At 39.2% G+C, this 503,728-nt stretch overlaps 3 protein-coding genes across 10 annotated transcripts; 2 read left to right on the top strand and 1 right to left on the bottom strand.

The window, feature by feature from the left end:
* DTWD2 (DTW domain containing 2) lies at window positions 449–74,111 on the bottom strand. Its single transcript, XM_018050664.1, has 6 exons — window positions 73,784–74,111; window positions 40,703–40,793; window positions 35,441–35,535; window positions 30,788–30,980; window positions 8,030–8,158; window positions 449–1,201 (listed from the first exon to the last, which is right to left on the bottom strand). Exons 1-6 carry the CDS (start codon window positions 73,999–74,001, stop codon window positions 1,031–1,033), a joined length of 897 nt encoding a protein of 298 aa, XP_017906153.1. The 5' UTR covers window positions 74,002–74,111; the 3' UTR covers window positions 449–1,030.
* DMXL1 (Dmx like 1) lies at window positions 163,673–298,020 on the top strand. 3 transcript variants are annotated; one of them, XM_018050665.1, is made up of 44 exons: window positions 163,673–164,241; window positions 177,080–177,205; window positions 180,018–180,089; window positions 183,071–183,149; window positions 187,922–188,054; window positions 195,149–195,215; window positions 196,414–196,592; window positions 200,977–201,166; window positions 202,346–202,511; window positions 205,651–205,863; window positions 207,133–207,386; window positions 207,498–208,182; window positions 208,268–208,389; window positions 210,682–210,771; window positions 210,851–210,953; window positions 212,069–212,188; window positions 212,471–212,692; window positions 215,337–217,022; window positions 218,220–218,327; window positions 222,213–222,382; window positions 222,902–222,999; window positions 224,004–224,169; window positions 225,202–225,463; window positions 226,590–227,683; window positions 228,149–228,340; window positions 232,718–232,794; window positions 234,071–234,198; window positions 234,700–234,948; window positions 240,023–240,201; window positions 249,294–249,424; window positions 250,200–250,285; window positions 251,428–251,629; window positions 252,864–252,981; window positions 256,117–256,179; window positions 262,474–262,560; window positions 265,823–265,944; window positions 266,311–266,452; window positions 270,821–270,881; window positions 274,865–274,992; window positions 281,384–281,476; window positions 283,833–283,924; window positions 289,891–289,943; window positions 292,890–293,107; window positions 294,818–298,020. In XM_018050665.1, the coding sequence occupies exons 1-44, from the start codon at window positions 164,155–164,157 to the stop codon at window positions 295,040–295,042; spliced, it is 9,138 nt and encodes a 3,045-aa protein (XP_017906154.1). In that variant the 5' UTR covers window positions 163,673–164,154; the 3' UTR covers window positions 295,043–298,020. The 3 variants fall into 3 exon arrangements, with proteins under 3 accessions (XP_017906154.1, XP_017906156.1, XP_017906155.1); XM_018050667.1 differs by having other exon boundaries at window positions 215,337–215,555; XM_018050666.1 differs by lacking the exon at window positions 256,117–256,179.
* On the top strand, window positions 315,103–458,063 carry TNFAIP8 (TNF alpha induced protein 8). 6 transcript variants are annotated; one of them, XM_018050668.1, is made up of 3 exons: window positions 315,103–315,263; window positions 326,382–326,574; window positions 456,338–458,060. In XM_018050668.1, coding segments are annotated over exons 2-3 (567 nt in total). In that variant the 5' UTR covers window positions 315,103–315,263; window positions 326,382–326,573; the 3' UTR covers window positions 456,904–458,060. The 6 variants fall into 6 exon arrangements, with proteins under 6 accessions (XP_017906157.1, XP_005682780.2, XP_013820828.2 ...); XM_005682723.3 differs by lacking the exons at window positions 315,103–315,263; window positions 326,382–326,574 and adding an exon at window positions 385,612–385,946; XM_013965374.2 differs by lacking the exons at window positions 315,103–315,263; window positions 326,382–326,574 and adding an exon at window positions 409,871–409,990.

The raw sequence follows: 503,728 nt of genomic DNA on the forward strand, positions 1-503,728 counted from the left end.
AAAGTGAAGTAAGAAAAAGAAATGATATCACTTATATACGGAACCAGGGAAGGGGGGAAGCTTATATAAAGACAAGCTCTATGATAAATAGAACATGACTGGTGTTTTCCAGAGGCAGAAGTGGAAGTTAGGGTGGAATGAAATGAGTGAAGAAGGTCAAAAAGGTTCATTTTTTAAGTCATGGGGATATAATATATGGCATGGTGACTATCTACAGTTTAAAGTTGCTAATGGAGTAAATCTTAAAACTGCTCATCACAAGAAAAAAATTTGTTATAACTATGAATGGTGACAGATGTTAACCAGACTTACTGTAATGATCATTTTGCAATGTATAGAAATACCAAATCATTATTGTATATAAATACCAATAATAATATATATTATTATATACATAATAATATAATAATATACATAATAATACATTATATGTCAAATGTACTTTTTCTAATCATACTTTAATTTTTAAAATTAGGGCAATTAATAGCACACTTAAATCACATTAGCTGAATTCAAGTTTAGTTCCTAAATACTTATTTATGAAATAAAATTTCAACCTAAATTACTTGATTATTATTTTCATTTGCTTCTTATTTCAAGCTATAAACCTCATGTACAAGACTGTAACTTGCTATACGTATCCTCTACTGTAGGTCTCTATGTAATTATCTATAAACACCCACAGAAACAATACTGAACCAATCAGGCATAGCATTTTCCTTTCATTCCATTTTATAAGTAAGAACTTCTAACCCAGCTCAACAACTAATCACATTTCAAATTACTGATTTGGAAAAAAAAAAATTGAGGTACATTTTTAAAACAATATAGTATGAAATAAATCTTGTTTTCCGTTGAGTAAGTGAAATTTGTTTTTATGGCTATTTGGATTACTTTCTTCTTCTAGGTAAGTTTAGTATGTAACTCTTAATTCTTTAGACAAAAACCCACAGACTTAAAATGTATAAAAAAGTTAACCTGGTATTGTCAGCTGCAGATTATCATAACTAGCACCATAAGAACAGTTGTACTAAATTTTAACACTGTTCATTAATAGTTCCATTTTCCTGAGTTTGCGTTTGTTCTTTGGCATTGGCTTGGGATATAATCCATTTTTCAGAAGATGTTCCTTGCTGAGGCGAATTTGAGCACCATGCTGAAGCTGGAAAGAGCATAAAGCCTGAAGAGGGCGAAGCAAAGTCTGTTAAGATAAAAAAAAAAAAAAAAAAAAAGAAACATACACAAGTGTGACAAATCATGATTTTTTTCTCTGGAAACAGAGATTATTATATTTTTATTATCAGCTGTTAACTATGAAAAGCAGTAGATACTCTAATAAATATACGATAATTTCTAAATGAATAATTCATAAAAATTCGTATCTTACATCACTGAGGAATTCCAGTAAGAAGATACAAATACTAATTTTCTATATAGGTGACAAAGTCTAAACTTAGTTTTATACTTTAATATATTCAAAGAGTACAAAAATTGGTGTCATTATAATAATTAATTTGTAACAAGCAGACTAAAAGAGACATTTCAGTACAAATTAGTTAATTCAGTTTCAATCACAGACTAACACAAGCTTCCTGCTACTTGATAACAATTAGATGATGGCAGCAATGGATAAGTTTACTAATTCTCACACGACTCCATGGCCTACACACGTGCTCAGTTGCTTCAGTCGTGCCCAACTCTTTGTGACCCCATGGACTGCAGCCTTCCAGGCTCCTCTGTCCATGGGATTCTGCAGGGAAGTATACTGAGTGGGTTGCCTTTTCCTCCTCCAGGGGATCTTCCCGACCCAGGGATCAAACCTGCATTTCTGTGTCTCCTGCATTCCAAGCAGATTCTTTATCACTGAGCCACAGAGGAAGCCCACCCAAGGCCACATACCAGTTAGATATTCAGTTTTTGGTGCATTTGAAATAACCGTAACTGTATACATAGCTGTCTAAACTCAAATACCTATAGAGCCAGATATAAAACACAAACATGTGAACTAGATGGACCCATAAGATAACGCAAGAATAGCGAAGGTTGTAAAACAGCTGGAGCATAATGTCCTTGCTGCTGCTGCTGCTGCTGCCATAATGTCCGTGAAGTTATTCAAATTCAAAAGTTGGGAAAAAATAAAAAGATTAAGCCAGCATTTTAAACATATTTGAGTCAGATTTTTTCCTTGGGCCTGAGATACCTGATCTACTGCTGCTGCTGCTGCTAAGTCACTTCAGTCGTGTCCGACTCTGTGCGACCCCATAGACAGAAGCCCACCAGGCTCCCCCGTCCCTGGGATTCTCCAGGCAAGAACAATGGACTGAGTTGCCATTTCCTTCTCCAATGCATTAAACTGAAAAGTGAAAGTGAAGTCGCTCAGTCGTGTCCGACTCTTAGTGACCCCATGGACTGCAGCCTACCAGGCTCCTCCACCCATGGGATTTTCCAGGCAAGAGTACTGGAGTGGGGTGCCATTACCTTCTCCGGATACCTATCTAATGCTTTTAACTAACAAACCTGACTGTGCAGATTGTTTTGAAAAAATAAAAAGATACACAGATCTTTTTAGTTAAATAGATAGTTAAATCTAAAGATAGATTTAACAACAAAAATTTCACAATGTCTACGTAAAAATGTATTCCCTCCCATGTACAACATAAGTGGTAGCAAAGGGCTTTTAAGTTTTAATTTACAATGAATTCTTACAAATATGTGGCACTCACTGAGAGTTGCTTTTCCATATCCATTCTTTTCTTATTTCAAAAAAATCCAAAACTTCATACAAAGCGGCAATGTGTCCAATTAGCAATACTACACTAACTAGTGACAGTTTATCCAACAAGATAAGTGGAAGGCCTTGGATTAGGACAGACTTAGCAGGCATCATAGGCTTTTGCCTTTTCTTCATATTTGGAACATGACTGTTAGATGTGAGATAACCATTATGTGACTACCGGGCAATAAAAATGAAGATTAAAGCCAAAAACATACAATGATGAACAGAAAGAGAAGAAATCTAGGTCTCTGATATTCTTTTCAGCTGCATCCCCAGCCCTGGACTACTCACTTCAGCATTTCTTATTCACAGGAGAAAAATAAGCCCATATATGGTTCAACCACTGCAGTAAGGACTCTGTTACATGCAACCAAAGGAAACTCCCAACTGACACCAATGAGAAAAAGACAAACATATTGGAAAAAGCTCTGACATTGCTGCAGAAAGTCTCTGGTATGTTCTTATAATTTTAGTATCTTCAATTCTTCAAACAAGAGTAGAAATACAGAAATGACTATATATTACTTTTAGGATCAAGAAAGGAAGTATCTGGATCCTGAAACATCGTATCAGAGACACACATCCAGGACCATACACAGACTAAGACAACTGAAGTTTCTATTGCTATGCTATGACATTTATTAGATTCTTCATGATAGAAGAGTAATTCTCCTATAATACTCCTGTAACTCCTATAAGGACTTCCAACTTTTACTTCCCGAAGATAAGATTCTATCAATTCTCTGAAGTAATTAAGAGAATGAATTTTGGAGATACAGATTTGTGATAATCACTAGGGCTGCTTACAAATATACCAGTCCTCTTTCAGGATACATGAGCAGACTGCATTTTTCTAGTCCCCTCTGAAGTTAGGTATGGCCATATAACTTGACATGGTTAACAAAATATGAGCATGAATAGTGTGCATCATCTCTGCTGCTAAGTCGCTTCAGTCGTGCCCGACCCTGTGCGACCCCACAGACAGCTGCCCACCAGGCTCCCCCGTCCCTGGGATTCTCCAGGCAAGAGCACTGGGGTGGGTTGCCATTTCCTTCTCCAATGCATGAAGTGAAAAGTGAAAGTGAAGTCACTCGGTTGTCTGGACAGGTGCTTTAAAAGTGGTTAATGATTCCCCACGTCCTCTCACTCCTTCCTTGATAAAAGTAGAATGATGTGTCTAGATGGTGCATCCATCAGCCTGCACCCCTAAGTATTATTAGTAGAGGTCCCACTGGAAACCCCACTGTACATAGAGTGCATTATGCCATTCTGATTTTGGAGTTTTAAGTACTGATGAAATCACCAGCTATGTGTTTCCAGATAAATTAGGTAACCTCTATTTGCCTCACTTTCTTAATCTGTAAAGTGAGGACTGGTAAGATGTAAAGTCCATCTTACACAGTTATTATTATGGTGGGCTATAATGATACATTTGAAGTGCTTAGCATACAACTTGACACAAAGGATAATTTTTCTCTATACATTCATAAGATTCTATGTGAGGCAATGTGAAGCTATATGAGAGGTTTACTTGTTCAGAAGAACAAAAATATCCTCTAGTTACAAAATTAGCTAATTTCTAAAAGTTTATTTGGGGGAAAATCAGGGTTCTGTAAATCCCTTGTCTATAGCTGCAAAGTGACAGTTTCAAAAGACCATTATTACCAGCTTCTGACGATGGAGTAGAACCAAGGTATTTCGGCTACAGCACAAAGCCTTGCCCCATCTAGTTATAAAAGTTCATACGGCTTCCAAGGTATGAAGAACCCTGGCACATATTACAATAGCAGAATGAAAGTCACCAACTTTCAGTTCAATTTTTCTGTCAATCCACAGACAAGAACATGAGAGACAAGGAAAGGCAAAACAATGAAATCTTCTTAAGAGTCTGCTGTCAGGCATTTAACATAAAGTATCCCTATGTTATGCTTCTCATAACAATATTATGAGGTAACTATTTCTTGTATATTACACATAAGAAAGCAGCCACAAAGAGATTACATGAATTGCCTTCTGGTAAAAACTGATGATGACAAGTGATGAAGTTCTAATTCAAACTTGCTTCAAAACTCGTATCATGCTACTTCCCAGTGTTTGAAAACTGCTCAAGAATAAAGGAAAAGAATGAGTCAACAGACTAAGAAGGCCATTCTATGCCAAGTGCTTTATTTTGAGAAGCCCCACCTCTACAGAATGAAGCCAGCTGAAAAATAGTAATTTTCCTCCCCTCATCATCTTAAGGTTATATTAGAATACATCTAATAAAAGATTATTGGGGGGAAAAGGCATGTTATAGCTTTCTTTCCCAGGAAAGAAAGAAAACACCTATTTCTAAGCAGATGTTAATTGTGTTTCTCAGAAGAATGCACCAATTTTCTTTTTTTCTTTTTTACTGCAGCTAGATTTAAACAGGCTGACTTGGAGTTCTCCCACTAAGAAAGCTAATTGTCAGCCAGATGCAATAATAAGCGATTTGTGATGTCTCATTATGCTTTTTTTCTGCTCATGCTCCTGCTGTTCATCTTATCAGAACCTCCCAAATAACATACCTGACTATCAAACATCATTTTTCTACTCCTGGTCACTACCACTACCTCAAGTGACCAAGGCAAAAAGAATGATAACTTAATGACCTCACTATTGCTTTGGGACCTTATGTTCAGCTTGACCCATTCTGTAAGGGGGCTTCTTAAAGAGATGAGAATACCAGACCACCTTACCTGCCTCCTGAGAAATCTGTATGCAGGTCAAGAAGCAACAGTTAGAACTGGACATGGAAAAACAGACTGGTTCCAAATAGGAAAAGGAGTGTGTCAAGGCTGTATATTGTCACCCTGCTTATTTAACTTATATTCAGAGTACATCATGAGAAATGCTGGGCTGGAAGAAGCACAAACTGGAGTCAAGATTGCTGGGAGAAATATCAATAACCTCAGATATGCAGATGATACCACCCTTATGACAGAAAGTGAAGAGGAACTAAAAAGCCTCTTGATGAAAGTAAAAGAGGAGAGTGAAAAAGCTGGCTTAAAGCTTAACATTCAGAAAACTAAGATCATGGCATCTGGTTCCATCACTTCATGGCAAATAGATGGGCAAACAGTGGAAACAGTGGCTGACTTTATTTTTCTGGGCTCCAAAATTACTGCAGATGGTGATTGCAGCAATGAAATAAAAAGACACTTACTCCTTGGAAGGAAAGTTATGACCAGCCTAGACAGCATATTCAAGAGCAGAGACATTACTTTGCTGACTAAGGTCCGTCTAGTCAAGGCTATGGTTTTTCCAGTAGTCATGCATGGATGTGAGAGTTGGACTATAAGGAAAGCTGAGTGCCGAAGAATTGATGCTTTTGAACTGTGGTGTTTGATAAGACTCTTGAGAGTGCCTTGGGTTGCAAGGAGATCCAACCAGTCCATCCTAAAGGAGATAAGTCCTGAGTGTTCATTGGAAGGACTGATGTTGAAGCTGAAACTCCAATACTCTGGCCACCTGATGTGAAGAGCTGACTCATTTGAAAAGACCCTGATGCTGGGAAAGATTGAGGGCATGAGGAGAAGGGGACAACAGTGGATGAGATGGTTGGATAGCATCACAGACTCAATGGACATGAGTTTGGGTGAACTTCGGGAGTTGGTGATGGACAGGGAGGCCTGGCGTGCTGCAGTTCATGGGGTCACAAAGAGTTGGACAAGACTGAGTAACTGAAGTGATGTCTGATGTTGGCTGATCCTAGTGTTTTACATCAACAAAAAGGAAAATACAGAGACTGTACAAAAAGCAAGCCTAAACAACAGTCTTGAGTTTCATCTCTCCTTTAAGATACCTAAGTATAGTGTTACTTTCTTCTCAAGAACATACAGAGATGATGGTTAATAAACAAAGCTGACAGATAAGTACAGGGGAATATTAAGTGTGTTTTGCTGATGCAAGGTACACTGGAATAGGTGATAAAGTTAAGGGAGAGGGGAAAATGTCTGAGAATACTCCCTGGTCAATTGGAGGAAGGATTTAGGATCCCTCATGAATTTTTTTCCTCAAAAGAGAAAAAGAGAAATTGTCAAGACCCCAAATTAACTCTACTCACACAGATTCACACAAAAATAGTTTATTCACAATACCCTACTTCTTCCAAAAGAAGAAAGTCTCCAATCCTGACACAGGACATGGCTTTAGGGCAGGGTGAAAGGAAAAGGGCAATTCAATGCTTCTTCTAGCATTCTTTAACTCTCCTCGCCCTGCAGGTCTTTCATTTTTTTCTTTTTTGGTAACTAATCCAGTGATTCTGAACTGAGCTTTTATCCATTATTGGAATTTCCTTCATGGCTAAGGCATACTTTTATAATAGGAACCATGATGAATGAGAGAGAGAGGAAAAAGGCAGAAGAGAGGATTCTGTGTGTGGTGTGTCTGTGTGTCTGTGTGTGTCTGTGTGTGTCTGTGTGTGTGTGTGTGAGAGAGAGAGAAGGAGGAGTTACAAAACTTCATTTAGTTATGCTCTATTATCCTCTGACTTATCTTCTTAAGTTGAATTTATCAAAAATTTTCACGAATTAAAAAAATCTAACAATTCAGTTTTATTTTGGTAATTTTTTCTTGTCATAAGTGTAAAGTTTCTTACAAGTTCTAACAGAATGAGATAGTGAGCTTACTAGAATGTTATTATTTACTAATGATTATGAATTATATATGAAATCATCAGGCTTTCATGGAAATTAAATAAAATGTTGATTGCAGGTTATAACCTTTTCATATTCAGTAGGCTTTTTCCTCAAAAAAAAATTGTATCTTTTTATACTCTAAGCAATGTTAATAAGATAAACAGAAAGTTGATATTTCTGCTCAAATAAAAGTACCAATGGAAAAAACGTTGCTGTAAAATGTTCTTTTAATTAAAAAGAAAAAAGTCGAGTACAAGAGAACACAAATACTAAGAAATACAGAATGCTGAAATATCTAGCCAAGATAAAATTGTATTTAATGTTATGCTACTTAAAAACAATTTAGCATATTACAAATGCTGTTTGCACAGCCTAGAATGAATATTTAAATAATGCAATCTGGAATGCTAAACTAACAGAAAAACATCAGAGGAGAAAGGAAGGTTTTAAAAGTACACACATTTCTATCACAGATATAGTCTACTTGTCACTTGAGCTACAAATTTAACAAGTTATGCATTTTTAAATTTTCCAGACAAAAACCTAACCGAACACTTACTTTCAAAAACTATGTAACTTTCCAAAGACATACCTCTTGTATGTAGTTATTTTTCTCCAAGATAGAAAGAGCAACAGCTGCACACTCCAGTGTAGAAAGGCACCTATTAGTTGGCTGCGCCCGAATTACATACTGACTAGAAATGCTAGTTTTTAATTGCACCTGAAACCAAAAACAGAATAGAATGCAATTTTCATTTTAGGTTTAAAACATAAGGTCTGTATTTAGATACAGTATTAGTATTTTAAATACTATTTACTCTAATTTCCTTCCAAAATCACTAGTTTATAAATATTAAATGTATCAATATCTTCTTTATATAAATCTTTTCATTATTGTTCTGTTAAAAAGAAGATAGTTACACATCTAATAAAGAGGATACATTCAAAATATATACAAATTCCTACAAATCAAAAATAATAAGACTAATAACACCCTCCTTGTGGGCAAAAGAGTAAACAGACACATCACAAGAGAATATATACAAGTACAAATAGGTACATGTAGAGGGGCTCAACATGATTTTATATAAATTAAAATTACAATAAGATAACATTTCATACTCATTACTGTTATTGTTGTTTTTAGTCATTAAATTGTGTCCAGCTCTTTTGTGACCACACGGACTATAGCCCTCCAGGATCCTCTATCCATGGGATTTCCAAGGCAAGAATACTAGGGTGCATTGATATTTCCTCCTCCAGGAGATCTTCCCAACCCAGGGACTGAACCTGTGTCTCCTGCATTAGCAGGCAGGTTCTATTCCACTGAACCACCAGAGAAGCCCCCTTTCACAGCAATTTGAACAGTTAAAATAAAAAAGACTAACACCACCAAATCGGGATGCAGCAAATGAAACTCTCATACATTGAATTAGGAGTGAAAATGGTTTAATCACTTTGGAGAACTGACAACTGGGATTTTTTGTTTTACAGTTTATTCTTCCACTATTTTTTTAAATGTCTTTGAGGTCTCCTGTTGTATCTTTTTTAAACAATTATTTTTTTTAATTTATTTTTGATTGTGTTGGGTCTGTTGTTACATACAGGTTTTCTCTAGCTGCAGAGAGTGGGGCCTATTCTCTAATTTCACTGCAAAGCCTTCTCATTGTGCTGGCTTCTCTTGTTGCAGAGCACATGCTCTAGGTGCACAGGCTTCAGCAGTTGTGGCTCAAGGCACGGCGTGGTTGATCTACAGCACGTGGAATCTTCCCAGACAAGGAGCTGAACCCATGTCCTCTTCATTGGCAGGCAAATTCCCAGCCACTATACCACCAGGGAAGTCCCTTCCATTATTTTTTAAACTGGTTAAGTGTATGTCTGTGTGGATGTGAATGCATATAAACACACAGACATATACATACATATCCTCTTTTTAGATAAAAGTAGTAGCATACTACAAACACTTTTCTCCATCAAGATAATATTCTAGCTGAGACAGAGTCATACATGAAAAAAGCAATACAAAAATGAATGTCAGAATTTTGGCTCTTTGATTTCTACTTTAATTACATGAAACTCAAGCATTATCCTATACTCATAAAGCTATATCCTAAGCCCATATGGTTCCTTCACTCTTCTTTTTGTAAAGAATTCTCTACAACTTGTTTCCTTTCCTTCCTCAAAAAGAGATAAAGGAGAGAGGGGGGAGGGAGAGAAGTGGGGAAATAAAGTGAGAAATAAAGTGCGTAGAGATTCACTACAGAATGTATGTGATTTTGAAATACATATTTGACTAATTATGTTTTAGATATGATCATATTAAAATCACCTCACATTTTAACCAAAGGACAAGACAAAAAATAGATGCAGCGAGGGAAAGAAATAGAAGAAAATGGTTGAGAAACATCTATAATTATAACAGAAAGCCTATGATTAAATAGCTATATAAAAATTCATAATGCTGATTAACTGTAATTACTAACAGCTTTGATTATTTCATCAGGTCAATGTACTAAAACAGAGTAAAGCCAACTACTGCTTTCAATACTCATTTCCAAGTTATCAGTGGAGGAGTTTATGACAGACATCTGATTAAAATAAAACCTATGGGAAACATGCAAAATTCACAGTGAATTTTGTTTATTGGAATTAATTTTATCTTTGAAAGAAAATGGGGGGCAGTTTTATTTCTTACTATGGCTCACATGGCTGTATGAAAACAGAGTTTGAAATCTGTCATTTGTTTAAAAATTTCAGAATATCCTTCACAAATCATCTCTCCAGGGATTATTCAGTAACTGGATACATTAAAAGAGTACACATAACTACTATCTGTTATATTAGTAGCATATATGTTATTAAAACATTATAATATGATCTCACAGCTCTTCTTTTTATACTTATGTGCTACATCACCTTCAACACATGCTTAATTCAATAGGTAAATGAGCAAAACCAAAAAGAAAACCTGTTGACCCATCTTCTTGAGAAATCACAAGCATCATAATAATTTTTAGAAACTGCCTCATCAGCATGAATAAGAGGTCAAGAAAATCCATGGCAAAATTAGCTATTCCAAGAAAGAAAAAAATGAACATATAATAAAAGTATGTTATGTAGAAAGAGCAACTACTAAAGGGATCAAGACTACTGTATCAAAGTTGACAATAATTAATTTCAGTCAAGTCACTTAGTTTTTCAGTTCCTGCTCACCTGATAAAAAATCAGATAACTAGACATGATGGTATGAAAACCTATGTTTAGTGATGAATCCCAAGATCATATAATATATACACAATTATAATTCTATATTAATTACAGGTTATTATGATTAATGTGTATATTATACATCATATATTATGTATAATTATTATATATAATCTTCTTTTCAATTTTTGGAAGCCATGTTTATGCAAAGAATGTTTCACTAATTTTGACCTTGGAAGTTGGTTGTCCGAGGGTAGACGCTGTCTAAGGACTCTTAATATGACTTCTTTAGGAACAGGAGTACGACTAGCTAGTTTAGAATTCTACTGGTACAGGTTGTAAGACTATCACTTCCACTTTAGAAACAGCCAACTTATCCAAACCTTACTCCTAAGACATAGCTTCAATCTTTTCCACTGATTCTGTGCATTAGCTATGATTTTAATTCCTTAAAATCTCTTAAAATCCTTTTTTCTCTTCCATTAAGTGTATATTTAATATATAAGAATACCAGATAACAGCTCAACAGCTATGATCACTGTTCAGATACCTTTTTAAAGGGTCTGTTCAAACATTTCTTTGCCAACAAAGGTCTGTCTAGTCAAGGCTATGGTTTTTCCAGTAGTCATGTATGGATGTGAGATTTGGACTATAAAGAAAGCTGAGAACAGAAGAATTGATGCTTTTGAACTATGGTGTTGGAGAAGACTCTTGAGAGTCCCTTGGACTACAAGGAGATCCAACCAGCCCATCCTAGGGGAGATCAGTCCTGGGTGTTCACTGAAAGAACTGATGTTGAAGCTGAAACTTCAGTACTTTGCCCACCTGATGAGAAGAGCTAATTCATTGGAAAAGACTCTGATGCTGGAAAAGATTGAGGGCAGGAGGAGAAGGGAACAACAGTGGATGAGATGGTTGGATGGCATCACCGATTCAATGGACATGAGTTTGGGTGAACTCCGGGAGTTGGTGATGGACAGGGAGGACTGGCATGCTGTGGGTCATGGGGTCACAAAGACTCAGACACAACTGAGCGAATGAACTGAACTGAACTGAACAGCCTTCTTAAAACCATAGCCTTGACTAGATGGACCTTTGTTGGCAAAGTAATGTCTCTGCTTTTTAATATGCTGTCTAGGTTGGTCATAGCTTTTATTCCAAGGAGCAAGTGTCTTTTGATTTTCCTGGCTGCAGTCACCATCTGAAGTGATTCTGGAGCCCAGAAAAATAGTCAGCCACTGTTTCCACTGTTTCCCATCTATTTGCTATGAAGTGATGGGACAAGATGCCATGATCTTCGTTTTCTGAATGTTGAGTTTTAAACCAACTTTTTCACTCTCCTCTTTGACTTTCATCAAGAGGCTAAGTTCTTCACTTTCTGCCATAAGGGTGTGTCATCTGCATATCTGAGATTATTGATATTTCTCCTGGCAATCTTGGTTCCAGCTTGTATTTCATCCAGCCCAGTGTTTCTTTTTTTTTTTTTTTTTTTTTTTGTTTTTACTTTATTTTACTTTACAATACCATATTGGTTTTGCCATACATTGACATGAATCCAACATGGGTGTACATGCGTTCCCAAACATGAACCCCCCTCCCTCCTCCCTCCCCATAACATCTCTCTGGGTCATCCCCATGCACCAGCCCCAAGCGTGCTGTATCCTGCGTCAGACATAGCCTGGAGATTCGATTCTTACATGATAGTATACATGTTTCAATGCCATTCTCCCAAATCATCCCACCCTCTCCCTCTCCCTCTGAGTCCAAAAGTCTGCTATACACATCTGTGTCTTTTTTGCTGTCTTGCATACAGGGTCATCATTGCCATCTTTCTAAATTCCATATATATGTGTTAGTATACTGTATTGGTGTTTTTCTTTCTGGCTTACTTCACTCTGTATAATAGGCTCCAGTTTCATCTATCTCATTAGAACTGACTCAAATGTATTCTTTTTCATGGCTGAGTAATACTCCATTGTGTATATGTACCACAGCTTTCTTATCCATTCGTCTGCTGATGGACATCTAGGTTGTTTCCATGTCCTGGCTATTATAAACAGTGCTGCGATGAACATTGGGGTACATGTGTCTCTTTCAATTCTGGTTTCCTTGGTATGTATGCCCAGAAGTGGGATTGCTGGGTCATAAGGCAGTTCTATTTGAAATTTTTTAAGGAATCTCCACACTGTTCTCCATAGTGGCTGTACTAGTTTGCATTTCCACCGACAGTGTAAGAGGGTTCCCTTTTCTCCACACCCTCTCCAGCATTTATTGCTTGCAGATTTTTGGATCGCAGCCATTCTGACTGGTGTGAAGTGGTACCTCATTGTGGTTTTGATTTGCATTTCTCTAATAATGAGTGATGTTGAGCATCTTTTCATGTGTTTGTTAGCCATCCGTATGTCTTCTTTGGAGAAATGTCTATTTAGTTCTTTGGCCCATTTTTTGATTGGGTCGTTTATTTTTCTGGAATTGAGCTGCATGAGTTGCTTGTATATTTTTGAGATTAGTTGTTTGTCAGTTGCTTCATTTGCTATTATTTTCTCCCATTCAGAAGGCTGTCTTTTCCCCTTGCTTATATTTTCCTTTGTTGTGCAGAAGCTTTTAATTTTAATTAGATCCCATTTGTTTATTTTTGCTTTTATTTCCAGAATTCTGGGAGGTGGATCATAGAGGATCCTGCTGTGATTTATGTCGGAGAGTGTTTTGCCTATGTTCTCCTCTAGGAGTTTTATAGTTCCTGGTCTTACATTTAGATCTTTAATCCATTTTGAGTTTATTTTTGTGTGGGGTGTTAGAAAGTGATCTAGTTTCATTCTTTTACAAGTGGTTGACCAGTTTTTCCAGCACCACTTGTTAAAGAGATTGTCTTTACTCCATTGTATAGCCCAGTGTTTCTCATGATGTACTCTGCATATAAGTTAAAGAAGCAGGGTGACAATATACAGCCTTAACGTACTCCTTTTCCTATTTGGCACCAGTCTGTTTTCCATGTTCAGTTGTAACTGTTGTTTCCTGACCTGCATACAACTTTCTCAAGAGGCAAGTCAGGTGGTCTAGTATTCCCATCTCTTTCAGAATTTTCCACAGTTTGTTGTGATCCACACAGTCAAAGGCTTTGGCATAGTTAATAAAGCAGGAATAGATGTTTTTCTGGAACTCTCTTGCTGTTTCGATGATCCAACCAATGTTGGCAACTTGATCTCTGGTTCCTCTGCCTTTTCTAAATCCAGCTGGAACATCTGGAAGTTCATGGTTCACGTTATCGCTGAAGCCTCACTTGGAGAATTTGGAGCATTACTTTGCTAGCGTGTGAGATGAGTGCAATTGTGCAGTAGTTTGAGCATTCTTTGGCGTTGCCTTTCTTTGGGATTGGAATGAAAACTGATCTTTTCCAATCCTGTGGCCACCGCTGAGTTTTCCAAATTTGCTGACATACTGAGGGCAGCACTTTCACAGCAGCACTCTAAAGCTGCACTTCTAAAGGATTCTAGAAAAATCAATCTATTTTGTAGGCTTTCTGAAACAACCCTAATCTAGAACAAGCTGAAATAAACTTTTTAGTGACATTCTGAATTCCTTACCAGTGAAAGATACACATAAAAACCCTCCTTTCTGAAGCTACCTTTCTTCTGTGATCTTTCATAAACAGGATTCATTATCTGAGCTTAGGATCTGCCCTTTGACGGCAAGGTGCTATATGTTTTCTTCTGGTCCCAATTCTTCAACCCACTTCATTTATTTCCTCAGTTTAGTTCAACACTATGTTCTCACAGTGATAAGGGTCCAGCTTTGACATCAGAGAGTTGCCAATATGAACACAGACTTAGCCACTTACATGCACAGTGTCATGCACTTGGACAATAACTGCTTTTCTAGAAAATGTACATGTATTGTCTCATTCAATTCTCACAAAGACCTTATGAAGTAAGTACTGGTATTATCTCAATTTTACAGATGAGGAAAATAAAGTACACTGAGGTGAAGTAACTTACCCAAGGTTCCAAAATCAATCATGGTAAAAGAGATAAATGAATTTATAAAGTCTTATTCAAGACCCTGAGCTCTTTATAACTAGGTTAATAATTAAATGGATGAATGCTTCAGCAAATCCCAACAAACAAAACAAAGCTATTCTGATGGAAAACAAGACTGAGGCACTCCTGAGGAATTTTATGATTCGGATTCATGCTAATATATGGCAAAACCAATACAGTATTGTAAAGAAAAATAAATAAAATAAAGAGCAAAAAAAATAATAATAAAAGATAAAAATAAATAAAAAAACAACAGTACAGGGGAGGAGTATTCTCAACAGTGAAAGTTTCTCAATAAATATCACTATCTGTGGTCTTGCTCCAACCTCATCACACTATGAAGTCTGTACACTTTTTCTAAAACTTAAGATTCCAAGCATACTAAAAGGATATATATATTTAAAAGACATATATAAAAGACAGAATATTAAAAAGCAGAGACATTATTTTGCCAACAAAGGGCCGTCTAGTCAAAGCTATGGTTTTTCCAGTATCACGTGTGGATGTGAGAGCTGGACTGTGAAGAAAGCTGAGCACCGAAGAATTGATGCTTTTGAACTGCGGTGTTGGAGAAGACTCTTGAGAGTCCCTTGGACTGCAAGGAGATCTAACCAGTTCACCCTAAAGGAGATCAGTCCTGAATACTCACTGGAAGGACGGATGCTGAAGCGGAAACTTCAATACTTTGGCAACCTGATGCAAAGAACTGAACCATTTGAAAAACCCTGATGCTGGGAAAGATCGAGGGCCGGAGGAGAAGGGGATGACAGAGGATGAGATGGTTGGATGACATCACCGACCCAATGGACATGAGTTTGAGTAAACTCCGGGAGTTAGTGATGGACAGGGAGGCCTGGCGTGCTGCAGTCCATGTTGTTGCAAAAAGTAGCACACGACAGAGCGACTGAACTGAACTGAAAGATTCCAAGGTTAATGTTGAAATTCAGAAAACTTGATAAAAATAAATTTAAAGGGAGCATTAGTTATAGATTAAATGATAATATTAGTGCTACTTCTAAAACACATTATTGTTTAATTTTTTTCTGAGTTGACCAGAGAAAATTCACCTCTTAAGTTTCCATGGTAAAGGACAATTCCAAAATTACTAAAAAACTTGTGGAACACTTCGGGTTTAAAATTTAGTGCTTTCTTATACATTAAAGTGATAATAAAGTTACACCACGCTTCTTCAACATATAAAAACTTTGATGTTAAAATGCAAACATACAATTCAGAAGTCTAAAAATTAAGCAGTTAAAAGTTTCAAACTTAAGCAAATCCAAATAATGATACAAGTTTAAAATTTTATTCAGTGACATATTTAGTCATATATATATCATTTATATATTTCATTTATATTAAATATTTGTTTATATAATATTTATATATAAATATATATTATATATTTAGTCATTTAGACATATCTTGACTAGTGCTTTTTCCTAATAATACAAATATTTAATCTACCATTGTTTTTCACATAACTCCAAGTAATGTATATCTGAAGTCACTGAGAACTATGGGTATGGAAACATCTAGAGAAAGAAAATAAAAACACATAGATTCATGAGATGACAGAATAGGAAGTTATTATAAGTCAAATAGTCTATCTCCTTATTCTAAGATATAATTATTGTTTTAAAACATTAGATTGAAAGAATTAATATAAACTTTAAAATAATACTGAAATATAATTTATCTTAAATAAATAATTTATTCTGAGTTTCAAAGCCTCTTCTTTAAAAAAAAAAAGGAATTAATAGAGGCACAAAAAAACTTTTCCACAACCTTGAATTAAAATTGATGGTTACAGTCTAGGATATGAAAGCAACCTAGATGTCCACTGACAGATGAATGGATAAGGAAGCTGTTATATACAATGGAACATTGCTCAGCCATAAAAAGGAACAAAGGTCAATCAGCTGACCTGAGGTAGATGAACCTAGAGCCTGTCATACAGAGTGAAATAAGTCAGAAAGAGAAAAACGAATTTTGTATATTAACGCATATATATGGAATCTGAAAAAACAGCACTGATGAACTTATTTGCAGGCAAGAATAGAGATGCAGACGTAGCAGAAAGCAGCACTGACATGTATACACTGCCATGTGTCCAACAGACAGCTAGTGGAATGCTGCTGCGGAGCCCAGCGAGCCCAGCCTGGTGCTCTGCTCTGTAACGACCCAGAGGAGAGGGATGGGCAGCGAGAGGAAGAGTCAAGAGGGAGGGGATACACACATAGTTACGACTGGTTCATGCTGTTGTACAGCAGAAACCAACACAACATTGTAAAGAATTAGCCATCAATTAAAAATAAACTTTTAAAAACTATAAAAAGAAATGATTGGTTACAATAACTCTTTAGAAGACTACAGTAAATTAACAAAATTTTATACCATTAAACAGGCCAGAGAGAAGAATGTCACTACAGATTACAAGCTTTATCATTACTTTCTGCTGCCCAAATATCTATTTTTTCCAGCAATACTTAATGGAGACAAGTCTCTGTTGAGCAATGCTACAGAAACTAACTTTTGGAACATCTAAAAAGGAAATTGTCCAACCTAACCATATCTACAGGTATGTATTTATTCATACTGTGCTTACATCAATTTATATCATTTATTAGGAAACAGGACAGAAACTGATTTAGGATATTAGAAATTGATTTCCTAGTCTCATCTAAGTAATAACCAATTTTATAATGTCTTGCGAGTGAAACATTTTTTTACCAAAGATAAATTTCATTTAACAAAGCTGTCATGGCTTCATAAACAGCTACTGGAAAATGAATCATAAATTAGCCTAGGTGTGAAATAAAGCACATATTATGCATTACCTCATAAGTTCAACCTGTCACATAAAGCTTTTACTTTAAAATTTACTGAGTTAAAACTGTACACTTTTTCATTTTATTAAAAACACTTTTCTATAATCTTGAATTAAAATAATGTGCATGAATGGAGAGGTAGAAAAACACCACACTAAAAGCTTAAGACAGGAAATTAGACTTATATAAATTTAACTCTGCATAACAGTATGACCTCAAACAAGACTTATACTCTGAGAGTCTAAAACTTGAACAATCTTAAAGAATAATTGTGCTTTATGGCACTAATACATGTGAAGTGTTCAGCAATGCCTGCCATATAGTATGTACTTGATTACAGACAGAGGGTGGTACTGACGCTACTGATGTTAACAAGGGTAGTGTTAGTGATGATTCACAATTCTTTCTTCACAATTTATTGAGTAAGTGTGAAGCAACTCAGCTTTTCTGCAATAAAGCCAGATGAGTAGTTTGATCAACAGTGTAAGATAAGATAAAACTTATTAGCAGAATGTCAACTTTTACAAGATGGAAGAAGAAAAGGTATTGAAGAGGCAGAGAAAAAGCAGTCTTAGAAGCAAAAGAAAGAACCAGAAGACAGCTTCACTGAATACCAGAAAAGAACAAGTTACTGACAAAGAATTAATTATCAAAATATAACCCATTCAAAAAGTGGGTAGAAGCACTGAATAGATGGTTTTCTAAACAAGACGTACAGATGTCTAACAGGTACACAAAAAGACGTTCAACACTGCTAATTATTAGAGAAATGCAAATAAAAACCACAATGAGATTTCACCTCTCACTTGTCAGGATGGCTATCATTAAAAAGTCTACAAATAACAAATGTTGGCCAGGATGGGAAGAAAAGGAAACACTTGTGCACTGTCAGTGAGAATGTAAATTGGTGCAGTCACTGTGCAAAACAGTATGGAAAATCCTCAATTAATTAAAAAACAGAACTATCATACGATCCAGCAATTCCACTCCTGAGTATATATATATATATCCAAAGAAAATAAAAACACTAATTTGAAAAGATACATGCACTGCACCTCAAAATTCACAGCAGCATTATTTACAATAGCAAAGATATGTAAACACCCTAAGTAACCAGTATCCAACAACATATGAACGGATAAAGAAGATGCTATAGCCAGATAGTTGGATATATATATATATATATACACACACATATATATATATACACACACACACACACACACAATATAATATTGCTGCTGCTGCTAAGTCACTTCAGTCGTGTCCGACTCTGTGTGACCCCATAGACAGCAGCCCAACAGGCTCCCCCGTCCCTGGGATTCTCCAGGCAAGAACACTGGAGTGGGTTGCCATTTCCTCCTCCAATGCATGAAAGTGAAAAGTGAAAGTGAAGTCGCTCAGTCGTATCCGACTCTCAGCGACCCATGGACTGCAGCCTATCAGGCTCCTCCATCCACAGGATTTTCCAGGCAAGAGTACTGGAGTGGGGTGCCATTTCCCTCAGCCATAAAAAAGAATTCTGCTACTTACAACAATGTGGACCTACGAAGTATTTTTCTTTAAAAAAATTTTTTTAATTATTTAGTTTAATTAGAGGCTAATTACTTTACAATATCGTGGTGGTTTCCACCATACAGTCACATGAATCAGCCATGGGTGTACATGGGTCCCCCTGACCCTGAACCCCCCTTCCACCTCCTCCCCATCCCACCCCTCTGGGTTGTCCCAGTGCACTGGCTTTGAGTGCCCTGTTTCATGCATAGAACTTAGACTGCTCATCTATTTCATATGGCAATATACACGTTTCAGTGCTATTCTCTTAAATCATCCCACCCTCGCCTTCTCCCACAGAGTCCAAAAGTCTGTTCTTTATAGTTGTGTCTCTTTTGCTGTCTTGCATATAGAGTTGTCGTTACCATCTTTCTAAATGCCATATATATGCATTAGTATACTGTATTGGTATTTTTCTTTCTGACTTACTTCACTATGTATAACAGGCTCCAGTTTCATCCACCTCATTAAAACTTATTCAAGCGCATTCTTTTGAACAATTGAATAATACTCCATTGTGTATATGTACCACAGCTTTCTTATCCATTCATCTGCCAATGGACATCTAGGTTGCTTCCATATCCTAGCTATTGTAAACAGTGCTTCAGTGAATGTTGGAGTACACGTGCCTCTCAATTCTGGTTTCCTCGGTGCATATGTCCAGAGGTGGGATTGCTGGGTCATTATGGCAGTTCTATTTCCAGTTTTTTAAGGAATCTCTACACTGTTCTCCATAGTGGCTGTACTAGTTTACATTCCTACCAACAGTATAAGAGGGTTCCCTTTTCTCTGCATCCTCTGCAGCATTTATTGTTTGCAGGCTTTTGGATCGCAGCCATTCTGACCAGCATGAGATGGTACGTCATTGTGGTTTTGACTTGCATGTCTCTGATAATGAGTGATGTTGAGCATCTTTTCATGTGTTTGTTAGCCATCTGTATGTCTTCTTTGGAGAAATGTCTGTTTAGTTCTTTGGCCCACTTTTTGATTGGGTTGTTTGTTTTTCTGGTATTGAGCTGCATGAGCTGCTGTATATTTTTGAGATTAGTTGTTTGTCAGTTGCTTCGTTTGCTATTATTTTCTCTCATTCTGAAGGCTGTCTTTTCACCTTGCTAATAGTTTCTTTGGTTGTGCAGAAGCTTTTAATTTTAATTAGGTCCCATTTGTTTATTTTTGCTTTTATTTCTGTTATTCTGGGAGGTGGGTCATAGAGGACCCTGCTGTGATTTATGTCAGAGAGTGTTTTGCCTACATTTTCCTCTAGGAGTTTTATAGTTTCTCGTCTTACATTTAGATCTTCAATCCATTTTGAGTTTATTTTTGTGTATGGTGTTAGAAAGTGTTCTAGTTTCATTCTTCTGCAAGTGGTTGACCAGTTTTCCCAGCACCACTTGTTAAAGAGATTGTCTTTTCTCCACTGTATATTCTTGCCAGCTTTGTCAAAGATGAGGTGTCCATAGGTGCATGGATTTATCTCTGGGCTTTCTATTTTGTCCCATTGATCTATATTTCTGTCTTTGTTGCCACCTCTTCTTAATATCTTCTGCTACTGTTAGGTCCATACCATCTGTCCTTTATTGCACCCATCTTTGCATGAAATGTTTCCTTGGCATCTCTAGTTTTCTTGAAGAGATCTCTACTCTCCCATTTTATTGTTTTCCTCTATTTCTTTGTATTGGTCACTGAGGAAGGCTTCCCTCAGAGCTCCCAGAATGGCTACCCCTCCAGTATTCTGCCATGGTGAATTCCATAGACAGAGGAGCCTGGGGAGCTACAGTCCATGGGGTCACAAAAAGTCAAACGGAACTGAGGGACTTTCACTTCCACTTTCTTCTGGTAGAAGTATTTAAAATTTTAGCCAATCCATTCTTTAACTGAGATGTTTGTTCTCTTATTACTGAATGCTAAAAGTTCATTACACATTATGAATACAGCTCTTTTTTCCAATCTATTCTTTGCAAATATTCTCTCTCAGTCTGTGGTTTTTCTTTTCATTCTCTTAATAGTGACTTTTGAAAAGCAGAAGCTTTTATTCTGAGGAAAGTACAAGACAATCATCTGTTTTTCTATAGACAGTGCTTTGGGTGAAATCTTGAGCACACCTAAGATAATAAAGAAAATTCCTCCCAGGGTTATGGCCCTTTTCTCACAGTTACCTCCCTGCATTAACAGGCCTCAAGAACAGAAACTAGCACAGCAAAGCTTTTGCCAGAAAATTAAGAAAAAAATTGAATAGGAAAAACAAATGACAAAGGAAGCATAATTTAACATCATTAATAAATTACATACATCCATTCCTAAGAAGTGAGGCAGTTAAAATAAATACAGAAGCTATTTACCTATAGATACAAGTAAGTCCTAAAATAACTTGTTAAATGAAAAAAGCAAAGATTAGAGCAGCAGGTATCTACCACATATTGAGGAAAGGGGGGATTTAGTTGTATATAAATAAAGTAATCTGGAAAAATGCATAAGAACTTGATATATTGGTTACCTCTCGGAATGATAAAAGGGCATATGGGGTATAGAGGCCAGAGGAAGACTTTTTACTCTAAACTCTTTCATATCTTTTAAACTTTCAGCCATGTGAATATATTACTTTTATAAAAAATTAAATTCCTAAATATGAATTATAATTATAGTCTTTTCAACAATTATTTAATTACTGTGATACAAGAAAGTGATTACATCATTGCTAAGACTAAAATATATCCCTTAAAAAATACAATTTTTCCAGAAAGAATTAAGACCTTAATTCAGTTGTCTATTGAAACTCAAGATCCTCTAGCTTCAGAAATATATTCTACATTCTATTACTATCTGGTAATATGAAGCAAAGTTATTAACTAAGAAAAAAGTAAATGACTTGGGCAAGCCCTAGTTATCCAACGACATTATACATAATATCAGTAAATAATACTTAGTAGGTACACACTATAAGCCAGGAGCTATGCTAAATGCTTTGTGTGTGTTATCTCATTTAAATGTCACAAAAATCTATTATGTAAATGACATTATTATTTCTATTTTCCAAATGAAGACTCTAAGAGCAGAGATAACGTGTCATGTCAAATGCTAAGTAGTTGTGGAGCCAAGTGTAAAGTCAGGCAGGCTGATGTCAAGAGTCTGAGCTGAGATATGCCATGCAGCCTGTGCCACACACTCCATTAAGCAAGGTACTCTAAGTTTCTAAGAAGACAGCCTTGTATCTACTCTTTAGTGATTCATATTTTATAAACTCTAAAGTTGTTAGATTTTGAATTAATTCTTTTAAATTTCTATGTGTCTTTGAAAACTGGTGGACCTCATTTTTTAGGTAGAAGGTAATCCTTAGGATATAAATTACAGCAAGTCATCAAAATGCAAAATCCCAATTTCACAAGTTTTGAGCCTTAATTACATGAATTACCTTCCTTAATTCATATGCCAAATGAAGGCATAGGAAGAAAGTGTTTTTAAAAACATATATAGTATATTATTATTATTCACAATTTGTATGGAAAGACAAAAAACCTCAAATAGCCAAAGCAATCTTGAGAAAGAAGAATGGAACTGGAGGAATCAACTTGCCTGACTTCAGACAATACTACAAAGCTACAATCATCAAGACAGTATGGTACTGGCACAAAGACAGAAATATGGATCAATGGGACAAAATAGAAAGCCCAGAGATAAATCTATGCACCTATAGACACCTCATCTTTGACAAAGCTGGCAAGAATATACAATGGAGAAAAGACAATCTCTTTAACAAGTGGTGCTGGGAAAACTGGTCAACCACTTGCAGAAGAATGAAACTATAATACTTTCTAACACCATACACAAAAATAAACTCAAAATGGATTGAAGATCTAAATGTAAGACGAGAAACTATAAAACTCCTAGAGGAAAATATAGGCAAAACACTCTCTGACATAAATCACAGCAGGGTCCTCTATGAATATTCTTGGAGGTCCTCCACCTCCCAGAATAACGGAAATAAAAGCAAAAATAAACAAATGGGACCTAATTAAAATTAAAAGCTTCTGCACAACAAAGGAAACTATAAGCAAAGTGAAAAGACAGCCTTCGGAATGGGAGAAAATAATAGCAAACGAAGCAACTGACAAAGAGTTAATCTCAAAAATATACCAGCAACTCCTGTAGCTCAATTCCAGAAAAATAAATGACCCAATCAAAAACTGGGCCAAAGAACCAAACAGACATTTCTCCAAAGAAGACATACAGATGGCTAACAAACACATGAAAAGATGCTCAACATCACTCATTATCAGAGAAATGCAAATCAAAACCACAATGAGGTACCATTTCACGCTAGTCAGAATGGCTGTTATCAAAAAGTCTACAAGCAATAAATGCTGGAGAGGGTGTGGAGAAACGGGAACCCTCTTACACTGTTGTTAGGAATGTAAACTAGTACAGCCACTTGGAAATAGAACTGCCATATGACCCAGCAATCCCACTGCTAGGCATACACACCAAGGAAACCAGAATTTAAAGAGACACGTGTACCCCAATGTTCATCACAGCACTGTTTATAATAGCCAGGACATGGAAGCAACCTAGATGTCCATCAGCAGACGAATGGATAAGAAAGCTGTGGTACATATACACAATGGAGTATTACTCAGCCATGAAAAAGAATACATTTGAATCAGTTCTGATGAGGTAGATGAAACTGGAGCTGATTTTACAAAGTGAAGTAAGCCAGAGAGAAAACACCAATACAGTATACTAATGCATATATATGGAATTTAGAAAGATGGTAACAATAACCTTGTATGCAAGACAGCAAAAGAGACACAGATGTATAGAACAGTCTTTTGGACTCTGTGGGAGAGGGAGAGGGTGAGATGATTTGGGAGAATGGTATTGAAACATGTATAATATCATATAAGAAACAAATCATCAGTCTAGGTTTGATGCAGGATATAAGATGCTTGGGGCTGGTGCACTGGGATGACCCAGAGGGATGGTATGGGGAGGGAGGTGGGGGGGGGTCAGGATTGGGAACAGGTGTACACCCATGGCATATTCATGTTTGTGTTTGGCAAAACCATTACAATATTGTAAAAAAAAATGTTATTTAGAAAGATAGTAACAATAACCCTGTATGTGAGACAGCAAAAGAGACAAAGATGTATAGAACAGTCTTTTGGACTCTGTGCCAGAGGGCGAGGGTGGGATGATTTGGGAGAATGGCACTGAAACATGATAATTATCATATTTGAAATGAATCGCCAGTACAAGTTCGATGCATGATACAGGGTGCTCAGGGCTGGTGCACTGGGATGACCCAGAGGGATGGGATGGGGAGGGAGGTGGGAGGGGGGTTCAGGATGGGGAACACAGGTACATCCATGGTGGATTCATGTCAACGTATGGCAAAACCAATACAATATTGTAAAGTAAAAATAAATAAATGAATAAATAAAATAAAATTGCTAAGAGAGTAGATCCTAAGAATTCTAATCACAAGAAAAACATTCTGTACCTGTGTAGAGGAATGGATATTAACTAGACTTACTGTGGACAGCACTTTGCAATATATACAAATATTGAATCATTATGCTATACACCTGAAACTAATATAACATGTCAATTACACCTCAATAAAAAACATTTTAAGGATAACAATGAATTTTAATTAAGCAACAGATTAGATGTAACATAAGCCAGTCCTTAATAGCTCTATATAGACACAAGACAAAGTTTTTACAAAAATGTCTTAGCCAGTGAGTGCTCCCAACACTGCTCTGATTATCAAGTGAAAAATCAAGCTTTAGTGAAAGTTTCAAAGGCAATAAAGCAAGAATATGCAAACACATCCTGAAAATAAGTTTATGAAGAAAGCCACAGCCTCTACAAACATTTCCATATTCACCTTAGATTTATTCCTAGCAAATGTCAAGAGTCTCCTGTGTAAAATTCTTCTGAGGGAAGAGACAGTCATTCATTGCCAAATGGCCTGGATATATTAGAAATTCAGATTAAAAGGAGGCCAAGTTAATGTTTGCATTGGGCTTCCCAGGTGTCTCAGGGGTAAAGAATCTTGCCTGCAAACACAGTAGATAAAGGAGACACAGGACCATTCTCTGGGTCGGGAAGAGCCCCTGGAGGAGGAAGAAATAGCGACCTACTACAGTATTCTTGCCTGTAAAATCCCAAGGCAGAGGAACCTGGCATGCTACAGTCCATGGGGTCACAAAAGAATCAGACATGACTGAGCACAGCAAGTTAGTGTCTGATTTACAATTCTTTCATTCCACAATTAGGTAAGTATGAAGTCCACCTGTGTATTTGGGAAAAGACCAATACTTTGGATGTTAATTCTGATTTCTGTTTTCTTTTTGTCATTTTTTTCTTTCTTGTATTTAAAGCAAAAAAGTATACTACTACAGAAACTAAGCAGATCAACTAAACTGAGAATAATAGCTAAGACAAACTGATGCAAAAGGCAGGTATATGGGTGTATGTATACTGAGGTGGTAGTAAAAGAAATGACAAATAAATTACATTTAGAAATAAAACATAATTAAATTATTATTTAGGGATTATTTTAAACTACATCTCATACTGGCAAGAGATGATGTACGTTTTCCTTTTTCATTTTTACTTTTCACTTGGTGAACTAGACTGTAAGAAAGAATTATTAAACTATTTATATAGAGCAATAGCTTTGAATGAACTAAGAAATGTATAAATAAGCATAGTTTTACAAGTAAACAACCGGTATACAGTAGACTGTAGTTATCTTAAGGGCTTTTGTTCTGCCCATTCATGATTCTAAATCATCCTGCTGATAGCAACACCCCAAGTTCCCTAAGGAATTTATTCCTAATTCCTGCGGTACTTCTGTCAACAATGGTACCACCATCCACAACAACTCCAATGAAAGAACAACCCAGGATTCTACTCTGGGAAAGATAATTTATCTTTCTATTATAATAAATAAAACCAGGGGAGACCACTTCCCACACACATCTTCCAGGGGCAGGGAGGAAGCTCATTCATAACAAGAGAAAAATCAAAACACAAAGGGAAGCAAATTCTCAAAAGATACTTCAGAACCAGATTCAGGCAAGTTAGAACCCACCCCCATCTATTCAGAGTTTCCCAGTAACATGACTTATATACTTTCTTTTGTTTAGCTTGAGTTGGATTTCTGTCATCCATGAGAAAGACATGTTACATACAATTTACTCGTATCATATATTAAAACAAGGCCCCTAGGAAAGTCCACTATGTAATTAAAAAAAATTTTCTTTAAGAAAAACTGAGGAACAAAGTTAATAATTAAGTAAAAATCATCACATATACAGGAAATGTTTTCAAGAAATGGGAGAAATACTAAAAACAAGCGAATTTTTTATTGTTACAGAAGACAGTTCAGACCTTACTATATAATCACTGTAATTACCAATATCATTTTATAACTAGATATATGTCTAAGGATATGTGTATAGTAACATTTAAAAATCAATCCACTTTTCAAAAAAATAAAAATCCACTTTTAATTCATCTCACCTATTTCTGTTTGTGTATATTTATGTTTATATACATACATCACTTCATGGCAAACAGATGGGGAAACAGTGGCTGACTTTATTTATCTGGGCTCCAAAATCACTGCAGATGGTGGTTGCAGCCATGAAATTAAAAGATACATACTCCTTGGAAGGAAAGTTATGACCAACCTAGACAGCATATTAAAAAGCAGAGACATCACTTTGTCAACAAAGGTCTGTCTAGTCAAGGCTATGGTTTTTCCAGTAGTCATGTATGGATGTGAGAGTTAGACCATAAAGAAAGCTGAGCGCCGAAGAATTGATGTTTTTGAACGGTGGTGTTGGAGAAGACTCTTGACAGTCCTTTGGCCTGTAAGCACATCCAACTAGTCCATCCTAAATCAGTCCTGGATGTTCATTGCAAGGACTGATGTTGAAGCTGAAACTCCAATACTTTGGCCACTTGATGCAAAGAGCTGACTCATCTGAAAAGACCTTGATGCTGGGAAAGATTGAGGGCAGGAGGAGAAGGGGATGACAGAGGATGAGACGGCTCGATGGCATCACTGACTCAATGAACATGGGTTTGGGTGGACTCCGGGAGTTGATGATGGACAAGGAGGCCTGGCATGCTGCAGTTCATGGGGTCGCAAAGAGTCGGACACAACTGAGCGACTGAACTGAACTGAACATATACAAAGTATATACTTATATACTGTATATATACCATATATAATTTACGAACAAAATATATTTATTGTTTTAAAAAGAGTAAATATACAGATTTCATTGGGTTTTTTTGCAACAACTTCTAGAAACGTATCTTTTCTAAGTCATACTCATATATTGGGGCTGAATAGTATGATACTCTAAAAAGCAATGCATATTATTGTTTTTACAATGATTCATATTTCCAAAATACATTAAGATGAAACTTATTAAGATATATAAAAAGTTTTTATAAATTATGTCACGTTTTAATTACTATTTTTTATTTCAAGCAAAAATATTTAGGAAAAAATCATCTTTCTGGTCTAGAGCTAGCAAAATTTCAATTCCAAAAAGTAAAACTTGAATATCTATTCCTTACTCTCAAAAGGTTTAGAAAAACATAATTATACAGAGACAGAGTGATACATGGCATAAAGTTAACAGCTAAGGGTATTTGAGGGAACTTTGTACTATTTGTGAAATTTTTCTGTAAGTTTGAAGTTATGTCAGCATCAAAGTTCACAACTTTGTATCTTGTCTATCAGATGATTATTAGAGTAAGTGAAAGTACATTCTATTTTGTGAATTTTGTTTTTATACTGAAGACCCATTTTTGAGATTCCTGCCTTTATCTTATTAATTTCTAAGAACTCCAAGTTTATGAAGCCTTTTGCTGATTCATACTCTTCTCAAGAGCCATTTGCCTTTTCACTTATTATGGTGATATTTTCCCCCATGTTAAACCTATCTGATGTTTCTTTTAGGCATTTTCTCCTATGTTCTGGTTGTGAGATACCCATTTAAAGGTTTAATATATAATCTACCTACATTTGCTTCTAGTTTAGAAAAACAAGAAGAGAAAAAGATGATAGAAAAGTATGGCATAGTAGGACTAGTAAAATTAATTTACCTATTTCCTTATCTGCTACTAAATTTAAAAGAGAAAAATAGTTTTGGTGAATTTTCATTTTTAAAATAGCTTTTAATTTTTTTAATTTGACTATGTACTTCATTTCTGTGGTAGTCATGTAGTTACCGCAAAATGAAAGCTTAGAGTTGCAGACATGACATTACCATGCACAAAAGAAAAAAAAAATCAAATATTTGCACAAATGTTTTACAAATGTAACACTTTCATTAAACTTTTTTCTTTATACTAAGAAATATCTAAATGTAATGCAAACACACACTTCCCTGGTGGCTGAACAGTAAAGAATTTGCCTGCAATGCCAGAGACTTAGGTTTGATCCCTGAGTTGGGAAGATCCCCTGGAAAAGGGAATGTAAACATAAAATTTTACCTGAAATGTGCCACATTCTAACAGTATCTATGCCTTCAATGAGCTGGTTCTTGTGAACACATGGACTACTTCAGAAGTTAAATAAACCTACAGAAGCCATTATATATATATAAATATTCCAGATGAAAGCTTTCCACTTCAGAAGTGGTACAGTACTTTAAGACCATAGGCTGTGGCTCTAAACTAGGTAGATTCAAATCACAGTTCTGTTATGAAGTAGTTATATGATCTAAAGTGAAGTTAACTAATATAATTAACAATACTTACATCATTGAATCTGGGGAAAGATTAAACAGATTAATATATGTAAAGTACTTGGAAATAGTACTGGCCCATTCAAAGCATTCAACATATAAGCTGAGTTTCATCTAAAAACCATGCCCACATTTTAGTTTAAAGGAATGAAAACTATAAAGATTTTGAGATCGAAAAGCTCAGAATTAGGGTTTCACAGCTATTTTTCACTAAGTGCATGGCTTGTATAAATGCAAAAAGAGTGTAGAAAAGTATGTAAAAACTACTGAAAGTATAGGAATAATTTCATTAAAAATATACAAATGGAAGTTTTTCATATACCTGTTTCAATATAAAATATCCTAAGTGTGCCAAAAATAAAAGCTTTAAGAAAAAACTGCAAATAAACTTTAAAAAGATGTAAACACTTACATTGGTAAACAGAGAACATAAATTTTTTATACTCATAGAACATGCATAAAAATTTTACATGCATTTGCCCTCATAAATATCATAAAATTATTCAAAATATTATTGGCAATGTTATTATGATACAACAAAATAAGAAATAAAATACTGACAAAAAATGTTAGAGCACTTGAGAATTAAGAACTCACTGTAGTTCATGAATAGAAAGAAATCAAAACAAATAAGAAATTATATCAATGTTACAGATAACAGAAAACACATCAATCCAAAGCCACAGAAAACAATGACAATTACACTAAGAAGAATATTACAGTCTTCCTTTATTGTTAGAGAAGAAACTAACTAATCTTGGTAAAGAAACATAGCACTAGTAAGCACAAATCTTACAAAATCAAAAAGAAAAAAATCTGAAAACATGAAATAAATGGATCAAGGGAAAAGCTCAAATTAATGAGGAAAGAATAAAGTTTAATAGTCATTAAAACAATCTAAAGGTTAATACTTCTGAAAGTTCAATAAATAGGGAAACCCTTTTTGAGTCTGTTCATGGGAAAAAGTGAGTATGTGAGAGAGAAAGAGATTAGAAAAAAGTAAACATTCAAAAGAAATTTAAGTAAGTCCTTAAGAATATACAGGTACAGACGACCAATTTGTTAACCCAAGAGAAAGGAATAGTTCCCTTAAAAAGATAAGCTATTAAAAACCAAATCAAATAGAAGTAGAAACCTTAAATAATTTTGATAAAAGAGTTTGAAAGAAGTATTTTCAAGTTATTTTAAAGTGACCAGGATCAGGTGGGTTTACCAGTAAGTTCCATGTAACTTTTAAGGAGTAAACTATTATTTAAGCTATTCTAAGCCATAGAAAAATACTAAAATTTCTATTTGGTGAAGTGAACATTATATTAGTTCTCAAATATTGTAATAAAAGTACAAAAAATATATAAATTATAATTTAATGCCATTAACTAAAAATATAAACTTTGGCAATGTATCAAAAGAACACTGTAAGTGTTCATTCTAGTAACACAAGAACAAGTTAACAGTTAGGAAATTTATCATCATCAATTACATCAACAAACTAAACTTTGATTTCATTATATGATTATAATGATTATATGATTATAATCATGAACGAACAAAAAAGCCCTTCATAAAAACTCAGTCATTTCCAATAGAAAAAAGGCAATTTAGTATCCCAAAAATATTTAAACATAACATTTCTTAACAAAAACATTAATACACATAAAGTAAATAATCCTTAGACTCTCCTGATTAAATGTTTGAGACTTTTAATACATCTAAATACCTAAACGATGGTGAAACTTGATGGTAGGAATTAAGAAATAAGGACAAATCTGAAATTTTCTACATATATATAAAACATACACAAGAGCATATTCATACCTATGTATAGACATGTTTATATATAAATACCATCAAATTCACATATAACAGCATACGTGTGTCCTCTCAGAAAATACATACTACACATAGAACTATACATTTGTATTTTCTCTAGGTCAAAATACTAGTGTACCTGTTTAGGCAGTCGGAACAAGGAATTCTTGTAGAAAATGTCCTTGGCCTGGCTCCACGTGCCATCGATGATGATTATTGTGGAAGGATAAACAGGAGAATCTAATATAAATTCTTCCAAATTAGCAGCTTCAGCCCCTGGATATAATATTAATGTATCAGACTTCCGACAAATAGTTGAAAGTTCAGGATCTCTGGAAATAAAAGCAAAAATAAACAAATGGGATCTAATTAAAATTAAAAGCTTCTGCACAACAAAGGAAACTATAAGCAAAGTGAAAAGACAGCCTTCTGAATGGGAGAAAATAATAGCAAATGAAGCAACTGACAAACAACTAATCTCAAAAATATACAAGCAACTTATGCAGCTCAATTCCAGAAAAATAAATGACCCAATCAAAAAATGGGCCAAAGAACTAAATAGACATTTCTCCAAAGAAGACATACGGATGGCTAACAAACACATGAAAAGATGCTCAACATCACTCATTATCAGAGAAATGCAAATCAAAACCACAATGAGGTACCATCTCACGCCAGTCAGAATGGCTGTGATCCAAAAGTCTACAAGCAATAAATGCTGGAGAGGGTGTGGAGAAAAAGGAACCCTCTTACATTGTTGGTGGGAATGTAAACTAGTACAGCCACTATGGAGAACACTGTGGAGATTGCTTAAAAAATTTCAAATAGAACTGCCTTATGACCCAGCAATCCCACTTCTGGGCATACACACCAAGGAAACCAGAATTTAAAGAGACACATGTACTCCAATGTTCATCGCAGCACTGTTTATAATAGCCAGGACATGGAAACAACCTAGATGTCCATCAGCAGATGAATGGATAAGAAAGCTGTGGTACATATACACAATGGAGTATTACTCAGCCATGAAAAAGAATACATTTGAGTCAGTTCTAATGAGATGGATGAAACTGGAGCCGATTATACAGAGTGAAGTAAGCCAGAAAGAAAAACACCAATACAGTATACTAACACATATATATGGAATTTAGAAAGATGGTAATGATAACCCTGTATGCGAGACAGCAAAAGAGACACAGATGTATAGAATGGACTTTTGGACTCAGAGGGAGAGGGAGAGGGTGGGATGATTTGGGAGAATGGCACTGAAACATCTATACTATCACGTAAGAAACGAATCGCCAGTCTATGTTCAATACAGGATACAGGATGCTTGGGGCTGGTGCACGGGGATGATCTGGAGAGATGATATGGGGTGGGAGGTGGGAGGGGGGTTCAGGATTGGGAACTCATATACACCCGTGGCTGATTCATGTCAATGTATGGCAAAACCAATACAGTATTGTAAAGTAAAATAAAGTAAAAATAAAAATAAAAAAGTTCTAGGGAATCTACAAAACAATTTCTATGACTAACAAATAAACTTAGAAAATCATAGTATACAGGGCTAATATACAAAGCCCAACTCTTTTAAATTCTATTTACAAAGGATACCAAAAGTAATAGGCCTCTTATCCCCCCAGAGTAATATCATAAACTCTATAACAGAAAACTAAATCAATCACTTAATTACTGGACTAATATTAAAACAATATTCTTAATCAGCTTTAGTTTAGAATCCAAGAGTGAATGATAATTTACTGCATAAGCACTATACTAGGCACCGTCAAAAAAACTGAACTTAATAACATAGGCTCAAAATGAGCTACACAATTTAGAAAAGTATGAAGTATCTCATCCCCGAGCACATTTGTGGAACGGTTAGACAGCCAAATGTCAAGGACGACCCAGATAGTTTCCACTTCTACCATTAAGATACTCACCATTTTTGCAATAAAAATACAAGGTCCAAGTTGGCAACTTATATATCCACATCTATCCAAGAATTATAAAGAAACTATCATTATAAAGAGCCTCTGCGTGTGAAAGAAGTGTCACAGTGTAAATTATTTGGTTGCTCCCCCCAGGAAGAGCTCTGGATAGAGCTTCCATTCCCAACAAAATGGCAAAATTCAAACAGCAGCACCAAGCCCAGACAAAAGCTCACTTCTGCAGGGCAAAGCAACGCAAACTGTAAATATACACATATATAAAGAATGCCTAACAATAATTTCAGAAAAAGGAAAAAAGTTATTTTATGAACTTCTAATATAATGTTATTTTCATAATACAAAGATAAAATAATAAAGGAAGAAAAACGTTTGGTAAATTCCTTAGGCTTGGTGCTGGCACTAATCTTACCTAGCATTTTCATTAGTGAACTGAAAAAGAAATCTCCATATTTTCAATAAAAATTAAATTTTTCATCTAAAAATATATTTCGTATCAGTTCAGTTCAGTTCAGTCGTTGAGTCGTGTCTGACTCTTTGTGACCCCATGAATTAAAGCACGTCGGGCCTACCTGTTCATCACCAACCTGTGGAGTTCACCCAAACTCATGTGCATCAAGTCAGTGATGCCATCCAGCCATCTCATCCTCTGTCGTCCCCTTCTCTTCCTGCCCCCAATCCCTCCCAGCATCAAAGTCTTTTCCAATGAGTCAACTCTTCACATGAGGTGGTCAAAATACTGGAGTTTCAGCTTTAGCATCAATCAGTTCTTCCAATGAACACCCAGGATTAGTCTCCTTTAGGATGGACTGGTTGGATCTCCTTGCAGTCCAAGAGACTCGCAGGAGTCTTCTCCAACACCACAGTTCAAAAGCATCAATTCTTCAGCACTCAGCTTTCTTCACAGTCCAATTCTCACATCCATACATGACCACTGGAAAAACTATAGCCTTGACTAGACAGGCCTTTGTTGGCAAAGTAATATCTCTGCTATTTAATATGCTATCTAGGTTGGTCATAACTTTTCCTTTCAAGGAGTAGACATCTTTTTATTTCATGGCTGCAATCACCATCTGCAGTGATTTTGGAGCCCAAAAAAAATAAAGTTTGACACTTTCCACTGTTTCCCCATCTATTTGCCATGAAGTGATGGGACCAGATACCATGATCTTCGTTTTCTGAATGTTGAGCTTTAAGCCAGCTTTTTCACTCTCCTCTTTTACTTTCATCAAGAGGATTTTTAGTTCCTCTTCACTTTCTGCCATAAGGGTGGTGTCTTCTGCATATCTGAGGTTATGGATTAGAGATAGCAAGGGAACATTTCATGCAAAGATGGGCTCAATAAAGGAGAGACATGGTATGGACCTTACAGTAGCAGAAGATATTAAGAAGAGGTGGCAAGAATACACAGAAGAACTGTACAAAAAAGATCTTCATGACCCAGATAACCACGATGGTGTGATCACTCACCTAGAACCAGACATCTAGGAATGTGAAGTCAAGTGGGCCTTAGAAAGCATCACTATGAACAAAGCTAGTGGAGGTGATGGAATTCCAGTGGAGCTATTTCAAATCCTGAAAGATGATGCTGTGAAAGTGCTGCACTCAATATGCCAGCAAATTTGGAAAACTCAGCAGTGGCCACAGGACTAGAAAAGGACAGTTTTCATTCCAATCCCAAAGAAAGGCAATGCGAAAGTATGCTCAAACTACTGCACAATTGCATTCATCTCACATGCTAGTAAAGTAATGCTCAAAATTCCCAAAGCCAGGCTTCAGCAATATGTGAACCGTGAACTTCCAGATGTTCAAGCTGGTTTTAGAAAAGGCAGAGGAACCAGTGATCAAATTACCAACATCCTCTGGATCATTGAAAAAGCAAGAGAGTTCCAGAAAAACACCTATTTCTGCTTTATTGACTATGCCAAAGCCTTTGATTGTGTGGACCACACAAAACTGTGGAAAATTCTGAAAGAGATGGGAATACCAGACCACCTGACCTGCCTCTTGAGAAACCTATATGCAGGTCAGGGAGCAACAGTTAGAACTGGACATGGAACAGACTGGTTCCAAATAGGAAAAGAAGTACGTCAAGGCTGTATATTGTCACCCTGCTTATTTAACTTCTATGCAGAGTTCATCATGAAAAACACTGGGCTGGAAGAAGTACAAGCTGGAATCAAGACTGCCGGGAGAAATATCAATAACCTCAGATATTTAGTATAGATAGGATCAAAGTAATTGTGAAGACTGTGAATAGGCAGAAAAGCAACAAATATGCTTCAAAGGTAAGAAACAACTTGTAGAAAAATTTAAATAATATATATTTATATAATGGGTTCTATAATACAGAGCAAAATAGGATCCAAGAGTATTGTAGAATCGTCTGTGAAGGTATCAACTAACAAATTCCTACACATATGGGACCTCATCAAAAAAATATTTTACAACACAAGAGAAGGCATTCTATCATTTTTTAAAAAAAATATGACGTGCCTATTACTAGAATACTAAATACAGTTCTCGTCACTGTACCTTAGGAAGGTCTTAATGGACTAGAAATGGAATATATGTTTTTATACAAATGGATATCATATATAATTAAAGGAAAAAGAAAGAAAAACAGGAACTGAACCTAATACAAGTACTAACATCTTAAAATAAACCATCTTAACAAAAATGAAACAAACAGTAAATATACATGCCTTTTGAGGGAGAAGGCAGAAATTCTATTTTTTAACCACTTCCAATGTACTATGTTCTAGGTCTGATAGATAACCTGAAGGAAATCATTTTTGAAGTAAAAAAAGAATTTGATTAAATTGCCCTAAAAATTAATTTACCTTTCCTCACTGAAGCGACGACCAATCTTGATTTTACATTTATCTTTGGGGAGACATGCTGCTAGAAGAGGAACTGTCCGCAACACCTTGTTTTCCTGTAATTAAAAAATTAATTAAAATCCAGATTTTACTTAGATAAACATACTTTTAAGACTTTTTTCTTTTGGCCACATTGCACATGCCGGATCTTAGTTCCCCACCCAGGCCCTCAGCAGTGAAAGTGCCGAGTCCTAATCACTGGACTGCCAGGGAATTCCCCACTAAAAATTTTCTGATGAACATTTGATTCACAACATTATATACAACTTTTGCAAGTTGTTTACTACAGACCACAATTTAATAAAACAGAGCTACAGTTTCTCCAACTTATCAGTACTATAAGTGTACATTTTTATTCTATTTGGATGTGTTTACATGTTTACTGACCAAAAAAGATAACATAAATCTAAATAATAAGATTATAAAAAATGTAAATGTGTTTAAATTGAATCAAACTTTTTGATTCAATTTAAAAAAAAACAAACTTTTTTTTGACTACTACATTTTGTAGTATGTCAACTTGAAGCTAATTATCTAGATATTGATGCCTCAAAAGCAAACGTGTTCAAAAAACAAAAGAATTGGGCATATTGTTTTGGAACAATAAAGAAACACAGAAGCCAATCTTAAAAGCACCCAATGGAACAACTTGAGCAATAAAATAATAAACATAGTATTTGGATTATAATCCAAAGTATAAAATAGAGTCCAGACAGATATAAATAAATATTAAACAAATAGGAGTGAAGAGATAAGTCTTCCTCATAGAAGAATTCCGAGTAATAAACATAAACTCTCCCCACTCCAGTGGGGGTAATGTTTACTGTCTCTTTCCTACTTGAGTGTGAGCTGCATTTATGACCTTCCATCCAAAGAATAAAGTATGGAAAGAGAAATAAAATATAGTTTTCATATAGAAAAAGTTGGTGACAATTTCTGCAAATTGCATTAACTATCATCATAGTTAATGTTCACCATAAATCAGTGGGTTTTCCCTCTCAATGTCCTAACTTCCAACACAAAAAAATCACCTTTCTGGTTGTCACAAGAATTCCATATTTAAGCCTAGTAGAGTCAGTTCAGCCAGTTCAGTTGCTCAGTCGTGTCTGACTCTTTGCGACCCCATGAATCGCAGCACACCAGGCCTCCTTGTCCATCACCATCTCTCTGAGTTCATTCAAACTCACATCCATTGAGTCAGTGATGCCATCCAGCCATCTCATCCTCTGTCGTCCCCTTCTCCTCCTGCCCCCAATCCCTCCCAGCATCAGAGTCTTTTCCAATGAGTCAACTCTTTGCATGAGGTGGCCAAAGTACTGGAGTTTCAGCTTTAGCATCATTCCTTCCAAAGAACACCCAGGGCTGATCTCCTTCAGAATGGACTGGCTGGATCTCCCTGCAGTCCAAGGGACTCTCCAGAGTCTTCTCCAACACCACAGTTCAAAAGCATCAATTCTTCGGTGCTCAGCTTTCTTCACAATCCAACTGTTGCAGGTGATTAGCTATTCTGTCTTAGCCTCCTACTTATCTGGGTTATTCTGGCCTATAGTGTTCAGTCACTGCCTGGCTTTCTTCCACTGGCCCAACTGGAATGTCATGCTTAATGAAATAAGTGACAGAGCCCTAGAGAATCCCATGGACTGGCAGGCTACATACAGTCCAAGGGATCACAAATGAGTCAGACACGACTAAAGCAACTAAGCACGCACGCACATAGACTCCAATGTTATCTTTACCAGTTTACTTAATCTTGTGTGTATATACATCCTCACAGTAAATAATTTGACTACTTTCGTGTCTGTAAAAAAGTGACAATGTCCTAAGGGATTATCAAATATTACTTACCTTCCTTTAGGAATATCAGTTATTTAGCAAACTAATACATAAAACAATAAAATTATACATGAATGTATTAAAGTAATTAAAAATAAATGTGTAATTACATTATTTATTTTTGCACAGAAACAAAAAGTATTGTAGTAATGGTATTCAACAAACACATACACACAGTTAGCTACTCTCTCAGGAACATTCTGTGTTTACTTCTTTAACCTCTAAATCTAGGAAGTATTAATTAAAATAATATGAAAAAGGTAAATTTAAACATGCTGAGAGTAGCTACACTGATCTACCTAATAAAAAATTCAAACAGAAACAGGAGAGTCAGAATTTGCTGGGATTTTAACTAAAAGAACATGCAGCAGTCTGGCACTTGAAGCAGCCTGGCAAGAGCACTCTGGGGCAGCTCCCCTGGTGGGGGGCTGCAGGAGGCGGGCGAGGGGGCTCCAGGACTGCTTCCAGTGTCTCACACTGTCTCCTTCCCTCCTTCCCCGCACTTCTGAGACTCTGACACATAAGTAAACCACCTTCCAAACGTCTGTCAAAGTAACACATGTATAAGAGTCAAACAGTGCCAAAAGATTTAAACTGTTCCCAGATACAATCCCCAATACTACTTCCCAGAGGCAATTGCTTTAACTTCTCCAGCTATTTCTTCCAGTAGTTATGTCCATATTTCTATACGTGCCTTGCTATTTCTTATCAATTTTAGATATTACATACAAACTGTCAATTATTACCATCATATTAGGTAACCTTAATGTATGTAATTCTAAGTGCATTTTATGTATTATTCATTTACTACTCACCATAAGACTCTTCCCTCATACCTTCCCTCTATTCTTATACTTCCCTCAAACCCTCAGTTGGTAAAGAATCCACCTGCAATGCAGGAGACCCTGATTCGATTCCTGGGTCAGGAAGATCCGCTGGAGAAGGGATAGGCTACTGTCTCCAGTATTCTTGGGCTTCCCTGGTGGCTCACCTGGTAAAGAATCTGCCTGCAATGCAGGAGACCTGGGTCTGATCCCTGGGTTGGGAAGACCCCCTGGAGAAGGGAAAGGCTTCCCACTCCAGTATTCTTGCCTGCAGAATCCCTATGGACAGTGGAGCCTGGCGGGCTGCAGTCCGTGTGGTCGCAAAGAGTCAGATACGACTGAGTGACTAAACATCGACCATTCACCATAAACCAGTAACATAGTATATTTTTATTACATCCATTTCATTAATGACAAAACTGAGGCACAGAGAGGTTATCTTTCCCAGGGTTACAGAGTTTACAGAGCTGTGAAGAATTTAAACTCCTGAGCCTTACTCACTCTATAAATATAGCCTCTCATAATAAATGAAGATTTAGCTTTCCTACATCGCTCCTTACCCTTACATCTTCTAGCACTTTTACTGAAATCAATAAACAGTGTTTACATCATTAATGGCTATATGTGTGTGTGTGTATATATATAGTTCACAAAAAGCCAAGCTATTTAACATAACATTTCTTTTCTGTGAAGTTTTTTTTGTTATTTTTGAGGTAACTCTTTTCTTTCTATCCTTAAGTAATTTTCTATATGCATGTCCATACTCTTTGAAATGCTCCACCATAATAAACACCATTTCATCCATTCCATCAAGTCTTCTTTCCTCAAAGCCCCTTCCTAGAGCCTATACAACTGGTTTTCAATCAGTTTTTAGGGGAAGTCATCAAACTGACCTGTTCTGTGACTGAAAACTGTATGCTGAGATTAAGCACAAAGCAGCCCAGTATGACTGAGTTAGATTAAGATTGTAAAGTTCCTTGGGTGATAAAGAAAAGCAATACAGATGGACTTGTACATACATGAAATACATTTGCAGCACATACAATTATGAATGGATCATCTATAGGGTGGATTAACCATGAAAGAAGGAAGGAAGTGAAGAATAGAGAGAGGGAAGAAGAAAAGGAAGGGGGGAAAGGCAGGAATGAAGAAAACAAGGAATAAGATATAAAAACATTAAAACTGCCACAAATCAATGAAAAACCTCCAGTTTAAAATTCATCTTATTTTTTTTGTTTTCTTTTTTTATTTTTTAATTTTTATTTTTACTTTATTTTACTTTACAATAGTGTATTGGTTTTGCCATACATTGACATGAATCCACCACGGGTATACATGTGTTCCCAAACATGAAGCCCCCTCCCGCCTCCCTCCCCATAACATCTCTCTGGGTCATCCCTGTGCACCAGCCCCAAGCATCCTGTATCCTGCATCGGACATAGACTGGCGATCCATTTCTTACATGATAGTATACATGTTTCAATAAAAAAAATAAAAATAAAATCCATCTTATGTCTGGAACCAAATAACAATAAAAATGCCCCATACTATGTGTAATATGAAATGAAAACAACACTTGTCAGCAAAAGTCAAGCTTTAGTCAAAACTGTTATGGCCAATAAGCTATCATTTTATGTAAACTTGAGCTACACCGGGTTGTAAGTTTAAATGCAGTAATATAATGCTAGTGATAAAAGTGTCACAATCCTAACAAAAGCATGCTGTTAACACTGGGGAAAAATAAAAAGGGTTGCCCAGCAAATGAAACATCTAACAATTCACAATAAAAGTGATTATTTTATCATTTGGAAAAGGAAAGTGACAGATTAATATCCTTTAATGTCTTTGTTAAAGTCTGTATATTAATACTTTAGAAATACAAGAAAAAAATTATTCTTCCTTCAAAGCCTGGAAGAGTTTTAACTTCAGTTTACACTAAACTCATTTTTATACCTGTATCACACATCAAAGAGTTTGGTACTGATGTCAATTTCTGATTATCTACGATATCCTTTCCTCCTCTTTTCATTACTGCATTTGAGTTACTAACACACATACACACGTGCATAATCCTCCCCAATATATGAAACCATTAACTAAAAAGTTTTTATACACAACACATATACATATTTTATATATTTTTATTTTCATAAATACATGTAAAATATACACATTTGTTCTATTTACTTAAAGAAGTAAAAAACTTACACATTCATTTTATAACACTAAAGTGCTGAGAATAACTTCTACCTTAACAAGGAAAGACATCAAAGAACAAAAGCTAAGATCAAAATTTAAAAAGCAATAATTTCTTGACTCAACTCACAAAATTTCATTTTTCTCTCCATATAAATTCATTGGAATTCTAAATTTCTCTCTACCATTCAGTAACAGTTTTTATGAAATAGTACCATTTTATGAAATATATTTTATCTGTCTATAAAGCATATCAGTTTATTTTTTAAAATGCTGAAAAGCTGAAAGGGATGAGTATGTTCACCTGCATGCATCCTCTTGTGTACTAATATCCTACCTGACATTGTGTATTTCACAACACCTTACTCACCTCTGCTGGATGCTGAATTATATACAAGTAGGTAGAGATGTGTAGAGGATGCGCTGGTAGAAATGGGCACAAACACACTTTCTGAGGCCGGCTAAAGGACAAAAGAAAAAGAAAAACTGTAGTATGTTTAAAATAAAATTATATAACAATAATGTAAAATTTGAACATAATCACACTTAACTATATAGATTTGCTAAAGCTGAATTCTTTTAAAGTGATATTAAGAAAAAATTTAATCAAACATATTTTCAATATAAGAATTTGAAAAATAAGACTCAGGTAAATTTTTTACCATCCATAGTAGATCAAAGTATCTCAAAAAATCTTGCCTTAATTATCTTCAGTGGAAGAAGAGTCATAAGTCACCACTATGGTCTTTTTATTCATGAAGCAATACTACTACCTTGCATTCCAAATCAAGAACAGATCTCATGTCAAACAGAAACCTGGCAACTAATCTGAATCATCTGAAGTTGGAAGGAACAAAGCGGTAATAAAATACTGGAATATAATCACCACCTAGAAGACAGTGCTAATCGAACTTAGCCATCAGTCAACATGGAGAACTTACCAATTGTGAGAAGAAACCCAAACAGGGGACACCAAATAATATTTGGCTAGAATTACATCCTCAGAGCATGTATCATACCCATTTATTTTCCCTTTTGTTATTGTTTACTCTGTTGCTTTCATTTTCCTTACTTTTTAGTGCCTTGTTTCAGTAGCACTTATTACAAAATTCGGATGGAATAAAAGGGTGCACTTCCCATCTCACTTCTCCAGTCTAGTGCCTTCTCTTCCCTAATGGCAACCAGTGATCAGTTTCTTGTGTGTCCTTCCAAAGGTACTAAAGGAATATACATGGGAAGTTTATCATTACATCCTGTATTAAATATGTGTGTTTATAGCATGAAATTAATCAAGCAGCCAGATACAATATGATGGAAGCAAATGTTCACAATAAATCACTATTACAGGCAGATGTCACATAGCATTATAACAGTATACAAGAGAATGTTATATTTTAAAGAGAATTCCCAACAGCATACTCACTACTAGAAAACTGATTGCTACCTACTGTTTCCTCAGTTTTACTTATGTTGAGTTATAGCCTGAAGTAAAAAATACGTATATTAATAAAACACACAGTGTGAGTAAATCGGTTTGATTATATCTACCACCTCACTTTGCAAGAAACTGTTAAACCTTTGCTCCTGCTGAAGAAATTATCTAAATAATATTTGAGGCGGAGATATAAACGTATTGTACAATGTGACCCCACTTTCCCTCTTCACTACTGAACCAAGAGTGAATGATTAACCCAAGGAAATCAATACACTTGTTTTCCAATGACATCTGAAATGACTCAGTGTGACTACTGAGTCCTACCAAGGATTCCCTCTTAGAAATGTGAGCAAATTTATAGGAACAGAGAGTCCCTCAGTGGTCACAAGAAGAGTAAACATGAGCAAACACAGGAGGAGTGACTTACGGAACTATATGTGGCAAACAAAGGATTCCCTGGTGGCTCAGACGGTAAAGAGTCTGCCTGCAATGTGGGAGACCAGAGTTCGATCCCTGGGTCAGGAAGATCCCTTGGAGAAGAAAATGGAAACCCACTCCAGTATTCTTGCCTGGAAAATCCCATGGATGGAGGAGCCTGGCAGGCTACAGTCCATAGGGTCACACAGAGTTGGACACAACTGAGCAACTTCATTTTCACTTTCAGTGACAAACAAATCAAGGGCTACAATTAGAAAGGACTGCCCATTCAACGAAAGGAGACAGTGGATGAGATATATTCAAGTTTTAAAAGTTTAAGATTCTGGAGTCTATCCCATCAGGATGTTTACATAAGCGTCTTAGTCTCATCCACAGGGGTCAGACAGAAGCAAGAACTACAATCCCAGTGCCTCCAGAACAAAAGACACAATCACAGAAAGCTAATCAAAATAAAAATTCACAGGATTATGACCCAGATAAAGGAACAAGATAAATTCCCAGAAAATCAACTAAATTATATGGAGACAAGCAACCTTCCAGAAAAAGAATTCAGAAAAATGACAGTGAAGATGATCCAAGATGTTGGAAAAAGAATGGAGAAGATGCAAGTAATGTTTACCAAAGTCCAAGAACTAAAGAACAAACAAACAGAAATGAACAATACACTAGAGGGAATCAATAACAGAATACCTGAGGCAGAAGAACGGATAAGTGATCTGGAAGAAGAATGGTGGAAATCACTGGGGCAAAACACAGAAAAAAGAAGGAAAAGAAGTGAAGACAGCATTAGCGACCTCTGGGACAACATTAAACACACCAATATTCACATTATAGGGGTCCCAGAAGGAGAAGAGAGAGACAAAGGACCTAAGAAAATATATGAAGAGATAAAAGTTTAAGTTTCTGAATTTTTTTTGCATGAAACTGCATACGACTGCAACGCATGACCAAACGTCAATAACATTATTTTATAAAATGTAATTTAAGATCAGATGAAAGGACTTCCGCAGTGGTATGGTGGATAGGACTCTGCCTGCCAGTGTAGGGGACATGGGTTTAATCTCTAGTCTCTGAATATTCCACATGCTGAGGAGCAGCTAAAGCCCACACGCTACAACTACTGAGCCCGCACACGTTAGGGTCCACCATCTGCAGCTACTGAAGCCCGTGCACCCTAGAGCCTGTGCTCTAGGAACAAAAGAAGCCACCAAAATGAAAAGCTCAAGCACCACAACAAAGAGTAGCCTTCACTCTCTGTAAATAAAGGAAGTCCAAGCACAGCAACAAAGACTCAGTACAGCCAAAACTAAGAAAAAGATCAGATGAAGCCATTTAAAAAATCAGAACTTAACTGCAAATCAACTGACATATTTATAAACTATATGGTTCTAAGAATATGAAAGAATGCGAAAAAAAAAAAAAAAAACTACCATATACCCTATGTAGGAAAACCACATACCAGTAGAGCCAAAGAACTGAAAAATCCAATCAAGAAAACAAGCTGAGTGAAAGCCATAGACTTCTGTGAGTAGCAGAAAATTGGCAAAATTAACTCTTGTTAATAACATCTTTCCAGCTTGTGATCACAAGCTGGAATCAGGATTGCCAAGAGAAATATCAATAACCTCAGATATGCACATGATACCACCCAAACTGCAGAAAGTGAAGAGGAATTAAAGAGCCTCTTGATGAAGGTGAAAGACGAAAGTGAAAAAGCTGGCTTAAAACTGAACATTCAAAAAACTAAGATCATGGCATCCGCTCCCATCACTTCATGGCAAATAGATGGGGGTGGGGGACGGGAAGGAAACAGTGACAGACTTTATTTTGGGGGACTCCAAAAACACTGCAGATGGTGACTGCACACATGAAATTAAAAGATGCTCGCTCCTTGGAAGAAAAGCTATGACCAACTTGGACAGCATATTAAAAAGGAAAGACATTACCTTGCCAACAAAGGTCCATCTAGTCAAAGCTATGGTTTTTCCAGTAGTTAAGTACGGATGTGAGAGTTGGAAAATAAAGAAAGTTGAGGATTGAAGAATTGATGCTTTTGAACTGTGGTGTTGGAGAAGACTCTTGAGAGTCCCTTGAACTGCAAGGAGATCCAACCAGTCAATCCTAAAGGAAATCAGTCCTGAGTATTCATTGGAAGAGTTGACTGATGCTGAAGTTGAAACTCCAATACTTTGGACACCTGATGTGGAAAACTGATTCATTGGAAAAGACCCTGATGCTGGGAAAGACTGAAGGCAGGAGAAGAAGGGGACACAGCTTGATTCCAGCTTGCACTTCACCCAGCCCAGCATTTCACATGATGTACTCTGCATATAAGTTAAATAAGCAGGGTGACAATATATAGCCTTGATGTACTACTTTCCCAATTTGGAATCAGTCCGTCATTCCATGCCCAGTTCTAAATTGTTGCTTCTTGACCTGCATACAGATTTCTCAGGAGGCAGGTAAAGTGGTCTGGTAGTCCCATCTTTTTAAAAATTTTCCATAGTTTGTTGTGATCCACACAGTCAAAGGCTTTGACATAGCCAATAAAGCAGAAGCAGATGTTTTTCTGGAACTCTCTTGCTTTTTCAATGATCCAACCGATGTTGGCAATTTGATATCTGGTTCCTCTGCCTTTTCTAAATCCAGCTTGAACATCTGGAAGTTCTTGGTTCACATACTACTGAAGCCTGGCTTGGAGAATTTTGAGCATAGCTTTGCTAGCATGTGAGATGAGTGCAACTGTGTGGTAGTTGGACAAACCTAGACACAGTTTTAAAAAGTAGAGACATCACTTTGCCAACAAAGATCCGTATAGTCAAAGCTATGGTTTTTTTCAGTAGTCATGTATAGATGTTAGAGTTGGACCATAACAAAGACTGAGCACCAAAGAACTGATGCTTTCAAATTGTGGTGTTGGAGAGGACTCCTGATAGTCCCTTGGGCTGCAAGGAGATCAAACCAGTCAATCCTCAAGGAAATCAACCCTGAATAGTCACTAGGACTGATGCTTAAGCTGAAGCTCCAATACTTTGGCCACCTGATGAGAAGAGTCGACCCATTAGAAAAGACCCTCATGCTACCAAAGACTGAGGGCAGGAGAAGAAGAGAGTGACAGAGGATGAGGTGGTTGGATGGCATCATCCACTCAGTGGACATGAGTTTGAGCAAACCCAGGAAATAATGAAGGACTGGGAAGCCTGGCATGCTGCAGACCCCCAGTTCTGGCATGCTGTGGTCACAAAGAGTCTGATTCGACTGAACAATAACATCTTTAACTCATGATGTACATACATACATATGTACATATATATACATATATATACAAACATACATATATACATACATACACACACATGTGTGTGTATGTGTGTATATATATATATATATATATATATATATATATAATTATAAAAGTCCTTAGTATGACAGGATAGTGCAAAGAACTACTCTGGTTATTGATAGCTCTGGATTTCATGTCTGACCAAAACCTCTGTTCATGGGGGCGGCAGCAAACTAGGATAGCAATTTCTTTACTAGGAAGATATGCTTGGTCTTTAGGAAGATTTAGAATTCAGTAGTTTGGAGAGTTGCACTCCCAGGATAATAAGGAAAGTTGCACCAGGCACCCAATCTCCAGGGAAGCAGGCAAAACTGACTAATACTATTTTTAAAAAGAACCACTTAAAGACTCTAGAAATTACCCTAAGGGTATATTTGAATTAAAAAAAACATTACTCAAGAAAATTTACAGGAAAATTTGGTATTAGGATAGTTTGTGGCATTTGAGTTATAACCCATTTACTACCTTGCCCTGGTTCAGGTTGATAGAAAGTCCTCTCTAGGTAAGTGTGGCCAAGAGAACAGAGCTTCCTCTCAGCTTTCAGTCAAGACTTACCATATGTCATCTCCTCCAACTCCAAATTGAAGAAAATAAATTCCTAGTGAGTGTGGCCAAGAAGAGAAGAGGCTCCCTTCCTCCACCCAGCCTTCACTTTACAACACAGAAGCTTTACTACTGTGCAGGAGGCTGAAAATGTTGGGACCCCAACTGCTCTCACCCCAAATCACTTGTAGGATAGAAGTACAAGAAGCTGCTACACCAGAAGCAGCAAGTCAGTGGCTACTGCTCAGTCCTGTGCCCAGGAACTGCCCTGGAGGAGAGTCAGGCTATATAAGAAAAAAGAGCTCTAAAGCTCTCCCTAAAGTAAATGATTTTATTTGAAATGGAGTATGAGAAATTCAAGCCCAAGAGTGCTCTCAAAACAAAACTCTTCTTAGTTAAGAGCAACAAGCTAAATAATAGGCCAGCTAGTCATCAGAAAGAACCAGAGAAACGGCTCAGAAGAGCACATCTGCAGTCAAAACCTCAAAAACTACCCTTCCCCAAATTTAACTGGACTGCTGAGCAATTCTCCAGAATGATCAGCTGATAATTAGTGGAGGCTAATGGGAAGGATGTAATACAAAAAGAAGAAGGCAGCTTAAGAGAAAGATGCTGAAGAGACATTCAATGAAAACCTGCTAAAATCACTGTAATACTGGTGGTGTCTATACAACTTTGCTAATATAACAAAAACAACAAAAACAAAAACAACTCTAAATTATATACTTTAATATGATAAACACCATGGTCTGTGACTAATATCTAAATAAAGTTGTTATTTTTTAAAATATAAAAATGCAGTGAAAAAAGAATGTTAGGGTGTGATTAGTAAGAAAGAGGCTGGGCCATGTGCTTAGTCACTCAGTCGTGTCCGATTCTTTGGAACCCCATGGTCTACAGCCCTCCAGGCTCCTCTGTCCATGGGGATTCTCCAGGCAAGAATACTGAAATGGGTTGCCATATCCTACTCCACAGGATCTTCCCAACCCAGGGATTGAACCCAGGTCTCCCACATTGCAGGCAGATTCTTTATCGTCTGAGCCACCAGGGAAGCCCAAGAAAGAGGCATTTTACCACTATTTGACATCATGTTTTGTTAAGGTGGGTTTCCTTTTCTACGAAGTAAGCTCCCTAAGGGCAAGGACTTGACCTGACCTACTTTTTTCACTTTCATATTCCAGCACCTAGCATAGTAAGCTTTCAATATATACTGTTGGATACATAAGCAAATACCTTTGATTTCCCTCTTACCTCAACCTTGGAATGCCCTTCTCCTACACAATTTCTTATCCTATCCCTTCATTTTCTTACATATCAAATACTAATCTCTCCTTCACTTCCTCTCTACTACTAAGACAATTAGTTTGTATTATAAATGAAATTCAGAGTCTCAGAGGAAGACTTTCCTTCTCAAAGGAAGACTTTGACATTTTTGTTGCTTTATTCTGGACATAACACACAACTTGTGGGATCGTAGCTCCCCTGCGTGTTGACAGTGAAAGCACCAAGTTCTAGACACTGGATAGCCAAGAATTTCCCCGGATCTTCCTCTGTTATCATTTGTGATCTTTCTCCTTTTTTTGAATGGACTGGTAGGATCTCCTTGCAGACCAAGAGACTCTCAAGAGTCTTCTCCAATACCACAGTTCAAAAGCATCAATTCTTCAGCGCTCAGCTTTCTTCACAGTCCAACTCTCACATGGTGATGGACAGGGAGGCCTGGCATGCTGCGATTCATGGGGTCGCAAAGAGTCAGATACGACTGAGCAACTGAACTGAACTGTGATCTTTCTTGTAAGCAATAGCACACAGCAGGCAAAAATATATACTGAAGAAAATATTTACTAAAAAACAGCAACAACAACAACAACAAAAACAGTTAAGCACTTTATATATAAACCCTGTAACTGTGATTTAAGCTAAACCTAATTGTTCTGGCTTATGCTTTAACATGCTCATAAAATATCATTACCTGTTTATTTTAAAGCATGCCCCCTTTATTAACCTAATTCTAATTACCTCAAGCTAATAAAACTATAGCTCTTTAAAACATTTTGTATTTCAGTTGATTAACTTTATATTTAGCATGTTACTTTACAATAAGAATGTGTGTTTATTATTAACAGCTATTTTACTCACACTTTCCTACTCTACAATTGTCTGTATGTACTACGCTGGTGACTAGCTATCCAAATGTTAAACCATTTCTTACCAAACTACTGGTAAGTGCAGAATAACTGCTCTCCTAATTTTAAAATCCTTTTCCGAAAGAATAAAATGCCTAGGAATAAACTTAACCAAGGAGGTGAAAGACCTGTATGTTGAAAGCCACAAGACATTAATTAATGAAAGAAAATGAAGAACACACAAATAAATGGAAAGATACTCCATACTCATATATTGGAAAAATTAATATTTTTTAAACGTCCATACTACAGATCACTGCCTTGTCATGGCAAAGGGGCCTGCGTAATTCAATGAAGCTATGAGCCATACACCGAAGAATTGATGCTTTTGAACTGTGGTGTTGGAAAAAACTCTTGAGAGTCCCTTGGACAGCAAGGAGATCAAACCAGTCAATCCTAAAGAAAATCAACCCTGAATATTCATTGCAAGGACTGATGCTGAAACTGAAGCTCCGATACTTTGACCACCTTATGAGAAGAGTCGATTCATTAGAAAAGACCCTGATGCTGGGAAGGACTGAAGACAGGAGAGGGACGACAGAGGATAAGATGGTTGGATGGCATCACTGACTCAATGGACATGAGCTTTAGTAAGCTCCAGGAGATGGTGAAGGACAGGGAACCCTGCTGTGCTACAGTCCATGGGGCCATAAAGAGTCAGACACAACAGAGCAACTGAACAGTAATGTAGGGCCACCCAAGACAGATGGGTTATAGCAGAGAGTTCTGACAAAACCTGATCCACTGGAGGAAGGAACGGCAAACCACCCCAGTATACTTGCTGTGAGAATCTTATGAACTGTATAAAAAATATATATACATATATGACACTGAAAGGTGAGTCCCTCAGGCTGGAAGGTGTCTAACATGCTACTGGGGAAGAATGGAGGACAACTAATAGCCCCAGAAAAAATGAAGCGGCTGGGCCAAAGAGGAAGTGGAGCTCAGCTGTGCATGTGTCTGGTGATGAAAGCAAAATCTGATGCTGCAAAGAACAGTATTACATAGGGACCTGGAATGTTAGGTCCAAGAATCAAGGTAAATTGGACTTGGTCAAGCAGGAGATGGTAAGAACAAACATCGACATCTTAGGAATAAGTGAACTAAAATGGTTGGGAATGGGAGAATTTAATTTAGATGACCATTATATCTACCACTGTGGGCAAGAATCCCATACAAGAAATGGAGTGGCCCTCATAATCAACAAAAGAGTCTGAAATGCAGTACTTGGATACAATCTCAAAAATGACAGAATGATCTCGGTTCACTTCCAAGGCAAGCAATTCAACATTACAGTAATTCAAGTCTATGCCCCTACCACTGATTCCAAAGACGCTGAAGTTGATCAATTCTATGAAGACCTATAAGATCTCCTAGAACTAATACCAAAAAAAGATGTTTTACTCATCACTGGGGATTGTAGTGCAAAAGTGGGAAGTCAAGAGATACCTGGAGTAACAGGCAAGTTCAGTCTTGGAGTATAAAATAAAGCAGGGCAGAGGCTAAAGGCTAACTGAATTCTGCTAAGAGAATGGACTAGTCATAGAAAACACCCTTTTTTCAACAACACAAGAAACAACTTTACACATGGACATCACCAAATGGTCAATACTGAAATCAAATTGATTCCATTCTTCGTAGCCAAAGATGGAGAAGCTGTATACAGTCAGCAAAAACAAGACTTGGAGCTGACTGTGGCTCAGATCATCAGCTTCTCATAGCAAAATTCAGACTTAAAACTAAAGAAATTGGGGAAAACCACTAGGCCAGCCAGGTACAACTTTAATCAAATCCCTTATGAATATGCAGTGGAGGTGACAAATAGATTCAAGAGATTAGATACAGTGAACAGTGTGCCTGAAGAACTATGGACAGAGGTCCATAATATTGTACAAGAGGCAGCAAACAAAACCATCCCAAAGAAAAAGAAAAGCAAGAAGGCAAAGTGGTTATCTGAGGAGTCTTTACAAGTAGCTGAAGAACGAAGAGAAGTGAAAAGCAAGGGCGAAAGGGAAAGGTACACCCAACTAAATGCCGAGTTCCAAAGAATAGCAAGGAGAGACAAGAAGGTCTTCTTCAATGAACAATGCATAAAAACAGAGGAAAACAACAGAAGGGGAAATATTAGAGCCTGCTTTAGGAAAATATGAAATATCAAGGGAACATTTCACCCAGAGATGGGCACAATAAAGAACAGAAACAGCAGAGACCTAGTAGAAGGACAAGAGATCAAGAAGAGATGGAAAGAATCCATGGAAGAACTGTACAAAAAAAAAGACCTTAATGAACTGGATAAGAATAATGGTATGGTCAGCCACCCAGACCCAGACATTCTGGAGTGTGAAGTCAGTCGAGCCTTAGGAAGCACTGCTGTCAATAAAGCTAGTAGATGTGATGGAATTCCAGTAGAGCTATTCAAAACTCTAAAAGATGATGCTATCAAAGTGTTGCACTCAAAATGTCAGCAAATCTGGAAGACCCAGCAGTGGCCACCGGACTGGAAAAGGTCAATCCTCATCCCAATTCCCAAGAAGAGCAGCACTAAAGAATGTTCAGAACATGAGACAACTACACTCATCTCCCATGCCAGTAAAGTCATGCTTAAAGTCTTGCACGCTAGGCTTCAGCATTATGCAAACCAAGAACTTCCAGACATCCAAGCTGGATTTAGAAAATGCAGAGGAACGAGAGGTCAATTATCAACATTCACTGAAACACAGAGAAAGCAAGGGAATTCCAGAAAAACATCTACTTCTGTTTCATCAACTACACTAAAGTCTTTGACTGTGTGGATCATAACAAATTGTGGAAAGCTCTTAAAGAGACAGACCATATTACCTGTCTCCTGAGAAACCTGTATGTGGGTCAAGAAGCAACAGTTAAAACACTGTATGGAACAATTGGATTGAGAAAGGCGTACACAGGGCTGTCTGTTGCCATCCTATTTATTTAACCTATACACTCAGCACATCATGAGAAATGCCAGGCTGGGTGAGCTACAAGCTGAAATCGAGATAGACAGGAGAAACATCAACAAACTCAAATATACAGATACCATTCTAATGGCAGAAAGAGAGAGGAACTAAAGAACCTCTTGATGAGAGTGAAGGAGAAGAGTGAAAAAGCCGGCTTAAATATTGAAAAAACAACGATTATGGCATCTCACCCCATTACTTCACGGCAATCAAAAGAGGAAAAGGTAGAAGTAGTGACAGATTTCCTCTTCTTGAGTCTGAAAATCACTGCAGATGGTGACTGCAACCATGAAATCAGAAGACAACTGCTTCTCAGCAGGAAAGCTATGACAAACCTAGACAGTGTTGAAAAGCAGAGACGTCACTCTGCCAACAACGGTCCATATACAAGGTTACCATGCAATGGACATGAACTTGGGCAAACTTCAGGAGATGATGAGGGATAGGGAGGCCTGGCTTGCTACAGTCCATGGGATCACAAACAGTCAGACATGAGTGGGCAACTGAATATTGACAACTACAGATTCAGTGTAACCCTATCAAACTTCCAATGACAGTTTTTACAAGAATAGGACAAAAATTCCTAAAATTTGTGGAACCATTCAACCAAATAGCCAAAGAATCTTGAGAATGATGAATAAAGCTTGAGGCATCATGATCCCTGATTTCAAACTATACTAACAAAGCACTAGTATTTAAACAGCATTGTACTGGCATAAAACCACACGTAGATCAACAAAACAGAACACAGAGCCTAGAAATAAACCCATGCATATATGGTGAATTAATTAACAACAAAAATGCCAAGAATATACACTGGGGAAATGACAGTCTGTTCTAAATGGTGTTAGCAAAGTTGGACATTAAAATAAAAGAAACTGAACCATAAACAGAAATCAACTCAAAATGAACTAAAGATCTGAATGTAAGGCTGGAAACCATAAAACCACTAGAAGAAAAATATAGACAGTAAGCTCTTTGACTTACATCTTGGTAATGATTTTTTTAACCTGACAACAAAAGCAAAAACAAAAATAAACAAGTGGGACTATATTAAATAAAAAGTTTCTGCCTAGCAACAGAAACTATCAATAAAATGAAATGACAACCAACACACTAGAAGAAAATATTTGCAAATCATATATCTCATAGGGGGCTAACATGCAAAATATATAAAGCACTCATACAACTCAAGAACAGAAACAAACAATCCAATTGAAAAATGGATATAGGATCTGAATAGACAGTTTTCTAAAGAAGACATACAGATGGCCAACAAGTACATGAAAAAAATGCTTTACATCATTATTCATCAGTGAAATGCAAGCCAAAAGCACAATGAGATATCACCTCACACCTGTTAGAATGGCTACTGTCAAAAGGAATAGAAATAAATGCTGGAGAAGGTGTGGAGAAATAAAAAATCAAGCATACTTCTAGAATTTACATAGATTTCAGGAAGAAAAATTAATATCTGATCAATATACTGGTAGATTGGGTATAGGTTTGGAAAACAGCCATTAAGATATCTCACTGACAATGTCATTGTCTTGCTACCTGATCTTGTCTGTGTCAGAGGTTTTCAATTTCCTTTTTCATAGAACTGGCAATGAAACACCAAGAAAGTTCTGGGAAATAACCACTGAATCACAGGCAAATGTGTTAAAATGTAGTCATTTATGACTATTTTAAACTAATTTATAACAGAATGACCGAAGTAACAGCTGAGATTTTTAACTCTTCTACATTTACAACGCATTGCAAATGTATTATAAATACTGTTTTCTTTCACCGGGTGTTAGTTACACAACCCAGTAGACATTTATTGGTTATCTATACAACCCAATAAGTGTTTATCAACTCTTAATACATAAATGGGGTTTTCAAATAATTTCCTTAAAGAAATTTCATGAAGCATGCTTTTTCTTCTTTTCTCATTAAGGTTGTATGAATAAATACATACACCTCCTGTCAGACGGACTGACTAGCTTCTGAAGTGAATGATGTAACACAAGGGTAAGCTGTCACTCTCATATGCTATCTTTGACAGCCTGTAGGCAAATAAATATGACTACAGATGCTAAAACCTACAAAAACAACTTTCAAAAGCTTAAATATTAATATTTAAAAGTTTAATTAAATCTCTAACAATATTTACCAACAGCTATTTTTCTCATAGTACTAATTTTAATCAAGAAAATCTCACAGAGGCAAAGTTTAAAGATTAATGAACAGATTTACAAAAATCATTAATTTAAAAAGAATTTCTTTTACCCACTAAAGTAAAGCAAATATAGAACCCAGAAAGATACCGCACCTCAAATTTCCCAGTAGTCAACAAAAATTTTATAGTTCCACAGAGGAAAAAGCAAAGAACAAAGAGTTTTATCACTCTTCAATAGATCAGTTGAACAGATACACTGCATCACACATTAAAAATAGCAACAACTTTCCAATTTTAAAAGACTGTGAAAAAACTAAATGCCACAGTGCCCTCTATTGTCATTTTAAAGAAACAAATAATTTGTAAAATAAACTCTAGGTTTTACATTTCTGAAACTAAATATAACCAGCAAAAGAAGGAACAACTTTTCATTATTAATGTCACAATAAAATTTCATCTTATAAAGAGAAGCAATCTCAACCATGCCTAACAGCTTGAAGTGTAGTAAACCATGATATTTTCATAACCCCCAAAACCACTTCTATCACTACATTATTTTATTTTATAAATGCCTTCTGAAGTAGAGGAACAACAGGCTCAGAAAAATAAGTCATTGTTTCGGGAGAGGAAGTAACTCTCTAAAGAGAATAAATATCTTTAGATGAGACATATTGACCTAAGCATGCCTAGAGCAGTGATTTCCAAAGTGAGTAAATTATCCCAAGCAGGTGCAAAAAGGTAATATTATCACTTCTATTTATAATTAAGCATTACTAATATTCAGTATATAGAATAACACGCCCTCTGTGGGATGGTAAAGCACATGGTAATGTGTCAGGATATGCAGTATCCTAATAAAAAAGGAGTTTCATACCATGAAGTGCTAACAATAGCATCCACAGGAACGAGTCTATACTGAAGAAATTCTAACTACATAATCACAAACAAACAATAAGTATATGGCAGAGGTGTTTCTTCCTTACTGCTACTTCAAACTCTTCATTAGAGTTAATAAATCTCAGATATGACAATAACTTTAGAAAGGAGAAATTATAAAGACACTTGAACTGTGAAATCACATCTTACTATCAGTAACTTATTATCATGAACCTTACTATAAGTATATATTATGTCCCAAAAATACTAAATAGTAAGAGTAGGGCTCTATCACAATCAGCAAGCAAGCAAGCAATCGCTCAGTCGTGTCTGACTCTTTGTGATCCCATGGACTGTAGTCTACCAGGCTTCTCTGTCCATGGGATTTTCCAGGCAAGAGTACTAGAGTGGGTTGCCATTTCCTTCTCTAGGGCATCTTCCTGATCCAGGGATTGAACCCAGATCTCCTGCATTGCAGGCAGACGCTTTACCCTCTGAGCCACCAGGGAAGCAGGACATTTTTAAACAGTTTATTTCATCATACTTTCTTCCTTTTATCTATGTTTTTCTATTTTTTATGATGCAAGTCATACATTAGTATATGATCAACATGTATTGTCAGAGATAAATATGTATACCTATTAGAATTACATCTTAAGTGTTTTAATCAACTGTGGTATGTATTCAAAATAATTTAGGGATCACTGGCCTAGAGATGTTTGTTCCTACTACAGGATCTATGAGAAAAATGTTAGTGTTATTATAATTAAAGAAGCCTTCAAATGAGCCAGATGCTTGGAAAACAAAAGCCTGCGTCCAGAGATATAATTATATATAACAGCTATATAAAGCCTCTACTAGAGCTTAAATGACAAAATGTCAGATTAACACTGAGAATCTTATCATAAAGTAAACATCTACAGTCAGTTATCTTATTATTTACTGTCTTCTTATATAGAAATAAAACAAAAAAATCTTAATAAATTAAGTAAATCACTCTTAGCAAATTCTTATTTTATACTTTCATAATTTGTCTTAAATATTAATTACATAGACATGTTTTCTCATACTCAATTCACTATGAATTCTAGAGGAAACAATTTCTTACTCATTTTTCTATGTCCCTTTACTGGATACTGTCTTAATAATAACTGAATGAACAAAGACTACCCCCATGGTTAGTCAAAGCAAGCCTCCAGGTCCATGAGTGGCATAATTCTATGTTCCTTAGCCAACGGCCAACAAAAAGGAACAGCATGAATGACCATCCTGACAAGCAAGGAGTCAAAGCTGATCTGTGAAGCTATTCAGGGGTCAACTATAAATGAAATAAAAAATTTTAAGAAAAAAGAAAAGATGAATAAAACTAAGACTAGTGAAACTAAGACTGGTTCTTAGAAAAGATAAACAAAACTGGGGCTTCCCTGGTGGCTCAGTAAAGAATCCACCTGTCAATGCAGGAGACACAGGTTCAATCCCTGATCCAGGAAGATACCACACGCCACGGAGTAACAAGACCATGCGCCACAACTATTGAGCCTGTGCTCTAGAGACCAGAAACCACAACCACTGAGCCCACCTGCCCTAGAGCCTGTGCTCCTCAACAAGATGGGCCACCACAATGGAAGCTCGCACACCACGACTGGAGAGCAGCCCCCGCTTGCAACAACCAGAGTAAAGCCCTCACAGCAACGAAGACCCAGCCCAGCCAAAAATAAATAAATAAAATTATCTTTCAAAAAGGAATGATGAACAAAAGTGGCAAACCTTCAGCCAGACTCATCAAAAAATAAGCAGATCCAAATAAATAAAGTCAGGGACTTCCCTGGTGGCCTAGTGGCTAGGATTCCAGGCTTTCAATGCAGTGGGCTGGGTCCAATCCCTGACCAGGGAAGATTCCATAAACTGCACAGCACAGCCACAAAGAAAGAAAAGAAAATCAGAAATGAAAGAGAAGTAACAACACTATAGAAATACAATGACTCATAAGAGATGACTATGAACACCAATATAATACTATACACACCAATAACATGGTCAACCTGGAAGAAATGGAAAGATTTCTAGAAATGCACAATCTCCCAAGACCAAATCAGGAAGAAATAAAAGACATCAACAGGCTAATTAATTAATAACATCAAAATACAATCAGTAACAAAAAAATCCCCACAAACAAAAGTCAAGGACCAAACACCTTGACAGGTAAATTCTACCAAACAGACTTAACACCAATGCTTCTCAAATTATTTCACATATTTGAAGAAAAAGGAACGCTTCCAAACTTACTATATGAGGCCAGATTTACCCTGATACCAAAACCAGACAAAGACACAATAAGTAAAAAAATTACAGACCGATATTACTAATGAACATAGATGCAAAAATCCTCAACAAAATATTAACCAACAAAATTCTGCTTTACATTAAAAGAAACATATACCATGATCAAGTAGAACTTAGCTCAGGAACAAAAGATGGTTCAATACCCACAAATCAATCAGTGTGACAGACCATATTAACAAACTTAAGAATAAAAATCATATGATCATCTCAGATCCAGAAAAAGCTTTTGACAAAATTCATCATCAATTTACGATAAAAACTCTCAAGAAAACAGATACACAGAGAATGTATCTCAACCTAGTAAAGGTCATATACAAAACACCTACAGCCAACATCATATTCAACAGTAAAAAATATTTTGTCCAGTATCAGGAACAAGACAAGGATGCCCATTCCCACCACTTTTATTCAGGAGAGTACTGAAGGTCCTAGCCACAGCAACCAAACAATAAGAAGAAATAAAAGGCATGCAAATCATTAAGGAAAAAGTTGAACTGTCCCTGTTTACAGATGACCTGACACTATATATGAAATCCTAAAGACACCACCATAAAACCTATCAGAATAAATGAATTCATTATGTTGCAGGATATAAAATTAATACAAAGAAATCTGTTGCATTTCTATACACTATCAATGAACCATTAGAAACCATCAGAAAAAATTCAGAAAAAAAAATCAATTCACAGTTGCATCAAAAAGAATAAAATACCAAGGAATAAATCTAACCAAGAAGTGAAAGATCCATACACTGAAAACTAGAGGACACTGATGAAAGAAACTGAAGATGACACAAACAAATGGAAAAATATACTACAGATTGAAAGAATCAGTACTGTTAAAACGACCCTACTACCCAAGGTGATTTACAGATTTAATGCAATCCCTATCCAAATACTATCATATTTTTCACAGAACTAGAACAAATAATTCTAAAATTTGTATAGCAGCATAAAAGACTCTGAAAATCAAACAATCTTGAGGAAAAAAAAAAATCCTGGAGGTATCGTGCTCCCTGATTTCAAAGTACACACTACAAAGCTACAGTCATTAAAATCGTATGGTACCAGGACAAAAACAGGCACACATCAATGGAACAGGATAGAGAGCCCAGAAATGAACCAACATTTATATATTAATCTATGACAAGAAGGCAATAATATACAGTTGGGCAAAAACAGCCTCTTCAATAACAGTACTGAGAAACCTGGACAGCTACATGCAAAAGAATCAAACTGAACTACTTTCTCACACTATATACAAAAATTAATTCAAATTCAAACCCTTAAATTTACATTTAAAGGCTTAAATGTAAAACCTGAAATCATAAAAACCCTACAAGAAAACAGAGCCTGTATGCTTTGACATTGATCTTAGCACTATATATTTTTTTGGATAAGTTTCCTCAGGCAAGAGAAACAAAAACAAAACCAAAGCAGGGAAACTATCAACAAAAAAGGTATACAGGAACTCTCTGTACTATTGTTATAACCTTTAAGTCTAAAATTATTTTTAACTTAAAATTAAATCAATCAGTAGCCAAATTCCAACTCTTTTACTCCAAAAAGTCATCGTCACTGTAAAATTTTTACATCTTACACTACACTAGATTCTCCTTCCAAAGAATTCATTATTTATCAAGGAGAGTCACAAAAATGGATAAAGAGGGTCAAAAGGTACAAACTTTCAGTAATAAACTGCATACTTGAAAGTTGCTAAGAGAGTAGACCACCTGATGTGAAGAACTGACTCTTTGGAAGAGACCCTGATGCTGGGAAAGCTTGAAGGTGGGAGGAGAAGGAGACGACAGAGGATGGGATGGCTGGATGGCATCACCGACTCAATGGACATGAGTTTGGGTAAACTCCAGGAGTTGGTGATGGGCAGGGAGGCCTGGTGGGCTGCAGTCCATGGATTGCAAAGAGTAGGACACAACTGAGCGACTGAACTGAACTGAAGAGAGTAGAGTCAACAGCTCTCATCACAAGAGAAAAAATTCTTCTGTAACTATATTAAGGTGACAGATGTTAACTAGACCTATTGGGGTATCATTTTGCATTATATATAAATATCAAATCATTATGCTGTAGTACACCTGAAATTAATATAAGGTTATATGTCAACTATACCTCAATAAATACATTTTAAAAGAATCTATGTTTTGCTAAAGCAATGTTAACTGCTACATTTTTTTTTTTTAGTGATTTCTTCCCTTTGAGGGTTTGTATTAAAGTTTCAATTTCAAGTATATTAAGCATGATATATACGCTTTGTTTGTTAACTACTCAGGTACCTTCAGTATTGTGGAAAGTAAAACCTTTGTGCATTGCCAATAGAAATGTAAAATAGTTGAAACTGCTATGGAAAACAGTTTGGCAATTCCTCAAAAAGTTAAACACAAAAAACTACCCTAAGAGCCAGCAATTCCATTCCTAGGTATACATCCAAAAGAATGAAAAGCAGAAACTAGATTTGATATTTGTATACCAATGTTCACGGTAACACTATTCACAGTAGCCAAAAAGAAACACAAGTATCCATCAACAAAAGAATGGATAACGGATAAATTAAAATGGCATATACATACAATTCAGGGTTTCCCATGTGGCACTAGTGGTAAAGAACCCGCCTGCCAATCCAGGAGATGTGAGAGTCAGGTTCGAAGCCTGGGTCGCGAAGATGCCCTGGAGGAGGTCATGGCAACCCACTCCAGTATTCTTGCCTGTGAAATATCATGGACAGAGGAGCCTAGTGGGCTACAGTCCATAGGGTTGGGAAGAGTTGGACACGACCAAAGCAACTCTGCATGCATGCATGCATACATACAATTCAGTCATAAAAATGAAATTTTGATGGAACCTGAAAGCACTATTCTTAGTGAAATGTCAGAAAACAAATATTGTATGATTATACGAAGGATCTAGTGTAGGTAATTCTCAGAAACAGTATTAATAGAATAGAGGTTAGCAAGGCCTGGGGGAGAAGGGGATGAGAAAATATTATTTAACAGGCACAGATTTTATACTGGGGATGATAAAAAGTTTTGGGTAGAGATAAGCAGTGATGGTTATACAACATTATGAATGTATTTAATGCCACTGAACCATACACTTGTAAAAGGTTAAAATGATAAATTTGTTATATACATGTTAACACTTTTTTTTAAACTGAGCTGCCAAGGAACACATTTACATAGACAAATAAATCATACCCATCTTTAAGACGTTTTCTAGAGCAGCTTTAGATGCACAGAAAAATTGACAAGAATGTTCAGAGCTTTTCTATGCACCGCTTGCCCCAACACATGCATAGCCTCCCCATTAACAACATCCCCAATCAGAGCGGTACCTTTGTTACAAATGACAAACCTACGTTGACAATTTGCACAGACTTCTAAAAATAATTTCTATGCCTCTACTGAGAATCTCTGTTGCATCATAGTCACTGTATTTTTTTTCCTTTAATTCTTTGAATCTACTGTAAGAGTTAGCTTCAAATATTTTATTTTTCTGCTAAATCCAAAATCTTGATCCATTCAAAGACAGTTCCTATTTTCTATTGTTCTCCCTGTATGTGAGTCACACTTTCCTGTTACTTTGCATGTTCAGTAAGCTTTGGTTGAAAACTGGACATTTTTAGACAATCTAGTATAGAAACTCTGGAGTCTACTTAATTTTTCTGGTTCTGGTTCTTTGTAAATTTCAGTTCAGTTCAGTTTGGTCGCTCAGTCGTGTCCTACTCTGCGACCCCATGAACTGCAGTACACCAGGCCTCCCTGTACATCACCAACTCCTGGAGTCCACCCAAACCCATGTCCATTGTGTCGGTGATGCCATCCAGCCATCTCATCCTCTGCCGTCCCCTTCTCTTCCTGCCCTCAATCTTTCCCAGCATCAGGGTCTTTTCAGATGAGTCAGCTCTCCGCATCAGGTGGCCAAAGTATTGGAGTTTCAGCTTCAACATTAGTCCTTCCAATGAACGCCCAGGACTGATTTCCTTTAGGATGGACTGGTTGGATCTCCTTGCAGTCCAAGGGACTCTCAAGAGTCTTCTCCAACACCACAGTTGAAAAGCATCAATTCTTCTGCGCTCAGCTTTCTTTATAGTCCAACTCTCACATCCATATATGACTACTGGAAAAACCATAGCCTTGACTAGATGGCCCTTTGTTGGCAAAGTAATGCCTCTGCTTTTTAATATGCTGTCTAAACTTAGCTAGACTTAAACTGCAGACTCTCTCCTCTTGTAGTGTGTAGTCACTGATATGTCTGTCCAGCTTTTTCTTTTCTTAATTTTAATTTTTTCCTAGGGGTCTCACCTGTGAGATCAGACATGTTTCTATCAGGTCAATCTCTGTAAGTCTTTGCAAGGTCAGGAGACTCATTCCATAACTTTCCTTTCTTCCCCCCTCCCCCACCCCCCACCTTGAGTAATCTTGGAACACTTCTTTTTTTCCCTTGAGTAATTCTGGAACATTACTGTGTTTCATAATATTGGAACACAATGTTTTGATTAGGCTTCCAGTAGAAGAAAAATGAGAAACAGGAATGCTAAAAACTCAACAGAGGAGCGTCTCTGGTGGTCTAGTGGTTGGGAATCCACCTATCAATGCAGGGGACATGGGTTCAACCCCTGGCCCAAGAGGATCCCACATGCCATGGAGCAACTAAGCCTTTGTGCCACAACTACTAAGCCTGTGTGTGCCTAGAGCACATGCTCCACAAGAGAAACCACCACAACTAGAATAGTCTCCACTCACTGCAACTAGAGAAAGCCCGTGTGAAGCAATGAAGATCCAGCAGTCATAAATAAATTTAAAAATCTTTAAAAAGCTCAGCAGAGAAAAAAAGAAAAAGTGAAAGTGTCAGCCACTCAGTCACGTCCAACTCTTTGCAACCCCATAGACTGTAGCCCACCAGACTCCTCTGTCCATGGGATTTCCCAGGCAAGAACACTGGAGTAGGTCACCATTCCCTTCTCCAGGGGTTCTTCCCCAGCCAGAGATTGAACTCAGGTCTCCTGCACTGCAGGCAGATTCTTTACCATCTGAGCTACCAGGGAAGAGAAAAAAATCAATCAATAGTTCCTTCAAATTTGCCTTTCTGATTGATGAACAGTCACCAAGAGAGAAGCTGACCACAAGCAGATAAAGGATTCAGGAGGTAAAGGGGGACGTTAAAAAAGACAATAAAACTGCCCCTCTCAAAATAATTAAAAATCACCATGGACAAAGCAAAAGAATCAGTGGGTTAGAAGAAGGAAAAGGAACACCTCACTGGAAGTATTTATTACATGCAATAGGAAAACAAAGACTGTAATATTGTTCATTTCAGTATCATTCATTATTATCTGATGTGGAAATATAAATATGAACAGTAATGGAGCTCACTGCAGATGGTGATTGCAGCCATGAAATTAAAAGACACTCCTTGGAAGGAAAGTTATGACCAACCTAGATAGCATATTAAAAAGAAGAAACATTACTTTGTCAACAAAAGTCCGTCTAGTCAAGGCTATGGTTTTTCCAGTGGTCATGTATGGACATGAGAGGTGTACTATGAAGAAAGCTGAGTGCCAAAGAATTAATGCTTTTGAACGGTGGTGTTGGAGAAGACTCTTGAGAGTCCCTTGGACTGCAAGGAGATCCAACCAGTCCATCCCAAAGGAGACCAGTCCTGAGTGTTCTTGGAAGGACTGATGTTGAAGCTGAAACTCCAATACTTTGGCCACCTGATGTGAAGAGTTGACTCATTTGAAAAGACCCTGGTGCTGGGAAAGATTGATGGCAGGAGAAGGGGACGACAGAGGGTGAGATGGCTGGATAGCATCACCGACTCAATGGACATGGGTTTGGGTGGACTCCAGGAGTTGGTGAGGGACAGGGAGGCCTGGCGTGCTGCAGTTTATGGAGTTGCAAAGAGTCAGACACGACTGAGCAACTGAACTGAACTGAATGGAGCTCTACCCTATTACTTACAAGACCTTAAAAATACATAAAAGAGAATAACTATTTAAATCACAAAGTTGTTTTATGTGGTAAATAAAAACATATATGAAAAAAGCACTGTGTAACCTGTGAACTCTTTTAAAATAACGCCGAATTTACTCAAAGAGAATAAACAAGTGGTTGCCATAGGAGAGGAGAGGGGTGGGAAGATTAGCGAAAAAGGTCAAGGAAATAAAGAGGTACAAATTTCCAGTTACAAAATAAATGTCTTACCTGTATGAAATGTACAGTGTGAGGAATATAGTCGACAATCATGTAATATCTTTGTCTAGTGACACCTGATGCAAAGACCCGACTTATTGGAAAAAACCCTGATGCTCGGAAAGATTGAGGACAAGAGGAGAAGGGAGCAACAGAGCATGAGATGGTTGGATGGGCAAACTCTAGGCGATGGTGAAAGACAGGGGAGCCTGCATGGCTGCAGTCCATGCAGTCACGAGTCAGACATGACTTTGCGACTAAACAAAACAATAGTAACTGGTAACACTGGTAACTAGACTTTCTGTAGGGATTGTTTTCTAATGTACAGAAGTATCAAATCACTATTTGGACACCAGGAACTAACACAGTGTTGAAGGTCGATTATAGTTCAACCAACAAAGAAAGATAAGGTTTTTGGTTACCAGAGGTGAGAAGTGGTGAGAGGGGGGAACTGGATAAAGGTGGTCAAAAAGTACAAACTTCCAGTTATAAGATAAATTTAAGTACCAGGGATGTAATGTACAATATAATGTAATTAGCACTGCTGTATATTATAGATGAAAGTTGTTAACAAAGTAAATCCTGGCAGTTTCCTGATGGCCTGGTAGTTAGTAGGATCCCAAGCTTTCACTGCTATGGCCCATATTCAATTCCTGGTTGGGGAACTGAGATTCCATAAGCCTCAGCACAGCATATATAAATTAATAAATAAATAAAATAAAACTTAAAGAGTTCTCATCATAAGGAAAAAAATTTTTATTTTTTTAATCTATATGAGATGACATACGTTCTACAAATTTATCAGAATAATCATTTCATGGTATACGCATGGTATATGTCCCATACGGTATATGCAAGTCAAATCATTATGTTGTATTTAAACTTATACAGTGCTGTATGTCAATTAAATCTCAATAAAACTGGAAAAAATTAAAGTACATTACATATTTTTTAAAATAAAAAAACCAAATGTTATACTAGACTATCTCAGAATATATTCTCTCAGTACATAAGCACTAACAGAACTATAAATTTTTAATTCAGGACAAATGTAAACATAGTTAAAAAATTAATGTGCTTTGATGTTCTTTGAAGAAAACATCTATCAGAGGGTAATGATAACATTCTTGTTTTTCTTGTGGAAAATAAATCAAACATTTAGAAAGCTCTGATGTGTTTTTTTTAATTGGTCACTCATCTTTGGAGACTTAATTAAGAAAAAAACTCCCTCTTGAGATATATCATTTCTGCTCAACTCTGAACATATGATTAGCTTGCACAGTAATTTGTAAATCAGTTAGCGTCCCACATATCTTAGGAATAAACTACTTCAAAGAATAAACAGATTTTCTAGATTAACAAGAAAGAACAAATTAACTTAGTGTCTTAAGAATATATTTTTGATATGCACAAGGAATTAAATTTGAAGACTATCTAGATTTTTATCCTAAAAATTATCATCAATAATCTAGCTTATTTTAAATTTACTCAAACAGTTTTCTAAGTGTCAATACCAACTCAACAGTCTCAATTATTATAAAGTAACTGCTCTGGGAATTACCATTTTTCACTTTTACTTATAAAATGTGCAGGCTGATTTACCCTGCTGCTAAGGCAGACCAGACCACAATGACATACATGAGACCCAGATGAAAAGGCAAGTATCTATGAGGGGCAGGCAGTTAATCAGAGATGAATGAAGCAGGATGGACTGGGAGCAATGATGACCTGGACAGATCATACTCAATCTAAAGGCACAACCAATACTCAGGATGGTGGCCCCAAAGCTGCTAGATCTCCCCATTCTTACAGAAACCAGAAATCTGGATTCTGATATAAAACATCTTCATTTTTAACTATTAACAAACCAATTTCAAACTGGTAAAGATATAGTTTTAAACAAAACATCTGTGGGCTGCCAGCTTGTGGCTCCTGTGTTCTTCTTAAACACCTACAGTTTTCCCTGCTTCACTTTCTCATGTGTTCATTCCCATCACCTTTTTCTCCTAAATATTCAAGCCTAAAGAATACAGAAAAGGTTAAGACATGGAATAAGGAAACAAGATGTTATTAAAGGGTACAAACTTGGAAGCAGAAGATGAATAAATGCTGGAGATCTAATACACAGCACTCTGATATAGTCAACAATACTATATTACATACTTCAAACTTGCTAACAGATTACATTTTAAAACTTCTCAGCACAAAAAAGGAAATGATAATTAGGTTACAACAGTTAACCACTACCAGGGATAATCATACTGAACATATAAATGTATCAAATCAACAGGCTGTATACCTTAAACTTACATAACATTGTACACCGACCAAGCGTATCTCAATTTACGTAAAAAAGGAGCTGTGTGCATGCTAAGTCACTTCAGTTGTGCATGACCGACTCTTTGAGACCCTATGGACTGCAGCCTACCAGTCTCCTCTGGCCCTGAGATTCTCCAGGCAAGAATACTGGAATGGGTTGCCATGCCCTTCTCCAAAGAATCATCCCAACCCAGAGATCGAACCTATTTCTCTTATGTCTCCTGCATTGGCAGGTGGGCTCTTTATCACTAGTACCACCTGGGAATCCTAAAAAAGGAGCTAGAAAATACTAACACTCAGGCATCCTGTTACTAAGCTTGAAGTAAACATACTTCTTTATGGTCCAACTCTCACATCCATACGTGACTACTGGAAAAACCATAGCTTTGACTAGACAGACCTTCATCAGCCAAGTAATGTCTCTGCTTTTCAATATGGTGCCTGGGTTGGTCACAGTTTTTCTTCCAAGGAGTAATTGTCTTTTAATTTCATGGCCGTAGTCACAATCTGCAGTAATTTTGGAGCCCAAGAAAGGAAAGTTTGTCACTGTTTCCATTGTTTCCCCATCTATTTGCCATGAAGTGATGGCACCAGATGCCATGATCTTAGTTTTTTGAAGACTGAGTTTTAAGCCAGCTTTTTCACTCTACTCTTTCACTTTCATCAAGAGGCTTTCTAGTTCTTCTCTTTCTGCCATAAGTGTGGTGTCATCTGCATATCTGAGGTTATTGATATTTGTCTGAGCAACACGATTCCATCTTGTGCTTCATCCAACCCCAGCATTTTGCAGGATGTACTCTGCATACATAAGTTAAAAAGGCAAGGTGACAATATACAGCCTTGACATACTCCTTTCCCAATTTGGAACCAGTCCGTTATTCCATGTCCAGTTCCAACTGCTGCTTCTTGACCTGCATACAGATTTCTCAGAAGGCAGGTCAGGTGGTCTGGTATTCCCATCTCTTTCAGAATTTTCCAGTTTGTTGTGATCCACACAGTCAAAGGCATTGGCGTAGTCAATCAAGCAGAAATAGATGTTTTTCTGGAACTCTCTTGCTTTTCTGATGATCCATGGGATGTTGGCAATTGGACCTCTGCCTTTTCTAAAATCAGCTTGAACATCTGGAAGTTCTCAGTTCACGTACTGTTGAATCCTGAATTGGAGAATTTTGAGCATAATTTTGCTAGCCTGTGAGATGAGTGCAGTTGTGCAGTAGTTTGAACATTCTTTGGCACTGCCCTTCTTTGGGACTGACCTTTTCCAGTCCTGTGGCTACTGCTGAGTTTCCCAAATTTGCTGGCATATTGAGTACAGCACTTTCACAGCATCACCTTTTAGGATTTGAAATTGGAATTCCATCACTTCCACTAGCTTTGTTAGTAGTGATGCTTCCTAAGGCCTACTTGACCACATTCCAGGATGTCTGGCTCTAGGTGAGTGATCACACCATCGTGATTATCTGGATCATTAAGATCTCTTTGTATAGTTCTTCTGGTTATTCTTGCTACCTCTTCTTCACATCTTCTGCTTCTGTTAGGTCCATACCATTTTTGTCCTTTATTGTGCCCATCTTTGCCTGAAATGTTCCCTTGGTATCTCTAATTCACTTGGTATCTAATTTTCTTTTCTGTGAGAACTGGAGCATAAAGAAAGCTGAGCGCCAAAGAATTGATGCTTTTGAACTGTGGTGTTGGAGAAGAATCTTGAGAGCCATTGGGACTGCAAGGAGATCAAGCCAGTCAATCATAAAGGAGATCAGTCCTGAATATTCAGTCCTGGAAGGACTGATGCTAAAGCTGAAACTCTAATACTTTGGCCAACTGATGCGAAGAACTGACTCACTGGAAAAGACCCTGAAGCTGGGAAAGATTGAAGGCAGGAGAAGGGGACGACAAAGAATGAGATGTTTGGATGGCATCATCATGGACATGAGTTTGAGCAAGCTTCTGGAACTGGTAATGGACAGGGAAGCCTGGGGTGCTGCAGTCCATGGGGTCACAAAGGGTCAGACATGACTAGGCGACTGAACTGAACTGAAACATACTTCAGCTTAAAAAGCATGAAAACAGAGCTACTCCTACAGCTTTAATAGCTCCGCTTTAACTAGTGACTACATCCACTCCACAATCAAAATAATAAGGCTTCTTCAGCAAGCGCGGAGCGTACAGCAAAGAGTCAAGCTTGCAGGAGCTTGGGAGGAGCTTGGGAGCCAAGCGGACTGGAGCCAGGGACCCTGCTCTGCTACCTGATTGTTACCTCCACCTTTTCATCCTTTAAAAGCTAACGATATCATCAACTCCAGAAGGCTGCTATGGGACATAAAAAAAAAATAACAAACATAAAACACCTCATCTCAGTGGATAACCTGCTAATGACCAGTATCTAATAAATGGGTGCTATTTATATCGGTGTGGTTTCACATAACCCTTACAACTTTGTACTTTTGAAAGAAAAAAGCACTGGAGAGAGAAAAATTATGTCTCAGGGCCGATCTGTGTCAGTTTATGTATATGTTGTCCCTGCTGTCTTCCTCCCTCAGACACATCAAAACATTCTCTGTTCTTATTTTTATGACCAGTGATTTGCAAGTGGTTTCCAACTCTTGTCCGCAGGCAGGAATATCCACAGAAGAGGTAAAGATATAATCACAATGTCTGGCATCTTTACTATGATGTGGCTCTAACTCTTCCCAGGCAAGCCTTTACCACTGTATCACTATTCGGTTTGCATTTTTCTTAATAAAACAGAGTATAAATTATGATAGCTAAAAGCCATCCACAGAAGTCAAATTGACACCTCCATTCAAAAAAAGAAAAACTTCAGTGGCTATTTTGTCGGGCTCTAGTGCTTTAGGAAATGGCAACCCACGCCAGTGTTCTTGCCTGGAGAATCCCAGGGCTGCAGGAGCCTGGCGGGCTGCCGTCTCTGGGGTCGCACAGAGTCGGACACGACTGAAGCCACTTAGCGGCAGCAGCAGCAGTGCTTTAGGCTCAAACTTCCTGCTGCTGCTTAGTCCCTCAGTCATGTCGAATTCTTTTCAACCCCACGGACTATAGTACACCAAATTCCTCTGCCTGTAGGATTTTTCAGGCAAGAATACTGGAATGGGCTTCCATTTCCTTCTCCAGTAGATCTTCGTGACCCAGGGATCCAACTCATATCTCCTGGATTGCAGGCAGATTCTTTATCCGCTAAGCTAAAGAGGAAGATTAGAAGAGTGAAAGTGGTTAGACGCTCAATCATGTCCGACTCTCTGCAAGCCCATGGACTGCAGTCCGCCAGGAATTCTAACTTCCTAACACAGCTTATTTGGCCCTTCCCAGCAGAACCACCATCAACCTCTGCAGCCTCACCTCTCCTTCCTTTCTGCCAAGCTCTCAAAATACACTGTACAGATACAGTGTACTCCTGTACATGCTGCTCCTTTTAACAGGGACATACTTTTTATAAAATCTGTAACCTGCAATACCAAACTAGTAGGGATCTTTTAAAGGATATTTCATTCATATTTTGTTGTGGAATCCAGAGTCACAAAACACACCTCGGAAGATGCTCAAGACAGTGGAGTATAGCTTATTCCCCCAGTGGGTCCAAGAGGAATCAGTTCCCAACAAGGACCCTGATGTTTCTGAGAGGCCCAGTTTCATACCCAACTCCCACGTGACTGGTTACATATTAGCAACCTCTTTGTTGTATATGACTGAGTTTTACAATAAGTAGGTGCTAGGAGAACAAACAATTAAAGTTAAGGGGGAGGGGGTATAATGGTTATACATCAAGGCGGGATGTCTCCATGGTTAATCTAACAGGGGCAGCCTGACCTCAACTACAATCTCCATTTGCCATCTGTAGGGAGGGAAGTCTCCAGGAGACCTGGTTTCCATTAGCAACGGTTTCCTCACTCTTGGGCAGGGTTCAGGCCCAGTTCATATCCTATCTTTAAGACCAATGACAGGCCTCAAGATGGAGTCTCTCCTGCTTTCCTCATACTGGCCCCAACATTTAAGATATGATCTATTTCTAACGAGCAAGATTCTGCCGAGAATTTAAATTGAGTCTACACTTCCCAAACAAAACCAATCTCTAGGACTCTTTGCTGCTGCTGCTGCTGCTGCTGCTGCTGCTGCTGCTGCTGCTGCTGCTGCTGCTGCTGCTGCTGCTGCTGCTGCGTCACTTCAGTCGTGTCCGACTTTGTGCGATCCCATAGACGGCAGCCCACCAGGCTCCCCCGTCCCTGGGATTCTTCAGGCAAGAACACTGGAGTGGGTTGCCATTTTCTTCTCCAATGCATGAAAGTGAAAAGTGAAAGTGAAGTCGCTCAGTCGTGTCCGACTCTTAGAGACCCCATGGACTGTAGCCCACCAGGCTCCTTCGTCCATGGGATTTTCCAGGCAAGAGTACTGGAGTGGGGTGCCATTGCCTTCTGTGCTAGAACTCTTTAGGCAGTGATAATTATAGTAATGTATTTAGAGAAATAAATAGTGTTTTAAGTATTGAAAAAGGGCAAAATGATTGCGACATACTGATCACTCAAATCTAAAAATGCATTTCAATTTTAAAAACTATTATAAGCATAACAATAAAGAAGTTCACTTAGGCAACTAGTTGAGACCCTAACAGCCTAATGAAATAAAATATAAATAGCTATAAATTAGTTTATATTTTATTGGTAACACCTAAATATTCTATTTCTAGAACTGTATCCTAACCAATTAAAAAAATAACATGCCAAGGGAAAGAAAAGTCTTTAAAAGGTAGAAAATTTCACCAGAAAAAGCAAAACCCAGAAATGTCAGAGTGAATTATAATTCTCAAATATTAACTAAATAAAACTGAAAACAAGCTAAAATCCAGTAAATTTTTTAAACAGTAGATCAGGTTAGAGGGGAGAGAGGAATGAAAAGGCAGGGCCAAGAGAATTTTTAAGGCAGTGAAAACACTCTGCATGAACTATAATAGCAGATAAATGTTACTACAAATTTGTCCAAACTTAAGATATGTACAACACCAAAAGTAAACCTTAATCTAAACTATGGACTTTTAAGTGATAATGATGTGTCACTCGAGTCCATCAATTGTAACAAATGCACCACTCTGGAAGGGGATGTTGATAACTGAGAAGCTATGCATGTGGTGGGGGGATGGAGGGGGCAGAGGCCATATGGGAAATCTCTGTACCTTGCTCTCAAGTTTGTTATCAATCTAAAAGTGCTTTAAAACACAAGGAGAAACAGATCAGAAACATTATAAAATTTTGCTAACCACAGAAGACTAGTTTTTAAACTATTTCAACTAGCAGTTCTGAGTAAAAAGCGATATGATAAAGCTAGCATAATTTAGCTCTGGATTTATATTTGAAACATTTTTCTTTCAGTGTTCTAGTAGACCTCTTTGCCGCATTTTTGTGTTATCATCTAACAACTTTAGACAACTTATTTAACTAAATTGTATTCACATACCCCGCTCTTCCAGTCTCTTCTAGATACAAACTACTCACCTTTGTCAAAGGTCTACAGAATATCTACTAGACATGTACAGTCAGAAAATATAAAAAGGTCCTTAGGCTCAAGATTCTGACTCTGAGGTCTTTTGATTGAGCCCTGGGAAAAGGTCAAATGGTAAAGAAAAGCAACCAGTCTGTGCTTTGACTCCCCTTCTTGAAACACTTTTCTCTTGGTTGAATCATTCTTATCTTTCAAGTCTCAATATAAGTGCTATCTTTTCAGAAATCTCTCCTGACATCATCCTGCTATTTTCTATTACAACATCCCACTTCTCTCCTTCATTGCTGTTCTTTTGTGGTTTTTTCTTAAATCTGTAATTACTATCTAGTTGTTTTTTTACTGGTTTATCATCTGTAACCAACAACAAACTAAACAGTCTATATGGATAAAGCCTCCAACCGTATTAACAGTAATTAGCAAAGTACTCCATACACAATGATTATATGAAGACATTCACCTCTTACTCCAGAGAAGAGTCTGATGTAGACCAATGTAGAGGTGACAACTTAACCGTGAAAACTCGTAAGATCATCTGTGGGAAGTGCATGGGATTAAACAAGAGAATATAGAAAAGAGACCTTGAGGTGGCCCAACATTGACAGTCTGAATAGAACAGGCAAAGAAGACTAGGATAGAAAAGTCAGATAAATCACACAGAAACCAAAGAAAGAATGTTTCAAGGAATATTTCAATTGCAGAATTCTCCCAAGGGGTCCAGTAAAAATTGAAAGGCTCCATTAGCTTTCATTCCATTAAGGTTAATGGTGGGACTTCCCTGGTGGTCCAGTGGCTAAGATTACACACTCACAATGCAGGGAGCCCAGGTTCGATCCCTGGTCAGGGAACTAGATTCCACATGTCACAACTAAGAGTTTGCATGCCACAACTAAAGATCACATATGCCACAACAAAGATCAAAGATTCCTTGTGCTGCAACTAAGACCCCAAACAGCCAAATATAATAAAAATAAATACACATTTCTTAAAGCCTATGTTAATGTTACAACAGAAAAGAAAGTTATTTTTAAAAATTGTACATCTGTATGAGACTCAAACAAGCAGGGAAAACAGTCCTTACAATCGTGAAAGTACATTCAGTTCAGTTCAGTCACTCAGTCGTGTCCCACTCTTTGGGACCCCATGAATCACAGCATGCCAGGCCTCACTGTCAATCACCAATTCCGGGAGTTTACTCAAACTTATGTCCATCGAGTTGGTGATGCCATCCAGCCATCTCATCCTCTGTCGTCCCCGTCTCCTCCTGTCCCCAATCCCTCCCAGCATCAGAGTCTTTTCCAGTGAGCCAACTCTTCGCATGAGATGGCCAAAGTACTGGAGTTTCAGCTTTAGCATCAGTCCTTCCAATGAACACCCAGGACTGATCTCCTTTAGAATGGACTGGTTGGATCTCCTTGCAGTCCAAGGGACTCTCAACAGTCTTCTCCAACACCACAGTTCAAAAGCATCAATTCTTCAGAGCTCAGCTTTCTTCACAGTCCAACTCTCACATCCATACATGACTGCTGGAAAAACCATAGCCTTGACTAGATGGACCTTTGTTGGCAAAGTAATATCTCTGCTTTTTAATAGGCTATCTAAAAAAAAAAAAAAATAGACTATCTAGGTTGGTTCTTGCCTGGAGAACCCCAGGGATGGGGGAGCCTGGTGGGCTGCCATCTATGGGATCGCCCAGAGTCAGACATGACTGAAACGATTTAGCAGCAGCAGGTTGGTCATAACTTTCCTTCCAAGGAGTAAGCGGCTTTTAATTTCATGGCTGCAATCTCCATCTGCAGTGATTTTGGAGCCTCCCCCCACCAAAATAAAGTCAGCCACTGTTTCCACTGTTTGCCCATCTATTTCCCATGAAGTGATGGGACCAGATGCCACGATCTTAGTTTTCTGAATGTTGAGCTTTAAGCCAACTTTTTCACTCTCCTCTTTTACTTTCATCAAGAGGCTTTTCAGTTCCTCTTCACTTTCTGCCATAACTAAATTGAGCAGACAATGCTAATTGCTGTTTCCCTGGTGGCTCAGAGGTTAAAGCGTCTGCTCCAATGTGGGGGACTTGGGTTCGATCCCTGGGTCGGGAAGATCCCCTGGAGAAGGAAATGGAACCCACTCCAGTATTCTTGCCTGGAGAATCCCGTGGACGGAAAAGCCTGGTAGGCTACCGTCCACAGGGTCGCAAAGCGTCCGACACGACTGAGCGACTTCACTCACATTCACTCAGTTTAATAAACAGTCTCCTCATTAGACCAGAAGAGGCCCAGTGAGCTCAGAGACATGTTCTATCCATTCCTGCTGCTGCTAAGTCGCTTCAGTCATGTACGACTCTGTGCGACCCCATAGACGGCAGCCCATCGGTCTCCGCTGTGCCTGGGATTCTCCAGGCAAGAACACTGGAGTGGGTTGCCATTTCTTTGCCCAATGCACGAAAGTGAAGTCGCTCAGTCGTGTCCGACTCTTAGCGACCCCATGGACTGCAGCCTACCAGGTTCCTCCGTCCATGGGATTTTCCAGGCAAGAATTGTGGAGTGGGTTGCCATTGCCTTCTCCGCAATCCATGCCTAAGTTACCAGAAACCTAGCACAGTGCCTGGCTCACAGCAGGTGCTCACTATATATTTCTAAGTGAATTCAGAATTCGGAATCCAATCTCAACTACTGTAATAGCCACCTTGATTGTCTCTCGCCTCTAACCCGTTTTATGCTTTTGTTTTGTTTTGACCGTGAGATGGCTGTGTCACATAAACATAAAAGTGTTATTACTGTCATTACGCCTTACTTCCTCCATCAGACACTTGTTTCTTGACAGCGGAGCTTCTGTCCGCTCATCCCATGACCCGCTAGTGTCTTGCATGAATTAAGGGTAAGTAATCCTGAACCTGGAGAAAAGGCTTCTTACTGAAAGAGTGGTGGCTACTTCACAGTGATTTCAACGTCAACCGGTGGACCCTGCTGCTCCAAGCGCAGAGCCAACGCTCCCCTGGTCCGAGTCGCAGCAGCCGCCTCCCCGGCAGGGGGCGCTGCAGCGCGCCCCTTCCCTCCCCCACCCCGCCCCCCAAGTCCGCCGCCGGCCTTCAGTCCCCGCCCTCGCCCCCGCCCGGCGGTCACCTGCAGTGGCTGCACTCGGGCCTCCGCTCCGCCGGCTCCACTGGCAGTTCCCACAGCCCGTCCGCACTGGCCGCATACGCCTCCGCGTCCAAAACAGACGCCGCTGGCGCTGACCCGCCCACCCGCGGCTCCTCCTCCTCGGGCGTCTGAGACCTCAAGGTCCCAGGCGGCCACGCGACGGGGTCCCCGGGTGTTCGCGCCTCTTGGTGCTGCTCCATGGCAGGCGCTCAGGGCCGGCCCTCACATCGCTTCACTGCTACCGCCGGGGGGCGCCACAAACTGAAGAAACCTTCCCGCGTCCCACGGCACTACGCACGCACGCCACGTACGGAGGGCGGGTCTTCGAAGCCCAGGCGGAAGACCCCTCCGCCCGCCGCGGAGAAGGAATGAGCCCATTGGTTTGTGCCCAGTAAAACAGCTCAGCTAGAACCCGGAAGCAAAGTGTGGTTTGTCCTGGGAAGCTACTGAGGTTAGGGTAGTGTCTCTGGGGCAAGCAAAGAAATCTTTTCTGAAAACATCTCAGGTAGCAAAGTTGTACTTTCCTTATTTTTAACCCCTTCAAAAGTGAAAGTAAAGTGGAATTCTGCATATTCCGCCTCAGGATGGCAGTTTAATAATCATTAGTAGCTGCGTGAGTGCACACAGTCGCAGCCGCTGATGTACTTGATAGTTTCAGGCCAGCATGGGAAAGTATGCACCGACTGTAAATAGCATTCACTGCTGGTCTGCTTCAGAGGATTTCCTACTCTCGAAGGTCGGGAACCTGTGCCCTGTGACTTGTACTTGGTATTTCCAATAGCAAACATGCATTTTACGCTAGACACTAAATATTTCTTTAAATGAGGTTTTTTTGTTTTGTTTCATTATCCGAGGACCCTAAGCTCAGGAGGCAATAAGAGAGCTGAGCTTTCATGGAGAGGAAAGAAAAGCCACAGAAAGATAACTGCTTTGCCTAAGGTTTTACAGCTCTGAAAAACAGCAATATAGCCCGCAGTTTTTTAAAAACTAACTTCACTTTAGAAAAGAGACTACTTCTTGCCTTATGTGGGTGCTGATTCTTCTCTCTTATTAATACTTAGTTACTTCTTCCAGCATTCAACGTTTTAAACGAAAAAAGTTTTCACCAGACATATGAATTGTTTTGCAATGACAATTATCTTGATTCTTGAGCTACGAAAGAGTAAATATAAAATAAAGTAGATTTATCACTGATAGTAATAGAACAGTACTGTATTTCTTAAAGTGTTGATCTCACTATGACATTTTTAGTCATCTTAAAATCAAGCCTGTGTATAGAATACAAGGCTATTGTTTTCAACTTTCCTGCATTCTTTTCCCCTGAAAAGGGTACCTGTCATTTATTTTGGAGTACTCGAAGGGAGAATAGAAAAAAGCTGAAAAACCTGCCTGGTGATGAATGTGGGATGGGAGAAAAAGCTGGAACTTTATGTCAGTTGTAGTTGGGAGATAATGAAATCCTAGAGACTGTACAAAAGGAGGTGAATCAGAAAACAAAGAAATAAGGATGCAAGTTAGATTGGAGAACCAACTCTTTAACTACTAAAAGTCTCCTGTGACAACCCTTAAACTCTGATCTCCAGTCTCAAGATGTGAAATGTTCTGGCAAGTCATTTAAGGTCCCTCCAGACTCCCAACTATGAATTATGTGAAGGAAGTTAAGTTCTAACAAGCCTATTTATATTTGCTTTTCTCTTTTAGCACCCAACATGAGATCGTTGGTTGTACCCATCAAAGAATTCAAAATCCAACCATTTATTTCTACTACCTCTGCCCTGATTCAAGCCTGTGTCATCTCTTGCCTAGAATATTACCATAAACACATTTAAATGGACCCCTGCTTCATCCTTGCTTCTCTACAGTTCATTCTCCTAGAGGCTGACCAGAATCAAAGAAAACTCCCATGCAGGTGGGATAGAGCCAGAGCTGGGTGAAAAGACAGTCACTTTTCCCCTCTGAAAAGCAAGAAATTCACCCAATGTCCAGTTTATGAACCCTGACCTTAAGAAGCCTGAAAAAAATGTATCACACACCCAGCCAGCTGCTATTTTATGTGAGTTTACCAGCCTGAGACAGACTTCAATACCAAAATAAAAACCATCAGTCACCAAACCTCTGAGAAATACCAAGGCACTAGGAAGGTACGCAAAAGCTCCTTTAAGGGAGAAAACCAACTTAACAGTTCATCAGTGTTAACAAACTAATCTTAAGATGTTAATTTATATTTTATTTATCTCTCAACTCCTAGTAACCAGATCATTATGCTCTTTGTTTCAAGGGAGTCTGAGAGGTTAAAACACATTAGAGACAACCTCAATATCAGGCCTGATGTGTGTGCACATGTGTGCGAGGAATGAAATGGATGTGTCCTTGGGTTAAAAGCAAAGATTGTTAGACTTTTAGAGGGAAGATTTCCCTGAGAAGGGGACAAAGGGTTACCAAAATCCCATTCCTAACCCCCAGTGCTCCCAGGTAATGATACCACACCCAGAGGGGAGGAATGAGGGAATGACTTCCTGGATGCCTAGAGGAGATGAACCCTAGATTCCAAATTTCCCAGCCTTGTGAAGATTCTGCTGCTGCCACCAAGTTACATGTGACCAAGAACCAGGGACTATGGCGTTTCATTGATAGCAAATGATTACAGAAAGTCCAAGGGGGCCTCCTGGGTATTTTGGCTCATGGTTCAACGGCATTAACTCTTCGGCGCTCAGCTTTCTTCACAGTGCAACTCTCGCATCCATACATGACTACTGGAAAAACCATAGCCTTGACTAGACGGACCTTTGTTAGCAAAGTAATGTCTCTGCTTTTTAATATGCTGTCTAGGTTGGTCATAAGTTTCCTTCCAAGGAGTAAGCGTCTTAATTTCATGGCTGTAATCACCATCTGCAGTGATTTTGGAGCCCCCAAAAATAAAGTCTGACACTGTTTCCACTGTTTCTCCATCTATTTGCCATGAAGTGATGGGACCAGATGCCATGATCTTAATTTTCTGAATGTTGAGCTTTAAGCCAACTTTTTCACCCTCCTATTTCACTTTCATCAAGAGGCTTTTTAGTTCCTCTTCACTTTCTGCCAATCACACAGACCACAGCCTTGTCTAACTAATGAAACTAAGCCATGCCCTGTGGGGCCACCCAAGACAGGCGGGTCATGGTGGAGAGGTCTGACAGAATGTGATCCACTGGAGAAGGGAAGGCAAACCACTTCAGTATTTCTGCCTTGAGAACCCCCTGAACAGTATGAAAATGATAGGATACTGAAAGAGGAACTCCTGAGGCCGGTAGGTGCCCAATATGCTACTGGAGATCAGTGGAGAAATAACTCCAGAAAGAATGAAGGGATGGAGCCAAAGCAAAAACAATACCCAGTTGTGGATTTGACTGGTTATAGAAGCAATTTTTCCCAGCTCCCTGGAAAACCTCATTTTTCTTTTTGTTGCATTCCTCACTCACAATTCGCTTAATATGACTCAAACTGCAAATAGATATTGGTAGGAAGATTTCTATCAAAGTGCAAAAACAGGGACTTCCCTGGAGTCTGGTGGTTAAGACTGCACCTCCACTGCAAGGGGCACAAGTTCAGTCTCTGGTTGGGGAACTAAGATCCTGCATGCTGTTCAGTGGGCCTCCCTCAAAAAAATTAATGAATGATAAAGTTGTATACATAGTATGTGATAACTTACAAAAATCATTTTTTTAAAAAATATGAATAAAACTGCAAAACAGTATCAGCAATGTCTGGCAGGTCAGGTCCATAACCCTGGGAAAAAACTATTCTTGTCCCCAGAGACCTCAGACCTCCTTTCTCTGGACCCGTGGAACACCTAAAACTGGACTTCATTCAACTGCCACTTAGTATGGGTTATAAATATGTTCTCCTTATTATCACTATATGTATGTTTTTCCCATAGGTTGAGGCCTTCCCTTACCACAAGGCTGATGCCCTGATATTGGCAAAAAGACAATTTTTTAAAATGGGTTTTCCTCTTGGGGTTTTCTGCAATCTCCAGTGATCAAGATACCAAGTTCACTGGGCAAATCATATAAGCCTTAACAAAAACCTTGCAAACTTCTTGGAACTATCACTGTCCCTGTCACTCTCAATTATCAGGCAAGGACAACAGAACTAGTGGAAAAACTGAACTCAAAGAAGAACAACAATTAATTATATGGGATTGAATGAACTAATGAATATGGTTACAGTTTTTATGACTTTTTGTCTAAAATATTCATACCCGTGTTCAGTCGTGGCCAACTATTTACGACTCTATAGACTATAGCCTGCCAGGCTCCTCTGTCCACAGGATTTTTCAGACAAGAATACTGGAGTGGGTTGCCATTTACTACCCCAGGGGATCTTCCTCACCCAGGGAATAAACCCACATCTCGTGTGTCTCCTGCATTAGCAGGTAGAGACTTTGCCACTGTGCTGCTTGGCAAGGCGGTCTAAAATATGACTAATTTTTAAACTTTTTGTTTTTCAGATACAAGGAAGTTTTATAAAAATTTGGTAAATTATACTTTTGTAAGCAGAATTGAAACACTTACCTTTTTCTCTCTACCTGATCCCTCCAGAATTCAGAAACTCTCAGGAAGTATCCTTATTTTTTGGCAATATAGTTATTTATGTAAGTTCAATAAGAATCTGTTCACCTTAAAACAGAACACAATTGGAAACATTGATTACATTACCAAGGCTTTGACTAGAATGGTCTTTTCTTTTTTGGCTCCACCTTGAGGCTTGCAGGATCTCAGTTCCCCAACTTGGGATCACACCCCAGTGCCTGGCAGTGAGAGCTTGGAGTCCTAACCACTGGACCACCAGGGAGCTCCCAAGAATAGTCATAGGTGAGACAGACCCTTGTAGACTCAGACATGACCAGACAGGTTAAAGGAACTAAGGTTGACTTTATGGAGCCAATAAAGCTTGTAAAAACAGCCTAATGTTAATACCTTGCTTACAACTATCCCAACAGCCTTACCAGGTGAGTAAGGAAGGTCACATCCTGGCAGGTACAGGAAATGCAGGATATTGAAGGGACCTCAAGAAAGGAGGAATTCACCCAAATCTATAGGTATTACAGGAAAGTCTGATAAGCAAATCTTTGGTGTGGCTTCCTGGCCTCAAACGGCATTAAAAGTTCAATCTGGAAATTCCTTGTAAAAGTTCAAGCAAAATAGGTTTAAAAGATCATACATGGTTAGTCACTATTCTTGATAGACTTATATAAACACTCAGTTCAAGTTTATTAACTCTAGACATAATTTGCAAACAAATTCGTCTTAATTTGGCTACCTTAGTAGAAATTAGGGTGATTTTAGAAAGACAATTGTGAGTCAATAATAATTCATACATATAGGTATCAGAGTTTATTGCTATTAACTTTCCTTGAGGTTTTGTAATTTACCTAAAAACTAGACTGAATTTTTAGAGTTTCCTCTAGTATTTGACTACAACTCTCTAAACTAACTTTTCCAATTTTCTCCCATCTTTTGGACTTGAAATCACTGAAACCTAAAACGATTCCGCAAACCAAAGCTAAACAACTTGACATAAAGTTCAGAGAAACTGCCACAACAGCTTATACTTAAATAATCCTTGTGCCTGTTGCTATATGAGTCACTCAGAAAGCTTACATGAACACCCAATCACATCATCAGAGATGTTTCAAACTGCAAAAGATGCTTGGACATTGATAATCTAGAAGTCCTCTTGACTGACTGCCCTCTGGGCTCAAAAACTGGTTTATAATCTGCTCCAATTTTTAACCTTTGTTTTTCGTTTCCATAGAAATGCCACTAATTAAATACCTGACTCTTTGCACAATAGACCTAGTGTTGGGAGCCCATCTGCCTGACTGCCTCCTGAAATGAGATACATGCATGCATACATGCTAAGTCGCTTCAGTCATGTCCGACTCTGTGCGACCCCATGGACAGCAGCCCACCAGGCTTCTCTGCCCACGGGATTCTCCAGGCAAGAATACTGGAGTGGATTTCCATGTCTTTCTGCAGAAATGAAATACAATTATTGAAAAAAAATCTGTCCTTTTCTCAGAACTAAGAACCGGGTTCAGTGAAATGGAAGACTCTGTGAACCTGCTCTCTCTCTCCATGGTCATCAATTCAGCTTTGAGTATGTGAAACTTCCAGGCAAGTTTCAAAGGAGGGAATTGTTGGGGCCCAGAGAAAACTGACTTGACTTTCACTTTTCACTTTCATGCATTGGAGAAGGAAATGGCAACCCACTCCAGTGTTCTTGCCTGGAGAATCCCAGGGACGGAGAGCCTGTTGGGCTGCCGTCTATGGGGTCGCACAGAGTCGGACATAACTGAAGTGACTTAGCAGCAGCAGCAGAGAAAACTGCCCAAATTGTGCCTTAATGGTGCATTGTTTAGAATTAAAGATACTTAAGAAACAGCCAACAAGAGGACACTCTGACCCTCCTTCATGTCTCCCTGGAAGCAGAAAATCCATCACTCAGATGAAAGGTATACTCCTTGCATCAGGAGGGAGAAAGACACCTTGTTGCCAAAAATAGTGAAATTCCAGCCTCTAAGCCTATATAAACAAACACCCTTGCTTCTTTAATTCACTACCTCAAGCCGAAACTCCATTTAAATTTTTCACTAACTGGACACCCCAAACCTGAGTGGGATCTCAGGTTTGTCCTGTGAATTCCTTACAAATTTATTGTTCTTTCATTTAACAAATATAAAAAACCACCTGTGTTGGCCACTTACCATATCTCATTTCTATGGGACCTCTATGCACATGAATTAAAATGATTTCTTTTTCCCTGTTAATCTGTCTTTTGTCAATTTTATTGTTAGTCCAGACACAAAAATTCAAGAAGGGTAAAGGGGGAAATATATACATATATACAATGGAATATTACTCAGCCATTAAAAAGAATGAAATTATGCCATTTGCAGCAACATGGATTGATATTAAGAGTGTCATGCTGAGTGAAATAAGTCAGACAAAGAAGGAGAAATATCGTATGACTTCCCTTATATGGGGAATCTAAAAAGAAATTATACAAACAAACTTATAAAACAGAGACCCATAGACTTAGAAAAGGAACTTATGGTTGCCAGGGGGAAGGGATAGTTAGGGAGTTTGGGAAGGTCATATACATGTTGCTATATTCAAAATGGATAACCAACAGGGGCCTACTGTATAGCAAGCACGTGGAACTTTACTCAATGTTATGTGCCAGTCTGGATGGAAGGGGGATTTGGGGGAGAACAGATACATGTATATGTATGACTGAGTCTCTTCGCTGTTTACCTGAAACTACCATAACATTGTTAACCATCTAAACCCTAATACAAAATGAGAAGTTTTTAAAAAATCACTAGGGCCCAAAAGATTAAAGACTCAGGAAGAAACTTTGACCTTCCCCTTAAGTGCCTAAAAGAATGGAGGCGGTAGATGACCGTTTCTAGTGACAGATAACTATGGAGTAAACTGGACGCAGTCGACAGAGCAGATCCCAGTAACGTCTGTTTGTTAAAATTTCTCTGGGTCCCATGCTGTGCATGGCGCAACAGACATTTGTATATCAAACATTTGCTTTGCTGTTGCTGTTGTTTGGTCTCTCAGTCCTGTCTGACTTTTTGTGACCCCATGAACCACACTACCACACCACACAAGGCATCTATGTCCTGGGATCCCATCTCCTGGACTTTGTTCAGACTCTGGTCCATCCAATCAGTAATGCCATCCAGCGATCTCATCCTCTGTCTTCTCCTCCTGCCCTCAATATTTCCCAGCATCAGGGTCTTTTCCAGTGAATCAGCTCTTTGCATCAGGCGGCCAAAGTATCGGAGCTTCAGCTTCAGCATCAGTCCTTCCAATGATATTCAGGGTTGATTTCCTTTAGGGTTGACTTGATGTTCAAGGAACTCTAAAGTCTTCTCTACCACCACAATTCAAAAGCATCTGTTCTTCAGTGCTCAGGCTTCATTATGGTCCAACTCTCACATACATGACTACTAGAAAAACCATAGCTTTGACTATATGGACTTCTGCCTTTCTACCTAGAAGTTGATTGCCTTCCTCCCCTTTGAAGTCCTAAACCACTACTTCAGCATCCTCCATTGTGTTTAGCTGAAAATGGTACTTAAGTTTAGGGTTTCAGCCATTTTGGCGAGTTACTCAATTGTCCTGAGTCTCTCTCATGTGTACATGTTATTAAAATTTTATTTGATTTTCTCCTGTCAAGGTGCTGATGCCAATTCTTATATTAGCCAGAAGAACATAGGAGAAAAGAGGAAACCCTCTTCTTCCCAGGTGGCTCAGTGGTAAAGAATCCAAAGGTGAAAGACTCAATGGACATGAGTTTGAGTAAACTCTGGGAGTTGGTGATGGACAGGGAGGCCTGGCATGCTGCAATTCATGGGGTCGCAAAGAGTTGGACACGACTGAGCGACTGAAATGAACTGAATAGCTTTGAGCTGCAGGGCATCTTGATCTAACAGGTTATCTGTTGGCAATTCCTCGTTTGAGCCAGTAACTAAAAGGCATAGGCCCCAACACTAGGTATCCTTTTAATTCTTTCTGTGTTTTGAATTGAAGTATAAAGGGAAATATGAACTTTGCTTAAAAGTTATGCAAAGTTTAAAGATTATAGAGGTTTGTTGGCAGTTATATTTTGTTCTCCATTCAGATATCTCTGAGGGAAAATGCTATAAAATAATGATTAAGTGATTTTTCATGTTCAGAGTTGAAGTTCCAAAACCAGTGTATAGAGTCACAGTCCTTGAGCAGAGGAGGGGTACAGGTTTTACTAATCTTCTTTACCCAAAGCAACAACCCCATCTGTGAGTTCCTGTAGTAACCTGCTAGGACCTTGAGCTCAAGAAAGAACTGTGCCTTTCATCACCCTATCCTTCATGTAGTGAGCCCATCCATTAATGAGGAGCTTCAAAATGGTGCTAGCATTCATCCTGAGGTAAAAAATGAGACAGGAAGAGAGCAGGGCACAACCTTTATAAGAATGATATAGCCCTAGGGTACAACAATAAGCTGGTTAGAACCAGCTAGGTCCAAGATGGTGGACAAGGTAACTTCTACTAGACCTTGAACCTCAGTATATGCTTATTGTAATACATCAACATGCTAAATGATATACCCACAGGCCTATGTGAATCACTATGCTATACAGCTGAAACTTATATAATATTGTAAATAAATTATATTCCAATTAAAAAAATTTAAAAGATTTCAAGTCCTTAGAAAGCACACATACACACACACACACAAATTCCTTTCTGTGTTCCATTATCTATGCATGGCCCAGCAAACATATAGGGGATTATTGATGATCCCCCATATGACTGATAATATGATTATTATCGATAATTGATTGATAACAATGTCATCAGTTCAAATAGGAAAGACTGAAGTGAAGAACATCTTTGGAGAAAGATGTGTGCCAAAACAGGCTGCCAGGAATTCTATTCTGTCCATGCCATGTTTCAAGTACCAATGTTGAAATTAATATAGAAATATTAAGCATGCTGTTGGACATAAGAATCTGGACTATTAAGGAGAAGACAGGGATAGAAACATTAAATGCACTTTTTTTCCTTCCAGTTTTATTGAGATATAATTGACATATAGCACTGTGTAAGTTTAAGGTATAATGATTTGACTTAAATCATGAAATGATTATGACAATAAGTTTACTGAACATTCATCATCTCATATAGATATAAAATTAAACAAATAGAAAAAAATCATTGTCTTGTGATGAGAACTCTTAAGATACACTGTCTCAACAGCTGTCACATGACATACAGCAATGTTAATTATATTTATCCTGTTATTAAGTGTGATTTGATTAAAAAAAATAAAATAGAAATCAACTATATGCTTGAAATACCAGGGGATTGTCTGATTTGAGACGGGGCAGCAAATAAAACAAGCCATCACTGTGCTATATACTTTTACTACAGTCAGCTCCATAGATCTTTTCCAGTCCCTTTGATTGTATTATATATTTTCAAGAGGCCTGGAACATGAAGATGACCACTGATGCTTCTATATCTGTTTTCAGTTTATTCTTCATGGGAATAGGACTGTAGTGAAAAGAATGGAGAAAGCATAAACAGGGGGAAATCTGGTATTTCTCAAAACAAGTGTAAATCATTGAAATAACATATATGATTTAACAGAACTAGAATTCTAAAATAAAGATCTTTTAAATTTCTTTATAATACCAACCTCCAAATTCCTGCAAAGAGAACATGATACAGACCTGCCACTGACATGTCCTTTTGTACAGTTTTGCATAGAACAGCATTATATTGAGTTCCATGCTGAAGCAGATTATACTATAGCAAAGCCCTGGTGTTATTTGTGAAATTATAATTTTCATTTTATAGCACTTTACAATTTATAAAATCGTTTTACCAACATTATTTAATTTTGTTTTTCCTTACAGCCTTACAGAGTAAATAAGATATTTATTATTTGACAGATAAGGGAAAATGTCAGCCTCTGAAAATGAAATGGTTTGTCTAAATTACAATGGCTATTTTAAGTGACAAGATTGTGTTCAAAAGCCAGATTTTCTAACTCTAGTGCTGTTTATTTCTGTGATATCATAAAACTTCTTTACTTTTTTCCCCACTGTTCAGTAGATATTTATTAATAGTTTCCCAAATTTCATAATAAACAAAATTGAAATAGTGAAATGAATACTTTGAAACCACAAAATTATATAAGAAAGAGCTAAGACTAGAATTTATATTAACTAATCCATTACATATTCATTGATGACTCAGCTAGAGATGTTTACCACTGTAAATCATTTCTATTGTATAAATATCTTGAGCTAAAATCTATTAGCAAGAAAATATCTGGCATAAATTCCCTTAAGAATGCTTAAAATTCAATTTCTGACCATTTTTACCATATTTTTTACAAGTTTTCAAAGAGATAATTCATATTTTTAAAACTTTGCAGAAGGAAGTTTAAAAATCACAAATTTGCTGAAGCAGATGTGACTATTGCAAAAAAAAAAAAAAAAAGAGGAAGTTTAAAGAAAACCTAAATACACAAATAATGTTTTAGAATGCTTGACTGGATTCATTGTGGCAGTCACATATGGTGAATCTAATGCTTTACATACATTTTGAGACACATTATACACAAAGCCCCTATTCAGTGAAAATACCATTATATGAGCATATGATGGATGATTTTTTGTTCTTTATTTTAGAAGAGATGTGAGTGCAGATTAAGACTGGCCCAAAAAATCATGAGTTGAAATTTTCCCCTCTAAGTATTGTTTCTCATCTTTAGATTTTAATCTCTTTTTTTGTACAACATCATTGTCATGCATTCAAATAATAGTTTTTGCTTACAAACTCCAGAATTAGAATTTGATATCATAATATCAGTTGACAATAATTAATTTTGGCCTGAGACATATAGTCTCAATGACTTGTTACTTGCCCTGGAAGTACTCCTATAGTAAAAATACATACATTGACTCCCAACTATTACATAAAACAGGCCAATAGTTGAAGACCAAAAAAAAGTCATACTCTTCTATACATATATTTAGCCACATTGAAACTAGTCAAAGACAAATATAATCTGATGATGTGAGACATCAGTGGTGTACATAATCCAAAATAGTCCATAATCTTCAAAAAGGAATTTAGGACATGCATTTAAATATGAATATTTGACATCCTAAGAATTCCAAACTCCTAAATAAGATTGTTATATTATGAATACTGAACATCTTAACTAGACAGGAGTTAGGTTTTCTGGTTCTTACCTACAATATTTTCAAACTGAAAATCATGATCAATTATCTGAAATACTGGAGAAGGAGTAGAGAAAAGCGAACCCTGTTGCACTGTTGGTGAGAATGTAAATTGATACAGCCACTATGGAGAACAGTACAGAGATTTCTTTAAAAACTAGGAATAAAATTACCATATGACCCAGCAATTCCACTCCTGGGCATATATCCTGAGAAAACCATAGCTGAAAAAGACACATGTACCCCACTCTCCATTGCAGCACTATTTACAGTAGCCACCACATGGAAGCAACCTGAGGAGGGCAACCCACTCCAGTATTCTTGCCTGGAGAACCCCATGGACAGAGAAGCCTGGTGGGCTACAGTCCACAGGGTCACAGAAAGTTAGACACAACTGAAGTGACTTAGCATGCATGCACAGAAGCAACTTAGATGTCTGTCAACAGATGAATAAATAAAGAAGTTGTGATGCATATATATATATACACACACACACACACACACACGCACACACACATATATATATAGTGGAATATTAATTACTCAGCCATAAAAAAGGAACAAATTTGAATCAGTTCTAGTGAGGTGGATAAAGCTAGAGCCTGTTGAAGTAAGTCAGAAAGAGAAAAACAAATATCATATATTAGCACATATATATGGAATCTAGAAAAATGGTACTGATGAACCTATTTTCAAGGCAGGAATACAGACTCAGACGTATAGAACAGACTTATGGACATGGAGAGGGAAGGAGAGGGTGGGATGAACTGAGAGTAGCACTGAAATATAAAAATACATATATTACAATTACCATATATAAAATAGATAGCTAATGGGAAGTTGCTGTATAGCACAGAGAGCTCAGCCTGATGCTCTGTGACAACCTAGAGGGGTGGGATGGGGTTGGAGGTGGGAGGGAGGTTTAAGAAGGAGGAGACAAGGGTATACATATGGCTGCTTCAGAATGATATATGGCAGAAACCAACACAACATCGTAAAGCAATTATCTTCCAACAAAAAATAAATTTTAAAAACAAAGTATATAAAAATTATCCGAAATAGTCTAAAATTAGCCCTGCTCTAGATAACTCATGAAGCCTGTTCAACTCATTTCTAGCTCTTCTCCTAGTTTTCTCCTCACATACCCCCAAGTCCTCTTCTAAAAGTCAGAAACTCTTGATTCCCTGCCTGGCCCCACGCTTTGGAAACAATGCTGTCTTCCCTTCAGTAATTCAAAAGTCCTTTTTTATTGCGCTTTTGTGTAATTTCTAAATCCTATATATAAGCATTTTAAAAATCATATATTAGGAAGCAATAAAAATATTTTTAAGGGATTTGAAGATTACTAGTTCAACATATGGAGAAGGCAATGGCAACCCACTCCAGTACTCTTGCCTGGAAAATCCCATGGGCAGAGGAGCCTGGTGGGCTGCAGTCCATGGGGTCGCGAAGAGTCGGACACGACTGGGCGACTTCACTTTCACATCTCACTTTCATGCATTGGAGAAGGAACTGGCAACCCACTCCAGTGTTCTTGCCTGGAGAATCCCAAGGATAGGGGAGCCTGGTGGGCTACCGTCCATGGGGTCACACAGAGTTGGACACGACTGAAGCGACTTAGCAGCAGCAGCAGCATTTCAACATACGAGTGATTCAGTAATGAGTGATACCTGTTCTTGCCATATGCTGCATCCTAGTTCTCATTCCCAGTAACAATCATTATTCTCAACCCTAGGCCTTCCTGGTCAGGAACTAGGTTTCGTTCCCTCCACTATCACAGAGGGCTTAGAGACCTTCACTGAGCCTACATCTTGCCACACTCATTCCTGAAACCTGCTAACTGCTGGCTGTTTCCCTCATACTACTTGCCATAATATCACTCTCAGATTACCCTTTTTACCTCTAGTTAAGGCTTTCTGATGGTGACCACTTTTCTGGCTCACCACTATTGTATGTTGTCACATCTCCTAGAGACTAAGTTCTCTTAAGTCTTGGCGAGATAACAAACTGATGGCCCATAGGGCAATAATAGTTGTTTTGGCATTATCAGAATTTGAAATTTTAAAAGGTGAATGTCTTTAGACCAAAAATATGTTCTCCAGTTTGCCAAAGGCTCCAGCACACCCTATTGTATTACAGAAAGTGAAACTTGCTCAGTCATGCCCAACTGTTTGTGACCACAAGGACTATATAGTCCTTGGAATTCTCCAGGGGATCTTCCGAACCCAGGGATTGAACCCAGGTCTCCAGCACTGCAGGCAAATTCTTTACTGTCTAAGCCACCAGGGAAGCTCCTATTGTATTACAACAGCCCCATTATTAATTTGCTTATCTGCCTGAAACTTGAAGCCATTGGGGGTAGACCTCTAAAGAAGGATCCCCTCCAACAGCGTAACAGAGCTCTCATCATCATCCTGTCCGGGCTCTGTTTACCCAGTACATCAACTGAATGTCTAATTCCAAGTCTTAAGGTTTCTTATTCTTTCTGGCTCCACTGATTCAACAAATCCTTTGTGTGAAATGACACCACCATCTCAGATGCCGAGAAAGTAGGAGATGGAAGGGGTGACATTTGAATGTTACTCTGGAATCACTGACTTGTTTACTATATCCCTCCAAATCACAGATGCACTCCGGAAAATTAAAAAAAAAAAAAATCTAAAAAGAAACTCAGCAGAAGCAAGCAAAGAACAGCCCTGAAATACATGAAAATGAAAATTCTCACTACTGATGTGAGAATTCAGTGTACTTTGTGATGAGCTAAAAATGACTATCACAAAGACGGATGTTAGTTGCTTGCCCGCAGAGGTATGCCCACATCAGCTAAGGATTCACTCCTGCATTCCATACACAACATATTACGAATTTGTAGGATTTGGGAAAACACTTCATCTCCACCTGGGGAAGATTTAGAGTGGGAAAGAGTTAGGATAAGTGGAACAAAGCAGGGGAAGTCAGAATGGCCTGAGAAATAAGCAAGCACGAGTGGAAGTAAGGAGGAAGGAAGAAAGGGAGCAAGGGAGGCAGGGAGCAGGAAGGCAAATTAACAATTTATTGAGCATGTACTAGGTGCCAATTGTGTTCAATCCTTTTATACACATGATTTCATTTAATATTCACACTCTCTTAAGTTCAGAGAATCAAGGACACATTCAGGATTACAAGAGCACAAAACAACAAAGTTAGACTGTAAAGCCAAGTCTAACTCAAAAGCCCACACCTTCTTCAAGATGCCACAACTTTCTCAATGGTGATTTATTTTAACCAATGTAGCAAGCATGTACATGAAAGTGTTTTTTTTTTTTTTTTTTTTTAAAAAGCAAAATTCAACTGAGTAAGGATTTCCCAGGTGGTTCAATGGTAAAGAGTCCTTGGTCAGGGAATTCAGATCCCACCTGCCGAAGGGCAAATTAGCACATACCACAACTACACAGCCCATGTGCCACAACTGCTGAGCTGGCACTGCCAGATCAAAAGATCCCACATGAAGTAATGAAGATCCATGTGCCACAACTAAAACATGACATGGCCAAATAAATAAATAAAATTTTAAAAATTCAGCTGAGTAAAACTGATTGTAAAAAAGGGGTTCTATTGAAGGGCAAGGAAGCTATTAGCAAAAGAAAGGATTATTTGGGGGCCAGGACATTTTTTAGGGAGGAGAAGGGAAAGGCGAGAGTTTTATCATCAAATTTGCCTCTTTCCCCTGGGAGTTGGGATGGATAAAGTGGGCCACCATGACAGATTATTTCCTGGTGGCTCAGAGGTTAAAGCATCTGCCTGGAATGCAGGAGACCCAGGTTCAATCGCTGGGTCAGAAAGATCCCCTGCAGAAGGAAATGGCAACCCACTCCAGTACTCTTGCCTGGAGAATCCCATGGAGGGAGGAGCCTGGTAGACTACAGTCCATGTGGTCACAAAGAGTTGGACACGAATGAGCGGCTTCACTTTCACTTTCACTTTCAACCAGAAAATACCAGACTGGTTGATTCAGATTACATTTCTGGTGAAGTTAGAAATTGCAATTAGATTAGGTATTAAAACTAGGTTTGGTATATGGGCTTTAGTACAAGTGAAGCCACTGTGAGCCTTATGGTTTTTCCCTTTAACAAGAGCTAACTTAGCAGTGCTTTGGAAAGGGGTGGAATAGATATACTTAACTTTCAAAACAGTCTTGTGAGATAAGTATTGTTTTTTCCTTTTCTCACAGAAACTGAAACTAAAGGTCCAAGAAGTCAAATACCATACCAAAAGTCAACCAATTTTGCAAACATCAACAGAATCACTTGGTGTACGCCTTAGGCACCAGAGTCCCCCATTCTCTGTGCATGTTGCAGAGGGGTGAGTTAGGTAGGGCCAGAGTGAAGCTGGATGCATAACGATACTGTGCTTCATGAGAGGGATCCCACCCCCTGTTGCTGTCTCTTTTACAGAGCAAGATGAGAGTGAACTTAGAAGCAAGGGACATAGAGTGTGGGCACTAAATGGTCTGAGCTTGGTTGCCAGTTGTCTGTGAACGCTAGCTGTTAACTCCTGTGGAAGTTGGTTTGTGGTGCAGCTCTTCCCATGGGGAGAAAGGAAATCACTGAAAAAGGTGCCACCAGAAGCTGTTTCAGACACAGTCCCTTCCACTGAAGCAGGGGCCGCTGCCCCAGCTAGTTCATCCAGACATCCCAGAGAGAAATCTGAGGGCAACAACCCAAAAATAGTGACAGAGCAAGGACTTGAGCCGTGGTCTTTTGGTTTTAGAATCCAGGTAGAAGTTGGAAAGCTAACCCTGGTTGAGTGAAAACAGTAGCCAGATCCAATGGCTACAGCAAGCTTAGAACTGTTCCACATGACTTATTTGGGATCTCAGTTGTTCAAATGGCAGATAGTCAACAGGTAAATGCCAGCATACTAGTGCCAAGTGATGGAGCCACTCATAACATCCCAGACACAGCTAAAGGGCTTGAGGAGGGAGATGACTCCAGTTGGGAGAAAAGGGGCACCACATTGACAAAGGCAGTTATAGGAAACCATTTCCATTAAACCCGTTGGTTGAACTAAAAGACAGCTTCATAAATAACTGTACTCTCTGTTCTTCACCACAAAGTCTCTTTATGATAAAATTTTCTATACAAACAAATACAGAAGATCAAGTGACATTTCTACTTTAAGAGGATTGGATCTTCTCCACTAATTTATATCACTTTTGATAGTAAAATGGAGTAGATTGTAAGTAAGAAGTCCTACTGTGAATATTTTGTGAATAACTACTGCACAATTTTTTTAAATTTTCAATTAATTTTTCAACTGTAATTAATCTTTCAGTACATATTTTCTTGTACTGAGTTTACCCTTTTCTCTATTATTTTTTTTACTTTATCTCTACAGTAGATTTAGAGTAAAAGACTTTCACTTTTCTTTATTCTCTAAAAGGCTGAGAGATGTTTCATTCTATCTTGTGAAGAACCATTCTTATTAAGCAAGGACTGGTCTGAGAATGCACCTGTGCTTATTCCTTTTGTCAAGTAAAAAAGATGTATGACTTGAGAGTTGTGAGGTAAGTTTTATTTGGGACAAAATGAGGACTGCAGCCCGGAAGGCAGCATCTCAGATAGCTCTGAGAGACTGCTCCAAAGAAGCAGTGGGGAAAGTCAATATATAAGGTTTTAGTGAAGGGGGAGTTCAATACCATGAAGCCCTCAGTTTACAAAAGGTTTTTGTTAGTCATGAGGGTCTGATGTTACCATGAAGGGATTTAGTGCTTCTCTAGATATGAGGAGATGCAAGGATTGAGATCATAAAATCTGTTCCTAAAAGCATCCAACTATCTAAACACCTGTCCCACCAGATTCCCTGGAACACAGAGTGCCTCAGTCCACACTGAACTCCCTCAGTGGGTGTTGAAGGTCACCAGCTATAGCAGCATGGGGTTCAATCTCTGTAGAGGCAGACGGCAAACGCCTTGTTGTTCAGTTATTGGCAATGCTCTTGGTAAGTGCCAATTTGTAGTTGACACTTTCTATTCTAAAACTGAACCATGGCTGGGAAAACTGGTCAACCACTTGTAAAAGAAGGAAACTAGAACACTTTCTAACACCATACACAAAAATAAACTCAAAATGGATTAAAGATCTAAACGTAAGACCGCAAACTATAAAACTCCTAGAGGAGAACATAGGCAAAACACTCTCCGACATAAATCACAGCAGGATCCTCTATGATCCACCTCCCAGAACTCTGGAAATAAAAGCAAAAATAAACAAATGGGATCTAATTAAAATTAAAAGTTCTGCACAACAAAGGAAACTATAAGCAAGGTGAAAAGACAGCTTTTGGAATGGGAGAAAATAATAGCAAATGAAGCAACTGACAAACAACTAATCTCAAAAATATACAAGCAACTCATGCAGCTTAATTCCAGAAAAATAAATGACCCAATCAAAAAATGGGCCAAAGAACTAAATAGACATTTCTCCAAAGAAGACATACAGATGGCTAACAAACACATGAAAAGATGCTCAACATCACTCATTATCAGAGAAATGCAAATCAAAACCACAATGAGGTACCATCTCATGCCAGTCAGAACGGCTGCGATCCAAAAGTCTACAAGGAATAAATGCTGGAGAGGATGTGGAGAAAAAGGAACCCTCTTACACTTTTGGTGGAAATGCAAACTAGTACAGCCACTATGGAGAAGAGTGTGGAGATTCCTTTAAAAATTGCAAATAGAACTGCCTTATGACCCAGCAATCCTACTGCTGAGCATACACACAGAGGAAATCAGAACTGAAAGAGACATGTGTACCCCAATGTTCATCACAACACTGTTTATAATAGCCAGGACATGGAAGCAACCTAGATATCCATCAGCAGATGAATGGATAAGAAAGCTGTGGTACATATACACAATGGAATATTACTCAGCCATGAAAAAGAATATATTTGAATCAGTTCTAATGAGGTGGATGAAACTGGAGCCGATTATACAGAGTGAAGTAAGCCAGAAAGAAAAACACCAATACAGTATACTAACACATATATATGGAATTTATAAAGATGGTTACAATAACCCTGTATGCGAGACAGCAAAAGAGACACAGATGTATAGAACAGACTTTTGGACTCTGTGGGAGAGGGAGAGGGTAGGATGATTTGGGAGAATGGCACTGAAACATGTATACTATCATATAAGAAACGAATCGCCAGTCTAGGTTCGATGCAGGATACGGGATGCTTGGGCCTGGTGCACTGGGATGACTCAGAGAGATGGTATGGGGAGGGAGGTGGGAGGGGGGTTCAGGATTGGGAACTCATGTACACCCATGGCAGATTCATGTTGATGTATGGCAAAACCAATACAGTATTGTAAAGTAAAATAAAGTAAAATTTTAAAAAAGCTATCAAAACAAAACAAAATAACATTAAACTGTTATGTGCTATACAATAGGTTTTTGTTGATTATCCATTTTAAATAAAGCAATGTGCACCTAAAAAAAATAATAATAATAAAACTGAACCAAAGAGGACAGGCGAGAAATAAGAAATAAGGCTTTTTAAAATAAAACATGTAGCTCATTGGTGAAGTGATTTTACCTCCTTTTTGTTTGACATAGAAATCAGAGCTTCAGAGAACAAATTAGTGGTTACCAGTAGGGAGACAGGAGGGGAAGAGCAATCAATACTGGGACAAGCAGCCAATAAATACAAACTTTTCTGTATAAAACAAGCTATAAGGATATACTGTACTACAGAAGGAATATAGCCAACATTTTATAATAACTATAAATGGAGAATGGGCATCCCTAGTGGGTCAGATGGTAAAGCATCTGCCTGCAATGCAGGAGACCTGTGTTCTATCCCTGGGTCAGGAAGATGCCCTGGAGAAGGACATAGTAACCCACTCCAGTATTCTTGCTTGGAAAATCCCATAGACAGAGGAGCCTGGTGGGCTACAGTCCATGGGGATGCAAAGAGTTGAAAACAACTAAGCAACTAAGCACACATAAAAGGAGTATAACCTTTGAAAACTGTGAATCACTGTATTGTACACCTGTAACATATAATATTGCACATCAACTATACTTCAATAAAAAATGTTTAGATCAGTGCTTCAGTGTCCATTTACTTCATTTGCTCCTTGGAAGCATGGATCTGTGCATCAAATGACATATTGCTAAAGTACATGATTCATAAAGGTCATTTAAAGATAGAACCTTATAGATAGATTTATTTTCTCTCTTTTACTGTCTTTTATTTCCTTCTTTCTTCCTTCTTTGCCTCCCTCTTTTAGTCCCCTTCCCTTTAGTGTATAAGTTAACTCTTCAATAAACCTAATATTAATGATAAAATTCTATTTTAAGATAAAGGGAAGACTGAGTGTTTAAATATAACCATGAGAAAGTGAAATTTTTCATAATAAATATCTTATATTTTACTTTACACATACAGTTTACTATATTGTTAACATAGCGCATGCTTTAATCTCCTGAAAGATGATGCTGTGAAAGTGCTGCACTCAATATGCCAGCAAATTTGGAAACTCAGCAGTGGTCACAGGACTGGAAAAGGTCAGTTTTCATTCCAATGCCAAAGAAAGGCAATGCCAAAAAATGCTCAGACTACCACACAATTGCACTCATCTCACACGCTAGTAAAGTGATGCTCAAAATTCTCCAAGTCAGGCTTCAGCAATATGTGAATTATGAACTTCCAGAAGTCAAGCTGGTTTTAGGAAAGGCAGAGGAAACAGAGATCAAATTGTCAACATCCGCTGCATCATGGAAAAAGCAAGAGAATTCCAGAAAAACATCTATTTCTGCTTTATTGACTATGCCAAAGCCTTTGACTGTGTGGATCACAATAAACTGTGGAAAATTCTAAAAGAGATGGGAATACCAGACCACCTAACCTGCCTTTTGAGAAACCTATATGCAGGTCAGGAAGCAACAGTTAGAACTGGACATGGAACGACAGACTGGTTCCAAATAGGAAAAGGAGTATGTCAAGGCTGTATACTGTCACCCTGCTTATTTAACTTATATGCAGAGTACATCATGGGAAACGCTGGACTGGAAGAAGCACAAGCTGGAATCAAGATTGCTGGGAGAAAGATCAATAACCTCACATATGCAGATGACACCACCCTTATGGCAGAAAGTGAAGAGGAACTAAAAAGCCTCTTGATGAAAGTGAAAGAGGAGAGTGAAAAAGTTGGCTTAAAGCTCAACATTCAGAAATCGAAGATCATGGTATCTGGTCCCATCACTTCATGGCAAATAGATGGGGAAACAGTGGAAACAGTGGAAACAGTGTCAGACTTTATTTTTCTGGGCTTCAAAATCACTTCAGATAGTGATTGCAGCCATGAAATTAAAAGACGCTTACTCCTGGGAAAGAAAGTTATGACCAACTTGGATAGCATATTAAAAAGCAGAGACATTACTTTGCCGACTAAGTTCCGTCTAGCCAAGGCTATGGTTTTTCCAGCGGTCATGTATTGATGTGAGAGTTGGACTGTGAAGAAAGTTGAGCACCAAAGAATTGATGCTTTTGAACTGTGGTGTTGGAGAAGGCTCTTGAGAGTCCCTTGGACTGCAAGGAGATCCATCAAGTCCATCCTAAAGGAGATCAGTCCTGGGTGTTCATTGGAAGGACTGATGCTGAAGCTGAAACTCCAGTATTTTGGCCACCTCATGCGAACAGTTGACTCATTGGAAAAGACCCTGATTGGGGGCAGGAGGAGAAGGGGACAACAGAGGATGAGATGCTTGGATGGCATCACCGACTTGATGGACATGAGTTTGGGTGAACTCCGGGAGTTGGTGATGGACAGGGAGGCCTAGTGTGCTGCGATTCATGGGACCTTTTCCAGTCCTGTGGCCATGAGTCAGACATGATTGAGCAACTGAACTGAACTGAACTGAACTGAGTGTACTTCATGGATTTCCCTAGTTTACTTCAGAGGTAGGGGAATCTCAGAAGCACCAGAAGAACAATGGGGAAGTGAGATAGGCAAAAGCAAAAAGAGCAGGAAAAATCATCATCATTATCATTAAGCATATTATAGCTGTGAGCAACTGAGACTCAATTCCTCTGCATAAGTCTGGCAGATAGTCAGGAATTGCTAGTGCTTCATACCACCAGGGGCCAGGGCTCTCCCTGAGGGAGAAAGCACATTTAAAAATTGGAATAAGGGAAGATAAGAAAGATCAAGTGACATTTGATTGAAAGTGGGCTTCCATGGTGGCTCAGAAGGTGCCGATCCACTTGCAACTCGGGAGACCCGGGTTGAATCCCTGGATTGGGAAGATCTCCTGGAGCAGAGAACAGCAATCCACTTCAGGATTCTTGCCTGGAGAACTCCTGGACAGAGGAGCTTGGTGGGCTACAGTCCATGGGTTCGCAAAGAGTAGGAGACAACTGAGTGGCTAACGCTTTTTCACTTTTCATCAGTACTAGTAGAAACTCAGTTTTTAGAGAGCATATCACACACACAAAGAGTGATGGCATATCTATTGGGATAGTGAGATTTTGCCTGTGGATTGACTGAGCATTTTAAAGGAAAGGACCCATACCTGAGGGAGCTAAGACAGGTGGTAGTTACCTGAAGGTTCAGTTCAGTTGCTCAGTCGTGTCCAACTCTTTGCCACCCCATGGACTTCAGCACACCAAGCTTCCCTGTCCACCACCAACTCTCAGAACCTACTCAAACTCATGTCCATAGTGTTGGTGATGCCATCCAACCATCTCATCCTCTGTCTTCCCCTTCTCCTCCCCTTTCAATCTTTCCCAGCATCAGGGTATTTTTCAGTGAGTCAGTTTTCCACATCAGGTGGCCAAAGCAGTGGAGTTTCAGCTTTATCATCAGTTCTTCCAAAGAATATTCAGGACTTATTTCCTTTAGGGTTGACAGGTTGGATGTCCTTGCAGTCCAAGGTCCAAGAGTGCAAGGTCCAAGAGTCTTTTCCAACACCACAGTTCAAAAGCATCAATTCTTCGGTGCTCAGCTTTCTTTATAATCCAACTCTCAAATCCACACATGACTACTGGAAAAACCATAGCTTTGAATAGATGGACCTTGGTTAGAAAAGTAATGTCTCTGCTTCCTAATAAGCTGTCTACGTTGGTCATAACTTTTCTTCCAAGGAGTAAGCTTCTTTTAATTTCATGGCTGCAATCACCATCTGCAGTGATTTTGGAGCCCCAAAAATAAAGTCTGTTACTGTTTCCATTGTTTCCCCATCTATTCACCATGAAATGATGGGACTAGATGCCATGATCTTAGTTTTCTGAATGTTGAGTTTTAAGCGAACTTTTTCACTCTCCTCTTTCACTTTCATCAAGAGGCTCTTTAGTTCTTCTTCGCTTTCTGCCATAAGGGTGGTGTCTTTTGCATATCTGAGGTTATTGATATTTCTCCCTGCAATCTTGATTCAAGCTTGTGCTTCATCCAGCCTGGCATTTTGCATCATGTACTCTGCATATAAGTTAAATAACCAGGGTGACAATGATTTACTCTTTCTCCAATTTGGAACCAGTTTGTTGTTCCATGTCCAGTTCTATGAAGGGACATGAGAAAACTCCCAAAGGGGAATCCAAAGGGAAAAGCTTTCCCTTTCTTTTTTGGTGATATCCATCTAGATCTCTTCTCTACTACAAATAGATATATTTTTCATTTTTTAATAAGAATGTTGTCTAAGAAGTCACTTTCCCTTCATTAATTCAAGAAAGCAGGATATTTGCCATAAAAATAACTTTTCTTCATTTGGTTAAAATAAACATAAGGGACTAAAAATGCAAACTAAATATTTGATAAATAAGGTTTTAAAAATACAGAGCCATGTTAAGTAAAAGATGATACTTTGTTAGAAAAACAGAGTGAGATCAACTGATTCATTGTGGCAGATAAGGTAATTCCTTTGGGCCTCTTTGCTGAGGACAACCATATCTCCGTTGTTATTCAGTCACTCAGTCGTGTCCAATTCCTCGCAAGCCCATGGACTGCAGCATGCCAGGCTTCCCAATCCTTTACCATCTCCCGGAGTTTGCTCAAACTCACATCCACTGAGTTGGTGACACCATCCAACCATCTCATCCTCTGTCATCTCCTTCTCCTCCTGCCTTCAATCTTTTCCAGCATCAGGGTCTTTTCCAAGGAGTCAGTTCTTTGCATCAGGTGGCCAAAGTTTTGGAACTTCAGTTTCAACATCAGTCCTTCCAATGAATATTCAGTGTTGATTTCCTTTCGCACTGACTGGTTTGATCTCCTTGCAGTCCAAGTCACTCTCAAGAGTCTTCTCCAACAGCACAGTTCCAAAGCATCAGTTCTTCAGTACTCAACCTTCTTAATGGTCCAACTCTCACATCCGTACATGACTACTGGAAAAACCATAGCTTTGACTATATGGACCTTTGCAGGCAAAGTAATGTCTCTGCTTTTTAATATGCTATCTAGGTTGGTCATAGCTTTTCTTCCAAGGAAGTATCTGCTCATGGACATCAGTGAGCTAACAAGTTAATAAAGAGGTACTGGGTCAAGATGCAGGCTAAGACAGAGCAATAGAAACTGAATCTGAAATTTGGGAACACTTCTATTCTGAGTGTGTTTATCAGTTCCTGAAAGTAGCTAAGAGTCTGAATATACTGATATTATATATCAATATATACTTGCTCTCCTTTTTCTCCTTATCTTCTTTATTTTTTTTTAAATTTTTTTATTTTTTTTTAAATTTTAAAATCTTTAATTCTTACATGCGTTCCCAAACATGAACCCCCCTCCCACCTCCCTCCCCACAACATCTCTCTGGGTCATCCCCATGCACCTGCCCCAAGCAAGCTGCACCCTACGTCAGACATGGACTGGCGATTCAATTCTTACATGACAGTATACAAGTTAGAATTCCCATTCTCCCAAATCATCCCACCCTCTCCCTCTCCCTCTGAGTCCAAAAGTCCGTTATACACATCTGTGTCTTTTTTCCTGTCTTGCATACAGGGTCGTCATTGCCATCTTCCTAAATTCCATATATATGTGTTAGTATACTGTATTGGTGTTTTTCTTTCTGGCTTACTTCACTCTGTATAATTGGCTCCAGTTTCATCCATCTCATCAGAACTGATTCAAATGAATTCTTTTTCACGGCTGAGTAATACTCCATTGTGTATATGTACCACAGCTTTCTTATCCATTCATCTGCTGATGGACATCTAGGTTGTTTCCATGTCCTGGCTATTATAAACAGTGCTGCAATGAACATTGGGGTACATGTGTCTCTTTCAATTCTGGTTTCCTCCGTGTGTATGCCCAGAAGTGGGATTGCTGGGTCATAAGGTAGTTCTATTTGCAATTTTAAAATATAGTAAAATTATATAAACTAATGACTATAACAAGGTATTATTGGGTTTTTTTTACATTTATAGATGTATAAGTGAAATATGTGTAACAGTAATAACACAAAAAGGAGAAAGTGGACTAAATTTATGAAGGAGTAATGTTTCTACATCTCACTGAAATAAAATTAGTGTATGGCTAGAGCTGATTGATGATGATAAATTGAGATGTATATGGTAAGCCCCAGAGTAACCACTAAGGAAATAACCAAAATAGTGGTAAAAAAGACTAATGAAATTAAAATGCTACATTAAAAAATATTCACTTAATGAAAAGAAATCAGTAAGGAAAAACAGAGGAACAAACCAACATGATACATAGAAAACAAAAACTTAACTGGCAGATGTAAACCCAACTATCACTCATGGCATTAAATGTGAACAGACCAAACAATTTATAATCACAGGTAAGGACTGTAAAACTGGATTCTAAAAAAAAAAACCAAGATCCAATTATATGATGACTACAGGAGAAATGCTTAGATTCAAACACACAGATTGAAAGTAAAAGGATATCAAAAGCTAGATCATGTAAACACTTTGTTCAAAGTGATTCTCAAAACCCATTTTAGGTCCTCGAGAAAAATTTGGAACCAATGCCTTTTGCGTATGGAAATTCTGGTCATTCTGTAAAATTCAGTTTAAGTACAACCTCCTCTTTCAACACTTCCCTGACCATTTCCAGAGCCTTTTTCCACACTTATAAACATTTCCAGTCAATATTGTTTATACCACTTTTAGTAAACAATATATCCAATGCATAAATTAGGACCTAAAAACAAACAAAATTAACTTTATTTTTCCTGATCTCAGATCACTATCCTAGTTCTACACACCAACACTCTTTCTCCCTCCATAGTGCTTTCAACTGACCAGCACCTGTAGCACCTCTACCTCAATTTATACTACTGTGAGTTAAGTGACTTCCCCTTTTCATACAGAAACTGAACATTTCTCTGCTTTGTGACATATAACAAGGCCTACTAAGCTTTATGAATATCATACTAGCTTATTCTAAAAGTAGCTCACTATATCAATTTAAGTACTTAAGATAAACTTAATAGTTTTATATCTATGTATTTGTGATTTGAGGTTTTTTTACTTTTTATTTATTTTTGGTTGCATTGGGTCTTCATTGCTGTGTTCGGGCTTTCTCTAGCTCTAGCGAGTAGGGGCTACACTTCGTTGCTGTGCACAGGCTTCTCAGTGCAGTGGCTTCTCTTGTTCTCTAGGCCCATGGGGTTCATTAGCTGAGGCACGCTCATGGTAAAGAATCTGCTTGCCAATTTAGGAGACATAGGGAACTCGGATTCGTTTGGGAAGATCCCCTGGAGGGTGAAATGGAAACCCACTCCAGTATTCTTGCCTGGAAATCCAGACAGAGGAGACTGGCGGCGGGCTACAGTCCATGGGGTCACAAAGAGTCGGACACAACTGAGTGACGGAGCACACGTACATAGGCTCAGCAGCTGTGGCGCATAGGCTTACCTGCTCCTTGGCGTGTGGAATCTTCCCAGACCAGGGATCAACCCTGTGTCCCCTTCATTGGCAACTGGATTCTTTTCCACTATGCCACCAGGGAAGTCCAAGTTGTTTGTTTGTGGGTTTTTTTTTTAATCTTGGTAGGAAAAAATGATCAGACAACGCAGTACATGCTTTGGTTGATCACCCAGATCTCCCCTTCAGCACTCATTCTCCCACCTACCAGTGTGAGCTATGGGTGGCTCACAGCAGAGCCCCTGCTGGGAATTGTCCTCATCTGAACAGACCTGCCTTGCTCAAGTTTAGACTCTCTTCCTAGGGATGATAAACTTCCAGTGACCTGTCTGTATGGGAATACAAAGGCACAGGTCCCACACTCAGTTGAGCACAACTCCGAAGAAAACCTCTCAGACCCAGTTTCTCAGAAGTTCCGTAGGAGCCCTCTGTTGCAACGACAACACCTCTCTCGCTGCCCAATGCTACTCTGGTATTTCTCCAAGAGTACTCCTGATAGACATCTTGACTGCAAATCTTTGTATCAGAGTCTGTATCCCAAAGAACTGCCCTAAAACAAACAACGTATGCTTGGCATATGTATCAGTTTCCTAGGGTCACCATAACAAAGTCCCAGAAACTAAGTGTGAAAAGTAACAAAAATTTACAATCTGATAGGTATGGAGTTAGCAGTCTGAGATGAAGGCATTGGCAGGGCCATGTTCCCTCTAAAAGCACTAGGGAAAGACCTGTTCCATGCCTCCCTCCTAGCTTCCACTGGTTCTTTGTGGCAGCCTAACTCCAACTTCACCTGGCATTCTCTGCATCTCTGTCACTGTGCCCAAATTTCCCCTTTTTATAAGACCACAATCATAATGGATTAGTGAAGTGAGTGAAAGTCACTCAGTCGTGTCCAACTCTTTGCAACCCCATGGAATAGTCCATGGAATTCTCCAAGGTAGAATACTGGAGTGGGTAGCCGTTCCCTTCTCCAGGGGATCTTCCCAGCCCAGGGATCTAACCCAGGTCTCTTGCATTGCAGGTGGATTTGTTACCAACTGAGCCACAAGGGAAACCTGCTAATGAGTTCATCTTAGCTTGATCATCTGCAAAGATCCTATTTCCAAACAAAAGCACGTTCACAGATACTCGGAGTTAAGATTTCAACATATTTTGGGGAAAATATACTTCAACCCATAGCAGCATATTATAAGAATTAACATGTAAAACATCCTCTGTCATGTGACCCCATGGGCCATAGCCCGCCCGGTGCCTCTGTCCATGGGATTCTTTCAGCAAGAATACTGGAGTGGGTTGCCATTTCCTTCTCCAGGGGATCTTCCTGACCCAGGGATCGAACCCACATCTCTTACATCTCCTGCATTGGCCGGCATATTCTTCACCACTAGAGCCACCTGTGAAGCCCCCTTATATCAAAGGGTCTTTTATTTTTTTAATTTTTTTATAGTTATGTTATTTTTGTTTTTTTATTTTTTTAATTTTTATTTTTACTTTATTTTACTTTACAATACTGTATTGGTTTTGCCATACATTGACATGAATCCACCACGGGTGTACATGCGTTCCCAAACATGAACCCCCCTCCCACCTCCCTCCCCATAACATCTCTCTGGGTTATCCCCATGCACCAGCCCCAAGCATGCTGTATCCTGCGTCGGACATAGACTGGCGACTCAATTATTACATGATAGTATACATGTTTCAATGCCATTCTCCCAAATCATCCCACCCTCTCCCTCTCCCTCTGAGTCCAAAAGTCCGTTATACACATCTGTGTCTTTTTTGCTGTCTTGCATACAGGGTCGTCCTTGCCATCTTTCTAAATTCCATATTTAAAAACATAAAAACTCACATAGTGTATGCAGTTTCCCCCTCATCAGCCTGGGACTAATTGAGAGTTACAGTGTAACAACAGTGCTTCCCTGACTTGGCTCAAACAACTTTCCAAGAACTACAGCTCTTCAAGGTGTTCTCAGACTGTTCTGAGGTCCTCAGTGGGTGACTTTTTTTGCACTCTGTGGACTGTTCTGTTGTTTTGCGGGTTGTTTTTTGTTGTTTCTGTTGTTTTTGTATTCACAATAGTATCCATTACTTTTCTGAACTACTGCTTCAGCTGACTGAGACCATGAAATCTGCCCTTGCTGATACTCAAGGCTCCTGCCACTTTTCTTCTCAAAGTGTCCCCACTGCTAGTGGATATTAAATCCACCCTTGTTTGATCAAACTACATGATCTCAACAAACGCAGCTTTATAATAAGTCTTATGTGATAGAGCAACTGCTTCCACCGTAACCTATCTTCTCTTTTTCCACTTCTTGCTCAGGAATGCCTTGACTGATCTTGGACCTTTGCTACTCTATATTATATAGAAGTTAAAATCGGCTTGTCTGGACTTCCCTGATGGCTCAGTAGTAAAGAATCCACCTGCCAATGCAGGAGACACAGTTTGATTCCTTGTCAGGCAAGATCCTACATGCCACGGAGCAACTAAGCTCAGGCATCACAACTACTGAAGCCTGCGCACCCTAGAGTCCATTCTCCGCAACAAGAGAAACTACTGCAATGAGAAGCCAATGTACCCCAACTAGAGAGTAGCCCCCATTCACCACAACTAGAGAAAGCCTTTGTGCAGCAATGAAGATGAAAAAAAAAATAAATACATACATTAAAAACAGCTTGTCAGTTACAAGAAAAATGTTATATTGAGTTTTGGATTAAAATGTCATTGAATCTATTGACTTTTCCATATATTGAATCTTCCTGCCATGTGGGAAATTACCTTGATGTAGTGGTGGTGTCATCAACAAATTGGCACTTGCCGAGGGCATTTGCCACCTGCCTCTGCCAGGATTGAATCCCGTGCTGCTGCAGCTGTTGACCTTCAACATACCCTAAAGGGAGTTCAGGACTGATAAGAGGAATGAGGCTCTTTGAGCTCCAGCAAAACTGGCAGAACAGGTCTTTAGATAGTTATTGCCAGGAACTGATTTTTTGAGCCCAATCCTTGTATCTGCTTATACCTAGAAAAGCATTAAGTCCCTTCATGGTGACATCAGCTCCTTGTGACTAGCAGAAAACCTTTTTTTAAGATAAGTGCTTGATTACATGAACTCCCCCTTCACCAAAATCACATATATTGACCTTCCACCCCATCTCTTTGGAACAGTTTGTCAGAGCTCTCTGATGCGCTGTCTCCCAGGTTGCAGTCCTCATTTTGTCCCAAATAAAACTTAACTCACAACTCTCATGGTGTGCTTCTTTTTTAAGTTGATAGTTATGGTACCCACAAAGGGGCCCAGAGTAGACTTCTCTTCTTTGCCTAAACTTTATGAGAAACTGGAATCTTGGTACCAGCAGAGGCCCCTTGTGCCCATCTGCCTCCTCAGAGAGTCCAGACATATTTGAGTAAGGTTCTCCTGGTTCTCGTATCTCCCATGTTGATTGATAGTCCTGAGTTTTATTTGGTGGTAGAGCAGGTACCTGTACCCTCCCAGTTGAAACATACTGGGGGAGGTGCCCCATTGAAAGATACTGGGGCATACCCACTCACTGAGTGGGGCTTGGTTGAAATATACTGGGGAATATCCACCCAGTTAGAAGATCCTGGGGGAATATCCACCCAGTTAGAAGTATCCACCCAGAAAGATACTGGGTGAAATTCAGTTGAAAAATGCTGAGGAATACCTGGGGCTTGGTTGAAAGACACCAAGGTTGCTCAGTTGTAGGAGACTTGAGTGGTCTGTGCTGAGTAGTTAGGTAAGAGGCTAATCTGATGCTTTTCCTAAATTTGACTGCCTTAATAGAAGAGTGACGATATTACACAAGAGCCTTGCTTTGAAAAAAAGGGACAAGATTTCTCTCAGCCAGTGGTTTTCTCAGGTGACTGAGAAATTTATGGGAATGATGAAGGCCAAGTCCTAATGCTATGTAGTGGTCCCATAGAAAAGCCCACTCATTAATTAAAACACTTGCTCACCAGGGATAGTGAATAAGAATTGGCCATTCAGTGATCTGAACAAGCATAGTTGTCTTAGACTGCTGGAGGAAGGAAACAAAATACATAAGAGCTGAAACAACTCTGGAGTGATGCCTGGAGGAATGAAGTTCACAAGCAGGACAGAGGTCGACTACACAATTTCACTAGTAAGTTTTATCCCTGACAAATTCAACTTAAAATGGGAAATGTGCTGTGCTTAGTCACAGTCGTGTCCAACTCTTTGTGACCCCATGGACTTTAGCTCACCAGGCTCCTCGGTTCATGGCGATTCTCCAGGCAAGAATACTGATTGGGTTGTTGCGCCATCCTCAGGGGATCTGCCCAACCGAGGGATTGAACCCAGGTCTCTAGCATTGCAGGCTGATTCTTTACCATCTGAGCCACTAGGGAAGCAAAATGGAAAGTAGAGCTTCTCAAACACAGAAACAAAGAGCATCAGAAAGCAACCTCTAACTAACACCCCAGCAAGGGTTGTGTGCATACGTAACTTATACTTGCAAGAACCTACTTAATTGAGGAAATTATGCTAAATCTCATAATTGAGATCTCAACTTAAAACGGAAAAATTGGGGTTCCTTTTATATTCCAAAACTGACATTTAACTGATGTTTTTGCATGCAGTTTAAAATAGCTAGCCATAAGATCAAACAGACTGAATGGAATGCTTACTTTGATTGGTATCTAGAAGTTTCAAAAATAGAAAACAACAGAGTTTCGTTGCAGGAAACCAAAAAGAAATTGCTTGAAACTATATCAGAACACTAAAAAAGGCTGCTAGCACTCTCTGCCTCTCCTTCTGCTCCACTCAAGTATCTTCTCCTATCTGAACTGCCTAGACCAAGTACTTTTTCTCTTCCAACTCTTCTGCCTCCTGCTGCTCCCTTTTCCCCAGCAAAGGGAAAAAAAAATCAGTAGTGATTATAGCTCCCTTAAGGAGAAATCTATTACAAGGGGAAGTGAACTGTCTTTAGTGCTTACCTATACACCCTGGATCCAAACAGAAGTTAGAGACAGCTAAGGAATTTCCCAATCCAGGATCCATTGAGATTTGCTAAGGAATTTGAATTAACCATCTGAACCTATGAGACCAGGTTTTCAGATCTGTATCAACTAATGCAGCTGTTAGTTTCTGAAAGCAAAGCAAGAGAATGAAGAGAGAAAGCAGGATAGAAATGTCTCTTAATGACGTTGAATCACATGGTCCAGAGGTTTGCACTGAATGCAAAGAATTAGCCCGGAAATTACTTGAACCTATCCTAGAGCATTCTCCCAAAACCATAAACTGGACAAAGATTCAATAATGCAAGCAAGGACCAGATGAATCAATCCGGACTATTACTGGAAACTGGGGGGAAAATCACTTTTAAGCAATCTTCTGATATTGACACCTGAGTCATTCTCTAACCACCAAAATGATCCTTTGCTTCAGTTCAGTTCAGTCGGTCAGTCGTGTCCAACTCTTTGCCACCCCATTAATCGCAGCATGCCAGGCCTCCCTGTCCATCACCAACTCCCGGAGTTCACTCAGACAAATGTGCATCGAGTCGGTGATTCCATCCAGCCATCTCATCCTCTGTCGTCCCCTTCTCCTCCTGCCCCCAATCCCTCCCAGCAACAGGGTCTTTTCCAATGAGTCAACTCTTCACATGAGGTGGACAAAGTATTGGAGTTTCAGCTTCAGCATCAGTCCTTCCAATGAACACCCAGGACTGATCTCCTTTAGGATGGACTGGTTGGATCTCCTTGCAGTCCAAGGGACCCTCAAGAGTCTTCTCCAACACCACGATTTAAAAGCATCAATTCTTCAGTGCACAGCTTTCTTCACAGTCCCACTCTCACATCCCTACATGTCCACTGGAAAAACCATAGCCTTGACTAGACGAACCTTTGTTGGCAAAGTAATATCTTTGCTTTTCAATATGCTATCTAGGTTGGTCAAAACTTTTCTTCCAAGGAGTAAGCATCTTTATATTTCATGGCTGCAATCACCATCTGCAGTGATTTTCCTTTGCTTATCTCTACCTTTTGGAAGACTTAGATGAGGATTTGGCTACTCTAGTCAAAAACACAACCTAGGCTGGTTTAAGTTACACACAACTCCCTTGTTACACTGACTTCACCAATTTTTCAAAACCATTAGAAAAAAAGAAAAGGGGGTATCTATGAGAATTATAAAACTTCAATTGTACCAATTAAGTATACAGTGCCACTTGAAGGTCAACAGACCCCCATCCAGTTTAATTCCCAAACAATAGAGAAAACTTGAAGGAAAACATCTCTCTTTAGAATTCGTACTCTGAGGGAATAACTCCTACTATGAGAACCTGATTTCGCTCCCTTTGTCATAAGACCAGAGCTCTCTGGATCACTTATCTTATCTAGACCATCCCTAATTTCTGAAACTGAGAAAAAAAAATGGGAGTTTGTTCTAATTATATTCTAGCTGTTATTTATAATTAGTGAGTTTTATACTCTGACATATATCTCAGTATATGCCTCTATCTTTGGGTAATATTGCTGAGGCCAATTTGTAAATGAACTCTAATCTCATTGGCCTAAGGAAAAGCAAGTGCTTCCAAATCAAACAATTCTAAATGCAAGAGAAATTAAGCTAAATGAATTTCAGGTTCATGTAAACAACCAGGGGATTATCCTTACTGGAAAATACATAACTGAAAGGACTCTCCAATCCAATGGAAGGATCTTTTAATCAGGAAATTACACTACGCCAAGATGAGAAGAAGACAATATCAGAAGTAGACAACCTACCCAAGATGCTGGACCCATGATTGTTTATAATGTTTTCTTGACTTCTTGGTCATTTGCATAAAATCAAATGTTTTCTATCATAGACACAATCCTTTGCTGGTTGTAAAACCAAATCCAATTGTTGGGTTTGTGTCTAGTACTTCTAAATTACTTTGGTGGATTTCTCCACTCCAAGACTCTAACTGGATGGCCCTTAGGAAACTTATTTAGAAGAAAGAAAGTTCACTTCTGTTTAAGCTACCCTTGATATTACTAGGTGGGAACTGCTCACCTGGCCAATTAATAATATCTGTTCTGATCCTGGCCATAAATATGAAGTTTCCTCTGAAGTTCAACAAGCTCAATCAAAGAAATACGCAACTTCAACCAAGGAATAATACCTCCCACAATTATGGGATAGATTTATGCGGTTGACACCAGGTTGTGGTCATTGAAGTTTTAAATACCCCCCTCTTTATCTTGAGAGCAATTAAATTGTACTAAGGATAATCAGCCTAGTAACACTAGGAAATTGTTGCTGAGAGCCTTATGGACTGTACCAATACATAATTTCCCTAAAAAGAAAAAAAGATTGGTACAGAATAGACTAAGTCAGATGACCTAAGAATATACTGGGCTACACCTAATTGAAGTTCTTGGCTTAATTCTCACTTATGACTTTAGTAATACTGCTATGTTATTTGTATTTGCCTGCTTTACAAGATTGTTTTTTCTTGCAATTGCCAAATATGTAACTGAGCCTCCAATGAAAATAATGATGACTAGGTGACTTGAAGCAGTTGATCAAATATATAGCTCTGTATATGATCAATGATTGTAATAGTGTAATGCTAGAAATGGGAAGATGCGATAAGAGGGAATATTCTTCTGGACCATAACTAGAGGGCAGGTGTCCAGAGATCTTTGACTATTAAGACCTAGTCCAATAATAGCACATTGAGTGACTTGTCAGCAAAATGTTCTCCAGACCTAGGAATGAGTTTCTTAGCATCATGGAACAAAATGGTCCTGAAAAGCCTCCCAAACTATGGTAGGGTTTATGACCTTGAAGGCGATCCTCTCAATGACAAATTGGTGCTTGGCAAGGGCATTTCCCATCTGTCTCTGTGGGGACTGAATCCTGTTTTACTGCAGCTGTTGACCTTCAATGCGCCCTGAGGGGAGTTCAGGGTGGATAACAGGAATGGCGCACTTTGTGAAGCAGGAAAACTGGTGAGACAGTCTTTAGATAGTTAGATATTTTTAGGAAATGATTTATGAGCCCAATCTTTGCATCTCTTCATATCTAGAAAAGCACTAGATCCCTACATGGTGACATCAGCTCCTTGTGACTAGCAGAAAATCTTCTGTAAGATAAGTGCCCTTCACCAAAATCACATATATTGACCTTCCCCCTCTACCTCTTTGGAGCAGCTTTCAGAGCTATCTGAGGTGCTGTCTCCTGAGTTACAGTCCTAATTTTGCCCCAAATAAAACTTAACATACAATTATTATGTTGTGCATCTTTTGAAGTTAACAGTGGCATACAAGTATCCTTCCTGGCAAGCTACCCCAGACATCACAGGATAGAAAGGATCAAGCTATAATTAAAATGTTAAAAAAATCATGTGGTTTATTAAGCCACTTTGACACACAGTGAGAAACAGGAGAAACGCACTTAGAATAAGATCCAACCTGGATGGAATGGCCATAATACCAGGCTCTATTTCTCTCTCTACCACATAAGCCTTGCTTAATGATGGTGTGGCAGTAAGACACAGAGTTGAGGTTTGAGCAAAATAGCCCAACATTAGGTTCCTGGGCCAATGAAACATAAGTGCCTTATTGGAGAAACTCAAGTGCTAGTACACATGCTGACTGCTATAGATTTCAGTTAGCCTGTTGAACAATCTTGAGTTTTGTTTCCCTTTAATGCCAAAGAATGCTCAAACTACCCCACAATTGCACTCATCTCACACACTAGTAAAGTGATGCTCAGAATTCTCCAAGCCAGGCTTCAGCAGTACGTGAACCGTGAACTTCCAGATGTTCAAGCTGGTTTTAGAAAAGGCAGAGGAACCAGAGGTCAAATTGCCAACATCCACTGGATCATGGAAAAAGCAAGAGAGTTCCACTTGAAGATGGAACTCTCCATCCAGCCATCTCATCCTCTGTCGTCCCCTTCTCCTCCTGCCCTCAATCCTTCCCAGCATCAGGCTCTTTTCAAATGAGTCTGCTCTTCGCATCAGGTGGCCAAAGGATTGGAGTTTCAGCTTCAACATCAGTCCTTCCAATGAACACCCAGGACTGATCTCCTTCAGAATGGACTGGTTGGATCTCCTTGCAGTCCAAGGGACTCTCAAGAGTCTTCTTCAACACCACAGCTCAAAAGCATCAATTCTTCAGCACTCAGCTTTCTTTACAGTCCAACTCTCACATCCATACATGACCACTGGAAAACCATAGCCTTGACTAGATGGACCTTTGTTGGCAAAGTGATGTCTCTGCTTTTTAATATGCTGTCTAGGTTGGTCATAACTTTCCTACCAAGGAGTAAGCATCTTTTAATTTCATGGCTGCAATCACCATCTGAAGTGATTTTGGAGCCCAGAAAAATAAAGTCAGCCACTCTTTCTACTGTTTCCCCATCTATTTGCCATGAAGTGATGGGATCAGATGCCATGATGTTACTTTTCTGAATGTTGAGCTTTAAGCCAACTTTTTCACTCTCCTCTTTCACTTTCATCAAGAGCCTCTTTAGTTCCTCTTCACTTTCTGCCATAAGGGTGGTGTCTTTTGCATATCTGAGGTTATTGATATTTCTCCCGGCAATCTTGATTCCAGCTTGTGCTTCCTCCAGCCCAGAGTTTCTCATGATGTACTCTGCATAGAAGTTAAATAAGCAGGGTGACAGTATACAGCCTTGACGTACTCCTTTTCCTATTTGGAACCAGTCTGTTGTTCCATGTCCAGTTCTAACTGTTGCTTTCTGACCTGCATATAGGTTTCTCAAGAGGCAGGTCAGGTGGTCTAGTATTCCCATCTCTTTCAGAATTTTCCACAGTTTATTGTGATCCACACAGTCAAAGGCTTTGGCATAGTCAATAAAGCAGAAAGAGATGTTTTTCTGGAACTCTCTTGCTTTTTCCATGATCCAGCAGATGTTGGCAATTTGATCTCTGGTTCCTCTGCCTTTTCTAAAACCAGCTTGAGCATCTGGAAGTTCATGGTTCACGTTTTGCTGAAGGCTGGCTTGGAGAATTTTGAGCATCACTTTACTAGCATGTGAGATGAGTGCAATTGTGTGGTAGTTTGAGCATTCTTTGGCATTGCCTTTCTTTGGGATTGGAATGAAAAATGACCTTTTCAAGTCCTGTGACCACTGCTGAGTTTTCCAAATTTGCTGGCATACTGAGTGCAGCACTTTCACAGCATCATCTTTCAGGATTTGAAATATATTTAGTGTATCCTAAATATTAACCATATTTAGTATATCATGAGTATACAGGTATTTTGTGATTCATGAGTGTTAAGCTACTCTTGGTCCTCCCAACCTTTTCTATTAATATACACTTGCACTACGTATAAATAACTTCTTATCTATACTTACACATCTAAAGAGTTTTTTGAGTTCATTTCTTTACATTTGTAGTAAAATATTCTCAAACAATACAATATCAAGAAGACTGTACATTCCATTTGGTTTAATTTATTTATATCTCCTTCAATAGATTTCAATAGTTTTTCCCTGTCTTTAAAGTAGACTTACACAACATTTTAAATTATTTATTCCCAAGTACATTATATCTTTTGTAGATATTATAAATGGATTTTTGTTATATCTTTTTTAAATTGAAGTATAGTTGATTTACAACGTTGTGCCAATCTCTACCTTAGAGCAAAGTGACTCAGTTACATATCTATTACATTCTTTTTTATATCCTTTTTCAAAAGAGTTTATCCCAAGAGATAGGATATAGTTCCCTTTGCTGTACAGTAGAACCTTGCTGTTTATCCATTCTAAATGTGATAGTTTGCATCTACCAACTCCAAACTTATAAATCTTTAATAACACCTTCACTGACATAACCTCACCCTGTTCAAGCAAAGCATAACTATTGAAAGAGCATGATCTTTAGAGTCATTTAAAACCAGGTACTCTATATACCAGCTATGTGATTTGGGGTTTCTCAAACTCTTGGAAGGTTAATTTCTTCATTTGCAAAATAAGAGTAAAAACACCTAACTCACAGACTTATTGTAAATTTTGACATATTTTGTCATATGGAGCTGTTTTGCGCATTGTAGGTTGCTTAGCAGCATCCCTAACCTTTATCCACTGATACCAGTTCAGACAGTGAAGATTTCACCTGCAGTGCAGAAGACCTGGGTTTGATTCTTAGGTCGGGAATATCCCCTGCTGAAGGGAATGGCTACTCACTCCAGCATTCTTGCATGGAGAATCTCATGGACAGAGGAGGCTGGCAGACTATATAGTCCACAGGGTCACAAGGAGTAGGACACAGCTGAGCGACTAACATTTTCACTAGCAACATATACCATCCCTTTTAAAAAATGAGAAAATGTGTATAAATGTACATAGAACTAGTAAGTTCTCAAACATCAATAGTTAATAAGCCATTTGGGGCATTTGGACAACTGAGTTTTTATATTTTAGAAATGTAGAATTTCTTAATAAGATTTAACAAACATATTTCCAATATATATTAAATATCTGCTTTCAAACAGAAAATACAGAACAAAATTTAACATTTTATTGATGATCTGGAATCAACACTATGAATTATTATTATTTAAATAAAGCTGGAAGACATATACATTTGAATGCCTGCACTGTTATAGGCAATTAATGTCCATCATAAAATTTAATCCTTATAATAGCTTTTAGAAGCAGCCTAGATAGCATATTGAAAAGCAGAGACATTACTTTGCCAGAAAAGGTCCGTCTAGTCAAGGCTATGATTTTTCCAGTGGTCATGTATGGATGTGAGAGTTGGACTGTGAAGAAAGCTGAGCCCCGAAGAATTGATGCTTTTGAACTGTGGTGTTGGAGAAGACCCTTGAGAGTCCCTTAGACTGCAAGGAGATCCAACCAGTCCATCCTAAAGGAGATCAGTCCTGGGTGTTCTTTGGAAGGAATGATGCTAAAGCTGAAACTCCAGTACTTTGGCCACCTCATGCGAAGAGTTGACTCATTGAAAAAGATTCTGATGCTGGGAGGAATTGGGGGCAGGAGGAGAAGGGGACGGCAGAGAATGAGATGGCTGGATGGCATCACCGACTCGATGGACGTGAGTTTGAGTGAACTCCAGGAGTTGGTGATGGACAGGGAGGCCTGGCGTGCTGCGATTCATGGGGTCGCAAAGAGTCGGACATGACTGGGTGACTGAACTGAACTGAACTGAACTGAGAAGCAGGTAATGTTATCCCTGTCGTATAAAGGACGAAGTTAAACTGCAAAGAAGTTAATTTCACTCATGTTAAATCACTGCTAAGTGATCAGTCTTGTCTGATTTCAAATTCCCTGTCCTACTTGCCACCCCAGACAGCCGTATAATAAATCTCTCGAAATGAATCATGCATGTGGGGCTATTTGTCCTTACATTAAATAGCACAGATCATTGTGCTTTTTGAGTTTGTGTGCTTATTGAGTTTGTGTGCTTATTTTGCTCTGCTGTAGACTTGTGTAGCAGAAACAATTGATTCTCTAGGCTGTCCTCTGCATCTATTCTTCTGTATAGCCCACTGCCGGGGTCCAGCCCCCGCAGGATCCAGGGGAACCTGAAGGAAAAACGGCGTCGGCGGATGATTTAGAGATAAGGAAAGAATATTGTAGATAAGAAAATAGAGGAGAGAAAGAGGCTGATCTCCTTGGTTTACATAGAAAGCCAATAAAACTTCGAGACAAGAAGTTTGCCCTGTTCACGAAGGCCACAGGTGCCTTCCCGGTCTCCCAAGGCAGTGAAGACGCAGAACGTCTTCCCATTCAGGTCTTAGAAACCCGGGCAGATAAGTGAACGCAGGGAGCCTCTATGCTCCAAGAGATCAGCCTGAAAAAGAAAGTAAGAGAGGAAAAAAAAAAAAGAGAAAAAAGAAAAACACGGGGTGACCAAGCTTCTTCAAGTGAGGCCCGTTGTTTTTATTTTCAAAAGGGTCTTTTATGCCTTTACTTGTACATAGAGGGAAATGAAAGATGCAAAGTCATACAGAGTCAGCCCAAACATTACATCTGTTTTGTCTTTATCGAAACCAGGATTTTTTCTGCAAACCTTTCCCATAAACAATATTGTGTACATTATCTTCTGGCCTTGGAGGCCTGTGAACATTTTATGACCCTCTTTTGATAAAGGCTGTTCAACCAGAAAACTTATTTTCCCTTGAAATGTTTTTTCTTATATTTCTAATCTATGTCAGCCTCAAAAAGTATTAAACAGAGTTACATTCTCAGGAAGCAAAGGTGCAGTGAGTTACAAGAAAGAACCAATTAGCTCAAAAGTCTGATGTGGTTAATTTCAAGGCTACACTTGTTTTTCTTACTTTCTAACTATGTTAACTAATGCACTCCCAGGTGCACAGTGGATAAGAGATATGGGAACTTAGCAACAAGCATTGGCCCAATAATGAAATCCTATGTCTAGCACTACTCTAATAACTTTTAACTCTTTAAAAGGCTCTATGTTTTAGGCTTTCCATGCCTCTCACAGTTGGGAGGATGTAAATAATCATATGCGTAGCTGCAAGATATATCTGCCAAGCAAGCTAAAATGCTAACAGAGGGGTTTTGATTGGAAATATTCTTCTCATGTCCAGAAGACTTATTAGCTATAGCCCTAAGCTGATTTTCTCGAGAGAAAGGTGGTCAGGAATAGCCCCCTGTTAATGTCAGAGGAGTTGGTGAAAGTCATGAAATAGTAAAACAGACAGATTCTGGTTTTGGGGTAGATGTTCGAGAAAGCCTAGGGAGCCTGTTGAGTTCTGAAGCCTTGCTTAACAGTTCTCTTCCACATGACTTTTGTCATGGGTGGGATCTCCCGTGGTGGCTCCCAGCAGCCCACACTCCACATTTGTTTCTTGTTAAGAGAACCCCTGATTCCTCAGGTCTAGGGCAGCCTTGAGATTTAAGGAAGACTAGACCTCTCTCCAACCCCAGAGGTCTTGATTGGTGCCAATTATTGTCATTCCATTCCCCTAGCCAACAACTGGTTTAGGCATGGGTGTGTGAAGCAATTTTGGCCAACGAGACCTGACAGGAAATCTACCAGTGGATGTCCAGCAGAAGTTTCTCCTGGCTGATAATAATAGACCAATGGAAGAAAATAAGTCCTCTTCTTAAACTTGATGAGATATCATCTTATATCATCTTGTGATTATACAGGAACATGCCTCAGAGCAAGAACCAACATGAAAAAGATGGCAGTGCAAAGCAAAAAAAGCCCAAGCTTTTCACGATATCATAGAAAGTAATACATTGTACATTCCAGCAAGGTACAGCCTGGTGATTAAGCTGGTGTTTCTGTTTTGTTTTGAGCATGTAATGTGCTGAACATCAGGTAATACCTTCTTTTATGCCTTCTTTCTAATGGATGAAAAAAAATTGAAAAATAAATACTAAGAAGATAATAAAATGAGAGAATCCATCACCCTTTTCTTTGTTTTTACTCTATAAAGTTATTTATGAAATATCCTAGCTCAAGATTATTCTAGACTTAAAAACGTTAGGACTGACTGCTTCACCACTATGGGAAAAACAGAGATGAGATAACATGTCAGGTGTTCATTATCATGCCAGTTTTGTAGAACACTGAAAAACCATTCTCCTGTCCTTAAAGGAGTTTGTCACACAGGAGGCAGGTAGCAAAAATGTTAATCATGCCTCTAAATCTCTCCTGTGGTTCCTCCTATGTGGTACATCAGAGGTACCACTATTATCAAATCCGGTAACCAAGCTGTCTGGCAATCTTTAAGTGCAGGATAACTTTATCACTACTGGTCATACTATTTTTGGTTTTCTCTCTTTTCCCCCTTCTCCTGGGGACTCAAAGTGTTTTTCTGTCTAAAAGTATATTAATACGAGACGTGGTGAGAGCTTGTGTTCTAGCTGTAATAGTTTGGAGTCTACGCATGGGTAACATTTAGAAGGGCCTGTCCATTTTTACATTCTATTTATTCTTGCTACCTATATCAGCATGCTATGCTATGCTAAGCCACTTCAGTCGTGTCCAACTCTGTGCGACCCCCTAGACGGCAGCCCACCAGGCTCCCCCGTCCCCGGGATTCTCCGGGCAAGAACACTGGAGTGGGTTGCCATTTCCTTCTCCAATGCACGAAAGTGAAAAGTCAAAGTGAAGTCGCCCAGTCGTGTCTGACCCTCAGCGACCCCATGGACTGCAGCCTACCAGGCTTCTCCATCCATGGGATTTTCCAGGCAAGAGTACTGGAGTGGTATATCAGCATAGATACTCAATAAATTACGGCATGAGTGAATTAATGAATGCTAGTATAAAATAAATGTAAATAAATTTTGATTAATATATTCATCCATTCTCTTTGCTGTTGAAAAGTTTATTACATAGGCATGACAAAGTAAATAATTATAACAAATAATTATAGATATTATGCTAGAGGTATGCACAGGATACTGTGAGAGAACAGAAAAGTGGCTTTTTTAAGCTGTGGATTTCAAGTCAAGGGAAAAGCATGTTCAAAGGGACAGAGAATTGTACATTGTGGGTTGTGGCCATAGTGAAGAGCTAATGATGGCCTGTTGACATCTCTCCTTCCAACATTATTCCCAGAACCACTATCTTGGTTATGTCAGTCTTTGTGCTTTTTAAGTTCATGTTAGACAATTTAGCTCCAGGAGCAAAATAAGAAAGATGACAAGGTAGAAAGAAGACAGATGGGCAATGATGAGCTGTGAATGAGCTGAAATACTGACGTAATCCATGGGGTAAAGAAAATAAATGAGAGGAAAAAAAGTATGTAAAGCAGTTGGTAATTGAGGGAAAAGTAAATAGGCACTCTGAAACAAGAGTCAAAGAAAGTAATATAGATAGATTAAGAGGGAACCAATAATAGACCCGGGTTCCATCCCTGGGTCGGGAAGATCCACTGGAGAAGGAAATGGCAACCCACTCCAGTATCCTTGTCTGAAAAATCCTATGGACAGAGGAGCATGGCGGGCTACAGTTAATGGGCTCACAATGAGTCAGACACGACTGAGCAACTAGCACTTTCACTTTGAATAATAGCACTAGACTGGAATTGCTATGGTATCACTATTTTCCTTACCAATAACTATGATCTTAAAAACATTAGTCTCAATGAGTTTCTCTCTTCTTTACAACTCAAAGAGCCTAATGAAAATCACCCTCTCCAATATGGATTCTGTTTCTGTAAACTAGGATTTTTCTTTCATCTTCCCACAAACGTGGCACTTTTTATTCCTACCTGTCTTCCATCTTTTATGTCATTTACCTTAGATGAGGTTCCTTTTCTTTTCTCTAGTTGTTCAGCTGACATTTTGAGCCTAAACAAAGTGCCAGACATCTTGATGCTGGGGCTACAGAGATGACTCACATGTGGTCCTTACCTTCAAAGTTGGAAACAACCTAATTGCCCATAGACACAATGGTTAAAGCAATTATGGTATGCATGACAAAACACACCACTGAACAGCCCTTAAAACCATTCTATAAACAACATTTAGTGACGTGGAGAAAGTCACAGTCTTATGGCAAATGACAAAAGCAGGTCAGGGTAATGGTAGAGAATATGGGCTATTGGCCTCATTTTAGGTTTTGTAGTCAGAACAGCCTACATTCTAGAGTTGACTCAAATACTTTCTAAACATATGACCTTGAACACAATACTAGACCTTTCTGAGTTTCAGTTTGCTTATCTATAAAATGAGGATAAATAATAATACATACTTTCATAATGGCCTGGTGAGATTAAATGAGATAATATATGTAAAGTACTTAGCATTGTGCCAGCTCATAATAAATGTTCAATAAATGCTACCCACTATTAGTATATCATAGTTTACTAAAAAGTAAAAGTATACATTAAATGTATGCATATAAAATGGAAGGAAATATTGTAAAATGTAAATATTGATATTATATCTGAATGATATGACTACAGATGATCTTTGTTTCCTTCTCTATATGTTTATGTGTTTTCTATATTTTATACAATGGCAATGTTTTACCGTATAATAAGAAGAAAAGTTATTTTATGAGACTAATTCAGGACAAAATTTATTTTAAAGAATTATTAATGTTCTTTAAAATGTGAAATGTTTTCTCTACATTTTTAAATGAGTCAAATATGAATTTTTAATTAGTAAAGTTAGAATTAGATTCTATTATAGCTTAAATTCTGATATTATTGTAAACAATATGCTTTTATGAGTTTTAATTTTATTTTACAGCTTAAGAAATACCAGAAGTTAATGAAGAACACTGAACTTCCTTAGAAAACAAAAATATTGGGCTGGCTAGAAAGTTTGTTCAAAACTGAAATGAACTTTGTGGCCAACCCAATATATCAAACATATGCTTAGATAGAAAGTCCTGCTTTAACTGAACAGTTTTAGATTTAAATTTGTTGAAATTATAGTGTGTGTGTGTGTGTGTGTGTGTGTGTATCACCATAGCAGCAGAAGCTGCCTTAGTAAACTAAAATAAAATGAAATCAATGTTGTAAGCAGTGTACATGAAGAGTCAGGAGAAAAACATATTGCTAGCTCTTGGGCCAAGGCTATAACTACCACAGTGCCTATATGAGGAATCACATGCTAACTATTCAAAACTGAAACATGGACTCAAAGATAAAAAGATACAGCTTCAAAAAATGTGGACTACCTAAACTATCCATGAATTTGAAGACATCACACTTCCTGATTTCTTGTTTTTTTCTTTTTAATTTTCAGTGTGCTGTGCAGCTTGCAGGCTCTCAGTTCCCTGGCTAGCGATCAAACCTAGGCCCACAGCAGCTACAGTACCGAGTCTAGACTAGTGACAGCAGTAGAGTGCTAGGAAATTCCCACGCACTTCCTGATTATATTTTTAAAGGTATAATAATTGAAACAGCATGGTATTAGCATAGAAACAGACACATAGGCCAATGGAGCAGAATGCAAATGAATGAAACTGGACCTTTATCTTACAGTATACACAAAAATTAACCCATGATGGATTAAAGACTTGAATGTAAATCCAGAAACCATAAGAAAAACCTTAGAAGAGAATATAAGGGTGAGCTCCTTGATATTGGCAAGGATTTATTTTTTATTTGACACCAAAAGCAAAGGAAACAAAAACTAAAACAAACAAGTGGGACTACATCAAACTAAAAAGTTTCTGCATGGCAAAGAAAACCATCAACAGAATGAAAAGGCAACTTTCAGAATAGGTGAAAATATTTCAAATCATAAATCAAAGTATTGGAACTTCAGCTTCAGCATCAGTCCTTACAATGAATATTCAAGGTTGATTTTTTTAGGACTAACCAGTTTGCTCTCCTTGCAGTTCTCACTCTCAAGGATCTCCTTTAGCACCACAATTCGAAAGCATTAATTGGAAAAAAAAACCTGATGCTGGGAAAGACTGAAGGCAAAAGAAGAAGGGAGGGCAGAGGGTGAGATGGTTAGATAGCATCAACTCAGGTGGCATACCAGTAAAGAATTTGCCTGCCAGTGCAGCAGACACAGGAGGCACAGGTTTGATCCCTGGATTGGGAAGATACCCTAGAGTAGGAAATGGAAAACCACCTTATTATTCTTGCTTGGAAAATTTCATGGACAGAGGAGGTTGGCAGGCTATAGTCCATGGGTTCACAGAGCCAGACACGACTGAGTGACTGAGCACACATACACACATTTCAAATCATACATCGAATAAGGGTTTAATACCCAAAATAAAAAACTCATGCATTTCGTGGATAAAAGCATAATTTTTAAAAAATAGGCAGAAGAACTAGATAGACATTTTTCCAAAGAACGCATACATATAGTCAACATATACATGAAAATGTACTCAACATCACTAATCATCAGGGAAATGCAAATCAAAACCAATGAGTTTTCACCTCACATCTGTTAGAATGACTGTCATCAAAAAGACAAGTGATAAGGGTGATGAGGATGTAGACCAAAGGGAACCTTCATATACTGTTGGTGGGAATGTCAGTTAGTATAGCCACCACAAAAAACAGTATGCAAGTTTCACCAAAAATTAAAACTATAACTACTCATATGATTCAGCAATTCCACTTCTGTTTATATATCCAAAGGAAGTGGAAACAGGATACCAAAGCAATATTTGAACTCCTATGTTCACTGCAGAATTATTCACAATAGCCAAGGAAGGGAAACAATCTTAAGTATCGATCATTGTGTGAGTGGATAAAGAAGATGTGATATGTATATACACAATGAAATATTATTCAGCCATATTAAAGAAGGAAATCCTGCCATATGCAACAACATGGATAAAACTTGAGGTCATGACTCAGTGGTAAAGACTATGCCTGCAATGAAGGAGACCCAGGTTCAATCTCTGGGTCAGGAAGATGCCCTGGAGGAGGGTATGGCAGCCCACTCTAGTACCTTGCCTAGAGAATCCCATGGACAGAGAAGCCAGGCAGGCTTCAGTTCATAGGGTCACACAGGGTTGAACAAGACTGAAGCAACTAAGCAACAGCAGCAGCCTGCTAAGTCAAATAAGCCAGACAAAGAACGACAAATACTGCTGATATTACTTCTATGTAGAAACCAAGGTGGTGGGGGGTAGGGAGGGAAGGTCAAACTCATAGAAATAAAGAAAAGTGCTTTCCAGGGGTTTGGTGGGGGAGGTGGGGAAATAAGAAAAGGTTAGTAAGATAAGTAAGGTCTGAGGATCTAATATAAAATATGGTGACCGCAGCTGATAACATTCTATAATTGAAATTGCTAAGACAGTAGAACTTGAATATTCTACACAAAAAGGGAAAAAATAAGTATGTGAGGTGGTGGGTGTGTTAATTAGCTAGATGGGGGAACCCTATTACAGTGTGTGTACATCAGATCACCACAATGTACACTTTAGGTAAAAATAAAACAACCTAAATATGAAATTTATAATTCATTGACTTTCCCTATTACTAAATGACACAGGAAACTACCTTAAAGATTTACACTTTAAAAAAAAAGGACTACTATATGCTATTTTTTTCATAAGGGCAAATGTTACAGGAAATGATTATAAAAGATAAGAAACAGAAACTGGCGGTGTTTTGCAATGGCTTTAATTTTTCTGCTTGCTTTCACACATACAGAAACACCCAGAGAGCTTCAAATACTACGCTTGTGAAGATGATTCCCAAATTTACTACTCCTGAAACATTCTCTTCTCTTTATTCAGCACCTCCCCTTGTCTGTTCTTCAGCTCTCAGCCTAAATGTCAATTTATCAAAGTTTCTTTTTCTGACCAAGACTAGGTTAATTTCCTCCAAGAGAGATTTTAATCCTTATGACTTTGAGTCTCAGTAAGAAATATATTTCATGTAATGATCAGGTGCACATACAGGGAAATATTCATTCTTGAATATACGTGCCGGTCACTATAAAGTATTAGGGATACAAAGTGAACAGGATTGTTAAAAACTATTACACTTAAAAAACACACACACACAGAAACTATCACCTTGACAGAGTTTACATTCTGATATTCCTGCTTCTGCTTTTGTTGTTGCTGTTGCTTAGTCACTAAGTTGTATCCTACTCTTTTGTGACCCCATGGACTGTAGCCCACCAGGCTTCTCTGTCCATGGGATTCCCCAGGCAAGAATACTGGAGTGGGTTGCTATTTCCTTCTTCAGGGGATCTTCCTGACCCAGGGATTGAACCCGCATCTCCTGCACTGGCAGGTGGATCCCTTACCACTGAGCCACCAGGGAAGCTTGATGCCTTTACCTCCCTTAAAACTATTTTCAATTTAGCGGCCAGAGTAGTCCTTTTGAAACATGTCACTTGGATGTTCAAATCAGCTCATCGTCAAATCATCTAATGGCTTCCCATCTCACACAGAATCAAAACCAAAGGCCCTTCAGTGAACTACAAGGCCTTACATGCCCCAGACCTCAACTGGCCCTTTTTCCTCATAATCTGCTATGTCTCCCATTCACTAACCGTTACTCACTTTGTCCTTGCTTTTCTTCAAACTCAAACAGGCCAGGCATAATCCATGGCTTTGCGATGGCTATTCCTTCTGCCTAGAATGTTCCTTCTCCAAATATCCATTTGACTTATTCCCTCAGTTCTTTACCCAAAAGACACCTTCTCATGGAAGCCTTCTTTAACTACTGTTGCTAAAATTTCAACCCATAGCCCTGACATTTAATATATTCTGCCTTGCCTTTTGTTTTTCAGTTTCATCACTTCCTAATACATTCTATGCATGTATGCTAAGCCACTTCAGTTGTGTCCGATTCTGTGACCTAATGGAGTGTAGCCCTCCAGGCTCCTCTGTTCAAGGGATTCTCCAGGCAAGGATACTGGATTGGGTTGCCATGCTCTCCTCCAGGGGATCCTTCTGACCCAGGGATCGAACCCACATCTTTTATGTCTCCTGCATTGGCAGGCGGGTTCTTTACCACTAGTGCCATCTGGGAAGCTCCAATATATTCTATACCTTACTAAATTATATCTTATTATCTGTCTTTCTCCTAGAAAGCACACTCCCCCTATACCTGGATTTTTATATTTACTCACTGACAATATAAACTGAAACAAAAAAATTCACAAAATAATACTTAGCTTATTATTAATATGTGTGATTTACTCTGATATTTTCTGTTACTCTTTTTGTTAAAAATACTGGTCTTAAGCCTCTTAGATTGGTTTCAGGATCCACTCATGAATCATGATCCACAGTTTATGTCAGGGCTTTCATGTGTGTTCTTTTTGTGTCCTGTATGTTTGTTTTAAGGTCTCTCTATCTCTCTCTCCTCCTTGGTCTCTGACTACTAGTCCCTGCCATACTGCGAGTCCCATGAGGGTCAGGGCCATCTTACTCACTATTATATTTCCAGCACCTTGTTCAGGTCATGTGCAAGCAGAAAGGGAGCAGAAACTGTAAGCAGAAGTTAGCCACCAGGCAGATAATGAGCAGAAACAAAGAGGGAAGTAGAAACTATGACCCATGAGAGAGAGAAGAGCTATTATAAGCGCATACATATCTTTATAGGAAACTTCTTTACACTCTTGCTTAATTAGGGTTTTTTGTTTTTTTTAAATAATGCTACATAAAGTGCAGGTGAATGAAACATCTTGATCAAACAGAGGAAACAATCCAAATACTTCAAAAAAATAAATATCAATAGTTTATAAATTTCAGATGTGTTGATAGATAACCAGAGGAATTACTTTAAAGCCTGGAGATGAGGAAGGCAGGAGAGTGTGTTTGCTTCAATTGGCCCCCATGTCCTTTTACCCAACTTCCTTCTTTGCTCTGCTGTATGGCTGTGTGACACAAGAAGGGCTCCTGGCATACCCCTTGCCCAGAAGGATAAATGCTCTTGATTGAATAAGGAAGATGCTTTCAAAGGTAAAGAGACTCTACATGAGTAATCTTTCTCTGGGTGTCCTCCCTTCTTGGAGGTTCAGGTGAAGCAAGCCTGATCCAGGGAGGTGTCTGGGTTAGTAATTCAGGCCTGCCTAAGTTTATGTTCTCTATCTTGCTCTTTTGCATTCTAGCACATTTCATTGCTCCACACTTCATTTTATACAATTTATAAAAGCCAAGTTTCAAATTTCACCATTTATTTGGTCCAATTAAACTCACTATATTCTATGTTGGAGAAAGTGGATAAAATCCCAGATAGAAATAGTGTTCCTATGGCTGTTTTGTTTTGATTTTATACAGAAACACATTTTTTTTTGGAGTGATTTCTGCTTGGAGATATATACATACAAATTTCCTTGGCAATGACAGATTTAAACGAAGTTAACAAAGCTTTAGCTTCAGTGCTTCTCATTTGCAAGGGCCTCATCTACGAAAGAAAACCATTTTTGTCTACAATTTTTAAGAGGGCCTCCAGAAGTGTATAATTTTCATGTCTTATTAAAATCTGGATCTGCTTGTGCCTTTAAGAATGTTATTGGTGGTATAGGCTGATTGATAGTAGAGTTTTGTGTTTTAGGAACTCTGGTTGGCTCAGTAGTCCTGACTTTTATGAATCCCAACAGCTGTGTTGCAAGTTGAGGCATTGCTGCTATGACATTTAAAAAAAAGGAAAAAAAAAAAAAACACAGAAAAACCCATGCATCAATTTTTGGTTTCTTCTTAGCCACGCAAGTGGATAAATCAGGGTACATAGGAAAATATAAACAGAGATGAAAGACCAGGGCTTAGCAAATGAGTATAGGAAGAAATGTCAATAGCACAAATAAATTCTGAATAAAAAATATACTTTATAATCTTTGTCTTGTAATTAATACAGACCTTTAGTTAACCTTGATTGGAAATGGTGAAGAAAAACTGGAGTTCTGGGTAGAGAGGTATGAGATGAAACTGGATATTCATGTAGTTTTCAAGATCATTGTTGTAAAAGATAACATGAGAAGCATTTTAAAATATTAATAGTAAAGGTGATTATGGAGCCAGCAGAAAAGTCTTTCATACCTTCTTCCTTTTTAACTATGAGGCATAGGAAATATCCCCAAAGGATTTTGGGCCTACACAGGAGAATTGCTGGAGAGAGGGTCCCATTCTTATATGCCCTCAGAAATCAAATTGGATCACCACTCCAAATTCATTTTATAAAAATTGCTCCATAGGGTGGAAGATTGATTAGGATGAACTTATGACTTAGAATCAGAACTACAAGGACTCTTAGGAACCTTGATCCTCTTTGTCATATAAAGATTTTCTTTAAAAGGTCATTTGCCTACAGTCACAGCACTGAGACTGAACCCCAGGGCTTGTAATTCTCAGCCCAGCACACCTTGTAGGATATCTTACTGCCTCTTTGTTTCAGAAAATAAAAATCCATATGAATTAATCCTACATGCCTGGAACTTTTTTACTTTCCAAACTAGAAATCAATTTCTTTTACTTGAGGAAAACCAATCTCTTACTTCTTTTAGGAACATTAAAGGTGGCTGGTTGATGCATTCATGTGACACTTGATTTAGTTATCATAGAAATATAAAGAGAAATACTAATTACTACCACAATTAAAATTGCCAAAAATTCCACAAGGGAGATAAAATATTTTAAAATCTTAAGCATCTATATAACATGTTTTACTTTTTAAATGCTTACAGTTAATATGTATCATATACACTTATCTGGTCAGGCAAATGCGGGCTATCATACAGTTCTGATCATTATAAAATTATAATGTATTTTTAAAAATTATTTATTATTGTAAATCAACTATAATTCAATTATTTCTTTCCAGTCTCCTGTTTGATTTCCTTTAGTAATAACCTGTTTTCTTTTAGGATCTAGGCTGAGCACAGTTCAGTGTTTCTCAGACTTTAGTTATTCGTATTTGGGGTTTCTTTCACAGTCACAAATCATGCATTTCAGTACTCAGTATTTTTATTTACATTGACTCACTTTTATTCCATACCTAAAATAATATCCATGATATCATAAACTTGAGGTGCTATTTATATTCTTATATGTATAAATATTTTAAAAGATATTACTATGCCTACTACCTAAAATCCTCTCATTGTGGGAAACACTGATAGACTTCATGCAAAGAGGACTGAGTTTTGACCAACAAAAAAAAAGGGCTCAAAATTCAGTTCTCTATGTGAAATAAGCCAGGCAGAGAAAGACAAATATCATATAATATGGCTTATATATGGAATCTGAAAAAAAGCATGCAAACAAAATTATTTACAAAACAGAAATAAACCCACTTCCATAGAAAGCAAACTTATGGTTACCAAAGGGGAAGGGGGAGAGGTATAAACTAGGAAGATGATATTAACAAATATACCCTACTATGTATAAAGTAGATAACCAACAAGGACCTACTGTATAATACTGGGAACTATACTACATATTTTGAAATAACCTATAAGGAAAAGAATCTGAAAAAGAATGTACATAACTGAATCACTCTGCTATACACTTGAAACTAATACAACATTGTAAATCAACTATAACTCAATAAATTAAAAAAATCACTTCTGACTTTTTTTCTGTGAAAATTTCTTTGCCACTCTAACCCTCTCTCCTAATCTGTAAAATGAAGGAATATACCCTTTTTGCTTCCCTTTCTGCATTTTTGTGATGCTTAAATTGCATAATGACCATAATACTTTGAACTGTGCAAAACATGTGAGAGAAGAAAAATATTATATAGGAAAATATATAATAAATATAAAATAATAATACATAGGACAATAATAGGTCAACTAATTTTATACTTAAAGTATTTAAACACAGCTACTTTTTAATCTGTAGGACTATTTTTTTACAAAAGCAAAAATTGTGGTACTAAATAGGGTTGTTATTTATCCTAGAAAAGAAAGTTAGAAAGTGTTAGTCACTTGGTCATGTCCAGTTCTTTGTGACCCCTTCGACAGAAGCCCGCCAGGCTCCTCTGTCCATGGAATTCTCCAGGCAAGAATACTGGAGTGAGTTGCCATTCCTTTCTCCAGGGGATCTTCCTGATGCTGGGATTGAACCTGGGTCTTCCACATAATGAACAGATTCTTTACCATCTGAGCCACCAGGGAAGCTATTTATCCCAGCAACTAGAAATTTGAGGGAGTGGGAAAATCTTGCCTTTTTCAGGAAGAGAACCATTCTGTTTATTGGTTTGCTTTTAGCCGCTGTAATCCTGTAGCCTCCAAAGGCCATCTGTGGCAGCAGCCCAGAAGACTTAGTGTGTCATTCTAGTAACACATATAAATTGACATGAATGATCACTGCAAGGCCAACAGAAACCTTGTCTTTTCATTGGTCAGTAAAGCCTGAACCACCTTACCTGCTTCCCGAGAAATCTTTATGCAGGTCAAGAAGCAACAGTTAGAACCAGACATAGAACGACGGACTGGTTCAAAATCAGGAAAAGAGTAAGTCAAGACTGTATATTGTCTCCCTGTTTATTTAACTTATATGCAGAGTACATCAAGAGAAACGCTGGGCTGGAAGAAGCACAAGCTGGAATCAAGATTGCCAGGAGAAATATCAGATATGCAGATGACACCACCCTTATGGCAGAAAGTGAAGAAGAATTAAAGAGACTTTGATGAAAATGAAAGAAGAGAGTGAAAAAGCTGGCTTAAAACTCAACATTGAAAAAAACTAAGATCATGGCACCCAGTCTCATCATTTCATGACAAATAGATGGGGAAACAGTGGAAACAGTGACAAACTTTATTTCTTGGGCTCCAAAATCACTGCAGATGGTGACTGAAGCCATGAAATTAAAAGATGCTTGCTCCTTGAAAGAAAAGCTATAACCAACTTAGACGCATATTAAAAGAAGCAGAGACATTACTCTGTCGACAAAGGTCCATCTAGTCAAAGCTATAGTTTTTCTAGTAGTCATGTATGGATGTGAGAGTTGGACTATAAAGAAAGCTGAGTGCTGAAGAATTGATGCTTTTGAACTGTGCTTTTGGAGAAGACTCTTGAGAGTCCCCCAGACTGCAAGGAGATCCAACCAGTCCATCCTAAAGGAAATCAGTCCTGAATATTCATTGGAAGGACTGATGCTGAAGCTGAAGCTCCAATACTTTGGCCACCTGATGTGAAGAACTGACTCACTGGAAAAGACTCTGATGCTGGGAAAGAGTGAAGGCAGGAGGAGAAGGGGAAGACAGAGGATGAGATGGTTGGATGGCATCACCAATTTGATGGACATGAGTTTGAGCAAGCTCTGGGAGTTGGTGATGGACAGGGAGGCCTGGCGTGCTGCAGTCCATGGAGGTCACAAAGAGTCAGATACAACTGACTGAGGGGCTGAACTGACTGAAAGCCCGATCAGTGGATTCTTACACTGTCTTCCTACCAGGAGTCAGCAGAAGAACTGTTCTCAGGTTTCATTCAGGGTCATCTAAGGATGCAGTGAAAAATGGTCTCTCAGTAGTATCTGACTCTTTGCGACCCTGTGGTCTGCAGCCCGCCAGGCTCCTCTGTCCATGGGATTCTCCAGGCAAGAATACTGGAGTGGGTGGCCATTGGATGCAGTAGCCTCTAGGAATCACTGCATCTGAACATCAGAGGGATCTTTTCAGGCCACAGTCATGTTAGCTATCCTCCAGAAAATAGAATCTATCTAGGCTGGTATGTTTTACAAGGCTTCATATTTACCTCTGACCCTCCTTACCTGAGCATTAAGGTTCAAACAAATGCGTCAGGCACTTTTGCTTGTATTAATACATTTAACATCTATCAATCCTGTCATTTGTGAGAACTCTAGTGTTATCTTGGTTCTAAGTTTTGAATGTAACTTGTAGCCTAACAAATGTTATATAGCCACATTGTTATAAACAAATTATTCAGCTTCCTCGGGAAAAATTACAATTATCTGTGATGATTGGACATTTAACTGTTTTATATGTGACATTTGAACTGTTTTTAAAAATTAAACTATAGTAAAAATACTAAAATTTAACTTAGGACTACCCTGGTGGTCTAGTGGTTAAGAATCTGACTGCCAGTGCAGACGACATGGGTTTGATCTCTGATTCCGGAGGATCCCACATGCCACAGACAACTAAGCCTGCGAGCCACAGCTACTGAGCCTGTGCTCTAAAGCCTGGGAGCCCCAGCTGCCGAGCCCACGTGCCACAACTACTAAAGCCCGAGCATCCTAGACCCCGTGCTCTACGACAAGAGAGGCCACCACAACGAGAAGCCCATGCGCTGCAATTCGAGAGTAGGCCCTGCTTGCCACAGCTAGAGAAAGCTCATGCAGCACTGAATAAACCGCACAGCCAAAAATAAATAAATGAATACAATTTTTTAAAAGTAAAATAAAACAAAATTTTACTTAATGCATATGTCTGTTATCTTAATCATCACTATAAATTCTAAGTATATATAGCTATAAAATTATACAAAACTGAATTCATACTCATCTCATAATTATTTTTTATAATATTAAATGCAGAAAAATATAGATATTTGGATTCTCTGACAGTTTGGCTGAGAGATAATTAAGAGTTTATTATAATTGTCAATCATTCTAATTAGCAAGAAATTAGAATATAATTCTTTAAAGTTAGCTGCCCAGATAGGACCAAAACTTCTTGTAGTACCAGAAAGAAAACTAACGCTAAAAAAAAAAAAAAATGCTCTAGTGTATCAAGGCAACACAAGAGCCAACTGAAACAACTCCCAATGGCGAAAAGCTGAAACAATCTGAGCCACAAAATAAATAGCATGGGATTATAAACCAACATATAAAGTAAAAATCCATGAGTATATACTAATAAAACAAATAAATATGTAAGTAGATGGAGAAGAGATGAATGTCCCCTGCAAAAGAATTAAGAAATAATTTATGTAGATAAACTCTACCCTGGGGAAAGAGAGGGTAACTCTCAACTGACAGAGTTAAGGGAACTCCGTATGTGTTCTCTGTGAATAATATTGGAAGTATACTTTGAATAGTATTTGGAAGTATTCCTTTCAAAGAGTACAGTATGGGAAGGTGGGAAAAAGAGTGGGAAGGTGGGAAAAAGAGAAACACCACATCCGCCAGCTGATCAAAGTCAGCATCAACAGTGATAAATCAAGTAGACACGTGTAGCCTTAACATGATACGATGGATATGATATCTTTGTCATGTGCATGCTAAGTCGCATCTGACCCTTTGCGACACCATAGGCTGTAACTGGTCAGGCGCCACTGTCCACAGGATTATCCAGGCGAGAATACTGGAGAGGGTTGCCATTTCCTATTGCAGGGGATCTTCCTGGCCCGGGGATGGAACCCACATCTTTTATGTCTCCTGCATTGGCACGTAGATTCTTTACCACTAGTGCCGCCTGGGAAGCCCTCATCTTTGTGGTCTCTTCCCCAAAAGGTATCAGTTCAGCTCAGTTCAGTTCAGTCGCTCAGTCATGTCCGACTCTTTGCGACCCCATGAATCGCAGCACGCCAGGCCTCCCTGTCCATTACCAACTCCTGGAGTTCACTCAGAGTCGCGTCCATCGAGTCAGTGATGCCATCCAGCCATCTCATCCTGGGTCGTCCCCTTCTCCTCCTGCCCCCAATCCCTCCCAGCATCAGAGTCTTTTCCAATGAGTCAACTCTTCACATGAGGTGGCCAAAGTACTGGAGCTTCAGCTTTAGCATCATTCCTTCCAAAGAAATCCCAGGGCTGATCTCCTTTAGAATGGGCAGGTTGGATCTCCTTGCAGTCCAAGGGACTCTCAAGAGTCTTCTCCAACACCACAGTTCAAAAGCATCAATTCTTCAGCGCTCGTCTCAGTCTAATAACAGGGTAACAATCAGACAAATCCCAACAGAGGAACATTTTTCAAATGACCTGACCAGTAGTCCACAAAATGTTCAAAGTCATCAAAAATTAGGAAATATCTGAGAAAGTGTCATAGCCAAGAGGAATCTAAGGATATAATGACTAAATGTAACGTGGTGACTTAATGGAAGCCAGGACACAAACAGGGAATTGGGTAAAACTAAGAAATCTGAGTAAACCAAGTACTTTAGTAACAATGTGTTGATATCAGTTCATTAATTATAGCAAGTGTAACACAATAATGTAAGATATTGAAAATAGGGGAAAACAGATATATGGTAACTCTCTAAACCATCTTCTCAATTTTTCTGCAAATCTTAAACTGTCCTAAAAAAAATGAAGCTTATTATTTTAAAAATTTGCCAGTTATTCTAATAAAAGCATATTATTTATATATTACATTGTACTTTCTGTTTAATGGAAATAGTATTAGGAGAATGACATTTGTCATTCTTAAAAAAATTACACTATAGACAGGTTTAATTCTACTTAACCCAAGTGGAATAAGCAACTGAATTTAATTTATGGTAGACTCTGAATACTGCGTAGATTTTTTAACTTAATTAGGAAAAATTTTAAATTAAATCTGGAACTGAATGCTTGTTTCTTTCCACTTATTTTATTTAACCGAATGTTCAGAAATATAGAGAAGTTAAACACTTTTAAAGAGATGTTTTATTTGGAGGAGAGATGAGGGTATATATCCCAACATAAATAGGTTTTCTCAGAATTGATCTCCAATGAAACTAAAACATCTATTGGAAGTGTTATAAAACTATATTTGAATATGAGACTTTTTACTATTGTCATTTGCTACCACCTTTTATTAGAAAAGGAAATGGCAACCCACTTCTGTATTCTTGCCTGGAGAATCCCAAAGACAGAGGAACCTGGCAGACTGTGGTCCATTTGGTCTCAAAGAATCAGACACAACTGAAGTGACTTAGAACGCACGTACCACCTTTTATACTTGCATTCAAGCATTTCACAAGCACCTTATGGTACACTTATAGTAACATTTTCCAAATGAGAGAAGCATATGAGTCAAATGACTTAATGCCAGATTCTCCATGAGTCAAAGACGGAGCTGTTTCATTGAGTCATTCATACCTGCCAGTCCTAAATTCTCAGGAGAATTATTTAGACATAAACCATCTGAAATCATAGTAAGGAAATAAAGTAAAAAACCATTTTCCTACTAGTTTTCAACAGTAGATTGTTTGAGAACACATTTGGGGGACTCCAATATCTAAAGATACCACTAAACTGAAATACAAAAAATACTCTTCTTACCTTTAAAATTTCTTTTACACTATTATCTGTTAAATCCTATTCTAAGACCCTTTCTTTCTATTATTGTGCTTATATAGGAAGTACATTAGACAAGTCAATAGTGATCTGTTAATTTTGTCATTACTGCCTCAGCATCCTAGGTTCTGAAACAACCACCTTATCAGTAATGCAATAAATAAAACTGTATCAGAAAACATAATTGCGAAATTTTTGAATGCCTTAAACCTGACCACAGTTTTCACTGCTCCTTCTTTGAGTGGTGAAGATACTCATAAGAGTATACACCGGAAATAAACACCAGTATTTTGCATATGATTCTGAATTCTTATTAAAATTAGTTCTCACCTACACTGAAAAGTAGTTTGAGCCCAAGTAAGCTTGTTTTCAATCTATCATGTGCAAGCCTGCATTAGTAAGAAACTATATTTCAGGTAATCCATTTAAAGCAGTACGCTTTCTTAAATAAATATTAAGTAGAAAAATATTTGATCTGAAGTACACAGGGGAAAAATACAATCAACACAGATGATCCCATAATTCTTTAACTGCTTGACATTGTCACAGGTATTTCTAATGTTGTTGAGGAAGCCTTGAGGGCAATGAGATTTGCTGTGTCAAATGAGCAGCAGATTCTAATCAAATTCCTGGTTGCCTAGTCATTGTACTTGATAATGAAAAAATAAAAACATTGTTCTTATCAGTTGGTATGTGTACTGTTAGTATAAATTTGCAGTGACATTACTAACAAAATGCTGAGACCTTATCCAAAGTGTAAGACCTTGTTGAGTCCTAGGGAAGTAGGAATAACACCAAGAAATAACCACAAACCCTCACTGGAAAGTCATCTTATCGTGGATCCATAGCATGTACCCTGAGGAGAATACCTGCCTTATATCCTCATTATAACACCCTTCTCAGGGCCCCATGAGACCATGCACCTTCCTTCATGATCACCTCATACATAATTACCTCTAGTGGAGACTAGCACAGACCTGTGTCATTAAGAAAAATTCAATTTCACTAAATACCTGCTTAACTCAAATTTCTGTTTAATGAACCAATTCCTGTATCCAAGCAAATGACACATTTAGTAAGGCAGGGGATATAGTTCCACTAATTGTTTTGAATGGAAAGCCCCATATAGAAATGCTATTTCCAAACATGGGTATATTCAACACGACTATTTTAGAACTAATTCTTCATGCTGTAACTGTTTTTACATACTGGAACTTTGACAGTCTACAAAAGAGAGGAGGACAAAGCAGTGAGGCAAACATGGAGAGACCCACAGGGCACTTTGAAAAAGGTGTAAAACTCAAATGTTGGCAGGATAAGCTAAGAATAAGTTTACTGCTAAAAAAAAAAAAATGCAGAAACAGGTAGAGATAAAACAGGGGCACTGTGTTACTGAATTGAAGCCTAACTTCAAACTCTCCCACATGACAAGATTCACTAACAACAACAACAAAGAATTCCCTATCACACAAATCATCCACTTAACTGACAGACGAACCCAAGAAAACACACGGGTTTATTATTTTTTTAAGGCCCATCTGGAGTCCAAAACACTTTGTTGTTGTTGTTCAGTCACTAAGTTGTGTCTGACCCTTTGCGACCCCATGGAATGCAGCACACCAGGCTTCACTGTCCTTCACCATCTCCCAGAGTTTGCTCAAACTCAGATAGAAACCAGGTCTCCCACATTGTAGATGGATTCTTTACCATCTGAGCCACCAGGGGAGCCCCCTAGACACTTGGTTTTCTTTAAAACATTCTTTAAATTAACTCCAGAAATGGTGACATACTCTCAATTTCATTCATTGGGAGTTCAGTTAAACTGAATGTTTTCATCTTGAGAATTAATTTATAGGAAATGGCCAGCAGAAAGAAGCGTCTCCTTTAGAAAATAACTGAATTTGATGTTTTGAAACTGAGCTGAGTAGGTGCTTAGATTAAATGAGATGTGTCAAAGATCAGTATGAGAACATGTCTGGAAGAGAACCCAGACCAGAGCACAGTGGTTACCTCCAGGAACTGGGTGGCAGGGAGGCAAGTGCAGGAGAGAGGCATTGCACTATATACCCTTTTGTATCTTTTAAATTTTATATCACATGCCTGTACTATCTATTCAATGAAGGGAGTACAATATTTTAAAAGTTATTATGTTTCTCCTATAGCATGAAGCCCAATGACAACATAATCTTTTAGGAAAACCCTATTTGTAAAACAGTAAATATACAGCAAATGCCACTCCATCCCTCAGGTTAATGAACTGTGCTATCTTAAAATCATAAAGAATGCACTTAATCAACTGTCTTTTGGTGACAGAGAGCAGTACTCACAAAAGCCAATTAAACAATTGTATTTCATTAAGTGTCATTATACATTATTTAACATACTTTTTAGGGCAAAAAATTAATGTGATTCCAAACTAATACTTTTAGCTCCTATCGATAAAAGAGAAAGAATACAGAGGGAAAACAATGTGAAGTTTTTCTTTTTTTGCCTCAGAAGCTTTTACTGATCCCAAGGCTGACAGAAACATAAACTGAACTTTGAAAAAGGAGGATGGACAAGACCATAAATGATAGACCTTAAGTTATTCAGGGTAGCTTATTTTAAATCCTCTAATAAAAAATACTTTTAATTGATGATATTATTACTACTGATTGCTGCTGCTGCTGCTAAGTCGCTTCAGTCGTGTCTGACTCTGTGCGACCCCATAGACGGCAGCCCACCAGGCTCTCGCGTCCCTGAGATTATCCAGGCAAGAACACTAGAGTGGGTTGCCATTTCCTTCTCCAATGCATGAAAGCAAAAAGTGAAAGTGAAGTCGCTCAGCCGTGTCCGACTCTTCGCGACCCCATGGACTGCAGCCCACCAGGCTCCTCTGCCCATGGGATTTTCCAGGCAAGAGTACTGGAGTGGATTGCCATTGCCTTCTCCAATTACTACTGATTAGTATTAAAATTACTGAATCCATTCATGACAATGAAGAAAAGATCTTGGAATTATTTCTCTTTAAGGCTAGAATCATCATGACATTGGATAGAGACAGAAAAGAGCAGCAGATAGAATGGTATATAGGAAGCGGCAGCACATAATAACAGCAGCATTTTCCTAGGCCCACTTCTCTGTCTCTAGCTCCATGCTTATACCCTCCCTTGCTTCCCTCTCTCCTTCCCAACTTCCTTCTAACAAGACATTGTTCCAGGCAGCAGGAATTCTAAGAGGTATCTCTTGGATGTGTACACAAACAATTAAAAAAAAAAAATAGAGGTAAGACCATACAGGGAGATGCAGATTCTGATGTATTCTAATCTGGCCACATTCTAGTACCATGAGCCCCAGTGTTGCCACAACAACATCTCTGCAAATGAAGATAAAGTTTGGATTGAGAGCTGTGATAAGGGAAAGAGAATTTCATAAACCTACTGAAAGTATATGAATGGGTATGCTCAACTCTGCTTCCTCTTGGCAATTACAGGCAAAATTTTTTTCTGCTAAAATTTTTGGTTAATTTATTATTACAGCGGTTACATTAAAAAAAGTTTATTTAAATGATCAATGGCAGTGCTTTGAATATTTGAGAGCAACTCATAATGTAAAACTACTGTTTTGCTTTGGAATGCACTTTTCTTGTTACATTTCTTGAGCTAATGCTAAAATTAATTTTAGCCTATTGGGACAATAATGAACTTTAAGCAGAGTAAACTACACAAGGGAAAATACTAATTGAAGTTTTGCCAGAGTTAGCCCATAGAGAAGGTAATCCAAATTTCAACATATATGCAAGGTATTTTAAATCCAGGGAACTAATGTCCTATTCTTTTCCTATTACTGTTTAAAAATGCTTCTCAAAACTGTTCATCAGTTCAGTTCAGTTCAGTTCAGTCACTCAGTCGTGTCCGACTCTTTGTGACCCCATGAATCGCAGCATGCCAGGCCTCCCTGTCCATCACCAACTCCCAGAGTTCACTCAAACTCACGTCCATCGAGTCAGTGATGCCATCCAGCCATCTCATCCTCTGTCGTCCCCTTCTCCTCCTGCCCCCAATCCATCCCAGCATCAGAGTCTTTTCCAATGAGTCAACTCTTCGCATGAGGTGGCCAAAGTACTGGAGTTTCAGCTTCAGCATCAGTCCTTTCAAAGAACACTCAGGACTGATCTCCTTCAGAATGGATTGGTTGGATCTCCTTGCAGTCCAAGGGACTCTCAAAAGTCTTCTCCAACACCACAGTTCAAACGCATCAATTCTTCAGCGCTCAGCCTTCTTCACAGTCCAACTCTCACATCCATACATGACTACTGGAAAAACCATAGCCTTGACTAGATGGACCTTAGTCGGCAAAGTAATGTCTCTGCTTTTGAATATGCTATCTAGGTTGGTCATAACTTTCCTTCTAAGGAGTAAGCGTCTTTTAATTTCATGGCTGCAGTCACCACCTGCAGTGATTTTGGAGCCCCCCAAAATAAAGTCTGACACTGTTTCCACTGTTTGCCCATCTATTTGCCATGAAGTGAGGGGACCAGATGCCATGATCTTTGTTTTCTGAATGTTGAGCTTTAAGCCAACTTTTTCACTCTCCTCTTTCACTTTCATCAAGAGGCTTTTTAGTTCCTCTTCACTTTCTGCCAGAAGGGTGGTGTCTTTTGCATATCTGAGGTTATTGATATTTCTCCCGGCAATCTTGATTCCAGCTTGTGCTTCTTCCAGTCCAGCGTTTCTCATGATGTACTCTGCACAGAAGTTAAATAAGCAGGGTGACAATATACTGCCTTGATGCACTCCTTTTCCTATTTGGAACCAGTCTGTTGTTCCATGTCCAGTTCTAACTGTTGCTTCCTGACCTGCATACAGATTTCTCAAGAGGCAGGTTAGGTGGTCTGGTATTCCCATCTCTCTCAGAATCTTCCACAGTTTATTGTGATCCACACAGTCAAAGGCTTTGGCATAGTCAATAAAGCAGAAGTAGATGTTTTTCTGGAACTCTCTTGCTTTTTCCATGATCCAGCGGATGTTGGCAATTTGATCCCAGAGATCAAATTGTTCATACTTTTCAGTAAATGCCAGCTGGTTGTGGCTTCTTTAGCTGCTTCTAACAGATTCAGATCAAGACTAGAGTAGATACTGCAAGGTTTAGTGATGGTATAAACAATCTCCTTCAGCTAAAATGACCTTAAGTAGTAAGGTAAAGGGCTTCCCTGATAGCTCAGAGGTTAAAAGCATCTGCCGGCTATGCGAGAGACCCGGGTTCGATCCCTGGGTCCGATCCCCGGGTAGGGAAGATCCCCTGGAGAAGGAAATGGCAACCCACTCCAGTATTCTTGCCTGAGAATTCCATGGACAGAGGAGCCTGGCGGGCTGCAGTCTATGGGGGTTGCAAAGAGTCGGACACGACTGAGCGAATTCACTTCAGTAAGGTAAAACAAAGCAAAAAATCTTAAAAGGCTAAGATGCGAGGTTTCCAGAGGAAAAGGAAACATTCATTGTACTCACAGGGGCAGTATTTATGTAAGTGCCTGCCACGGTACAGGCATATGATTGTTCTAGAACTCTTTCTAAATGTATATCCAAATCTACAATGAGAAGTCCCATTTCTGAACACATTTAAATTTGTGATAGTCATAGTTAAACCTAGAAATATCAGAAGGGGCTTATTTGCATTATTATTGTATTTAAAATAGCAATAACCACCATGACATTTATAAATTACATATTCACTGTTTGTCAGAAAGTATGCTAATCTCTTTGCTTGCATTATCTCGTCTAAAACTCACAACAACTCGGTGAATAAGGTACTATTTTAGACCGTTTTACATACTTGAAAATTATGTAAACCAAGGGAAACCAAGGTAACTAACACACAGTAAATGTCATGACTGACTTAAAAGCTCATACTTAACCTCTGCGCTATACTAACTTCGGAATTTTAGCAATGAGGAGAAAAGAACTGGTCTTATTTATGTCACTATGAAGTGATTCACATTGATACCTTGATGGTAACTGCTCATATAAGCTATTTCAATTTAAGCCAACTTCATCTATAATTTTACCTTTTAGGTGAACCACATTCCAGTTGGGCATACATACAGTTTTGGCTGTAAAACTAATTAGCTACTATTAATAGAGTCTTTTGGAGAAGGCAATGGCACCCCACTCCAGTGTTCTTGCTTGGAGAATCCCAGGGATGCGGGAGCCTGGTGGGCTGTCGTCTATGGGGTCACACAGAGTCGGACACGACTGAAGTGACTTAGCAGCAGTAGAGTCTTTAGTAGGTTCCAGGTGCTGCTCTCAGGTAGGTGTTATTTTTGTCATCCCTACTAAAGCCCTAAGGGGTTAAGTTTACACTGCTTGTGAGCACAAGAGCTGGGATTCAAACACAGGCAGTTTGGTTCAAAGGCTCCAAGTCACTGCTCTACAGCCCTTCAACTGAAAGAGTTAATGAGCCAGTAACAATATTAAATTTTGTTCTTTGAGAAGTGAGGGTTGGAGCAGAGTGCCTTAGGCGGCCCAGGAGTTTCATCATTTTACAGCATAACATTTTCTCCTTTGCTGCTAACCCTTTTGGGAAGCTAAATTTTATGTCAGAAGTAGACATCAGAAGAGAGAGGAATGGCCATAGCTATTTAATTGGCCTGGGGATCCCCTGCATCTGCTCCCGCTCAGCATCACCCACTTCCTAACAGAGAAAGCTGGTAAGGTTCATTGTTTGAGAATAAATATTAAAATCTTCAGAAAACATACATTTCTCTCCTCTTCTAATCACTCCTCTTGCCTTACTGAGTCCGTAACCTTAGGTAGGTTCAATGCTCTATGCTTGGTCTTCTTTGAAATGTCTTATTAATGTCTGAGTGGAAAATGCACTATTAATAATGAATATTTATTGTACTTATCTTCAGGATTAGAAATATAACTATAGATTTTAATGAGGTGGTATAAGTTATTAACATGTTTTTAGTGCTTTAAATTTTCACAATCTTATTTACAATGCACAATTTACAACATCAGTTCCATTTCTTTTGCAAAAACAGAGTAACAATTTGCAAAGTGACTTGCTTAAAGTTATGCAGCATACTGATGGTGAATATTCCTAGCCTGGATAACTCTTTAACCACAAGTTCTTATTGGCACTGATGATCTAACAGTAGCAAAAATATAACTTGCATGCACTTAACTTGCAGTGCTAAGCACTCTAAGTATATAATCCAGTTCTCATAACAACCCGAAGAGGAGGTTATTTTTACTCCCCTTTTACAGATGAGAAATCAGAGTCTCAGAGAAGCCAAATCATTTACCTAAGATTGCACATTCATTGAGTGGCAGAGAATCAGGATCCAAACTCTGGTCTCTCTGACTCCTGGGACTTCCCTCTAAGCCCTGGGAAATAAGAATACATGTGTAAAACAGTGGCTCCAGCTGGGAAAGAATCCACCTGCAATGCAGGAGACCTGGCTTCAATCCCTGGATTGGGAAGATCTCCTGGAGAAGGGAAAAGCTACCCACTCCAGTATTCTGGCCTGGAGAATTCCATGGGCTTCCCTGATAGCTCAGTTGGTAAAGAATCCACCTGCCAGTGCAGGAGACCCCAGTTCGATTCCTGAGTTGGGAAGATCTGCTGGAGAAGGGATAGGCTACTGACTCCAGTATTCTTGGGCTTCCCTGGTGGCCCAGCAGGTAAAGAATCCACCTGCAATGCCAGTAGACCTGGCTTCAATCCCTGGGTTGGGGAGATACCCTGGAGAAGGGAAAAGCTAACCACTCCAGTATTTTGGCCTGGAGAATTCCATGGACAGTCCATGGGGTCACAAAGAGTTGGACATGACTGAGTGACTTTCAATTCAATCAGTTCAATGTGTCAAATGTTCTCCTTACCTAAAAATTTTTAAGTGAGAAGACAGGAGCAGGGATTGCACATCTGTGCCAGAACAAGGAAGTATGGTTATTAGCTTAACCCTCTAAACTTAGGGTTCAAAATAAAACAAAACAAAGCATGACATGTTCCTGTTTCTATCATTAGGCTCTACGTTGCTTATGTTTTAAATGAAAACGTACTGGGTTAAGGACATTGAATCGTGGCTCAGCTGGTTTACCATAATACTGCTCTCCACCTACACTATTTACTAACAACAATGCTGCTGCTGCTGCTGCTGCTGCCAAGTCGCTTCAGTTGTGTCTGACTCTGTGCAACCCCAGAGACGGCAGCCCACCAGGCTCCCCCAGCCTTGGGATTCTCCAGGCAAGAACACTGGAGGGTTGCCATTTCCTTCTCCTAGAAATAATAAAATAATTAATAATTCTATTAATTATATAATATATTAATAAATATAAAATTTATTCTAGAACAATACAATGTAATACTTAATAATATAATAATATGAAATAATAATTAGGAAATCATTAGTTGACAGCAGGAAACATTGGTTATAGGTTGTAAAAAGATACTGCAAAAATAGGAAATGATATTAACACTGTGGGTACACATATATAGACATATGCATACACACAGACACACAGATGTGTATTTGTTATTCAGGTATAAAAATATTGACCATGTCTAAAAATGGCTTTGTGCACTCTGTCAGAATATGACTGCTTTTCAAATTGAATAACATCCAGTTAAAAGTAGGTTCATTTGCATAAATTGGACTTCCCTGGTGGCTCAGACAGTAAAGGGTCTGTCTACAATGCAGAAGACCTGAGTTCGATCCCTGGGTTGGGGAGATCCCCTGGAGAAGGAAGCGGCAATCCACTCCAGTACTATTGCCTGGAAAATCCCATGGACAGAGGAGCCTGGTAGTCTACAGTCCATGGGATCGCAAAGAGTCGGACACGACTGAGCGACTTCACTTTCACTTTTTTTTTCTTGCTTATCCAAAACAACATTTCAAAAATCTGCAGCTATTGATAATCCCAGGGACGGGGGAGCCTAGTGGGCTGCCGTCTACGGGGTCACACAGAGTAGCACACGGCTGAAGCGACTTAGCAGATTGCGGTAGGAGAACTTATATCAATAGGGCTGAACATGTTGCATAATTCTTTTTTTAATGCTAAGTCTCAGGGCAGTTAAAAAATGATTATTTATCAGGATCAAGATATATTTATTGGATTGGCCAAAAAGTTTGTTTGCGTTTTTCTGTAAGATGTAACAGAAAACCCCTAAGTGAAATTTTTGGCCCATCCAATATAATAGTAAAAACATAAACTTTTCAGCCAATTTATTAATCAAGAATTATGCTTTTTTAAATGAAATTAAGAGATTCTTGCTCCTTGGAAGAAAAGTTATGATCAACCTAGACAGCATATTAAAAAGCAGAGACATTATTTTGCTGACAAAGGTCCATCTAGTCAAAGCTTTCATTTTTCCAGTTGTCATGTATGGATGTGAGAGTTGGACTATAAAGAAAGCTGAGCGTCAAAGAATTGATGCTTTTGAACTGTACTTTTGGAGAAGACTCTTGAGAGTCCCCCAGACTGCAAGGAGATCTAACCAGTCCATCCTAAAGGAAATCAGTCCTGAATATTCATTGGAAGGACTGATGCTGAAGCTGAAACCAATACTTTGGCCACCTGATGCAAAGAACTGACTCACTGGGAAAGACCCTGAGGCTGGAAATTACTGAAGGCAGGAGGAGAAGGGGAAGACAGAGGATGAGATGGTTGGATGGCATCACCGACTCAATGGACATGAGTTTGAGTAAGCTCCAGGAATTGGTGATGGACAGGGAAGCCTGGCGTACTGCAGCCCATGGGGTCACAAAGAGTAAGACATGACTGAGTGACTGAACTGAACTCACTGATGCTTTTTCTGGCATAAGCTGAAATAAAGATTGCTGGGAGAAATATCAATAACCTTAGATAAGCAGGTGACACCACCCTCATGGCAGAAAGCAAAGAGGAACTAAGGAACCTCTTGATGAAAATGAAAGAAGAGAGTGAAAAACCTGGCTTAAAACTCAACATTCAAAAAACTAAGACTATGGCATCTGGTCTCATCACTTCATGGCAAAATAGATGGGTAAACAATGGAAGTAGTGAAAGACTTTATTTTCTTGGGCTCCAAAATCATTGTGGATGGTAACTACAGCCAGGAAATTAAAAGATGCTTGCTCTTTGGAAGAAAAGCTATGACAAACCTTGACAGCATATTAAAAAACTAGAGACATCATTTTGCTGACAAAGGTCCATTTAGTCAAAACTATGGTTTTTTCCAGTAGTCATGTATGGATGTGAGAGTTGAACCATAAAGAAGGCTGAGCGCTGAAGAATTGATGCTTTCGAACTGCGGTGTTGGAGAAGACTCCTTAAGAGTCCCTTGGACCGCAAGGATATCAAACCAGTCAATTCTAAAGAAATCAGTCCTGAATTTTCATTGGACGGACTGATGCTGAAGCTGAAACCTCAATACTTTGGCCACCTGATACAAAGAGCCAACTCACTGGAAAAGACTCTGATGCTGGGAAAGATTGAAGGCTGGAGGAGAAGGGTAACAGATGATGAGATGGTTGGATGGCATCACTGACTCAATGGACATGAATTTACCAAGTTCTGGGAGATGGTGAAGGACAGGGAAGCCTGGCATGCTGCACTCTATGGGGTTGCAAAGAGTTGGACACAACTAAGAGACTGAATAACAACAACCTTTAAATTGCTTTTATTTGAGGCAGAGATCAAGGTGACCACATTTCCCATGGTAAACTCCTCATCTCTTTTTTTTGTTGCCCAGTTGCTCTAGCCAACCAAAACGCAAGTCCCTGAACTGGCCAAGCTGTTTCATAGCCTTTGCTTTAGCTGTTTACATTGCCTGGAAAGCACTCTCTTTTCCCTGCCCATCCTCACCTGCCAAAGACTTATCTCCAAGATACTTTCCCCTAAGAAACTGCTCTAGATTCATTACTATTCTCCTTCCTTGTTTAAGAAGTGACCATTTCCTCCACGGGCACTTCCCTGCACATCCTCTTCTATTACAGTAGTCATCTCCTTATCGCATTTACTACCTTACATGCTTCTCTACCAACTAGATTATAAACTGTGTGGAAACCTGTCATTCTATAATATCTGTGAACCCCTCCAAAGACATTTTTTTTGATGTATTATGAAGTCTAGGATTTATGTGAGTGCCAGAGCATTTCCTTCAGTCTTTTATATGAGTTCTTACTTTTACAATAGCTAGTGGCGCAGTTGGTAAAGAACCTGCTTACCTATGTAGGACACACAAGAGATGTGGGTTTGATCCTTGGGTCAGGAAGATCCCCTGGCAAAGGAAATGACAATCCACTCCAGTATTCTTAAGCAGGAAATCCCATAGACAGAAGAGCCTGACAGGCTATGGTCCATGGGGTCACATAGAGTTGGACATGACTGAGCACGCACACATGCAACAGGGAAAAGAACATTAAAAATTCTTTAATTTGTTGGCCATGTTTCCTTCTGAGGTCAAGAACCCTATTTGTCCCCAGAGCACTTCAACTTCACAGAACACCCCCCAAAGCTTATCCATTATCCCTGTAAATGTTAATGCTCTTATTTAGCTGGCAAGCTCTAGCGAGCACAGTGAGTTCGGCAACCTGAGCAGATTTTCCTCTCTGTAAAGGGTTATATTCTAGGGGTGAAGTGAATTTTTTTTAACCTATTTAAAAATTTTTACCTAATAATCTTCTATTTTTGTTTTAAAATATGACCCATCAAGAAGAAAATTTCAGTCTTCATTTTCTAATGAAATTTCTAATAAATCTCTTTCAGGCCTGTATTTTACAAACAGAGGTTAGAGTGAATTTTCCTCTTCTTCAGGCAGTGGAAGAAAAGTTTCAGGACTTAAGTAGTATAACAATGATCACAAGTAAGTAATAGAAAAGGTGATAGAATTTCATAGGAGGTAAGTGTATTTATGAAGATCTGTGGTGTATTTTCAGCGAGAATCAAAGATTTTACAATATGAATGAACATCAGATTTAAAGGTGGCTCCCCAAACAAGTTGCCAATGTGTCTACTAGTTTAGTTGCTGTGACTATTGTTAGACAAATCACAGTGGGAAGCTGATTATAACTCACAAAAGGCCTGTTCATGTTTAAGATTCAAAGAGGTTTCCTTACCAAGGACTTAATTCATAAAGTCTTTGGTAAGGAAGACGCTATACAAAGACATTATTATTTCAGAAGAATTGGTAATCCACTTCTTGAAAAAGCCAGTACCATCTAGGATTCTACTTAATTGTGTCTTAGTTACTGGCCTGGCAAAGTTTTGAACAGCCTATAGTCTGTCAGAAGTAAAGAGTTCATCTTCTGGGGATATATCATGTCCTAGCTAATGAACTGAACTTTGATAAAATCATAAATTCTCTTTTGGGAAACTTATATCCTTTCTGAACTGAAACAGCAAGTAGAGAGAATCAGTCTAAGGGTTTAGGTCATTTTCAGAACACAACAAAAGGTCATCCACATTTTGGTTACAGGCAGAATCACAGAGAAATGTACAGTCTTTGAGGTTGGGGTTGTTGAATAGTGAGGAGCAAGAATACTCCTCCTGAGATACTTCCCTGGTGGTCTAGTGGTTTAGACTTCACCTTCCAAGGCAGGGGGTACCAGTTCAATCCCTGATTGGGGAGCTAAGATTCCACATGCTTCATGGCCAAATAACCAAAACATAAAACAGAAGCAGTATTGTAACAAATTCAATAAAGACTTTTAAAAAATGATCCACATTAAAAAAATCTTAAAAAAAATGGTGTACCTCTGAAATTCTAAACATAACTGTCCAAGACCTTGATTTCCCCAGGAAAAGGCAAACAAGCATTAACTATTTGATCTAGAGGAAAACATCAAGCGACGGAATTTCATGGGAGAACCATCAACTCCTCAATAAACAATATCAACAACAGTTTACATCCTGAGACTTGTCCTCACAACCTCACCTTACTGGGCCCATTAATTCTAAACTATAACATCCATGTAATTCATGTTCTGATTCATATGTAATCCTAATCAACACAATCCTCCCCGCCTAGAGTTAAAAGACCTGGCTTGAACCAAAGTTCAAAATCTCAGTAAATACCCCAACTTTGCCCTTCTTTCACAGAGACACCATTTAAACATTTTTGTGGCATCGTTCTTTCTTGCTGCAGTAAACAATAAATTCAGCTTTGTGGTATCCACAGGTTGTTTAGGTAATGTGAGGGAGCCATTATTTGACAGTCCTTGGATATTAGGGATTTTGTCTCATTTATTTTTGTTTTTTTACGGTATCTGATGAAGCTTAAGAAACCTAGGAAACAAACACTTCAAAATGTTACAAATCAATATTTGTTGAATGAATGAATGATTGCAATATTTTGAACTCTTGAATGTTAGGCAAGGTGGCAAGGGTCTTTCTGAAAAGAAAGAGTCATGGTACCTTCTCTTTAGGGATCATTTGGATTAGGATCATCAGATCTAGAGTTTAAAAATACAGGGAGCTGGAGAACAGAGGAGTTTTATGGCAATGAAACTACTCTGTAAGATATTGAACTAGTCAACCCATGGAATTATACATTTGCCCAAGCCCATTAAATGTACAACACCAAGAGTGAATGGTAATGTAAGCTATGCTCTTGAGGTAATAATCATGTATCAATGGAGGTACATTAGTTGTAAGAAATGTAACTTTCTAGTTGGAGACAATGGTAATGGGAGAGGCTTTGTATGTGTAGTGTATGAGTGAATATGGGAAATCTGTACTATTTTCCCTAATTTTACTGTGTACCTAAAATTACTCTAGAAGAAGAAAGTCTATTAAACAGTAGAGGAAGCCCAGTTAAATTTGAATTTCAGACAAAGAATAAGTTACTTTTAGTATGTGTGAAGGTGAAATCACTCAGTCGTGTCCGACTCTTTGCGACACCATGGAGTATAGCCCACCAGGCTCCTCAGTCCATGGAATTTTCCAGGCAAGAGTACTGGAGTGGGTTGCCATTTCCTTCTCCAGAGGATCTTCCCAACCCAGAGATCGAACCCGGGTCTCCCACACAGCAGGCAGATGCTTTACCATCTGAGCCACCAGGGAAGCTTATATCCCATATAATATTTGGAACATATCTATATAAAAAGTATTCTGAAAAGATATGATATCTGACAATCCTTTTCAGGATATGTTTGGTTGACATGTCATGAGATGGGAGGGAGTGGTGTGTGTGAATACTGTTAGCAGGGGCCAAGAACACTTAATGTCCTGAAATTATGGGACAGTTCCATGCAACAAAACACTGTCCCATCAAAAATGCCAATAGCATTATTTGTGAAAACTGGAAGATTTGTTGGGTAGGGAATAAACTTTTCCTCTACCCTCTTCTGTGTACTAATTGGGGGCCTACAGATTAAAGTGACAAAAAGCAGATTTATTTGCATGCAGTTTTATGCATACAGTTTATTTGTATGCATAAAAGAAGCTACTAACAGAAAAAATAGCCAGCTTATTAAATGGTTAAAGTTAGAGGTTTATATATCTGACTCAGTAAGAGAAAAGAAGAGAGGAGAAAAGACTTCCATAGGAAGAATTTTAAGTTTATTTAAGAGAGGCAAATGGGTTTTAGGAGAACAAAGGAGAGATAAGCAATAAAAAGTTTGTGATAGTGTTTGTCTAAGAAGGTTCAGTTCAGTTCAGTTCAGTTCAATCGCTCAGTCGAGTCCGACTCTTTGCGACCCCATGAATCACAGCACGCCAGGCCTCCCTGTCCATCACCAGCTCCGGGAATTCACTCAGACTCACGTCCATCGAGTCACTGATGTCATCCAGCCATCTCATCCTCTGTCATCCCCTTCTCCTCCTGCCCCCAATCCCTCCCAGCATCAGGGTCTTTTCCAATGAGTCAATTCTTCGCATGAGGTGGCCAAAGTACTGGAGTTTCAGCTTTAGCATCATTCCTTCCAAAGAAATTCCAGGGCTGATCTCCTTCAGAATGGACTGGTTGGATCTCCTTGCAGTCCAAGGGACTCTCAAAAGTCTTCTCCAACACCACAGTTCAAACGCATCAATTCTTTTGTGCTCAGCCTTCTTCACAGTCCGACTCTCACATCCATACATGACTGGAAAAACCACAGCCTTGACTAGATGGACCTTAGTCAGCAAAGTAATATCTCTGCTTTTGAATATGCTATCTAGGTTGGTCATAACTTTCTTCCAAAGAGTAAGTGTCTTTTAATTTCATGGCTGCAATCACCATCTGCAGTGATTTTGGAGCCCCCCAAAATAAAGTCTGACACTGTTTCCCCATCTATTTCCCATGAAGTGATGGGACCAGATGCCATGATCTTCATTTTCTGAATGTTGAGCTTTAGGCCAACTTTTTTACTCTCCTCTTTCACTTTCATCAAGAGGCTTTTTAGCTCCTCTTCACTTTCTGCCATAAGGGTGGTGTCATCTGCATATCTGAGGTTATTGAGATTTCTCCCGGCAATCTTGATTCCAGCTTGTGTTTCTTCCAGTCCAGCGTTTCTCATGATGTACTCTGCATATAAGTTAAATAAGCAGGGTGACAATATATAGCCTTGACGTACTTCTTTTCCCACTTGGAACCAGTCTGTTGTTCCATGTTCAGTTCTAACTGTTGCTTCCTAACCTGCATACAGATTTCTCAAGAGGCAGGTTAGGTGGTCTGGTATTCCCATCTCTTTCAGAATTTTCCACAGTTTATTGTGATCCACACAGTCAAAGGCTTTGGCATAGTCAATAAAGCAGAAATGGATGTTTTCCTGGAAGTCTCTTGCTTTTTTCCACGATCCAGCAGATGTTGGCAATTTGATCTCTGGTTCCTCTGCCTTTTCTAAAACCAGCTTGAACATCTGGAAGTTCACGGTTCACGTATTGCTGAAGCCTGGCTTGGAGAATTTTGACCATTACTTCACTAACATGTGAGATGAGTGCAATTGTGCGGTAGTTTGAGCATTCTTTGGCATTGCCTTTCTTTGGGATTGGAATGAAAACTGACCTTTTCCAGTCATGTGGCCACTGCTGACTTTTCCAAATTTCCTGGCATATTGAGTGCAGCACTTTCACAGCATCATCTTTCAGGATTTGAAACAGCTCAACTGGAATTCCATCACCTCCACTAGCTTTGTTCATAGTGATGCTTTCTAAGGCCCACTTGACTTCACATTCCAGGATGTCTGGCTCTAGATGAGTGATCACACCATCGTGATTATCTGAGTCATGAAGATCTTTTTTGTATAGTTCTTCTGTGTATTTTTGCCACCTCTTCTTGCTTTTCCTCTTCAAGGTTATAAATTTCTCCAGAGAGGGGATTTATGATAGAATCACTCCTGGCTTCCTTCCTGGGAGTAAAAACTGCCAGAGGAGGGAATTTATGGCAACCTCATTTCCCCCAAATTTCTGCTTTTAATAAAGGAAGATCCAAAGCAGGTTCTTTCTATATCTGTTGAATCTCCAACGTCTTTAGCTTAAAATAATCTTTAATACCAACTCTAGGGTTCTGAGTAGACCCCCATAGACTCTTATTTGTGAATTTTTTTCTCTTTAAATGTGTTTTGTGTACAATCTTTGGAAAGAATAGTATTAATTATAAGCAGAATTTGGTAATAATTTTTCCTATTTATCCTTAGAAGGAGTTAGCTGTGATACACTGTAAAAGACAGAAATTGAAGCCTGAGTTTTGAATGTCTAAATAATTTCATTTTTTGTATACTATAGACTCCCATAATAGTGAATAGGACACTCTTTTTAATCAGCTCTGTATTTCCTTCTTCAAAAATAAAAATCTAAGGATCAATGTAGTCAAATTTGTTAAAGCTAAAATGTATCAGCAATTTCTTCATTTAATAATAACACTGAGAAGCCAGTGTGGTTCCTTGTCTCAGTTTGTATAATAAAAAGTTACTGTCACCTGAAAAATATTGAACAATCTAAAAGTCTAAAATTATGTTTATTTGGCTGACATACTGAGGACTTAAGCCTGGAAGTCAAGATCTCAGATAGATTTGAAGAATGGTTACAAAGAAGCAAGGATGGAGTCAGGTACATAGGAAGTTTTGAAAGCAAAGCAAAACTGGTAGTTGGAACATGAAAAGTGTACTGCTAATTAAAGAAAACCAGACATCTCAAGTTAATGAATTTCATACTTTTCTATAAATGGGAAGATAAAAGAGTCTGGGCTTACTGAAATTGTTCCCTCCATATGCATCTTGATTAGGGCCAGTATTCTGTTTTTCTCTATCCTGAATCCCCTCACGGTGCACAGTCAGGGCAGCTGCACTGGCTGATGGCTCTGTGGTCATAATATCCTTTGTTTACTGATACGGCAGGCCCTTATCCACAGTACAATGAATATTCTTCTGAGTTGAGAAGTTGCTAGTTAGTACTACTCTTTCACAACATATGACATGGTCAGTCTGAACAAAAAATAGTTGTTTTGTCTTTTCTAAGCGTTTTACTTTTGTAAGGGTCCCAGATCTTAAAAATAGGTTACATTTTTCCAAATATCAGCACTTTTGTTCATCTTCTAGTACCATACTTAGGATCTGCCATGTTTTACTTAAAACTCATTGAGAAGTATAGAGATGCCAAATGTGACCAATGCAAAACTGAATGAAAAGAAAAATAATTATCATAATTAGGAGCAGTTATTAGAAACACTCTTGGCTCACTTATCTGGGATAGAAGCATCCAGGCTTTTGTTCCCTAGGTAAATATCCATTCCAGGAAAAGTTAGCTGTTCTACAAGAAACCTGTAGTCCTCCCAAACTGACTGGAATCCTAAACACAAAGCTATCTTAATCAGTTTTATTTTCATAGCGTATTTTCATATGCTCATGTTTTGGTTACTGAAGTTTTGTTCACTTTTCAAGCATGCAAATTTCCTCCAGTTTTCATCCTCAGCTTTTGAGTTTTATCAGTTTAAATGAAATCTCCTCATACTGGAAGTTGCTCAAGCAGATATTGTTTGGTTGTATTATACTTTTCCCCCAGTGAATAATGTAGCAGAGCATTTGGTAGCCTACATAAAAGCCATTTCCACTCCCCTCCTTTGTTGTCTTTCTCTCTCCGAGGCTAGAAAGCCAGTTATTCACTCACTTCTCCAGCCTCCCTTGAAGCTAGATGTTTGCAATGTGACCCAGTTTGGGTCATGGAGATACAATAGGAAATTTGCTTGTTAACTTCCCAGGAAGATAGTCCTCCCTGGTAAAAGGAAAGTTGAACGTGACAAGAAAGTCTCTTTCCTTCCCCATCCTTCCTGCTTTCCGGTATGTTTTCTGGTAAGGAAAAATCTGAAACTGTTATAGTTAATGTGTGTCAATCAGGAGAAATCCCCCATTTGTCTGCCCTACCATCCTGGAACCATTTTTTATTGTATGACACACTTAAGTGTCTTCATTATGTAAGCCACCACTGGCTGAATAGTCTGTTGTGTATAGCCTAAAACAGACTGTACAAATATTATTTATGTATTAAAATATTTAATATATCTGTCACATTTACATTTGTGGATTAGGAAACATATGATTATGTCCCATTTGTTCCTCCCCTGGAATGACTGCCAGAAAGTTAAAAAGATTCTGTGGAAATCTTTGGCACAGTTCAGTATTTTAATGAGAAAGGAAGAGAGGAACATAGAGACAATTGCAACTGTTCTGTGTATTAAAGAAACATCATTAAAGGGATCCATAACCAGGAATTGCCACCTTAATATGAACTGTTAAAACTCAATAGTTTTCTAATCCTACCCCATCTCTTATGTGCACTTCCTTTTTAAATAACTTTATTGAGATACAACTCTCATACAACAAAATTCACACTTCCTCTTTGAAAAGGATTTGCATCCTATTTTTCAGAAAAGATGAAGACACTGAAGTTGAACCTTTCTTGCCCCATCTGTATCTTTTCTAACTAAAGGTCTCTACACTCACCATTGACAAGTCCAACACCTCCTCCCTGGATTCCCTATATCCTTGGTTTTTTATTCCATCAAGAACCTTTACAGTCTTTCATTCCATTTACAGTCTTTCTTTCCATTTTGTAAGAAGCTAGTTCTTAGATGCTAGTTTCCAAAGGAGGCATAGGCTATTGGGTGTGATCCAAAAGGGGTTAGCTAAGCAGTGTGGTCAGAGAGCAAGAGGACTGGGCAGGGTAAGACTGCTGATTAGACTGAGGCAGCTGGGCTTGGCAAGTTTAGGAGACTCATCAGGCTTTAAGGTCTCTTATAAAGGTAGCAATCAAGGTCAGAAAAGCAAACTAATTAGACTCTTCAGGACAGTGGACCAGAGCCAGTGCTAGAAAGAACTTGTTCTCTGATTGATGCCTAGGAAACCATTGCCCTCTTAGCTACTGTAGTCTAAGAATTCTCCAGCCAGCACCTTTCCCTATCAGAGCCTTCTAGATACTGGGGAAATTTAAAAAGATTTTAAAAAGAGGTAGGTGAGGAAGGAAAGACAAAAGAAAAAGGAATAAAGGCAAGAAAAAAAAAGATACTGTCTTCATCTATTCAAGAGCTCTCAGTGTTCAAGTCAAATTCAAGGCTTAGCTGGAGGACTGGAGTCCCTTGTGCGTGCTAAGTTGCTTCAGTGGTGTCCAGCTCTGCACGATGCTATAGACTGTAGCCCACCAGGGTCCTCTGTCCATGGGATTCTCCAGGCAAAAATACTGGAGTGGGTCACCATGCCCTCCTCCAGAGGATCTTCCCGACCCGGGGATCAAAACTGAATCTCATGTCTCCTGCATTTTCTTCACCACTAGCACCACCTGGGAAGCCCATTTGAGTCTCTCATGGTGGACTAATTCTTTAGAACCTTGTAATTTTCTTAACAGCTTTCCTTTCAGTATCCACCTTGAGAAAAGGACACTGAATAAGTACAAAAGCAAAGACAACTTATGGATATGGCTGTCAGTTGATTCCTCTTTATCTCCTTTTTGTGCATTTAGAAGGATCTCCTAAAATCCTTGGCTTCCCTGGTGACTCTGCAGTAAAGAATCTACCTGCCAATGCAGGAGACTCGGGAGACTCAGGTTTGATCCCTGGGTTGGGAAGAATCTTTGGAGAAGGAAATGGCAACCCACTCCAGTATTTTTGTCCATGGAAACCCATGGACAGAGGAGCCTGGCAGGCACAGTCCACAGGGTGACCAGAGTCGCATACAACTTAGCAACTAAAGCACTACCACCACCACCTAAAATATTAAATTCAACGCTCTCTTATTGGACTTTAATTATTTTTACACTCTGAGAAGCATACTTTTTTTTTTTTTTAAGTAACATGCTTTTCAAAGACCCTGCTGTGTTTCCTTGGTGCCTCTCCCATTCGCATGACTACATTAGAGGAATTGACTCTTATTACTACTATGGGGTAGGCACTAATTTTTAGTTATTGGTTCTTTAGTGCTTGGTTTCTTCACCTTCTTGCCTTAGAAACCACCTTTCTTCCTGAGGGTCAACTCTGGATACTTTAAATGACTGTTTCTTGGTTTTGTATTACTATGTAATAATTCCTGAGCTCCAGCCCCATTTCTCTAAGTATCTTCTACTATGGATGTCCTATGATTACTTCAAATTTAAACACTGAGTCAGTCTTAGCCTTACCTACCCAAAATGGCCTGTCCTACCATATTCTCCTTATTTTTCACTACATTAGTAAAATGCCAGTTAACTAATACTGTTAATGAGCAGCCTGTCTCCATTCCTAACCTTTTATGAAAAACTTTCAAAATTGTATCCCCTTCTTTTCCAGGATAAAAACTTTCTAGGAAGAACATTAAGCAAACAAATGTACCAGGTTAGACACCATACAACATTATCAACAAGAGAAAGTTAGAAACAGGTAAAAATATCATCCTATAATTTTTTTAATTTCATTTTTGAAAAACACAAACTTGAGGATGAGATTATTTTTTCAGAAATAAATACAGTTAAAGTGACTTTTCCATGTATAACAAAAAGGTATTTCTTTACCTACCTCTACCTCTTAAGGTTTAGAAAGCAAAAAGTCCTGTTTACTAAAAATCCATCATTGGTTCAGACAGATGTGCTTTAATTGAAGCACTGTTTACAACCTGGAGCCCTCTCTCTATGGATGCTTTTGATCCAGGAACTATAATTAAAAGCCTCTGAGTAAATGGCAATGTTCCTATAGAACACAGGGAAACTGTGACCATTTGAATTTCTAGCAATTTCAGCAGAGAAAAGGACTTTCAAAGAAAGCTGCTTACTGAATTTCCCTCTTAACAGGGTTCTCTTTTTCTTTCTGCTGCTATATGGAAAGGAAAAATCAGCAAGTAAAATCAGAATAACATTTATCCACTCCTCAACTCTAGTTTTTACTTTCTCAGAGCTCTAGTATATGTTTTTCTGTAAACTAGTTTTCTACACGGTGTCCATATTTTCATTTTTAAAAATCTTACCAATAGCAATTGAACCAGTTATGTGAAGTTCTGTACAAAACACACTTTAGGAACGGTATTATTGCCTTTCTCCTATATCTATTGCTCTTCCCTCTGTTACTTGACATGCTAATATTTCACAATGATTCAAGAAAAGTGAAATTCTCATGCTGTACAGAATATAAACCACCATGTTCTTGGGCTCCAAAATCACTGTGGACAGTGACTGTAACCATTAAATTAAAAGATGCTTGCTCCTTGGAAGAAAAGCTATGACAAACCTAGACAGCATGTTAAAAAGCAGAGACATTACTTTGCCTACAAAGGTCTGTATAGTCAAAGCTATGGTTTTTCCAGTAGTCATATATGGATGCAAGAACTGGACAATACAAATGGCTGAGCGCTGAAGAATTGATACTTTTGAACTGTGGTCCTGGAGGAGACTCTTGAGAGTCCCCTGGACTGAAAGGAGATCAAACCAGTCAATACTAAAGGAAATCAACCCTGAATATACATTGGAAGGACTGATGCTGAAGCTGAAGCTCCAATACCTTTGCCTCCTGATGCAAAGAGCCAATTCATTAGAAAAGAACCTGATGCTGGGAAAGATTGAAGTCAAGAGGAGAAGGGGATCACAGAGGGTGAGATGGCTGGATGGCATCACTGGCTCAATGGACACGAGTTTGAGCAAACTCTGGGAGATGGTGAAGGACCAGAAAGCCTGGCGTGCTGCAGTCCATGGGGTTGCAAAGATTTGGACAAGACTGAGTGACTAAACAATTAGTTATTGTGGCTTTACATAATTGGGTAGGAAAGGCATCACACAGGACTGGACCAAGGGTTCAAGAAACGTTGTGATATCCTCTTACTCGTACTCAAAATTGAAATTCACTTTTCTTTCTTCATTCTCTTCTAAAACACTGAGACATCATCTATGTTCAGGGATGATGGTCCTTTCTTTCAAAAATGTAAGCATTTCCTGCTAGTTGCAGAGAAGGATTCTGATTGACCCAGGGTCCATCCCTGAGTCAATTACCATGGCCAGAAAACCTAAAATGAGGCAGTAGAGTTTAGTGGTTAAGAACAAGTACTCTGATGAAATTTTGCAGATTTACTTACTCTCCTTTTAATATACTCTCTGATACTTGCCAGGTTCATAATCGAATTTTCATGGGAACTACCACTGCCTTTTCCTCAACTCAGTGTAGGGGCCTGAAGCCTAAGCATTGACCAGTGAGAGACAGTCCAGGTTGTGGTTGTTTATTTCTCTTCTCATCCCTCCCTATACAGCAGCTATTTCTACTTCCCTAGGTAGAAGAGTAGAAAAATAAGGATATACTCAGTTCACTTCTCCCTACATTTGGGATTATCTATGTGGAAAATCCTGAAAGAGATGGGAATACCAGACCACCTGACTTGCCTCTTGAGAAACCTATATGCAGGTCAGAAAGCAACAGTTAGAACTGGACATGGAACAACAGACTGGTTCCAAATAGGAAAAGGAGTACGTCAAGGCTGTATATTGTCACCCTGCTTATTTAACTTCTATGCAGAGTACATCATGAGAAACCCTGGACTGGAAGAAGCACAAGCTGGAATCAAGATTGCTGGGAGAAATATCAATAACCTCAGATATGCAAAAGACACCACCCTTCTGGCAGAAAGTGAAGAGGAACTAAAAAGCCTCTTGATGAAAGTGAAAGAGGAGAGTGAAAAAGTTGGCTTAAAGCTCAACATTCAGAAAACAAAGATCATGGCATCTGGTCCCCTCACTTAATGGCAAATAGATGGGCAAACAGTGGAAACAGTGTCAGACTTTATTTTGGGGGGCTCCAAAATCACTGCAGATGGTGATTGCAAGTTATGACCAACCTAGATAGCATATTCAAAAGCAGAGATATTACTTTGCCAACAAAGGTCCATCTAGTCAAGGCTGTGGTTTTTCCAGTGGTCATGTATGGATGTGAGAGTTGGACTGTGAAGAAGGCTGAGCGCTGAAGAATTGCTGCTTTTGAACTGTGGTGTTGGAGAAGACTCTTGAGAGTCCCTTGGACTGCAAGGAGATCCAACCAGTCCATTCTAGAGGAGATCAGTCCTGGGTGTTCTTTGGAAGGAATGATGCTGAAGCTGAAACTCCAATACTTTGGCCACCTCAGGCGAAGAGTTGACTCATTGGAAAAGACCCTAATGCTGGGAGGGATTGTGGGCAGGAGGAGAAGGGGCCTACAGAGGATGAGATGGTTGGATGGCATCACCAACTCAATGGACATGAGTTTGGGAACTCGGGGAGTTGGTGATGGACAGGGAGGCTTGGCGTGCTGCGATTCATGGGGTCGCAAAGAGTTGGACATGACTGAGCGACTGAACTGAACTGACTGAACTGATGGGAATTCTAATGATTTGTCCTTGGCTTTCAAGCATTGCTTCTGGGAAATACAAGTAGAGCAATACTAAGTTTCAGCAGAACCTTCTACTTGTGAATTGGCTCTAACTGTTTCTGCTTTATCTGTTTCTTTCCTAGTGTGGTTGTTACTGACAAAATTCTGCTGGTAAAATACATATATTTTTAAATATACCATAAATATACAAATGTGTATATTATTTATAGAGTGTTACTTAGTTAGATATTGGTAGACTGTGTGTGATTCAGCTGCACTTGTCCATCTTTACGCAGAAGTAACCTCAGTTTATGGAGAAAGAAATGGCAACCCACTCCAGTGTTCTTGCCTGGAGAATCCCAGGGATGGCAGAGCCTGGTGGGCTGCCGCCTATGGGGTCGCACAGAGTCGGACACGACTGAAGCGACTTAGCAGCAACCCCAGTTTATGTGGCATAATTAAAGGAGCCACTCAAGTGACTCTCACCTATGTTGCTTCAAGGGCATTTGTTATGTTATGTTGTCCTAGGCAGAAGAGAGGCTGGCAGTTTCTGTTGTTGGAAAATTTTGTGTTCTCTCTTACCAGTTATTCCATTAAACATATATGAAAGGAAGCAAGCACAGTCCCTGATAAGCTTTGTTTATAATCTAATTGGGTAGCCCCTCCCCACTTTCTGCACACACCTTCTCTTTTCTTTGCTTTCTGAATATAAAAGTCTTTTGTAATTATCCCTTTCCATGGTTGAGAAACATTCCCAAATTTTCTGCTCATTAATCTAGCTCTCTATCTCGTCTTACCATTTTGGCTAGGGGCAAGTGGTAAGCTTTGATTTACCAAGTCATCATTCCTCTTTTTTTAAGACTTTTTTTCTTTTAGAGACATTTTAGGTTCACCACAAAATAAAGAGGAAGAAGCAGAGATTTCCCAGAAACTCCTGCCTTTACACGAGTAGACTCCTCATTATCAACGCTCCTAACTAGAGCAGTACATTTGTTACAACTGATGGACCTACACTGACATATCATAGTCACCAAGCTCATGGTTTGGACAGATGAATGACATGTATCCATTCTGATAGCATCATAGACAGTATTTTCAACACTATTTTACAAAGCCCTGCTGCTCCACCTAGTCATCCCCCACCACCACTCTCTGGCAATGACTCATCTCTTCAGTGTCTACATAATTTTGCTTCTTTGAGAATGTCACAAAGTTGGAATCCTTTGTGATTCCAAAGGTATGTATGTAGCCTCTTTAGGTTTACTTCTTTAACTTAATAATATGCATTTAAGGTTCCTCTGTGACTCATCACGGTTTAACAGCTCATCTCTTAGTAGTACTGAATGATATTCCATAGTCTTGATGTGAAGTGAAGTGAAGTGAAGTCGCTCAGTCATGTCCGACTCTTTGCGACCCCATGGACTATAGCCTACCAGGCTCTGAGGAGCCTCTCAGTCCATGGAATTTTCCAGGTTAGAGTACTGGAGTGGGTTGCCATTTCCTTCTCCAGGGGTTTTCCCAACCCAGGGATCGAACCCGGGTCTCCCATACTGCAGGCAGACGCTTTACCGTCTGACCCATTAACTTACTGACAGACATAGCGTTTACTTGTAATCTTGGAAAGTGTAAATAAAGCTGTTACAAACATTTGTGTGCAAGTTTTTCTGAGGAGATAGTTTTCAGGTCCTTTTGATAAACTCTGAGGGGCATGACTGCTGGATCGTATGGTACGAGTATATTTAGTTTTGTAAGAAACTGCCAAAGTGTCTTCCAATGTGACTGTATCATTTTAACTCTCATGAGCAATGAATGAGTGTTCCTGTTGCTCTCCATCCTCTCTGGCATTTAGTGTCACCAATGTTTCAGATTTTGGCCATTCTAATAGATACATAGTAATATCTCATTATTGTTTTGCATTCTCTCATGACATATGATATGGAGCATCTTTTTATATGCTTATCTGACATCTGTATATCTGTATATCTTCTTTGGTGATGTGTCTGTTAAGATCTTTGGCCCATTTTCCAATCAGGCTGTTTGTTTTCCTATTGTTGAGTTTTAAGAGATCTTTGTGTTATTTTGGATAACAATCCTTTATCAAAAATATCTTTTGCAAATATTTTTTCCCAGTCTGTGATTTGTGGTCTTCTTATTCTCTTGGCAATGTCTCTCACAGACCAGAAGTTTTTTATTTTACTGAAATTCAGCTTATCCACTATTTCTTTCATGGATCATGCCTTTGGTATTATATCTTAGAAGTAGCCATCAAACCAAAGGTCAGGTTTCTCCTGTGCTATTTCCTAGGAGTTTTATAGTTTTGTGTTAGAAATTTTGGGTCTGGGATCCATTTTGAGTTAGACTTTGTTAAGGGTAGAAGGTCTGTGTCTACATCAAATTTTTTGCACATAGTTGTCCATTTTTTCCAGCACCATCTTTGCTCCATTATTGCCTCTGCTTCTTTGTCAAATATCAGTTGAATATAGATCAGAGCCTGTTTCTGCATTCTCTATTCTGTTCCACAGATCTATTTGTCTGTTCTTTTCCCAAAACCACACTGTCTTGTTTACTGCAGCTTTATAGTAAGTCTTGAAATCAGACAGCATTAGTCCTTCAACTTTGTTTTTCTCTTTCAGTTTTGTTCTGGCTATTCTGAGTATTTTGCCTCCCATAAAAATTTAGAGTCAACTTATCAATACTCATAGAATAACTTGCTGGGATTTTGAATAGAATAGTCCCTCTACTTCATTCTGTCCCAGCATCAAATGCTCTCAAGTTGCTCCTGGCTAAACAAAACTGTCTGCTGCTGTCTTCCTCATGCTTTCTTTCCCTTTCAAAATTACATCTCTTGACTTCTGCTTCCCTGCTAATGAAAACTCCAATAGGTGTTAGAAGAGCCATGACCTGGTGTACATGACTTACTGCTAGTTCCAAAACATTCCTAGAAGTATTTCCTTTTCACCGAGTGAATATCTGAAACTGGCTGTGTATCAAGGAGTTTTCTAGTTGGACCTGTATATTTTGCCTTTCAACAAAAGCTGGCCTTTATAGTCTGGGTGCTGGGTCAAGGTAGGGAGGTAAGCTTTCCTTCCATCTTGAAGAAGGGGAGGAGAAAATTATTCAGGGAAGATGGTTCTTTCTACCAAGGCTCACTGAAGACCCAAACTTTAAAAAGTCCTGTCTCTTCTCACCTTGTCAGCTAAGGAATAGCAGACCCTGACTGAATTCTCTCTGGGCTTCAGGGAGCTTTGGAGAACACTTAGAAGGCCTTTGTAGCCTAAGAGATCTGAGTTCAAATCTTTGGATGGCAATATGACCTAAATCTAATATGACCTTGGGCAAGTTATTTAATTTGAGTTCAGGATTCTTCATTTGTAAAACAGAGATATTAACCCTTACAGCATCCTTGAGATTGAAATGAGATAGAATGCCTGTTATAGAATTTTCTGTGCTGAGCTTAGTTGGTCAGCCATGTCTGACTCTTCATGACCCCATGGACTGTAGCTTGCGAGGCTCCTTAGTCCATGGGGATTCTCCAGGCAAGAATACTGGAGAGGGTTGCCAGGCCTTCCTCACTACAGTATGGAATGGGTATTTAATAAACAGTAGCTTTTATACATAATTGCCCTTTAATTATTTATAGGTAGAAAACCCTCCAGTTGAGTAAGTGAGGGTGAGCCAGTAGCCAGTAGTATTTAATGGCTTTCTTCAAATTTTAGAAGTATTGGAATTAATTTTTCTATAATAACAGTATTATAGATGATGGCTAGGGTCCTGTAGCATTGTTCAACTATCTATTTAACCTGTAATGTTCCTGATGGATTTTTTTATAGCAAGGTTGCTGCTGGCAGCACAGGCAGTTTTCTGGGACAGTCTATTATTTTTGAGAATTTTATGATGATATAAAAATGTTTATGTGCAATTCCAGCAACAAATTCCCCCTGATTCAGTCTTTCTTATAGAATTAGGGACTTTTTTCTCTGTTTAACCTCCTTTATCTACTGGGTGTCAACTATGGGATAGAAGCCCTTCTGTTGGCTCCCATGGCACAGGTCCTAGGAGAAAAAGGATTTATATCGATGAGTTTAGGATGCTGGGAAAGATTGAAGGCAGTAGGAGAAGGGGACGGCAGAGGATGAGATGGTTGGATGGCATCACTGACTTGATGGCCATGAGTTTGAGCAAGCTTTGGGAGTTGGTGATGGACGGAAAGCTGGTGTGCTGCAGTCCATAGGGTCGCAGAGAGTTGGACACCACTGAGTGACTGAACTGAACTGAGGATGAGGGTGGCAGAGAGGAGGGGAATGAAGGGAATTTCAGTAAATAAGCTGGTGAGAGAGAGGCATGATTACTTCTCCATCTGAGCTGACTTCCTATATGCTCCTTTCCTTCTCCCACAAGAATCTCAGAGTTTAGCCTGTTTGCTTTTCTTTACACTGTCACCACTCAAGTCTGATAGAAGTCCTCCTTTCCCTTTAAGACTAGAACTGAAGAGAGCATAGACTTCTCTTTGGCCTGCCAGTCCTCGAAACCACAGTACTTTGGTTTTCTAAGAGTTTCTGCTGCTAGCAATAAGGCAAAATATGCAGAATTTTATTTAAAGAAATACTTCCTTTTTCAGAGCCATCCTTCCTCTTTTGTTTCTTAGAAATAAAGCTGGAGAAAAAAAAAGCTAAAGAAATTACAGGGGGGAAAAGGGAGAAAGGAACTAAAGGGAAAAAATAAATAAATAAAGGTACACAGCCTTTGAGTATTCAAAGGACAGAATGAGAAAATTCAATTACAGTTCAGGAAATAATTGGATTCAAGAATTCACCTGGACTTCTTGTTAGGAGGTGGATTTGTGGCCTCTGGGCAGAAGGGGTAAGGGCTTCCCTGGTGGCAGAAGGGGTAAGAGAAGGGAGGATGAAAGGCAGGCATATATAATTTACCTTCATGTCTTCCATTCTTCCATTTCCATATCTAACTAATTTTGTCACAAGGTCAGAGTTACACTCAAGTTGCATAAGAAGTTAGGACTGGATTTTGGGTTGAATAGAGCTTTGTTAAGGGAGGTGAGTGACATTACTGGGTGATCTGTAAAGAGGAGCAGTTTGAAAGCAAAGAGCTTGCCTACGGACAATTTTCCAAGGTAGTTCTTTAGGGACTCTTTATACATGTATGTACGGAGAAGGCAATGGCATTCCGCTCCAGTACTGTTGCCTGGAAAATCCCATGGATGGAGGAGCCTGGTAGGCTGCAGTCCATGGGGTCGCTAAGAGTCGGACACGACAGAGCGACTTCCCTTTCACTTTTCACTTTCATGCATTGGAGAAGGAAATGGCAACCCACTCCAGTGTTCTTGCCTGGAGAATCCCAGGGACGAGGGAGCCTGCTGGGCTGCTGTCTCTGGGGTCGCACAGAGTCTGACACGACTGAAGCGACTTAGCAGTAGCAGCAGCATACATGTATGTAAGTCAGATTCTTCTATATTCATTCTTGCGTTCAACTATTAGTGGTATCTACTCTGTGCTATGATAAACACTGGCGACTCAGTGATACAATGTGTGTGCGTGCTGCTCCGTTGTATCCAACTCTTCTGTCACTCCATGGACTGTACCCCAGACTCCTCTGTCCATGGAATTTTCCAGGCAAGAATACTGGAGTGGGTTGCCATTTCCTTCACCAAAGGATTTAAAGATGCTTGTGTAATCCTCAACACGAAATGTTTTACTAATTAAGCTGAGTTATCATTCAGTACAACCACCATTCTGCACAGCAAAAACTATTTCGGAGATCATCGAGCAGTAGAGGAACCTTCCTATATGTTAGGGATTGGCAAACTTTCTCTCTAAGAGCCCAAATAGTAAATGTTTTGCTTTGCAGGATATATGATCCCTGTTGAAACTATTCAACTCTGCAGTTGTAGTGGGAAAGCAGGCATAGACCATACCTCAGTGCCTATGCATTGCTGTGTTTCAATAACATTTTACTTATGGACATAGGAATTTCATATAATTGTATGCATCAAAAATATATTTATTCTATTAATTTTTCTCAACCATTAGAAAATGTAAAAAACATTCTCAGTTCAAGGGCTGTATAAAACCAGACAGTAGGTCTTAGTTGTAGTGGAATGAATAGATACAGTACAAGGATTTACCTGTTTCAGTTACCTGTTACTGAACCTGTTACCTGAAACAGTTCATCTGCTGTACATCAAAGATAGGGTGTTTAATGGGCAGTTTTTTTCTGAATAAGAGGCAAAGGATTACCCTCACTTTTCATTAGTTGTTGTACTATAGTCCCATAGGTTTGGATATAGGCCAAGATAGCTTCAGAACATTTATGGGATTTCAGATATCACTGAAAAATTTGATTTGGACTGAGGTTTGACACTATATGGAACACTTTAGAAAAAATATGTCAAAAGGTTAGGTTTATTTAGTAATAGGAATAATAATGATAGGGACGTCCCCGTGGGAGAAAGACTTAGCCTTCCAGTGCAGGGCATGAGTTTGATCCCCAGTTGGGGAACTAAGAAGCCTCATGGCCAAAATACCAAAACATCAAACAGTATTGTGTCAAAATCAATAAAGGCTTTCAAATAGTCAAAAGTTTAAAAAATATTAAGAATCAGTTCAGTTCAGTTCAGTCTCTCAGTCGTGTCCGACTCTTTGCGACCCCATGAATTGCAGCATGCCAGGCCTCCCTGTCCATCACCAACTCTCGGAGTTCACCCAAACTCATGTCCATCGACTCAGTGATGCCATTCAGCCATCTCATCCTCTGTCATCCTCTTCTCCTCCTGACATCTATTAAATTCTGCCTATGTGCTAAACACTGTGCTCATTTAATCCTCATGATAATCCTATGAAGAAGGTCTATTAATATCCCCACTTTACAGATAAGGAAAGTAAAGCACAGAGAGATTAAGTTACTTGTCTAAATGAGTAATTAGGGCAGGAGTCAAATTCCATCTATTCCTAGGATGAAGGAATTTAATAAAAACCAACAGATGTTTATCAGGAATAAAAATGCCAAGCAAAAAATTGTTGATAAACAAGTTAAACTTACTAATTTTACAGATGAGGAAAATGGTCTTAAAGTTAATGAGACATTTTCCATGGTCATACAGCAAATGAGAGATCAAGAGTAGATCTCAGATTTCCTAACTACTAGGTCCCTTACTTTCTTTCATTCTTTTAATCTTTATTACATACTTTTTAAAGTATGCCTTTTAAAACCAGAAGATAGGCAGAATAGAGCAAGTAAACATGTTAAACTTTGGGCTAGATACAGAATTTATATGAAACAGATAAAATTCTTGATTTAAGATCTAAAATATAAGATTAACTTAAAGGCATTTTAATAAAATCTGAATTAATAATTAAAAAACAAAATGTTATACCTCAATAAAATAGTATTTTTTAAGACAATTTAAATTTAAAATCCCTTATTTTTATGAGGTGACTAGGATAAATAATGGAATTCATTTACATCTTTCAAATTTAAAAAAAGGAAATGGCTCTTTTAGACTTTTGTTAAAAATATTTTTTATTATAGTTGATTTACACTGTTGCATTAGTTTCTGCCCTATGGCAAAGTGTATCATTATATAAATACATATATCTACTTTTTAAAGATTTTTTTCTTAAACTTACTTTTAAAGTAAACTTTTAAAATTGCAAAACAAAGTATATGTATTTTGCAAAAAACTTAGGGAAAGCAAAATAATAATAATAATAAAAAAATTACCAGTACTCTTCTCATCCAACTATTAGTATGAAGAGTTTTTTGTTTGTTTTTACCACCAGAAAAGGGTATAAAAATAAAAATCGGTTTCAGTTCAGTTTAGTCGCTTAGTCGTGTCCCACTCTTTGAGACCCCCTGGACTGCAGCATTTCAGCCTTCCCTGCCTATCACCAACTCTTGAGCTTACTGAAACTCATGTTCATGGACTCGGTGATGCCATCCAACCGTCTCATCCTCTGCCGTCCCCTTCTCCTCCCGCCTTCAATCCTTCCCAGCATCAGGGTGTTTTTCAATGGGTCAGTTCTTCGCATCAGGTGACCTCTTTTTTTTACTGGGAAGTTCTTATTTACATTCACTCTTTTACCCTTTACTGAACACCTAGATCGTAAAGCACACTTTGCACTGGACACCGGGATACACGACAGCTTGTCTCTTAAGAGGCTTACGGTACATGGGCGGAGACAAAAACAGATGTTTATCAACACAAAACTTGTGTCAAAACACATTGAGTTGAATCTCACAGTTGGGATTATGACACTAATCACTTTGGAATTCTTAGATTTTTCCGAAACACCAGCTAAACGCAGGGCTGGTGCAGTATTATTACCACAACTTAAAAACGAATGTTAAGTTGAACTTTGGTGAAAACATCTCATTTTAGCACTTGTTGAGGGTTTATTTTCCTTTTTAGCGAAACGGAAACGCGCGTCCGGCCGGAGTTAACTACAGTGCGGGTCGGAGAAGCCGCAGGGTTCCCATTCAGTAGTATTCGCGGGCCGCCCAGAGGAGCGGTGTTTGTTGGGACTTGTAGTCTCTACCAGGACTGAGGACACCGCAAGTATGTTTATAATGTACTTCTCCCTTTTAAGCTTTCTGGTCCAACAGTCAGAATAAGCCCTAACCTAAAGCATAATTTGACAGCCCTTAACCTTATGCAAGGCTCTTTACGTTTTCACTAGGCTCCCGACGTTGAACATTCAAAGCACAGCGTCCCTCACAAACCTTTAAGACATTGGTTTATCCTCAGCAGTGGGTGGAGCCTTAGGAGGGCTTGAGCTCGGGATTGGCCAACATCTCCCTCGAAGAGGCGTTTTCCTCTTGCTGTTCTGTCAGCGGTGGTAAAAAAGTGAATCCTTTACCGCAGTATTCCTTTTCGCCCCGAGAATCTCGCGATATTTCGGCCAAAGGGACCTAGCGACGCGTAGGGAGCCGCCGAGGCCATTGGGGGTGGCGGGCACCGGGGCTTGCAAGGCCAGGTCAGGTGAGGAGGGCGAGTGCGTGCTGCTTGCGACACTTGGGCTCGGTCCGGGCCAGCCACCCAGACCTCAGGGAAGTGTTGCGGACGGCGTGGCCCTCCTGGCCGGTGAGTCGGCCGGGGGTCGCGGCCGCTGGGTTGACCCAGAGCTTCACCTGGGCCCGCGTGGACTGTGACAGGTGCGCGGACGAGCGCGGCGCTCCGCCTGCTCGCTGGCCCGCCCCCTCCGGGCCTCACAGGCCGGGGCTCGGGATGAGCTGCGGGCCGCAGCTGAGCGGCTCCGGCTTCTGGCGCCTGTCGCTGCAGAACGGCCGCCGCCCGTGAAGGAAAGAGGGAGGGAAGCGACCGCTGACCCCGGGCATGAGCCGGACACGACGTCCGTTGCTGGACTGAGGCGCAGACATGAACCTGCACCAGGTGCTGACCGGGGCCGTGAATCCCGGCGATCACTGCTTCTCGGTGGGCAGCGTCGGCGACCAGCGCTTCACGGTGAGTGGGGGAGGCTCCCTCGTCGCCCGTGCCGAGTCCGCGCCCCTGAGTCAGCCGGTCTCGGCCCAGAGCAGCGGGCGGAGGCCCAGAAAACCTCGTCGCCCTTGCGGGGGTCCCCCACGTCCCAGGGGGAGGTCCCCACTCTTTAGGGTCGGCAGACCTGGCCTTTGAGAACGGAGGCGGCAACAGCACTTGGGTCATTGAGCTACTTAATGTTTACAGAGACTACACTCGGAAGCTAGAATGTTTTGTAGGATTTTTTCAAGCTTTAATCTGACATCTTTGGGTTGGAGTGGTTTAACAATGTCGTTGCTGTGTAATGTGTGTGGGGGCTTTTTATTGCCCAAGTCCATAGGCTCTTAATTGTTAAATTTAGGAATAGCTGGGATTAGTTTCATTTCTTCCTCTGAGTTAAGGTCACGTTTTTGTAGTTAAAAAGAGTGGGTGTCTTAAAAAAAAAAAAAGTTAAAACAATTACTAATGGTTTGCTGTCAACAACTAACTCGTAGTAAAAGTATAGTGAAAACAGTGCTTTTCATTTAGTTTTCTTTAAGTTCACTGGGAATAACTTTGGAAAGAGAAAACTACTTTTGTTAATGGTTCACTCCTGCCATCCTTGCACTCCGTATTTGAGTGTAGAAGTCCTGGGAGACTTTTATTTTAGATTGTTCGTATTAATTACCAAAAATTACATTACTGTTTTTCAGTAAAACTCCTCTTTCATTTGTGGTAGTTCCATGTTAAAGTTTAAATGGAAGTGTCGTGTTTTTCTTTTGTCTTTCCCAGATAGTGAAAGGAGGGCCCCAAACTTTTGCTTCTTACCAAAATATTGACATTTTCTTCCTTAACTGTAATTTTTTAAAGAATTTTTTGTGGTTATTATCATGATTTCAAGCTTTAGGTCAGTATTGTACATAATTGTCTATATCTAAATATAATTATAGGGCTCATGATTTTTGCTACAACTTGAATAGTTATTAAGCTATCTCTTAAGAGTTGTGATTGTTACTTAATTTTGATTGTTACTTAAATCTTTTTATCCACTTTTGACTATTTTTTGTCATATTTGTCAGACAATAAATAATAGAAAAGAACCCAGTAATCATTATTTAATATGGTGTAGTCATTTAGTACCTGAATTCGCTTTTAGTGCCAACCAAGTACTTTGCTTTTAAATAGTCTGTTCCTTCCCTGTAGAGTGACTCATATATGCCTTAAATTGCACTTGACACTAGGAGTTTTAGAGATTCTAATTCTAAATGTTAACCTTGCTTCAGTGCTCAAAGGAGAGAGTGAACTCTGAGGGTGGTAGAGGGCCACCGGAGTCTCCCAGCAGATGAACACTGTTGTTGCTGTTCAGAAAATAAAGATCATCCTAAGGAAATTTTTCTAATGGGAGATTTTTGGATGGTAACATTTCGTTCTCTGACATCTCCTAAAGTTATATGAATGCTCCTCTAATGTAAATTCTAACAACCTTATCTGAGAAGGCATTCAGAATCTATTAATATGTAAGCAGTGTTGTGAACTTCAAAGTATATACAGTATGCTGACTTATTTATGCACCTAGATGGCCAAAGTGTTTATAAAATTTTGGTGAATGCTTTTGTTATTTTAAAGGATAGGTGAGTTAATGTGTCAAAGATAAGAAGAATGTCCTATGCCATCATGTAGCTTGCTGCTCAGGTTTACTGAATTTTAAAATGTATTTCCATAGACCAAGCCTTAATCACCTCCTGCCAAGCCTCTTGTAGATTTCTCTCAGATCTCAGGAATCAGTGCAGTAAATAAGGTGAAAATAAACATTTTGTTATTGTTTAGTATGAAGAGATCCCAGGTCTCTCTGATTCTCATGGTAGTTTATTAACAATCATCTTTTTTCCTTTGCAGCTAATCTACCCTGACTATTTAATATTAAATCGATTCATTATAAACTATATTTCTTGCCCTCAGTCTTCTGGATACTATATACATCTTAAATTTAATCTATCTTGAAATTATCCTTTTTTCTAAAAAGTAGAACCTCTTGTTTACTCCTTGAATTTTGTTTTTAACCTCTTTTGATTTGGCTTTTTTTTTTCTTTTCATAGAAAGAGAACAAACATTAATGGTAGATGGTATGTGCAGACTAAAAATATTTCCCTAAATTCTAGTTTTACTTCACTGAGGGACATGAAATCTTCCTCTTACAGGCCCACTTGAAGAATTATTTTGTTTCTCTTGTTAAATTATACCTTCTCTAAAGACATATTTAATGTTTGTAATTCTTCTCTTTGCATGTTTGCAGATAACTTATTTGTTCTTATTTTAAAAGATTACAAGAGATGAGATCCTGTTTTCTGAATATAGCCTGACAGGATTTAAATTGAAATAAAATTGAGTGCCATTTCTCATGGATTCTAGATTTTAAAATATGACATTTCCAATATAGTATATATGAGACACTTTTTTTTGCTACTTAAACTGGCATCAAACTAGTTTGACTTTTCTGTTAATAGGAAAACTTCCAGTAGGCAGTGACCTTGTCTGTTCCACTTCAAAGCACTTTATTTGCACTTTCATTATATTAGTAACCTGTTTTGCCTTGTGTATGTATGTCTTCCAGAGTTTCATTGTGAGTGCCTAGAACCGTGATTGAAGTACTGGTGTCACCTGATACTAGCATCATTATCTGAATTCAATTTCCAACCTAGTCCTTACAGTTAGTTATACATCCATGGGGAAATTCTTTTACATTCTGTGAGTTTCTTTTTTTCTTATCTGTAAAATGAGGCTAAGGAAAGCGGATTCATAGGGTTGTTACATGAAAAACTATTAAGTTCATTGCTTGGTACCTGTAAAACTCTTAAAAATGCCAGTTGTTATAAAGGCTAAACTTATAGTGCTTAGGTTGAATACTAATTAAATCGATGAATAATAGTAAAGAAATCTTACTGCTATATAATTAAAAATTGCAGTTTTAAGAAGTATTTTTAATCATTTAGATTTGAGTTCAAATAAAATACCTCAATTAAAGTTAAAAATTTTTTTTTCAATATCAGTTATTATGCATTTTACCCTAAATATTAGATGAACAAGCAGGAGAAATTTCAGGTATATTAGCAAAAATTCTTTAATTTTTCTTTCTTTATGTGTCTTCTTCCTTCATTCCTTTTTCCTTGTTAATTTCCTACAGTCTTTAGAGTGAAAGTATATGAGCACCTGGCCCTAATCTGTTGACGACTTTTGTTTTTAGAAAAAGAAAATATTGTTTTTCATAGTTAAAAACAGGCATAGTCAGTTAGATCTGGTTTTCTAATATTTCTGTGCATGCTAGTGATATGTGCTTTAATATATAATAGATTATCTGTACTTAGTGTTGAAATTGTGTTTTTATTGAAATGGAAAGGGAGGTAATTTTCAAGAGACAGATTGTGTTAATATTTAGGACTTTCTGTCTCTAGTTTGTAATTTAAATACCTTGGCTATATGAGGAATAGCAAACAAACAATAGCTCCAGACTCTCTTCTGTGTTGGACAACTCAGTATTCCCAACCAAAGGGACCCAGATTAGAAGTCAAAAGACTTATTGCAGCTATCTGGATGTTGGTAGAGAAATGGAGGCTGAATTAGCATTCTCCTTCAACTTTCTGTAATAGTAAGCATCCTTTAGTTTGAATTTTTCTTTTGTTCACTGTAGGGAAGCCTTTATAGGAAGTTCTTTTTTTGGAGAAGCATGTGAATGGAGAGAATACAGGAGGGAAAAGTTTGATAATGTATGTATCTGGAGAGAGAATGATTTTTGTGGTACTCATAGGCCATTACGGGTACAAATTAGACTTTAAATATTTGGTTTATTTTAAAATATTGTATTTTAAGTAGTATTAAGTGAAAAAAAAGTAAAGTTGCTCAGTCGTGTCCGACTCTTTGTGACCCCATGGACTATAGCCTACTAGGCTCCTCTGTCCATGGGATTTTCCAGGCAAGAGTACTGTAGTGGGTTGCCATTTCCTTCTCCAGGGGAGCTTCCCGAACCAGGGATCGAACGCCAGTCTCCAGCATTGCAAACAGAAGCTTTACCATCTGAACCACCAGGGAAGTTGAAATCTTAATGTTGTGTTTTAATTAATGAGAATAATATTAATTACAATATGCCAAATATAAGTCATTTAACCAGGAAGTACACCCGGAGGAAATTCTTCGGGATATTTACCTGATATGGTTGGTTAAAATAAAACAGTGAAAACAGGAAATCTAACTGTTATACAGAAATCACAGGATTTCCATATTAGAATGATGACTGTTGCAACCTTGGGTAATTTTTAAAATTTAGAATATTTGAGACAGTTGTCTGCCAAACTTAAAGTTAAAAATAATGTTTGTTATATGCTAAATAGCATGCATATGAACTCAATTTTTTCTTTGCACCTTGTTTAGCCTCAGTTAGTAATCGTAATATTACATGTGCCTAATAAAAGGATTTTCATTTGTCAATTTAATTTTCATTGCTTAGTAGTAAGTTATTCTGATTACGGATCTTTTGACAGAAGCAGCTAGTGTATCAATTGTAATATATGCATATTACTTTTGAAACTTGGGTAGCATGGCAGTTTATTTGATAAACCAGTTCTGTTCTTTTAATGATTGTTTTAATAATAGGGCAACTTGAAATGAAGTTTTTAGAGCCATTTATTTTGTTAAAAATCTATGAAACTCTGTAGATTTTGGTTTAAAGTATTATGTATAATATATTTAAAACCAGGTAGATTAGTAGAGATGGATTATTTTAAAATCATACATATCCGATTTTGTTTATTTTTTCTTTATTTTGTTAATGTGTGAATTATTAATACATTGTTTTTTAAATTGAAGTATAGTTGATTTGCAATATTGTGTTACTTTCAGGTTTACAGCGAAGTGAACTGGATTTATATATGTGTATATATATGATTATTTTTCCATTATAGGCTATTATAAGACATTGAATATTATTCCCTGTGAAAGTGAAGTCGCTCAGTCGTGTCCGACTCTTTGCGACCCCATGGACTGTAGCCTATCAGGGTCCTCTGTCCATGGGATACTCTAGGCAAGAATACTGGAGTGGGTTGCCATTTACTTCTCCAGGGGATCGTCCCAATCCAGGGATCGAACCCTGGTCTCCCGCATTGCGGGCGGACACTTTACCATCTGAGCCACCAGGGTCTCTTTATTGCTTTTCTGTTTTATGTTTAGTAGTTCATGTCTGTTAATCCCATCCTCCTATTTATCATTTGCCCCCTTCCCTTTTCCTTTTGGTGACTCTAAGTTTGTTTTCTTCATCTGTGAGTCTGTTTCTGTTTTGTCTATAGATTGATTTGTATAATTTTTAAAATTCCACATATAAATACTATCATACAGTATTTGTCTTTTTTTCTCCCTGACTTCGCTTAGTGTGGTATTCTCTAGATCCGTTCATGTCACTGCAAATGACAATATTTTATTCTTTTTATGATAAATATTCTGTTGTATATATGTACCACGTTTTCTTTATACGTTTATCTGTTGATGGACACTTAGGTTGCTTCCATGTCTTGGCTGTTGTAAATAATGCTGCTATGAACTTTGGGTACAGAGCCCATTTTAAAGTTTGTTTTCCCAGTTTGGTTTGGTGTACTTACATGCTTATTAACTTGTCATGTTGTGTAAACTCTAGTGATTGAATTAATTTTAATAATCTATTTAAAATATCCATAAGAAGATGCATCTATTTCAAGTGATTTTTGCATGATACCCAGTTTGGATTATCTGTACAGGGTCACCTCTCTCCTTTTTTTTTCCCTAAGCCTTATTGAGATACAATTGGTGTTAACATTGTGTGAATTTAAAGTATACAGTGTTATGATTTGATACACATACATATTATGAAATATTTACCACAATGAGATTAGTTAATGTATCCTTTACCTCACATAATAACCACTTTATTTTTATGATGAAAACATTAAAGATTTATTCTAATAGCAACTTTCAACTGTACAGTATAGTATTGCTAGCCATAGTCACCCTGCTATACATTAGATTCCTGGAACTTACTCATCTTATGACTGAAAGTTTGTATCCTTTGACCAACATCTCCCATTTTACCACCCACAGCCCCTGGCAACCACCATTCAATTCTGTTAGTAAAATATTTCTATTAGTAAAAATGTTTTTAGATTCCACATGTAAGTGGAATATATATGTACAGTATTTGTCTTTCTCTGACTTAGCGTAATGCCTTCAAGGTTATCACAAGTGGCAGGGTTTTATTTTTGTGTGTGTGTGACTGAACAATATTCTTTGGTTTTTGTGTACGTGTATAAAATATATTTTTAAAAATCCATTCATTCACTGTTGGACACTAAGGCAGTTTCCATATCTTGGCTTTTATGAACAATGCTGAAATGAATATGGGAGTGCAGGTATCTCTTACAGTGACTTCATCATCTTTGGATATAGTCCTAGAAGTTGAATTGGTGGAACATAGGGTAGTTTTGCTTTTAATTTTTTCAAGACTGTTCCATACTGTTTTTGTGTGCTTGTTTTTGTGTTTGTTTCCTTTGCCTGTGCTGTGTCTTCATTGCTGTGCGTGGGCTTTATCTAGTTGCAGCGAGTGGGGACTACTCTCTAGCTGCAGTGCATGTGCTTCTCATTGCAGTGGCTTCTCTTATTGTGGACATGGGCTGTGGGTGCATGGGCTTCAGTAGCTGCAGCACGCAGTCTCAGTAGTTGTGGCATTTGCACTCTAGAGTGTGGGCTCCGTAGTTGGGGCCCACAGGCTTAGTTGCCTTGCCGCATGTGGAATCATGTGGAGCGGGAACTGAGCCTCTGTTCCTGCACTGGCAGGCAGATTCTTAACCACTAGACCACCGCTAGACCACCGCCAGGCCACCGCCAGACCACCGCCAGGCCACCGCCAGACCACCGCCAGACCACCGCTAGACCTTCCATATTGTTTTTCACGGTGGCTATGCCAGTTTACATTCTCACCAAGAGTACACAAGGATTCCTTTTCTTCACATTTTTACCAACACTTATCTTTTATCTTTTTGATGATAGCATCCTAATGGGTGTGAGGTGATATCTCATCCAGTTTTGATCGGCATTTCCCTGATGATTAGGGATATTGAATGTCTTTTCATGTACCTATTGACCATCAGTACCTCTTCTTTGGAAAAATGTCTGTTTGAGTCCCCTGCCCATTTTTAACTGGATTGTTTTTGCTATTGAATTATGAGTTCTTTATATATTTTAGATAATAACTTTTTATCAGATAAGGTTTGGACATACTTTCTCCCATTTTGAAGGTTACTTTTTCATTTTGTTGATGGTTTCTTTTGCTGTGCAGAAGCTTTGCAGTTCAGTGTACTCTTATTTATTACTGCTTTTGTTGCTTGTGCTTTTGGTGTTCAATTAATCATCACTGATTGTCAAGGGGCTTTCCCCCTATGTTTTCTTCTAGGAGTTTTGTTGTTTCCAGTTTTATTTTTCAAGTTTAGTTTTTGATTCATTTTTGAGTTTGTTTGTGTGTGTGATGTAAGACACGGGTTCAGTTTCATTCTTTTGCACAGGGATGTCCAGTTTTCCCAGTGTCAACTTACTGAAGAAACTATCTTTTCTCTATTGTTTATTCTTGGCACGTTTGTCAACAATTAGTTGACTATATATGTGTACGTTATGTCTGGGCTTATGATTCTGTTCCTTAGGTCTCTGGGTCTGTTTTTATCTTGATACCATATTGTTTGGATTATTATAGTTTTGTAATATAGTTTGAAATCAGGAAATGTGATGATTCCAGCTTAGTTATTCCTTAAGATCACTTTGACTATTTGGGATCTTTTGTGATTCCATGTGAATTTTAGGATTTTTTTTTTTTTCCTCTGTGTGAAAAATGCTACTGGAATTTTGATGGAAATTACATTGAATCTATAAATGGTTTTGTGTAGTATGGACATTGTAACGATATTAACTCTTCTAATTAGAAAACAAAAGGCGTCTTTTCATTTATTTGTGTAATCTTCAGTTTCTTTAATCTATGTCTTAATAGTTTTCAGTGTCCAAGACTTTTTACCGGTTAAAGTTATTCTAAAGTATTTTATTCTTTTTGATGCTGTTGTAGATTGGATTGTTTCCTTAATTTCTTTTTTGAATAGTCTATTGTTAGTGTACAGAAATGCAGTTATTTTTTTATGTTGGTTTTAGATTCTGCAACTTTGCTGACTTTACTAGTTATAAAAGTTTTTTGGTAGAGACTTCATGGTTTCTATATGTAGTATCTTGTATTCTGAAAACAGGCAATATTATATCTTCCTTTCTGATTCAAAGGCATTTTATTTCTGTTTCTTGCCTAATTACTCTGGCTGGGACTTCAATATTAGGTTGAATAGAATTGGTAAAAGTGTGGGCATCCTTGTCTTGTTCCTGATCTTGGAGGAAAGCTTTTAGCTTTTTACCATTGACTGCATTAGCTGTGAGCTTGTCATATATGGCTTTTATGGAACCATCCTGCATCTCAGGGATAAATATGGTGTATGATCTTTTTAGTGTGCTATTGAAATCAGTCTTTGAGTATTTTGTTGAAGATTTTTGCATCTATATTCGTCAGAGAAGTTGGCCTGTAGTTTTCGTAGTGTCCTTGTATAAATTTGGTGTATATAAAATTTTGGTGCCAAAGTTCTTTCCTTCTCAGTCTCCAAGGCTGAAAATATATTAGTCAAATTCTGTGTTCATAAATTACTAAGTATTTTCATGCCTTCTTTCTTTCAGTGTAGATGTAGTTTTTGTTTGCAATGTAGTTAGTTCATTTGTTTACCCCCCATTCTGATAGATTTATTTATGATGTTAATAAGTTTCAGAAATCATAACTAGCATCCATTGGTAAATGAATGAATAAAGATGCGTAGGTATGTGTGTGTATGCATGTGTATATATATATTTTCTTTATTCATTCATCTACCAATGGATGCTGGTTATGAATTTTGAAATTATTAAATTACTCATATATACATATGTACATGTACACACACAAATACACATATGCATTCATTTTCATCCATATATGTGTACACACAATGCCTACACACACACACACACACAATGGAATATTAATCATAAAAAAGAGTGAACTCTTGACATTTGTGACAAAATATGTGGATCTAGAGGGTATTATGCTAAGTGAAGTAAGTCAGGCAAAGACAAGTCAGCCAGCCCTTTTCTACTTATTTTCTTAATTTTTCACTTAATACTATCTCCTAGAAATCACTCCAAGTCAGTTCATAGGTTTCTTCCTCATTCTTTTTATAGCTGTGTAATACTCCATTTACCTATGTGCTATAGTTTATTCAACCAGTATTCTGTGCACAGCAGGATTTTTAAGAAGATACTTACATAATCTTGAAAATAATTGAGAAACAGAACAAAATGCAAATATAGTTTGAATCTTTAATGCATTTTATATCAATAACCTCAGATATGCAGATGACACCACCTTTATGGCAGAAAGTGAAGAGGAACTAAAAAACCTCTTGATGAAAGAGGAGAGTGAAAAAGTTGGCTTAAAGCTCAACATTCAGAAAACAAAGATCATGGCATCCGGTCCCATCACTTCATGGGAAATAGATGGGGAAACAGTGTTAGACTTTATTTTTTTGGGCTCCAAAATCACTGCAGATGGTGACTGCAGCCATGAAATTAAAAGATGCTTACTCCTTGGAAGAAAATTTATGACCAACCTAGATAGCATATTCAAAAGCAGAGACATTACTTTGCCGACTAAGGTCCGTCTAGTCCAGGCTATGGTTTTTCCAGTGGTCATGTATGGATGTGAGAGTTGGACTGTGAAGAAAGCTGAGCGCCGAAGAATTGCTGCTTTTGAACTGTGGTGTTGGAGAAGACTCTTGAGAGTCCCTTGGACTGCAAGGAGATCCAACCAGTCCATTCTGAAGGAGATCAGCCCTGGGATTTCTTTGGAGGGAATGATGCTGAAGCTGAAATGCCAGTACTTTGGCCACCTCATGCGAAGAGTTGACTCATTGGAAAAGACTCGGATGCTGGGAGGGATTGGGGGCAGGAGGAGAAGGGGACGACAGAGGATGAGATGGCTGGATGGCATCACTGACTCAATGGGCGTGAGTTTGTGATGTGAACTCCGGGAGTTGGTGATGGACAGGGAGGCCTGGTGTGCTGCAATTCATGGGGTCGCAAAGAGTCGGACATGACTGAGCGACTGAACTGAACTGATGTTTAATTAATTACATTATCAAAAAACTATAAAAATTAAAATTCTATAGTCAAGAAAATCAGTTTTTTTTTTTTTTTTGTATTATAAAGCCCCAAGGACTATCCATACTCCAACTCATGAAGTATGGACTACAATTGGTTATATTCTTTTTTTGTTGTTTTTGTTTTTTCCATTTACCAGTTTATTGCCATCCACTAATTGTAACTCTGAAAGAAGAAAGGGCAGACTGAATGAGAGAGAGATTCTAGATGAAGAGCAATAACATTTGTTTGACTGAAAAATTTACCAGAATTGGGCTTTCCTGATGGCTCAAATGGTAAAGTGTCTGCCTGTAATGCGGGAGTCCTAGGTTCTATCCCTGGGTCGGGAAGATCCCCTGGAGAAGGAAATGGCAAGTCACTGTAGTACTCTTGCCTGGAAAATTCCGTGGATGGAGGAGCCTGGTAGGCTTCAGCCCATGGGGTCACAAAGAGTCGGACACGACTGAGCAGCTTCACTGGTTACCAAAATTAGGAATAGATAGCTTTGCATCCTCTAGTACTATCACTAAGGAAAAATTAACTGACAGGCTGTTATAATATAATACAGTAGCAGGAAAAAAGCAAGGGTAATCCAGGACTGGATACGTCTTTGAATGATCACGGTTTATATGTATTATGAGTTGGCATCTTTCTATTGGGTAGGTGTCTATTTCTGAGATAACTTTGCATTTATCAAGTCTGAAAATGTTCAATACTCGTATTAAACATTAATTAAGCAATAATTTTGTGAGATACTTCAGGATTAATTGTAGACTTGATTCAGGAAAATTTAATCATGATTGACAGAAATAGGTGCAACACAATATCTAAAATTAGATAGATAATTGCAGTACACGAAAAGAAGGCAGAGGTTATGAACACATTAAAATGTGTGCATGTGTATATGTGTGTGTATATATATGTATATAAATAAATGTATATATATATCCTGGCTAATGGAAATTGAAACAGATTTGTGTTGTGAGAAGGAAATCTAAATTGTAAACACTCTGCATTTAGTATAATATTTTGGTAAACAGTGATAGTATTTTATCAAAATTTAAAATGTAGGAGAAAATCAGTTTCTAAAATATTAAGGTATTTTAAAGGATCATTAATGAAAAGGTTTCTTAAATTGCTTTTTGGAATTTATTCTTGAGGATAATTTATCTTGTGACAAGCCTTGTGATCCTTTCGTGGGTATTTACACAGAGGTGAGCAGACCATCATGAGGTTTTTTGTTTGTTTTCTGAGCCAGTTTTTTCCACTAGTGACACTAGTAGAACCGCACTTGATTTCTCCCAGTTCTTTTAGGAAGATCCCAGGCAAGCATGCTTAACTAAGGAAGTTCCTGTGCTACCACTGAAGGAGCACTAGATCAGAAGTCAAAATCAAGCCCACTCTGCCACTCTAGAAGCTGTCAGCCAGTTTAGGCCTAATTTTTTTTGATAATGTGAGCAGATTTATTTGTATGTTCTTTCAAATCCCTTTTGTAATATTTTTTGTAGCTTATACAGAACCATTTTGGCCTTTGTAGGATTTATGGCCATAAAGTATATATATTAAGTATAATATTTTTTGCATTAAGTAAATTGTATGTGTATGTGCAGAAGAGATGAGAAAGTAAGGAATTACTGAGATTTTCAGAACTTACCAGGATGAAAAACAGTTTGTGATGGATATTTTATTTTCAGTTATGCTGCATATAACAGCATAGGATGACAGTCATGTGCTCTTAAATGGAAGATACTTCTGTGATCTAAGATCAGAGAACAAGATAAACTTGAACCCTACCTTTTTGCCGTGGACTTTAACTTGTAGTGATGGAAATGGATAACATGCAAGATATTTACAAATTGTGGTATATGCTATGAAGAAAAAAACCAGAAAGTCATTAGAGGAGAGGGAGCAAGAATATGAGTATATTGAGGAACTGAGACCTGAATGTTGAAAAGAAGTTAGACAAAGACTAGGCAGGTAGAAGCAAGGTAAACCACCCTGAGGTGGAAAAAGATTGATATGTCCAGGGAACAGAAAAAAGAGTAATATAGGGGCAGGAGCCATTTGAAGGGATGAAAGAGTAGCTTGAGATGGATTTGGGAAATTAGGGTAATCATTTAGGGCATTGACATTGGTAAAAAGTTGAGATTTTGTTCCAAGTCCAATGAAGCAACTATTGAAGGGACTTAATCAGGAAAAATTACTTGGTGTAATGAACACTTTTAAAAGATCACTTTTGTCTTTGTGTGGAAAGGAGTTGTAGAGGGAAGCAAGAATGGAAGTGATCAGAGTATAAGCAATCATGCAGGAGAGAGATGATGGTAGTTTAGATAAGTGCAGTAGCATTCAATCAAGATGGAAGAAGTGAAAGGAATTGGTATATATTTTGCAGATAGGACTGACTGATGGATCTGTATGCGGGAGGTAAGAGAAATATTCTCAAATAATAAAGATTTTTAAAAAATATTTAAAATTAGTCTGTTAAAACATAATATTTAATACCAGTGTTTTATATGATAAAATATTTTGTTGACAATTTTATCATTTTTATTTTATTTTGTTCTTTTTTGTTTGTTTTTAGGCTTACGCATCTGGATGTGACATTGTTATACTGGGAAGTGATTTTGAAAGACTGCAAATAATCCCAGGAGCTAAACATGGAAATATTCAAGTAGGATGCGTAGATTGTTCAATGCAACAAGGCAAGGTTTGTAATCTTGTGGTAATATGAGATTTGTTTTGAGTATGGTTTTTGTGAGTATAGTCTCTGAAGTATCATTTCTTGTTGAATTAGAGACTTACTGTGTTTCCAAGACAATGTAGCTATAGATTTCTTGGTCTCTCTAGCTGTGCCCTAGAGAACAAAATTCCTGACTTAAATGTATCTTAGAGACTGTCAGGAATTTGTTCTTGTATAATCTTGAAATATAGCATAATTTTCTCTGTGAGTTGACAGATATAATATTTATTGCCTGTAGAATAGATGTAAAGCTTACTTATTTCAAAATTTATTCGATTGAAGGAAAGGAATAACAATAAACTTCAGTCTAGAAATAAACTCCTGAAAAGAAATTATTGTAAGAATCCTGCTTTGTCTTTAAACAGGTCGTTATCTCCTTGTAACTTGGGGATAAACTTTGTTAAAAAAAAAAATCAACATAAATGCTATAATTTTTTAAGTAATTTATTCCAAGTCTATAGAAAAGTGAAAAATTCAGTCAACTTCTATTTACATATGAAAAGGAAAAAAATTGCCTTGAAAGTGAAATAGCAACAAAAACAAAAGAAATGGGTTATATGATTTCACATCAGGTTAAATATGGTTTCTGTATAGTACCAGAGTTGGGAGAGTTATACTTACAAACAGTATAGTATAGAGCTTAATATAGCACCATACAGGCATAGATGACCAAGCCTAGATACAGTTGTAGCTAGACTAGGGTGAACTTGGCAAATGTAATTTTTTTTTGCTAGATACTTAAAGTATATTGTTTGACTCTGTGATACTGTTAGACCATTTTGTGTGAGAAATCAAAATGGTCCCAACCTTATTTTTAATCTAATCATTCCTAGTAAACTTGCCATTCTGAAAAGTTATGTTTGCAGACCTAGCTTAAAGATATTCATGGTAAAGTCGTTTCAACTCTTGTAGTCTTTGCTTGTTTTTTTGGACTACTGTTTTTTGTTTTGTTATTCACCTACCCCTTCCTTTCAGTAGAGTTGCAGGTGTTTTATCTGTCTTTCTTTTGTTCATGTCTTTCATTCTCCCTGTATTACAAAAATGATTTTTATTATGGAATGCCCAAAATCCTTGAAACTTTTTTCCTTTATCTTCATTTTTGCTTTATCTCCTAGCTCTGTAGTTCTGTAATCTTGATTATATGAAAACTCACTTCTACCATCTAGATTCACATGAGGCTGGTTAATGTTGGAAATCTAATTTTAGTAATTTCCAATATGAATTATCTTTTTGGGATAAGCTATACTATGGGCTTCCCTGGTGGCTAAGATGGTAAAGAATCTGCCTAAAATGCAGGAGACCTGGGTTCGATCCCTGGATCAGGAAGATCTGCTGGAGAAGGGGATGGCCACCTACTCCAGCGTTCTTGCCTGGAGAATTCCATGGACAGAGGAGCTTGGTGGGTTACTATATTACATGAAATCCAGGTTAGAATGAAGAGGTCATTTGGTTTTATAATCATTCTGATAAAGGGTACATTTCATTTGTTTTACAGACAGTATCAGTATAATCAAATGATTCCTTAAGATATCAAGATGAAAATTTATAGGTTTTGGTATTTGGGACTTGTGTTTAACTTTTAGAAGGAAGTGCTTTTTGATACCATAGGCATCAATACTTTATCATTACTGTTTTTATCTTTGTAGTACTACCAGATCAGTTTTCCTAAGAAAATTTGTCTGCATTTGACTTGTTTGTCTGTCTGCATTTGACTTGTTATTCATTTGCTTTAAACTGTTCTTAGTTTCCCATTACTCTAGAAAAGTTTAGATTGTTCACCTTGGTTTGAGACTTTCTTTAACCCACTCACACCTACCTTTTTGGCCTCATGTTCATTATTCTCTTTCTGGCTGGGCTGATGGTCAGTCACCTCCCAACATACTTCTTTTAATATTTACACTTGTATTCATACTGTGCTCTATTTCTGAAATTGAACACTCACTGCAGTTTGAAATCCTAGCCACACATAAAGGCACAAACTAAACACTCCTGGATGAACTCAGTGTAGATTTCTGTATTCTCAGAACTCCTCAGAGCACTTAAAAATATCTACTCCCATATGTATGTTATATCCTCATTTCTTACTCTTCTTCACTAGGTTATATTTCTTATCTTTATTCCTGATCATTCATTCTATCTATATATCTGATTTCTGATGTTTTAATATTCTTCATTTGTGACTCACTCAGGCTGCAGTTGTAGCTACTTCATAAAACAGAGCCAGCAAGGTTTATTTTTCATTGATTAAGGGGTAAATTTTAAAGATACTCAAGTAGAATATTGAAAAAGTATACTTCTAAAGAGTTCACGAAGGAATAGATCTAAGTTTTATCTCCAGTGAGTTAAATATACAGTGACAGAATTGTGAACTTTTGAGGAGAGGTAACCTAAAAACTGATTTTTAAGTCATCAAATTCTATAAGGAATGCATCAATACATTTTCTTATGTGAGGAAGGGAATTAACATTTAGTGTTCTTTACCAGATGCTTTACAGATGTTATTTTGGCCCTCAGTTCTACTAGGAAGATAATGCGATACATATTGTAAATGTAGATAGGGAAACTGAGGTTCAAAGAGATTACCTTGCTGGTATACAGTAAGTGACAGTGCTGGGATTTTGACCCAGATATGGTAACCCCCAAAACTGACATTCTCAAGTATTGGTGAAAGAAATTTTGTGTTGAGTATTTTGTAAGTTATACTATTCATTTCCTTTGCTCTTTTGATTCATAAGTAACAACATATTTATAAGTTTTCTTTGTTTTTTCTTTTTAAAAGATTGCAGCATCCTATGGAAATGTTATTTCTGTTTTTGAACCAGTTAACCTACCGAAGCAAAAGAAAAATCTGGTCAGTAATTTATCTTTTTCTATTAGAAATGGAAATATGTATTAAAAGATAACATTTTTAAGAGTACAAAATTAGAGTGATTGTCACATAAATCAGTATGAATTGTACACTGTAAATACAGACAACATGCTGAATGCCACTTCCTTCTTTAAAAATGTGTAAATGTTTCATTGAAGTAGAATTGAACTAAATTGTGCTTACTGAATTATCTTGAAATGCTTTTTTTTCCCCGTCTGTCACTTTTTTTTCTTTTATTAAGTATTTGAAGAGTCAACAACTTGAAATTTGTCAGTTACTCTATTAATAGTGGCAGACTTCATTGTCCAGTCATATGTGGCACTGGTTTTTTGTTTCTGTGATCTTTTTTCGTATAGCTTTTTTCTTTGTATATTTTGTTCTTAAAGTGACATATTTCTATTCAAAATCTTAACATACCCCTTGGACTTAATTTCTTGCCCTTATTAAATCATGGAATAATTGTTAGTGGGTCAGTGAATGTTTTTTCTTTCTAAGGAATCTATATTCAGGAATAGTTCTGAAAGTTTCTTAAAACAATAGTTTATAAATATTGAGGTTATATAGTAAATTTTTTGTGTGTTTTGATACCCTTAAATATAGCAGACCAGGGTATTTTACTCATCTCTACTGAAGGTTAAACTACTGATTTTAAGTGAAAGAGGATCAGTATAGTGTGGTCTAAAGACCATTGTCGTAGGAGTCATAGAAATGGTTTACTTATCTGCTGCTCTGTAGCTGTTTGATATTAAGCAAGTCGGCCTTAAGAGGTTCTTTGCTCAATACCAAAATTGTTTAACATCTATTTATTCTTGATTTCAAAGACTGGAAATGTGTTAAATGTGAAAAATTAAACAGTGTGTTAATAATAGATTTATCTTATATATCTTTTAACAGTTTTCATTTCATTTTCACTTAGCTTATTAATATCTTACAAATTCCCTCTTAGTTGGGCGGATGTTATTTTTTTTTTTAAATAAGGCAGCAGAGGTTCAAAAATATGTAACTTGAGCAGTGAAACAGCAGTTGAGCCATAGCTCTAAGAGTGAAACTAGTTGTCTTGATCCCTAGGTGTGAGCATTCTTTTTCCTTACCTTGTGTTAATGAAAAATATTTTCTCTAGGTTAATTGATGTCCATTTAAAACTTTCATGGAAGGAGAGTCCACACTTCTCTCATTTCTGTTTGTGTTTATATTATTATCTATGAATCCAGTGTTAGAGGCTCTCATACCCTTAGGAATTAGTAGTTGATAGTACTAAAAACATATTTTATAGGTGGCTGTTCCTTCTAAAACACTGTATTTCAAATACTAGTCAATAAATATTTGTTGAATGAAATAACTGACTTTAAAAAATCAGTTTGTTATGTTAAAATGCCTTTATTAATAAAAGTAGAATTTCAGTTATAACTCTTGTACTAGTTATAATTGTTTAATATAATAGTCTGAAAAATTCAATAAGAAGAGGCTGGTTTACTGGTAGCAGCACTGAGTTTGCAGAGAGGGCAGGGAAAAAAAGCCTGATGAATAAAGGGAAAACTGGATCAAATGGAAAAATTATTAACTTGGAAGATGCTCAGAATCTTTAATTCCAAGATATAGTATCAGAGAATCTTTAGAGCCTCATAAAAGTATTGTTTTATTTGTACATTCTGGAATATTCTGTTAAGATGGTAGTTCTTCACAAGAGGTGCACATCAGAATCACTAGTTGATAGTGTGTCCAGGTCCTGCTCTGGGGAATTGTAAATCTGTACCTGTGGGATAGTGCCTACGTACTCATTCATCTAGTTGTAGAGGAAGTCTTCTGTTGATTGAGAGCCATTTCTGCAAAATGTGCTTAGTTGCTCAGTTGTGTCTGACTCTTTGCGACCCCATGGACTATAGCCTGCCAGGCTTCTCTATCCATGGCGATTCTCCAGGCAAGAATACTGGAGTGGGTTGCCATGCGCTCCTCCAGGAAATCTTCCCAACCCAGGGATTGAATCCAGGCCTCCTGCTTCACAGGTGAATTCTTTACTGTCTGAACCACCAGGGAAGCCCACATAGTGTTTCATGAAAGCATATTCAGCAGGTCACCTGTATCAAAATCACTTGGAGATGTTGTTTTAAAGTACAGATTCCTGTGCCCAGTCTTGGACCTTTTGAATCTGAACATTTGGGCATGGGTCTTGAGTCTGAGTTTTTAGTAAACATTTCACATTATTTTCATTCCAAAGTATGGGAACCACTACACTCAGAGTGTTTATGGGTCTCAATCTATTAGAGGTTAGAGAAGTCAACTTAGTAGGCCACAAGCTGACTTTAAAAGAAAATGAAAAAGAATAGAAATGTTAGAGTTCATCACATGTATTAAGAGTAAACTTAGATTGCATTTATGTGTATGCATATATGTGTTCTGGGTTACAGTGCCATGTGTATTTCTTACTGATTTGCATGTTAAAAAAGTTTGAAAAATACTGCTTTAAGGGATGAAAAGCCTTTATATTTATATAAGAGCAGTGTTAACATCTCTTATTCTGAATCTTCACACTTACCATATGCCCTCAGGTGAAGGTGAAACACTAAAAGAGGAGGGATCTTCAAGTAGCAGAGACACAGACATATTTAAAATTAAACCTTTGTTGCTATAATAATAATAATAATAAAGTAATAATAGTAACTTTAAAAGTTTGAGGTTAATACGTATATTGTCCTAGTTGGCAGGTACTTATTGATTGTCTAAATATAGTAAAGACAGACTTTTGGACCTTCCAGGAATGGATATGCTCTCATTGATCTCCATCACATACTCTTTATTTTTCTTGACTAGCCTGAACATTTTATTCTCTTCAAATATGACTCAGTGCTCAATTATAGCTCAAAAAAAACGAGTGCATGTATTATTAAAAATAATTAGTGTCAGTGTATACATTTGACAGAGAAGATGCCAATAATAGACTAAATGACCTTTTTTTCAAATTTTAGGAATTATATAGTCAGTGGCAGAAAAGTGGCCAATTTTTTCTGGACTCCATAGCACACAATATAACTTGGGATCCTGCAGGTAAGAAAAGAAGGATTAACTGAAATAATACTTGTCTAGACTGTTGCTTGTTTTTACTTTCATGTATTTCGGTTCTGCATTGTGTGAAATGATAGAGAACAAAAAAGTAAGTAAAACAAGTTGTGTAATTTTAGAGCTTATACTGAAATGAGGAAAATATGCACCATAATAGTGTCCAGCTATTGTAGGAATGTGTTGTTTTGGGAAGCAGACACTAATTGTCTCTGGAGAATCAAAGTTTCATTGAAGGGGAGCCTTTTAACGTGAGAGTAGATGGACTTTGATAGTGAGGGTGGGGATAGGTTGAAAGGGAAAGTGTTAGTCACTTTTGTGTCCAGATTCTTTGTGACCCCATGGTCTGTAGCCCGCCAAGGTCCTCTGTCCATGGAATTCCCCAGGCAAGAATACCAAAGTGGGTAGCCATTCCCTTCTTCAGGGGTCTTTCCTATCCAGTCAAAATCCTGGTCTCCTGCATTGCAGGCAGATTCATTACCATCTGAGCCACCAGGGAGTGGGGATGGGTTGAGGATGGAAAAAATAAGTGAATTCTAAGAAGAGATAATGTGTATATATATCACTTTTTTGTGACCCCATGGTCTGTAGCCTGCCAAGCTCCTCTGTCCATGGAATTCCCCAGGCAAGAGTAACAAAGTGGGTAGCCATTCCCTTCTTCAGGGAATCTTTCCAACCCAGTCAAAACCCTGGTCTCTTATATTGCAGACAGACTGTTTACCATCTGAGCCACCAGGGAGCAGGGATAGGTTGAGGATGGAAAAAAACAAGTGAATTCTAAGAAGAAATAATGTGTATATGTATCACTTATCTATTTCTGCATTAAAAAACAGTCTTAAAGCAATTTTTACCAGTTTATCAGAGTGAACAAAGGAACAGAGAAAGAAAGCATAGGATATGTTCTGCTACTGGTTAGTACTTCATTGAGACTGGAGTGAGTTTGGTGAAGAGATAAGAATACAGCAGATGGAAAGCCTTTACAGTCATGTAAATAATTAAATAACTTAATTCTTTTAAATTGTATAAAATGTATAGGTTTTTGAATGTGGCTAGTGGCAAACTAAGATTTATGATTTTGCCAGATTTCTCTGGTAGCAGTGTCTTAGAATGATCAGAGACAAGAGGAACAGGAAGGTAAATATTGTATTTTAATTACCTTTGAAAAGTGCATTCACAGTAGTCTCAATGAGAAATAACTTGTTTCAGTGCCCTTATCATTGTAGGTGCTCAGTTCATATCGAGTGACTGATGAAAGGAATACACATATGAGATGTAGTTACATATAGTAGATAAAATGGCTGAGAAAAAAATGTTAATTTAGAATACAAAGTTCAGAACCTTGTGAAATTGTTTTAGAAGATAAAGAGATTACTTCAGATTTTAAAAATTCACAATGTTTTAAAATATTTTCTCTCATGAGCTTGATGCTTGTCGCTAGCTGGCATCTTGCATGTGTATTTTATGCATACAGTGAGAAGAGTAAAAATTTAACCTGGATTCAAATTTGGCATTTAGTAAGGCACTTTGTATTTAACTCTACTATGTATAAGGTTACTCATGTCCAGTTTATGCCTATTGTTCTCATATAATTATTAATAGTGTTATCTTTTATTTTCACACATGTTCCTATTTGGATGATAAATTATATGGTTATTCTATGATAGCACTACAATTTATTGTAATTATTTATTTATTTTGTTAGACAAGGTCTTAGATTCTATTTTATTCTGTAATTTATCTGGGGCCCATCATATATTAAACTGTCAATAAATGTTTATATATATGACTAGAAGTTTTGTGATCATGAGCAGATTACTTAACATATCAAGAATGGTTAATTATGAATGTACTTGCTGCTTTCTGTAAAAAGGTTTTTTAGTACTTACTATAAAAAATATTGTTAGCAAGTGAACTAGATACTTGAAATCTCTTATGAATAACTATAATAAAAACATTTTTTATTTGAAGTGAGTGTTCTTTAGTAATCACTTAGTAGTTGCTTGGAATGTCTGTACCTGTGGTCTGTAAGTACTAATGCTTCAGAAGGTAGCATTGATATTATTATGGATATTGATAGTATTTTAGTTCCTTTGAAATCATCATTACAGTGTTCTATTAGAAGATAACTACTTATTTTTAACATATCTGCTAGTGACTTGCCAATAGTTCATGATGGTTATCTTTTAAATCATGATTTAGTTAAAATTCACAGCAAATTTTATTATTTTTCTTTTTATAATCAAAAGTTTAAAATTTAGAGGTTTGGTTCAGAAATGGGTTATTATTATTATATATATTTGGGAACTCTTGTTTTTTCAAATGAACTTTGTAACTATTTATAAACAGATTTAGAATATATTAAGTGAAATATTAGTATTTCAGTTTTGATGAATATACCTTATTAGTATATGCCAGGCATTGGATATAAAGAATATTTTTCAAGTGATGTTAGTAAACTAACTGTATTACCTTTGTATTGCCACCAGACCCACCATTGCATCTTGCTTAAATCCTAAGATTTACTATTTTAGGCTTAATGCTTTTTTTCCCTCTCCTGTGATAGCCATACCTCTGCCCTTTCTGTTCAAATCAATGTATTATACTATACCCTACCTACTTTTGTTTCATTCTGTAACTAAGGTGAATTATTTTGTATTCTATATTAATTTCTTAATTTGGGGGCATACCTTAATTTCACCCTTAGTTTATGTTAAATAAAACTTATCAAAATTGAATTCACAGATACTGAGAAGTCAGAGGTAGTGGGTGGAGAAGGGTGGGGTTGGGGAGAATAGATGAAATAGGTGAAGGTTATGAGTTATGAAATAAGTCCTGGTATGTAATGCATGACATGGCAACTATGCTTAATTCTGTACTGTGTATTTGAACCGTTGCAGAGAAAGAGTAAATCTTTAAAGTTCTCATCACAAGAAAAAAATATTGTAACCATATGTGTTGAAGAATGTCAACTAGACTTACTGTGGTAGTCATTTCACACTATATGCAAATATTGAATCATTGTGTTATAAACTGAAAGTAATATAATGGTACATGTCAGTTATATCTCAGCCAAAAAAGAACAGGTGTGTTTGTTGGTAAGCTCAACAGTGGGATAATAACCGTGTTTAAATGGAATGTCTTGTTTGTACTCTCTGGGCTGTTTTTATCCGTCTATGAGACTTTCTCATTGGAAAAGACTCTGATGCTGGGAGAAATTGGGGGCAGGAGGAGAAGGGGACGACAGAGGATGAGATGGCTGGATGGCATCACTGACTCCATGGACGTGAGTCTGAGTGAACTCTGGGAGTTGGTGATGGACAGGGAGGCCTGGCGATTCATGGGGTCACAAAGAGTTGGACACGACTGAGCGACTGAACTGCTGATGAGACTTTCCACCTAACTGCTACTACTTATTGAGCTTCTGCTAAGTGCCTAGCCTGTGCCAGATACATTATATATATAATAGCTAATTCTTAAACAACTCTACACAAATTTCTAATTTTATAGGTGAGAAAACTGAGTCTCAGAGGTTGCCCAACTTGACCAAATTCACATAGCTAATTAAGTAACTTACTTGGCATTTAGAAATAGGGATTTCCTATCTAAAGTCAGTGTTTTGCCACAGACTCACTTTTTAAATAAAGTGATCTTTCCAGAGAGATACAAATCCATAGTCTTCAATTGCCAAGATGAATGCCTTATTTATTGTCAGCTTTTTGGCCAAAGTTTGTACTTTTTAATTTTCTTTGTTTGACAAAATTTACCAGTTATCCAAGTCATATAGTTGGGATCTATCCTTGAAACCTCTTGTACCTTTCTATTTTTTATGTGGTGTCAAGCCTTGAAAATTCTGTTTTTTTGAAATGGCTTTCAAATCCATGCTTATGACTTTAATATTTGATTCAGATCCTCATGATTTCCCATCTATGTGTATTATAGTCATTTAACCAGGTTTCCTAGAATCTTATGTTTTTCCTAATCTTGTCTCTCTCTAGAATTATAGAGAATATTTACCCTTCTTTGTGTACTGAGGTTTTTGAAAGTATGGTGAAAATTCTGAGTTATCTCTAGAAAAATGCGCATAGTATACCTATAACTTTTGCATGTATGTTATTGGAGGAGGTTTATATGCCTCTTCACATCTATCTATTGACACCCCCTCCCGGCTGAGACCCCGTGTTGTAGAATGCAGATCCACTCTGCAGACTCTCCCTCCATATAAAATCTTCTAACTTCCAGCTGCTTGTAACAAACTAAACTCCTTACAGACCTCAAAAATGCTTCACAATATGATGGCTTCCCCCCGCCCCCGCCCAACCTTACTTCTTTTCTTAGATATACTATGTGCTTTATCCCTTAACCATAAGGAGATTATGAAGCATTCTCTGGAATATATTGAACTCATGTGTTTCCATGCTTCTGTTCATAATATTTCCCTACTGGAATGTGAACCCAGCATGAAAAAGGACAGTGTCTCATTTGTCATTGTATTACTGGTGCCTAGCACAGTGCCTTTTACAAAGATGGTGCTCATTAAATGTTTGTTGAAGGAGAGATTACAAGATCTGTTCCCCTTTCTGTCTAGGCTTCTTCAACAAAGTTAAAATATGGCTTTACTCCCTCATAACCCAAATCTCTTTTTATTTCACTTTTTAAAAAAGTTGTGTTCTTTACAGTATTATATGAAACTCTTGAGCATGTAACTTAAGTCACTAATTAAATGCCTAAATAATTATGGTGGATAATACATATTTTTTCAGGTAATCGTCTTTTAACTGGTTCCAGCTGTTTGCAACTCTGGTCCAGTGCTAACTTGGAGAAGCCAGCTGAAGATGAAAATCCAGATAAAACAGATCTTAACTTTGGGGATTGGAGATGCATTTGGCAGTGCAAGTAAGCAATTAGTTAGGGGGTTAAATGAATAAATCTATTTTGGATGGTCTTATGATATTATAAATGCATTTTCATTTGTATAAAAGCATACTAACATAAAAAGTCTTTTTTTTAATAATTGTGACATACCTTTTCTTATATATAGAACAGTCCCCATTTCCCATGCTCTGCAGATCCTTTTTTTTTTAAGTTGTTGAATGAAACGCCTAGGAAGAAGCAGAAATGTGTAAGGCCCATAAGAGCATTCTAAATTATACAAAAGGAAGACAAAGATACCTTTTATACGTTTGGCTGAATTTTCCCATTGTGAAGAAGATATTTTTCCCAAATTAATCTATATGTTGAATATCACTCTTACCACAATCTCATTAGAATTTCTACTTGTGAGTGGAGTTCAAAATATTAAAAGGACACATATGGCAAGAAAAGGAAAATTCTAAAAGAAGAAAAGAATGAAGACATACAGTATAGTAAAACTAATTCTAAAGCTACAACAGATCAAGCCGTTTGTTGTTGATACAAGAGTGGATAGATTAGGGTCCAGGGTTAAACCCAAGTACACAGAGTTTCAGTATGTAAGGTGGCATTTTACATCATTAAGGCAACTTGCTAGCTCTGTGGAGGAGAAAGCAAAGTTAGAATCCCCTTCATACTTGGCACCAAAACAAATTTAAAAGGAAGAAAAAACTATGTATACAACAACAAAAATTTAGATGAAAATACCAGTAAATTCTCATATTTTAATACTGCCATATCTGGTATGATAGCAACTAGCCACATCTCACTTGAGCACTTGAAATATGGCTAGACTGAATTGAGATGTCCTAAAAGTATAATATACACACTGGATTTCAAAAGTTTTAAGCAAAAGAGTGTGAAAGTCTTACTGAGTTTTAGTTGATTATACTGAAATGATAATGTTTTTGATATATTGGATTAAGTAAAATATATAATTAATTTCACCTGTTTCTTTTTACCTTTTTAAAATGTCACTATTAGGAAATTAAAAATTGCATATTGGGCTATTAGTTATCATTTGTGTGCTATCACTATTAGATGAGAAGTGCTAATTTAGAGTTGTGGAAATTTTTCTAAGTATGGCACCACAGCTAAAAACTGAAAAGAAAAGGAAAAAAATTAATAGTTTTGGGTATCAATAAAAATCTTCTGTGAAACAAAAAGATTGTAAGGAAAAAAAACCGAAAACTCGATGGGAAATATATGCAATTTGGGGTTAATGCCATTTTTAAAAGGAGATTTTAAAAATTAATTTGAAGGTAGATATTTCAGAAGTAAATAAAAACAGACAATGAGAAAAATGTTTCAAGAAAAATTTTTTTGAAGTATTATATTTGAATAATGAGCAGCATATTGAGTTGACTGACCTCACACAAAAATCATGAAATGCAAAATATCCATAAAGAAAAGAATGAATAATATCTATTACTAGTGAGTGAGTAGAGAAAAGATATTCTAACTAATATATACTGTTAATAAGAGCATAAAATTAGTATCATACTTTATGGAAGTATGAATCAGTAGGCTTAATTTTTCTTATGTTCTTTAGATAGCAAGTCCAAATTTCTTTCATTCATTCCAACAAATATTGAGTGCTTATCATATTCCAGGCAGTGGTAAAAGTGCTTAGAATATAGGATGGGTGGAGATAAACAATATACCAGTAAATCAGTATGACAGGATGTAAGGTAGGCCATTCTTCCTGAGTCAGTTTTATGTGAAGCAGTTGTTTAGTTGCTAAGTTGTGTCCATCTCTTCTTGAGACCCATGAACTGTAGCCCACTAGGCTCCTCTGTCTATGGTATTTCCAAGCCAAGAATACTGGAATGGGTTGTTATTTCCTTCTGCAGGGGATTTTCCCAACCCAGTATCTTCTCCTGAATTGTCAGGGGGATTATGACCACTGAGCCACCTATCAGATACCAGAGTCAGAGTAAGGCAGATTTCCTATATATAGAATTTACAAAGGAGATTTCAAAGGAGCTAGTTCTGTGTTCTTTTGCACCCCATAGTCAGATCATGGGTGTTAAAAAGGGTTTAAATATAGAGAGGAAATAGGATTTTGCAAAAAAGATAATTCCTTAGAAAGAGCTATGGCTTTGTTTTTGAGTCTTTCGTACAAGATTGCAGAGAGAGAAGAGCAAAGAAGTGCTGTACTGTAGTCACTGCAAATCTGGTAAGGGGCTTCTTGGATTGAACTGAGAATTTAAAATGTATTTCATACATTTGGAAGAGGGAGAAAAATCTTAAGTTAAAAAAACAGTTATACAGAGTCCTGGTAACTCGGACTAGACATACTCATTTATTTGAAGTGGTTTATTATTTAAGTAAACAATTAAGCCTTGGACTGGAAACTATGCAAGTTTTATTATAGGATCAGCTAAAGATTGATCCTTAGAAGAAATGGAGTAGCCATCATAGTGAACAGAAGAATCTGAAATGCAGTACTTGGATGCAGTCTCAAAAACAACAGAATGATCTCTGTTCATTTACAAGGCAAACCATTCAATATCACGGTAATCCAAGTATATGCCCCAAGCAGTAACGTTGAAGAAGCTGAAGTTGAATAGTTCTATGAAGACCTACAAGACCTTTTAGAACTAACACCCAAAAAAGATGTCCTTTTCATTATAGGGGATAGGAATGCAAAAGCAGGAAGTAAAGAAACACCTGGAGTACCGGGAAAATTTGGCCTTGGAGTACAGAATGAAGCAAGGCAAAGTCTGATACAGTTTTGCCAAGAGAACGCACTGGTCATAGCAAACACCCTCTTCCAACAACACCAGAGAAGACTCTACACATGGACAGTTCCAGATGGCTAACACTGAAATCAGATTGATTATATTCTTTGCAGCCAAAGATGGAGAAGCTTTATACAGTCAGTAAAAACAAGACTGGGAGCTCACTGTGGCTCAGATCATGAACTCCTTATTGCCAAATTTAGACTTAAATTGAAGAAAGTAGGGAAAACCACTAAACCATTCAAGTATGACCTAAATCAAATCCATTATGATTATACAGTGGAAGTGAGAAATAGATTTAAGGGACTAGAGCTGATAGACAGTGTCTGATGAACTATGGAATGAGGTTCATGACATTGTACAGGAGACAGGGATCAAGACCATCCCCAAGAAAAAGAAATGCAAAAAAGCAAAATGGCTGTCTGAGGAGGCCTTACAAATAGCTGTGAAAGATAGAAAAGCAAAAGGCAAAGGAGAAAAGGAAAGATACAACCATTTGAATGCAGAGTTCCAAAGAACAGCAAGGAGAGATAAGAAAGCCTTCCTCAGTGATCAATGCAAAGAAATAGAGGAAAACAACAGAATGGGAAAGACTAGAGATCTCTTCAAGAAAATGAGAGATACCAAGGGAACATTTCATGCAAAGATGGGCTCAATAAAGGATAGAAATGGTATGGCCTAACAGAAGCAGAAGATATTAAGAAGAGGTGGCAAGAATACACAGAAGAACTATACAAAAAAGATCTTCATGACCCAAATAATCACGATGGTGTGATCACTCACCTAGAGCCAGACATCCTGGAATGTGAAGTCAAGTGGGCCTTAGAAAGCATCACTAGGAACAAAGCTAGTGGAGGTGATGGAATTCCAGTTGAGTTATTTCAAATCTTGAAAGATGAGGCTGTGAAAGTGCTGCACTCAATAAGCCAGCAAATTTGGAAAACTCAGCAGTGGCCACAGGACTGAAAAAGGTCAGTTTTCATTCCAATCCCAAAGAAAAGCAATGCCAAAGAATGCTCAAACTACCGCACAATTGCACTCATCTCACATGTTAGTGAAGTAATGCTCAAAATTCTCCAAGCCAGGCTTCAGCAATATGTGAACCATGAACTTCCAGATGTTCAAGCTGGTTTTAGAAAAGGCAGAGGAACCAGAGATCAAATTGCCAACATCCACTGGATCATGGAAAAAGGAAGAGAGTTCCAGAAAAACATCTATTTCTGCTTTATTGACTATGCCAACACCTTTGACTGTGTGGATCACAATAAACTGTGGAAAATTCTGAGACAGATGGGAATACCAGACCACCTACCTGCCTCTTGAGAAACCTATATGCAGGTCAGGAAGCAACAGTTAGAACTGGACATGGAACAACAGACTGGTTCCAAATAGGAAAAGGAGTACGTCAAGGCTGTATATTGTCACCCTGCTTATTTAACTTCTATGCAGAGTACATCATGAGAAACGCTGGGCTGGAAGAAGTACAAGCTGGAATCAAGATTGCTGGGAGAAATATCAATAACCTCAGATACTCAGATGACACCACCCTTATGGAAGAAGGTGAAGAGGAACTAAAGAGCCTTTTGATGAATGTGAAAGAGGAGAGTGAAAAAATTGGCTTAAAGCTCAACATTCAGAAAACGAAGACCATGGCATCCGGTCCCATCACTTCATGGCAAATACATGGGGAAACAATGTCAGACTTTATTTTTCTGGACTCCAAAATCACTGCAGATGGTGATTGCAGCCATGAAATTAAAAGATGCTTTCTCCTTGGAAAGAAAGTTATGACCAACCTAGACAGCATATTAAAATGCAGAGACATTACTTTGTCAACAGAGGTCTGTCTAGTCAAGGCTATGGTTTTTCCAGTAGTCATGTATGGATGTGAGAGTTGGACTATAAAGAAAGCTGAGTGCAGAAGAATTGATGCTTTTGAACTGAGGTGTTGGAGAAGACTCTTGAGAGTCCCTTGGACTGTAAGGAGATCCAACCAGTCCATCCTAAATGAGATCAGTCCTGGGTGTTCATTGGAAGGACTGATGTTGAAGGTGAAACTCCAATAGTTTGGCCACCTGATGGGAAGAGCTGACTTATTTGAAAAGACCCTGATGCTGGGAAAGATTGAGGGCAGGAGGAGAAGGGGACAACAGAGGATGAGATTGTTGGATGGCATCACCGACTCAATAGACATGAGTTTGGGTGAACTCTGGGAGTTGGTGATGGACAGGGAGGCCTGGTGTGCTGCAGTTCATAGGGTTGCAAAGAGTCAGACATGACTGAGCGACTGAACTGAACAACTGAAGATTACAGTAACTGGAATACATTTAAAAGTTGAGCTTGATTATAGTTCATTTGTGGTGCATTTTAAAAATCTGCTTATATCTGTTAGATGGAGACTAATAGGTACGATAGAGAATAAGTAGGATAGGAGAAGAGGAGTAGAGGTGACGTTGAGTATAGATATGAAGGAATTAAGTTATGTGTGCATATCTTTTGGAGGAGGGAACTAGTGCAAGACCCTTAGGTAAAACTGTGTGTCACCTTGTGGCTGGAGGAAAGTAATATAGTGAGGAGTGATGGGGAAATGATTAGAGTCAGGAGGCAGCTTATAGGTTATTGTGAGGCTCTTGCATTTTAATTTTGAGTGAGTTGGGAAGCTGTTGAGGGTTTTGAGCAGAGTGTGAAATCTGATTCCCTTTTAAAAGAATTCCTTTAGATACTGCTTTAAGAAAAGACTGTAGGGGCAACACGGTCATAATCATGAAGACCAGGCATTGTTTTTTAACTTTTTATTTTGTATTGGGGTATAGCTGACTAACAAACAATGTTATGATAGTTTCAGGTGAACAGTGAAGGGACTCAGCCATACAAATACATGTATCCATTCTCCCCGCTCCCATCCAGGGTGCCATACAACATTGAGCGAAGTTCCATGTGCCATATAGTAGGTTCTTGTTGGTTATCCATTTTAAATATAGCAGTGTAAGAGCAAGCACTTTTAATTATTTGTCTTAAAGATATCTTTAACTAGATACATAAAAATGTGTGTTCAAAAATGTTCACTGTACCACTTAATGTTCAGTTCAGTTCAGTCACTCAGTCGTGTCCAACTCTTTGTGACCCCATGAATTGCAGAACGCCAGGCCTCCCTGTCCATCACCAACTCCCGGAGTTCACCAAAACCGATGCCCACTGAATCGATGATGCCATCCAGCCATCTTATCCTCTGTCATCCCCTTCTCCTCCTGCCTTCAATTTTTCCCAGCCTCAGGGTCTTTTCAAATAAGTCAGCTCTTCGCATCAGGTGGCCAAACTATTGGAGTTTCAAAGTATCGGAACTTAATGTTCATGATGTATTTTACAATAAATATTACAGAGCAAATTGTAAATACGCAGTTTCCATCTTCTTCCCCACAATCTCCCACAGAAAGCAGATGGAGAGGCAGAGTGGAAAGAGATCCGGAAGTCAGTGTATCAACATGTTACTAGTGATTTTGCGTGAAAATGGGTGTTGTGGTTTTGGTGAAGCTGTAGATGATTTTCTTTTCTTCTTTTCACCCATTTATATCATTATTTTCTGTTATGTATTTATAATAATTAAAATCAGGGTAAAAAAGTTTTTATTTGAAATTGAACTGTGACGGAATTCCTCTTTGGCTTGCTTTACAAATAAGTTTGGTGTGACTATCTAAGCATGAACTTGGGTAAAGAAAAGGAAAGCAATGATAGTGAGAAATGTCTTGAGATCAGTATTTCCTGAAAGGCAAAAGGGAAGGTGATGAGGGAACTGAGCTGAAACTCCTTGAAGAAGGAAAGACAAGTATGCACCAAGTATGTTGGTAAAATTGGAAGGCCGAATCCATAATGGTTGGAAGTCTCTCATTAACACACACATACATAATCTTCAACTGTGCAAATGCTGCCTTAAGGCAGAATTCATTATAAAATACTGATTTATTGTTCTTGTAAATGTATGTTGGAATGTAAGTATCCATAGCTCCAAAAATTAGATTTCCATGTTAAAAATTGAAACCTTGCTTTCTCATATTCTGAAGGAATGAGACCTGTGACTCTTCTGTCTTAAGCTTTAAAGAATGACAAGTCTTTCCTTATATGATTCTTATTCATAGATATTTTTACATTGAAAATTTTTATATTTAATATTCTTTTCTATTTCTAATTTATAATAGGAGATATACTTAAGAGTGAGTGTCAAACTTATGTTATCATATTTTGTATTTGAAGCAGGTTACTGAATATAGTTTAGAGAAGTAATGTTGCATTCTCATTTAATTTTCCTTGAAAATTATGCCTTGTCTATTTAATTTACAGAACTGCTTCCCAAGTTCATTTAATGAAATTTTCACCAGATGGAGAATTTTTTGCCACTGCTGGGAAGGTAATTTGTGAAAATACTATTAAGTTGTGTTTATGGTGTATTTTGAAAGAACAAAAAAATTTAACTTGCTTCATTATTTAAGTTGCAAACATTTTCTGTTAAATATGTTAAATAGCAAAAATTGGCTAAATATTATTATGTTAAGGGGCAATATGATATAATTGAAACAGCTTAAATCAAAGGTAGATCTGGGTATAAATATGCCATTTACCAACTTTTTGATCTTGAGCAAGTAGTTAATCACTTTGAGTCTTGGTTTTCTCATGTATAAACTAAGGATGATAATACCTACCTCATAGGTCTTGGATCATTGGGTTAGTTTAGACAGCGTATGTAAAGTGGCACAGTGTCTTGGATATAGTATACTGTCAGTAATAAACTATAACTGTTATTTATGTTATCTTCTAGCTGACAGCTATATTAGACTGTATTTATAGTAAAAGAATTTACAACTTTCTAGAAGGACATTTGTAACTTTTCTTTGTTATTACCTATTGATTTCAGAATAGTGAATTCCCTTAAATTTTAATTATTTTAAATCATTGGTTTACAGAGCACTTTACATAAAACTAATAGTCTGAAGTTATTGTTCCCATGACTCAAATCTGCAGACTAAGAATATGAGATGTCTTAAATTCTTGGTGATGTATTTTCTCCTAAAATTTTTTTAGGAGAAAACTAGGGCTGTTTAATCTGATTAACTTTAGTCAGCATCAGGAATGTAATTAGTAGCTTAATATTTTATATAGTGGTAGTTGCTAACTAGTTATTATCATTTTCTTTGAACATTCATATGACAATCTATAAAAAATATTGTTTAATAAAATTAGCAGTATTTTGAAGTCTACTAATGGTAATGCTTTCTTATTTAATATTTGGCTAAGTGAGAAAATGAACCCTTCATCTTTAGGTCTTTCCTGGATGACTTTATTTTCCATATCAAATAGTAGCTACCATTTTCCTTGAACCAACCTTGGCAAAATACACACGTTCACGTACCTTAATTCTCAAAGAACAGTTAAGGAATGCTGGTTAGAAAAGTATCAGAATCAGAGATTTTCTTAATTTTTCCATGCCCAACCCCTCCTCACATCCCTATGTTCCTTTAATTGCGAAGAAAAATCTTACCTTTGGTATTTGATTTAACCTTTAATTCTGATCTGGATGTTTTTCTGTTTGTGTTTTTCCACCCTCTTAGGATGACTGTCTTTTAAAGGTATGGTATAATGTAGAAAACTGGCGGACATCTGTTACCTCTCCAGATAAAAATTCAGAAAAACAATCTGAAGGAGAAACTGACTTTTCTTTTGTATATCTGGCCCATCCTCGAGCTGTAAATGGATTTTCCTGGCGTAAAACAAGCAAATATATGCCTAGGTCAGTGGATTAGTCATTTTTCCCATGTATTAAGAGAACGTCATCTTTGTGACTTTGACCGCTTTTCTCATTTTGAGAATCCACTGCTATAGGGTTTTTGCCCATGAAGATTCAAGTAGTGCTAGATAGCTCCTGGACTGCAAGCCTCTGGCTATGAGTAAACTATATATGATACTTAAGAGGAGAGCCATGTGAAAGGATAATTTACCTCTAGTTCAGATATCTTAAAGTGACAAGAGTTGTGCATCTTTTTCTTTCAATTCTTTCATCTTTAGTCATTCTCTAAATTTCTATTTGCATCAACTTTTTCACATTTCACTCTCTTTATCCTGTCCCTTTCTATGTGTATCCACTGGTTTTTTTTTTTTTTTTTGTAACTTAAAAAACAAGCTTTGTTGAGAGTGTATACCATGAGGCTTCAAATATTTCTTTAATTGCCTGTAGCATCTTTGAGGAAAAGTACATGGGCCAATAGATTATGATGTCCTAAACTAGGTATTAATTTAACCTACACATGCATGCACAAATAAACCTGTTAGTACTTCATTTGTTTCCTGTAGTCTTTGTCAGACTTGATATTCCGTTGACTTTTTGCATATATTTAGTAATATTTAGTAAGTTACAGAGGTATTGTATTACTTAATTGTAGGTAGAAATCCCTTTTTGTTCCACATGGCCATCTTCAGTTTGGCCACACTATGGATCGATACAGTTTTTCCCTTATCTTTTTGTCATCTGAGAATGTCTTAAGCTGATCCATTATAGCATACTTAGATCATCTGTTAACTTTAGTTTTGCTCTTCTGAGCCAGCAGAGTAAGCCTAGGTTTTTTAAAAAAATTATTTCATATTAAACATTCTTTTTAGAGCAGTTTAAAGTTTATAGCAATGTTGAGGGGAGGTATAGAGATTTTTCATACAACCCTTTCCCCCACATATGCACAACCACCTGCTTTATCAACATCCTCCACCAGAGTGGTACATTTGTTACAGTTGATGCTTACATCAACACATTATCATCACCTAAAGTCCATAATTTACATTGTGATTCACTCTTGGTGTTGTACATTCTGTGGATTTGGACACAAATCCACATATAATGTATATATAACAGCATACATACATCATTGTTATACCTAGATCTTCTGAACAATTTTGTAGTGTGATAGTTACCGTTCTTCTCACGTCTCTCCTCCAGTCTAACAAAGCATTGAACTAGGACCCTCTAGGTACACGGATGGTTCTTCTGTTAGAAGTATGTTTCACAGTTTTTGAACTAAAGGAAAGTGGTGTGGACAGTCTGTACTGTTGGCAGAAGCACCCTTAGTCCACCTTCACTTTGAGAACTATTACTTTAGTACTTCTGAGACCATTGCCCACACGTATAAATATGTGTCTAGAATAGAATGAGCCATGACATGTGTGTGCTCAGTTGTGTCTGACTCTTTGCGACTCCATGGACTGTAGCCCACTAGGCTCCTCTATCTATGGGATTTTCCAGGCAAGAATACTGGAGTGGCCATTTCTTTCTCCAGGACATCTTCCCAACCCTGGGATTGAACCCGTGTCTCCTTTCACTTCTCACTTTCATGCATTGGAGAAGGAACTGGCAACCCACTCCAGTGTTCTTGCCTGGAGAATCCCAAGGATGGGGGAGCCTGGTGGGCTGCCATCCATGGGGTCACACAGAGTCAGACACGACTGAAGTGACTTAGCAGCAGCAGCAGCTCCTGCACTGCAAGTGTATTCTTTACCGCTGAGCCACTGGGGAAGCCCCGAGCTATGACATACATAAAGGAAAAATAACTGTCTTCACAAACTGTTAACCTTTTAGAACTATCAGAAGTTTACATTATTCTGAAGGTTGAGTTCTGATGATATTCCAGGTATTTTCACATGCAGCTAATTAGAGCACCAAAATACTAAAAAAGAGAATTATGAAATATTGTATATTTTGAGAGAGGACAGTCACATCTGCTTCTGATAAAGTTCACTCACTTTTGGCAAAAGTGATCATGGTGGAAGATACCATCAGAGGCAGATACCTTAAACTGGGGCATTAAGAATACTTGATGAGAGCAAAAAACATATTATTTTTCCCCCTACTTATTTTATCTCTTTTATCAACTAAATTCTACAGCATAAAACACTGTGGTATAGAACGAGACTTTTCTGTTAGTTGTGGTGTCTTGGCAAGGTTTCCAGAATTTCACTTTCGGATCTATTAAAAAACCAACTAATCTCCTTTAGTTCTTTTAGTTTTCATGTTTGTTTCACCAGCTGCCTGCAGATTTATAGCAGGAAGGCTGACCCTTTCTCATGAGGGTGAAAGAGATCCCATCAAAGACCATTGTCCTTCCTGATACGGCATCTTAAAATTAAGATGTTCAACCAAATGATGACGCTTCACACAAAGTGTCTTGAGAGGAAAAATGGGGACGTGCTTGTAATGAGCGTATACAGGCACTTCCCTGTTAATTAAAAATGATGAATGTAGGACAGATTGGGAGGTTTGGTTATTTCCCCCACAAAACCTTCAGAAGTTGGTTTTACATAACTAGTTTTAGAACCATCTTAGCCTGTTGTTGCCTCGAGATAGGATAACTGTTGCAGACACTTACCCTTACTGTTGCCCTATATAAGGTCATTCATCTATATATATCAGTTTTGGGTGGAGGGGGAGGGCTGTACCTGAATATGATGTGCTTATTGGAGAGAGAATAAGATACCTTGATGAAGAAATGAGAAAGGGAGATATGGCCTGAGCAATGCCTCAGATACATCAGGATATTTCTTCTGTGCTGAGCTTATATTACCAGCCAGCTGTTTACACTATTTGTAAAGGTTTGGTGTTCTGAAGAACATTATCTGCGGTCGAAACCGTGTCCATGCTTCTGAGTTGTGCACCTTTCTAGCTTGCTTTGTTGGTCTTGTCTAAGTTCTTATGCCTCTCCTGATTGCTGTCTGTTCAACTCTTTAGACTCCTATCTTCTGCTCTTTCTTTGTAAGCCTCCCATTCTGCCATTTACTGATGGGGCACTATGAACCTTGCGCTTTCCATATTGCCTTTTTGTATTTTCTTCTGTTTCTGTTACATTTGATATTATTGCCACTGCCTGTGTGTATATAAATGTACTAGAGAGAAACAGGAAACGAGAGCAGGAAAAGGTCAGAGGGAGACAGAGAAAAAAGGGGAAGAAAATTGAAGGAAAAAGAGGATGGAGAGGCGTAAGGATGGGAAAAGGAAGGAGAAACAGAGGGTTTGCAAAGGTAAGGAGAGGCCCTAGGAGGAGGGTACCAATGAGAGGTAGGAGAGGTGGAAAGGGAGGCTAAGAAGCAGAGAATTGTAGGAGGAGTCAGAGGCAGGGAAGCCCAGAGAGTGGATGGAAATGGAAAAGAAGTAGGGGAGTAGACATAGAAGGGGAGGGGCAGGGAGGGAGGTATAAGAGCAGGGGAGGAATCTGGAGAGAGCTACCAAGATAGAATGTGCTGTTCTCCCTGGTCTTGCCCTTTGCCTTTTTTTTTTTTTAATCAGGTATGTTTTAAAAAGTGACTACTATAGAATATTTTAATTTTTTTTCTTTAACTTACCAAGTTACTTGATAGAAACCTTCTACTGGTTTTTCTTTTTTAATCAGTTAGATATGTTTGAATAAGTGTCTATTACAGGATATTGCAACTTTAGAAAAAAAGTTTGCTAACAAGATTGTCAGTCAATAGAAAGGTAGTCTTTAATAATAGAATTCCAGCTTTTGAGCTCTTGATGCATATGGGATTTATTAACATATATGTAATTGTTTTGTTATTATTTTGTGGGGTGGCAAGACAGTAAATGCACTGAAAGTCAAAAATGAATAAGGAAGGAGATGGCTAATACTTCAATGAATTTTCTGTTTTTGCACTTGACTGCTTTTGGTATATGTTAGGCAAAGACACAGTAAGTGTGCTAGTTACTATAGCTTGTTAGTGGCAAGTATGCATATACCTTTACAGGAAGTAAAAATGAAGCATTGTGAAATAATTTAAATAAATATCCACTGAATAAATCAGAAAATCTGAATAGAAGATGTCAGGTTTTTTCCTTGTTATTAACTGAGGGAGTATGATATGATCTCAGTTTTTGTTCTTTAGATATAAGAATCTTGAATTACTGAAACAGGAACTACTGAGTTATAGGCAGAAAATAAATGGATTAGCAAGCGTTTGCAGTGATGAAATCAAATACCCAACTCAGTTTTAATGGTTTTGACTATGTTGCATAAATGTATATTGACTTTTTTCATTGATACCTTAGTTGTGTACATTTAAATAATTATGGAAACATTGTGGAATATGATACTGTTGGAAATTTATGTTTTTGCTTCTAAAATCCTTTTATTCCTTAGGGCTTCTGTATGTAATGTACTGTTGACTTGCTGCAAAGATAACATATGTCGTCTTTGGGTAGAGACATTTTTACCAAATGACTGTTTGCTCTATGGAAGTGACTGCAACCATTGGACTGAACCAATTAATTTAACAAATAACATCAAGAGAAATGTTTCCAGTAAAGAACGAGTTCAAAATGCTTCAGATGTGAGTGTTTTTGTTAGATGTTTTTCCTATATGTTTTATTATCTTTTGTACAAGGCCTTTTTGTAACATTCACCTTAATGTTCAAAATCATGGATAGTTATGAAAAAATATATGTCTTAGGAAATCAGTTCTCAGAAAATTTTTAGGGTTTTTTTTTTGTCTAGCATGAAACTGCCTATAATTACAAAGTTAACCTTAGGTTAACTGATGATATCAAAAGGATGATCATATATAACTTAGCTGAAATAACATAAGTCAATTAAGATCTGAGAATGCAAAAATTTGACTGTAAAAATAATTTATTATTTTTCTTTCTTTAGGGCTTAGGGTGTTTGTCCTGTCATTACAGGAATGATTAGTTTATCAGATTGTGTTCTACATTTGTTAGCGTTCAAACCTCCAAGAACTTGAATTACTATAGTATGGCAAAACTAAAGTCAGTTTTTGATTTTGGGGCTGATTAAACATAGACTAGTAACATGGATTCTTGAAAATAAGAAAGTGACCTAAAAATGATTTATCTTTGAATGTTTTAGATGATTATGGAAATACTGTTTGTCAAATTTAGGTTGTATTGCTAGTGGCATAGAATATAATTACATGTGTATTGTATAGAGACTCAACCAGTGGTTATATATAATAATAGTTGAAAGAAGTCCTTGACTAGGAATGACTTTTAGGTGATGTTGTGTTCTGTACAAAGTATTGTATCATATGAAAGATGAGAATAGCACTATTTGCTTTGTCTACCTCATGGATCAAGTGAGGTGATTGCAGTGAAAGTGCTTCGTAAACTATGAAATACCATCCTAATGAATGGTGGTAATATTATTCAGTGCTTTGTGGTCATAGGAAGTAACCTGTGGATACAAAGAGAACCGTATAAATAGGGATATCATTTTCCACAGATGCATGGTAAACTTTTTTTAAATTAAGAAAATATTAAATCAAAATTTAACATATTGTGTGATGGTTTAAAGAAAAGTCGGGCAGTTAAAAGTTCCAAGCTTATTTCATGTTTCATGTTTGTTGTACAGAAATACTGTAAGGTACTTGTATGTATAGGCTTATCTGAAATAGGAGCATCTGACAATCATTATATAACTTACATGCTTATAACAAAATAGCCATTAGTTTCACTTTGTTTTGCATTGTTTCACATTGTTTTTATTCTTATAGGTAAATCTGAAATTTTTTCGTAGAGGTCGGAGATCGCTTGCACTTGTAGCACATACTGGATACCTGCCACACCAGCAAGACCCTCATCACGTTCACAGGAACACTCCACTGCATGCCAATGCACTTTGCCACTTTCATATAGCAGCCAGCATCAACCCAGCCACAGGTAATAAAGCGCTGTTCAGAAACTGTTTTCCAGATCAAGTCAATTGATTTTTATGACCTGTAAGTTATACTATACTTATTGAGTAAGTAAAAAATTGTAGGTGATTTTCTTAGCTAACTTTTCATTATAGCCAGCTCACTGATGATAGAAAAAGTTTTTGTTTACTTGTTTGCTTCTTAAGGCTGTGATTTGGTCTGTAATTTTAGATTGTGATAAGTCATTGAGATGTTCTGTATTACTTTATTCAGAAGTTGAGATTTGAACTAATACTTAACAAAGAAATTAACACCTCAGAATTATAATTACTGTATAGTTGTTCATATGAAACTGGTATGTTTTGTACTTAATCTTTGGAGCCATTTCAGAAATAGGGCAGAAATATCGTAGAAGTTATAACTGAAGAATTAAGAAACCTTGTTTTGTGGTCAAATATGTACTTTGAGAAAGATTGAAAGATCTAGAATACCTGGATTTATCTATGAATTTGAAGACTGAAGTGTTTATCATTATAGTAAATAATTTATGTTAGTTTAAAAACCAGGTGGTCATAGTTGGGCATTTAAGGTAGAACCTTAAAATATTGCTGGGAAAAAGTTAAAAATAATATTTGTACATAATAAACACCATCTATATAGGAAACATAAAGTTAACCTCCCTTCACATCTATTCCACCCTAGTCTTCCTCCTCAGAAGGTAACCACTCTAATGAATTTTTGTGTATTTTGAGATATTCATTTGTTTGTTTATTTTGCTGCACCAGGTCTTCATTGCAGCATGAAAACACTTAGTTTTGGCATGCAGGATCTAGTTCCTTGACCAGGGATTGAATCCAGGCCCTCTGTATTGAAAGGGCAGAGTCTTAGCCACTGGACCACCAGGGAAGTCCGGAGATATTCTTAAACGTAAATAAGCACAATCTATTTACATATAACATACTGGATTTGCAGTATTGCGTTCTTCAAGAAACATAGAATGAATATAGTCCATTAGTTGCTTGAATCAAAGTGAGAAGTTCATAGAATGAATAAGTCCATTAATTACTTGAATCAAAGTGAGAAGTGCTTTGATAAGTTAAAAGTGCAGAGATACCTGTGGTAGGAATAAAGTGTATTTGCCTATTTTTTTTTCAGTTTTATTTGGTTAATAACAGTCCCAGCACTAAAAGAATCCATGAGCCAAGAAAATGTAAATGAGAGAATATTGAATGATTTTTATTGAAAATTATATTATTACCTTATCAAAAAAGATATATTGTCAGTGCTTATAGTATCCAGAGGAAGCTCTGAGGTCAGTGGAATAATTTTGAAAGTCTTTGTGAGTAAAAGACAGTATTTTGAGACTAAAGAAAGCTTGAATTCTTACTTTAATAGAAAAGGCTGAGGTGTTATGGAAAAAGAAACCCTAAGTTACAATGTAACATCTTCTTGACTACCTTACAATAAGGAAAACTCTAAAACCTTTCTTCAGATTGTAGGTCCCCAAGAAAAGTTCATACATTTAGGGAAAATCAAATAAAAATAATAACTTTAGGAGCGATATTAGATTCTGTGGAGACTTTCTTTCCTTAAATTAGGTCTGTTAGAATGACCTTTCTGTAGGCCCAGTGCAGATTTGGCTTCACTTATTTGTTCATCAATAGAATAGATTCAGAAGAGAAGTTCATAATAGTATGTTCTCTTAGTTCTAGCACTTATACCCTCTCCATGATTATTTCTCATAAGAAATGATTTTACCAAATTTTTTGAGTGAGGTCAGAAGGCAAAGGAAATGTGATTACTTTTCAATCAGAATGCTTCTGCTAAGTCAGCCTAAGCCCCTCCTTTTTTGTGTACTTAACTGCTAGACTTGTGATCTACTTCAGGATTACTTAATCTCTTCTGGGTTGATTTTATAAAGTTGAAAATCAGAAAATCCTACCCATGAAGTTTCTTGGGGACAGTTTAAATCTCTGACACTATTGTGTATCCACCTAGCAACAGTGCAATTGGTAGTTCAGCCCCTCAAGGCTTTTATTGTGTGTTTAGTGCCAGATAGGAACTGGAGATACAATAATGATCACAACATTATTGATCATTGCTCATATGAAGCATATAACCAGGTAGGAGATAGATAAACACTAATTAAACAATTATACTAATGAATATATAATTATAAACAGAGCTCTTGAATTAGATAATATCCATCAACTCTTAGAACCACTTCCAGTAGAAGGGGTGGGGAAAAGATTCATTTATCCTTTCCTTTATCCCCTATAATACTGTTTCTGTTGGTGTCCAGCAACAGACCGTGTTTGAACAAATAATTCAAATTATTTATATTTCCTATTTTTTAAAATCAGCAGATTTGTTCTGGAGAAAATTATTAACCTTCCCTGAATCTATTCCAGCAGAGACCAGCATGATTTAGATTTGGACTTTAATAATAATAGACAAATCTTTCTTTACCTCTATTACATAAGGATTGTCATTTTTTGCTCTGAATTTGTACTTCAATATACTTCACTTAGCAATGATTTCAAAAGTAATACCAAGGGACCAGATATTGTTTTGTTTTTTAGCTGAGTTGACTTGTCTTGAATGATTTTCTTGAATATAAGAAGGGAACCTCAGTTTCATACTATCTGATTTCAATCTTGATGCTAATAAATAACCAGTATCTATTGTAGTATCTTATTTTAGGATTAGATAGGTAGGTCATGAAAAAAGTTAATATGTCAGTCTCAAGTAAAAGAAAGTTGTTGCTATTGAGGTAAACATATCACTGGTTCCTTTGACAACTTGATGATGACATTTTTAATGGTAGATCAAGTTAAAATATGTTTCTAATGAGTTTCTGTATAAATTATGAACACTATTTACACATCTACAAATTATAGATAGGTTTCTTAATGAGAACATTTTATAATTGTAGAAAAATACATATGTGTGTATATATAAGTAAGTTATGGTATGTGACTTTGAATGTGTACTCTTCTGTCCTTTACAATAAGTATATTAAATACACCATTTAAGTCTGTTTTTTCATTAGTAATAATTGTGGGAACCATTATATTGTGAGTCTTACAGATTAAATAAAATGTGTTTTATATGCTAGCATGATAGAAATTATAATTTTGATTTTTTTTTCTTGTTCTTTGTAGACATTCCACTTCTTCCTTCTATTACCTCTCTGAGTCTAAGTGAAAATGAAGAGAAGAGTGGCCCTTTTGTGGTACACTGGCTAAACAATAAAGAGTTGCATTTTTCTTTGTCCATGGAAGTCTTTTTACAACAACTTAGAAAAAGTTTTGAGCAACCATCTTCTGAGACCAGTGTAGAAGATTCTAATCAGGCAGATGTAAAATCTGATGAAGGTAAAGCTTTAAGAAGGATAAAAACTATGACGTTTTGTTTAAGATAGCGAAGATTTTTATATTAGGGTAGCATCAGCTACTGTTAGGAATAACCTTCAGATTTCATCGGCATAATACACATTTGGACTTGCTCATATAATAATCCAGTATAGATGGCTTTGTTCCAAGTGTCTTACTTCCTGATGGTAATGTAGGGATTTAGAATTCTCCATACTTCTGCTTCTGTGGGCCACTAGGGTCTTGCTGCTCAGAGGACTATCTGCAGACTAGTAGCATTGGCATTATTAGGAATGCACAATCTCATGCTCTACCTGGAGCTGCTAAACAAGAATCTGCAATTTAGTGAAATTCCCAAATGAGTTGTATGTATATTAAAGTTTGAGAAGCAGTACACTTAGGACTTAAGCTCTACATTCAGTTTCTATTCATTCAGCCTCAGTCAAGTAGAGAGAAATCGAGTGTTTTTTAAATTACAAGTTTACGTGTTCCCCTTAAAAAAAATTTAACAGTACCATCATGTATAAAGTTTCCATACTGTTAAATTTGATGAGCATTCTTCCAGATTTTATTTTTTTCTATGCTCAAGTATATGTAAAGGTAGTTTCTTTTTAATTGTACTATGGGATTTCATTTTTAAATGAACATCATGTTCTGTAGCTTGCTTAAATTCAGTGTTCGGCACTTTTCTTGCTCATTATTTTTAACAGCTCCTGAATCAGGAGACTCAAGAGAAAACTTAAGCGTTTTCTTTGTTGATAGACATTTAAATTGATTTCAGTTGTTTCTCACTATATGCTGATAATGGTGAAATCACACGTCTCTTTATCTTTGTGTGAAGTTTTCTCTAAGGTGGAGCCCTAGATGGGGAATTAGCATATTGCGTAAGCATTTTAAAATTTCAATAACTTTTGCCAAATTGCTCCCCCCAGTACTGTTTTCCAAGTTTATGCTCCCTTTAAGTAAGTAAGTGTTAGTCGCTCAGTTGTGTCTGACTCTTTGTGCCCTCTTTACCTATTTTCCAGTCAGTATTAGTCCTTCTACTGATAATCCAGTGACTCAGCCCTTTGGGCCTTCTGATTACTGAGTTAACTCCAGTGGCCTTATATTCCTGGAGCAAAATTATTTTTAAAGGGAACCCCATTTCCTATTTATATGAAAATATGTTTTTCATTTTGAATGCATTTGTAAAGATAGATTAAGAATGCATTTCTTAATTTATAGTAGTAGCTTGATTGTATTTATATGGTTCATGAACTCTTTTGCTTATAGAGATCGATGACAGCGTTGATGATCTGAAAATAAATCATGAAAAGAAGGAATTGGGTGGTGATAAACTGGTAACAAATTCAAGTTTTGTACCATTACCATCATCTGCCATTGATCATCAGATTGAAGTACTTCTGTCTGAATGGAGTAAAAATGCGGACATGCTATTCAGTATTCATCCCATGGATGGTTCTTTGCTGGTTTGGCATGTGGATTGGCTGGACGAATACCAGCCTGGTATGTTTCGTCAAGTACAGGTATTATTTTTATAATCTCTGGAGAGCAGCTTTTTGTTAAATGTGGGTACTGTTTTGTAAAACCTCTTTATATAGTTTCATGTCTTCTAATGTTCATGTTCTTAATTCCAGGTGTCCTTTGTTTCCAGAATTCCTGTAGCTTTCCCCACAGGTGATGCAAACTCTCTCTGTAAAAGCATAGTGATGTATGCCTGTACCAAGAATGTTGACTTGGCTATTCAGCAAGGGAAACAAAAACCTTCCAGCCTGACACGTTCCACGTCAATGCTTATCTCTTCTGGTCACAGTAAATCAACTAATAGTTTAAAATTAAGTATTTTTACCCCTAATGTTATGATGATTTCAAAGCACGCTGATGGCTCCCTGAATCAATGGCTTGTCAGTTTTGCTGAAGAATCTGCTTTTTCTACAGTTCTCAGTATTTCCCACAAATCCAGATACTGTGGTCATCGCTTTCATCTTAATGATTTAGCTTGTCACTCAGTATTACCGTTATTGCTGACAACGTCACACCATAATGCATTAAGGACACCAGATGTTGATAACCAAAAGCAACCTGATGACGCTGTGAATATTGAAGAATGTCCTTTGGCACAACAGAATAAAAGCACTATTGACATGGCCTTTCAGGATCCCAATGCAGTTTACAGTGAGCTTATTCTTTGGAGAGTTGATCCAGTTGGGCCATTGTCTTTCTCTGGAGGTGTTTCTGAGCTTGCCCGGATTAATTCTCTTCACGTTTCTGCATTTTCCAATGTGGCATGGCTGCCCACTCTTATTCCCAGTTATTGTCTAGGTAAGCATTCTGATTTTTACTTAAGAACTTTTTCTGACATTGTTGCTTAAAAGTTAAATTTTAAATATTTTTTAAATACATCTAGGTGCATATTGCAACTCTCCTAGTGCCTGCTTTGTAGCAAGTGATGGGCAATATCTGAGATTATATGAAGCAGTTATTGATGCCAAGAAGCTGTTATATGAGCTTTCCAATCCTGAAATTTCTGTAAGTAAATGACTTTTGAAACTAAGAATAAAATATGATGTGTTTAAATAGTTAATTTATACTTACTGAGCAATTTCTAGGATTGTCATATAAAATTTATAATGTATTTTTAGTTATTTTTTGCACATTTACATTATAGTCTTAGTGATAGTCTTATAGTGATCCCAATCCCTTAAAAAGAAACCATGTCTTTCATTCATTCCAAAAGTAGAATCTAATGTCCAACAATATGTAGTACTTCCTTTTGTTGTTCAGCCGCAAGTCATGTCTGACTCCTTTGTAACCTCATGGGCTGTGGCCTACCAGGCTTCTCAGTGTGTGGGATTTCTAGGCAAGAATACTGGAGTGGGTTGCCATTTCCCTCTCCAGGGAATCTTCCCAACCCAGGGATCAAACCCATGTCTCTTGCATTGGCAGGCAGATTCTTTACCACTGAGCCACCAGGGAAGTCGCATAGTATTTCCTGGCTCAGAGATACATGGGGACTTCTGGCGGTATGTTGCTAAATCATGTTGGTTCATCTGTAGGTTATTTATGAACAGGGGAAGCTGAAATAATAAGAGTGGCATTTTAATCTTAATCAAGAGAAAAAAGCTTTCAGTTTGATTATCAGTGGTCTCCCCCTATCTTTTTTTTTGTTTTCCCCTAAGTTATTTTACAGAAGACAAAGTTTTTTTTTTTAAAGCATACAGTGTTATAGTAGCAACATATTTCTTGAGGGTCTTCTCTTTTTCAGGAATTGTTTTTAAGTGCTGGGAATTTAGATGTGAATTAAACAGACAAAAATCTCAGCTTACATTCAGTGAAAGAATATAGAAAAAAGGTCAAAATATATTAATAAATACTTTGGAGAGAAACAGTGTTGCAGAAGTGGTAGGGAGTGCCAAGTAAAGTGCTGGTCAGGGAAAGCCTCACAGAAGTGGTACAGTTTGAGCAAAGACCTGAAGGAGATGAAGGAGCTACCTCTGTGGATATTTAGTGGGAAAACTATTTCAGCAAAGCAAGTGTAAAGATCCTCAGACCAGAGCATGTTTGGTAGGTCAGGCTCATCAAGGAGGCTGTTGTGGCTGGTGTAGGATAAATCAGGTGGAAAGTAATAAAAAATAAAGTTAAAAAGTTAGCCTGGCCTTTGCAGTAAAAGACCTCATAGGCCATTGTAGTTACTTTGAATTTTACTCTGAATGACATAGAAACTGGTGTAAAGAATGACAGTGATATGATCTGACTTAGGCTTTAAAATATCACTCTGTTTGCTATATAGATTAGACATGCGAAGCAGAAGTGTTATCAGAGGGACCAATTCAGGAAGCTATTACAGTAGTTTAAGAAAGAGTGAAAGGGGGTTAGAATGGTAGCAAGTGGTGTGGTGGTAAAGAGGATAAGAATTGGTCAAATCTGAATGTGTTTTGAACATTGACTATAAGGATTGGACTGGGTATGGGGTTTGTGTGAGAAAAAGAGGATAACTCCCAAGGTTTGCCTTGAGATGTGAAGAATGTGTAAATAGGTTTTGAGGTGCAGGGAGGATTCAAGAGCCTAACTTTGGACATGTTCATTTTGAAATGCCTGTTTGATATCCAAGAGATCTAGTAGGCTAGTGTCTGGAGTTTAGAGGGAGGCCTCGTCTGAAGATAGAAAAAAGTACCTGTTAGAACATAAAGTTGTGATGCTGAATGAGATCTCTGAGGGAGAGGCTATAGTTGGAAAGTAGAAATGGTAGGAAGATTGAACCCTGGGGCATTCCTTTGTTAAAAGTGGGGTGAGTGTGGTGTATAAAGGAAGCCAAAATGAAGAAATTTCTAGGAGGAAGAAATAACAGATTCATATGCTGATAGATCAGGCATGATGAAGATTGAATTTAACCATATGACCTTGACAAGAGCAGTCAGGAGATGATGTGGCTCAAGAAATCACTGTTTATAAATAGTATATTAATTTGTTTATTTAGCTTTGTTTGTCAAAGTTAATGCTAAAAAGCTTTGATTCTTGGAACATTTCCGTGAGATTGAAGTCAGTCTTTCATAGTTAAAAACATAAAATACTTTTTCTCCTTAACGATTACCAAACATTGCTTTTGTTTTTCTCTGCACCAACTGAGCTATATAACTCTGTTCATTCCTGTGTAATTGCCTGGTAAAATCCCAGAATGTTTATAATAAAAGAGACTTGTGAACTTATTTAGTCTCACCTGAACTTAATTATTGTCTGTTATGCATCAAATTTTACATCATTTTTTATTGTTTTTTAAATTTAATTGTTTAATAAAGGAAATACCCATTTTTTCAAAAACAGAAATATGTTGGTGAAGTGTTTAACATCGTAAGTCAACAGTCAACAGCCAGGCCAGGATGCATTATCGCATTAGATCCCATTACCAAACTTGTAAGTATTATTTTTCTGGCCACTTAGCATTAATAAACAATATGTATGTCAACTTATGTTGGTATTTATTTACATTCAGCAAGGCAGAAAAACCCAACTACTTCATGTTTTTCAAGAAGACTTCATTTTGAATAATCTTGAGAAGAAAAGACTGGGAAAAGACAGAATGTTATCTGATGCAGGTAAAGAATTTTTTATGTAATGAGCTATAAAATGTACAGTATGTTAGGCAGTTAATAAAGATAAGTTGATACAGTGTTTCATGTCTGAGTTTAAATTTTTCCTATGTACATTTGTGATAATATTTGTCATAAATACCAGTATCTTTTTATTCTTAACAAGGCAATAATGATGAAAAAATTAAAGGAGTTTGTCAGTTATGGTTTTTTAAAATACTGTAATTTTGTTAATCAGTATTTAGCCATGCTACCTGGCATGCAGGATATTAGTTCCTCAACTAGGGATCAAACCCAGGCCCTTGGCAGTTAGAGTGCAGAGTCCTAACCACAGGATTGCCAGGGAACTCACATCAATTGTGTTTTTAAAAAAAGTACCATAGACATGTTCTTTATCATTAATGTGTGAGTGCTCTTTGCATGGGAGGGGTCCTGCCCTAATAATTTGAATGATATTGGCACCTGACCCTTTAAAAATCTACAGTTTAAAGCATTAGCTACAAACTTAAAGTTAAATAGGCGGTTTTAATTAATACTTTTTTACAATTAAGCAGTTTTAAAAATGATATTAAATTCATCCTCCCAGTGTTAGCTGTTATTTTAAATAAAGAAAATCAGGAAAATAAAGCTAAAATATCTTGGTTATTAGTTTTGATTACAGAGCCAAACCAAACTCAAAAATAACTTTACTTACCAAGGAACTGTACAGTGTGTACCTATTGCTCTAAAAGTCGATTATCAAGACTCAAATAATAATAATAACTGCTCTGTATTTGTTTCAGGTTATTTTTATTTTCTTGTACATCATTTCTTTACCCTTTTTCCATTTATTTTACTCCTTTAAGAAGTACCTTTTTGAATTCTACACCTTTATGTTGAATGTCTAATTTCTTACCACTGCTCTCTTAGTCTTCTATCATTTTCCCTGAGAATTTTGAACTTTGCAAAAATGCTTGTAGTGCTTTTGTAACCTTTAAATATGATGGAAAGATGCTGGAAATGAGAAATATGGACATAAAGGGTTATTTATATCAACAGGATGTTCTTTATTTTTCATTTTTCATATTAAGATGTTAATAGCTGTCTATGTTAATAGTGAAATATATCATTAATACCAACAGGCAGCTCACCTAATAGATTTTCTGAAAAATTCTACCTAATTGTAATAGAGTGCACCCAAGACAACCGTTCATTGTTACACATGTGGAATTTGCATTTAAAGTCCATTCCTGTCTCATTGGGTGAGTTTTTTTTTTTTTCTTCTATTAGTAGACTTAGATTAACAAAGTATGTATAGATAGATTGGTGGATATTTTTTAAGCTATTTTTATTGACAGGATAATTGTAGTTTATTCTGTTAATTAAGGAAAAAACAATTTCTCAGTTTTATTGTCATAAAGAAACATAGGAATATGTTTACATTTTTATCTTTTATAAGGCAGTTTTGGATTATAAAATTTAGCAATTTTAATGTTTATAGGGGTTCCCTCCCAGTGTTTTGGTTCTTTTTTTATGTTTTATAGATGAAAAAGTAGATACAAAAATATCTGAAGCAGCTTGGCAGCCAGAAGAACATTATTCTTCTTCTCCAGAGAAGATCCTATCCCCCTTTTCACAAAAGTATCAGGCTTGCAGAGCAAATCTCCAGAGTACCAGCAAGTTGACTCTGTCTTCAGAAATGGTTTATAGCCAAGAGTTGCATTTGCCAGAAGGAATTGAGATAATAAGTGTTAAGCCATCAGCAGGTGTGTAAACTTTGTAAAAAGAGACTGATACATTTGGCAGTGCATGAAGGTTTACTGTGTATTTAAAAATAGGTGCAACTCCCATTTTTTAAATTCACACAGGAGCAGAAATGGAAAGAATACCTTTCAATATCCTAAATTAAAAATTTAAATTTCTCATTATGATTACTCTGGCATTTGTCAGCCAGAACTGTCTTAAATATTGATTTCCAAGACAAGTTTTTATTATCCTTTTGTAAAGACGAAGTGAAAGTTTCCAGGGCAGACTTAATAATGGAGTTGCACCTATTTGCCAACTGATAATATTGGTAATGGTGGCCAGGAGCTCTGTGCTGTGAAGGACTCTTAAGTGTGTAGTTCCTGATAAATATTTATCATCTTCATCCTTAGGGCAGTGGTCCTCAAAATGTGGTCCCCAGACCAGCAGCATCAGCAACTTGTTTGGGAAGTTGTAAGAAGTAAAAATTCTTGGGTCATACCCTAGTCTTACTGAATCATAAACTCTGGTGTGGGACCCAGCAGTCTTATTTTGACAAACCTTCCAGGTCATTCCAGTGTACAGAATTTCAAGGTATCAAGGGTATCATGAAAACCAAGACAAAAATCCGTCTTTTTAATCACCTAGTTCTTTCATTTTCGTAGTCACAGTGTGGATTTTTGGTCTTCTTTACTTATCACTTTTGACTAGTTACTTCGAATGCTCTTCAGTTTGCCATGTAATCAAGCACTTAATCTTTTGTAATTGGTGAAGTTAGCAGGAGTATTACAGTGTCATGGTAAATTTTTTTAAACATTCTGAGATTTTTTTTTTTTTTTTTGTATATTTTAGTAAAAGAGGAATCAGTGCAAGGAAAGTTAAAGTTTGAAAAAAAATGACTTTTGTATTGATGAAATTTTAAGAGCTGTTATCCTTAGCCATTGGAGAAGGCAATGGCAACCCACTCCAGTAATCTGGCCTGGAAAATCCCATGGATGGAGGAGCCTGGTAGGCTGCAGTCCGTGGGGTTGCTAGGAGTTGGACATGACTGAGCGACTTCACTTTCACTTTTCACTTTCATGCATTGGAGAAGGAAATGGCAACCCACTCCAGTGTTCTTGCCTGGAGAGTCCCAGGGATAGGGGAGCCTGGTGGGCTGCTGTCTGTGGGGTTGCACAGAGTCTGACAGGACTGAAGTGACTTAGCAGCAGCAGCAGCATCCTTAGCCAAAAAAGTATACTCTTCACTACTCAATTCTAAAAAATTTTTATAGCAAATGTAAGAGAAACTGAAGATGTTTCTAAAAATAATCTTTGGTGCAAGTTGAGTTTACAATAAAAAAGTCCTAGGGCAGGAGAAGAAATTTCTTTTGTTTGACAAAAGCAGTAGCATATGATAAAAGCTTTTTTTCCTAGTCTTAATTTTTTTAAAACTGAGACTTTTGGGAAGGGATGGCTTCCCTGGTAGCTCAGCGGTAAAGAATCCACCTGCAGTGCAGGAAGTGCAGGTTAGATCCCTGGGTTGGGAAGATCTCCTGGAGAAGGAAACAGCATTCCAGGATTCTTGCCTAGGAAATCCAATGGACAGAGGAGCCTGGTAGGCTACAATCCATGGGGTTGCAAGAGTCAGACACACTTAGCAGTGACTAAATAACCACTAAACTCTTTATTATCTGTTTAGCTCAGAGAAACTACTGAACAATGTTAATTGTGTCCTTTTATAGTACTGCTAAGTCCTTGAGGACTTAAAAAAAACTTACAATATGTTGAAATATGCTTTTAAAATATGATAGATGTTCCATGTAACATCTATATTGTGGTTAGTAATTTATATTTAATAGTTTAGGATAGGGCTTGACAAACTATGGGTCACCTACTTGTTTCATAAATAAGTTTGGAACATAGCCACACCTATTTGTTTACTTTTGTGTATGGCTACAATGGCAGAGTTGAGTAGTTACAACAGAGACTCTCTGGCTAGCAGAGCCTAATTATTACTCTTTGGCCCTTTAAGAAAAGTTTGCCAATGCCTGATTTACGAAATTGAGTATTTAATTACATTAAACCCAAGGAAACATATGTCCCATCTGAGAATGTTCTCAGCATCATTTCCTTGAAATACAGCTTCAATCATGGAAGGCCCTTTTAGTACTTAAATAATTGTAAGCCATTCACACAGCTATATTTAAAAATATTATAGAGAAGTAGCCGGTGAATATTGATGAATTTTTTAAATGTATTGATATCTTTAAAATTAGATTTATAATAATATATAATGCTAGCAAAGAGATGTGAACAGAATGCTGGATTGAAAACCAGGACTAGGATTTAGGTTTTCTAATTCTGCCTTAATCTGGCTATTTTGTTTAGGCGTAAGATACACATTTAGTCAGAGAGTCCTTAGCTGTAAATTATCTGAGTTCTTTTTTGGCTCAAGGTTTTGATAATAATGTCATTTTTATATACCATTTTGATGTCATTAAAAGCTGCTTACTGATCTTGTTGATCCTTAAGCTAAATATTGGCTGTCATGTTGTTAATGCTAGTTCATGCAAAAGACTAAAACCTTTAATACAAGAAGACAGACGTATTTACCAAATTTGACATTTTATTAATGGATTATTTTGACATCATTTGACATTTTGTTAATGGGTTATTTTTATTTTAGGACATCTGAGTTCTTCTTCCATATATCCCATATGCAGTGCACCATATTTATTGGCAACTTCATGCTCAGATGAGAAAGTAAGATTCTGGAGATGTAGAGTAATGGCTGGAGAATCTGCCACATCAAAGAATGGAGAAACAGATCTTACGTACATTTGGGAAGAATGGCCATTACTTATTGAAGATGGACTACAGAGCAATAGCAGTATAACTGTACCTGGTAGGCCTATAGAAGTCAGCTGTGCACACACAAATCGTTTAGCAGTAGCATATAAGCAGCCTATGTCTAATAGTAGATCTTCTCAGGACTTTGTGATGCATGTAAGTATTTTTGAATGTGAATCTACAGGAGGTTCATGTTGGGTCCTTGAGCAGACAATTCATTTAGATGAGTTAAATACAGTGTTGGATTCTGGCATTAGTATTGATAGCAATTTAGTGGCCTATAATAAACAAGAGATCTATTTATCTAGTAAAGAAAGTGTCACATCAAACACAAAGCATTTAGTTCACTTAGATTGGATGTCTAGAGAAGATGGTTCTCATATTCTGACTGTAGGAATTGGATCAAAACTTTTTATGTATGGACCCCTGTCTGGCAAAGTACAAGAACAGGCTGGTAAGGAAAGCCTGGCGTTTCCTCTCTGGGAAAGTACTAAAGTTGTGCCCCTTTCTCAGTTTGTACTGTTACGAAGTGTGGACTTGGTTTCTTCTGTAGAAGGCTCTCCACCTTTTCCTGTTTCTTTATCTTGGGTCCGAGATGGCATCCTGGTAGTAGGAATGGATTGTGAAATGCATGTGTATTCCCAGTGGCAGCCATCTTCTAAACAAGAGCCTGTTACAACAGATTCATATAATGGGAGCACTCCATCTATAACGAGTTTAATAAAACAGAGTAACTCCTCAAGTTCTGGATTACATCCTCCAAAGAAAGCTCTGACTCGATCCATGACTAGTCTTGCACAGAAGATCTGTGGGAAGAAAACTGCGTTTGATCCTTCTGTGGATATGGAAGATTCGGGTCTTTTTGAAGCAGCTCATGTTCTTTCCCCAACTCTACCTCAGTACCATCCTTTGCAACTTTTGGAACTCATGGATCTTGGCAAAGTTCGGAGAGCAAAGGCCATCTTGTCACATCTTGTCAAGTGCATTGCTGGGGAAGTCGTGGCTCTGAATGAAGCTGAATCTAATCATGAGCGCCGCCTTAGGTCTCTCACCATCAGTGCTAGTGGAAGTACTACTAGAGACCCCCAGGCATTCAACAAAAGTGAAAATACAGACTACACAGAAATCGATTCCGTCCCTCCACTTCCTTTATATGCCTTACTTGCAGCAGATGATGATAGCTATTACTCATCCTTAGAGAGATCTAGTAATCAGAGTACCTTAAATAACTCAAACCAGTTGTCAAAAGAAAATTATGATGAGCTTTTTCAGATGCCAGTTTTAGTGACTGATCGTCATGTGTTAGAGACAGATGAAGAAAATGCAGAGCCTGTAGTTATTGACCTTTCACAATACAGTCCAACTTACTTTGGTCCTGAGCATGCTCAGGTTCTTTCTGGCCACTTACTTCATTCTAGTTTACCAGGACTCAGCCGGATGGAGCAGATGTCTTTGATGGCTTTAGCAGATACAATTGCAACTACCAGCACTGATATTGGAGAAAGCAGAGACCGAAGCCAAGGTAAAACTAAGTTGGGTACAGGATTAGAGGAAAAACTGATGATACTATTTTTACTTATTTTTTCACAGAAAATAATCTTAAATAATTTTTGTAAAAATGATAGCCATAAAGGTTTGTTATGTCATCATTGTTGCCTTCACAATAGTTTTAACTTGAATATATGTTCTTTATCCCAGAAGTTACAGTACTCTGAGAAAGTGCACCGAGGTTCATTATGCCAGTTCATCTTTACCTGTCTACTTAATAACAAAAATCCAATCTGATCCATTACTTTTGAGTTTAGTGAAAGTTAACATTCTTAATAAATATCTTAGATACCCCCAAATAAAAAGTGTTTTATTTCTCACATCATGGCAGTTCACTATTAATTTGGGTTAACATTGAGGTTTTTAAAAATTACCATTAATGTATACTCCTTCCTAGAATAACAAACAAACCTACTAAAATTAGTTCTTTCCCTCACTCAACATTTTTTATTTTTAATTTCCTGAGTTATGAATAAAATTTATAAAATTCCCATCAGATTTCAAGTAAGATCTGAAATTAACAGCCTAGCCTTAAGTACCAGACATAGGTCAGTAGGATGCACCCTTTGGACTTTGCTTGAAAGGAGAATGTGGGGTAATTTTAAGAAAAAATAACAATAACAAAAATTACAACTTTAAGAAAAGTTGGTTGTGAATTACAATATTAAATATTACTAGTAGATATTATTTCTTGATCTGACTATATTACAACTGTTTGTTTTTCTTCATGTAAAAATCAGGTCCCACTACCATGTAGCCATTTCTTCTAGTGTTGACAGTTACTGGATGGGGCATATGACTTGGATCAATATGGAAAATATTGTACCAAGTACCACAGAGGTTAAACTTCTTTAAAATTCCTTCAGATTTTAATTTAAATATTCATGTCAGAGGAGATTATATTATTTAAAAAAATCAGAGATCCTGAGTCAATTTGTTCTCTTTATTAGTTTTTAAATTATTAAACTATACAGCTTTTCCTGTAATGTATAATTGTATAGAAAAAAAGAAAGATAATATTTAGATTGACAGCTTTTGTCAGTTTCACAATGTTTTACCCTGAGTTTGGTGCTGTGACATGCCCTGCTTGCCAGAATTATTACCACTTACTTGTGTTTTGCTCTTGAAATGGGTTTTTATAGGTAAAAATACTTTTTTTTCTGTTTTATAGGTGGAGAAACTCTTGATGAATGTGGCTTAAAATTTCTTCTGGCTGTTCGACTTCATACTTTTCTTACAACTTCTCTTCCAGCTTATCGAGCTCAACTGCTTCGCCAAGGTGATTTGGTAGTAATCTAGTAAAAGGAAGTAAGCCAAGTGGAAGAGAGGTTTAAGAACATTTAAGTTTTGTTTGCCTGGATATGATCATGACAAGTTTGATATATTCTGAATTTCCTTAATTTGTGTTAAAAACATTGGCTTTCACCTCATCTTCTTTGCTTTAAAATTCTGAAATTTATTTCGTGGATAGAGTTAGTGAAGAAATGGATTTTGGACAATTGAATATTACTTCAAGCATTATACATTATAGGCCAATTAGTATTATTTCATTCTCTTCCATTTATTTAAATATTCTTTATTCTCTTTGATTGACATCCGTCTAAATTCATTTTCCCCCCAAATTTGAGTATAACTTGAATAGAGAAATAATATATACTCAATTGTTTTACAAAGAAAGAGTACAGAACATAGAAAATAAAAATCTTTCCACTCCCAAAACTGCTATTAACATTAATATATATTTCAGATATTAGTTTAATAACATTTCAAATACTTTTATATTATTAGTCAGGACTCCAAAGTAACAGAAATACTTTACTTAAATCTAAGGTAACTTAAACAAAACAAGGTATTTATTGACTGAGTACCCCCAGGTTTAAGAAATAGAGCCAGCTTCTCAGATTGTTGGATCTAAAAGTTTAAACAGTGGTGTTGGAACTCTACAGCTTAACCTTTGTTCATTGGTCTCTGTCTCTTTTCTTTCTGCTTCCTCCTCCCTTTCATTTTGCATTTAGTCTTAGAAAAGAGAAGCTAAAATTCTAAGTCAGATATTTATTTATTTATGAAGAATTATTAATCTTGGTTGAGAGATACGAGGGAATCTAAAAATAATTTAGAACAACAGTCCATTCACAGTATAAATGTTTATTTCTTTTTTATTTACAGTTTCTTTATTGCCAAAGACTTGGGTCTTGTGGGCAATTCAGATTCCTTGTCATTGTATATTACATTAAAAATTTGAGTTCATATGTTTGTATAAGTCAAAGCCAAATCTTATAATTAATCACTTACTTCATTCATTAATGCTAAACGAAATGTAATTTGAAGAGACAAAATAGAAACTGAATGATTAACAACACCTGTGTGAGCCAGTAGATCAAGAGACTTGCTGATGTAAATAATACTTTATAAATATAAAAGTATCTTATTAATGTGGTGATATGGGGTAATAAAAGTTATTATGTGCTAGGTACTATCCCAAATGCTTCAACTATATTATTTCTTTTATTTATTTTTTTTTACAATTTTATTTTATATATATTTTTATTTTACTTTACAATACTGTATTGGTTTTGCCATACATCAACATGAATCTGCCATGGGTATACACGTGTTCCCAATCCTGAACCCCCCCCCACCTCCCTCCCCATACCATCTCTCTGGGTCATCCCAGTGCACCAGCCACAAGCATCCTGTATCCTGCATCGAACCTAGACTGGTGATTTGTTTCTTATATGATGTTGTACATGTTTCAATACCATCCTCCCAAATCATCCCACCCTCTCCCTCTCCCACAGAGTCCAAAAGACTGTTCTATACATCTGTGTCTCTTTTGCTGTCTCGCATACAGGGTTATCATTACCATCTTTCTAAATTCCATATAAATGTGTTAGTATACTGTATTGGTGTTTTTCTTTCTGGCTTACTTCACTCTGTATAATCGGCTCCAGTTTCATCCACCTTATTAGAACTGATTCAAATGTATTCTTTTTCATGGCTGAGTAATACTCCATTGTGTGTATGTACCACAGCTTTCTTATCCATTCATTTGCTGATGGACATCTAGGTTGCTTCAATGTCCTGGCTATTATAAACAGTGCTGTGATGAACACTGGGGTACATATGTCTCTTTCAATTCTGGTTTCCTTGGTGTGTATGCCCAGCAGTGGGATTGCTGGGTCATAAGGCAGTTCTATTTGCAATTTTTTTAAGGAATCTCCACACTGTTCTCCATAGTGGCTGTACTAGTTTGCATTCCCACCAACAGTGTAAGGGGGTTCCCTTTTCTCCACACCCTCTCCAGCATTTATTGCTTGTAGACTTTTGGATCGCAGCCATTCTGACTGGTGTAAAATGGTACCTCATTGTGGTTTTGATTTGCATTTCTCTGATAATGAGTGATGTTGAGCATCTTTTCATGTGTTTGTTAGCCATCTGTATGTCTTCTTTGGAGAAATGTCTATTTAGTTCTTTGGCCCATTTTTTGATTGGGTCGTTTATTTTTCTGGAATTGAGCTTCATGAGTTGCTTGTATATTTTTGAGATTAGTTGTTTGTCAGTTGCTTCATTTGCCATTATTTTCTCCCGTTCCAAAGGCTGTCTTTTCCCCTGGCTTATAGTTTCCTTTGTGGTGCAGAAGCTTTTAATTTTAATTAGATCCCATTTGTTTATTTTTGCTTTTATTTCCAGTATTCTGGGAGGTGGGTCATAGAGGATCCTGCTGTGATTTATGTTGGAGAGTGTTTTGCCTATGTTCTCCTCTAGGAGTTTTATAGTTTCTGGTCTTACATTTAGATCTTTAATCCATTTTGAGTTTATTTTTGTGTGCGGTGTTAGAAAGTGTTCTAGTTTCATTCTTTTACAAGTAGTTGACCAGTTTTCCCAGCATCACTTGTTAAAGAGATTGTCTTTAATCCATTGTATATTCTTGCCTCCTTTGTCGAAGATAAGGTGTCCATAGGTGTGTGGATTTATCTCTGGGCTTTCTGTTTTGTTCCATTGATCTATATTTCTGTCTTTGTGCCAGTACCATACTGTCTTGATGACTGTGGCTTTGTAGTAGAGCCTGAAGAGGCAGGTTGATTCCTCCAGTTCCCTTCTTCTTTTTCAAGATTGCTTTGGCTATTCGAGGTTTTTTGTATTTCCATACAAATTGTGAAATTATTTGTTCTAGCTCTATGAAAAATACTGCTGGTAGCTTGATAGGGATTGCGTTGAATCTGTAGATTGCTTTGGGTGTATACTCATTTTCACTATATTGATTCTTCAGATCCATGAACATGGTATATTTCTCCATCTATTAGTGTCCTCTTTGATTTCTTTCACCATTGTTTTATAGTTTTCTATATATAGGTCTTTAGTTTCTTTAGGTAGATATATTCCTAAGTATTTTATTCTTTTTGTTGCAATGGTGAATGGAATTGTTTCCGTAATTTCTTTTTCTACTTTCTCATTATTAGTGTATAGGAATGCAAGGGATTTCTGTGTGTTGATTTTATATCCTGCAACTTTGCTATATTCATTGATTAGCTCTAGTAATTTTCTGGTGGAGTCTTTAGGTTTTTCTATGTAGAGGATCATGTCTGCAAACTTTAATCCTCACAAGAATGTAATGAGGTAGGTGCCACAGTTATTCACGTCTTGTAAATAAGGAAATTGAGGAATCAAGAGACTAAGTAACTTACCCATAATTATATAGTTAGTTAGGATGGAGCTGGAATTTAATTTATGCATTTTTGACTCCAAAGTTTTTGCAGTCTTAAGTTCTCTTCACCATCTGTACTGTCTCTATGCTTTTTTAATTCCATGGAATTAAATCCACACAACACATATTGACGAAAGGAGACCAAACATACTAGAGAATAGAAAGACTCAGCACAGTGGCATATGTCCATAAGCATTTTTTATCTTTTTTTAAAAAAATATATTTTAATTATAGACACTATGTGCTCATTGTAGAAAATATTGATGTGATCAAGTTATTTGGAGGAGCAAGATAAAAAACCAACACATATTGCCTCCAACCTCAAACATTTAATAATTATAACTCTGTAAGTCTTACGTATAAACTTTTAGGCATTTCTGTTGCAAATATGAGCATTCGTTTCTGATCGTAATTATACAGTCATATTTCTTATAAACATTATTTCTGATATTTCTTCAGGACTCTCTACTAGTCATTTTGCCTGGGCATTTCATTCAGTAGCAGAAGAAGAACTACTGAACATGTTGCCAGCGATGCAGAAAGACGATCCTACATGGTCTGAACTTAGAGCTATGGGTGTGGGGTGGTGGGTCCGGAATACCCGCATCTTACGCAAGTGCATAGAAAAGGTGAGTGTTTTATTTTGGTGTAGAAATAATATGTATTGCATGTTTATTGAAATGGTATTCCATATTTACTCTCTTGGTACTCTTTAAGCAGTAAAATCCTTATAAGTAATCTTTATATTTCAGGATAGCATGTTAATATAATTTTTAAAAATTTGTATTCTAATTCTTAAATTACTAGTTGATATATTTATTTAGTAGTATACATCTGTCTTTTACAAATAGTATATATGCACATTTAGGAAAATAAAGCAGTACTCAAGAGCTTGTCATGGAAAGCTTAGTCCTATTTCCACCTCTTTGTGACCTTGATTACTTTTGTAATTATAAATAAATAAGTTTACATATACGTATGCATGTGTTCATTCACATATTTTTTTAATTTATTGAACATTTAAGTAGAGAATGTATGACAGTTTATATATAAAGGAAAGTATTTGTTTACTTAAAAACTATTTCTGTGAAATTTTGACCAATACTTTATTATTATTATTATTTTTGACCAATACTTTCTAATTACAGGTAGCCAAAGCAGCCTTTTATAAAAAGAATGATCCTTTAGATGCTGCCATTTTTTACCTAGCAATGAAAAAGAAAGCAGTGATTTGGGGATTATATAGGTAGGTGAGAAAACTGCTTCAAAATCAAAAACTTTGCATAAAGAGTATGAAGTAAAGATTTATTGTGCTTGTTAGTGTGGTTCATGTAGATTGTTAGTTATTTTTGTATTTAGCAGACTTCGTGTGAAAGAAGCCCAGGTGTCTACCAGAGCGAAAGAATGTTGATGAGGTCACATTCAGTTTTTTTTAGGTTTATCAGTCCAAAAAAACATCTTTTTGCTTATTTTAATAACGTCTTATGATGCTCTGTTAGGACAAAGAACTAAACTGGAAACTTCTATCTAGAACGGGGAAGAAGATGAATTGGTGGAGCTTTGAAAATGCATCTACCCTCTGCCCTGTCAGGAGGAGCTCTTGGACCAGACTTAACCTTCCAAACCACTCTTTTCCTAAGGGCCCTGACCCCATTCTTGAGCTGGGGTCATTTAGAATTTTTCTCATTCACTTGTCCTCAGCTAGGCTTGGTGAATGTGATGGCCATAAATAGTTCACTCTTCATTTGGGCTTCAGTCTAGGTGTATCCGTATGAACAGCAACCTTTGGTGAAAATCGTGATGTCAGTCAGTTTTTTCAGAGACTAGATTTTAGTCTCTTAAAGGTTCTACTTGAGGACAGATTCCTTGGTGATGATGATTTTTATCATCAAAGTCATCCTCAGGTGGGCAGTTGGGAGTATGTACAGGCAATTGATTAAATGGTAAAGTAACACAATTTAATATAAATTATATATTTTGTATAGATTTAAAAATGATTTCTCAAACTGCTGCTAATGCAGTTTTCTTTGTCATTTAAAAGAAGTTTTTTTCAGTAGTCTCTGAAATTTATGTGAAAAAGTAAATGTTTACCATAAATGTTCTTTTTGCTCAGAAAAGAAATGTGTACTAATTTATGAACTGGTAATTGTTTCTTTTGAGTTTTAACTTCTAAGTGGCTAACTTCATAAAGTTGGTTCTGATGTAGAAACTTTATGTTCCAAAATTTTCTTACTTTATTTTTCTTTGTAGATCCCAAAAAGACTCCAAGATGACACAGTTTTTTGGAAACAATTTTGAGGATGAGAGATGGCGTAAAGCAGCTTTAAAGAATGCTTTTTCTTTGTTAGGAAAACAACGATTTGAACATTCAGCAGCATTTTTTCTTTTAGCTGGTTGCCTCAGAGATGCAATTGAGGTATGAGTGATTTTAAAAAAAAAAATCATTGTCATCCTTTTAAGCTCTTTATGGTTTAAATTTTTTTTTTTTTAATTTCAACTTAAGTGTAATGGAACTAACACAAGGCTTAATGCATAAAGTAACTGGTAATACTTAAAAGTGACTTTAAAATTTTGTCATTTAGCTTGAATGATATTTATGCAGAATTAAAATTAACCAAGTTGTGTTGGTTGATATAGGGAGTTGATCTGCCTCCTAAGAATATTTATGAACAGGTTAAAAAAATAAAAAATTTGTCCTATCATTTTAAACGTGTGTGTGCACTGAGTTGCCAAGTCATGTGTGAATGTATGGACTGTAGCCCACCAGGCTCCTCTGTCCATGGGATTCTCCAGGCAAGAATACTGGAGTGGGTTGCTGTGCCCTTCTCCAGGATATCTTCCCCACCCAGGGATCAAGCCTCAGTCTCCTGCATTGCAGGCGGATTCTTTACTTCTGAGCTACTGGGGAAGCCTCATCACTTTAAATATATTTGGACCTATATTTGGCTCTGTATTAGTTGATGAACCTTCACAAATAACCTTATAAAAAGTTATAAATATTTAAAATATAACATTTCTATCTCAAATTGTCCTTTTGCTCAGAGTTTCATACAAATGATTCAGAACAGCTTTTTTGATTTGGAAACATTAGTCTACTGAGGTGGATGGGAAAGAGTGAAAACTCAAGGATAAAATAAAATATGTCATTTAAATTGATGTTATTAAGAATTATTCAGTATTTTTCTGTTAGACTAAGTCTTTTTGCAAATGTATACTTAGTACTACCTAAACCACCACCACCACCACTTAGTACTACCAGTTAAATTAACATAAGTGTTGTCAAGTGGATTTGCTGAAGTAAGCAGCATGTTTTACTTATTATCCTTGTTCACTAATTTCAGATATTATTAAAGCTTATGTTCATGTAGTTATTAATGAGTCAGTTTGAGTCTTTTACCTTAAAACAAAAGATACCCTTATTTATAAACAATATTTCTTCTTTTTGAAGGTATGTCTTGAGAAACTGAATGACATTCAGTTGGCTCTTGTAATAGCAAGACTCTATGAGTCTGAATTTGATACATCTGCAACATATAAATCTATTTTACGTAAAAAAATTTTGGGAATTGATTCTCCTGTCAGTGAACTCAACTTGTTGAATATAAATATGCATTACGATCCTTTCCTTCGAAGTATGGCATATTGGATTTTAGAAGATTATAGTAGTGCTCTGGAAACATTAATAAAGCAACCTATCACAAAGGATGATGGTAAGCTACACTTCTAAGATCTTACTTATTAAGAGTTTACCAGGTTCAGAACACACTGTTGGATGCTAAGGATAATGCAAAGCAAATTGAAGACATAAATGGTCCAAGACTTTATGGTTTAGTTGGGGACACAGAGTTATGTATACAGTTTATTACCCGCCTCTTGCCCTCCCAGAAAGTTAAATCCTTTGAAAGCCAAGGGCTTTGGATTTTCTGTTTTTATGAAATCAGTGTATTGAACATAGATGTTATCAACATTGAATATAAATGTTTTGAAGAAATTAGTGATATACAGTGAAAGAAAAGTGGTTGGATTTGGACTATAATTTTAATGTTGACTAGATAGGACTGAATTGGATATGGAATCTGAAGGAAATGAAAGTCAAGTTTAACTCCTGGGTTTTTAGTTTAAGCACTGGGTAAATGATAGTGGGAAGGATAGGAGCACATCTTAGGGAGTGTTGCTTTAGATAGAAAAGGCTTCTCAGATAAGGTAACCTTTGACATCAAATCCAATTGAAATGAGTGAGTAATCAGCAATGCAGATATCTGAGTAAAGAGTGATTTTTAGGCCAAGGGCACAGTAAATAAAAAGGCCTTGAGGCACGATTATGTACATGTAAGTGGAAATATAATGTAGACCTTTGGATATAGTGTTCTAGATTCACAGGTTGGAATTGGGACTAGAACTAGAGATGTGCAGGTTATCACGTAGAGGTAGTATTTAAAGCCATGGGGCTGTAGGTGTTCAACCAGGGAATGTAGATAAAGAAGTCAAGTACTGAACTCTTGGACACTCAGCATTTCAAAGCAGAGAAGGTGAGGAAGATCTAGCAAAGCAGACTGAGAAGTTGTATACAGGAAAGGAGGGGGAAAAGAACTATGTTTTAAAATACCTTAGATTATTACTTGAAGAGATGTGAAATCAGCAAACCTTTGTTTTCCTACTGTGTTAGAACACTTTCATTACAAATGTGTTCTTGTCTATTCAATGCTATGTATTAGTGTGGTCTTCTAAATTTTTCTCATAAGACCAGGTAGATACTGGTATCATGATAGAGAAAAGGGGCCACACACACAACTCTTGAAGAATTTTTCTTGGCTCATGAAATGAATTTTCTTTCAGATCAAGTCATGATGTCAGCCTGCAATCCTGCAGTTTTTAATTTCTACAATTACTTAAGAACACATCCTCTTTTGCTGAGACGTCATTTTGGATCATCTGATGCATTTTCCACACACATGAGTTTAACAGGAAAAAGTGGACTAGCAGGAACAATTAATTTAAGTGAAAGAAGATTATTTTTTACTACTGCCAGTGCTCATTTAAAAGCTGGCTGCCCTATGCTGGCTTTGGAGGTGTTATCAAAGATGCCAAAAGTCATCAAGAAAACAAAACCTTTTTGTAGAAAATCTAGCTTTTTGGATACTAGTAAAGACTGTTCTCCTTCTTCTCCATTAAAATTGGATGCAAGGGAAGATAAGTCTTCAGTGATTGATTGGTCACAATCTCTAATGAATGGTTTTGGATCTTCTTCAGAGGGTTCCTCAGAGAAGCAATCAAACTCCACTCTTTCTTTTGACTGGAGCCAACCAAGTATTGTATTTCAGGATGACTCTTTAGAATTAAAATGGGACAGTGATAACGATGAAGAAAATGAAGATGTCCCACTTTCAATGAAAGAACTAAAACCTTTAGAGGGAAAAATTGGGAAAAAAGTGGATGAAACAAGTTCTAATTACACAGAATCTCTCAGCGCATTAGATGAAAATGACATTTTAAATCCATCAGAAGATGTGATTGCAGTTCAGTTAAAATTTAGAGCTTGTTTAAAGATTCTCACAGTAGAACTTCGTACTTTATCTACTGGCTATGAAATAGATGGTGGAAAACTGCGATATCAGCTATACCACTGGCTTGAAAAAGAGGTGATAGCCCTTCAGAGAACTTGTGACTATTGTTCCGATCCTGAGGAAGTACAGTCTGCATTTGGCAAAAATGGAGATGCAATTGAACTAAATGAGGATGCTGAAGATTTGCTTCAGCAAACAAAAGTGAAACAACTGAGAGAAAATTTTCAGGAAAAAAGACAGTGGCTTTTGAAATATCAGTCTCTCTTGAGGATGTTTCTTAGTTACTGCATACTTCATGGATCCCATGGTGGGGGTCTTGCATCTGTGAGAATGGAATTGATTTTGCTTTTACAAGAATCTCAGCAGGTGTGTAACTTACATGATAACCAGTCAAAATAGTACTTTTATGAAAAACAGTTTTTGAGATTGCTTTTTTTTAGCTTTTAAATATTTAAATTGTTGATTGTCTTATTTATGGTTACTTTAAGGAATGCTACTTTTTTGTGGCACTTTATATTGTGAATTTCTAGAGGTGTGAATGTATTGAGGCTTCAGGACAGTTTCATGTCAGACCCTAAGGTCTGCTTAGTTCATATTAAATGGTCTTACATGAAGGCTTTGCGAGGTGATAATAAGAGAGTATTATCCCATCGTTATTCATTATAATCGGTGGAAGGTTGACCACCTCAGGTTCCTTCTAACTCTGTAAAAAGTTTCAGTTCTGCTTTTAATTTTGAATCATTCTGAAGTTTTTCAAAGAGACCCCTGACTTACTTAAGTAATGGATTATAACTATAAATAGTTGATTAATCTTTTTCCCTTTGTTTTTAGGAAACAGCAGAACCAATATTTCCTAGCCCTCTTTCAGAACAGACCTCAGTACCTCTCCTCTTTGCTCGTACAGCCAGTGCCAAAACAGTTGTTGCCAATCCATTGTTGCACCTTAGTAATCTAACACATGATATTCTACATGCCATAATTAACTTTGATTCACCACCCCATCCTGATATCCAGAGCAATAAAGTAAGTATGTTTGGTTTCAAACATTTAATTAACCTATATACTGTCATAAAGCTAAAGGTAAGTGTTAAGGCTTTTTATAAAAGATTTAAACATCATCCTGTGCTTAGTGATTGTTACGTAGCCAAGTTTGTATTGATTTTGATCAAAGAAAACTTGACTGTAGGTAAGGCTCATTTTACCTGTATTATTTACCCAAAGGGTACTTCATTTTTTAACTTTCATTTTATCTTATTTAACCATTTCATTTAGGTAAGAATAATAGTATGTATGTGTGCTTTTATGAGTAATTCTTTAGTGTACACTTAGCCAAAAAAAAAAAAAAGCTGGTTGTTTTTTAGAGACAGAAACAATATTGTGTTAAAGAACTAGTATGTGAGTATCTCTTTTTTTTCTTTCTCATAGTCTGTCATCTGATTTTGTCCTACCTCACAAGCTGTGATATCATTCTATTTCCATTTTCTTCTTGTTTAATGGTAGCCTCTCTTACAGTTTTACCCTCCTGGATAACCTAACGCTTATAAATTAATTTTGCCACTTTATATCTTGTACTGCCCAGTGGAATAAATGCCCACATTGCATATTATAGAATTAGAAATTTAATTTTCCTCAGATTATGCTAATTTTAAGCAAATTTCATTCCATATTTAACTTTAGTAATAAACACATCCCTGATGTATCAGCTTCTGCTGCTTAAAAACCACCCTGAAACATTAGTATTAATAGCTAAAAATAGCTATGCTTTATTTTGCTCAGGATTCTGTGGGTTGGCTCATCAGTTCTTTTAGTCTGGGCTGGCTGGATTGATGGCTGGATACCTCATTTATCTTTGGTCAGCAAGCATGTTGACTGGACTCTGGATGACCTAAGATGGCCTCATTTACTTTCTGGTGGTTGGTGGGCCATCTGCAAGACTGTCAGGAGATGTTAGGATGGCCGGAGACTCTGAGATGTGTCTCAGCCGCCAGTAGGCATGCTTAGAGTATTAGGCTGTGTTCTCTAAAGAAATAGAATCAAAAGGGGGTGGAGGGTGTGTTTGTAGAAAGAGGCTTATTTTAAGCAATTGACTCACTTCATTATGGAGGCTGAGAAGGCTCAAGATCTTCTGTCGGCATGCTGGAGAACCAGGAGAATAGATCATGTAGTTCCAGTCTGAGTCCAAAGGCCTGAGAGCCAGGGTAACTGACAGTCTAAGTTCCAGTCCAAATCAGCAAGCCTGAGATGCAAGAAGAGCTGTTGTTTCAATTCTTGTCTGAAAGTAGAAGACCACCAGTGTCCCAGCTCAGTGCAGCCAAGCAGAAGTTCCCTCATACTCAGCCTCTTTGTTCTGTTCAGGTATGTCAATTGATTGGGTAAGGCCCACTCACAGACTACCAATTCAAATGTTAATCTCATCCAAAATCACCCTAACAGACAAATGTAGAATAACATTTTTTTTTAATTTTACTTTATTTTATTTTACAATACTGTATTGTAAAATACATCATATTCATACATCAACATAAATCCACCACGGGTGTACATGAGTTCCCAATCTGAACCCCCCTCCCACCTCCCTCCGCATACCATCTCTCTGGGTCATCCCAGTGCACCAGCCCCAAGCATCCTGTATCCTGCATCGAACCTAGACTGGCGATTCGTTTCTTACATGGTATTATACATGTTTAACATTTGACCTAATGTCTGCACACCCCTTGGCTCAGGCAGATGGACACATAAAGTTAACCATTTCACCTGGGTTATTTCATATAGTGGTTTCAGGGGTTTAAAGAGCCAGAGTAGAATTTGCAAGGCTTTTAGAGAACTAGGTTCAGAAATAACACATCACTTTTGCTGTGTCCTCTTGCAAAAACCAAGTCACAAGTAAGCCCAAACTCATTAAGTGGAGAGACAGACTCTGCCTTTTGGTTAGAGTAGCTGGAAAATATTGTCATTTTTGCAGTCTCCCATTTGAGAAACCTATATGCAGGTCAGGAAGCAACAGTTAGAACTGGACATGGAACAACAGACTGGTTCCAAATAGGCAAAGGAGTACGTCAAGGCTATATATTGTCACCCTGCTTATTATATGCAGAGTACATCATGAGAAACCCTGGGCTGGAAGCACAAGCTGGAATCAAGATTTCTGGGTGAAATATCAATAACTTCAGATATGCAGATGACACCACCCTTATGGCAGAAAGTGAAGAGGAGCTAAAAAGCCTCTTGAAGAAAGTGAAAGAAGAGAGTGAAAAAGTTGGCTTAGAGTTCAACATTCAGAAAATGAAGATCATGGCATCTGGTCCCATCACTTCATGGGAAATAGATGGGGAAACAGTGGAAACAGTGTCAGACTTTATTTTCTGGGGCTCCAAAATCACAGCAGATGGTGGTTGCAGCCATGAAATTAAAAGATGCTTACTCCTTGGAAGGAAAGTTATGACCAACCTAGATAGCGTATTAAAAAGCAGAGACATTACATTGCTAACAAAGGTCCATCAAGTCAAGGCTATGGTTTTTCCTGTGGTCATGTATGGATGTGAGAGTTGGACTGTGAAGAAAGCTGAGCACTGAAGAATTGATGCTTTTGAACTGTGGTGTTGGAGAAGACTCTTGAGAGTCCCTTGGACTGCAAGGAGATCCATCCAGTCCATTCTGAAGGAGATCAGCCCTGGGTGTTCTTTGGAAGGAATGATGCTGAAGCTGGAGCTCCAGTACTTTGGCCACCTCATGTGAAGAGTTGACTCATTGGAAAAGACTGATGCTGGGAGGGATTGGGAGCAGGAGGAAAAGGGGATGACAGAGGATGAGATGGCTGGATGGCATCGCCAACTCGATGGACGTGAGTCTGAGTAAACTCCAGGAGTTGGTGATGGACAGGGAGGCCTGGCGTGCTGTGATTCATGGGGTTCAAAGAAAAAATAAATAAATAAAAAAAAATTAAAAAAAAAAAATAAATAAAGCTAAAAAAAAAATAAAATAAAATTCTTCTTGTAACCACAAAAAAAAAAAAAAAAAAAAAAAGAATTCTGAAAGGCTCCCCACACACTCCTTCCTCTTCTAATGGGTCACCTACTGGTCTGCTCTCAAGCTCATCTTCCCCTTTTCTTTGCAAACCATTTCCCAGATTTCCTTGACCTTGTTTTATGACTGGTTTAAACAATGAGAAGTATTGGCAGCGACAGGAGGGGAGAAGAAAATGCCTAAGTATCCCTATTTCCCCCATCCACACACAGTTCCCCTCTGATTCAGGAGAACTCTCAGTTTCCACCTTTGTTAAAGGGTGGGGTGAGGGGGTCTTCTCCACATTCCAGCTCCTACCAGGAAGCATCTTCCTGCCAGAAAGCATCCTATGCATGTCTGTTTACCAGCAGGTAGCTCTGGCTCTTGGCCTGTAGTAATGCTATCTCCTCTCCAGCTTTTCCACTTCTAGCTCTAGCAGAGGCTTCCTTTTATAACTAATTCCTACACTGCTTTACACATTGTGAAGAAGGCCTTATTTTCATTTTTTTCTAATGAATGTCATGGAATGAACAACATTTTCCAGATTGAATCACAACGAATAAAATTCACTTTACTTTGGCCTCAGGAAAAAAAAAAAAAAAAAAAAAACAAAGAGTCGGACACGACTGAGTGGTGAACTGAGCTGAACTGAGCTCATATGTGGTCTTTGCTGTCTTTGTTTATTTGATGCTCTCCTTGGCTTTAATTCATGTCACATGTCTATTGATAATTGAAGGAAAAATAGCAGTTAGATTTTAGTCTGCACAAGAGAGTATCATACTTGATAATTAGATCAGGAACCTGGTTTTTTGAATAGTCTACTTTCTTACCTAGATTAAGCTTCTCCTTCATCCTCAGATCTATTTCTGTTAGTTCTCTTTGTCATGCCATGTTTAGAGCTCTGTCTTCCTTAATACAAACGTTTTCCTTCAGTTGCTGTCTTTCATACCTTTCCCTTTCTCAAAATTTTCACTCTCTTCAAATTGTTTTCTGTAGTAACTTGAATAGTTCTTAAGTGAACTGTCATTATCAGACAGGGCTTTACGTTTTGGTTGAAGAGGGAACAGGTTGAGTCTTGGAGGGCTTGCTTTTAATGAATGGCTCATTGCTCTGCTGAATAGCTAGCATCTGTTCTCATTTGCCCTTAAAATAGAAATTAGGTAGCAGTTGTGTATTTTATAATTACTGCCAGAGGCTTCAGGTTTTATTTGTGTCTGTGTGTGTATTTGTAGTGAGATGTCTCCAGACAGAAATGAGTATTAAGGAAAAAGAGGAAATATTTATTAGGGCAGAATAGTTTTTTCATCTTTTTAAAAAATGCTAATTATATTAGGCCTTGAAAAAGGTTCGGTTTTTAAAAGTTATAAATTAACTTTGTGGGTTTTTTTTTTCCCGCAGGTATATGTAATGCATACTTTAGCAGCCTCACTTTCTGCTTGTATCTATCAGTGCCTTTGTGGTGGTCATAATTACAGGTAAATATCTTCTTGTGAAATTTAAGAATGTTTGTAGTAACTGCTGAAGTTTGCTCTTGCTTTAGGAATATGTATACAGCATACAAGGTATGCTCTTGCTTTAGGAATATGTATACAGCAGTCCACTTTAGCTAATGCAAAAAGCATATGGAGAAATGTTGAGTCATTTTTTTTTCGTCTTTCAAGTTTTAGCATTTGTCTTTATGGCAAATGCATCTCAAGTTAAACTCTTTACAATTAACATTTAACTGCCTTTTATTGATCACTACCTAATGCTATACATTGTGATATCACTGGAATAAGATCTCCTTCCTTAAAGTCATGCTAGTTAGAGACAAACATATAAACTTATAAGTGATATGTAGTATAACATCATACTTAAATGATTTGTCCTCTATCATCAATCACGATAGACATGATAAACAGTAAAAGGCTCAGGGAACACAGAGGAGGGGGTGACTGGCTTGGAACTGAGAAAAATTTTACACTCTCCTTGATGTTTATGATTTTCTTCTTTATGTCCTAAGGTTTCACGGTAATTTTTCTAGGCTTTTGAAACATATTGTTGCACACTGTGGGGTTATATCTTTCTTTGCAGTTCTCTTATTCTATTTCTTCAAGTATTTTATCTTCTCTCTTCTCTTTCCTTTTATGAGACAGATATTAGAATTTGTGGATCTCTTTTTTCTTTTAGGTTTCCTCTTAAATGATCTATTTATTTCTTTTATTTTTGCTTTATTTCATAAGAAATCCTAGCTTCATTTTCCAGACACTAATTCATTCTTCCATGTTTTTCATTAAACTTCTGCTACTGGTGGGTATACCAGATATAGCCTACCCTGACGTAGGGCAGACTAGTCATTAAATATCAAATTGAACCTAAACTGACTTTGTTTTCAACTTTGTTATTGATATATATAAATTATATACCTTTGTGATATATAAGCTTCCTATTTGTGGTCAATAATAGTTTTCTCATTTGTATGTATTTTATGACTTTCAGTAAGTATATTTAAAAACTATCATATCTGTTTTAATTTAGAAAATTTAAAGGACACTTTGTTTTATTATAGTACTAGAGTATACAGTATAGTACTTAGATGTAAAACAGTATAACTAATACTCAAAAGCTTGTATTTAAATTACTCTAAATGTTAGATCTCAAACATAGAAATGTTAAATGTGAAATTCATTTTAGGTCATTCTTTGTTATTATTGTTTCATTGCAATTGGAGGTCACTATAGATAGTTACTATTTAAATTTTTTTTCTCTCAGTTCATTTCAAACAAATCAGTTTACTGGAATGGTGTATCAGACAGTACTGCTTCCCCATCGACATTCCTTAAAAACAGGAAGCTTAGATGAAGCCATAACTCCCAATACATCACCAGCTCAATGGCCAGGTATAAAAAGTTATATATATATGTATATATATATATATATACACACAAGTTTTTTCTTAGCTTTATTGAACTTAATCAGATGAGGAAAAAGTAGGTCTGGTTTGGTTTTGCTGTGTGATAATCATTGTTAAGTATTGTTAGAATTGATTCCAATTCATTATTCATCATTTACTACAAATTATCCAGTTATATAACATTAGTTTTTCCGTTATCATAGTACTAAAATAACTCAAATGTTTTGTCATATCATGTTTTATACTTTTGCTTTTGTTGTAATAGAAAAACATTGTTATTTCTAATGTCTGTGTAAATTAAACAGATAGCTCAACACTTACGCATTAACTGCAGTAACCTCTAGTGGTCCATGAAACTGTGGAAGAAAATATTTTTATTCTGATGCTATAACATTTTTTCAAAAATTAGGAATTGTAGTTAATTTTTTATTTATTAAATTTATTGTCAGTGGTAGCTAATGGTAGCTATATTTGTTCTTTCTCCTAGGAATAACTTCTCTAGTTCAACTTTTGAATTCTTCTGGGGAGGAAGCCCAGTCAGGACTTACGATCTTGCTTTGTGAGATTCTCACAGCAGTGTATCTTAGTCTGTTCATCCATGGCTTGGCAACACATTCTAGTAACGAATTATTTCGGATTGTGGCCCACCCTCTAAATGAAAAAATGTGGTCTGCTGTATTTGGTGGAGGTGCGCGTGTTCCCAGCAAAGAACAAGCACACTCAAAAGCTTTACCTGGTTAGTTTTTAATCTGTTTTACTTTATTTTTGAAGGCTACCACTTTATTTATCTGAATGATAACTTTGTTAAATGTAATTACATTTTAATTTATTCACAGGAAAGTATGTTACAGACCATTTTCTTAGAGCATGAATAAATAGTTATATGGAAAACATACAGTATGACGTTTCTGGTATAATTATTAAACTTTAAGATACTGGTACACCAGTGATTAGAACTATCTAATGTAATTTAAAATCTTTTACTATTGAAATTTTCATTTGTTTCGAAAAATACTGTAACATTGGTTTTTGTTCTATCCCAAATACAGATTCTCTCTTCTTTTTTTGGCAGGAAGGTACTTTGCTATGCCTAGCCCCCACCAGGTAGTGGTATTCTCCATGGAGTGTGTGGGCTTTTCCAAAGCTCTTTCAACCATCAGTTCTCATAGCCCTCCCAGTCTTGCAGGCAAGATACTAGCTTTAGAAATAGGCTTTTACAGTTCAGCTTGCTTTGTGTTGTTTTGGAAGGGTTGGGATACAGTGGGCCGATTTTATTTTGTTTGGCACTTAGAAAATTGAAAATGTTCCATTAATCAAGTCATATTTTTGATTTAAAACAATGATTAGCATTTTAGAAAACCATCCCTGCTTCTTTTATTCTGCTCTAGTTCTTCATTTCGATGTTTTCTATTCCTTATACTTTAATGTATTTTTAAATGGGTAAAAATAAAGAAATGTCAGTGCTAATCGTGGTAAATCAGACTATGGCTTGAAGTGACTGGAAAAACATTTCAAATAAGGCTGCTTTATGTTTGCGTATCATGATTCTGGCCATTAGAGATTTTGGATTTCTAAGTGTTCATAATACCATGTAAAGTAAATATTTTAAACAATTCTATTATCTTTTCTAAACTTGGTGGTGTTAAAACTATATATATTTATTTAAAGATTGAAAGCTTTTTGACCTGAAACAATCATGATGTTTTCTGCCTTTGTTTTCTTTTTTGTGATTTATTAGCCCATATGTGATAATTTTGGCTTTCAAATTTTAAATGATATTTTAATTTCTATAATGTTTCCTTTGAAATTTTTAAAGAGTAATTTCCAGTGCTTAATTTTTTATATGGATGAAAATAGAAAAGACTAACATGAAATTCACATTGGAATATATACTTGACTTCAGATATTTAAATTCTTTTAAAGAACTTTCAAAGTCTAAGGGAGTACAGTTTATAGGCTTACTGAAAGTGAAAACTGTGATCTTGTTAATGTAAAATGTTAAAAAGGGTATAAATTCTTGAAATAGAATGTCCACACACTTATGAAAAATTAAAAATACATTCTTACTAACCAGTCAGCAAGTCTCAATTTTAACAATTCTAGAACATTTCTGAGCACAGATACATAAACAGCTTTACTTGAAGTCCAGGTTGTTCTTTGTTTAACCACTCAGATTTAGCTGTTTTTAGTTGCAAATACCATGTAATAAACTCTAATCTCACCACTTATCAAATCCTAAATAATCAAAGTGAAAAAAATTATCTGTATCTGTATATTTAACCTCTTGGATTGGGACATGGTGTCCAAATAATACAGGATACTTAAAACATGGTTTACTCAGTGGTGAGGCTGGGTATAGCCGCATATAAATTTTGTGTTGCTCATCTGTCAATAACAACCCAGAAGCTATTCTGAATACAATCCGTCATGGATATAACTGAAACAGCATTTACAGAAAACATGCATGATATGATTAATCAGTGTGCTAACTAGAAGAAAGAGTACACTCATTTAATGATGAAGCCAAGGCATGCTGTTTCTAAAGCTGATTTAGTTTGTAAAGGAGCTAGTAGAAAAAAATAGAAAAACAGAAAAAAGGGAAGAAGTGAAGATAGTAAATAGCAAAGGCAGTAGTAGTAATTAGAAGTAGCAGTCCCTGTGAGGCAGATAAACTGACAGTTGGAGAGACAAAATCTGAGAACAGAAAATTGGCAAAGGGACAAGTGGCAGTGACTTTCAGTGTAAGGCAAAGTTCTGAAATCTCAGTTTTTGTAGGCATTATTATGTTGTTCTGAAAGCACACCAACTAAAGCAGCACAGCAGCTTGATAAATTTTCAGTTGTAAGTAAGTAGCCTTGCGTGTTTCAGTTACTATTAAATGTAATCATGATGTCCCAGGAGTGTAGTTGCATTAGATAATATTCAGTATACATTGTTGACCAAGGAAATAAAAAGATGTGTTAAAAAAGTTGATCTGAATTCAGTGAAAAATAATGTATATATTTATTTTTTTAGTGTTTAAGTATAGCAAAATGAAAACGGATAAGTCTAGAACATTTCATTTTCCTGACAACCTATTCAGCTATTCAATATCAATGTATTGTATATTGAAGATGAAATACTTTCCTTATAACTCCTGAAAATCTTTTAAAAAGTTTTTTCATCACTTAGTACTGTGAAGTTTTTAAAAGTCACTGTTTTCCTTGTTCTGGTATAAATTCTGATTCTAGAATACTTTATAAAAATGGTCTTATGAACTAAATTATTTTTCTCTCTACAAGTCTATTATATAGTTAATGTACTGTTAATGATATAAAATTTAAATATGACTTAAGCTTTGTAATATGAGAAAATGGTAGATGATTTTTATTAGACTAGCTTGGCAGGTCACAATTCTTAACAAAAATGTTATTGTACATAAATCAGTATTTTTCATCAAACTTAATTTACTTTGTGATTTCCGCATATGTTAATATGGGATTTGCTTTTCTCTAATTAATTAAAACTAGTCTGAGTGTATGTTCATGGAGTTATTTTGTTATTATGGTAAACTTTTAAAGTAGATAGTTGAGCAGTAGCAATTTTTGAAAAATTACTTTTTTTTCTGTTAACAGTTAGAAATCCATACTTTTGCTTTTTATTGCATTTATAAAGCAAAGCAAAATATTTTAAGAATTTTTGTTATGTTTCATAGTACTTGCAGATGAAAGAATTATTAATTCCCATGCATAACTTAGTTTTTGTTAACCCACTTTCTAGCTTCTTGATGCCCCTTGTAATTCACAAGGTCTCTTATATCCAAATTTCTTTTCATTTCTCCCTAATGCTGATTTGTCTTTTATTACTATTAAAGTAGCCGTTTACTACCTTAATAATGGAGCAGTACAGTCAGTTTGTATCCACAGAGTGGCATGCACATGGCTTGATATTTTATTATTAGCTTTTTTCAAAAACAAATGGTGAAGCACCCAACAGCAGTATATATAGTCTCTATTGCAGTGCCCCTGAGCTTCAAGACTACTTGAATCCAACATGATTTAAGCCATAAAGTTGTCTTAGGTCTTGCTGCAGTTTGAGGGAAAAGTGGGTGCATCTACTCTAATGACAAGCTTCAAGTCATTTCTTGTTTCCTAGGAGATACCACTAAGTCTTTTTACTTGTAGCATTTCATTCAGTACTGTGAACCTGTTTGCCATTTCCCCCCTGTTCTCCTTGTTCATCAGAAGTGTTTGATAAGTTTTTTCCTTCTGAAGTTGAATCTGTAATTATAAACATTTCCCCATAGTGTAGTTAATTTCATTTTCATGTCATGTGCCTGGGTTCACACACTATACTTTGAAATGTTTTTCTCCCTTTTAAAAAACTGAAAACAGAACAAAACTTTCCTTTAAAAACTCTACTTATTTTTATGACATAGCAAACTTGGTAAAACTATGAATTTAGCCTTGGTTTTATTTTTCCCTAAACATCTATGTTCACATCATATCCCTTCTTATAATCTAAAAACAAAATAAGCAGAAGAGTAATATTGGAGTCAAATGACATTTACCTTGGAACACAGCATTAATTTTTGACAGATTAAAAATACCTTGAAATTCTAAATTTTTTACTCAGAATTTGGTAAAACCATTAAGTTTTAGAATGTATATAAATGTATGCAACAGATATATTAGAAACATGTTTGTTGATTATCAGTTGTTTATAAGATCAGAGAAAAAATTACACATTGATATGATGGTTCTTTTTAAAGTCATTTGAAAGATTATGTAATAATCATACCACTTTTTAGCAGTCTCTTAGTATACTAATTTTATGTGCATTATTTTATTTTTTTCTGAAACAACTAAATTATTCTATTAGAGTCAGCTTGGCTGTAACGATATAATGCATGAGCATGCTATTTATGCAAGCTGAGTAGCTTCAAGTAATAAAGCAAAATTGTATTACAGCACAAATACTTGTATTCCTTGGAAGGTAAGTAACTTCTGGCTGAAATCGTTGAAGAAGAGTATTGGTTTGCCTTAATATGGAGTTCTTTACCTATCTATTGGATCATGCCTATGTCCAGGAGATAGGCATTTTCTACTGGTGATTTGCATCTTGTGACTTAGTCTTGATTAAAGATTTGTAGAACTTGTTTTTCTTTGCTTATGCCCTTAATATTCTAAGGTAAAATAATAAGGGAATATTAACTCTAAAGTGTTTAGAAGTTAAAACAATAAAAACTGCATTTTCTTCCTCTTCTTTGTATTCCATTGACTAGAAAATTCTATCTCTAATCATTTCTAAAAGTCTGAATCAGTTTAGTAAGTAGTGGTGGTGTTTGAACTTTTTAATATTTTCAATGAAAAATTAGTAGTAGTTTTTTAGGGGATAAAAGGCCAAGTGATTGCTGAATAATCTTAAAATCATTGTCTTTAATTAATATTGACATCTCATGATACTGTTTTCCCTGCCCCGACCCATGAAATTCTTAAAAAAAAAAAAAAAAGATACAGATACTTTTCTGTCATAGTCTTAGCTAAATTATGGACTCACTTATAGGAAGATATTACATCCTCTTCTGTATACAATTTTCATATGCAATAAATAAATGAACATTCAGAGAGTAAGGGTCAAGATGAGATAAAAACAAAGATGGCTATACAAGATGATTTTTGTCTCACTTCCTCCAGTTACCTTACTATCATAGTAATCTCAGTTTTGTGTATGTACTTATTTGTAGTTAACCTTAAGTCTTATGTAAAAATAGATGAAATCAGTACAATGAAAATTGTGCTTATTTTAGTAATACTTTGTTTTGTTCTTAGTTTCTTCACTAGTGGAAGAAGGAGAGAAACAGAACAAACGTTTTAGGCCATCAAAAATGTCTTGCAGAGAATCTGCCTCAGTGACCTCTTCCTCACCACCAATAAGCCAGGAGACACTGATAGTTAAAGAGAAGTTCATTCCACCTGAGCTCAGTATCTGGGACTATTTCATTGCCAAGGTAATACAATTGTTATCCAAATGATGATTTGTATTGTTAAACTGAAATGAAAATGTTTAAGTGTAATTGTTGGTGTTTCCAAATATTTTCCCACACAGGTGTAGAAAATGTTCATTTTATCAGGATAAATTATCACAGAATATATCCTAAAATATTTTGGGCATATTTCAACTATTTTTTAAGACAATTCTTGTATAAATTAAGATTTTTACATTTTAAACAATGCAACATTCTTAGGAAGATGAAAAGATAAATTGGCTGCCACATTAATGGTAATGTGTGTGTGTATGTTAGTTGCTCAGGCTTGTCTGACTCTTTTGCAACCCCATAGACTGTAGCCAACTAGGTTCCTCTGTCCATGGGACTCTCCAAGTAAGAATACTGGAGTGGTTTACCTTTCCCTTCTCCAAATGGTAATGTACTTGGTAGTGATTAAGGAATCAAGACTGCCAGAAGTCAAAGTGCCATCCAAACTCTAATTCCTTTTCTGTACTGTAGTCCTACATTGTCCTGATGTACTCAGATTTCAGTTTTTAGTTAAATAACATCAATCCCTCAACAATATTGTTCAAGTTTAAAGTTACCACAGTTTATTCAATATGAGTAATTGCATAAAGTACACACTTTCCTGTTAGCTCTTAGTCCACAAATCACTATATAAACAATAGATGCAACTCTTGATCAGTGACCAATCACAACAGTGCTTTCAAAGTCTGTTAGTGATTGGTCATTTAGTACCTTTTATTCAGTATTCATTTCATACACAGAAAAACATGTAGTTAGTTGTCTTGCCTCCCTACCTCCCATAATAAATGCAAGTGACATTTTCAAAACTGGCTAATCAGAACAGGAAATTAGCTGACAAAGTCAAGTGCAACTGGAAACGAAAAGTGAGTACTGGAAATAAAATTCAAATCAAATATAAATAAAGTTTTAGAAAAAATAGCTAACTCTTGGATTTAACATTGCTGTCATTTGAGAGACTTTAGATATTCACCCAAGGAAAATTAGTGAGGACCAGCTTATCAACATAAATGAGGAAAGTTTGACAAAGGATGGAGATGACCTAGAGATACTGAAATTGGAAAAAAGAAACCAAAAAACTTTCACATTAAAAGAACTCTGGGTAATATTTCACAACATAGAAAGTACAATAAAAAGTTGGATATTGATACAAAGTTAGAAAGGAATTGACAATTTGCTAACAATTAGAAAAGATACTTGCTTTGTATTCTGGGTTTTATAAAATTAGAAGGCCAGCACTATTGAAAGTTTTCTTGATAAATTTTTTACAAAGAAATAAAACACTTTATAAATTCTCACTGATTCTAATTTGCAGTTCGGTTCAGTTGTTCAGTCGTGTCCAACTCTTTGCGACCCTATGAACCCCAACACGCCAGGCCTCCCTGTCCATCACCAACTCCCGGAGTTTACCCAAACTCATGTCCTTCGAGTCAGTGATGCCATCCAGCCATCTCATACTCTGTCATCCCCTTCCCTCCTGCCCCCAGTCCCTCCCAGCATCAGGGTCTTTTCCAATGAGTCAACTCGACACATGAGGTGGCCAAGTATTGGAGTTTCAGCTTCAGTATCAGTCCTTCCAAAGAGCACCCAGGACTGATCTTGTTTAGGATGGACTGGTTGGACCTCCTTGCAGTCCAAGGGACTCTCAAGAGTCTTCTCCAACACCACAGTTCAAAAGCATCAATTCTTCAGCACTCAGCTTACTTCACAGTCCAACTCACATCCATACATGACCACTGGAAAAACCAGTATACTAAATATTATTTTTACTGTTTTCTTTTTCCTATACATTTATAGTTGACTGTAAGGGTTTTTTAGTATTTTGATGAATTTGTTAATAGTCACAGAACACTTGTAGTTTTTTCATTGATTGTTAAGATTTGCTTTACATGGTTTCAACTTGCATCTGTAGTTTTACATTCTTGTCCTACCATGCCTAGCAAGAGCTTCTAGTATATATCCTCTTCTTCTTCTGTGGACAGCCAAATTCTTCACATTCTGAACTTCTAGATTTTTTCCTTAAATTGACTCCTCACTATTTCCTAATGACACCAATCCCTGAGTCCTGTTAGGCAGTAGATTTTGTTTTTCTCATATCCAACATGCTTCAGGATAAAGAAGTGCATTTATATCACCTTGTTTCACACTGCCTTTTGCAGTCATTGATTCATTCAGCAAATGTTTATTATATGCTTTATTTATATTGGAGTATATTTCATCTTCATTTTTGAAGCATAGTTCCTTTTGCTGGCTATATGATTCTTGATTATAAAGGCCTTCTTTAGTTGTCTTGTTGCTGGATTTGGTTAAATTTCTGGCTGGTCTGCCTTTGTTCCACTGTGTAACACAGGCTAGTTGAGATGTGAAAGTATTAGTCCACTCAGTCCCATCCAACTCTTTGTAACCCCATGGACTATAACCCAGCAGGCTCCTCTATCCACGGAATTCTGCAGACGAGAATAACAGATGCAACTGGAGTGGGTTGCCATTCTCTTCTCCAAGGGATCTTCCCCACCCAGGGATCAAACCCAGGTCTCCTTCATTACAGGCAGATCCTTTCCTGTCTGAGATGTTGGCCTTCCCTAATTGTTTGCTGCTGAAGACTCTTGTTTATGATAATGCTGCTGGGCATGGAGTTATTTTTTTTTTAATTTATTGAAGTATAGTTGATTCACAGTGTTGTGTTAATTCCTGTTTTATAGCAAGGTTATCCAGTTATATTACATTCTTCTTCATGTTTTTCATTACGGTTCATCACAGAATATTAAATATATCGATAGTTCCCTGTGCTATATAGTAGAACTTTATTGTTTACCCATTCTCTATATAATAGTTTCCATCCACTAATCCTAAAGTCCCATTCCCCACCCCAAGTCTATTTTCTGTGTCTGTGAGTCTGTTTGTGTTTCACAGATAAGTTCATATATGTCATATTTTAGATTTCATCCATGAGTAATATCATATGGTATCTGTCTTTCTGTCTTTGTCTATCTCTTTTTGACTTCACTTCTTATGATAATCTCTAGGTCCATCTTCAGCATTATTTCATTCTTTTTTATGAGTGAGAATTCCATGCTATATATACACACACATGCACAGCACATCATTCTTTCTTTCATCTATTGATAGACACTACTTAGATTGTTTCCATGTCCTGGCTATTGTAAACGGTGCTGCAGTGAACATTGGGGTACATGTATCCTTCCAAATCGTGCTTGTCTCTGGTTTTCAGTTCAGTTCAGATCAGTCACTCAGTCGTGTCTGACTCTTTGAGACCCCATGAATCACAGCACGCCAGGCCTCCCTGTCCATCACCATCTCCCAGAGTTCACTCAGACCATCGAGTCCGTGATGCCATCCAGCCATCTCATCCTCGGTCGTCCCCTTCGCCTCCTGCCCCCAATCCCTCCCAGCATCAGAATAAGTCAACTCTTTGCATGAGTTGTCCAAAGTACTGGAGCTTCAGCTTTAGCATCATTCCTTCCAAAGAAATCCCAGGGTTGATCTCCTTCAGAATGGACTGGTTGGATCTCCTTGCAGTCCAAGGGACTCTCAAGAGTCTTCTCCAACACCACAGTTCAAAAGCATCAATTCTTCGGTGCTCAGCCTTCTTCACAGTCCAACTCTCACATCCATACATGACCACAGGAAAAACCATAGCCTTGACTAGACGGACCTTAGTCGGCAAAGTAATGTCTCTGCTTTTGAATATGCTATCTAGGTTGGTCATAACTTTTCTTCCAAGGATTAAGCGTCTTTTAATTTCATGGCTGCAGTCACCATCTGCAGTGATTTTGGAGCCCCAAAAAATAAAGTCTGACACTGTTTCTACTGTTTCCCCATCTATTTCCCATGAAGTGATGGGACCAGAAGCCATGATCTTCGTTTTCTGAATGTTGAGCTTTAAGCCAACTTTTTCACTCTCCTCTTTCACTTTCATCAAGAGGCTTTTTAGCTCCTCTTCACTTTCTGTCATAAGGGTGGTGTTATCTGCATATCTGAGGTTATTGATATTTCTCCTGGCAATCTTGATTCCAGCTTGTGTTTCTTCCAGTCCAGCGTTTCTCATGATGTACTCTGCATAGAAGTTAAATAAGCAGGGTGGCAATATACAGCCTTGACATACTCTTTTCCTGTTTGGAACCAGTCTGTTGTTCCATGTCCAGTTCTACTGTTGCTTCCTGACCTGCATACAGATTTATCATGAGGTAGGTTAGGTGGTCTGGTATTCCCATCTCTTTCAGAATTTTCCACAGTTTATTGTGATGCACATAGTCAAAGGCTTTGGCATAGTCAATCAAGCAGAAATAGATGTTTTTCTGAAACTCTCTTGCTTTTTCCATGATCCAGCAGATGTTGGCAATTTGATCTCTGTTTCCTCTGCCTTTTCTGAAACCAGCTTGAAAATCAGGGAGTTCATGGTTCACGTATTGCTGAAGCCTGGCTTGGAGAATTTTGAGCATTACTTCACTAGCGTGTGAAATGAGTGCAATTGTACGGTAGTTGGAGCATTCTTTTGCATTGCCTTTCTTTGGGATTGGAATGAAAAATGACTTTTTCCAGTCCTGTGGCCACTGCTGAGTTTTCCAAATTTGCTGGCATATTGAGTACAGCACTTTCACAGCATCATCTTTCAGGATTTGAAACAGCTCAACGGGAATTCTATCACCTCCACTAGCTTTGTTCCTAGTGATGCTTTCTAAGGCCCACTTGACTTCACATTCCAAGATGTCTGGCTCTAGGTTAGTGATCACACCATCATGATTATCTGGGTCGTGAAGATCTTTTTTGTACAGTTCTTCCGTGTATTCTTGCCACCTCTTCTTAATACCTTCTGCTTCTGTTAGGTCCAGACCATTTCTGTCCTTTATTGAGACCATCTTTGCATGAAATGTTCCCTTGGTATCTCTCATTTTCTTGAAGAGATCTCTAGTCTTTCCCATTCTGTTCTTTTCCTCTATTTCTTTGCATTGATCGCTGAAGAAGGCTTTCTTATCTCTTCTTGCTGTTCTTTGGAACTCTGCATTCAGATGCTTATATCTTTCCTTTTCTCCTTTGCTTTTCACCTCTCTTCTTTTCACAGCTATTTGTAAGGCCTCCCCAGACAGCCATTTTGCTTTTTTGCATTTCTTTTCCATGGGGATGGTCTTGATCCCTGTCTCCTGTAAAATGTCACGAACCTCATTCCATAGTTCATCAGGCACTCTATCAATCAGATCTAGACCCTTAAATCTATTTCTCACTTCCACTCTATAATCATAAGGGATTTGATTTAGGTCATACCTGAATGGTCTAGCAGTTTTCCCTACTTTCTTCAATTTAAGTCTGAATTTGGTAATAAGGAGTTCATGATCTGAGCCACAGTCAGCTCCTGGTCTTGTTTTTGTTGACTGTATAGAGCTTCTCCATCTTTGGCTGCAATGAATATAATCAATCTGATTTCGGTGTTGACCATCTGGTGATGTCCATGTGTAGACTCTTCTCTTGTGTTGTTGGAAGAGGGTGTTTGCTATGACCAGTGCATTTTCTTGGCAAACCTCTATTAGTCTTTGCCCTGCTTCATTTCGTATCCCAACACCAAATTTGCCTGTTACTGCAGGTGTTTCTTGACTTCCTACTTTTGCATTCCAGTCCCCTATAATGAAAAGGACATCTTTTTTGGGTGTTAGTTCTAAAAGATCTTGTAGGTCTTCATAAAACCGTTCAACTTCAGTTTCTTCAGAGTTACTGGTTGGGGCATAGACTTGGATAACTGTGATATTGAATGGTTTGGCTTGGAGATGAACAGAGATCATTCTGTCATTTTTGAGATTGCATCCAAGTACTGCGTTTCAGACTCTTTTGTTGACCATGATGGCTACTCCATTTCTTCTGATGGATTCCTGCCTGCAGTAGTAGATATAATGGTAATCTGAGTTAAATTCACCCATTCCAGTCCATTTTAGTTTGCTGATTCCTAGAATGTCGACATTCACCCTTGCCATCTCTTGTTTGACCACTTCCAATTTGCCTTGATTCATGGACCTGACATCCAGGTTCCTATGTAATATTGCTCTTTATAGCATCAGATCTTGCTTCTATCACCAGTCACATCCACAAGTGGGTACTGTTTTTGCTTTGGCTCCATCCCTTCATTCTTTCTGGAGTTATTTCTCCACTGATCTCCAGTAGCATATTGGGTACCTAATGACCTGGGGAGTTCCTCTTTTGGTATCCTACCATTTTGCCTTTTCATACTGTTCATGGGGTTCTCAAGGCAAGAATACGGAAGTGGCTTGCCATTCCCTTCTCCAGTGGACCACATTCTGTCAGACCTCTCCACCATGACCCACCCATCTTGGGTTGCCCCGCAGGCATGGCTTGGTTTCATAGAGTTAGACAAGGCTGTGGTCCTAGTGTGATTAAATTGACTAGTTTTCTGTGAGTATGGTTTCAGTGTGTCTGCCCTCTGATGCCCTCTTGCAACACCTACCATCTTACTTGGGTTTCTCTTACCTTGGCGTGGGGTATCTCTTCACGGCTGCTCCAGCAAAGCACAGCCGCTGCTCCTTACCTTGGACGAAGGGTATCTCCTTACCACCGCTGTTCTGACCTTCAACGTGAGATAGCTCCTCTAGGCCCTCCTGTGCCTGGTTTTATGGGCATGGAATTCTCATTAAAGAGAGCCCTCTCTGTCCAGGCAGCCGAGTTCTTTGTCTTCACAGACTGATAGAACAAATGAGTCACAGAGGGCAGAGGTCAGGCTAGAAATAGCCCCTGGCCAAAATGCTAGATGCTCACTTTTACCAGAGATTGAGTAGTTGTTGCTGTTGTTGTTTCTCCTGGTCACACAACATGCAGGATCCTAGTTCCCTGAGCCAAGGATCGAGCCTGCACCCCTGGTAGTGGAAGTGCAGAATCTTAACCACTGGAACACCACGGTAGTCCCTCACAAGTTTTTCTTGAATAAATACTTCTCTGTGTGTTTGATCAGTTTCCAGTATCTTTAAATGATTGTTTTGACAACTTTGTTCGGTTTCCCTGGTGGCTCAAATGGTAAAGAACCCACCTGCAGTGCTGGAGACCTGGGGTTGATCACGGGTTGGGAAGATTCCCTGGAGAAGGGAAAGGCAACCCACTCCAGTATTCTTGCCTGGAGAGTCCTCATGTACAGAGGAGCCTGGTGGGGTACAGTTCATGGGGTCTCAAAGCGTCAGACATGACCGAGCGACTAAGCATAGTGCAGCACATTTCTGCTTTCTGGGCAGAGGACTACCAAGCTATTCGCTCAGCTCTTCCAGAAGGTCTACTCCTCCTGCTGTGTTCCTTTATTCAGCTTCCTTGAATCCAATATTTTGTTTTCTTCTCAAATTTCCCACATTTCTTCTTTCATCCTCACTCAGCTGATGGTGTCATAAGTCATTTAAAAAAAAGAATCAAACAAAATTCTTCCATCACTCTGTCATGAGTCTCCCATCTTATTCTCTCCTCTTATTTACTATTGAGGAAACATCTTTCCTATCAAAGGCTTTAGTGCTAGTCTGAATCCTGTCCTTGCTTTTCTTCTCTAGCCTTCTGTCTTCTCTATTGTCTTTTCCCAACAGAACAAAATAGTGCTCTGCTGTCTCACATCCCAAATACTGCTTTGACCCCCCAGTTTTTTCCAGCTGTTATTCCATTTTTCTGCTTCTCATTCTCATTCAGCTTTTCAAAAGTGTATACATATTATCTCTCTTATTACCATAGATCCCCTTCACTTGTAGTCATTGTATGACTTCTGACACAACTGCCCCCTGAAACTGCTATTACTAAGATTCAAGTGGCACCCATTCTGTTATCAAATATAATGGAAACTTCTTTATCATCATCTCACTTGACCTCTTAGCAGCAGGTTCAACCATGTGACCATTTCCTCCATTTTGAGTTGCTTTTATTTCGTTCTCTTGATACCAGTCTCTTCTAGTTTACTTCCTAATTTTGTTCTTTATTCCTTTGAAATGTTCTTTCTTTATCCTTCCTTTTCTACCTGACCTGTGAATCTCGGTCTTTAAGATTTGGGTTTTTTTTTCCTTCGGTAATGCCCCTGTCACAACTAGAGTATTCCCATCTTAGTAATTAGCATCTTCATCCATGTAGTTGCTCAAGCAGAAACCCAGAAATTGTCTTTCCTTCTCTTTCCCTTGCTCTCCAAGTTGATCAGTAAATCTATCAATGTATTCCCCCAGGTATACTGTGAATGTGTTATTTATCTCCATCTCCATGACTGACACCTGTATCCAGACTGCCAGCTCTTGCCTTAGTTTCTGATGTCTTCTGTTTCTACTTTTCACATTTGGCTTTTCTCTAAAAAGGCTGTGGTCATAGTGATACTCCTAAAAGCATAAATATCAATACCTTTACTCTGCTTAAAATTCATTGGTGGCATTCCATTACACTCTTTACTGTGTTGTTCAAAAACCCTACCTTATCTGTCACATGCTATTCTTTTCTGTTTTTTTGCCAGCACTATCCTCTTGCTTTAGTAGCCTTCAGCCAAATTCTTTTTTCTCATGCCAAACTTTTTTCCTTTATTAAAGCCTTTTTACATACTATTACTACTGCCTAAAATGCTTTTCTTCGCTCTCGTTATATGGCTTATTCCTTCTTGTCCTTTTAAGTCTCACTTAAATTACACTTTTCAAAGAGGCCTTTCATGGTTAGCTTATCTCAACTCTTGTTTTTTTCTTTATAACACAGCTAAATTAAATTTATATTTAATTTTCTAGTATTTGCCTATTTTTCCCCACTAAAATATGTTATGTGAGAGCAGTGACTGCGTATATGTCTTAAATTTTCTTACATTGAGTATACTTTTGATACGTAGTGGATACTGAATAAATTTTTTGTTGATATGATGACTAGATAAGGGAACCAACTAAAGTGGTATTGAAGGCATAGACTGTCAAAAAAGAAGCAGCCAATTACTTGCTACTTTACTTTCTTATAATGAAGTACTCAAAAATGGGATAAATTGCTGATATTAGGCTATTTAATTGCATGTATTAAGTCATATAGTTGGATAATAAATTCTATAACTTTTTTTCTTTTAGCCATTTCTACCTGCTTCCCAAAGTAGAGCTGAATATGATTCAGAGGAGAGTCTGGAAAGTGATGATGATGACGATGATGTTTTAGCTTCAGATTTCCATCTCCAGGAACATTCTAACTCAAATTCGTATAGGTATGGAATATTTAATTTTAAGCTTCTTTAAAAAATTTTGTTTTTTAATTTTGAAAATAACGCATGTGAAATTAGTAGCTTGGTGAATTACAACCTAGATCTGAATTGTTAAGTTCCCTTCCATAACAGTAATTCCACAGTTAATTTTTGATTGTGTGCTTTATGACAGTTTAGACTAATAAAAACCAGTACTCTAAGGAATAAATTTTTCACTTGAAAAAGAAAGAAGCCAAAATGTCTCTGTTTAATTTTTTTTAAAAAAAGCAAATCTTCAAGCATATCTCTTCCAGCTGAGTTTTCCTCTATGCTGTTTACAGATACTCATTCTTATGAGTTTCTGGTGTATCCTTCTGTTTTCAAAAATAAGCTTGTGTGTGTGTGTCTCTGTGTATATAAAATCTTATTTCTGCTGCTTTCTTACACAGAAGGTAGTAGATACCATATTATATGTAATGTTTATAGCTTGCTTTTTATTTATTAATACATGCTAAAATTCACTTCATATTAACATTTAGAGATCCTTTTTTGTTCTTTTTTATGGCTACCCTAAAATATTCCATGATTTAAAGCTAGTTATTCAGTCATTACTCTGCTGGTGGATAATTTGGTTCTTTATACAATGCTGACATGAGTAAGCTGCCTGTGTATATTGTTTTGTTTTTGTGGAGGTATACCTTCAGGGTAGATTCCTAGTAGTGAGTTATTGGGACAAAGAGTAGCGTAGTCTTCTCAATCCCTAAGTAAATTTTTAACAAATCTATTGCTTTATTTATAGTTGGTCATTGATGCGTTTGGCAATGGTACAGCTGGTGCTCAGCAATTTGAAGACTTTCTATCCTTTTGCAGGTCATGATCTTGCAGGTAATACATAGCTTAACATGAGCTAATATTGCCATTGCTTTTGATTTACTGTTTTGTATTTTTTTTCAAATAGTGGATAAAAAGTTTAGTAACTTCCTGCTGGTAGAAGATTCGGTTCTTTTAACCAAAGCAACTGTCTATAAATGAGTCTGTCATATTGTTAGTTGCTGTTAGAAAGACAGGATCCAAGAAAGCAGGGAATGTGCAGCTAATGTGACTAACTGCACCAAGACTGTGCTTATAGCTCTAGTCAAAGAGTTGGGTATTTCCTAGTTGTAGACACACAGGAGACTAACAGAAGCAAAAATGTAGTAATTATTAACTCCAATGGATGAAAAGCTTGTATAGGAATGAAAGGGGCATGGCAGTATACCAAGTAATTTAGCTGTGATTTTTATATGTATGTGATAGATGCTAAAATACTAATTTAACCAAAAATTATTATGGACTATATTGGATTGATGGAGAGAAGGGAAGTTTATTCTCATATTCCATAGTAGTAAATCAGTAGATCACTTCTAAACTTGAAAAAACTCAAGAATTTGCAGTAAGCCTACTATTTAGATTTTTGAAGGTAAAAAGCAAGAATAGCTAAAGATTGAAAGTAGGATCAGGATATAGGAATATGGAAATGTAAAATATGAAGTGTTGAGTTTTGTAGTAAGTATTATTTCACGTTCTTTTTTTACCTTGTGTATTGTTTTAATACTCAAAAGAAGTCTAAGTTATATGCTGTGCAGAAATTGGGCTGATACAAGGGTTTAAGGCAACTGATTTTCTGTCCAGACATGTTTTTATGATATTCACGTACATTTTTTTCATATGAAATTAAAGTCAGATGCAGTAATTCCTATAGCAGTTATTTAAATCACAAGTTGCAAATGTTATTTCAGGTTCTAGTAGTAAAGGTATGATGTAATTTTGACCTAGATTGCCCTTTTTCTGTTATCCTAGGCCACTAATTATGTTGCAATGCCATAGAGATTTACAGCATCCTTCTTTTCAGTCCTCTGGACTTCTGTGCTCACCTCTCTTTCACGTCTCCTCTGCCAAAATGTGTATATCTTATTTCAGTCGTTTTTAAGATTGAATATTAGCATTTTATTGCAGAAGATAATAGTGGGTCAATTTTCTCTGTTTAGAGCTTCCAGTTAGTTCACCACTTTGTCATGCTGTTCTAAAAACTCTTCAGTGCTGGGAACAAGTTCTTCTCCGACGACTTGAAATCCACGGGGGACCACCTCAAAACTTCATTGCAAGTCATACCTCTGAAGAGAGTGTTTCTGCAGGTCCTGCAATTCTCCGCCACAAAGCTTTGCTGGAACCTACCAACACTCCTTTCAAGTAGGTTTTCATATGGATACTATTCTGAGTTTTACTAAGTCAGAATATTAGTGGTATTTCATGAAGAAAATCTTTTAGTACTTCTTACATTTAATTTGCTGTTCTGGGCTCATATCTGTGTCTTTGTGTGATACATATTGTAGTCTGGATTTTCGCAGACTTTCTGACAAAGGTTTATATAGTAAATATTTTAGGCTTTGCTGGCCCTACAGTCCTTGTTGGAGCTGTTCAACCGTGCCATTGGAGAGTGAAAGCAACCATAAACAATAAGTGAATGGGCATAAGTGAGAGTGATCCAATGAATTTTTATATAGGAGTATAATTGATTAACAATGATCTGTTAGTTATAGATATAATTCACTTATACCAATACAAGTACCCATTCTTTGTAAAATTGTTTTCTCATTTAGGTTATTACAGAATATTGAGCCAAGTTCCCTGTGCTATACAATGGGTCCTTGTTGCTTATCTATTCTAAATATAATAGAGTCAATAAACTTTATTCTTGAATATGAAAGGTAGGCTGGATTTGAACTGTTGGCCAGTGTTTCCTAACACCTACTTGGGAGCAGAGCTATTTGGAACAGTTTTTTAGCAAACTGTTTTACTGTACATGAAGAAATAAAGCATTTGTACCAAAAGATAAATCAGTTCAGTGCTTGCTTCCTTAAGAAAATTACTACAGAAAATGTTAACTGAATAAACAGTGTACTTCGTGGCTCAGTGACATAGTTGATTTTCATTCTTTCACAGGCTCTTCCCTCATTGCTCATCAGTAACAGAGTTCATGGGTTAGTACATGTTCACAGACAACACTTTGAGTGGCTTTGTTTCTGGATCTCTTCTAGGAAGCATACCTCTTCTGTTAGAGCTTATATTCTTAGGTTAAAGGTCAGCAAACTACAAACCATGGGGCCAAATCCACACCTCCTTCTGTGTTGTCAATAAAGGTTTATGGTTTGTATCCACACCCTTTCATTTTAGTATTACCTGTGGATGCTTTCCCACTTCAGTGGTGAAGTTACGTGGTTGTAGGAGAGAACATATGGCCCACAAAGCCTGAAATATTTACTGTCTCTTCTTCTAAGGAAAGTATTACTGATTACTACCCTAGATGATGTGGTCTGATTCTAGATAACTTACTATTATAATCATTCATATAGCACCAAGGGAATGTAATCAGGTTAATCAGAAGTCTCGGAAGTGTATAGTGAAATATATTGCCTCTTTGTAGATCTAAACACCATCTGGCACTGTCTGTGAAGAGACTTTGGCAGTACTTGGTGAAGCAGGAAGAAATTCAAGAAACCTTTATCAGAAATATATTCACAAAGAAAAGGTGTCTAAATGAGGTCTGTATAAATTAAAACTTGTTTGCCATTTTGTTATTAATGCCTTGTATTTTTAACTATAAAGAGTTGTATTTTACAGACTTTTATAAAAATTCATTTATGTCATAAACATATATGTTAATTCATAGAGAGTTGGTATTTTCCTAACTAGTTTAAAGTAACTAATTCAGATGTAGTTGGGACTTTTTTCCCCAAAAAGATACTGTTTAACTTAGAATTCTGTATCTTGTTTCCTGATTTTGAGTTGTCATGACTACCTTTTGAGACAAAAGGGAAATTTCCCATCCTTTTCATGTGATAAAGTTTATCTTAGAAGTTTCATTGAAACTAGGTTTTTATACTAGAAACATATCAAATATTTACATTTTCTTTTTATTGTATTGATTATACTTAGTACAATTTTATAATCTTAGTTTATAATTTTACTGTAATTGGTTGATTGTACCTTAATGTTATCATAATACAGATTATTTTTCTCATTTAGTTCAGTGCTACTCATAAGTCCAGTTTGATATGGGGGACTTGTACTGGAATATAAATTAACATATTGCTTCTTTCTTTTAAATAATTTTGCTATTAAGAAGTATTGTATAAATTAAGCAGTGGGTTTAGTGATGTAGTCAATTCCTTATTTTCTCATATATCAGTAACAGAGAGTTCAAGACTGGTGGCTGGTTGTGGATCATCGCACTTTGAGAAGCTCTGAACTAATCTGAAAGCAGGCTTTTCAGTTTTTTAAGTGGGAGGTAAAAAGGAAGACATTTCAGTTGGAATGATAAGGAAATAGAATGGCTTCTTAAAGACAAGTTGGCAAAAAGCAAGATGACATCTAACCTTATTGGAAAAGGAAAATTAATTATGTTTTGTCTGTCAGTTTAAGAACTAATTTGTTAGAGGCAACTGCATGTGTTATTATTTACTGTTTGCCTGATTATGTAAATATATTTGAATTAGCCAAGTCAGGAAACAAAATACATAGTATTCTTGCTAACTTAGAAGACTTTTGATACGTATCTAGTCAAACAATAGATACAATTAAATAGAGTACAAGTTAACATATTTCTTTTTAACCTTTGGTGAGACATATCTTAAATATTTTATATATATATATTACTTTAAAACAGTTGAAGAAAACCTTTGGATAAATAAAATAGAAAATGTGCTATATAAGAGTGTCAGAGTAATTAGAATGTGACTGGTGAGGTAATGTTTCTTATTTTAAAGGTACCTTTGACTAAAATAATATGTTGCAAGTTAAAGCCTTCTCACAATGATATACAAAGCACTGCTGCATTCTGAATAAAAAGCATGTTTTACTATGCTTGTTATTACTAGTTTAATTTCTTTGAGGCACCTTGTAATATGAACATGAAAATTGAGCATAGTAATTTCAAGTACAAAATTATTTTTTAAAAGCCATTGCTGTATTTGATAAATATAGTTGTGAAAATAAAAACATTTCTTCACTGCTGATATATTTAGTACATTTGGGAAATGAAATCATTCTCAAAACAAACAAAACAAAAAACTAGTTTGCTACTAGATTGTCTAGTTGAATCAGGAAATAGAATCATTAAGGGAATAGAGCGTAACTAACCCAGAATGCATAAGGAATGGTAATGGAAAAATGAGTATAGATGTACCTGTTAAACTCATCTGCTGTTTTATTCTTAGTTTTCTTAGGAGTTTCATAGTATCTTAAGAAAATTTTAGTTATTTTTGTATTGTAATTATTTTAATAAAAATCATGAATATGGATGCTAGACTATAGAAGATTTTAGTTATCATTTAGCTAAATATTTTCTCTGATTTTAGTTTTTTTTATCTCCAAAATAAATATAATACACTTTTCAGTATTTGACTAGCAGATTTAACTTATTTAAAACCCAGCATGATTAATGGCAGTTATGAGAAATTTATTGTTACTGCTTTGTTGTCTTATTCTAAACAGTGATAGTGACATTTTCATGAAGGAAATATGAAAAAAAAATTTTACCTAGTAAAACATAGATTAAATGGAATTAAATAAAATATTAACTTTATAGAGTTGGTACAAAATTATTTAATCTTTACTGGAAAGTTGACTGGCTTTTTGTGGTATTTTCAAAATTACCTTCCATCTCTCTGTTTTTTAGAATGATGATTTTTTTTAATATAAATTTATTTAATTGGAGGCTGACTACTTACTTGTTGAGCCCAAGTCTCTGTGACTTTAGAAAATAGATACATAACAGGCCCTGTATTTACAGTAGATGTTGGAGAGTATTTTGAGAGTGCTGCTGTTGCTTTATTCCTATACTTGTTTGGAATCTAATTTTCTTCATCTGACATTAAAGTTCTGGTGTATCCTCAGATCTTTTCTTTTCCTATATAATATAGTTTGCTGGCACATGTATTTTTAAAATAGAAGTCCTTCACTGTTTGTGCTTATTTAAAAGTAAAATACAAATGTAGATGGTTGCAAATAGACTATATCCTAATCAGTCCCAACCCCCAAAAATGCTTGACAGCTGTCATCTTAATCCTCAGTTTCTTTTTTTGTTTTGTTTCATTTTCTAAGAACTAAAGGTCGTGAACCATCTCCTTCTTTAACAAGTGCTAATATCCTCTTTTAAAAAGAATATGTTGCTGCAAGCATTTTATTGACTCTTTCTGGCTAAGTCAAGAGAAGGAGTTAGAAATCTTGAAATCAAAGTTTCTAATCAGGAGATTTTCCTTGAGGAATGAGATGTCATAATGGAGACAAGACTTAATAGTGTGTAAGAGAACAGTTTGACTTTAATTTTCATTTGATGATACTCTGGCACTAGTAGCTCTGAAATTTGTAGTGTAAAGTACTCTGGACTTAATCTTGCTTAAATGTCAACATTTCAAATGAGTGAAGTGAGTAAAAATTTCTTAGGAAATAGAAGAAAATTTATAGTGATTGTTAATGAGTTCTGAGGGATTAAGTTTTCTCCAACCCCCAATCATGCCTCTCCACACATACTTTGTTTAAAATATATAAATTAAAAAAAATAGTTCAGTATTGTTTTCTAGTAAATTTGGTTAAAAATAAAAAGAAATATCCCCAGTATTTTACATGTTACATCTCATCTTTACTCTTTGTCATATGGTTATTCTTTCTTGATGAAGTCATTAGAGGACAACTGTGAAACCATCAAAAATTCTATGATGGAGGAGCCAAACATCAATAAGGTACAAAATATCATTCAACTGAAATTAGAAATTGCATTCTTTAATGGGAAGAACAAAGTATTTGCATTTTAGTTCTGGACTGGACTTTGTTTCCAATGCAATTAAATTGCTGCATTACTTTTTAAAGTAATTAATTACCTCAAATTACTTTTTTTTAAACAAGTTAAATATTGTAATCATTAAAAAATGTTTCTGTTTTGTTTATAAGAGAATGCAATTTTAAACGGAGTTGAATGTATCCTGTTTTGGCTACAAATTTTTATGAGTAACTAAAACTAAAGTTCTTAATAAAACATAATTATAGTAGGTATTATAGAATTATAGTAGTATTGTTCTGTTTCTGCAAGTATCACTTTTGAAGTTAAAATTCTCTTCTGTGATTGTAAGTACTTAAAATATATCAAATAATATTATGTAGCTTTTATTTTGGCTCAGATGGTAAAGAATCCAACTGCAATGCAGGAGACCCAGGTTCAATCCCTCGGCTGGAAAGATCCCCTGGAGTAGGGAATGGCAATATTCCACTCCAGTATTCTTGCCTGCAGAATTCCATGGACAGAGGAGCCTGGCGGGCTGCAGTCCATGGGGTCCCAAAGAATTGAACATGCTGAGTAACTAACATACACACAGCATTTATTTTACTAGTACCAGTAGCATATAGCACATTGCCTTATGCATAGTAAGTACTCAAAGTACTTGAGAACAAGAGCAGAAAGGATGAGAATTTGTACAATCATAAAACAACTCCCAGGTGTTTTTAATGATTACCAGGCAAAGAATATTGTTAACTGTGTGTTTGATAGAATTCACCAGAGAAATTATCTGGGCCTGGAGTTTTAAAATCTCCAGTTTCTATTTTTTAACAGATACAGGATAGTTCAAGCTATCTGTTTCTTCTTGAGTGAACTTTCTTAGTCCATACCTTTTAAAAAATTTTCTCCTTCACTTCAGTTGTCAAATTTATTGGTTAAAGTTATTAATATTTTTTCCTTATCTTTTTAATATACAGTAGAATCTATGGTGATATTATCTCTCATTTCTCTGCTATAATCTTGAAAACAAAATTATTTCTTAATATTTATATTCCCTAATTCTTTGAGTATTGATGTCATTTTATATTCATCTAGTTGCTTCCCATTTCCTTCTGTTATGCCTTTGATATTTTTTAGAGCTCATCTTCATGTTTGTTTTATTAAATCATTAGGGTAGTGCTGAAGTACTCTGGGCATACAGGAATACTTCATTATATTGCAGGTCATAGTAACTGAAAACCACTAATGAGACCTTTCCATAGATCTGTTGTGTGACACTGAGCTCATTCCACTCTTGAAGCCTCATTTACTAAGGTTTCAACTTGTAAAATGAGAGCTGATAGTTTTAAACATGCTGCTGCTTTAATTGAAAAAGCAGTAGAGTCCTGGATTTAGTCTGTTAGAACTTTTCCCTTCTTCTCCAATTCCTAAAGAAAGCCTTGTGGAATCTAAATACTATTCAGATCAGTTTCTGCATAAAATTTCTTTTAAAAAAAATTGTGATAAAATATGTGTATAAAATTTATCATTTTGTTTTCAGTATACAGTTCAGTGACATTAAGTACATTAATACAGTAGTGCAACCATCATGACATCCATTCCCAGAACTTCTTCATTTTCCTAAAATAAAGCTCTTTACCTATTAAACAGTTCTCCAGCCCCAGGCAGTTACCTTTCAGTCTATGAATTTTACTACCCTCAGTACCCATTATACTTGGAATCATACAGTATTTGTCCTTTTGTGACTGGCTTATTTCAGTTAGTGTAACATCTTCAAGGTTCATCCATGTCATAGCATGTATCAGAATTATGTTTTTTTTCAAGGTTAATAATATCCTATTGTGTATATATAATGTATTCTGTTCATCTATTCATCTGTTAATGAGCATTTGGGTTATATCCCATCTTTTGGCTATTCTGGGTAGTACTGCTGTGAGCATTGGTATGCAAATATCTCTTCCAGTCTCTGCTTTCATTTCTTTGTGTGTATACTGAGAAGTGGAATTGCTGGATCATATGGTAATTCTTTGGTTAGTTTTTTTATCTGCATAATCTCATAAAATCTCTTTTAGCATTAATATTTGGATTTCCCCCTCATATATCCAGCCCAATCACATTTTATAAGCATGACTTGAAGCCCTATATTAAGATTTTTAAGACCATATTCATTGTGATTTTTTTACTCTGATTTTATGTTGTATGACTTGTAATGTTTGTAGCACATGTGAGTTCCATATTTTTATTTGCCAGTATCATGTCCCTGGTAGCTTGGACGGTAAAGCGTCTGCCTACAATGTGGGAGTTCTGGGTTCAATCCCTGGGTCATGAAGATCCCCTGGAGAAGGAAATGGCAACCCACTCCAGTATTGATGCCTGGAAAATCCCACGGACCGAGGAGCCTGGTGGGCTTCAGTCCATGGGGTCACAAAGAGTCGAACACAACTGAGCGACTTCTCTTCACTTCACATCATGTCCCCACTTCCTTCCTTTCTTTCCCAGCTTAGATTCCATGAGCCCTTACCATCTGAGCCACCAGGGAAGCCCTCTCATTGTGATCAATCCTTTGCAAACCTCCTAACCTTTTTGCCCTCTTCTCTCTACACTGTACTTGCCTTCAGAATTCCCAAACCTGTTTAAACCTAGCTCTCTACCAACTCTGTGTCTGCACCCAAGTAGCTGAACATGGATAAAGTAAAAGCACAAACCATGGGGACTTGCCTTATTTAAAATTTATAGTCACAAATCTCAAATTAAACTATCCCACCATCATAATTTTTTCTTCATTTTCTTTTCATTCTCCCTATTTTTCCCTTTTATCTCAGCTTTCCGATATTTCTTTTACTACTTTCCATGGATGACTTCATTTTGCTATCAAAATAAGTACAGTCAGCAGAGATTGAGCCCACCGTATTGTCCCATCACCAGATCTCACTTCTGGTCTGTATGCAGATATTTTGTTCTGCCTTCTCTCAAAATAGATGATCTGACACTGTTTCATCCAAAGCCAAATCTTCCACTTGTGCACTGATCCTGTCTGCTCTTATCTCCCCAAGAACTTTGCTTCGGTATTTATTCCTCATCTCACTCCCATGATAAATTTTTACCTAAGTTATTCTCAACATAAGTAAATATATTTTATTGTCTTTAATATGAAAACCAAAAAAAATCTATCTTTGAGTCTATCACCTTATTTCTCTAAGCCTTTATCTAGGAAAATTCATTTATAGAGTTGCCTATAAAGTCATTCAAGAATGAAACTTAAAGAGTAATATTGCAGATAACATGTAGGAACTACCTAGTTTCAGAAATAAAACATTGTCAACTCAATTGAATGCCCCTGTGAACATTCCCCAGTGGACTTCCTTCCCTATTCACCAAATGTCACGTGTTCCTCTAACTTAGTTGCTGCTGCTGCTGCTAAGTCACGTCAGTCGTGTCTGACTGTGCAACCCCATAGACGGAAGCCCACCAGTCTCCTCTTGTCCCTGGGATGCTCCAGGCAAGAACACTGGAGTGGGTTGCCATTTCCTTCTCCAATGCGTGAAAGTGAAGTCGCTCAGTCGTGTCTGACTCTTAGCGACCCCATGGACTGTAGCCTACCAGGCTCCTCCATCCATGGGATTTCCCAGGCAAGAGTACTGGAATGGGGTGCCATTGCCTTCTCCATCTAACCTAGTTAGGTATTATCTTTAGTTTGCTCCATTGTGATTGTCCTAGTGTGTGACTACACTGATTGCAGTAGTCAATTTTCTGTCTTTATAAAATTCAACTTTTTAGTATCCTTTGATAGCGTTAATCTCAGCTACTTTTTTGAAACTCTTGGTTCGAGAATGTTTTCTGTTCTGTCAGTTTATTCACTGTCAGTATTTCTCTTTCCCAGTGCTATTTCCTAGTCCTGAAATGACCAATCTTTCTTTCATACCATTGAAATGTGGAATACTCTAGGACTTACTTCTCTAACCTTTTCTCTTCCTATCTTTACTTTCTCTATGGTTTATCTGATAGCTTAAATATCATCCATTGGCTGATAATCTTAATTATTCCTAATATTTAGGACTAATGAGTAGGAATAATTAGGAATTACCGGTAATAATTATTAATTATCGGTAATTCCTAATTATTCCTACTCACTTCATGAATTCCAGACCTGCATATATAACCTAATAGTTACCTCCCCCTGAATGTCAAAACACAGAATTTTCTGTCTTCCCCTAATTCCAGCCTAAACCCACTCTTTCCTTCACTTTCATCCAGTATCCTTTATTGAGACAGATCTGTAAACGGGGAGTCATCCTTGCTTTCTCTAATACTCATACTTCAGTTTCAGCCCATTGACAAAATTTATCTTATTTCTAACCACTTAATCACTACCACTATTCTACTACCCTAATCAAAACCACCGCTACTTCTCACTTTAGCTATTGTAGTAGCCTCTTAACTCATTTCCTGGCAGCCAGTCTCTCACCCTTTGTGTTTTGCCCTACAACATCCAGAATTACCAAAACCTTCCAGTATTTTTCTAACTTTAAAAATGAAATCTGGATTCTTTATTATGGCTTTTAAGGCTCTATACAAACAAAACCTGCTATTTCTCCAAACTCATTTCCTACAGCTTGTTGTTGTTCTTAAAATTAAATATGCATAAACTCTTAATGCTAAACACCATTTCTCCTGTTCCACTCCACCCCCTTTAGTTGATTCTCATGCAGGTCATCTTGGGACCACACCATTGAGAAACAGTGTTTTGGTAAATCTAGATAATGAGAGGACAGGAATGTATTTCCTTACCAAAGAAGTTTTTTTGAACTTCTTGCTTTTCTCTCCATGACAATGAAGTTTGAAGACTGTTCTGCAGGTGACACTACCCACCCCCCCATTCATTACCAGCAAATAGCATATTGCTCTATTCCATGGAAATACTATTTGTCTTTATATCTAATTTCTTTAAAAATCCAATAGTAAACACTTAGTGTGCTTTAGATACCAGGCAAATAGGTGGTTAATTTGGAATTTTAGTCATGGGATTACAAAATTTGACTTAGACATTGTTATGGACGATGAGCCTCAGACAGGTAAGACTTTATTTAGAAAAGAAGTTGACCTTCAAATCAACCAAAATGTTTGTATGAGCAGTGAATTTTTAAATTATTTGTTAGCAAGTTGCATTTAAGATTATATTTGATATTTTTCATCCAGTGACTGTGAGTTTTGATTGCATATGGTTATTTTGGTTTAATCATAAGTCTCTTTCAACTTTGTAAATGAACTATCATCTTAGTTGCCATTTTTAAAAATACTGCTAACCCTACTCAGTTCTGTGGTCAAACAGTGGATGGGGATTGGTGATATTTTATTTAAATTTTCCAGGAAGTAAATTTGTTTTCTAATTTCAAATTAATAACTTCTGTATTTCATGATGAGTTCTAAAACATTTTATAATAATTCATTTTAACGATTGAAGGTTAGGGAGAATAAGATTAATCATAATGCATTGAGTAACATCTCTGACTCTTAACAATTGCCTCTTCATTTTACCTCTGATTATTTTAGTAAATTTTAATTTTATACAGTACTCTCTTCTAAGTTGAAAGAAGTATTTGCCTTCTATGGTATAAGCAAAAGGTCAAATACGTTTCCCTTATCTAACGTATATTGAATTATGGCCTATTCAGCTATTAAAATGGTTACTGACTTGGGTAAAATATTATGCTTTTCAGGATTTCAGGTTTATTTTATAACTAGAAAGTTATTTTATACGGAGTCTGTAAAATATATTCAGCTGGCTGTGTCCTGCTTGTTCTTCTGTAGATCATGAACTAAGAATGGTTTTTATATTTTTGAAAGGTTTTTTAAAAGAATATGCAGCATGACTCTATTGGTCTGCAAAACCTAAAATATTTATCTTCTGGCTTTTCTATATTTTTTAAATATTATCAAAAGATTATAAACTCAAGAAGTGTGGTAAATTTATTTTACTTTAATAATTAGAATGCCTTAAATTATCTTATTGCACCTTAAGAATATAAGCAGTTAATGGAGTTATCAATTATGTTTTTATATGTGAAAAAGCAAATTTGTAAAGATGTCATTTCCTCTTACCAAATTTTGTTTCAGAAATAATTAGCATGTAAATTAGTACCTTTGGATTTGAATTATCTAAAAAGCATCTTAATTTATGCAGGTATTAAATGAAAGACCAGCATATTTCTTTTTCCTATTACTAACATTGCTGTATGTTTGTACCTTTCTTCCCTCCATGTAGATAGAAGCAGATTTGGGATATCCTGGAGGTAAAGCAAGAATTATTCATAAGGAATCTGATATCATTACTGCCTTTGCTGTTAACAAAGTAAGTACATCGACTTTTTTCTTTAATTAAGTATTCATAGTTGGAGAATGTCTCCTATTCTGTCAGTTTATTTACTAGTATTGTTTCCCTTTCTCAAAGCTATTTTTCTACTCCCTAAATTGCAATCTGAGTAAATTCTTTATTATATAAGATGATTATATTGCTTGATAATTTATTTGACTTTGGATATATAGCAGATAAAAATACTTTATTACTAAACAGAGGGAAGTCTCAAATATTTATATATGCAGTTGTCTTGAGAATTATTGTGTTTTATTTTTATTTTTTGGCCATGCAGCAGGGCATGTGGGATCTTAGTTCCCTGTTTAGGGATCGAATTCACACCCCCTGCAGTGGAAGGATGGCGTCTTAACCACTGGACCACCAGGGACGTCCCCTGCCTTTACAGTTTATACAACACATCCAATTAATCCAAAGAAAATGTTTTCTGTCTTTCTTATATGAATATGTTGAATGTGATTCTTAGATCAAAATTAAGCTTAAATGTGACTCACAGAAAGTCTTCCTCTTTAACTTTTAGCTATAATAGCTGCCCAACTAGAGTGTTTGCTTTGTATCCCTTACCCTTCTACTCAGCATCCTCCATAGAGGTGTCTATAAGCTGCTTACAGAAGAGGTAGCCTTAGGTACAGTGGTCCATGGTTGAAATTTGTCTTAGCACTTTCTCCTCCTTTCTTGCCTAACTGCCTTACTAAAAAATGTATGAAAACTTCTAGTTACTCATTTCCTTTTACTACCAATAACCTAAAGGAGATATATATCTAGATATGTGTGTGTATATATATCAGTTCAGTTCAGCCGCTCAGTCATGTCTGACTCTTTGCGACCCCATGGATTGCAGCACTCCAGGCCTCCCTGTCCATCACCAAGTCCCAGAGTTTACTCAAACTCAGGTCCATTGAGTCAGTGATGCCATCTAATCATCTCATCCTCTGTTGTCCCTTTCTTCTCCTGCCTTTGAGATATATATATATATATATATATATATATATATACACACACACACATACACACATACACACTTTTTCATGTATTCATAACTTTAAAATATTTAGATCATATCCTATGGCATTACCCATTCAATAACCATTCACCAACTGGTTCTTCATTGTCCTATGCTTGTCTGTCTTGTCTTTGATTTCATCTAGATAGTGCCTTTGTCATTCTTTCCTCATCTTTTCCTAGGTTCCTTGTCTCATTTCCTCATAGACACTCCTGATTAATGACTAGTTCTGTTCATAGCAGGCAAGTTTGGAATTAGCCCCTTAGCCAGGCAGTTCTCATGATGTGCTAATATATAATATGATACATACATGTGAAATACAAATTCAAAATTATTATCTATACACAACTAGTACCTTCCTTCTCCTGAAGAAAATAAGATTTTAATATTTTGTGTTATAAAACAAACTAGCTTTTTTCTCTTATTTGAATTTATATAACTAGTTGAACAGTCATCCTCATGATAATAATACAGAGTCTTCTGTTGACTTTTTAAGAGTGTACTTGTTTAATTTTTATTTCTCCAGTTATTTTGTTAAATTTTTACATCTTTGCTAAATTTGTAGGTAAATAATATCTTTCGCTTTAAATTGCAGTAATTAAAAATGGTGATAACATTGAACTTTTCCTCATTTGTGTAGTTGTGGATTATCTGTCAAGCACTGTGAAGGATCTGAGATACTCCCCTGCATTCAATCTAACAAGTTAGCTTTTACAATTTAATGGATACTGTTAGAAGACACAAGACTCCAGGACCAGAGACAAAGTATAGTTTATTACTAACAGCAAAAGCAAAAGCTAGAACATTAGCATTTTTGCTCTGGTTCCCTAAGGTGCAATTCCTAGTGACAGCAAGAGGGCTAGATGATACCTAAACAAAGTGTGTTGCATTACAGGCGGAGAACAGTGAGTTCAGGGAACCCAAATCTTTTCTAATGGACAGTAAGCATATCTGCCTTTTGATCTGGAGGGAGAGACTATAGCTATATAGGCATCCTGATAATAATACTGTGAAACAAAGGCAGTCATTGACTAACTCACAAGACACACAGAAGTAGAGAGTCACATGGAGAATTACCTTCCAGCAGTGTAGTTAATTTCCTTTTTTCCACATATCTCTGGAGTCTCAGTTTTTTCAGTCTCAGTTTGTATTAGAATTTTGCATAATTGAAATATTAGTCCTGTTTTCTCTTTGCTATCAATAATCTTCCTTTTTTCCTTTAAAGATACACGTTTTAAATTTGTAGATGTTGAAAGTTTTCTATCATTTAATCTGACCAACTTTTCACTGATGATTTTTTTCTGAAATACTTACTTCATCACCTTTTCTTGGTGAGTGAAGTAAGTGAAGTCGCTCAGTCATGTCCGACTCTTTGTGACCCCGTGGACTGTGGCTCACCAGGCTCCTCCGTCCATGCGATTCTCCAGGCAAGAATACTGGAGTGGATTGCCATTTCCTTCTCCAGGGAATTTTCCCAACCCAGGGATCAAATTCAGGTCTCCCGCATTGCAGGCAGACGCTTTAACCTCTGAGCCACCAGGGAAGCCCTAAAAAAGTGAAAGTCGCTCAGTCGTGTCCGACTCTTTGCGATCCCATGGACTATACAGCCCACAGAATTGTCCAGGCCGAAATACTGGAGTGGATAGCTTTTCCCTTCTCCAGGGAATCTTCCCATCCAGGGACTGAACTCACGTCTCCCACACTGCAGGCGGATTCTTTACTAACTGAGACACGAGACCCCTTCCCAAATTCTGTTTGTCTTGCCTAGGATTGAAAGGCTTTAGGAGAAAGAAATACCATCTTATTTGAATAATTCACCGTTATTTCTTCAGTTTGAAGTTCTTATCTCCCTTGCCTTTGTTTACCTTCCAGGGCTCTTATATTTTTCAATATCTCACTTCACATTTCTGAACTGTGCAAATTTTAGGGAGATAGTACCATTCTAGTAGACTAGAGAGAGTGCTACTGGCAGAAGAAATGACGTGGCACTTGCATTTCCGTTTGTAGCTGCCTTCTGTTGAGCGCTGTGAAAGTCTCAAAATATAAACATATCTCCAAGTTCATCCTGATGGTTATCTCAAAGTTTAATTATTAAAATATTTATTTGTGAAAATAATATTTATCTATACCTTAAGTTATCATTTCTAGAGGCTGTTTTGTAGTCTCCATTTTCAAAAGTAGCCCATATATACACTATGCTTTCTTTATTTAAAAATTATTATATGATTTATTTTTCAGGCGAATAGAAATTGCATAGCAATTGCTTCGAGCCATGATGTTCAAGAACTAGATGTTTCTGGAATTCTGGCTACACAGATCTATACTTGGGTAGATGATGATGTAGAAGTGGAAACCAAAGGGTACCCTTTTACTTTGTTTTTAAATGGTGATATTGTAGTATGAATGATGATATCCACAGAACTGTACCTTTCAAGTTTTTTTTTTAAAGGAATATTCCTAGATTGTAAGCAAAATGGAAGTTGATATGCTAAAGAATAAAGAAGTGGGATGGCTTGAACTTTAAAAAAGTGGGTTGAGGGTTGGAAGGGAATAAGAGAAGGGATCTGACATTGTTCATGCATGGAATTATTGGCTGTGAGTTAGGAGTTGAGCTGAAGAAAATTAATTTTAAAGAGAAATGCAAAGTCATATGTTAGAGCTTTCAGGTATAACAAGAAATGAAGACCTTTCTTCGTTGATTTATTCTGGCTGACATTCCTTTGTAGATCAGAAGATTTCTTGGTTATACATGCTCGTGATGATTTAACAGCTGTGCAAGGTACAACCCCATATACACATAGCAATCCTGGTACTCCAATTAACATGCCATGGCTTGGTAGTACACAGACTGGCAGAGGAGCATCTGTGGTATGTAAAGTTAAAAATGTTTGTGTATAAATGTCTGCTTTTTCCCTCTAAATTAATAAGATAAAGGATGTAAATGTTTTTTAAAAATTTAATTTTTTTAGTAAGTCATACTTTTTGGAAGTTCTGATTTTTTTATTTGAAGAATAATAGGTTTTCATTTGATAACAAAAATTATTTTAAATAAATGAAAATACAAAGAGATGTATTTTAAGTAATAATTATTTGAAACTTACTGTTCCAAATTAGACCTCAGCAAACCACATGCTGTGGGTCAGATCCTGCCTACCACCTGTTTTTGTGTCAACATGCTAAGAATTTATATTTTTAAGCCATTAAAAAAAATCAAAATAAGTATGGTATTTTGTGACACATGAAAATTATATGAAATTTAGATTTTATTGTGTATAAATAAAGTTTTATTAGAACATGGCCACACATTTTTTTAGTATTTCGTTTATGGATGCTTTCACATTACAATGGTAAAATTGAGATTCTGAGACAGAGACTATATGCCCATAAAGCACCAAACATTTATTTATCTAATTCTTTTCAAAAAAGATTTTCCAAATCCTAGCCTAGATAATATTTTTAAATGGTTATCAACTAACAACTCTTAGTTGATGCTGAGACAAATATATTTTTCTTTTCATGAAAAATAAAAATGATACAAATTTTTTTTTAATTTAAGCAAAATATAATATGCAGATGAACTGAAAAAGTATGATGATGTGGAAGTGGAAACCAAAGGGTACCCTTTTACTTTGTTTTTAAATGGTGATATTGTAGTATGAATGACGATATCCACAGAACTGTACCCTGATTACCTAGGATATAATCCATAGCTGTATCTACATGAGTACAGAAATCGATACACAGAACCAAAGAAACCCAGCACCAGCAATTTTTCAATGACTTGCTAGGTGGTAGGTGTTTTTTTTTCCCCACAGTTTCTTAAGTCCTGTAGAATTCTGTCTTTGCACCCCCTGCCAATTTTTTGACTAATTAGTGAAGATAATTCTTTAAATAAAGCTTGATTATCTTTAATAATACCTGATAATATTTTATACTTAATGCAGTTCCTTTACCAATCATATAACCTTAGTATTGTTTGAGATATCTGTTGTAGCTGTTACATTACTCCACTTAACCATTCTTTAGATGAAGCTTGAGATCGAGAAAGGTCAAAGAATTTAACTCAGGTCACTGTCTCCAATTTGTGGTAGAGCTTCTGTTAAAGCCCTCCATTCCTCTTCACTCATTGATTTCATGGAGGACTGTTTTAAGTATTGAATTGAAGAATATGAAAAACAATCTAGTGATTATTCAGAAGAAAAGACTTGGTCATTAATAGTTAATTTTTTCCATTGGACAGATACATTAAAATTCACTTGTAAAACTTAACGATGTTATCTTTTTTGTTTTTTTTATTTTTAAAATTTTAAAATCTTTAATTCTTACATGCGTTCCCAAACATGAACCCCCCTCCCACCTCCCTCCCCATAACATCTCTCTGGGTCATCCCCATGCACCAGCCCCAAGCATGCTGTATCCTGCGTCAGACATAGACTGGCGATTCAATTCTTACATGATAGTATACATGTTTCAATGCCATTCTCCCAAATCATCCCACCCTCTCCCTCTCCCTCTGAGTCCAAAAGTCCGTTATACACATCTGTGTCTTTTTTCCTGTCTTGCATACAGGGTCGTCATTGCCATCTTTCTAAATTCCATATATATGTGTTAGTATACTGTATTGGTGTTTTTCTTTCTGGCTTACTTCACTCTGTATAATTGGCTCCAGTTTCATCCATCTCATCAGAACTGATTCAAATGAATTCTTTTTAATGGCTGAGTAATACTCCATTGTGTATATGTACCACAGCTTTCTTATCCATTCATCTGCTGATGGACATCTAGGTTGTTTCCATGTCCTGGCTATTATAAACAGTGCTGCGATGAACATTGGGGTACATGTGTCTCTTTCAATTCTGGTTTCCTCGGTGTGTATGCCCAGCATTGGGATTGCTGGGTCATAAGGTAGTTCGATTTGCAATTTTTTAAGGAATCTCCACACTGTTCTCCATAGTGGCTGTACTAGTTTGCATTCCCACCAACAGTGTAGGAGGGTTCCCTTTTCTCCACACCCTCTCCAGCATTTATTGCTTGCAGATTTTTGGATCGCAGACATTCTGACTGGTGTGAAGTGGTACCTCATTGTGGTTTTGATTTGCATTTCTCTAATAATGAGTGATGTTGAGCATCTTTTCATGTGTTTGTTAGCCATCCGTATGTCTTCTTTGGAGAAATGTCTATTTAGTTCTTTGGCCCATTTTTTGATTGGGTCATTTATTTTTCTGGAATTGAGCTGTATAAGTTGCTTGTATATTTTGGAGAACTTAGAATATACAAAATATATTAAAAGAAATCATAAGCATTTTTTCCAGCTCTATTTTCAGAGAATATAATACAATTCTTCCTGAAACAGTTTTCTTTCTGGTCTCTGCTTCTACAACTGCTCCCTGTGTCTGTTACACAGCAGGCAGAGTTTCTCTTTTCTAAAACATCACTCAGGTTATCACTCCCATGCTTAAAACTAAGATTTCCCAGTACTGCTTTAAAACACGTCCTTCACATGGCTTCTAAGGCCCTGTGTGACTTAAACTCAGCCAGCCTCTGCAGTAGCATCTCCCTTTTTTCCCCACTGGATTCTCTTTGCTCTCTAGTTGCAGTGACCTTCTTTCTACCACTTGAACACATCAGACTTAGAGCCTCTGCCTTGGTTTCTACTCAGAATACTTGCTGTTTACCATTCAAATCTCAACTCAGATTCCCAGAGATTTCTCTTGTTTCCCTAGCAAAGGTATCTGCTCCTGCCTCCTCTACTCCCAGTTATCCTGTTTTCTCATTTGATAGTCATATTATCCCATTTTATCATCTCTATAGCTTTTATCAATTTATAAATTATCTATTATTATTTGGTTGTATTTTTTTTATACCCTTCTGAATGTAAGCTCTTTGAGAGTTTATTACGTGTCTACTTTATACACACTGGTGATCTCTAAGTAGAATGTGCTTAACCTTTAGTCAATGCTCAGAAAATATTTGCTTATTCTCCAGAGCATTTTTATGTGGAAATTTACCTTTGTCATTCTTCTTAGGACTGAATTTTCTTCCTATTTAAATGTTAGAACATCTTTTTAGGTGGTGTCATTGTGGTTTGCAAACATAAGTATTGGGATTACCCCACTCCAGCCTCAGGAAAAAGACACCAGTATAATAAGGTGGTTCCTTTTATATAGATCTACTAAAATAATCAGTGATTTCTTTTCCCTTGTACTAGTCTGCATATGCTTTCAGAAACTTAACTCTTTGTATTTTTTATTCATGATTTTCCTTTCTTTGATACTCTTATTAGGAAAAAAAGTAGTTGAAAGAAAAATCAAGAATCCTCAGGCTGTTTTTTTTAATTGAGACTAGAGGTTTAAAAATGATGTTTACTAAACAGAAATAACATTCAGCAGGCTTTCAGTTTTTGTGGGTAGGGAATTTGATCAGATATTTTCTAGTCCTATTATTTTATTAAATTATGCATACTAACGAAAAGGAATACTAGTTAGGACCAGTTTCTGCTCTTTTGGAGTATAGCTGTATCAAACATGTCTTTCAGTGTTTCTGTTCCTCCCTGATTCTGCTGACCTAGTTCCATCCTTCCCTATTATATCCCCACTTTACTTATGGCTTTGGCCTAATTAAACAATTTAAAATCCAAAAGAACAATCACAACGAAAAAATGTGCATGAGACTGGTGATACACACTTAGGATAATCTATAACTTTAGTTATAGTCTATAAGTAGGATATATCCTGTAAATTAAAATTATCCCTTTAGTTTCAAGTACTTAGTTTACTCTTGTTTGACAGGCTACTTAAACCATTCAAAGCATAATTTTAAAATGGATAAATAAATAGTTCCAAACTATCAGTTAAAAATTTATACAGTTTTCTGTTTACCTCTTTTTTTTTTTCACATGCTTCTGCCTGTCTTTTTAACCTTATCCTATTCAGGATTATTCCAATAAATTTAATGGGATCAGAAAAGAATTGGCAAGAAAGGAGGTAAGACTAAATTCTTGAGGTGAATTTGTTCTTAGATCCTAGGCAATGATGCAGAAAATGTATGTACACTTAAAATGTTAGCTGAGCTGTTAAAAATTTTATTTCTGTTATCATATTTAGTATTTTTAGCACCCATTATGATAGTTATGGAATCACACAAAAATAAATGTTACTTGAATTTCCTGTCACAATATAAAATTTTAATGCTACTTTTTATTAAAAGTGTAAATGAATGATTTTTCTTTGTTAACAGATGATTAAGAAAGCCATTAATAATGTCAGAAGAATGACTTCTCATCCAACTCTTCCTTACTGTAAGTTGATAATAAGCCATTATTGTAAAGAATTTAAAGGAAAATTGTAGTATCAATCAAAAGTAGTCAACTTTTATTTTGTTGTTGTTGAGAATGTTTGCTAGCAAGTAAAATCACCTCAAAATTGAGTAAAAATAGAGAAAGTAATTTTCCTGAATTAATAAAGACTAACCTAATGTGTAAATTTTTAGCATTTTGCTGCATATTTCTTAGCACATTTTATTTTTGAGCATTTCTGTACTCTTCATAGTGTTAAATTATAGCTGACAATTACTGTTTTAATAATTGGATCACTCTCATCTTTTATTATATAGACCAGAACCATATCTTGATCATTTAGAGGCTCATCATAATCAGTTTTTTTTTTTTTTAATATATGTCAGTTTATCTTTTATCAGACACACTAATAGTAAGTATAGTGGTTATACAGTCCAAGGCAGGATATATTTATTTTCAGTTAATCTTCCTAGGAATCTCAAAAGTTTTTCTTCCTTTAACAAAGAACTTAATTAATGGGGAATTATTGGAAGTATTGAAGCAGAAATAATAATACATATAACATAAAATTAACTGTTGGGTTGGAATCAGTATTCATATTGGCATGTGAGTATTTTAAGTTTTTTTTAGTAAGATTTTTAAGTTGTGCCCTTCATCAAGTTGTCCTACCACACAGTAACAAAAATAGTAAAAATAGTGCATGTTAATTAAAAGATACTCATGTCCCTCCAATTTAATAACCTATTAAAAATTGTACCACCTTTTTTATGAGAAATATTCTGATGAAATACAAGTGACAAAACCAAAGTTCTTTTTACTTAATGATCACAAGTGCTGTAAGCATGTGTTATCAAATTTGTATACCAGTGTCTAATAAAAGTGTTCAAGAGAGCCATATACTTAAGATGAATAGGTAGCTTCTATTACTTATGCTAGAGATATAAAATAATACTGAAAACTTTAGTCGATTTTTCACTATGTTGAATTTATTCAATACTAGAAGTATATGTTTTCTATCCGCAAGTCTAATGTAAAACATGAACTAAAAACAATCATGAGATGGTTTAGAGAGAAAGGAGTTAAAGGTGTTTTATATATAAAGTGTAGATAATATGAATCCCACAGCAGGAAAATTTGGCATTGCTTAAAACCTATCCTTACTCTTTGCAGTAGGGTTTAGAAGTTTCCTGAAATATTGAAGGGATTTCATTATATCTCAGCCCTAAAGCATGTGTGATGACAATTGACTAGTTTATAAATATGCTCTGCCTCAAGCCCATAGATTTAAATAAAATAATTCCTTGATTCAAAGAAAATTAATGGGCTTATTTTCATAGTTCTTAGGTAATATCATGTAACTTCTGTCTTGGGAAAAGTACTTTCTCCATTCAGAGAACCACTGTAGCTGACAGAGAGTTGAAAAATTAAATGCTAATTAGTCACTGAAATTTTTTTACAGTATATTGTTTCATATCATGAATAAGTCTCACAGATAGTAATTTAGTTCAACTGTGGGCTCCTTTCATGAACTGGAGTTTAAAAATGAGTTAGTTAGTTAGTTTTAAAAATTTTTTGTTTTTTGTTTTTTTTTTGTCATGCTGTGTCTTTGTTGCTGCTTGAGCTTTTTCCATTGCAGTGTATGGCTTCTAATTGCAGTGGTTTCTCTTGTTGTGGAGCACAAGCTCTAGGGAGCATGGACTTCAGTGGTTTTGATGCATGGGCTCAGTAGGTGTGGCTCCCCAGCTCTAGAGCAGAGGCTCGGTAGTTGTGGTGCACGGGCTAAGGTACTTTATGGCGTGTGGGATCTTCCCGAACCAGGGATTGAACTCGTGTCTCCTGCATTAGCAGGTGAATTCTTTGCCATTGAACCACCAGGGAAGCCCTGAAATAGGTTTTTAAAAAAATTTGACTGAATTGCTGATACTTCAAAACAGTTCCTTTCTTCCTTGAAACAGATTTTTAAAAGATCTTAGTCATTATAAACCAATACTTTTGGACTTAAGGAAAATTTTATAGAAGTTAATCTGATGAGTTGAAATAGAAAGGTAAATCTTAAAAAGAAAGTTCCATTAAAAAAAAATAATGATTTTGTCAAAATTTTTAAGCTTGCATTTAACTGTTCCCACACCTATATAGCATAACACTCTCCGGTTACTAATGAGGGATATTTACTCAGACAACTTGGTTATAGGAACCTTTTGGTTTTTTTTAACTTTATAAAGTTTTAAGAGAGTATTTCATTTTCATCTAGCTACTAATAGGGATTTTTCCAAATAAATGAAAACCATGAATAATAGAAAAATTTGAATGATTTTTGTTAATGCATCTAGTCCAATTTATGTTTGTGATTAAGCTAGACAAAACTATAGAGGGGAGGGGAATACAGTTTACATCCCTTGTTGTTGTTCAGTCACTAAGTCATGTCCGACTCTGCAGTCACATGAACTGCAGCACACCAGGTTTCCCTGTCCTTCACTGTTTCCTAGAGTTTGTTCAAACTCGTGTCCATCGAGTCGGTGATGCCACCCCACCAACTTATCCTGTCGCCCTCACCCCCTTCTCCTGCCTTCATTCTTTCCCAGCATCAAGGTCTTTTCCAATGAGTCAGCTCTTCACATCAGGTGGCCCTACTACTAACATTGCTAGTCACAAGAAATTGTACCCACTCTTGCATCCCAGCCCAATGTTAAAACATAACCAAAACAGTTGAAGTTCCTTTATTTTAAGTACTTGGAAAGGAAGGAAGGAAAGTTAATTCATATATGACTAGAAATGTGCTAGATGCTTTATGTACATTAATATAATTTTTCACTACCTCTGTACCGTATTCTTAATGTCAGTTTAGCCCTGTATGTTAGGTTTATTTCTGAATGATTTATATAAATTATCTCATTTACTTTTCAGAACTGTACAGTGACTTATATATCATTAATGATATATAATATAATGATAATGATTTATAATATATCATTATATATCATTATAGTAGTGACTTATATACCTTTTTGGCTTCCCTGGTGGCGCAGATGGTAAAGAATCTGCCTGTAATGCAGGAGACCCAGGTTTAACTCCTGGATCAGAAAGTTCCCCTGGAGAAGGAAATGGCAACCCACTCCAGTATTCTCACCTGGAGAATCCCCATGGACAGAGGAGCGTGGAGGGCTGCATTCCATGGGGTCACAAAGAGTCGGACTCAACTGAGTGACTAACACTTTCACTTTCATATACCTTTTACAAGAAGAAAATAGAGCAAGGGGATTATGTAAGATTCCTAGTAACATACAATTAATAAATGATAAAGCAAAGAAGTAATAATATTTAGTTTATTCATATTCCTTAGTGAAATGGATACTGTATTTGAGTATTAGATCAATCATAATAAAATTATTAGAAATGATTGATTTTTTAACATGACTTTCAAGATCTTCTCCAATCGTTTTGTCAGAGAAAAATGCAGATATTTAAACATTATTAGTATGACTGATAAGAATTGACTGTTAGTAATCCCAAGATCATCTTTTTAATACAGTTAATTTGAAATATTGTGTTTGTCTCAGGTTTACAACAGTGATTCAGTACTTTTATACATTGCAAAATGATCACCATGATAAGTCCAGTTACTATCTGTCACCATACAAAGTTAAATAATCCTAAGACTCTAACTCTTTATCATAAACATTATCTATTAAAGGTTATTAAAACACAATTGAGATAATTTCAAAAGAAAATAAAGTTTATAGAGATCTGATTCAATTGCTTCTGTTGTTTTGTGTGAGGATATGTTCTCAGATGAAAGCCTTATGCAATTATCTGTTTTTAAGATTGAGAGTATTCAAGTGAAGTTTCATACAAAAGTGAATTCATCTAAATTGACTGTGACTCATTTCTTAGGTATTTCTTCCATATTTTCACATTGGATCAAAAAATAAATTTGCCAAAGATTCTTGAAATAAATTTGTAGTTTTTTTTTCCCTCTTATAATGCAGATCTGACAGGAGCTCAAGATGGAAGTGTCAGAATGTTCGAATGGGGCCATTCTCAACAAATAACCTGTTTCCGCTCTGGTGGCAATTCAAGAGTTACAAGAATGAGATTTAACTATCAAGGAAATAAGGTAATATTTAAAAGTGTAAATAGGGGTAATGGTTTGATTTTGTTAAAGGTTTATGAATATTTCTTATTTGGGCTTCTGAAAAGAACAGTTCACTGATCTACTGGTGAAGTATTAATCCATCTATATGAATTCTTTTCAAAGAAATTCCTTTCAGAATTTAAATTCACTTGGTTCTTGCTGTAAAGACATTATATATATGTCCATCAAAATTCTTTTATGTGATGCTTAAGGACCAAATGATTATAGGACCATCTTCTAAATACTTCTGCTTTCTTTATCCTCTGGAACCTACTCAAAATATGGTCAGGTACCAAGTAGTAGGCAACATCTGAGAGCCTATTAGAAATGCAGATTATTGACTCCAGAGCTATCAAATCACCATCTGTTTTTTAGCCAGATGCTCCTGTGATTTGTACAAAACGTTAAAGTCTGAGGAACACCTGCTCTAGAACAGGATGTTGGCAAACTATGGCCTAGAATAGGTGTATTTTGTAAATAAAGTTATATTTGAACACAGCTAACCAGTTCATTATTTGTTTTCCATGATTATTTTCTCAGTTCAGCAACAGAGTTCAGGGGAACAAAGACTTTATACCTGGCAAGCCATATTTATTCTATTGGCCTTTTAACAAAAATTTGCCAACCTGGCTCTTGCTGTCTTCACTTCCTGTAATCTTCCTTCCTAAAACTGTCTCTCTCTGCCCCTCCTGTCTTACTAGCACTTCAAACAGCTACTAAAGAGGAAATCAGCCTTCTTTTTGTCTTTATGACCATGCTGCACTAAAAACATTCACATGGGCCCTTGCTGATAGGACATCTTGCCTTTCATTTTCTGTCAGCCTCCAAACCTTCCACCATCCTTACATGTTACTTGTATCATGGTGTGCTACAACCTTTTTGCCTACAACATTTATTAGATGGCTCTTAGCATTTCACTAAAGTCAACAATTTTTTCCTGTATTTATGAAACAGAATTGAGAGCATATAATTTCTTAATAGTAATTAGCAACATTCTTTGCTCCTTAATGGGAAATTAAAGGAGTTTAATCAAGAAACCTTTTAATCTAAAAACATGAGCATATAAGAATATCATTTATATACTCATGTTTTTCCATTGTGTCAATGTTATATTGTTACTAACTAATCTCTCTAATGCATCCTTCATATTGCCAACAAAGTTATGTAACAAATAGCATAGGGAGTTCCCTAGCTGTCCAGTGGTTAGGACTCTGTGCTTTCACTGCTAGGGCCTGAGTTCGATCCCTGGTCAGGGAACTAAGATCCCACAAGCCTCGCAACATGGCCAAAAAAGATAAAAAAGGAAAAAAAAAACAGCATTATATATATACACTGTAGATGAAATCATGTTGTCCTTTTCAAGAACCCACAGTCTCCTCGTTATATCTAAAAGTCCATACTCTTAAGTGTGGCATTCAAGTCCTTCTACACTCATAGAGTTATTTTATTTTATTTTATTTATTTTATTTTTTTGGCATGATATATTTATTTATTTATTTATTTTTAATTTACTTTATTTTACTTTACAATACTGTATTGGTTTTGCCATACATTGACATGAATCCACCACGGGTGTACATGCGTTCCCAAACATGAACCCCCCTCCCACCTCCCTCCCCATAATATCTCTCTGGGTCATCCCTGTGCACCAGCCCCAAGCATGCTGTATCCTGCATCGGACATAGACTGGCGATTCGATTCTTACATGATAGTATACATGTTTCAATGCCATTCTCCCAAATCATCCCACCCTCTCCCTCTCCCTCTGAGTCCAAAAGTCCGCTATACACATCTGTGTCTTTTTTGCTGTCTTGCATACAGGGTCATCATTGCCATCTTTTAAATTCCATATATATGTGTTAGTATACTGTATTGGTGTTTTTCTTTCTGGCTTACTTCACTCTGTATAATCGGCTCCAGTTTCATCCATCTCATCAGACCTGATTCAACTGTATTCTTTTTAACAGCTGAGTAATACTCCATTGTGTACATGTACCACAGCTTTTTATCCATTCATCTGCTGATGGACATCTAGGTTGTTTCCATGTCCTGGCTATTATAAACAGTGCTGCGATGAACATTGGGGTACATGTGTCTCTTTCAATTCTGGTTTCCTCGGTGTGTATGCCCAGGAGTGGGATTGCTGGGTCATAAGGCAGTTCGATTTGCAATTTTTTAAGGAATCTCCACACTGTTCTCCATAGTGGCTGTACTAGTTTGCATTCCCACCAACAGTGTAGGAGGGTTCCCTTTTCTCCACACCCTCTCCAGCATTTATTGCTTGCAGATTTTTGGATCGCAGACATTCTGACTGGTGTGAAGTGGTACCTCATTGTGGTTTTGATTTGCATTTCTCTAATAATGAGTGATGTTGAGCATCTTTTCATGTGTTTGTTAGCCATCCGTATGTCTTCTTTGGAGAAATGTCTATTTAGTTCTTTGGCCCATTTTTTGATTGGGTCATTTATTTTTCTGGAATTGAGCTGCATAAGTTGCATGTATATTTTTGAGATTAGTTGTTTGTCAGTTGCTTCATTTGCTATTATTTTCTCCCATTCAGAAGGCTGTCTTTTCACCTTGCTTATATTTTCCTTTGTTGTATAGAAGCTTTTAATTTTAATTAGATCCCATTTGTTTATTTTTGCTTTTATTTCCAGAATTCTGGGGGGTGGATCATAGAGGATCCTGCTGTGATTTATGTTGGAGAGTGTTTTGCCTATGGTCTTCTCTAGGAGTTTTATAGTTTCTGGTCTTACATTTAGATCTTTAATCCATTTTGAGTTTATTTTTGTGTGCGGTGTTAGAAAGTGATGTAGTTTCATTCTTTTACAAGTGGTTGACCAGTTTTCCCAGCACCACTTGTTAAAGAGATTGTCTTTACTCCATTGTATATTCTTGCCTCCTTTGTCAAAGATAAGGTGTCCATATGTGTGTGGATTTATCTCTGGGCTTTCTATTTTTGCGCCAGTACTATACTGTCTTGATGACTGTGGCTTTGTAGTAGAGCCTGAAGTCAGGCAAGTTGATTCCCCCAGTTCCATTCTTCTTTCTCAAGATTGCTTTGGCTATTCGAGGTTTTTTGTATTTCCATACAAATCTTGAAATTATTTGTTCTAGTTCTGTGAAAAATATCGCTGGTAGCTTGATAGGGATTGCATTGAATTTGTAAATTGCTTTGGGTAGTATATTCATTTTCACTATGTTTATTCTTCCGATCCATGAACATGGTGTATTTCTCCATCTATTAGTGTCCTCTTTGATTTCTTTCACCATTGTTTTATAGTTTTCTATATATAGGTCTTTAGTTTCTTTAGGTCGATATATTCCTAAGTATTTTATTCTTTTCGTTGCAATGGTGAATGGAATTGTTTCCTTAATTTCTTTTTCTGCTTTCTCATTATTAGTGTATAGGAATGCAAGGGATTTCTGTGTGTTGATTTTATATCCTGCAACTTTACTATATTCATTGATTAGCTCTAGTAATTTCCTGGTGGAGTCTTTAGGTGGAGTCTTTAGGGTTTTCTATGTAGAGGATCATGTCATCTGCAAACAGTGAGAGTTTTACTTCTTCTTTTCCAGTTTGGATTCCTTTTATTTCTTTTTCTGCTCTGATTGCTGTGGCCAAAACTTCCAGAACTATGTTAAATAGTAGCGGTGAAAGTGGGCACCCTTGTCTTATTCCTGACAGAGTTATTTTATGTATTTAACGTTCTGACTGACCCGGATTCAATCCCTGCGTGGGGAAGATCCCTTGGAGAAGGAAATGGCTACCCACTCCAGTATTCTTGCCAAAAGAATTTCATGGGGTTGTAAAGAGTGGGACACACCTGAGTGACTAACACAACAATACTCTCCTATATAGGCTTTTTAAAGGCACAACAAACTCTTCATTATTATCTGCCTAGGTATCTTTAACAGGCAGTCAGCTTACTGTTAATTCACCTTTGCCATGATGGTACCCAAAAGCATAACACCCTAGCATGCTATCTCCCTTAATAGGGAAGGCTGCTGGAGTAAATGTAACAGGTAACTCACGCTACTTCACAATAATGCTGATCATTTTGTCAGAAGTCATTGGACATTGCAGAAAAACTAGGAGATAAAAGGGAGCATTTAGCAGGGAAAAAATGACCTGTGAGGAATGATTCCTCAGATTCAGGAAGATCTTACACTGTAAAACAAGAACAGGATTCTATGAACCAAAGGCAGTAGAATAATAAAGAAGTTTTATAAATTAAAAACATGCAATTCCCCAAAATTAGGAGAGTAGAGGAACTACTGATTACAAGGACCGAATAGCAGAATGGAAGTATTTGAAAATCAAATTTGTGGCTGGGAAGTACAAATCAGGAATTTATCCCATCATGAAAAAACCCAAGAAGTAAATTGAGACAAAGATCCAGGAAAATGCATAGAAGACCTTTAAAAGACATAGCAGAAGAATAAAAAGAAAAGTGATTTAAAGAGGAAACATTGTATTAAAAGGAATAATAAAATAAAAATTTCCCCATAGCAAAAAATGGATTTTTAGAAAAAGAAGGGCCTACCAAATACTAGACCAGAAGTAATGAGAAGGAGTAGGGGTAAAGATGTTTACCTACAACCTCTCCACCTTCCTATCTAAAATAATGACATTTGCCTCCTTAAAAATAGAGGTTGCTGCTCCTGTTGCTGCTAAGTCGCTTCAGTCGTGTCCGACTCTGTGCGACCCAATAGACGGCAGCCCACCAGGCTCCCCCGTCCCTGGGATTTTCCAGGCAAGAACACTGGAATGGGTTGCCATTTCCTTCTCCAACGCATGAAAGTGAAAAGTGAAAGTGAAGTCGCTTAAGTTGTGTCCGACTCCTAGCGACCCCGTGGACTGCAGCCTACCAGGCTCCTCTGTCCATGGGATTTTCCAGGCAAGGGTACTGGAGCGGGGTGCCATTGCCTTCTCCGAAAATAGAGGTTACGAATAGACAATAGAACAGTATTCACAGAATTCTGATGGATAAGGAATGGGGCCAATGTCTGTCCAAACTCATGCAAAATTAATGGCAAAATAGACACATTTTTAAGTATGCAGAGAATTAGCACATTCCATATACACTTTCTGAAAAATGTACCTAAACTTACTCCATAAAACAGAATAAACCACAGAAAGGATAAACCCTGGAAAAATAGCTGTTAAAAATATAGTAAACAATGGGTTAATATTCCTACTGTTAGCCCTGTCAGTCAGTTTTGTAAAAAGATGATGAAAACAACAAAGAATGTGAACAGTTGACCAAAAAACAAACAGAACCCTATTCATGATCAATAACCCTCACTAATAACTGAAGAACATTAAAATGAGGCTTTTCTGTTAATTGACAAATACTGAAATTTTGTAGTATGCAGTGTTAACTAATGTGTAAGGGAAAATGGGTGTGTAAATTGATATTGCCACTTAGGATTTAATTTTGGCTTCACCTACCAATTTTAAATGGTGCCCTTTGACAATTTTTTTTTTTCTTTTTGGATATCTGTCCTATATAAATACTCAGAGGTATATATGCAAGAACGTTCAAAGCAGCATTTTTATTATAGGAAAAAATGGAATTTATAGAGAAAAGCTTAAAAAAAATTACAGTACAACTATACAGTGCAATACTACACAGCACAATAAAGAGGTAAATTTGTATGTACCAATGTGGAAAAATGGCTATAATAAGTAAAAGATATAATTGTAGAACTGTATATTATTATCTTAATTTCATTAAAAAAATCTTATATGTACGAGTGTTTGAATATTTGCAGAATAAATCTGAATGAAAACACATTGGATTATTAATGATTGTTACATCCGTAGATGGGAGAAGGCAGGAGTCGAAATTAGACATTTAAGATCTGTATCTTATACTCCCTTACTGGATTATTTTATCGTCTTTCCAATCAAAATGCTCTGAGTTTCCATCAAGAATTCTTTTAGTATAATAAATTTTGTTTCATTTTACTTTCTACTGTTGTTCACCACATTTTCCTTATTATATATCTCTGGGAATCTTTTTCAAAATGAACTGTGTTTTATCTTATATATACTAAAATTTTGTCACATGGCTTAATGTGTAAATCCAGTATCCCATTTTTGGAGTACCTACAGAGAATATACAGACTAGGCTATTGGTTAGTATAATAAATTGGGGGTCTAATGTTGGTTTACTTTTCTCTGCCCTGGAATTTTTTAAAGCAGTAGCTAAATGTTTATCTGGACTAGATCCATGCATAGGTGAAATGAGAAGTCAAACAATTTATGACTCAGATGTTTAAGATTTACAATACGAGATTTACAGTGAGGGTAAAGGTAAATATGTACCTTTTATTTGTACTAAATGCTAAATTTTTTTCTCTTAAGTTTGGAATAGTTGACGCTGATGGATATTTAAGTTTGTATCAAACAAACTGGAAATGTTGTCCAGTTACTGGAAGTATGCCTAAGCCGTACCTGGTAAGCCAAGATTTCCTACCTTTAAATTTTTTTAATTTTTATTTTAAAGAAATCAAGAATATATACTTAAGTATCAAAGACAAAAATGTAAAATCTATCTAGTGCTATGTATTCAGTCATACTACTGTAAGTTTCTGTCTGTATTATGTTAAAATTACTCTGTGAGGTATAAAAATCTCTAGTCTCCAGTAACTTGGAAAATAAACCTATAAAGTGCCTGGTTCTCATGGCAAGGGGAAATCAGATATATGGTTACTAGAGGCGGGGAAGTTAGATGGAGGCAGTTCAAAAGGTACAAACTTGGAGTTATAAGCCAGCACTAGGGATGTAGTGTACAACATGATTAACACAGTCAATATGTTATATATGAAAGTTGCTAAGTGAGTAAATTCTGAGTTCTCATCAAAGGAAAAATATTTTTTATTTTTCTTTTATATCTATGTGAGGTGGTGATATTGCTAAATGTATTGTGGTAATCATTTCATGATGTCTGTGAGACAGAACATTTTGCTGTACTCCTTAAACTTATACAGTGCTGCGTGTTAATCATTTCTCAAAACTGAAAGAAAAAAGAAAAGTAAAAAAACTCACCAGAAAATATAAATAAATAATAAGAGTAGTGGATCAGTCACTTGATAAAGACCAAAGAAGTAAAATTTATTTAAAATGTAATAATTAGTCAAGGGATATATTTTTAAAGAAGAAAAGAAGCCTGTATAGAACCAACATGGTACCTCTGGAGACCCATGCAACCATAGGTTACTCAAGTACCTTTCTAGCCTTACTAAACTGCAGTTGGCTGTGATGCCTAAAAAGGATGATAAACAGACTAGTGCATCTAGTTGTTTTTCTGCAGTAAATTTATACCTTATGAACAAAGCAGAAAAGATATCCTATAGCTGGTGCTATTTTCTTGTCCATCTCTTAAAAAAAATTGATAACATCTTTATTCAGGACCACAAAAACGTAATGAACCTTCCACAACTTCATAGAACTGTGAATTTATATTTGATAGATTCTTCAGTGAAGCCCTTTGTAGGACTAAGCAATATCTATCAAGAAAAAAATTAAGAATGTGGGTTGATTCTGGTAGTTCACTCTAGGTTAAATGCTAGAAGAAAGTACTAATCTAAGGGAAAGCAAGCAAGGGAGTGTTGGTGAGTGTACTTTGAAACTATTTAATTTTTCCTCATATTTTCATTCAGCCAGCAGATTAAATGTACAGGTGGCCTTTGAGCAACACAGGGATTAGGGGCACTGGACACCCTCCCCCCTCAAGTTGAAAATCTAAATATAACTTTGCAGGCAGCCCTCCATATCCATGGTCCTGCATCAGTAGATTCAACCAACCTTGGATCATGTAGTACTCTAGAATGTATTTATTGAAAAAAACAAAAAAATCTTTGTATAAGTGGACCCATGTAGTTTAAACCTGTATAGTTCAAACCATGTTGTTCAGCGGTGAACTGTACAAGTTTATGTTCCTAAGGGGACTACCTTTTTATTTTTTTGACTTCCAAAAAGACAAATTAGTTTAAAAATGAATAGTATTTGCTTTTGGAGATTAAAGTAAATTTTGTTTTAAAGACATATCATCTAGCCCAGTTGCAGTGGTGTTTGGGGGCAATGGGGAGTGACTGAAAGGAAAATTTTGTCATGGGATGATTTTGACATGTTTTAAAAATTCATTTTTTATTAAATGTCTAAATAGAAATAACTTGGCAATGTTTGTGATTGACTGAAAATCTCTCGTAATAGTTTGTTATTATTTGATGGAATATTGAGAAACATTGTCAATTTTCTAATTTGTTGACTGTTAGTATTATGTTTTTATTTAACATACTTAAAAAAATATTTAAAAGTGTATTTCTGAAAATAAATAATTCAGTCTGAGATCATCTGAAATTCTAGTTTTTGTCTTCTAAGACAAACATTTTCACAAGTTTTCTAAGAAAAATATTTGAACTTAACCTCTTTTTGTTTCCCCTTGAACTTTTGGTTGAACAAAAGCAGAGGGCCTCGTAAAGGCTCATAATGTATGCATCTTCTTTAAGTAGCTCAGGAAAAGTGTATGTATGCGTGTGTGTGTGTGTGTGAGAGAGAGGAGGCGGGGGGAGAAGAGAGAGAGAAGTGGCAAATTTACAAATATGCCAAAATGGGGAACCTTGGTGAACTGGGGTGAGGGGTATATGAGAGTTCTCTGTATTACTCTTATAACGTTTCTGAAGTTTATAGGGGAAAGAACACAGGGATTAAGTGAGCCGCAAATTACATGATCACTTTTTGATTAATGCATCTACCTGCTTATAAAGTTGTTTGTGATAACAATAACGTTTGTTGTTTATAACCATTCCAGACTTGGCAGTGTCATAACAAAACAGCCAATGATTTTGTCTTCGTTAGCTCTTCCTCTCTAATAGCTACAGCTGGTCTTTCAACTGACAATAGGTAAGAGATTATAACTGAAATTGAAATTTGTGGTGTATGTAGCTAAGCTTTATTTTTAAATTGCTTAATGTCCTTATATCTCAATAATGTTTTCACACTTACACCTTTAAATATTTTTATTACAGAGACTTGTTTCTTAGAGCACTTTTGTGTTTGAATTGTAAAGCTAAGGAAATTCTGGTGACATTAAAAACAAAATCCATTCCTTCTGGATTTTTGGTATTCTATTAATAATGTTAACATTTCAGTGTAGGAGAAAAGAATTTGATTTTGCTAAGAGTTTTTCTCCATATTATTTTCTATGTGTTAAGAAAGCTTGAGCCAAAAAAAAAAAAAAGTATTTATTGGCCCCGCTGTTTAGTTAAACCCTTGCCATAGCCTATGAGACCAATATTATCAGTTTCGTAATCAGAACACAAATTCCAAAAGACATGTTAGTTGTGTATGGCACCCTGTCCCCATCTCCCCGAAACACTTAAATGTGTGGAAAAAAAATCTCGTTTCTCCATGTCCATGCACACTTTTGACTTCCCTCATACAGCTGAGTTTGAGATTAAGGCCTTCTGAAGTTGCTGAGCTTTTTATATTTGTCCTGAGGCGCCTCTTTGCACTCAAAGTGGGAATTTTAGAAATTCTTATATATATTTATGCCTCCTTTGTAACTCACAGAATGGAGTAGAAGCTATTCCCTTTCATAGTAGGAATAAGTTTTCTTTTTGCTCAAGATTCCTTGTGTCCTGTTCTTTATTTCAGCCAAACTATTTAGATTAGAAAATCAGTGAATACAAAAAATAGTTTCTATATTCAGATTTCATGTAGTATTCCTTGTAATTACATGTTAATCTGAAGTTTTTCATTTTGGAAGCTATTAGTTTTTAAAATTTTTGTCTAAAAATTAATCATACATAAGTATATTGGTTACTTGTATTTGGTGCCTTATAAATTTAAGAACTTTCTGTGTGAGTGAGATTAAGATGAGCTAGAATGAGACATACTGTTTTTTTAATTGAAGTATACTTGATTTACAATATTATGTTAGTTAGAGGTATATAGCATCATTATTCAGTATTTTTGCAGATTATACTCTATAGATTTTTACAAGATAATTATTATAATTCCCTATTCTATATACAGTGTATCCTTGTTTCTTGTCTATTTTATAATATATATGGTAGTTTGTATCTTTTTTTTTTTCAGTTTGTATCTATTAATTCCATATTCCCAATTTGTCACTCCCCCATCTTCTCCTCTTTGGTAACAAGTTTGTTTTCTATATCTGTGAGTCTGTTTCTGTTTTGTATACATAGTCATTTATATTATTTTTTAGATTGCATGTTGTGATATCATATAGTATTTGTCTTTTTCTGTCTAACTTACTTCACTGAGCACAATAGTCTCTAGGTCCATCCACATTGCTGCAAATGGCAGTATTTCATTCTTTTTTATGGCTGAGTAATATTGTGTGTGTGTCTCATATCTTCTTAATCCAGTGTTCTGTTGATGGGCCCTTGGGTTGCTTCCATGTCTTGGCTATTATAAAGTGCTGCTGTGAAAGTTGGGCTGCATATATCTTTTCAAAAGAGTATTTTCATTTTTTCAAGATATATATCCATGAGTGAAATTGGTGAATCATATGGTAGTTCTGTTTTTAATTTTTTGAGGAACCTCCATACTGTTTTCCATAGTGGATGTACCAATGTACATTTTCACCAACAGAGTACAAGGGTTCCCTTTCGTCCTCATCCTCCAACTAATTTTTTTTAGATTTATGTACTTTTGGACTATGCTGGGTCTTTGTTACTGTGCACAGGCTTTCTCTAGTTGCAGTGGGCAGGGTCTGCTCCCTAGTTGCAGTGCGTGAGCTTCTCTTTGCTGTGGTTTCCTTTGTGGCAGAAATGGTGTCTAGGTGTGTGGGGTAAGTAGTTGTGGCACACAGGCTTAGTTGGCCCAGAGCATGTGGGATCCTTCTGGACCAGGAGTCAAACCCAAGTCCTCTGCATTGGTGGGCAGATTCCTAACCACTAGACCACCAAGGAATCCCCTCTCTAAATTTTTTTTACTGAAGACTTTTTGATAGCTCCTCTAACAGGTGTGAGGTGATTGCTCATTGTTGTTTTGATCTGCATTAGTGATATTGAGCATCTTTTCATATGCCTCTTAGGCATCTATATGTCTTCTTTGGGAAATTATCTATTGAGTTACTCTGTCCATTTTTTTTTTTTAACAGGTTGAATCAGAAACCAGTTAAGATACCCGGCTGTGATTGATGTTGGGATTTTTTTGTTTGTTTTGGTGGCTTTGTGTTTTGGTTTTGTTGGTTTTTGGCTGTACTGTGCTGCATGCAGGATCTCAATTCTCAACAAGAGATTGAACTTGTGCCCCCTGCATTGGGAGTGCAGAATCTTAGACACTCAGCCACCAGGGAAGTCCTGTTCCACTTTTTTTTTTTTTTTTTAAATATTGAGCTATATGAACTGTGTGTCTGTTTTAGGTGTTAACTCCTTGTCAGTTACATCATTTGCTTTTTCTCCCATTCAGTAGATTATCTTTTCATTTTGTTGATGATTTCCTTTGCTCTGTAAAAGCTTTATGTTTAATTAGATCCCATTGGTTTATTTCTTTTTTGCCTAAGGAGACTGATCCAAGAAAATATAGCTATGGTTTATGTGAAAGAGTATACTGCCAGTGTTCTCTTCTAGAAGTTTTATGATTTTCCGTTCTTCCATTTAGGACTTTAAACGATCTTGAGTTTTTTTTTGTATATGGTAAAGAGGAATGTTCCAATCTCATTATTTTACATGTTGCTGTCCAGTTTTTCCGCCACCACTTGTTGAAAAGACTGTCTTTCCTCCATTGTATATTCTTGACTTCTCTGTCATAGGTTAATTGACCATAAGTCTTGGGTTTATTTCTGGGGTCTCTATTCTGTTCCACTGACCTATGTGTCAGTTTTTGTGTCAGTACCACACTGGTTTATTTTTTGTTTTTGTTTTTTACATTAAGAACTTCAGTTTATTTAAAAAAGAAAACACATCTTAACACAAAGAAAAAGACAAGCCACATAATGGGAAAAGATATTTGCAAACACAGTTTTATTGTTTCACAGTCTCTGTGGAACAGGAATTTGAGAATGGCTTAGCTGAGTGACTTTTCCTTAAAGCTGCAGTGAAGATGTCAGTGGGGCTGTAATGATCTGAAAACTTGACTGGAGCTGGCAAATCTTCTTCCAAGATGGCTTATTCATGGGGCTATTGGCAAGCCTTGTCAGGAGACCTCAGTTTCTCGCCACTTGAGTCTCTCTAAAGGGCTGCTTGAGTGACCTTATGACATAGCAGCTGGCTTTCCTACAAAGCAAGTGATTTCCAAGCCACTCTCCATATTCCCTGAGGTCTTTGACTACTGGATGAGTCTTCTATATCTGGATGCCTCTTTCACTAGAGGGATTTAAATTATGTGAATTTAATTATACATGCTTGTGGACCAAAGGGTGGAGATCCTGCTAGCGTTGGAGGGTCTCCTGTGAGGTGTAGGTCAACAGTGGCTTGCAACAGTGAGTTGGGAACTCAGTATCACAATGTTTTGATGACTGTAGCTTTGTAATACAGTCTGAAGTCAGGGTGTATGATTCCTCCAGCTCTAGTCTAATATCTAAAAATTACTTTGACAACTCAGGGTCTTTTGTAGTTATTTTGTTCTAGTTCTGTGGAAAATGTCATGAGTATTTTGATAGGGATTGCACTAAATCTGTAGATTGGTTTGAGTAGTGTGGTCATTTTAACAATATTAATTCTTCCAATTCAAAAGCACAGGCTATCTTACCATTTCTTTGCAGCATCTTCAGTTTCCTTCATCAGTGGTGTATAGTTTTCAGAGTATAGGTCTTTCACCTCCTTGGTTATGTTTATTCCTAAATATTTATTCTTATTGATGTGATCTTAAGTAGGGTTGTGTTTTACCTTCTTCTGATATTTCATTAGTAGTATGTAAAAGTATAGCACATTTTTTGTATATAATCTTATATCCTGCAACTTTGCTGAATTTATTTATTAGTTCTAAATTTGGAGGGGTGAAGATTTTAGGATTTTCTGTATCATCTGCAAATAGTGACAGTTTTCCCTTTTCCCTTCCAGTTTGGATACCTTTTATTTCTTTTTCTTGTGTGCTATAGCTAGGATTTCTAGTAACATGTTAAATAAAATTGGAGAGAGTGAACATCCTTGTCATGTTTCTGAATTTAGTGGCAGGTTTCCAGCTTTTCACTGTTGAGTATGATGTTGATTGTGGATTTGTCTTAAGTGGCCTTTAATTATGTTAAGAATTGTTTCCTCTTTACACACAGTTTTATCATGAATGGACAACTCAATAGAGAATTTCTGTGTCTTTTGAGATGATCATCTGATATTTATCTTTCTTTGTGTTTATGTGATGTATTATATTTTTTGATTTGCAAATGTCTAACCATCCTTGTGACCTTAGAATTAATTCAGCTTGATCATGGTGTATGATCTTTTTAATGTATTTGGTTTGTTAAGATATTTTGTTGAGGATTTTTATATCTGTAGTTATCAAAGATATTGGCCTGTAATTGTCTTTTTTTATAGTGTCTCTGTCTGGTTTTGGTATCAAGATAATCGAGGTAATGATGGCCTTGTAGAATCAATTTGGGAGTGTTCCCTCCTCTTCAGTTTTTTGGAATAGTTTAAGAAGGATAATTATTAGTTCTTCATATATTTAGTAGAATTCCCATGTCTGGTCCTGGACACTCAGTTACCTGGAAGTTGCTTTTGTTTTGTTTCCCCTTCCAGATTGATTTTCACTTCTAGTGATCAGTCTGTTTAAATTTTCTGTTTCTTCTTGATTCATTCTTGGCAGGCTGTATGTTTCTAGAAACTGGTCCATTTCTTCTAGGTTGTCCAGTCTGTGGGCATATAACTGTTCATAGTATTATGATTCTTTGTATCTCTGTGATATCAGTTGTTATTTCTCCTCTTTCATTTCTTGTATTGTTTATTTGGGTCCTCTGTCATCTTCTTGATGAACCTGAATAAGTTTGTTGATTTTGTTTTCTTTTCAGAAAATCAGCCCTTGTTTTCATTGATTGTTTCTATTGGATTTTTTTTTAATCTCTGTTTTATTTCCTCTCTAATCTTGGTTAAAGTTCCTTCCTTCTACTGACTTTGGGCTTTGTTTGTTCTTCTTTTTCTAAAAGAAAAAGTAGATGGTAGCTTGGGTTGTTTATTTGAGAATGCCTGTATTGCTGTGAACTTCCCTCTTAGAATTGCTTTCTGCATTCCATAGATTTTGGGAAATTGTGTTTCCATTTTCATTTGTCTTAAGGTCTTTTCTGACTTAAACCCTTTGATTTCGTTATTGACCCATTGCATTTTTAGTAGCATGTTGTTTGGTCTGCATGTTTGTTTGTTTTTCCTGTTTTTCTCTCTGTAGTTTATTTGTAGCTTCGTACCCTTGTGATTAGGGAAAAAAATTTGCTTGATACAATTTCTATTTTCTTAAATTTGTTGGCACTTGTTTTGTGACCTAGTATGTGACGTATTCTAGAGAACATTCCATGTGTGCCTGAAAAGGATGTGCATTCTGCTGTTTTAGAATATAATATTCTATACATACCATTTAAGCTCAACTGATCCATTGTCATTTAATACCACTATTGCCTTACAGACTTTCTCTCTGGATTATTTGTTCATTGATGTCAGTGGGGTGTTAAAATCCCATACTGTTACTGTATTATTATCAATTTCTTCCCTGTGTATTCTTTATTATTGTTTACTTTATATAGGTGCTTCTGTACTGGGTGTGTATATGTTAACATGTATAATATTCCTTTTGTATTGATCCCTTTATCATTATATAATGTGAAACATTTTTATTCTGTTTTCAACTTTTTATGTCACTTAAGAAGTAATCTTTCTAAAAAAAAAAAAAGAAGTAATCTTTCTTTTTTTCAGAAACATATGTTTGTGGGACACACTTGTAGCACCTGCCAATAGTTTAGTCCATGGTAAGTTTTGAAAGCATTTTATAAAAGTGATTTTTAAATGGATTTTTTAAAATGACATGTTTAATAGTTTGTGAGATTTATTTTGCTCATGGTAGCAAAGTATGAAAGCAGAAAAGTTTAATATGTGTAATTAACTCTTCAGTGTACTTTAATGAAGGACAGTGGAACATAGATAATATAAAAATTGTTCATTGTGAATATCAGTTATAGTATTATATCCTCTCACACCACTGTTACTCAACTTCATAATTGAAATTACAACTAAAGCAATAAGACAAAAAAAGGAAATTAAAGATATACTTATTGGAAGGGATGAAATAAAACTGTGTTTATTCACATATTATATGATGTTGTAGAAAACTCCAAAGAGTATAGGGGAAAAAAAAAAAAACTGCTGGAACTAATGTACAGATATAGCAAAGTCAAAGCTTTGATTCCAAATCAGTATACTAAAATCAGTTGCTTTCCTTTACACCCACAAATGAACATTTGGAAGTTGAAATTAAAAAAAAAAAATCACCATTTAAAATAGCACCCAAAATAATGTAATTCTGAAGCTAAATCTGTATAGCATCTGTTGGGAAAAGCTACCAAAAAAGGTAAAAAAGATAAAAGACCTAAATAAATGGAGAGATAGTCTGTGTTCACAAACTGTAAAACTTGGTATTGTTAAGATGTTACTTCCTCCCAACTTTATAGATTCAGTGCAATTCTAATTAAACCCCCAGCAGTCTGTTTTGTACGTGTCAACAAACTGGTTCTAAAGTTTATGTAGAGGGGCCACAGACCTAGAATACTTGGAAACCTGGAGTATTCATATTGCCTGATTTCAGGAATCACTGTAAAGCTACAGTAATCAAGCCACTGTGGTATTGGCTTAAGAATAGACACATTAGGAAGCATAGAAATAGACCTGCACATAGTTGGTAGACTCTTCATTAATAATGGCATAAAGGTAATTTAATGGAAGCACATAGTCTTTTCAACAAAGAGTGCTGTAACATTTGGGTCCTTTTGTGTGGAATAATGAATATAGGTACAAATCTTACCCCTTTCACAAAAATTTGCTGAAAATGAATCATAGATCTACATGTAAAAACAAAACTGTAAAACTTCTAGAAGGAAATATAGGAGAAAATCTAGGTGACCTTGGGTTTGGTGATGAGATTTAGATAAAACAAAAACACAATCCAGTAAAGAAACGATATATTCCAGACTTTTAAAGTTATCCTTTTGTTCACTATCTGAAGAGCAAATAGCCATATAAAAGATGCTCAGTATCTGTAGTCGTCAGGGAAGGGCACGCTAAATGCACCATAATTTATCATACTATCTACACTGGAATAGCCAGAATTAAAGATTCTAGAACACCAAGTGTTGATGAGGGTATGGAAAAACTGGAACCTTCATGATTTGCTGATAGAAGTATGAAATAGTACAACTTCTTTGGAAAACTGTTCAGCAATTTCTTAATAAAATTACACATGCACCTAACATGACCTAGCAGTATATATTTTTACACAAAAAATGAAAACACATGTCCACAATTAAACTGGTATAGGAATGTTATTAGCAGCTTTGTTTATAATAGCCAAAAACTGGAAATAACACAAATGTCCAACAGGATAACATGGTATATTTATGTAATAAAATACTGTTCAGAACTAAAATGCATGCCCCACTGATAGATGGAACAACATAGGTTAACACCTAAAGTGCATGTTGAAAGGAAAAGAAGCAGGAACAAAAGAGTATGTCCTACAAAACTCCATTTATATGAAGTTCAAGAACTGGCGAAACTAATTGGATAGAAATCAGAATTGTGATTGCTTTTGAGGGCAAAGGAAAAGCCTGAGAGTGCTTTTTGGAATGATGAACACATTCTTTGTTTTGATCTGAATAATGCTTACACAAAGGTATCCATTTGTCAAAACTCATGAACGATGTACACTTAGAATTTGTCCATTTTACTCTATGCAAGTTTATATCTCAAAGTGCTGGAAAAGTTAAAAAAAAAAACCTTATGATTAGTTTTATCTAGATTCTTACAATACTAATAACATTTTGTTGAGTACTTAGTATTTGCCAGGTAATGTATATGCTGTGAATATATTCCCTAGTTTCATCCTCATACATAACTGTTAGGCAGATGGTGTTATCATCTCTTTTACAAATGATGAAACTGAGACTTAGGTTAAATAATTCGCCTAAGGTGGTATGCATTTAAATCCAGACAAAATCCAGGATTTTGGGAATATACTTATATTGGTTTTTAGTTTCCTTATTTAGTATTTCTGTCATCTATGTCGTTTCTGGGTTAGTTTCAGTTGATGGATTTTCTTGTCTTTATGTGTGCATCTTTGCATGCCTGGTCATTTTTTATTAGATATAGTGTAAATTTTATACATTTTAGGTATTGTTTTTGTATTGTTTAAATATTTTTTGAGGTTTTCTCCAGGACTGAGTTACTTGGAAACAGATTTGTTGAGGGTGGAGATGGGAATCGTGTTAAACAGAATCAAAGCCACGTTTGGTACAGGGCAAATTTTGCACGCACATGTGTACACACACACCCCATTGAGTCAGTACCCTTCTCAGTACTCTGTATAATGCCTTCTGAATTAAAAGATTTTTTCCCTACTCTGGCTGGTAAAAACAGGAACACAAATCAACCTGGATTCCCCTTTCTTATGCTATGGCCGGAAAATCCTAAGCAGTAAGCTGAGTCAGTTGTGTGGCTCACCTAGTTCGTTTCTCATTTCTCAGAGATCATTCTTTTTCAGTGCTTAGTTTCCAGTGTCTCATTCCATTGTTTCTTATGTATCACTTGATATTTTCATTGATTTAGGCAGGAGAGTAAATCGAGTCTAGTATTCCACCTTGGCCAAAAGCCAGGAGTATGTTTCTTATGCTGTTATATAGTTTTTATTTTTATTTAATTTTCAGCTTTTGCATGTCATGATAGTGGAGCCACTGTTTTGGCATATGCTCCAAAACATCAGCTACTGATATCAGGTGGCAGAAAAGGTTATACATGTGTATTTGACCTTCGGCAACGACAACAGAGGCAACTCTTCCAGAGCCATGATTCTCCTGTTAAAGCCATCGCTATTGATCCTACTGAAGAGTACTTTGTTACAGGATCTGCCGAAGGCAACATAAAGGTAATTATAGTAATGCCACAATAACTGCAATGTGAAAGGAAATTTTTGGAAACCTTGGTTCTTTAATCATATTGAAGACACTTGTCTCTTTAAATGATAGAAATATTGACTCCTTTGTAGTCCACAAGATTAATTGCTATTTAATCTTTTAGTGAATAAAATACAATAATATTTGACTTGAAAATTGCCCATTTTCCTGTTGTTTTCAAATATGTTTAACTAATAGATGCAAACGAACTGGATTTTCTGTGGATATGGATATGAACATATTTCAGATGTTAGTCTTGACTCCATGTTCAGAGTTACTGAATACGGTTTCAGGTACTGCGAAATATACTGACATTTTCCCTTATCCCAGATTTCTCCCCATTTTGTCATTCATAGTATCAGCATCCAGCCACTTAGTGACTGATTCAAGAATGCTGATGTACCTGGATAAGCTCTGCTTATAACAGTCTTTCTGAAACTCCACTGTTTCAAACTTAGAAGTTTGAATGTTAAGCAGCTTGTTAAAAATGTTAAGCACCTTGTTAAAAGTGAATCCCACTCTAGAAATACTGTTGCTAGATTGTACCCCCATAACAAGTTGGTAAGTCCAAGGCTCAGAAGTGTGCACTTTTATAACACAGATAGAGTGGTTCTGATGAAGGGTTCCCTTTCTGCACTTTAAAGGATCTGTAGGGGTAAGACTAGTCAACAGATTATTCTAATGGTCAGTAACTCACTGGGGGAGTCTAGTTTCTTAGAATCCATTAATTTAAATGCTAGTGAGACTACTTAGTACAAATAAGTTGGACTACTTTACTTTGTTAGGACTTCTATACTGTTTTCATAATTCTCAGCCAGAAAAAAATTAACTAGAATTTCAAAAAGGTGTTTCTTAAAATCAAATATATATACCAGTTTTCATACAAAATTCTTTTTCGTTTGTTTGAAGCTAGTTTCTTATTTGAACTTTCCTCAGTTTAGAATAAGTTGTGCTAGATGTTAGATTAGTTCTTTAGTATGTATTTTCATTCTGAGTTTGATTATTTAATCAAGTTAAAAGATTTCATAATATACCAGGTTGTATTCAGGAGTTACAATTTTAACACTCATGTCTAGAGTAGTGTGAATTAATGAATTTCTCCGGGAAAAGAAAGAAATTTTTTTTTTAATGAGATGTCAAAACCTCAGAAAATTGTAATAATTTATCTTGCCACTGGAATATAGTTTTGCCTGATCTGAAGGCCTCTGGGTGTTTGGCACTTTCCTCTTTCCAGTGGTTCTGATTCCCTGGTGGATACTGTGCATTATGGAGAAAAAATTACCCTATTTATATAGGTACACAGCAGAATCTTTGCTGAGAGAGAAAATCTTCATTGTAGTTCCTACAATATTACAAGTTTCTGTTGCATTGCATACCTAACCTTCTTGTATCTAAGTTTTCTCATTTCTAATGAAGGGTTTAAAATACCTGTTTTACTGGATTCACTTTTGAAGAATGTAATAATATCAATGAGATTTAGAAAATTGCAACACTGTATACAAGAATCAAAATGTTGTAACTGTCGGCCTACACAGATTTTTCTCCATTTTTGTTTTAGAAATTCCTTATTTGTACACAAAGACAGGCCTAAATCTTTTGCTTGGATTTTTTCTTTAATTTTGCTTGGAATTTTAAGGTATTTGTCAATCCCAATTTTTATTTTGTCCTTGATATAATTTCAGATTTGGAGTCTCTCTACCTTTAGTCTTCTTCACACCTTTATCAATGAACATGCTCGGCAATCCATTTTCAGAAATATTGGAACCGGAGTGATGCAAATTGAGACGGGGCCTGCAAATCACATTTTTTCATGTGGAGCTGATGGAACAATGAAAATGAGAATACTACCGGATCAGTTTAGCCCATTAAATGAAGTGTTGAAAAATGATGTGAAATTTATGCTGTAACATTTTAACAATAAGATGTATAATTTATTACCTATTCCTTGAAGTGGCCAACACATATAATGTACGGTGATCATTCTCTATACCACAAATAAGCTAATGCTTTTCTTGTTTTCATATTTATTTTATGGAGCTTTGCCCTTGATGCACTGATGCCTTAAAAATTAACAAGGTTATTCAGAATTAGACTACATTGCCTAAAGTAAAATGTGTAAGTAATGCTGTAATAATACGTATTTATAGTATGTTATAGTGAGTATATCATAGTGTTAAAGGAATTTTGTTTTATTGATAAGTTCTTCTGCAGACATCTCTGCATGAATTTGTTTCACAGTAAAAATACCCCCTTTTTTTGCACCTTTGCAGGTGCAACCTATAAAGGCAGTTGCACCTCAGTCATCACTTAGTTCACCACATTCTCACTTCCTTTTTCAGACTTTCACATCTCAGACTCCTCTGTTAATTAATGATAGAATGATATTTGGGCAAGAGTCAAAAAATAATATCTCCATTAATACTGTCATTGGGACTTTAGTGATAAATGAGTCAAATGGCTCCTTACGTAAAGTTTTCATCTATTTTCCCTCTGGAGCCCAAGTTGTATGTGTGTGGTGTGTGTATGTATATAATATATCTTACACATCTTATGTGAACTGTGTGTTTATGTGTATAAGAGAAAACTGCAAGTCTTTTCATTTGTTTTTGTGCCATAACAGCACCGCCACCAGAATAACAACTTTTTTGCAACTGGTTTTTTTTTTTATCTTTTTTTTAAAAATATTGAATTCTCACAATCTTCAAATAAATTTCAGGAAAACTTCCAAGATTATTAAGATTGCATTGAGTTAGATTAGACATAGCAGGCAATAATGTTTCTGTGGTGGCATATATGAGACACTTAAGCTTATAAATTTGTCAAAGGATTTTTGGGCACCATACATTTTACTTAAATTTTATTTTACTTCTTATTTTTAGGTGCTTTTAGTCTCAAAGTTCTGAAAAACTTACAGCAGTGTTTTTAGAAACAAATGTGAAAAGTCAAATTACATAGATAGTATTTACAAATGTAAAATACCTGCCAGATCTACCATTAATAGATAATAAACTAAACCTTATATTTTATTATTTTTTTGCCAAAATATATTATTTTATTATAAAAGTATGACCAAAATATTAAAAATGCACAATGCTTTTAACTTAAATGTGCTAACCCTATTTCTGTCTGTTTTGTGCTATACCTTTTCTGATTCAGAATTATAGAAAACTTGATAATACTTAATTTTAACCAAGGAGACTGGAGGCAAATGGGACTAAGTGTTTAAGCAACAACTATATACTACTTAGCTTAAATATATTTTGTTAATAGGAACATTAATAGAACATTTTTATGTAACAAAATATGGACAACTATTATCTTGGAAATTAAAGAGTCAAATGAAGCAAAGAAATGAAGGGCTGGTAAAATGAATTTTGTAATATCCTCAGGATACTTTTAAAAGTATATTGTTAAAAGATTTTGTAAATTCATACTTTTAAATGTGTTAAGCAAGTTGCGATGAAGACACTGTTATTGTGTAGAGAGTTTATGTGCACATAATAACCTGTACCTATAAATTGTGCAATACGATATGTGACTATTTGCCATGGAGAAATCTGTGACAGCATTGCAAATGATACTATTGTTTGATGTAGTTAATCTTAAATTATTCAGTAATTTCTTCATGAATCAAGATTCAAAAGGCTTTAAATTTAAACACTTGCAGTGAGATAGAAAATTTATTATTATGCTTATTAGGAAAAAGACATGGTGGATGAAGAATTAAGCATTTTAATTAAGGGTTTATATGAATAATAAATTATGTAAGCCCATATATATTTACATCCAGAGTCATAATATTTTAAATAAACAATCATGCAGTGACTTTTTTTTTAAGCATGCTATTGTTTTAAGTAATAGTTATGCCACTTTAGTTGATTTAAGTATATGTGACATTTTAAATAGGAGAATTTCTGTATTTGTATTTGGTTAATGTAGGAAGAATTACATAATTTTCCCAGATTCCCTGTTGTTTCTTTTCTATAGTCTTTTTAACTTAATGAGTAAGCATTATGCAAAAAAGGTGAGAATAAAATGGTAAAGGTAGTTGGAATGTATGCTTAAGTAAAAAATGATGTACATATATGTAAAATTTTATCCACACTAATGGAGTGGATACAAATTACATTTTTTAAATTGTGTGTTTTCTGAGAATGACGCTTTGTAAGGGTAGAAGAATTAACCACACTGTGAGCCTCATTTTCTAAAATGTAGCGTTGTGTTGTTTTTTTTTTTTAATGTAGAATCATGGGACAGTCAATTCTATCATCCTTTCTGGCTCTCTTTGTCTTGCCCCAATTCATTCATTTCTCCTTAAAATTTTTTTTTTTATAAAACCACTGCAGAATTTCTCCAACTGATCTCAACGATCAGAACTTAAAGAAAATCCTTATACAACATTAGAGTGGCGATGATCTTTTCATAACAGTGTTGACAACCCAGAAGGATATATTTTACTAAACAAAAAGTTTAAATGTTATATTGCAAGACACTACAATCCAAAGAACAGGTAGACAAGAAATATATGTATAGTATATAGGGAAAATTTAATGCTCCTAATACAAAGAGAATTTTAAAATGATAAATAATGGGAAAATAACCACACCAAGCACAAATATGTTCATCCTCACTAAGAGTGCAAAGAATGTTAAAAAAAACAACAACAACAATGTGATACCACTGTTCATCCATCAAATTAGAATAAAGTCAAAACAGTGGCTTCAGTTTGGTGAAGATGCAAGGAAGTGAGCACAGTGAAACATTGCTGGCAGAACGAAACTGTTACAAAGTCATGTAGATACATATATAAGACTGAAAAACATACTTTCACTGAGCAATCTTTTGGGAAATTATCCTTTACAATAAAAATACCTATGCATAAAAATATATGTATACAGATGTTTATTGAGACAAATCTCAATGTTAATTCATGGGTAAATTGTGGCATAAATTTTGGTAATCCATACAACAGAATATTCTCTCTCTTCAAAAAGTTGTTAGAATTGTATCAGTTCATCTGAAAAAAGTTGGTAAGAAAAAAATTTCAAAGTAAAAGGTGTTATATCCTATGTTGTTTCAGATTTTTTTAGTCTTTAGTTTTAGTGTGCATTATAGGGACATAGAAATATATATGGAAGAATACATGTGAAGCAAGACTCTAACATGGAAGGAAGAAGGCGATAATACTTTTCTAAATGCCTTTAAACCCTGCTTGGTAACACGATAGCAGAAATAGTCATGTATGTGTTGGTGAAGAAAAGCTGTGTTATCATACCAGATAGGACTTTGACAACTGATTTGTTGAGTGAAGTGGTGTTGTTTTAGGAATATTCTTCTTGGAATTGTTGAAAGATATTTTTGGTGTTTGATGTTACTTTAGTAGAAAGGTTACAATGTTGTCCTTCAGAGTACTTGAAAAAAGTTGAATATAGATGACTTAAATGTACCTGTCAGCCTTAAAAATCTGTATGGCTTTTGCTATTTTCAAAGCTAAATGTTTGGAGTTTTTCATGACTTTTTTTTCCCTTCTGCTTGCTTGGTTGTCGCCTGAACATCTGTGGTCTATAATTCAGGGAGCTAATGCAGAGTTGGAGTATAACATTATTTCACAAGGCTCCTTAGAACAAGAAAAGTTTCTTAATATTCTCTCACTGCAGATATGATGAGTGAAACAGTTTGGTGTTACAACTCGTTTCTTTCCACAGTGGGAATGCCTTAACGTGTGTCATGCTAAGTCACTTCGGTCATATCTAACTCTTTGTGACCCTTGTGTGTGTGTGTGTCACTCAGTTGTGTCTGACTCTTTGTGACCCCATGGACTGTAGCCCACCATGCTCCTCTGTCCATGGAATTCTCCAGGCAAGAATACTGGAGTGGGTTACCATTTCCTTCATTTGAGATCCTAACTCCTGTACAATTGATTGCTTGGTATATAGGTATGACCTTTGTAACAGAATCTAAGCAGTACAATGTTATCAGCCCAGGATATGTGTTTTTAAAGTTTTAAAATCTATATTCCTCCCATATGCAAAACACTCATCACCCCGCCAATAAACTCCGCAGTGTTTTTACCCTGTTACTGCATCAGGGTTAGGCTTTTGAACCCCCAAGATCTCATCTAAATGAAGTTCAGGTGTATATGTGGCTCCTTACATGAGTTTCCTTAAGTATAGTACTTCTCAGTTTAAAGACCCATGAAGTAATGAGGCAAGTTATGGGCCTCCTGTCTGTGAAACATACAATGGTGAGACAGAGAGAGTAGCTGTCTCCCATTCTAAAAGATGAGAAGTAACATTCATATGATGGTCTCTGGTCCAGAAGGATTCTGAAAGTTAGGTGGGTACCTGTCACCAATTTCTTAAGTAATCCTGTCCCCTACAAGTATTTCTCCAGAGCTCTTGGCTCCACCTTTTGGGCTGGGTTGTTTTTTTTTTTTTCCCCCCCTACTTCTAAGTTATTCTTGCCACCTCTTCTTAATATCTTTTGCTTCTGTTAGGTCCATACCATTTCTGTCCTTTATTGTGCTCATCTTTGCATGAAATGTTCCCTTGGTATCTCTAATTTTCTTGAAGAGATCGCTAGTCTTTTCCCATTCTATTGTTTTCCTCTATTTCTTTGCATTGATTGCTGAGGAAGGCTTTCTTATCTCTCCTTGCTATTCTTTGGAACTCTGCATTCAAATTTGTATATCTTTCCTTTTCTCCATTGCCTTTTGCTTCTCTTCTTTTCTCAGCTATTTATAACGCCTCATCAGACAACCATTTTGCGTTTTTGCATTTCTTTTTCTTGGGGATGATCTTGATCACTGCCTCCTGTACAATGTAACAAACCTCCATATATAGTTTTCTTCAGGCACTTTATAAGATCTAATCCCTTGAATCTGTCACTTTCACTGTATAATTGTAAGGGATTTGATTTAGGTCATACCTAATTGGTCTAGTGGTTTTCCTTTCTTCAATTTAAGTCTGAATTTAGCAATAGGGAGTTCATGATGTGAGCCACAGTCAGCTCTTGGTCTTGTTTTTGCTGACTGTATAGAGCTTCTCCATCCTTGGCTGCAAAGAATATAATCTGATTTCAGTACTGACCATCTGGTGTTGGAAGAGGGTGTTTGCTATGACCAGTGCATTTTCTTGGCAAAACTCTATTAGCATTTGCCCTACTTCATTCTGTACTCCAAGGCCAAATATGCCTGTTACTCAAGGTATCTTGACTTCGTATTTTTGCATTCTAGTTCCCTATAATGAAAAGGACCTTTTTTGGGTGTTCTAGAAGGTCTTGTAGGTCTTCATAGAATGTTCAACTTCAGCTTCTTCAGCATTACTGGTTGGGGCATAGACTTGGATAACTGTGATATTGAATGGTTTGCTGTAGAAATGAACAGAGATCATTCTGTCATTTTTGAGATTGCATCCAAGTACCACATTTTCGACTCTTGTTGACTATGATGGCTACTCCATTTCTTTTAAGGGCTTCCTCCCCATAGTAGTAGATATAATGGTCATCTGAGTTAAATTCACCCATTCCAGTCCATTTTAGTTCACTCATTCCTAAAATGTCAATGTTCACTCCTGCCATCTCCTGTTTGGCCACTTCCAATTTGCCTTGATTCATGGACCTAACATTTCAGGTTCTTATGCAATATTGCTCTTTACAGCATTGAACTTTACTTCCATCATGCGTCACATCCACAGCTGGGTGCTATTTTTGCTTTTTCTCTTCATTCTTTCTGGAGTAATTTCTCCACTGATCTCCAGTAGCATATTGGGCACCTACTGACCTGGGGAGTTCCTCTTTTGGTATCCTATCATTTTGCCTTTTTATACTGCTTATGGGGTTCTCAAGGCAAGAATACTGAAGTGGATTGCCATTCCCTTCTCCAGTGAACCACATTTTGTCAGAATTCTACATCGTGACCTGTACGTCTTGGGTGGCTCTACAAGACATGGCTCATAGTTTCATTGAGCTAGATAAGGCTGTGGTCCATGTGATCAGTTTGGTTAGTTTTCTGTGATGGTGGTTTTCATTCTGTCTGCCCTCTGAGGGAGAAGCGTAAGAGGCTTGTGGAAGCTTCTTGATGGGAGAGACTGACCGAGGGGGAAACTGGGTCTTGTTTTGATGGGCGGAGCCATGTTCAGCAAATCTTTAATCCAATTTTCTGTTTATTGGTGGGGCTGTGTTCCCTCCTGTTGCTTGACCTGAGGCTAAATTATGGTGGAGGTAATGAAGATAATGGTCACCTCCTTCAAAAGATCCCATGCACACACTCTGTCCTCAGTGCCTCTGATGCTGAAGCAGGCCACCACCGACCCACGCCTCCCCTGGATACTCCTGGACACTCACAGGCAAGTCTGGGTCAGTCACCTGTGAGGGTCACTGCTCCTTTCTCCTGGGTCCTCGTGCTCACAGGGTTTTGTTTGTGCCCTCCAAGAGTCTGTTTCCCCAGTCCTCTGTAAGTTCTGTGGTTGTATGGTGGGGTTAATGGCGACCTCCTCCAAGAGGGCTTATGCCGTACCCGAGTCTGCACCCAGAGCCCCTGTGGCAGGCCATGCTGATGCGTACCTCCTCAGGAGACACTCAGACACAGTTCTGGATCAGTCTCTGTGAGCTGGATATGCCTTTCATGCCCTTTCCAGGGTTGAGCAGCTCCGGCGACCAGGTGCTTGGCAAGCACATGCTCCCAGGTGGGCCCTGCATATTAATCACCTCCCTGGTCCTGGCTGCTTGGCTTCCGTCTCATGTGTGCTGTATGTCTCCTCTGGAGAGCTGATCTCAGGCTGTGACTCTTCTGGTGAAATCAGCCATACATGATCTCAGGGTGATGTGGTTAGAAGCTGGGAGCCTGCTCACAGTTTGGTGGAAGATGCCTTCTCTGGGACTGAGATTGTAGCAGCACGGCTGCGGGCCAGCTCACTAAGCACAGGCGGCTGCGGGCCGGCTCACTAGGCTCAGGTGTCTGTGGGCCAGCTCATTAAGCGCGGCCAAGAGGAGATACTCCACGTCCGAGGTCGGGGCAGCGGCCTAGAGTGACAGGCTGTGACGGCGCAGGAACAGCCGAGAAGAGCTACCCTGCATCCGAGGTCAGGGGCGGCCGGGAGGAGACACCCTGTCCCGAGGTCAGGGCGGCAGCCAGGAGGAGCTACCCCACGTCCGAGGCCAGTGGCGGCCGGGAGGAGAAACCCCGCGTCCGAGATCAGGGGTGGCCAGGAGAAGCCACCTCGTGCCCAAGGCCAGGGGCGGTGACCTTGAGGAGCCACCCCGGGCCCGAGGCCAGGGCCGGCAGCTGGGACTAGCAACCTGAGGGGTGGTGGCTGCGCAGGCACAGGAGGCCCAAGAGGAGCCATCCCACGTTGAAGGTCAGGAATGGCGGCAGTAAGGAGATACCCCTCGTCCAAGGTAAGGAACAGCGGCTGTGCTTTGTTGCAGCAGCCGTGAAGAGATACCCCACGCCAAGGTAAGAGAAACCCAAGTAAGATGGTAGGTGTTGCAAGAGGGCATCAGAGGGCAGACACACTGAAACCATACTCACAGAAAACTAGTCAATCTAATCACACTAGGACCACAGCCTTGTCTAACTATGAAACCAAGCCATGCCTGTGGGGCAACCCAAGATGGGTGGGTCATGGTGGAGAGGTCTGACAGAATGTGGTCCACTGGAGAAGGGAATGGCAAGCCACTTCCGTATTCTTGCCTTGAGAACCCCATGAACAGTATGAAAAGGCAAAATGATAGGATACCAAAAGAGGAACTCCCCAGGTCAGTAGGTGCCCAATATGCTACTGGAGATCAGTGGAGAAATAACTCCAGAAAGAATGAAGGGATGAAGCGAAAGCAAAAACAATACCCAGTTGTGGATGTGACTGGTGATAGAAGCAAGATCTGATGCTGTAAAAACCAATATTGCATAGGAACCTGGAATGTCAGGTCCATGAATCAAGGCAAATTGGAAGTGGTCAAACAAGAGATAGCAAGGGTGAACGTCAACATTCTAGGAATCAGTGAACTAAAATGGACTGGAATGGTTGAATTTAACTCAGATGACCATTACATCTACTACTGCAGGCAGGAATCCCTCAGAAGAAATGGAGTAGCCATCATGGTCAACAAAAGAGTCCGAAATGCAGTATTTGGATGCAATCTCAGAAACGACAGGATGATCTCTGTTCATCTCCAAGGCAAACCATTCAATATCACAGTTATCCAAGTCTATGCCCCAACCAGTAACTCTGAAGAAACTGAAGTTGAACGGTTTTATGAAGACCTACAAGATCTTTTAGAACTAACACCCAAAAAAGATGTCCTTTTCATTATAGGGGACTGGAATGCAAAAGTAGGAAGTCAAGAAACACCTGGAGTAACAGGCAAATTTGGCCTTGGAATGCAGAATGAAGCATGGCAAAGACTAATAGAGCTTTGCCAAGAAAATGCACTGGTCATAGCAAACACCCTCTTCCAACAACACAAGAGAAGAGTCTACACATGGACATCACCAGATGGTCAACACCGAAATCAGATTGATTATATTCATTGCAGCCAAAGATGGAGAAGCTCTATACAGTCAACAAAAACAAGACCAGGAGCTGACTGTGGCTCAGATCATGAACTCCTTATTACCAAATTCAGACTTAAATTGAAGAAAGTAGGGAAAACTGCTAGACCATTCAGGTATGACCTAAATCAAATCCCTTATGATTATAGAGTGGAAGTGAGAAATAGATTTAAGGGTCTAGATCTGATTGATAGAGTGCCTGATGAACTATGGAATGAGGTTCGTGACATTTTACAGGAGACAGGGATCAAGACCATCCCCATGGAAAAGAAATGCAAAAAAGCAAAATGGCTGTCTGGGGAGGCCTTACAAATAGCTGTGAAAAGAAGAGAGGCGAAAAGCAAAGGAGAAAAGGAAAGATATAAGCATCTGAATGCAGAGTTCCAAAGAATAGCAAGAAGAGATAAGAAAGCCTTTCTCAGCGATCAATGCAAAGAAATAGAGGAAAAGAACAGAATGGGAAAGACTAGAGATCTCTTCAAGAAAATGAGAGATACCAAGGGAACATTTCATGCAAAGATGGGCTCGATAAAGGACAGAAATGGTCTGGACCTAACAGAAGCAGAAGATATTAAGAAGAGGTGGCAAGAATACACGGAAGAACTGTACAAAAAAGATCTTCACGACCCAGATAATCATGATGATGTGATCACTAATCTAGAGCCAGACATCTTGGAATGTGAAGTCAAGTGGGCCTTAGAAAGCATCACTATGAACAAAGCTAGTGGAGGTGATGGATTCCCGTTGAGCTGTTTCAAATCCTGAAAGATGATGCTGTGAAAGTGCTGCACTCAATATGCCAGCACATTTGGAAAACTCAGCAGTGGCCACAGGACTGGAAAAGGTCTGTTTTCATTCCAATCCCAAAGAAAGGCAATGCAAAAGAAGGCTCAAACTACCGCACAATTACACTCATCTCATATGCTGGTAAAGTAATGCTCAAAATTCTCCAAGCCAGACTTCAGCAGTACGTGAACTGTGAACTCCCTGATGTTCAAGCTGGTTTTAGAAAAGGCAGAGAAACCAGAGATCAAATTGCCAACATCCGTTGGATCATGGAAAAAGCAAGAGAGTTCCAGAAAAACATCTATTTCTGCTTTATTGACTATGCCAAAGCCTTTGACTATGTGCATCACAATAAACTGTGGAAAATTCTGAAAGAGATGGGAATAACAGACCACCTGGCCTGGCTCTTGAGAAATCTGTATGAAGGTCAGGAAGCAACAGTTAGAACTGGACATGGAACAACAGACTGGTTCCAAATAGGAAAAGGAGTACATCAAGGCTGTATATTGTCACCCTGCTTATTTAACTTCTATGCAGAGTACATCATGAGAAACGTTGTACTGGAAGAAACACAAGCTGGAATCAAGATTGCCAGGAGAAATATCAATAACCTCAGATGTGCTAATGACACCACCCTTCTGGCAGAAAGTGAAGAGGAACTAAAAAGCCTCTTGATGAAAGTGAAAGAGGAGAGTGAAAAAGTTGGCTTAAAAGTAAACATTCAGAAAACGAAGATCATGGCATCTGGTCCCATCACTTCCTGGGAAATAGATGGGGAAACAGTAGAAACAGTGTCAGACTTTATTTTTTTGGGCTCCAAAATCACTGCAGATGATGACTGCAGCCATGAAATTAAAAGACACTTACTCCTTGGAAGAAAAGTTATGACCAGCCTAGATAGTATATTCAAAAGCAGAGACATTACTTTGCCGACTAAGGTCCGCCTAGTCAAGGCTATGGTTTTCCCTGTTGTCATGTATGGATGTGAGAGTTGGACTGTGAAGAAGGCTGAGCGCTGAAAAATTGCTGCTTTTGAACTGTGGTGTTGGAGAAGACTCTTGAGAGTCCCTTGGACTGCAAGGAGATCCAACCAGTCCATTCTGAAGGAGCTCAACCCTGGGATTTCTTTGGAAGGAATGATGCTAAAGCTGAAGCTCCAGTACTTTGGCCACCTCGTGTGAAGAGTTGACTCATTGGAAAAGACTCTGATGCTGGGAGGGATTGGGGGCAGGAGGAGAAGGGGACGACAGAGGATGAGATGGCTGGATGGCATCACGGACTCAATGGACGTGAGTCTGAGTGAACTCCGGGAGATGGTGATGGACAGGGAGGCCTGGTGTGCTGAGATTCATGGGGTTGCAAAGAGTCGGACACAACTGAGCAACTTAACTGAACTGAACTGAACTCACCTTCTGGCTCTGGCTGTTGCTAGCCTGCCTCTCTGCCTCTGGGCAGGGAGGGGCTGGTATGGAGCCAGCTGGTTCTCCTTTGGTATCCACTCAGTCCTTTGTTCTGTGAGCAGGCCAGCTGTGCCTTTCGTGGTTAGAGCCTTTCTTGGGAAAGTTCTCTTTTCCGCAATTTCGGTTAGGTGTGTTTTCTGTGGTTTTGTTTTGTTTTGTCTTTTCTCTCCCTGTTATGTTGCCCTCTGAGAATCCAAAACTCCCCATAGACCTACCTGTGAGAGGTTTTCCTACTGTGTAGAAACTTCTCCTCCTTCACGACACCTCCCCAGGACAGGTCTCTGTCCCTAACTCTTTCATCTCTCTTTTTGTGTTTTCAATTTTGTCCTACCTCCTTTTGAAGAGAATGCGGTGCCTTTCTGGGTGCCTGGTATCCTCCGCCAGTATTCAGAAGTTGTTTTGTGGAAGTTGCTCAGCATTCAAATGATCTTTTGATGAATTTGTGGGGGAGAAAGTGGTCTCCCCATCCTATTCCTCCGCCCTCTTGAAGCAGCAAGCAAGAATACACAGAACTATACAAAAAAGATCATGACCCAGATAACCACGATGGTGTGATCACGCACCTGGAGCCAGACATCCTGGAATGCGAAGTCAAGTGGGCATTAGAAAATATCACTCTAAACAATGCTAGTGGAGGTGACGGAATCCCAGTGGAGCTAGTTCAGATCTTAAAAGATGATGCTTTTAGAGTGTTGCATGCAATATGCCAGCAAATTTGGAAAACTTGGCATTGGCCACAGGACTGGAAAAGGTCAGTTTTCATTCCAATCCCAAAGAAAGGTAATGCCAAAGAATGCTCAAATATTGCACAATTACACTCATCTCACATGCTAGAAAAGTAATGCTTAGAGTTCTCCAAGCCAGTCTTCAACAGTATGTGAACCATGAACTTCCAGATGTTCAAGCTTGATTTAGAAAAGGCAGGGAAACCAGAGATCAAATTGCCAACATCCTTTGCGTCATCAAAAAAGCAAGAGAGTTCCAGAAAAACATCTGCTTTATTGACTATGCCAAAACCTTTGACTGTGTGACTCACAATAAACTGTGGAAAATTCTGAAAGAGATGGGAATACCAGACGACCTGACCTGCCTCCTGAGAAATCTGCTGGTCAAGAAGCAACAGTTAGAATGGGACATGCAACAACAGACTGATTTCAAATTGGGAAAGGAGTACATCAAGGCTGTATATTGTCCCCCTGCTTATTTAACTTCTATGCAGAGTACATCATGCAAAATGCTGGGCTGGATGAAGCACAAGCTGGAATCAAAATTGCTGGGAGAAATATCAATAACCTCAAAATACAGATGACACCACCCTTATGGCAGAATGTAAAGAAGAACTGAAGAGCTTCTTGGTGAAAGAGAAGAGTAAAAAGTTGACTTAAAGCTCAACATTCAGAAAACTAAGATCATGGCATCCGGTCCCATCACTTCATGGCAAATAGATGGGGAAACAGTGGAAACAGTGAGAGACTTTATTTTGGGGGGCTCCAGAATCACTGCAGATGGTGACTGCAGCCATAAATTTCAAAGATGCTTGCTCCTTGGAAGAAAAGCTATGACAAACATAGTCAGCATATTAAAAAGCAGAGACATTACTTTCCCAAGAAAGGTCTGCTAGTCAAAGCTTTGCTTTTTCCAGTAGTCATGTATAGATGTGAGAGTTGGACTATTAAGAAAGCTGAGCGCCGAAGAATTGATGCTTTTTAACTGTGGTGTTGCAGAAGACTCTCGAGGGTCCCTTGGACTGCAAGGAGATCCAACCAATCCATCCTAAAGGAGATCAGTCCTGAATATTCATTGGAAGAATTGATGCTGAAGCTGAAAATCCAGTACTTTGGCCACCTCATGAGAAGAGCTGACTCATTGGAAAAGATCCTGATGCTGGGAAAGATTGAGGGCGGGAGGAGAAGGGACGACAGAGGATGAGATGGTTGGATGGCATCACTGACATGATGGACATGACTTTGAATAGGCTCCAAGAGTTAGTGATGGACAGGAAGCCTGGCGTGCTGTAGTCCATGGGGTCACAAAGAGTCAGACACGACTGAACTGAACTGAATTCATTCTTTTTCTAAAAAAGTGACCCATGTTTTTAACTGTTGTTTTCTCACCCTGTTTTCCTGGCTAGAAAAGTTTGAGCATGCAAAGACCTCTTTACATTTTGTACTGTTCCTGTCCTTTATGGTTCAGTCTAGTAAAATTGCTTTTAAAAACGTTGTGGGTGCCTTGTTTTTATATTATAATTATATTAAATTATAATCAATTCATTGGATAAAAGCCACATCCATATTTTATTTCTGATACAGGCTCTACCTTGGGCCCCCTGTGAGACTGCTGTGTTAAACTGTTCTGTTTCTAGTAGGTGTGATATCAATCAGTTGTCCTAACCTACCCAATCTGTACCTTGACTTCTATTAGGAAAAATGTTCTCTACCATACTCATACTGTTACTCTAAGGATGGGAATACCAGACCACCTAACCTGCCTCTTGAGAAATCTGTATGTAGTTCAGGAAGCAACAGTTAGAACTGGACATGGAACAACAGACTGGTTCCAAATAGGAAAAGGAGTACTTCAAGGCTGTATATTGTCACCCTGCTTATTTAACTTCTATGCAGGGTACATCATGAGAAACGCTGGACTGGAAGAAACACAATCTGGAATCAAGATTGCCGGGAGAAATATCAATAACCTCAGATATGCAGATGATACCACCCTTATGGCAGAAAGTGAAGAGGAACTAAAAAGCCTCTTGATGAAAGTGAAAGAGGAGAGCGAAAAAGTTGGCTTAAAGCTCAACAGTCAGAAAACAAAGATCATGGCATCTGGTCCCATCACTTCCTGGGAAATAGATGGGGAAACAGTGGAAACAGTGTCAGACTTTATTTTTGGGAGCTCCAAAATCACTGCAGATGGTGACTGCAGCCATGAAATTAAAAGACGCTTACTCCTTGGAAGAAAAGTTATGACCAGCCTAGATAGTATATTCAAAAGCAGAGACATTACTTTGCCGACTAAGGTCCGCCTAGTCAAGGCTATGGTTTTCCCTGTGGTCATGTATGGATGTGAGAGTTGGACTGTGAAGAAGGCTGAGTGCCAAAGAATTGCTGCTTTTGAACTGTGGTGTTGGAGAAGACTCTTGAGAGTCCCTTGGACTGCAAGGAGATCCAACCAGTCCATTCTGAAGGAGATCAACCTTGGGATTTCTTTGGAAGGAATGATGCTAAAGCTGAAGCTCCAGTACTTTGGCCACCTCATGCGAAGAGTTGACTCATTGGAAAAGACTCTGATGCTGGGAGAGATTGGGGGCAGGAGGAGAAAGGGCTGACCCAGGATGAGATGGCTGTATGGCATCAGGGACTCAATGGACGTGAGTCTGAGTGAACTCCGGGAGATGGTGATGGACAGGGAGGCCTGGTGTGCTGCAATTCATGGGGTCGCAAAGAGTCGGACACGACTGAGCTACTGAACTGAACTGAACTGAACTGAAGGCCATGTTATGATAAAGCTCTGAAAAGAAATAGAACTGGAAAGAGTTGAAGGAGGAGACAATCAGATAATGATCTTGAAGGATGGTGAAGTTATAGCCATGTTTTGAATCTGGCATGTTACTAATACACTCCAATGAAACTGTAGTTAAAGCATAGTGGCCACATAGGTATTTTTGTGGGCTATATTTGAGGTATATAGCCCATAAGTATGAAGCCTTGGTTCAGTGCTTTTAGCCTGTAGAAAATATTATATGCATATCTTCTCTCTCCATGATGCCTGGAGTGCCCTTCTCTCTCCCTGATCAGCTTGAGTTCATCCTTTTCAACTTGGTTGGATGGAATCTCTGTGAAATCTCCATTCCTCCAAGGAATGTGAATCATCTCTGCTCTACTCGCAATGCATGCATTTTTATTGCACATTTCACAGTGCCATGTAGTTATTTCCTTTTCACTCTGAAAGAGGAGGCTGGTACTGAGTAAGTGGAGTAGAGGCTTGAGGCAAATGAAGAGTACAAGAGAAAGCTGGGTCAAAAGGTTTTTTAAGACTCTACTACTGTGTGATATTAGTTACTATATCTTCAACTGGGCAGAAGTAAAAATAGAAGTTATGTACAGAGGTATTTCTGGCATGCAGCTCTAGTTACAGCTATCTCTACTTTATGTGATTTATATGGTCTGGGGTCTTTTTTGGGGGGTAGGTGATCTGAGAGGATTCAGTTATTCCAGATACAGCTGTAATTATTTCAAAATATAATTAACCGTTGAATGATGGACTAGTTATTAGGAGCTTCCTAGATACGGTTTTTTTGTTTGTTTTGTTTTGTTTTTATAAATCCAAGTGGAAATATGCAAGTACTAGTTTGAAAAAGAAATGATCCAAGTGCCTTTTGGCCCAAGTAAGATAGACCAATATGCTACTGGAGATCAGTGGAGAAATAACTCCAGAAAGAATGAAGGGATGGAGCCAAAGCAAAAACAATACTCAGTTGTGGATCGACAGAGGATGAGATGGCTGGATGGCATCACTGACTCAATGGACATGAGTCTGAGTGAACTCCAGGAGTTGGTGATGGACACGGAGGCCTGGAGTGCTGCGATTCATGGGGTCGCAAAGAGTTGGACATGACTGAGTGACTGAACTGAACTGAAGATAGAAAAGGTCAATATCTTGTTAATTTCTAAATATCATCACACTATGAAGCAAGGTGGAGTCCTATGCCTTTATTCAAGAGAAGCAAGACTGGTTGTTCTTTGCTAACAGTGACACACATTTCCTGGAATTGTAGAGATTCCTTCCCAGGTCCCTTAAAGGAAGCAGTGAGGCACCGGCCACTCCGCATTGTTTCTACTGTCAGATCTAGATGACCCTAGTAAAGAGGTGAGAGAAGGTGGTAGGATCCGTGGTGCTATTTAAATTTTATTATTTTAGCATTAAAAAAAAATCTTTTGTGGGGAAAGTATAGAAATTGAGAGGTTGAAGATAAAAGAATGGATATTCAACAGAATACAGCCTCTGTAAATAGAAGGGAGGACTCCTCAGGGACCCTGAAAGCTGATGAATGGGTTTGCTCTGATCCACCGGGATCAGAGGAAAGGAAGTCAAGGTGATTGCGGATGTAAATGGCATCTTTGTTAGCTGGGCTAAGTAGAGAAAATTCTGTATTGATGATCTGTATATTTTCTTTGAAATAGGTAAAATTGTGTATCAAGTGTAGGAAGGATTAGGGGTGTGAAAGATGTCTTGAGGAAAGGGATAAAGATCGAACTCCCTTCTTTCTATCAGTGATGCAAGCCTGCTTGAGGATTTAACGGATCAGAGATCATGAATCTGCAGAGCATCAGGTTTCACATCTTTTGGTTCTTAAGTAGCACATACGAATATGTGGATTGGATAGAAAGATGTGCCAAGTAAGAGAAGGAAAGGGCGATGGAATAAAGCAATGAGAGGCATTAGCAGTGAGTGACTGAGGTGCTGGCTCTTCAGGTTAGGCTCGTAGGAAGCAAAGTCAATAGAAATGCAGGTCTGCAAGAGGTAAAGAAAGCATGTGAAGACCAAGGATGAGAGGCCATAGTAGGGGTGTGGAATGATAAAGAGAAAGATTAAAGAATCTTTATGTATAAATAGAAGTAGCCCTGGAGAGTGCTGCTTCAGGGCACAGCTTGAGGCAAGGGAGACTGAAATGAAGCAATGGTGCAAGTTACTGGGTTGAGGTTATAGATACCATGACATCCTGGCTGACCCAGGAATCATGCAGATGGGGCTCCTCCTATCCCACACAGTAGAAGAAGCCAAGTTTTACTGATGCTCTGTGCTCTGTCCAAAGTCATCCAGCTTACACAGAGCAGATCCATTTCTAGAAGACTAGGCAGTAACAAGTATCACCGCCCATGGACTTTTGGGGACTGTTTCTAATGATTTTAAGGAGTAGGGAAGGCCTGCAAGTGTGTAAACCTTTTTAATCCTAAAAAGACCTGCCTTTGTCCTTTCCTCCACTGGGTGGCATCACCAAAGACAGCCTGCCAATCCAGAAACCCAGTAAATCGACCTAGATTAATCTTCTTCCTTCAGCCCCCACATCCCATCAATCTCCAGGGCCTTATAAGTGTTGAATCCATCTTTCCATCCACTTAGTTTAAGCATTCAGCGTCTATAATTATTTCCTATTACTGCCAAAACAAATTAACACCAATTTAGGAGTTTAAAACAACATACATCTATTACTTTACAGTTTTACATTTCTGGTCAGAAGTCCAGTAGTGGTGGGGGAGGAGGGTCTCACCAGGATAAACTCAGTGTCAATCGAGCTGAATTCCTTTCCAGAGGCTCTAAGGGAGGATCCATTTCCTTATGGTGTTAGAGTGAAATTCCCATTTTTTGTTGTTGTTGTTGGCTGAGGTCCATTCCCAGCTTCTGGAGGCCACCCACATTCCTTGGCTCCTGACCCAGGTCAAGTTCTTTTCATACTTTGAATCTCTCTGACTCATTCATCCTCTTCATGGGAATCATATAATTAGATTAGATCCACCCAAATAATCCAAGATAATCTCCCCATCTCATTCTCTTTGGCCTTAATCACACCTGCCAAGTCCCTTTTGCCATGAAAGGTAACATATTCACAGGTTCTGGGGATTTGGGTGGGGACATCTTTCCTGAAATTTGTATTCTGCCTCCTGCTGCATCCTAGGGCTTCCCTGGTGGCTCAGGCGGTAAAGAATCTGCCTGCAATGCAGGAGACTTGGGTTCAATCTCTGGGTCAGGAAGATCCCCTGGAGGAGGGCATGGCAACCCACTCCAGTATTCTTGCCCAGAGAATACCCATGGACAGAGGAGTCTGGTGGGCTACAGTCCATGGGGTCACAAAGAGTTAGACACGACTGAGCTGTATCACGACTGAGCGACTTCACTTTCACTTTTCACTTTCATACATTGGAGAAGGAAATGGCAGCCCACTCCAGTGTTCTTGCTTGGAGAATCCCAGGGATGGGGGAGCCTGGTGGGCTGCCATCTATGGGGTCGCACAGAGTCGGACACGACTGAAGCGACTTAGCAGTAGCAGCAGTAGAGCTGTATCCTAACATCCATCCTTGCAATTACTTCATAAGCAAATTTCCCAGCTCTGATGTTTTCTATGCTGTTTTCAGAGAAACCTTTCTAGAACATTTGGTATGTCTCCCATGCTCAAATTAATGTTCTTCAACTCCTACAGGAAGAAAACACTTAGATTTGGTCTTTTTCTATTGTTCCACTTCTTCACCAACCCTTCTTAATGCTTGAAAAATGTTTACCATGTCCTTCCTTAGAAGAAGGAAGCTCCCATTCCTTCTTATAAATTGAGCTCAGACATTACCTCCTTCAGAAAAATCTTCCTGACTCTCCCCTCCCCACAGGACAGTGTCCTAAACATCTCTGAACCTTCTGAATATTCCTATTGTGGTCATTAAACCCAAATGTGTTTACTTTCCTGTGTCCCAACCATACTCTGCCACTCACTAAATGTGAAATGTTGGTAGATTATTTTATTTCGCTATGCCTCCCTTTCTCTTTGTAAAACTAAGGTAGCTATGTTGTTCAGTACTCAGTCGTGTCCAACTCTTTCTGACCCCATGGACTGCAGCACACTAGCCTTCCCTGTCCTTCACTATTTTCCCGAATTTGCTCAAACTCATGTTCAATTAATTGATGATACCATCCAATCATCTCATCCTCTGTTGCACCCTTCTCCTCCTGCCCTCAATCTTTTCCAGCATCACAGTCTTTTCCAATGAGTCGGTTCTTCACATCAGGTGGCCAAAGGATTGGAGAGTCAGCTTCAGCATCAATCCTCCCAATGAGTATTCAGGGTTGATTTCTTAGGATCGACTGGTTTGATCTCTTTGCTGTCCAAAGGACTCTCAAAAGTCTTCTCCAGCACCACAGTTTGAAAGCATCAATTCTTCAGCACTCAGCATTCTTTATGGTTCAGCTCTCATATCCATACATGACTACTGGAAAAACCATAACTTTGACTATATGGACCTTTGTTGGCAAAGTGATGTCTCTCCTTCTTAATATGCTGTCTAGGTTTGTCATAGCTTTTCTTCCGAAGAGCAAACGTCTTATAATTTCATGGCTGCAGTCACCATTTGCAGTGGTTTTGAAGCTCAAGAAAATAAAGCGTGTCACTGTTTCCATTTTTTCCCCATCTATTTGCTATGAAGTGATGAGACCGGAAGCCATGATCTCAGTTTTTCGAAACTAAGGTAGCTATAGGATCTATAAGTTGTTATGAGGATTATAACAGTGACCAGCACATACGAAGTTTTGATAGTATTTCTAATATTTCCAGCCCTCTGCACAGAACCATCATATAGTAGGTGCTTAATGAAGGATGGATTCGTCACACTCCCAAGAAGGTCTGGCAACATTTGCCCTTGAGAATGACTACCTCGGGTTCAGGGCCCAGATTCTGCCCCATTCCGGTAAATAGCCACTCTTAGACTCTGTGGGTATGGGCAGTCATTGAAGTCCGCAGAGGTGGCTTAGACCACACTGACTTGCTGGGATCCAATGACCCTTTAACTCTTAAAGTTAACTCTTGCATCCCTCGCGAATGGAAACTTAGGAATCACTTATGCATCAGCTATTGCCAGGTAGACTTAAGGTCAGTAAAGGCTGAAAAGAAAAAGAAAAAAAAGGGCAGGCGGGATTTAGGGGCTTATACGGAAAATGATGTCGACGACGAAGCTAATGGCAACAGATAATAGATAATACATGCGTACTTGTTAGGTGCCTGGCGTGAGCTCACTTAAGAGACTCTATAGACTTGAGGCTGGTATCTCACTTTCATAGCTGAAGAAACCGAGAGACCCAAAAAGTAACTTCTTCCCTGCGTATCTCCCCAGCCGGTCCTGGCTCCTTGAGCCCAAAGGTCTTGCCTTGCCGCTCAAGTCCAGCTCCTGAGCCGCTGTCCAGCCCTCCTCCGCATTTCCCCGAGCCCTGGCCACTCCTGACCGGCAGTGAGGCCCTGGCTCTGAATCCCGGGTTCTCCTCGCCCCCGGCCCTTAACTCCTCCGCGCACGCTCCGCCCCCGGCCTCCGGCTCCTCCTCCTCGGTCGGCTCCGCCCCCAGTCTCCTAAATCCTCCTCCCGCCCCGCCCCTGGCTCTTTAGCTCTTCCTCCTGTCCCCGCCCCCGGCTCCTTTTCTCCCGCCCCTGGCTCCTTTTCTCCCGCCGTCTCTGGCCCGCGCTCTGCTGGTGAGTCCGCGGCAGCCCGCGATCGTTCTAGGGGCTAGGCAGCTCCGCACCGTAACCTCGCCCAGCTCGCCTCTTAGCGTCCCCGCGCCACCCGGCCCCTCTTCAGAGTAAGTGCCTCCCGGGCGCGCCGGTCCCGCATACATCCTCACAGAACTTCCTCGGCCTCTGGGCTGCGGGGTGCTCCTTGGGGGCACGCTTTCAGCTCACAGAGAGTTTCTGAAGTAAATGTGAGTGGGTGTGAGTGCGTGCGTCTGAGCTTGTGTGTGTGTGTGTGTGTGTGTGTGTGTGTGTGTGTGTGTGTGCAGGCGCGCACAGCTCCGGAAACTCCCCGGAGTTTTACCCAGTTCCTGTGTCGCCGAGATAATCTGAGACCTCCAGCTGGGAGCCCTTACCGACTCGAGCTGATGACCCTTAACTTCCACCCTCCTGCCCTGAGCCGCTTACTGTTCCTTCTGCAGATGGGGGCCCCGCTACGTGTCACGCCCTCCTGGTCACAGCTCCTGCTGTCGAAAGGACCGCCCCGGTTATCAGAATGTCCCAGATTGCAGACCGAGATGCTGGCCTGAGATTGTAATCCAACCCTGCATTGTAAAATGGGCAGCGACTAGAGTTTTGCCTTGAGACCGTTCGGTGGAGACTTCCTTTGAGGAAGAAAGTGTGTGTGTGTGTGTGTGTGTGTGTGTGCGTGTGTGCGCGCGCGCGAGTTCGTGTCTTTGCGCGCTCAGCACCTGATGCAAGAACACTTGGGCGCCTTCAGAACCTGGGCGGCTGGTAGGCAAGTTCAAGACCAGGTTGACCAACAGGGTTTAGGGGCCAAAAGATCTTCATTGATTCAGTAACACCGTTTTGCTAAAGCCAACTGACTTCCTAAAACATAGCACTGGGTAGGAGGAGCAGTACCCTGAGAGAAGCAAGGAAGGAGGAAGATAGTTGGGTGCTCAATGTTGAAACAACGGAAATCCTTGAGCTACTTAAGACTGATAATTCGACCCTTCTGTACATAATTTTTATTGGGGAGGTCAATACTATTTCAATACAGGGTGTATTTCTTCCCTAAAAAACATATTTATATTTAATTGATAGCAGGACAGTACTCTAATCCACCTGTAAAATGATTCCCTGGTTGCTGAGGTCCCATCCAATTATAACTGTCTCTGAATTCTTCTGTATCTCGGTTTATTCTTGTCATGTTCTTGCTGTGAAGTAGAGATGCCCATAGTGGTTTCCCACTTTCTTGATAAGACTTCATTTATGAGATGCTGGCAGGAAAATGGCATATGGAGTAGAAATTACTCATTGAGGCGTAAGGAAAACAAAAAACTATATAGCTAAAGGAAATAACCAGAACAGAGCAGACCTGAAGTTGCCATTGTGCCCTGGCATATGAAACTTAGAGCTGATAAATCACTTTAAGTGCTGCTTATCACAGCAGATATTTTTATCCTGGTTTGAATCCTGTGTTTTAGAAAAGTATTTCCACAGTGTTTTAACTAAGGAAACATTATGCTTTGAAATGTAAACATATGATTCCATCCCTCTTTAAGGAAAGAAATAATTATCACACTTAATTAAACACCTGGAGAGATTTATTGCCACCTTCTAATTAGATCTGTCGTGGGGAGTTAAGTCAGCAAGTTATGGTGACATAGCTGGCTTTTTTGTAGATTTTTTTGCGAGTACCAGTCCGCCCCATATGTACTACTTGGCTCTGCCACTTCTTGGCTTGGCTTTTGAGTTTATACCTGTAATTTGAATAAATAAAGTATAGGAAAATGGACTACCATCTTCCTCCCTGTAAAATATGGATACCTTAGACATTGAATATTTGGTATTAAGGTCTTTGCATTAACAGAAATAAGCCTTCTAAGCCATTATATCCATCTAGATTAGCTGCTAATTTAAGAATGATCAATAAAATATTGAATATAAGAAGGTGCCCCCCCAAATGTAGTAATTCTACACAGATGGTCCCTTACATTTTTTTTCTTTAAGGAGACTTTAATCTTAGTACCTTTTGTTCTGTTTAAATCTAGTGAGAAAAGGGGTGGCGTGAGCTAGAAAATCTACTTATCTTTGTTGTCTGTCAGTTTTCTGTTTCTACTATGTTACTGGATATAGTCTTCCTCTGTGTAGTGAGTGTTGTGGACGGGCTATTCTGGGAGCCCTACGGAATGGCAGAAGCTGAGGTTGTGTACTCACACTGCAGGGGCCAGGAACAGAGCATTTTAGGAGACCTGTTCTCTGCAATTCTTTATTCTGTTGAAATTGGAGGAAAGGGTGTGTGGAGAGAAATGATTGCATCTAAACAGTACCCATTAGGAAATCTTATGTTGGGGGAGGAGCAGTTTCTGGGTGGTTTATGACTTAGGGAACTTCGAATAGCAGATCGTTGAAGCTGAGACTGCCTTAGTGTGAGGCACTTGAGAGACCTCATAGTTGGTTGATTAAATTAATCCTCATCTGCTTGGATCAGCCCTTTGGAATGAACACATTTCCTTCTTGGAGATTTCATTTGTCCTCAATCAGAATTTAGCTTTGCTTCCACATCTTGCAGAAGAGTCCATTCTCTACCCCCTCTGTTTTTGCATGGTACAAATTGAGGGGGTTCAGCATGGGGTGATCTCTTGGAGGCATGGGAGGGTGGGTGATAAACAGAGAAAGGCCACCTGTTTTCTCATGGAGGTGGAAGGAGCATTAGCGCAACCCCAGTACCATGGACACTGACACAGGGGCCAACCTGGATAAATCGGGAAAGCCTCCCTCAGTTTGGTATTCCTAGAACTGGCTCCACTGCAGAGTGTAAGAGAAGGCACTATATGGTGCCAGATAAACTTTTATCACCTCAGCTTGCCTCAGGCTGCCCACATCCTGCCTTTAATACCAAATGCATGCGGTAAGAACTCAGCAAACACCAAAAAGGAGCTTTTAACACCTCAACCTTCATGTCTCCCTGTGAGAAACAGTTTACTTCCTGCTCCCTGCCCCCTCTGGTTTTGATAACTTTGGCCTAGGGGTCTGAGCCAATTGCAGTTTCTAGACTTCTGCCCATCAGTGGGTCTTCCCAATAGCTAAAAATGGATGAGTCATTAAGGGTAAAAAGAAAAAGAATCAGTGAACCTTGCTGCAAAATGTAAATGAGGTTAAGTAGTACCAGTGAATGTCAATTTGAATTCTGCATTTTGGCCTTAAGAGGAGGAAATGAGCTGCCAGTGTGGGTAGATGATTCTAGAATGAGAGGCCAGCGGAACATTAGGGACCATCTGGCCCGCGGTTCCTTAGGGACCATCTGGCCCAAGAGTCTTAGATAGTAGCATTGGCCCTTATACAAGTTGAGAGGTGCACCCCCTCCATCCAGCTTGCCAGGGCTCCATTCATTCAGGCAGCAGGTATTATTGAGCTCCTACTCTGTGAATGGCACTGTGCAACTCTCTCATGTTCCCACCAAGGCCTGGGATCCAAGATGGCTGGTGACATGCACAAAAATATTTGAACAGGTCCCTGAAGGTAAATTGATAGTTCAAAGATGAGTTCGCAATTCTTCTGAGTTTCACAAAGGAAAGTAAAGGCACTTCCTTAGCACAGTAGATGAACCATTTTCAAAATATTTTTTATTTTTCAATAATAAGAAGCTGAAATAAACATCTTTCTTCTGATGTCTATTTCAAATGACCAGAGGCATAATTGAAATAAACCTGAGCCATGAAATTAAAAGATGCTTACTCCTTGGAAGGAAAGTTATGACCAACCTAGATAACATATTCAAAAGCAGAGACATTACTTTGCCAACAAAGGTCCATTTAGTCAAGGCTATGGTTTTTCCAGTGGTCATGTATGGATATGAGAGTTGGACTGTGAAGAAAGCTGAGCCCCGAAGAATTGATGGTTTTGAACTGTGGTGTTGGAGAAGACTCTTGAGAGTCCCTGGGACTGCAAGGGGATCTAACCAATCCATTCTAAAGGAGATCAGCCCTGGGTGTTCTTTGGAAAGAATGATGCTAAAGCTGAAACTCCAGTACTTTGGCCACCTCATGTGAAGATTTGACTCATTGGAAAAGACTGATGCTGGGAGGGACTGGGGGCAGGAGGAGAAGGGGACGACAGAGGATGAGATGGCTGGATGGCATCACCAGCTCGATGGACGTGAGTTTGAGTGAACTCCGGGAGTTGGTGATGGACAGGGAGGCCTGGTGTGCTGCGATTCATGGGGTCACAAAGAGTCGGACACGACTGAGCGACTGAACTGAGTCCATAGGCTTTGTTTTCTTGGTCTTGCATGTGAAGCATGGAAATTACCTGAGAAACTTGTTTTAAAGTGTCACATGCTCCACAATAATCAAACAACATCCACTCATCCTTTCGGAGAGCAGTTGCTTTTCCTCTGGAAACAAGTGTTTATGGTTCGGAACCAAGGTAGCAAAGATTCAGTGTGTGTGGGTGTGTGTGTGTACTCAGTCATATCCAACTCTTTGCAATCCGGTGGACTGTAGCACTCCAAGCTCCTCTGTCCCTGGGATTTCCCAGGCAAGGTTACTGGAGTGGGTTGCTGTTTCCTTCTCCAGGGGATCTTCCCGACCCAGGGATCGAACCCTTGTCTACCTGCATCTCCTGCATTGCAGATGGATTCTTTACTGCTGAGCCACTAGAGCCAGCTGCAAAGCTGGATGGACATCACTAAGTTTGTTTTCCCAGGATTGTATATATATATATGTTTGGCCGCCCGCAAGGCTTGTGGGATCTTAATTGCCTGCTGCTGCTGCTGCTAAGTCACTTCAGTTGTGTCCGACTCTGTGCGACCCTATAGACAGCAGCCCACCAGGCTCCCCCGTCCCTGGGATTCTCCAGGCAAGAGCACTGGAGTGGGTTGCCATTTCCTTCTCCAATGCATGAAAGTGAAAAGTGAAAGTGAAGTCGCTCAGTCGTGTTCGACTCTTAGTGACCCCATGAACTGCAGCCTACCAGGCTCCCCCGTCCATGGGATTTTCCAGGCAAGAGTACTGGAGTGGGGTGCCATTGCCTGATCAGGGATCAAACCCGAGCCCTCAGCAGTCAAAATGCAGAGTCCTAACCACTGGACTACAAAGGAATTTCTGTATTGTGCTTTTTCACATAGAATAAGATGGGTGATTGATCTCTCTCTGGTCAAACATGAAGATATTTCACTCGAGGTGACTGAGGGGTAGGCATGCAGCCATCGTCCCCACCAAAAAGAAAGAAAAAAATGGGTGAGAGATCACTGGAATGGGCCTTTCCTGGAGCAACCCAAGCTAACTTATAAACACACTGGGGTTTGTTTCTTTAGTAACAGAGAATGGAATTAAATCCAAATTTCCACTTGTTATCATTTCCTTAAACATTGGGAATTAAGATGATTTCTAGTTTAGTCAAAAAGTGGTTGGTTCACAGGACACTGATGAAATCAGCTGTTCATATCTCGGCTAATACTGGCTGTGTAACTTGGGATAAGCTACTTAAGCTTTGAGCCTGTTGCTTCATCTAAAAAGTGGGGATATATATTTCTATTACCAAATTGTTTTGTTAGTTGAGCAGGATATTCCTCTCTTTATATCCAGTGTGCCAAAGCAAGTGGTCAACTTTGTTGGATTGGCCAAATTACTCTAATTTCAAGATGATGGTGTTTATACATAGTGGAGCAGAGAGGAAGAGTGGTGACTTGTACCACATATGCTTTTAACATGAACTCTCCTTTTTTGCCTCGGATGAAGCCAGAGAAGCCCAGAGAAGAACAGGCATGTAGCGCGGCTTCACTGATTCCTGGGCTTCCCAGGTGGCACAGTGGTAGAGAATCCACATGCTAATACAGGAGATATAAGAGACTTAGGTTCGATCCCTGAGTGGGGAAGATACCCTGGAGGAGGAAATGGCAACCCATTCCGGTATTCTTGCCTGGAACGTCCCATGGACTAAGGAGCCTGGCGGGCTACAGTCCATAGAGGCACAAAGAGTCAGACACAACTGAGCGTGCACACACACACGCAGTGATTCCCAGCTGCAGGACCATGTGATTATATAGGCAAATCTTGCTGCTGCTGCTGCTGAAGAGAAATGAACCAGAGCAGGGCACCTGGGTTTTATGTGTCTGGGCAGGAGAAGAGCCATGGTATCCAGTAACCCTTCCTATACATGAGGGAAATTTTTAAAAGATTGGTTACAGTTCATTTGTGAGCAATGGGTTGCCCTTTCACCTGTGGGGGCTCTTATTTGAAACAGGTAATGGATGAAACCAGATTTTCCAAGCCAGACAGGAAGTGATGTCTCTGCTGCCCTTGGTGTCTCAAAGTTGCCTCGGCTGTCCTCAGGGAAAGTTGTGAGAGTTCTCAGCTGTAGGAGGCAGGGACACTACCTCCAGGGCTGTCCCCTGGAGCTAACTCTTCCGGGAACACAGCACTCCGCAGGGCACACAGGACACCGTGAGCATTTGAAAGGAGCCACCTGGCCAATACCCTGTTTAAGCCTGATTCTTATTCCTTTAAGCCAAATTCACCTAGTTCAAGCCTTCTCCACTCCTGAGTATTATTTTATTTCAGTAAATGAGTTCCCTGGGGCTTCCCTGGGGGTTCAGTGGTTAAGACTCTGTACTTCCAATGAAGGGGGCATAGGTTTGATCCCTGGTCGGGGAACTGGATCCCATATGTTGTGTGATACAGCCAAAAAATAAAAAAAAGCGTTCCTTAAAACATGACTTATAAATGGCATCATCAACTCAATGGACACGAGTCTGAGCAAACTCTGGGAAACAGGGAAGGACAGGGAAGCCTGGCGTGCTGCAGTCCATGGAGTCGCAAAGAGCTAGACACGACCGAGTGGCTGAACAACAGCAAAGAACATGACTGTCAACTAAAGTGAAAGAGACAGAGGTTGTGTGTATGCTTGTGGAGCCCTCACTGTCCTCATCTTTTCCCATCTCTGGCTTCCTCAGATGTGTGTAGGCTCTCTCACACACACACACAGATGGGAACAAGGGAATTCTATAGAAGTGTAACAAGGGAATTCTATAGAAATGCTACCTTCCTCTGAGAAAAAGTGCCAGTACAGTGTTGGCCAGAGGTTGCAAAGTTCAGAGCAAGCTTTGGTGACTCAGACCTTTAAGAAATAAATCTAATACCTGATTCCATCCCTCTGTGATCAGGAAAAACTCCTTTTCCCCTCCCCCTTCTCCTCTCTTTAAAAAGATGAAGTAGTTTTCTGGGAAATGGCTGGTGTTTGATTCAATACTATCCCCGCCCTGGAAGGGTAGAGCAGTCTAGACTCAGTGATGGAAATCTGTCTGCCTTAGTGCAGAGATAAGCCCCGGGTGACTCACCGAATATACCTGGGACAGGTAGTGAACTCAGACCTCTCCTGGCATTCAGCAATGGCCCCTGTGTAGCTGTTTTCCTCCTTTGCTTTTTATGGCCTGGAACACATGAAGGTTCTTGAAAAAGCAGCTGCTCTTCTTGTTAAGGTGAGAGACTCTGTGTCGATAAGGAACTTCCTGGGTCCCTGCCTGTGTGCCCTGAGTGGGCTGATTTGAGGATGCGACTATCTAAGCAGCCACAGAGGTGATCTCTCAAATGAAACTTTGAATTTGTCCAACATGTTGCTCTATTTTAGGGCTCGTCTGGGGCCATAGCTCCCAACATGACTGCAAATTAGAATCATCTAGGAAGCCTGATCCAAAAGGTGCAGATTCCTGGGCCCTACCTACTATGTTATCACAAAGTGGGGCCTAGGAATCTGCATTCTTAACAAACCTCACAGCCCTCCCACCCCATCCCCAGGGACTGATACCCAGCCAATTGAAAACCCCTAGCCTGGTGGGCTGCCATCTATGGGGTCGCACAGAGTTGGACACGACTAAAGTGACTTAGCAGCAGCAGCCTGGGAGAACAGTTTTAATGTCTTGGTCTCTAAAGATAATTCATTCAGCAGGTATCTGTAGGTGTTCTGTGTTTTTTGGCAGTGGAAAGTGCAAATCTCTTGAAAGTAATAGAGTAGCTTTAGAGTTTAAAGATGATTGACAGGAGCATGCCCCACATGAACACTTGTGTACCCATCCTAAGAAATAACGAAGTTTATACAAGTAGATCCTCACTGGGTTGAAAAATGTTGACTAACAGCCGGGTCAGGAACACAAAATAACAACCAAAACCACTTGTGGTGTCCTGCAGATAGATTCAGGAAGTGAAAGCCATGAAGCAGGGACACCAGGGAGTCCGCTCGGTGCACATTTGTTCACAGTCTCGATTTTGAATCACTGGCAGTGCTGACCTCATCCTTTAGTGTACTGCTGACTTGATACCTCGTGTCTCTTTGATCACTGACATGGGTGAGTGGGACCTGTTGGGAGGAGCCCCAGCCTCAAGACTCTCGAGTTGCCAAGTGGCCTGTTTTCTCTTCCCTGAGTCTACTTCTCTGTCCAGAGGTCCTGGCACTTCCAGGACTCTATCCTGTTCTGAAGGTGCCCTTCTCATGTTGTAATTGCTGAGCAGTAGAAAATGGAGAACAATTTTCTTTGTAATGGTCTTGCTTGCTCTAACTTCCTCCTCCTTCTCCCCTCCTCCACTTCCTCTTCCTTTTCTTCTTCCTCCTCATCCTTTTGCTTTATTTTGCATTTTGAGTTGTGTCAGTACTTGAGACTTTCTTCCCTATTTCTAAATTCTGGTCAGTTTTTAATTTATCATTCTAATAGCAGCCTTGAAAACTGAATAATAGTGGTCTGCTACTGATGATCGTTGTTTATTTGCTCAGTCGTATCTGACACTTTGTGACCTCCGTGGACTATAGCCGGCCAGGCTCCTCTGCCCATGGGCTTTTCCAGGCAAGAATACTGGAGTGGCTTACCATTTCCTTCTCCAGGGGATCTTCCCAACCCAGGGATCACACCCACATCTCCTGCACTGGTAGGCAGATTCGTTACCACTGAGCTACCAGGGAAGCCCACTAGTAATGATACGTAATACTAATTTTCATAGAACCACGATTTTTTCCTTTAGGTTTAAATATCTGACTTGGGACACAGTTTGGGAAAAGGGACAGATGGAGGAGGTTGGGCAGTGACTTGCAGAGACAGACCGCAGGGCAGAGAGTGAATCACCGTGGTCTTCCTGGTGCATACCTGGGCTCTGAGTTCCTTATAAACATGTTCACCTGAAAGTTTACCCTTCGATCAGTCTTTTGTAAGTTCTGTTCCCTTTTGTGGTTGCCCTAATATTTGTATATTCATGATAATAAATAGTATACTAGATCCCTGTAACAGTTTGCTGGGGCTATCGTAACAATATACCGCAGACTGGGTGCGACTTAGCAGCAGCAGCAGCAGCAGCAGGGTGGCTTAATAGGAATTTATTTCTCACAGTTCTGGAGGCTGGAAAACCAAGATCAAGTTGTTGACAGGTATGATTTCTCCTGAGGCTTCTCTCCTAGGTTTGAAGGTGATCACCTTCTTGTTTCTTTACGTGGTCTTTCCTCAGTGTGCATGCAGCTGTGGGCTCTTTCTCTTTATAAGGACAGCATTCATATTGGGTTAGAGTCCTACTCTTTTGACCTCATTTAACCTTTATTACTTTTTAAAAGGCCCTCTCTCACCCTGGGCTTCACTGTATGAATTTGGAGGGGAGGGGGCAGAAGTCTTATCTATAGCAATCTCTTTTGTAAAGGTTATTACAGAGAGTTCCCTGGCAGTCTAGTGACTAGGACAGGGCACTTTCACTGTAGTGGCCTGGGTTCAACCCTTGACTGAGGAACTAAGGTCCTGAAAGTTGTACAGAGTGGCCCCCCAAAAAGGGAGGGGGTATTACAAATAATATCCTTTGTATTATTATATGGTTTACGTCTACATATAAGTCATACAGCATGGTCAAAAAAAGGGGGGGAGGGAGGTATTCCAATAATAGCCTTTTTGTTATTATCACATGGTTTATATCTACAGATATAATCCTCAGAAATCATGGTTATTAGTCTTCACTTTAAACAATGATCGTTTGAAGAAATTAAAACATGGGGGAAAGTTTTTTATATTTATCTGCTTATTTGAGGCCCTTCATTCTTTAGTATGGATCCATTTTCATCACATATTTTTCAATCCTTCAGCCTTGAGGAACTTCCTTATATTGCTGCAGTCCAGAGCTGCTGGCAACTCTCAGGCTTCTTTGTAAACGTGCCCCTCATGTCTGTGTGTCCCAGTCTCTTCTTCTTGTAAGCACAGCAGTCAGATTGCATTAGGGCCACCCGAGAAGCCTCAGTGCACTTGAATCAAACTTTTTAAAGGCCATATCTCCAAGTATAGTCCCATTTTGAGGTAGTGGGGGTGAGAAATTCAATATATGAGAGTGTAAATCTCTCCAGTTTTAGTGGAACCACGATTTTTTCCCTCTGACCAGGGATCCACAAGTATGGATGATCTGAGTCTTGCTTCAGCCTGCCTCTCTAGGCAGCCATCCCCCAGGTTTGCTGCCCTTGAGTCCAGCACATCGGGGGTTTTCCAGCCTCACAATTTGGGAAAAGGGGCAGATGGAGGAGGCTGAGACAGAGAAAGACCACAGGGGGCGCAATTTATCCCATACCAATTAGGATGGGCTGGGGTGGGGCACAATTCAGCCTGTAATTAGAATGCTTTAGGCTGCAGGTAAGAGAGTGCCCAGCTAACAGTGGTTTGAGCAGTAAAGACATTCAATTATCTGATGTGACGGGTACCAACCCAGAGTTGACTCAGTGCCTCAAGCAGTATCATCAGGAACCAGGTTCCATCCATCCTTCTCTTCTCCCATTCTTAGTATGTTATGTTTTTTTAAATTGCAGACTTGTGACCTCCTAGACAGAAAATAGCTTCTTCTGTGATGGATATCACAAGTGTCTCTAAACTCATTCAAAGGCGGGAGGAGCTGGTGGATATGGGGAGAGGGATGGGCACAGAGAGGGCAGCAATAAATCTGTTCTCCTGTAGTGTCTGTCTTTTTTCTTTCTACTTAGTTATTTCTTTCTATCTGGGGGCCAGGCTGGGCCATGCTGCATAGCATGTGGGATCCTCCCTGTGTGTGTGGTTTTTTTGCATGTATGTGCTCAATTGTGTACAACTCTTGGCAGCCCCATGGACTGTAGCCTTCCAGGCTCATCCATCTATGGGATTTTTCAGGCAAGAATACTGCAGTAGGTTGTCATGTCTTCCTCCAGGGGATCTTCCTGACCTGGGGATCAAACCCATGTCTTCTGTGTCTCCTGCATTGCAGGTGGATTCTTTACCACTTAAGCCATCCTGACCAGGGATCAAACCTGAAGTGCCTGCATTGGAAGTGTGGAGTTTTAACCACTGGACCACGAGGGAAGTCCCCATCTCTTTGCATCAGAGGATAAATCTTTCCTGAAGCCTCCTCAAGCCTCACTGGCCAGAACTGAGTCACAGCTGCCAGGGAACCTGTGAAAGTAAGTAGTGGATAGTAAGGGGAACATTTCTACTGTGGGAGTTGGCAGTACTAATGGGAACAAGGGAGAGAGGCATGATTATTGGGAAGACAAATAATATCTGCACCAGCCCTAGGCTCCCAAGCTCTAGAAACTCTCTAGCTAAGCCATCATTATTAATGATAATAATAATCCATGGTTTTATTAGAATTAAAATTATCCACCCAGGATGAGTAGTTGGGAAAAAAAAACAAAGCAGAGATATGGAAGGTATTAATCACACATATATACTTAAGCACTGTTAGTAATGACTTTTTAATGTTGTGGGTTTATAAAAATAGCACCACTTACTTTGGAGACAGTAGGCTGCATTGAAACCCAGCAGATGTTCATCAGATAGAGAGTTCTATATGTTTATAGAAGTGTTTACAACCCCAATCCAACAACGGTACTTTTTGAGTACTTACAATGGGGTGGGCACTGTGCTAAATGCTTTATACACATTGTTAAATTCATCTTCCTGACAGATCTATGAGAAAGGTATTGTTGTTAATCTGCACTGAGGCTCTGGGAGGTTAAATGACCTGCCACAGATGCGTGGCTGAGTAGGGAGCCACACCCTCAGCTTCATCCCATCCTCGTGCTCTGAACGGCTGCAGGATATTGCCCTTCAATAAAACTGCTCTAGACTCCTCCAGCCAGAGTCTACATCACAGTTTACGTCCCATTTTATTCTTCACATTTTAAGATTGAGATAGAATTGACATTGTGGTGTTTTCAGTAGTAGAAAGGTGAACCTTGAGAGTGTGCTCGACTGATACTGACTCACCTAGTGACCTTCAACAAGCCACCTCCGTCTCCTCAGCGAGGTGCAAGTGAAGACTAAGTCTGCGGGCCATGTCCAGGCATTTAGGGTCTGTCGTTCACAGACCCTTGCCATTGCAGAGGATACTGAAGTCCTATGTTTATTTCAGATGTAATTCACCAATGTATTTCAGAGTAAGGATGTGGAAGTTCAAGATCAATGGTGCTGCACTTCCCAAGTAGAAAATAACATTTATCTCCTTTTTTGTATTGGGAAGACGTTGGACAATTTTCATAACCCAGGGGAATGTGTGTTTCATTATTGGCTTTTACAGAAGAGTGCCAGTCTGAGATGGGAAATTTGTGCTCAGGTTGTAGAATCATAGTGTGAGGCAAATTCAGTAAAATCTGGGAAAACTCTTTTTAAATTAATTTTTTTGTTTCTTTTTGGCTGTGCTGAGTCTTTTGTTGCTTTCGAAGGCTTTCTCTAGTTGCAGCGCCTGTAGGCTACTCTTTGTTGCTGTACACAGGCTTCTCACTGCCGTGACTTCTCTTCTTGAGGAGCCCGGGCTCCGAGGCTTGCAGAATCTTCCCAGACTAGAGATTGAACTTGTGTCCTCTGCATTGGCAGGTGGATTCTTATCCACTGTGTCATCAGGGAACTCCTAGGAAAACTTCTTGATGGTCATTGTGCAGGGACTGCACCTTGCAGAACACTTGGCAGCTGGGAGTTGGTCTTAGCAGATGCAGGGCTAAGTATGCTTCTTGTTTGGTGACTCTGATCCAGGCATGCAATGCAACTGCTGCTCCAGGTCCTGTCTGCAGGGTTCAGTGCAGACCTGGGGAGCTTGTGGCTTTTCTCTTAGTCCTGAACTCACTTGCCAAAGCTGTAATAATATCTTGTGTGTGGCAGTTCACTCAAACTTTAGGATGTTTAATGTTTGGGGAAAATTTTTTTCTCATTTGTTTTTTTTAAATTTGCATCTAGAGCTGAGTAGGGGAGTAAGAGATGTAAGGTTCTTGTCTAATTCTGGGAACTCAAAGCTGCCTTATGTTGGTATGCTGAATGCTACAAGTTTGAGTCAAGTGATTAATCTTATATCTGTGAGAAATCAACACTCAACAGTTATTTGCAATTCCAGTTAGGCATCCAAGAGGTCGTTTTGAATTGAGAGCACCTTTGAGATATTTTGGAGTACACTATTTGCCTTATGCTTTAAAATATGATTTGAAGTGTTACAAGGCAAGTTTTCATTATAACAGTATAGATGAAATCAGGGACTTCCCTGGTGGCCCAGTGGTTAAGACTATGAGCTTCCACTACAGGAGGCACAGGTTGGATCCCTTGTCTAGGAATTAAACCTCCCACATGTTATGTGGCAGGACTTAAAAAAAAAAAAAAAAAAAAGAACAAAAAGAAATCATTTAATGTCACCATGAGCAATTCATTGAGACAGAAGGCCTTCATAAGACACTGGCTCCAGGCTGACTGGCTGCTTCTCTGTTATCTTGCTGGGTTTTCTACTAGTTGGCTCTTACTGTGCTGACAAGTCTAGTTAACTTAACTTTAACTTAACTTTAACTTAAAAGTTAACTTAACTTTAACTTAACTTTTTTTTGCCTTTTCTTTAAATGAAGTATAGTTGATTTATAATATTAATACAACATAGTGATTCAATATTTTTGTAGATTATATTCCATTTAAAGTTATTATAAAATATTTGTTATATTCCCTGTGCTATATTTATTTGTAATAATATATATTATTTACTATATTATATTATTTATTATTATATTATTATATTACTTACTATATTATATTTTTTACTATATTATATTACTATTTACTAATATATATGAGTTTGTACTTCTTAATACCCTTCCCTTCATCTTTCCCGTTCCCTCTTCCTTCTCTTCAGTGTTAACTGCAGTCAGTAGTTTGTTCTCTCTATGTATCTGTGAGTTTGTTTCTGCTTTGTTATACTCATTCATTTGTGTTATTAGATTCCATGTATAAGCAATAAATGCAATATTTATCTTTCTTTGCCTGACTTGTCTTACTAAGCATAATACTCAGTTCCATCCATGTTGTTAAAATGGTAAAAAAAAAATTTTTATGACTGAGTAATATTCTATGTGTATTTAATACACACCAGTTCTTCATCCACTGGTCTGTCCATGAGCACTGAGGTTGCTTCCATGTCCATGGGATTCTCCAGGCAAGAATGCTGGAATGGGTTGCCATTCCCTCCTCCAGGGGACCTTTCAGCTCCAGGGATGGAACCCAGGTCTCTAGGTTTCCTGCATTGGCAGACCGTTCTCACTGATGCCACCTGGGAAGCCCTGCATCACATGGTAGCTCTATTTTTAGATTTTTGAGGAAACCCCATGCTAGTTTCCATAGTGGCTGCACCAACTTACATTCCCATAACAGGGCATAAGGGTTTCCTTTTCCTCCACATTCTTGCCAGGATTTGGTATTTGTGGTTTTTTTGGTGATAACCATTCTGATAGGTGTGAGGTGATATCTCATTGTGGTTTTGATTTGTATTTCTCTGATGAGTAGCGACATTGAGCATCTTTTCATGTGCCTGTCGGCCATCTGTATGTCTTCTCTGGATAAATGTCTATTCAGGTCGTCTGCCCAATTTTTGATTGGGTTGTTGTTTTTTTGATATTGAGTTATATGAGCAGTCTGCATATTTTGGATACTAACCTGTTATATAGGTCACATCATTTGCAAATACTTTCTCTCATTCAGTAGGCTGTCTTTTAGTTTTGTAGATGGTTTCCTTTATGTTAAATCTTCTAAGTTTAATTAGACCCTGCTTATTTTTTTTATTTTGTTTCCTTTGCCATAGGAAATAGATCCAAAAAAAATATTGCTACAATTTATGTCAAAGACTACCTATGTTTCCTTCTAGGAGTTTTATGGTTTCCACTCTTAGGTTTATATCTTTAATCTATTTTGAGTTTTTTTTTATATGATATGGGGGAAATGTTAGATTTTCTTAATACTTTTAAAACCTTTTTATTGTAAAATAAAACACAAATAACAAAAAAAGAACACTTGTAACAAAGTAACACCTTAATAAATTATTATAAGATACTCATACATCTGCCACTCAGATTAAGAAATAGAGCTTTGCCAACTTCCCCAAAAGTGCCTTTAAATACCCTCCCTAATCACATTTGCCTTCATCCCTCCAAAAGTAAATGCCATCCTAACCTTTACAGTAATCACTTCCTTGCATCTCTTTATGGTTTTATCACCCAAGTGAGCAGCCTGATACACTGCAGTTTAGTCTTGGCTATTTTTTAAAATGTGTGTCCTTTAAGTCTCTCATTTATTTTTGTTTGTGCTGGTCTTCTCTCTAGTTGCAGTGAGCAGGGGCTGCTCTCTAATTGTGGTGCACCGGCTTCTCGTCGCTGCGGATTCTTTTGTTCCAGAGCACAGGTTCTAGTGTGTGTGGCCTTCAGGGGTTTCGGCTCTCAGGCTCTAGAGCACAGGCTCAGTAGTTCACCAAGGCATGTGGGGTCTTCCTAGACCAGGGGTCAAACGCAGGTCCGCTGCATTGGCAGGCGGGCTCTTAACCACTGTGCCACAGAGAAGTCTCTTTTAATCTATAGATTTCTTTAACATCCTCCCTCACTTAAAAGAATTGTTTTTGTTGTTGAAGGATCTGGACCATTTGATGTGTAGAGATTTTTTGTTTTTGTTTAGCATTTATTTTTCTTTCTTTGACTGCACCAGGGCTTAGTTTTGTGGCACATGGGATCTTCAGTCTTTGTTGCGGCATGCAGGATCTTCAGTTGAGGCATATGAACTCTTAGCTGTGGCATGTGGGATCTAGTTTCCTGAACAGGTATTGAGCCCAAGCACCTCCCCCACCCACATTGGAAGTGTGGAGTCTTAGCCACTGGACCAAAAGGGATGTCCTTCCCACAGTCTTATTAACAAGTGCCCTCCTGGCACACTTCAGGTTATGCCTTTGCCCTCTATTTCCTGTGTCTGGATCCAGAGGATTGATCAGATTCAGGTTTGATTCTCTTGCTCAGATTAGAGGTGCTGTTGGATTCTTTCACTGAGAGGCACACAACATCTGATTTTTTCACTCTTCTTTTGCCTTCAGAAGCTGTTGATCCTTAATGTCTTGACCTATTAATTCTCTGGAGATTGCAAAATAGTGATATTCTCATTCTACCATTTTGCTTTACTTTATTAGCTGGAATAACTTTATAAAGATAGATATCCCTTCAATCTGTTATTTGATTACACAGTATGCAGCTTACACAGGGGAGAAAAAGAAACAGGATAAATGCTCAATTTTTTCCTTTGACTTATTCGGTTCTTGAGAATTAATTGGTTTCCTGTCATTCTCAGGAGGTGACCAATTAGGGTATTTTTTAAAATTACCATGATCATGGGATTAAAAAATACTTAATAAGGCTCAAATTGTCCCATCTTTGACTAGTGGGAACTTCTTCAACTTGGCTCCTGAGTCCTTCTGACATGATCTTAGCTTCCATAATATCTAGTGTTAAGGTGATCCAGGGTTGTCTTGTATATTTTTTGCCTAGACTTGGATTCAACTGTTTCTTCAAGAGTCTCTGGTTTCTTTTAATGAGAATGGTATTTTAGGACCATAACCCAGGCACTAGGGATGTTCATTCACTGAATGGTCATTGTTTATAGGCTCTTTCATTGGTCAGAGCTGAGAAAATACATATGCATTTCCATACAAACATATATACACATATAAAGATGAAATACTTTGTGAGTTAATGTTGATATTTCCAGTTCAAAGTCAAGACTATGGGGTTTTGTTTAATCTTTTCTATGTTGCAGTTGTATTTGCTTTCTTTAATACTTACAATCTTTGCTTTTTAGTCCCAAGGGAGATAGAATATCTTTTAATTACCCATTTATTATCCTGTATTACACATATATCTGTCTCCAAATAATCAGCTATGATTAATGAAAACAGTAAAAGTAATTTATTTGGCATGTCCTTACTCATTCTTCCCCAATTTTGTAAATGGTTGTACTTTATGTACACTGTCAGATAATATAGCCATTATATACTAAAATAGATCCCTTTCAGTGCTCATTCAGTCATATGTCTACAGGTAACTATATATGTCATGCTTATCATCAATCCTCATATCACTACCTCTACAAATTTTGATTGAAGCTGTTTCTCTAGTGGATTCCTTAGGTAAGTCTCATGGGAATAGTATTCTATAATTTCTTCTTTGCTCCTAATTTCTTGATAAAATCATGACCTTTATATTAAAGGTCAGTTTTGCTGGGTATAATCTACTTGGCTCACATTTTCTTTCCTTGAGAATCTTAAATATGTTACTCCACTTTCTTCAGACAAAGTATCATTGTCAAAAGTCTGATGATGATGATTTAATTTAATTAGCCTCTATAGGTTGCTTTTGAGAGCATCTACTGCACATCTTTCCCCTTCAATCTGCTATCTGTCTAGCCTTCCAACACAGTGCTTAGTGAGCTAGTATGTTACCAAGTCCAAGTTTATGACTTGGTCAACCCTGGTGCCAAACAATCTCTCCCTCTCATTAACCTAAAATGATGAGGCACTTGCTCCCAGTAACTATGGCTTTTTATTTTTGTAACCTCAACTGTACCTTGTAATGGATAAAGAGCATTAAATATATCCTTTTTCAAGAAATGAATGAATTGGAAAGGTGTGTTTTCTCCCCTTTCCTTTAGCCTGTTCAGAACTGCCCTGCCTCTTTGGCTCTTTTCCTCCAATCAGGTGTGCCCTTGCCTCAGACTCAGCTCCCCGTGGAAGCCCTTCTCTGAGCAGGTATGTGGGCGCTGCACCTGTGGAACCTTGTCCCTGACCTCACTGCATCGAGTTGTTACACCATGTTCTCATGATACTACTTTCTCAAGATGAGCATTAGGAACGCCTGGCTCACAGAGTGTTGGCCCCACACCAGACGCCACCATGGTCCCCACACCTGCGTACGTGCCCTCCCCACGGCCAGTATTTTATTTCTCACTGTGAGTGTTATGGCCCGGGCCCCTGCATCTCTGAGGGTGCCTGGCCGTTCCTTTCCTGGCTGACCTTTTTCCTCTTCCCTTTTTGATCACCAGAACCAATGGCAGGACATTATAATGGGAGCCCTTGCCCAGACATGATCCCTGATTTTCTTATACACGAACACACTATTTAGTTTTTGAAATGGAAATGCCAAGTGGTCAGCATTGATACCACATTGGCCAAAGCCCCTGCTGCTTGCTTCTTTATTACCTCAGTCAGCCACACATTCTGTTTATCAGTTGAGTTTGTGGCCTTTGACCTCTGTTACCTCGTAATTCTCTGAGCACTGTCATATGGGTATGACCTTGCCCGATTTTAGGCTTGACCTGCACTATGGTCCAGAGATTTCCCTGCCCTGGATCTCCTTGTCAGGTCCTGGCCTGTGGTTGTGCTTTTTTTTTTTTTTTCCTTTCTTTCTTCTGGAGAACCTCTGGGATCTCCTACATTGCAGGCAGATTCTTTACCAACTGAGCTATGAGGGAAGTCCTAGAGTATCTCAGGTCCATATAATTTTAAAAAGAAAAAAAAAAGAGCATTGTGGTATATGGCTTTTAAAAACATTCACCTGCATTTTTTTTTCTTGTGATGAGAGCTTTGAAGATTTATGTTCTTGGCAACTTCCAAATATATACTACAATGTGGTCAGTTGCTCAATTGTGTCCGACTCTTTTCGACCCTTTGGACTAGAGCCCACCAGGCTTCTCTGTCCATGGGATTCTTCAGGCAAGAATACTGGAGTAGGTTGCCATTTCCTCCTCCAGGGGATCTTTCCAACCCAGGGATCAAAACTGAGTTTATCTACAGGGCAAAAATGGAGAAACAGACATTGAGAATAGATTTATGGACATGGGGAGATGAGAGGGGAGGGTGAGCTATATGGAAAGAACAACATGGAAACTTACATTACCGTACGTAAAATAGATAGCCAATGGGAATTTGCTGTATGGTTCAGGAAACTCAAACAGGGGCACTGTATCAACCTGGAGGGATGGGATGGGGGAGGGAGATGGCAGGGAGTTTCGAAAGGGAAAGGGTGTATGTATAGCTATGGCTGATCCATGTTAAGGTTTGACAGAAAACAGCAAACTTCTTTAAAGCAATTATCCTTCAATAAAAAATAATTAATAAAAAAAATCAAGTCTTCTTCATTGTAGGCAGATTCTTTACTGCTGAGCCATCGAGGAAGACCACATACTACAATATTATTGACTATAATCACCATGTTGTACATTACATCCCCATGACTTGTTTATTTTATAACTGGGCATTTGTACCTCTTGACCCCCACCCCTTTTATCCATTTTGTCCACCCCCCGCAACCCTCCTCCGCCTGGCTACCCCATTCCATTCTCTATATCTACGAGTTTAGTTTTATTCTGTTTGTTCATTTGTTTTGTTTCTTACATTCCACATATAAGTGAAATCATATAGTATTTGTCTTTCTTTGATCTGTTTCACTGAGCATAATGCCCTCAGGATCCATCATGTTGTCATAAACAGCAAGAGTTCATTCTCTTATGACTGAGTATATTCCATTATAAGGCTTCTCTAGTGGTTCAGTGGTCAAGAATCCACCTGCCAATGTAGGAGACACTGGTTTGATCCCTGAGTCAAAAAGATCCCCTGGAGAAGGAAGTGGCAACCCACTCCAGTATTCTTGCCTGAGAAATCCCATGGACAGAGGAGCCTGGTGAGTTACAGTCCATGAGATCACAAAAGAGTAGGATGCTACTTAGCAACTAAACAACAAATATTCCATTATCTATCTATCTATCTATCTATCTATCTATCTATCTATCTATATGTATATCTTCTTTATCCATTTGACTGTCAGTGGATTGGTTGTTTCCATATATTGGTTATTGTAGATGATGTTGCAGTGAACACAGTGGTGCATATGTCTTTCTGAATTAGTGTTTTCACTTTCTTCAGATAAATACCCAGAAAGGAATGGCTGGGTCATATGATGGTTCTGTATTTATTTGAGGAACTGCCATGCTGTTTTCCACAGTGGCTGCACCAATCCAGATCTAGTGTTTTAAGTCTCACTTGAGACAGACCTTGCAATGAGGCTATTGCTCCAAGGAATCTCCATAGGCAAATAAGAACTTGTATAAAAATGTAGCTATTTTTTTTCCTCTTTTGTTAATTTAGCAGAAATCCTGCAGAAGGCTTTTTCTTCTTTTTCTATGCCCAGCTGCCTGTGTTTTTGTCTTTGGCCTCTGGTGGGCTCCTGGTAAACCAGCTGTGGTGGTAGACCCTCATTATTCATCAAGCACTTACTATGTGCTTTGTACCAGGCTCAATAAATGTTGAGCCTCTACCAAATCCTCAGTTCTGTTGTTATTATATCCTTCTTAAAGATGAGGAAACTGAGACCATGAGAGTTTAAATCCTTACCCAAGGCCAAAACCAAAGCTGATATTCACATCCTTTGGTTCTTAACCATATTGCTGTACTTCCTCATGAAGAAATACAGGCTCAGCAAGGACCTTCTATATAGCACAGGTAACTATATTCAAATATCTTATAATAGCATATAATGGAAAAGAATCTGAAAAAAAAGAATGTATAGGTGAGTCAATTTGCTGTAACCTGAAATGGTGTAAATCACCTATAGGTCAGTTTAAAAAAAAAAAAAGAAAGAAACACAGGCATTACCGAGGAAGCTTGTAGCTCTTGCCCAAGGTTGGTAACCTTGCTGGGCTCCAGGGGTTGGAGGGTGGAGCTGACGGCTCTATGATGTTTAGTTCTTGAACAGACTTCTGTCAGAGCTATTCAACACCCTTGATTTAGACTGTGCAGCATGAATGGGAAAGGGAGTGGGGAGTAACAGAAATATGGCTCCAGAGTCTCACAGCATGGGGTAGTCCCAGGTTTGAAAATCCATTATGAGGCCTGCAGACAACCTGAGCGCTACTTGTCTTGCTGATAACAGGTCAGTGATGTTAGCAGCACTTGCTTGTTAACACAAGGGGTGGGAGAAGGAAGGTGACACTTCAATGTGTCAGTATTGACACTTGGTAGACATTCTAGTAATGAATTTGGTGGAGAAAGTGTTTTAAATTATCTAAAATAAGATTTGTCTGCGCTATCTCTACATATGTTCTCATAATTTTTTTTAAGCATGATTGTTTCTGTCCAGGGAAATATTGTAGACACATTTTTCTTATGTGATATTTTTGAAATGGTTTAGCAGAGAATGCAGATATTTTTGGCACCCCACTCCAGCACTCTTGCCTGGAAGAGCCTGGTGGGCTGCAGTCCGTGGGGTCGCTAAGTTCTATTGTAAGAGTCGGACATGATTGAGCGACTTCACTTTTCACTTTCATGCACTGGAGAAGGAAATGGCAACCCACTCCAGTGTTCTTGCCTGGAGAATCCCAGGGACGGGGGAGCCTGGTGGGCTGCCATCTATGGGGTCACACAGAGTCTGACACGACTGAAGTGACTTTGCAGCAGTAGCAGCAGCAGATATTTTTGGGCTTCTCAGGTGGTGCTAGTGATAAAGAACCTGCCTACCAGTGCAGGTAGATGTGAGAGACATGGGTTCGATCCCTGGGTTGGGAAGATTCCCCTGGAGGAGGGCATAGCAACCCACTCCAATGTTCTCGCCTGGAGAATCCCATGGACAGAGGAGCCTGACAGGCTACTATCCATAGGATCACAAAGAGTCAGACACGACTGAAGCAACTTAGCGCACAAATGGTTTTTGGTACTGTATAATGGAGAAAGCTCTAGATAGGTGTGTGGAAGGTGGGCTGTGTGGTGACCTGCTAGGTGAGTTTGCTGAGATAGTCATCCCTCTGGGTCATAATCACCACATCTGAGAAATGTAAGGTATAGACTGGATAATCTCTAATCCCTTCAGCTCTGAAATTCTGTGATTCTGATTGTTGATTGTTGTCATCTGAATTTTTCATTGCTATTTTAATCATGGAAACCAAACCACTGGTAGAGCAGGAAGGTAGAGGCCTGGATTTCTCCGGAGGGAATGCCACCCTACCTCAGCGTGGAAGGAGGAATTCCATACCAGAGGCTCCGGGTGGAAAGCTAGAACTCTGGCCCTGAGTCTTTGCTATAGGCTCCAGCACTAAAATGAGATACTCCTGTGAGTAAATTTATTTTTAAGTTATCTTTGTGTTCCCCTTCATTGCTAAGATACGTGACTGCAAACTATATGAATATCTGAGGAAATTTGCTAAATTATGTCTTATACCAGAGAGCCCATCTGTGACTATCCCAGAAACTGATACAAGTGATCACAAGTGAATTTAGTTTGAGACTAAAAGAGTTTATTGCAGTGTTGTATTTAAGAATAAACAAAATGAAAAGTTTAAACAACTTAAATATGTACAAACAGCTTATATACATTACAGTACTTCCATGACATGAAACATTATGCAACTTTAGAACAAGGTTGGTCTGTGTGTACTGATGTGGAAAGATCTCTAGGACAGATTAAATAGAAAAGCAAAATAATGATCTCATTATGTTTTAAAAAAAGGCATATTATGTGTTTATGAGTGCATAAGCTTTTTCAAAGAATGAACAATACACTATTAATAGTGGAATTTGGATTTGAAGGAGAAAAACGAGTTTAACTTCATTTTATACCTTCTATTCTTAAATTTCATAATAAAAATACATTTGGGAAAGGAGAGAATTTAGATTTCAGTTGAGTTTTTGAGGCAGTCTAATATTTCCTTTAGTGTTAGTTGCTCAGTCCTGTCTGACTCTTTGCAACCCCGTGAACTGTAGCCTGTCAGGCTCCCCTGTCCATGGGATTCTCCAGGCAAGAATACTGGAGTGGGTAGCCATTTCCTTTTCCAGGGGATCTTCCAGACCCAATGATTGAACCTAGGTCTTCCGCACTGCAGGCAGACTCTTTACCATCTGAGACACCAGGGAAGCCCAGTACTTTCTTAGAAAAATCTTTATAAACAAAGCATACTGAGCAAAGCAAGGTGTTGTCAGTAAACACTAGTCTCCCAGTATTAGATAACCCCCTATCTCTGCAGCCTTTACTGTCCTCTTCTTAACACACAGCTCTCAGATTGCACATCCTCTAACCCCAGATTGTCAGTGGCTCCCATTTTCTGTCTTAAACAAGTCTTGGAAGTGCATTATTGTGGACCAGCAGCTCATGGGCCTGCTGGTTCATCATCCATGCATTCGGCAGTATTTGTCGAGGACCTGCTGGGGACAGGATACAATGCTAGTTCCAGGATGTGTAGGTGATGGGTGTGCTTTTCAGAAACTGTATATGACTTCTTGGAGCCTCAATCTTCTCACTTGTAAAACAAATTGTTGGGATTAAATAGAAAAGCAAACGCAAGACTCCTTGCCCAGGCCCCAAAGGACAATATTTGCTTGCTTGCCTCACCCTTCTCTCTGTATTGAAGGCCAAGTCTGATCCCCACTACTCTTCTGCCTATTTCCTTTGGTTCCCATTCCTATACTGTGCATTGTTCTAGCACACAACCCACTATTCCTGCTTTGATTTTTGCTGGTTATATCCCCCTTGCTTGCATGCCCATCACTTCTCTTTCCTGGGCAAAGGCTATCCTTCAGGATCTGGTTCATATGTTGCCTCCTTTATGCAACTTTTCCTGGTCCTGTTCTTTAACAGGAAAAGAGTCCAAGAGTAATGTCTTCCTCTTAAGAATTTGAACAGCTCATTCTGGTCTCCCTCTCTTTATGTTGTTTATGTTATCACTTATGACACCGCACCTTAATTGGCAGCTGTCTGCCCCCTACTAAATATCTTTCCTGAGAGCAGTAACTAAGTTTTGTTCATGTCTAGAAGTCATCTGTGTCTCCATGTTCTCAGGAAATATGAATAACTTCATTTTTATGATTACCCAAATATCATTTTTACTTTTCTTTAAAAGATTGGTGGTGATTTAGTCGCTAAGTCATGTCCGACTCTTACAACACCGTGGACTGTAGCCTGCCATGCTCCTCTGTCCACAGGATTCTCCAGGCAAGAATGCTGAAGTGGGTTGCCATTTCCTTCTCCAGGTGATCTTCCCAACCCAGAAATAAACCCCTGGTCTCCTGCACTGCAGGCAGATTCTGTATCGACTGAGCTATGAGGGAAGCCCATTTAAAGATTAGTATGAAACTAAAAATGAGGACATGTCCTTGAAATCCACTACCAACAACAGGTTAGACAGAGTTTCTTTCCCCCTTCCGGGATTAATCTTGGAAATTGTGGAGTTGCTATTGCTGAAGAATATTCAGGAAAGGAGAGACCTCTGTCTAGGGTGGTCCAGACAGTCACTGCCTTTGAGTAACTGGCTCATAAGATCTTGTCTGATGAGGTCAGATCTTATCCTGATAATTTTAAAAAGCAAACAAACTATACCCACTATAAGACAACTCCTAGCAGAAATAAAGGAGACTAGAAAGAAGAAAAACTTAGGTTTCAGAGGTTTGTGAGAAAACGTTTCATTTTTCATGTTTCTTTCCATCCTTATCCTTAGTTATGCAGTATACCTGTGACCATAGCATATACATAGTTTAATATTCTGCTTTTCTCTTAACATGATTTCCTACACAGTTTGCTATGTTTTTATGGGCATTTTGACTCTGTTTTCTCAGTGAAAGGATTGGAGTTCAATTGATCCCTTTCTTGAGTAAGAAATGGAGACACTAAAGCAAAGATGTAGCCTGAGGAAATGTCAACATTGTGAATTTTTAAAAGATGTGATCTTATTCTGATACTGCTGAGATATACTGGAGCACAAACATTATCAAATAATTTTATTAAATCTTGCAGCTCAGTAAATGAGATTAAGACCATGAGCCACTCTAAAATGTTTTATTAAATGGAAATAAAGCATCTTTAAGAGATTAGACAGACTTTTGCCCAGGCAATGGCTCTTTATTCACAAAAGTGTGTGGGGAACAGCTGGAAGGCAGCCTTTTCTTATCAGCAGGTTTGTGTAACTAGCTTCAAGTTGTTTGCTAATGAAGTCCAGGTCTCCCACAACTAATAGAACGGAATAATTTTACATAGAAGAATCAAACCCTAGCCTCCTTTTTCAGAAGAAATTAATTTCACTGGTGCCTGTAGGCAATGAGGTGTGTTTAACATGTGGAAATCATTAGGCTAAATACCAGAATCTCTTTGAGGTCTGTGGATATAGTCTCTGAAGAGAGAGAGAGAGAGGCATTTAAAACCAAACTGTACAGAATTCTAACAAGCACTATATACTTATTCTTGGAACTAATCCTCTGTCTTTGGCCCCAGGCTAACTTGACTAGATTTTTACTCCCTTTGTTGATTTCAAGCCACATTCACTCCTTTCTACAATGAGAACCAACTGCCCTTTAATGTGATTTTGTAGCTTTCCTATAGGGAGGTTCTTAATTATTTTGCTATTTCTATCATCTGTCAGAATCATTCATATAAATGTCAGTTCAAGGTAAGTTTACCCTCTGGGCCAGCTCTCCTGTTAGGAATTGGTATATTTTATTATTTCAGATGGTCCCTGATTTACGATGGCTCTACTTAAGATTTTTTGACTCTATGATGATGAGAAGGCCATGTGCATTCTGTAGAAACTGTGGTTTGAATTTTGAATTCTGATCTTTTTCTGGGTTAGTGACAGTTGGTGCATACTCTTTTGTGATGCTGGGCAGTGAAGCCCCCAGTCAGCCATGTGATCACGATGGTAAACTACCCATACACTTGGAACCATGCTGTATTCACACAACCATTCTGGTTTTCACTTTAAGTACAGTATTCCATGGGCTTCCCAGGTGGCGCTAGTGGTGAAGAACCTGCCTGTCAATGCAGGAGATGCTGGAAACAGGGGTTTGATTTCTGGATCAGAAAGATCCCCTGGAGGAGGGCATGGCAACCCACTCCAGTATTCTTGCCAGGAGAATTCCCATGGACAGAGAAGCTTGGTGGGCTACAGTCAATAGGGTCTCAAAGAGTCAGACAGGACTGAAGCGACTTAGCATGCATGCACGCACAATATTCCGTGAATTACGTGAGATATCTAACAGTTATACAAAAGTCTTTATGTTAGATGATTTTATCCAACTAATGTAGGAGTTCTATACACACTTAAGGCAGGCTAGGCTAAGCAATGATGTTCTGTACATTGGTGTATTAAATGCATTTTCAACTTATGATGGATTTATCAGGACGCCCATTGTAAGTCAAGGAGAATCTGTATCCTTGCTTTACTCTGCTTATTGTGCATGGGTGCCAAGTCACTTGAGTTGTATCTGACTCTTTGCGATGCTATGGACCGTAGCCCGCCAGACTACTCTGCCCATGGGGATTCTCCAGGCAAGAATACTGCAGTGGGTCGCTGTGCCTTCCTCCAGGGCATCTTCCCAACCCAGGGACTGAACCCGCATCTCTTATGTCTCCTGCACTGGCAGGCGGGTTCTTGACCACTGGTACCACCTGGAAAGCCCATACCCTCATAATTTAGCACGGGAATGATGATTGGATTTGTTTCCGAAAAGAGTGACTGCATCTTTGTGCGGTTTTCTGTGGCTTGATCTATAAAAGGACCTACAAAAGATTGGTCCCGTATTTTTTTTTTTCTACTTTCATTTATGGCCTAAATAGAGGTATTCAGTCCTATTAGTCATCTAGACGAGCTACAGTGAGTCCCAAGAAGACCTGCAACAACTCTGTTAGACCATAAGTTAGTCTGAATTCCAGCGACAACTTGCACTGGGCAAGGTCTCTAAAATATTAGAGGATTCAGAAGAAATGTTCTCAATGAGAGAACTATGAAATACCTTTGGTTCTGGGGATTCTACCAGATTTAGACTGCTTAGGAATGGCTGACCAACAGCAAACCCTGTAAGCAGTTCCTGTTTATTATTTCCAGTCTCCTCCCCCAAACCCCACTCCTATCCCATGCCTGACTCCTGCTTTGTCCCACTGTTTGTGTATCACCTGTGACATTATGAAGCTGCTCTTGCCCTGGGATAAGGTAGGAATGTCAAGGTGAGAGATGAGTCCTGAGGTAGAGATGAGGCAAGTATTGGCATCCTGGCAGTATTTCCTGGCAAGAGGAGACTGGCTATCTCAAGAGGCCAGGATCTCGTGTAGTGCTGGAGGTGCTCCAGGGAAGGAGATGGCATGTAAAGCTGATGGATTTTCAGTGGCTGAGATTGTGGGAAAAGGTGTGGAAGGACAGAACATCAGGAGCCTAGAGGGGATGGAACAGCATTAGGTATCTGTGTGTTCAAGGAACATGCAGCTGGAGCAAAACCTGGCAAGGCGAAATAGCAAGCGCCTGTGAGGTCTTGAAGGTGGAGCTGGGAAGTGTGGAATTTTCTTTGATTCCTAGTGATAAGAACCAGGAGAATTTTTGAGCAGGCAAATAGCATAATCACTGTCACAATTCAGCTTTCGTCTGTGTGTGAGCTTTAGGGTTTTGGTGCCCTTATTTCCCTTTTCTTCCTTGGTATTATCCAAGTTGTCAACTCTGTAATTTCTAAAATTCTTTATCACTTCTCCCCATGCCCCTTAATCACATACTTCCTTGTACTATTTACCTTTTCATGCTTTTGTCTTATCACAAGTAGATTATAAGGGTCATAAGGGCCATATCTTTATCTACTTCTATTTCCCCTGCTGTGCCTAGTACACTGGATGCCCAATAAATATTTGCTGATTGGATAATAGCAGCCAATTACTGTATGTAAGTACAGCCACAGCTTCCTTCCTGTGGGGCATAATTTACAGCTAAACATTTTTCAAGAGAGAGAGCAATCATAGTGGATTTGATTTATGTACGTTAAAAAAAAAAAGAAATATTCAGAATCAGTTTTGTGATCTTGGTGTTTGCAAACATATTATTAGGAAACTTAGGATAATGCTTTTATTTTTAAAATCCCATGAATTATTTTCATCTTCAAACCGAGCGCTTATTTTCCTAAATTAGGCAAACGGAGTAATAACCAGCCACAGAGTGAAGTCAGGGCTGTTTGACTCTTTGAATAGTGAAAGGTAGCCTTTTTTCATGCACATGTAAAGACACTGATGGAATGAAACTCTTGTTTGGGATTTGGGGCAGGGTTTTATCTCCTTCTCCGTTTTCTAATTTGAATGAAATTTTCATTGTCCCTGTAATTTCATTTACCAAATGTTTCATCACAGTCTCACGATTGTTGGAGACTTCTGCTTTCAAGCTATCAAAAACAATTTGCTTTCTTCTCTTGAAAATCCCCTTAAACAATTGAAAAGGGCAAAAGATCAGGATATTTTCTGCATACCCTATTCTTATAAACCTGCTGCTGCTGCTAAGTCACTTCAGTCGTGTCTGACTCTGTGCGACCCCATAGATGGCAGCCCACCAGGCTCCCCCATCCCTGGGATTCTCCAGGCAAGAACACTGGCGTGGGTTGCCATTTCCTTCTCCAATGCGTGAAAGTGAAAAGTGAAAAGTGAAATTGAAGTTGCTTAGTCGTGTCCGAGTCTTCATGACCCCATGGACTGCAGCCCACCAGGCTCCTCCATCCATGGGATTTTCCAGGCAAGAGTACCGGAGTGGGGTGCCATTGCCTTCTCCGTCTTATAAACCTAGGAGATGTCTATAACCCCAAACCACACATAACTTGAAGAAAGAAAGCAGATGAAGTGATGGCAAATGAGTTTGCAGAGAGAGATGGTCAAGAATAAAATGCTTGTGGTAGAGTAAGGAGAGAGGACCAGAAGTCACTGATGTACTCACAGAATCCCAAGAAGGCTCAGTAATAAGTTCCCAGTTCCCCAGGGGTGAGACAGAAGGCCTTAGGATGTTTGTGGGGAGGATGTGAGAGTTGAAAAGAGGTATAAGGGCATCCTACATTGACTAAGGAGAGAAGTTCTTCAACAGCAGCTCTGGAGCAGAGAGAATGACCAATCCAGAATAGGGCAGAGCGAAGAGGGCTCCGTGAGGGAGGTGGGTGAACAATGAAACTGACTGAAAAAGAAGGAAATGGAAGTCCGGGTTTAAATTCTGTTTCTATCACCAGTGAACTATGAATAAAGCAAATCAGTTAATGCCTCTGGTCTTCAGATTCCTCTTTTGTTAAATAAAAGGTTAGAACATGTGATGTTCAAGGTCCATTCAAACTCTGGATATTTTGACATGATGTTGGGTAGAAAGCAATAAAACCCCAGTAGTTCCACTTCTGCCAAAGAGAAACAAAAAAATATTCACACAAATACATCTAAGAAAATATTTGTAGAAGCATTATACATAAGAGCCCCAAACTAGAAACAGCCTAAATATCCATCAGTTGGTAAATGTTTAACAAAATGTGACATATTTATACGATGGAATACTATTTAGCAATTAAAAAGAAGGTACTAAGTATGCTACAACATGGATGAACCTTGAAAATATTATGCTAAGTACAAGAAACCAGATATAAAAGACTGTATTGTAAGATTGCCTTTATATGCAATGTCCAGAAAAGGCAAATGTGTAAAGATAGAAAATAGATGCATGGTTGTCTGAAGCTGAAGTGAGAATGGGGATTAAGGGCAAACAGGCACCTGTGGGATGATGAAATTTTCCAAAACTGGCTTGTGGTGATGGTTGTAGAACTTTCTAAATCTACCAAAACTCATTGCATTGTACAATTATCATTATAAATTGTACCCCAATGAAGCTGTAAAAAAGAAAAGATAACCAACCAACAAAGGGTAAGGGATGGAGAGGTGTAAGTGGCTCAAGGTTGGCAACATGCTGATTATTGTTGAGGGTGAGTGATGGATAGTGAGGGCTTGTTATATTTTTCTTTCTACTTCTGTGTATGTTTGAAATTTTACATAGTTAAAAAGTCTAAGGATATAAGAATAAGGGGAAAAGGCAACCACAAGCCTATTCTGTGGGTGTCAGGTAACACTTGTAATATGTATTTTACATGTGAAAGCAGGGAATGTTATAGACATGCTTAGGATATAATTTAAACCCCATTGACAGCCAATCTGTAGTATATCAAGTCTCCATTTTTCCTTTTTTTAACTTAAAAAAACTGAGATATTATTGATGTACTAGATGTACAGTATTATATAAGTTACAGGTGTACTTATATAGTGACTTACAATTTTTAAAGGTTCTAGTTCACTTAAGACTGTTATTATATTTTGGGGCTATATTCCTATCAAGTCATTTGTAATAGCTCTTCCCTTTACCTCAGCAGGCCGTTGAGAAAAGCATGGTGACCACATCATCAGAAAGGTGGTTTCATTTTTACAGCATGTTCTGTTTAAGTAAGCATTACACATTTTAGAGAGGATAAAGTTAAAATAGGCTTTCCAGCTTCACAGGGAACCCTCCATCTTCGAAAAGTAGACCATCTAAAACCATGTCATTTGTTAATAGTTATCACTAGCTAGATTTTTTTTGTACTTGAAGCTTAGAAGCAATATCCCATTGCAGAGGCTGTCTGTTGTCAGACGTGGGTATAAGGATGAGTATTATTTTTCTTGTTTACTGTGCGCTTGTGCGTGTATGTGCGCTTAGTCGCTTCACTCACATCCGACTCTGTGACCCTATGGACTGTAGCCTGCCAGACCCCACTGTCCATGAGATTCTCCAGGCAAGAAAACTGGAGTGGGTTGTCATTTCCTTCTCCGGGGGATCTGCCTAACCCATGGATCAAACCCATGTCTCCTGTGTCTCCTGCATTGCAGGCAGATTCCTTACCCACTGAGCCACCTGGGAAGCCCACTATATACTTTACAAGGATCTGTTTTTAAACATAATATCAACATTCTGAAGATCGCTTTTTTGTTCTTATTTTATGATGAGAAAAGTTAAGGCCAAGGAAGCTGAATAACTTGCCTGAGATCAAGCAGCTGGTTAATGTTCAGGCTGGGACCACCTGAGACTCTATAGATTGGGCTCTCATTGGTTTTATTCTCGTGGTTGTATCGGAACATAGTTTATGTCAGAGGCCTTTCTTTCACAAACCTCAGGCTAACTTGTGTGGTGCACTCCCTTAGTGGAGTGGACATGAGGTGGATGAGAAAGAGGACGAGGCATTCTTCTGGGGTGAGGCTATATATCCTCAGGGTACATGTTGATCCCTGTTATGGCAGGGACTATCCTGGTGGCAGGTTTTAGGCTGCCTCATGCTAAAAATGTCACAAATGATTCCCGAGCTGTGATTTGAAAGTGATGGAGACACTTGTCTGAAAGTCAGATCCCTGTATAACCATGATTATTATTTCTCACTTGTCTCTTGGCTTCCAGTCCAGTCTTGAACTTGCCACCCAATTGTGTTACTTCCATGTGTAAAAAAACCATCAATTAATAAACCTCATTGGCTATGGAGTAAAGTCTGAAATCTTTAGTGTTCAGAGCTCCTCATATTTTGCTTCACCCTGTCTTTCTACTTTCCCTCCCTTTCCCATCGGATACCCTATGCCCATGACATCTGGTATATTCCACAGTTTGTACTCCTTTGTGTATTGTTTTGTTCCTACTGACTATCCTTCCCTGATTCCCCCTTCTCTACTCGGCCAGCTCCTATTCAGCCTTCAAAGCCCCAGTGAAGCATCATCTCCTATCGGAAGCCTTCTCTGATTTTTCTCTCATCAGCAATAAGCTCTTCCCTCTCTGGATCTTCATGATACTTTCTACACACCTAAATTACATGTGATTTTTGTAGTTCTGTATGTGCCTCAGCTCCTTCAGGCTGGAGACCTGGTAGCCCCATCTTTGTGTCTTATCACCCACTTCTAAGTCTGGCATTTACTAGGCCCTCAGGGAATGTTGGTAGAACTAATTTTTCCACAGAAATCTGATTTACACGTTTTAAAGACTTTTACCCAATGTCTTTATGTGGAAAAGAAATGGGAACTGGCCTGGAAGTATCAAGATAAGATACTTAAAATGGATCAGAAATACAATCCTATTGCTTAAGGTAAAATGTATTCCAAGTATCAACCAGGATGCTAATATTCCCACTATGCCCTCTTCCCCCTTCCAGTGTCTCATCTAACTGTTTTTGTGGGGGAAGGTGTAGTCAAATGAGAGTCCAGGTACTGGACAGGGGTGAGAAAGATGTGCCTAGGAATTTTCCAGTTTATCATAAGAAAGAAGACACCACTTAGATGAAATAATTTGTAAGGTCCCATCAAGCTCTGAAATATTTTTCATTGTTTTACTCTCCATCTTTTAGCAAATAAGGGAAAGGAAATTTTGGTTCATCACTCACTAGATATTTTGAATCATAGGACCATATGTGGTGACCTATTTGGGGTCAGACTTGCTAGGTCTTTGAACTTGACCTTCAAACCATCTGTTTGAACCATCCGTATGTTCAGATCATTTGGTTCTCAGCTGTAGCTCGTGTGACTGCTTACTAGTATTTTATGGACAAGAAGATTCGTGTGCTTTCATGGTGATAATCCCAACAGATTTATATTTCAAGGGAGATAGGCTAGAAACATGGAATTTTTTATGAGAGAAAATAATTTCTAGAAACTTGAACAGTTTTTTTCCCTCCTCTGCTTCTAGTATGTTTCCTGGTAGTCACTGGGTAAGTGTTACAAGCAAAAATTCACCTTTCTATGGGAAGGATGAGCTGAAAATGATCTCTGTTTCCCTTGGAAAACTGGTTTGCAGAACTGTCAGATTACTCATCCATACTGAGTGGGAGAGCCATCTGGTTTTCCATGGTGCGTCCCCCTCCTTTTCCTCATCATCGTTTAGTGGACATTTTATGAGCTCACGTGGAGGGTGTTGCTCTCCTGACCATCATCTTTTCATCTGGGTTAGCTGGCTCAGTGCATTAATTTCCATTCTTAATTAACACTTTAGGCATATGAGCTAAGGTGGTTCACCTACAAAAACAAATGAAAATGCCAAACTGCTAAGCAAAGCAGGTTTCCTGTCATGTGCTGGGGAGAAAATAGCTCTGAACTTTCTCCCTGCCCTTCTTTTGAATCACCCTTGAAGGAGAGAGACTTCCTATTTGGATTTCCCACTTCTCGTTTCATATTTGATATTGTACATTATTATACTTTGAGCCATTAAAACTATGATTTCTGCCTTCATTCATTTGATTTTTATTATGTTTTAGAACGTTGCATGGGGAGATCTACCTGTCATGCCTGCCATATCCTACTCTGCTTCTCTTCTCTGAAAAAGACAGTTTCTGTGTCCTAGAGCCCTGCAAAGCAGAAACCACAAAAACGGGGAAAAGTGGGGAACTGGGGCCTGGTTTCTGGGTGAACTCCTTTAGGGGAACAGCTCTGCAGCCAGAGTAAACATTCCACTTTGGTAGAGATAACTACTTGGTTTTCCATTACCCACGCCAGTGAGGTCATAAAGAGTATGGTTACTTTAATGAGCGTCGTGTTTTGTTTAAATTGTGTATTGCTTGGTAGAAAATGCTCAGAGTTCAGAATGCTCAGTTAATGTTTTGCTGCTGATAACGAGTTACGCAGAAAACACTTGGCCCCCTTCCTCCTCCCTCTGCCCTCTCTTGCCGTGCACAGAGTGAGGAAGGCTGTGGGGTGGGCTTGGGTAGATGGATCTGTTCTCGGGAGGGCCAGCACCACTATGTATCGTGACTCGAATCTCACAGCCCTCAAAGATAGGAGACAGGGCTTTCTCTCCCATTATCCTGTGGGTGCAAGAGAGTGAAGTAAATCCAAGAAGATGTATGTGTTGTGTTAGTGGCTCAGTCTTATCTGACTCTTTGCAACCCCATGGACTGTAGCCTGCCAGGCTTCTCTGTCCATGGGATTCTCCAGGCAAGAATACTGGAGTGGGTTTCCATTTCCTTCTCCAGGGGATCTTCCCGATCCAGGGGTCAAACCCAGGTCTCCTGCACTGCAGGCAGATTCTTTACCATTGAGACACAAAGGCAGAAGTCTCGGTGAATGCTTGCTTCAGAGAAAAAAAAATACTGAGAGGAAAAACAAGTTGAATTCAGTAGAAGGTCCGCGCAGGAACCAGAATAACCATGGGCAGGACAGGAAGCAATGGGAGGGAAGGGTGAGCCTGTTCCAGCCCTGGCACAGGCATTCCTGAGAGGATCACCCTGCCCGTAAGTTCTAGCCCTTCACATTGTGTAAGTGAACCCAATGGTGAGAAGTAAATAGAAAATAAGTTTCTATCACTGTGTGTAATAGTTTCCCACCATTGTTTGGGGGTGAAATATTTCACCTAAGTAAATTTACTGGGTAAGTGGTTTCCACCTGTCAACATTTCAACCAGCTGGAATGGAAATATTCTCCACCTTTCTGCCCTCTGTCTTCTGAGTATAAACTGAGGAGAGACTGTCCTGCATGTTTCTGCCTCCTGCAGGCTCTTTCTCAGACATGAATCCCATCCTGTCTCACCCAAGCTTCAAATGCTAGAAATTGGCCCCCCTGCTTTCAGGATCAAGTTCAGACTCCTTCACTTAAATATGAAAGGCCTCATTAACTGGTTCTGGTCCAACTCTCAAGTCTCATTTCCTTCCCCCTTTCCAGAGGCATTCTGTACTTCAGCCATTCTGAACTATTTCTTACACTTATGTACGTTATGCGTGCCTAGTCACTCAGTCATGTCTGACCCTTTGCATCCCCATGGACATGGGATTTCCCAGGTAAGAATACTGGAGTGGGTTGCCATTCCCTTCTCCAGGGGATCTTCCTGACCCAGGGATTGAACCCAGGTCTTCTGCACTGCAGGTAGATTCCTGTCTGAGCCACTATGGAAGCCCTTCTTCCAGTTAGTTGAATTTAAGCTTTCACACATATTGTTCTTTCTGCATGGAGTGCCCACCTGCCTCATTGATCTGCATTCCTGATGTGAGATGTTCCTAGGTGTATCCTCCTCTTCTCAGCCCCTGACTCCCCCACATAAATAGGACGATGCCCTTCTGGATTCCCCCAGGGTGTCTTATCACAGAATTCTCTACTGTACTGTAACTGTGGGTCTACTGGCCTGCCTCCCCAACGATGGTGATTATAGCATTTAGTGCTGCTGCTGCTGCTGCTGCTAAAGTCACTTCAGTCGTGTCCGACTCTGTGTGACCCCATAGATGGCAGCCCACCAGGCTCCCCCGTCCCTGGGATTCTCCAGGCAAGAACACTGGAGTGGGTTGCCATTTCCTTCTCCAATGCATGAAAGTGAAAAGCGAAAGTGAACTCGCTCAGTCATGTCCGACTCTAGTGACCCCATGGATTGCAGCCTACCAGGCTCCTCCACCCATGGGATTTGAGCAGTTACTAAATATTAGGTGCTTTTCTAAGATTTTAATCTGTATTAACTTGTTTCATCTTTATAGCAACATTTTTCAATAGATGCTATTATTTTCTCTACTTTAAGAAGGAGTAAATTGAGTCACAGGACACTGTACAAGTCACCCACGGTCTTGCTGCTACTGTTGATAGAAATAGGATATTTTTAAAAGGCTTTTTAGCCATTTTATTTTAAACTGTTTTAGTTACAACATTTTTTAAAAATTGATTTATTTTTTATTTTTTGCTATGCTGGGTCTTTGTTGCTGCACGGGGCCTTTCTCTATTTGCATCTAGCGGGTGCTACTGTCTAGTCATGATTCATAGGCTGCTCATTGCCATGGCTTCTCTTGATGCAGAGCACAGACTTTAGAGCAGGGGCTCAGTAGTTGTGGCACAGGGGCCTAGCTGTTCCATGGCAGGCAGAATCTTCCTGGACCAGGGATTGAACCCGTGTCCCCTGCATTGCAAGGCAGAGTCTTAACCACTGGACTACCAGGGAAGCCCTGAGGTAGGATTTGATCCCAAGCACATTGGCTCCGCAGCCTGAATCACTATACCCCCTGCCTGTCTGTAGCGACTGCACCCCTCATTAGGGAATGCAGTGGGCATGCTGTGTTTAAGGTAATAAAGGAATGAGTGAATGCAGTTATGCATTGAGCTTTCAGAGGCCAGTTGGTCTAAAATGAAGATCTACCAGATTGTCATTTAAACATCTTCTGTTTAGCTTGACTGCCTCCTCTTTGTTGGTTGTCAGTTTTTGATGTGATCCCTGCTAATCTTACCTTCAGTCAGTTGAGTCACTCAGCCATATCTGACGCTTTGCAACCCCATGGACTGCAGCACGCCAGGCCTCCCTGTCTATCACTGACTCCCAGAGTTTACTCAAACTCATGTCCATTGAGTCAGTGATGCCATCCAACTATCTCATCCTCTGTCATCCCCTTCTCCTCTGGCCTTCAATCTTTCCAAGCATCAGGGTCTTTTCAAATGAGTCAGCTCTTCGCATCAGGTGACTGGAGTTTCAGCTTTAACATCAATCCTTCCAATGAATATTCAGGACTGATTTCCTTTAGGATGGACTGGATGGATCTCCTTGCAGTCCAAAGGACTCTCAAGAGTCTTCTCCCACACCACAGTTCAAAACCATCAATTCTTCTGCGCTCAGCTTTCTTTACAGTCCAACTCTCACATCCATACATGACTACTGAAAAAACCATTGCCTTGACTAGATGGACCTTTGTTGGCAAAGTAATGTCTCTGCTTTTTAATATGCTATCTAGGGGTCATACATTTTCTTCCAAGGAGTAAGCGTCTTTTATTTCATGCCTGCAGTCACCCTCTGCAGTGATTTTGGAGCCCAAAAAAATAAAGTTTGTCACTGTTTCCACTGTTTCCCTATCTACTTGTCATGAAGTGATGGGACCAGATGCCATGATCTTCGTTTTCTGAATGTTGAGCTTTAAGCCAACTTTTTCACTCTCCTCTTTCACTTTCATCAAGAGGCTTTTTAATTCCTCTTCACTTTCTGCCATAAGGGTGGTGTTATCTGCATATCTGAGGTTATTGATATTTTTCCCAGCAATCTTGGTTCTAGTTTGTGCTTCATCCAGCCCAGCATTTCTCATGATGTACTCTGCATAGAAGTTAAATAAGCAGGGTGACAATATACAGCCTTGACGTACTCCTTTTCCTATTTGGAACCAGTCTGTTGTTCCATGTCCAGTTCTAACTGTTGCTTCCTGACCTGCATACAGATTTCTCAGGAGGCAGGTCAGGTGGTCTGGTATTTCCATCTCTTTCAGAATTTTGCAGTTTGTTGTGATCCACACAGTCAAAGGCTTTGGCATAGTCAATAAAGCAGAAATAGATGTTTTTCTGGAACTCTCTTGCTTTTTTGATGATCCAGAGGATGTTGGCAATTTGATCTCTGGTTCCTCTGCCTTTTCTAAAGGCAGCTTGAACATCTGGAAGTTCACGGTTCATGTATTGTTGAAGCCTGGCTTGGAGAATTTTGAGCATTACTTTACTAGCGTGTGAGATGAGTGCAATTGTGTGGCAGTTTTAACCTTGTTTGGCATTGCCTTTCTTAGGGATTGGAATGAAAACTGACCTTTCCAGTTCTTATTGTCTTATTGACCTTTTCCATTCTTATTGTTTTCCTGAATAGAACTGTATAGAACTGGCTAGGGAAAAGAGCTTGTGAGGAAAGGCGAGAGTGATGACTGGTGCAGAAGACAGTGATGGCCTTTTGTAAACTTGTGGTCCTCCCTGACCCACAGGGAAACCCTTCATGGTGCAACCAAAGTCCCCAGAGCCTGAACTTTGGAATCCTTATCATTATCTGAGTACAGTGTGTAGTCAACACAGTTACCATCTTATTCCCGATGTTGTGAAATCAAAGACCCTGATTACAGGAACTCATTTTTCTGAAATGATACTAACTTAACTATCCCTGTTTTCTTGTAATTTCCTTTCAATAAACTGATAGTATCCTTTTAGAAATTATTTTAAATGATCTTCTGTACCAATCTTGTAGCACACGTTTCCCTTTTGGATGTTTCCACAAGCAAGACAACACATCTCTGTTTAATACAAATTGATTTAAGTGATACCTTTTCCTAACTTCTAACCCGGTGTTGGAAACTGTGCTGCACCAGAACAAAGAAGTCTGGAAGGAATGGGGAGGCTAATATTATCATTGAAAGAGTACATATTATTAAATCATTTACAAGTAAGTCAATGTAATATGCCTTCTATCATGATATAAAGAGACAAATAATGCCACGGTGCTTAAAGGGAGGGGGCAGTAAACATAAATCTTTACATTTCAAACTGTCACAACAGAGATGGAGGCATTTGAAGTATAAGTTCTGGCGCTGTGGGCCACTCAGGTACGGGCTCCCCCTGTGAACAGAATTCAAGTAAGCTGATTTGCAAAAGGAAATGGAAGGTCTGAGGAAATATAGAGTATTTAAAATATTTTCTTGATCATCATTTTAGGAGTTCCTTGCCTCAAAAGTGAACTTAGTTTTCAAGTGGCCATTTTCTTAATTGATTAAATTGGGTAGGGGGAGAGTATACTTTGTAATCAGGGAATGAAATTTCTGAATGTTTGCTTCGCTTTGTAACAAGTGTTAGAATATTAAGGTCTTAATCTCAAAAGATTTAGGTCCTTCATCTCAGAATGGTATTATCAATTCTTGTTTTTATGTTTTATTTTGCTTTTATTTATTTTTTTTCATTTCCCCTTTTTATTTTCAGTTCTAATCTTGAAAATCGTTTGGAATAAATTTTTTTAAACTGTGAAACTTCTAATCTACTCTTTATGTGTTGTAAAGGATACCCACCTTATGTGAAAATATTCAGGTCATGGTAGCTCAGGCCTCTGCTGGACTGCTATTGGGTATTTCTTTACCTTAGACCCGGGTAGGCCAGAGAATTACTGCCTTCCCCCCCAATCCCTGCCACCTTTAGTAATCCCAAGGATGGAGGACCTTAAGGTGAGAATCACTGCTGGGTTTCACCTTCTGAAGTTCCCGCAGGGACCTAGCGTACCTGTGCTCAGGACTGGTGCTGGTCCTTCCGGTTGCCATCCTCCCCTGGTGCTGGCTGTGGCTGTGGCCAGACTCGGCCTCCCACCCCTGCACCCGCTGCTTTCTCCCTCAGAAAACACTTTCTCTGCTTTGCTGCTCTATCTTCCCAGAGGGCAAGACTTCCTCTGAGTTCCCAACCCTTTCCCCACTCCGACCCCCTCCCTCCCTGCCCCCATCAGTCTTCCAGCATGAAGGCCAAGCTAGAGCTTTTGGCAGTACTTGCCTCAGTGATCAGAAAGGAAGAAACACTGCTGTGTGCTCAGGATTTCTTAGGGAACTTCTCTCTTCTTCGATCCTTGCTTTTCATTTCTTGTAAAATAAAAAATCTCCTGGGGGTGGGTTCCCCAAAAGGAATAACTGTCGCAATGATTATCCAAACCACTACTTTTTAGGAACCTGCAACTACTTATAGGTTGTTTGTTTTGTTTTTATTTGGAAATAATATGTGTTCCAGGAAACACCTCAAATCTTCAGAAAAAAATGTAGGATAAAGTAAAATAAAACAAAACATCTTTTGCTTCCCTTGTGTTATAATTAGAAGTAATTTTCTAGAAAATTGTTATGCATGTTCAAGCATGTGTATTAATATGTACAGAAATAGTATTGTACCGCTCTATTTCATGGATTCTAAGATGCCATTGCTTGTACACCAATTTCTCAGGTATTAAGACATGAAGAAATGTGCATTTTACAGTCAATAAGATATAGAATATTACTCTTAAAACTGAGGCCTTTCTTTTTTCACACATATTCAATATCTCGAGCATCAGTCCATATCAGCATTTTTTAATGACATGGTATTCCGCATTCCCAATCTATATTCAGATACGCCTGTGCGTACGTATGCTTGTGCGCTGAGTTGTGTCCGGCTCTTTGCGACCCTATGGGCTGCAGCCTGTCAGGCTCTTCTGTCCATGGGATCCTCTAGGCAAGAATAATGGAGTGGGTTGCCATTTCTTCCTCCAGGGGATCTCCCTGACCCAGGGATTGAGCCTGCGTCTCCTGCACTGTAGGCAGATTCTTTACCACTAAGCCACCTGGGAAGCCCATTCAAATACATATTCCATATTTCAAATCCACAGCTGTATCATGATTTAAGAATTTTCTTATTGTTGAACATTCATGGTTTTATAGGTTTTCTATATCAGTTCTTATGGAAACATAGATTCTTTATTTTTATTTTTTTAATTAAATGAAAGAGTCTTTAAATTCTATAGTGTTTTATAGTTTTCAAAAGTTTCACACACATGATTTCATATAATCCCATGATAACTATCCCTCCACCTTTATATTGCCCATCCCCTCTCCTCTCCCAACTGGTAACCACTAGCTCTGTATATCTGTGGCTCTGCTTCTTTTTTGTTTTATACACTAGTTTGTTGTATCTTTTAGATTCCACATATAAATGGCATTGTGCAGTGGAATATAGGTTTTTATATTCCAATTAATGCTACAGTAAACCTCCTTGTTTATATGTCACTATATTCGAGCAGTTGTAAGTTTCTCAGAGTAAATTGTTTGGTAGAAAGGTATGCACTTTCATTGTACTTTTTTTTAGTGCAACTTTTATAAAAATTCTTTTAATAGCTTCTGTGTTTTCAGTGTGAGGAAGGAGTCAAACACCCTGAGGCATAGCTTCTGCTAGTGATCCCCTGTCAAGAAAACCTGGAAAGATGGATAGACACATCTAATTAAGCATCTATATTTATCCGTTCATGGGCTTCCGTAGTGGCTCAGATGGTAAAGAATCAGGCTACAATGCAGGAGACCCAGGTTCAATCCCTGGGTCCTTGGAGAAGGGAATGGCTACCCTCTCCAGTATTCTCGCCTGGGAAATCCCATGAACAGAGGAGCCTGGCAGACCATAATCCATGCAGTCACAAAGAGTCAAACACAGACTGAGCAACTAACACTTTCACTTTTTTTTTCACTTTCACTGTAGTCTTTCATTCTGAGGTGCCTGCTTTTTCATTTTGAACAATTCTAATTGGAGATATGTTATAATGTTGTAGTCCTTCCCCTATAACTCCTGCTATTAAATTGTATTTCTTAACAATCAATTGTGAAGAAGGCAATGGCACCCCACTCCAGCACTCTTGCCTGGAAAATCCCATGGACAGAGGAGCCTGGTGGGCTGCAGTCCATGGGGTCGCTAAGAGTCGGACACGACTGAGCGATTTCACTTTCACTTTTCACTTTCATGCATTGGAGAAGGAAATGGCAACCCACTCCAGTGTTCTTGCCTGGAGAATCCCAGGGACGGGGAAGCCTGGTGGGCTGCCGTCTATGGGGTCGCACAGAGTCGGACACGACTGAAGCAGCTTAGCAGCAGCAGCAACAATCAATTGAATCAAAATATGGTGTATTTGTGTGTGTGTGTGTGTGTGTATACGTATACATATGTAGATGCACTTCAAGACTTACTTGGAAATGATTCTTATTCTAATTTAATGATGAAAATGAAGTTGTTATTTTCCCACTGAAGCAGTCTTGCCACTAACCAGAGTTTTACAGCTACACTGTGTTTATCTAGCATCAGCTACTCCTCTCCTTTAGAGTCTGCACATGTAATTTAAAAACATTCATTTACTGAAGAGTACCTTCTCAAGGAAAAATCAAATCACAAACAGCACCTTGAGAAATGCTAATACCATTTCACTTAGAGCTAAAGCATTTAGAAGTTGATTCCAGCCACCTTAACTTACAGAGGAGGAAACTCATGACTTAACACATGGTATCTTGGGCATCTTGCCCAACTGATAATTGACAGTAAAAAGAATATTATTAAGTGAATATGGCGGAGCTTGAAGGCATTCTTGAGTCATGAAATGACAGCTTTGGTGCAGATGACAGCCTTCCCTCCTGTCCTGCTGACGTACTCACAAATATTCTACCTGCAAACATTTTTCAGGATAATCTGCTTCATTTCTTAGGAGCTTGGCATTGGCGAGCCTGGCCCCTCACACTTGTTTCTCGCTTTCTGCTTAATTCATATAAATCTCCTGTATTTTTCTGTGTAGCACTCTTCCTCTACCTTAATTTTTTAGTTTCCTAGCTGGTGTGCAGTATATCATACAGGCTGCCCTCTCCTGACTTTTGGTGCCAGAAGGCTTCCAGTACATCAGAAGTGGCGTTGTGAGTAGGTCTTAAACAGTTGGCACTTAATAAATGTTGTTGATTGTCTTAGCTTTTTTTTGGTCTCTCTTAAGACCGTTCCAGTAGTGCACTGGCAGGGTATCTGAGCCAGTATATTCCTCTGTGCCCCTTAGAAGTTGACTTATTTTCTTTCCAGTGATTGATCATTTGCCTAGTCATTTACCTAGTCAAAAGCAGTCTTGCACATGTATAATAAAATTGTTAAAACTACTTTCTTGTTATTTGTCAGCCGGTATGGAAGGAGACAGTTATTTACATTTTCAGTTGCTTTTTGTGAAACAAAGATCAAAGACCTCTTCTGCAGTTTCCTCTTCTACTTAAACCACAACTTCCTTCCTCTGTATTAAAAGCCTTGGTAACATGCATTAGTATTAGACTTTCTCACCCTGAGTGGCAGATAATAATTTTGTTGGACCAAGATTACATGTGGCCACTTCATCTGTGGGTGCCCCTGTATTTCTGAATGGAAGCCATTGCAACATATTTAGAGGTCTATGAAGAAGTATATTTTGTTTTTATTTCTTTCAGGGAGAAAGACTTTATGGGGGTGTGTCTCACTAATTTTCAATCTTTTTCTGGTTATGGACCCTTCTGAGCATCTGATAAAATCTTAAGGTGGGTGAGGCTTGGTGGCTCAGGACAGCCATGGTTCATTTCAGAACTTCTCTGAAAGTGATTCCCTTTCAATTGTTGTTTAAATAATATGTTAACAAGATGGCTCCTCAGGATAATGAAAAGATAACAGTAGAGGAATTATGGTCAGAGCAAGGGTGGGTAGTTCTACACTCAGCGGCTCTTGGGGGTCTGCAGGCCTCAGGTTGGGAAGTTCTGCTCTCAGGCTTGATGAGAATTACTTTCTTAGATCCAAGAAACCTGGAGTGGGGGTGCGGCCATTACCTGAATTTCAGCTCATGCTTCCCAGGTGTGAGGCCCTGCCGGTCAAGTTGCTTCACTCCTCTTAAGTCACTGTTTTCCCACTGAAAGTGGGAAGAAATAAAACCAAGCACACAGGATAGTGGGAGGCCTAACAGGGATGCCATGAATAAAGCACCTGCCACGTTCAGCTGGTGGCTCTTCTTTTCTCTTTCTCCATCCATCTTTGGTTTCTTTTGTGGGGAGTTTTCTTCCCTAAGGAGATAGATTTCACAGAGTAACAGAAATCACTAGCTGTACTGAGGCTGCTCTCAGAGCTCCAATGCCTTTGCAGAGGTTGGGAAATGGATGTCACTCTTCAACCTCCCACCCCACTTCCCACTCCTCCCCCCAGGACCCCGCCACCAAAGACACCCCTGGGGGCACTGCACCAAGACCAGAAAGGCAGTGGGGCCATCCTCAGAGGATGAGGATCCCCCGAGGGGAGGAGGGAGGGAGCCCAGTGCTCACTGACCAAAATGGAACCTCTCTCTAGGACAGTAACAGCCATGGGAGACACTCTGATGGGGAAGGTAAGGCAGGACAGCGCCCCCAGAGGACTCCAGGACAGCTCTCCACAGTGGAGAGAAGGAAGGTCCCAGAAAGCTTGGAGAAGGTAGAGAGACAAACCTGGTCTGGGCCAAAGACTGGTCTTAAACCTGATGACTGCTCCGAGAGCAGGGCTTTGTCTTTCCCTTCCTTCTTGTCCTTCCCCTTTTCTTCAAGACCAAAAAACCCTATACCCCCAAATCTTAAATAGTCCTAGCTTTGTTTGGTGTTCATGTTAAAGGGAATTAAAGGAGGAGAAGGGGGTGACAGCAGATGAAATAGTTGGATGGCATTACCGACTCAATGGACATGAGTTTGAGCACTCCAGGAGACAGTGATGGATAGGGAAGGATAGAGTGTGCTGCAGTCCATGGTGTTGCAAAGAATTAGACATGACTTAGCCACTGAACAAAGGAGGAAATGGCAGCATGGATCTTGAAAGATTAAATGAGTATGACCCTAAAGCATGAACACTTTTATATCAATGTGAGGAGCAAATAAGGTGATTAGAACAATGGAGTAAAATTAGTAAGGAATGCGGATGAAAGGACCTTGTGAGTGTTCACTCAAGAAGGAGGAATGAAGTTCAGGTTTGTGGAGTTTGAGTGTTCATCAGAGGAATAAAAATATCTGTTTGGAGGAGGAAATAGCAACCCACTCCAGTATTCTTGCCTGGAAAATCCCATGGACAGAGGAACCTGGTGGGCTACAGATCCTGATGGGAACAGAAAGAGTCGGACACAATTGAGTGAGCACAAACAAACAACAAAAATAACCTACAGACTTGTGGTCCTTTTGAGGTTCAGCAGAATGCTACATCAATTGTTTCTCCAGGACAATTGCAAAGTATGGAACTGGCTTCCTCCTTGCAAAGTATTGATTGATTCTTCATCCATCATATCCTTGAACCACTTCTTCCCTCTTTGAATTCTCTTTCTTCTACGTCCTTTGTATTTCTTTCTTTCTTTTCTGGACTCTTTTTGTTGTACTTTTGCAAAATAGATTTAGCCTCATAGTATGGACTGTTGAACATAGCACTGAATGATAACCTTATAACTCGAAATTGGTGTAAACTGATTTCTTATCTAGAACATTTTCAGTGGGAACCCAGGCATTGGGTTTATCAAGGGGGGAATCGAAGTCCTAGATCTGTGTGCTTTGGGCTGTTCAGTTCTGTTCAGTCTCTCAGTCGTGTCTGACTCTTTGTGACCCCATGAATCGCAGCACGCCAGGCCTCCCTGTCCATCACCAACACCCGGAGTTCACCCAAACTCATGTGCATCAAGTTGGTGATGCCATCCAGCCATTTCATCCTCTGTCGTCCCCTTCTCCTCCTGTCCCCAATCCTTCCCAGCATCAGGGTCTTTTCCAGTGAGTCAACTTTTCGAATGAGATGGCCAAAGTATTGGAGTTTCAGACTCAGCATCAGTCCTTCCAATGAACACCCAGGACTGGTCTCCTTTAGGATGGACTGGTTGGATCTCCTTGCAGTCTAAGGGACTCTCAAGAGTCTTCTCCAACACCACAGTTCAAAAGCATCAATTCTTCGGCATTCAGCTTTCTTCACAGTCCAACTCTCACATCCATACATGACCACTGGAAAAACCATAGCCTTGACTAGACGGACCTTTGTTGGCAAAGTAATGTGCTATCTAGGTTGGTCATAACTTTTCTTCCAAGGAGTAAGCGTCTTTTAATTTGTTGGCTGCAGTCACCATCTGCAGTGATTTTGGAGCTCCCAAAATAAAGTCTGACACTGTTTCCACTGTTTCCCCATCTATTTCCCATGAAGTTTTGGGATGTTACTTTCTACTTACCTGATAGAGTTTGATAAGACCCAGGGTTGGAGGGCAAGTGGGCAAACATGGGAATTTTTCAAATACTATTTATACATTTCTCAAACACTACTTATAAGATTGCAAATTACAGCTTTCTGGGGAACAGTCTGACGATATGTATCAAAATTTGAAATACCTTTTGACCCTGCCATCCCACTCCTAGAAATTCATTTTTTTTTCCCTAGGAATCCATTCTTAGGTAACAGATAGACACATGCAGAAATATGTTAGGCTCAAATGTATTCTTATGATATCCACTGCAATAGTATATGTAACAGAAAAGAATTGGAAGCAGCCTAAATGATGATTAACCAAACCTAGTTTAACTAAAGGGCTTCCCTGGTAGCTCAGGTGGTAGAGTATCTGCCTGCAATGCAGGAAACCCGGGTTTGATCCCTGGGTTGGGAAGATCCTCTGGACAAAGAAATGGCAACCCACTCCAGTATTCTTGCCTGGAGAATCTCATGGACAGAGGAGCCTGGTGAGTTAGATTAGTTATGAAACTTCTACTTAGTCAGCTAGTGTTGAGCCATGACAGGAAGAAAAAAGACCTATATATTCACTTTGAAAAATACTCATAATATATTACTGAATTCCAAACTAATGTGTATGATATGTTTTAGGTAAGAGTAAAGGCATTGAGGCAAGGAGTAGACATGCTTGTTTGGCATTTAAAATTTGGAAAGAGGGAGGTGGGTGAAACCCTTGAAGGTGGTCAAAGGAACAAACTTCCAATTATAAGATGAATAAATTCTGGGGATGTGAAGTACACATCATGGTGACTGTAGTTAACAATACTGTATTGTGTGTCTGAAGGTTGCTAAGAGACTAGATTTAAGAAGTTCCCACCATTAAAAAAAAATGTGACTGTGTGAGGTGATGAATGCGTTAAGTAACCTTATTGTGGTAGTCATCTTGTAATCTGCGCATTTTTGAAATCAGTCTGTTGTACATCTTAATGTAGTACAATGTATATGTCAATTATATATCAGTAAAACTGAGGGAAAATTTTAGAAGGAAAAAACAAATGTTATCAGCGATTCTAACTGGGGAAAGATTGGGAAGAATGCTATGGTTTGCCACAGCAGCTTGAGCTAGAGTCTGTATTTGTTGTTGTTTGTTTTGTTTTTAAAGTTATTTGTTATTTGAGCCGGGCTTTGAAAACAGGGATCTGGATTCATATATCATGGCCCTGCTCTTTCCTAGAGTTGTGACTTTGACATTGTACTTAACCTCTCTTCCTCTGGGCCATGGAACTCATCATGGCTCTGACCTCATTTTGTGAGGATTAAAAATCAGATTGAAAAAAAAAACTTAGTTCAACACTTGGCACATAATATATAGTAAGTGTTCAGCCTACTGTAATTTTTATAAAGAAAATTACGGAAAGCTATTTCATGGGAAGTGGTAGTTTGTTTTAGAAGCTTAAGTAATATTCTTAGGAACTAGAATGTAACTGCCAAAGGGGACAGATTTGTTAACAGGGTAGAGTAAAACTTGTCAGCTTTGTGAAATACAAATGTGAAAGAATATCAAAGGGCAGAGGGAACCTAAAGGCAAGTGGGGTAAAGTTCTGTAAACACTAAATAGGATACAAATCTTTAAAGAGATGTTAAAGTTAATTGGAACAATCTGTACTTGGAAAAAAAAAAACTATTCAATAAAAACCAGGATAAATACTTGTTTTGTCTCTATAATCTTTGGCTTCAATATTAAAAGGGGTTAAATACATTGAAAGGATATTATATAAGGTAAAAAATGGTTGACAGTACTCAGAAATTTTCCATAACAATAGGATAAGAAGTGAGAGCTTTGTATTCATCATTTTTATCATTGATAATTAGTTCAAGGCTGAGAATTTAGATTTGACTTTAAAGTTATTTAAAAGCTCCAAAGAAAATTATTTTCCACTTATTTTAAAAGTCCACTTAAAAAAAAAATTAGCCACAGTCTCAAAGGATTTTCATGAAAACCTTTGAAACCATTGGGAGTCTCAGAACGCTCAGCTTTTAAATTGAACAAGGCTTGGAGCGAATGTCATCTGGATTAAGGTGAGGTTGGAAGGCAAGCGGAGAGCAGGGAGATCATCATGGGCAGACCTGCCAGGGTGCCAAGGCTTCCTGAGGGATCTCATAGTAGGCACAGGTTTTACCATTTTGTTTTATTCCTTAGGTGTCCTACAATAGGGGAGGGTACATTTGCTGAAGTTTAACACACTGTAGAATATGGTAGCTGCCTTATTAACCTGTGGTTGATTAATAGAATTCTCAGCACCTTTAATAACTTCATTAAAGTACAGACAGTGTATGCTATTTTTCTTTTTTTCTTTTTTCCCAGTCTTACTGAGATATGATTGGCATCTAAGACTGTGTAAATTTAAGGTGTTCAGTGTACTGATTTTATATATGTATGCATTGCAAAATGATTGCCACGATAAGCTTAGATAATGCATTCATCATGTCACATAGTTATAATTTTTTTCCCCTGTGGTGAAAACTTTTAACATCCAATACAGTGTTGTTAAATTTAGCCACCATGCTGTATATAACATCACCATGACTCATTCGAATTGTCACTGGAGATTTATACCCTTCGACTACCTGCACCTATTCCCTTCTCCACACCCTCCCCACCAGTCTGCTCTTTGTTTCTGAGTTTAGGGTTTTTTTGGATTCTGTGCATGAGTGATGTCATGCAGTATTTGTCTCTGTCTGTCTGACTTATTTCATTAGCTTAATGCCCCTGAGTTTCTTTCACACTGCTTCAAATGGCAGGATTTTCTTTTTTACGTTTGAATCATTTTGTTCACCCGTTCATCCACTTAGATTTTGACAATTGTAGATAATGCTGCAAACATGGAGGTGTAGAGAGCTCTTCAAGATAATTTCAGTAAACCTCAGAAGTGGATCATATAGTAATCCTATTTTTAATTTTTTGAGAAACCGTCCTACTGTTTTCTGTAGTGGCTGCACCAGTTTATAGCCTGACCAACAGTGCACAAGGCTTCCCTTTTCTCCATATTCTGTCAGCAATATCTTGTCTTTTTGATGACAACCATTCTGATAGGTGAGAGGTAAATCTCTCTTTGTGGTTTTGATTTGCATTTTCCTGATGATTAGCGATATTGAGTGTTTTTTTGTGTACCTGTTGGCCATCTAAATATCTTCTTTAGAAAAATGTTTATTCAATTCCTTTGCCCATTTAAAACTCAGATGATTGTTTTTATTAAGTTGCAGGGGTTATGTATGTATATATGTTTGTATATGAATCAAACTTATCAGATATATGGTTTGGAAATAGCAGATATTTTCTTCCATTCCATATGTTATCTTTCCATTTTGTTGATCATTTCTTTTGGTGTACAGAAGTTTTAAATTTGACATCGTCCCACTCATTTATTTTTGCTTTTGTTGCTTGTGCTGTTGGTGTCATATCCATGAGATCATTTCTAAGGCCAGTGTTAAGGAGATTTTATTTTATGGTTTTTTTTTTTCCCTAGGAGTTTAAAGTTTTAAATCTTACATTTAATCCATTTTGTGAGTGGTGTCAGAGAGCAGTCTAGTTTTATTCTTTTGCATGTGATTATTCAATTTCCAGCACCATTTATTGGAGACACTGTCAAACTTGAAAGCTTTGTCATTGAGTCTTTTTGGTGTCCTTGTCAAACATTAGTTGACTGTATGCGTGAGTTCATTTCTGGACTCTCTATTCTGTTCCATTGATCTATGTGTCTGTTTTTATGCCAGTACCATACTGTTTTGATTACTATAATTTTGTAATATATTTTGAAACCAGGAAGTGTGATGCCTCCAGCTTTGTTTTCTTTCTCAGCATTGCTTTGGCAATTTGATGTATGTGAGTGAGTGAGTGAGTGAGTGAGTGAGTGAGTGTGTGTGTGTGTGTGTGTATTCCATATGAATTTTAGGATTGATTTTTCCTATTTCTGTAAAAAAAAAAGCCACTGAAATCTTTATAGTGATTGCATTGAATCTATAGATGGCTTTGGGTAATATGGACATTTTAACAGTTTTAATTCTTCCATTCTCTTAGTACAGCTATCTCGCCATTTATTTGTGTCATTCGTTTGTTTCATCAATGACTTATAGTTTTCAGTGTAGAGTTCTCTCATTTCTTCAGTTAAGTTTATTTTTTGATGCTATAATAAATATTTTCTTAAATTCTGTTTTGTGTAGTTCATTGTTAGTGTTTAGAAATGCAAGTGATTTTTGTATATTGACTGTGTATCCTGCAACTTTACTAAGTTTATTAGTTCTAACAGTCTTTCAGTGGAATCTTTAGGATTTTCTATATAAAGATCATGTTATCTACAAACAGAGACATGTATGCTTTTTGCTTCTTTTAAATTCTGAGTTTGTATTTTATGAAGCAGCCTTAAGATGGAATGGTTTCACTTGGTACAAATAAATAGAACATGATCCTTGTGCTTAAGAGGTTTATACTCTGGGAAGACAAAAGCTAAAGCATGTGAAACATTTTCATACATCTAGCTTAGTTTGTAAACTAAGTGCTAACTTGTATAACATTGGTTGATTAATTTTTCAACAAACACGAGAGTGCTTAGTATGTGCTAGGTATTTGTACATCAGGTTGGGGTTAAAGTCAAGAACAAAATTTTGTTTTCTACACTGTAGAATGTGTTGTTGAGTTGCTAAGTTGTGTCCAACTCTTTGTGACTCCATGGACTATAGCCCACTAGGCTCCTCTGTCTATGGGATTTCCCAGGCAAGAATACTGGAGAGGGTTGCCATTTCCTTTCCCAAAGAATTCTTCCCAACCCAGCGATCAAACCTGTGTCTCCTGCATTGGCAGGAGATTCTTTACCACTGAGCCACCAGGGGAGCCCACACTATAGAATAATTATCATTAATATTATCCTAGAATAATAAAAATTACTCCATACTGTTGAATAATTTGGTCAAGTGCAATTAGCAGATACTTTAGTGGAGGCAGTGTAGCCTAGTGATTAAGAATGGCTTATGTCTGTTTTGTTCACCCATCAATCTCTAGCAAGTGGGACAGGAACTGTTTCATAGTAACCATTCAGTAATAGCTGTGGACTGAATTAATGCTCATAGCAATCGTCCATGCCCTTTGGGAATTTACAAACTAGTGGTAAAAGCAGTTTTTCCTAGGAGATACATCCTGTAGGATTTTTCTTTTTTCTTTCTCTCTCTCATGAACACAAGCAGGTTTCTCTGATGACTATTAGGTTGAAGCAAGTAACCTAACTCTGTTCTGCAGGACTTCTCATGTTCATTCCTCAAGAGCGTGCTGGCTGTGGCACATAGCATCTGCTAAATTCATTTGAACAGTAGCGTGTATGGGCCTGGCATCTTTGGGAGATGTGGCTTATGTGCATGCTCAGTCACTCAGTGGTGTCCGACTCTTTGTGACCCTATAGACTGTAGCCTTCCAGGCTCCTCTGTCCGTGGGATTTTCCAGGCAAGCATACTGGAAGGGATTGCCACTTCCTCCTGCAGGGTATCTTCCCATCGCAGGGATCAGATGCATCTCTGCATCTCCTGCATTGCAGGTGGATTCTTTACTGCTGAGCCACCCAGGATGTGCCTGGGAGAGGTGGATTTGGCCATAAACGTCCTAGGAGGTTTAGAGAAGGAACAATGCCAGGAGTACAGGGAACTTAGCTCTTATACTCTCTGGTCTGTCTCCACACCCAAAACAGTGCTTGAAGCTGCTTAATAAATTTTGAGAGAGGAAGGAGAGTATGCCACATCCAAAGATGGGAGTGTCTCAATAAGGTAGTTTTGCCTTAGACATCGATCCTGATATCTGTCTATGAATAGATGAATACAATAAAGGATTCGAAGTGAGGGAAATGGGTCTTGATTCAGACATGGAGAATGGGACTCTCAGTACCAGGTCACAAAGGTTGGTATCACAGAGAGTGTTTTGGGGAGGTGCTGGAAGTTGGTCCAAGTTAGAGTTTTCATTTTTTAATTTTAGTTTTGAAATATTTGTTTGTTTGGCTGCTCCAGGTCTTAGCTGTAGCATGTGAGATACAGTTCCCTAACCGAGGATCAAACCCTGGCCCCCTGCATGGGGAGCACCAGTCCTAGCCACCGGACCACCAGGGAAGTCCCTAGAGTTTTGAGATTTTGTACTGAGAAATAGTGAGGAGAATTCTGGATGGTAGAAGCATTCAGAGATGTGCCGAAGAGTTGGGGGTATCTCAAAGAGGGAACTCTTGCACATTTTTTAGCAGAAGAGAGAAAACTTGAAAGTTGCATTGAAAGGTCTGACATCTGTGTGCAAGATGGATTGCAGTTATGTGAGCTGGTGTAAGCCAGTTCAGAGGCACTTGCAAATCCAAGAGGGAGACATGAGAGAATCTTAGCACGAACAATAGACTTTTAGGGAGAGACTTGAAAGAAGAATCAGTAAGCATGCTGAGTGTGAGGAGTCAAAGCTGAACTCCAGGGTTAATTCAAGGCAAGTTCAAAGACATGTACAATATCCTGTGATTTTGTTGATGCAGTCTGGGATGAAACTGGGTATCACACATCTTCTGTATCTGGGAAATTTTCTCCTATCCTAGGATTTCTAACCCAAATCAATGAGAACTTGAAACATTAATAACTGGTGGAGTTTAAGTCCAAGTTCAAGAACCATGGAGGGCAGGATTATGTGGCAGTTAAGACCAGGGGCTTTGATGCCCCAGAGAAATGTATCTAAGTGCTGGCTTGGCCTTGGATAAGTTTCTTAAACTGCATAAGCCTCAATAAATTTTTCTACCGAATGGAGACAGTACTAGCATCTCCTTTATAGTGCTGTCAGGAGTCAGTGAGATAATGTGTATACAGCTCTTAGCAAAGTACTGTACACATCATAGATACTCAATACAAATTGCTGGTTAGTGTCCTTGCTGAACTGGCAGAAGAATCACTTTCATGTTTGTGTGCATGTGTCTACTTGCTGTTTTTCCAACTTAAAGAACAGCAGTCAGTCTGTCAGCCCAGCTGATAGGTTGGCACATGGTTGACCGGAAAGCCGCAGCCAGAGACCAGGCAGTTAGGGGAACAGTGCCTTCTGGGGGAGTGCCATGCCATTCTCTGCAAAAGTTGGAACTAAGCCTAGAGTTGAACATACTGAGGCTGGCAGAGGATGCAGAGGTATAAGTGAGGAAGAGAAGACTTGGGTTGTTTGTGGCCGTGAAGCTTTTGTGCAGGGCTCCAACTTTGCTGTCAGCTCCAGGTAGGTCCCTGGTAATGTCATCTATTACAAGCATGATCCGACCAGAAAGGGCTTGATTTCAGTTCCCATGTGGGTTCTCTGAGTGTCTTTCCAGCCCACAGATTGTTTGCTTTTGTATTGTTTTTAATGAACTCTGCATTTCTCCAAGGCCAGTTTAGTGGTGCTCATTAAAGAGATGGCAACTCCAGAGTGTCTTCATTGTAGAGCTGGTGTTTTCACCCTGTGAGGACTTAGTTCTGTTTTTCCTGTCTGTGAAGCTTGGTTTCTAAATCACCCCATCTGTGTTTGAAGATACAGCATTAAGATTCAAGCAAGTCTTTTTACTCTTGTTCCTGTCCAATCAAAATGGAAAAGAAGTTGTCAGATCAGGACTACAGTCAACCTTTTTCCATTTCCTCTACTGGTTTACTATAATTGTATAGATTCTAATACCAACATAAAAAAATACTCTAATTTGGAGGGAGCTTCCCTGGTGGCTCAGAGGGCAAAGAGTTTGCCTGTAGCGTGGGAGACCCAGGTTCGATCCCTGGGTCGGGAAGATCCCCTGGAGAAGGAAATGGTAACCCACTCCAGTATTCTTGCCTGGAAAACCCCCTGGGTGGAGAAGCCTGGCAGGCTGCAGTCCATGGGGTTGCAAAGAGTCGGACACGACTGAGCAACTTCACAATAGTGCATCACAATGCATTTTTTTGTTGCCTTAAATTGGTTCAATGACTTCCTTGATATCACTGATAACTCTAGGGCAGATATCCTCACACTTGGCTGCATAATTTAGAATCTCCTGGCTTTCAAAACTTCAGATGCTCACCACTCAGCCCAAATGAATTAAATCAAAATCTCATATAGGGATGGGGGTGGGGGCAGGTGGGTAGGACTTGGAAATCAGTATTTTTCAAAAGTCCTCAGGTCCTTCCAATGTGTAGCCAAAAACCAGTGCTCTAGAACGGTATCTCTCAACCAGGAACACTTTTGCGCCCACTTCCCCCCTTCCCAAGGATCATTAGCAATGTCTGGATATACTTTTGATTGCCACAACTAGGGGAGGGATCTGCTTCTTGGTATCTACTGGGTAAAAACCAGAGATGCAGCTAAACAACCTGCAATTCAAATCATCACGCAGAAAATGTCAATAGTACTGAGGTTGGGAAACAGCACTCTAGAATAATCAGGCTTAAGAAATGAGATATGTCAGAGCAGTGGGTAAGGCCATTGTGATGAAAGCCTAGCATGAAGAAGTTTACATTTTTGGCCTCCCAGCAAGATGAGGGGAAGGGAGTGGCTTAGCAAATGCCTCTACTGTGCCTGCCGTACAGGGGTCTGATGGTGTGTTCCTGGCCTGTCCTTGTAGCTGGAACATCACCTGGGTCTGATTTTTTGGACAGGCTGTCTTCTTGTGGTTCTCTAAGTTTATTGCATTTGAATGACTTGGAAGAAAACTGAAGTTAGGAAAATTAAACCTATGTAAATTAGCCAAAATAAATAATTTTTAAGTAGGCTTTTGAATTGACTGTTTTTTATATATGAAGTTTTCTAAAATCAGAGAGTGAATCATTTGAAAGTGATTATACATGGGCTATAAGAAATATGATTTTATGTGCTGTAGACCTTTATTTTCTCTTCTTTCCTTTTGATTGGATATGAGGAAGGTAGGAAAGGCACTTTTAATTTTAGTGCAGGTATCATTTGCTCTAATTCTGAGACACTCAGAAATACTTTTCTAGCAGTTTCTTTTATCTATATTTATGATATTGTATAATTAATTTAATGAACTTTATCTCCCTCTGCACATATCCAGTTTTCTAGAGCATAACACACATAAAAGATATTTGCCATAAATAAGTTGAATTTTCCTGGGTACACTTGTCAAATTTAATTGAGGTGGTGAAATTCAATATTAAATATAAATATAATATACTGAATATACTCAAAACTGTGTTTCTAAAAACCTATGAAAATGATAGTTAAAGCTCTTGAAGTAGCTCTGAATTCATTGATCCTTATGCAAGTGGTTGACTACCAGTTTTTTAAAAATTTTTGTCTCTTTACAGAGATTTCAAGAAATTTTAAGTAGTACCTTTAGTGTTTTACATCAGCCTTTTGTACTAAAGTTAAATTCACGTTTGTGAATCTGGAGTTATGTCTATAATAGTTTTTCAGTTTTTCTCTTCTTTGGGGTTGAGGGGCCCTTTAACTCCACGTAAAGCAATCTATTCATTTACTAAACATTTCAGGGCCTATTAGACATTAATAAACAAACTAACTTTAAAATTGTTTTAAAAAAATAAAATTGTTTCAGTCTAGTTTATTGCAATTTGAGGCATTATGCCAATACTCTTGTGTGCTGGGTCCGTTTTACACCTAGTGGTTGGAATGTTTTAAATTAAGACTAGAAGAATAACAACTCATGTAATATTTGGCGTGAATACTCCAAATGTCTTTGTTGAAATCCCATATCCTGTTTCTTCACTGAGTTTCAGCAATAACTCCATAATCCAAGGAATACTTTAATTTTAATCTAACATTTTTTTTTGTAGCTATGGTTTTAAATTAATTTATAATTGTAGTTTTTAAAAAGTACTCTTTGGATAGCTAAACGCTTATGTTTTTCTTCTGACTTTGGAGTTTTATTGAATGAAGTCTGTAAAAATTAATCCAAATTTATAGTATAGAACTTACTAAAAACTGGACTGCTATGAGAATCATGACAAGGCACTTAATGACAGTTGTGTTTAATAGTAAATGGACTGCATTCTGCTGAGAGTCAGAGTGTGCATATGTGGTGGATGTGTGTGTTGAGGGGAGGATTGTGGGACAGAATGCGTTGGAGATTTAAATTAGTGCTTAAGGATTGAATGGATCAAGCCAAACCTAGAAGGAGAAATCACTGAGAGCCATTCTGGTTTCTTGGAAACCAGGGCTATTGTGGGTAATTTGTATATCTGTGGGTGTAACTTTTACTGCAATATGTTTGCCTACAGCTTCATCATATTAAAGAACAACTGGGTTGATTGGTAGCCCCTGTCTAGATATTTCCTAAAATGGAGACCTGTTTGTCAATACATAAAAAAGAATTGATTTGGTTTGGGAGTATGGGAATAAGAGAGTGGAGCAAGAATTAGTCATTTCCCAATGTTTGAAAGACATAAAAGAGGAATTAGACGTGTTCTTTGTGTCCTGAACATATGGAACCAGAACCAGCGGATTGACATACAGGAAAATAGCTTCTGGCTAAGTTCAGGGAGTGTCCAAAAATATCATGAACCATGGAATTGTGAAGTATAAGATGGTTAAGTGAAGAGGTATAGAAAGTCCCTTTCAATGGAGGTTGTGAGGAAGACCACAGATGGGAAGGGAAACAGGGGATTTCAGCTGTGGATTAGTAGTGGACTTTGGATAGGATGATCTTTAAGTCCCATTCCTGTCTAGCCATTCTGTGATTTTTAGGACATATTACCTCCTGTGAGTAATGAAAAATGAAGACACCTGGCCTTTGAAGGGGAATTTCAGATTCAGGGTCCTATTATTAATGGCTTTTTCTCTCTACCTCATGCAAGTCCTCCTGCAACTAACCCCCTCTTGTACAACATCCTTTTCTTTCTCCATATGGGAACAATCCTCATCAGTATCAGAATATGCCTTTTTGTCACTCATCTTAAAAAGTAGATGAAAGCAAATGATGCAGAGAAGAATGCACTTGTGCCAAAAATGTTAGCACATTGAGACTCAGAAAAACAAATGAAATGAAACTTCCTCAATCTGAAGTAACCTTCTAACTCTCACCCTACTTCTCTGCTCTGGGTTCCAGTGGAACTTTCCCATGGAAGTATCTCTGCACGTGATCTCCCCTTCTTACTGCCGTCTTCACTGTTCCCCTCCTCCAAAATTGCTTCTGTTAAGGTCAGCAGAGACCTCTTTTTTTTTGGCAGAGAGTAGATCACACCACATGGATTATGGGATCTTAGTTCCCCCAACCAGGGATGTATCCCACATTCCCTGCACTGGAAATGCAGTCTTAACCACTGGACTACTAAGGAAGTTCCAGAAACCTCTGTTTTAATGAACCCTGTGACCCCTTCTCCATCCCCTCCACCCTCAGGCTCAGCAGATTCAGCATCCTTTATCCCTCCCTCTTCCCAGAACACTTTCTAGACTTGGCTTCCAGGGCATCACAACCGCCTTTTCTCCTACCTCTTTAACTCCTCCTTCCAAGGGCCGAGTGTCCTCACACTCTCTGGGCAGTGCTTCTTTACCTGACGTGGGTAGAAAAATGAAGGAGGGGCCAGGTCTCACACAAGTCTGATTAACTTAGAATCTCTGGGGAAGACTCATGGGCATCATTTAAAAAAAATTAATTTTGTTGAAATACAGTTGATTTTACAATGTTGTGTTAGTTTCAGCAAAGTGATTCAGTTTGGATTCGGAATCACTGCATGTTTGGAAAAGAAATGAACAGGACTGGCTGTTGGACTAGCTGTAGAATGATGAGGGGGTCAAGATGCCACCTAAGCTTTTAGCCAGAAAGCTCAGTATACAAATATGCTGACAGAGAAGGACAAAGCCAGTGGAGGAGAAGGTTTGGGTTAGAAGAATGGCTGTGGAATCAAGCCAGTTTTTGGATTCTTTTCCATTATACGTTATTATAAGATATTGAATATAGTTCCCTGTGCTATTCAATAGGTCCTTGTTAGTTATCTCTTTTATATATGTTGTTGTGCAGTTGCTCAGCCATGTCTAACACTTTGTGACCCCATGGACTGCAGCCCCCCAGGCTTCCCTGTCCTTCACCATCTCCTAGAGCTTGCTCAAACTCTTGTCCATTGAATCAGTGATGCTATCCAACCATCTCATCCTCTGTCATCCCCTTCTCATGCCCTCAATCTTTCCCAGCATCAGGGTCTTTTCCAGTGAGTCGGCTCTTCGCATTACATGGCCAGAGTATTGGAGCTTCAACTTCAGCATCAGTCCTTCCAATGAATATTGAGGGTTGATTTCCTTTACAATTGACTGGTTTGATCTCCTTGTGGTCCAAAGGACTCTTAAAAAGTTCGCCAGCACCACAGTTCGAAGGCATCAATTCTTTGGCATTCAGCCTTATTTATTGTCCAGATCTCTTATCTGTACCTGACTACTGGAAAAATCATATCTTTGACTCTGTGGACCTTTGCTGGCAAAGAAATGTCTCTACTTTTTAATACGCTGTCTTGGTTTGTCATAGCTTTTCTTCCAAGGAGCAAGCGTCTTTTAATTTCGTGGCTGCAGTCATTATCCACAGTGATTTTGGAGCCCAAGAAAATAAAGTCCATCACTGTTTCCATTGTTTCCCCATCTATTTGCCATGAAGTGATGGGACTGGATGCCATGATCTTTGTTTTTTGAATGTTGAGTTTTAAGCCAGCTTTTTCATTCTTCTCTTTCACCTTCATCAAGAGGCTCTTTAATTCCTCGTCACTTTCTGCCATAAGGGTAGTGCCATCTGCGTATCTGAGGTTATTGATATTTCTCCTGGCAATCTTGACTCCAGCTTGTGCTTCTTCCAGCCCGTCATTTTGCATGATGTACTCTGCATGTATGTTAAATAAGCAGGGTGACAATATTCAGCCTTGACATACTCCTTTCCCAATTTGGAACCAGTCTGTTGTTCCTTGTCCGGTTCTAACTGTTGCTTCTTGATTTACATGCAGGTTTTGCAGGAGGCAGGTAAGGTGGTCTGGTAGTCCCATCTCTTCAAGAATTTCCCAGTTTGCTGTGATCTACACAGTCAAAGGCTTTAACATAGTCCATGAAGCAGAAATAGATGTTTTTCTAGAACTCTCTTGCTTTTTTGATGATCCAGCAGATGTTGGCTATTTGATCTCTGGTTCCTCTGCCATTTCTAAACATCTGGAAGTTCTCAGTTCACATACTGTTGAAGTATAGCTTGAAGGATTTTGAGCATTACTTTGCTAGCATGTGAAATAAGTGCAATTGTGTGGTAGTTTCTTTGGCATTGCCCTTCTTTGGGGTTTGGGGATGCAAAGTATGTAGTAGTGGTTATATTTTAATTCTAAACTCCTAATTTATCCCTGCCCCTCCTTTCCCCTTTGATAACCATAAGTTTGTTCTCATAAGTCTGTGAGTCTATTCCTGTTTTATAAGTTAATTTGTATCATTTTTAAAGTTCCACATATAAGTGATATCATATGAAATTTGTCTTTTCTATGTCTGACTTCACTTAGCATGATAAACTCTAAGTCCGTCCACATCGATTTAAATGGTATTATTTCATTCTTTTTAATGGCTGAGTAATATTCCATTGTATATATGTGCCACATTGTCTTTATAGGAATAGACGTCTTGATTCCATGGCCACTCTTTTAACCCAAACCTTCTCCTCCCTGGCTTTGTGCTTCTCTGTCAGCATATTTGTATACCGAGCTTTCAGGCTAAAAGCTTAGGTGGCACCTTGATGCCTCATCATTCCACGGCTAGTCCACCAGCCAGTCCTGTTCGTTTCTCTTCCAAACATGCAGATCTCACCTCTCTCCCCTTCCCCTGCTGCCACCGTTTCTCATCTTGATGGCCTCAGTGGCCTCCAATGCCTCCTGTGCTCTTGCTGCACTCCTCGCCCCCATCTACTTCTCAGGTCATCTGAGTATTCTCAGAAAACCCAGCAGACTGTGTCACTGCCTTGCTCTAAACCCTCCTGTGCCTTCCCATCACAATCAGTGAAGTCCACCCTCCTTGCCCTGAGCTGTGGGGCTCCCTGACCTGGCCCCTGGCCCAACTCTCCCGTGTCATCTCTTACCATCCTCACTCCTCCTCTCCTGTTGGCCCACATTCCCTTGCTGCTTCCTCAGACTTTCCGAACTTGATCCTGCCTCAGAGCCCTTGTATCCACCCTTCCCTCTGCCTGGAAGGCCCTCCCCTTAGCCTGTTCCTTATCTCTTTCCCCAACTCTTCTCAGTTTTCTGCTCAGGCACCACCCCATCCAGAATGCTCCTCTCTCCCAGTCATTCTTCCCCTTGATTCCGGTTTGTTTTTCCCTCCCACAGGGAAGGAAAAACATTTATCTCTGCTTGAAATCCTGTTTTACTGCCTAGGGTTTTGTCACCGCTCCATGCCCAGCACTGTAGGCAGCGCCTGTACATAGTAGATGGCCAGTAAATACTTTGGACGGAACAACAGAATGCCACCTGTGTAACTTCATGTTTTGTGACTTCTGTGGCCTTTGGCCCCTTTTCCAGCCCCTGATCAGATCCCATTGGCTTATGTCCAGGATCTCCTGCCCTGTTTATCTCAGAACCTTCTTTCTTCTGCCTCCTCCTGTTTTAGCCCCTGCCTGCTCACAGCCAACTCCAGAAATATCAAGGGTGGGGAAGAAGTGGAGCAGCATCTGGCATTTTGATGGTGGGTACACAGCCACCGTTCACTTCCTTCTTGACTGCTCAGTGCAAATCCCTACTGCTCTTGTTTTCTTCTTTTTTTTTTGATTGGAGGATAATTGCTTCACAATGTTGTGGTGGTCTCTGCCATACATCAACATAAATTATCCATGATTATATATACACAGTGAAGTAAGTCAGAAAGAGAAAAGCAAATACCACATATTAATGCATATATATGGAATCTAGAAAATTAATGCTGATGAACCTATTTACAGAGAAGAAATGGAGATGCAGGCATAGAGAATGGTCTGATGGACCCGCTGCTCCTATTTTCTATACGCAGTCCCCTCCTTGACAATCCACCCTCCTGACTTCTTTCTTTTCTGCCTCTGTCCCTTCTCAGTCTCCACTGCAGGCTCCTTCCTCTTCTTTGTCCACCCCTTAAATGTCAGTATTTCTTAGGGCTTTGTCTGGGTCCTCTGCTGTCCTCTCTTTTTTTTGGCCATGCCATGCAGCATGTGAGACCTTAGTTTCCCAGCCAGGGATTGAACCCATGCCCCCAGCAGTGGAAGCGTGGGGTTTTGACCAGTGGACCACCAGGGAAGTCCCTCTGTGCCCTGCTTATTCCACTCTTTCCCTTGATAACCCCATCCATTCCTGGGATATCAGAATCTCTACCTGGTAATGACCATCAAAGGTATATTTCAAGCCTAGCCTAGACTTGTCTGTCCAGTTGTAAAGTGTTTATCAATACTTAGACATCTCACAGGCAACTCAAATGCGATAGGAAGTCAGCTGAACTTAGCTTCTCTTTGCATTTTCCCCTTAGTAGTGATCTAAGTGACTATCTGGAGGCCTGGAAGGCATCCTCCTCTACGTCAGTCAATTGCCAATATTACCAGTTCTCCCACTCAATAGCTGTAGAATCTGTACACTGCCTGTCCCAGCCTACTGCCACCAACTGAGACCAGGGCACCACTATCATCTCTTCCTCAGATTCCTTCAAGGACGCTTGACATGCCACATGCCCCCGCCTCCGCACCAGTCTGACTTCCTATGCTCTTATTGGTCTTTACAAAATAGCCACCTGATTGTGCTGCTGCTGCTAAGTCACTTCAGTCGTGTCCGACTCTATGTGACCCCATAGACGGCAGCCCACCAGGCTCCACCGTCCCTGGGATTCTCCAGGCAAGAACACTGGAGTGGGTTGCCATTTCCTTCTCCAATGCATGAAAGTGAAAAGTGAAAGTGAAGTCGCTCAGTCATGTCCGACTCTTCGAAACCCCATGGACTGTAGCCTACCAGGCTCCTCTGTCCATGGGATTTTCCAGGCGAGAGTACTGGAGTGGGGTGCCAGTGCATCCCCTGCTTAATGCCTAATTACAGTTTTGAGAAAGTCTAAATTTTTACGTAGGTCTTATAAGATCCTTACTAACCTGTTCTCAAACTGACCATGACTGTTAGAATATCTTGGAAGTAATTGTCTCCTTTCCTCCCTCCCGTCCTTCCGCCCATCCCCTCTCCCAGTCCTTCATTTACCTCCTCTGGCCCCTTTGTTTATTATTCATTCTGAGGGCTACTGGGGGCATAGGAAGGCCTTAATACATATGTATTGAATGAATGTGGGAAGACAGAGGCCCTGGATAGTAACTGTCAGTGTCCTCAATCTTTGATTTAATTTGTCTTAAAATTTTTAAGGTTCCCAGAGTAAAAAAAAAATCTACTTTCATGTACAATCCCATGTATTTAGTTCCCGCAGCTCTGTGGCTTCCAGGGGATTATTAAAAACAGAACTAAAAGAAGTATGTGGGATTCTGCTAGTAAATCATTTTCAACGTATGCTCTTTGAGTGGCCGTTAAGTGCTGAGCTTAGAACCAAACAGGACAGGGAACCAAACCACCCCTGTGACCCAGGGGCCAGCAGGGAGGCACGCTGGCTGAATGGGCCTCTGCGGTGAACGTTTTTCACCTTGGGCATTCACAAACTGGCATCAAAATACCCGAGACTTGTTGGGACTTGTCTGAATCGTTTATTACATTTTCAAACCTGTTTGGGAAGAAAGCCTACACACCACAGCGTGTTTGGGGGCTTGCACAGTAAATCTTATTTAAAAGAAAGAGACAAAAATGTAATCATGTTTAACCTGTAATAATATAAGTGAGAGTGTTTGACTCAGTTGTAATGAATCTAAAGAAGAATGGGAAAGGCTTTTCCCTTAGAAGGTCCAGGTTGGCATTTCAGACTTCAGCCCCAGGGCTGGGAGCTCCTGGGCGAGGTTTCCAGGTCTTCATCCTGTCAGAGCACCTATCTCCAACTTCTTCGTTGTGAGGACCCGAGGGGCCTGACAGTCAGTACTGAGTCAGAGGGATCAGCGAGAAAGGAATGACACACTTCCTGCCTGAAGTTCTAGGGAGTTTTGTTTTGTTGTTTTGTGTTTCTGTTTTACTCTGAAGATTCCCTAAAAAAGACAGAAGACTGCCCTGGCCATCTCTTGATCAGCAGCCTTTGTTATTTATAGGAAATCTACTCTGCTATACCTTCTTGTTACTAACAGGTTTGGGTGTTTTTGTTTAATAATTTTATTTATTTATTTATGGCTGTGCTGGGTCCTCATTGCTGCGCTGACGTTTCTCTAGTTCCGGTGTGCGGGCTTCTCATTGCAGTGACTTCTCTTGCTGTGGAGCACAGGGGGCACACAGACTTCGTTAGTTGTGGCATGCAGGCTCAGCAGTTGAGGCTTCTGGACTCTGGAGCTGAGGCTCAGCAGTTGAGGCTTCTGGACTCTGGAGCTGAGGCTCAGCAGTTGAGGCTTCTGGACTCTGGAGCTGAGGCTCAGCAGTTGAGGCTTCTGGACTCTGGAGCTGAGGCTCAGCAGTTGAGGCTTCTGGACTCTGGAGCTGAGGCTCAGCAGTTGAGGCTTCTGGACTCTGGAGCTGAGACTCAGCAGTTGAGGCTTCTGGACTCTGGAGCTGAGGCTCAGCAGTTCAGGCTTCTGGACTCTGGAGCTGAGGCTGAGCAATTGAGGTGCATGGGCTTAGTCACTCCACGACCTGTGGGATCTCCCTACATCAGGGATTGAACCTGTGTCTCCTGAACTGGCAGGTGGATTCTTTACCACTGAGCCACCAGGGACGCCCCCCTAACAGGTTTTTGAAAACCTTTTTCCCCTTATAACAAAAGCATCACATGGTAGTGTAGTATATTTATCAATTATAATTTGACAAAAAAGTGAAAAACAATAACAAAAAAGTTACTCTTTAACTTCAGCACTCAGAAAAAAGTATTTTGTGACTATAACTCTGGGCTGGTTTCTGTATGCCTATAGTTTCCTCTATAAAAATTGCATAGTAGTTCATATGATTTCTTTTATATATTGCTTTGTAGCCTTTGTGAATAGTTCGCATGTTATTAATTACACTCTAAAATCATTTTTAAAGGCTGTATTATGTGCCATTGTATAGCTATGCCGTAATTCACTTCACCAGTCTCCCATGTGGATAAGTGAACTGCTTTCAATCTTTACCACTGTCATAACACCACGCAACTGCCTTGCTTTTAGCAGCTGTCCACACTTGTCTCTGTTTCACTGGATGCGTTCCTGGAAGTGGTTCAAAGGACATGTGGAGTTTGAAGGTTTTGATCTTTATTGCCACTTTGCCTTCCAGACATTTGTCCTGCTTTCCATTCCCACCACGTAACAGAACCTTCTGACCGTGCTGTGTGTGGCCTCACCTCTGTGGGCCTTTCTCCGACTCCCAGCAACGTGTCCCTTGTGCATCCAGCACTGGTGCCACCCTGGCCCCCTCTCCTCTCCCTGGCATGGGCCAAGCTTGTCCTGTCTCAGGCTGGAGTGCCTGTCTTCTTGCTGCTTTTCCTGTTCTTCTGGCGCTTGGCCTCCAAGGCCACCTCTGCCAGCGCAGTCTCCATCAGAACTCCTGGTTCATTCCCATCCCGGCACCTCTTGAAATCTGCCCTTTAGTTATTCACGTCTTTACTTGACTGCCACATCTTCCTCCCACTGAATGTCAGTTCTTGTGTTTTATTTCCCACAATGAGCCTGGCACCTAAGTCGGTACCTGACGTTCAGTAGGTTCTGGATAAATGCGAGTTGATTTTCTTGAATGAATGAAGCAATCTCCTTGTCACCTAGAAATGTGCAGTGTCATGGGACGATGAGACATGTATAACAGTGCCTCTCCCTTTGAGCAAAATGGGCTAAAGGTTGTAAGGAAGCTTCCAAGTCGCATAGGGAGACAGAGGAAGAGGAGCTGGCTTCAGGCATCGTGATGGGCTTCCTGGTGGCTCAGTGGTAACAAATCCACCTGCAGCAAAGGAGATGCAGGTTCAATCCCTGGGTTGGGAAGATCCTCTGGAGGAGGAGATGGCAACCCATTCCACTATTCTTGCCTGGGAAATCTCATGGAAAGAGGAGCCTCGCAGGCTACAGTCAATGGGGTCACAAAGAGTTAGACCCGACTTATAGGCATCATAATGGCCTTGTGTGAACTGAGCCTTGGGAGACTGGCAGTATTTTGTAGTTGATGATGGTGGAATGGACCCCAGAGGCCAAGGAAAGTGGGTGAACAGGGGCCCAGAACTAGAACTGGTGTGCTAGGCCTGATGGGGGCAGGGCTAGGGAGCATCTTGAATCCTTTGCTGACAGTGTGGACTCTGATCCATGAGCCAGCTGGGAAGTGCTGTACACTCTTCATCGGGGAATGACGTGGTAAAGTGAAGGTTTTTCAACTCAGTTCTAGGCACAGATGATGATGTGGTGTGAGAAGATGTGCCATGAGGGCAAGTAAGTAAAGGAGCAGGAAGCTGAGGCCTGAGATAGGATGGGGCTTTGGAGTTGAAACAAAGGAAGGCAGAGGCACTCTGCAAGGGTGGGGAGACATGACAGCTTGGTGGCTGGAAGGGGGGGAGGGAGATCCGAGATGGCACTGAGGCTTCAAGTCTGAATGGCTGGTGGGAAGATGAGATTTGCAGTGCAGCAGAGAAGCTCTTTGGGGATGAGTCATATGAATTTAGTTCTAGCCCATCCTTTTACTGTATCAGGGGGCATTTTCTGGATGAAACTAGCCCATGTGCCCTCCTTTGTCCTGAAAGACTTTGGGTGATGAGAGGCTAGAGGTGAGGAGACAGAAATGTAGCACAGGATAGGAAATTCTGGGCTCCTGTGGCCACCTCCTTATCTGGAAGAATAGGACCACTCAAGGGGTGAGAGGTGTGTGCCCAGCGATGTCTGCTCCTCAGTCACTGTGTGGCAGGAACTTGTTTGATGTCAGCCTGCCATTCAGTCAGTTTGTTCAGTTGTGAGACTGAGGAGGATGGGGCAGAAGACAAGTGATGATTGCTGTCTGCCTGAGTGCGGGGCTCTGGGTACCAATGGGATAAGGCCCTGAACTGGGTGATCATCCTTCCCCTGCAAATGGTCAAAACTGGTGTGTGTATGTGTTCCCTGGGGGCCAAAAATCAAGGAGAAACCTTATTCAAGACAGGGTATAATTCCTGATGGCTCGCTAAACTGAAACATTTCTGAAAGTTGGGTTTTTGCTTTTAATACAGGTTTCAAAATAGCCACGTGGGTAAAACTACAAAATGACAAAGCTCACTGTCATCTAAAGGGGGATAGAAAGTATAACTGCTTTCATGGTCTTCTCTGGAAAGCTGTCTTTTTAAGAAAACATCTTCTGCCACCTTGAATGCACAGGTTTTAACAAAATCCAAACGAGAATGAGAGAAGCACAGATGGAAAGACAGCAGAACTTGGTGAATGAGAGACCGTCCAAAGCAAGAGAGGAATCAGCAATGACTGGGGGATGATGGGATCCATAGAGGTTAAAACAGAGAGGAAAATGATCAGGTTTGGTGACAGGAGGTTAGGAATTCAAATTGGGAAATACCGTGTGTTGGATATTCACAAGAAATTCTAGAAATTTATAGAGAAATTTACTCTACCATTGGAGAGTTTTTCTTGGCAAATTTAGAGTTTAATTAGTGGAGTATTTTATTATGAGGGCTCATGTTCAGTTTCACATGAAGGTTTGCAATGTAAGAATGCTATAAAATGTCAAGACTCTGTTTATACTCAGCTCAGCAGAAAATAAACCACGTTCAAGTGCCAGCATATTTATTGCAACAGGCACTCAGTGTTTCTGTGCTTCCTAAAGGCTGATTTAATGTTTTCGTTGGTGGTGTGAGTGTGAAGAGAGGTTTGAGCGTCCTAGGACAACAGACATAAATGCTCATTCTAGAGTGCTACGATCTGGCTGTTGACGTCACTGTACTGCAGCTAGTAGTGAGTTGTTTATTCATTTGTTTGCCTGCTTCTGAGTAACATTTTATAAAACTTATACTGGAAACTAAGAAATACTATGTGATAGAAAAATGTGCCTTCCCACACTTCTTTTTTATGCAGCCCCTTGTGGGGAGGCTGTGAAGGGCAATCAGTGTGAGGATGGACTTGAGAAATCTGCTCCCCAACCCTCCTCCCCTGCAGCCGGCGCTGGCCCCCAGCAGCTCCAGTTCACATTGGTGAACTCACTGCTCTGCCTGTCCTTAAACGGTGGGCTGCCAAGTGTTCTCTTTATTTTCCAGACAGTCCCCTGTGTGTGCTCTCTGCTGAACCATATCACCCTTTCGTGATATGATATGACAAGGGAAAAGCCAACCAATTTGGAATAAGAGATCCCATGTACCCATGCTGGCCTTGCCCTGAGCAAGTATGTTACATTTATGGAGCTTGGTTTCCTCGGCTACAACCCAGGAATCATGGTGCCCACCTCCCAGGGTTTCAGGGAGAGTGAGCGAACACAGGGAAATCACACATGCTGCTCAGCATCTGGTAGGGTTTCTCTGCTCTCCTCCAGGCACGAAACACGTGCTCCTGTTGGCACAAGCCTTTTCAGGTAAGAGGTGACCATTCGCTGTCTCTGTGATAGCATTCAGAAAGTGCTTCTGGAGCACTTTACCAGACTCAGGCCCTGGAATAATCCCCCCTCAGCCTGCCTTCTTCCCTCGCCAATGACTCCTTCCTCCCGGAAGAGCTGAGGGACAAAGGGAATCGAGTTGAGTCAAAGAGGAGGCCCTGTTTGTGGCACTGGTTTTAGGGAGGCCATTGAGAGGGCTGCGATGGCAGGAAGAAGACTGAACGGGGGGTCTAGATAGGCTTGACGGGAAGAGGGAAGGGTTGAAGGAAAAGAAGATAGCAGTACTCTTATCACCAGACCATGCCCTAGGGACTAGGGAGAAAATTGGAAGTGCCAAAGCATGAAGGTCAAGGTGTTTCGCAGACATTTCCAGTTCTGTCCTGGAGACTATAGCATCTGTTGAAATAAACACATTTTCATGCAGCCGTCAATCGCATTATCCTTGTGCTGATTTTGTCGAATGCACTGCTGATAAGGATGTGGGTAGCCATAGAGGAAGTGTCTTTCTTGGGGTGTGTAATAAGCAGTCAATGAAACTAGGCCAGAGAGAGCGCCTGTGTTTGGAGATGGTTCTGGGTCTCTTGGCTTCTCTCTCGGTCCTGCCTCAGCTTGCAGGGCCTCGTCCAATAATCTGCTTAACCTCTTTGAAATTGTGCTTGTCACCTGGTTTCTCTGGGCGTGGGGACAGTGAAATGATTGAAGTGATAGTGCCTTGCTGTGAGATGCCCAGATAACATGGAGAGCGTGCACACTCAAGAGGAGAAGCTGGTGTTCTGAAAGCTGGTGTTATGTGGTTGCAGATAGATGGAGGAGAAATACAAGATAAGACACACCCAGACTTCCCTAATGAAATGGCTAATGTACTGTCACTGCGAAGCTCCGGGGTGCGTCCATCACCAGCAATACCACTCACACTCCCGGGGTGGGGCCTGGGGGTGTTGGGGTGCTGAGCAGAACCTTGCTTCAGCTGCAGAGCTAAGCTCACCAGAAAGAGATAGAGAACCACGCCTGCATCTGAGCACCAGTCGCCTTTGTAAGGCTGGATTGGACAGATTCCTCCGCCGCCAAGCTGTCGCGCTGTTTCTAGGGCTAGAAGTCGCAGCTGCTTCCTCTTTTCCTGTCTCAGAGCACGGATGATGCTCCGGCGTTGGGTATCTGTCACAGCTGTCAATCCTTAAATCTGTCGAGAATGTCCTGATTTCCTAGTTACAAGTCCTAGGGAAGCATAGGAGAGTTGCCTTCGTATCTCCAAAGGCAACTGAAGTGGGTTAGATACTGTTCAGTTCAGTTCAGTTCAGTCGCTCAGTTGTGTCTGACTCTTTGTGACCTCATGAATCGCAGCACACCAGGCCTCCATGTCCATCACCATCTCCCGGAGTTCACTCAGACTCACATCCATTGAGTCAGTGATGCCATCCAGCCATCTCATCCTCTGTTGTCCCCTTCTCCTCCTGCCCCTAAACCCTCCCAGCATCAGAGTCTTTTCCAATGAGTCAGCTCTTCACATGAGGTGGCCAAAGTACTGGAGTTTCAGCTTCAGCATCATTCCCTCCAAAGAAATCCCAGGACTGATCTCCTTCAGAATGGACTAGTTGGATCTCCTTGCAGTCCAAGGGACTCGCTAAGAGTCTTCTCCAACACCACAGTTCAAAAGCATCAGTTCTTCAGCGCTCAGCCTTCTTCACAGTCCAACTCTCACATCCATACATGACCACTGGAAAAACCACAGCCTTGACTAGATGGACCTTTGTTGGCAAAGTAATATCTCTGCTTTTGAATATGCTATCTAGGTTGGTCATAACTTTTCTTCCAAGGATTAAGTGTCTTTTAATTTCATGGCTGCAATCACCATCTGCAGTGATTTTGGAGCCCCAAAAAATAAAGTCTGACACTGTTTCCACTGTTTCCCCATCTATTTCCCATGAAGTAATGGGACCAGATGCCATGATCTTCATTTTCTGAATGTTGAGCTTTAAGCCAACTTTTTCACTCTCCTCTTTCACTTTCATCAAGAGGATTTTGAGTTCCTCTTCACTTTCTGCCATAAGGGTGGTGTCATCTGCACATCTGAGGTTATTGATATTTCTCCCAGCAATCTTGATTCCGCTTGTGCTTCTTCCAGCCCAGCGTTTCTCATGATGTACTCTGCATAGAAGTTAAATAAGTAGGGTGACAATATACAGCCTTGATGTACTCTTTTTCCTATTTGGAACCAGTCTGTTGTTCCATGCCCAGTTCTAACTGTTGCTTCCTAACCTGTATATAGGTTTCTCAAGAGGCAGGTCAGGTGGTCTGGTATTCCCATCTCTTTCAGAATTTTCCACAGTTTATTGTGATTCGCACAGTCAAAGGCTTTGAGGACTGCTGAATGAGCTCCCTGTCTTTAGCTTCTGTCTATAATTCTTCTTTCTTACCAAAATTGTTCAGAAGGTGAAGTAACTTGCAAGTCTATAAAACGAGGAAGTGGCTTGGCTGAAAATTGAACCTGACCTAGCAGACTGTAAAGCATTTGTCCATTGCATTCCACTCGGTATGGTTTCTGCTGTGTGCAGAAACAGGCTCAAAGCAGAGTGTTATTGCTGCAGAAGATAAGAATAAAGTCAAGAAACTTACCATGGAGATGAAGATAAGATAGAGCACCATAGATCACATAAGGACAGCTATGAAAAGATCCCAGACAGGAAGCTCAGGTGAGGTGCTGTGGGGATTAAAGGAAGAGGCTGAGATCCTAACACCCATTTGGGATCTTTAGGAAAAGGATTCACAGAGGAAGTGCACATGAAGTGGGTCTTGTGGGACTGGCCAAACCATGCCTGGGGGGATGGATGAGGGAAGGACTTGTGGGTGATGATAACTGTCAAATGCCCAGGTTAATAAATAAGCTTCTAAACAGACTGTTAGAACGTACATGTGCCTGTATCTCTATGTATGTACCTGTGCGTATTGCATGGGCATGGATGCAGGCATACATACATTCTTTATAAAGACCTTATATTCTCTTCAAAAGCAAAAGGCTAACGATTTTAAGTAGCAGAGTTGTCCGAACTCGGTTCTCTAGCTCTCTTGAGAACCAGAACACCTTTAAGCAACACTTACTATTAATAGACATTCATGTTTCTACAGGCCAGGAAGAAATGAGTTTTTTAAAATTTTTTCCGGGCATCTATGATTAGGGCTGCTCCCTTTTTTTTTTTTTTTTTTTTTTGAAGTATCTGCTCCTCTTTTCTTGCATGTGGAAACATTAGACTTCCTGTTTCTGCTTGATTTTGAAACTGTCTCCCGTCCTCCTATCACAGGTGATCCCTGTGTCCCCGTGCAGTCATAGTTTATGGGTAGCGAGTGCAGGCAGCACCCAGTCCGTCCCTGCTGTGGACATTAAGACCTCTCTGGATTCACAACAAAAAGCTACACAATGCATTCCGCTACAGGTGACGAAACCCGGCTTCCAGAATAACAAGCAGGACAACTTTTAAGTGACTGTTGTTGACCAGTGTCTTCCGTGCACTGGTTTGGTATGCTTATGGTTGGTTTTTTGAAAGGATGGGACAAATTCTTTGAATTATTCTCAGGGAAGACTGACTGCCTGAAGGCAGTACAGATGCTGTGGAAAAGACATCGGCAGGGTGGCTATGTGTGTTCCTCTGGTCTGTATGACTGCTGAGACTCTGGGAAGCTGTTCTTCTGATTGATACGGGGGAAAATGCCGAAACTAGGTGAGTTAAAAGTGCCCAGACTAATTTGGTCGTAACACCTTTGTCGGAATCGATGACTAAGCACCATGGTGTTGCTGTCTACAGGGAAATAACCTTTGGTCACAGCTTTCAAGTGGTTGTGTTCAGAAAAATCACTGCTTTTCTTTTGCAAGAATTCTGAGTGTGGAGGAGTGTTAGGAGGCTGAGGGCTGTTTGAGGACTGTTGGTAGAAAAGATGGCTTCTGGAGTTTGCGTGTAGACCATTTTCATTTCTAAGTGGATGAAGGATTGAAATGCTTCAGAAATGGGGCTCTGAACTGATGGAGAACTTTGCACATGAAATTTCTCCTTCTCACAATTTCTGTGTGTTTGCTAACTCTCAGACGTCCCTGGATCCCAGTGATCTGATAGCGTCAGGAACACCTTGTAGAGACCTGCAAACCCAACGGTGTTTATTTGTGTTCTCCCATTATGTAGGGGTTTGTCAGAATATTGACACTGCCATTTCCTCGAACAGCCAATAAGCAATTTGAACTCACAAACAAGGCCTTTTGTACTTTAAAATACACCTTAGGCCTGTTTTTAGCCTTACTTAATACTTCCACAAGTAGATTTCATTTTATTTTGCAGGTAGATTGGAAAAATTTTCATGGATTGAAATACAGAAAGCATTTCAAAATAGCTTTAAAAGTTATATTGGTATTTACACACTCTTGTTCAAGTCTATACATCATATTTTGTTGAGGTTTATCTGAAGTTTTTTGGCTCAGGAGACTTCCTGGACCTTAAATTGAATACTAGGAAGGAATTCAAACTTGGAAGACATAGATGAATGTTAACATATCTAGTGTCTTGACCCATGAATTGAACCTCTGGCAGCCATGCTATTTCATAAAGCCATGACCACTCCTGTTATATGGAGTGTGGTCACCTGCAGATCATATATGTAAAATGTACATTTGCCTTCCAGATGCCCAGAGCTGTGCATGTGATTCTCTGTCAACTATATATGTATATACACACATTCTATCCAATATATAAAAATAGTTATGCGACTGCCTATATCACAGCGCATATATACAGTTGGAATCAGAGCCAGGCTTGGTTGGGAAAGTTTTGTGGGAGAAGTGAGGTTTTTTTTTTGGAGCCTGAGGCTGGGCTACGTAATGCATTAATACTTTGGCAGAAAGAAGCAGACGTAACAATTCCAAGGCTGGAGTTAAAATGCACTCATGATTAAGCATGAACCATTTAGGAGCAGATTGTAAATTACCGGTTGAAAATAACCAAGCTAAAAGTGAAGAGGCGGCAAGGAGATAAGTGTGGAAGAGAACAGGAGGGGTGTGTGGGAGCTTCTGTAGCCAGTGTGGCTGGCAAATGTCAGTTTTGGATACCAGCACGCCAGACTATGCTGCCATCTAGTGGAACTGGCTGAAATCACTGCCTCTCCTCACTGCCTGTAAAAAGCAATGTGGTATCTTGACCATAGAGAAACTCACTTTTCTTCCCCCGGGGGATTTTAGGTGAAGAATTTGAGAAAGGAGATGGATACCCACTATGCTCCCTCAAACGGTATTAATTTTGACTCTAGAAAATGGAGCTGAGTACCAATATAAAGAATTTCCCATAGACAATTTTAAAAGCTGTGATCTCTTTTTAAGATTAATTTTCACAGCAGTAAAGTTGCTTTACAATGTTGTGTTAGTTTCTGGTGTGCAGCAAAGTGAATCAGCCATACATATACATATTCCCTCATTTTTGGATCTCCTTCCCATTTAGGTCGCCACAGAGCACTGAGTAGAGTTCCTTGTACTGCACAGTAGGTTCTCGTTAGTTACCTGTTTAACACGTGATGCGGCGGAGGTGGTGGTCTTGCTGAGAGTGGTGTGCATGGCCCTTCAGCTCAGAGCATGACATGCAGGAAGCAGCCCTTGAGAGGGTCTAAGCTGAGTGAAAGCGCTCCCATGCAGCTCTGGGCTGCCTTGTTTCATGTGCAGGGGCGACAGAGGAGAGCCCTCCGATTGTAGACACCGCAGCCCACAGACCTCAGAGCTGGCACAGAGCTGTTCTCCTCCTCCCCTCCCTTCCAGCCATCTGTTCAGAAAAACTTAACTAAATTTCTTTTCTGCATCAGGGACCCTTCCAGTTACCAGGCATACACCAGTGGACAAAGCAGAGAGAAATCCCTGCCCTTGGAGAACAGACATTCTCCCAGGAGAGATAGACAGTAAGATAAATAAGTTAAATACATAGTAGGTGGTGGGATACTATTAAGTGCTAAGGAAGAAAAAAAAAATTAAGCTGAATAGGAGGATAAAGATTGGGTGTGTGTGTAGGATTTGCAATTGTGTGTCATCATAGAAAATGTGATATTTGACTCGCTTGAAAGTTGTGAGGAAGGCTTATGGGTGAAGATCCTGGGGAAGAACATCCTAGCCAGAAGGCAAGCATATACAGAGGTCCTAATAGGCAGTGGGCACAGTATTCCAGAAACAGCTAGAGTGCTGATAAGGAAAAGGACAGGAGATAAAACAGAGAGATGGTGAAAGGCCAGATTCAGTGACATGTTGTGGACAATTAGGGGCTTCCCAGGTGGTGCAGATGGTAAAGAGTCTGCCTACCAAAGCAGGAGATGCTGGTTGGGTCCCTGGGTCAGGAAGATCCTCTGGAGGAGGGCATGGCAACCCACTCCAGTATTCTTGCCTGGAAAATCCCATGGACAGAGGAGCCTGGAGGGCTTCAGTCCACAGGGTCACAAAGAGTTGGAGATGACTGAACCAACTTAGCACTCAGCACTCTGTGGACAATTATAATGAATTTTACTTTCACTAGGCATAAGATGAGAAGCTGCTTGATTTAGTCTAATATTTTCATTTTACAGATGAAATTTAGGACAAAGAAATCAAATCAGGTATCCGTGGCTATCGGCATCATACTGCCAAAGCCAGGATGGGAACCTGTTTCCTAACACCCCTGCCTGCTGAGGTCAGGTGCACAAGCACACACAGGCCCAGACTTCCAAGTGCAGTGGTCTGCGAGGAAGCCAAGTGCTGTTGGCTCCTCGGGCAAGTGTTTGGTTGTTCCCACAGCATGAACTACCTACCTATAGAGGACTCACAGCAAACACAAGAAAGGATCAGGCCTCTTAATTCAGAAGAGTCCTCTGCCAAAAATGCCTAAGTGTAGAGAGAAATCTTTCAGATTTTCCCAGTGGTTAAACTCAAGAATCTACAATCTTGTAAAGCTTCTCTGTGTTCATTTCTAAGTAATTGGATAGAGTTAAGAGATGATTTCTGTATTTCCAAGTGTTTGATCCCAGTTCTCAGTATCACTGCTCACCATAAAAGTTAGTAAGATTGAATATCATATTACTTAAAATGAACTTGAAAACAGGATTACCCGCTGAAGAGAGAGCGAGCGGTTATCATCAAACATAGTCTGACTTGAACTAATTTTGCCTAGCATTCTTGCTTTGCTATGAGCTAATGCAAGCCTTTCCCCTCCCTCTTCTTCCATCTCCTTCAGATCTCGTGACAGTTGTCCTCTGGATGCAGGCCAAGCCCTCTAATAGCGCTTTCTGATGAAGGTTGGGCCGGTGCTAAGTCTAGAGGAGAATGGCCTTGTACTGTTGTCTGCATCACCACACGTGGCCTGTGTCTTGTGCCCGGAACGTGAGGTCTTGCATAAGGTTGTGCCATCTTGTGGAGGCACTAATTCATCACTAACTCTGTCCCCCTTCTTTCATTTCTTTTCTTCATTTCTTATAGCACCATCTTATCCTGCATTTATGTTTGTTTGCATAGTGCTGTCTCTTTCACGTTGTCTCTTTTTGCCAAACATGGTATTTCATAACTTATGTATGTTGTCTGTCAATGAGCATGCTCCTCATTCACCGCCTAGAATTTTATACCCGTTATGGTTCTTCTTGTGCAAAAAAGGAACCCTAGTTTAGACTGGCTCATAACAAAGTGGATTTTTTATTAGCTACATACTGGAATGAGATTTGATTTAGCAGTCCTGTGATGTCCAGAACCCACTATTTTTTTTCCCAATCTGCCTCCTGTGGTTGGGTCTCATCCTCAGCTGACTTCTTTCATGCTGGTTAAATGTCCTCAGCAATCCTAACTGCGTGCCCGCAATCCACTGTCCAGAAGCAGAGAGAACTGGCTTTTGGAAACTCTATCAGAGTGACCTTTCCCAGAAGCCCCCAGCATATGTGTGATGTCTCACTGACCCAAACTCAGCCAGGTGCCCAATCTTAAACCAGTTTATCGACTAAGAAATGTGCTGTGTTGACTGGCTCTAGGCTTGGGTTGCCTAAACCAGTCTTTTTGTGGTGAGGGGGGTGGGATCACTAGACTGGGTGGAAATGGTCAGGGCTGAACCTGAGAGCTGGGGGCTGGGGTCAGTTTCTCCCTCAAACAGTGTGCTGCTCCACAAGGATGGAGGGATGGAAGTCATGGCGAGTCGGCCACGGTGTCTCCTACACGGGCTTCCTTTCACTGTGTTATTTTTTCCCCATTGCTTCTTATTTGGTGACTGGCTGTGGTCTAATACAGCAAATGGAGCCCCGCGTATTGGCTTGCCGACCTCTTCCCCCACCCAATGACGAATGGATAGATGCTCTCAGGGAGAACAAGGACGCAGACTCCGTGAACCATAATAGCACTGCAGGTCAGAGAGGGACAGTCTCACCCCCAGACCTGGCCTGGTAAACGCTGAACAATGAGAATAGGAACAGAGAAAATTAATTACAGGCAGCCCTTCAACCTATAGTAATTATAGGCTCCCACAGGTCACTGGAGTCCAATATAAATTTTTTTTTAATCATTGTAATACACTTTTGTGCATCAATTACGCACCCATGAAAATATTTCATGAAAGCCCCTCAATGTTAATTACTGTTGTTACTATCTTTTAAATAGCTGCTTGATATTTCGTGATGTATATTTTGTTCATCTGCTCCTCCTTAGGGATGTTCTTTTGCCACTATAAACCATGTGTCAATACATGTTTGAATAAATATGTTAATACTTAAATAAAAAAGCAGTGTAGTAAATCCATATGTTCCTGTAAAGAATACCCTTACACTTTTCAGATAGGAGCTTAATTATCATATTTTATTATTTTATCTATTTTAATTGATATTGCTGGGCTCTGGATAATGTAAAGACTTTGAAGCTGCACTCAAGTAAACAAAACAGGGCAATTGGTTGTAAGGAATTTCATTTAGTTTACTCTAGATGGGAGCTCCAGGAGAATGGCTGTCTAGGGCAGGTTATGGGGCTGGGGCAACATTCAGAGGGCTCTTGAGAGAGTGAAAGTCATGGTGAGGTAGAGAAAACAGCACTTTTGTGATGAGTAAGTTGGATTAAAAGAAGTACCAGTTTGTCTTTGTAGATGAGCTCTGTGGCTAGGATATAGCATTCCACTCTCCAACCAGCCAGTATTCCCTGCCATATCCCCAAGGGAATCTATGCACAGAGGGCCTATCAAAGCAGGGGAACCCCTTTATTACCAGAGAGCTTTGACCCAAACCCTAGTGATGACCTCGAACTGGGCTGCCCACATGGGTCACAGAAGTCAAGTCCAGGAACCCTGGGCTGGGCTGCAGAAGGACACGGAGGCTGCCTCGAGGGGCTGATCACAGACAGGACACCCTCACAGTGGAGGTCTCAGAGATCTACATTCTAGTCCTTTTTAAGATGCTTGTGTGATGAGCCTTTGGACTGGTCATATCAACTTACTGGGCCTAATTTCTCATTTGTGAAGAAGTTTGAGGAATAAGGAGATTTAGAGGCTATCACAGGCTTTTTTGAGCACTAGCTTTCTGATTCTTGGATTCAATGCCTGGGAAGTGTCATGTGGAACTGAGGTGAGTTTAGGGGTGAGGACCTAACTCCTCTTTGCCTGCACTTGCAGACAGACAAGGGATGGCACAGTTTCTGTATTACATGCAATAAATGTCTTAAATAGCCACCGAGTGGCTTGACTGGCTGAGCGCCGGGTGTGAATTGCTCCGAATTGAGTGTTGTTCGTTGGATCCTACAGATGCTGCAGTATAGCCACAGCTCACTGAATAGTGGGATTGTTCCCTATGCCAAGCCAGACTCGGATTTTGGCTGCCAGGCTTGTGTTCTGGGACATCCAGATGTCAGGGATCTTGTGGGAGCAGTGAGAACAGACGGTGACTCGTGGCAGATGCTTCTGTTCTAAAGTGATTTCAAAGCCATGGTCACGTGGCTTATCCTGGGATGAGTGAGCCCCACTGGTGTTCCAGTCTCCTGTTTTGTTGAGAGTCTGATTGCAAGGGGTGCTGCACACTGTTGTGGTTTATTGATTTTTAGTGATCCTGTTACTCAGTAACCCCAGCATGCTCTGCTCTGAAGTGTTAAGCCCTGAGCTCTGCCTTAGTAGGACAGGTAGTTTGTTTTTAACAGCACTATGTATAAACCGGTGGTCCCAAACTCAAATGTCTATAAGAACTAGGCAAGAAATATTAAGTAGTGCTTTATATGGGCTTCCCAGGTGGCGTTAGTGCTAAATTCAGGAGACTGTGAGACACAGATTCGATCCCTGGGTGGGGAAGATTCCCTGGCAACCCACTCCAGTATTCTTGCCTGGAGAATCCCATGGACAGAGGAGCCTGGTGGGCTATGGTCCATGGGCTCTCACAGTGTCGGACATGACTAAAGCGACTTAGTACACATACACTCAGCTGGTAAAGAAGCCGCCTGCCATGCGGGAGATCTGAGTTCGATCCCTGGGTTGGGAAGATCCCCTGGAGAAGGGAAAGGCTATCCACTCCAGTACTCTGGCCTGGAGAATTCCATGGACCGTATAGTCCATGGGGTTGCAAAGAGTCAAGCACTACTGAGCTACTTTCGCTTTCACACACGCGCTCACAGTGCTTTATATGAACAGCTGGAAATCTTGAGGCCTCTGGCAGACTTGCAGAGAACAGTTCTTATCTAAAGACATGAACGTTCAGTTGAAACACTTACGTGACCCAAGAAAACTGTGAGTTGGATTCAGTCCTAAGGCTACCAGTTTGTGATTCTTGGGCTATAGACCACCTAGCTTCAGCTGTTGTTGATGGGTCTGCTGAGCTTCAGAGAGGCCAGATTTTCTTGATGTGAGCCTTGTGTATTTTTGTTTTTGTAGTAGACTTTACCTTTTTACCTTAGATTAGAAAACTAACTATCACTGGAGTAAAGTGGGCCACCATGATTTTTACCCACAAATTGCGCATACTCCAAAAGAAACCACGTCCTCGATAAAAAGAATTTCTTTCGTTCAGTAGCCTTGGGAGACTGAATCAATTTAGAGAAGCAGAGGTGGAAATCTCAGTCTAAACAATTCTGAATATTTTACCTCATTAGAAGGATTTGTATCACTAAAGGTAACGAACCCTAGGCATTTGAAAGTCATACACCTGTCTGGCAAGTTGTCTGCTGGGTTTTACTCTTCTTTGCCTTTTCCTGGTATGAGGCAGGCAGGAGGTTAGTGAGTTGGGTGGGGTTGGGGGTGGGATCAACTTGCATTCTCTCTTTTCCCAACCCTCCGAGCCTCCCCACACTCTTAATTTCTGCATTCCTGCTACCTGCCCTGTGAAGGAACAAAGAAATTGGTGAATTGATTTGCCTTTTTTTTTTGGCTACACCATGCAGCATGCAGAACTTCCCTGACCAGAGATCAAAGCCATGCCTGCAGGGAGGCACAGAGTATTAACCACTGGACCATCGGGGAAGTCTTTCATTTACTTTTAGATATTCGTCATCCACGGGCCTCTCCTCCAAGGGATGCTTGTATTTTTAAAAGAACTTGAATGGAGGAACAGAAAACAGGGCAATGTTTAGCGCAAAGTACCGCCTCTCTAATGAGAGTGTTTCCTGTAATGCTAAGAACATAATTTGGGGCTTGGGAGCCTCCCAGGCGTCTTAGAGGTAACATTTTCTGTTGCCCTGCTTCAGGTAAGACCTGCTGGGCTAGCATCAGCCACTGAGCCTGGAGAGTGAGGTTTGACTTCATTCTTTTTTATTTGTATAATTGAAACTTGTGTGAGAGTCCATGCAAACTATTGCAAATGTGTTTTTGTAAGAGATTGATGGCACCCTGCTTCCCTGTGTCTGGTATTGGCCAGTGGGAGACTGTGACTTGAAATATTCCTTCAGCAAAACCACTGAAATCAAGTTGTGCTAAAACTGTGTTCTTCTGATAGTGTTTTCTCCTCAGAGTACTCTCCCGGCTTACTCTTTACAATGGGATTCTGTAAGTGAATAGGCTACCAATCCTTCCTCTACTACCTTACATGCGTGCGTGCATGCATGCTAAGTCACTTCAGTCGTGTCTGACTCTTTGTGACCCTGGGGACTTTAGCCCACCAGGCTCCTCTGTCCATGGGATTCTCCAGGCAAGAATACTGGAGTAAGTTGCCATGTCCTTCTCAAGGGGATCTTCCTGACCAGGAATCAAACCCACATCTCGTATGTCTGCTGCGTTGACAGGTGGGTTCTTTACCAGGCGCCACCTGGGAAGCCTCTCCACTACCTTAACACCAGGTTATTCTGCAAGTCCTTGCAATTTGGCTTTTACCTCTAGTTCTCTTACTAAATGGTCTTTCTCAAAGATCCCGGTAACCAAATGATTATCACGTCCATTGGTCTTCTCTTTAACCTTCCTTTCTGACCCTTTATTCTTGCCTCTGTAGACCATTACACATGTTGTTAGCTCTACCTGGAACTGTTCCTCCTTCTCTCTCCTAACCTCACTTTCTTTGGCTAATTCTTCGACCTTCAGATCTTAGTTTAGAAATCACTTCTCTCAGGAAGCCTTCTTCGATGACTCCCTCCTGCAGGTCCAATTTAGGTATTTGTCCTTTGAGTCTTCATAGCACCCATACTTGTGTGCTATTCACTTGTCCTCAGTTCAGTTCAGTCGCTCAGTCGTGTCCGACTCTCCCTGTCCATCACCATCTCCCGGAGTTCACTCAGACTCATGTCCATCGAGTCCGTGATGCCATCCAGCCATCTCATCCTCAGTCGTCCCCTTCTCCTCCTGCCCCCAAACCCTCCCAGCATCAGAGTCTTTTCCAATGGGTCAACTCCTCACATGAGGTGGCCAAAGTAGTGGAGTTTCAGCTTTAGCATCATTGCTTCCAAAGAACACCCACGGCTGATCTCCTTTAGAATGGACTGGTAAGATCTCCTTGCAGTCCAAGGGACTCTCAGAGTCTTCTCCAACACCACAGTTCAAACGCATCAATTCTTCGGTGCTCAGCCTTCTTCACAGTCCAACTCTCACATCCATACATGACCACAGGAAAAACCATAGCCTTGACTAGATGGACCTTTGTTGACAAAGTAATGTCCCTGCTTTTGAATATGCTATCTAGGTTGGTCATAACTTTTCTTCCAAGGAGTAAGCATCTTTTAATTTCACGGCTGTAGTCACCATCTGCAGTGATTTTGGAGCCCCCCAAAATAAACTCTGACACTGTTTCCACTGTTTTCCCATCTATTTCCCATGAAGTGATGGGACCAGATGCCATGATCTTCGTTTTCTGAATGTTGAGCTTTAAGCCAACTTTTTCACTCTCCTCTTTCACTTTCATCAAGAGGCTTTTTAGCTCCTCTTCACTTTCTGCCATAAGGGTGGTGTCATCTGCACATCTGAGGTTATTGATATTTCTCCCAGCAATCTTGATTCCAGCTGTGCTTCTTCCAGTCCAGCATTTCCCATGATGTACTCTGCATATAAGTTAAATAAGCAGGGTGACAATATACAGCCTTGACGTACTCCTTCTCCTATTTGGAACCTGTCTGTTGTTCCATGTCCAGTTCTAACTGTTGCTTCCGGACCTGCATATAGGTTTCTCAAGAGGCAGGTCAGGTGGTCTGGTATTCCCAACTCTTTCAGACTTTTCCACAGTTTATTGTGATCCACACAGTCAAAGGCTTTGGCATAGTCAATAAAGCAGAAATAGATGTTTTTCTAGAACTCTCTTTCTTTTTCGATGATCCAGCGGATTTTGGCAATTTGATCTCTGGTTCCTCTGCCTTTTCTAAAAACAGCTTGAACATCTGGAAGTTCACAGTTCACGTATTGCTGAAGCCTAGCTTGGAGAATTTTGAGCATTACTTCACTAGCATGTGAGATGAGTGCAATTGTGCGGTAGTTTGAGCATTCTTTGGCATTGCCTTTCTTTGGGATTGGAATGAAAACTGATCTTTTCCAGTCCTGAAGCCACTGCTGAGTTTTCCAAATTTGCTGGCATATTGAGTGCAGTACTTTTACAGCATCATCTTTCAGGATTTGAAATAGCTCAACTGGAATTCCATCACCTCCACTAGCTTTGTTCGTAGTGATGCTTTCTAAGGCCCACTTGACTTCACATTCCAGGATGTCTGGCTCTAGGTGAGTGATCACACCATCATGATTATCTGGGTCGTGAAGATCTTTTTCTGTACAGTTCTTCTGTATATTCTTGCTACCTCTTCTTAATATCTTCTGCTTCTGTTAGGTCCATACCATTTCTGTCCTTTATCGAGCCCATCTTTGCATGAAATGTTCCCTTGTTATCTCTCATTTTCTTGAAGAGATCTCTAGTCTTTCCCAATATGTTGTTTTCCTCTATTTCTTTGCATTGATCCCTGAGGAAGGCTTTCTTATCTCTTGCTATTCTTTGGAACTCTGCATTCAGATGCTTATATCTTTCCTTTTCTCCTTTGCTTTTCACCTCTCTTCTTTTCACAGCTATTTGTAAGGGCTCCCCAGATAGCCATTTTGCTTTTTTGCATTTCTTTTGCATGGGGATGGTCTTGATCCCTGTCTCCTGTACAATGTCATGAATCTCATTCCATAGTTCATCAGGTACTCTATCTGTCAGATCTAGGCCCTTAAATCTATTTCTCACTTCCACTCTATAATCATAAGGGATTTGATTTAGGTCATACCTGAATGGTCCAGTGGTTTTCCCTACTTTCTTCAATTTAAATCTGAATTTGGCAATAAGGAGTTCATGATCTGAGCCACAGTCAGCTCCTGGTCTTGTTTTTGCTGACTGTATTGAGCTTCTCCATCTTTGGCTGCAATGAATATAATCAGTCTGGTTTTGGTGTTGACCATCTGGTGATGTCCATGTGTAGAGTCTTCTCTTGTGTTGTTGGAAGACGATGTTTGTTATGACCAGTGCGTTCTCTTGGCAAAATTCTATTAGCCTTTGCCCTGCTTCATTCCGTATCCCAACACCAAATTTGCCTGTTATTCCAGGTGTTTCTTGACTTCCTACTTTTGCATTCCAGTCCCCTATAATGAAAAGGATATCTTTAGGGGTGTTAGTTCTAAAAGGTCTTGTAGTTAGTTCTAAAATACTCTTGTCCTACTGTATTTTAATTAGTGTCCTCCCCTCTGTCCTCCCCCCTCACTGTACTGTGGGCTCTGTGAGAGCAGGTACCATGGTGGTTTTATCTACACTGTTTACCTTATACCTAAACACGGTAGATGCTCAAAAAATATTTGTAGCATGAAGAACTGCAGAAATGAAGATGACATCTGAACAGCAAAGTCTACAGCTTCCTGTAGAATAGATGATAAGCCCCTGATTTTCTTTATCACCCTTTGGTTCTCCCTATGTCCCTGGACCTCCAATTAGAAGATGTCGAGGAGTTGTTAGATGCCGTCAGTAAAATATGACATCTGACCCTGAAAAAGAAGAGAGGTGTCAGGAAATCCTTACCATTCCCATTTAGCCACTCATGACCAGGCAGCAACTCTCTGTGTTGCTTATGGTGAACAAGTCAGGGCCACCTGTTGTTGAAACCAGTGGAAAGAATGAGTTTTAAGGATTCTGACCACCAGCAGAATGGGAAACACGTTTTTCAGGAGACCAGGCAAGTTGGTTGTGATGATATTATCGTCAGCATGAAGGAAGAGCTTAATGTCTGATTGGCAACTGTAGAGAAACACAGACTAAGAGAGGAACTAAGTATTGTGTAGATGGTATTGAGCTTTTCAGGTTATTTAAGAAATTTTCAAGATCATTTTAACTATTTGCAATTTCATGTTACTGATTTTAGAACCCAGTGTCCCTCCTCTCACCTCTGAAAACATTATTCTCCTATATTCAGAGCCTCACATCTGTGTGTAGATCTGTGTGTTGGGACAGGCTTTCTAGAGCAATTAAAAAGAATGTGAAATCTTGATCGCATGTTTCTTCTTGTCTCTTAAAATCGGGTAAGAATTGTTGACCAGGTATAAAGACAATGAAAAAAGACAGATTTATGAGGGAAAGTTTAGTAAGAAAATGTAGAAGAGTGTGATTAACACTAGTTGATTTCCTAGAGAAAAAATAAAGTATGTTCCATACCCTTCGTTCCATGAAGAGGAGAGAGCCTATGCAACCTGTTGTAGAAATTGTGTCTTCAAAGGCTCTGAGGGCTGGAGGAGCAGCAGTGCTCCCTGAAGAGCCTTGGTCACCTGGGAAACTGGTCTGGTAGAATGCATCCCCACTGGGTGCTCAGACCTCAGACTCAGGTGTGTGAGTGGAGACACCTTCCCGACTATCACACCTGTTCCGCCTCTGGACTTCTTTGCTGTTCACATCTGGCTCCCTCTTCCTCCAAGTCAGGCAGGCTCTGAACCTCTGAATCATCTCTGCTGTCTGATCTCTCTGTATCTTTCTTCTTTGGGGGCATGTGGCCTATTTGCCTTGAATTATAATAATTTGTGCTCTGCTCATTCAGACACATCCTAGGATGGAGGAAAATAGCCTGGGATGAGGTCAGAGGACCCTCATTCCAGTCTCATTTCACATTCAGTCCCAGCTAAGTGACCTAGGGCCAGCTGCTTCCTTTCTCTGAGGATCTGTGTCCTCATGGTTGGATAGCATCACCGACTCAATGGACATGAACTTGGGCAGAGTCCGGGACATGGTGAGGGACAGGGAAGCCTGGCATGTTGCAGTCCAGGGGGTTGGGCAGACTCTGGGAGATGGTTAGGGATAGGGAGGCCTGGCATGCTGCAGTCCGTGGGTTCGCAAAGAGTCAGACATGACTTGGCAACTGAACAACAACAACATCTTCATCAGAAGATTCCTTGCTTACAGGATTATTATGAGGATCAACGATGATGTATGCAGAAGCACTTCAAGAGCTAGAAAATCTCACCCTCCTGAGGTGCAGTAAGAGCAGAGATATGCTCTGTCAAGTGCATGGCATAATACCTAGCACACTGTAGGTGCTTGATAAACTACTTATTAGCTAATGATATTAAGAAATAAGCTTCATTTAAACACATAAATTGCTTGCTACTAAACTGCATTGCTGGTTCCAAATGTGGGTCTATGGCCAAGGAGGATATACTCTCCTTCTTCTGGTCCAGCTAACAGGATATTTGGAACCACCAATGTGCTGCCTTTTCATTCATGGACGAGTTTGATCCATTAAGAAGATAGGTGACAAAATTAATTACATATTGTGCAACCATGGATCCCAAATTGGCCTTAGAAAAACATAGCATGTTGTAAATGCAAACAGCCTCTGAGGGAAAGCATGTTCCTAAGAGGCTTGCTTAATAGAATGTTGATCGCCTGCAAGGAGTTCATGCCTTGAGTAAAAGAGGTGTCTGGAATTTCCATCTGACTTTATTAGTATATATATTCAGGTGGCCCAGTGCTGGATGTTAGTTCTTAAAGGAAACAGTGTTCTCACTCTGAAGAATTTAAGGCCGCTGCTCTTTGCGAGTGGGCAGCTTCTGTTTGTACCTTGCTGGCCCTGGAAATTCCATCACCTAAAGTGGAACTTTGTTCAATCCATCTTATTCGTGGCTCCAAGGACAACTGTGGTGGGTTTGATAGGGGGCTAGTGAGGTTGCCTCTGTAAAGATAAGAACAATCCATTAGTTGAAGCCTACACCCCAGTGGCTTCTACTGGGGCGGTTTGCATTTGCTCAGCACTCTCTGTTTATGAGAATGTTAAGAGGAAGTACATCCATTCTGTGCAGTTTGTAAAACAGAAGGCTTGCAGCTGTCAGAATTATTTTCTTCTTGGCTCCTTATCTGGTAGAGTTTTGGATTGTTGCAGATTAACAGCCTCAGTTCTCCAGATGCAATGCAAATTTTCTTGTTTTCTGTCTTTGAAGATAACATATTTATGTACACAGTTCCTTGTAACATACTTTCAGGATAAGGAGAAATTAGGCTTATTCCTATATGTTGTCATAATTCAATATTATGAAATGAGTAAATGATTGTTTTATTAGTTGTATAGTGCATTTATAGAATCCAACATATTCTATTCTCTAGAAAGAAAAAAAAAAAAAAAAAAAGCCCACAAGATACAATCTTCTGTTCCAAATAGCTTACAAATCTGCCTCAGAGACAACGAACAATGACTTTGTGTTAGAAGTTCACAGTGAAAGTTTAAGTTCACTGTGCGCTCCTACTGAAGCTTTATGGAGGGATTGAGACCTGAGCTAGGCTTTGGGGTAAAAAGCAAAGAAAAAAAAATAACAAAACAGTGTAACAGAGCAGAAAAAGTAGACCTGAAGCCTTGTTCCAACAGCATGGCTGCACACGATGTCGTGATGTGTCCTAAGGTTTGTTTCCAGTAATTTCCAGTTACTGAGAACAAGTGTCAGAGTTTCTGAACGATTACTTGCTTTTCACATCATTCATATCTATCTGTGTCTGGGGGCGGCACTCAGGATTTTGCCACCAGCAGTGTCATTTACACGCACTTGGATCAGCAGTGCTTTCGTTGTGAGGGAGAGGTCAGTGTTCCAGCTGTGTCCTGGGGCACCTGGCTCACAGCCTGCTTAGCTCAGCTGCCTTCATGGGGCAGGGACTGTGGCAGGTACGAATCATTGTATTTCTAGCCTCAGTGGGCATTTGAATTCTCAACCCGTGGTCTCATTTAAGGGCGACCAGCTTGAGTCTGTTAGATAATACTAGCTCGAGATGACAGACTAACAGCTGTGGGAGCAGCGGGGGAAAGGCCTCTTCAGGAAACATTTAGACGGTGGGACTTAGTGAGATGAGAAATAAGGGAACGGTAAAAAGAAAAAGAAAGAAGAGGGACTTCCACGGAGGTCCAGCGGTTAACACCTGCCAACGTTAAGATCCCACATGCCACAGGGCAATGAAGCCCAAGCTCCACAGCTGCTGAGCCTGTGTTCTCTAGAGCCTGGGCTCTGCAAGCAGAGAAGCTGCTGCAATGAGAAGTCCAAGCACCACAGCCAGAGTGCTGTACACTCGCCACAACTAAAGCAAGCCTGCGTGCTGCAGTGAAGACCCAGCACAGCCAAAAACAAATAAATAAATGCTTTTTTCCAAAAAGAAAGAAGGGGCTGCAATGCAGCATAAGTCACTGATAGTCATAAGTTTCTAGCTACCATTGTCTAAGTAAGCACAAATGTAATATTCTGAAGAAAACCAAGATGTTGGGGGTAGGGGAGGGATCTATCTATACCTTCAAGTATAAGGATTCTCCCTAGATGAGTATCCTTCCAAGATGAGCCTAAGGAACCTTCCAGGCAGACAGTTGCTGAGAGTAGCTAGAAACACATAGGTGGGAGCAAAGGTTCCCAACAGCTTCACTTGTGGAACCCACAGTGTCTCAGGAATTGTTTCATGTCATTCCCAGGACACAAGAGGTACCTAACAGTTTCACTTGTGACGTGTTAGGTCCCAATAACTTAATAAGTATTCATGGACTAATAACTTTGTAGGCATGTGAAAATACACATAAATTGAAATGTTCAGAAATAATATTTTTATTTTATTCTTTACCGGTTACTTACTGATGGAATGGGTGCATCTGTTGGGCCTTGCGTGTTTCAGTCAGGATCCAGTCAGGAGATAAACCACATGATAATCTTAGTAGGAACATGTGATATAAAGAAATGCTAGCTAGTGAAACAGTATGGCAGCTCCTAAAAACTTAAAACTAGAATTACCATCTTCTTGTTTATTCAGTAAGTCGTGCCTTGACTGTTTGCGACCCTATGGACTGTAGCCTGCCAGGCCCCTCTGTCCGTGAGATTTCCCAGGCAAGAATACTGCAGTGGGTTGCCATTTTCTTCTCCAGGGTATCTTCCCAATCCAGGGATTGTACCCGCATCTCCTGCTTGGCAGGCGGATTCTATACCACTGAGCTGCCATTATGACCAAACAATTTCCATTTCTGGATGTGTACCCAAAAGGATGGAAAGCAGAGACTTGAGCATGTATTTGTATACCCATGTTTATAGCAGCATTATTCACAATAGCCAAAAGGTAGAAGCAATCCAAGTGTCCATCGATGGTTGAAAGGAAGAAACAAATCATGGTATATACACACAATGGAGTATCATTCAGTTTTAAACATGAATGAAATTCTGACACATGCTCCAACATGGATGAATCTTGAGGATATTAACTTAGTGAAATAAACCAGTCACAGAAAAGACAAATACTATGTAATTCCATGTATATGGAGTACCTAGAGTAGTCAGATTCAGAAAGAAAGCATAGGATGATGATTGCCAAGGGCTGAGGAGAGGGGAGAATGGGGAGTTAGTGTTTAATGAGTATAGAGTTTCCATTTTCAAGAGGAAAAGCATTCTGGAGATGGATGGTGGTGAGGCTGGAACAACAAAGTATGTGTACTTAATCCTATTGAACTGTATAGCTAAAAAGTGATCAAGATGGTGGTACTTTTATATGACATGCATTTTACCATAAATGAAAATACTAATAAAAAAAGTTAAATAAATATTAATTTTGCTGAGGGCTGGCTGTTAGGAGGAGAACTCTAAAGAATAGGGGGATAGCAAATATAAAAAGCAGCCCCTTCCCATGGGCTTGAAACAGGGCACCAAACCCAAACTTCCTCTGTCTCCTACTCTAGACCTTGGAGAGAAGGTGACTGGCCTTGGCTCCTTGAGTGGCAGAGAAGTCACAGCAGTGCTGTGCAGGTAGAACTTGCTGGAAATCCGTCCTCTAGGATGCTGAGGAAATCCGTTCATGGGGAGGTTTTTCACTGAAGGTGCTCTGCCACAAAACCTCCTAAGGGGGATGCCAGCAGAAGCTGCTGGAGGCTGGTTGTTGCTGACCACCACGTACAGCAGGAGCCAGGTTTTGCAGAAGGTGCCTGCATTACAGGAACTGGGGGCTGGAGAAGTCATGCGTGCTTGTGGCAGCTTGCAGCCAGAGCGCACCAGAACCAGGAAGCAAAAGCCCTTCTTCCTGTAATGTCTCTCCATGGCACTCCAGTGACAAAGCTTAGGATAGCACCAGCTGCAAAGTAAAAAATCTCTAAAGCCTCATCTTTATTTTTTCAGAGCAGGTAAGGTGGCTCAGTGGTAAAGAATCCACCTGCCAATCCAGGAGATACAGGAGACACAGGTTTGATCCCAGGGTCACGAAGATCCCCTGATGGCGGAAATGGCAGCCCACTCCAGTATTCTTGCCTGGAGAATCCCATGGACAGAGGAGCCTGGTGGGCTACAGTCGGTGGGATCACAAACAGTCAGACAGGACTGAGCATGCACGCATGAATGAAAGGTGAATTGGAGCCGTGAGACAATAAATTGATAACTGGCCGCCTCATAACTTCTTAAAATCAAATTGGATCCACTACCCTCATTTCTTCTTTCACGTTACTTTTCAGATAATATTTGCTTTTTAGTATAGCAACTGCCAACAACCCAGCTTTGCACAGAAATGACATCAAAAGAAATGTATTACAGTCTAATGTTATGCAATGAACTGGCTTGAACTAGTAGTTTATGCAGTGTCTGAGAGACATTGAATAATGCTATGTCTTCCTCAAAAATTTAAAGTATCCTGTAACACCCCTGTGAGTTTGCTGTAGTGCTGTCAGGCACCATGGCACAACTTGAAGATCTCAGGGCTAAAAACGTGAGACTCTTTAACCAACTCTGACCACATCGCTCTCATATATGAGAATCTAAGGTACTGATTTGCTTAAGAATACAGAAGAGTCATGTGTAGTGTAAAAATTGTACAGGGTCAGTATTACTTCAGAAGATCTTTCAGGAAGTTACCAGATTGGAGACTAACATACTGTCTTCCAGTAAGTATAGGACTTACAGTAAGCATTTCCTCTAGCATTGGAGCAGGTTCCTGTTTCTTTAGGACTGGATGAAATAGTTGCCTTGTCTTCCGAGGCTCTTTGACATGAAAAAATCCATAGCCTTAGCTACAGCATTCATCATCAGTGTGCATAAGATGCTCAGTGTAAGAGGCAATGCTGAGACAAGGCTCAGGGAGGGAACAGCAAAGTCCTATCTCTGTCCCACGCTTACTCTGCAGCATAAAATCACTCACTGGTGGCTGATGGACCATTTATATTGTTATTTCCTCTCTTCCTCTGTCTGTTTTGGGCTGATGGTACATAGTTGAAATTGAGAAAGTTGAATGCCATTCAAGAGGACTTTGCTGAATTCAATAGTAAAAATTCTATTGAGATAGTTATGTATGTATGTATGTATGTGAGTGAACGTCACTCAGTCGTGTCTGACTCTTTGTGACCTCATGGACTATAGAGTCCAAGGAATTCTCCAGGCCAGAATACTGGAGTGGGTAGCCTTTCACTTCTCCAGGGGATCTTCCCAACCAAGGGATCAAACCCAGGTCTCTCACATTGCAGGTGGATTCTTTACCAGCTGAACCACAAGGGAAGAATGTTAAAAAGTTAGTGTTTTTTTAAAAAAAGCTTTTGGCTTCCTGATAGCTCAGATGGTAAAGAGTCTGCCTGCAATGCAGGAAACCCGAGTTCAATCCCTGGATCGGGAAGATTCCCTGGAGAAGGGAATGGCTACCCACTCCAGTATTCTTGCCTGGAGAACCCCATGGACAGAGGAGCCTGGCAGGCTACAGTCCATGGGGTCGCAAAGACTTGGACACGACTGAGCGACTTTACTTTCACTTTTCTTTATGTTCTAGTAGAAACAGAAAAGTGAAGGTGTCAAGTTCCTCAGTTTACCATCTGAGCCACCAGGGAAGTCCTAGAAAATGGATGGACTTAATACGACCTTATATAGGTAGGTAGGCAGGCATACTGTTCATGCTATTGGTTTCCCAGAAGAATCATTCATTTTGGTGATGTTTAACAATTTTGTGAATCATAATTGATACATGTTTCTGTATAACTTTTCTTTAAAGAAAAGCTGAATAACTGAAGTTCTGTAAGCTGACCCATTCAAAAGGACAAACTTCTGATCCACGCCTTTCAGTGCAACCTGCAAAACAGCCTTCCCTTTCCCCCCGAAACACTGTTTGGATAAGTTCTGTTTTGGTTCACGTTTTCACCTCCTGCTAAGTTTGTAGGCTGAGTTTTAACCTTGGCTGCTTTCAGTGGGCAAGCCTGTCTAGCCCTGTAGCTTCATCTCCTGGTGTTTTCTGTCTCTTAAGCAGTGATGGGTTGGCAAAAATATTAACTTGACAGAGATTCTACCCATGTCAGAAACTCACCGTTAAAAGCCGAGTATGACAACTTGGAGTGGATTAGACTTTCAAACAGATATCCGAACAGGAGTCTGTGGTCCAGATTCCACATATGAGCACTACTTCTGTTTTCTTGTGGATTTCAAATGTTGTTCGGAAACTCAAATAAAGTTCATAACTGCTTGTTGGGATCAAGCAGGGCCATTACCCTCCCTGTCTTGGCCGCCTTTTCTACCTCCTTAGAGTAGAGTGAACACACGGGAGAGAAAGAGATTGTCACTGCTGCTGCCTTAAGCAAAGCTGCTTACTTCTGAATTCTTCATGATAATCAATAGCAGATGTGTGGCCAGCCCTGGAAAGTTGCATAACTGTCTCACATTGCATTCAACTGCAATCGCTAGCCAACATGAGGGGGTCTCCATTAGGCAGTGGAAAAAGAAAATTTTTGTTTATCTTATCATAAAATTGTTTCCTTGATGTAAGTGGTAAAAGCAGTAGTTAGGGTGGAAGTAATTTGAATATCACTGCCCTTAAACATGAATTTCAGTTCATGATAAGAGGAACTTTCTAATGACTAGAGAGGAAGTAGGGCTTTGTTAAGGCTGTGAGTCTCTGTTAATAGAAGTAATCAAGGAGAGTCTGGATGAAGGCTTGCTGCCTGTGATGTGTCCAGGAGATGGCTTCACAGCCAGTAGAGGATTAGAATAAGTGCCCTGTAAGTTTACTTCCAAGTCTGAGTTTCTATGACTATGATCATTGATCATTTTTCCTCCTGTTCCTTTTCTGAAGATAAGTCAGGGATGTAATCACTGGACCACACACATTAAATCGCCCACACCTATATGGAACTTCTGTACAGTCAGCATTTAGGGCTTCCAAATGGATGCTCCACCACCTAAAATAATCTGGCCTTATTCATGAAAGTGATTAGGGGGATTTCATGATTTTCAGTGCTTCATCACATTTATGACTCATTTTTATTTTTACTACTTTGTGGAACAGTGGCATTATTCCCATTTTACAGATGGACAAACAGAAGCTCAGAGAGGCTAAATGGCTTGCAAATTTTAGAAGAAAAGTGATAGAAGAATGAAGAGAAAAATAAAATCCTATTATCAATGAGATAGTGCTTACTGGGTTTATGGTAATCAGGCCCAGGTCTCCCGAACTGAGTCTGGCTTTCTTTGCCCTGCTTCTGGCAGCCTTACATCCAAGGGAGTTTCGTTGGGGTCTTGACTGAACTTTTAATTAAAAAAAATAGTATTTGTAGTTTCATGTAGCTGAATAAATAGAAGCTATTAAACTTATGGCTTATTTAAAGCATTGAATATCAGGAATGGGATAGTTTTGATTTGAGGCTGTGATCTAAGCCTGTGAACAGACCCATCTGAGCATTCCACCCTAGAATCATGACCAACTCAAACTTTTTGAGAATCTCCCAGTACAGCAAACTTTGAATTACTCCCCTGCAAAATAAAGGTCTTCAATTTTACATGAGTAGTTTAATAGAGTGAGAAAGTCTGGATATAGAAGACAGGAGGCCTGGTCTGCATCTACTGTGGTCTCAAGAACATTTTGTGACCTTGAGCAAATTGTATAGCCTCCATTTCTTTAATTACATGTCTAAAATGAGTATGATGATCCAAGGGAGCTAATTGGGAAGTCTGCATAAAGCCTATGCAAGGCATAGTAAATGCAAGGCATCCTAGCTAAGTATTACAAAAGAAAGATCCAAAGTCATAAATTCTTCAGGTAATATTTTCAGACCTGATTTTGAGTGTGTGTGTGTTTCATCATCTGCTAAAAGTTTTTACTTTTCTCCTAAGAAAGATTTCTTAGGAGAAAAAGAAAAGCAAACAATGAGAGCCTAGGAGACAAGTGCCTCCCAGATGTACTGTTTTCTCCCTGTGTCTGCTCACCCCAGATGTCAGCACTTCTCATTTCCTCAGAATTATCCACTCACACCCAGAGCGGTAGTGAGCCTGGAGGATTTACAGAAAAAGCTATAGGGAAGACTGAAAAGAGGGTTTACACAGAACAAACTTCTGACTCCCAGGCACGGCCCCTGGGAGGCAGCTTTTCCCCATCGTTTGACTCAGCACTCATTGTGAGCCTTCTTCCTTGACTCATAGCACTTCTGTCCTGCCTCCCAACCTCCCCTGCCTCATCCCGGTACCAGCAATGCGTAAGCAGGAGGTCACTTGAGGCTCAGGGCTTGGGCTCCTGAGAAGGTATGTGAGAGATTTCCACTGTCATTTGAGTGGCCCTTTCTCCACTTTTAGTAAATCAAACTTTCTTAAGCCATGAAGAGTGAGATCACTTGGGCTAGGCAGGGACTCCGGTGAGATACTCAATTAGCCCCACTCCTTTTGGAAGGTTAAGTGCAAGATGTCTAAGGAGGTTAAGCAGGATGCAGAGCCCGCAGTCACAACCAGATGAGGCCAAGAACACAGGTCCCTCTGTGAGGAGAGGGACTGAAAGCCAACTTTATATATAGAGCATGGAAGCCTGTAAAGACTCTCAAGGGTGTAGACATAAATAATACAAGAATAGATGAGGAAAGCTTCAAAGTTAAATAGGAGAAAGCCACTTTTTATTTTAAGTAAACAACTCTTTTTCACCTCCCCGCTCACTGACTCAAATGTTGTTTGTATAGATTCAGCCTGTCAGCAAGGCAGAAATAAAAATATTGATAAAATTACCTTTTTTTTTTTTTTGGTATGGAATTCTTAGACCTAGAAGCTCTAAGTGAAATTCACTCATTTGTGTCCAACTCTTTGCGACCCCATGGACTATACAGTCCATGGAATTCTCCAGGCCAGAATACTGTAGTACTAGCCATTCCCTTCTCCAGGGCTAGAAGCTATAGGTCTATACAAATTGACAGAGATGCTTAGTCTTTTTCGCTGCAGAGAACTTACCACATTCTCTAATGTGAGCAGAGTGTGGTTCCTCCTGATTGAATTGTACCTTCTCTTCCCAATTCTGCTGGTCTTCTCTTCTAAGTCTGAACACTTGCTGACCTTCCCTGTTCTTGGCAGACATCTGGGCGGATGTAAGGAAAAGGCCCAAAGCCCAGGCATTTTTCCAACAGCTTTATTGATGCATAATTTAAAAGAAGATGTTTCTGCTGTTGTACGATAAAGTTCAGTTGAGAGGTGGTGTTAATATCTTCCTTAGAACCAAGGTCACTTGGAAGGGTGAACTCCAAGTCTGTGATCAAAATTACCAAAATTTGCCGGGAAGCTCCAGGTGAGCAGAGTTCTTTTACATCTGACTCATGTAAATATTTGGTAATGACTGATTGAAAAAAAAGAAAGACAAAAACTACCAGAATCTTGGCGGTGATGGTGTAGCTAAGTCCTGTCTGACTCTTGCCAGCCCAGTGGACTGTAGCCCACCAGGCTCCTCTTTCCGTGGGATCTCCCAGGAAGAACACTGGAATGGGTTGCCATTTCCTCCTCCAGAAGATCTTCCTGACTCAAGGATCTCAGATTCTTAGCTTGCATTTTAACTCAGGTGGTGTGCTAGTGGTAAAGAATCCACCTGCCAACGCAGGAGACTTAGGAGATGTGGGTTCGATCCCTGGGTTGGGAAGATCCCCTGGAGGAGGAAATGGCAACGCGCTTCAGTATTCTTGCCTGGAAATTTCCATGGACAGTGGAGCCTGGTTGGCTACAGTACATGGAGCCGTAGAGAGTCAGACATGACTAAGCAACTAAGCTCTTACCTACACGAACGTAGGTAAGCTACTATTTTTAGGCTACTATACAGAGAGTGTTGTGGAAAAAATAAACATAGAAAGCTCTGGACAGTTTTTCTGATGATTTCATAGAACATGTACAAAATACAAAATTTTAACTGACATCCTGATGTTACATATTATACAGTTGTAGTTCAGAGGAGTGAAGTGAGAAGTCAGAAAGAGCTAATTAGAGGCAGACACTGAACTCATACCTTATTTTACTAATACAGTCAGCTGGTTTCTCCTTTTAGGTGGTTAAGGAAATTTAGATAAATTTGCAGTTAACCACAAAACAAAGAAATAAATGCTTCCAAATAGTAAAACATAGGTCTATAAAACTTCTGAGAAGGACGCAGATGCTTTCACATGGGGAAGTCATAGACTATCTGGAAATTTGGATCCTAAAGAAGAGTGGTTTTGGAGGAAGATAGGACAAGATGGAGAGAGGCTAAGATACACTCACAAACTAAACCGAGCCTGCCTTGCACTGGAGCTAGATCGGGACTTTGTTCCTCAAGGTGACTGCTGGGCTACATTTAAATACAAAAGAAGTTTCTTGCCAGGTTTCTTGAGGACCCCAGTGAAAGTCAAAGATCAACCTAGCTGCTAAAATGATTCTAAACTGGATTAAGAGGCTGACACAGCAGCGCTTGAACTGCTCATTCAGCAGTTGTTCTCCTTGGCTAACCTGAGCAAAGCTGAGGGCCTTTTTGTGAGCCCAGCGTAAAAACAAGTCGGACGTTAAGGACACGTACTTTAACACGCCGTGTGTGGTTTGAACATAATTGGACTTGCAGAAGGACCTTTTATAAATCACTCCTATGGGGGCACTTTCTGAAGGAAGAGGGTAGAAGTGAGCCCTTCCTGTGACTGGTGAGACCGGACTTTGGGTTGTGTGAATTTGCATAATCATCACCTTGAAAAGGTGTTGCGTCTTACTCCAATTATGGATGAATGGGAGCTATCTTTATGAAGTTCACAGCCCTGGTGAGATGCTGTTGGGCTCCTGGCAGACATCTGTGGAAGTCTGGGCTGCCATGGGGGAGGGCAAAGGACAGATGGTGTGTGGGGGGTGGGGTGGGGGGACTTCCAGAATGATTCCTTAGACAAGACAGGAAAGGTCGCTTCTGACTAGTGAGGGAGCGTGTCTCAGAATGACCTTCATGTCTCCTCGGTAAGTCTGAAGTTACAGAATGAAGTTACTAAGTTATTGCATGTTAGCAGCTCAGATGTGTGGCACAGGGGACCTTGGAATTAACTGGGACTTTCAGAAGGGTGCAGCCTGGTGAGGTCAGCTTCCGGAAGGCTCTACAATACTGATACTTTCCAGATGTTTCTCCTCTTTTCTCGTTTCTGACCGGCTATGTCTTCCTCTCATCATTCTGTCCTGTCCTTTCAGGGAATTGAGATGAAATACTGCCGGGGTGTCTTAGGTGTGATAGAATCACTCAGCAGTAGGAAGTGATTTAATATCTTATATTAATGTTTATAATAGTCTTCACTGCTTGTGACTCGCAAAAACACATTTTTTTTCCTGTTCAAACCCAATATTGGAATAACACGCTAGAGTATCTTTTACAAAAAATTGCTTTTAATGGTGCAGTAGTTTGTAATAATCTGTGTAGGAGTTTATGGTTTTCAAAGCACTTTTTGCTTATATTACCCTATTTAATCCCCAGCATAAATCTGAGGAGTAATTAATATTCTTTAAACTCTCTTTTTCCAGATGAGGAAAGGGAGGCCCAGAGAAGTTAAATAATTCACTCAAGGTCATACAAATAATAAATGGCAGAACTAAATCTTAATTCAGACTCTCTACATCTGTATCTTTTGTATATTCTTATCATTAAATTTATATTTACTATAGAGCCTATTCACTAAATTTACTATAGAGCCTCTCTTCTTGTTTTTTGCCTGTATAAAACGAGGGAAATGATGGAAAGGAAAGCAGCTGGAAAATAAATTTATCAAAAGAATGTAACTTTTCTCACAGTTTCCTAATGGATCTTTCAGGTATGTTATTTGAGGACCTGTTGCCTTATATCTGTAGTAAAACTAGTGCTCTGCAAATTCCTCCATTAAGACAGGTATGTCGGTGGCAGCTCTTGTTCCTCCTTCTCCAAAGGAAAAACTAAGGCTTCGCAAAACTGAGACGTCTTCCTCTCAGCTGGTGGACCCGACCAGGAGGCAGAATTGAGATCTCCTCTAAGGACTCTCCAGCCTCTTTATTCTATCAGCGTTTCAAAAGCCTGAATACCTCCCCGCACCGCCCCCCCACCCCGCCCCGACCCCCGCCTTTGGCTTGCATCCTTCGAAGAAGAGAGTGGTGCCCCCTCCGTCTGGAAATGGCTCGTTGGGGTAACTGCAGAGCACTTAGTGCACCCAGGTTGGGGTTTGAGTAAGGTCTGAGTAAGTCATGCGGGTTATACTGAATGACTAAGCCTTCTGGTCTGCTTTTCCTGTGCAAAGGTAAGGGGCGGAGTTCCCGCCTACCCGCACCTTTCTTCAAAATGCCCCCATTCCTGGGCTTGTGCCCCAGGTCCTTCCAGCGTCGTGGACCAATATCCACGTTACTTTATTGCAAAAAGAAAAAAAAATGTACAAAACCCAGCAGCTTTAAAATCCTTCATTTTGGGCGTTTAAGACCCCAAGAAACAGAAAGTTAAATGGGCGTCGAAAAACGGAACCTAAAGGTGGAGGTGCATGTCTGACCGCGTCTGCATTTGTGATTTATGTAAAACAGCAGAGCTGTGCCTTTCTTTTCTTCCCTGCATATCGATTTCCCAGGCGTGGCCCATCCTGGGTCCCGGCGGCCGGCGCCCCTCTGCCGGGCCCCGCCGCAGATCAGCCCCACCTGCGTGCGCCCAGCCACGAGCCGCCAGGTCGCCCGCCTGCGACGGGCTGGGGCGCGCGGCCCCGGGGGCGGACTCCCGCCGCCCAGCTGAGACGCGATTCGTCACTCTTGCAGAACTTTCCCCCTGAAAATCCCTGCACCAGAACCAGCCCTCCCGCCCCGCGGAGGTTTTGATTTTAGAAGCTTTCCTTCCTTTTTATTTTCTGTGTGCTGGTTTTGGCTGCCAGCTCGTGCGAGTACATGTCCGCGGTCGTCGCCCCTGCAGCCGCCTACCCGGACACCATGCACTTCGAGGCAGAAGAATCCAAGGAAGGTACGATTTGGATTTGGCTGAGGGGGCCCCCGCCAAGTTCTGCGGAGGAATGTGGAAGTAGGGCGGCGGGGTAGTGGAGCAAATACGAGTTTAAAAGTGAGAGATGGGTACTTTGTCTGTTCTGACTGCGCCTTCGCTGCTGGTTTCAGGGCGACTGTGCCGAATACACTTCTCACCCCGCGGCCGGTCAAAGGGGAGTGAGGAAGAGTCCGACCTGGCTCTGCCAGCCCGCTAAACTCTGCTTTCTAGATCTTTCTGGAAACGAAACAGCCACAGTATTGACTCCAAGAATGCGAAATGTACTTAGAAGAGCACTGCCTGCCTGCAGTCGGGACAGTCGAAAGCTGGATCCCTTGGAAGAGCCCTAAGAGTCCAGGGTCCCTTCAAAAGGGATTTCAGAAATTGGAAACTTTGTGTGTTTCCGGCTAAAGGGGGAAGCTGCGTGCGGGGGAGAAGTGAAAGATCTTTATTTGAGAAATAGGTTTTGTTTTTGTTTTTTTTTTTAAATCCTTGCTGGCTTTTCAGCAGTGAATTTATTTTGTTGGGGGGCTTTAAGGGGGCTGAGAGATATGAGGGAGGGCTTGTGCAACTTGAAACTGAGAAGAGTTTTGTCTGTTTCTAACTTTGCCTAAGCAAAGGGTTTCCATTTACTCCTAACAGAGCGAGTGACAGGGCTGGAAAAGCTCCAACCAAAACACAATTATACGCTGGTGTTAGTTCGGGGAGTTTATTTGTGTGTGAGTGTGTGTACGCTTTGTTTCCTGAAACTTTATGTATACAAAAGTCCTCTTGTAAGTGAGGTAAAAGTGGGGGAAATGAGAGAGTAAGAGAGCAGCCTGTGCAAGATTGTGAAATTTCTTTCTTTTTAAGTAGTCTCTTGGGAAACGGGTAAATTTCGAGTCAATCATAGCAGCTCAGGGAGCCTGAGGAGCAGAAAAGAACCCCATCGTTTCTCAGTTTGGTAGATACCAGTCAGGGAGAGCCCTGGAAATTTGTCTTCTTTTCGTGATTCCCATACCTAAAGTTAAGCCCTGTGTTTCAAGATGTGGTCTCTGTGGGCTGACATTTCCTTTATTGTGCTGTGTGAGGGAAGCAGTCAATAAAAAAGTCTTGTTTAATAGAAATATGGGACTGGTGTGAATGAGAAATGACAGCCAGGAGCATTGTTTTTGAGCTTGATGTGGGAATATGGGGGATTAATGTTTCTTTGCTGCTGTGGAGTCTGTACTGATGGAGCTTTGTGCTGTTGGAGGCTTTTCTTTTAAACAGCGATGTACAGTTAGTCACAACTGGGGTTGAAGGCACATGGGCTGAGAGAAGCCAATAGTGAACTTTTATATGAATTACAAGTAGCACTTACATTGGTATTTTTCTCCCAGGCATGTTTTTTTTCTTTTTTTGGGGGGGGGGCGCGAAAACAAAACAGTGAGGAGAAAGTGGAAAACCAGTATCCCAATGCTTTGGGATACATTCTTTCAGCCAGCACCCACATTCTTCTCTCCAGCCCAGCTCACCCATTGCAAGCCTGAAAACTGGAGGTGAAGAGGTGCCTTAATGCTTGTTCCTAACCTTTTCCCTTCCCCTTGCCATCACTTACATTGTGCAAATCTATAGCAAATTATCCTCCTTTTGTTATTTACTGAATGTTCAACATGTTTCTTTTTATATAATATGAGGTACTTGAGTTTTAAATTGATGGCAGTTAGAATAGGATGTAGAATAACTCTTGAGGGAGATTAAACAAATACTTTATTAACAAATAGAATCATAGTAGCTTGTACCAGGAAATAAAGGACTAGTGTATATGTGTATATTTGTGTTTGTGTGTGTGTATGTGTGTCCTGGGCAGTTCTGACAAGATTGGTTATTGCCTGTGATCTAGAATCCTCTGTTTAGCTACCACCACTCAGAAAGGAGCAATGCTGTTTATTTTTATTTTTTAAAAAAGATTTTTAATATGGACCATTATAAAGTCTTTATCAAATTTGTTACAATATTGCTTCTGTTTCATGTTTTGGTTTTTTGGCCCCAAGGCATGTGGGATCTTAGCTCCCAACCAGGGATCAAACCCTCACCCCCTGCATTCGGAGGTGGTCTTAACCACTGAACCACCAGGGAAGTCCCTCAGTGCTGTTCAAATAGCTCAGTTATCTTTATTGTCTATCCTTACTAATTCTGTCCCTTTGCCTTAGCTTTTTTTTTTCTCTCCTTGTGGATTTATGTATCCCATCTAGTGTCAGATCACACAAGCTCTTTACAGTGTCTGCATTGCAAGCAAATTGCCTTCCAATGCTTCATGCATGATTTGCCATACTGGGAGATACTTTAAATCATTAGTCTGAACTGCAGTGAGAGACTAGCATATTTTGTTTAGGGTTGAATATGAAACAAAATATCAAGTTGAATTCAGAAATCCTTGGAGGCCAACATATTTGTGTATGTGAGTGAATGTAGAAGCAAATGACTGGGGATATTGTTCAGCCACCATAGCTTAGGACAAACTTGACTGTGTGCCAGGAGTGCTGAACCTCCATCCTCAGTCAAAAGCCACCTCCTAAAGAATCAATTTAATTTTTCCTGCTTACAAATGAATAGGTGATTGTGCTTGAGTATTAAACAGAGAAAAAGAACTCAGACCTTGCTCTATTAGAAGCTGAGTGAGTTTAAGATATCCTGGCATAATATGAATAGGAAAGAAAGGGAGGAAGAATAGGAGAGAAAGGGAGGAAGAAGCCTGCTTAATTAAACAGGGGATGACTGTTGGAAAAAAGATCAACAGTTTCCCATGGATGGGGCCTTCCTGAGGAGATGTGTTGATGGCCATATTTTTGGCATTTAATTGATTCCTGTTGAATAAATTACTTAATTATGAGGTAGGAGAAATGAATCGCAGTTAAGATCTCTGCAGATCTTTCTAGTGCTAGGCATCAAGGGGTCTGGGTCTCCTCTGGCTTGGTTATTGAAGCTTTGGTACCAAGCAATGAGGAAGCCACTATTAAGGAGTTGCTTTGGGACGGCAGAGCTGTGAGTGAGCTTGGCTCCTCCTCTCTTGCCCATAATAGCACTTCCCACCACCACCTCCCCTAGTTCCCTCATGCCTCGTCAGGACTGCCATTTCACAAAGAAAACAGTGGCCATTAGACAACTCCCTCACTTCCTGCTTTCAGACTGACAGACTCACCTTTACCCACACCCATCCTCCCAGTGTCTGTGGAACAGGCGTGGTTCCTGCTGGAAGCAGTGGAAGGCGGCCTCCTTCCACTGTGGGCTCCTCACTGCACCGGTTGGCCTCACGTCTTTCCTGGCTCCTTCCCTTCTGTGTATAGATGGGCCCAAGCTCCCTACTTTGGAGGTGTTGGTACTTGATGGTCTTTCTGCCTGAAATTCTTCTCCCCACCTGACCCCCTTTCCCTGGTCAGGGTTTTGGGTTGGAGAGGCTGTTTCTGAGCCTCCGACTTAAAATCCCTCCCTGCAGTCTCTCAGAACACCTAACCTTTTTGTGGCCGATACCACATTGTTTAGCGTCTTTCTCTAGACCACGAGCTCTTGAGGGCAAGACGATGTCTGTTTTATTCCCCACTGGGTCTCCAAGACCTATGTAATGAGATAGGTATTTATAAAATGAATGAATGATCTTCATTCTTTAGAGGTAATCCTCGGTACTTTGTTAATTTTAGGCATATATTTCTCTTATAAAATGAACCTGCTGCTTTTTTTTTTCTTTTTTACCTTTTGCCTGATGCCTACTTTCTCACTCTTCATCATCCTTCATCCACTGAAGTCTGTCTTTTTTTCCATTACTCCACTGAAATTGCCCAAATCACCAGTGACTTCCCAGGTGCTAAAACCACCAGTGACCTAGCATTCATATTTTTGTCCTGCTCTTACTTGACTTGGTTTTGCAGTGCTTGACACTAGAAGACCAGTGTCCTGGCAGTCCTAAACTCCTCCCTTAGTTCCTATGCCTCTGCACTCTCTAGCTGTTTCTTTCTAATCCCTTAGACTGCCAGTCTAGGCTTTTCTAAAAGTTACCTGTACAGCCAGCTGCCTGGTAAACACCATGCTTTTTTTTTTTTAAGTGAAGTATAGCTGGTTTGCAGTGTTGTGTTAGTTTCAGGTGTACAGCAAAGTGATTCTATATGTGTGATATATATATAATACTACATTTAATATATTAATATATATTAATATATTAATTTATATAATATAATATTCTCTTCCATTATAGTTTGTTGTAAGATATTGGATATAGCTCCTTGTGCTATACAGTAGAAACCTGTTGGTTATCTATTTTATATATAGTAGTTTGTACCGAGCTCCTAATTTCTCCCTCCCATCCCTTTTCCCCTTTGGTAACCATACGTTTGTTTTCTATGTCTGTGAGTCCCGGTAAACACCGTACTTTGACTGTCATATGGGTATGTCACATTCAACAGGTCTACACTGAGCCTGGCATTTCCTGCTCTTCACAAATCTCACCCTCCTTTTGTGTCATCACTGAGTATCACAGGACTCTTTTTAGCTTCCAGACTGCAAATCTGCTAGTTGTCCTTAATCCCGCCTTCTTCTTCATCTTCAGCTTCCACCTGGCACTTCCTCCTCCTCATTATCTGTTGAGTGTGTCTCCTCTTCATTTTCCTGGACCCTGCGTTGCTTCAGGCCCTCAGTATTTGTACCTTCATGAATACAATAACTACCTTTCTCATCAGGGTTCTTGGTTGCAAGAAATGGAAATTGATTCCTGCTAGCATGAGGAGGCATGGACAGAGGAGCCTGGTGGGCTGCCGTCCATGGGGTCGCTAAGAGTTGGACACGACTGAGCAACTTCACTTTCACTTTTCACTTTCATGCATTGGAGAAGGAAATGGCAGCCCACTCCAGTGTTCTTGCCTGGAGAATCCCAGGGACGGAGGAGCCTGGTGGGCTGCCATCTATGGGGTCGCACACAGTTGGACACGACTGAAGCAGCTTAGCAGCAGCAGCATCATGAGGAATGGATTGAAATGAAGAATGTCTTGAAAGTATATTGGGTGCGTTCACACATCCCCAGAAAGAATTAGCCTCTGAAAGATGCATCAGGAAATGCAGCCAAGAATCTCCTGGTTAGGACCTCACGATGGCCTTGGCCTCCTGTGTATTTTTCAGTTCCGTCTCAGATGGGACTCCAGATGTGCCTGAATATTTAGTCATGCTCCACATTTAAAAATCTCAGAAATAAGCCAGCTGATGTGTCAGTGCGAGGTTGTGTCCTTGCCCTTGCTGCTTGTGGGAGAGATATCCTCTGGTTCCAGCTTTGCTACCACCACTTGCAAATGAGGGTTTCTTCAGAATTAGGAAGGGACTTCTGATGTGGATCACCAAAACAGCAACAGACATCTACCACTCCATGGGACTGGTCCATTCGACCCTAGTGCTACCCTGCGTGTTTACTTCCTTGTTCCCTCAGCAAACGTTTCCTTTGTTGGGCTCACTCTCTTGCCCCTCCTCAAGTGGGTAGCGTGTCCAGCAGGACCCAGTCTGGAGTCGAGGCTCTTTCACGGCGTTCCCATAATACCCTGTACTTCCTGCAGCTGTACCTCGTTTTCGTGTATGACAGCCATTAGTCTTCTTTTCCTTTGCCTTCTCTGCATTGAGTTTTTTTTTTTTTTCTCTTCAGTAAGCAAGATTTGTACATGGTTAGTTTTTGCTTGACCTAGGACCTCTATTTAGGAGGGCCTAAAAAGCATTGTCAAATTAATCAGTTTAAAAATGAGAATCCATGACATGATGAAACTTTTTAGAGCACTGCTTAGAGATCATCCAGCCTTGCTTTTATAGGAATAGTGCCTTCCAAACCTAGAGAACAAATCTATATAGTGTTTCTTAAATTCTCTACTAAAGTACTTTTAATGGGAGAGGCAAAACAAGCATGTGTCTTTAATCACGGGCATTGGGGCCCAAGATGGCTTGCGAGCATCTCAAATTGCCTTGAGGACCAAAGAAGTGATTTTGAAGCTAAAGTGTATTGAGTACTTTCCTGTGTCAGGCACAGTGCTAATTAAGCATCTGATTATGTATATTATCTCATTTGATACTCATCTAATAACCCTTTGTTTTAGTTCTGCATAATGATTAAGAAAACTGAGGTTCAGAGAGGTTAAAAACCATGCCTGAAACCACAAAACCAGAAAAGGTAGAATCAAGATTTGAATGGAAGCCGTCTATCCATAGACCCTGTGAGGTGGTACTTCCAGGGCTCTCCCCCATCCTCAAGTAGTTTGGACACCCAGGAGAATGCTGTCTGGGTCCATTTGTACCCCATTTCTGAGAAGACAGGAGTGGAGAGACCAGGTACCTTGGAGGAGAAAGAGAAGAGCCCAGGCACGTGGGCAGGGAGTCTTGAGCGCATCCTTCTACCCCTGATGCAGGAGATCTAGGAACCCAGCAGGGCTGGGTGGGAGGTTCTGGAGCCTACGCCAGCAAGAGAGACCAGAGTACCTATGGGAGAGGAAAAGGGACCTCACTTTCTGAACCAGAGGACAGCTTGAGAATGGAGAGCTTGGACTTCCCAGGTCACTGGGGATGTGTTATGTTATTACAATAGGGTGACTTTGTAGCATCCACTGTCTCCAGTTTCTTTAAAATCTGCTAGGTGTACAGATACATGTGAGTGATTCTCAGCAGAGTTGCGTTCCACTCACTTAATTCGTCATCTCTCCTGATAACATGTTAACTTGTTAGGCACATTCACAAGCATTTACACTCTCTTCAATGTTAGTGTCACTTAACAGGTGCCTAACCTGTTCCTCAGTGCTTCTGCTGTGGTTTCTCCACCCTCCAGGTTGCCTTGAGTTCCTCTCACCAGAATCTGCCAGAGCTGGGGTCCGAATTCCTGGTGGGTTTTTAGGAAACCAGTCCGGATCACAAGCTTGCAGTCAAACAACTGAGATCAGTCAAATGCCAGGACAATGTCTGAGGTTTGACCCCCAGCACATGTGCTAGCCTTGCAGAACCTTCCGGGAACCTCATGGTCGGCATTGCCCCACCTCCCAGAAATTTTAACCCTTCAAAAAGTAGAGACTTCCACTACAAAGGAGGGGACCAATATCTGTCAGAGTATTGATCATAGAAAAGTTCGTTTGTTCCATGGTGGCGGTTTATTAATATCTTCTATCATCGAAAAGCTAAATGGTATCATATAAGCTGCCACACCAGGGGTGCCTTCCCTGTTTTAACCTCACGTCCTGTGGCAGCTTATAAATCAAGTTCATTGCTAAGCATCACTTTACCAGTGTTCTTCCCCCTTTCCCCAGCCCTGCTTTGCCCAGAGAGTGATGAGTTCAGAGGTGAAGCTGTAGCTCAGCTCTGATGAAATCCATAGCCCTTGGTACAGCTGACCTTGATGTCATATATAATGTAGAGGGTGCAGCCTGTGCTTTAAAACACCGAACTTTGATGTGATTATGTTTCCTTTTATATAGTCATTAGCCTTGGAGTGCAGTGTGCTGACAAGGACTAAAAATGGCAAGTCCATTTAGAGATCCATGCCATACTGTCTCCTTACAGGGTACCTCACTGGTAAGCTGGTGTTGCCTGACCCCCCACCTCAGCTCTGTAAGCGTAATTATCCTGGGGCCTTTTTCTTCCTCACTTCTGAAATTTTCATCAGACTGAATTTGCATCACACCTTTCTTGTCCTTGCATGAGGATACCCTTGGGAGGACCAGGATAACATGGCTGATGAAGTTCCCCGCTCCTGGCAGTTGATAGATAATCCAGGAAGTAGCAAGAGAATGCAGTAGGGTGAGACAAAGTCTCAGGACCCAGTGATTTCAATTCAGAATAATGCAGCGCATCATTTCATTAATAATGCAGAATAATCCTAGAGGTGCCACAAACCACTTATTTGCCAACATTTCCATCTATGTGAGAAAGATGCTAACAACTTGGGAGACAGTGAGATAAACATGGCTGTATACTTCTCTTCATTCAGTACATGGTACTTAAAAAGATGGTATAAGCGAAATTTAAAAAAAAATCAAATCATTGTGTATATGTGTGTAATATTTAAGGAAGGCCCACAGTGAAAAGCTTTTTGTAATGAAATTGCCCCCTACAAATACAAGTAGAATCCCCATGACTGAGACTTAAAAGCAACTCTGAAGGGCCTTCTGTCTAACTTCTTTATTTAGAGATGAGGAACCAAGGCCTAGAGAGGTGGTGTTTAGGTCCTTTCTGTCCACCTTGTGCCTGTTTGGCAAACGAGAAGTTTCACAAGCCTAGGTTTTAGCATTGCGGATTTTTGCATGCAATCTCCTGGAAGCAGGACAGCCTAATTTGTTTGTGGGTGTCCTACACTGCCTTTTGGGGGAATTTGCCAAACCTAAATGGAATGGTTGAACACACAGAAATTTATGATTTCACCTTCTCTTACGTGTTCCTCGGGAAAGTGAAAGATGAGGAGGTACTGTGAAATAAAATTTCGCTCTGCAATAGAGCCTTCAAGATCCCTGGTTTTCAAAGTGGTAGACTGAGTGAGAGGTGATTAAGAGTGAGCTCACTTGTTTTCATTCCTTTGAGAACATGGTTCAGGAAAATTAGCTCAATAGCTGCTGATGCGGCAGGGGTGTCCTTCCTTGGGGAGAAGGTTTGCATGTATGTGGCTGAGGAGTGGGTGGGTATTTGGACACCAGACATGCAGTTGCAGGAGCAGGTGGGTGGCTCACAACCAGATTTTCCCCAGATCCCTGGGAGCCTGGTGCAAGCTGGGGGTCAGAACACATTGTTTTCTGAGAAGCAGCTCAGTGTTCCCTCAGCCATTGATCAAGATTCCTGAAAGACCAGTTGCTTGGATCTTTTTTCTTCCAGTTGTATTAAGATATAATTGACATGCAATGCTGTCTAAGTTTAAGGTGTATGGGATAATGATTTGATGTACATATATCATGAAATGATTATCACAATGAATTTAGGGGAGATCCGTCATCTCATATAGGTTCAAAATTAAAGAAAAAAATTGTGTTTTTCCTTGTGATGAAAGCTCTTAGGATTCACTCTCTTAAAAACTTGTATGTATAGCACATAGCAGTGTCAGTTATATTTATCACGTATCTTAAATCTTGTTCAAAGGGCTTCAGAACCTTGAGGGAGAGTTAGGTATGGAGCTGGTATGTGTGATGAGTGAGTGACTGCTGAGTGATTGCTCTGGGAAACTGTAATTCCTGTGTTGTTAGGTTGGTCCTTATGATATTTATGGTTCTGAAGATGTATGGGGATTTGTGTTTGTGTATATAGCACTGTCCGTGGACTTACATGGGAATACAGTCTCCAGCTTCATCGTGACAAACAAGATTTAATTGTATGAATAACTGGGAGTAAACTTCTTCCAAGGAAATGCGGAAGCAGAGAGGCCACTAAGCTGAGTGTCCTAGGTGACCACGTCAGCCTGAGGCCTGAAGCCTTCAAGACTTCATGTGCCCACACCAGGGTTGCCTGTCAGGAAGAGAATAAGCGATTTATGAACTTTGCTTCCATCGTGACCTGCCGTGTATCTAGCTGTCAGTTCAGCTGGCCCATGTATGTGTTTTCACGTGCACCCCCCCTCCTCTAGGCTGAGGAGCGGGGGATCAGAGTCCCCAGAGCACAGGCTGTTCTGCTCACTATGGACAGTCCTGTTTCCTGGGTGCAGCCTCTCTCCCTCCATCACTGCCACCTTTTCTGGGCCTTGGATACTCACAGCAGCAAATGCTGGCTAAGTTAGTACTTCTTCTGTGTGTGTAGAGAGCCCAGCCCTCAAAGAACTCCTGGTTCAGGCATCACATGCACCCCCATGTGCATTCATAGTACAGAATGCATGATGGGGGTTTAGGCTGAGTGCGGGCCAGGGGATGATACAGTAGACCCTTTGAGAATCCAGAGACTGTTTTCAGCAGACATCACAGGCAGAGGTGCCTTCACAGAGGGGTTAGGGCCTTTAGGGAAGATGAGTGGAAAGAGGAGTGGAAGAAGGTTTAGAGCATCATGGAGTGGAGGGCTCATGGCAAGCCTTGGTGGGCCATGTTGCAGCAGTACATGGCGCCAGCCAAGAAGCCAAGCTGCCCAGAGGGACACTCTGCAGCAGACAAGGCACTGGGCATCAGGAGACCAGTTCTCCTCCTGACTTTGCCCTTGGTTGTCTGTGCAACTTTCAGTCATGGATGAGTCTCTGAACTTCAGCCTTCCTCATTAGAAAAGTGCAGGCATTGACTGTAGACTGAAGCATGCTCTGTATAGTGAAGAACAGGGAAGCCCGGTGTGCTTCATTCCTTGGGGTTGCAGAATCAGACGTGACTTAGCGACTGAACAGCAACAAATGCCCCATATACCATTTAGGAGGCAAACAAGATTATTGTAAGAAACTGTGGCATTTGAACTGGAACACGGCAGTTGCAAAGTAGTGTTTTAGGAATACTAAGCGGATGAGTATCGTATCTTTTTGCCTTTTCATACTGTTCATGGGATTCTCAAGGCAAGAATAACTGAAGTAGTTCGCCATTCCCTTTTATAGTGGACCATGTTTTGTCAGAACTCTCCACCATGACCTATCTGTCTTGGGTGGTCCTACATGGCGTGGCTCATAATTTCATTGAGTTAGACAAAGCTGTGGTCCATGTGATGAGAAAGTGAAGAAAGACTAGAGCTTCTTGTTGAAAGTGAAAGAAGAGAGTGAAAAAGTTGGCTTAAAACTCAACATTCAGAAAACTGAGATCATGGCATCCAGTCCCATCACTTCATGGGAAACAGTGGAAACAGTGACAGACTTTACTTTTGAGGGCTCCAAAATGACTGCAGATGGTAACTGCAGCTATGAAATTAAAAGATGCTTGCTCCTTGGAAGAAAAGTTATGACCAACTTAGACAGCATATTAAAAAGCAGAGACATTACTTTGCCGACAAAGGTCCAACTAGTCAAAGCTATGGTTTTTCCAGTGGTCATGTATGGATGTGAGAGTTGGACTATAAAGAAAGCTGAGCACCAAAGAATTGACACTTTTGAACTGTGGTGTTGGAGAAGACTCTTGAGAGTCCCTTGGACTGCAAGGAGATGCAACCAGTCCATCCTAAAGGAAATCAGTCCTGAATATTCATTGGAAGGAATGATACTGAAGCTGAAACTCCAATACTTTGGCCACCTGATGTGAAGAACTGACTCATTGGAAAAGACCCTGATGCTGGGCAAGATTGAAGGAAGCAGAAGGGGATGACAGAGGATGAGTTGGTGGGATGGCATCACTGACTCGATGGACGTGAGTTTGAGTAAGCTCCAGGAGTTGGTGATGGACAGGGAGGGCTGGCATGCTGCAGTCCATGGGTCGCAAAGGACTGGGCATGACTGAGTGGTTGAACTAAACTGAAGCAGACAAGAACCCTAGATTGGTCTGGAGGACCAACCGAGCCAGGGTAAACGAGCCCAGGCAGAAAAGTGTGTGCCTCTTTGGTCAGAAGAGGAGAATAGGTTTCCCTGATGTGAGCTGTGAGGGAAAGATGGAAGAGAGAGGTCAGGGCTGGTCTGTGGACTTAGTCTCTGAGAATGCCCACTTTTGTAAGGGAAAGAGGTAGATGCATCCAGTAAAGGAAATAGAAATGGAGGCACTCGGTAAGTAGGAGGAAACCACAGAGAGAACAGGGCTTTAGAAGCCAGGGGAATGAGAGCCTCATGGAGGCGGTGGTCAGCCATGTCTGAGGAGAGGTGCTGTAGAGAATAGCTTTGCTGTTTTCTCCTTAGGCCTCAGTAAAAGCTGGGAGCCTGTGTTTGAAGAGCTCATCTGCTGAGAACCCCTCATGAGTGTTCAATCAATATTTAGTGTATAAAGACACAACATAAAATTTACCATCGTCACCATTTTAAGTAGACGGTGGGAAGTGGGGGCAACCCAGGTGGCATAGTAGTAAAGAATCCACGTGCCAGTGCAGGAGGTGCAGGAGACGTGGGCTTGATCCTGAGTTGGAAAGATTCCCTGGAGTTGGAAATGGCAACCCAGTCCAGTATTCTTGCCTGGAAAATTCCACAGAGAAGCCTGGCAGGTACAGTCCATGGGATCACAAAGAGACAGACATGACTGAGCACACGCACATATGGGCGCCAGGGGATGGCTGCCCCAGGTGTGAGCAGGTGCCCAAGCTCCCGAGGAAGGAAGACTTTGTTTATCCAGGACCTTCCAGGTCCTAGTTGCCTGGAGATTCCTTCCTGATCTCTACCCCCTTCACCTCTGACCTCTCCTTGTGGCATTGCCCAAACTCAGCCCTGGTGCATGAGGCTAAGAAGTGAATATAGGTGTAAAATTTAATCCAGCTCTTCGTACTGCAGACTGTAACTGCAGCCGTGAAATTAAAAGATGCTTGCTTCTTGGAAGGCAAGCCATGGCAAACCTAGACAGCATATTAAAAAGCAGAGACATTACTTTGCCAAGAAAGGTCTATATAGTCAAAGCTATGGTTTTTCCAGTAGTCATGTATGGATGTGAGAGTTGGGCCATAAAGAAGGCTGATTGCTAATGAATTGATGCTTTTGAATTGTGGTGCTGGAGAAAACTTTTGAGAGTCCTTTGGACAGCAGAGAGATCAAATCAGTTAATCCTAAAATAAATCAACCCTGGATATTCATTGGAAGGACTGATGCTAAAGCTGAAGCTCCAATCCTTTGGCCACCTGATGCAAAAAGCCAACTCATTGGAAAAGATCCTGATGCTGGGCAATATTGAAGGCAGGATGAGTAGGGGGCAACAGAGGATGAGATGGTTCGATAGCATCACTGACTCCAAGGACATGAGTTTGAGCAAAGTCATGGTGTTAGTGAAGGACAGGAGAGCTTGGTGTGCTGCAGTCCATGGGGTTGCAAAAAGTTGGAGACGACTTAGCAACTGAACAACAACAGCAGCAACCTACTCGGAAAATGTTTGGTCCAGTCTGAGAATTAGAGAGTTTTTCTCTCTTCCCTTTCACCTACCTTCACTTCCTGTCTGCCGAACTGTTTTCTTCCTGTAACAGGAACACAAGTCTTGGAAAACCACTGATGTTTCTGCCAGGGATACCCTAGATCTGACATGTGGTATGAAGCTCTGAGGATTTTGGTCTTATACATGTTAAATAGGATTTGGGCCATGCTGGTAAACTGAGCCACCCTGAGTAATTTTTAATTTCCCTTGAGGTCAGAACCAGTGAGGCAAGGCTTTTGTCAGTGATTAGACAGCTTCACCCAGGAGGTGCTGGATAAATAAGATTTCCCTGGTGGCTTGCTGCAATGCGGGAGTCCTGGGTTCAATCTGGGGGTCAGGAAGATGCCCTGGAGAAGGGAATGGCAACCCAGTCCAGTATTCTTGCCTGGAGAATCCCATGGACAGAGGAACCTGGCGGGCTACAGTCCATAGGGTCGCAAGGAGTCAGACACGACTGAGCGGCTAAGCACAGCACGTAATCACAGAGACAAAACCAACTGGGGCCTGCCTGTGATGTTTACCTGATTGAGAAGTACTATTTCCCGTTCTGTAAAAAGCAGTCAAGGATGGGCTCGCTCCAAGGAACATTTTCCTTTTGTAAAGTTATCTGATAAAAGTGCACTCCTTACTATAAAACACATACAAAACCATTTTCACTTTGGGGCTTAATATCACAATTAAGTCAGTTACGAAACAGCTAGAATGAAAATGCACCCCTCCCCAATATCACAAGTGTAAAAGCTGGGCTCAGGTTATTCAGCGAAAGGAGATAATTTAAAAAGGAGTCTCTGTTTTAAAAAATAAATCTTTTAATTAAAAATTTAAAAAGAAAAAGACCCTTTCTCCAGAGAGTTTCTGGGAAGGTAGAATTCAGGGCCAGTTTCACCAATAAAAGGGAAGGAGAAGAACCACTGGGAAACCAGAGCAGTGAAGGAGGTCTAGGGAGTGGTGTTCTGGCAGGTTTTAGCATTGCAAGGGAACAATGAGGAAGAAATAGTGAGTGGGAGCGAGGGGGAGTGGCAGGCGGTGGCAAGCACGGGGTGGGACCCAGGCCTGATGCAGAGCCTTCAAGGAGAGAGAGAGGAAGGGAGGAGTAAGAAATAACTTTAAAATGGGGGGAAAAAAAGGTGCTTCATGCAAAACCAGAGAGGTGAGCAGCAGTACAGGCAAGAGACCACTGTGCCTGAGGGGAGGCATTTCGGCAGTCTGTTTATTTTGTTTGCTGGTGCAGTTAACGGGGTATGAAAGGGTGCTGGTCTCTAAAGCACGGTGCAGACTTGGAGCCCTTGAAATAGTGGTGTTTGGAGGACACACAAGCTCCCCAGTTCATCTCAGGCAGGATCAACACTGGGGCCCATAAACAAGGACGTGACGTTGAGGAATGCTGATGCTTATCCACCAGCCAAATGGGGGCCTGTCAGAATCAAGGGCTGTGTTGTGCTGGCTTGGATTCCTACGGACTTTCTTACTAGGTTATAAAAATGATTTCCTCAAAAAGCTTGCCAGTGGCAGATGATGAATTAGAAAAGCAGTAATGCCAGCCCTGGGGAGGCATGTCGACGCTGTGAGCTGTACTGTGCCATCCATTGGGTGGAAGGCCAGTGGGATGTTTAGTAAATGGCTGTTGGAGGAGCGGACAGCTGTCACCCTGTCTCTCAGTGAAGCTGCACCCAATTTTGGGGGGGTTCACTCATTAAAAAGTCTGATGGTTAGCAGGCTCACTGAAGAATTTCAGGACGAGGGTTTTTATGAGCTGAGCCGCTATGAATTATTTGGCTCACTCGACCATTGGTCTGACTTGACCAAGGTGAGAGCCCCAGAAGTGTGTGGGCGGTTCCCTGGCATTCCTGTTGACGCTGTCCATCCCAGCATGCTCTGGGGCTGCCCTTCTGTGCCAACTCTTGGGGCGTGAGGGAGGGGAGGTGTTCCTCCTGCTTCTTGGCGGTGGAACTTCAGTGTGCTTGTCTCAACATGTATAAAGGTTAATCGGGTAAATGTAATTGCTGCTGAGAGAGGCAGCCTAGCTGAAGCCTGACATAGCCCTCAGAGTTGCTAGGGAAAGGTCATTCTTATAGTCCTCGGTTGTTTTCCTCTCTTTCTCAAAGATGGATTTTTAATGTAACATTATGATATTAGAATCCCATGGACAGATCTTCCTTGATTCAGTCAGTAAAGAGTCTGCCTGCAGTGTGGGGAACCGGGGTTCAATGCCTGGGTTGGGAAGATCTCCTGGAGGAGGGTATGGGAACCCCTTCCAGTATTCTTGCCTGGAGAATTCCACGGACAAAAGAACCCAGTGGGCTACAGTCCACAGGGTCACAAAGAGCCGAACATGACTGAGTGACTTTCACTTTCATGGTGTTAGAATCCCAGGGACAGAGGAGCCTGGAGGGCTACGGTCCATGTGGTTGCAGAGTCAAACACGACTGAGCAACTAACACTTTCATACTTTGATGTGGTGTTACACCAGTGCATAAAGACATTCCTGATCTATGTAGTTCAGTCCTTTGTATTTTTTTCTTTAAAATTCTCAGGCTACCCTTCATTTAAAATATAATTAAAATGAAATTAAAAGAAAGAAAGAATAAATTGATTCTGTTGCTTAGTTCTTGAGGCCTTCTGCGTCTTCTGGTTTTTCTGTAAATGAAGATATGGAATGTCATTTTGACTGTTCAGTCCAGAGGGGGAGTGGGAGAAAAAGTTATATTTGGTAGCAATACTGGAATATCACAGAAATTAACAGAAAATAGTCTCTTAGAGTAACATTGTTGTCTTTCTGTTCTGTTTTCATGTCCCCATCTATCCTTATTCAGTGAAATAGTCAAACCTGTTTTCACTGCATATCTTTTGCAGCTTCAGTCAGCCAGATTTTAAAAATATATATATTTGATGCTGTTTTTTATTCCATGAATGACTCAATTGACTGAATGTAGCAGCTACTAAACTTGGCAGTTTGTTGCCATCGTCATGCCCCTGGACAGGAAGTGTTCAGTATAGATATGACTAACCAGTTTCCAGGCTTAAAAATAAAGTGGGGGATTTCTGGACAGAATAAGTCTTTGTCACCCACTTCAACATGCCTGACAGTTCTGAAGCTCACAGCAATGGCTTTGCTTTCTCACTTTTTCCAGGCCAGCACTTCACCTGACATTTTCTGTTATACAGATTGAAACTTACTTTACGGAGTTTGGTGGGTTTTGTTTTGTGTTAAACGAAGTAAGAGGACATTTGAAGAGTTGTGAGAATCAGCTACAGTCAGTATTCTCTCCTTGTTACTTCTTTTATTTTTAGCTTCTTTTAAATCATCACCCTCCTGAGACAGGTGATGGGGAAAAATAACCTTCATTTGCCTAGGTAGCAGCTTAAACTCAAAGCGTCAAGGATGTGCCACAACGCTGTATCCTCAACACTTGTCTTCTTGAATATAAGGATCATTTGAAGCAGTACTTTTCCCCCCAAAGTTACTTCCAATCATTTTAGCGATTCTTAAGATTTCTTTTGTCAGGAAGAATTTATACTATTTTGACAGATCCCCAGAGGTTTTTCAGCATCTCTCTACCTACAGTTATTGTTTTAGGACTTCAAAGATAAACTTTATATTTTATTTTACCTTGCTGTCTCCCTAAACAATGTCATTTTCCCTCTTAATACAAGTTTTTCTCTCCTTTCTTATTCTAAACAGCTGTTTAGTGTGTGTGTGTGTGTGTTTTTTTGGGGGGGCCTCTTAGGGATTTAAGTGTAAAAACCATGTTTTATGGAAATGTTAAATTAGATACATTTATTAGATGAGAGTGTCTATAACAACAGCAACGTGTTTCTCTTAACTCTGTCCAAGTGTTTGTCTCTGAGCTTCTATTTGTTTTTCATATAAGAAACTCTGCCAGAGAATGATGATTTAAAATACAAAATGCATGCAAATATTTTTAGTTTGGGTTAGGGTGAGGTCAGTAATGATTCTTTGGGACAACTCAGATTTTTATTTGCCAAATTTAGAAATCCAAATCATAAATTTATAAAGAATGGGGTTATAGTTACCATATTTGAGCTGAATGTGGCTGTGATCCTGAAATGATACTTCTCCTATGCTCCTCCTTACCGCCTCCTCTGTTTTCAAGAGTGAGGCAGGAAAGAGTAAGGTAGTCCCTGCTATGGCTTGGATTAGAACTTGATAAAAATCAAGTTTATTGAAAATATAGGCATCCTGTGCTCCAAATAACCTACACCTGTTCTAGCAAGATGTTTTCAGGGGAAAAAGGGAACTGTGTATACAAGCTAAACTTTCACTGAATAAAATGATTCCCTGAGGTTTTTTTTAACTTGAGTATCTTGCCATTTATTGTTTGAATGTTGAATGCATAGAATTAGAACGTTGCAGGCACTGGCAGGGTGATGTTTTTTCTTTTTATTTTGTTTCTGGCATGTGCCCAATTTGCCTTGTCTATCTTTTCATGAAGCTGCTCAGTCTCTCTTCATAAGAATAAGCAGAGTCTTCGTTTTGTGTTTGTCACAGCAGGGTATTACTCATAAATTAGGCCTCTGCTGTGGTGATTCTCTGATTTGAAATGTTAATCTTCTCTACCTTTTTTTTGCAAAGCCTACTCTACCTTTGTAGCCTTGTTGTGGCCAGACTCTTCTAGTATTTGTGATATTGGACACGTAGGCAAACGGAAAATGCTTGATAATCAATGAAGTACAAGGGCAGACATCGTCTAGAGGGTAAAATATCTTGCAGAACTTAAACGTCTGCTATTTCGTGAGATTGATGGATCATCCAAACACTGATAATGAGCCATCGTCTGGCCTTCCGTCTGATTTTTAGGTACAGCAGGGCATTGGGCTCTGTAGGTGGTTTATCATCCATGGTGCCAGCTGTCAGCTGGGACCAAGATGGACATTCAGAATGTACTCTGCATATGAGGGGCATTTAAGAAGCCCAGTTAGGACCTTCTTTTTGCTGGTTCTTTTGAGGCCGTGGAGGTGATAACCAGTCTCTTAGCTAGCGTTTTGAATCACAATGGTCATGCTTAGGCTCAGCACAAAGCCATGATGGACTTTAACCAGCTCAGATCTGTCCAGGTTGATGGAGGATGTTACAGGCTAACTTACTACTTTATCAAAAAAATGGAAAACTGGAGAGTTGTCTTTAAATTTGGATCAGTTGGGCTCTACTATCAGAGCATTTTTGGTACATCTTGTGGGTCAATGGAAAAGGGAGTGTTTTAGGCAACTCTTGTGTTTTAAATTGCAAGGAAATCCAACCAGTCCCTTCTGAAGGAGATCAACCCTGGGATTTCTTTGGAAGGAATGATACTAAAGCTGAAACTCCAGTACTTTGGCCGCCTCATGCGAAGAGTTGACTCATTGGAAAAGACTTTGATGCTGGGAGGGATTGGGGGCAGGAGGAAAAGGGGACGACCGAGGATGAGATGGCTGGATGGCATCACTGACTTGATGGACGTGAGTCTGAGTGAACTCCGGGAGTTGGTGATGGACAGGGAGGCCTGGCGTGCTGCGATTCATGGGGTCGCAAAGAGTCGGACACGACTGAGTGACTGAACTGAACTGAACTGAACTGTGTTTGAAATGCCTTTTTTTTTCTTAAACTAGTTTTTAGTTGCTGTTCGTTGTACCACAAAAACATCTCTCCATTTCAGTTCATTGGAATTGTTGATCTGTGGAGTTCTTCCTGAGTTCCAGCCATTGTAGCTTATTACTAGTTAGATTTTATTTAAAATAAAAAGAAATTTTAGAAGAAAGATTAGAGAAGAAAAAGATGTTGATTGAGGGACAGAGTAACAGTGGGTAGATCCAGATGTAAAACTCTTTGGGGCTCCATAAGGCCTTTTAACAACTAAAATCTTAGCTCTCACTTGTTTGGTTTATACCTGGCAGATAAGAAATGAACTTAATCAGACTTTGACAGCAAATTAAAAGGCCTCAGCCCTCTCTTTAATCGTGCACATACATGCTCGGAAGTTCTATCAACTAATGGATGATAAAAGTAAACTGCTAACCAGAATGATGTGAACTGTGCCTAAAAAGAAAATCTTGTCTCTAAAACCAGAAGGGCCCCCCAAATGGCCACCACTTTGCCTTGAGCCCAAAGACAAAGGAATAGCTGTTACTAAGACTTCTACTGACCCAACACCAGCCTCCAACTAATGTTGCAGGCATCTTCGCAGCGATCCTTCATGATGGAAAAAAATACTGTATTAAAATATTTCAGATTCTTTTTCCTCCATCAGAATGCAATAAGCTGTAAGTCAGCTCAAGAAAAGATGACCCAACCCCTGACCCCTTGGTACTTTAGAAGATACCATTAAAATCTTGAAGACCCCAGGCATTATTGAGGCCAACATTTGGAATCTTAATCCAAGAGTTCTAAAACATCTTCTTTTTTTTCCTCTCCTTGGCCTGTATCTAAGATTGCTCTATTTTGTGATAATACCAATTTAATGGAAGAAAAATATTCAAGATGCTAGACACTTGCTATTCAAGAATTAACTTTCTTTTCATTAGCTAGAGTCTCTAAACATGGTTTAAACATTCATTTAAACATGGTTTCTAAGTTTCAGGAGGAGGGGGATCAGTATGACCTATGTTTATTATTATGATGATTCTGTATGATATAGTGGGGAAAGATTTCATTTTAATTCATCAACAGGAAAAATGTGGTAGTATTCATTTTGGGTGTTTGCTACAGAATGTGCCCAGCATTGGAATGTGGGTGGAGTTTTGGCATTTTTATATTTGTATGTTTCAGGGAATTAAAGGTACAGAGAAGCATTTGTCAGTTGCCTATATAAAGACTAACTATACAGCTGACAGCTTAAAAATACTGTATGGGATGACATTTCATGTCCAACAGTAGCATCTGTTTCCTTAATTCTGAGATTAACAGATGACATTAAACATGGATGCTGAAAAGAGGAAAGGCCCTTTTTGCCAAATTTGTTCACTCCTCTCACCATCCTTTTCAAGGCAAGAGTAGACTGAATGACATCAACTGAAAATTAACAAGAGATCAGTTCAAGGGGAAAACTGTTCAGGTAGGGCAGATTTAATTTTCAGATTTGGAAACGGACTCGAATCATATTCTCTAAAGGTTTGATTCATCTTTTTTCTAATCGTGTAATCTTTATAGACATCCACCCTGGTGGCTCAGACGGTAAAGCATCTGCCTACAATGTGGGAGACCTGGGTTCAATCCCTGGGTTGGGAATATCTCCTGGAGAAGGAAATGGCAACCCACTCCAGTATTCTTGCCTGGAGAATCCCATGGACGGAGGAGCCTAGCAGGCTATAGTTCATGGGGTCGCAAAGAGTCGGACATGACTGAGCGGCTTCACTTTCACTTTTCACTTTACAATATACATTGTCTCATGTCTTAGAGATAAATTCAACATAATTTTTCTAAGATATGTTCTATTTTTGCAGCAATGAGAATATTAGAAATCATATGAAGAAAAAAAATCAATAAAGGTAGATTGCCACAAACATATAAAAGCAGTGTTTACTAAACTAATATTAAAAATATATAAAACACTGCTTCTATATGCCTGTGGAAGTCCTTGTCCTGTGTCTCTTTACCAGGTTGAGCCAAGTAATGTGAACTGGTTCTTCCTGGGCATGTGTGACATCTGGAGTCATCCCGGAAGGTGCTCAGCCCCTTTGCCCACCCCAGAAACAAAACCTAGACACTTGTAGCCGCCCCCTTCCCAACTTGCTAGGCATACTCACTTCTCTTAAAAACCAAACCTGACCTAAATGACCCTGATGCTGGGAAAGATTGAGGGCAGGAGGAGAAGGGGACGACAGAGGATGAGATGGCTGGATGGCATCACTGACTCAATGGACATGGGTTTGGGTGGACTCCAGGAGTTGGTCATGGACAGGGAGGCCTGGCATGCTGCGGTTCATGGGGTCTCAAAGAGTCAGACACAACTGAGCGACTGAACTGAACTGCACTGACCTAAATAGGATAGGTCTTACTTAATACACCCATAGTCACTGTTTTAAGTTCTTTATAATATCCTCAAATTTAAGAAAGAGCAACAGTATACAGTTATGTGTCCCTGTGTCTTTCACCATATTGGACAGTTTACCTGTTAGAACATGTGTCAGTTCATTTAGAAACTGGTTTGCCGTTTCTGAAAGTTCCTTCGCAGCTCTCTCACAGGGGTTGTCAAGACAGGCGTCTGCTAAGAATCGGACCAGGTGTAAGTTAATGCCAGTAGCTCTCACCAGAGAAGATAATGCAATACAGAAGACCCATCCCTGCCTCTGAGGAGCTTTCAGTACAGAGGAGATATCAGACATGTGTATGAAGAGGTACATGCAAGGGGATGCCACATTCGGGTTAGAGAGGTTCAGGAAGGGCAGTCTGTGGCTGGGATACCTGAGGCACCATTGTTGAGATGAGCAGCATTGGTAGGAAGGTTTGGACAGGACTGGATAGGATTTCTGGAACTACGGTGCCTGGACATCGGTGGTGGTACAGTACATGATTTTAGGAGGCCCGAGGCACAGAGCCAGCTAGTCTTCAGCAACTTTACAAGGCCATTAGTCCCTTCCAGCTCCCTTGGAATCCGTTGCCTCATTCCCAGCGAAGGCCTATGTTTGGGGTTGTGTGACCTTTGCCTCCTTGCTCACACTGACTCATACTTTTTGTACCATGCAGGTAGACTAGGGGCTCCTGGCCTTTGGCAGTCAGCAATATCTGGCTAGAAATGAAGAGTACTGGGGATTTTCTTCTCATTGAAATAATTCTTAGGATTTAAAAAACTTTGAATGATTTTTATGCTTATGGTGCATTTAGGGGAAGAGTACCACTTTTCATTCACATTGTTTTTATTGGTTCCTTTTAAAATAATTTTTTTAAAATAACATTTTAAGTAACCAGAGAGAAACAAAAATACAGATAGTAAGTGGAAAATAAAGGCAAGCATTAACATGGCTGGACTTGGAGGCCATTTTGCTAAGTGAAATAGATCAGAGAAAGACAAATACTATATGACATCACTTATACATAGAATCTAAAAAGTACAACAAATAGTGTATATAATGCAAAAGAAGCAGATTTACAGATATAGACAACAAACTAGTGGTTACTAATTAAGGGGACAATACAGTGGTGGGGAAGTGGGAGGTACAAACTGTTAGATATAAACAGGTTCAAGGATTTATTGTACAACATGGAGAATATAGCCAATATTTTATAACAACTGTAAATGGGAAGTAACCTTTTAAATAGTATAAAAATTATTTTAAATATTAAAAAAAAAAACAAAGGCAAGTTGTGTTGGTAGTGCTCAAAGAATGAGCATTTAGATTGTTGCTCAGGTAAATACAGGATAGCTTCTGGGGTGAAGAGAGAGATTTTCAGCAAGTATGCTGCGGTGGAAAATGCAAGGCATTTTGAAGGAAAGGAGAGTCTAGAAGGTGGTGGGAGCCTGGAGATGTGTTGGCAAGTCAGAACTAGGAAGCCTTCTTACTCAACCAGATTGCCAGCCAGGGGAACAGAGGGCTGAGACTGCACTCACTCTTGGAGTCACTCCCAGATCTGAAAAGTGACTCAGAAAGGTTTGAGTCCCTGAACCTCTAAAGCAGGGTGGTTAACTCACATGTCTTAGCTAATTTCCTGGCCACTGTGGGCCTGTGACAGATGGTAAACTGAACAAAACCGGTTTCTTACCCCCTTGCACCCTCTGCCCCCAGATGTTACAAGAAGGTCAGATTTTTCTTGAGAAATGGGAAGTGTGAATTTTTAGGTCAGTGCTCCCAATTTTCACATCTTTTTACTAATTAGAAAAACAAAATTAAAGCATTATGAGGGCCCATTTTGGGGTTGATGAAAGTGTTCTGGAATTAGATAGCAGTGATTGTCACCTGTTGTGAATATAATTTTAAAAAGTCACAGAGCTTTACCCTTTTTAGATGGTTACAATGGTCATTTTTATGTGATATGAAGTTTGTCTCAATTAAAAAAAAGTTATGGGGGTCCAACCAAAACATGTTGCCAGCCCAAAGTTTGTAAGCTCTGTTTTAAATGAAGGAATTACTCTCTGCTACTTTTAGCACAATTTAGAATCCCAATATAAAGTACCTTCTCACAGGGGAGCCACAGACCAGGAGGTAGAGGGTCCCGCTGTAAATCTGCATTAGCCTCTGGGCCTCTTTCTGTGCCTGTGGTCTCCATGGCTTCTTCCATCCCTGAAAGTAGGGCTGGCAGTAGACATGGGGAGAGGTGAGATGGCTTAAATTCTGAAGGACTGAGTGAGTGGGTGGAGAGGCAAAGCTTCACAAAGGTGGGGGCTGCTGAAGTGTTTCAGAGAAGTGATTTATTTTGTTATTTGGCAGCTAGTGGTAAAATTGATTGGTTATTTTATTTGCCAAAGTTTGTGTTACCCAAATATCTACCATTAGGGAAGTAATCCATCTCACAGACAGCAAGTTAATGTACTTAGGGAAAGGTTTTTTAGTTCTTAAAAGAGATCGACTATAATGGCCTTTTATAGTTATTTTCTTAACTGAAAAATGAGTTTAATATACCAAGTATGACTCAACATAAAAGGATTATAATTATTTTAACAAAACTATTTGGCTTTGTTATTTTTAACTCTTAAGTTAGACAGCTTCAATAAGTACAAAATAGAAAAGATTTTTATGTTATAACCCTAACTTAATTTTCAGCTTTTTCTTTCTTAACAAACTAGCAAAGAAAGGTGGAGTTTCTGCCTTTTTAGATTTCCAGTTTCTTATGAATTTATCCTTTAAAAAATGCCCTTTATAGTCTTAAAAAAAAAGCAGCATCTGTCCTTAAAACATAATTGTCTTATCTCTGCAGAGTGTGGGTTATTCAGTAATTTTACCAGTTTCAAATGTTATCAAAAGATGATTTTTTTTTTCTGGATGCCTGTCTCTAGTTATGAATTGACTCGTTTAAAATAAACTTTTCCCAAAGGACTATATTGCAATATTTGTTCCTTAGGTAAATTTGGGATGTGACATTTTAGGTATAATACCTAATTAAAATAATATAATTAATTTATAGTTTCTCGTGTTATATCTTATTTTAAAAACCAGTACTGTTTTCACATTCCTCCCTTGGCTTTCTTTTCCCCCAGAACAACCTAGGAATTTATTTTGACCCAGCAGATGCATTTTAAAGATTAATTGAACATTTATTATGGATAAGAATAAATAATTATAACCAACCCCAAAGATTTCACTTTCAGGGAAAATGGAAGCAAATAATTATGATACAAAGCAGTTTGCAAAAAGAAAGTTTTTGACAGGATTAGTCAATAAGCACTTCAAGGAAGAGATGATATTTGGGAAGCATCATTGAGGAATGGATAGAATTTCACCCAAGGTGGCTCTCCCTTGTTTCCATCAAGTTTCTGCTCAAATGCCACCTTTCCATAAAGGCCTTCCCCAACTACCCTGGAGGAAATAACATAGTCTCTCCGCCACCCCTACTGTTTCCTCATCTTCCCCACCCCCACCAACACACACAATCCCCTTAATTTTTTCTGACCCCTGTCACTGTTTGACATGTGTGTATACACACTTGTTAATTCGTGTCTTAGGGTCTGCCTCTACTAGCATCTGTGCTTCTTGAGAGCAGGCACTTTGGTGCTCAGTAAAACATGTGTCAAGTGAATGAATGAGTAACTGGCTGGGAGAAGGCTTTTCTGCTAAAAGTCTGTTTACTGTTAGAGCTCCAAACTGTATGGAAAATCCAAGTTCAACGTTTTCCCAGGATATTTATAAGTTTGGCACATTCGCCACCTCTCTGAGACCCAGCGAACACATTCTGTAGAAATTAGGGAGAGATTTTGATGCCTGTAACTAAATAGCAAGTGTTATGAACACAAATTCTTATTACTCGTAAGTTTCCTACCTTTTTCCCAAGCAAACTTTCCGTAAACATGCACTAACTACTCATAATTTAGGTTTAAATTATTTCTAATTTAAACTCTCACATGTCCTTTGGTTTCAGACGTACAGACTCTGCTGGGCAGAATTCTGATTTCTGAAAAGCCAGTAGGAATTCTATAGGTTGGCTCTGAAATGTAGTCACATTTCCTTCTTTCTTTTTCCCCTATTTTTTGACTGCACCATGAAGCATGCATGATCTTGTTTCAGTGGCGAGAACAAACCCATGCCCCTTGTAGTGGAAGCACTATGTCTTAACCACTTACCTTAACCAGAGAAGTCCCTATTCATATTTAAAAATGGCTCCAGAGCCTGGAAACTGAACGTACCTGTGTGAAGATGGGCAGGGCAGGCCTGTGGTAAACCAGGAAGGATATCTCCTTCTAAAGGCGGACAGCCACAGTTTACCTCAAGACCCACATGCTTGCCATGTGGGAATGTGGGCCCGTTTTGGTCAGAGCTTATGATTAGCCAAAAGAAAAATCAGAAACACAGAATTTGAAGCTACATTTTTCAAGTTTTTAAATGACCCACTAATTCTAAGGATACAGTTACCATATGTGAAATAGATGACCAGTGTAAGCTCGATGCATGAAGCAGGGCACTCAAAGCTGGTGCTTTGGAACAACCCAGAGAGATAGGGTGGGGAGGGAGGTGGGAGGGGGGTTCAGGATGGAGGGACACACGTACACCTGTGGCTGATTCATGTCAATGTTTGGCAAAAACCACCACAATATTGTAAAGTAATTAACCTCCAGTTAAAGTAAATTATTTAATTAAGAAGAAAAAAGAATACGATACTATATGGGCCAAACAACAGGGTGTCTAGGTTGCAACCTCTATAAGGCATCCTAATCTAAATAAAGAAACAATGGAGGATACCTGAGCATTAGGAGCGGGGAAAGGATTAGAAAGAGGGGGTAGAAATCACTTCACAGAGAACCAAGTGCCACTCTGGAGGTAGCCAGCAGTAAGCACATTGCTTCTGTATACCACTAGGGTGTTTTTTTTTTTCCTCCTACGTTATACCCTGTAATTTTAGAGCTTCAGTATATCTTGATATTTGGAATGAGATAATTTACTTTAAGACCCAGCAAATCTCATCTTACCATTTGCTTACCTTTAATGGAATCTAGCCTCTTAGGACTTGACATGGCTCTAAAATGCTTGACTAGCTTAACCTTATCAAACAGTTATTGGGGAAAGGTTTTGACAAGAATGTTGGGAGGCTGTGCCAAGAGGCATAGTTGAGAGATGCCCAAGCTGAGGGCAAAAGGTTACTGCTCCTAAAATACTCAAACAGATGGGTTTGGGATATTTTCATGAAAGATGCCAGAACATTTGCAGTATGGATTCAGTTAGCTAAATATGGTCACTTCACCAAATAAAAGTGGTTGGTTATTCTGTATGTTTTGGCAAAAGACGAGAGAAAAGCAGTAGACCAAAAAAAAAAAAAAAAAGAGAGAGAGAGAGAGAAAAAAGAAATGAAAATGCATATCTTTTATATAGATTATTCTTCTTTAAAGCAAAAGGTATTTAACATCCCACAGTTGGGACTATGTTTTTGTCCATGGAGTATAAGAAAATCCACTTGTTAAGCTCTAGACACAAAAGACTCTACACATGGACATCACCAGATGGTCGACATTGAAATCAGATTGATTATATTCTTTGCAGCCAGAGATGGAGGGGCTCTATACAGTCAGCAAAAACAAGACCAGGAGGTGGCTGTGGCTCAGATCAGAAACTCCTTATTGCCAAATTCAGACTGAAATTGAAGAAAGTGGAGAAAACCACTAGACCATTCAGCTATGACCTAAATCAAATCCCTTATGACTATACAGTAGAATTGAGAAATAGGTTTAAGGGACTAGACCTGATGGACAGAGTGGCTGATGAACTATGGACGGAGGCTTGTGACATTATACAGAAGACAGGAATCAAGACCATCCCAAAGAAAGAGAAATGCAAAAAAGCAAAATGGCTATCCGAGGAGGCCTTACAAAAGCTGTGAAAAGAAGGGAAGTGAAAAGCAAAGGAGAAAAAAAAAGATATACCCATTTGAATGCAGAGTTCCAAGAAATAGCAAGGATAGATAAGAAAGCCTTTCTCAGCGATCAATGCAAAGAAATAGAGGAAAGCAATAGAATGGGAAAGACTAGAGATCTCTTCAAGAAAATTAGAGATACCAAGGGAACATTTCATGTAAAAATGGGCTTGATAAAGGACAGAAATGGTATGGACCTAACAGAAGCAGAAAATATTAAGAAGGGGTAGCAAGAATACACAGAAGAACTGTACAAAAAGATCTTCATGACCCAGATAATCACAATGGTGTGATAACTCACCTAGAGCTAGACATCCTGGAATGTGAAATCAAGTGGGCCTTAGGAAGCATCACTAGGAACAAAGCTAGTGGAGGTGATGGAATTCCACTTGAGCTATTCAGATCCTAAAAGATGATGCTGTGAAAGTGCTGCACTCAGTATGCCAGCAAATTTGGAAAACTCAGCAGTGGCCACAGGACTGGAAAAGGTCAGTTTTCATTCCAATCCCAAAGAAAGGCAATGCCAAAGAATGCTCAAACTACTGCACAATTGCACTCATCTCACACACTAGTAAAGTAATGCTCAAAACTTCCAGATGTTCAAGCTGGTTTTAGAAAAGGCAGAGGAACCAGAGATCAAATTGCCAACATGCACTGGATCATTGAAAAAGCAAGAGAGTTCCAGAAAAACATCTATTTCTGCTTTATTGACTATGCCAAAGCCTTGACTGTGTGGATCACAATAAACTGTGGAAAATTCTTCAAGAGACGGAAATACCAGACCACCTGACCTGCCTCTTGAGACACCTGTATGTAGGTCAGGAAGCAACAGTTAGAACTGGACATGGAACAACAGACTGATTCCAAATAAGAAAAGGAGTACATCAAGGCTGTATATTGTCACCCTACTTATTTAACTTCTTTGCAGAGTACATCATGAGAAACACTGGGCTGGAAGAAGCACAAGCTGGAATCAAGATTGCTGGGAGAAATATCAATAACCTCAGATATGCAGATGACACCACCCTTAAGGCAGAAAGTGAAGAAGAACTAAAGAGGCTCTTGATGAAAGTGAAAGAGGAGAGCGGAAAAGTTGGCTTAAAGCTCAACATTCAGAAAACGAAGATCATGGTATCTGATCTCATCACTTCATGGCAAATAGATGGGGAAACAGTGGCTGACTATTTTTCTGGGCTCCAAAATCACTGCAGATGGTGATTGCAGCCATGAAATTAAAAGACACTTACTCCTTGGAAGGAAAGTTATGACCAACCTAGATAGCATATTAAAAAGCAGACATTACTTTGCCCACAAAGGTCTGTCTGTCAAGGCTATGGTTTTTCCAGTGGCCATGTATGGATGTGAGAGTTGGACTGTGAAGAAAGCTGAGCGCTGAAGAATTGATGCCTTTGAACTGTGGTGTTGGAGAAGACTCTTGAGAATCCCTTGGACTGCAAGGAGATCCAACCAGTCCATCCTAAAGGAGATCAGTCCTGGGTGTTGTTTGAAAGGACTGATGTTGAAGCTGAAACCCCAATACTTTGGCCACCTGATGCAAAGAGCTGACTCATTTGAAAAGACCCTGATGCTGGGAAAGATTGAAGGCAGGAGGAGAAGGGGACGACAGAGGATGAGATGGTTGGATGGGCATCACTGACTCAGTAGACATGGGTTTGGGTGGACTCTGGGAGTTGGTGATGGACAGGGAGGCCGGCCGTGCTACAGTTCATGGGGTCACAAAGAGTCAGACACGACTGAGCGACTGAACTGAACTGAACTGAGATAAGTGACGTGGAGTTGATTCCCTGATACGTCTTGATGAATTACTGGTAAAGATAGTGATAGGTTCCAGGGAGGCAGACAGGAGCAGTGGACTTTGTCTCACTCCATGGAAGCTGGAAGGCACATGTTAAGCACGCTGAAGAAGAGAGAGATGCATAGACAGAATGGTCCCTTAGTTGTCAACGATCATGATCAAGTAAGCTAAGACAGAAAGTTAACTCTCCCACAAGGCAGAAAATATATTGGAAGAGGGAATGTTTTATTCTTTCCTTTGGATTTAGATTACTTTGCCACTGTACTTTGGAAAAACTTGGAAGAGGTGGCATTTAAGCTGAGCCTTAAAGGACGAGCAGGACTTTTTCAGGAGTGAAACATGGTGGACACATCATTTTGCTTTCCTGTTTTCCCCCGTCTCTCTTCTGATGTGTAAGACCTAGCCTCTATTTTTTTTCTTTTTTTTTTTTAAGTTCGAGGAGTTGCTTTATCTTGGGGAGTAGATAAACTCTAAGAAGTGAGATTATATAGCTGGCTCAGCCGCATCACAGCATTTGATAGAAAACTCATGAAGAGTATATCTTCTCTTAATTTCGCTTTTCTTACAGAGCAGCCATGCACCATAACTGACTGCCGTGGACCCTAGCTCTGCCCCTCGCTAAATGCCCTTGGACAAGTCCCTTGACTATAGAGCCCCAATTCTCTCATCTGCTCCCTCAGGGTTACATAATAGTAAGAGGACCAAACCAGAACAAAGCCTTTCATGAACACATGGAAGTGTTATCCTAAAAGTATTTTGCAGACTATGGAGTGCCGCGCAAATGTCAGCTGTAATTTGGTTGTCTGGTTGTCTGTGTTGTATAGCCAGGAGCAGCCTGAGGAGACCTGAAGGGGTGTGCTGATCACCATTTCCAGTTTTAGGGGTGGCTCCATAGCTAAACTGCACTGTAGTGTGTTGGCATTTTAAGTCTGTTACTGGTTTTCGTAGCGCAGGAGTGAATATAAATATTCATGAGGAGCCAGGGCCTCTGGCAGGATGGGAGAGCTTAGGGGGTGGAAAAGTATAGAACATCATGGGGCTTGTTTAGAGGACTTTCCTCTGTAATCTGGTAGAAGCTTGGCTTATATCAACAATGGAAAGGCTTCATGTCCTCAAGAAGGTATGTAAATAAACCCAGCTTAATTGAAAAATCTTTAAGGAAAACATAAAGTATCCTAATCCCATATAATAAATAAGGAAGGTTTCATTTAATTTAAAAAGAAAAAGAATAGCTCACTAAAGTCAGTTTGGTATAAACACTTGTGGGATATTTTTATTTAATTTCAAACTCATGTGAAGCCTAGTGATAGAGTTAGGTCCTGTTCAAGTTTTGATTAAAGTATCATATAAAGAGGGTAACTTTTCTGTTCTCTTTGAGGCCTGAATAGAGTAAGCTCTATTGTGAAAATATTTTCTCTGGATTCTGTGTGCAAACTCACATCTAGTTTGGGGTGAAAAAACATCTGTTCATATGCTTCCATAGTGGCTCAGATGGTAAAGAATCTGCCTGTAATGTGGGAGACCGGAGTTCGATCCCTGGGTCAGGAAGATCCTTCTGGAGAAGGGCATGGCAATCCACTGCAGTATTCTTGCCTGGAGAATCCCATGGACAGAGGAGCCTGGCGAGCTACAATCTATGGGGTTGCAAAGAGTCGGACACGACTGAGGGACTTACACTCTCACTTTCACTTACATCTGTTCATAGGCTATTTACAGCATGCCTTAATGGCCAAAGTACGTCTGTTGAAAATTATAAAGTATTATGTTGTAGAAGTACACCTCAGAATAGGGATCTTCCACCATTACCCTCCATCAGAACCATCCATCAGGGTGCTTCCTCCAAGTATAGCCGCTTAGACTGCAGTCCTGAGGATTCTGATTCAGTAAGTCCGACAATGCATTTCTGGAAAGCTTCAGACCTGATATTCATAGCCCTTGCCAAATAGATTGCTCCCAATTTCCTGCTGTATCTGTTCTTTCCCTACCAAAGCTTTCTCAGAAACTGAGTACCATTGTAGTATATTTTCCTGGCCTTGACAACAAATTATACATAGTTTGAGTTTAAGGTTTCTCTAAAGTGATTACCTAGTGGGGTGAGATGGTGGTGGGGGGCACAGGGTGAGAGGGAGGCGCAAGACAGAGGGGATATATATATATACTTATAGCTGATTCACATTGTTGTTCAACAGAAACCAACACAACATTGTAAAGCAATTATCCTTCAATTAAAAATAAAAAAGTTTCTCTAAAACCCATAGGACCCACATGCCTTCTTGGGTTTCTCACATATGGGTACACTGCTGGGCAGACTTTTTCATTCCTAACTCTCTTGTTGAAATTCTGTAGGCCAGCTCTGGAATGCAGTCACATTTATTTCTGTTAAGTCAGAATCTTCTTTTTCTTCCAAGGCTACCTCTTGGTTCAGTCTCTTCTTGTGAAACCTTCCTCAAAGCTAATTTCCTCTCATTCCAGCAAAATTATCATTTCTTCTCTTTGCTACCATTGCTTTCAGCATTCTGCTGAGCTGTGTAACCATCTGCTTCCTGCCTCCACTCCACCTTAGACTTGAGTGTCTGGGCAGAAAGGATAGGTTGTTTATCTCTGAAACTGCAGTATCTGATACATTATAAACACTCAGAAGTTTTGTTGAATGATTCGCGTCTTTGGGTTAATGTCCTGTCATCTCTCCTCACTCCTGTTTCACAAGTCATGATCACAAGACTCTTGCCATCCCACACCAGCTGAATGTCAACAATACCTACCTACCTTAAGAATAGGGATAACAACATTAATGACAATAGTAATGATAGTTCACATTAATTGATATTATTTTTTAACACCTGGTGCTCCCCTAAGCACTTTGTATGGATTATTCCCATTTAATCATCATAAAAACCTCCAGTATCCTCATTTTCATGTGGGGAAACTAAGGCACAGAGAAGTTAGGTAATTAGCCGCAGAGAACCAGCACTCAATAGCCAAACTAGGCTTCTGACCCAGATAGTGAGCCTCTGAAGCCCAGGCTCACAGTCACCACCTTGCTTGTCTTTTTGCCTGACTGCCTGTCCTGCCCTCCCCTATTTACAGGAGACAGTTATGAATCCATTCCAGAGGAATAGCAAGAGCTCAAGTTCATTTGTTAGCCAATAATTTTCACTGATCTTGGCCTACAAATTTGTTAATGGGTCATCTGTGTAGTTTGAAAAACCTGAGTAAGTAAAGTTAAAATGTTCCTTTACTCCACTAATCCTCAAGACCTTTAATATTATTAATCCTTTTTTTGCAACTCAAATGGGACCCTTGTCCCTCATATACACTGTTTCCCAAACTTATCTAGCTAGAGGGAATTAGCCGTCACCCCTCGCTTAAGACTCTTAACTTCTAGAAGAATTGGGGTTTTGTTTTTAACATAATTCAGAATAAAAGCTGACTAGTGCTCATGTGGGGCTCCCAAGAAATTTCTCAGGTCCTAAATATTTGGGTAACCCTGACTTTTGACCCTTTCTTATTTAGCCTTGAGTGCCTTTAGTGCTTCAGTACTTAAGTAGTCTTTAGTGACCACTTACATTTACCTGCTGGAAGAGGCACAGATTTGTTGTCCGAGCGTAACTGCTAATAGTACCCTTTGCAGAGGGATCCCATTAGGATGATAAACAGCACAACTTCTCTCATCATAACCTCCCCCTGGCCCCAGTTAAGTAAAGACCTGTTTCAACCTTGCTACCTTCCCACCACTCACTGAAAGACTCTTATTGCTATCATGTGAATGGGAATAAAGGTAACAGCCATGTGCCTCTGACATCTCACCATTTTATGTCCTAGTCGTGCAAGGAATTAAAGAATTTCATAAATTGGAATTACCCGGTTTAGTCTCTCATCACTCAAAAATAGCATTAATAAGAATTACAAACCTGTAAGACTTCTTAATGCCTCTTGATGAGGGTGAAAGAGGAGAGTGACAAAGCTGGCTTAAAACTCAACATTTCAAAAAACTAAGATCATGGGATTTGGTCCCATCACTTCATGGCAAATAGAAGGGGAAAAAGTGGAAGCAGTGACAAATTTTATTTTTTTGGATTCAAAAATCACTGTGGACAGTGACTGCAAATTAAAAGACACTTGCTCTTTGGAAGGAAAGCTATGACAAACCTAGACAGCATATTAAAAAGCAAAGATGTCACTTTGCCGATGATAGAAGTCTGTATAGTCAAAGCTGTGGTTTTCCTGGTAATCAAATACGGATGTGAGAGTTGGAGTGTAAAGAAAGCTGAGCACTGAAGAACTGATGCTTTTGAATTGTGATTCTGGAGAAAACTCTTAGGAGTCCCCCGGGCAACAAGGAGATCAAACCAGTCGATTCTAAAGGAAATCAACCCTGAATACTTATTGGAAGAACTGATGCTGAAGCTGAAGCTCCAACACTTTGGCTACCTGACGTGAAGAACTGACTCATTAGAAAAGACCCTGATGCTGGGAAAGATTGAAGGCAAGAGAATAAAGGGGAGACAAAGGATGAAGTGGTTAGATAGCATCACCAACTCAGTGGATATGAATTTGAGCAAACTCCGGGAGATAGTGAAGGAACGGAAGCCTGGCATGCTGCAATCCATGGGGTCGCCAAGAGTCAGACACGCCTTAGTGACTGAACAACAACAAAAACCTCTTCACCCTGCTCAGTATCTGTCTATCCATATATGTGCTCATCTGTGCAGTGAAGACGGCAACTCTGAAAGGATACCAAAAGGATAGCTGTCTCTGGAAAGCAGTGGTCAGGGTCAGGACTGTTCAGCGGGTAGCAAAGCTGAAAGTGAGACTTCTCACTTTAAATATTTATATCATGTCTTTTGAGTAATGTAAGCATATTATTTCTTTTAATTTCATTTTAAAATGTTTTGAAACTACTCTGGGTTTTCCCTAGAAATACAGGCTATTTCAAACCCAGCTGGATTGATCTATTTTATTGAGTCCATTTCTTACCCCCGGAGAAGACCTGGTATCTTTTTTTATTTTTCTTTTGTTTCATTTCACTTTACCAAATGTTATTAGGTCTTCCCATTCCCATACTTCAAGAGAGAGTTTTTTTTTGTTGTTATTTTGTTTTTATGCTTGTATGGCGTAGCAGAACTCTTAAGAGAATAGGTTGGAGTTAGACATATCTGGGATCGAGTTCATCTCTTCCACTTACTGACTGTAAGATAGTGCAGATTCTAGGCAGTTCTGGGGATAATGTGATATTAAGTTCAAAATACGGTGACTAAGCCAGTGGGTTCTCGTGACTGTTAACCTCTCACACTCTGAGTAGCCACAAAATCCATTTCTATTCCTGTAATCTCTGTTCTAATATTTATAAAACTGACATTCCATGGAATCCAACCATACCCCTTCATAAAGATATCATCAAACTTTCTTCCAACCCTGGTATTAGTGGATCTAGACGTGTTAGGCATATCTTGTCAGAGTTTATGCTTTCTAGAAAGCGATCAAGTCATCTCATGATTTATGGAGCAAATTAACTGGAAAAAAAACAAAACAATAACAAAAAACCAGAGATGGAGTCTAATATGGAGTTAATGGTATTGAAACTTAGGAAATGACATTTTCAATTTCGAAATCATCACAAAATTAAGCCACAGGCATCAGAAACATACAGTTGAACCCAAAATCAAAATGAAAAGATTCCAGAATTAAAACAACAAAAACAGTTCAAGACCACACAGGGGAAAAGCTTCCCAGTGTTTTCTTCAGGACATAATTTCTCTTGTCCACAAATTTGGAAAATAGAAGATATAAGGAGAAACGAGTAGAAAGAACACAGTGTGTGCAAATATTGGATTTGAATTCCTGCTTCTCTACCTCAAGTGTATTAAATAAGGAAGCAAAACTCAGTGTGTGTTTGTGATCTGTAGTCGTGAGCCCAGAAGCACACTGCTGGAGTTTCCTGACTTTTAATGATAAAGAACCCACCAGCCAATGCAGGAGATATAAGAGACCCAGGTTCAGTTGCTGGGTTGGGAAAATCCCCTGGAAAAGGAAATGACAGCCCACTCCAGTATTCTTGCCTGGAGAATCCTACAGACAGAGGAGCCTGGCAGGCTACAGTCCATCAGGTCACAAAGAGTCAGACACAACCGAATGACTTAGCACACACGCACAAATCTAACTTAAGCCAGACCACCTTGATATGATGCCCCGCTTAGTAGATGAGAAAACTAAATTGCAGCCAAGTCTAAAACCCAGGACTCTTGACCTTGATCTTTTGTTTCCGTCCATGCTGTTCTCACCTGGCAGGAAGCTCTGCCTTTGCGTCTCTGGTTCTCTGGAAAGCTTTGGAAGGTCTGGGGGTGAAGCTGTGACTTCATGGAGTAATCTTGTTGTCTGCTGTGGGTTTTCACTTTGGCTTTATATTTGGCCCATTTCCTTTTAGATTTTACCCACTATCACACAGCTTTGTGAGGATGTTTGATACTGTTTGTCTTTTTTCCTCTCCTCAGGGTTTGATTCTGTTCTCCATGGGCCAGTTTTCCCTAGACAAAATGTATTTGTGTTACCTATCAGAATCCTGGTGGTACTGAAATCTACCTGAAAAAAAAGAGAGAAAGAAATTCCCTGATAAAGAAAAATTTAATATATGTTAGGTTTTTTTAATGTCATCATGGAAAAGATTCTTTATCTTGTTCTTCACTAAAGTATGTGAAGTCTGTGTCTTCATACAGTCATCAGGCATTTTGCATTTCTAAGCATTTTGTATTTCCATATTGAGTCCAGAAGGAGTTGATTGATTTTCACCCAATGTCATTCAGTACTAGGGAGCGTCAGAAGGTATTTGAAGTTTAATTTGTTGGCTTCTTTGAGCAAACCTGTGGAGGAAACTTCTGTGCCAGGTATTCTGTGAGATCCTCCTTTGTGGTCCATGTCCGTTTATCTTTGCAGCAACTCCAGGTGGTGGGGATCATTAATCCCATCTTGTAGATAGAGAAATTGAGTCTCAGTAATAGCCCTGTGCCACCGTGCTCCATCGCTCAGTTGTGTCTAATACTTTGCAGTCCCATGGACCGTAGCCTGCCAGGTTCCTCTGTCCACAGGATTTTCCAGGCAAGAATATTGGAGTAGGTTGCCATTTCTTCCTCCAGGCGATTCACTATCCAGGGATTTAAGCCGCGTCTCCTCTGTCCGCCTATAGTAGCAAGCAGGTTCTTTACCACTGAGCCACCTGGGAAGCCCATCGTATCCCTAAGCACTATGACTTCATGGAACCGTTAGCTACAGAATACTGGACTTTTATTAATACACTTTTCCAGGACCCTGGATAAATTCGTTGCCACAGGAAATGTGTATGAGTTCTCTCTAAAGAATGATGTGTACTGCAGTTTTGTTTTGTTTTTACCTCACATGGTTTTGCGGGGAAATTCTATTATGTGTTAAAGGGTATATTTTTAAGATCAACTTGTGACTCATAAAAATACAAAATGGACATGGCAAAGATATTGCTTAACTCATTCATTAATGAGGAATCAGTAAGCTCTGATGATCCTTTCCAAGGAGAATGCTATGCGTCACACAGGCAGACAAGAAGATGAGGAAGCAATTGTGCCTCCAGTAGACAGAATTTATCTGAATCTCTGTGGCCAAGAGCCAACTGCAGTACTACCAGACTTGCTTAAGAGCTGTGAATCAACTATGTGCAGAACAAGGAAAGGAATCTGCAAGGGGGTGCTTTACAATTTCCAGGACTCCATTAAAAGCCATCCAGTGATTTATTTTTTCTTTTGCCCTCCTTTAAAGTCACTGTCTTCCCTGACATTTGTCTTCTTTAATATGTTGCCTTTTAAAATGAGCACGTGCTTTTCTAAAAGGAGGAGACACAGAGTGAATGACTTAGCTTGTCCCTGTGATGAGGCACACCACTGGTTTTCAAGCACTTGGGGTCAGCAAAATGCATGCTCCCCCAAATTTGCATTCAACATCAGGTTAAGAACCTTAGAAGTACTGATTTTCCCAAGAGTACATTCTTTTGTGTTAGGGTCCCCATCTGTGTGGCCTGAAGGTGATAAGGTATTAAGGTTCCTGGCACTCGTCTTTTCTCTCTGGATAAGACTGCCTCTGCTTGCTGCCGCGGTCATTGCTTCTGGCCCTTCCAGGGTCAGCCCCTCTCGCAGTCTGAATCTCTGCTGCTTCTGCTGGCTGTGGCCCTCTCCCCACCCCTCACTCTCTTTTTCTTTGTTTTGTTGTTGTTTCTTCTCTATCCTGTTGAATTTTCCACCCTGGAATGTTTGTGTGGAGGCTGGTGTCACAGATACATCACCAGGGGCTCCACAATTCTTTCCTCCTAGAGCGCTATCAAATCCTGATATAGGGGGTCAACTCTTAGCCATTTGCCCTCTTGTGAAGTGTTTACTGTTGGTTATGGCCACTTGAATATCCCCAAAGCAGTCTTTTTACTAAGCCCTATTTAGATTTGGAGTAATTCAAATGCAAGAGAGCTAAGGTTTTACACGTTAGTTTAAAGAACTTCTGTTAACAGACCACAGCAGCCAGACATGCTGTCCAAATTGTTTTCTTTTCCATCCTTCCTAATACTGGGCCCACTGGATCAAATTTTAACTAGGCAAGAATTAGTAATGACATATACATGCATCTGTAGTCACCATTTCAAAGTTCCAAGTATAACAAATTTCATGGGTAAAGAAATTATGTGTTTGCAGGTGAGGTTGTGAAGAAAGTGACTTGAGTACTTCACTATATTAGCAATTTCTTAATTGGGATAACGTTATGTGTGTGTGTGTGCAGTCACTTCAGTCATGTCTGAATCTTTGTGACCTTGTGGACTACAGCCTGCCAGGTTCCTCCGTCCATGGGGTTCTCCAGGCAAGAACACTGGAGTGGGTTGCTGTGCCTGCCTCCAGGGGATCTTCCTGACCCAGGGATCGAACCTGCATCCTTTGTGTCTCATGCACTGCGGGTGGACTCTTTACCACTGAGCCACCTGGGAAGCCAATGTTACGGGTTTTGTGGTTGTTGTCCAGTCACTCACTCATGTCCGACTTTTGGTGACCATGGACTGCAGCATGCCAGGCTTCCCTGTCCTTCACCATCTCCCAGAGCTTGCTCAAACTCATATCCATTGAATTGGTGATGCCATCCAACCGTGTCATCCTCTGTCATATCCTTCTCCTCTTGCCTTCAATCTTTCCCAGCATCAGGGTTTTTTCTAATGAATTGGCTCTTCGCATCAAGTGGTCAAAGAATTGAAGTTTTAGCTTCAGAATCAGTCCTTCCAATGAATATTCAGGATTGATTTCCTTTAGGATTGACTGGTTTGATCTCTTTGCTGTCCAAGGGACTCTCAGGAGTCTTCTCCAACACCACAGTTCAGAAGCATCAGTTCTTAGCGCTCAGCCTTCTTTATGGTCCAACTCTCACATCCATACATGACCACTGGAAAAACCATAGCTTTGACTAGATGGACCTTTGTCAGCAAAGTAATGTCTCTGCTTTTTAATATGCTGTCTAGGTTTGTCATAGCTTTTCTTCCGAGGAGCAAGCATCTTTTAATTTCATGGCTGCAGTCACCATCTGCAGTGATTTTGGAGCCCAAGAAAATAAAGTCTGTCACTGTTTCCATTGTTTCCCCATCTATTTGCCATGAAGTGATGGAACTGGAGTTGACTGATTGGAAAAGACTCTGATGCTGGGAGGGATTGGGGGCAGGAGGAGAAGGGGACGACAGAGGATGAGATGGCTGGATGGCATCACTGACTCGATGGACATAAGTCTGAGTGAACTCTGGGAGTTGGTGATGGACAGGGAGGCCTGGCGTGCTGCGATTCATGGGGTCATAAAGAGTCGGACATGACTGAGCGACTGAACTGAACTGAACTGATGGAACTGGATGCCACGATCTTAGTGTTTTGAATGTTATGGGTAACTGTTGTTAATTTCAGAAAACTGTAGGTTTTCATTCATTAGTGTCCTGAAAAGGTTTGGGTTTTTTTCCCCCTTCTGAGCACCTTTTTTTTCTTGTATAAAGGGGTCATTATAGTTTTGACACCAGTATTTATCTCTAAATTTATAATTGTTGATATTAAAACCAGTATTCCCTAAAAATCAGTTTGCCTTACAACAAACATTGCTGAGATAGACTATTTGATTAAGCTAAGAAAGGAGATATAAAGACAGAGGAGAGGCAGCAAGATAAGCAGATGTCAAATAGCAGTCACACCTATTTCCGTCAACTATCTTAAATAGTTTTGACGTTATGGTAATCCTTTATATATAAATAAAGCATCATTCCTCATTGGTCAACAACATATATGTGCATTCTCAAACTCAAGTAAATCAGTGCTTCTAGCACTTTCTTCTTTGAGAACATTTATTCATATATCTCAGTTGCTTCCCAGGCACACCTTTGGTTCTGTGTTTCGTCGCAGATCCAGACAGAGTGAAAGGTGGGTGTATGTTTATTCTTCCACTGTAGCTCAAGACAGAAACACTGCACCCTGCTTTTACACTAAATACTTGTATTATTGTCCTTCGAGGTTTTCTCATTGTACATATGTCTTTCCTCTTTATTTTTTAATGTTTACATTTTTTAAACAATTATAGTTAATCTGCAAAGTTATATTGGCTTCACATGTACAGTAGAGTGATATATATTGAATTACATATGTTCAGATTATTTTCCATTATAGATTGTTATGAGACAGTGAATATAGTTCTCTGTGCTGTTCAGTAGTAGCACATATATATTAGGGGCTTCCCAGCTGGCACAGTGGTAAAGAAGCCACCTGCAGATGCAGGAGATGCAGGAAACATGAGTTCGATCCCTGGGTTTGGAAGATCCCCCGGAGGAGAAAATAGCAACCCACTGTACTATAGTGAAGTATTCTTCATGAAAAATTCCATGGACAGACTAGCCTGGAAGGCTGCAGTCCACGGGGTCGCAGTCAGTCAGCCATGACTGGGTGACAGAGCACACTCACGCATGTATGTTTATCTCATACCCTAGTTCATTCTCTCCCGCATCCTCTCTGGTAGCCATAGGTTTATTTTCTATGACTGTGAGTCTATTTCTGTTTTGTAAATGAGTTCATTTATATAATTTTTTTAGAATCCACACATATGAATGATATCATATCACTTAGTATGATAATCCATGTTGATGCAGATGGTAATACTTCTCTCTTTTTATGGTTGAGTAATATTCCATTGCGTACATGTACCTCATCTTTATCCGTTCATCTGTTAATGGATACTTAAGTTGCTAAATCTTGCTCTTCTAAAGAACTGGTTGATGACAATAAGAGAAACCACAGTCTGAGGTGCACTTCAAAAGAAGAAAACCACATATTTAACCAGGTAAAGAAGATACCTGTTTCTCTAGCTTAACAACAAGCACCCACATATGTATTTAGGGCTCTCATTTTTCAGGTCAGCATGTCTTCATGGAGAAGTGTTTAAAGATAGTGAAGAGAGAGGGGCAGTTAACTTCTGCTCCTGTCAGACGTGTCAGGTACCAGGCACTCTCGTTGGCCTAGAGGGGCGACGCAGTGAATACGATATACAACTTCTGCTCTCAAAGTGCGTAGATTCCAGTAAAATAAGACAGACAGTGAAAATGTAAGCAAATGATGAAGATTTCAGGAGCAAGGAAGTATGATGGTTAGCAGAGAATTTAAGTGAAGCATCGTTTTCAGATTTACATAAAAACCCTGGCTGCTGTGTGGGAAGAGTTTGGGAAGGGGCTTGGATTGGGGCTGTGGTCCATGGAGATAGAGGGAAGTGAATAGAATTTAGAGAATTGGAGGAAGGTAGAATGGAAAGAACTTGGTACTGGACTAGGTAAGGGAGGGGATGGTATGGTGAACAACTCCCAGGTCTCTGACTTGAGCACATGGATAGAAGGGATGCTGTTAATTAAGATTAAAGAGTGGGGGAGTAGCAATCTGGGGACAGGAAGGAATCAAGGATTCAGTTTTGGACATGGTACATTTGAGATGCCTGCACAATAGCCAAGGAAAAGAAAATCCTTGAGTGTGTTTGCAAAATGAGTCTGGAAAGGAGGTCAGGGCTGAGTTGCAACGGTGGAGTCATTGGCCTGTGGATGATATCTGAAGCCCTGGAAGTGGATGAGATCACTCAGGGACGAGGGTTGCGAAGCAGAAAAATGTGGTCCAGGACTAGCTGTGAGATACACCAGACATTGCATCGATCTAGTGGAGGATGTAGCACTGACAAACAAGCCTGAGCAGGGGTGGCTAAAGGCAGTTAATTTGCAAGGAAAAAAAGCAATCATATTTCATGATCACAGACCACACAATTCTGGCCAGCAACTCTCAGCCGCAACTCCCAGCTGGCCCTGAAAAGGCCTTCACTAATGGAAAGAAATGTACTGCATGTGTGTCTTCCCCACGGAGCAGGGAGCAACAGCTTCATCCTCATTTTCAAAGATGACTGTACTGGATATAATCCAGAGGGTAAAATGCAAGTGTGAAGCTGCTGCTGTATTTCTGGAGCAGGGTTTGAAGTTCCTCTGAAACGAAAGCCTCAGAGATCAACTTCTCTGTCCTGGTTCAGATTTGGTTCTCAGTAAATGAGGAACAATCTTGCTTCATGGGCAGCAGCCTTTCTCTTGCAAGAAGTTAAATGTGCTACACCAGAGAGTTATTATTGTCTTTATTTGCAATTAAATGAGACATTTAGATTTAATTTTAAAAAGTAGCCTACTAGAGGTACAGACTTGCAAGTCCAGCCTTGGAAAGAGGAGCACAAGAGAGTCTTTCGAACTCGAACTCTCTCTGGTTTGGGTTATTTCAGAATGTATTGTATTGCCATTTCATAGGCATTGCAGTAAATTCCTGATGGGATGTTTCTAGACTGTGCCACATTCTAATCAATTAAAAACAGAATAGCTTTTCAAATTTATATAAAATAAATTGCTGAAATCCTAATTAGTTACTGTGTATCTGAAAGTTTGGGAGTATCCCTTCTTATGTAGTATATGGGCTTCCCTGGTAACTCAGACAGTAAAGAATCTGCCTGTAACGCAGGAGATCCAGATTTGATTCCTGGGTCAGGAAGATCCCCTGGAGAAGGGAATGGCAACCTATTCCAGTATTCTTGCCTGGAGAATCCCATGGACAGGGGAGCCTGGCAGGGTACAGTCATGGGGTTACAAAGAGAAACAGAATAACCTTTCAACTTTATATAAAATAAATTCCTGAAATCCTAGTGTGTCTGAAAATTTGGGGGTATCCCTTCCTATGTAAATCAGGTTTATTATTTGTAGAGGACTGTGTCTTAAGTTCAGTCATGGAAGATGGTCCTTGGTCTCATTAATTTGATAATACTAACTACATGAATGAGCTACGTTCATTTTGACATAAATTCTTTAGTGTGAGGCCATGCACTCTTGCAAACCATTGAAAAGTAGGAATGAATAATGAACTACTACTTAAATGATCAAAGTATTAAAAAGCCTGAAAACTTTCAACAAGTTGGCTATTCCTCATGCCTTTTCACTTTCCATTTCTTTCTCAAAATCTATTTCAGTTCTGCAGTTTCAGTTCATGTTTCACGAGTTTAAACATTGACATTTGTGAGAGGACCACGTCTAGTTCCATCAAGATATTCTTTCAGGGTGTATGGCCGTGTAAAGTTCTGAATGACATCCTGGTAATTAGGTAACTCACAGCTACCTGCACTGTATACCATGAGCTACTTTTGGCCCTGATTTCAAATCTGACATGGCAGTTCCACATCGAGGGAGTTACTGCTTATAGACCTTCCCAGCCTGGACTTGGAAAGCAGCTACCTTTTTGTTTTCTAATGTTGCTAACATGTTCAAGCTAGAAATAATTTCCTAATTATTTCTAATAATATCACTGATGCCCTGACTCATTCCTGCATATCTGTATTTTTAAGCTTTTCATCTTTCATTACTGAGTGACCGCTTTCCAACACTCGGGCACCTCGGAGAAGAGGGAGGGAGCGCGGTTGTAGTGAAGCAGCATGCACAAAGTGGGGGAGAATTCTGGAGAGGAGAAAAACTAAACTTAGTTTGGGGAATAAACATTTATTGAGCATATTCACTGACTGGCTGTAGAGAGCGTCACAGTGTCTTATTAATACTTAATACATACAACTCTAATCGTATGTTTAATCTCTGACCCGTTAAGTTAGGATAATTCCAGAAGTGAACTCTAAGGATCTGCTTTCTCAAAGTGTGGCACATTTCATTGCTCATACCGAAGGGTTATTTCCTCAAATCGTATAAAATGTAAAGGGCACAGTGGCCATTCATTAGATATAGCAGGTGACAATGAGTTGTCCAGAGAATCTTTCTTTCCAACACTCCGCTCTGGAGAGTTGACACTCAGTGTGGTTAGGATGATCAAACTGGTAGGTGCTGACCAGTGGCTCAGGAAATTTGACTTTTTGCAAATTTTGGACTACAGAGCAAGGTTTTCCTTTTGATTAGCCTCCAAATTGAATTTATCAATTTATTCAGTATCTTGACTGTGTCACTCTTTTCCTTTTACATTTAAAAGGATTTCTTTAAATTGTTCCCAATTACTGTTGCTCGGAGAACAATCGTGGAGTTGGCTTTATATTCCTTATGTGATTCTTATAAAATTTAAACTAGGGAAAAACTGCATAAAAACTTACTCCTCGTGAGACATACTATCTTTATAATTGGAGCCCTTTAACTTCCTTTTTAAAAATTTTAGCTTTTTAAAAATATTATTGGAGTATAGTTGATTGACAGCATTATATTAGTTTCTGGTGTACAGCAAAGTGATTCACTTATACATATACATATATTAATTCTTTTTCATTTTTTTCCTGTATGGATTGTTACAGAATATTGAGTAGGGATCCCCGTGAGAGGGTACTTGGTGTGTAAGTCCTTAATTATGTACTTTATATATAGTAATGTGTGTGATAATCCAAAGTTCCTTATTCTTCTCCTACCCCCCTCTCCTGGAGCCCTTTAACTTCTAAACGAAGTATTGGCTATAAAGCAGGGGGTATAAGTAAAATACTTGAATTGCCAGAAAATCTTCATGATTATGCATAGCCATCCATTAATTTCACCAGTGAGAACCTAATTCTGCCCCCCAAATGTAGGAAAATTATTTTAATTCCTTTCTGAACCCAGAGCTAACGTTTAGTAGGTGGGAGGCAAACCAGAGTGGGAACATCAGAAGGAAAATACTCCTCCAGATGAGATTTTCAATTTGCTCCTCTCGCTGATCTTCACTGAATTTTTATCTCCCCCCCCTCCCCTTTTGTTTTCAGTGGCTACAGATGTCTTTAATTCCAAAAACCTGGCCGTTCAGGCACAGAAGAAGATCTTGGGCAAAATGGCATCCAAGTCCATTGCAACCACCCTCATCGACGACACAAGCAGTGAAGTGCTAGATGAGCTCTACAGGGTGACCAGGGAGTACACCCAGAACAAGAAGGAGGCAGAGAAAATCATCAAAAACCTCATCAAAACCGTCATCAAGCTGGCCATCCTTTACAGGAACAACCAGTTTAACCAAGACGAGCTGGCACTGATGGAGAAATTCAAGAAGAAAGTTCACCAGCTCGCAATGACGGTGGTCAGCTTCCACCAGGTGGACTTCACCTTTGACCGGAACGTGCTGTCCAAGCTGTTGAATGAGTGCAGAGAGATGCTGCACCAGGTCATCCAGCGTCACCTCACCGCCAAGTCACACGGACGGGTTAACAACGTCTTTGATCACTTCTCAGATTGTGATTTCTTGGCGGCCTTGTATAATCCCTTTGGAAATTTTAAACCCCACTTACAGAAATTGTGTGATGGTATCAACAAAATGTTGGATGAAGAGAACATATGAGCATGTGAGTTGAGGTTGTGACTGCTCATGATTTATTTGAAGATGGAGCGCTGCTGATTTATGAAGGAAAAAACAAGAAGAATGTTTTAAAAGATTACACATATTTCAGAAAGACTTTGCCCAATTCAGTTGTCAGACATTAATGGTAATGTTTTATGAGGCTTGTTTTATTTGAAGAAAAATGTATTGCCAAATATTCTGGTTAAAAGCTTCCCAACAGTTAACAGATCCTGGGAAAGATGTATGATTGCATGATGCAAATACAGAGTTATATAAAGAAAGACACATGTGGCTCCAAACCTCAAGACATCTTTTTTTTAGGGCAGTTGTTGTGTTGGTGGCACATTGGATATTTCTAACGTGTACAGAGTTGTGTATTTTGGTTCACCTTTATTCCTTACTATGTATGTGTACCTCTTTTAAAAAGCCAAGAACCCTCTGTTACTGTCATTTCTCCTTTTGAAACAATTCCATTTTCAAGTTTACCTTTTGTTAAAGATTCTTTTGTTAAAGAGTTTCTAATTGACATTCAAAAATTCCATCTTAATTAAGAACTAAGACATTCAAGTATTAAGACAGTCAAATTGAACCCTCAGAAAAATAGAAAACTGATTCTCTGAAATCAATATTCTAGAAATCAGTTATATTTGACATTATGAATAATTTAGTCTAACATAAGATTCTGCTTCCGGAATCCAGTCCTGTTTCTTAGTAGCAACGGTAATACTTCCTCAAACATGAAAATTCCCCAAAATGACATGCCATTTGCCTTGAAATGCTTGCTGAGGGCTTCACTTGTATGTCATCTTGAAAATGTGCTGATGGAATCTCCCATTTTTCCTATCTATTTTAAATGTAAGAAACAAGAGAAAATGTAGATCATTCCTGATATTGGGACTATAAAAAGTAAGTGCTTCTAAGAATGATAAAACAATCTATACTTTAGTGATGAGCCCATCAGAATAGTTTAATTTAGGAGGAGGAGAGGCAGAAGGGAAGAACGAATATTGCTACAAGAACATGAGAATGAATGCATTTCAATGCTTGGTAAGGTTTGCTAGGTAAATAAAGTGTTACTTTTTTATTTAACTGATGAGATTTTGCTGTTTTGTTATTTGCTGTTTTGATGAGTAAACCAAAGAATATTTGCATTCCAAGCAGTTTGTGTGTTGTTTGTATATAATTTTGTATGTATGAACGATAAAGTAAGCATTTGCTTATTTTGTGAAAAAGAAATAGAAACCTGCTGGCTAACTCTATCTCCTAGGAAATAACAGACTTGGTCACCAGCATTAAATATTTGCATTGTCGCTATGTGATTTAGTGTACTCCTTTGCCTTGAATTTGCCTTCCTCCCACAATATTTATGTTAAAATAAAATTTACTATAGGATAAAGGAGGTGGTAGCTTTCTCTGGGACCCTCACGTGCTTGTCTGAGTCAAGCAACAGAGGAAAACAATCTCTTCCTATTTGGTGTTAAATCCTGACACCAAAATTTGAACTGAAATTATCATCCTCCCTTCCCCGGGCCAGTAGGTGACCACTGTAAGTTATAGCAATAGCACAGTGATTGCAGAATTGGTCCCTCTAGCTTCAGAGACTGCTAAATAGCTTACAGATTTAGTTTAGCAGCCTTTCTTGACCAGCTCTGGGAAAACCAAGAATGTGTTATGTGGAAGCTCCTGACCTAGGGCATTCTGTGTTCTGCCGGATTCCCTCAGCAGGGGGAGTGTGGAAAATGGCGTACCCAGGCAGCTGGCGGATGCTTCTTGCTCATCTCTAGCTATAAGCAGGACCAACCAGAGAGCAAGAACACCTAGGAATAAATTTAGATGAGTCTGGACACTTTGGGATCATAAATTTGTACCTTCAGGATGGCAGTCAGATGTGTGTGGGTTAGGGGACGAGCAGCCCTGAATTTCACACGGAAGGAAGGCAGTGAGGAGTATCTTGAAGCAGGGGAACCTGTTTGCTCCCCTGTTTCAGCATCATCTTCTGAGGGAACCCATCTCCTTACCCATCCTGTGCCTGGAAGGCATGACTCAGAACGCTCAGTGTCAGTTTTCATCAGCAAGTTCATTTCTGATGCAACAGGACTCCCTTTGTGCATGAGCTTATTTGAGCTGGAAAGCTGGAAAGAATGCAGATGTGCTTAGGATAGATAATTTTGAGCCAAGTTCATAGTCATTTTAGGGTCTTATGAAAAACTGAATATTTTTATTACATTTTGGAAAAAAATCATGAATTGTAATATAAAATTGATTTTAAAAAAATTCATTCTGATGGCTTCTCTGCAAACTTTATGAGCTAATTTATTAGGTGGGTGATAATGCTACTGTTAACAACTGGCATTACAGAGTAGATATTATGTACCAGGCATAGTAACTCATTCAATGCTCACCACAACCTTCACTGTTCTACAGATGAGGAAACTAAGGCAAGAGAAACTAGGGAATTTGCCTGAGGTCACATAGGTCTGGTGTCAAAACCAATTTATATTAATAAAACCTTATTTTCATTTAATAATGATATAGAAAAAAAAGTCCTAGAAACATCATTAGCTCAGAGACGAGTGGGCAGTGTCCTTCTGAAATGGATTTTAACATAGTAGCATTTAGAAGGTATTTAAATGATATAGACTGACCCGCTCTGGGTATGGTTTTATGCAAAGAAATCTTAATGAAGCTTTCAACATGGCTCCTAATTTGGGGGCATTTCATGGTTCAAATTTGTGGTGCCTTCTGGAACTTCAAGGTGCTTCCAATTAACAATAACTTGGAACGTTGACCCCTGCAGTATGGAATGCCTCCCCTGCAAGGTGGTCTTTCTGTGGCTACACATGGCACTCTGTATGCACACAACCAAGACAAGCAGAAGTTCACCACCGTATTCCCCAGAAAAGGTATGGCATTGATTTAAAACTTCAACATTATTTTCCAGGTTGAGAGACTGGAAACATCGGAGCAAGTAAGCCTAAAAATAGCCTTGTGTTTTTCTGGTTACTATATCTTTCATATAGAACTCAAAATTAGTGAAAAGAAGACCAAATGTTAGGAACTTTAATGGCACAGAAATAATGCTGCTTTTTTTGTCTCATAAACCAGTTCTTTTTTTAGATTTTTTTCTCCCACCACCATGTTACTGCTTAAAGAAAAGACAGAAAATTTAAACTTTCTAGTGGATTCCTCCCCATTAAAGGACTAAAATCGCATTTTTCTGTGCTCTGTACGTATCAATTGGATTCTTACTGAGCATTTTAATTTATCCTTGAGATACTTGATGAGAGCACCTAAGTTATAATTTATCATACAGATAAAAAATGTAAGATGAATGTGCCCATCCATATGATGAAATATTTGTAGTAAAAAGTTAAGTACTACTTAACTGCTAGGAAATTAAAATATCCTAATAAAAGCAAAATTAGTGTGTTAATAGTATTTATACTGTTTTTACATTTTTATCCAATCTTGCATTTCCAAACTAGCATTATCTAAATAAGTTGAACTTTGCAGTGTTCAAAAAAATCACTGATTTACTTGAGCTATTGCATTTGTGGGCATAAAGCTTCTATATTATTTGTTTGGCTCAAAGCAGGTTTTAGTACTCAGTGTTGTTTATGACATACAATTTTATTCTAGCTCTGAAATAATTTTCCTTGCTGTGATTCAATTTTAAGTCTTTATAGAAACCCCTTAATGAATCACTGAGTCACTAACCGGAAAAATGAGTTAACTTTTTGCTTGCAAAACAGGACAGTAGGAAAATATTTAGAAGCTTATAATCTCATATCACCATCATGGCAAACTATTGAAAATCCATTTTCTCTTTCACTGAGGTGTCCTGCTGATTACTTGCATGTGCCCAGAGCCAGAAAGACAGGTTTCTCTCTGGGAGCTTCCCAAAATGGAAACATTTTTATATAATATTGATTCATGTCTGTCTAGCCAAAGATGTATTTTCCATCTAGCAAGAGTCATGAGCCCCAAGTTATAGGGGTACAAGCTACTCCCAAGACATCCTGTCTGCTGAGCCCTGAAAAAGGATATAGACAAGTCAGCCAGCGTTCACAGTTAAGAGAAAAACATCTGTGCCTCGGAAAATATTCTTAAGTATAGAGCATTGTGCTCTGTGTCCACCAAATTTCCATGCAGTCTTTGTAAGGGTAGCCAGCCAGTGGGTAAGGCCCCTCATCTTCCTTCATGGGTGGCTAAGGAAATTCTTTGCCTTCTCCACCAACAACTGCATAACTGTATTTTTGCCTCGTGGAAATAATTGGCTGATCAGGCACTTAGGGTTTGTTCTTAACACAGGGAAAGAATATTTGATTTTTAAAAGTATGTGTTTGATTTGCAGAATGATCCAAAACAATATACTTCTTTGTACTTGGGTTTTTCCATTTAAAAGCTTACAGATGCATGAAGTCATTTGAAACTGCCTGATGTGAGGTATAAACACAAGACAGAGAAGTGAAAACTCTGAGTTTACCTACCTAAATGGTCACCATTATCTGGGATGATTGACATTTTATAAGAAGCTCAGGTTTCATTTTCCTGGAAGTGGGCTTTTATCAGCCTACCCTCACCCATCCTAAGTGACTTGTTAGCTCTCTTCTAAGACCACTTGTTTTCACTAAAGGATAAATACTTGCCAAGCAAATTTGCAAATATTTATAAGACATCTAATGTCCTAGAGGAAGACTTGCTGATGATTAGATAAAAGGGCCAGGATTATTGCTGTTCCCCAATCGCATGGACTTTGTGCTCTCATGACTGAAGAGGCACGTTTTAACTTGCTAAAATGGTCACTGAACAACGTGCAGTGAAATCCGTGAGTAGAAACGTTCCGTAGTATTTTCAGATATTATGTGTCCGAGCTTGGCATCCTTTCCTCCTGGGGACTTCACTGTAGGGTGACCAGGGGAGCCCAGCAGTGTTCAGAGGGCATGTCTGGAGCAGTTGAAACCACTGTTCCCAGCTCCTTGTCTGCCAGGGAGCTCTCTTTCCTTATCTTTAAATTTTGGATGGAATCAACTACCTCATAGTTTCATTTTAAGGATAAAATTAAACAAAACACAAAGAGCTTTGAAACCTCCTAAAGACTATTCCTGTGTGAGGTATTGTTTACATAAGCTATGAAAATAAGCCTGGAGCCTAAAACAAAATATACAACTTCTGCAGCCTGAGAGAATTTCATTAAATCCAAGTCCTCTTTAAAAAATGTTTCTTGCTTTCAATTTAGGAAAATTGTTTTGAGTTGAATTATTAAAGTAATCGTTTGTGACAGTTACTTATGTGTGATCTCTTAGCCAATTAAATTCTGAATGTCTTCAATTATTTTATCATTTTGCTGGTTTCAGTTACCTGGTGCTACCTAACAAGCTACAGCAAAATGTAGTGTTTTAAAAAAACAATTTTGTTACGGCTCATGATTCTTTGGGTTAACTGGGCAGTTGTCTTTGATGGGATCTTGCATGGTTGCAGACAGCCAGTCGCTGAGACTGATGTCTTGAGAGATTTGACTGTGCTGCTGGACTGGCTGAGCCTTTCCTCTTCCTGAGCTCTCTAGTTACTATTACTCAGGACATGCTAACTGCAGGAGCAGAAGTTTCTAGGCCTTCTCAAGGTGTATACCCAGAACAGGCACAGTGTCACTTCTGCTTCATTCTGCTGGTTGAAGCAAGTTACAGGCTCTGTGTAGGGTCCTCGAGACTGCCATAAGGACTGCAGCTTCTCTAGAAGAAAAGAACTCAGAAATGCTATCATACTCACAGTTAAGATTTACTCCAGTGAAAGGGCACAAGTTAAAATCAGCAAAGGGAACAGGAGCAAAGAGCAGAGCCCAGGAGAAACCAAGTACAAGCTTCCAGCTGCACTCTGCCAGTGGATAACACAGATAACACTTAATTGTCTCAGTACCGATGTGTGATAACACGCACAAAGTGTGGCCAACCAGGGAGCTCACCTGAGCCTTGTCCAAGGTTTTTATTAAGGGTAGTCTCATAAGCATAGAATGTCCACGTGATTGATCAGTTACTTGGTCTCCCTATCCTCCAGAGGTCAAACTGATACAGATGGGTTCAGAGTCCAAGATGAACAAAAACAGGTGTATGCCATCAATCACACAGTTAACATGAACTATCTGGTTATGACTTAAGGCACTGGATAGACACAGGGACTCTTATCAGAAAGAATTTGGCAAGGTCTTAGAGATTACCTCCCAGGAGCTAGTCAGAGGTCAGTCCTCTCCTTAAAAAGTGCAGAATCTGACCATCTCAAGCCTGCTGAGTTATTCCTTTACTGTGTATGGGCCCAACTCCAATTTAGTCTAGGAAGGACTACAGAAGGGCACGGATTCTAGGATGAATGTGAATGATTCTAGAATGATTGTGAGAGCCATCTTTGAAGATTCAGTTTAGTTCAGTTCAGTTCAGTCGCTCAGTCGTGTCCGATTCTTTGCGACCCCATGAATCTCAGCACGCCAGGCCTCCCTGTCCATCACCAACTCCCGGAGTTCACCCAGACTCACGTCCATCGAGTCGGTGATGCCATCCAGCCATCCCATCCTCGGTCGTCCCCTTCTCCTCCTGCCCCCAATCTCTCCCAGCATCAGAGTCTTTTCCAGTGAGTCAGCTCTTCGCATGAGGTGGGTACTGTATCATTATCTTCCCCCCATGGCTTTAACAGAGACAACAGAGTATGTAGGGAATCTGGATTTCTTCATGGAATAGTTTAACTGAAAACTGAATATTTATACATATATACACATTTATAGACATTTTTATTTATATAGTTATATATATTTATATGTATATAAAATGAAATAATATAATGAAATGGGCTAAAGTTGTTGTCCATGTGAAAATGTGAGTCCCATCTATGCCTGATATATTAATCCTTTCAATTTGAGAAATGATGATTGAACACCTATTAGGTGCCCAGTGTCAGGCTGGGCTTTGGAACTACACAATAACTCCTGGTTCCTGTGCCTGAGGAGTTTACTGACTGATCCAGACACTGACAACGTGCAAGTAAGTTACCAATTCCAGGGATGAAGAGGGGTCCAAGGATTTGTTAGCTTCACATAGGCTTTCTGGCTTTAACATTTTCAGTTTCTTGAGTGTTAAATGCATATCTTACAAGTAATAAGCTCAGAGACTTCCCTGGTGGTCCAGAGGTTAAGACTCTGCTTCCAATTCAAAGGGCATGGATTTGATCCCTGGTTGGGGTACTCAGATCCCCAATGCCATGGCGTTGCCAAAAAATAAAGTTTAAAAGCAATAAGTTCAAAGCAGTAGCAGATTTCTTTTTCAAAATCAATGGAATGTGTGTGGTGTGTGTGTGTGTGTGTGTGTGTGTGTGTGTGTGTATAGCTAAAAGAAAAATGTTTACAGGCCATATTTTTTCATTCAAAATAAAAATGATTGTAAATAAGTCCATGGTAAAATATTGATTACAAGCTATACTGAATGGAAGAATCTAAAAGAAAACTAAGAAACAATGTTTTAATTAGTGCTTAATTAATTATTTTATTTCTTGGAAGTATCTGAGAAATAGCAATAGGAAAGACTTTTTTAACTTTATTGAGGTATTGTTGATTTAAAATATTGAGCTAATTTCTGCTATATTGAAGTCATTCAGTTATACGTATATTCTTTTTTCATATACTTTTCCACTGTTTCACCCGGGATATTGAATAGAGTTGTATTTTAGATTCCATGTATAAATGATATCATGTGGCATTCATCCTTCTCTTTCTGACTTTGCTTAGTGTGATAATTTCTAAGTCCATCCATGTTGCTGCAAATGACATTATTTCATTCTTTTTATGGCTGAGAACTATTCCATGTGTGTGTGTGTGTGTATACATATACACCACAACTTATCCATTCATCTGTCTATGGACATTTAGGTTGTTTGCATGTCTCGGCTATTGTAAATAGTGTTAGTATGAACATAGAGAAGGAAAGAATTTTTAAGTCATTTTTTTTTTTTGCAGAAATAGATTGCAGCCCAACTTGCAAAGTTAAATAAACTCTGGTTTCATATCTTCATCTTCAGTGATGTATATCTATGTCCCTTGAGGTCTTAGGCCAGGACACAGAAATATATGATTGAACTGACCCAGGGAGGATGACCCTTCCATGTTCCTTCCATGTTTCTTTCCAGCCACACCACTGAACCAGATCTCATGGGTCCTGCCTCATTTGGTTCTGTCTGCTCTCTTATCACTAATCACTACCCTGAGATCCTTGAGTCTGGGAGAAGAAACATTGACAAACAGCACGTGCTCTTACTGGCAAAGGAATGGAGCAGGCCCGGGAACACAGCCTGAGGATGAAGCCCTGGGTGGGGTTTAGATGCTGTCTGTGTTCCATCACCAGTGGTTTTCCTTGTGGCTCTACACAGGGTAGAGGTCTTTTCCTTTTCATTGGGTTACATTCAGAGAGTTGGTGTTCAAAGTCCTATTTGGGTAAATCACACTTCCCAATACTTGCTAATGTGACAGAATTTTTAAATTTCTCCTGATTACAAAATATGGTCTTGGAAGTTTTCGTTTGTTTTATCTATCCTTTAGAAAGATCCTGATGCTGAGAAAGATTGAAGGCAGGAGGAGAAGGGGACGACAGAGGATAAGATGGCTGGATGGCATCACCGACTCAATGGACATGGGTTTGGGTGGACTCTGGGAGTTGGTGATGGACAAGGAGGCCTGGCATGCTGCAGTTCATGGGGTCTCAAAAAGTCAGACACGACTGAGTGACTGAACTGAACTGATCTATCCTTTGACTAACCACACAAATTCAACCAAGAATAAATACGATGTAAACATGACCAATGGCTGAAAAACCTATCCTTTGTTTTGAACTATGTTCTAAAAGTTTGGCTTTTATTCATTAGCAGGCCAAGAAGGACAATGGCATCTCTAATATGCATTAAAGTCGCGTTTGCCACGCTCTCCTCTCCCAGACTTTAAAAGCAGCAATCTCACTGATGATACATTGGCTCCTGTTCCTTTTAGTGTCAGGGAAAGGAAAGCAGCCATCTTGGTGAGAGGCTCTCACTTCCTGGTCACTGTCAGTAGAAAGTGAATTTGGAATCTGAGACAATCTAAACTTTTCAATCATGTTCCAATGGTGGTATCAATACAGATGCTAACCCTAGGGGCTTACCTTTAATTATTCTGTTTGGTTCTCATATTTTTTATAATTAATTTTATTGGAGAATAGTTGCTGTACAGGTTCCCATAATATTTAAGAAAATTGTTCTACACATATGTGAAGAGTATAGTTTTGTGAAAGGAACCTGAAATTCTAAATTGGTGTGAAAACCGTTACGCAAATCATACAAGAGAGAGAAGCCAGTGAATCTGAATGCACAGTTTGGTTGCTCTTTTCCCTCGCCATTTGAGGGTATTTTCTGTAGATGTACTTCCATGTGAGGATTGTATGTTTTCGTCTGAAAGTGCTTGACACTAAGGTAGGAATTCCAGGGTCACAACCTTTCCTGAGGGGAGCAGCTTTTGCAAGTGTGTATGAGAATAAACTGGGTAGGGTCAAAGACTTTTTTAAATTTTTTATCTTTTAAGCTTTTCATTTTAAAATAATTGTAGTCATAAAGCATTGTAAAGATAGTGCAGAGAGTCCTTTGTACCTTTTATACAGCTTGGTCTATGGTGACCTGTTGTATAGGTGTAGTACAATTCCAAAACCAGGAATTGGCATTGGTACTAGATAGTGACTTTATTTAGTTTTCACTGAATACGGTTCATTTTTTCTGATCTGCATTCATGTGTGTATGTGTGTGTATAGAGTTCTATGTTGTTTTATCCCATGTACAGATTCCTATAACCACCATCATAATCAGGATACAGAACCACAAAAGAATTCTCCCATGCTACCTGCTCCAACTCATTAGTCTTGCTCTGTACTCATACCTGTTCCCATTCCATTCCCTGCCCATCCCTAATAACCAATCATCTGTTCTCCACCTCTAATTTATCTCTTTGAGAATGTTATGTAAAAAAAATAAACTATTTGAGACAGACCTCTTTTTCACTAACATGTTGGACCCCTTGCATATATCAGTAACTCATTCCCTTTATTGCTGAGTAGTATTCCATTTTATGGGTATATTAGAGTCTATTCAACCATTCACCCACTGAATGACTCCTGGGTTGATTTAAATTTTCATTCACGTCCTTTTGTCTTTATTTTGTTTCATTCTTTCCTCCTTCTTTACTTCCTCCTCCTCCTCTTCTTCTCAGTAAACTTACTGAAGTATAACATACATGTGGAAAATTATAAGGGTACAGTGCTATAAATTTCCCACAGCTGGTAAGCAGCACTCTGGCTAAGAAAAAGAACATTTTGGGAATTCTCTGGTGATCCAGTGGTTAAGACTCTGGGCTTTCACTGCCATGGGCCTGGGTTCAATCCCTGGTCGGGGAACTGTGATCCCACAAGCCATGTGATGTACCAGAACAAAACAAAACAAAAAACACAAGTGCTACCCGGAAGTGCCCCACCCAAGGCATCCAGTATTTTGACTTCTAGTACTAGATTAGTCTTGCCTGTTTTTGAACTTCTTATAAATGGAATCGTTCAGCACATACTCTTTCGTATCTGGCTTCTCTTGTAAGATTCATCAAGTATTCTCTTGAACCATCTCTAAGAGTGACTGACTGCCAACTTTAGGAAGCAAATACCAATGTGGATACTCTCCAAGGTATGTCGTGGTTATATATGGCCTAATGTCAGCTGCCAACCAGTAGCAGTTCTGATGTCTAACAAGCAGCAATGATGAGGACGATGCTGTGACCTAAGTATGTTCTGGAATATGTACTACTGTGCACCAAACTCCTACCCTCTCCTCCTTCTCAGTCCATGTTTTCAAGGAAATAAGAGTTACTTTTATGGAGGAATAGCTTTGGTAGGGGGAAGCAGATATCACCAAGGAGCAAGACTAATGAGTTGGAGCAGGGATCATAGCCCTGAGCAGTGATGAACCATCATCATCAGCTTCTTGGTATCGCAAGAAGGGGCACCCTAAAGGTATCAGTCAGTCGCCTGATCTGTGCCTCCAACCCTCTCCCCTACATTTCCTCCCCTTTAACAGAACTGCTGCTGGGGTTTTAATTTAAAAACCCTACGTGCAAGTAAGAGTGGATCAGGGAAATGATGGAAGTTCTCACAGATGATAAAATTGTTCTTTGCTCCAGAAAAGAGGAAGTGGCACACTGAGGGTTATTTCCGTCAAGATTAGTTCTTGAGGAGACAGAATGGCTATCTCTGAATTTAATCCTTTCCTGTATTCTTGTGAATTTTCTGTTCCTCTTGCAGATATCATCTATTGATCATCTTGGGATTCAGACTTTCCCACACTGAATATGATGCTGTCATGAAGCGTTTGCTGGGGCTAACATGCCAGGTGGCTCAGTGGTAAAGAACCCTCCTACCAGAGCAGGAGACGTGGCTTCGATCCCTGGGTCAGGAAGATCCCATGAAGTAAGAAATGGCAACCCACTCCAGTATTCTTGCTTGGAAAATCCCATGGAAAGAGGAGCCTGATGGGCTATGGTCCATGGAGTCGCAAAGAGTCGGACATGACTGAGTGACGGAGTACGTCCACACACTTGCAACGTAACATAGCTGTTCTGTACTGTACTTTCTCACTAGGAGGTATACGATGTTCTCTCTTTTATACAAGAAGAACTAACACTGAAAAGATAAGAAAATTTCCCAGTGACTCAGTGGTAAGTGGTAGAGCCAGGTCGTGAACCCAGGACCAACACTGAGAGCCCTACTCTCTACACAGCCTGCAACAGCTCCCAGAAAATGGGTCTGTGGCTGAGTTGAATCGAGTGTTCAGTGGCAGAATGTTCTGTGATAGGTCAAAGAAAGTGGTTGTTAAAAAATTACCTAAATCATCTTAGTCCTGTCCTTACCTATGTGAGGCTTGTTCGTGCGCATCCAAATTCAAATGCTGACAATTATTAGAAGTAACAACCAACGTATTATTGAAAGCAAGAAAATTGAGGTCCATACTATCATATCCACAAATCAGATAACTGGGTTAAACGTGGGTGACGGAGCCCACTTGCTGTGTAGGTTATTATTTTTTCCATCTTTTGTTACTTTCGTCTGTTAGGTCAAGATAATATTTTTTAAATTAATTAATTTGTTTTCAGTTTATTTTGATTGAAGGATAATTATGATATTGTAAATTTTTTTTGCCATACATCAACATGAATTGGCCACAGGTATACATGTGTCCCCACTATCCTGAACCCCCCTCCCACCTCCTTCCCCACCCTATCCCTCTGGATTGTCCCCGAGCACCGGCTTTGGGTGCCCTGCTTCACTCATTGAACTTGCACTCATCTATTTTACATATGGTAATATAGAAAATAATTGTAATACTTAAATAACCAATGTAAAGCACTTGGGTAAAGAAGAGTGTTTAGCACCCTTGGGCTTGGTTCTTGTTAGCTGCCATTGTCGTCATCATCACCATTTCCTGGGGAATGTGGACAAGGATGTGAAAGTGATGGGAGTGGTTTGGAGTGTGACCCGAGGCTGGGTTGCTGGGCTAAGATACCTCTGTAGTTAGTAACTGCCTTGTCTAAGAAGGCAGTTACTGCTAGTTGCCGAATCTTATATTTGAACAAGCTTTATCATCCAGGCTGTTTAATGAAGAAGGACTCCAATGCACACAATTTATTTAGGAGACTTGGTTAATCCTTGGGGCATTTAAAATGAACAATTTATATTTGAGAAAGATTCCTATTCGGAGATAAATATTAATACTCATTTTGAAAATATTCACTAGCTATTGTGTTGCACCTTTCTCTTTACTTTTGAAATATAATAACATATTCAACCAAGCCTACCAGGGCTGTGCTAACAGTTCCATCCAACCAGAACCACATTCCGTCTTACCAGTCTGCCACTCCCTTCAACAACGACCCCTCTCATTCCTGGTGCTCTGCTGAGGCTGTATTCCCAGAGGCTCTCAGCTCTAAGAAAGGTGATTGGTTGGTTCCTTCTGCATCGTCCTTGTCCCTGGCTGTAGATTTGACTTAAATCTCATGTACCCTATATGTAAACCATATGGACACCATCTGAGAAGAATCTTTCTTCTCTGTTAGCTTTTCAGCGCTAAGCTGAAACCTTCTGAGCCTGCTTTCCTCTGGTCCCTTCAGTCTCTGTTACGGCTCGTTTGTTCTAAATCCTGGAATTTCCAAGGTCATGACAAAGTGAGTGTGGGGGTGGTTGACACTTGTTACAGTGCTCTGGATTCACAGGTATTGACTCTGGCAAAACTTCACTGTTGAGTGAGAGATGCTTTATGTTAACTGTTTAAATCTATACTTCGCCAGAACATGGGATCTCTGCCCATATGTTGGCAATGATTATCTGGCCAGGATTTCAGGAATTGTTCTGACTTCTAACGTTATGTCTTGCTGTCATTCACTGGCCCAGAGTTGTGTTAAGAATACATGTAGTCAAGTCCCTGGGCTCATAGGGTATTAGGACCTATCGCCATTTAGGTTGTGATCATTTACATTCTGCCGCTCAGCCTCCATTCTCTTTCTGTTGTTAATGAATCTGTTAATGACCTCTGTAGTTCAGGAGTACCACCTGCCCCCAACTCTCTTTCCAGACACTGACGGCACCTCTGACGACAGCTGGGCACATGACCTGGGTCTGGCCAATCAGAACATGTCCTCCCTTTTGCATCAATGATTGATTCAAGGTTGATTATATAATACACCTTTGCAATGAGGCTCAACTGTAAATCAGCCTAGCACCTTTGCTTGAGACACAGGCCAAGAATCATCCTTTCTCCTCACTGGACTTGAAACTGTGAGGCTATGAGTCTGGAGCTTCTGGCAACCAGTGTGCCTCCCTCAGAAGCAGACAGAGGGAGATGAAGTGAGCTCTGATGCTCTCATCTGAGGCAGTACTTCCAGTCACACCTGCAGTCGCCTTTTCCTGGACTTATTCAGTTTCAAGAGCTGATATATTTACTCTTTTTTTTGGCTTAAGCCAGTTTGAGCCATTTCTTTTCTATAACTGAAAGAGTTCTGATTAATGCTAGATGATTGCTAGGTTGGTTTTATATTCCATGTGGGAAATTCTTGCTCTTTTAGAGAAGGGAGAGGGAGCCTAAGAAACTTTAGTGCCGGAAATTTTGCCTAGAAACAAACCAGTGGGCACTGGGCCTGGTCAAGGGAGGCAGACCAGCTAGAATTCAGAATTACAGTCTGTCCTAAACTATCACAAGGATATACTAATTCAAATTAAAATATATTATTTTAAGCATTTGTGATCATTTACAGTATTTTGGAGGCTGGTGGCTCAGTGGTAAGGAATCTTCCTGCCAATGCAGGAGATGTAGGTGTGATCCCTGGGTGGGAAAGATCTCCTAGAGAAGGAAACGGCAACCTGCTCCAGTATTCTTCCCTGGAAAATCCCATGGACAGAGGAGCCGGGCAGGCTACAGTCAATGGGGTCACAAAGAGTCGGACACAACAGTTTCCTCATCTGTATAATGGGCATATCCAGAGTGCCTATCTCAAATAATCATTAAGGCACATCGAACAGAATGTCTAATACCTCCTCCATAAATATAAGCTATCACTATTAATAATGCTCTGAACTTTTTCTCTTGGGATTGTGTGATGCATCATCTTATGTCTCTGAACCAGAACTAAGAGTCAAAATAATGCAAACTAGAAGTACAAGCTCTCCAGAAAGAAGACACTAGGGTTTTTAAACATTCCTTAGGCTAACTAAGATTTGGTTGCTAGCTCTTCCAAGTTGGTAAGTAAAGGGAAATCTAAGCACTGGTTGTTTTCTTCTGTTTAGTGACAAAGTTGTCTAATGATTGTTCCTCTTGCTCGGTTTAAGGCTGCTCTAAGTTGTCCACGACAGTCCTTCTTCCTGATGGAATTCAGCGTTCAGACCCAGCTTTACCTCCTGGGCACTTAAAAACACCATGAAAAACAAAAACCACAGCACAAATCAAAACCCTCATCACATTCAATTTCTCTACTTAGTACTAAGGGTAGCAACTCTTGTCTCCATTTTATAGGTGAGAAAATGACGTCTCAGAAAGGAGGGACTGTTGGGCACACAGCTGGTACATGGTGTAGCTGGGATGGTGGCTGCCCTCTTAGCCACCGCATGTGCCGCCCCTTGCCTACGAACTCTCCAGTCTAGCAGGGTGAAGTCCTCAGCCTCTGGCTCCTGAGCCCACATTTGTTCAGTACAGGTCTGAGAGCATCAGCAGGCCTAGTGCCTAACAGTTAGTACCCCCATGGCCACCTGAAAGGCTGATAGTGGGATTTTCCAGTGGCAAACTACAGACTGTGGGGGCAGAGCTGGATCACTCTAAGGAAAAAAGACATCTTTCCTGGGAAGAATTGTTATATTCTCATTACATCTGCCTGCTGTTCTGAAAATTTGGAGAAGATGTCTCACTGTGGAAGGGCAATCACTCTTTCCTAGTGAACCACTCAATAATTGATTTGATTATACATGGTTAATATAGAAATCAGATGTAGGTAACATGTACCTACTCTTTTTCTTTAATGCCGAAAAGGGGGAAATAGAGATGTTTTATTTGAAACAAATGGTTTATTTTACATGAATTTTTGTATAGATGACATGCCTTGTTCTATGATGAATTTATTTATAAGATGAATTTAAAACAGTGGTAATGAACACTTTCCATCACCTTTACCATCTTTGAAGTGTCCCCTATCACAGTGATGGCTGTTATCTGAGGTCTGTTGTTACTGTTAGATGTTATTATTGGCTTGCCTTGTCTCCCTGTGATGTGTGTGTGTGCGTGTGTGTGTGTGTGTGTGCGCGTGTGTGTATGTGTATGGCGGGGGTGGGGGTGTCACTCGGTGACAATAGAAATTAACAAAAGGCATGAGCAGAGACTGAAACAGCATTGACCAAATGAACGCTAGTGATCCTCATCAGACAGCAATGACCAGGTGTGTGTTCTCGAATAGTCAGGACCACCGCACTGCACAACACCAAAGGTTCCATTTGCACTGGATTCAGACATCCAAGGTTCCTTAGAAGCCAAAGGGGGACTGCGCTAAGATATGATGGAGAGGGAAGGGCTGAAATGCGGTGGAGGTGCGCGTGTGCGGCTTTTTGGCTGCTCAGAGTTCATTCACTCTATTTCTAACAGCTTCTCACTTTAACTGGGAATCTACTCTCCTACTCCTAATGTAGATAGAGCAGTCAAAGCTTCATCTTCCCCTGACTGCAGAGACGGGCCGTGACAAGCCACTGGGACACACATTCCTTGGTTGAAGCTTCTGAGATAGAGTCTGACAGAGAGACAGAGCCTGAATACAGGCTAGCCTGCTCCTGAGAAATTTCTGAGCTTTTGGAGCCCAACTGTAAAACTGTTTTGATTTGAGCAAATCTAAAGCTAGGAGCTGGACATGGAACAACAGACTGGTTCCAAATAGGAAAAGGAGTACGTCAAGGCTATATATTGTCACCCTGCTTATTTAACTTCTATGCAGAGTATATCATGAGAAACGCTGGACTGGAAGAAACACAAGCTGGAATCAAGATTGCTGGGAGAAATATCAATAACCTCAGATATGCAGATGACACCACCCTTATGGCAGAAAGTGAAGAGGAACTAAAAAGCCTCTTGGTGAAAGTGAAAGAGGAGAGTGAAAAAGTTGGCTTAAAGCTCAACCTTCAGAAAACAAAGATCATGGCATCCGGTCCCATCACTTCATGGGAAATAGATGGGGAAACAGTGGAAACAGTGTCAGACTTTATTTTTTGGGGCTCCAAAATCACTGCAGATGGTGACTGCAGCCAAGAAATTAAAAGACACTTACTCCTTGGAAGGAAAGTTATGACCAACCTAGATAGCATACTGAAAAGCAGAGACTACTTTGCCAACAAAGGTCCGTCTAGTCAAGGCTATGGTTTTTCAAGTGGTCATGTGTGGATGTGAGAGTTGGTCTGTGAAGAAAGCTGAGTGCCGAAGAATTGATGCTTTTGAACTGTGGTGTTGGAGAAGACTCCTGAGAGTCCCTTGGACTGCAAGGAGATCCAACCAATCCATTCTGAAGGAGATCAGCCCTGGGTGTTCTTTGGAAGGAATGGTGCTAAAGCTGAAACTCCAATACTTTGGCCACCTCATGCAAAGAGTTGGCCCATTGGAAAAGACTTTGATGCTGGGAGGGATTGGGGGCAGGAGGAGAAGGGGACGACCAAGGATGAGATGGCTGGATGGCATCATGGACTCAATGGATGTGAGTTTGGTTGAACTCCGGGAGCTGGTGATGGACAGGGAGGCCTGGTGTGCTGCAATTCATGGGGTTGCAAAGAGTCGGACACGACTGAGGGACTGAACTGAACTGAACTGAAAGCTAGGAAGAAACATGGATAACAATGGCAGGAATACAAGTTTGTAATGAGATAGAGGCATAGATTTCTCTATAATAAATGAGCATTGTAGAAGAGGGACCAGTGTTCATAGCAGAAGAGTATTAGGGAGAAGAGTCTGGGGGACTTCATCATGAGAAGTTCTGGATCTGAAATCTGTTGGAAGATAACAAGATTCAAGATGCGATGTGTCTCCCAAGTTGCAGTCAGCTCCAACAAGCATTTGAGATGGCTATGGCACATGGCTGTGGCTGTTTTCTCACTCCTTTAGCTTAGCTGAATGTTGTCGGGTCCAAAGATTCCACCAATGCTCTTTCTCCAGCCATCTAGAGTCATCTTCACTCTTTAAGGCATCTTGGTTATGGTTTTCCCATCTTTTCTCCCAGCACATCATAACTAGATTAAGCTTGGCCTCTGACAGTGTTTTTTTGAAAAAGAAACATTTCTATTTAGTACAACACTTTGAACTCTTTGGAGAAGTGTTATCATAGATCTGGTAGAAGAGTGAACTTTTGTGACAGTAATTTGATGATTTATTTTCAAAAAATTTTAAACCGCAGTTTGGAAAACTGCTCTCTTGAATCTGCGTGTATCCATAAACATTAGTCAGTACTCAAGGAATAATATTTCTGTTGCCATACGTTACCTCCCATTGTATTTACTCCTCCCTGTACTTTTTGCCTCACATTCTGCCTGCAGCATCTGACTAACTCTGCTGAAGGGAAACTATCTTACTCAGCTCTATTCATCATTTTTTTTTCCCCAGGCTGTGCTAACAATGAAAAAAAAAAAAAATCCCCAAACACCCCAGATGCTTAACTGAGTATGAATGTGCTGCCACTTATGGAGTTGAGTGTTTTAGAACTTCCCCAGGCGCAAAGGACTCAGAAACGATTGTGGATTATAACAGAAGATCTCTATTTATGTCATTCCAGGAAAGATGTGTTTTCCTAGGCTCTAAGTCTGACCTTTCTCTGCTTATTGAGTCCTTACTGTTGGCCTCTGAAAGTTATTCATTGACCACCGTATCACCTAGTTATAGTGATAAGTTAATTCAAGGATTACTTGAATCACAGAACATGGCACGTATACTCAGAAACCAGATATTTGGGCTCAGGCAGAAAATTGGAGAGCAGAGGCAGGCACTGAAGGGCGCCTTCACATTAAGATAGGAACCTGTTTCAATTCCGTGTGACTCCGTATGGGGAGTGCTCCATGGAAAGTCAGCCTAGGATAGCACAGGAGAAGTAAGCTGCTTCCGCTTCTATTTCCCTTGTCTCTATAGAGGGATCTGAAGGTACTGGCCCTGTCTTTGGCCAGAAGAAAGTCTCTGGATTATTAGACCAGGAAAGAGGGTGAGGGAAATAGAAACAGCCAAACTTCTGTTTTCTCTAGCGCTGGAGCCTAGCTCTAAAAATACTGAATGAGATGCTTTTGTGGCTCTTTACTCCCTCTTGTGGTGAGGTGGTGCCACTGTTTTCTAGCTATCCTAGGGATTTTTGTTTCCACCTGAGGCAGAAATCATTCATCATTTAACATGAGAACATACTTAGGTTGGATGTAACTATCCAATAAGGCAATGAGCAGAGGTTCTGTGCTGCATGTGGGCACATCTCTCAGAGGGTTAAGGGATTCATCTGTTAAAAGTTTCAAGCATGTAGATTCACTGTTCCCACCGAGAGACGGTTTAACAAATACTTTTTCCACCAACTGTTGGATTAGTTGGGGGATTTTAGGATCTGAGGAACGAAAAAAGCACCATATATCACCCTTCCATACCAACTGAGGTATAAATAGTATAAGATTTCCCTGCAAAAAAAAAATGTAGAATCTGATTTCACATATACATTTCAGTGGTATTTTATTGATTTATATATAAAATGTCACAAATATATGTATTTTGCTATGAGTATTGGTAAATATTCTTTATTTAAAATTTTCTACTTTACTGTTTAACATTACATCCAAACTTTTAGCAAGCAGGTGCCTACTTTGTGAAACCGGATATTCAGTTCATCATCATTTCTGTACAGATTTGTAAGTAGATATATGTGATATAATATATGCAATAATACTGGAGTCATCTTACTCATTGGATATTTTGTCTTCTATTAATATACTTCATTTTGCAGCATGGGGAGGAGTGGAATAAATGGCACAGTGTAATTGGGAGGCCCATTTCTTAGAAACTTGAATGGGAAGGGCAGTTGTACAAAAAAATGTGCCAGAGGAGGATTCTATTTTTCCAGTAAAAATGAGCTGGCAGAAAATTGTAAAAGCACTGTACGTTGCTTTAGGATCATTCTCAACAGGGCCAAGAGCATTCATTGTGTTGCTCAGTAGTTCTTAGTACTTCGGTAAATTATGCTACAGAAAAACAAAAGCAGAGTCTTTGCAGCCACAAATTCTATAAAGGCATGGCTTTAACTGGCGTGGCTGCTTAGGCGTGCTCAAGTTAGCTCTAAACATTTATCTCCTCTGGTGTGGTAGGCAACCTCTAAGATAAAGTCACACCCTTGTATAATCTCTCCCTTTTGAGTGTGGACTGGACTTACTGATTTGCTTCCAATAAACTGAATGCCACAGAAGTAATGGGTTGTTATTTCTAAGATTAGATGACAAAAAGACTAGGCTTGCCAAGGCTTGGTAGCAACCAAGATGTCCTTTGATAGATGAAAAGGTAAATAAACCGTGGTACCTCCAGATAATGGAATATTATTTAGAGCTAAAAAGAAGTGAGCTATCAAGTAATGAAAAGACATGGAGGAAACTTAAATGCATATTTCTTAATGATAGGAACCAATAAAAGTTACCTGCTGTCTATGATATCCTGGAAAAGGAAAAAAACAATGGAGACAGTAAATGATCTGTGGTTTCCATGGGTTAAGGAGAGGGAGGGATGAACAGGGAGAGCCCAGAGGATTTTTAAGGCAGTGAAACTGTTCTGTGCAGTTCAGTAATGGAGGATACCTGTCAGTATACATTTGTCAAAACCAATAAAATGTATATCACCAAGACTGAACCCTAATGTAAAATATGGACTTTGGGTGATAAGGGTGTGTTAATGTAGGCTCATCAGTTGTAAGAAATATACCACTCTGGTGGGAGATGTCAATGGTGTGGGCGGTTGTACATGTATAGGGGAAGAGGGTGTATAAGAAACTCTGTACTTTGTGCTTAATTTTGCTGTGAACCCAAAACTGTTCTAAAAGATAAAGTCTGGTGTGTTTTTTGGTTTGTTTGTTTTTTTAAAGAAACACCATGACTTCAGTTTAGATGCCTTTATTTGCTCACTCTGAGGGAGGCCAGCTGCTGAGCTGGGAGTAGCTTTATGGAGAGAGGCCCACATGGCAAGGAACTGATATCTCCAGCCAATAACCAGTAATGACCAGAGGTCTGCCAGTGGCCACAGCAGTGGGCTCAGAGTGGGTCCTCCCCAAATGGGCCTTGAGCTGACTGCCGCCAATCGAGACCTTGATCACAGCCTTGCGTAGGACGTTTTGAGAGGCTCTGAGTTGGAGGTACCCAATTAAACTATGTCCAGATTTCTGACTCATAGAAACTGAAGTAATCAATAAGTATTTGTGAATTTTAACTGTTTAGGTTTTGTAGTAATACGTTGGGTAGCAACAGATAACCAATATATTTAAAAGGAATGAAATCAGAGTATATTGTCTGATAGTAAGACATTCAGCTCAAAATCATCGACAAGAAGATTACTAGGAAATTCCCTTATATTTGGTATTGAAAAATATACCTGTAAAGAACTCATGCATCAAGAAAGAAAAGATCATAGAAACTAAAAAGCATGTTAATCTGGGAAATCTCAAAGTTTTCTAGGAGTGAAAAAGAGAGGTTTTTAGAAGGAAAAGAGAAGATTGTGGATTATAATGAGTCATGAAGTAGTCTAAGCAAGACAGAGAAGACGACAGAAAGAAGCTCTGCGTGTCAAGAGAGAGATATAAGTGATGTGTTAGAGGTCACATGACAGGAAAGGATTCTGCAATGTGAGTACTTGAGCCCAAAGGTAGAACGTTTGCGTGTAAATTGCAGAACTGGTGGCTAATAACTTCTAACGAGTATTTTCAGGGTATGACAATGGAAGGCAAGCGCCAAAGCTGACTGGACAAAAACGTCACTGGAAGTGAAGGCATTAAGCAGCTAGGCAGGGGGTGCTGGAGTCTCCAAGCAGAATGAAAGGAGATGAAGTGAAGAGTCACACATCGAAACATAAGCCATGCGATGAACGAGAGGTTGTGAACAGGGAGGAGGAAGATTGAAACAGTAAGATGCGACAGTGTATAGTAAGTCCCAATTGGCTCAGCTGTCATGGGAGTAGGTGCTGGAGATAAGCCAGGTTTCTTCTAAAAAACATTTCATCAGGTCATTCTACAAAGAAAGATGAAAATTGGCAGTAGCTCACTGTATACTAAAAATGGTTTTCATAGTTTAGACAATGCATAGAATTATCCATTGCTTCCTACTGGAAGAAGCCAGCCAAGTTCTTACTCTTTTTCTATTTTTTAAAATGAAGTATGCTGAAGCTGAAGCTCCAGTATTTTGGCCATCTGATGAGAATAGCTGACTTGTTGGAAAAGTCCCTGATGCTGGGAAAGACTGAGGGCAGAAGGAGAAGAGGGCATCAGAGGATGACATGGCTGAATGGCATCACCTATGCAAAGGTCATGAAATTGGGCAAACTTTGGGAAATGGTGAGGGACAGAGAGGCCTGGTGTGCTGCAGTCCATGGGGTTGCAAACAGTTGAACACAACTAGGCGACTGAACAACAACAATACAACAGTAGTTAATTTACAATCTTGTGTTAGTTTCAGGCACATAGCAAAGTGATTCAGTTACTCATTATCTTTCCTGTTTCAGATTCTGTTCCATTATATGTTATTACAGGATATTGTATATTGTTCCCTGTGCTATACAGTAAGTCCTTATTGTTTATTTTACGTATAGTAGTATGTATCTGTTAATCTCAAATCCTAATTTATGTGCTTCTCATCCCCTTTGGTAACCATGTTTGTCTTCTATGTCTGTGAGTCTATTTCCATTTTGTAAATAAGTTCACTTATGGAGTTCTTACTTCCTATTTGGGTTTTCTTAGCCTCACAATCAGCTTTACTTATCTTGCCTCTTCTCAGTCTTACCAACTTCTCCCTAAGACATTCTGCTTGCTACATAATACACATGATAGCCTGTGGTTTCGCTAAGGGAGATACACACACTGTAATTCAGTTTGTGTCTGAAGTAGAGTTCACAAGTTCCACAAATACGTGTTTAATTCAGAGTGATGAAACTGCCTGTAACTGAGTAGGTTTTAAGCTACACAACACATATGGGATTTTATGGAGCTCAAATTATTTTTAAAAGTTATTCATTTGTGTAATAACAAAAGTAGCTTTTCAGGTAAAAGATAGGTGAAGCCAGATCATTGTCATGATGACCCTTGATCATTGCCATGGTCTCAAACCACGCCCAGAATTAATCACTTAATCAGGCGGTATGATCTCAAGGGCTTTTTTTTCCCCCACACATTTACATTCTTTTAAATGTACAGTGGGGACTGTGTAGTTTTGCACAGTGGATCATTTTACTCCCCTGCTTCTGAAGCGCTCCCGATTCTAACTAGAATAAAATCCATACTCCCCACTGTGGCCTCCAAGACTCCACACAAACAGGTCTCTGCCTCCCTCTGTGACCTCCTCTAGTGCCGGGAGGTATGAGGGTGCTCTTTGCACAGGGCCTTTGCATGAGCCATTCATGCTGCTTGGAGAGCTCTGTTCCAATCCTTGCTTGACTGTTTCTTCTCAGTTTTCAAATCTCAGCTCTAAATTCAGCTCCTGGTAAGCCTTTCCTAGATGCTCTCTCTAAATCAGTACCTCCCTCTTTTGATTCTGTTACCTTGTTTCATTCCGGAAACAGAGTTCTACCTCTGGGCTTCCAATCGTCTCTTCACTACATGCTTGCTAAATTACTTCACCTTTTTGTGCTTTATGTTTCTCATCTTAAAAATGAGGATAATTATGTACCTACTTTTTAGGTTGTTATGAGTTAATATTTGTAAAACACTAACAGTGCTTCGAATGTATTGAGCTCTGTTTAATAAATTGATAGCAGTTTTTCTTTAGCACTTGCTATGATAGGAAATTACTTACGTGTTGTTTATCCTCTTTCTTCTCTAGAACATAAGATCTACTAAGTGCAGGGAACCTGTCCGTTCTGTTCTTAGGCCAAGAACAGTGCCTGACTCATGCACCCTTAATAAGACTGAATGCATGAATGTTCAGATCTTACCTCCCGCATAGGGTTCTGAGTGTGTGAGAGATAAGTTTAAAATGGAAATCATGGTCCTGCTTTTATTGAAAACTTTTAACTTTTATACACTGACCACTGTAAAGTGTGATCACCATATCTTGCTCTGTTATACTAGAAATGGATGTAACTCCTCTAAACTCCACAGTAGGCTTAATCCAACTGCAATTCTCTCCTGTGTCTTACTTTTCCAATGAGCGCAACAGAACAAAGACTGCCACCGTGTCCTGCCTGCTGTCCTTTGCACATGGTGGCGTGTCGCTCCAGGACCTCGCTTTACATGTGTAAGATACCCCATCATTGAACCATTGATGTCTTTGTTGCTGAAAAACAAACAAACAAAAAAAACGAAACAAATAGCAAAGAGTACAGCCTACAAAAAGTTAGTGTAGCAGCAGCCTCGCCCACATGATGTTTAGGAAAACACTTGCAGCAGTCATCACAAGCAAAACTAACATTCCCAGATTCCAACAATTCCAGTCCAAACCTTTATTGCAATTACCAGCCAACTTATTTAAGATTATCTGCAGGGTGGAAGAAAGAGAAGAGCTTCTTGTCGGAGCTTGTCAGGTTACCAGTCATACTGTCCTGGCTGGCCAGGGTCTGTGAACCTAAACTCTGTTGGGAGAAATCTTCTATAGAGAGGTTGAAAAGTGAAAGTTGTTCAATTGTGTCTGACTCTTTGCAACCCCACGGACTGTAGCCCACCAGGCTCCCCTCTCCAAGGGATTCTCCAGGCAAGAATACTGGAGTGGGTTGCCATGCCCTCCTCCAGCGGATCTTCCCAACCTGGCTAGTTGTGCTTTCATGTGCTTCTCTAGCAGAAACCCAAGTTTTCTCCCATTGTGCTGCAGAGACCATGCTTCACAGGTATAGGAAGGCCACATGGACATAAACTTTCCTACTCTGAAAGATGCATTAAAAAAAAAAAAAGATTTCTTTCCTGTAGGTATTCTCTCTTTTTTTCCCTTGAAATTATTTTCTTGCTGCATTAGGTCCACATTGGATCATCTACCCAAAAGTAGGAAACAAGGTAAAAGAAAAAAAAATTTGCAAAAAATCCATTCAGTTCATTTGCTCAGTCGTGTCCAACTCTTTGCGACCCTGTGAATCGCAGCACTCCAGGCCTCCCTGTCCATCACCAACTCCCGGTGTTCACTCAGACTCATGTCTATCGAGTCAATGATGCCATCCAGCCATCTCATCCTCTGTCATCCCCGTCTTCTCCTGCCCCCAATCCCTCCCAGCATCAGAGTCTTTTGCAATGAGTCAACTCTTTGCATGAGGTGGCCAAAGTACTGGAGTTTCAGCTTTGGCATCATTCCTTCCAAAGAAATCCCAGGGCTGATCTCCTTCAGAATGGATTGGTTGAATCTCCTTGCAGTCCATTAGATTGCTACATACTAAGTTGAGCTTGAGAAAAAGCCAGGTCTGAGGTGCTTTGTTCCTGGTGTTATTAATGGGTCTTTATTAAAAAAAAAAAAAACAACTATAATTGATTTACAATGTTGGATTAGTTTCAGGTGTACAACAAAGTGATTCAATTATACAGCTATATATATATACATATATATATATATATATTTTAAGATTCTTTTCCCTTATGGGTTATTACAGAATACTGAGTATAGTTCTCTGTGCTATATAGCAGGTTCTTGTTGGGTATCTATTTTATATACAATAGTGTGTACAGGATAAATCAATGGGTCTTAAGTTCATGCACATTAAGGCTGACTTTATAGTTTAGGGTCCCCTAGAGAACTTGTGATTCCAGGGGAAAAAATTTCTATCTCCATCCAAGACTTGATCTTGACTTACACAGTCTGAGTTCCTGGAAAGCCTGTGTTGGTTCCCAAGTGAATCTATTTTCATATTAAACTTGGCTACTGTGGTCTCTCAGTGTTAAATCACCCTGCACAGCTGCAGTCTCAAACCAGCTGCAACTCCGTGACAGCTGACCAAATCTCCAGGAGGGCTAGCCAGTGAGGTCAAGGGCTCTGCAGCCAGGAGCTGTGTCCCAAGTGGTCTAGGGAAGATCCCATTTTCCTTGCAGATATTAGATGCCACCACTCACCCCTCTGATACCACTGCCATTGAACCTTGCCCACTGCCGCTAGAAGTAATACCAGTGCTGTTTCTACCACTTCTCACCAGAATGGAGTCTGTAGAGCTTGCCATTCTCTCCATCCCAATTCAAAGCCTTGGGAGGAAGTACCTGATTGGCAGAACTTAGAATATGTGCTATGCCTGCTTGCAAGGGAGGATGGGAAGGTATCTCTTATATTCAGCCTCTGAGGTGGGAAATGAGTGGAGGCATTCTCCAACAACAGGAAGCAGGTTCAGAGATTCAGCAGCAAAAGAGAGAAAAATACTGTTTCCCTATCTCTTCATGATCTTCCAGCTCTCCACACACCATCAGGACTAAGTTACAAAGCTTAATGTCTCCCTTGTAAGACTGAAAGTGTTAGTTGCTCACTCATGTCCTATCTTTGCGACCCCATGGACTGTAGCCTGCCAGGTTCCTCTGTCCATGGGATTCTCCAGGCAAGAATACTGGGGTGGATTACCATGCTCTTCTCTGGGGGAGAATAGAAACTGGGTCTTCTGCATTGCAGGCAGATTCTTTAGCATTTGAGCCACCAGGGAAGCCCCTTTAGAAGAGTAATCCCTTAGAAAAGAGACAAATTTAGGAGGAGTTTGGGTTCCTCTTAAGAAAAGACTAAGTAGAATTCTCACTGGGAAAGGGAGAAAGATTAAGAGGGTAGATAATAGGGGGTGTGGTTGGTGTGGGGTTTTCAGGTACCCAACACCCTTCCCTGCCCAGGGCCTGAAGAGATGGGGGAGTGAAGAGGATAGACACACCAGACAGATATTGACTCTGAGAAGACACTGTTGTGCAAGTGACTCTGAATAATCAAGAAGTGACTATGCCAGAAGGTTAATTGCCTTGTTGATTTATTCAGTAGTGAGCTTAAGGTCCTCTTCCTGTTTCCCTTGGCTCCTGGCTAGCACGGAAGAGATTCATTTTTGTTTGCTTTAAACATTTATTTGAATATTTAAAAAAGGTGAAATAATTTTAGACTCACATAGAAGTTGCTAAAATAATTTCGAGAGTAAGAGATAATGCACAGCAGATTCTAGGAATACCTGAACACATGCCCTGAGGTAAACAGGATTCAGAGGCTGCATAGACTGGAGCTGGGACTAAGTGCAGGTAGGCTGAGGATCACTGAGACTCCTTTGTTCTGTTGAAGGAACTTTTATCTGCCACTTGCTTTCTCAGTAGCTTTGGGGAGCAGCAGAGGCCAGCAGGACTTTAAGCACCACTCCTGCCCCTGCCAAATCTTTCTTGTATGATGTGACCTTTAGTTTAGAAAAGGGAGGAGGGAGAAATCCTGAAAGATTGCATTGACCCCAAATAGACTGTTAACTTCAATTGGTAAATTTAAGTCCCTTCTTTTGCACGGGCTTCCCTGGTGGCTCAGCTGGTAAAGAATCTGCCTGCAGTGTGGGAGGCCTGGGTTCGATCCTTGGGTTAGGAAGATCCCCTGGAGAAGGGAAAGGCTACCCACTCCAGTATTCTGGCCTGGAGAATTCCATGGACTGTATAGTTCACAACCGCTCCCCCTCACCCCCATCCCAGCCAATGAATGAGGGCTTGAGAACAAGAATTAGAATAGGGCACACCAATAAAGCAACCCTCTTTGGTACTGTATTATACACCTCACTCTGCAACTGGCCTAAGCCAGGGGGAGCGCGATAAATGGAGTATTGGCTTCCCAGCAGTGGTTGAGAAAGCCTTCATTCTCAGTCTTGTTGCGGGCCTGAGGCTGAGCACATCTCCTGAAGATCATAGTGGGGTTGGTCTTGCACTTACATTTCTGAAAGTAAGAATAATGCACACAGCCTTTCTTTCTTTCTTTTGTTCTTTTTGAGGTGGCTGCTTCTTCTTGTTGTTATTTTAAACAGAAGAACGGGGTTACTGGATTAAGCAAAAAAGACTGCAACACAAGACTGAAACAAATACCCAGCATGAAGATCTGGGTGCTTGCACCAGGTGGAGCCTGGTGAAGGAGGTGCTACTCAGCTTGCTAGGCTTCCTGGTGAGATTTCGTTTGAGGAGGTTTGGTGCTGCTCACTTGTGGTGGCTATAGCCTTAAGCATGGAGACCACAGTTCACTGAGTTGTCACACTGGCTCACCCCTGACGGTAAGGGTGCATCCTGGTCCGAGTCTACACTCCAAATGCCCTAGACTTCCTTGCGCAATAAGCAAAAAGGCTCGCCGTTGGCCTGATGCTAGGATAGGGTACCCCTGATACCCAACCCCCCTGAGAAGAGAGCTCTGCTTTCAGGCAAACCAGCCCCACTGGTTGGAGGCAGCACTGGGCAGGGTGATGTCCTGGCTTAAAGCCTAGGAGTGAGCTTTCCTATAACAAGGGCTTTCTTATCTTTGAGTGCCAAGAAAGCTAGCCTTACTGCATTTTGGCGAGCAGCAGTATTAAAATAAAGGGTCAAAAGGCAGATGTGGACAAAGAGCAAGGGGCGGGTGTAGGAGCAAGCTTTCAGTGACAGGACTGCTCCTTGGAAATGTAGGCTTGAATTACAGAGCGGCTTTTCCTGTTCTGCTCAAGAGTTGAGACCAAACTCTCAGAGGTGTGAGCCATCAGTGTCCACTCTGCAGCTCCAGTCATAGCTGCACTTCCCTTTCTGTAGGCAGTTTGCCCAAAATTGGAGTCATGTTCCCACCGAGAGCTGATATTCTCCCGCTATTCCTTATTCTGATGAGTGGCCCACCATAACCCAGATTCTTCAGCTAGAAATATGGGGGTGATTTCTGTTGGATTCTCAATACATTCAAGTCCAATTCATCAAAGGCCTATTGATTCCGTTTCCAAAAGTAGATAACTAATAAGAACCTACTGTATAGCAGAGAGAACTCTACTCAATACTCCATAATGACTGGGAAAAGAAACTAAAAAAAAGAGTGGATATATGCATAACTGATTCACTTGCTATACAGCAGAAACTAAAACAACATTGTAAATCAACTATACTCCAATAAAAGTTAATTTTTAAAAATCTCCAAATTACCCACTCATCAACATTTCCTCTGCATCACTTCTGGTCTCCATGATTTTTCTCAATGGATTTCTATCTGTTCCCCTTGTCCACCTACGAGCAATTCTCAATAATGAGACAGAGTGATTTTTCCACCGTGTAAACATTTTTCTGGAGTAATCCTGCTTAAAATATTTTAAGCACAAAATTCAAACACCCAAATGTGTTCTGACTCTGCTCACTTTCATGCCCTTACCCCCTACCCCAATCCAGCTAGTACTTCTGTTGTCTATATAGTACTCTAAGTAGTTCTCAATGCCATATAGTATCCTTGTTGTTTATCCATTCTATTGATTATATAATATTTTACATCTACTAACCCCAAACTCCCAATTCATCCCTCCCCCAGCCCCCACCCTCTTTGCAACAACAAGTCTGTTCTCTATTTCTGTGAGTCTGTTTCTGTTTCATAGATAGCCTCATTTGTGTCACATTATAGATTTCACATATGTGATATCATATTTTTTATGGCTGAGTACTATTCCATTGGATATATATACCACATGTGTCTGTAAGATTATTGTTGTTGTTGTTTAGACACTAAGTCATGTCCGACTCTTTTGTGACCCCATGGACTGTAGCCTGCCAGGCTCCTCTGTCCATGGGATTTTCCAGGCAAGAATACAGGAGTGGATTGCCATTTCCTTCTCCAGGGGGTCTTCCTGAACCAGGGAGTGAACCCACAGCTCCTGCTTGGCAAGTGGATTCTTTGCCAAAGAGCTTCCTGGGGAGCCCAAGATTACTGTACTGTCAGATTTAAAATGTTTGTTTTTTTTTTTAAATGTACTATTTGTGTGAAAAGTATTATAAATCTGTTTATATCGGTGTACCCAGTAAAGTGTTAGTTGGGTACCTAGGCTAACTTTGTTGGACTTATGAACAAATTGGACTTACAAACATGTAATCAGAATGGAAATCATTCAGCTGTAGGGGACTTAAGGTAATTAGCAATATTAAGCATCTTTCCATGAGCCTGTTGGCTATCTGTGTGTCTGTTTGGAGAAATATTTATTGAGTCTTTTTCCTGTTTTTCTTTTTTTAAATATTGAACTGCTTATATATTTTGCAAATGAATTCTTTGTTAGTAGCATCCTTTGAAAATATTTTCTCCAAGTCAGTAGATTGTCTTTTCATTTTGTTTATGATTTCCTTTGTTGTAAAACAACTTTTAAGTTTAATTAGGTTTCATTTGTTTATTTTTGTTTTTGTTTTTAAATATTACTATAGGAGACAAATCCAAAAGAAGCATTACTGCAACTTATGTCAAAAATTGTTCTGCCTACGTTTTCCTCTAGGCGTTTATAGTATCCAATCTTTCATTTGGTTCTTTGATCCATTTTTAGTTTATTCTTGCATATGGTGTTAGACAATGTTCCAATTTCATTTTTTTACATGTAGCTGTCCAGTTTTCCCAGAACCACTTACCAAAGAGACTATCTTTTCTCCATTGTGTATTATTGCCTTATTCATCATAAATTAATTGACCATAGTGCATGAGTTCATCTCAGAGCTTTCTATCCTGATCTATTAATCTATATGTCTGTTTATATGCCAGCATTATATTGTTTTGATTGCTGTAGCTTTGTAGTATCATCTAAAGTTGAGGACCATGATTCCTCAAGCTCCATTCTTTCTCAGGATTGTTTCGGCTATTCTTTTGTGTCTTCATACAAGTTAAAAAAAATTTTTTTTTGTTCCAGTTCTGTGAAAATATGCCATTGATAGTTTGATAGGGATTGCACTGAATCTGTAGACTGCCTTGGGTAGTATTGTTGCAGGAAGGCGGACCCTTTCCAGGGCCCAAAACTGGGCTCTTGTCTAACATCAGAAATGAACTGTCCGAGGAGACACATGGGCTGACAAAGCAAGAGACTTTATTGGGAAAGGGCACCAGGGTGGAGAGCAATAGGGTAAGGGAACCCAGGAGAACTGCTCTGCAGCGTGGCTCACAATGTTGGGTTTTATGGTGATGGGATTAGTTTCCAGGAGGTCTTTGACCAATCATTCTAATTCAGAGTCTTTCCTGGTGGTGCATGCATCGCTCAGCCAAGATGAATGGTAGCAAGAGGGATTCTGGGAAGTGGACCGACACTCAGTATCTCCTTTAGACCTTTCCCAAACTCTTCTGGTTGATGGTGGCTTGTTAGTTCCGTATTCCTTATCAGGATCTCCTGTCATAAAACAACTCATACAAATGGTTACTATGGTACCTGGCCAGGGTGGGCAGTTTCAATCAGTGTGCTTCCCCTAACAGTATGGTCATTTTAACAATATTGAATCTTTCAAATAAAAAACCAGGGTATATCTTTCTATCTGTTTGTGTGATCTTCAGTTTCTTTTATCGGCATCTTACAGTTTTTTTGAATATAGGTCTTTTGTTTCCTTAGGTTTATTCCTATTTATTATTTCTTTTTGATGTAATGGTAAATGAGACTGTTTCCTTAATTTCTCTTTCTGATACTTTGGTGTTTGTTGAGGTCCTTTAATGGACCGGAACCTGGTGGTCCAGAGTCAATGATGAGAAAGTGAAAGAAGGAGAGAGGCTAATATTTCCTGGGTTATGCAGCCGGCTTTTGCATTCCAGGAAATCAGCCAGAAATAGAGAGATAGAGAGAGAGAGAAAGGAGAAAGACACAGGGACCAAAGCTCTGATGGAGCAAAGGTGTTTTAATCAACATAGTGTGGGCATATATACTATCTTCAGTTCAGTTCAGTCGCTCAGTCATATCCAACTCTTTGCGACCCTATGAATCGCAGCACGCCAGGCCTCCCTGTCCATCACCAACTCCCGGAGTTCACTCAGAGTCACGTCCATCGAGTCAGTGATGCCATCCAGCCATCTCATCCTCTGTTGTCCCCTTCTCCTGCCCCCAATCCCTCCCAGCATCAGAGTCTTTTGCAATGAGTCAACTCTTCGCATGAGGTGGCCAAAGTACTGGAGTTTCAGCTTCAGCATCATTCCCTCCAAAGAAATCCCAGGGCTGATCTCCTTTAGAATGGACTGGTTGGATCTCCTTGCAGTCCCAGGGACTCTCAAGAGTCCTCTCCAACACCACAGTTTGAAAGCATCAATTCTTCAGCGCTCAGCTTTCTTCACAGTCCAACTCTCACATCCATACATGACAACTGGAAAAACCATAGCCTTGACTAGATGGACCTTAGTCGGCAAAGTAATGTCTCTGCTTTTGAACATACTATCTAGGTTGGTCATAACTTTTCTTCCAAGGAGTAAGCGTCTTTTAATTTCATGGCTGCAGTCACCATCTGCAGTGATTTTGGAGCCCAAAAAAAGAAAGTCTGACACTGTTTCCACTGTTTCCCCATCTATTTCCCATGAAGTGATGGGACCAGATGCCATGATCTTAGTTTTCTGAAGGTTGAGCTTTAAGCCAACTTTTTCACTCTCCTCTTTCACTTTCATCAAGAGGCTTTTTAGCTCCTCTTCACCTTCTGCCATAAGGGTGGTGTCATCTGCATATCTGAGGTTATTGATATTTCTCCCAGCAATTTTGATCCCAGCTTGTGTTTCTTCCAGCCCAGCATTTCTCATGATGTACTCTGCAAATAAGTTAAATAAGCAGGGTGACAATATTTAGCCTTGACGTACTATTTTCCTGTTTGGAACCAGTCTGTTGTTCCATGTCCAGTTCTAATTGCTGCTTCCTGGCCTTCACACAGATTTCTCAAGAGGCAGGTTAGGTGGTCTGGTATTCCCAACTCTTTCAGAATTTTCCACAGTTTATTGTGATGCACACAGTCAAAGGCTTTGGCATAGTCAATAATGCAGAAATAGATGTTTTTCTGGAACTCTCTTGCTTTTTCCATGATCCAGCGGATGTTGGCAATTTGATCTCTGGTTCCTCTGCCTTTTCTAAAACCAGCTGAACATCAGGAAGTTCACAGTTCACATATTGCTGAAGCCTGGCTTGGAGAATTTTGAGCATTACTTTACTAGCATGGGCAATGGCACCCCACTCCAGTACTCTCACCTGGAAAATCCCATGGATGGAGGAGCCTGGTAGGCTGCAATCCATGGGGTTGCTAAGAGTCGGACATGACGTAGCGATTTCACTTTCACTTTTCACTTTCATGCATTGGAGAAGGAAATGGCAACCTACTCCAGTATTCTTGCCTGGAGAATCCCAGGGATGGGGGAGCCCGGTGGGCTGCTGTCTATGGGGTCGCACAGAGTCGGACACGACTGAAGTGACTTAGCAGCAGAGATGAGTGCAATTGTGCGGTAGTTTGAGCATTCTTTGGCATTGCCTTTCTTTGGAATTGGAATGAAAACTGACCTTTTCCAGTCCTGTGGCCACTGCTGAGTTTTCCAAATTTGCTGGCATATTGAGCGCAGCACTTTTACAGCATCATCTTTCAGGATTTGAAACAGCTCAACTGGAATTCCATCACCTCCACTAGCTTTGACATTCCAGGATATCTGGCTCTAGATTAGTGATCACACCATCATGATTATCTGGGTCATGAAGATCTTTTTTGTACAGTTCTTCTGTGTATTCTTGCCACCTCTTCTTAATATCTTCTGCTTCTGTTAGGTCCATATCATTTCTGTCCTTTATCGAGCCCATCTTCGCATGAAATGTTCCCTTGGTATCTCTCATTTTCTTGAAGAGATCTCTAGTCTTTCCCATTCTGTTTTTTTCCTCTATTTTTTTGCACTGATCGCTGAAGAAGGCTTTCTTATCTCTTCTTACTATTCTCTGGAACTCTGCATTCAGATGGTTATATCTTTCCTTTTCTCCTTTGCTTTTTGCCTCTCTTCTTTTCACAGCTATTTGTAAGGCCTCCTCAGACAGCCATTTTGCTTTTTTGCATTTCTTTTCCATGGGGATGGTCTTGATCCCTCTCTCCTGTACAATGTCATGAACCTCATTCCATAGTTCATCAGGCACTCTATCTATCAGATCTAGGCCCTTAAATCTATTTTTCACTTCCACTGTATAATCTTAGAAGGTAGTTATTCTCAGCAAAAATAAAGATTAAAATTCCAAACTTACAAAACATAAGGCGATCCATACTAAAGAGAGAGAATTGTAAACAATCACTTTTACTGTATGGTTCATAAGAAGAAAGAGGGTACTTATCACCGTACTGAAAAACTAACGAAGGAAATGCCTGGATTCCTCAGCCTCAGGAGAGGCTTGCCTCTCCTCTTAATTTCTGAATATTCAGGAATTAATAAGGAACAGAGGATTCCTGACAGATACAAAACAGTGCGCAGGAAGCCTCCTGTTAAATGCTTCCTGACAGTTGTTAGTTGTCCGTATATTAGTTTTGTATCCAGCAGCTTTATCAAGTTCATTGATGAGCTCTAGTAATTTTCTGGAAGTCTTTAGGATGTTCTATGTATAAAATCATTCCATCTGCAAACAGTGACAGTTTTACCTCTTCCAATTTTTAAAATTCCTTTTTCTTCTTTGATTGCTGTGGCTAAGATTCCCAAAACTATGTTGTATAAAAGTGGTAAGAATGGTCATTCTTGTCTTTTCCTGATCTTAGTGGAAATGCTTTCAGCTTTTCACTGTTGAATATGGTGTTAGCTATGGATTTGTCATATATGGCCTTTATTATGTTGAGGTAAAGTCACTTTTTCTCCCATTCTGAATTATTTTTTTTAATCATAAATGGATGTTGAATTTTATTAAAAGGTTTTTCTGCATCCATTGAGATGATCATATGGTTTTTATTCTCCAGTTTGTTAACATGGTCTATCACATTGAATTTGTTACCGAGCCCGAGTTCACTTTGTTTGCCACACTACAGGTTAATAAATTGGAGATGAGGTGTTGTGGCAAGAAATACAACTTTATTCAGAAAGCCAGAAGACTAAGAAGATGGCAGACTAATATCTCAAAATCATCTTATCGGGGTCTGGATGCCAGATTCTTATATAGAAGAAAGAGGGAGAGGAGGTAAGGAAATAAAGTAAAAAGGTCATAAGTCTTGCAAATATCTCCTGGAATGGCCATCCGTGGGGAGGGGATATGTTAATTTCTTCTTTTCAGGTGGGCAGGGTCAGATTGTCTCTCTCTGAGTTGAACAAAGCCCAGAGGGGTAGGATTTCCTATGGCAAGCCCTTATCTATAGCTTCCTTTGTGGCTCAGCTGGTAAAGAACCCACCCACAATACAGGCGACCTGGGTTTGATCCCTGGATTGGGAAGATCCCCTGGAGAAGGGAAAGGCTACCCACTCCAGTATTCTGGCCTGGAGAATTCCATGGACTGTATAGTCCATGGGGTCGGAAGGAGTCAGACATGATTGAGCAAGTTGAAGTGGGATAGCTATAGATAGTGATTATAATAACAAAAGCAGTGAAAAGTAAAAGTTAAAGAAATAGATCCAACAAGGAGTTAGAATTTGCACTTCCCTGTTTGAGGATATTAAAAAATCCTTGCATCCCTGGAATAAATCCCACTTGATCATGGTGCATGATCAACAGTATTATATCCAATTAAATTATCACTTGCTACTGAGGCTGAAATGAATATTTTTTCAAGTAAGAGTTTATCAACAGTAAACCCCGTCAGTAGTGAACTGTGTTCCCTCAAAATTCTTTGGTTGAAATCCTATCCCCTAGTACCAAAGAATGTGGGTATATTTAGTGATAGTGAAACTGTTAACCTCAGATTGGGACTTGAACCCATGCACCAGGACTCAAACCCAACCAAAATGCTGCATGGGACTCTAGCCCATGTGACCTGGACTCCAACCTGGCTGAAACGCAGTTTGGGACTCTAATCCACATGGAACTCGAACCCAGTCAAAACCCTTCTTGGGACTTGAATCCACGATCTTTTAACTAGAATCACTCACCTGATATCTGGATTTACAGAGGCTCAGGTTTTTGAGTCTCAGCACAGAAGTAATTCAGCAAGACACAAAGTAATAGGCAAGAAATGGATCTATTAATAAAAGATGCGTGTAAAAGATAATGAAGGAGGAAACAGACAGAACAGGCTCCATCTTGAAAGCAGGACTCCATCTTGGACCAGACTGTGGACTTTGAGTTATATGCTTACTATCTATGGAAATGACATACCAACTGGAAAACCAGATCCCCAGGATGGAAGAGCCCCAGGGCTCATACCTAGACCCTCAGACACCTAAAAGAATACCCTAATTATCTGTGTAACCAAATAGAAAAATAAATTCTATTATGCTTATTGGGGTATGACCATAGGCCTATTGATAATTGCCCACTGTTAACTACCTAGGCTTAAGGCATGTGAATCAAGGGTTAACTTGGATTGTATCGATCTTTTCCTTTATTCAGACTAGTTTCAGAAAATTTAGGGAGGTGGGTTTGAGCACGTACACTTAGGGTATATAAGGTTTTCACAAAAACTGGTCAGGGTCCTTGGCTAAGAGGAGACTCTGCCTTGGGCCTGCTGGTGTAATAAACTGCACTCCACTATCTGCATTGTCCTTCTGAGTGAGTTTGCTTCCCAGAATACATGGCTACAACATTTGGTACATTGGCCAGGAAACTCCTCACTTTGAGGAGACAAGTCCTGTTTGGGACTACTCCAAGGCCTTGCAGCTCGAATCTTCTAGAAGGGGGAAGGCACCTCACCCTTCTGGAAGCATTCTGCTTCTCAATGCCCAGACCTTTCACGTTAGCAGGTGGTGGACGGCAGCAGGGGAACTGAGTGCTCAGGTGAGGAGGAACCCACCCGGCAGGGTGGAAGAGGGGCCTGATCACCACCCTGGGAGGGACTAGAAGGGGCATGGACCCACAGGAGCCTGGAATAGGCAGATGGTGGTGATTGCTTCGTACACAGGTTGACGAGTGTGTTAGGGCTTAGGAAGGAAATTTGTGAATGTCATTTAGGAGGTGGTGTCCACGCCATCTTGGGGAAAATTATTATCAAGCAGTCACCAGGGGATTCTTAGGAGAAGAAACTTGGTCTTTGTGCGCTCGTATTCTGCAGGTGTCCCATCTGCTGTGAAATTCTTGGTCCCCTCGGAACTGGCAGGCTAGAAGGAGGGGACACACAGATGAGTACGACCTGGCTTTTCTGGATGCCGCCTGGGATGTGGGATATTTAACCCATCTGTGTTTTCATCCACACCTGATCAAGGCCACCAAGGCGGAACGGACTTTAAAAGTTAAGGGAGAAACAGTCTTGGATCACGTGCTGTTCTGGTTTGGCCGTGCTGACCGGCAGGTGAAGACATGCCGATCCCCCTTCTCCCTCTGGGATCTGGCAGGTAAGGCTCTTCTCACCCCAATTAGGAAGGAGGTGGAATGGCAATTTAAGTGTCATTGATTGGAAATATCAGAAGTACATAGGGTACTGAGAACTTCGTAGGCAGAAAGAAAAGGAAAAGTAGAAGATCCAAGAAGGTAAGCAAGATGAGGGGAAGTGAATCTAAGGCAACTGTATTGGAGTGCATGATTAAAAATTTAAAGAAGGGATGGAGGAGACTATGGGTAAAGATGATGCTAACCGCCTCCACATACTCTGTGAGGCCGAATGGCCCCCTCTGGGAGTAGGATGGCCACCAGAGAACACCATGAACTTAAAAATAGTGGAAGCAGTCTATACAGTAGTCACAAGAGAGCCAGGACACCCGGATCAATATCCATATATTGACTTATGGCTAGGGTTAGCTCAAGACCCTCCTACCTGGACAAGGTTCTGTATCCAGAAGGGAAAGGGAAAAATATTAATGGCACAAAGATTGACTGATGATAAAAAAGGAAATTCCGCAGGATTTGGACAGGGATGACCTGACCCCTCCCCAATACTGGATAATGATGCGCCCGCCTCCAAGTGCTCCACAAGGACCGGAGGCCGCCTTAATGCCCAATGCAGGGCCAGGTGAAGTCCTGCAGGAGCCACTGATCCTCTGGAAGCACTCCCGGAGATCGTAGAGCCGCTGTTTCAGCAGGCTCCAATCCCAGCGATGGAGACCTCTGGTCAACGCCCCCAGGATTCCACCTCAGCTAGATCTCCTAGATTGTATCCATTCTCCTGGTGAGTACTGACAGGAAGGGGGAAGAAAACATAGGAATTAGATAGAGGCTGTGCTCTGCCAAGGAACAGCATAAAAGAACCCCACTGCAGATGCCCCTCAGAGATCTACAACAGCCTCCGTTCAGGACGCATGTGGGCACTACCATCAGCCCCCTGTAGCTTATTATTACCAGCCATTTTCCTCTACAGATATATTAAACTGGCAGAGACACACTCCACCACACTCGGGGGAGCCACAAGCCCTAATTAGGCTAATGGAGACTATTTTTCAAACCCACCGCCCTACATGGGATGACATAATCCAACTACCAGTCTCCCTTTTCAGCACTGAGGAAAGACACAGGATCCTGAGGCCAGAAAATGGTTAAGATAAATGGCACCTGGGGGTACTGCAAACCTGCAGCAGTGGGCAGAACTAGCCACCCTCGATGAGAGGCCCAACTGGGACTGTAACACAGAGGAAGGGAGGGGCCACCTGGAGAGATATCAGGTGGCTATTTTACAAGGTCCCAAGAGGGGGGCCCAAAAACCTATAAGTAGGCCAAAACCCTCTGCAGTGATTCAAAGGGAAAGCGAATCACCCTCTGAGTTCTACGAAAGACTGTGCAAGGCCTGTGGACTTTACACACCAATAGATACAGAGGCTGCTGGGTCTCAGATGGTGACAAAGGCCCCTTTGCGTCTCAAGCCTACCCCGAAAATGTCAGATGGGGGGACACCAAGTGACTCATGAATTTTTATACATCCTGAATGCCCAGTACCTTTGTTGGGAAGAGACTTGCTGTCTAAATTGGGGGCACAAGTGACCTTTCCCCACCACAAAAGACCCACTCTTTGAGTGGGCTCAACCACCTATTTACTCTTCCTCTCGGTAACCTCTCAGTATGAATAGAGGTTGCACAATCTCTCGGAAGGGAAACTGGATGGGCTAAACAGTTGAGACAGAGTTAACTCAACAATTCCCTGAGATCTGGGCAGAAGAAACCCCTCCTCCCCCACCCCCCAAATTTTGCAAAACAAGTCCCACTGGTAATAGAACTCAAACCTAGTACAATTACGTCAGCGCTCGCCTTGGGCCTGCCAGGCCTTGCTAAGCTGTTTATTCTACATGACTGAAAAGGACAAGGTGGCTATGGGAGTATTACCCCAGATTAAGGGGGCATGGGACAGACCCGTGGCTTATCTCCCAAAACAGCTGGACAATGTTGCTACTGGGTGGCTGGTATGCTTATAGGCAGTTGCTGCAGTTGCCTTACTGGTTCAGGAGGCAACCAAGCTGACTTTGGGCCAAGATTTGATCATGAGAGTCCCGCATGAGGTCAACACTCCTGCCAAGGGAACCCCATAAATGGCTGTCGACATCTGGATTACTCAATATGAGGGACTGTTATGTGAAAACCCCCACGTTAGTATTGAACCTTGTCAGGCCCTGAATCTGGCCCTGAATCTCTTTGTGAAGGTGGGCCCTCATATGATTGCAAGGAAATATGCCAGTAGACCTGACTTGAGAGACCAGCCAATCCCGACCCAGATTTGGTCCTGTACACCAAAGGCACCAGCCTGGTGAAACAAGGACAACGACTGTCGGGATATGCAGCAGTCACGGAAGAAACCATCCTTGAGGCTAGCTCTCTGCCATCACACTGGTCCGCTCAACGGGCCGAACTATTTGCTCTAATCCGGGCCCTCCAGTGGTCAAAAGGTAAGAAGACAAACATTTACACAGACTCCAGGCATGCTTTTGCCACACTACATGTACACAGGGCTCTGTATAAGGAGAGAGGCCTTTTGACAGCTAGTGGAAAAGATATTAAAAGTAAGGAAGAAATTCTGACCCTATTAATTGCTGCCTGGGAACCAGAAAGGGTTGCAGTCATACATTGCCGAGGACATCAAAAAGAGGATACCCCCTGGGCTTGGCAAAACAGACTGGCAGATAAGACCACTAAACAAGCAGCCGAGGGCTTGAGGGTAACAAGTCAAGCCCCTAAAAAGCTCTTGTATTGGCGGAGCTGCCTGAGCTAATGCTGGACTCTCCAAAATACACTGAAGCCCAAAACCAACCAGGCAAAGAGGAAGGGGCCATCAAGACTGAAAAGGGATAGTGGGAATTGCCAAGTGGCAAATTATTGATGCCAGAGGATCTGGCACCCACTCTGGTAAGCCAAACACACTAAGCGATCCACCTAGGCCATGATAAACTGGAAGAGCTAATTCGAAAATATTTCTTGGTTCCCCACCTCTCTTCCCTACACAGGACAAAATCTCAGAATTGCACTGCCTGTTCACAGGTCAATGCTGCCTCTCAGCACAGACAGAAACCTTCGGGGATTCAGCTAAAAGGCACGCTGCCCACTGAACACCTGGAAGTGCATTTCACTGAAATGAAACCTCACCGACACTACCCTTACCTGCTGGTCATGGTAGGTACTTTCTCCGGATGGGTAGAAGCTTTTCCTACCCGGACTGAAAAAGCACCAAAAGTAGCCTGGTGCCTGTTTAGGGAGATAGTTCCCAGAACTGGATTTCCTACCAGCATTGGATCAGACAATGGCCCGGCTTTTGTAGCTGATTTAGTACAACAAGTAAGCAAAACATTAAACATCAAGTGGAAATTATATACAGCATATAGGCCCCAGAGTTCTGGGATGGTGCAAGGACCCAACTGGACACTTAAAGAGACATTCTCCAAGTGGATCATAGAGACCGACTGCTCCAGGGTGGACTTGTTTCTGACGGCTCTGTTCACACTCAGGATGACCCCATGGTCCCATGGCTATTCTCCATACAAAATTGTGTATGGGAGGCCCCCTCCCATAATAAAACAGGTGTCAACAAATTTGCCTCAGGTAAGGGGAGATGGAACAACTGGGTAAGGTAATAAATCAGGCAACTAAGTTTGTACAAGAAAGGGTGCCACTCCCCCTAGGGGAACAGATTGATGAATTGGTTCCCGGGGATTTGTGTCATGGACTGGCAACACGACTCCTTGGCCTCACATTGGAAGGGTCCATATACTGTTGTTCTAACCACCCCTACGGCAGTTAAAGTTGCAGGTGTCACTCCCTGGATCCACCACATGAGGGTGAAGAGAACATACCACGCAGACCCAGAAAACGCTGAGTGGGCTGCACAGAGGAACCCCACTGACCCTCAAGAGACTAAGATCATCCTTAAGAAGAAGGAAAAGAAGATCCTGGATGAGCCCCTTCAGGATATGCCGCATAATCAACTCCTGCTGCTTGGCCTCATCAACGTGATTTTGAATTTAACTTTCGTTTCAACTCAGGAAAATGTTTCCATCTCACGGGCACATTCCTACGTGGACCTCCACAGCACCTGCAACGGCTGGCTAAGTGGGGCTATGCCTCTGTCTGTGATGGATGGACTTCCTTGGGTGTCACCGCTCCACCAAGGAGATTTTAAACCTGCTCTTTTCTGGGACAACAAAAAGAGACTTTCCTTTCTCTCGTCAATCATAATCTCTCCCTGCTCTCTTGGTGTAAGCCAGACCTACAGTCAATAGACTCGGGTCATGGGGTTACATTTGATGTAAACGCCAGTTTCATAGGAGTAACAGAAGCCTATACCTCATAGTTAAAGAAAAAAAAAGGAAAAAAGCCCTCTGACTGGCATGGCAGGACAGGCCTCTAGGTATGTTGAATAATTCTACCAAGTCTGGGATGAATATTTTTGGATGACCCCAGAAAATAGTCAATTAATTACTCCTGCTGTCTATGGGGTCACACAGAGTCGGACACGACTGAAGTGACTTAGCAGCAGCAGCTGCTGCTATATGCTGGGAACAGAAAGAACAAAGGGTAGGGTTTGGTGACCTCCATTAGACCGAAAAGAACTAAAATATATGGGGTACCTAGCCCCCGAACAATGTAAATGAACATTCGAGGTCACATACCACCCCAACCAGTCCATCCATTGGCAAGGCTCTGATTGGAAATATAACCCTGAAATTCCCTGGGTGGCATGCAATGAAACCCAATGGCTTTGTGGGCCTAACCTTTGGCCTTGGTTACCAATCGGCTGGGTAGGCTGCTGCACACTGGGATTCCCTTTTGCCCATGGCAGCATAAAGCCTAACCTACAACAAGCCCTGGTAAATCTACCTCATTTACATGCTAGGTGGACAAGGTCTGTGTTTCAATGGTATGAGTATATTGCTGCCTGATTTGTACCTTCTATAGGGACAACAGATATTATGATTAAAGTAGAGGCCTCGACTAATTTCACAAAACAGGCCCTCCTAGATGGCGCTAAAGCCATCCAAGCCTTAAATGAAGAACAAATCCAAATGAGAAAAGCAGTAATTCAAAATAGAATGGCTTTGGACATGCTCACAGCTGCTCAAGGAGGGACCTGTGCTATAATTAAAGTTGAATGTTGTGGCAATGTATCAGCTGCTTTAGATGACATGAAAAACCAGGTAAAAGCAATATCAAATGAATAGATTCCTTTCTGGACTTCGGTCCTATCCTGGGTGAAGGTGATTGGTGGAAAACTGTATTTACCCTTGTTAGAATTGCCTTGATAGTTCTGCTTTGTGGACCATGCATTTTACAATGTTTTATGTATGGATGTAAGAGTTGGACTGTGAAGAAGGCTGAGCGCCGAAGAATTGATGCTTTTGAACTGTGGTGTTGGAGAAGACTCTTGAGAGTCCCTTGGACTGCAAGGAGATCGAACAAGTCCATTCTGAAGGAGATCAGCCCTGGGATTTCTTTGGAAGGAATGATGCTAAAGCTGAAACTCCAGTATTCTGGCCACCTCATGCGAAGAGTTGACTCATTGGAAAAGACTTTGATGCTGGGAGGGATTGGGGGCAGGAGGAGAAGGGGACGACAGAGGATGAGATGGCTGGATGGCATCACTGACTCGATGGACGCGAGTCTGGGTGAACTCTGGGAGTTGGTGATGGACAGGGAGGCCTGGCGTGCTGCAATTCATGGGATCGCAAAGAGTCAGACATGACTGAGCGATTGAACTGAACTGATGAACTTTGTAACCCAAAGGTTGGTGTCGTTCTCCCAAATTGGTGGTCGGAGAGCTAGGGTGCAATATATCCCTATGAGTGATGCTCATACTATGAGATAAGAGCATCAAGAAAGGGAAATGAAGGAGGAAACAGACAGAACAGGCTCCATCTTGAAAGCAGGACTTCATCTTGGGCCAGACTGTGGACTTTGAGCTATATGCCCAGTATCTATGGAAACGACATACCAACTGGAAAACCAGACCCCCAGGATGGAAGAGCCCCAGAGCTCATACCTAGACCCTCAGACGCCTAAAAGAATACCCTAATTATCTGTGTAACTGAATAGACCACAAGCCTGTTGATAATTGTCCACTGTTAGCTACCAAGGCTTAAGGCAAATGAATCACTCACGGGTTAACTTGGATTGTATCTTTCTTTCCCTTTGTTCAGACTAGTTTCAGAAAATTTGGGCAGGTGGGTTTGAGCACGTACACTTAGGGTATATAAGGTTTTCACAAAAACTGGTCTGGGGCCTTGGCTAAGAGGAGACTCTGCCTTGGGCCCGCTGGTGTAATAAACTGCACTCCACTATCTGCATTGTCCTTCTGAGTGAGTTTGCTTCCCAGAAACTGTGGCTACAACAATACAAGCAGCCTGGCCAGGAAGCTCTGCTTGAGGATTAAGTGGGCTACAATTTTATCGTCAAAGTAAAGTGAGGGAGGGGGAAAGAATCCTTTTCTTGAGCAGATGTCAGGCTTATTTCACAAGCCCTGCCTTCCTATCAGGCGGGAGAGTGTCTGACCCCGTGAAGTTAAATTAGGATTGTCATAGTGCTTTGGGTTCCCTGGTGGCTCAGACAGTAAAGAATCTCCCTGTAATGCAGGAGACCAGGGTTCAGTCCCTGAATTGGGAAGATCTCCTGGAGAATTGAGTGAAGATCCCCTGGAGAAGGGAATGGCAACTCACTCCAGTATTTTTGCCTAGAGAATTTTCTGGATAGATGAGCCTGGCAGGCTATGGAACAACACAGAGTTGGACATGACTGAGCAAATAACACACAAATATTATAGTGCTTATTCAAATCAGTAGAAGCCTGTTGAAATTTTTCTTTCACCTAATGGCCTGCGGCATAGCTCATGCTTTTATTTACAAGTTTATAGTTAAGCAAGCCTGCTTCATTCCACAACATTTCAATCGATTTCTTGAGAGATCCTTAACTTACAGTGGTCTCCCCAAATTTCCTAAGTTTTCTTCTCTATCTGTAGTCCCTTACCGGGACTGTGTAACTATCCGGTACTGCCTGTATAACTATCCTTTCTATTCCTATCAATAGAGCCTTGAAAATGAAGATTAAGTTAAAATGAGGCTCTAAGAGTGGGCCTTAATCCAATGTCACTGGTGACTGTGTGAGAAGAAGAAATTTGGACATACAAAGGGACACCAGAAGTATCTGCTGTAAGAAAAGACCACATGAAGACATCATGAAAAGACAGTTATCTGCAGCCACTAGGAAAGGCTTCAGAAGAAACCAAACCAATTGACAGTTCAGTCACTCAGTCATGTCCGACTCCCTGCAACCCCATGGACTGCAGCACGCCAGGGCTTCCCTGTCCATCACCAACTCCCAGAGCTTGCTCAAACTCATGTCCATCAAGTCGGTGATGCCATCCAACCATCTCATCCTCAACCAATTGACACCTTGACCTTAAACTTCCCAACTCTGCAACTGTGAGAAAGTAAATTCTGTTTTTTTCAGCCATTAGTCTGTGGTATTTGTTATGGCAGCTCTAGCAAGCTAATGTAGCCTCTTGTACCAAGTACTGGGGACTTCCCTGGTGGTCCAGCGGCTAAGACTTTGTGCTCTCAATGCAGGGGGACTGGGTTCAACCCCTGGTTGGGGAAATGGATCCCACATGCTGCAACTAACCATTAGTATGCCATAACTAAGAGTTTGTATTCCACAACTAAAGATCCTGAATGCTGCAATGAAGACCAAAGATCCTATGCACTACAACTAAGACCCAGTGCAGCCAAATTAAAAAAAGAAAAGTACTGATACTTTAACTCTCAAATATTTTCAAGTCAGAGCAATATTTCTGCAGTATGCTGACTGACGTACAGTTGGCCCTTGAACAACACAGGGTTTAGGGGAACTGACCTTCTGTGTAGCTGAAAGTCCAAATATAATTTATAGCTGGTCCTTCGTATCTGTGGTGCCACACCTCAGATCTTGTAATACTGTTGTATTTACTGTTGATAAAAAATTCACCCATAAGTGTACTAGCACAGTTCAAACCCATGTTGTTCAAGGGTCAACTCTAGATAAGAATGGTCATGGGTCAGAGATCAGCTAAGGGTTTTGAGCTATTCTGTTCCCCATGGCAACTGTAAGGGTTGAAGGTATCAATATGTCATGCACATCTGTAACTCATTCGTGACACTTCATCTGGGAAGCTCTTTTCCAAAGGATAAATTCTAGGAAGAAGTAAAATGATCTCATAAGGAATGTCTGACATTCACAGGAGAAGTTTCTTTCTATAATATATATGCTCTGAGCCCCAGGCAGAGTTTCAGAATGGCTATCTAAAAAAAAAAAGTATTAAACAGAAGGACGCTACCTGATGACTTCTCACTGAGCCAAGCTCCAATTTCTCTTATCACAGTTACCTTCCAGCTATACTTTTTCTGCTTCTCCATTTGGATTCCAGTGTGAGGACAGATCTGTGAGTATAGCCACATTCTCTCCTTTGGGTTTCTCTCTGAAAATACAAAGATTTTTATCTTATGTTTGCTCCTAGCTTTATAATTCTCTTTTTATATTTTATTTATTGTCACTATGTTTCGGACAGAGACAATGTGTTGAGAGTGAATAAACGGAGACATCTTAATCAGAAACCCGACATAGCCATTATTTAAAAGGGTTCAAATTCCTCTTTCCCTAAGATATTGGCTTATGAGACAGTACATGAGGATTCATGTGTTCGATTCAGCTATGTTAAGGAGCATGAAAATACCCCAAATGAAATTTCATGCTTGATAATTGGACAATATTGAAGAATATTTAGTAACTATTTAGAAAGCATTGTTTACACCTTGGCAAATAAAGATTAAAGTTTAATTTTCCTAGCAAAACAATGTTTCCTAAAATGTTAGTTCTGAAGCTTACTTTATCTAGTATAAACTAGTGCTCTCATTCGGGGTTATCCTCACCCCACTCAACTGAGGACATTTGGCAATCTAGAGACAATTTTTAGTTTTGTGACTTAGGGGGTGCTACTAGTGGGCAGAAGTCAGGGATGTTGCTAGACATTTTACAATCCATGGAATAACCCCACACAGCAAAAATTGTTGTTCAGTTGGTGAGCCACGTCCGACTCTTTGTGACCCCATGGACTCCAGCATGCCAGCCTTCTCTGTCCTTCACTGTCTCCAAGAGTTTGCTCAAGCTCATGTCCATTGAGTGCATGATGCTATTTAATCATCTCATCCTCTGCTGCCCTCTTCTCCTTTTGCCTTCAACCTTCAATCTTTCCCAGCATTAGTGTCTTTTCCAATGACTTGGCTCTTTGCATCAGGTGGGCAAAGTATTGGAGCTTCAGCTTCAGCATTAGTCCTTCCAATTAACAAAAAATTATCTGTCCCCAAATTTCAATAGTGTTAATTGTACTTGCTTCCCTAGAGGTCCAGGGATTAGATTCCCAGAAATCGTTTATCTATTGGTGAGTGTGCCTTTACTTCTAAGGGGCTATTTCTGAAAGCTATTACCAGAGAGGAGCCGCAATCTCGCTTACATCTAGGAAACACTTGCTGAGTGAATGACAAAACGGATTAGAGGATAAATAAAGTGAGCAGAGTCAGCCATTTTACCAAACAGATCTTGCTGCTGCTGCTGCTAAGTCGCTTCAGTCTTGTCCGACTCTGTGCGACCCCATAGAAGGCAGCCCACCAGGCTCCCC

Source organism: Capra hircus, chromosome 7 (genome assembly GCF_001704415.2).
Source record: "Capra hircus breed San Clemente chromosome 7, ASM170441v1, whole genome shotgun sequence".
In the NCBI taxonomy this organism is placed as follows: domain Eukaryota; kingdom Metazoa; phylum Chordata; class Mammalia; order Artiodactyla; family Bovidae; genus Capra; species Capra hircus.

Excerpts from the sequence above, each read along its gene's own strand:
- DTWD2 (XM_018050664.1), bottom strand. The coding sequence starts at position 74,001 with ATGGAGCAGCACCAAGAGGCGCGAACACCCGGGGACCCCGTCGCGTGG. Across the intron at positions 35,536-40,702 it reads TAATTCAGCATCCAGCAGAG|GAAAACAAGGTGTTGCGGAC; the intron begins GTGAGTAAGGTG and ends TTTTAATTACAG. Across the intron at positions 30,981-35,440 it reads CGTCGCTTCAGTGAGGAAAG|AGATCCTGAACTTTCAACTA; the intron begins GTAAATTAATTT and ends TTTTATTTCCAG.
- TNFAIP8 (XM_005682722.3), top strand. The coding sequence starts at position 412,212 with ATGTCCGCGGTCGTCGCCCCTGCAGCCGCCTACCCGGACACCATGCAC. Across the intron at positions 412,285-456,337 it reads GGCAGAAGAATCCAAGGAAG|TGGCTACAGATGTCTTTAAT; the intron begins GTACGATTTGGA and ends TTTTGTTTTCAG.
- DMXL1 (XM_018050665.1), top strand. The coding sequence starts at position 164,155 with ATGAACCTGCACCAGGTGCTGACCGGGGCCGTGAATCCCGGCGATCAC. Across the intron at positions 240,202-249,293 it reads GGGACTATTTCATTGCCAAG|CCATTTCTACCTGCTTCCCA; the intron begins GTAATACAATTG and ends TTTTTCTTTTAG. Across the intron at positions 266,453-270,820 it reads CTGGCAGAGGAGCATCTGTG|ATGATTAAGAAAGCCATTAA; the intron begins GTATGTAAAGTT and ends CTTTGTTAACAG.